This window comes from Bos grunniens, chromosome 5, assembly GCF_055505025.1.
Source record: "Bos grunniens cultivar Pamir isolate PY7600 chromosome 5, Bosgru_T2T1.0, whole genome shotgun sequence".
In the NCBI taxonomy this organism is placed as follows: Eukaryota; Metazoa; Chordata; class Mammalia; order Artiodactyla; family Bovidae; genus Bos; species Bos grunniens.
This window is the reverse complement of record NC_141169.1, coordinates 121,006,935-121,515,000: the sequence shown is the minus strand read 5'-3', so window position 1 is coordinate 121,515,000 and position 508,066 is coordinate 121,006,935. Positions and strand designations below refer to the sequence as shown.

Below are 508,066 nucleotides of genomic sequence, written 5' to 3'. Positions count from 1 at the left end.
AGCGAACTTGACTTGGTAACAATCCTACATGCCTGTGGTAAAAAAATGAAAGCATAAAATCGAAGCAATAATGTAACAAATTCAATAAAGACTCCAAAAATGGACCATATTAAAAAGATCTGAAACCAAAAACCAAAAAGAACTCAGTGGTAGTCTCTGAAATACTCAGAAAAGGAGTTAGTGCCCCCCTTTCCAGTACCCCTGGAGCCACACTGGACAGTTAGGCCCCGTCCATTCAGCACCCTCTCTGGACCCCAGGTGGAGGTGCTGCTGCCCTCAGTGCTCACCTGGGTCTCAGGAGGTGGAAGAGACACAACCTACAGGGTCTCTCCTCTTGTCCAGGGGAGCGTCACACCACCTACCCGGTCTCCCTGTCTCCCTGCCCATAATAAACACACCATAAGGAGGCCAGTGATGCTGTGAACAGCTGACTGCCTTGTCCTTGTGAGATTTGATGTGAAGACAACACAGAGAACCATCCAAGAAGGATCCAGTCAGGAGTAAACCCCTCTTTACAGGGACCCTGTGAGACTCAAGCACTCACTCTGCCCACTCTGCTCCAACTTTTGGGAAATGGCCTTTGTCATTCTCTGGACAGGAGGTGGGAGGGACAGCCTGGTCTCTCTTCCACTTCCTGAGACCCAGGTGGGCACTGGGGGCAGCAGCACCTCCACCTGGAGTCCAGAGAGGCTGTCCTGAATGCACAGGGCCTAATCATTCAGTGAGGCCGGCCCTTGTCCACAGCTCACTGACCTGCTGCAGGGTCTCGGGTTCCCTGGCGTCCAGCTCACCCATTGCCAACCCCAGCTTGAGGCATCTTAGGAGCCCCTCGCTGGCAGGCAGCCAGGGCTAGAAAGCTGCATACCCAGCAAGAAATAAAAATTTCCTCCAGGTTCATCTCCACATAAAAGGGAACTGTGAGCAGATGAAGCCACCTAAGAGAGGGCCAAGTTAACACTGAGGCTGAAGCCCTGTTTCATGTTTCCCAGGCTCACAGGCACCCAGCACTTCCTGTTAGCTGCAGTAATCAGTGCTTTGCAGTTCCTTTTCACATTCTTATACCAGACTTTCCCCCCATTATCCCATCTCTGTCCATTATTCCTTGGAGAAGTATATGGAAATGTCTCTGAAAGCATCTTTGGTCTAAGGAAATCAGTGACTTCAGTGGCTTACTAGTATAAGTCAGACCTTGGGACTGGGCCTTCTCCTCCACCTCGTGTGCAGGGAGTAGACTGAAGCTACAGGATGGTCTCCGTGAGACAGGGATGAAGACTTTCCTTCCTGACTGTGTCCTGCTTAACTGAGCAAGTTCAGTTCAGTTCAGTCACTCAGTTGTGTCCAACTCTTTGCGACCCCATGGACTGCAGCACACCTGGTCTCCCTGTCCATCACCAACTCCCGGAGTCCACCCAAACCCATGTCCATTGAGTCCGTGATGCCATCCAATCATCTCATCCTCTGTTGTCCCCTTCTCCTCCTGCCTTCAATCTTTCTGAGCATAAAGGTCTTTTCAAATGAGTCAGCTCTTCGCATCAGGGGCCCAAAGTATTGGAGTTTCAGCTTCAACATTAGTCCTTCCAATGATCACTCAGGACTGATTTCCTATAGGATGGACTGGTTGGATCTCCTTGCAGTCCAAGGGACTCTCAAGAGCCTTCTCCAACACCACAGTTCAAAAGCATCAATTCTCTGGCACTCAGCTTTCTTTATACTCCAACTCTCACATCCATCCATGACTACTGGAAAAACCATAGCCTTGACTAGACGGACCTTTGTTGGCAAAGTAATGTCTCTGCTTTTTAATATGCTATATAGGTTGGTCATAGCTTTCCTTCCAAGGAGTAAGCGTCTTTTAATTTCATGGCTGCAGTCACCATCTGCAGTGATTTTGGAGCCCCCAAAATGAAGTGTGCCACTGTTTCCACTGTTTCTCCATCTCTTTGCCATAAAGTGATTGGACCAGATGCCATGATCTTCGTTTTCTGAATGTTGAGCTTTAAGCCAACTTTTTCACTCTCCTCTTTCACTTTCATCAAGAGGCTCTTTTGTTCTTCTTCACTTTCTGCCATAAGGGTGGTGTCATCTGCATATCTGAGGTTATTGATATTTCTCCTGGCAATCTTGATTCCAGCTTGTGCTTCCTCCAGTTCAGCGTTTCTGATGATGTACTCTGCATAGAAGTTAAATAAGCAGAGTTAAATATAAGTTAAATATACAGCCTTGGCGTACTCCTTTTCCTATTTGGAACCAGTCTGTTGTTCCATGTCCAGTTCTAACTATTGCTTCCTGACCTGCTTTCTACAGATTTCTTAGGAGGCAGATCAGGTGGTCTGGTATTCCCATCTCTTTCAGAATTTTCCACAGTTTATTGTGATCCACATAGTCAAAGGCTTTGGCATAGTCAATAAAGCAGAAATAGATGTTTTTCTGGAACTCTCTTGCTTTTTCAATGATCCAGCAGATGTTGGCAATTTGATCTCTGCCTTTTCTAAAACCAGCTTGAACATCTGGAAGTTCATGGTTCATGTATTGTTGAAGACTGGGTTGGAGAATTTTGAGCAAAAACAGAGCCTTTTCCTAACTCTCCCTGGACACAGAGCAGTTGATGATGCTAGTGTCCTGTTCCACCCCACTCCACCACACCATCTCAGACAGGACCAGGCATGCCCATCATGTGTATGTCACAGAAATTACTCAGTGGCACAGGCAAGCATTCTGTGGTCCTTCAGGGACCAGCTCCGTGTCCTTCCTATAGAGCTGGCTTACAGCCCAGCTCTGCTGCCTCCGCCCCTCACCGTGGGCTTCCACTCTGTTCTCCCAGTATCACCCTCAGTGCTCTCCTCTGGGGATCTGTTGGAGCTCATGACCATGCCACCACCTCAAGGCCAAGGTGCCTGTGGAAGAAGAAGATGCTGAAATAGCCCAGACCACTGTCCAGAGCCAGGTCTGTCTTCCTTGGGTGGAGTGTCCAGGGAAGGAAAGTGTGGGGAAAGTCAGGGTGGGGGTACTGCTGGGATGGATGGGATGACCAGTTATCACAGACCAGCCTAATGTGAACTAGATTTGGCTTCTTTGATTCCCCTACAATTCGGCCCCTCTGAGGAAAGGCAGTGGGAGATTTGTGCCTGTGGGTGACGGAGTGAGTCCGGAGGAGACCTGGAAGCCCCTAACTGCTGAATTGGGGTCAGGCTGAAATCAGGGCTCTGTTCCAGTGTGGGAGAGGGAAGATTTCTCCAAAAAGCATTTTGGGGATCTCCGCCTGGATACTCTGGGAGAATCTGGGCATAACATGGGCTCCACATCTAAGGGACAAATCCCTCGGCTAGAGGACATCTGGGTCACATGGGCTGAAGGAACTGGGGTTCCTCAGAAAGAGGGGATTGGGGGAGTCATTTGGCTGATGTAGAATGCGCAGTTTGAGAGAATGTGGGACCTTTGAGGCTGAGGAAATTGGCGGGGGCTCTCATTAAGGGGCTTTAGGTTTCCAACATGCAGGACAGTTTGGATCTTGAGGAGGACGGGATTAAGAGTTCCCAGGCTGAGGTATTCAGGGTCTCTGAGGTTAAGGAAATTTGGTCTCTCTGCAGGTGCTATTTTTAGGGTGCCTCAGGCTGAAGGGAACTGTGGTTCCTCTAGGTATTTGGGGATAGCAGCACCAGGGGATTTGGTGTTTCTGTGGGTGAAGGGACTTGTAGTCCCTAAGCTGACTATACATGAGCTCCCTTCAGGTAGGACCCGGGTTCCTCAAAGTTGCGGGGACCTGGGGCTTCCCAGCCTGGAATTTGAAGCCGTCAGGCTAAGGGTTTACAAGGGTTTCCCAGGGTGCGTTCCTGTCAGTCTCCCCGCTGTCCTCCGGCGCTGGGAGCTGGGCGGCCTCTAGTCCACTCTCGTCTCGTCCTCCGCAGCTGAGGCGAAGCCAAGGGTGAGCAGCGGGCTTCTGCCGGCCTGGCAGGCACAAGCCTCCAATCTGCGTTGCCACGGAAGCAGTCCGGCCAATAGGCGCCGGGATAGTGCGGAGCGCGCAGAAGGCCCCGCCCCACCGCTCGGGGATTGGCTGCTCTGCGTTCCACGCGTGTCTGTCTTGAGGCCTCCGGCGCGCAGGTGCATCTTGGCTGTTTTCTTTGCTTGTTTTCGGGCGTAGCGTCTTAGTTCTGGAGCCTCACGTGGGCAGTGGGTCCTGAGGCTGGATGTTTCCTTCCAGTTCCCTGAACTAGAATCTGGGCTCCACCCGACTTGTTGTCCTGCTCGCGAACTTTCTCCTCGTCCACCTGTGCCCTACCTTGTGAAACCCAGTTTTGGCAAGAACTGTATGTGACGAGTATCAGGGGAAAACGGTGTAATTAAATTCTGACGAGACACAAGATAAACAGCATATTGGTCAAAGATTTAAACGCAACGCATGGAATAATAAGTATATTAGGGAAAATGTGGAGGATTTTAAACCTCAAAGCAGTTGAAGCAGTACTGATGAGTAATCTGTATATTTAATGTAGGTATGGGCTTCCCTGGTGGAAAATCCTTCTGCAATGCGGGAGACCTGGGTTCGATCCCTGGGTTGGGAAGATCCTCTGGAGGAGGGCATGGCGACCCACTCCACTATTCTTGCCTGGAGAATCCCCAATGGACAGAGGATCCTGGCTGGCTACAGTTCATGAGTTTGCAAAGAGAGATGACTGAGCGACTTAAGCACAATGTAGGTATTAAAAGGCTGCAGAAATGAACTGTAAATAAACCCCAAAGCCCTGCAAGTGTTTTCCATAAAAGGAGGCACCAAATTGGAGGACGATGGATCCACAGAGGAGCGTTTGCTTGACACTTACTGGCTCCACAAGATAAAATGGGGACACTGTTTCTGACCCTTACCTAGCTTTGCTCGCAGAAAAATAACACGATTTCCATGTATTGGAAGCAAGACAACTGACTGTAGAATTATTATCAAGGCGGGCCAGGAGTGTTGGTTGGGAGTCTGGATGGAGAGATGTTAACAGAAAAGTGGGTTTGCCTCTTGGGGGATGTTGAACCAGAAGATACAACCCACCCAAAGCTCATGGGAAGGAAAGGTGTATTACTTGCCGAAGTACGGAGAACAGCAGGGAGCTTTCCAGAGCAGTGTCTCTCCAAACTGCAAAGTTGGTGAAGCTTTAATCTATGGAAACAGGCCTGTTCAGGCTTCCCTGGTGGCTCAGATGGTAAAGAATCCGCCTGCAGTGCAGAAGACCTGGCTTCGAGCCCCAGGTCGGGAAGATCCCCTGGAAGAGGGCATGGCAACCCACTCCAGTATTCTTGCCTGGAGAATGCCATGGACAGAGGAGCCTGGCAGGCTACAGTCCACGGGATTGGGAAGAGCCAAACACAACTGAAGTGACTTAGCAGGCACGCTGTCTCCATGGTGGCTGTTCTTAGTCGACACTGCAGCATCGATGGAGGAGGGGTCTCATTTCTCCCCACACTCTCCACCCTTGGTTCTTTGTAGAGTGTTTGACAATGGCCATTCTGACTGGTGTGAGGTGATACCTCATTGTAGTTTTGATTTGGATTTCTCTAGTATTTAGCAAGACTGACATCATTTCCTGTGATTTTTTAAAGGGTATGAGTGAAACCTCTTGTAACGGACTTCTTGAATGTCTGCCCTGTTTTTCGATGAACACTCCTAGAACATTTCTTGAGGGCAATTGACAACCTCACAAGCCTTCTGAATATTAAGTGTCCATCAGCCCAGCTTTTAACGCTGTTGTTATGGAAAATGGCCACGGGGGGGGCAGCATTTCTTCATCATTTCAGTTCAGTCTCTCAGTCGTGTCTGACTCTTTGAGACCCCATAGACTGCAGCACGCCAGGCCTCCCTGTCCATCACCAACCCCCGGAGTTTACTCAAACTCATGTCCATTCAGTCGGTGATGCCATCCAGCCGTTTCATCTTCTGTCGTCCCCTTCTCCTCCTGCCTTCATACTTTCCCAGCATCTGGGTCTTTTCCAAGGAGTCTGTTCTTCGCATCAGGTGGCCAAAATATTGGAGTTTCAGCTTCAGCATCAGTCCTTCCAATGAATATTCAGGACTGATCTCCTTTAGGATGGACTGGTCGGATCTCCTTGTAGTCTAAGGGATTCTCAAGAGTCTTCTCCAACACCACATTCAAAAGCATCAGTTCTTTGGTGCTCAGCTTTCTTTATAGTCCAGCTCTCACATCCATCCATGACTACTGGAAAAACCATAGCTTTGGCAATATGGGCCTTTGTTGGCAAAGTGATGTCTCTACTTTTTAATATGCTCAGTTGGTCATAACTTTTCTTCCAAGGTGCAAGCGTCTTTTAATTTCATGGCTGCAGTCACCATCTGCAGTGATTTTGGAGCCCCCCAAAATAAAGTCTGACACTGTTTCCCCATCTATTTGCCATGCAGGGATGGGACCAGATGCCATGATCTTAGTTGTCTGAATGTTGAGTTTTAAGCCAACTTTTTCACTCTCCTCTTTCACTTTCCTCAAGAGGCTCTTTTGTTCTTCTTCACTTTCTGCCATAAGGGTGGTGTCATCTGCATATCTGAGGTTATTGATATTTCTCCTGGCAATCTTGATTCCAGCTTGTGCTTCCCCCAGTTCAGCGTTTCTGATGATGTACTCTGCATAGAAGTTAAATAAGCAGAGTGACAATATACAGCCTTGGCGTACTCCTTTTCCTATTTGGATCCAGTCTGTTGTTCCATGTCCAGTTCGAACTGTTGCTTCCTGACCTGCTTTCTACAGATTTCTTAGGAGGCAGGTCAGGTGGTCTGGTATTCCCATCTCTTTCAGAATTTTCCACAGTTTGTGGTGATCTACTCAGTCAAAGGGTTTGTTATAGTCAATAAAGCAGAAATAGATGTTTTTCTGGAACTCTCTTGCTTTTTCGATGATCCAGCAGATGTTGGCAATTTGATCTCTGGTTCTTCTGCCTTTTCTAAAACCAGCTTGAACATCAGGAATTTCACAGTTCACATGTTGCTGAAGCCTGGCTTGGAGAATTTTGAGCATTACTTTCCTAGTGTGTGAGATGAGTGCAATTGTGCGGTAGTTTGAGCATTCTTTGGCATTGCCTTTCTTTGGGATTGGAATGAAAACTGACCTTTTCCAGTCCTGTGGCCACTGTTAAGTTTTCCAAATATGCTGGCATATTGAGTGCAGCACTTTCACAGCATCATCTTTCAGGATTTGAAATAGCTCAACTGGAATTCCATCACCTCCACTAGCTTTGTTTGTAGTGATGCTTTCTAAGGCCCACTTGACTTCACAGTCCAGGATGTCTGGCTCTAGGTCAGTGATAACAACCGTCGTGATTATCTGGGTCGTGAAGATCTTTTTTGTACAGTTCTTCTGTGTATTCTTGCCATCTCTTCTTAATATCTTCTGCTTCTGTTAGGTCCATACCATTTCTGTCCTTTATCGAGCTCATCTTTGCATGATATGTTCCTTTGGTATCTCTGATTTTCTTGAAGAGATCCCTAGTCTTTGCCATTCTGTTGTTTTCCTCTATTTCTTTGCATTGATCGCTGAAGAAGGCTTTCTTATCTCTTCTTGCTATTCTTTGGAACTCTGCATTCAGATGTTTATATCTTTCCTTTTCTCCTTTGCTTTTCGCTTCTCTTCTTTTCACAGCTATTTCTAAGGCCTCCCCAGACAGCAATTTTGCTTTTTTGCATTTCTTTTCTATGGGAATGGTCTTGATCCCTGTCTCCTGTACAATGTCATGAACCTCATTCCATAGTTCATCAGGCACCCTATCTATCAAATCTAGGCCCTTAAATCTATTTATCACTTCCACTGTATAATCATAAGGGATTTGATTTAGGTCATACCTGAATGGTCTAGTGGTTTTCCCTACTTTCTTCAATTTCAGTCTGAATTTGGCAATAAGGAGTTCATGGTCTGAGCCACAGTCAGCTCCTGGTCTTGTTTTTGCTGACTGTATAGAGCTTCTCCATCTTTGGCTGCAAAGAATATAATCAATCTGATTTTGGTGTTGACCATCTGGTGATGTCCATGTGTAGAGTCTTCTCTTGTGTTGTTGGAAGAGGGTGTTTGTTATGACCAGTGCATTTTCTTGGCAAAACTCTATTAGTCTTTGCCCTGCTTCATTCCGTATTCCAAGGCCAAATTTGCCTGTTACTCCAGGTGTTTCTTGACTTCCTACTTTTGCATTCCAGTCCCCTATAATGAAAAGGACATCTTTTTTTGGTGTTAGTACTAAAAGGTCTTGTAGGTCTTCATAGAACCATTCAACTTCAGCTTCTTCAGCGTTACTGGTTGGGGCATAGACTTGGATTACTGTGATATTGAATGGTTTGCCTTGGAAACGAACAGAGATCATTCTGTCGTTTTTGAGATTGCATCCAAGTACTGCATTTCGGACTCTTTTGTTGACCATCATGGCCACTCCATTTCTTCTGAGGGATTCCTGCCCACAGTAGTAGATATAATGGTCATCTGAGTTAAATTCACCCATTCCAGTCCATTTCAGTTCGCTGATTCCTAGAATGTCAATGTTCACTCTTGCCATCTCTTGTTTGACCACTTCCAATTTGCCTTGATTCATGGACCTGACATTCCAGGTTCCTATGCAATATTGCTCTTTACAGCATCGGACCTTGCTTCTATCACCAGTCACATCCACAGCTGGGTATTGATTTTGCTTTGGCTCCATCCCTTCATTCTTTCTGGAGTTATTTCTCCGCTGATCTCCAGTAGCATATTGGGCACCTACTGACCTGGGGAGTTTCTCTTACACACACGGGAAATAAAATGAATACCCTAAAGTGCTCGTTCCTAAATACAAGTGATGCTCACATGCGTTCTTCCCTTCTGAGCTTTGATGGTTTCCAACATAAAAAAGTTTATAAAGTAGTTAATGGTGAATGAGTTTTAGATCATGGGACTTTCTGAAGTTATTCCACAAGTACTACAAGACCTGAGAGATGAATGTAGATATCCCATGTGTCCCTCGACAGAAGAATGGACAAGCAGAACATGGTCCATCCACACAATGAATGTTGTCCAGCCTGAAACGAAGGCAGTTCTGACACAGGCTACAGTGTGGATGGACTCTGAAGACATTATACTCAGTGACACAAGGCAGACACAGAAGAACAAATGATGTTTGAGTCCACTCATACAAGGTCCCTAGAGCAATTGACTCCATAGACACAGACAGCAAGATGGTGGGTGCCAGGGGCTGAGGGAGGAGAATGGGGACTGAGTGTCTCACGGGGACTGTCTGGGTTTTGCAAGATAGAAGTAGCGACTGAACAACACCGCACACAAGCATGCACTGCAGCAGCATTTTCAACAGCTGAGACATGGAAATAACCAAAATGTACACGGACAGGTGAATGAATAAAGAAGTCATATATGCACAGAATGGAATATGATTCAGCCATGAAAACAAATGTCATTTGCAGGGGTAATCTAGAACTAGAACAATCATAGTAAGTGAAGCACTTCAGAAGGAAAAACTGATACCAATGAACACTTTTATAAAAGCGAAATGCACGCACAGTCAGGAAACAAACATGGTTACCAAAGGGGAGTGGGGGGTGGAAGTGATAAATTAGGAGGCTGGGATTCATTTATCCTCACAAATACATATAGAATATAGGATCGACACGGACCTACTGTAGAAAGGGGGTGCACTACACACTATAACAACATGTATGTGAAAAAACAAAGATGAATCAGAATGTGTACGGGGATAACTGATGAAGAATCTCTCCACCAACAAACACAGCACCATAAGTCAGCTATCCTCCAAAGGAAGTAAACACTAACTTTAAAAAAGAAAAACAAGGGTTAATGAGCCACAGGCCTCTGGCATGTGCCGGAATAAACCACAAACTAGGAGAACCCTAAAGCTCTGGTTACCGTAGTAACAGGAGTAGGGCGTGAAGAAATCCTGTCTCCTTGTGGCCATCTCCTGCAACAGAAACCTTAAAGCTATTGCTTATGCTGCAGTGAAATAAGAAAAGGTTTTTTCTCTACTTTAGCTGTTCCTGATCTACAGTCTGCATTGATAACTAAGCTTCTTTCTTTTCAGAAGATTAACCTATTGACTGTTTTGAAACAATGCAAAAAGGAACAAGAACGTAGGAACTTTATACCCTTGTGGAAATAAATGTTTTGGGGGGGAAATAGACAGATGGCCTTAACCCCCAAGCTGGTAGAGGAGAGAACACAGTAGACTTGTGCCTCAAGAGCTGTGTCTCCCCTGATGGGGAATCAAGGCTCACACAGCTGGGGCTCGTGGTCAGAGGCTGAAGATAAACAGCAAACATATAAGAATCCTACATGCTTTCCTTTCGCTTTGTTTCAAAACAGTCAACACGCTGGCGTCAGAGAGCCCAGTGACTTGGGTCTGGCAGGCAGCCCCAGGAGTCGGGGCCATTGTCTTTTGTAGATTGCACTGTGGCTTTCTTTTGTGATTGCAAAAACAGAAAAACAAACTATAAGGGGAGATTTGCAGAGAGAGTACCGTAAAGTTAAGCATCAGGTTGTGACTAGCATAAAATTAAAAGATAATAGATGTGAAATGTGGCTCATGCAGAGTTAGAGGGCAATAGGCACAGGATATCCCTGGAGAAGGACATGGCAGCCCACTCCAATATTCTTGCCTGGAGAATTTCATAGACAGAGGAGCCTGATGAGCTACAGTCCATGGGATCACAAAGAGTCAGACACGACTGAGCGACTCACACACACACACACACACACACACACACACACACACACAGGTGCAGGATAGAGCTTACATAATAGGCTAGTCTTCTGAAAAGAAGGAAACAATTATCAATGCAGGCTGTAGATTGGGAACAGTTAAAGTAGAGAAGGACTCAAAAGGCAAAAGAGGAAAAACTATTTCTCATTTCACTGCCACACTTATAAACACTTCATATTCACAGGACTACTGGGTTCTAAATGATACGGGCACTTTAAAAATTTCAGTAACTGAAAATAAATAACAACTGGGCAGACTGTAAAGAAGAAAATTTCCACAGTCATTTCCACACACACTAGTTAAAATCAAAGCCCATGAAGACGTGCTGCAAACCAGGAATTGTTACAGACGTGCAAATCAAAACCACAGTGAGAGAACACTGCAGCTGTTTGAAAGGCCATCCTCAGTCTACAAAGGAAAACAGTGGAGAAGACGCGGAGGAAAGACAACACTCGCGGTGCTGTTGAGATGTAGACGCTGAGGATCACTGTGGAGAGGAGTATGGAACTGCCTTTGTTAATTTTTAGTAGAACAAACATATTGATCCCAGCCCAGGTCACAAGAGGACTTAAAACATGCCCAGCTCAGCGCTCCCTCATCGTCAGCACCAACAAGGGAAGACGGTGCTGAACAGCAGCCCCGCCCGAAGCGGCAGACAGCCTCGGTGAGGGACACACAGGCAGGTCTCCACCTCGTCGGGTGGTTAACGAGGCTCCCCCTCACAGCAAAGGGCTCTTAACTCCAAATTCATCTTGCCAGAGAAGAGCATCAGACATAAACTGTAAACTAAATCAAGTATCTTTATTTTTAAATACAAATATAAAAAGTGAAGGATAAAGCCGTAAAAATTACACTTCAAGTGAGTAAATTACAAACCAAATCAACTATATATTCTGACTCACATATAGAACGGAGGAGGAGGGTGGAAGCCAGAGACTCCGTCAGTGAGCGGCCCTTGACTGCGCGGGCACCACCGAGAGCTCCGGGCCCGCAAGCCTGAAGGGAGCTGCCCCGTCACCCTGGAGGAGCGGAGAGAACCCAAGTCTGTGCCTTCAGGCGCCTCTTCTGCCAGGCTCCACGCAGAAGGCTCAGCCTGAGCCGCGTTCTTCATGTTCTTCTCCTGCAGGTCAATGGTGGTAAAATGAGGCGAAGGAAGTGCCCAGAGCTGGGCCCCTCGCCTTTCTGCAGCTGTTTTACTTTCTTCTCCAAGTGACTTTTTTGAATCAAAAGAGAAAGGGCATATTTCCACAGTTCTCACCAGATTTGGGCTTAAAAGTTCCTCCATCTGGGGCCATTGTTGGGTTCTTATCACTCCTGGCTACTCCTCGTCCTCGTCCTCTTGGGTTGGTTTGGGTTCGCTTCTTCCAAACCAAGGCAGGAGTCCTGGGGACAGTGAGTGGAATTTCTTTCTTATCGGGAACACACACAACACCTAACAAGATACGATAAGCGCAAGGCTTTGCATAAATTTAAACTGTTTGTCCTGCAATACCCTCTTTGCTTCTCGCTGTTTGATTCTTCTATTTCAAAATCAAAGCCAATAGGCACAGTGGGTGGCTTCTCTGGCAGTTTCTTAGGGAAAATGTGCCCACTGTAAAGAATTCCAGAACCCAGTTTCTGTGCTTTAAATTTGTAGAGCCCTGCTTCTACAGGATTACATTTCTTGGATTTTCCACTTGTTTCCAACACCTCCACCACCTCCTGCTGCATTTTAATTCTCTTCTCTGACTCTTGCTTCTCACTACTTTTTAGGATCTTCTGTATATGGGAAGAAAAACCTGGAAAAGAATAGATATGCATTTATGCATGGCTGAATTAAGTTCCTGTACACCTTATATAAACACAACATTGGATATCAACTCTATTCCAATATAAGATCAAAATGAAATTGCACAGAAAGGAAAAGAAAAAAAGGGGCATGAAAAATGCTGCCGCCTTGTGGCCGTTTTCCATAACAACAACGTGAACGTCAAAAGCTGTGCTGATGGACACTTAATACGCAGAAGGCCCATGGGGTTACGACTAAACAACATCCGCCTTCAAGGAATGTTCTAGTGTTTATCAAAACACAGGGCAGACGTTCAAGAGTCAATTGCAAGGCGTTTCACTCATACCCTTTAAAAAAATCACAAGAAGTTATGTCAGTCTTGCTAAATACTCAGTCAGCCAGTCAGTTCAGTCACTCAGTCATGTCTGACTCTTTGCAACCCCATGAACCGCAGCACGCCAGGCCTCCCTGTGCATCACCAACTCCCGGAGTTTACCCAAACTCATGTCCATCGAGTCAGTGATGGCATCCAGCCATCTCATCTTCTGTCGTCCCCTTCTCCTCCTGCCCCCAATCCCTCCCAGCATCAGGGTCTTTTCCAATGAGTCAACTCTTTGCATGAGGTGGCCAAAGTATTGGAGTTTCAGCTTCAGCATCAGTCCTCCCAATGAACACCCAGGACCGAACTCCTTTAGGATGGACTGGTTGGATCTCCTTGCATTCCAAGGGACTCTTAAGAGTCTTCTCCAACACCACAGTTCAAAAGCATCAATTCTTTGGCACTCAGCCTTCTTCACCATCCAACTCTCACATCCATACATGACCACTGGAAAAACCATAGCCTTGACTAGACGGACCTCTGTTGGCAAAGTAATGTCTCTGTTTTTGAATATGCTATCTAGGTTGGTCATAACTTTCCTTTCAAGGACTAAATACTAGAGAAATCCAAATCAAAACTACAATGAGGTATCACCTCACACCGGTCAGAATGGCCATTGTCAAACACTCTACAAAGAACCAAGGCTGGAGCGGGTGGGGAGAAATGAGAACCGTCCTCCATCGAAGCTGCAGTGTCGACTGGGAACAGCCTCTATGGAGACAGTGTGCGTGCTAAGTCACTTCAGTCATATCTGACTCTTTTCGACCCCATGGACTGTAACCTGCCAGGCTCCTCTGTCCATGGGATTCTCCAGGCAAGAATACTGGAGTGAGTTGCCATGCCCTCCTCCAGGGGATCTTGCTGATCCAGGGATTGAACCCGTGTCTCTTATGTCTCCTGTGTTGGCAGGTAGGTTACCATTAGTGCCACGTGGGAAACCCATGGAGACAGTGTGAAAGTTCCTTAAACAACGAAACTGAGAACAAAATTACAATATTCCTGTCGACTTTAAAAAGACGCACAACCTAAAAGTTGAGAGTTATGTTTTATTCGGTGGGAATTTTTAGGACTTCAAGCCCAGGAGACACCATCTCAAGTAACCCTGAGAGAACTGCTCCCAGGAGATGAAGGGAGAAGACAGGTTACAGAGAACTCTGTAACAAAGGGCAGGTAGTCTGAACATCAAAAGACTGTTGTTAAAGAAAACCAGATATCCTGAGTGGAGGGATTTCGTGCTTTTGTGTGTATGGGAAGATGCAGGAGTCCAGGCCCACTCCTTTCCTGTGCACCTCACCTACCTGGGGCCACCATCCTGTTTTCACATCCTGAGCTTCCTTTCCTCAGGGATCACCTTAGGCAGTGTCGGCAGTCTGATGGCTGCTAGAGAGCAGACCCAAGACGGGCAGGTCATGGTGGAGAGCTCTGACGGAATGTGGTCCACTGGAGAAGGGAATGGCAAGCCACGTCAGTATTATTGCCTTGAGAACCCCATGAACAGTATGAAAAGGCAAAAAGATAGAACACTGAAAGATGAACTCCCCAGGTCGGCAGGTGCCCAATACGTTACTGGAGATCAGTGGAGAAATAACTCCAGAAAGAATGAAGGGATGGAGCCAAAGCAAAATCAACACCCAGTTGTGGATGGGACTGGTGATAGAAGCAAGGTCCGACGCTTTAAGAGCAATATTGCATAGGAACCTGGAATGTAAGGTCCATGAATCAAGGAAAATTGGAAGTGGTCAACAGGAAATGGCAAGAGTGAACATTGACATTCTAGGAATCAGCGAACTAAAATGGACTGGAATGGGTGAATTTAACTTAGATGACCATTATATCTACTACTGTGAGCAGGAATCCCTTAGAAGAAATGGAGTAGCCATGATGGTCAACAAAAGAGTTTGAAATGCAGTACTTCGATGCAATCTCAAAAACGACAGAATGATCTCTGTTCGTTTCCAAGGCAAACCATTCAATATCACGGTAATCCAAGCCTATGCCCCAACCAGTAATGCTGAAGAACCTGAAGTTGAATGGTTCTATGAAGACCTACAAGACCTTTTAGAACTAACACCCAAAAAAGATGTCCTTTTCATTATAGGGGACTGGAATGCAAAAGTAGGAAGTCAAGAAACACCTGGAGTAACAGGCAACTTTGGCCTTGGAATACGGAATGAAGCAGGGCAAAGGCTAACAGAGTTTTGCCAAGAAAATGCACTGGTCATAACAAACACCCTCTTCCAACAACACAAGAGAAGACTCTACACATGGACATCACCAGATGGTCAACACCAAAATCAGATTGATTATATTCTTTGCAGCCAAAGATGGAGAAGCTCTATACAGTCAACAAAAACAAGACCAGGAGCTGACTGTGGCTCAGACCATGAACTCCTTATTGCCAAATTCAGACTGAAATTGAAGAAAGTAGGGAAAACCACTAGACCATTCAGGTATGACCTAAATCAAATCCCTTATGATTATACAGTGGAAGTGAGAAATAGATTTAAGGGCCTAGATCTGATAGAGTGCCTGATGAACTATGGACAGAGGATTGTGACATTGTACAGGAGACAGGGAGCAACACCATCCCCATGGAAAAGAAATGCAAAAAGGAAAAATGGCTGTCTGAGGAGGCCTTACAAATAGCTGTGAAAAGAAGAGAAGCCAAGAGCAAAGGAGAAAAGGAAAGATATAAGCATCTGAATGCAGAGTTCCAAAGAATAGCAAGGAGAGAGAAGAAAGCCTTCCTCAATGATCAGTGCAAAGAAATAGAGGAAAACAATACAATGGGAAAGACTAGAGATCTCTTCAAGAAAATTAGAGATACCAAGGGAATGTTTCATGCAAAGATGAGCTCAATAAAGGACAGAAATTGTATGGGCCTAACAGAAGCAGACGATATTAAGAAGAGGTGGCAAGAATACACAGAACTGTACAAAAAAGATCCTCACGACCCAGATAATCACAATGGTGTGATCACTAACCTACAGCCAGACATTCTGGACTGTGAAGTCAAGTGGGCCTTAGAAAGCATCACTACGAACAAAGCTAGTGGAGGTGATGGAATTCCAGCTGAACTATTTCAAATCCTGAAAGATGATGCTGTGAAAGTGCTGCACTCAATATGCAAGCAAATGTGGAAAACTCAGCAGTGGCCACAGGACTGGAAAAGGTCAGTTTTCATTCCAATCCCAAAGAAAGGCAATGCTAAAGAATGCTCAAACGACTACACAATTGCACTCATCTCACACACTAGTAAAGTAATGCTCAAAATTCTCCAAGCCAGGCTCTTCAGCAATATGTGAACTGTGAACTTCCAGATGTTCAAGCTGGTTTTAGAAAAGGCAGAGGAACCAGAGATCAAATTGCCAACATCTGCTGGATCATGGAAAAAACAAGAGTTCTAGAAAAACATCTATTTCTGCTTTATTGACTACGCCAAAGCCTTTGACTGTGTGGACCACAATAAACTGTGGAAAATTCTGAAAGAGATGGGAATACCAGACCACCTGACCTGCCTCTTGAGAAACCTGTATGCAGGTCAGGAAGCAACAGTTAGAACTGGACATGGAACAACAGACTGGATCCAAATAGGACAAGGAGTACATCAAGGCTGTATATTGTGGTTACCCTGCTTATTTAACTTCTACGCAGTGTACATCATGAGAAATGCTGGACTGGATGAAGTATAAGCTGGAATCAAGATTGCCGGGAGAAATATCAATAACCTCAGATACGCAGATGACACCACGCTTATGGCAGAAAGTGAAGAGGAAGTAAAGAGCCTCCTGATAAAAGTGAAAGAGGAGAGTGAAAAAGTTGGCTTAAAACTCAACATTCAGACAACTAAGATCATCGCATCTGGTCCCATCACTTCATGGCAAATAGATGGAGAAACAGTGGAAACAGTGGCTGACTTTATTTTGGGGGGGCTCCATACTTACTGCAGCCATGAAATTAAAAGACACTTACTCCTTGGAAGAACAGTTATGACCAACCTAGACAGCATGACAGTTATGACAACCTAGATATTAAAAATCAGAGACATTACTTTGCCAACAAAGGTCCATCTAGTCAAGGCTATGGTTTTTCCATTGGTCATGTACGGATGTGAGAGGTGGACCATAAAGAAAGCTGAGTGCCGAAGAACTGATGCTTTTGAACTGTGGTGTTGGAGAAGACTCTTGAGAGTCCCTTGGACAGCAAGGAGATCCAACCGGTCCATCCTAAAGGAAATTAGTCCTAAATATTCATTGGAAGGGCTGATGCTGAAGCTGAAACTCCAGTACTTTGGCCAGCTGATGCAAAGAACTGACTCATTGGAAAAGACCCTGATGCTCGGAAAGATTGAGGGTAAGAGAAGAAGGGGATGACAGAGGGTGAGATGGTTGGATGGCATCACCAACTCAATGGACAGGAGTTTGAGTAAACTCTGGGAGTTGGTGATGGACAGGGAGGCCTGGCGTGCTGCAGTCCATGGGGTCACAAAGTCAGACATGACTGAGCGACTGAACAAGCCACACAGTCAATGGTATTTTGTTACAGCAGCCTCAACAGTCTCTGACAGCAAAAGAATTGAAAACTGCTCATAGAAGCACCAGTGAGCATACATGCGCATGTATAAGCATGTTCATAGCAGCATTATACACAGTAGCTGAAAGATGGACATCACAAATGTCCATCAGCGTATGAATGGACAAACCACCTTTGTTATAAACACACTGGAACATTATTCCACCATAAAAAGGAGTGAAGGATAAGACAGATACAAAAGGTCACATCATGTTTTATTCCATTTATATAAAAGATCCAGAATAGATAAAATCCATAGAGACAGAATGTAGACCCGTATCTGCAAGGGGCTGAGGGGAGGGAATATTGGAGAGAAACTACTTAATGTGGAAGGCATTTTACTTCAGTGATGAAAAGGTTCTAGAACTAGAGAGAAGTGGCGGTTGCCCATCAATGTAACTGTTCTAAAGGGCACAGCCTTGTGTACTTTACCATGGATAACTTTGTTATCTAAGTTTCACCTCAGGAACGTATTAAAGAAGATTCAAGGGTGGTGTTCCTGTGTGCCATAATGAAATGACCTTTCAGAAGCAGGTGGATCTGAGCAATGTAGGGCTATGTGGCCATGGATGTTGCTGACACCCCACCTGAACACTTTTCCCCTACCTGCTTTGAGTGCTGAACTCATAGCTGCCTTTTCCCCAGAGACCTGCCCTTGCTAAAGCCAGAGCCCCTGTGAGCTAGACACTACACGTCCTCCCTTCCACCTCTTCCTCTTCACACGCTTTGCTAAGTGGCACAAAAATCCTCCTGGTCTCAAAGTGGGATCACCCATGCGGGACCGTCTGCCCTCCAGAGCTCCCTTAGGGAGAGGCAGGCTGAAGCCGGCCCCTAGCAGAGACAGAGAATGGCCCCAGTAACTCAGCTAACCAAGATGTGTTGTCTTCTGGGCTTTGCTTCTATGAGAACTGATGCAAAATGGCTATGCAAGCCCAATACTCATGGTGACTTTTATGGTATTTGAATCATATCTCAAAGAAGCCATTATTTTCTAAACACATTATTCATTTATAATAAAGGTTTTTTGTTGTTGCTCTTGTTTTTAAAAGCCTATCTCACCAGGGTAACACTGAATTCAGGTTACATTTCTTAAATTGAAACTGTAAGCATCAATAATTTAAAGGGTAAAAATGTTTGTTCTTGATTCCCAGACAAATACCTATTTTTTTAAACCCTAAATTCCACTGAAATGATCTCTGTGACAATAAGCGAAGTTAACCTGGTCACCCCTGCTTGACAATCACGGCCATCTCCCCCCATTTAACGCAGCTGTTGGTCCACCCATTCTTTTGTGACTTTTTGCTTAAAAAAAAAAAAAAAAAAATCCATACCCACAAAGCAGGCACATCAACTCAGTGTTTATGTAATTCAATCTTTATTGTAAAAAAAAATTTTAATGGAAATGATGTACAAGATGATCATAAAAGCATTCTAGTGAGCGACAAGTCCTGGAGATAAATAGAAAAGGTGGCAGGTCGGTTCTCAGCAGCCCTCGCCACCCAAGGAGGCTCAGAGCCCACATCAGTCCCCAGAAAAATGAAATACGGATTTTAAAAGAAGCTTCCTAAAGTCAATTGCTTATCATGCATGCCTTGTGTGTGGCTGTACTGACCGTGATGCTCACAGCAGTGATGTCTGTGTATTAGTCTGCGGCCAGACCAGTCACCTGCTTTCTCTTGATGTTAACAGCAAACTTGGGCCTGTGATCTTGGCCTCGCTGTTCATCAAAGTACTGGCCGTATCCAGAAGAGCTCTAGAAAAACTTAAGGAACAAACAGCTCTCTGCTCAAAATCATTCTTAAAATGACTGGTTTAGTTGGGAGCCTAAACAGGAGAAAAGTCAGGAATTAGAAATCGTCCTCTTGGTGGAAAGGCAATGAATAGGCCCTGACATCAGCTCTCGGGGAGGGGGCGGGGGAGACCCCTAAATATCCTTGATGAGACACAGAGAATATTCCCATTCTCTTTACTGCCCCATATGCCCTGTAGGGTCCGTCCCTCATTTGGCTTCAGGGTCTGCTATGGGCCTTACGCCTGTTACTGCCATGTACTGAAGGGTCAGCTTTCCCGGGGCACGGAAGTCAGGGTGGGGGTGCCAATGGGGCAGCTGAGTTTGTATTCGGTGTGGCAGGGACGGCCTGGGAGAGTGCCTCCCCTGAGAGCTGAAGCGCTGCCGAGGGAGGTGGGCCGTGGAGAGGCCTCCTGTGCTCACGAGGGAGACGGGCTCTGCTGGTGGCCCAGCTGCTCCTTGTCCAGCATCTCCTCCTCCTCCTCCTCCTCCCGCTTCAAGTCGATGTTCTGTGAACAAGTGGCGGGTGAGGCCTGGCCTTGCGTGTGCCCAGGTGAGGCTCTGACACCTCCAGGGGCCACGCCCACGAGCATGTGCTGCCTGCCAAGCCAGGTCTGCGGGGCTAGCTCTGCACCCTTACGGAGAGAGGCCGTTCTCTCGATGCCACCTGACATTTGCGCCGGACCTACCTCGAGCTCCTGCAACACCTCATCCATGAAGTCCCGGGAGTTCTGTTTGTAAGACACAGCTAGTCGGATTGCATCACTGAAGAGCTGGGGCAGTGGGAGGGGAAACGAGGCTGTGGGCACCACTGGCCGGGGCTCTGCCTGCCCTGCACCCACTGGCCCATCGTCATCATGCGTCCACACGACACTCCACCCTGAAGTCAGCACCTTTTCCCCGTCCCCTGACCCCGTGCTGGTCAATACGCCTTTTCTTCACCAGACCCAAACCATCACCTCCCCTTCTGTCGACACTCACAACGACCCCTTCCTGTCGCTACCAGGGCCCCCAGCAATGCTGTCCTCACCAACAGCCCTGCAGCCAGCCCTTCTCTCCACCACATCCCCGGAAACGTCAGGCCTTCCCCACCTCACCAGACCGTCTCTGCAGTCTCCTGTTACCTTCACAACGTTGGTACCATCAGCAGCTGAGACAAAGTACAGGGGCAAGGAGAACTTCCTGGCAAAATTGAAACTTTTTTGGGTCATCTTCATGTCTGCTGTAGAGAGAAGGTAGGACATTGGCCTGTCTACCAAGGGAAAAGGAGGGAGTCTTGAAGGGTGGGTCACTGGAGGTCCCCATTCCAGGAAGTGGGACAAGCAGGGACAATCAGCAGACATGTCATATAAAGAGCTCATTCAACTGGGACCTGTGTCTCAAGGAGGCAGGTTGGCTCACGTGGATATTACTGGAAGGGGAGTGATGGCAGGCAGCCAAGGGATCTATTTTGGGAGGAACAGATCACTGGTGGTTTGATGGCCCAGGAAAGGACGACGAAACGTGTGGTGGTGGGTTCCCCCACGAATTGCTGGCACCCAGGTGTAGGGGTGGCCTCACCATCGATCTTATTGGCCACCACAATGCACGGAATCTCCGGCCTGAACTCCCGCAGCTCTGCATACCAGGTGCTGAGGTTCCTGTACGTGATTTTCCTCTGCACATCGAACACCTGAATCAGCAGAGGAAAGAAGCCCAGGCGCGTCGCCGTCTGCACATCCCCCAGGCGACAGGCACGAGCCAGCAAGACGGGCCTGGGAGCTCAGCCCACAGGCCGCTCCGCACGCAGCCCCTCTCACCACAAGCCTTGCCCACGCTTCTCAGAGAATCCCTCAAGAGCCTTCATTCTGCCACCTGACTTCCCTATTTTAACCACGGGTACCATTTTACTTATTGTACCATTGATAAGTCTGTGAATAGTGAACGTTTTTTGTTTTCTTAGTCTAATCACTGCCTACCTGTCTTTAAAGCCCCATTACGATCGTCTTCAATGTCTGCAGAGTACCCTTTCAGCTGTTTTACCTTTAATTATAAACTTTTAATTTTATATTTCAAACTTTTACGAAGTAACTTTTATTATTTTTCAGCTTACCATTTTATGAACTGTTTATAATTTATACTGTTTACTTATTTAAAATTACCAGCAAGAAGCATGAACACTGACTAGCTCTAAGGGCGAGCAGGCCAGAAGTCCTAAGATGCTTCAAGTGGTCGCTACAAGGATCCTTCCAGCTCCTCAGAGGAGCTCCCCAAAAGGTCAGCTGCTTGCCACCAAGCCATCTCCCAGAACGGACTCGCAGGTCCAAACTGCCCCAGCACAGCCGTGGGTCGAGAGAGAGACAGCCCTGTACCCTGCTGGGGCAGCAGGTCTTACTTCTCGGGAGCAGCCGTGCCTGGGGCCAGGGCTCCCCCCGCACAGCGGCGGGCTCCAGCCAGCAGCTGGCTGCCTGAGGCAGCAGCAGGCCTGCTGAGAGGCTCTCATGTGGCACCCCCAGGCCCAACTTCAATAAATGACCATGTTTTATTGAATTCCCAAAAAAGACGTCTTCTAAAATATGCTTGTTGTGAAACCTTGGGGATCTGCTTCATCCTGCCATCATCGCCGTCAGAGCTTTGGCCCCGGTCGAGTTTCCTGAGCCTCCTTTCCTTGTTTTGAGCTGAGGAGGCGCTGGTTAGGCGGAGCAGCACAGCCTTTGCAGAACCCACCTCCCTCCAGGGCGACCAGGTCCCCACGTGGCCAAGGCCCCCCCAGCAGGCTGGGGCCGTGAGAGGCACGGGCAGACACAGGCACGCAGGCAGGCTGGCAGGACAGAAGAGGGCCACGGGGCTGACAGGCGCGCGTCCCAGGCCAGAGGCCACGCCTGCAGGCCCCAGCCCACCCCGGCCGCCTCCCCCGCCCGCTCCTCTCCTTCTGTCCCTGCACAGCCCGTTGCTGTTTAGTCAGGAAATCATGTCTGACTCCTCTGCCGCCCCATGGACTGTAGCCCACCAGGAGCCTCTGTCCATAGGACTTCCCAAGCAAAAACACTGGATTAGGTTGCCATTTCCTTCTCCAGGGAACCTTTCCGACCCAGGGATCAAGCCTGCGTCTCTTGCACTACCACTGAGCCACCAGGGAAGGCCCCCTGTATAGGTATTAGCATTAAATTCTTGAAAAAGTGAAGAGACTTTGTACCCTAAGCACAAGGGCAGGACAGGGGCCCCGGAGCGGCTGTCTGACTGAGACAACTGCCGGGCAGGAAGCTGCCCATCATGAAGCCCTGAACCTGCTCCTCCTGGTGGAAGGGCCTCCACACACCCCTTCACCCTCACCCCTGACGAGACGCTGGCCCAGGCAGGCTCTCACCCAGAACCTCTGCAGTCTGAAGCCTGCCCTGATCCTTCCCCCGGCACCCAGCCCTGGTGAGGAGGGCTCAGGCCCTCATCCTTTCACTCCTCATCCAGGCCTGCCCGCGCCTCCCTCACCCCTTCACCCCTCAGCCAGGCCTGCCCGCGCCTCCCTCACCCCTTCACCCCTCAGCCAGGCCTGCCCGCGCCTCTGCCTCCCAGCAGGCTGCATACCATGATGCAGGCGTGGGCCTTGTGGTAGTAGGAGGCGTGCATGCTCTGGAACCGCTCTTGGCCTGCTGTGTCCCAAAAGTCTGCAACAGGAACACAGCTCTGACTGCCCGAGGGGGTGGAGAGGCGCAGGGCCCAGACACGGAGCATCTCCGCGGTGGCGGGGAGGGCGGGCGAGCGCTCCGCTCACGGCTGTGTAGTCCGCATGTGATGCGCTCAGCGGTGCATCGGGGCGGCCGAGGGAGGCGGGGGCCAGGAAGGAGAACGCAGACAGGAGACCCCACGAGGGGCAGGCTCAGAGCCCGCCCTCCCCCACCCAGTAAGACACAGGGCCCTCCAAGGTCAAAACTAAACCCAATTCCCATGAGTGCTCAGCACAGAGGCCAGATGTGTGGCCTGGCCAAGGGAAAGGCTGTAACCCCACCAAAAGCCAAACCTTTGTGGAAGACAACACTCAGGCAACACCTGTTATTTTCCCGACTGAAGAGAACTGAGGAGAACCTGTGTGCTTCTTTCCGCCTCCCCTTGCGCCTCCCGCCCCTCATCTGAGCCTAGGCCCTCGGTTCTGCCGCCTGACTCTCCCCTCCCGACTCTCCCTCTGGAGAGCTGGGGCGGCTCAGCGCTGCGCTGCTCACCCACAAGGACGGTCTTGCCGTCTACCGTGGCCGTGTGCTTGTACAGGGTCAAGGCGTATGTGGACAGCTGCTGGGGCTGACTGCATTTAGGTTAAGGAAAACAATGAATAAAAAGAGACGCAAGAAAGGTGCTAGGGGTGGTTGCTGGTGTGACGGAATGGAGGCTCGCTCTCCTTTTTTAGAAAGTTATTCAGATTTTAAATTGAATGAGTGTTGCAGACCGAGGACCAACCTCAACCTCAAACATCACAGGCACAATCTCCATGAAAAGTGAGGGACAGGAGAGGCTGGGATTGTGTCCTGGCCACCTGAGTACATGGGAATACACGCAATGGACTCTTACAGAGCAGCTGTCCGAAGCGGCATCACGTAGTTGGCAAATGCCACTGTGGATGCCCCAGCTCACTATGGATGGGGCTCTTGCAGGCAGAGAGCAAACCCAGCCTTAAGAAGCAACACAACAGCTCCAGGGGAAACAAGCCCCCTCCTTAAGCCAGCCAGCTGACAAGCTGCTGATGAGCGGCAGTTTGTCTGTGTATGAAACCCTATCAGAAAGCATGGGGAACATGACTTTCTGAAGTTGCAAGAAGCTGTGTGGTTTAACCATCAGAGTTGGGACAACACAGGTGGGTGAGCATATAGAACTCAGGAGAAGATGAAGTAAGATACACTTGGACTCTGCCTTGGGAGGCTGAGGTCCGGGGCAGGGAGGAGGGGGCGCCAGGGCTCTTCTTACCCATGGTTCTCAATGGACTCGCTTGGGACGATTTTTACAAATCATCTCAGTTGTCTCATTCCAAACTTGCATAGTAACGACAGTTCAGGAAAGGAGGGTGGGGCTGGCAGATCCTTCTTCAGAAAGTTGATTCACACCAGAGAATTTTTAAATTGTAGAGAGCTCAAGCTCTGAGGTCAGAAATGTCAAGTGACTTAGCCACTGCCAGAGCTACTGAGGAGGAGGTGGGGTGTCAGTGCAGGCATCGGACGAGGTACGGTTAGCCATTGCACTGCCTTCCTGATATAAAGCAAATCCAGATGTAAGTGAACTTCAGAGTATACTGCAGCACGCCATGTAGGTCAGCTGGTGAGAGACCAGCATGAATGAACGTCTGCACTCGCTCACCTGCCCCTCCCTGGACCCCTAGAGCAAAGCAGGGGCAGGGGCGTGGGGGGCTGAGTTGGCATGGGAGCATTGCAAACTTGAAGGATACAATCCATCCATGAGGAACCTCTCCATGAGTCTGTAGGGAGAACGTGCAAGGTGGTCAGCCGCATCCCTCAGCACTCCTGCCTCCTCCTCGCACTGCTGCACCACCCAGGGGTGGGACCCTTGGAAGCCAGCTGTGGCTCCCCCCAGTTCCTTCCTCAGCTACAAGCTCCCTTTCAAGGACAATGCCCAGGGACCACCCATCCACCCTCTTCCTGACTGGGGCTAAGTTCTTGACACCCTTTGGCTGTAACACTGACCAGCACCCACAGGTGCTTTTCCTGTGAGCAGGGACCACAGTTTAGGGAATAAACAAATGGTGGTACATCTACACCAGGGACGACCACCCAGCAATGAAAAGGAACAAATTACTGATCTACCCCAACCCAATTTAAATGGATCATAAGGGTATTACGCTGAGTGAAAAAGGCCAACTCCTTTTACACAATGTTGCCAAGATGGGGTCACTACAGAGATGGAGTATGTTAGTGGAGGCAGGTGGGGCTAGTAGAGGGTGAAGTGGGGTGGGTGCGGCTACACGCGCAGCCGCGGCCTCCACTGTGCTGGGATAGCTGGGTATCTCGACTCCAGTGATGCTACACAGATCTACATGTGATGAAATGACACAGAATTATACACAGGCATTGAACAAATGCTGATTTCCTGCACTTGATCTTGTACTCTGGTTATTTAAGAGCTAACCAATGGAGACAGTAGGTAAAGGATACACAGGCCCTCTCTGTATTCTCTTTGCAACATACTGTAAATCTGTTATTTCAAAATGAAAAGTTAAAGAAAAAACAAACAAACAAATCCCCTCACAGACTGGGAGAAGACACGTGCAATGCCAACCACTGACGAAGAATCAGTATACAGAAATCATGAACAGCTCTGATACCTAAGAGAACACACATACAGCCTGGTCCTGAGAATATGAATAGGCAACTCAGATGAACAGCTAACAAACAGATGAAAAGATGCTCCATCTTTTAATGATTTTATGCAAATTAAATAAGATGAAGTAGCACACTCATCCATTAGAGTAACAAAATTGAAAAAGTCACATGACAGTCACAAAGTTAGGGACTTTGTGAAGCAACAGAAATTCCTATACTGTGCAGTAGGAGTGAGAATCTATCATACTACTTTGGAGAGAAAACGGGATAACTCAACATTTGACCTAATGCTAAAACTGGGCAGTTTCACCCCAGCTCTAAATAGAATTTGTGCCCAAGATAATAGGCATAAAATATTCTCTGCATACTGTATCTAATATCATAAAAATGATAATTTTTCATAACTGCTCTTCAACAGAACTGACAGATACAGTTTAGTACAAAAAAGTAAAAAAATATTACTGAGTGCCTGCCATATGCTGGATGCTAGGCTAGGCACCAGGATATAACACTGAACAAAACAGATGGAAATTCCTGTCTTTGTGAAGCTTACATTCTACTGGGGAAGACAGACAGACAACAAACACACTCTTAAAATATGTACAGCCATGTGCATGGTCAACGGATTTAGAACAAAAGCATTACTGCAATTCAGCGGGTCGAAGGATTGTTTTTGGAGAAGGAAATGGCAACCCACTCCAGTGTTCCTGTCTGGATAATTCCAAGGACAGAAGAGCCTGGTGAGCTACAGGCCATGGAGTTGCAGAGTCAGACATGACGACTGAGCACACGCACACACACAGAGGGGAGCTTTACCAGTAAACGGTGTGGAGACAACTGAATACCTGTGCAGGAAGAAAATGAACCTGGAGGACACTACACAAAGCGGTGGGGTAGGAAGTTCAAGGCGTCACTCCCTCAACTGGTAACTGGAAAAATGACCAGAATCAACCATTTCAGAGCTCTGGAATCTGACTGGACTCAACAGCCAGGAGCGTGCTGGATGAAAGGAGAGCGCTGGCCTTGTGCAGAAGACCACGCACAGACCAGCAGCAGCTCCACACCCCGCAGGCCCACCGAAGCCGTGCAGTGACTGGTGCTCCGCGTGTCTGGCTAGCAGTGGAGACGCTGTCCTCAGAAAGTCTGTCTTGCGTGTTGTGATCAGCTGGTAGATCCCCAAGGAGCCAGGTCTGAGCTCTCTCAGGCTTCAGAGGCTTCCCCTGCAACTACTGGAAATTTAACAGGATAGGACTATCCCGTTTTATCTTTTCCATTTTGGAGCCAAATATTTAAGGAAATTTTTATCAGGTCACTGTCTGACCACAGATAATGGAATAGAAATATCAATGACCACACACAAGAAGGAATAAACACGTTGTAAAAAGTATGGAAAAGTTACAAGTAGACACTCCAGCCCTAAACAAGCAGAAATCAGCCATATCCAAGGAATGGGAATATCTGAGTTCCAAAGTCACCACTGGAGAAGGAAATGGCAACCCACTCCAGTATTCTTGCCTGGAGAATCCCACAGACAGAAGAGCCTGGAGGGCTACAGTCCATGGGGTTGCAAAGAGTTGGACATGACTGAGTGACTAACACAAACAAAGTCTTCAGAGTAAAATACTCAGAATGTCTAATTCTAAACCAGAAAATTACAAAGCATACAAACAGGAAGGTATAGCCTATTCACATGATAAAAAAGAATTTGACAGAAATAATACCTGAAGAAATCCAGATACTTGACTAGTCAAAGATGTTAGATCAATTATCTTAAATATGCTCAAAAAGCTAAGGGAAACCATGGACAATGAACTAAAGGAAATTAGAAAGCAACACATAAACAGAATGAGAGTATTAATAAAGAGACAGGAAATATGAAAAGAAACAGATATTCTGGAACTGAAAAGTACAATAATTTAGGTGAAAAACTCACTAGAGGGTTTCAACACCACTTGAGAAAGCAAAAAACAGTTTATCTTCAGCAAACTTGAAGTTAAGGCACCAAAATCATCTAGTCTGAGAAGCAGAAAGAAAAGCAAGTGAAAATGACCAGTGCCTAAGGATCCACTGACAGCATTAATCATCCTGACACAGGCATCACAGATAGAAGACAGGAGGCGGCAGAGAGGTTATTTGAAGTAATAATGGCTAAAAACTTCCCAAACCTGATGCAAGACATGAATACACACACCTGGGAAGCTGAACAAACTCCAGGCAGGATAAACTCACACTGTTCCACATCACAGGCAAATTGTAGGAACTGAAAGACAAAATCCTCAATAAAATAAACAGCCAATTTCTCATCAGATGCCATTGAGATCAGAAGGCAGTGGAAACATAACTGAAGTCCCGAGGGGGAAAAAAACTGTCAACAAAGAATTCTATGCACAGCAAACTATCCTTCCAGAATGAAGACAAAATTGGGACAACTCCCAGATAAATATAAGCTGACATGGCTCATAAGCAGTAAATCTGTCCTAGAAGAAACAGTACAATGAGCCCTCCAGGTTGAAATGAAAGGATTAAACAGTAATTTGAAGCCACATAAAGAAATAAAGGTCTTCAGTAAAGGCAGCCACAGAGGCAAATATAAAAACAGCTCTCTCATACTCTCGGTTTATAACTCCCCTTTTTTCTCCTATAAGATTTAAAAGACAAATACATAAAATTATAGTTATAAATCTATGTTAATGAACAATTAATGTATAAAGATGTCATATGTGACAAAACAATATAAAGGGAAGGGACAGAGTGTTTGTATGGTATTATAGTTAAATTGATATTCAAATATGCTGTTATAAATGTTAGATATTAATTATAATCTTCAAGGTAACTATTAATACAAAATTTAAAAAATTATATATGAAAGAAAGAGACTCAAAACAGTATACTACCAAAAATCAACTTAAAAAAAAGTGTAATGGAGTAATTGAGAAATAAAACAGGAGACATAAAAAACAAATAGTTAAATGGCAGTAGTAAATTCTTCTTTATCAGTAATAACTTTAATTACTGTTGTTGTAAATGGGAATAGATAAAACTCTCCAATTAAAAGTGAGAGACTGGCAGAGTATATTTAAAAATATGTACCAAGTATGTGCTAACTGTAAGACACTTGCTTTAGATACAAGGTCAAAAAGAGGCTGAAAAACAAAAGGATGATAAAAGATATTCCATGCAAACAGTATTCAAGAGAGAACTGGGATGGCTATACTTCAGCCAGACAAAACACACTTTTAAGTGACAAATGTTACGAGAGATGAAGGACATTATATACCAATGAAAAGTTCAATCTGTCAAGAAAATAGAAAAGTTATAAACATATATGTAAAGAACAACAAAGTTGTTCCAAAATATATGAAGTCAACACTGACACAACTAAAGGAAGAAATAAACAGTTGAACAGTAACACGTTAAGATTTCAACATCCCACTTTCATAATGAACAGAACAATGAAACAGAGGACTTGAACTACACTATAAACCAAGCAGACCCAACAAACGCATACAGAACACTCTATCTAACAACAGTAGAACACACATTCTTCTCAAGTGAACTCAGCTTAGGCCACAAAAATGTCAATAAAAAGACTGAGATTATACAAAGTATCTTTACAAATAAAATGGAATGCAACTAGAATAACAGAAAGAAAACCAGAAAATTCACAAACAGTGCAAATTAAGTCAACAACATAACTGTACGTTTAAAGGCAGTAGATATGAAAGACCAAGCTAAACACAAAGCTAGCAGAAGGAAAGAAAGCATACAGATTAGAGTGGAGATTCGCAGAAGACTGAAGAGAAAGACAACAGAGTATCAGTGTAACCAGAAATTAGTTCTTTGAAGAGATCAACAACATCAACAAACCTTTAGGTAGACCAAGAAAAGAGAGAGGACAGAAATGATCAAAACCAGAACTGAAAGCTAGGAGAGTAACATCAGTCTCATAGAAACAAAAAAATTACAAGTGAACACCATGAACTGCTGCATACCAATAAGCTGGATAACCTAGAGGAAGTGCACAAATTCCAAGAAACACACAAACTACCAGGTTCAAAATGCAACAGAAAATCTGAGTAGACCTATACCAAGTAAGGAGAGTACATCAGCATTCAAACACTCCCTGTAACTAAAGGTCCGGGACTGAATTACTTCCCTAGTGAATTCTACCAACCACTTCATGAACAAACACCAGTTCTTCTCAAACTTTTCCCCAAAACTGAGGAGGGAACACTTTATAATTCTTTCTATGAGGCCAGTGGTACCCTGATTCCAAGACCAGATGACACTATTAGAAAAGAAAACTACAGGCCAGTATTTCTCATGACTTTAGTTGTAAAAATCCCCCCAAAATCCACTAGCAGACTTCCCTGGTGGTCCAGTGGTTCAGAACCCACCTGCCAATGCAGAGAACACAGGTTTGATCCCTGGTCCGGGAAGACTCCACGTGCTGTGGGACAACTAAGCCATGCACCACAATGAGCCTGCATTCTAGACCCCATGCCCAGTGGATCCAGGGAATTCGAAGCGGGGATGGCATCGGCGAGGATCAGGAAACAATTGTTTAATTAAACGTTAATTAAGGATATAAAGAGTAATAGAATAAGGATAGCTCAGTAGGAAAATTCAGTGAAGAAAAGAGGCTGAAATAAGGATAGCTCAGTGAGGAAATTCAGTGGAGAAAAGAGGCTGAATAATTCAGCCAGAAGGTGAGAGAAAGAACGACATGGGGAGACCAAGTTTCCGCGAACAAGGCCCACACTTTATTTTCCAAAGTAGTTTTTATACCTTAAGTTATGCATAGAGGATAATGGGGGAAGGGGTAGAGTCATGCAGCAAGCCAGGCTTTCTTCCTGCAAACTTATCATATGCAAAAGCTTAGGTGATTTGCATCATCTTCTGGCCCGGAGGCCTGTTAACATTTTAAGACCCTTTCTTCAGAAAACTTATTTTTCTCTAAAGGAGATTGGTCAGGAGCCACCCTCCAAAAGCGTTAGATAAAGTTGCATTCCTACAGAGCAAAGGTGTGGTGGGCTATAACAAGAAAAAGAATTAATTCAAGGGTCCCAGGTTACAAACATTAAAGCTACTACTTACACCAATTATATTAATCAATACACTGCCAGGGACACAGCAGGTAAGGGATATGGAAACTTAGTAGCAAACATTGGCCCAACAAGTGAAAATCCCTTCACCAATACAATTTCTAATCAATCTTTTAACTGCTCAAAGGAATCTGTATTTAGACAGTTTAGAACATCTCATGCCTCTCACAGTTGGGAGGCTCTGAGCAATCACATGTGGCCGGAAAAACCTATTCAGGCAGGCTAGAGGACTTCCAAAGGAGTTTGTAGGTTGAAACACTGTCACATCCAGGAATTATTAACTGGAGCTGTAAGCTAACTCTTTTTTCAGAGAGAGGTAGTGGGGGACAGCCCCCCGTAAAGTCACAGGTGTAGGTGAAAGCACAAAGCAGAAAGTAGGCAGACTCTGGTTTTGGGGGTAGATGCTCGAGAATTTCCAGGGGAACTCCTGAGGCTCGATCCGGCCTTTGCATATGCCAAGCCTCCTTCCTCATGACCTTTGCCATGGGCGGAGCTCGCTCCCAGCACCCATGCTACGTGACAAGAGAAGCCGCCACGTGCAGAAGCCCGTGTACCTCAACTAGAGCAGCTCCTGCTCGCTGCACCAGAGAAAGCCCATGCACAGCAACTAAGACCCAGAACAGCACAAAAAAACACAACCCACTAGCAAACCAAACCATATTAAAGGGATTATATATCATCACCAAGGGAGATTTATTCTCAATATAAAGGTGGTACAACTTAAGAAAATTAATCAAACATATATAAATAGAATGAAGGGAAAATTCCACATATTTATCTCAATAAATGCAAGCAAAGCAACTGACAAAAACCAAACACCATATCATGACAAAAACACTCTATAAACTAAGAAGAGAAGGCAGTCACCTCTAGGATAAAAGGCCACATATGAAAACCCCAATGCTGTAAAGAGCAATACTGCACAGGAACCTGGAATGTTAGGTCCATGAATCAAGGTGAACTGAAGCGGCCAAACAGGAGATGGCAAGAGCGAACAGAGACATTCTAGGAATCAGCAAACTAAAATGGACTGGAATGGGCGAATTTAACTCAGATGACCATTATATCTACTACTGTGGGCAAAATCCCTTAGAAGAAATGGCATAGCCATCACAGTCAACACAAAAGTCCAAAATGCAGTACTTGGGTGCAATCTCAAAACCAACAGAAAGATCTCTGTTCGTTTCCAAGGCAAACCATTATCACAGTAATCCAAGTCTATGCCCTGACCAGTAATGCCAAAAAAGCTGAAGTTGAATGGCTCTGTGAAGACCTACAAGTCCTTCTAGAACTAACACCAAAAAAAGAAGTCTTTTTCATCATAGGGGACTGGAATGCCAAAGTAGGAAGTCAAGAGATACCTGGAGTAACAGGCAAGTTTGACCTTGGAGTACAAATGAAGCAGGGCAAAGGCTAACAGAGTTTTGCCAAGAAAACACACTGGTCCTAGGAAACACCCTCTTCCAAAAACACAAAAGATGACTCTACACATGGACATCACCAGATGGTCATATCGAAATCAGATTGATTATATTCTTTGCAGCCAAAAATGGAGAAGCTCTATACAGTAGCTGACTGTGGCTCAGATCATGAACTCCTTATTGTCAAATTCAGACTTAAATTGAAGAAAGTAGGGAAAACCACTAGACCATTCAGGTATGACGTAAATCAAATCCCTTACAATTATACAGTGGAAGTGACAAATAGATTCAAGGGATTAGATCTGATGGTCCGTGACATCGTACAGAAGGCAGTGATCAAGACCATCCCAAGAAAAAGAAATGCAGAAAGGCAAATGGTTGTCTGACGAAGCCTTTCAAATAGCTGAGAAAAGAAGAGAAACTACAGTCAAAGGAGAAAAGGATATGCCCATTTGAATACAGAGTTCTAAAGAACAGCAAGGAGAGATAAGAAAGCCTTCCTCAGTGATCGATACAAAGAAACAGACGAAACCAAGGGAAAGACTAGAGATCCCTTCAAGAAAATTAGAGATACCATGGGAACATTTCATGCAAAGATGGGCACAATAAAGTACAGAATTGGTATGGACCTAACAGAAGATATTAAGAAGAGGTAGCAAGAATACACAGAAGAACTACACAAAAAAGATCTTCACGACCCAGATAACCACAATGGCGTGATCACTCACCTAGAGCCAGACATACTGGAATGTGATGTCAATGGGCCCTAGGAAGCATCACTACAAACAAAGCAAGCGGAGGTGATGGAATTCCATTGAGCTATTTCAAATCCTGAAAGATGCTGCTGTGAAAGTGCTGCACTCAATATGCAAGCAAATTTGGAAAACTCAGCAGTGGCCACAGGACTTGAAAAGGTCAGTTTTCATTCCAATCCCAAAGAGAAGCAATGCCAAAATGTTCACACTACTGCACGATTGCACTCATCTCATATGCTAGCAAAGTAATGGTCAAAATTCTCCAAGCCAGGTTTCAACAGTACATGAACCGTGAACTTATAGATGTCCAAGTTGGATTTAGAAAAGGCAGAGGAACCAGAGATCAAATTGTCAATATCTACTGGATCACTGAAAAAGCAAAAGAGTTTCAGAAAAACATCTATTTCTGCTTTATTGACTATGCCAAAGCCTCTGACTGTGTGGATCACTATAAACTGTGTAAAATTCTGAAAGAGATGGGAATACCAGACCACCTGATCTGTCTCCTGAGAAACCTGTATGCAGGTCAAGTAGCAATAGTTAGAACCAGACATGGAACAACAGACTGGTTCCAAATTGGGAAAGGAGTACGTCAAGGCTGTATACTGTCACCCTGATTATCTAACTTCTATGCAGATTACGTCATGCGAAATGCTGGGCTGGATGAAGCACAAGCTGGAATCAAGACTGCCTGAAGAAATATCAATAACCTCAGATCTGCAAATGACACCACACTTATGGCAGAAAGTGAAGAGGAACTAAAGAGCCTCTTGATGAAAATGAAAGAGGAGAGTGAAAATGTTGGCTTAAAGCTCAACATTCAGAAAACTAAGATCATGACATCCGGTCCCATCACTTAATGGCAAATAGATGGGGAAACAGTGGAAACAGTGAGATACTTTATTTTGGGGGGCTCCAAAATCACTGCAGATGGTGACTGCAGCCATGAAATTAAGAGATGCTTGCTCCTTGGAAGAAAAGCTATGACCAATCTAGACAGCATGTTAAAAACCAGAGAGACATTACTTTGCTGACAAAGGTCCATCTGGTCAAAGCTAGTTGGACCATAAAGAAAGCTGAACGCCGAAGAATTGGTGATTTTGAGCTATGGTGTTGGAGAAGACTCTTGAGAGTCCCTTGGACTACAAGAAGATCAAACCAGTCCATCCTAAAGGAAATCAGTCCTGAATATTCACTGGAAGGATGGATGCTGAAGCTGAAACTCCAATACTTTGGCCACCTGATGCAAAGAACTGACTCACTGGAAAAGACCCTGATGCTGGGAAAGATTGAAGGCAGGAGGATAAGGGGACTACAGAGGATGAGATGGTTGGATGGCATCACCGACTCAATGGCCATGAGTCTGAGCAAGCTCCAGGAGTTGGTGATGGACAGAGAAGCCTGGCGTGCTGCAGTCCGTAGGGTCGCAAAAAGTCAGACATGACTGAGTGACTGAAGTGAACTGAACTGATGAAAACCCCAGAGTTAGCACCACACTCAGTTGTGAGAGACTAAAAGCTTCACCTCAAAGTAAGAAATAAGAGGATGCCTGCTTTTGCCACTTCTATTCAACACAGCACCGAGAGTTCCAGCCAGAGCCCTGTGATGAGAAAATCGTTAGTTTGAGTTTCTTCCTAGGCATTTTACAGTGACAGCCCTGCTCCACCTAAAGTCTGGGCATTGAGATGAAGGCTTAAGTTTAGGACTCCTGCTACAAGTTCCTGTTTTGCTTTTCCCAGGGCATCTTTTAAAATAAACAGCGTTGAGGTTGAGAAAAGTTAAGTTTCCACTGTGCCAACCAGCAAAGCCCCTAGGGAATTATTCACAGCTCCCTGATTCCAAAGATATGTTAATAACAGATAAAAGTGGAAAACACGGTGGAACTGGGGCTCGCAGGATATAAGACTAAACAAGGTATCTGGTCAGGGGCAGAAATGGATGTGTGCCCCACAGCCCCAGAAACCGACAAGCAGGCTCACACCTGTGGAGACAGACTGCTGCACTGCAGAGCCTCGCTCAGAGTCTCAGGGGAGTCCCACCTGTGCACAGAGGCGCTGCATGTGATCGAGCCAACCTTTACGCTGGTTACAGTCAGTCATCATTTCTATCCACTCTTCTCAGTCAGTTCTTCCAAGAACATTTCCTCACCACCTTTCTTCAACCTGCTGCTGGTTATGCTAGTCACACTTTTCACACTTTCCTCTCCCCGTTCCCACTGTGTGCACCTTGAAATCTCTCAGCCCACAGACGACACACAGGAAAACCTCAACTCTCACCTCACCAGAACTGCTCCAGCAGTCTGCCAGGACTCACCTGGCAGAGAGGGTAAAGCTCACCTCTCTCAGTTCTGACTCAGCCCTCTCCAGCCCTCCTCCCCAGACACACACAGCTGCTGATGGAAGGCTCCCTTGTTCCCCCACACCTGGGCTCCCTCACCACACCCACAGAAACCATGCTCCTCTGTGCTTCTGGAGGAACAGAGGCACAGGTTCTGCCTCTAAGAACCCAGATCTGTTCTGGGCCTGGCTTTGCTCCCCTAATCCTCCAACATACTTGGACTTGCCCACAGCGCTGTCTCCCAGGCAGATGATTTTCACATTGTCATCAGCATCGTATTTCTCCTGGTCCAGCTCACAGGGTTTGGCTTTGTCCCTAGCCATTGGCTCCTGGCTGTAGAAAGGGCATCAGCTCAGGGGAGGGGGATCTTGTCACTGCAAAGATCAAGAAGAGGCTGTTGGTAAAGAGATGAGAAGTCCCCTCAACCAAATTCCCTTCCTCTTCCTGGACAGGGGAGACAATGACCTGATGAGAGAGGAGCCCCAGGAAACACTATTCTGTTCTATCCACTACCAACCTGGCTAGCACTTGCTGAACCATGGCGCTGTAATCTTGTCCCCAACAAGATCTTCTTAGAGTGGTTTACCCTGCGTCATCTGTTTACTACAGCTATGCTCAGGACCACAACTCCCACTTCCACCTGGAGAGACTATTCTAAAACCATGTTGAAGTTTTACAAGTTTTATGTACAAACATTTGCTCACTTGTGAAGCAGGGGCAAAAATCAACGTTTACATCACATAATCAATTTGAGACATTGTGTGGGCCTGAATTATCATCGCGAATGACAGACCACACAGCCAAAGACGTCTCTTCCGGATCCTCTACCTCATGCTTCTCACCTCCACCTCATTTTCCATCCTACTGAAATCAGTAGCTGTTTTTCCCTTTCCCAAACCTGGCATTTCTAGGCCCTCTTCTCTAGGGTTATTTCAACCTCTACTAGTTTCAAGGATCTCCTAAATGCTGATGATGCCAAATCTGCATCTCCACAGAGACCGCGAGCCCCTCAGTGCCAGACTCAAGTATGCAATTGCCTACCAGGGTTTGACTAGCAAACCACTGCACACAGGCAAAAATGACCTGTGAAACCTACGCCCTGCCCACCCCAAACTCACTCTTCGCATCCCTTGTCTGTACATCACCAGACACCCAACGCCAGCACCGAAGTGTAATATAATCTCTAGCTCTATTCCACTATCCTCATGTCATCACGCCCAAATATATTAATAACTTCACAAACATTACTGAGACTGTGCCACAGTCCACACTCTGAGCTCAACGATGCAACAATGCAGCTGCAGCGCCCACACTTACTCAGCCTTAAATACCGGCAGATCTTGCACAAGACACGAAGGAAAACTCTACTGTGCCAAGAGCTATGACAGAGGTGCACACAAGGGTGGAAAATACCAACAGGACCCCTGAGTTTCCCTGACCGCAATGCTATTGCTTCTGCTCAGGTAGGGAGGGAGTCAGCCTTGTTCACCGAGGCACCCTCAGCCTCAAGAGCAGTGACTAGGAAGTGGCAGATGCTTAATAAGCATAATAAGGGGCTGCCCCTTCCACCTCCACCCTGCAGCTGGAGCCAAACGCAGCCAAATCTATTCTCGAAGACCTTCAATGCTTGTCGATATTCTCGCGACCCACTGGATAAGCTCTCTTTCACTCAAGTAGTTTTCGAGCACCTCAACCTCTTGGCCAGAATGGGCTGCCCTCGCCTCCCTCCTCCCACCGTTGCTAGAATCACTATCCCGTTCTTTCCCCCCCAGGCCCTCCGTCCAGCTGCGGGCCCGAGGACGGCCTTGAAGGGGCGCTTCCCACAGGCGAGGCCGCCACTCGCGCCGTTTCGTCATCTCGGCTGTTCCCGAGCGAGGACTGGAGACTAGCGGCGCCGCAGGTCTGTCCGCCCACGGCCAGCCGCCCTCAGGGCCCCTAGCCGCCCTCGGAACCCGCCCGTCCCGGATTCCTTCCACTATCGGACCCCGACAGTCAGCCCAAGGCCCACCGCCCCTCACTTGGCGTCCAGCTCTGCCCGCGTCCCCGCAGCTGCTACGCAACCGCTCAAGGACTTCAGGAGGGCTGCCCGGCCGAAGGCCTGAAGGACCCCGGGAGGCTGGCTCGTGCGATGCCGGCCCGGAGAACCGCCGGTGAACCAGCATCCGGATCAGGCCGGCCTGGGGTTTCCAACTGCCAGAGTCTGGGTGGGCTTCACCTGGGGACTGAGCCAGGATCCAGGCGGCTTTACGTCTCGGGGAGTGAGTGGAAAGCTGGAGTCCGGAGTCTAGGGAAGTGGGCCTGAGGCGCGGGGCGGGACCTGAGGCGCGGGGCGGGGCCTGAGGCGCGGGGCGGGGCCTGAGGCGCGGGCGAGGCCTGAGGCGCTGGGCGGGGCCTGAGTCGTGGGGGTGGGGCATGAGGTGTGGGGCGGGGCATGAGGCGTGGGGGCGGGGCATGAGGCGTGGGGGTGGGGCATGAGGCGTGGGGGTGGGGCATGAGGCGCGGCGCGGGGGACAGGCGTTGGCCACTGGTAGGCGGCTGAGGTTAAGAACCGGAGTCTCCTGCATTGCAGGAGGACTCTTTACCAACTGAGTTATCAGGAAAGCCCTGAACAACCCTAGAATCTCTATATCCGTATAGAGATGGCATCTCATATACATAGAGGACTGATTATACAATGGATAATGCAAGAGACAATCTTATAAAATGGGCAAAATAAATGATACAGATCAAAACAATGATTAGTATAGCTAGTTGTCATCCGGTCGAAATAAACCATTAAGTCCACAGGAGAGCGTAGTGAGAAAAACATGTATAATCTTTGTTTTCGAAAATATACTGTAGCGATTTGTTGATACCTACTTAAGTATGTATCAGCCTATACATACTCATGTGCACTGGTCTAGCCTATTTCAAGTCCAATCATTCCAAACATAACCCTCCAATTTGTTGCAATTCTATCTAGTCATTTGTCTCAATTTTACAGCAAAAGGACAGAAACCCTAGTGCATTCATATAGACCAAAGATGCTAGGATGGCTCAGTCTAATGGGCTAAAAGTACATATTTTGTCCAAATTCCACAAAATTTTATGCCAGTGTCTATTGTTTGTTTTCATATCTTATTCAAGCTTCCATATTGTATTTAGTTGCATTGAGTAGCATCAGCTGCATGCAACAAGTTCTGATAAATTCTTTTTTCATTTTTATTCTGTTACAAATATTTTCTAATTTTCCTTGTTATGGCATCTTAGATACACCCATCATTTGCCAGTGGACATTTAATTTCCAAATACATGTGTTTAAAGTATCTTTGACATTAATTTCTCATTTTGGTATGTATTTCTCATTTAACTGCTTTCTTCTCTGCAGTCACTCTCTGTGTTTTTTCAGTCTTTTAACTTTATTGAGACTTTCAATGGCTGAGTCAAAGATCTCTCTTGGTAAATGTCACCTTGCACTTGAAAATATGTGGCTTGTTTTCAAATATCTTTTGACATTAATTTCTAACATAATTGCACAATAATAATAGAACAGACTTTGTATGACTTCAATACCTTTAGACCATGAAATTTTTGCACCCGACTTTATGTCCCTGTACGTTCCGGTGTCTCCTGGTTTATAGTCTTTGGGAACTTGAGTAGAGTTTGTGTCCTGCTGTTGTATGCACGCACGCTAAGTCACTTCAGTCACGTCCAACTCTTTGCACCCCTATGGACTGTAGTCCAGCAGGCTCCTCTGTCCATGGGATTCTCCAGGCAAGGATATTGGAGTGGGTTGCCATGCCCTCCTCCAGGGGATCTTCCTGACCCAAGGATCAAACTCCTACATTGGTAGACAGATTCTTTACCACCAGTACCACCTGGGAAGCCTGAAAATTTATCTGTCTGAGTGCATCAGGTCTTAGATACAACATGTGGGGTCTTTAGTTGTAGCAAGGACTTTTAATTGTGGCGTGTGGGATCTAGTTCCCTGATCAAGGATTGAACCCAGGCACCCTGCATTGAAAGCAAGGAGTCTTACCACTGGACCTATAAATCTTAATTATGTTGAATTGGTTCATAGTGCTTTTCAGGTCTATTGTATCCTTCTACTTTTCTGTCCATGCATTCTGTTAAATTTTGGGAGTTTGATATTGAAACTCCAACTAATTATCTACTTAAAAAATAATTTTAATATACAGTAGAATTGTGTGTAACTTTGTTCTGTATTTTCCAAGTCTCCTGTAAATGTGTTACCATACTTTCATAATTTAAAACGTTTAAAAAATACATTAGCAAAAAACAAGCAATTGAAAGTGGGCAGAAAAAAAAAAGAAAAAGAAAAGTGGGCAGAAGAACTCAATAGACATTTTTCCAAGGACAAAACGCACATTAAGAAAAAAAAAAAAAAACGCCATCAGGCATGTAAAAAGATGTTCAACATCACTAATCATGAGGGAAATGCAAATCAAAACCAGAGTGAGAAATCAGCTCACACAAATCAGAATGACCATCATCAAAAAGAACACAAATAACAAATGTTGGTGAGAATGTGCAGAAAAGGGAACTCTTGTGCAAGTAGGTGGGAGTGTAAAATCGGTGCAGCCGCTGTGGAAGACAGTATAGACCTAAAAAACCAAAAATAAGCCATATGACCTAACATTTTTTCTTTTATGAGCCTTCTCTGTTCAGCAGCACAGTCTATGGAGTACATACATTCTTGGTTTTACCGTGAGAATTGTAGGTCTCATCTCAAATTAGTGACTTGCCTTTACAACTATACTTATATTTATTTTATTTCCATATAAGGCACTTTAAAAATGACCTTTCTAGTGGTATATTTTAGAAAATTTGGAAGAGATTTTAATATAATACACTAAAATATTTTTTATTTTTAAAGATACAGTCTTTTTAATAACATCTCATGATGACTTTAACTTGACAGTTGAAGCATGATGTGGTAACTATGTTATACTATTTAATTCACAGATTTAGGACAATGTTTGATTTTAAAAATATAACTAAGGTGAAAATAAAATTAAGTATAACCGGGTGAGACTGCATAGTTATGAGCAGTAAAGCACTAGGAAACAGTGACTGAAAATATAAACTTCTCTCTCACCAGTGGTCATTCATCACTTTGCTTTCAGAAGCCTAAAAGAAATTGTCTTCATTGTTTCACATCCAGTCTGGTAAAGCTAGGCATTTCTTAGCTTACTCAGTATAACCTTGAATCGCTGAAATAAGTGAATCGAAAGAGCCAAAGGTTTTTTCTTGTCTGAGACAGCCAAAGATGAACATTTTGAGGATTTCCTCACAGAAGTCTACCTTGATAGACTATCAGGTACGCCTGAAATCAGTTTCCACGGGCGTTTTATATTCTTGTAGTATGAGTTCCAACCTATGCTCACCATTGTCTACTGGACATCTCCACTTCCAACACTGGTCCAATACTAACAAATGTCCGTGGATACCGAAATAGAAAGAATGCTGCTTGTTCAGGAAAGTCAGCTGCGGAGATGCCTAACTCCGTGGGGCTGCAACCAAAGCCGCACACTACGTAACCACGGCAGCAACGTGGCAAGTGCCTCAGCACGCCTCCGCTCAGTGCTGCGCCCCGTCCCACGTGCCAGACGAGCCCGGGGACGCATGTGTGGCGCTGGTCCACAAAACCAGCCAGCAGTGCGGGCAACGGCTGATCTCGTACTTTTCTGCCCTGCTTTTCTCCATTCCTGCATCCTTTAGGATTTAGTTGATTTTTTTGTACTGTAACTTTTTTTCACTTTTTAAATGTTAAAATGTATATATCAAGATTAACCATTTTAACTCATTTCTAAGTGTACAATTCAGTGACATTAAGAACATTCATATGTAACCTTCACCAATGTCAATTCCAGAATTTTTTTGTGATCCCAAATAGAAACTCTAACCATTAAGCAATTGTTCCCCATTCTGCCCTCCCCTAAGCACTGGTAATGCTAGAAAAGTAATGCTCAAAATCCTTCAAGCTAGGCTTCAGCAGTATGTGAACAGGGAACTCCCAGATGTACAGGCTGGATTTAGAAAAGGCAGACGAATCAATGATCAAATTGCCAGTTTGATCAACTGAACCATAGAAAAAGCTAGAGAATACCAGAAAAATATCTACTTCTGCCTCACTGACTACACTAAAGCCTTTGACTGTGTAGATCACAACAAACTGTGGAAAACTCTTAAAGAAATAGGGATACCAGACCATCTTACCTGCCTCCTAAGAAAGCTGTATGCGGTCAAGAAGCAACAGTTAGAACTGGATATGGAACAATAGACTGGTTTCAAATTGGGAAAGCAGTACGGCAAGGCCGTATATCATCACCCTGCTTCTTTAACTTCTAGGCAGAGTACATCATGCGAAAGGGCGAGCTAGATGAAGCACAAACTGGAATCAAGATTGCCGGGAGAAATATCAATAACCTCAGATACGCACATGACATTATTTTATGGCAGAAAGCAAAGAGGAATTAAAGAGCCTCTTGATGAATGTGAAAGAGGAGAGTGAAAAAGCTGGCTTAAAACTCAACATTCAAAAAACAAAGACGATGGTTTCTGGTCCCATCACTTCATGGGAAATAGATGGGGAGAAAATGGAAACAGCGATAGACTTTATTTTCTTGGGCTCCAAAATCACTGCAGGTGGTGACTGCAGCCATGAAAATAAAAGACTTGCTGCTTGGAAGAAAAGCTATGACAAATGTAGACAGTGTATTAAAAAGCAGAGACATTGCTTTGCCTACAAAGGTCCATGCAGTCAAAGCTATGGTTTCTCCAATCAGTTCAGTTCAGTCGCTCAGTTGTGTCCAACTCTTTGCGACACCATGGACTGCAGCATGCCAGGCCTCCCTGTCCATCACCTACTCCAAGAGTTTACTCAAACTCATGTCCCTCGAGACAGTGATGCCATCCCACCATCTCACCCTCTGTCATCCCCTTCTCCCACCCTCAATCTTTCCCAGCATCAGGGTCTTTTCCAATGAGTCAGTTCTTCACATCAGGTAGCCAAAGTATTGGAGTTTCAGCTTCAACATCAGTCCTTCAATGAATATTCAGGACTAATTTCCTTTAGGATGAACTGGTTGGATCTCCTTGCAGTCCAAGGGACGCTCAAGAGTCTTCTCCAACACCACACTTAAAAAGCATCAATTCTTCGGTGCTCAGCTTTCTTTATGGTCCACCTCTCACATACATACATGACCACTGGAAAAAACCATAGCCTTGACTAGATGGACCTTTGTTGACAAAGTAATGTCTCTGCTTTTCAATATGCTGTCTAGGTTAGTCATAACTTTCCTTCCAAGGAGTATGCATCTTTTAATTTCATGGCTGTAGTCACCATCTGTAGTGATTTTGGAGCCCAAAAAAGTAAAGTCAGCCACTGTTTCCACTGCTTCCCCATCTATTTGTCATGAAGTGATGGGACCAGATGCCATGATCTTTGTTTTCTGAATGTTGAGCTTTGAGCCAACTTTTTCCCTCTCCTCTTTCACTTTCCTCAAGAGGCTCTTTAGTTCTTTCCTTTCTGCCGTAAGGGTGGTATCATCTGTGTATCTGAGGTTATTGATATTTCTCCTGGCAATCTTGATTCCAGCTTGTGCTTCATCCAGTCCAGCGTTTCTCATGATGCTCTCTGCATATAAGTTAAATAATCAGGGTGACAATATACAGACTTGACGTACTCCTTGCCCTATTTGGAACCAGTCTGTTGTTCCATGTCCAGCTCTAACTTGCTTCCTAACCTGCATACAGATTTCTCAAGAGGCAAGTCAGGTGGTCTGGTATTCTTGAATTTTCCAGTTTGTTATGATCCACACAGTCAGAGGCTTTGGCATAGTCAATAAAGCAGAAGTAGATGTTTTTCTGGAACTCTCTTGCTTTTTCAGCGATACAACAGACATTGGCAATTTGCATTCATTCCTCTGCCTTTCTAAATCCAGTTCAATCATCTGGAAGTTCACAGTTCATGTACTGTTGAAGCCTGGCTTGGAGAATTTTGAGCATTATTTTGCTAGCATGTGAGATGAGTGCAATTGTGCAGTAGTTTGAACATTCTTTAGCATTGTCTTTCTTTGGGATTAGAATGAAAACTGCCCTTTTCCAGTCCTGTGGCCACTGTTGAGTTTTCCAAATTTGCTGGCATATTGAGTGCAGCATTTTCACAGCATCATCTTTCAGGATTTGAAATATCTCAATGGGAATTCCATCACCTCCACTAACTTTGTTTGTAGTGATGCTTTCTAAGGCCCACTTGACTTCGCATTCCAGAATGTCTGGCTCTAGGTGAGTGATCACACCATTATCTGGGTCATGAAGATCTTTTTTGTACAGTTCTTCTCTGTATTCTTACCACCTCTTCTTAATATCTTCTGCTTCTGTTGGCCCATACCATTTGTGTCCTTTATTGAGCCCAGCTTTCCATGAAATGTTCCCTTGTATCTCTAATTTTATTGAATAGATCTCAAGAAAATGCCCTTACAGTGTAGCAATCAACACAGAGGATGCACAAATACCTTGAGAGATGCTGAGAAGCTTTGTCTTGGGTTTGACTGTTGGAGTCAAGTAGCTAGCAGTTGCAACAATCAGAGACTTCTTAAAGCCACTGCTGCAGTCTTGCTTGCTAAAGAGGTTCCTGTGTACCTTTTTTCAAAATAACTTCCTACACCTCTTATATATCATATGCAGTCCAGGAGCTCAAAGCAGCTGGAGATGTGATGACTATTGCCTTTCACAGCTCCAGGGAAGACAATAGACAAAGGGTATTGGGAAACTGGTGTTTAGATCATATCTCACGATAATGTGTGTGCGCTCAGTCGTGTCCGACTCTTTGGACGCCATGGACTGTAGCCTGCCAGGCTCCTCCATCCACAGATTTTTCCAGGCAAGAATACTGGAGTGGGTTGCCATTCCCTTTTCCACCCCATGATAAAGAAAATCCAAAATGTATAGGGGATTGTGTGGAGCCCTGGAATGGTTCCTGGAATGACAATTTAGTGGATGCCAGCTTACTGGAGAGAGACCCTCTATAAGACACTTATAAGAGACAAATGGGAGATCTGAAAAACAATGATTTTCACAGGGACTCAAAGTCAAAGACCACGTTGAAATTTGTTCATATATCATTTCATTGGCCAGACATGACCATGTGCAGTTGACTTTGCGAGTGTTTGGTTTAAAGCCTCCAGTTCCATCACCAGAACAAAAGTTCCTGATTCTACATTTTCTACCACTTAATGCCCAAATAGGAAGAAGGAGAATCTGTGCTGGAAATTTCTCTGAGGCTGGCAGAGAAAGAAAATGCTCAGATATGCTATCCACAGCTTCTGATGCAGACCAGCTGGCAGAGGCAGAACTTCCGGAGGATGGTCAATGGAAAGTTTTCACAGGAAATGAGTTAGCAACTTTCTTTGTGGGGAGGGTGAATATTTGGTTGCTGGAGGAAAAATCAATCAAGAAATTCTGGTGTGAATAATTATATATTAGCCACCACAGTCTCCTCCAAAATTTTGAATTCAATTGCACTTTTTAAAAAATTTATTTTGAAAAAACATTACCAGATTTTAAATGGATTAGAAGTAGGATAAATGACCTAGAAAATGGGAAAGAAATCATTTTTGAACTTTAAGAGTCTTTTGGTTTTCTGTGTGAAACTTCAGTTTTCAATAAAAATGGGGTGAGTACAGCTGTTGCTGTTGCTGAGATGTTATATTAACTGGAAACCATAACCATAACATTGAGCCAGTAACCCATTAAGGTTTGTGAAAGATAGTCATATTTCCAAAACTTTATATTTCTTGTGTTATGCTCTGACTACCAATAAAAGTATATTTGAAAGTCTTCACAATATTGATTCTCCAAAAGAATATCTACCATATTGCATAATGGGACATTATTTCTTAATATGACAGCAGACAGCCTAATAAGAAATCTGTGCTGCCTGGGAATAAAAATAACCAAATGATTACATTTGTTACCAAACCCGGGTTCGGCCGTTCGATGTTCAAAAGACAGTAATCAAGAAGCAAGTGTCAGCAGACAAGAGAGGTGTTCTAATTAGAAAAGCCAGCAATTGCGGAGAAGATCTGTGGAGTAGACTCATGTCCCAAGACCAAATCCAAAGATTCTACTTGGCCATGACAGCTTTTAAAGGGAAAGGGTAATCTTCCTGAAGGGGAGATAATCTCAGTGATTCGCTGAGGCAGGAGGCTGGGCCCCACGGTGCTGTGGGCAGGAGGCTGGGCCCCACGGTGCTGTGGGCAGGAGGCTGGGCCCCATGGTGCTGTGGGCAGGCTGCCTGACTCTCCCTTCAGCTCTTGTCCTGCCTACCTGGTCTACCGGCAGGGTTGCTAACGGAGTTTTCGGAGCAGAGAGTTCATCATCCTTTAACTACTTAATTCTTTATTCTCACTTCTCTTTATCTAGGAAAAGAATAAACAGGTTAATTCAGTTCTTTACAGGTTAGAGGGGAACAGAAATGGGCAAAAGAACTGCTTTAACATTTGCTTTTCAAATGTCTTCAGACAAGCAGGACAAAACCAATGGTCTCTGTGCAGAGACGTGCACATCACCCAACCAGAGTGATGCTGCCTTACTGAAAGAAGTGTTGGAGAAACTCACTGAGGTTCTTCAGTTAATTAATCAAGTAATCAATAGTTGCTCTAAGAAAGAAAGGGACAATTTCACTTGAGCCAATTTCAGGATTATAACCCAGGAGAGAGTCTTTGAGAAAGCTCTGAAAACTATTCTGCCTACTAGAGGTCAAAGAGGAGTTATGTCATTTTTGATACTAAGGATTATATATCAGATGACATGCTCATAGTTTACACAATCCAGATCTGCCTGTACAAGGCCGTAGTGGGTCATCGTTACTCTTTCCAAGATTAAGAAAGAAGGTTCTCACCTAAGGAGGTCTAGTTAATGCAGACACACAGCACACACTAAAGGGGAGAAGATGCCCAGACTGGGAGAAATTTTACTTTTTTTTCTTATCTTACAACAAAACGTGAATTTTATTTCATCACTCTGATTAAAGCTTTATTGAACCCAGTAAGAATAAACCGGCCTGGTACCCCTTTCAGGTGGGAACCAGTGAGCCGCTGCTTTCACTGGCACAGGGGACAGAGCAACAGAGCTGCCCGGGCCTCGGTAGGCATCCTGTCTCTATCTCATCTGCCTGGGTGTCTCTTTTCATGTTATTTTATTCAGTTTTGGTCAACTAACTAAACAAACTGTGTAAATTTGACATGAAATTATCTGAAGGGAAATTATTTAAACTTTTCATAATCTTGAACAAAAGTCACCTCATTTGAGGTATCATAACAGCATGTTGTTCTTCCTTTAATAAAAACACAACAATACAAAAGTGAGTTTACTAATTAAAGTACAATTAAGTTTAATTTCAGTCTTGTAATTGTGTATAGCACACTTTAAAAGAGGTACGTGCTATGTGTAATTGCAGAGTTAGTTAAGGAAATTAATCCAATTAGCAATTGATGCTTTTGAACTCAGGTATTGGAGAAGACTTTTGAGAGTCACTTGGACTGCTAGGAGATCAAAGCAGTCCATCCTAAAGGAAATCAGTCATGAATATTCATTGGAAGGACTGATGCTGAAGCTCCAATACTTTGGCCACCTGATGTGAAGAACTGACTCCTTAGAAAAAAGCCTGATGCTGGGAAAGACTGAAGGCAGGAGGAGAAGGGGACGACAGAGGGTTAGATGGTAGGATGGCATCACCAACTCGTTGGGCATGACTTAGAGCAAGCTCCAGGAGTTGGTGATGGACAGGGAAGCCTGGCACGCTGCAGTCCATGGGGTCACAAAGAATCGGACAGGACTGAGCTACTGAACTGACTGACTGGCAAGAAAACAGCACTGTTCCTGGATCACCGTGGAAAGGTGCTAATGTCACGTCACAGGTAGTTATTTACAATGAGAATGTCTACAGTAGGGCAGTTAGCATTTCTCTATGTGGTTTCAGCACCGTACACAATACAAAGCTGGGTACTGTCCCCTGCTTATTTAACTGATATGCAGAGCACATCATGAGAAACGCTAGGCTGGAAGAAGCGCAAGCTGGAATCAAGATTGCGGGGAGAAATATCAACAACCTCAGATATGCAGATGACACCACCCTTAATGGCAAAAAGTGAAGAGGCACTGAGGAGCCTTCTGATGAAAGTGAAAGAGGAGAGTGAAAAAGTTGGCCTAAAACTCAACATTCAAAAAACAAAGATCATGGCATCCTGCTCCATCACTTCATGGCAAATAGATGGGGAAACAATGGAAACAGTGACAGACTTTATTTTGGGGGGTTCCAAAATGACTACGCCAAAGCCTTTGACTGTGTGGATCACAATAAACTGTGGAAAATTCTGAAAAAGATGGGAATACCAGACCACTTGACCTGCCTCTTGAGAAATGTGTATGCAGGTCAGGAAGCAACAGTTAAAACTGGACATGGAACAACAGACTGGTTCCAAATAGGAAAAGGAGTACGTCAAGGCTGTATATTGTCACCCTGCTTATTTAACTTATATGTAGAGTACATCATGAGAAATGCTGGGCTGGAAGAAGTGCAAGCTGGAATCAAGATTGCCGGGAGAAACATCAATAACCTCAGATATGCAGATGACACCACCCTTATGGCAGAAAGTGAAGAGGAACTAAAAAGCCTCTTGATGAAAGTGAAAGAGGAGAGTGAAAAGGTTGGCTTAAAGCTCAACGTTCAGAAAACGAAGATCATGGCATCTGGTCCCATCACTTCATGGGAAATAGTTGGGGAAACAGTGGAAATGGTGTCAGATTTTATTTTTGGGGGCTCCAAAATCACTGCAGATGGTGATTGCAGCCATGAAATTAAAAGACGTTTACTCCTTGGAAGGAAAGTTATGACCAACCTACATAGCATATTCAAAAGCAGAGACATTACTTTGCCAACAAAGGTCCGTCTACTCAAGGCTATGGTTTTTCCAGTGGTCATGTATGGATGTGAGAGTTGGACTGTGAAGAAAGCTGAGCGCCGAAGAATTGATGCTTTTGAACTGTGGTGTTGGAGAAGACTCTCGAGAATCCCTTGGACTGCAAGGAGATCCAACCAGTCCATTCTAAAGGAGATCGGTCCTGGGTGTTCTTTGGAAGGAATGATGCTAAAGCTGAAACTCCAGTACTTTGGCCACCTCATGTGAAGAGTGGACTCATTGGAAAAGACTCTGATGCTGGGAGGGATTGGGGGCAGGAGGAGAAGGGGACGACAGAGGATGAGATGGCTGCATGGCATCACCAACTCGATGGATGTGAGTTTGAGTGAACTCTGGGAGTTGGTGTTGGACAGGGAGGCCTGGCATGCTGCATTTCATGGGGTCGCAGAGTCGGACACGACTGAGCGACTGAACTGAACTGAAAATGATTACAGATGGTGAGTGCAGCCATGAAATTAAAAGACGCTTGCTCCTTGGAAGAAAAGCTATGACAAATCTATATAGCATATTAAAAAACAGAGACATTACTTTGCTGACAAAAGTTCATCTAGTCAAAGCTATGGTTTTTCCAGTATTCATGTATGGATGTAAGAGCTGAGTGCCAAAGAATGGATGCTTTTGAACTGTGGTGTTGGAGAAGACTCTTGAGAGTCCCTTCAACTGCAAGGAGATCCAACCAGTGCATCCTAAAGGAAATCAGTCCTGAATATTCACTGGAAGGACTGATGCTGAAGCTGAAGCTCCAATACTTTGGCCACCTGATGTGAAGAACTGACACATTGGAAAAGATCCTGATGCTGGGAAAGGTTGAAGGCAGGAGGAGAAAGTGTCGACAGAGGATGAGATGGTTGGATGGCATCACTGACTCGATGAACATGAGTTTGAGCAAGCTCTGGGAGTTGGTGATGGACAGGGAAGCCTGGCGTGCTGCAGTCCATGGGGTCACAGAGAGTCGGACACGACTGAGCGACTGAACTAAACTGAACTGACATAGTGCTCAACACTTGGCTCACAGGACAAATTCAGTACCCAGGCCAGCCAGGAGGGACAAGCTGTAGCTAGCAAGTCCCAGCCTTGTTTTGTTTATATTTTTCTCTAGGAATAACACCATGGGAATGAATATGTTCTCCTTGATTGAGCATATCAGAACTCAACTTTCTGGAATTTGGGGAAAAGGAATAATGAATGGGGCAAGATCAAAGCATACGTTAGAAAGTAACAGTGAAGACAAACAGCAGAAAGGTCAGTAAGGCCATACAGGATATGCTTCTTGAGAAGGGGGACCTACAACCACCCAACGCAGGGCACAGACAGACCGTAGGCAAGGTGCTGACTCGCGCTCATTCGTTATTATAAAGGCAGACAGTGAGCCAGTTGTCATCCTTTATTAGAAGCAGACAGTGAGCCGGTTGTCGTCCTTTATTAGCGATCATTAGAGAGAGACCTAGCTTTAAGAGGGGTTGCTTTTTGTAGTTCAGTCGCATAGTCGTGTCCAACTCTTGGCAACCCCGTGGACCGCAGCACACCAGGCTTCCCTGTCCTTCGCCATCTCCCAGGGTTCCCACTGAGTCGGTGATGCCATCCAGCCACCTCATCCTCTGTCGTCCCCTTCTTCTCCTGCCCCCAATCTTTCCCAGGGTCTTTTCTAGTGTGTCAGCTCTTTGCATCATGTGGACAAATTAATGGACCTTCAGCATCAGCAACGGTCCTTCCAATGACTATTCAGGGTGGGTCTCCTCTGGGAGGTCATAAATTACAAATCCAGTCCCTGCTGGCTTGTCGTCCCTTAGGGTCCTATAGGAACTCGGAAGGAGATTTAGGAGAAATAAAAAGGAATGCAATACAGATTGTAAAATAAGATCTCTGAGAAAAAGATCAAAAAGTTAAGACCATTTTGTTCTGGAGAGGAAAGAGCTGTAGATGTGGTTTCATGTCTTGTTATTGAGACTTCTATTAAAGGACTCAAAGAAAGAAATCATAAGATAAGCTGTACTCTATCTCCAGTGAGGACAGAAAATGAGGGACTCCAGATCTACTTTACTGGGGCTGAAAAAAAAGCGTGAAAATTTGAGATTTAACTTAAGTGGGAATTGTCATGAAGTCTTCTATTTGAAGTCTTTTTTATTTTAAAGACAATAAAAAATTAAGAACTTTCCTGGTTGTCCAGTGGTTAGGAATCTGCCTTCCAATGCAGAGGACACAGGTTCAATCCCTGGCCGGGAAACTGAGATCCCACAGGCCACCGGGCAACTGAGCCTGCCTGCTGCAGCTGCTGAGCCCACAGGCCAAGCCAAGAATTGATGGAGCCAAAAACAAACGAATAACTTTTTTAAAAAGCAAATAAAACATTTAAAACTTAAGAAACATACTGAATGACTTTTGAAGCTTCCTTTCAACTCTTGCTTTTTTAAAAACTCATGTGGGAACAAAGATGATGTAAAGAACACTGAATGTGTTAATAAACTTTTAGCTCCATATCTAGAAGAATTAACCCACAAAATAGGTTTTGTATATTTTGTGTGGTAGACACATGAGTGTAATGAATTAAGACCTACTTGGATGTTATTTTTAATTTAACCTGGCAAATTGAGACGTGAACACCATTTTGTTCACCTTGAAAAATGTAGAGCATTAAAAGGACACCTGAGGATTTAGTTTTAAATATAAAGTGTTATTTGGATGTAGTAACATCAGCAGACAGAGGTTCCAAGAGGTTGGATATTTTGGAATATCTTTATAAGAAATGGACCTCTCATTTCTGAAGCAGGTTGCTTCTGAAATCAGTGTTGTACTATGAACTGTTTCTATCATTATTTCTTTCGGTCTCCCATTGATGTTTGTGATGCTTGAAAAATCCAAATTCTGCTTGGATATATTTATTTTATGCCTTTTTCTACCTCCCTTTTTCCCTAGGAGTCCTTCCATATTTTGCTCTAATATCAAGAGTTATTGCCCTACCACATTACTGATACCAAATCTTAGCTGTGTTCATTTAGAATGCTTTAAACTTATTGATAGACTACATTTGTTTATGGGAAAAACTCCCCAAATGAAATATTACTACACATCTCTCAGAACCCCTAAAATTAGAACTGATCATACTGAGAGAGTTAACTTAGGCAGGTTAATAAGGAGTCCAAGCCTAAGGCCCCTTTAAGGAGGAGGCAAACATTCTTTCTTTTTCACATTCTTTGCCTTAGACAGGTAGCCTTGTAGGCAACGGTATCTCTTGTTCAAAGGCATGCCTTTTTTTGAACTTTATATATGTTATGGGAAAAGCTCTGGGTAAAAACTTCCACAGCCTTGAGCTCGGGGTTTACCTGTTCCTTCTGACTAATCTCATGCTGATGTCATCCCAGGATGTATGTTACAGTAAAGGGTTTGAACAAAATTCTCACCACCTTAAAATATTTTTCATCTGTTCTCAGCAGCTAGTTGACAAGTATAAACCACTTGAGCCAGTGAGGCGGGGACTGTCCTGTCCCCTTCTGACGTCCATGTCAAAAGCTTTTTCTGTCACTTTCACTTTAAATAAAATCTACCAAAAAAACTCTGAGTGACCGAGAAGGTCTTTGGTCCCAGAGTTAAGTCCTCTCTTTCAGAGACCACAAATCCGGTGACATGGTTCACCATTCACCACTAAGCTATCAAGACCAGGTGTTGGTGAGGAGCTCAAGAACTGAAACTCTCTCCCACTGCTGGTGGAATGTGAAATGTTTAAACCATTTTGAAAAACCACTTTGGCAGTTTTAAAAAATGCTAAGCATACACCTACCATAGGATGCAGCCATTCCACACACACTCAGCCAAGAGCTATGAAAGCACATGTCCATACAAGGACTTGTATACAAATGCACATCGCTGCTCTACTTCACATGGCCAAACATCCACCAACAATGAACAGAAAAACCGTGGGATAGCTGTGTGATGAAAGGGTCAGCAGTAAAAAGGAATGACTGCTGAACACACTGCCATATAGATGAACCTCAAAATGATGATGCTGAATGAAGCGAGACAAAAAGAACTGCTTGATGTGTGATTCCGTTTGTATAAAATCTTCAGAAATCCAACTTAATACATAATGAGAAAAAGCAAATTGGAGACTGTCTGGAGCCAGGGAGGAAAGGGCTGGAGGGATTACAAGGTCCCACAAGGAAACTCTGGGGAGTGGTGGATATGCTCACTACATTGACTGCACTGACACCTTTGGGGTGCAGTCACAGAGCAAAGCTTACCCCTCTTGTACCACCCAGCCATTCCACTCTGAAAGCACGTCTCCACGCAGACTCATCCGTAACCAGAGAGGGTCAGTGATGATTCTTTACCAAGAATGTAGTTTCTTCAGAAAACATCAATAAGCTAGCTTCTGTTTCTTGCTCATATTAAAAATGAACTACCTCCATTTTTTACCTTCCATTTAAAATGTACTACAATTATATTCATTGGTTCATTCAGCTTTTCTTTGTGAATATTAGATGTCATGTACCGATCGAATGCACAGTTAGAGCTTCCGCCCCTTTACCTGTTATCCTAACATGCCTGGTTTTCCAGTGTCTGAGTTTCACCATGTGCAAGTTTAGCCACTGTTGAATCATTTTCTGCTATTCTTCCTAGCAATAAGTTTCATTACGAATTCTAAGTTTTGAGAATACTGGTCATGCCTGACAATCCTGTAAGGAAGTAAGCGTATTCCTCAGATGCCCGACCCCTTTTGGGGGTTCTGCACACAGCTGTTCCATTTCGTCCCTGCTCCTCCTGTCCCCATGCAGAGGCTTCTGCTCCAGAATCTGTGAGCCGTTCTCAGGGCTAGAGCGTCCGCAGGAACACGAAGGCAGATCAGAGAGTCTCACTTCACTTACAAACAGCCTCATTCATAATTTAAAAATGAAAATGTAAGCATCAGTTAGGTTGGCAAGGATTGATGAATTTGCTGTGAACCAGTGTTGTCTTAGATGTGGGGAAATGTGTTGAAAGACGAGAAGTCCCCTTCTGGGACACCACGGGCTCATAAATGCCCCTGCTGTGGAGCACAGTTAGAGACAGGGGTCCGCGTGTGCTAATGTGGAAATGTCTGCATTTGATAAGTGGAACAGGAAGTCAAAGAGTAATACGGACAAGGAAATAGAAGAAGGGGATTAGGTTCTATTCACGTGCATGAAAAGCTTGCACAAGCCACCGGAGAACCCACTGCCTGTTCTGTGCAGGCTCCCGGCAGAGTGCTTCTTGAGCTTAGCCCTGTCCCTCCAGGAAGGAGACCCAAGTGTCAGCTGCAGATCACAGGCCCAGGGGGAAATTTTCCACCTCAAGGAGGAGAGAAGACACAACTAAAGACAGAGTCGTCTCGTGGGTCTGTCTCTGCACCAGGAGAGCGTGGCCTCCAGCAGACTTGGACGCACATCCTTCATTTTCAGTCAGCTTACCTCAAGGGAGTGTGCGGCCCCTTGATTTAATATGCAGAGACACCAGCATTTAATAATTACCTGGACTATGACCCCAGGTCCTCTTGTTCTAGTTAAAAACCACAGCTGACTTTGGCAACTACAAGCTGGCACTTGCCATCCACCTCCACAAGAATGAACTCAGGCGCCGCTCCAGCCGCTGACCTTCAACACCCTCTGAGCAGCGTTCAGGGTGGAGGGCAGAAATGAGGCTCTTGGCGCTCCAGGAAAACTAACAGGACTGGTCTTCAAACAGTTAGATATTTTCAGGAGCTGGCTTTACAAAGCCAACTCTTCAATCTCCTCATATCTAGAAAAGCACTAAAATCCTTCAGGATGATGTCTGCTCCTCATGACCAGCAGTAATCTTCAGGAGGCCAGCAGAAACCTCTAAATAAAATGTGCTTGATTGCATGCACTCCCCCTTCACCAAAAATCCCACAGCTACTGCCCTTCCCCCACTGCCTCTTTGGAGCAGTTTCTCAGAGCTATCTCAAGTGCCATTTCTCATGCTAGTCTTCATTTTGCCCCAAATAAAACTTAACTCACAACTCACGTTGTGCATTTTTTTTTTTTAAGTCAACATCATTTGTACAATACAAGGGTGAATGGAGGCAGGGTAGACTTGATGAGGGATTAAGTTGGGGAGGGCATATAGGAAGAAGTCCAGAAAGCGTCTCTTAGTGTATATATATTTATATTTGTATTTATATCCATTTATTTCATCTTTTTTTCCCTCAGGAGTGAGGGCTTCACTGGGTCCGTTGAGAATGGGTTCAGATCAGGAGGAGGCATGTTGTCCTGGAAGGCCTGTGGTTTCCATTTCATAATTGCTCTTTTCGTTAAGAAAGGTCTTTCCCTTCAAGACCTCTATGAGCTGCTGCAGTCGCTTGGCAAAGGAGAGTGCCTGGGGAGGCCTAGTGGAAGGCTGCGGTGGGGGTGGTCGTGGGGGTCGGGGGGCAGGTGGGACTGAGGGTCGGGGGCTTGAGGGACGTGAGGGTTGGGCCACGGCAATAGCTTGCTGAGAGGGAGGTGGTTGAGGAACGTGTTGGAAGAACCAAGGTGGGCGAATGGAAGGCTGAACGGAGCCAGGGCTCACTTGGGCTGCTGGAGTAGAAGCAGGGGGAGCGGTGGGCAACTGAATCATGTGCACCGTGTTAGAGCCTATCTTGGAGGCAATCCAGTTCAGATAGGACCAGGTAGACGTGTAGACTCCAGGGCGCTTAGCTCGGGCACAGCCTACCCCCCAGCTTGTGATTCCCACGACCACATAGCTGTTTTCCACGCTGTCTTTGCACATGAGAGGCCCGCCGCTGTCCCCCTGCCCAGAAGGATACAGAAGTCACGCTCTGCCTGAGCCACGCTCCCTGCCCAGAAGGGCCGTGGCCTCTGGGCAGGTCATTTCTGCAGTCACATGGCCTCCTGCTGCCATGAACACAGGCAGTTATGGCAGAGTTTGAGGTGGTGCCAACAACTTCTCTGGGGCTGTGAGAAGGGGAGGGATTCCATGGGTTTTCTTGCGCTGATGGGGAGGACAGACAAACCCATGTGTCTGTGCACGGTTTTACGTGGAGACATGAACGTGTGTGTGCAAGTGGATTGGACCCTTTTGCGTTCTGGTGAAGAGAGGTAAATGTTCTCTTCTGGGCAGTGTTCGGAGGATATGATCTCTGTGTGAGGGTGGAAGAAAGCTCTACCTACGGTGACTGAGTCTTTGTTGGGCAGCGTATGGGTGTCACCACCCAAGCACATAGTGACTACAGGCAGTGGAAGACAGGACCAGGGAGGTTTGCTCAGGGATCCAGAAAGGAAGTGTCCACGAGCGCACCCGGTGGAGAGTTACCTGGCAGGTGTCAATCTTGCCTTCAGGGTACCCTGCGCACACATTGGTTGAACGAATGCGCCCATTGTACCATCTGGTCGAGTTACACAAGTCGAGGTCGATAAGGTCCACATGCGCCTCCTGCAGCACAGGTGATGTCCTGCGGGCTACAGCCAGGTGACTCAGTGGTCAGTAAGCATAGAAGACGTCTGGGAAAGCCCTGCCTTCCTCCCGCCACTGAGCCCCCAATGGCCTCAAATGCTCCACTTGAACCTAAGGGCCAAGCAAGCCTATGCCCCCGGCCTCTCCTTATCCACTCCTGAAGGGAAGAAAGCACAGCTGGAAGAGCCAACGAGACTTGGGAGATGGAACTGGAGGAGAAGGAAGGAGGGGGCTGTGGACAGAAGACAGAAGGAGGGCGGTGGAGGCAGCTGAAGAGTCATATACGTGAAGGGTGGATGCTGGCTTATGGAAGTTTGCTATGACATTGACAATTATAACAAGGACATGCTGAGCACTTACTTTGAGTCACACAGGCTTCATCTCATTCACTCCTCACAGGCACTTCATGAGTTAGAAACAGTTATTCCCCTTTTCTCCAATCAGGAGATTGGAATGCCACTTCCCAAGGTCACAGTAGGGAACCCTGGACTCACACCAAGGATTTTCGTCTCTAGACTCAAGTCCAGGACACACCGTTCACTCTGGCTGTAGGTCATCCCCTGCATTCTAGCCTCCATCCAGCCATGGACAGGACCCGCAGGACTTGGGCTGATGACTCCCTCCCATGTGCCTCAAATCTTTATTCAGATCTGGAGGCAACAGACCTACGGTGGTGCCTCCACACACAGCAGACCTGTCAGGGGCACAGGCGGTTGAAATGACCATTGAGGCCAGGTCAGAACTTCCTTTATAGCCTCAGATGCTTGGCCATGACCAGGGGTTAGGAAAACCCCAGCCTGCACTGTGGCTGGAGCAGCCAACATTGCATCCTGCCTGGAGCCCAAACCGAAGGCCAGGTACTGGAAGATGATGCTGTGAAAGTGCTGCACTCAATATGCCAGCAAATTGGGAAAACTCAGCAGTGGCCACAGGACTGGAAAAGGTCAGTTCTCATTCCAATCCCAAAGAAAGGCAAAGCCAAAGAATGCTCAAACTACCGCACAATTGCATTCGTCTCACATGCTAGCAAAGTAATGCTCAAAATTCTCCAAGCCAGGCTTCAACAGTACACGAACCATGAACTTTCAGATGTTCAAGCCGGATTTAGAAAAGGCAGAGGAACCAGAAATCAAATTGCCAACATCCGTTGGATCATACAAGAAGCGAGAGAATTCCAGAAAAACATCTGTTTTATTGACTATGCCAAAGCTGTTGACTTTGTGGATCACAACAAACTATGGAAAAGTCTTCAAGAGATGGGAATACCAGACCACCTCATTTGCTTCCTGAGAAATCAAGGTCAAGATATGCAGGTCAAGAAGCAACAGTTAGAACTGGACGTGGAACAACAGACTGGTTCCAAATTGGGAAAGGAGTATGTTAAGCCTATATATTGTCACCCTGCTTATTTAACTTATATACAGAGTACATCATGTGAAATGCCAGGCTGGATGAAGCACAAGCTGGAATTAAGATTTCCAGGAGACATATCAGTAACCTCAGATATGCAGATGACAACACCCTTATGGCAGAAAGTGTAGAAGAACTAAAGAGCCTCTTGATGGGAGTGAAAAAGTTGGCTTGAAATTCAAGATTCAAAAACAGAAGATCATGGCATCTGGTCCCATCACTTCATGGCAAATAGATGGGGAAACAATGGAAACAGTGACAGACTATTTTCTTGGGCTCCAAAATCACTGCAGATGGTGACTGCAGCCATGAAATTAAGACAATTGCTCCTTGGAAGAAAAACTATGACAAATCTAGACAGAACATTAAAAAGCAGAGACATTGCTTGGCCAACAAAGGTCCATCTAGTCAAAGCTATGGTTTTCCAGTGGTCATGTATGGACGTGAGAGGTAGACCATAAGGAAAGCTGAATGCTAAAGAATTGATGCTTTTGAACTGTGGTGTTGGGAAAGACTCTTGAGAGTCCCTTGGACTGCAAGATCAAACCAGTCCATCCTAAAGAAAATCAGTCCTGAATATTCATTGGAAGGACTGATGCTGAAGCTGAAACTCCAATACTTTGGCCACATGATGAGAAGAACTGACGCATTGGAAAAGACCCTGATGCTGGGAAAGGCTGAAGGCAGGAGGAGAAGGGGACAACAAAGGATGAGATGGTTGGATGGCATCACCGACTCGATGCACATGAGTTTGAGCAAGCTCCAGAAGTTGGTCATGGACAGGGAGGCCTGGCGTGCTGCAGTCCGTGGGGTCACAAAGAGTCAGACACAGCTGAGCCACTGAACTGAACTGAACTGGAGCCCAAGAGCCAAGGTGACTGTACCCTCTGAATCACGTGGTCCCACAGGCAGGAGAATCCCAACAGCCCTGCCATAGCAGCACCCACAGCCAGTCACCGCCCAGAGGGTTTGAACACCATGTGCGGTACAGGTGGGAAGGGGCAGACTCGGAGTGTAAGGCCAGCAGGGAAGCCCATGGAGCACCGTGGCTGGGGAGGGCACCAGCAAGCATTCGGTGGATGGCTGCTGAACGCGTGTCTGCAAGGCTTCGGTTATGTTCCCAACTTCCTTAGCCCCCACTTTTCCTTCCCACCTAAGCAGCATGGAGGGTTTCACACATTCACTGCCCTTTAGGTACAGGTGACATGGAACTAACAAGCACAAGCCTGGCTTGTTGGCCATTAAAGTGACCCTTTAAACCTATGGCAGAGCCTACAGCCTTGGAAGCCATGCAATGCCTTGTTAAGAGACAGGTGTCCTGAGACACAAAAGAGCTTTCTCAATCTCAGCACCTTGGTTTTAAATATCAAATGCCAAAAAGCCTGCAGAAACTAAAAGTCTGATGGAAAAAGAGACCAATTCCCAAAAGTACTCTTCCAGCCCCAAAGCATCTGAGTTCAAGGAAGTGGTAGGTCCAGATAAGGAAAGGTCAGAAGGAGTATCACAGGAGCCTAGGGGTTTCTTTAAGACTTGGCCCTGGAAGACCCAGGTTCAATCGCTGGGTTGGGAAGACCCCCTGGAGAAGGGAATGACTACTCACTCCAGTATTCTTGCCTGGAGAATTCCAGGGACAGAGGAGCCTGGCGAGTTACAGTCCAGGGGGGGTCCCAAAGAGTCAGACACAACTGAGCAACTAAACACTTTCACTTTTTAAGGGATGGGTTTGCAAAAACAAACAAACAAAAAGGAATAGAAACTGCATTAAATTCAAGGTGATTATAGAACAAAGAGGCCTTGTGTGACGTCCAGGATATAGACGGGAGCCTACAATTCTCCTGAGCAAAAGGAGAGCAGAGGTGGGGTTGAGGGTTGTTGAATGGAAACCCTGAGATCAGCCTCCCAGGGACTGCAAGAACCCCCGAAAGCTGAGGACAAGGTTGGAGAGGTGGACAGAGCAGGGAAGGGGGTGGAGCAAGAAGAAAGTGTGCGCTTGCTCTGGGAGCCGCGGCAGAGCCTCGGACACCAGCAGCCAGACAGAGGCTGACACCCCAGGCCAGGGAAGAGACTGTGAGACACCCTCCCCGCAAGGCGGCACAGACAGCGGTCCTACCAAAAGCCAAAATCAACTTTGAGGGAGGAGAAGATAGAAGACACAAAACACACTGAGGTTTAAACCCCAGGAGGCCCAGATTTTCCACCAATGAACAGATGTTCCATCAGTGAAGAAAGGAGACTGAGCGCCAATTCAGTTTCAGTCATACGTTCACACCCGTGACACGACTGGTGAAAATTCACATGCCCACCTACGGGAAGCTGAAAGCACAGCTCACGCACAGAGGCCTGTTCTACTCGGTCTTGCCCCACTGGCAGAAACATGCTGCCCAGGCTGCTGACCCACACAAAGTCACGCCCAGCAGCAGCCCCTTTCGCCGACTACAGAGGACGCTCGCAGTAACAGCTGGGTGGGACTGACGGCCGAGGGTCGGGGGCAGAGATGGCCAGGAGGGGCCACGCGCAGGAGTTGCAGAGCTTGGAGACCATGTGACCCGGCCCTTCCCTTTACAGCTGGGGAAACTGAGGCATGGAGAGGGAAATCCCATCCAGAGCCCTTCTCCACCTGCTGCCTGCCTCAAGGCACGACCCCCACCTCCAGAGGCAGCCCTGGAGCTCCAGGCCCAGCCTTGACCCCATTCCAAAGATGCCGAGGCGCTCTTCTGTGCGTGCCGCCCAGCCACCCCTGGTGGCCACACCAGCCACTGGCAAGAGGCCCTGGACACGGAGCTTCACTCTCAGTTTCTCTGGCTGTGAAAGGGGACGGTGACAGGATCCACTCACAGCACAGGGCTAGGGACTGGGTGGGGCTCAGGCAGGCATCAACAGATTTCCCCTTCACCTAAGACCACGTCAGCGGGGTTTGCCCCGCCCGTACTCACCATTCTCACGTAAGAATCCCCAGCCAGCCACCCAGCATGTCTGGGGAACTCTGGGTGGGCCTGCCCTAAACTGAGGCAGGCAGCCTGGTCCAATGAAGTGCCCACAGATAACAGGAGGGGTGATCTTTATGAGAGCAATGTCATTGGCCTCTGAGCTCGCCGAGTATTTCTCATGAATGATGATTTTCTCAACATATCTCTCCTGCAGAGGCGGCTTCACTGGCTTATTGCTCCCCCACTCAACTTCCTTAGCTCCAAAGATCAGCCTCCAGTCGGTCACTTTTCTGTGGGCACAGAGGTAAGCCAGGTCACACTGGCTGCAGACTGGCTGATGACCATGACCCTCGGAGGGCCCCATCCCCAGCAGGTCCGGGTCAACCCCGCAATCTGGTTGCCACTAGGCCCAGAGCCTCAGGGACCTTTGGCACTGAGACCCTTGGAGAATGCCCAGTTCTAAGAAGAGCCTTTCTGAAGACCCCTGCTGCGAGTTCCCGCACATACTTTTTGATCCTGAAGCAGTGAGCGGCAGTGAGCAGCCAGTGGGCGTTCAGCAGGGAGCCCCCACACACGTGGTACCGCCGGTTGTTGTGGTATGTGAAGATCTGGAGGCTGACCATCCAGGGCCAGGACCCGTGGGCAGCGTCTTGCCCGCCGATGATCCGCATGCCCCCCTGCCGGTTCTGCCGGAACCGTATCCCACAGGGGCCACTGAGGAGAGACCACAGGCACTGTCCAAGTCAAGGCCATCCCGGCGCCTCTGCAGCGGGGGGAGGAGGGCCTGAGGCTGGTCACAGGGGAGCAGCCATGGGGTCCCGGGCCAGCTGGGGTAGCCCCAGGGTGGGGGTCCAGGGGGTGCAGCTGAGCAGCGGTGCTGGGGGCCGTGCCGGGACAGGCGGCCAGGGGCTCCGGGAAATGTTCGGTGGGGGGGAGTTTTCTCCGGTCTTGAGGTCACAAGGTGGGTTCAGAGTGGCCACAGGCAGCTGGGACAGACCAGGGGCCCTAGCAGTGCGGGAGATGGCGGGGGGGGGGAGGGAGCTAGCGTGGGCGTGAAGCGGGCGACCCCGGTGGAGGCTCAGGAAGGAGCCAGAGGGGCTCGGAGCTGCAGGGCTGGGCTGGGTGGCAGCAGGAGGACAGCTGCGCAGGTGGAAGTGACCCGGGGGAGGCGTGCGGGGCGGGGCGGAGGTGAACGTTCAGGGCTCTGTGTCACCGGTGAGAAGGAGGGAGTTTCTGGGATTTCAGGATACCCTGGGGGCTTGGGAGTCTACACATGGAGTGGGGGGTCCCCGAGGTGCTGCATGAGGACGCCCTGGGATCTCTGGGGTCAGTGCAGGGCTGGGGGGAGGTGCTTCCCTGGGTCTGCAGGACTCAGTGTTCAAGAGGCAGTGAAGCCAGTGACTGGCGGGGACAGGGGCGCCGTGGAAACCGGCCTGTGCTTTGCGGAAGCCCCAGAGTTCCTCTCAGGAGAACGCTCTAGATGCCAGGGCCCTGGGGGCTCCGGGCTGAGGATGGTGGGAGCAGGGAAGGTCCGAATTGGTGATGTGGGGCAAAAGCGCTGTGAGACCCGGGGGAATGCTAAGGCCCCAGCTTGGCTTTCTGCAGAGCCGCAGACAGAGGGAGTCTGGACCGGGTCCGTTACTCAGAAGACACCCTCCCCCCACCCAAGTTGTCTGACACTTACTCACACGTGGTGTTATCTCTGGCGACCACAGATACTGCCAAGACCAGCAGAACGGCAGTTGGCAGCATCTCTGCCAAAGTCCTGCCCCAGCCAGGCCTGGAAGCCCAGTGACCTCACAAAGCTTCATGGCCTTCCGACCAATCAGCAGGGTGACGTCCCACCCCCACCCTCCAGAAACCAGGCCTGGCGGTTCATGCTGGAGAGACTTCCCGACGTCTTGCACAGCCTCATGCAAACTGTAACCACGGTCAGCCCCCTGTGAGACCTCCAGCACGTCAGCAGCTCAAGGGAGTCAGGCTCTACAGACCAACAGGCCTTAACCCCGTAGGCAGCAAACTCTTTCCCTCTGCCAAGGCTGTGCCCTCAGGACATTTTCTGAAGACCATTTTGACTTTCCCTAGCTTAGAACTATGAAGCCCACTTTTCTGTCCACAAAGTCTCATATCTTCTACCTGGATCTCTCCAGGTCTCCTTTCTGGGAACTACGCGAAGCAGAAAATTGTCTTCTGTACCTGAGTGTCAGGAATTCTCAGCACAGTTACCTGAATGTCATGAAATAATGCTTCTTCTGCTTGTCAGGAGACAGCATCTCATATCCCAGAACAGAAAAATGCTCAACTCACCTACCTGGATGTTAAAGTTCTACCTTCCCTGCAAGAGCGTGATGAGGTCACATCTCTACCTGCTGGAGGAGCAGTCTCAGCGCCTGTACCTGGGCACAAGGTCTCAGCTGGCCTATCTGAACGTCAAGGAGTCACTCCTCACCTACGTGACAGTCACGAGGCACCACCTACCTCTCCTACCCAAGTGTCAGGACACCTCCTGTCCTCTTTCCAGGTACAAAGCGTTTCAGATAGTCAGATGACCTTACTTCTTCTACCTGAGCATCTTCTCTAACTGAATGTTCTACTTGCGAGGTGGGTGGATGGCATCACCAACCTGAGGGGCATGAGTTTGAGCAAGCTCTGGGAGTTGGTGATGGACAAGGAGGCCTGCTGTGCTGCAGTCCACGGGGTCGCAAAGAGTCAGACAGGACTGGACGACTGAACTGACTGAATTTCTCATCTCATGTAACTTTCACATCACATCCTCCTCAACTGAACATCCAGTAGGTCGCACATATCTTACTTGCTGATGGAAGCTATCATCTCCTCCCCCTGACTGTGAGGATCTCTCCTTTCTTCCAGCTCAGGACCTAAGACCTCAGACAGGAGCGTGACTTTGTCCCATCTTCTCTACCTGAGAACCAAAAGGTCTCACAGCCTCGGAGTGTCAGGAGGTTGCGTCTCACCGCTGTGAGTGCTCTGCAGCTTCAACCGACACACAGAAATGCTGGGGTTCCCGTGTCCCCACTTGACCGCCAGGCAGTCTCCCGGCTCCTGCTGGAGGAGGTCCTGGTCTCCCTGTCGGAATCCTGAGCTGTCATATTCTCTACCTGAGCACCACGAGGTCTCCTCTCCTACGTAAGTGTCCGAATCTTCCATCTCAACCGCCTGTCTGAAGTCTTTCCTACCCTTCCTGAGTGTCTTGAGGTCTCATCTCCACTATCTGCGGGCCATGAAATCTTGTATCTCCCATCTGAGCACAAGCAGGTCTTACAGGCCCTGAGTGTCGGGGGGTCCTGTCTCCACCTGACACGCCTCATCTCTTCTGCTCTGTATCTGGAGACCCTGCCTCTTCTCTCTGAGTGACCAAGGGGTCTCCTCTCTCCCGCTGTAGCACACGCACGTCTCGTCTTCCCTCTGTGAGCCTCCTCATCCCTGGGCATCAGGCATCTCCGTCTCTCCTGTCTAATCGTCAGGACATCTCATTTCCTCTCCAGAGTCCAGAGACATCCTCTCATGCACTTCGTTGTCAGGAAGTTACCATTTTCTCTACATGACTGTCCCTAAATCTACTCTCCCTGCAGGTCAGAAGGTCTTGTCTCTCTTATTACAAAGCCAGAACACACCTTTCATCTTTATTTACTAGGAAGTGACAAGGACTTATCCCCCTGGTGAGAAGCAGGATGATTTAATTTCCTTACTTGAGTTCAGTATTCATTAGTTCCCTTCCTGTCAGGCAAGAGGTTTTATTTTCCTGATAAAAATGCAATCGGATCTCAAGAGTATCAGCTATTTGAGTGGCAAAAGGTTTTAATCCCTGCTGCTGCATGTCGAGGTCTCCTTCTCCTCACCCTGAGCGTGAGGGGCATTTGTCTCCCCTCCATCGGTTTCAGGGCTCTTAGGTACCGTGTCTGTTAGGGGTCTCTAACTCCCCATGCCTGAGTGTCACAGGTCTTGTTTCTGCTACTTGAGTTTCAGGAGGACTCTTGCCCCATACGTAAGTTTCCAAGGTGTCTTTCTGTCTCTCTCTCATCGCAGGTGGCCTCACCTCCTCTATCTGAAGATCTGCAAGGTTCTATTTCACCTACCTGAGAACTTGCTTATTTTAACTCAGTAACAGATTGTGCCTAATAAAGTAATCAAAAAAGACTGAAAATATAGTTCAAGAAATGGCAGCAGGAATTCGATAAGTGATGTTACAGTTTTGACTGTTAAAGATTATCCAGGTGTTTTTACAGGATTTTGATGGGCATAAAATTGAAATGGTATTTAGATTCACGTGAATCCTGTAACAGAATGATGTAACCATTTATTTTAAATGTTAATATGTACAATTTTCTGTATGTACATAATATGTACAAAAATCATAATGTTTGCAAGCTTGTTTGCAAGCTTTTTAAAATATAAGATGAAAATGTAAAACAAAAGTTTCAAAATGGAAAGGGGTACCCAGATTTTCAAAACATTTAGGGGTTATGCAATAAAAAAGTTTGAAGACCCAGTGTCTAGATTTTAGAAGAAAACTCTTGTGTGACTCTGCAGAGCAGCAGCCCCTTCTGACTCTTAAACAGGCTCTAGTCCCTGCTCCCAGACACAGTCGTATGCTGAGTGTCTCACATACAGACCTGCAGCTTCAGCTGTGTCATTAAATCTAACGGAAGAGGGACTCCGTTTGCCTCCTTCACACTGTTCTGAAGAGCAAGGGAGAGACGGGAAGGTACACGACAGTTAGGCTTCTGGGAACACAGGATGGGGTCTCAATGGCTCCTGGTGGCTTGACTCAGGCCAAGGTGGAGCTCCCAGTACGGGGCGGGGTCAGGACAAGGGGTCCCCCCTCCTGAGGCTCCTTCTCCCCGTTCTCGAGGCCCACCCTCCCCAGCCCCGCGAGCCCCTCGCTTCCCCAGCCTCCTTCCCGCCCTGGCTCCCTCTGCACGCCCCAACCTGGGCCGTCCTGTGCCCACCCCCAGCCCAGCCCCAGCCAGCTCCCGCAGATCCTGCCTCACTTCTCCCAGCCTGCTAACTCCCACCCACCCGGTTATTCTCCAGCATATGATACTCCCTCTTTCTCCCTGAGGAAGAGCAGGACCTTCCTCATCTGTTCAGCCTCAGTGCCCAGAGCTGCCCACAGGACCTGTAGGGTGGTCAGCGGTGAGGGCCACCCACAAAGTGCTCTCTGCTCCAGGCTGCAGACAGCGTGCTGGTGAGACGCTTAGGGCCCCTGAGGGGATAAAGCTGGGACATTCTGAGGTCGTGAGGGGGCAGGAGGAGGCAGGGAGTCCACCATCCTGAGTGAGAAAGTGTCTGCCCAGAGGTGCTGGGAGGCTGCAGCTCACTCAGCACCACGACCCTCTGCCATCCCACCACCTGCTCCTCTGATCAAGGCTTCTCTCGCCAAGTCCCGGTCTTGAAGTTTCTGACTCATTTTCTGAGGCACTGAGGTGTCTTCTGACCCGTGGGATATCTGTCTTCTCCCCAGGACCCAGGGTCAGTATGGTAATGCCATTTCCACGCCATGATCCCACTGCCATGCCTGCTGGACTGGCCCCCAGGTCCGAGCCCAGTTCCAGCCAGACGCAGGGTCCCACATGCGGCTCAGAGGAGGCTGACCCGCAGCTGCCACAGTGCTTGGGCTCAGGGAATTCAGAGACCCCCCCCTGTGCCTCCACATTCAGACCCTCCCAGGTCCCCACTTCCTTCTAGGCCACTTCTGTGGACGACCACAGTTTCCAACTTGAAAATGAAGCCAAAAATGTGAAAATATGAAAATTAGAAATTGTGGGGTTTTCTAGACAGATTGCAAGCCTCTCTCAAGGACCCACTGCCAGTGGTCACCATCTCAGCCTCACAAGGGCCTTTGCCTTCCCGAGCAGGCCTTCCAGACATCCACCTGCTTCTCAGAGCTGCTCTGCCTTCCTGCCAGCCCTGGGTAAAGACACCTGAGCCCACTCCCCTCTGCACACAAGGCGTCATTCCATCCACGTTCTTATCCTTCCCGGCATCTTCTCGCTTCCCTGGAGGCATCACCCAGGCCCCATCCTGAGTCGAGGTCTACAGTTGCCATGTGTGATGTTCACACTCCACCTTGACCCAGTGTGGCGTGGCTCTGCACGCACTGCCCTCCTAGAACCCCACCAGGTGCCCAGCCGGTCTGATGGCCCGCCTCCACGGTTTCTGGCCCTCTGTCAGACCTCAGCCACGCAGCCTCCACCTCCCACAGCTCCCTGTGGGTCTCTTCTGTCCACTCGCCCCACTATACCACCCCCTTCACTCTTTGAGGTGCCCCTGCCCTTCCTGGGAGCTACCACCCTCCCCACCAGCTACCACACAGGCTTGGCCCCATCAATGGCTGGTGGCAGCTGGCTCAAGGGGAGATCTGAACTTGGGCAGGAGCTGTTGGGGCAGGAGAGCACAGGCAGACAGGAGAGGGCTCAAAGACAGGAGCAGCAGAATCTAGGGACACCTGGACACTGGCGGGAAAAGTGGACAGAGGCTACGGAGGATACCCGGACTTCTAGCTCAGGAGGGGTCATTCGCTGGGCTGGTGAGCAGAAAGAGAAGCTTCCAGTTCAGGAAGCACGGGCTCAGGCCCAGCACAACTCGGAGAGAGCGAGGCACAAAGAAGCCAGGCCCGTGGGTATGGAGGTCAGCAAAGAGACCAGGTCAGAGACAGGATCCGTGGGTCATCGGTGTAAGCGGCCAGACGACTGCTGAGGGCCAGGGAGGTTTGTGTGACCTGCCCAAATGAGGGCAGAGTCTGCGCTTCCAGTATCTCCTCAAGTAGGCAGCTGAGAAATGGTTTCATTTCTTATAAATTTATTACATAATAATATTATAATTATTATCAATAATAATAATATAAGAAACATAGATCTCTGTGGGGTGTATCACAACGTCAGGGTCAGGAGGCCTCGGAGCTGGAGCAGGGGGAGAAACCCCCCAGGTGGAGCTCCGTACAAAAGGAGGGGCGAAGCGGAACTGACCCTGTAAAGTTAAAAACCCAAACTGAACGGAACCAAAACCCACAGGTGAGTGAGACGAGTGTGTATGTGGCAGTCTGTTACAGTGACTGCTGCCGTGTGTGTGACCTGGTCTGTTGGTGAAAGGGTTACTGGGTGTGAATCTGCCCAGGGCATGGGGCCGGTGGGCCGGGGCAGGGCGGGTGGGCACAGACCGGCGTGCCAAGCCCCTGGGCTGTGAAAACTTCTGTTTTCTGGGTTTTTTCATTTTTATTAAAAAAAGCTAGAAATATAAACAGAAACTCGTGAGTGACGTGGATGGAGCTTAGTCCAGACTCCAAACCCTAGGTTTAAAAACGTCCCGGGCCCCCCACCCCACAGGTCATTGCTGAGTGTGAGGAGTCACAGTAAGGGGGGCTGGGGTGCCCACTGGGGTCTTTGCCTCTCCCCAAGGCTCGCAGTGGCCTGACTCTAGGGGTGCCCCTATGATCCCCCCTAGAAGCCCAGAGAGGGCGGAGCACTGCCTCCAAGGGCCCTTGGGGGCCTCTCCCAAGCAGCAAGGCTTCACCAAGAAGGCCCACTCAGGCTCCGCGAGGCTCTGGAGGGACAGGCTGGGCAAACAGCAGGTCCCGGGGTGCAAGACGACCTCTGACTTTCTTTGGAAGTGGAGACGGGGTGCTTTCACAGGCACACACCCATGCACGCACCCTGTGCAAGCTTCCGAAGCCCCCACACTAGTCCAGAGTGGCCCCTTGGGACCACCCTCCAGTCAGGCACACAAGGGGCTCCAATGCACTCAGTCGCACCCCGAGTTTCACACACTCGCACATGTGCGCACACACACACAGGGCGGAACTGGCGACTTCAGGTCTGAGGCAGGGAGGCTTCTCTGCTGTAGTCGCCCAGCAGCGCGGAGAGGAAGCTAGACCCCTGCTGGGGGGGGACCCTGTGAGGGAGACGGCCGGGGGCAGGTGCCAGGGCCCTGCGCCCACACCCGCCCTGGGCGGCTCTCCCAGGCCGCGTGACCGTGCGAGGGCCCACAGGAGTCGCCGCCTGCCGCCCCTCCTCCACGCAGCACCTGAAGGGTCGGTGGGGAACACCATAGCTCAGCGAGGGGAGGGGGCCCAGCTGGGCCCCGGGGCGGGTGCGAGGACCCTGGCCAACCCCAGACCAGCTGGAGCGTCCCCTGCCCCATGTGGGGTGGCAGTGGCAGTTGAGGGGCCAGAGATGGAAGACTGGGCAGCCGCAGCGGAACCGGGGGCTGGAGGGGAGGGGAAGGGAAGCTATTAAGGACAGAGATATTTGTTCCTTTTCTTGTTCCAAATATAGAGTGGATTAAAATATGCAAAACAGGGGGCTCCTTGGCCCCCAACCGAGAACCCCAATGTCTTCCCCCCTCCCCCCGAGTCACCAAGGTGTGTCTTGACCTCGCATGCTGGACTAGGTTACCCCCTCTGGGAAAGTAGCCACCAGGAGCTCAGCGGGAGATGGTCAGGCTGGAGCACCCCGCCCCCGACCCCCTCCCGCTCCAGCCCCCCACGGCCCGCGCCCTTCCTGACCGTGTGCTGGGTGGGGCTCGACGGCCTGGGAGGGCGCTAAGCAATGTACAGGGCAAGTCTCCGAGCGACAGCGAACAGGACGATTCATGCAACATTCCTGGCCCGGGCGCCGGTAGGGTGGGGGCTGGGGAGTGGGCCGAGCCCGCAGCCCGGGGGCGGAGGGGGGCCCTGCCCGCAGGGCGCGGCCGGGGCGTGGGGAGGGAGCGGGGGGCGTCAGCTGCCTTCCAGCTGCCTGAGCGCGCGCTCGATGTTCATGCGGTGGCCCACGCGCGTGACGCCCAGCTCCACGAAGTCGTCCTTGGTGAGCGCCGGCAGGTGCGCGCCCTCGATCTCGTGGTCCTCGAAGCGGTCGCGGTGTTCGCCCAAGTGGATGCTCTCCAGCCAGTCGCCCACGTCGAACTTGCTCCAGAGTTGCAGGGGCTTTTGTTGGAAGGGCCGGCGCGGGCTGGGGGCCCCGGGGCCCGGGCCGGGCGCTGGCGAGGGCAGCGGCGAAGGCGAGGGCGAGCGGCTGCGCGCGCTCACGCTGCGCACCACGAAGCGCACCTCCTTCGGCTCATGCGGGATGGAGAGGCTGGACGACTTGAGGATGGTGGGGGGCGTGAGGCCGAAGGGCCGCCCCGCGCCCCCCGCCCCCGCCCCCAGCCCCTCCACCCGCTCCAGCGACGCGGGCTTCACTGGGCTCGGGGCGCGCCGCGCCACAGGGTAGCGGCCGCCGGGCCGCACCGGGTAGGAGGCCCCGCCGCCCGGGCCCCCAGGGCTGCGCTGCTGCGCTGAGATGGTGCTCAGCTCACCGAGGCTGCTGAAGAGCCTGCGGAGGGAGAGGGGGTCAAGGCCAGGTGAGGGGTACCAGGCAAGGTGGGGCCGGGCGGAGGGGGCGGGGCCAGAGGCCAGGAGGACGCTGGGGGCGGGGCCGGGGGCGGGGTAGCCTTGGGGCTGGAGGGAGACCGGAGGATAGGATCCCGTGGTTCCTCTGGCCCGGCCCCCAGAGTCAGTGCCCTGCTGGGGGAAGGGGAGCCCTAGACTGAATGGAGTAAAAGCCCAGGCCCCTCTACTCCACGGGGGCTCCGAGAGCAGGCTGCCTGAGCAAGGACAGCCTCTGGGGCAAAGGGCTGACCCGACATTTCTGACAGCCTGCGACACCGGCTCTGGACACCGCCCATCCACCCAGACCCTAGAGAGTAGGGCTGGCAGTACCCCTCAGCACTGCCCCTCTGTTATCATGAGACCCAGAGAGACCTGGGCCGGCCGCAGGGCTGGCTGAGCCGTGATCAAGGCTGGTGGCAGCACAAGACGGAACAGTCCATGAGGTCTGAGACGGACACCAGGCGGCGTTCACATCCACACAGAGAGCAGCGCGTGCAGGACAGGCGTGAGGCCGCGGGGCACGTGCCATGCGGTCTCGCTGCGCAGCGGCAGCCACGTCTGTCACATACATGCAGCAGCAGCGGCAGGAGCGGCATGGCCTGCCACGACAGCGACAAGCAGCATATGTGCAGAAACAGCACACACTCACAGACACACGCGTGCGCAGATGGTCTGCACTCCCCAGCGTCACCTGATGGATCCGGCCTTCAGCCCCTCCACCCCCCAGCATGGCCGTGGTGGGAGGCCCGATGGGAGGCCTCCTCCAGAGAAAACCCCCTCCTGTATCCCACATCGCCCCCGCCCAGTTTGTCTCCCTATACCCCTGCTGTGGCCAAGGGAAGCCTCGGGGGACGGGCCGTGGCACCGGAGCCCCACGAGACCAAGCACAGCAGAGATCCAGGCGGGCAGTGCACAGAGAGGCATGGGATGGGCATGCTCACTTACACAGCCGGCGCTCGGGACCACTGCGCAGCTAGACAGAGCAGCCACATGCAGATGGGCAGGAGAGAGCAATGAGAGAGAGAGTTAGCGCCGGCCCTGAGCGGGCGCGCCGGGCAGAACCACAGTGCGCAGCCAGGTGGGGACCCGCTGGCCAGACACCCCGGGAGGAGGCTCGGAGGCAGTGGGCCGGTGCAATGGGAAGGAGCACACTGGAGCTGCAGGGCGAGGAGAAGTGCAGGCCAGACGAGGTGGGTCTGGGTGGGCCTCTGGCCAGCCTGTGGCCTGTTCTCTGCTCTGTGGCCCTCATCCACAGGCTTCACGCAGAGCCCTGTGTGCCAGATGCTCAGCCGACACCTGGCTCTGGGGTGCTTTGTGACCTTGTGCTGCTGCTGGCCCAAGAGCTTCCCTCCAGCTGCCGGCCCGCCTCCCTTTCTCTGCCCTTGCCTGAACTGGGCTAAGGACCCCTCCCCTGGGTTCCCCAACTTTTGTGCCATCCTGACTGGTGCCTGCCCCACATTGTGGAGGGCATCCTGAGCACCAGTCGTCCCCTGAAAGCAGGTCTTGTCTTCTCCTCTCTCACCGGTGCAAGGTCAGCGTCTCCCAGGAGATCCAGCTCTGTCCTACTCGACCTGGTTTCCGCTGCCTGGCTCCCTCTCCTCAGCCTCTGTCCCCGCTGCCTCGCCCAGTTGCTCAGATCCAGAGCAGAGCCTCTTGAAGAGGCCAGACCGTGTTCTCCCCACCCCAGCAGAGAGGGGCTCCAAGAGCACCTGGGCGACGGGCTCAGGGAACAGGCACCGATCATTAGAAGAAACCCTCTTCTCCCCCACATCTGGCCTCGGTGGTACCACCTGGATTTCGGGGCAAAGTAGGGCAGCAGTGGAGGGTGGGGAGGACCCCAAAGGGCTGAAGGGAGCCCAAGTCGTAGAGATTGCTAGGGAGGGCAAGGGAGCGGAGCTGGGGTCAGCGCTTCTGTCCGCGCGCCCAGGCCCCCGCACATCCCTCCCAGGCCCGGGGACCTGCGTCTCAGGATGGAGTCCTGTGTGCCCACCCCAGGCGTCTCCTGGAGCGGGGTCAGGAGCCCTGGCAGGAGGTGAGCTGAAGGCCAAGGATGAGGGTGCACTGGCTCAGAAGCGCCAGGGAGACCCTGCCAAGGGGAGATCCTGGGTGTGGAGCAGGGTGCCTGCCAGAGGCTAGGGCTGGTGCCAGGAGGCGTGTGAGAGAGGGACTGAAGGGCCACGATCCCCTGGGGCCTCAGGGGGGAGAGGGCTCATCATGCTCCCACGGCTGTCCCCCCGAGGCCCCAGGGCCTGGCAGGAAGTGTCCAGGGATGCCACAGCTGGGTGTCTGCTCCTCCTCCCCTTCCCCTCGGGAACAGGGAACTGCCCACATTGTCCCGGGCCAGGACCCCCAGGGCGTCCCTGGTTGGGTCCACGTTTCCACGCCACCTCTGCACAGCCGCCACTGTCTGTCACCGCTCTCCACGCTCCGGTGGCCTCCCCACCAGGCCCTGACCATGGCACGGCCCGGGCACAGCCCCGCCAGCCTCCCAGAGGGCTTCCGGGAACAGTCTCTAACACGTGTACCTCACTAGGCACCTGCACCCTGGACACCTCCTGGTCTTTCTGCAGACAGCTTAGCCAGGCTCCACAGTCCTCGGCACCCTTCCCACCGATGTCTGAGTCTTGTACTATCTGGCTCACTCCTGGCGCCTGGACCAGTGAGGTCGGCTATCGCGCCTCCCCTCCCCTTCCCCAGCCCCTGCAGCTACCGAGGATGTCAGCAGAGTCCCCTTGCTGACCTGTCCACCAGTTCCCCTCTTAGGTGCCCTTCCACTTCCCTTCTAGATCGGTCCCCCATTAGTTCGCACTTTCTCCCAGGCCATGTCATCCACCTCCACCCTTTGCTGTAACCAGTGTCCACGAACGCCGCATGTCAGGCCGAGCCAGTCTCTCCTGAGCCCCAGACCTCTGCTGGGGTCCCCACACATGCTCTCCTCCCCTGGTCCCTCCTGCACCAGAGGCCTTGGAGCCCCCATCAGCTGCCCCGTCTCTTCACCCGCATGGTTCATGAACCCAGGCCTTTCTCCTCATCCCCCAGCTACCTCTGATCCCAGACCTTTCATGGGCTCGCTCAGGACCTCTTGCCTGGCTTCCTAATTGTTAGCCTTGACTCCTGGTACCTAGCTTAAAGCCAGGAACACAATATGCATGGGGGAAAAATGCTATAAGACAAGAGCCACGTGATGTGTCACTCTCAGGCCTGACTGCCTGTCAGCCCAGCGGCGCCAACAGGCAAGAAGCAGCCCAGCCCGGCCCCGGCCTCTGCCTGGAACTTTCTGCCACTACACTCATGCAGGGCAGGTCTAGGCCTGTGGCCTCCTGCAACTTGAGAGGCTCATAGAGGGAAGTAGCCCTCAAGAGGAGCTCAAACAACTCGGGCTGGGAGCACCACGAGGCCCCCTTTGGCGTCAGCGTCTCACCCAAGCCCTGACTTCTCACTGCCCGCACCAGCTCACAGCTCCAACCTCCAACACTCCAGACACCCCTGGGCGCCCCCTGTGACCCCTTCCCACTCCTCCAGTGGAATTCGTGGCCCCTGAGGCCCTGATCACGGCTCCTGCAAACCCACCTCACAGGTCCCCCACCTGTGAGGACCTCCTCAAGCAAGGAACACGTGCTGGCCCTTGTGTCCTGCCCTGGCCAGCACACGACAGGTCCAGTTTCCAAAGAGCAACTCCTATGGGCCTTGAGGCACCTGCAGTCACGTCAGGCTCCAGCCAGACTCCCGGATGCGAGCAGGACAGGGCCCACAGGGGTCCCCCGGGCAGGGTTCTCCATCCCCGCAGAAATGTGCCTCTTCTGTGGGATGATACCTGGTGACCCCCTAAGGAGATGGTCAGACCACAACATGCCGCACATCAGAAGCTCTGAGAAGCACCGCTGAGAAGAAACCTCGCCAACTTTGTGTCCAAGAATCTTTTTAGGTAAAATCAGATATGCTGCTCAGACGGGAATAAAACCGAGAGCCAGAGCAGAGCCGAGCGTTGCTGTGGGGCTCAGAGACAGGCAGCCCTCAGGCCACACGCAGGATTCAGATCCAAGCACGGGGTCTGGAAGACAGAGGGAGTTTAGAGCGGGCGTGGGGCTCTGAGAAGATGTTCTGCTTGTCAGGCTAGACTGAAAGCTGGAAGCAGAGAGAGAGCTGGTCTGGGATCAAAGTTGCAAGCAGCCAAGTCCATGGGCCTTCCAGATACATTTCCACAAGTTACCAAGCTTCAAGTCCTTGACGTAAGCGGTAACCTCTCCTTCCCCGTCTGAGATCTTTTTAGATCTCCAGGCCACAGAGTGTCTTGCAGCTAAAGGGACACAGAGCCTGGACTGAGCTATCAGTGGAGAAGGTGGGCAGAGCAAGTACTTCTTCCCTCATGGTGTCTCTGTGGTGAGGAGGCGGGCAGGCCTGGGTCCAGGCGACAAGGCTCGGGGGTGTGACCCACCGAGTGGCCGTGGCAACTGCCCTCAAGCTTCAGCTGGGGTCAGTCCCAGAAGGAAACAGCCCCACCTGGGCCCCAGAACTTCCTACATTCGGGACATGTCTCCAGCAGACAGTGTCCGCAGCAGCTGTGGTCACGACGTGAGAAGTGAGGGCCAAACTCTAGCCACTGCTGGCTGCAAAGAGCCGCCCAGCAGCCCCAGCCGGCAACACGTGTGGCCGCACGGGGCGCTGACTGCACGGGGCGCTGACTGCCTGTGCTTTCACCCGGGGCTGAGGCCAAGGAGGAGGAAGGACGAAATGTGAGCACGAGCCGACGGGACGCAGAGGGGAGTGGCGAAGGAAGGGCGGGGCACACAGGGGTTAAGGCGGCTGGGCCTGCCGAGGGCACTGACTGGGCTCAACTGTAGTGACTTCAGAATCCACGAGCTGTTTGTTGTACTCCGGTTGATAAACGTAGGTGCTGGTCTAAAGAACGAACACACACGCATTTCTGCGTGAGGGAAATCACTGCTCAGTTGTGAGCCCGTGGACCGCAGCACGCCAGGCTTCCCTGTCCTCCACCATCCTGGAGTTGGCTCAAACTCATGGCCATTGAGTTTGTGATGCCATCCAACCATCTCATTCTCTCTCACCCCCTTATTCTCCTGTCCTCGATCTTTCCCAGCATCAGGGTCTTTCCAGTGAGTTAGCTCTTCACATCTGGTGGCCAAAGTATTGGAGCTTCAGCCTCAGCATCAGTCCTTGCAATGAATATTCAGGGTTGATTTCCTTTAGGACTGACTGGTTTGATGTCCTTGCTGTCCAAGGGACTCTCAAGAATGTTCTCCAGCAACACAGTTTGAAAGCATCAATTATTTGGTGCTCAGCCTTCTTTATGATCCAACTCTTGCATCCATATATGACTACTGGAAAAACCATAGCTTTAATTATATGGACCTTTGTCGGCCAAGTGATGTTTCTGCTTTTTAATACCCTATCTAGGCTGGTCATAGCATTCCTTCCAAGGAGCAAGTGTCTTTTAATTTCATGGCTGTGGTCATCGTCCGCAGTGATTTTGAAGCCCAAGAACAGAAAATCTATCACTGTTTCCATTTTTCTGTATCTATTTGCCATGAAGTGATGGGACTGGATGCCATGATCTTCATTTTTTGAATGTTGCGTTTTAATGACGCTTTTTCACTCTTCTCTTTCACTTTCATCAACAGGCTCTTTATCGCCTCTTTGCTTTCTGCCATTAGGGTGGTGTCATCTGCATATCTGAGGTTGTTGATAGTTCTCCCAGCAATCTTGATTCCAGCTTGACTCCAGCCAGCAATTCACATGATGTACTCTGCATATAAGTTAAATAAGCAGGGTGACAATATACAGCCTTGACTTACTTCTTTCCCAATCTGGAACCAGTCTGTTGTTCCATGTCTGATTCTAACTGTTGCTTCTTGACCTGCATACAGGTTTCTCAGGAGACAAGTAAGGTAATCTGATATTCCCATCTCTTTTAAGAATTTACCATGGTTTGTTTTGAGCCACACGGTCAAAGGCTTTAGCATAGACAATGAAGCAGAAGTAGATGGTTTTCTGGAATTCCCTTGCTTTCTCTATGATCCAATGGATGTTTACAATTTGATCTCTGGTTCCTCCGCCTTTTCTAAATCCAGTTTGAACATCTAGAAGTTCTTGGTCCACGTACTGTTGAAGCCTGGCCTGGATGACTTTGAGCGTTACCTTGCTAGCATGTGAGATGCATGCCACTGTACCGTACTTTGAGCGTTCTTTGGCGTTGCCTTTCTTTGGGACTGGAATGAAAACTGACCTCTTCCAGTCTGATGGCCACTGCTGAGTTTTCCAAATTTGCTGGCATACTGAGTGCAGCACTTTCACAGTATCATCCTTTAGGATGTGAAATAGCTCAGCTGGAATTCCATCACCTCCACTAGCTTTGTTTATACTAATGCTTCCTAAGGCCTACTTGACTTCACACTCCAGGATGTCTGGTTCTAGATGACAAGGCAAGAATACAAAGAACTGTATAAAAAAGGCCTTAGTGACCCAGATAACCACGATTATGTGGTCTCTCACCTAGAGTCAGACATCCGGGAATGTGAGGGCAGTTACTGCACACTAACCCTGTGTGTGTCACCAGAAGGGGCTTAATGACAGAGACTCCAGATTACAGTGGACAAAGAGCAGGGTTTGAGGTCAGCTGCCACCATTTACTGGCTGGAATGGCCCTCCTCAGAACCTCAGCTGTACTGTCTGGAAAGTGGAGGTTACATTCATGTATCCATCCAACAGAAAGGCAGTGAAGACCAAGTGACGTGACTCGGTCTGGTCCAGTGCAGAGCGTGCTTATTTTCCCATAAGGACGCTAAGAGTCCACCCGCTGCCCTGGCGGAGCACCTGGCCACCCTCACTATTCCGCAAGCGAGGGACTGCAGTTCACTGAGGCTAAGTAGTTTGTCCAAGACTACAAACTCAGATGCAACCTGCTGAGGGTTGATATCCAGGACCATCTGACCCAGGCCAATGTCAGGGAACAAAGTGAGTTGCTAAAGCTGATGAATGCCATGGCACAAAGGAGTCTCCTGTTTTAGGCTCGCTAGCACCTGGTACCTCTGGGAATATCATCCGAGTCCCCTTTGGATACCACCCCCACCCCCACTTTAGCACCTGTCCAGTTGCTGGGCTGACCACAAGCCCTGATCCCTAAAACAGCATATTACACAGGCCTGGCCAACAGCAGCCCTGGGTCTCCCTGACTCAGGCGACCATTTCAGGGGACACAGGGGACCCAGATGAAGCCAATCGGAGCCTCGGATTTTGCAGGAACTCCTGAGGGAAAGAGACTCACTCTGCCGTGGGCCTGCAGAGCAGATACAATATAAAAGCTGGAACTGCTGGCTTTGCCCCGACCCCCACATCCAAGAAAGGAAACACACGCAGGTCCTGATGCAACCCAGAGCCACTGGACGAGAGAGCCTTGCCACGACAAATGGGAAATGCTGAAGATGACCACAGGAGACGCAGCAGGAGGCTCCTGAGAGACCCAGGGAGACGCGGCAGGAGGCTCAGGAGAGACCCCGGGAGATGCCGCAGGAGGCTCAGCTGATAGACCACCTGCTTCAGCCCCACGGGAACCCCTGGAGCGAAGACGGGGCCTGGGCTGCCCTGAGCGCGGCTCTGGGTCTCGACAGCCAGCAAACCTCAACCAAGTGTCTGTCCTTCTGTGGCATCTGTCTTAAGCTGCCTGCCTAGGCCTCAGATCACAAAAGACAGCACTTGCATTTGGTAGATGTTTTATTAAGGCCTGCACTGTGCCAGGCGTGGTGCTACCCACTGTCAACGGCCCTAATTTTCATCAGGAGGGGCACAAAGGGGTGCAGGGGCTGGTGGAGGCAGGAGAAGCAGAGACTGAAGACGGGGGCTGGTCCAGGCTGCATCAGGAAACCCCGCCTTCAGGGCTCTGTTCCTGAGAGGCCTGGGCTGCTCACTCCAACTGGACTCCCCTGGCCACACCCCTAACACCGTCTCTAAGGGCACTTTAAACATTGTCCTGGTAGGAATAAGGCCTTCACGTTCAACTGGGAGTTGGAAGAGGTGAAAAGTGGGGAGGGCGCCAGAGCCAGCCCGGGATGACAGGAGCTGGAGGGTAGCTCCCCAAACCCCTTAGGAGAGGCATCACCAGTTTCCCAAGCCCCCACCTATCTTTTGAGTCCTTAGCTGGGAAAAAAGTAGATTGGACAAGCCCTTGTGAACCTGGATCTCCTCACTGCTTTGTGAACTCTGCGTTCCAAGGCTGGCAGGAAAGACTCACTAGGTTGGTCACATGGTAGAGAGGAGGAGTCAGGAGGTGGAGCCCCACGTGATACCACAAAGCTAGAAGTGGGGGAGAGCCGCCAGGGTGCAGAAGGCAAAAGCAGACAAGGACTGACCGGCGGTGACCAGCTCTGACTCAGACCAGCTCTCCTACCAGCATCCATGGAGCCCACAGGCCCAAGGAGGTCCTCTCTGGGGCACACTCTTGGGAATGAGGTCCTCAAAGGAAGAGCCAAGGGATGAGCCCAGAGGCTGTGGCAGCAGACTCTGAGCCAGAGCAGCCCCCCAGTCCCTCTCCCACGTCCAGAGCACCACATGGCCTCTCTAAGTCCCCACCTTGTGCAGGCGATGGGCGGGGAGGCCAGAGGAATGGGGAAGGTACGGGGAAGAAGCAGATGGAGGTGCAGAGAGAGAGGATGCTTTCCATCTAATAGCTCCTTAATGTACTCTGAAAATCACGCACAGGAATCAGTATTTGAGGGGCTCTAAGGCAGTGCTGAGTGACAGAAATGTTTCTGGGGCAGAGAACAGGAAATTGGTGGTGGGTCTTAGGAGGAAAAGGATCCAGTGTACTCTAAGCTTCAAAAGGAAGTGAGGAAAGATGGTACCAACCACATGGGACAGCCACATGGCCACAAAGAGGACGGTGGGGTGGGTAGCGGTTTGCACAGGGCACCGAGAAGTCCAGCAGCTGGGGGCGGGGGGCAGCAGCAACTTTAGAGTGGACCACAGAAGGACCCTTAATGGTAGAGGCACCTATGGTTAAGAGAGAGTCCTCGGGGATTCCCAGGGGCACAGAGCCTCAGCAGGGTGCAGAGGTGCTCACGCCCAGCCTTCACGGCCAGCACCAACAGGGATGCAGAGAAGAGCACCTCTGACATCTCAGGTCCCTGAAAGAGCCTTGGGTCTCAGACAGACGAGGCCAGGTAAAGGACAGAGGGGTGGACAGGAGAGCGCAGGGCGGGGTAGCACGGACAGGTGACAGAGGGGATGGGATGGGCGGCTGGGGGACGGAGCCACGGGGGAGGAGCACGGGGCGGGGCAGACGGGACCCGACCCTCCCCACTGCCCTGCTCACCGAGCTGCCGCGATGGGAGACTTCTTGGCGGGGTCCAGCAGGCCGCCCAGGCCGCCGGCCGGCTCCTCCCCCAGGGAGCGGGTGTCTTTGTTCAGCTGCTGCAGGCGGGAGCTGAGCTCGGTGATCACAGTTGGCTTGTCGTCTTCAGGCCCAGGGAGCCCCCGGCTCTCGACGGGGTCCCCCCACAGCTTGGACCTTCTCTGGAAGAGGTAGCGAGGGCGAGCAGGCCCGGCAGCAGAGGCCAGCCCGGCGGTGGCGGCGTGGTGCTGCTGGGCCATGAGCTCACTGTCGGAGGACTGCTTCAGCAGCGGGTCCCTGAAGGTCACCGGCCCCTTCCCCAGCGGGGACTTGAGCTTGGGCTTGGGAGGCACTGGTGGCTTCTCGAGTAGAAAAGTATGTCCATCAGCGAAGGAGGTGTGGGTGTCCGTGAGTTCCCCGCTCTCCGAGCTCAGGGTGGACATGCTGGACACGGTGGAGATGGTGCTCGTGGTCTCCAGGTGGGGGTCGCTGGAGCTGCGCGTGTCGGCCTCCTCCACCCCCGAATCCGCTGCGGACTCTGGGGCGGGCGGCGGCTCGCTGCTCGGCTTCCCTGAGGCCGGGCCTGGCACCGTGGTGGGCGAGGGGCCGGGGCCGGGGAGTGGCGTGGCCAGCAGGACCCCGTTGGCAAACTCTTCGGGAGGCGGCACGAGTCCGATGCGGGCCAGCTCCTCTCTGGTCTCCTCGTCGCTGGAGGACAGCTGGGCTGGCGGCAGGTTCACAGCGAATACCAGCTCCGGCTCCTCCTCGGAGCTGCCCTGGCCGGGCCCGGGGTCGGTGGGGGCACTGCCGGGGGGCTGGGCCCGGGGGCTCGGCAGGGGCTCTGCGACCACAGCTGACTGAGTGGGGGCCGGGGCCAGCTCCGGAGTGCCAGGGCGCTGCTCTTCGGCCCCCAGCCCACTGGGCTCGTGCCCGTTGCTGGTGGCGTGCACAACGATGAGGCCAGCGGGCCGCTGCAGGGACGTGTCCAGGACGCTGAGGATCATGGACTTCTTGTCCTCCGGAGACTTGCGCTCCTCCCGGGGCACCTTCTCGGGCTCCCTCCGCGCAGGCACGGGAACCCAGGCTGGGCTCCTGGGGGAGAAGGCTGGCGAAGCCAGAGGCCCTCGCTCTGAGTCCCGGGCCTGCACATCCACAAACAAGGGCCCGGGCCGGTCGGTGTCGGGGCTGTGCACAGGTGTCGGGGACCGGGAGGGCGCCTGGGAGGCCAGAGCTCGCTCGCGAGCCGCCAGGGCCAGGGCCAAGGGAGAGCTAGGGTCCAGGGGTTTCCCGGTGAGCGGGTGGATGAAAGTGGAGCCGGAAGGCCCAAGGCTCGGGCCGCTGACCAATGGCTTCAGAGCAGAGACTGGGGAGGGCAGCAGCAGGTCGCGGCCGGTAGTGGTGGCGCCGGCTCCCAGAAGGCGCTCGTCGATGGAGCGCGAGGGCTGCAGGGAAGGCATGTCCGCGCTCGGAGAGGCGCCCTCGATGGCGCCCACAGACAGGAACACGGTGGAGCGCCGCCGCTCCTCCAGCCGCCGGTCCTTGCTTGGGGCCGGGCCGCCAAACGCCAGCCCGGGGCCGTCTCCGGGGCCGTAGTCGAGGCCGCTGGGCCGAGGACCGCGGTGCGTCGGGGAGGGCTCCCTGGCGAAGCTGCCGACGACCGGGCCTGGGCTGCCCACGGCCAGGGCCGCGCGCTCCTGCGCATCCTCCACCTGCAGCTGCTTCACCAGCGGGCTCTTGCGGCGCTGAGGTTTGGACGGCGCGAAGAGGCTGGCGCTGAAGGCGCCCAGGTTGGCGTAGGGGCTGTCGGGGCCCGGCGGCCGCGGCCGCCGCTTGGGGCGTTCCGGCGGGGTGGCCGCTGGCGGGGGCCGAGAGGCGTCGGCCGCCTCGGGCGCCGAGTCCTGCAGGATGATCATGGAGCGCGCGCGCTTCTGCCGCTCCGGGTAAGGCAGCGGACCCAGGGCCGCGCCGGAATCATACAGGCCCGGGGCGCCCGCGCCCAGGCGCGCCTCCAGGCCGGGTTTGAAGCTGGAGCGCACAGTGTCGTAGGCGCGGCCCGGAGGCGGCGGTGGCGAGAAGGTGGGGGGTGGCCCAGAGTCGAAGTAGTAGGGGGCAGGAGGGGGCGGCGGCGCGGTCTGCGGAGGGGGCGGGATGCCACGGCCCTCGCGCACCGAGTCCTGCATCGACGTGCTCCTCGGGAAGCGCCCCTCCAGCAGGGACGCCAGCTTCTCGTCCTCCCCTGCAGACAGAGGCCCTGGTGAGCCCAGCCGTGGCACCGAGGGCCAGGGCCTGCGAGGAGGCCCCTCCGGACCTGGACGCCTGCCCTCTCCCCACCCCCGGGGGCAGCCCAGGTCCCAGGCGCAAAGGCATCTTCAAAATCTGCTAGGGCTGCTGGCCTGCCCGCCGGAGGATGGAGTCAGGGTGGGTGTGGGCACTAGGGTTACAGAGCAGAGGGAGACACGGGGAGACACGGAGAGCCCAGGGCAGGGGGTCTGAGCAAGGTCCTCAGGCTGGACTGGTCCCGGAAGGCCAGGCTCTGCACCTCAAGCCGGGCGTCAGGTTGGTAGGGCTCCTGCGGACTGGGGAGAGGGATGGGTTCAAATACAGGGGAGAGGAGGGCCCAGCAGCAGAGACTTTTGAGAGAAGACTCCAACTCTGACCCATGGAGAGGGCCCAAAGACAGCAGCCCCCACCCACCCCTACCCCAGCAGTGGGGACGGAACTGCAGAGAAGGGCGAGGGGTGGTCGGAGCAGGCCTTCCCGCCCAAGATTGAGCAAGGCCTCCTCTTGAGCCACCAGCAGCGGAATAAGCAGGTGTCACTGGGAGGCCCTGGTGGCAACCGGGGTTGGAGGAAGGGAGACAGTCAGATATAAGGGGGAACTCTCTCAAGCAGGAGTGATTCACTGTAGGCAAGGGGGCAACAGGACTGTGGCCAGGAAGAGAGAGCTGAGGCCCGGGTGAGTGGTGCTCTGTGAAGAGACAGGTCCAGAGAGGCTCCATCCTAGCGACCCGTGGGCACTGGGCTGGGGGAGGCTGCCAGGAGGTCATACCATAGCCCTTGTTGCTGTTCAGTCACTAAGGCATTTTCTTTGCAACCCCATGAACTGCCGTAGCCCTAGTGGCAGAAATTCGGGAAGGCTGGGCAGAGGAGGGATGGCAGGCTGAGCACGTGACCCACATTTCAGCTTGACTCCTTACTGGCTGTGTAAGCCTACGCCAGGCCCTGAGCCCCTCGACGCCCCAGTTCTCTCGTGGACAACACAGAGTTAAAATGAACCCTACCTCCTGCCTCACTCCAATGTCATTAGGGTCTGTGCAAGAGCAGGGCTGGAACACGCAGGGCCCCCACTGTCCTGCCACCTCGCTAGAACCTGGCGGGGCCTCCCGGGTGCCCGTGTGCAGTGCGGACAGCTGGGCCGCCCACGCGCTCAGTCAGGCTGCAGGCGACAAACAGCCCAGGCCAAGGAGAGTGGACGAGCGGCTCCTCGGAGCTGACGCACAGGGCTCTGGGAAGACTGCTTGTGGATCTACACCTGGCCTGGCTCAGGGCTTGGCCGCATTCCCGTGCAGACCGCCTGTCCCCACCCACCGCCCCCCGCCGCCGTGGCACTCTACCAGTCCACCCACACAGCACTGCCCGCCCGTGTCTGCGTAACAGCCCGCAAGGGGCGTGTGGTGGGGCTGGGGGCCTTTGGTGTGCGATAAGGCTTGAATTCCAGTTCTGCCAGTTACTGTCTGATGTTTCTTCGCCTCCTGACACCTCAGCTTCCTCATTTCTGGAGACCTGCCCCCTCCCACGGAAGTGTGACGTGGAGCCGTTTAAAGCTTAGAGCACAGGGCTGAGCACCCAGAAGCACCCCAGGAAGGCAGCTACAGTCGTCATCACCATCATCATTTTTAGGTCTGCCTTCCACCCCCACTGCTGGACACAGATTCTGGGCCAGGTTTGGCCTGGGTCTCCTCCCCGCCACATTTCTTGCGCGGCATATAAACGCAGCTCAACACCCACCAGCTTGTGCACGAGCTGGAGCCACGCGGGACCAGCTAGCGCTCCTGGAGGATGCAGGAGGTTTGGCACACCGCGTTCTAAGGCAGGGTGAAGACAAGCCACTTGCCTTGGGGTGAAAATGGGACTCTGTTCTGATGCAGAGCAGGTGGGGCCCTCTGCCCAAATAATAAACCTGGGCATTTCTCCAGCACTTTCTGTGCACCAGCCTCAAGATGCAGGACTACAGCTACTATCAGCATGAGTACAGCCCTCTGAGTGAACCTCAGAGTGGCCTTAGGAGGTAGGTACTAGATGGTCCTCAGGTTTATGGGTCAGGACCCTGAATTTCAAGGATTGAGATGTGTGGCCAGGGTCACATAGACAGGACAAGGGGTGAGGAGCCCCAGAGTCTTGATACCTCCATCAACGTTCAAGTGAGTGACAGGTGGCAGGCTAGGGCATGGAGGATTAAAGACGAGCTCCCTGTGGACTGAGCCCAGGAGCGTCCAGGAAGGGAAACCCTGGCAATCTCCACCAAGCGGTTCACAGCCTGAAGGACAGGCACTTAGATCTGGACCTGCGGGGCTCAGTACTGGGACTGGGAGGGGCTGAGGGACAGGTCATCCAGAGAGAGTGAGGGTGGGGGGATAACAGTGCATGCGGAGCCAAGTCAGAAGGAGACAGAGACAAACATCCCCAGATGAAGCGGCAGAGGATGGCCTAGGGCCCCGAGGCAACGCGGAGCCCACAGAGGAGTAACTCCAGGGATGCAAGGTGATCTCTGCACTGCAGAAGCCCACAGAGGAGTAACTCCAGGGATGCAAGGTGATCTCTGCACTGCAGAAGCCCCCTTTGGCCAAGGAGGTGGACTGGAGGGTAAACAGAGGGTGAAGCCTGGGCGGCGGTCACAGGGAGACCCAAGCTGGGGCTTCAGAGACTGAGGCACGAGACAGCGAGGCCTGGCCAGGCAGGGCTGCCAGGTGTGTGAGGGAGCGCACCACTCCTATTAGGTGGGGCAGCCAGAGCATGAGGAGGAAACACAGATGCCCAGGGCTTAGGCCAGGGAGGTGAGGGGGACGTGCTTCTTGGCTCCAAAATAGCTGCACTCTCCTATGCCCTCTTCCCCAACCTTCCACCTACAGAAATGACCCTAGCAGTCTCTGAAGGACCACTGCTCAGCAACTCACCCCCTTATCTCCCAGAAACCCCCAGGCGCCCTGCATGTCTGAACCCAAACACACACTCCCCAGCCTTCCTTGACACCCAAGCATGACTGGTCCTCCCTAGTAAATATGCCTGCATACCCACCATGCAACTGCTGAGCTGAGCTGTCTGCAAACATGTCACCTCCCCCAACTGAGTCCCCAGACCCTGCCCAGCATCAGTTTAGAGTGTGTACTAAGCAGCAGGGCCCTGGGGTGAATAAGGGATTGGGTTTGCCATCAGTTTGCAGCTGATTGGCCAGATGAGTGGACAGAAGACAGGCAAGGCAGCTGTGTGACCTGGAGCAAGTCATTTTTCCTCTTTGCCTCAGTTTCCTCATCTGCAATCTAGAGGTACTGACAGTGTTGTCTAAGGAAGGCTACTGTAAGTAGTAAATGAACCAGCACATGTAAACACATGCTCGAGTAAGCACTGGCATGTACTCTGCTGGGCATCGGGCACACAGGAATAAAGGGGTGGACAGGCAGAGGGGTCAGCGGGTGAACAGATGGACAGAAAACTGGACGTGTCTGTGGGTGGATGGATGGACAGGTGGGGAGGTAAGGGGGCCCCGATGCCTAGAGGGAGGCATGGTGGGGAGGGCTTCTTAGATGATCCAGCCCAGGGTCAGGGGAGGAGGTGGCCAAGGGTGAGGGGAAACGAGGCCCCATGGGGACAGGTGCTGAAGGCAAAGAGGCCGACACAGCCTTGAGAAAGACCCACATCCCGCAGGTGAGAGATGGAGACTAAGAACCGAGGGGGAAACGGCAACTGTCCTTGAAGTCCTAGAGAGGAAGACTTCAAGGAGGAGGGAGCAGGAAAGTCAAGTGTGTCCCCTGGGAGGGATTCCCTGGTGGGAACAATTTCAGTGTTAAGTATGGACAAAGCTGGCCTGCCCCAGGCCAAGAGGCAGGTGGGGAGACAGCAAATAGGGAGACTTCTGCAGAAAACTGCCTGTGAAGGAGAGGAGGGACGTAGAGACGTAGCTGGAGTGCTGGAGAGGGGAGGAGGCGGTTCAAGGGGAGAGTAGCTTTAGCATCAGAAGTGTGACATGAGCTCGGGCTGCAGGGGCACAGCCAGGCAGGGTACAGGAGAGCCAGGGACGGGGACGCCGGTGTCTGTGGGACGGCGGGACCGGGGTGCCCGCTGGTGGGGAGGGATGGGGAGAAGCCTCAGGGGTATCTTTCAGCAAAGTATTTCTTGGTTGGGTGAAGGACTGACATCCCCTCGCCCCCATCTATGTCCACAAACAAATGAGATTCCTGGGCCGCCGCCAGGCAGAGGCAGGACCCGGAGAGAAACTGTCAACCTCAGTTGAAGGGTGGGAAGAGACAGGGGCCTCCAGCCCGGCACCCACTCCAGACCCACCCAGTCCTCCAGCCCCATGCAGCCCCCAGCCCAGCCGTACCTACAGACTTGGTCCGTGGAATCCCCTTCCGCAGGGAGCCTGGCAGCTTCTCCGGGCCTGGGAGGCCCTGGCGCTCAAACAGTGACTGTGAGAGTTGGAGGGGGCAGGGGTATATGGAGGTTCTAGAGCACCAGGGTCCCTAGTTCCCCATCCAGCCCCACCCATCCTCCTCCTAAGCCTGAGATCAGACCCTCCATGTGCTAATTCCAGCAGCCCTGGTGCCCATGGTGCTGACACAGAAGCCAGACCCAGGTCCTGCCTCCGAGGAGCAGGGGCAGAGCTGTGGGACCCAGGCAGCCCTGGGCAGGGTTCTTGCAGACAGGGGCCTCGGTGAGGCTGGGGGGGGTGGGGGGCGGGTGGAAACAGCCCAGAAGTGGGCGGTGGGGGACAGAGGCACACCATGCTGTGGCCTCAGCTGGGCTAGGGTCCTTGCTCCAGGGGGCAGAGAGCCTGCCTAAGGCAGGAGGCATCGAGCACCACAGCCAGAAGGGTGAGCACTCAGCACGCTTTAACTGTGGCTGTTCGGGGAACTCAGATGGCCCCCAGCGTCTTCGGAAGAGGCTTTGGGGTCCTTCACCCCCACCCCTGAAGAGTGGAGTCCAAATGAGGGACCCTCACCCTCCACATGCACGAGCGGGGGGAGGGGACGCGGCCCCGTGGCCCCGTGTCCCGCCCACGGCCCTGCCCCCAGCTCAGGCGGGCTTACGCTGATCTCAGCGGGGGTGATCCTCCGGCTGGTGGGCCGCTGCTTGACGGTGGCCGCTCTCGAGTCCGCATCTGCGATGTCGGGCCTCAGTGCCGGCTCCGCGGCGGCCGCCAGGATCTCGTCCAGCTTCTCTGCACAGCCAGAGAGGTGCCGCCTCAGCCACGGGGCCCCTGAACCTGCGACAGCCCTCTGCAGCCCCAGACACACCCTCCCGCAAAGCTGGTCCTCCCAGGGCTGCTGACAGAGGCCGCCCGGCCCAGCCCGGCCCGGCCTTCCCTCCCCAAGGCATGCGCTCCTGACCCAAGAGAGGAGGCCTGGGACTTGTGTCCCATCCAAGCCCCGCACCTGCCAGAACCAGCCCCCACTCCAGCCTGGCCTCTCCTCTCAGGGATGCTCCAGGTAAATCCACGATCGCGGCTCCAGGAAAGCCTGGCTGGCCATGAAGGGGAGGACCAGGGCAGGGGCAAGACTGTTCAGAGCCAGAGACTTCCTGAGTTTCCCAGTTTCCCGCTGCCCTTCTGTTATTCCCATCTGCACCCTCACTGCACCGAGGCAAGCAGCAGCTCCAGAACAGACCCTGGTGCACAGCCAGGTCCATAAAGAATGTGCGTAAACCAAAACCAGGGAGGGGGTAGCGAGCGGTTCACTGCCCCAGCTAGAGACCTAAAGCACAGCTCTATGCAGATGAGGAGGCCCCAGAACCTACAGCTCGAAAGGCAGCTCCATCTAGGTGGGAAGTGCTAAGATGAGGCTATTGGGAGAGGCAATGCTGAGGGGCTTCCAGCAGCCCCTCAGAAAGCTGCCCCAGAAGCTAGGAGGGAGAAGGACCAGCCTGGGGCTGAGGCCTAAACCAGGTGCCCTCGGGAGGCACTCTTTGCAAATCTGTTATGAAAGAAAAGCTTTGCTTGCTCGTTTCTCTTAAAGCTATTTAATGTTTTGGAAAGCAGTAGTTTTAATGAACAACATGACTTGGAGATTCTGTTAAACAAGTGTGTCTGGATGACTGGGGAGGGTCCACTTAGGGCCAGCACGCGGGACACAGCAGAGAGGGAGGCAGCCCCACTGTCTGCCTGGCTGCCCCCTGGCCTGGCTGTCCGTAGCCCCACTGCGACCCACCTGTCACTCAGCCACCAACCCCCCGAGCCCCACCCCCCACACATCTGCTACAACTAGCCACCTGACGCCCCAAGTGCCCCAGCGGGAGCGCGGCGGTCAGCATGACACCTCCTCCCAGCACTGCTCGGCGACTGCCACAGGGGCGGAAACAAACTCCTCTGAGATCTCCAGTCCCATCCTGTATGCTGACTGTCCTGACCTAGTCTCTTTGTGCCTTGATTTCCTGATCTGATAAAACAGGCATAAAAAGGTGCCCGCTTCAGCGTCTGTTGTGAGAATCAGCACATTCGGCCCAAGGGCTGCAGCTGCGTCTGGCTCAAGGCAGGCACTAAGGATACACTTTCTACAGCCCTTCTTGTCTCTGCACCTCACCTCCCCAGACAGCCCGTGAGGAGGAGAGAGCAAACGGCCGTCCGTGCCTTCGTGTCCTGAGCATCCAACCCAGGCCCCAAATACATGGAAGTTCAGCAAATGCTGGAGTCACCAGCAAAACACACTTTTATCTGCAGACCAGCCCACTTGGCCTGTGCACAGCTCTCAGCACCCCCAGGGGCAGTGGGGGTCAGAGGGGCCTTCCTTTTGCTTCTGGAATGAGGTGAGTGATTTCCTTTCAGAAGCTGAATCCCCATCACCACCATTTGCTAAGTCCCTTGTGGCTCAGCTGGGAAAGAATCCAGCTGCAATGTGGGAGACCTGGGTTCGATCCCTGGGTTGGGAAGATCCCCTGGACAAGCAAACGGCTACCCACTCCAGTATTCTGGCCTGGAGAATCCCATGGACTGTACAGTCCATGGGTCGCAAAGAGACGGACACGACAGAACGACTTTCACTTTCACTTTTCACTTGGTGACTTCCAGCGTGAGAAGAGACCACGATTCCTCTCATCCCGCAACAGCCACAGGCAGAGGACACAGCTACTGTCTCCACTTCACCAGCAAGAATCTGAAGCTCTGGGGAGAGGAGCTGCCCCAAATCACAGATCCAATGAGAGATCAGGCTTCACAACCAGATTATCCAGAAATCGCAGACATAACGACATGAGCAGAGAGAAAATATTTCCATGTGCCACACAGGGTACATGCTCACCTGAGCTGGGTATTTACATGCTGCATCTCTAGGTCCAGAAGAACTCAGTTCCAGAGACACAAAGCAAGTTAGCAAAGCAAAACCACCACTGGCCACCAGCAAGGGGGCCCGAGGCCAGACAAGACTTATTTTCAAAAGGAAAAGAACCAAGAATTCTGCAAACTACAAGCTGGTGAGGTTGACCACAATCCCCAACAAAACGAGAAAAAATATATTCTTAAATAAATTACTTTAGATTCTTAAAGAAAGAAGAAATGAAGGCCATTAGGAACCAGGCCTGGGGCCCTGGAACTGCTCAGTCCCCCTGCCCGCAGCCACGCTGGGTGTGGGGACCAGACACGGCAGGGATGCAGCTGGGGACGCACCTCTCTGGACCAGGACCCAAGAGGGGATGAGGGGCCTTCAGGGGCGACGAATCGCCACCACGTCCCCTACAACCGGAAGCAGCACACAGGCCACAGCAGAGCACCCTGGAAGCCCCGCTAATGAGCTGAGGGCAGAACCAAAACATTCCTAAGATAGCGTCTTTGTCTGCCTCAAAGGTGCGAAGAAAAGTGTCCCCAGAGGAGACCCAGTCATCTGTTTTCTACCTGAAAAGACCCTGGGGAAAGCCTTTCACCTGGGACTGGGGCAAGGACTGGGAAAACTCAGAGGCAAGATCGCTGGTCACATGGGGAACCCGGGCTGAGACAGGTGAGTGTGCCCCACGCACAGGGAACGCCCAGCAGACCAGGACTGGGGAGGCACCAGGCACAAAGAGGTCGGGACACACAACCGAGCCCTCGCAGGCTCCCCTCTGGCATGGACGGCCGCATGGCAGACAGAGGCTCACGGCCACCGGACAGGTGGAGCCTGCAGACGCGGGAACTCAGCACCCAGGCCCAGCCTCTCTCCTCCCGTGGATGCTGCGCCCGGTGCAGCCAGGCCAGACACATGGATGTGCAGGAAGGAGGCTCAAAGGATGGAGGGGGCAGCCTGATGGGAGGAACGGGGTGCTGAAGGCCACCCAGCTGCGGGGCCCTGATCCCTGCCCTGAAAGGATGTCAGCACTCGCCTGAACCCCACAACAGACCAGGGCAGAAACAGAACCCACACACCAGGCACAGGAGTCCCAGAAAACAATCCAAGCTCGGGCTGAGCACCCGGGCCCCCGCCCCCACCGGCCCAGCCACTCTGTCGCCCCAGGGAGCTCCTCGGCTGGGCCCCCTGGAAGCCCTCCTCCGCTCCAGGCCTGGCACAGGCCGTGGCTTCCCCTGGGGGGCTCTTCTAGCTCTATCTCAGACTCCCACGCCCTCACACCACCGCCCAGCCCGCCCGAGCCCCCAAGGCCTGTGGCTACACTCACCAGCCCAGCCCAGCCCGTCTGACCCTTCCCAGGTCTTTCTACTGTGCCCCTAAACAGGAGGGTACAGCGCAGGCCTCCAGACCCCCTGACTTGACACACCTTCCCTCGCCAGGGGTCAGGCAAAGCTGGGCCTGGGGCACAGCAGATGACTCACCCCCTTTCCTTCTCCGAATGGAGGCTTGGAATCAAGAAAGAGTAAACGGGGTGAGAGGCAGACTTTGTCCCTCGGCACCTGGGCTCCACCCCCGCTCCCACCCCCCTCCCCCACCCCCTCCCTCCCAGCCTGTACCCCGGCAGGTTGTAAGTGGCACATCTACCCGAATGCCAAGTTGGTACAGTAAATTCAAGGTGGGAACCCAAGCAGGGACAATGCTGTGTGCATGCACACACACACACGCTCACACACACATGCAGACATGCACACGTGAATGCATGGCTAAATCATACTTGGTTGAATCAAATGTTTGTTCAGAAAAAAGGCCAAACCTCATAAAAACCCACTTCAGAGACCATCAATGGTGCGATGGTCGCCCATGAGCGTTCCGGAAGTATGCTTCCAAAACAGGCAGGTCAGTGTGTCTGCCGGACCATGGCCAGTCAGGGAGCACCCCCAGCACGGCCACTGCCCTGACGTTCTCACCCCTAAGTGAAAGGAGCCCAGCAGTCCCAGGGTTCTTATGAGAAACAGGATGAGCCGGAGGTGCTCCGGCCCCTCAGGGCCCCTCGGCCTTGGCCCCCGCTGGCTTCTGCTGCCCCAGGATGCCCGGGCCAAGCTATGGGCTGAGCACTTGGTGACTGAGACGTCCTGCCCGCCCCCCTCCTCCCCCTCCTCGATTCTTCTCACAGGGAGAGTCCCTACCCAACCCCTTCCTCTAACCCAACTTCCGCCAGCCTGCTCGGCCCCCTCTGCTGGGACACCACCCCCCGGACACACCTCCCTTCCCCTTCCTCCTGAGGACCCTCTGAACAGCAAGGCACCATCTGGCCTGAGCCCCTTCCTTGCCACCTGCTTCTTCTGTGGCCTCATATTTTCTTTTTTTTTTCCACATGTTCAGGTCCTCGTCTCAATAGATTGCAGGACACCTGAGGGCCCTATCTGCCCTTGATGTTGTGACATAAAAGTAATGTGTTTATGCTGGCAAGGAACCCATGGGTCTTATTTCCACCTTTTAAAAGCACAGTGAATCATGGAATGATTGCTTAGGCACCTGAGAAGACCCTGATGCCAGCCTGGCTTTCTCAAACCATATGTCAGGAGAAGGTCAGCAAGTGGGCTGGCTCCCCAGAACAACTGTCTTCGGGGGCAGGAGTGGTCTTCCTGTGCTCCTGGCCACCGAGGCCCTTCTCACAACAGAGCCACAGGAAGGGCTTGGGTCCAGTTCAGTTAAAACTGCGACCCCTCACTCAGCAGTGTGCACAGAGGCTCTGTGCGAAGCTGTCCCTTCCCCTTCCCCAGACTCTGTTCAGGAAAAGCTGGTGGAAGGATCTGACCTCAGGCCGCAAGAGTGAGCCCCTTCCCTCTGGAAGACGGGCCAGCGGAGCAACCCTGTCAGAAGGCAGCAGAGGAAACACCCAGACCTGAGAGGAAGAAGCCTCTTCTTCCACGCACTGGTCTCTGCAGACAGAAGCAGCCCAGAAAGCAAAAGGCAGTTCTGTTTCTGCAGGGCAGAGTCCCTGAGTCCCTGGATGACAGGCTGTCCAAGCACCTCTTTGTGCAAAGCGGGGAGGATCCCTTCTGAACGTGCAGCTGAACAGGGCCTCTGGCAGGAGACTTCTGGGAACCACCCACCAGAGCCTAGTGTGGGGCCTAGCCACATCCACTGCTGACTGGCATCTGTCTATCAATCGGTTTGGAGCCTCAATCAGTGTGATGGATCAGCTCCCCCTGACTAGTCTCAGACCCCTGTGACCCTGGGGCCCAGAGTCCGCCCACTTCTCTCCCATACTCTTGACTGAGGAGTTTACTGGACACAGAATTCCAGGTGGAAAAGCATTCTGACTCAAGACTTTGAAGTTACTGTCCCGTTGTCTTCAAGAATCTGCTGCTGCTGACGATGACTCTGCTGTCGGTCTGACCCCTGTTCTTTCTAAGTCATCGTTCTCTGGCAGTTAAGAGTCTCCCTTTCACCTGTGGTGCTGTGAACTCTTACTACCAGAGGTAGCTTTGTTTCCACTTCACTGCTTCAGACTTAGACTCCTGCATCCTGGATCCTCACGTCCTTGTTCAATTTTAGAAAAGTCTGTCATTTACTCTTCAAATACTGCCTCTTCCTCAATTCTTTTACCCTTTCCTTCTGGGGCTTTATTTAGGCTGTCTGGTTTGCCCTCCATCTCTCTTTTCTGCTCTTTGATAATTTCCATCTCCTTATCTTTCTGTGCTGAATTTTGGGTAATCTCAGATTTATCATTTAGGTCAGTATACTGTTCCCCAGGCATAGATTTTTAAAATCTCAGTGGCTAAACTTTGTTTCAGTAACAGTTCTTTAGGAATCCTCTTAAAATCTGCTTATTTTTCTCACTGTCCTGTCCTTGCCTTATGAGTTCTGTTAAACTTGGTGTTTAAACACCTTGACTTGTCTCTTTCACATTATTCTAGGATTCCTAGCTCTTCTGATGCTAATTCCAGTTTGGGGCTTGGTTTTAGCTTCTCCACATCTCTTGGGTTTTGTAGGGGCATCAGAGCCCTGATCCCTTGCCCTCAGGATCTGTATCTGTCCCAAGACCTCATGGATTATGGAAGCATTAGCTTCCTCGCACACTCTTGGCTCTGATTTCTCTCTTCATTTTTGAGAACTGAGAAATTCCTCTCCCTTCATTTTGAATTGGCTGTATATTTTTTTAAAGTTTTGCTTTATTCAGAATATTTATGGGAAGACAGTCCTGGCCACGTCAGCTCAATCTGTCTTGGTGGCTGTCCTCCCCACTGAACCAAACTGCAGTCAACAACACCTGCTTGGAAGGGAGTGGCTCAGCAAAGGACTGGGTCAGGGGTCAGTCCATTAGAAAATCAGAAGTAATTTTAGGGAACAGGTAAGGGCTCTTTCTATGGCTGGGGCAGAACCAAGCCTGAAACCAGGGTTGGGGCTCAGTCTAGAACCATGATCAAGGCCCTTCCTGTGCCCAGCACTGGGTCACAGCTCATCTTAGGACCAGAGTCAGGGTCCTTCTATGGCTGGAACCAGACTAGGATTGAGTCCAGATTATAGAAGGATAGAGCATGTTAGCAGTCATGTATATTGGAACATGCCATGATGAAGATATTCATGGTCATATAAGTTGGGGCATGACCACTACTAACTGTCCATATGTCAGGACACGGTCAGGTATATCTGAACACGCCAATGATGAGGCTACTGGTGGCCATCCTGGGACTGTGGCCCCCACATGTCCATCCAAGCCCCAACACACTCTTCTTTGCCTCCGGCCACTCCTGAGGGCCTGTTCCATCACTGTACCAGCAATGTTCACGCAGCCCTGAGGTCAGCAGGTCACTGTAATTACCCTGCTTAGCGGATGCGTACGTAGGTGCTAAGAGGGTTAGGGAGGCACAGACCGCACAGTTAGTGCCTGGAGCAAAGCTCAGGGCCCCTCTTCTCACTTGCATGAAATGAAGGAGCAAAGGCACACTGGAGGCGGGGGCACCGGGGCAGCACGTGCACATGCAGGCCAGCACCCTGGCGGCCAGGCCCTGCTCCTGTCCCCCAGACCCCGGCACCCCACTGTCCGTCCCCAGCCCTGCCCCCCGCCCCATACCTCCTCCCTCTTCAGCCCAACTCCCCGACCGCTCCAGCACCCACGCATCTACCTCTGACCTATCCATACATCCGTCTGTCCATTCGTCCTCCCTTCTGTCTCTGCCTGAGTTTGGCCGGCTCCCCCACCCGGCCCCCCACCCGGGCTGTCTGCCCCCACCTGCCCGGCTGCTCACCAAGCTCCTCAAGCTCTGCTGTCATGGACTTGGAGCGCAGGGTCAGCGTCGTGCTGGGGGCTCTCTTAGGGGGTGGCGGGGCTGCAAAGAAGAGGGGGGCCTTGGACCTCCTGCCCAGCAGCAGGCAGCGTGGCGTGGCCAGGCGCAGGTGCCACCTGTGCCCCACCGCCTGGACCTCCTCGTACTCCCGGGAGGACGAGTCACACTGAGCCAGGATCTTGTTGAGGCTGCGGCTGGATGCAAACTTCTTCATGGTGCTGGGAGCTCGGCGGGGCTGAAGGTCAGGCTGGGCCAGGGCCACTGGGGCCTCAGGAGGCGGTCAGGGCCCCAGGGAGCTCACAGGCCGGCGGGCCCCGGCCCGGGACCCAGGCTGCAGTTTCCAGGGCTGAGCAGGGGACCCCAGAGCCATGGGGTGGGGGCTGGGAGGGGTCTCCCGCGAGCCGGGCTCCTGCCGCTCCAGGGCTCCCCCAGGCCCCGGAGGCCACTGCCCCGCTGGGGGCCGGGGTGTGGGCAGCCAGGCCGGGGCCTGGGCAGGGGCGGCGAGCGACACAGCCCGGGCGGCGCCGGCGCGGGGAGAAGACGCTTTTCCTGTTCCCGCAGGTGCCGCCTCCCCCTTCCCTCCGACAATAAGCGGCGGCGGCGGCGGCAGCGTCAACCTCACAGTTGCCATGGCAACCCCGGCCTCCAGGCAGCTGCTGGCAGCGTTGGGAAGGAGGGCTCTTCCATGCCAGGGGCTGGGGGGCACCGGGAAGGACGGGGCAGGAATCTTAGGAGGGCAACCTGGAGTCAGGGGTCAGAAGCTGGGGAAGGGCTGGCTGACTGACGTCAGGGATGGGTGCCCAGGCCACGCACGTGGGTGTTCGCCTAGGTTCAGGCCCCTGAGGTCAGCAGTCTAGGCTGCAGCGAGGAGAGGAGCGTGGGCCCGGGGTCAAAGGTCTAAGGTCAGGGGACAGAAGGGGAACCCAACACTCACCTCTGCGTCGAGCCCCATCCTCTTCGGGCTTCCTGGTCACTGACACCACCTTCATGACGAGGCGGTTCCCGCCCTGGCGGATCAGAGCCACGACCTGCTTGTGTCCGACTTTCACCACGTTCACGCCGTTCACCTGCGACGGCCAGGGCCGGGGTGGGGTCCAGTGAGGCCTCCCGGGCGTGGAGGCCAGTACCCACGGGCGCGCGCGGAAGGCCCAGCCTCACCTCGATGAGGAAGTCTCCCGTGCGCAGCCCTGCCCTCCAGGCCACGCCCTCCACATCCACCGACTCGAGGTATTGGAGCGCAGGGAAGGCCGGCGTGGGCGTGAACTCCTCGATGGGAGTCTCTGCTGTGGGGCGGGGTGGGGGCGATCAACTGGGGCGCCGCCAGGGCGGTCCTCCCGTGCCCGGCCTGGGCCGGAAGGCCGCACACAGGGCTGCCCAGGGCAAGAAGAGCCGGCCCAGCAATCCGGGACGCACGCCTCTGAGAGGCCCACCCCACATCCCACCAGAAAGGCCCCTACTCCATTAGACACCCTCAGCAGAGGCCCCGACAATCAGGGAGGGAACACAACTGCTGCCTCCTACCAACATCCCAAACCCAGAATAGACAGTCACGGTGGGGAGACAGGAAGGGAGCGGGCAGTGGGGGAGAAAGGGGGCAGAGGCCAGGCAGGAGGCGAGCATCGCCAGTGGGACACCCCCTGGTCATTACCTTTGGCCCCCCGGAGCACAAAACCAAAGCCTTCGTGGTCCCGTTTCTGCAGGACAGCCACCTTGTCGTCAATGACATAGTCACTGATGAAGGAAAATGGAGAGGTGAGAAGAACCCTGCTGAAGCACCCGGATCAGGCTGACCCCCCACATGCCCCAGACAGGGTCCATGGGCAGCGCCCGCCCTAGGAGTCGTCCCTGGACTGGCCGGGGAGGCAGCAGACGTGCGGGTTGGGCACCACCCCGCCCCGCTGACTGCTTCCCCCTCGGCCTCCCCCATCTGACCCCCTTGCCCACCGGCCCACCTGCCCCTTCTGTACCTGTGTGCAGAGAGGCTGTCGTAGGAGCCCACCGTGTAGTGGCGGAAAAGTCGCTTTGTCCGGTCCTCACGGGTTTCTGAAGGGAGGTTGAGGAGCTGACGGAGGGTCTCACCCTCCAACTGGCCTGAACCCCCCTCACCTGTGTGGGCCGCCAGCCTCTGCCCACACACATGCCCCTGGCCTGGCTGTGCCCACATGGAAATAGGGGTCCAAAGCCTGGGGTACTGGGCCCAGCAGTCCTAAGGTGAGAAGGCTGAGGGGACCATGCAGGAAAGGGTCCAGGGTCCAGAATGGGCAGGGGCTGTGGCTCACCCTGCTCCTGAGCAGCTGCACAGAGCAGACCAAACAAGGCCAGGGCAACCACAGGGAGAGCCCACGAGCCCCGAAACTCAGGGCAGAGAAGGTGAGCACACACACGTGTGTGGCCTGGAGCCGTGTGCAAGCGCTGTGTTCAAACAGGCATGTGTCTGTGTGACCTGCAATCACGTGCAGCTGTTGTGCTCACACACGTGGCTGTACGTGTGCGTGTCTGTGTGTGCAAGTGCAGGCGTCACGCTACATACTCTCAAGCTCTGGCATGGAGGCAGCCTTGTGTGGCCAGCGTGTCCCTCACCACAGGGATGCTCGCCCTCACGGGCTTTTGCTCCAGATCGTTTCTCTGAGCGGGCAGGGAGGGGTTCAGGTTTGGGGGGCGGGTCCCCCTGCCTGCTCTCACTGCTTCCCACAGAGCGTTACCCATCGTGCTCTCCCTGCAGAGCTGGCCAGCTGCCTGCTACCCCAGCTCGGCCTTGCTGACGTCCTGCAAGCCAGCAGGTCCCAGGCCACACCTCTAGCCATAACCGCCCTGCTCCAGACGGACTTCTCCCGCGGCCTGTGCGCTGGGCTCTCCAGTACCCTTGCACCCACTCCTGCCTCCGGCTTCCCAGGACCTCTGTTCCAGCTCTGCAGCTCCACCACCACCTCAGATTTCATCCCTCAGCTCCTCCCTCCTTCTCTACCAGCTTAACATTTCGCAAGATTAACTTATTCGTTAAAGAAGTATGTACTGAGCTCCTACTATGCACCAGGCTCTGCGAATACAGCAGAGAACAGAAAGAAGCCTCTACGCTGCGCAGTGTACAGTCTAAACCGTACAGCTGAAGAGACAGAGGAGTCAAGAACCAGGCATACACAGAACACGTCGAATGCTGGCAAGCAGTAAGAAAAAGTAAGCAGATGGGGACACGGCAGCTCTAGGTGGTCACATGAAGGCCTCACCGTGAAGGGAGAGTTGAACAAAGGAAAGAGGGCATAAGGGAGCATCTCTTTATGTGGGTAAAGGGCCTTCCGGGGGTGGGGGTGTTCAGGGCAGAGTCACATGCCAGGTGCCAGCTCGGGGTTTTCAAGGAACAGTGAGCAGCCTAGGCAGCTGGGGCAGAGGAGTAAGAGACAGCAGCGGGGAAGGAGAGCCAAGAGGGAACCACGGTTCTGACGGCTGGTCTCCTCCACTGACGGTGAGCTCCCTGCAGGCAGGAGCTGTGCCGTGTTTATTTCTGTGATCCATACCAGGCGTTCCGAGTGCTAACTGGGAGGGCAAAGCGGTAGACAGCTGACTGGCTGGCTGGTGGATGGCTGGATGGCACAAGGGACAGACAGGCCAAGTCAAACGGTAAACACATACATAAGTGGATGGAGGGAGAGCGTGGGTGGGGGCTTGCTGGGGGGTTGCTGGAGAGCAGGCGGAGGGCAGGATGGGTGGTGAGTCAAAGGACAGAAGGAGCAGCGGCAAGACAGGAAGAAGCGTTCGTGTTATCGTCAGAAGACAGATATCGGGAAAAGCACTGGTCTGGATTTCAGAACGCACAGATGTCGGGAAAAGCACTGGTCTGGATTTCAGCACCCTACCGCTAACTTGTGTGATTCTCTGCACGTCGACAGTCCCTCTTGGCCCTCTCCTTACAGAGCAGGACAGTTCACCTTGGAGGCCCCCTAGGTTCTGACAGCCTGTAGTTTTACCTCACTGGCTCCCTCCCAAGTACTAGAGTCTCTCTCCCCTCTGCAGCACACCTGCTCCCACCACCCTGCAGTCCCCAAAGCCAAGCCTCGCCCAGCCCTGGGGGCGGGGCCCAGACCGCTCTCCCCTCCACTGCACCGTTCTCCACACGGACCCAACTCTGGAAATGTTCACAGTGCCTGCCTGCAGAAGGACCGCCCCCACCCCCAAAAAAAAGAGCTTCTGCAGATCACTGGCCTCCTGTTTTTATATTTATCGACCAAACACAGTGTATTTATTACATAACGCAAATTCATTTTCCAGTTTTATTAATCAGACACGTAAAAGCCAGCTAAAATGCAAACACACACATGGTCGCCCAAGTACTGGAAGGAGACGGGGGAGGGAGGAGCGGCAGAGCCACGGCCCGGGGCCCCACACCTGCCACCAGAACTCCCAGGCCGCCCGCCCCGCCCCCACCGGCTCACCCTCCCTGCTGCACCTGCTCCCTGCACCCAGACGGGCACCATGGGAGCCGCGCTCTGCAGACCACGGGTGTCGCCTGGCCCACACATGTTGGCAATGTCCCCTCCTTGGCCTCGAAGTCCCTGCTCCAGTCTCAGAAACAGATCCTTCTTTGGATCTGGGCCTGTTGGAAGCAGGTTTGTGTTCCTGGGCCGCCCTCTCACCTCTGGCAGAACTCAGCCCTTGGGTCCCAGACCAGAGGCTCTGTCCAGAGCAGCTGGGCCAGGCCTGCAGGTGAGGACAGAGGTGATTCCCACCCACCAGCAGGCAGCCTGGCAGGCCTGTCTCCCTGCCAACCTATGAAACGCTCCCACCTACCCAGTACCTTCTGACACCTTCTGATTGCACAGACCAAAGCCCCAGCCCTCGTCCAGGGCCCCATCATTGCCCAGAAGCCTACAGCCCCCTCAGCAGGGTATTCTGTGTCCTCTCCCACTCCACGACCCTGGCCCAGCCCTGCCCCCCGCCCCTGCTCCATCTCCTCACTTTGTCCTGCCTGGACCGTCACCCGATCCTAAATGAACAGCACAATCAGGACAGCAACCCCCTCCCCCAGACTCCGCCTCCTATGATACCGCCATGAACTAACGCCCCTCGTCCCAGGACCCCTGCCTCCAGCCCAGCCCCTGCCCCATTCAGGTTCACTCACACCAGAGCCCGTGAAGTGTGGCGGTGACAGCACAGACCCTGCAGCCCACCGCCTACACTGCAACAAGGACTCTGCTCCTTGGACTGTGGAACCCATCCTCCTAGAGATGGACTAACAACAACTGTCCCCACCTCCCAGGCCTGCTGGGATGAACCAATGAATTCTTAGATGTGAAAGAGGGAAAAACCAAGCCAGGCATCCCGACACTGCTCGGAGCACGCTAGGTGCCAGCACGTGCAGATGCAGCAGGCCATGCCACACTCTGGCCAACAGGCTCTGCCTCACCCCGTCAGCTGACCCCCTGGCGGGCCCCAGCCACCCTTCAAGGCTCAGTTCAAACAACCCCTCTGCTTAAAAGCCCTCTCTGACTCCTTCAACCAACTCAGGGAGCCTCCCTGGGCTCACGCCATCACAGTCACACCACAACGTGCCTGCTGGAGCACGGCGCACACCTGCTCCTCGTTCGGCAAAGAGCCAGCCCCTGTGATCCCAGCTCCCAGCACAGCATCCAGCACATGCCAACCACCCAAGAAACATTAGCTGTTCTCAAATTCTGAGTCCAGTCCAGACCTCTCTCCCTTCCTCCCCAGCTTCAGACTCAGCTCCAGCTGCCCCTGGACCCACACAGCTCTCAAACCACAACCTTTATTCCCCACACTACGGGGCAGCAGACGGCTCCACCCTAGGCAGGTCTGGAGGCTTCCTCCCGCCTCTCCTATCCACAGTTGGCACCAGCGCCCAAACCGCTGAAATCATTTTCCACCTCAACATACCACCCCACCTGCCCACCCTGGGCAGACCAGAGGGGGTCATGTCCCTTCCAGGCTCCTAGCCACAAGGAGAGCCATCAGAGCAAGGTGGTGAACAGCCAAGGATAAGAGTAAAGAATCCTGCCCAGGAAGGGATCAGCGGCCACGTTCTACCCAGGGCAGGGGCCCAGGCCACACGGGGTGGGCTGCCCTGGGGAAATTCTCAACCCAGGATAAGGAAGCACGGCAACACTGGGTCTGAGCCCCTCATGTGCAGAAAGACAGATGTGTGCACCCCGGGTCCAGACACACCATTAGTGACCACCACGAGCCACCACTCAGGAGGGGGCTCCCCTGTCCCACTGTGGGTCGAGAGGCCTCCAGGGCTTGCAGTCAGCTCTGGCTGGGGTTTGAAAGGACCAGTCTCTCCTTTCTACTGGCAGGACCGCCTCAGATCCCAGCACCCAGAGGGCTCCTTCCTGGAGGTGCAGGTGACCAGCCCCAGGGTGACACGGAGGCTGCTGACCAGCCCCAGGAGCCACGGCCTTTGCCCCCACTTCCTCCCTGCCGGCTAAGGATGCAGTCGTCCCCCACCTGCTGCCTTTAGACCATCCTGGCCCCGGGGTACCCATGACAGCCCCTCTGGGCCCAGCTGGCCTCGTTTCCTCTTGGCTGGCCCAGGCCTCCCTGCGCTGCCCACTTGGACAATCTGTCCACTTTGGAATGACGCCTCTTTTCTCACACTGACCTCTTTACTTGCTTGCCAGCCACACAGCAGTCACACACTCCAAGTACCCAGCACTGATGGGAGAACCTTGTCTGGGAAGGACTGTGGTCACGAGAGCCACATGGGGGATCCCAGACTGGTGCACACTCACACGAGTCCATCCTGTGGGCATGTCACAAGTGTCTCCACAGCTGTCCAGGGTCCAGATGTACACATGTGTGCTGGTAAGTGTGGGGCATGTGGCGTGTCTGTCATGTACATGAGTTTGCATCTACTTCTGTGTGTTTGAATTTCTTCTAGTCTTTTCTCTGTGAATATAATCTGGATTTGCCTCCAAGCAAGAGCAAGGGGAAGCTGGAAGAGGAGGTGCCCTCAGGAGCTGCCCAGGGAAGCGGGGGTCACTCACCGTGGCGGGCGTCATACTGTCTCATCTGCACCTCCTCCACGCAGTCAGCCGGGAACCAGCCCGTGCGGCCTTTCACGGTCCCCTCCCAAAAACCGCCCTCCCCAATGCTGAGCACTGGGGGGACAGAAGCCAGACAGGCTGTCAGGGCAGAGGGGCGCAGCCGGAGCCCACCTGGCCGCACTCCGCCCCCCGCCCCCGACCACCATCTCCACCATCACCACCCAACCTTCCCGTCTCTCTCCTTCTCTTCTCTTCCCTCCCTTCATCCTCCTGGCTTTTTCCCTGGGAAAATTTTGGGATCCACATGGAAGAGAGAAAAGAACAGATGGGCACAGCACAGGATGGGCATGTGGGGGACAAAGAGATGCACAGATGGACACACTCGAGGGGGGACAGGCGGCAGAGGCAGGGGCCACAGTCCTGCTCCTGCCCGCTCTCCTCCCTGCTCTTGAACCAACTCTCCCATCCCAGGGGTCACTGCCAAGAGCTGAGGGTCACTGTGCTGTGGCCAGGAGATTGGGCCCCATGATGGACCATGGGGAGCTGACCAACACAACTGCTTCTTCCTCAGGCTCCCTGGACAGAGGGCACTCATGAGGGGCGGACCCCAGTGACAACAGAGACCCCATAATGGGAGGAGCTTGTCATGGCACAGGATCCCCTCATTATAGACACCCACAGAACTGGCAGAGAATTCCACATATCACAAGCGTTTCCAATGAAGAAAGTCCCAGAAGTGACACAGGAACCCCATAATTCAAGGAAGCTCTGTAACCGGATAGGGTCCTACGAACATGAGAACCCCACCACCACCAGCCCCCAGAACGACACAGAAACACCCCCGTGAGGAGAGGAGCCCCCGTGGTGACATTTTGGGGAGCCCAAGATGACAGAGGATGGAGAGAAACCCGCATGACAGGAGCCCCGTGAAGACGAGCAGCCCTCCCTCCACGGTGACACAAGGCATCCCCAGGGGCATGGACATCCCATAATGACCGCGGCGGCCCAGAGCTCCCGGGGACACCCCTGGTGACAGCCCCTCCACGCCGCCGCGAACGCCCGCGGGCCCCAGGAGGCCCGGCGCCGCGCCCCCCGCGACCCCGCCCCCCGCGCCCCCTCACCCTTCACGGCCTCGCCGCGGTGCAGCGGGATCTCGCCCTCGCCCTGCGGGCTGTGCGCCTTCACGGCGATGAACTTGCGGCCGGGGACTGCGCTGTAAAGTTTCCGCTTCGGGCCCCGGGGCGGCGGCGCGGGGGGCGCGGGGGGCGCCGGGCCGGGGCCGGGCGCGGGGCCGGGGCCGCCGGGGCCGCCGGGCCCGCTCGGGCTGTAGACGAACACGTAGGTGACGGACGCGATGCCGGGGGGCAGCGGGCACGCGAAGCCGGCGCCCGGGGCCTCCATGGCGCGCGGCCCGGCCCCGCCGCCGGCCTCACCGCAGCCGCCGCCGCAGCGCCCGCCGCCCGCCGCCCGCCGCCGCCCGCCCGCCCGCCGGGGGCCCGGCCCGGGGCCGCTCCATGGGCCGCGCCGCCGCGCCCGGCCCGCTCCCGCCAGCGCACGAGCCGCGCCCGCTCAGGGCTCCGGGGCCGCGGGGCTGCGCTCCCGGGCGCGCCGGGCTCGCTCCATGCCGCGGCCGCTCCGCGCGCCCCGCCTCCTCCGCGGCCCGGCTCCTCCCTCTGCGGGCGGCGGGCCGGGCTCCCTCCTTTCCCCCTGCGGCCCGGTCGCCGCGGCCCGGACGCGGGAGAGGCCACCGGGCCGAGGAGGACTACGGTGCGCGGAGGGGAAGGCTGGGGAGGGGTCGGTCCGACGGAGGAGCGCGGGGACACCGGGAGGCGAGGCCGGCCAGGAGAGGAAGTCCGAAGGGGCTTCGGACTGGAGAAGAGCGTCTCAGAACCGGTTCGGGGTTCGCCTAGCCTCCAGGAGGGGCTCCCCCGGCGGGTCCGCGTCCCCCTCCAGCCAGGGCCTCGGCCACCTCACACCGTGGCCGCCGCGAGTGCTGGGCGCCCGAATTCCCCTCTGGACCTGGGTCCTCTCCTCCCGGACATCCGCCTCGGATGCTCATGCCCTCTCCACGCTGACCGCCTGGGCACCAAGCCCGAGGCCTCAGCCCTCAGCCTTCGCCTGCTCAGGGGCCTGCACCGGCTCCCTAGCACCTGGGCGGACCACGTCCACAGTCTTCGCCAACAGCCAGGCTCTCGGAGGCGAGAATTAGCTGCACTTCAGTAATACAGCTGGTGCCTTCTTTTCTCGGCCCTGGCCGTTCCCAGCACCTCAACTATCCCACTCCTGCTAGTCTGGCCAACTGTGGCCAACTGTGAAGTTACCGCTCAGCTTCCAACACAGCCTTCTCTGCCCTGCTCTGTGATGCGGGTGGGGACTCTGACATTGCAGGCCAGGCTTTGCCAAGAGGGGGCGCCACCTCCCCCACCTCTATGCCACCCCCTCCGACAGCAGCTCAAACTCAAAACACTTCCTCTCCTGCAACCAAAGGTGATCCCCCACTGAGGCCCTCTCCCTCCAGAGTGCACCAAACTTCCTCAGCCCAGTCCTGGCCGCTCACTGGGAGGCCCCCTTGCCTGGATCACTCCCCACTTAATTGCTTCTGAGCCCTGGGCCCCAGCTGTCAGGTGTCCTGAGACTCTTAGAACTCCCGGCTATCAGCCCCCACCACAGTTGGCAGCCTAGGCACCTACTCAATGTTTGTTGGAAAGAGTAATAAAAATTCTATTCTCCCCACAGAGCAGTGAGCTGGAGCCCCACCAGCAAGGCTTAGTTTGTGTTTGCTAAAAGGATGAGTGAATATACAAAAACCAAATCAAAGCAGGGCTTCCACAGCTCCAACTCAGGAGCAGCCTCTGCAGAACTGAACCATCCCAGAGTTTGTTATTTTAGCTACAGGGCTATGCAAAATTTGGGGGGAGAATTGAAGTGACCTGGGGCAGGACAAATAGCCTTGCAGTCTGGGTAGGGACACAGAAAGACAGAGAGGACACCACAGGTCAAGGCTGTATGAGCAGGGGCAACAGCAGAGGAAGAACGGCTTTTATAAGCTCCTGTCGCACCCCAGGCCCTCTGCTGAACGCTCACACTTAGCAAGTCTGGGAATCAGGTCTACCTGGGGGCAAGTTAAGCTGCTTCCTAGCTCTGTGGCCTTGGCCAAGTCATTTACCCCACCTGAGTGTGAGGACCCTCATCTGTAAAATGGAGCACAGCCTCGTACAAGGTCAAGGTTAAGTGAGATGACACGCACTACGCTGCTCAGCCCAGCTGTCACTGTGGAAACAAAGCGCTACTTGGGTGAGCCAGCATGTCTCCAGAGCACCTTCTATGTGACTGGCTCCGGGGCAACTGCAACTCCTGCCCTGAAGGTGTGGGGAGGCGAGAGGCCTTAATCGGCAGCACTGGCTAGTGCTGTGGCCAGGGGTCCAAGTAGGGAGCCTTCACTGCCAGGCTCCAGATGGCTTCCCAAAGGCAGTGTTTTGGGTAGCATCGGTCACGCCTAACTGATGAGAGACCCAGGCACAGAGTGGCTGTGGGTGCAAGGAGTGCACTGGACTCCGACCGTCTGTAAAGCCAGTAACCACCTTTCACTCCCACTGCTCGGCTCATTGGGCTTCCAGCCCAAGAGTCTAGTGGGGCTCCTGCCCAGGCTTTTTGCTGTAAATTCTGGGAATGACAAATCCTTGGTTCTCAGGATCCCAGCACTCGTGCTGAAGGGTAAAGAGGAGAACCATGGAGGCCAGAGGGGTTGGGGAAACACCAAGACTCTCCTCTGGGAACAGGGTTGGGGTCCACCTATGCATCTGGAGCCCTCAGGGAGAGGACGCACCAGTCCCTAAACTCTTAGCACAGCTCACCCAGCCCTCGTCCTCCTCCCTGGCACGAAGTTTTCTAAACCACAAGACCCTCTCCTCCCAGCGCCCTCCCGCAGCTGCCCACTGCCCTCAGCACAAGTCTGACTGCAAACAGAGCTCAGTGTGGGGGAGCCTGCCCCAGGCCAGGAGACCTCACCGTTTTCCCTTCCCCACCCTGGGAGGCCCCCACCCAAACCTTGGCTCATCCCTGCAGAGCCAGGCCTCTGCAGAGAGCGGGCCTCTCCCTGCCACTCGCCCGCCCGCCCATGCCAACCCTTCCTGGCTCAGGCCCGCCTCCTCCTACCTGATCTTGCTCTGGCTGCCCCTGCCTGTGGCAGGGCCGCTGTCGTTCTGCTGGTCCCCATCCCGGTCCCGGTCTTTCTCCTCCTGCAGTCGCTGGAGCAGCAGCTGGTGGGGGAGGCTTCGCAGTGAAGGCCCAGGAGAAGCTGCCGGCTGCACCTCGCCCTTCAGGTTGATGTCACTGGCTGAGCGCTGCAGGGGCCGAGGCGAGGCCAGGGCGCTGGGGCCCGCCAGCCGCCGCCGCTTCGCGTAGCTGGGGGTTTCCCTGAATGGCACTGGGGTGGGGGGAGGGGAACAGGTGAGACTCCGGGCGGCCAGATTAGGGAACCAGCTTCTCCAGTTTTGCCTGGTGTCTCTAAATTTCAAAAGTAAGATCCTCTGTCCCAGGGGCTGCCTCAGTCCCAGGCAGAACAGGTCAGGTGATCACCCCATGACTGAAGCTGGGATGGGTGGGAGAGGGCAGGGTCACATACCAAGCTGCCTCTAACTCTAGCTTCAGAGGTAAACGCCTGCCCTTCCTGTCAGCCAGATGAGTCTCGGGACTCCTTAGATCTGCTCTTGGAACTGCCCATCTCACAGGCTTCCAGAGAGACAAAAAACCGGCCACATGTGACACACCTCACCAGCCGACCACTGTATGGAGCTATTTGCAGTTGACTATCACCAGAGAAACTGTAAAAGAGATATTCTAGACCAGGGGTTGGCAAACATCTGTAAAGAATCCGATAGTAAACAGTTCAGGCTTTGCAAGCCGTTCAGTCTCTGTTGCAAGGACTCAGCCCAGCCACTGCAGTGTGAAAACAGCCTCAGATAATATATATGAGCAAATGGGTGTGGCTGAGTTCCAATAAAACTTTATTTAAATAGCAGATGGTGATTAAAACATGATCCAACTATATGCTTTTACAAAAGAGTCACTTTAGATCCAAAGACACAAGTAGGCTTAAAATAAAAGGATAAAAGAAAATATTTCATGTAAATAGTAACCAAAAGAGATCTAAGTACCTTCATTAATATCAGACAAAACAGACTTAAAAAGTATTAAGGAGACAGAGGACATTATATTTGCTAAAAGTGTCAATTTGTCAACTAGATTAACAATTATTAGCATATATGTAACAAACAACAAAGCATCAAAATATATAGAAACAAACATTGATATATTTGGAGAAATAGACAGTTCTACAGTAATATTTAAGACTTCAACACCCTGCTTTCAATAATGGACAGAGCATCTAGAGAGAAGATCAGTAAGAACACAGAAGACTTCAACCACTTGGACCTAACAAATATATACAGGACACTCCACAAAACAAAAGCAGAATACACATTATTCTCAAGGGCATGTGAAACATTCTCCAGGATAGATCATTTGTGAGGTCACCAAAAAAAGTCTCAATAAATTTAAAAAGACTGAAATTATACAAAGTATCTTCTGCAGAGAGGATGGAATGAAGCTCAAAATAAATAGCCGGGGGAAAAAAACCTGGAAAATTCCCAAATATGTGAAAACTTAAACAACACTCTTAAACAACCAATATGTCAAAATAGAAATCATAAGAAAAATTGAAAACACTTTGAGAAAATAAAAACAAAAATACAACATACCAAAACTCATGAGACGCAGCAAAAGCGGTACTAAAAGGGAAATTTATAGCTGTAACACCTACATTAAAAAGGGAAGTCTCAAAAAAAAAAAAAAAAAAGGAGTGGGGGGGAGTCTCAAATCAATAACCTACTTAAGGAACTAGAAAAAGAGAAGCAAACCAAACCCAAAGGAAGGAAACAGTAAAGACTACATGAGATGAACCAAATAGAGATTAGAAATACAGAGGGAATCAATGACACCAAAATTTGTTTCTTCAAAAATATCAATAAAGTTGACAAACCTTTAACTAGACTAGGGAAAAAAATTAGAGAAGGGGGACACAAATAACTGAAAACAGAAATGAAAATTGATATGTTACTACCTGATGCTATACAATTAAAAAGGAATATAAGAGAATACTATGAATAATTGTATGCCAACAAATTAAATAAACTAGATAAGGTGGACACATTTTTAGGAAAACGCAAATTACCAAAACTGACTCAAGAAGAAATAGAAAATCTAAACAGACCTATAAAAAGCAAGGAGATTGGATCAGTAATCACAAATCTCCCAACAAAGAAAAGTCCAGCATCAGATGGCATCACTAATGAATACCACCAAACATTTAAAGAGGAATTAACAAAATCCTTCTGAAATTCTTCCCAAAAAAAATAGAAGAGGAAGGAACACTTTCTAATGTATTCTATGAGCAATTTAAAAATGATCAAAGAACTTGACATTTCTCCAAAGAAGATATACAAACACCCAATAAGCACATGAAAAGATGCACCAATAGCTGTTAAGAAAATGCAAATCAAAACCTCAGTGAGATACCTCTTCACTTGGACTAGAATGGCTATAATTTTTTTTTAAGGTAATAACAAGTATTGGTGAGGATTTGAACAATTTGGAACCATCATGCATTTCTGGTGGGAATGTAAAATGGTGAAAAACAATTTCGCAGTTCCTCAAAAAATTAAATATAGAATCATCATATGACACAGCAATTCTACTCTAAGTATGTACCCAAAATAACTGAAAGCAGTATTCAAACAAATACATTTCACACACGTCCATACAGCAATATTCACAATAGCCAAAGGGTGGAAACCACTCAATGTCTGCCAAAGGATAAACGAATAAACGACAGGTCACAGATACAAAGAGTGGAATAATATTCAGCCATAAAAACTAACGAAGTAGTGATACATCCTACAATATGGATTACGTTGGAAAACATGCTTCAGTTTGTTGAAGGAAGCCAAATACCAAGCGTCATTCCACTTACATGAAATATCCAGAACAGGCAAATCTATACAAACAGAAAGTACGTTAATGGTTGGCAGGGGCTGAGGGAGGGGGAATGTGGAATAATTGCTTAATATACACAGAGTTTCCATTTGTGATGATGAAAATGTTATGGAATTCAATAGAGTTGGTTGTGAATGTCTTAAACACCACTAAATTATTCAATTTAAAATAGTTAATTTTATGTTACATGAATTTGATTTTAACTGAAATTTAAATCTTTGATTTTAAAGCCTCGATTAAAATAAACAACAGACGGAAGGCTGGATTTGGCCTGGGTGCAGTTTGCCAAGCCCTATCTAGACTCTGGTCATGCAGACCAGCAGCCTCACCTCCAGCTCCTTAGGAAATCTCAGGCTCCACCCAGACCCTCTGAGTTGGAATCTACATTTAACTAGATCCCTGGGTGACTCAAATGCACACTACGAAGTGAGAAGCACTTTCCTAGGGCACTCTTCAAAAGCACTCTGGGACAAGTCAGTAAGAAGTGTGCCTCAGAGTGTGTACACCAGAGCTGGAAGGAGGGCCTGAGGACCCAGAGGCAGCCCGAGGCAGCAGGGAAGGAAACAGAGGCGGCTGCTCCCAGGCAGGGTCCCTGCTTCCTGCGGGTCAGGGCAGGGTGGCTGCCAAGAGGCTTCCAGGTGACCTGTCCCCTGAAGGGTGACGACAGGGCTCAGCCTGCAAGATCCCTCCAGGCGGCTTCATGCTGGAGGAAAAGGAAGGCTGGCTGGGCAGAGGCTCCCTGCTGCTCCTCCTGTTGCAGGTCCCACCTGGGTCCCCAAGCTGAGGCGAGACAGGACCTCTGACTCCCAGAGGGAGCGTGTGCCGAGGGGAGGGGGGGACCAAGTGTGGATCTCTGGATGACTCCAGTCTGAAGACAGGCTCTGCTATTAATCCCTCTGTGTCTGGGGTTTCCTCCTCTGTAAAAATGGACTAACAGCACTCACTCACTGGGGGCTTGTTGAGAGAGTTGTCATAAATGCTCAGAATATACTCCCCTGTGACTCAGGCGCATCTGGCTGTGTCATCTGAGTATATGTGTGACATCTGAGCATGTAGGGGTGCGTGGCCAGCAGAGCTGATGCCAACTGTGGGACTAACTGATGTGACCTCTCAGCTCAGCCACAAATGCCTGACCCCAGCCAGGTGAGCGCACCCTGGATCAGCCAGACAGAAGCTGATAATGGTGACCACAGGAGCCCCAGCATCTCTGTCCAAAGACGAGGGGCAGCTGAGGCCTTCCTGACTCTCAGCCTGGACCACAGAGAAGCCCCCACCCTCCCTCCCACCAGCTGGACCAAGGCTACCTGCCAGAGTCCAGACCCGTGGAATCGAACACTGCATAAGGTCAGCGGGGGAAGGAGTAAAGAACCATAAAAGACTTTATTTTACCTAAGGAAACTGAGGCACAGAAGTCCCAAGCTGCTTTCCCAAGGTGACCTCACAAGCAGCAGACCGAGCCCCACACGTCCAGAAACCAAGCTCGTCCCAGGCTGACGGCCTCCTCCAAAATAAGCAGCAGCCGCAGCCAGGCCATCACTGGAGCCTTGCTCTGCCTCTCACCCCAGTTCAGACCTCAGGCTTCACCACAGTTCTCTCCCAAGCAGAACCCGGACCGCAAGTCGGCACCGTTTCGTTGGCTCAGTCACGTGCTCAACATGCATCAGCTGCTGCTGCTGGAGGGTTCAGGGTCTGCCCACTGTCACAGACCCCTGACCTGCCTGGAAACGAGGGGCTCACAACCAAGCCTCACTGCCGGCAGGTCTGCTCAGGGGAGCCTATATACGAAGACTCCTTAATCGTGGACTTGACCTTATCCTAACCGTAACCTACCCTAACCTCACATGAGAAGCAACAAGGACTCAGACCCTGGGACCAGCCTTAGCCCTCTGCTGTCCACTGCCACTTTAAACTTTGTAAAACTGGAGGCACCAGATACTGCAGTCCCAGCAGAGAGGGAAGCCTGGGAGTCTACGCTCCCAGGAGAGCCGTGGGCAGAAAGCCTTGTCCACCCAGGACAGAGGGAGCAGAGACAGGGCTCGCTCTGTGGCCAGGTGGCTGGAAGGGGCAGCCGCTGGCCAGAAAATACTCTTTTCAGGAGGAGAGGCCCACCTCCAGCCACTCCACATGGGGAGGGGAGACTCAGGATTTGCAGGACAGCTTCCCAGCCAGCCCCACAGGCAACACTGCCCTGGGAGAGGGTAGCCCCTGAGGCCTGAGGTTCAGACTAGGCAGCAGCTCCTGGGCTCCCTCGGGCGCGTGCCGGGCCCCCCGAAGCACTGGCTGCTGAGGGCTTAGAGCCCCTTGTCCCGAGACGGCTGCCGCCTTCCCCACACGCATGCCTACCACTGCGCTCTGATTTCTTCACACATGCATACAGGTGGCCTTGTTGTGTATGAAGCTTGCCGTGGGCCACTTAAAGTGCGTTGTTTCCAGCTGAAGTGAAACACCGAGCGTCTGCGGTGGCGCTCCATTTCCACTTGTCTCCTGCTGGCCCTTCACACGACCTCACAGGAAAACACCCTGACCTAACTCCAACCCTGCTTCCAACCTAAGCTGATCCCTAAATCCACAGTGGTAACAATTACGACTGGGGGCAGGAGGGGAAGGGGACGACAGAGGATGAGATGGTTGGATGGCACCACCAACTCAACGGACATGAGTTTGGGTAAACTCCGGGAATTGGTGATGGACAGGGAGGCCTGGCGTGCTGCAGTCCATGGGGTCACAAAGAGTCGGACACGACTGAGCGACTGAGCTGAACTGAACAACCACAACCATACCCTTAACGCTGACCTGACTAACAGATCCACAGCCTTCACCTAACCGTGACCCTAACCTGACCCTCTGTCACCTGCACTCCCTATCCCTGCGGGGCCCACTAATGGGACCACTGGGACCACTCCCAGTTGCACTGGGAGAGTTGGAGGAAAAGGCTCCGGGTTAGGGGCTCCCTTGTAACAACCCCACTCACTCTGGCCCTGTTGGGCCCCGACAACCCCCACAAATCCACATCGGCAGGGCCCTTGGTGGGCAGAACTCACCAACGTCCGAATCTTTGTGGGTCTTGATGACCTCCGCGAGCTCAAAGTTCCCCGCTATGATGGCCACCTGGGGGGTGGGAGGGAGATGGAGGGAGGCTTAGCAGCACAGACTTGCCTTCTCTCAGCCCTTGGGGTTCCCTGAATGCCCAAGCAGGCTCAGACCTTAGCCCCTGTTTGACCCACCACCCCAGTCTGTGTGGGACTGAGGGGTCTCCTGGGACACAAGACTCTTGGAGCTAAAGCTGGAACACACTGGGCACCCTGCCCATTCTCGGAACAGCCCCTCCACACGCCTGGTCTCCCCATATGACCTGTGAAGGCCCCTGAATGGACAGTCACGAGCCAGGCCTGGTCTCCCCACGTGACCTGTGAAGGCCCCTGAATGGAGAGTCATGGGCCAGGCCTGGTCTCCCCACGTGACCTGTGAAGGCCCCTGAATGGACAGTCACAGCCCACACCTGTTCTCCCCTGGCCCCAGAGCCCTGTCACCCTCCTCTCCTCTCCCTGGAAGGGGGGCCGAGGGAGTCGTCCTCAGTGAGCACCCCTCATAAGAGCGAGGCACTGCCCTGGCTCACACCCTTCCTCCACCTCACCCTGGGACGACCCTGGGCCCAAAGCTCCCTCACGCTTTACAGGGAATAGACCAAGGTCCAGAAAGACCAAGCCACACAGAGATGGAGAGACGCGCCCCAGGGAGCCCCACACTCCTGCAGACATTCACGTACCTGGAAGGCTGTCTGGCTATTGTAATTGCGGACATCCTTGTTGGCTCCGCGGAAAAGCAGGACACGGGCACAGCTCTCCTGCGGGAAGATGGGAGGAGGGGTCACAGCTGGGGCAGCACCTGCACACACAGGGCCCACGGCTGCGTGTTCAGCACACACACGTGTAGCATGGGGACGAGCAGGGCAGGTGTAAGTGTGCAGGTCCTAGCTAGCTCAGAGGGTCCAGATGCACACAGTGCACACGTGATTGTTCAGAACACACACGCGTGACACGTGTTCAGGGAAACGACAGGCACACATGGACCGCAAGGCCACCCAGCTCAGTGCAGGAGGCAGAACACGCAACTGTGGTGTGATCACAGGGTCAGACATGCACACACACGGAGTCACTGCACAGCACCACCCGTGTGCATACGTGTGCAGACGTGCAGACCGACCTGGTTGTAGAGGGCACAGATGTGCAAGGCTGTGTTCCCAGAGGCGTTCTGAGCCCCCATGTCAGCTCCGTAGAACAGGAGGTGCTCCAAGTGCTGTACATGCCCGAAGCGGCAGGCCTGGGGGAGGGGGCGTCACTGCTGGAGCCCAGACCCTCAGGCCGACCCCGGGCCCGCCCCTGTGCCCCCGCCTACCTGGTGGACTTCCTGCCAGCCGTTCTCGTCGGTGGTCCCCAGCTGAGCATGGTCGTGCAGGAGCAGCTCGCAGCAGAGGGCATCCCCCCCGCCCAGGGCGCTGTGGTACAAGGGTGTCAGACCACGGCTGTCCTTGTAGTCCGGTGAAGCGCCCAGGTCCAGCAGGGTCTGAGGGCAAGAACCCCAATATTCATGCCAGGCCAGCCTCTTTCCGCTCCTGGGTCACACAACGCTCCGGCGAGGGCTGGGCCTGAACTGACCGTCAGGGCGGCCGCATTCCGCTGGCGCGTGGCGCAGTGCACGGCAGTGAGCCCGTCTCTTGTGCGGAAGTCCAGGTGGGCGCCACCGTTCTTCAGCACCTTCAGCAGGTCGGTGGCATCGTCCAGCTGGGCAGCCAGGCTCAGTGGACACTCTGGGTTCAACGGACAGGCAGAGGTCACAGTCCTGGCCATTCCCAGACCGTGCCCCTCCCTGATCTGCTTCTCACCTCCTGAGTCAGGATCGTGGAAATTGGGGTCCAGCCCCTTGTCCAGCAGGCGGGCCACCTTTTCCGTGCTGTGCAGCTGGACATATTCCATAAACTTCTTCAGGTTCGCCTGGAACAGCCAGCCATCCGGATCAGCCCACACTTGACAACCGTCCTCTGACCATCGCCCACATCACCCAGGGAACTGCCGTACCCCTCAGTTGGACCCGCCAGCCTACACCACGACCTTCTCCCTTTCCCGTGGTACCCTGACCATGCACTCCCACTGTGGCCCCAATCCCAGCTCCACTGGATCCGCATGCTGCTCCAGGTCCTTCCTCGCCTTCCAAGCCCAGCTAAGTGAGTTCCCTCCCTCAGCCTTAGCCTCTGCCCTGGCTTCTTTCCCTGGCCCTGATGCCCCAACCTGTCCAGCCTGGAAAAGCCTGAAGCCACGTGGGCAGGAGCCAGCCAGGGGCAGCACGCACCCCGCTCCCCAGGTAGCCTGCTCCTTCTCTGGTGCACCTTTCTCACGAGCTCACCCCACGACAGATCCCAGCTCCGGGGCCCTCCTCTCTTGCCGGGTGCCCCCTCCTGCGGCGTGACTCTGACTGCTTTTCCTTCACTCACCCGGTCACGCACCAATTCACTCAGCAGAGCCTCACTAAGCTCCCGCTGGTGCTACAGCACTGCCTGCAGCGGGCAAGGTGCCCTGGCCTGAGGCCCCAGGCCCTCCAGAGACAAAACGCATCAGAAATAGGACAAGGTGCCATAGGGGCAGCTCCACATGAGGGGGTACCCTCTGGAGGGTTAGGACAACAGGCCAAGAGGAAGCACGGTCAGAGCTGAGAGGAAAGATCTCGGCCCCACCGGCGTGGGGGGCAGGAGGCTTAGTGTGGTGCTGGGGGCCGGCTGGAGACCAGGCAGGCAGAAACACGGGACTGTGGCACGGAGTTGAAACTCATCCTAAAATCAACTGAGACTCACTGAAGGTCAAGAGTCATCGGTGTCCTGCGGGTCACTGAGGTCAACTTTAGAGGAGGTGATGGGTTATACCAACACCAATGAGGGAGTCTCTGCCCAGCCACGGAACCAAAGCAGCAGAAGACTCTGGCACGGAGACACCAGGGTCACAAGGGGGTGACTGGGGCACAGGGGTGAACGTGCAGATCCCTCTCTTAGGCCCCAGAGACTGCCAAGGAAGTGTCCAGCAAGCAAATGTCCACTGGCCCACAGGAGCCTGGGATGGGAACTCAGGGAGTCTGCCTATGGAAAGGGCCAGGGTACCCACCCTGCCCCTCCTACATTCAGAGGAGGCAGGGAGGTGCCCCCCAAAGAGCATGTGGCGTCAGACCCTCCTAGCAACAGTACCCAGGAGTAAAGACCCCACAGGTAGGCCTAGGGATAGGGCCTGGGAGTCAGAAGATCTGGGTTCAACCCCAACATCACTGAATGCAGAGCTGTAGGCAAGTCACTTAGATTCTCCTGGATTCAGTATCTTCATCTACGAAATGGGATAATAACAGTTCCTCTCAGAACAAAAAAAAATAATGAGATGCCTAATTTCAATTGCCTCACACTGGATGACCACTAAGTCCCGGATGCCCTGTTCTCCCCACCCCAACCCAGCTCCCCTCAACAACCCCATCTCCTCACGTCGCCCCCACAAAGACACTGTACCCTACTGCACTCCACCCCTTAACCAGGGGCCCACCAGAGGGCTCAGCAAGTCTGACCTGAGTTGAACCCATCACCAGACCGACCACCCCAAAGTCATGGTGCCCGGAGTCTGCATCCGGCCCTCTAGCCGCCCCCAACACCCACTCTGGGTCCCTGATGACAGGAGAAAGCAGACTGAGCCAAAGCGGGCCAGCCCAACCAAGCTGGGATGGCCGTTCTGGGGACAGGGGGAAGGCCTCAAGAAGGGAATTTTTCAAGGACATTTTTGACATCACAAAATCCAGCTAAGGCTGAGCTAGGGGAGCACTGGCCATGGCGGGGAGGGGACTGGAGGGAGTGCAGAAGATCACCTTCGAGTACCCTTGCTGTGGCTGCCTCCTTACCTTTGTGTGAAGCTTTGCAAACTGCTTATCATCAATGAGGTTCTGGGCATAAACTCGCCTCTTGTATCGAAACTGCTCAGGTAAAGACAAGGCAGAAAAAGGCACCCACCTGGACTGAGTAAGTGAAAGCAGACACACAATGGAGTCCTGCCCACTGCTGTGTGGCCAGGGCCCCACTGCTCATCGCCCCATAACAAAGCTCCTGCCACCGACCTCACCAGCCCATGCACACGCCATGGACACGACCTGCACGGAGGGCAGGTGTGCTGCACGCCCAGCGGTCCCTCTGCCTGCTGTGCCCTTCCTGTCTCACCCCCACCCCCAGGATTCCCTGGAAACCCTCAGTCCTCTTCCAAGACCAGGTTCCAGGCCTACCTTCCTAGACACCCCTCTCTGGACAGAACTGTGCCTATCTGCCTGTGCCACCAGGGAGGCCCAGTCAGCTGAGCTCAGCGACCATAACGCTTGTTCCAAAGCCCATTGCACTTGCCACCCCCACCTTCAAACCGGATCTGGTCCCCTTGCTCACAGGGTGCTCAACGGCCTTTACATCATGAACAGGTGAGCAAACGAGGAAGACTTAGACCGTCCTTAGGACGACTGCACGGGCGGTGGCAGGAAGACAAGACACAGATGTGCACACAGCCCGCGGCGGGCGCACTCCACGCGGCGCTCTGGGCACTCACGCCCGCTCACACCCCGTCGCACGTGCTGCTGACCGCGTGCCTGAACGCGGCTCACTCCTCACTCGCCCCGTACACACTTAACTCCCCGCGTCCGTGCCCCTCGCTGCCGCGCCCTCTGGAGCTCGGGGCTCTGCCCGTTCCCGGCCGCTGCTCACCTCCAGGTAGGGCAGGGGCGTGTCCAGGTTGGGCGGGTATTCCTGCAGAAGCCGCTCCTCGTCCAGGAACTTCCCGGCGCGGCCCCGGGAGGGCGGCTGGAAGAGCCCGTAGTTGAGCGCGTCCTGGAGGCTGTGATTGAGGGCGCAGAGCACGCGCTGCTTGGCGGCCCAAACGGGCGCGGCCGGGTCCAGGCGCAGGCACTTCTGTAGCGGAGCGCGGTCGTGAGCCGATCGGGCCTCCCGGCCAGCGCGGGGCACGGAGGCCCGGGGCGCCGCCCGAGTCCCGGCGCGGGAGCGGAGGCCGCGGACCCCCGCCTCCGCGCCCAGCTCGCTAGGCCTCGCCCCGGGGGCGGTGCTTCCCTGGGCCCCGCCCCCGCCCGGCTGCGGGGAGGGTCCGGGTGGAGGCGGCGGGGGAGGGGCGAGTGGCCGGGGCCGGGGTCTCCCGCGCACCGCTCGCGACGCGCGGGTAGGGGGCCGCGAGAGCGGGGCGAGGGTGACGCCAGGACCCGGGCGGCGAGGCTCACCGTCTGCTGCAGGTCTGGGATGCCGACGCGCACGATCACGGCGCTGGCCCCGGGGCCGTCCATCCCCGCGCCCGGGCCGGGGCCGCTAGCGGCCGGGAGCTGGGCGCCCCGGGGCTCCTCGCCGCGCCCCGGCCCCCCCCGGCCCCCCACCGGAGCCCCGTCGGCCGCGCTGCGCGGGAGGGGGCCGGGGGGAGCCGGGGCCGGGGCCGGCGCCGGGGACAGCGGCTCCGAGGGCTCCGCAGGGGCGGCGGCGGCGGCGGCGGCGGCGGCGCGGCTCAGCTGCATCGGCCCCGGCTCCGCTCGGCGCCTGCCTTCCCCGGGGGCGGGGGCGGCGGGGGGAGGGGGCCTGAGCCGGGAGGGAAGCGGGGGTGGCAGGGGGCTGAGCCGGAGGCGGGGGCCGGGACGCTCAGGGCCGGCGAGGGCGAAGGGGATTGTCTGGGGTCCCGGGGTGGGGAGGGAGGTCCGTGCTAAGGGCGAGGGCCTCGCTGCAGGGTGGGGACCCTGGGGGCTGTGCTGGGGGTGTGGGGACTCCTAGGCCTCGGTGTGGGGGGAGTGGCTGAGCAGCGAGGACCGCGCCGCCTTTCGGCTGCGGAAGAGCATCCGTGGACCACCGGGGAAGATGCGGCGAGGCGGGGGGTCTTGGAGCTGGGATGGGGGCCGCTTTGGGCACTGGGACCAGAGACAGGGAAGGAAGGGGAGAGAAAAACTGGAGAATTAATTTCCAGGGGTGGCAGCTTCTCCCCACTCTGCCGACCCCCTCTCCCCACCCTACTCAAGACCCGGGGATGACAGGGACCAACCCGGTCCCAGTCCTGGGGGTAGGACGGCAGGGACCTCAGAGCCCCGGGGTCTCTCCCACCACCGGAACCATTTAACCCTCCAACTTAACCCTTAGGACCTCGCCGAACTGTGTTCAGCGCGGCTCGCGGCTCCCGCATCCCTAGCCGAGTTTGGGGAGTTCGCTCTGGACTCTGAGGCCCGCCGCTCCTCCAGCCCCCTCCCCAGGTCCCCTGGTTCGCCTAGCTCCGACGCCTGTCACCCCCCCCCCCCCGCCCCGGTCACCTTAGCGACAACAGGATGGGGCCGCGACCTAAGACGCAGGGCTTAGGGGAGGGGGCGCTACTAGTCTCCACCTGCACCCGGGAAGTGAATTTTAGTTTTACGCGTTGTCGTGGCAACGCGGGAGGGGGTGATGAGTAGGCGGAGGAGAGGGGAGCACAGTAAAGAAACTAGCTCAGGCACCACCGCCCCATTGGAGCGCGCCAGCTCCCCCCCCACCACCCCAATACTCGTCAGCCTCACAGAACTACCCCCGAGCTGGGAAACCCGAGCCCTCAAGGTTCTTAAAAGCAACGAGCAGCCCCTTCACGTTGAAATAGCCCTGATTTCCTGAGAAACAGCTTCTGACTCCCACAAAGCTCCCCCACCGTGCTGGACTCCTCCCCAGAGAACAGGCCCTGACCCCCATGGCCACTCCCCTTCTCACAAGACACACTTGCTAACCTTCACAGAACAACCCAGCCTGGGGACACCTTCTGGTCCTGGTAGAAAATACCCCAGCCTCACCCACCTTCTCCAAGAGCAGCCCTGGATCCCCTGAGCCTCCCAGGAATAAACTTGAATGAACCGCCCCCCCACACACAGACACACAGAAAACCTCCCTACCCTTCCCCGACATCCTGGAAGCATCCTACCTCCACACAGACCAGTTCTTGACACCCTGTTGGAGAACAGTCCCCACCCCAAAAAGCCCCACAGTACCCGCCACTCCGCCCCTGGAACAGCCTCTGGTCCCCCCAGAGCAAGACCCACTTCCCCAGGACCAGCCCTGACCCCTGAGGGAAACCGGGCTCTCTCCCTCCCCAGCCACCACCCCTCCAGGAAAAATCTCTGCCTCCTAGGAACTCCACTGACCCCACCGAGCGTGTGTCCAGCGCTGTCTGCAGTCTGCTGCTGCTTTCTTCCCAGGCCTGGGTGGACCCTCCCTGCCTAGGAGTATGACCCCAGGATGTTCAGGCTCTTCCCAAGGCCACTGGCCTGGCCTGAGTGGAGGAGCTGAGGGTCCCCAGAGGCTAGAGCGGATGGGAGGGATAGGGGAAGGGGGAGCAGGAAGGGGCTGCCGGAAGCCCACTTATCTGCAGGAAGCACCTTGGGAAGCATGTGGCCCAGCCCTGGAGAGAGGAAACGAGTGCTTCCCGGCCCCCCTGTCTCCACTGTCTTCCTGCCCCTGGTCTCCCCTCCCTGAGTCACCCAGAGCTGCCCCTCCCTGTGTCCCTCCCCCTCCCGCTGTGGCAGCTGTATGGCCATGGCCACATTCACCAGAGTTGCGATGAGACTGAAGAAGGAGGCTGTATCTCCCCACAACCAGCCTCAGAGCAGCCCCAGGCCTCCAGGCTCTCCCTGCAACCCAGCCCTTGACCTGGGTGGCCAGACACCCACCTGTCCACCGAGACGACCTCATGGGGACCCCTTCAGCCTCCCCAGGGGCCCATTGGACTTGATACACCCAGTACCATGAATGCCGCGCTTTCAGGAGAAAACCTCACATCTGAGAAGCAACCAACACATCCCTGGTCTCCAGGCTCAACTGGGCCTGCTGTGTCAGGGCCAGGTCCACAGAGCACCTGGCCCAAAGAATGGGCACATAATGAACAAATTCCAAGCTGGCACCACTCCCCAACCCACCGCCACCCTGGCAAACGGCAAAAATCCCAACCCCCAGAAGCACCTTTCCCACAGAATGTCCTCCTGGCCCTGAAGCCTGGTGGGTTGATGGAGCAGGAAGCCCAGGGACAGGCTATTTTGTTGAGAATAAAAGACCCCAGCCTCCTCAGCACCTCCCAGCCCAGCCCTGCCTCTCCGCCCTCCTATCTTAGTCCTTGAAGGCAAGGAGTCCCCAGACCCCATGGCCCTTCCATCAGGGCTAAGATTCCAGAAAGACTCATGGTTCTCCCAACCCCACTTCCTCCCAACACAGGTTCGGAAGCCCAGGGCCTGTGGAAGCTCATGTGGGCAAAGCATCCGGAACGTGCCTGGCACAGGGTCAGACCTCTCCAGTGGAACACTGCCCACCACTCCGTGGCCCCCCAGGCCCCCAGCCACTGCAGAGGCCGTCTGTGCCCGCACCCTCAAGGTCCTAAGCAGCCCCGCCCCGCAGGCGGGCAGAGCACCCCACCTGCGGCGTCCTGTTGGCCTTCCTGGTGAGGCTGTGTCCCCCTCCCTCACCACGCCCTCCTTTCACACTCCTGGGCCGCTTCCTCACCCAAATCCCAGCTTTTCCCTCCCTCTCGCGGTGGCCTACAGAGGCCTGGCCCACAGCCCCCTCTTACTGCGAGCCCTGCAGGCCTGGCCTCACGCCCGGTTTCCATGACGGGGCTGGAGTGGGGGGCAGGGGGCGTCCTGCCGTCTGACCCTCCCCAGGGGCCTGTCTCCCCTCCTGTGCTATTCCTCTGCCCCGACTCTGGTCTTCCCTCCACAGCACCCTAGTGTCTGCCTGCCCTGAAATCACTTGTTGCTTATGGTCTAGGACCTGTCTTTCCCCCCAGGATGCGGGCTCCCCGTGGGGCGGGAGCTTTCCTGATTTGGTACACCCCTGTGTCCGAGGCCCTGGGCTTAGTCCGAGCTCAGTGGACATTTGCTGAACTTTCATCTTCAAACTGTTCACACCCAACTCTTTCTGTTCAGGGCAGAGCCTCTCCAAACTCAGAGCAGGTTGTAGGGGCAGAATGCCTGAGTATTCTGTCTGGACCTGGTGCGATGCTTCTGGTTAGGTTTCTGTTTTGTTTTGTTTGCTTCAAGTTATTTAACATCTGTCAGTATATTTAGGTCCAATTTCATCCTAAGTCTGATAAGTTTTATTTTTCTAGGAATACAAATCTTCTGCTGAAGAATCAACTTTTCATTCTGCTAATCTATTTCTATTTTGTTTTCTTCTGTTTCTTTCTTTCTACCGCTTTGATTGTTGTTAGGATCCTTCTTCTAATTTCTTCAGCTGGGTACCGAATTCAATTTTTAGTCTTTCTTTTCTCTGACAATGAGTGTTTAAGGTTATAAATTTCCAAGTTCCACTTTAGTTATGTCCATTAAGTCGGGTCTTAGTTTTGGCATGTGGGATCCAGTTCCCTGAAGGGATTGAACCCAGGCCCCTGCATTGGGAACTCGGAGTCTTGGCCAGTGGCCCAGCAGGGAAGTCCTCCATCAAGTCTTAATAAGTAGCACTTTTAATTTCACCTTGTTGATTTTCTAATATCCATTGTATTGTTTGCTTTAGGGATTACTGAAAAGTATGCTACTTTAAGCTTTCAAATGTATAGTAGGTTTCCTTCTTTTTATTTATTTCTTTTTGAGGAAGGACTCGCCCTTAGCTACTGATTTCTTTTTTGTTGTGTTATGATCAGAGAAGATGATCTGCATAATACTGATCTTTGAGTATATTTGACTACAAATACAAATATAATTTATTTGTTAAAAAATAAAAAATAAATATAAAAAAATACAAATATAAATATATTTGAGTATATTTGAATAATACTGACTTTATAAAGACTTTCTGGTTGCCATGTATGTGGTTCAATAGGAATTGTTGGATGCAAGGAGGTATGTATGTGTGTGTGTGTTTGTGTGTGTGTATATACATATATCTCCATATATATCTCCAACAATATACACACACATAAAATCATACCTCCATTGTATCAAGTTTGTTAATTGTATTATTCAAATATTCTATGTCTTTTCTAATGTTCCCTTTGCCTGATTTATAAATTACTAAAAGAAGTGGGATAAAATTCCACTTTAGCAGCCTCTCCACGAAATTTTGGGATTTATATGTCTTTGCCATTTTGGGATTTATATGTCTTTTCAGGCTTTGCTTTTAATGCTAACAGATTTAGAATTATTATAGCTTTCTGATAAATTATTCCTTTTATCATTATATGGTACCTTATTTGTTCTTAATGATGCTTTTTGCCTTAATTTTTTTTCAGTATTTAGCCTAGGCACAGCACTGTTCTGTGAGTGTTGACCTCATATATCTTTTCCCCTCATTCTCCTTTTATTCTTTCTACATTTTATACTCTTAGACGTGCTTCTGGTAAGTAGTGTGTGTGGCCATTTTTTAAATTAACTTTAATGGTGTTTTATGATGATTATTGATGTGTTTTACCTGATTTTTGCCTTCTTATTTTGTGTTGTCAGTCAGTATTTTTTTGGTTTTTTGTCTATGCTGCTTTTTTCTCCCTTTGGGCTCTTCCTTTGATTGATCACGTTATCTTTATTCCTCTTTCCCTCAACTCCCTTTGTTTTTGGAGTTAAACATTCTTTCTATCATTTTCATAAATACACTTAGATTTGTAACATGTGGGATTAACAAAGCCCAAAGTAAAGGCTGTCCCCCTCCCCCTTTCCTGCACTAGAGGGGCTCAGCCTTAGCCTCAGGCCTTTGTCCACATCGTCATATGCAACCCACTCTTTACTCACTTTCCTTCTGACTTGAATTTTCTTCTTCCTGAAAGTAGTGACAAAGTAGTGACTTTGAAATGTCTTATTTCACCCTTATTTTGAGTGATAGTTTAGCCAGTGTAGAATGCTAAATTGACAAAATATTTTTTTCTCAATACTTCGAAGATTTTTCTCTGTGTGTGCTGTATTCTGGATAATTTTTCTACTTCTGGCTTCCATCTCACTGATTCTGTTTGAGTTTCATCTGTTATTAAGTCACTCAGTCGTGTCCGACTCTTTGCGACCCCGTGGACTATAGCCCACCAGGCTCCTGTGTCCATGGCATTCTCCAGGCAAGAATACTGGAGTGGGTTGCCATTTCCTTCTCCAGGGGATCTTTCCGACCCAGGGATCGAACCCAGGTCTCCCGCATTGCAGACAGATGCTTTAACCTCTGAGCCACCAGGGAAGCTCTCATCCATAGGTTTTATTCCCCCCACCCCATAGAGTTTTAAATTTCAGAGACCATAAATTTTATTTCTGTAAGCCGTACTCAGTACATTATCAAATCTGCTTGTTCCTTCTTTACATTGACTTTTTCTTTTTATTTAATGCAATTTTTTAAAGACAAAAGATTTCTTTTGTCTTTAGTTATTTTTAAAACATTTACTTTAAAGTTCTAGTCAGTAGTTCACATATGTGAAAGTTTTGGTGGTCTAATCTCACTTGTAGTATCTACCAACTCACTCACTGCAGGGGGACTGTGGGTTCTTTCTGTGACAGTTTTGTGACTTGGGGTTATGAACTCAGCTGGGCCTGGGAGGCCTAGATGTGTCCCTCGGAGGAGTACAACTAACCCAGGAGCTGTTTCATGTTAGTTTCTTGGCTTGGTGGTCCTGGGGACTCCAAAGGGTAATATAATGAGGACTCCAAACCTGGGGGCCAACAGTGGGTACAACTTAACATGGAGACTTCTTCGCAGAGAGGTCACCACAGGCTTTATGAAAACTGCTTAAATAAGAGAGAAATATATAGTAATAATTATGAAATGGATTACTCCCCAGATTTTTGAGCACTACATGTCATCCCAAGTGTATGACGTGTATGAACTCATTCAGTCATCACTAAATCACTGAGCCAACCCGTTACTGTCCTCATGTAACAGATGAGGAAACAGAGCAAATTAGAAACAACTCACCTTGTCCGAAGTCGCATGTGGTGAGTCAGTGGAGAAACCAGGACTTGGAACACCACAGTGGGCATGTGACCCAACAGGGCCGATGAGAATCCTGTTCTGGAGGCTCAGGCTCGTAGCTGAGGGAAGAAACCCTTTCTCCACGCTTGGGACACATGGGAGAAATGAAGCTCAATAGACACTAGTGACCAAGATTGCAGGCTTGGGAAAAAGCAGCCCTGGGAGGAATATAGACACGGGAGACAAGGAAGGTTCTGAAGAGGCTTTGAATCTCCAAACTTAGTCCCTGAAATCTGCTTTTCTCTCTTTTGGCTCCGAGAGCCAAGGGTACCTGAAAGTCCACACAAAGGAGAGGGGAAAGGCCTCTCTAAAAGGGAACGTGACTGTAAGAGAGGTGGAAGGGCTGGCCTTGGGCTGAGCTGGCATCCCAGCTCAGCCACCAGATACCCTGGTGGCCTGGGAAAGCTTCCTGGCTTCACTCTGCCTCCCTGTGAGCTCTGGTGTGTTAGGGATAATGGTAGGACTTGATTCATTCCCTCCCTCATTCAGGCCACATGCCAGGCACCTGCTCTGGGGCTGACGAGGTGGCTCCAGCTCCCCCTGGGCCCTGGTGCAGGTTAGGAGAGCGCGTGGGTGTGACATGCTCACCATGTACCTGGTGCCTAGTGAACACATTCTAATATAACCATAAAGCTAGTTCTGTGAAGACCTCCAAGACTGTCTAGAACTAACACCAAAAAAAGAAGTCCTTTTCATCACAGGGCATGGGAGTACAAAAGTAGGATGTCAAGAGATACCTGGATGGAAGAGGGCATGGCAACCCACTCCCGTATTCTTGCCTGGGAAATCCCATGGACAGAGGAGCCCGGCGGGCTTCAGTCCATGGGGTCACAAAAGAGCTGGATATGACTGAATGACTACATAACAACAACAGACACACACACACACATATATATATATATATATATATGTCTTTATGTATTATAACTGAATCAATCTGCTGTATACCTAAAACATGAATTAATTATACTTGAATAAAATATAATTTTAAAAAGAAAAAAAGAGAGATACCTGGAATAACAGGCAAGTTTGGCCTTTGAGCACAAAATGAAACAGGGCAAAGGCCAACAGTTTTGCCAAGAGAATGCACAGGACAGAGCACGCTGGTCTGCCAGCAACACAAGAGAGGACTGTACACATGGACGTCACCAGATGTCAACACTGAAATCAGATTGTTCATATTCTTTGCAGCCAAAGATGGAGAAGCTCTGTACAGTCAGCATAAACAAGACCTGGAGCTGACCGTGGCTCAGGTCATGAACTCCTTATTGCAATTTCACATGCTAGCAAAGTAATACTCAAAATCCTTCAAGCTAGGCTTCAACAGTATGGGAATCGAGAACTTCCAGTATACACGCTGGATTTAGAGAAGGCAGAGGAACCAGAGATCAAATTGCCAACATCCATTGGATCATACAAAAAGCAAGAGAATTCCAGAAAAATATCAACTTCTGCTTCGTTGACTATGCTAAAGCCTTTGAGTGTGTAGATCACGACAAACTGGAAAATTCTGAAAGAGCTGGGAAAGGCACCTGACCTGCCTCCTGAGAAACCTATATGCAGATCAAGAAGCAACAGTTAGAACCGGACATGGAACAACAGACTGGTTCCAAACTGGGAAAGGAGCATGTCAAGGCTGTATATTGTCACCCTGCTTATTTAACTTCTATGTAGAGTACATCATGCGAAATGCCCGGCTGGATGAGCCACAAGCTGACATCAAGATTGCCGGGAGAAATATCAATGACCTCAGATATGCAAACAATACCACCCTAATGGCAGAAAGCAAAGAGGAACTAAAGAGAAAAGGTGAAAGAGAAGAGTGAAAAAGCTAGTTTGATATTCAACATTCAAAAAACTAAGATCATGGCATCCCTTTCCATCACTTCATGACAAATACGTGGGGAAAAAATGGAAACAGTGACAGATTTTATTTTGTTGGGCTCCAAAGTCATGTCAGATGGTGACTGTAGCCATGAAATTAAAGATGCTTGCTCCTTGGGAAAAAAAGCTATGACAAACCTAGACAGAGTATTAAAAAGTGGTGAAAGTGAAAGTATTAGTCACTCAGCCATGTCCAACTCTTTGCAACACCATGAACTATAGCCCACCAGGCTTCTCTGTCCATGGACTTCTTCAAGCAAGAATACTCAAGTGGGCTGCCATTCCCTTCTCCAGGGGATCTTCCCCACCCATGGATCAAACCCGGGTCTCCTGCGTTGCAGGCAGATTCTTAACTGTCTGAACCGCTGGGGGAAGCCTTAAAAAAAAAAAAAAGTAGAGACATCACTTTGCTGACAAAGGTCCATATAGTCAGAGCTATGGTTTTTCCAGTGTACAGGTGTGAGAGTTGGACCGTAAAGAAGGCTGAGCACCAGAGAATAGATGTTTTCGAACTGTGGTGCTGGAGAAGAGAGTCCCTTGGACAGCAAGGAGATCAAATCAGTTAATCCTAAAAGAAATCAACCCTGAGTACTCACAGGAAGGACTGATGCTCAAGTTGAAGCTCCAGTATTTCGGCCACCTAATGCGTAGAGCTGACACTGGAGAAGACCCTGATGCTGGGAAAGATTGAGGGCAGGAGGAGAAGGCGGAGTCAGAGGATGAGGGTTGGATGCATCATTGACTCAATGGACATGAGTTTGAGCAAACTCTGGGAGACAGTGAAGGACAGGGAAGCCTGGTGTGCTGCAGTCCATGGGGTCGCAAAGAGTCAGACACAACTGAGCGGCTGAACAACAACAACAGCATTTCCAAATGTTTTACAATAGAGGTGTTTTTGATTGTGTTGTTGGAAATCTGTTTTTTGTATTCAGTCACAGTAGTCAGCACATAGAAATGCTTAATGATGGGTAACTGAACAAAAGGACATCCTGCATTTAAAATGTTGATTACTCACAAACACACACACCAAAATATGAGGGTGAGGCACTAGGAGTAGAGCAGTGACCAAACTCATAAACACACACACCAAAACATGCGGGTGAGGCACTAGGAATAAAGCAGTCACCAAACAGCCCCCCTTGGCCAACCACGTCCTCCCCCTCACTGGGAACTGTGGCGACGGGCTGTCTCTCACCCCGTGTTCTGACATCGCCCATGTCTCTCCAAGGGATCCCTCACACTATGGCCTCCCAGTTCCTCGACCTCTCATCTCACTAACTGTAAAAGTCAGGGTTTAGGTATAGAGCACGGACCCATGTACGACTGCTTTGAGCTGAAAGGGATTTGGTACATGGAGTTGGTGCCTGCAAAGTCATCGGAAGTCCTGAAAGAAGCATCTAGCCTGAGCTCCTAGAAATACACTCTCCCTCAGCAGCGCCACAGAACTAGTCCCCAGGGATTTACTTTTTGCCACATTCAGCAAACTGAGATGTCCGAAAGCTGATATCCCACCTGCTGACTCCAACAGACCACCCCTCTGAGTCTGTATTTCCCAGCCCCTTTTGCATCTAGGTAGGGAGGGCCAAGTCAAGAGTTCTGGAATCGCGGCCACTCCTAGGCCTAATCAGTAAATACCTCCTTCTTATCCTGCCTGCTCTCTATTTAGCCTTCTGCATCCAGGATGATCTTAAATCCATGAGTCAAAAATGGCAGCAGTTCCTCAGCTACCAGGGAAGCCCCTACTTCCTCTTCTATGGGTCCCTAAATTCCTACATGGAGCAGAGACTCACCCACCCCTATTTCTGCTTATGTTGCAAACTGGATTTTCTGTGACCAAGAAGCAAATATCTGTTGTGGTAAGTCACTGAGATTTGGGGGTTTTATCTGTTAAGGTAGCTAGTGTTTCCTCAACTGTTACAGGAGGGGAACCCCAGGAGCCTCGATTTGGGCCTACAACCTTGAGTCCTTGTCTAAATCAGCAGGTAGTATTGTGTTGGCCTGCTGCTCAATACATGTATTAGAATGATATGCTTAAGAACCAGGGAAATTAATACAAAATAAATTCACATAATCACCGCATCCACGGTGAGATGGACTGTGGCCCCATACGCTTGTCTTGTGTGACCTCCAAAGCCCTCTCTGATCAGTGGACTATGGGGGCATGAGAATGTCTGGGAAGTGGTATTCACTCAGAATTAGTGGCCAGCAACCGCTGAGAACCTGACTGTCCCTTCCCCTAGAGCATGGCCATCCTGGCTGAAGGCCATACCTCCCTCCAGGGAGGCCAGGGAGAAGACTCAGTACCGCCTTGGGTGTTTCCACCAGGTCTTTCCCTCTGGCAGCTCCAGGCCGGTGAGTGACTCATGTCCAGGAATTGGATGTGGAGCTGCATTGTGAGTCAAGTCTGGGCCACGTGCCCGAAACCTAGGGTCTTTCCACCCCCAGCCCTGTGGCCACTGGTGCTACCCTCTGTGTTTGTCCCGGAGTATGACTCGATGGCCAGGGAGCCAAAAATCTCTGAGGCCATGCCATCCCGCCTGGCCCTGTGGCCCCTGCTGCCCTGCAGTAGCCAGCTCCCCGGAGTGTAAAGCGTACTGCTGCTCCCCCCTCGACTCCGGAGCGCAGCTCGCTGTCTCCAGACCCTCACGGAGGACAGCGGGGGGACACCTGACCAGGTCACGCACAGTACACTTCTTTCTCTCTGTCTATGGGTGCCTTTTTCTCTATTAAACCAAAGAGGTTTCCAGCAGCTTGGCCTCGTTCACTTGGGCTGTTGTGAGCCCTGGTTTTAAAAACCAGAGCACACTCAGCATCATCCGAGGCCCTGGATCTGAATCCAGAACCTGCTCCCTGTTAGATCTGACTGATCTTTTGCCTCCAATATCCTGGGGTTAGGAATAATGGTTGTTGAGGCCAAAGAGGAGGGAGCAGACCCAAGGGGGGAAGTGGAGGCCTGCACTCAGGGCCCTTGGCATCCTGGATCCCTGACATCAGCCATTCCCAGGAATCACCACAGAATACCTTCATATGGGCCAAGTGCTGCACCAGCCCCCGGCAGGCCCAGGAAATAGAGGCCCCTCCCTTGTTCCAGGTGTAGAAAGACCAGACCGGCACCGCTCACAAGGCCCCTCTCTTAACTGTGGGTGTTAGTTCCAAATTAACAATGTCCAGAGCCACTTCCCGCACCCTGGCAGGCTGCCTCCCACTGGGGCTCTGTCCCAAACTGACCCTCCTGCCGGTTCCCACAGCAATGCCAAGAAAGGCCCACAATCGCGGAAAGACTCGGATGCCCACAGAGCTCAGCTTTGAACAAACATAGATGGAGGCACACGCGTCCTCTCCCCACCCAGAGGTCAGGGCTGCCTGCCGTGGGCACACGCCTGAGCAACCTCCAGAGTCTGCAGGGGAAAGTGCCAGCCATTTGCATAACATTACAGCAGCAGGCCGGCTCTCCCGAAGAATAAGGGTAGTTCCCAGCTTGCAGCAGAAAGGGAAGAAAGAGCCTTTGGCTTATTCCTTTTAAACTCCAATTCACAGCGCCAACCAGCTGTGATAGTTCCAATTACAGGTTCAAAGATTTCTGGGCCATGGAAAAACTTTCTGTCCTGGCCACCCACCCCATACTGCTCCCACGCACAGGCACAGAACCCATGCTGGAGTGTGACACCAAGGGGATGGTTCACAGGAGCCCCTTCCATTCCCAATGAGGCCAGCAGAAGCCTGGAGCCCAGCCCCGTCTCAGGGAGATCCCTGCCCTCAAATTTTGCTCCTTAGTACTGCCTCTAGTCTTAGCTTTCATCTTTCACCAGGAAAATGCCAGCTCCACAGCTGGGCTTCAGTGGAAGCTGTGTCTTGGCCCCACCCCAGTGACCAGAGGCCTTACAAGGACCCTGTCCATGCTCCCGCTGGCACCAGGGACAGGAACTATGAGAAACCCTCTGCAACAGCAGCCCACATCCTGCTGGTCCTGAGGTCCGACCCTGTTGGGGAGCCTGAGGTCAGAGAGCTGCCCCGGGGAGGGTTCCAGGGAAAAGATGTCCTACCGGAGCTGCTGTGGGGAGGCACTCTCCGGGAGGCACTGACCTTGGGGTGTTTAGTTACACTGCGTAAGATACCCGCCTAACCGCCTCGTGGGGCGCTCTCTTACTTTGAAACAGCTAAACAATCTGGGGACCAAAACCGTGAAGTCACTCATACAAGGCTGTCCAGTGATGGGCCAGGACCGGCATCTCTGTGGATGAGCCCTTCCCATTGGTGTGACCCGGATGCAGAGAAGACACCGCCCTCCAGATGCCCCACCACCCCCCTGCCCGACACACACACACACACACACACACACACACATCACAAATACACCACACCCCCACCACACACACACACACACACCACACACACACACCACACACACACACACACGCCCCATCACACCTGCACCACACACACACACACGCACCACACACACACCCACACACCACACACACATCACAAATACACCACACACACACAAACCCACCCACCACACACACCACACACACAGACACACATACGGCCCACCACACCCCCACCACACCCACATACACACAAACGGAGGGGGAAAGGTTGGAAAGAATTTTTGATCTGTTTCAATAAAACACCAAACATAGCGTTGAAGGAAAAGCCAGCAGCCCGCGGACTCCACGGTTTCCGTTCCGATTTGCTCATTCCACACTCTCCAGGCTCAGGGCCTTTAAGGAACACTAGCGCGCCGAGCGCCAACACTAGGATCCCTCCTGCGCGCGTCTCACGCGCCGCCCGCCTCCAGCGCCGAAGGCCTCGGGGCGCAAACCCGGGCGGACCCGCCCCGCCCCGCCCCCTGTCGGAAGGGGCCCCGCCCCCCAAGCGGCGTGCTCCTCCCTCCCAGCGCCGTGCCCCGCCCCGGGGCGGGCCGCGCGGGAGTCACGGGTCAGGGGGCGGGGCGGGGCGGGGCGGGGCGGGGCGGGGCCAGGCCGGGCCGAGGCGGAAGCTCCCGAAGGGCCCGGCTGGCTGGTGTCCTGCGCTTTCCACCTCTTCGGTCCTGAACTGCTTTTGTCCCGCTTCGTGGGCCCCCGCGGGTCAGTGTTCTGGGACTTCTGCCCCCTGACCACGAGCCTAGGCGGGACCTTTAGCAGAAGATGGTCAGATCTCCACCTGAGAGTCTGAACGTGTCCTGGCCCTTTAGGGTCTCCAGGGAGTTAGATCCCGGGCTACAGGCTCCTGGGTTTTGTTGGGGTGGAGGGTCTCCGGGTGCCGAGGCATCTGGAAAGGGGTTGTCTCCGTCGAGGGAGTATTTGGGTCTGGGGTTTCAGCGGAGGGTAGTGCCTGAGCCTGGGTTCTTGGGGGAGGTTAATGTCCGGGTCTGGGGAGTGGGTAGCGCTCAAATCTGGGGTCTCCGAGTTAGAGCTTGCGGAAGCCAGTTTGCCTTCTCTCCCAAGGGTCTCTGTTACAGGCCTGTCTGTGCGGTGAGCCATGGAGGCTCTGTGGACCCTCACTCTGGCCTTGGCCGCAGGTCTGGCTGCTGCCAGCCCACCTAACATCCTGCTGATCTTTGCTGATGACCTGGGCTACGGGGACCTGGGCTCCTATGGGCACCCCAGCTCCACCACTCCCAATCTGGACCAGTTGGCCGCAGGGGGTCTGCGGTTCACAGACTTCTACGTGCCTGTGTCTCTGTGCACACCCTCCCGGTGAGGAAGGGAACCGGGAGCCCTCACCCCTGACTGTTAGGTTCCTCCCAGATTCACTCCGGAGTGCAGAGGGAGGAGCAGGGTCTCTGTCTCTATAGAGAAATTCACGTCTCTGTTTTCTCCTCTCTCCCCTTCTTATCTGCATCTTGGTTTTGCCCTGTCACATGGACTCTGACTTGCCCTGCAGGGCTGCCCTCCTGACCGGCCGACTCCCAGTTCGGATGGGCTTGTACCCTGGAGTTCTGGAGCCCAGCTCCCGAGGGGGCCTGCCCCTGGATGAGGTGACCTTGGCTGAGGTCCTGGCTGCCCAAGGCTACCTCACAGGGATAGCTGGCAAGTGGCACCTTGGGGTGGGGCCTGAGGGGGCCTTTCTGCCCCCCCACCACGGCTTCCATCGATTCCTGGGCATCCCATACTCCCATGACCAGGTAGGAACCACCAGGGTCCTTCCCCTTGACCCCAGAGCCCCACCCCGCAGTCTAGACCACTGAAGGAGCTGCTCCCTCAGGGCCCTTGCCAGAACCTGACCTGCTTCCCCCCGGCCACCCCCTGCGAAGGCATCTGCGACCAGGGCCTGGTCCCTATCCCACTGTTGGCCAACCTGTCGGTGGAGGCACAGCCCCCTTGGCTGCCTGGACTCGAGGCCCGCTACGTGGCCTTTGCCCGCGACCTCATGACTGACGCCCAACACCAAGGCCGCCCGTTCTTCCTGTACTACGCCTCCCACGTGAGTGGCCGTGGCCCCCCCGCCCGGGCTCCCCGTGACGCCTACCTGGTGCTAACTCCAGTCTCCATCCTCAGCACACCCACTACCCCCAGTTCAGTGGGCAGAGCTTCCCAGGGCACTCAGGCCGAGGGCCATTTGGGGACTCCCTGATGGAGCTGGACGCAGCTGTGGGGGCCCTGATGACAGCTGTGGGGGACCTGGGGCTGCTTGGAGAGACGCTCGTCTTCTTCACTGCGGACAACGGGTACTCAGCAGGGGCAGGGGGCTGCTCTTCCCATGTTGACGCTGGCCAAGAACCTAGTGGGCTAAGGGGGTCTTGGGAGTTGTTGGCCATATATGGTGACACCCGGGTGCATGTGGGAGCCTGGCAGCTGTGAGTACATGGAGGTGCTGGTCTTGGGAAGACAGGGAGTGGACAGACACGTGCTGGCCATTTATGTGCAAAATGTGTGACTTATCGGTCTGGGGCTGGGGTCCCTGAGGCCGGCTGGAAACCCTGGGCTCCTCACTGCTGACGTCCTCCCTGTGTGTCCCAGGCCTGAGACGATGCGGATGTCCCATGGTGGCTGCTCTGGCCTCCTGCGATGCGGAAAAGGAACCACTTTTGAAGGGGGCGTCCGAGAGCCTGCCTTGGCCTTCTGGCCAGGTCACATCGCTCCCGGTCAGTTTTCAGGCCTTCTGCTCCTGGACTCCTGGTCCCATCTTCCCGGCCCTGATCACAAATGGAGTGACTGTACAGCCCTCTACTCCCAGGTGTGACCCATGAGCTGGCCAGCTCCCTGGACCTGCTGCCCACCCTGGCAGCCCTGGCGGGGGCCCAACTGCCCAATATCACCTTGGATGGCGTTGACCTCAGCCCCCTGCTGTTGGGCACAGGCAAGGTAGGGCCCGTGAGCACATAGCCACAGCTCCCCCGACCCCCATCCTGACCTCCCTTCCCCCCACCCCCACCAGCCACTCACCCTCCCAGAAGTGGGTGTGGGCAGCTCCTGAAGTCCCTGGGGCCAGGTGGACACTCTGTTGAGCTGCATCCTACAGGTGCCAGCCAAGGGCTTCTGGGTGGACAGGGAGCCAGTGCACGCCCAGGGCCCAGCACGGAGCAGACAGTGCTGGGCACATGCAGACCCCCCGACTCTGCCTCCAGAGCCCCCGGCACACCCTCTTCTTCTACTCGGCCTACCCGGATGAGGTCCGAGGGGTCTTTGCTGTGCGGAGCGGGAAGTACAAGGCACACTTCTTTACCCAGGGTAACCTCCTCTCCCCCAGCCCCGCCCACCCCTCCCAGCCCCCGAGCCCAGCCCCCCTGCCCTGTGCACAGATGTGCGCCCCTCCCCAGGCTCTGTCCACAGCGACACCACTGCAGACCCTGCCTGCCACGCCTCTAATCCTCTGACTGCCCATGAGCCCCCGCTGCTCTTTGACCTGTCTGAGGACCCTGGTGAGAACTACAACCTTCTGGACAGTGTGGATGAGGTTGCCCCAGAGGCGCTGCAGGCAATGAAGCAACTTGAGCTGCTCAAGGCCCAGTTTGATGCTGCCATGACCTTCGGACCCAGCCAGATGGCGCAGGGTGAGGACCCCACCCTGCAGGTCTGCTGCCAGCCCAGCTGCACCCCCCGGCCGTCCTGCTGCCACTGCCCCGAGTTCCAGCCCTGAGGGTGCAGACGGAGGCCGTCTGGGGTTCCTGGCTGTGCTGTGGGGGTGTGGAGGTGGTTTGTACCCGAGAACTCTAATAACACCAGCTGACACTTGTGTGATAATTTGTGTGATCCTTGTGAGAGCCCTGAGCTAGGTGTTTTTCTCCCTGTTACATGTGAGGAGCCTGAGGCATGGAGAGTCCAGCGACTTGCCTGAGGTTGCCCAGCCTGAGAGAGGGCCACCTTCCTCCCCCTGGTGATCGCTTGTGTCAGTGCACACAAGCGTGGCGGCGAGTGCAGCACAGCGTTCGCCGGAGCAGCACTAGGGGCTTCTGTGTGCCAGGGGAGGGTGGGGAGGGGGCGAGAGAGTGGCAGAGACCAGACCCTGAGAACACAGTGCCCGAAAGAGCCAGGTTTTCCCCGGCGGAGAAGCACAGGAGCCAGACCTGCCTGGCTCTGAGAAGCCTGTCTGCAGTTGGGTGAGGAGCCGCGCATCCTGCGTGGTGGAGTGGTCAGCCGGCGTGGTGACGTGGGCTGGGGGCCCCGCTCCCAGAAGGCACAGGAGCAGCTCCAGAGGCTGCCCTCGGCCCCTGGCGCCTCCTCCAAAGCTCCGAGCTTCCTGCCTGCGCACACGTTTGCAGTCTCCTGGCTTCACCTCTGCCCTCACAGGAGCCATTCTCCACCAAAGTAATCGCTTAAGAGATGTGCCGGTTTGGCTCCATCTGCTCAGAACTGCAGGCTTCCCATTGTGCTCAGAACCCAGACTCCTCGGGTGGCCTGCCATGCCTCACCCATGCCCTCGTCCCTTAGCCCTGGCAGCTGGCCAAGATGCCCATCCTTGACGCTGTCTGGCACCTTCTCTGAAGAAAGTGCCCCCTGACTGCCCACTGCATGCATCTGCACAGCAGCATGTAGCCCTCACGGGTCACCTGTGTGTGTACTGATATCAGGGCCCCCTGCTCACTCATGGTTCAGTGAGAGGAGTGGCTGTGCTGTCTTCATGTGGACCAAACAGCCATCCCCTTCTACTGATGGAGTCCACCCTTTTGTTGGTGGGCTGAGACCTCTTGACCTCTCAGATGCAGTCTCTCCCGGTCCCAGGAGAGTGGAAGCCAGTCTTAGCCACTCGCAATCCAGTGATTGGCCTGAGAAGGGTGTGTAACCAAGGATCCTTGTCAGAGAAAGCTCAGGGCATCTGCTGGAGCCCAGGGTCTTGTTCAGCATCATCCCTGGAGATGGTGAGGACGATGCTGTGTCATTGCTGGCCCTGACCAGACACTGTGCAGCTGCTAATCAGCATCCCCAGCCATGTCCCTCCGGAGCTCATAGTGTGAGAAGACAAACCAGCCTCCTAAACCGCGGCTACTGGCTTGTCTGTTACTTGCAGCCAGAAGCAGTCTTGCTGGTTGGACATGTGAACGGGACGTGTGGAGGGCATGTGTCTAGGTGCAGGGGCCCCTTCTGTGTTCTCCATGTGACCCGTCACTTCTTGTCTGGCTTGGGTGCTGCACTAGCCATGCCCAAATCCCACTGCATCCTGGAACTGCCCCTCTGAGGCTGGCATAGGGAGGACACACGTGCACAAGTGCTCTGGACGTGCCCACCCCCTGCCCCCTGCACCCTCCTCCAGGGGGCCTGCAGGCACCTCAGGGTGCCTTGGTTTCAGGATGAGGACAGACAGGAATGGAAGCAGGTGCACGATCTCTGTATCACATCCAAACTCCAGCAAGACTGAAGGAATGCCAACCCTCAGGCACAACCTGCAGGCACCTGGTTGCCCAGCTGGGTTGTGAGCATCACCTCACTAGTTCCACAAGCCTTTACTGGCATAGGGCTGGGGCACGGATCAATAGAGGGGACTCATCTCTGCTCCTGTGGGGTTTTTAAATTAAATAGATATTTACTTGGTTGCACTGGGTTGTAGTTGCAGCACACAGGATTTTCATTGTATGTGGGGTCTTTATGTCGTTTGAACTCTTAGTTGTACCACGCACATCTAGTTCCTGCACCAGGGATCGAGCCCAGGACTCCTGCTGTAGGAGTGTGAAGGCTTAGCCACTGGACCACCAGGGAAAGTCCCGCTCCTGTGGTGTTTAATGACTAGCAAGGTGATGAGCATCAATCCTGAGCACCCAGACAGGGTGGAGTTCAGTGCAAAGACGCCTAGACTCCCCAGGTTTTGGTGTGTCAGAATTGACTGGGTACAACAGGAGGGAGCCATCAGATGCTACTGAAGTTCCCTCCTCGACTAAGGGCTAGAAATGTGGTGTGTACTCATGCATAAAGCACTGAAGCTACACACTGGAGATTTCTGTCCTTATGACACCACCCTTATGGCAGAAAGCGAAAAGGAACTAAAGAGCCTCTTGATGAAAGTGAAAGAGGAGGGTGAAAAAGCTGGCTTAAAAACATTAAAAAAAAACGAAGATCATGGCATCCAGTCCCATCACTTCATGGCAAAGAGATGGGGAAACGACAGAAACAGTGACAGACTTTATTTTCTTGGCTCCAAAATCACTTCAGATGGTGACTGCAGCCATGAAATTAAAAGACGCTTGCTCCTTGGAAGAACAGCTATTACCAACCTAAAGAAAGTGAAAGTGAAGTAGAAAGTGAAAGTGAAGTCGTGTCCGACTCTTTGCGACCCCATGAACTGTAGCCCACGAGGCTCCTCCCTCCATGGGATTTTCTAGGCAAGAATACTGGAGTGGGTTGCCATTTCCTTCTCCAGGGGATCTTCCCAACCCAAGGATCGAACCCAGGTCTCCCGCATTGCGGGCAGACGCTTTACCGTCTAAGCCACCAGGGAATCCCATGATCCAACCTAGACAGTGTATTAAAAAGCATAGACATTATTTTACTGACAAAGGTCCATCTAGTCAAAGCTATGGTTTTTCCAGTAGTCATGTATGGATGTGAGAGTTGGACTATAAAGAAGGCTGTGTGCCAAAGAATTGATGCTTTTGAACTGTGGTGTTTGAGAAGACTCTTGAGAGTCCCTTGGACTGCAAGGAGATCAAACCAGTCCATCCTAAAGGAAATCAGTCCTGACTATTCACTGGAAGGACTAATGGTGAAGCTGAAGCTCCAATCCACCTGATGCGAAGAACTGACTCATTGGAAAAGACCCTGATGCTGGGAAAGACTTACGGCAGGAGGAGAAGGGGACGACAGAGGACGAGATGCTTGGATGGCATCACAGACTCAATGGACATGAGTTTGAGCAAGCTCTGGGAGTTGGTGATGGATAGGGAGGCCTGGCGTGCTGGGGTCTATGGGGCTGCAAAGAGTCAGACATGACTGAGTGGCTGAACTGACTGATAATGTTGCAGCTGAAGATGGAGACGCTCTATGCTGCTGCTAAGTCACTTCAGTTCGTGTCTGACTCTGTGCGACCCCACAGACGGCAGCCCACCAGGCTCCCCAGTCCCTGGGACTCTCCAGGCAAGAACACTGGAGTGGGTTGTCATTTCCTTCTCCAATGCATGAAAGTGAAAAGTGAAAGTGAAGTTGCTCAGTCGTGTCCGACCCCCAGCAACCCCATGGACTGCAGCCCACCAGGCTCCTCCACCCATGGGACTTTCCAGGCAAGAGTACTGGAGTGGGTTGCTGCCGGGGTCCAGCCCCGGTGGACCCAGGGAAATTTGAAGGAGAGATGGCTTTGGTGATCAGGATATGATAGCTTTAATTAAATATTAATTAGAGATATAAAGAGTAATAGAATGAGGATAGCTCAGTAGGAAAATTCAGTGGAGAAAAGAGGCTGAATAATTTGGTTTACGTGGAAAACTAGTAAAATTCCAAGGCAAGGAATTTGCGTCACCTACGTAGGCCGCAGGCATCCTCCCGTTCTCCCGAAGGAGAGGAGACACTAAGGCCTCCCCGGTCAGATCTTAGAAGCCCAGGCATAATTAGTAGGCTTGACAAGCCTTCACGCCCCAGATGGGAATTCAGCCAGAAGGTGAGAGAAAGTCTTTTGAGGAACTGATCCCATTTTTTATTTGTCCAGGGTCTGTTTTTATACACTGAGATGTTACACAAAAGTCACGATTTTATTAAAGTCGGATGCTCCATACAAATATATACAGAGGTCTTAGGGGTGTTACATCATCTTCTGGCCAGGGGGCCTGCTGACGATTTATGACCCTCTCCTTGTGACAGCGGTCAGTGCACCAGAACACTTATTTCTCCAGGGGTAATTATTCTTAAAACAGACGCCACCTTCCGAAGGCACCAGATAAAGTTACATTCCTATAGGGTGGGGGTGTAGTGGATTTTAATTAAGAATTTACTTAGCTTAAGGTCTAACGTGATTAATATCAAAGGTTAACACTTATTTCTCTTATATGTTAGTTATATTCATTAATGTGTATAAGGGGCAAGGGATATGGAGATGTAGCCGTAAACATTGGCTCAACAAATGAAAAACCCTTCACCAATACAATTTCTAATCAGCCCACTATACTATACTAATAGTTTTCTAACTTCTCTAAAGCACCTGTTTTTAGAAGGTTTAAAGCATCTCGTGCCTCTCATGGTTGGGAGGCTGTGAACAATCACATGTGGCCGGACAAGCCTGTCAGGCAGGCTAGAGAACCTTCAGAGGAGTTTGTAGGTTAAAACACTCCTGTCACACCCAGGAATTATTATTAACTGGAGCTCTAAGTTAACTCCTTCTCCAAAAGAGGTGGTGGGGGACAGCCCCCCGTAAAGTCAGAGGTGTAGGTGAGAGCACAAAGCAGTAAAGTAGGCAGGCTCTGGTTTTGGGGGTAGATGCTCCAGAATTTCCGGGGGGACTCCTGAGGCCCGATCCCGCCTTTGCGTATGTCGAGCTTCCTTCCTCGTGACCTTTGCCATGGGCGGAGGTCCTCACGCTGGCTCCCCGAAGGTTGCCATTGCCTTCTCCAACAGAAGCTCTATACAGTCAGCAAAAACAAGACCAGGAGCTGACTGTGGCTCAGATCATGAACTTCTTATTGCAAAATTCAGACTTGAAGAAAATAGGGAAAACCACTAGACCATTCAGTTATGAAAGTGCAAATTGCTCAGTCGTGTCTGATTCTCTGCGACCCCGTTGCCTGTATAGTCCCTGGAAATCTCCAGGCCAGACTACTGGAGTGGGTAACTGTTCCCTTCTCCAGGGGATCTTCACAACCCAGGGATCAAACCCGGGTCTCCTGCATTGCAGGCAGATTCTTTACCAACTGAGCCACCAGGGAAGCCCAAGAATATTGGAGTGGGTGGCCTATCCCTTCTCCAGCAGATCTTCCCGACCCAGAAATTGAACCGGGGTCACCTGCGTTGCAGGCAGATGATTTACTAGTTGTGTAAATCAAATCCCTTATGATGATACAGTGGAAGTGACAAATACATCCAAGGGATTAGATCTGATGCAGTGCCCGAAGAACTCTGGATGGATGTTCATAATATTGTACAGGAGGTGTTGATCAAAACAATCCCCTAGGGAAAAAAAATGCAAAAAGGCAAAATGGTTGTCTGAGGAGGTCTTACAAATAGCTGAGAAAAGAAGAGAAGTGAAAGGCAAAGGAGAAAAGGAAAGATATACCCATCTGAATGCAGAGTTCCAAAGAACAACAAGGAGAGATAAGAAAGCCTTCCTAAGTAAACAATGGGAAAAAGACTAGAGTCCCCTTCAAGAAAATTAGAGATACCAAAGGAACATTTCATGCAAAGATGGGCACAATAAAGGACAGAAATGGTATGGACCTAACAGAAGCAGAAGATATTAATAAGTGGCAAGAATACACAGAAGAACTGTACAAAACAGATCTTAATGACCCAGATAACCATGGTGGTGTGATCACTCACCTAGAGCCAGACAACTTGGAGCGCAGTCAAGCGGGCCTTAGGAAGCATCACTGCAAACAAAGGTAGTGGAGGTGATGGAGTTCCGTTTGAGGTATTTCAAATCCTGAAAGATGATGCTGAGAAAGTGCTGCACTCTATATGCCATTAAATTTGGAAAACTCAGCAGTGGTCACAGGACTAGAAAAGATCAGTCTTCATTCTAATTCCAATGAAGGGCAATGCCAAAGAATGTTCAAACTACTGCACAATTGCACTCATCTCACATGCTAGCAAAGTAATGCTCAAAATTTGCCAAGCTAGACTTCAACAGTACCTGAACCGAGAACTTCCAAATATTCAAGCTGGCTTTAGAAAAAGCAGAGGAACTGGAGATCAAATTGCCAACATCCATTGGATCATAAAAAAAAGCATAGAAAAGGCAAAAGAATTCGAGAAAAGTACACTAAAGCCTTTGACTGTGTGGATCACGACAAACTGTGTAAAATTCTTAAAGAGTTGGTGCCGGGAGCCTGTGAGGCATTCCACTCGTGACAAAGGTCATGAGGAAGGAGGCTCGGCATACGCAAAGGCGGGATCGAGCCTCAGGAGTCCCCCCGGATATTCTCGAGCATCTACCCCCCAAAAACCAGAGTCTGCCTACTTTATTGCTTTGTGCTCTCACCTCTGACTTTACTGGGGGCTGTCCCCCACCACCATCTCGCTCTCTCTGTCAAAGAGTTAACTTACAGCTCCAATTCATAAAGTTCCTGGGCAATTAGGAGTGTTTAAATCCAAACCCCTCAGGTGGCTCTCTAATTCACCTGACAAGTTCACCCGGACTCCTACAGCTATGCATACGATTGTTTACAGTCTCCCAGCCTCGAGAGGCACAGGAAGCTTAAGATATTCAAATAGCTTAGAACCTCTCAGAGAGTTAGAAACTGTCAGAATAAACTAGTAAAGGATTTCATTGATGAGCCAATGCTTGTTGCCAAGTTTCCACATCCCCTGAATTGTATCCTTGAATGTGTATTAATTAATACAGTTGGTATGTAGAAAAAATAAGTAGTGGCCTTGGTGTTAGTAACTTTAGACCCTTAAGGTAATAAATTCTTTCCTTTGTTGTAAACCCATTACACATCCGCCCTATAGGAATGCAATTTTATCTTCGGAAGATGGTGCCAAACCTTAAAATAATTACTCTTAGAGAAAACAAGTCTTTGTTGATAAGTCTTTGTCAAGAGTCATAAAATGTTAATAGGCCTTCTGGCCAGAAGATGATGTAAATCACCTAAACCATTTGTATACGATAAATTTGCAGGAAAGAAACCCTGGTTTTTGATAAGGATCAAAAACTGCTGACTTTGCATCCCCTATTATCCTCTATGTGTAACTTAGGGTATAAAAGCCCCTGTTGAAAATAAAGCTACGGGCCTTGCTCACCAACGCTTGGTCTCCCCATGTCATTCTTCCCTTTAACGTCCAGCTGAGTCTCCATCTGGAGCGCGGAACCCACCACGCGTACTAATTATGCCTGGGCTTCTAAGATCCGACCGGGGAGGCCTCAGTGTCTCCTCTCCTTCGGGAGAACGGAAGGACGCCTGCGGCCTACGTAAGTGGTGCAAACTTGTTGTCTTGAAGTTTTATTGGTCTCCCGCGTAAACCAAGCTACTCAGCTTCTTTTCTCCACTGAATTTTCCTAGTGAGCTATCCTCATTCTATTACTCTTTATATCTTTGATAAATAAATAAATAGTCGCCGACGCCATCTCCCCTTCAAATACCCTGGATCAGCCGGGGCTGGACCTCGGCAAGTTGGGAATACCAGACCACTTTACCTGCCTCCTGAGAAATCCGTATGCAGGTCAAGAAGCAACAGTTAGAACCGAACATGGAACAATAGACTGGTTCCAAATTGGGAAAGGAGTACGTCAAAGCTGTATATTATCAACCTGCTTGTTTAACTTCTATGCAGAGTACGTCATGTGAAATCCCGGGCTGGATGAAGCATAAGCTGGAGTCAAGACTGCAGACAGAAATATCAGTAACCTCAAATATGCAGATGACACCACCCTATATCAGAAAGAGGAAGTAAAGAGCCTCTTGATGAAAGTGAAAGGAGAGTGAAAAGTTGGCTTAAGACTCAACGTTCAAAAAAAGAAGATCATAGCCTCTGGTCCCATCACTTCATGGCAAATAGATGGGGAAACAATGGAAACAGTGACAGACTTTATTTTGGGGAGCTCCAAAATCACTTCAGATGGTGACTGCAGCCATGAAATTAAGACACTTGTTCCTTGGAAGAAAAGCTATGACAAACCTAGTCAGCATATTAAAGAGCAGAGACATTACTTTGCTGACAAAGGTTCGTATAATCAAAGCTCTGGTTTTTCCAGTAGTCATGTATGGATGTGAGTATTGAACCATAAAGAAAGTTGAGCATCAAAGAATTGATGCTTTTGAAGTGTGGTGTTGGAGAAGATTCTTGAGAGTCCCTTAGACAGCAAGGAGATCCAACTAGTTCATCCTAAAGGAAATCAGTCCTGAATATTCATTGGAAGGACTCATGCTGAGGCTGAAGCTCCAATACTTTGGCCACCTGATGCAAAGAGCTGACCCATCAGAAAAGACCCTGATGCTGGGAAAGATTGAAGGCAGGAGGAGAAGGGGACAACAGAAGACAACATGGTTGGATGGCATCACCAACTCAATGGACATGAGTTTGAGCAAGTTCCGGGAGTTGGTGATGGACAGGGAGGCCTGTGTGCTGCAGTCCATGGGGCTGCAGAGTCAGACATAACTGAGCGGCTGAGCAAAACAAAAGATTTTATAGTTCAATGGAAATGAAAATTTAATCATGACTGTGTCAGTTATATCATTAAAAAACTTACCCGTTATAAATGCCACAAAGGAAGAGTCCTTGGCCCCACGGAAGCATAACTGTGGGCTGAGGTAATGACTGAAGCGGTCAGGGCTGCCTCCCTGTCTGCCGAGCCCTAAGGCAGGGCACTCACATGTGTGCGTGAGGCTCTCCCCTCCCCTCCCCTCCACACAGCGTTTGCTATGATGCTTTGAGAGCAGAAAAGCTTGTTTCTCATCATTGTAGCTGTGTTAGCGCCATGCACCCTCTTCATACAGACACCGGTATGCAGGCATGCACCCACAAACAGGCATGCACCCCTGACACAGACACACACTCACACGTTACACACGCATTTAATGGCCCCAGATGCTGTCCAAAATGTCCCCGCTCTGCTGCTGTTGATTTGAAAAGCAGCTCTGGGCTTCCTTGCTGGCTCAGTGGTAAAGAATGCGCCAGGCAGTGTGGAAGACATGAGTTCAATCCCTGGTCCAGGAAGATCCCACATGCCCCAGGGCAGCTGAGCCACGACTACTGAGCCCGCGCCCTCCCGCCTGCGCTCTGCAAGAGAAGCCACAGCAACGGGAAACCGGGCACCACGGCGATAGAGGAGCCCCCACTTGCCACAACTAGAGAAAAAGCCTTCAGAGCAACGAAGCCTCGACACGGTCAAAAAACTAAATATAATTTAAAAAAATAAAGCAACAGCCCTTTCCCTGTGAGCCTAAGACCATCCACGCCCCTAAGCGGCTTCCTCGGGAGCCCAGGCCCCTCTGCCAGGAGCTACTTTGTTGGGATGAACAGAACAGCAGGCTGTGGGTGCCACGGTTTCCCCTCAGGCAGTGGGAAGGAAAGGAGGGGTCCCAATACCACCCCCCTCCCCCGACCCTGTGACCTTGACCTTGACGTGACCGCAGGGAGACCACCCTCCCATCGCCTTCCCATTGTCCCTCTTTGCTCAGGTGCTTGCTTGTCCCCCAAGTGGCCAGAAGGGGAAGCAAAAGGGGGCATCTCCATGGAATAAATGAATTCCGCCTCTTCCCTGAATGTTGTCCCGGAAGTCATGCATCCTGTTAGGGTACCCAGGCAGGGCCTGCAGCTCACTCTGAGGGGGGCCTGATGACCAGGTGGGTGTGCCTGCCCCTGCTGGGGTCTGTACTCACCGTGACTCCTGCATCCGACCCTGACCTTCGTCACACCTGCACACAGCCTGGGATGTCTGGAGAGTCCTGTCAGCCCCCCGACCCCTGGCCTGCTGAAGGGGCAGTGATAGCAGAGGGAGGAGGCATGCATTTGTGCCCCCAGCCTCCTGGGCTCTTTTCCGTGGAGACCCCCCTGAGGTGGTCACAGCCCCGGGGGGCCGAGGCACAAGCCTGCCCCACCGCCATCCCACCCACCCCGCCAGGGGGACAAGTGGAGTCCCTCTGCTCAGAGGAACAGACCCAGGAGGGGGAGCAGAGGCAGAGGGACACGGGGCTGGGGAGGGTCCGAGATGACAGGGCCCTGGGGGGCAATCTCTGGCTGGGCCCAGGGTCCTCGGCAAGGGTGCAAATTCCCCCCGTCTTGCACACCCTACAATGCTGTGGCGTGAGCGGCCTCACCAGCTGGGTGTCCAGAGCCCGCCCTCCCCAGGGGGCACCCAGGTCTCTGGAGGTCACAGCCCCCTCCAGCCTGGAGGGACCATCAGTCCAGCCTCCTGTCTTGCCCAGAAGTGGATCTCCAGGTGGTTGGGGCCCAGAGAGCAAGGAAAGGGGTCAGCTCACCACCAGCAGAACCAGCCCGGGGCAGGAGTGGGGGAGCACAGGGGCTCCTGCTCTCGGGGTTCGGGTTCTCTGCGGGAGGTGGAGTGTGAGTGTGCTTCCGCCAAGGGGGGCGTCTACACCAGGTGGGAGTCTACGCAGGGTGGGAGCCAGGCCCCTTCCTGCCAGGCGGATGCCGGGAGCTGCTGCTCTTGTCTGCTCTAAATTTGCACAAAGGAAATAAACAAAGGCAAAGTTGTCTTGTCATCAAGCCCAGTGATGGCTGAGGCAGCTTTCAGGGCTCGATTGTTCTGTCCTCCTCCCTGCAAAGCTGCACTTCACTCGCGGGGAGAGGGTGAGGGACTCGGTGCCGCTGACTGTGGACTCCGGATGCTGCCACAGGGCAGAGCCAGGGCAGGAGACGGGCCTGTGTGCCGGTCCTGTGCTAATTCCGGAACACGAGACCCAAGCCGGAGTGGGGACACATCGGAGGAGAGACCTACGCTGGGCAGCAACTCCCGGTTCACACTCACCTCACACCTGAACACCAGGTGAGGCCAGCTCAGGGCATTGTCTCAGGAACGGGGTCCTGGTACCACTGCTCCACTCAGCACCAAGGCTGTGCCCCCTAATGGCCTGTCCTTAGGGGTGCCATTTGCCTCTCAGCCACCCTCAGCCTGGGGGCAAGGTGGTACCTGGAGGCCCCTCAGGGGGTTTTGCTCTCTGTGCTTCTTTTGAGAATGTCAGGATGGCTGCTTAGCTGTGAAGGATCAGAAGCCCAGGCAGGGGTCCTGAGCTTGGCTGTGGCCTGCTGGGTGATCCCGAGGGGAGTTGCTTCTTCACTCTGCCCTCAGCCCTCGTGTGAGATGCTCTGAAGGGCAAGGGGTGAGCCCTCCTGGGGTGGCCCTCAATCAGCTAGGGCCCGGAGCCAGCAGGTAAATGTTCTGGCTCCCCACTTTCGGGAGATGCATCAGGGAAGGGCACCCAGCCTTAAGGATGGGCCTTACGCTGCTTTTGCTCCCTCTCTGCCTCGCTCTTGCCCACTCCTCACTACAGCACACAATGGGGCCTTTACCAAACCAGCTGCCTGCCCCTCTGCCCTTTCATGTCCTCCTGCCTGGAACCGACCACAGTGTGCAGAGATACAGCAGCCTCGGGGAGCCATGAGGACAGAGACCACACACTAGGGACCCAGGACCAAGAGGAGCCTGATGCCCTCCACATCAGCCTCCAGACTTCATGGGGCACAAGAAATGCCCTGACTTATTAGACTGTCTTCCTGGGGTTTTCTCTTAGAGCTCAATACTTGCATCACACCTAACCCCCTGTTGAAATATTCCCATTAACATCCAAAAAGAATGTTGCCAGTGACATGAAGAATATAGAGTCCCAGTTGTACATGTAGTTTTTTCTTTACCTTATAGATTGTATTTTTAGATCTGATTATGTTTTTCTCCTTTTCTTAACATTTTGAATCATGAACTTCTCGGTCAGTATTTCATAACTAGACTCTGAGCCGAGACCACCATTCTTCACTTTATAATGATCTTGCCTACTCTGCCTTAATTTTTTTTGCCTTAAATTATACCTTGATTCTCTCAGTCTCCTTCTAGTTTCAAATAAAACTCACATACAGGAACGAAACTGGGGGGGATAAAAACACCAAAATTTTAGCAATCGTTTTTAAGTTGGAAAGATATAAGGATTTTTTAATATTCCTTTTATTTTCTACAGTATCCACATTTTCTATAATAATCATGTACTACTCTTTATAATGGAAAAATACTGCTTAAAAAAATAAAATAAAAACATTCTGCTTCATGCGGTGTTGATAAACGGGACTGGCCCTGACTTGCTCTAGTGCTGCGCTCAGCCTCTTAGCCAAGCTCACCGAATCCTCTGAGATGGGTACTTTCATTGTGGCCAAAATAGCTTTTTATGTTAGCTTTTTTATTTTTAGTTTTTCTGTGAGTGTTTCTATTTGCCTTTGGGGGTCCCTAATAAACAATTAGGACACGTTCACTGCAGGGAAAAAAGAAGGAGAAGCCGTCCGCCTCACCTCCAGTGGCGACTGCGATCTTCGTGTCTCCTTTCAGTCTTTTTCAGTGTAGTTTCTAGCATAGACTCTGCATATTTATTTTTTCTTAACAACATAACATTTTCTGTATTATCTGTAAGCACACTTTTTTTCAAAGCAGCCCAATATTCCAATTATTTATTTATAGCCTAAATCAGTTAACCCTATTGGGCAATATTTAGATGATTTTTATGCTTTCAACTTTTTTTAAATTTACTTATTTCTGGCCGCACTAGGTCTTGGTTGCTGTGTGCAGGCTTTCTTAGCTGGGGGGAGCAGGGCTCCCCCCAGGGTGCACAGCCATCTCACGGTGGCCTCTCCTGTTGCGAGCACGGACCCTAGAGCCTGTGGCCTCAGGAGCTGTGGCGCACGGGCTTAACTGCTCCACGGCACGTGGCGTCTTCCTGGACCAAGAATCAAACCTGTGTCCCCTGCATCGGCAGGCGGATTCTTAACCACTGGACCACCAGGGAAGTCCCTGCTTTCAACATTTTAGACAGGAGCGTGTATAAAGCTTTTCATGTAGGATGTTGCCCTTGGCTGGATTTCCAGAAGGCAGAGTCCTGGCAGGGGAGGCTTACTCACTCCCCACTCCGGGCTCCGAAGGTCCCCCAGCGTGCGTGCCAGGCGCTGCACCAGGCTCTGGGAGGACAGGGAGCATTAGCCACGTCCTGCTCTCTGGCTTACCAGGTGACGCTAGTGGTAAGGAACCTGCCTGCCAATGCAGGAGACATAAGAGACATGGGTTTGATCCCTGGGTCGGGAAGGTCCCCTGGAGGAAGGCAGGGCAACCCACTCCAGTATTCTTGCCTGGAGAATCCGATGCACACAGTCCATGGTGTCGCAAAGAGTTGGACACGGCTGAAGCGACTTGGCACACACACATGCTCTTAGACTCACAGTTGGCATGCTCTGCCATGGGAGGGACAGGGCCCAGAGCCCAGGGCTCCCGCATCCGGGAGGGTAGGAGATCACCCAGCCACACGCAGAGGACAGCAGATGCCCACAGGAAGCTGTTTCCAAGGGTGGAGGGAAGAAGGGCTGGAGGGCAGCAACAGGGCAGGTGGAGGTTCAGCTGGGAGCCACCAGAATTACGGCCACAGAATTAGGAGGGCGAGCGGCTTGCTCAGCTTTCTGTTTAAAGACTCTGCTCTTGTTGCAGGCGCTGGTGGACTTGCAGAGGCAGGTGGGGGCTGGGAGCCTGCAGGGAGCTGCCTGATGCCCAAAGATCCAGGTGGTTTGATCCAGGCAGAGGTGGGAGGTGAGGGGGCAGAGTTAGGGGTGATGGGTGGGGGCGAAGCTGACAGCAGGGGAGTCTAGGCTGGCTCCAGCTCAGGAAACTGGAAAAACGATTAAGCACAGAATCTATTGGAGCGGCTGAAAAGTTGTTCTCCAAACCAGCTTATGAAACACCTGAACGAACTTTTCGGCCAACCCAAGAGGACACGGGCACGTGGGGGGAAGCTCCTGAGTTCCAAGTGTCTGCGGCAGCCACCGGGCGTGTGCTCCTGCGCACCTCCGTGCCCTGCTCAGGGTCCCGTTGACAGAATCCCTCGAGGCCGCTGCCCCGGGGCCGGCAGAGGGCGCTCCTGGAGGACAGCTGGGCCTGTGCCTCACTGGGCAGCACGGGCGCGGCCCAGCTCGGGGAGGGCGCCGGTGAGAGGGAGCGCAGCGGAGCTGGAGACTGCGAACCCGGGGAGGGAACACGGGCTGAGAAGCCCCCAGAAGCTGGGGGCGTGAAGGAAGGTGCCTGAGAGGTCAGGAGAGGAGGCCGGGGCGGAGAGCCGGGCAGGCGTGGGAAGGGCCCCCACAGGAAGCTGTGCCCCATGACGGCCACCCAAGCATGCCTGGCCACTGACCAAAAGCCAGCAGGTAGACAGAGCCTCTGAGACAGAGGTGGGGAGGTGAGCTGGAGGAGGGGACTGAGCCCAGTGGCGGGGCGGGGGCTGCTGGGCAAATGGAGCCTCCCGGGTGTGGGCGTCGGCTCAAGGGCAGGCTGCCGCTCAGGGCTCCGCCTCTTTCAGCAGCAACTGGTAAGAAGTTTGCTCACAGGTGCTCCTCTGGGTCTCCCTGTTCTGCAGGGTCAGGGCCCTGGTCTGCGCAGCGGTTGCCCAGATGCTGAGGGGTCACTGATGACGCCTGGGGTGTGAGTGTCCTCTGTAGGTGGTGAGCAGAGGCACATGGTTTTACAGACAGGCGTCTCTGACCTTCACGCGTGACTGTCTCCCTAGCCCTCCTCCTTCCATCCCCTGCGCCCGTGGTCTTCCTCGGGCTGCTCTTGTCCTGGGTTTGGGGGGCGGGTGGGGCATCGGGAAAGCACTGCCTGCCACGCTGACCTCAGCGCCTGACAGTGGGTGCTCGCGGAGCCAGAAGCAACGGAAGCCCTTTCTCCAGCAGGCAGGGCATGTGACAAAGAGTCACCTCTTGCCTTCTGGCTCTCTGTGGAGAATTTTTAAAACACCAGTCTTTGGATATAAGCAGAGTGACGCCTGCTGTGTCTCATACACGCATTCACAAGCATGCGGGCACACTCACGAGCCTGCACACACTCCCAGCCTGGCGCTCCAGTGCAGGCGGACAGCACACGCATCTCGTGACCTTCTCTCGGGCCTCGGCTTCCTCACTGACCCAGTGAGTGGCGGTGGAGGGCAGCCGCCATGTGCTGCACCGGGAGCCCGGCGGGGCTTCAGACAGCAGTTCCGGCACCCTGGCACCTCGGCCCCCGCCACTGTGGGCAGCACCTGGTCCCCAGCCCCGTATCTGCTTCCCTCACCCCAGAAATAGCCAGGGTCACACCAAGCAGAAAGTTTATTGAGGTGCTGGACTGCGGGGAGTGTTTGCAGCGGCAAAAGCAGATGCTGGTGTGGCTGGGGCCCAGGCCAGGGCCCCCTCCTCCTAGCAGCGTCTGGGACTCAGGGTGAGCAACAGGGACGACTCCTAGTCCCCACCAAGGCCCTCCTGGGGACCCTCCCTGTGTCCCCCGAGCGCCAAGTGGGACAGTATGGGGGCCCTCTCTTTGTCCCCATGATGAGGACGGGACGATCCCTTGATATTCACTATAAAAATTAAAACTCCTTTATAAATCACGGGGGACGAGCAAGAGGGGTCACCTGGGGGCTTCCTCCCCACACCCCTCCCAGTTCCGACCCCACAGTGAAGAGCAGAGGGTGAGAGTTCGCAGCACAGAGGAGCAGAGACAGACGGGGTGGGGGGGCCACGGGCAGCCCCGGGCGGCAGGGGGACGCGTGGGGGGCAGAGGCGCAGGGCCCCCTCGGGCGAGGACGCGCGATCCCCACAGCCCGCAGCCCCCCAGGCGTCAGGCCCCATGGGCCCCCAGTCCAGTCCTTGCCGAAGCTGAGGCGGCCTCCCGAGGCGGCCCCAGCCCTGGCTGCTCCCGGAGCAGGAGAGCGGGGCAGCTACTCCAGGTAGATGTCCTCTGTGGGGCAGGCGTACTCCAGATGCTGCTGGTAGTACTCCAGGAAGGCGCGGCTTCGGGGGGAGACCGTCCTCAGGCCCGGGGCCCCACAGCCCCACCTGGGCCTGCCACACCACCCCAGCTTCACCCCTCAGCCTCCTGGCCCGGACCTGGCTCCTTACTGTCCAGGTCCAGTGCGGCCTTCCCTACCCCCACCCGCCCCACCCCATGGGATGCCGCTCCCACACTGAGGACCACCCCCCCATGCTCCTCGACACCCTCCCCTGTCATCTGACCCCCCCGTGCCCCCCCATGCCCCTCGACACCCTCCCCTGCCATCTGACCCTCCCCCACGCCCCCCAGACCTCATCCCCACCCTCCCCCCAGCTGCGCGCCCCGGGCACCAGGTCAGCACCCCGCCCCGGTCCCAGCCATCGTGTGCACTGGCCCGCCCTCCAGACCCACTCACCCCACACTCTGGGCCACGGGCCTCATCGACTCCTGGGAGACAAAGACGTGGCAGGCAAAGCGGCTCAGCAGCGGGTGTTTGGTGATGAAGCCAAAATAGCTGTGGGGGTGGGGCAGCGAGCGCACAGGGACGTCAGGGCGTGGAGCACCGGCCCCAGGGGTCAGAGCGTGGGGTGCGGGGCAGGCAGGGCTGGGGAGTGTGTGGGTCACATGATTTGTGTCCAGGAGCACAGCGCTGGGCACCGTGAGGAGTTGGTGATCTGTGTTAATCTGTCCACAAGGGTATCCAGCTGCATCTTCCTCCTCTCCCGAGCCAGCGCCCGGAGCCTGCCCCCAGGCCACAGGCGATGCGGTCTCTCCCTGGTCTGCTGGTCATCCCGGGTGACCCCTCCCCGTCCTTCCCCTGACACCTGGAGCCTGCCCAGCTCCACCTCTGGTCCTGCACACCCACAGTATTTTCAGGCTCCGCTGTGGGCTTGACATGGGCCCTGATGTGCAAAAGCGTCTTCCTGGAGAAGCTTGTACCCCAGCTCCGTGGCCCCAGCTCTGTTCCCTGTGCGGCTTTCCTGAACCTGCCCTTCTTCTCAGCAAGACATTAACAAAAATTACTGTCCAGAGGGAGGGACTGTCAGCGTCCCGCAGCAGGAGGCTCGGGACCCTCACCCAGCTGTGGCCTATCCAGTCCACGCCGGGGGGTCAGGGCTTTGTGGTTCCACCAGATGGGAATCCACAGGACAGCATCGTCACCAGCACAGCATGTGCGTGTTGACCACAAACACGTCACCACCTGGTCTCGAGCATCACGTTCAGATGACTGCGTTCAGAGCAAGTGCCATGCACCCTCCTAAGCAAGCTCTTTTATTAATAACTGGCACAAACCTCACAACAGCACGGTGAGGCCGGTCTCAAGGTGATGGCACCAAGGCCCAGAGAGGGTCAGACACGCTGCAGACAGACAGCAAGCCTGCGGCACCCTGGGCACACTCTCTGCCGCCTGCGATCTCAATCACCACTCACTCCTACCTTGTCCAGACCCCGGGCACCCAGCAGAGGCCGACCCAGCCCCTGCTTCACCTGAGCCGTCTGGCACCGTCTCCCTGTGCCTCCTCCCTGAGGGGCCTGGGCTGGGTTCTGGAGCAGCGAATATCAGGAAGCTCTGGGCCGGGACAGCAGCTCCTCGGCCCCCTCCCGGCCGCTGAACCTCGGAGCTGCACATGGTCAGAGTGTGGCCCAGGGGCCCGAGCCTGTGGTGCCCCGTCTCCCTCTGCGGTCCTTCTCTCTCAAGGCCACGATCCATGTGGCTGCCGTGCACGCCAGTCCTCACGGCACAGTCCACCCCGTGGCCTGGTCTGAGCCCCAGCCCCCTACCCAGATCTCCTGCCCGTCAAACTAGCTCCCTCTCAATGGAGAAGCAGCCAAACGGGGCTCTGCCCTGGTAAGGGTGGAAACCGTTGCCCAGCCAGCAGGCAGAGCACCCCCAGTCTCACCACAAGCGTGCAAATGGCACACGTCTGCCCTCAGCCCCGGGAACAGAGTGTGCTTCCCACGCTCTGCCTCCCTTGAGGACCTGCGGCACCTCTGGGTCCCTGCAGGGCTCCGTGTGCCTCAAGGCTCAGCCCCCATCGCCTCCTCTGGGGCGCACAGCACTGTGCCATGCGGAATGCCTCACTGGCACTGCACAGCATCCAGCTGGGCAGGACAGCCGCCTCCACCCGCCGGGTACGCCGCCGCTCATTCCCACCTCCTCTCTCGGCCTGGCCATCTTGTCTGCCTCATGGCCGAAGTTATCCGCCTGCTCCAAAACATACCTGCCCCGAGGTCTCTCTTCCACGCTCCCAGTAACAACGGACACCGCAAGCTCACCATGTCTGCAACTGAAGACTGCACGGCCGGCCTCTCAGGCCCATTCGCGCCACGCCCCTTCTCCTGGTGTGTGGGTCACCAACCGCTCAACGCCCAGGTCACCCGATTCTCCCTCCAGATCGGCCTCTACATCCAGTCAGCTCAGTCCTGCCTGCCCCACCTCCCAAAGCCCGCCCAGACACGGCACCTGGAGGGCCCTGCACCTCCTGGCTCTGGCCAGCGGCACTTGGGTCCTTCCACTGGCACAACAGGCAGAGCCAGCTGGTCAGCCTGACGGCGTCACCCACCACCCCACTGCCAATGGGATTAACTACCAGCTCCTTGGCAGGGTCGCAGGGCACAGGCACGCTGTGTCCCTCCTGCCTCATCCGGCCCCCTAGAGACCCTCAGCACCTCTCGACCCCAGCCCTGTCTCAGCTGGCTCCATGCCAAGAAGGCCCACCCTGTCACCCACTTGTCTTTCAAGGTTTACAGAGTGGTCTCCGATTGCCCCCAAGTCCCAGGAGAGTTCAGCCACCTCTCTGCTCACTGGAGCCCCAGAGAGATGTCCACCAGATCCCCACAGATGCTTCAAGCACTTACTTGTCTGTGTGTCTGTCTTCCCACCCAGACCAGACGGGAGCCTGTCTGATCCTTGTCTCCCAGGCCCAGAACAGAGCGGGTGCCATGTGGGGGCTCACCTCATGGAGCCAAGTGGGCGGGGCTGCTGGACAGCGGGCCTGCAAGTGGGCGGCCCTTGGGGTTCGAGGGGACTACGGGAAGGGGAAGTCTCTTACCAGCTGTTGCGGGGGTGGCAGCCGCAGAACGAGATGTTCTTCATCTGGAAGAAGTGGCTGCAGCGTTGGAACTAGAAGAGAGATGGCAGAAGAGAGCCAAGCTAACAGGTGGCCCAGCCTGCCGGACACGCCTCATCTGATCCGCCTGCTCCGCCCTTCCCAGCCGCCTCAGTGGCTCAGGGCCCACACCCCACCTCAGGGCCTCCGCTGAGACTCAGCTTGACACCCCGGAGAGAGATCTCAAGGTCACAAGAGGCAGGAGGACGCAGGTGGACGGTCAGTTTTCGGGCCGTGGCGATCTGCAGAGTCAAGAAGAAGAAGGTCTCAGGGGCCTAAAAGCATCAACTTCCCCCTGGGGGAACATTCTCGATTAGGTCTGAAGAGCCCTGGCCCTGATTCAGGAAGATGTGAGAGTGGTCTCGGCTGCTCCGCGGTCTCAGGATGGCCTGCCCCGTCTTCTCCCCAGCCCTTTGCAGGACGGCAGCCCAGAGCTCCTCAGCGCCCGTCCCGTGAGAGGATGGGGGCAGGGCTGCCCTGCTCCCCTGCTCCTCTCCAGCTAAGTCTCGGGACCAGCAGACAGGCAGGCCCTCCTAAGCGTCCACTGAGTGAATAATGAACGAGCAAGTTGCGTTCTCGGTGGCTCAGATGGTAAAGAATCCACCTGCGATGCAGAAGACCTGGGTTCAATCCCTGGATCAGGTAGATCCCCTGGAGAAGGAGATGGCAACCCACTCCAGTATTCTTGCCTGGAGAATTCCATGGGCAGAGGAATCAGACGGACTAGAGTCCATGGGGTCGCAAAGAGTTGGACACCACTGAGGGATTATCACATGAGACCCCAGAGAAGGGTCTGAGAGAGCTCGTCTTGATTTCCAGACACGAACAGGACGGGCTGCGGGGGGAGGCCAGCCGGATGGGGCCGGGGAACAGCCACGGCGCTGCCCTCGGCCTGTCTGCCAGGCCCCTCCATTAGCACCAGGGATCCCGGGCTCGAGCCTCCAAGGGCTGAGCCGGCCTGCAGGGCTCGCCCCACCCCCAACCCCAGACTGACCTTCTGCATGGCTGCACACAGGATGCCATTGCCCTGGTGACAAGGCACCTCCACGGAGCCCAGGAACTGGACGTCAAAGCGCTCCACCCAGCAGGGACCCCGCTTGCTCCCTATGGGGTCACAAGGGGCCTGGGTTAGGCGAGCAAGAGAGGGTCTGGGTGACAAAATGACCCTTAGGGAAGGGGCCTCACCCAGCAGGTCCTTGGCAGGCCCGGGCACCGCGTGGGCATAGAAGGCAGGGAAGACTCCGCGCTCGCCCGTACGCATGTTGAAGCCACGGAACCAGAAGTCGTCCTCCTCAGCCTCCACCAGCACCGGGTCGTCCACGTCCAGCTCCAGCTCATCGGGATGGCGGGGAATGAACCTGAGGGATGGTCAGAGAGGGGAGGCCACTAGGGCAGGGGGAGGAGGGCTGCGCTGTGCCCATCAGGGTCGCGGAGGGTCTGAGACTCGGGGGGAGGGTCAAGGCCAGCAAGGGGGACTGCCGTACCTGAAGACAGCCCTATGCGTCTGCTCTCTCTCCTCCCCGTTGACCAGGCATGAGAAAAGGCCGAAAGACTCAGTGCCTGAGAGAGAGAGACAGAGAGGAAGACTCAGGGAGGCGCTAGAAGGCCCAGCCAGGCTCCCCTCCCCATGGGCCCCTGGTGTGGGTGGCCCCCGTCTGGAGCTGGAGACAGAGCAGCCTCCTCTCGCCATTCCCTCGCGGGGGGAGCCCGGGAAAGCCCCCACCCAGGCGCTGGGTTAAGAGGGCAGTGCCCAGCGCTAACCACCCGCAGACCCTGAGGCTGTCCTGGCCCTTGGGGATGGATCTGCGAGCCCCGGGCAAGGAGCCAGCCTGCTCCCCTGGAACCATCCCCTTCCCCCTTCCCACTCACTGGAAGATCGAGAGGTGCTGTTGACAAAGACGTTGAGGAACTTCTTGGAGAAGGTGAGGTCCGGGCTGTCCGGGGAGGCGTCCCCGGGGCCCTGATCCCCGCCCAGCAGCACGGCTCCCGCCTCCTCCTCGCTGGCCTCGCCACCGCTGTCCTCGCTGTCCTCACCCAGGCCGGCGCAGCGCCGCAGGCTCACCAGCTCCAGCTGCGTGTGCTCGTCCACCACCAGCGTGTACTTGACCGCATCGTACACTAGCGAGGCGTCCAGCGCCGCGGGGCCCGCTCCCCGGCCCCCGGGGGGCGCCGCCTTAGCCTCAGCTTCATCTTCCTCCTCTTCGTCCTCGTCGTCGTCCTCATCCGAGCAGGCGGCGGAGCAAGCGCGGCCCGGGCGGGCGGGGCGACCCGGGGCGGCCCACAGCGGGGTGATGGTGTCGCGTGTGGGGTTGCTGAGGAAGAGGCAGGGCCCCGGCTGCGCGGGGCCGGGCCTAGGGGCGGGGGGCGCGGGCGGCGGCGGCCCACACAGCGTCTCCATGTCCACCAGCTCCACGCCGCCTGGCGCCGCCGCCGCCGCCGCCAGGGCCTCGCCAGCGGGCGAGGCAGGCTCCCCGGCAGAGCGCGGCGAGGGGGACAGGCACTGGCCGGGGCAGCGGATGGGCGAGGAGCCCTCGGAGATCATGCGGCTCACGAGGTTGCTGAGCAGCCAGGGCGAGTCGGCGTCCTCGCTGAGGTCCGGCTCCGACTCGGACCCGGACTCGTACTCGCTGTTGGTGTCCTCGGGGCCCACGGGCAGGAAGGCGGGGCGGCGCGGGGGCTCGCGGGGCGGCTCGGGCTCCGGCTCGGGCTCCGAGGCTGGCGACGAGGCCTCCTCGATGGAGTTGGTGAGGTGCGAGGAGCGGCCGCTGCTGCTGCTGCCGTCGTCACTGCTCCGCTCCAGCTCAGTCTCCGAGATAGACGAGATCATGCGCCCCAGGCGCGCGCCCCCGACGTCCTCGTAGTCGGAGCCGGGGGACGACAGGTCCTGGCTGCTGCGCCGGCCTCCGCGGCCTCCGCTGGAGCCGCTGCCCAGGTCGGCCTCGATACCCGGATCTGAGGACGGGGAGGCCCCACCGGGCGCCACGGGCCCTGCGGGTTGGTTTCCTTCCGAGTCGCAGCCTGGGCGCACAGGTGGCTGTGCCCCGCAGGGGCCCGTGTCGGTGGGCGGGAGAGGGGCGGGCGGCTCTGCGGGACAGAGGCTCAGGTCAGCGCCCCCCCCCGGCCTCCCCCGCCTCCTGTGCCACTCCCCCACACTCACCGCTGCCCTGCTGCCCTGCTCACCTCGGACAGGCTCCTGCACCGCTGGGCACAGCGCTGTTTCCTGCCTGGAGGCCAGAGGCCCTGGAGCAAACCCTCCATTGTTGTTCAGCGAGTCCTGTGGAGGGGCGGGGGGAGAGCGGCACTGAGCGCCCGGTCCTCGCGGGCAGGAGGGGGCAGGTGGCCGTGGGCACCAGAGCCCCCTATGCAGGGAACCAGGGGGAGCTCTGGGCCTGGAGCTCACCTGGGCTCCCAGTGTTGTCAGGTGGAGGGTGGTAGGTCGATGCTTGTGAGGCTCCTCTAGGGAAGGGGAGGGGATCAGGGGCTCCCGGGCAGGGGTCTCTGAGCCAGGGCCGCCTCCCTCCTTGCCCTCCCCCTCTCCTTCCTCCTCGTCCTCCTCCTCCTCGTCCTCCTCCTCCTCTTCTTCCTCCTCCTCTTCATTGTCGTCAATCATCTCGAACTCCTGGAAGTCATCCTGGAAGGAGCAGATGGGGTGCGGCTGCTCCGAACGCCCCAAGGCAAAGCTGTCCTGCAGGAAGAAGGACAGGGCAGAGCTGGGCCGCAGCGGGACAGCGACCTGGGGTCCCAGGTGCCAGGAAAGGTGAAAGCAGGAAGCCACAAGAAAAGGGAGGAAACCTCCCTCCAGACCCCTCTGCTCTCCACCAACAGAGCAGTTTTTGTTTTTTGCTTTTTTAAAAATCAGCTTAAGATACATAAGGACCTTGGTAAATAAGAGCCCAAACTCCTAAGTCCCAGTGACAGATTCTCAAAGTGGCCCCAACCCACCTGCCAGCCTCATCCCACCCTCAAACCCCATCACATTTAACACCAGTACTTTTTCCTTCAAAGCATTTTAACACAACTCATAACTACAGTAGAGTTTGCATCTGTCTCCGCAGCAAGCTGCAAGCCCCACCAGGTCAGGGCCATGTGCATATTGTACACTGGGTACCCGACCCCCACCGAGAACGGGCCCTGGCCCACAGAAAAGCTCAGCAAAGATCAAATGAATGCGTGAAGCAAAGAGGCCCAGAACCAGGTTTCACCAAACCTGCACCAACCTCAGGGCCTCGGATCCACTAATCCCTTGCCAGCAATTCCTCTGCTCCATCCCCTCCGGTAGCCGCCCTCATCTGCCAGCTCCTGCTCGTCTTTCCTCAGGGATGGCCGTGCGTTTCCACTAGAAAATCTCCCTAATGGCCTCAGTCTCGGGTGGGCTCCCCTCACTGCACCGTGTGTCCCTCACTGGGACCCAGATGCCGAGACTCAGGCAGCCACTGTCCCTCACCTGTCTTCCTCCCCTACTAGGTTATAAGCTCCCAAGGGCAAGAGCCACACCTGTCCTGCTGTCTTCCCAGGCACCTGGAAGCCTCTAGCACTTGCCACACGGGAGTTGTTCAGAAATGTTCTTGAATGAAAACAAAAATGTGAAGAGACAGGGAGGAGGAGGAGATGGGGGAAGGCGAACTTCAGGGGAGGAGACAGGAGGCTAAGAGAGGCTAGAGAGGTGGGGACAGGGCTGAGAAGGAGATGAGATGGCAGCTGGAAGGGGGTAGATCCGAGGCCAGAGGCCCCAAAGCAGAGGCACATCTTCCCTCCCCCCGTCCAGCCCATGGAGGAGGCCAGGCAGGGACTGCTGGGGAAGGTTCTCAGTGGGCCGCTTTTAGGAAGAGAGGTGTCAGGTATCAAGAGGCCCGCAAGTCAAGAGGTCAAGGGAGATGGGGCACCGAGAGGATCCTGTCTCAAGGCTGAGCTTAGACCTGCCCCAGAGACTGCTGAGCAGAAGCTAAGCAAGGCTCTCCTGTGAGAGAGTTCTCTGCCCCAGCCCTCTCCCCACCTTCTCGCAGTGGTCCGAGTCATAGCTGAGGCCCAGACCGCAGTCATCAGTGATCTCAGACAGATCTTCATCGTCAAATTCCTCCAGGCTTATGTCCTGTGGAGGCCTGGAGAGGAGAGCAAGGACAGGGCTCCTGAGAGAGCCGTCAGTCCTGGACTCCCTGCCTGAGAGCTGGTCCTAAGGAGGGGCCAAGGGAGACCCCCACCCCAGCTCCTCGGCCCCACGATCTCCAGAGCCCCCAACCCCCACACCCACATCCTGCCATTATCCTGAAGCTTAAGCCCTGCTCTCCAGGGTATCTCCCCCACAATCGGAGCCACCACCTGCCCAGAGGAAGCACTTGCCCCCCAGCCCTCCTCCCAGTCCTCTCATCAGAGCCAGCAGCCTCTCCTCCCACTGCGCTCAGCTCCAGGCCCCTCTGGGTCACAGCCTCAGCCTCGGGGGAGTCAGGCTGAGCCGCGAAGGGGGATGGGGGCTGAAGCTGCAGCAGCCAGAGGAGGGGGAGGGGTCGAGCCTGCTCCGGAGCAGAATTCAGCCCCTCGGTCAGCTATTCCTGCCCAAGACCGGCCTACATCCCGAGGTCCAGCCCTCTCCCCACCCTAGTCCCTTCCCCCAGGCTCCAGGCTTGATTGCAACTCTCTTCCCTGAGCCCTGCAGACCAGGCCAGGCCTCCACCACAGAGGCCCAGCAAGGCCAAAAGGACAGTGCCAGGCACAGAGTGTGTGCTCAGCACCCCGCAGGCAGGCTGCCCCTCAGGCTCGGCCCACGACCTCCGCCTTCAGAGGAGGCGCTCAGGTTGGGTGCAGCATCGGTCCCGGCAGGAATCTGGGGTGGGGGTGGGGGACGGTCACTGGGGCTGGAGGAGGGTCGTAAGGGGAGGACAAAGTGGAGAGGCCTGGAACCAGAGGTGGGGGATGGGGAGCAAGTGGGCCTCGGGACCAGAGAGGGTCTGGGGCTCGGGCCCCCAAAGGCGTTGGGGGTGGGGTGGCAGGGTCGGGCCGGCGGAGTCTGGGGACGGGGTCAGAGGGGGAGCGGTGGGCAGGGAAGGGCCCGGGCGCCCGAGTGCGTACCTGCAGCCTGGCGGCGACAGCGAGTGAAAGGTGGAAAGAGAAAACATCTCCGCCCGATCCGCCATCTTCTCCGGGGAAAGGCCTGCCGACCGCGGCGGGGGAGGGGTGCCCGGAGCGCCAGCCCCGCGCGCCCTCCGTCGCTCCCGCCCGCCCGTCCTCAGCCCGCCCCCGGTCACCTCGTGACACGCCCTGCGACACCCCGCCGCCAGCACACCTCGACGCCAGGACACCGCGGCAGCGCGAGCCGGGGGCGGGGGGACCGGCAGCAGGGCGGGCCGGGGGAGGGGAGGAGGGCGGGCCGGGGGAGGGCGGAGGGGACGGCGGGGAAGCTGGTTGGAGGAGGCGAGATGGTTTGACTGAGGCTCGGGTTGGAGAGGCGCGTGTGTGGCTTGGTTCTTTGGGGTGGGGGCAGGTGGGAAGCAGATTGGTGGGGATGGGGCATCAGTTCGCGTGGTGAGAGCTTCAGCGAGGAACTGGCGATGGGAAAGTCGATTTGCAGACCCCTGGTTAGCTGGTGCGGGGGCGGGGGGGACGGGGCCTCATGGAGGGGTGGGTGCGGCCCCGGGAGCTGCGCCGACTTCCAGGGAATCAGAGCAGAAGCCTGGGGTTCCCAAGCCGGGATCCGAGTGGTTCAGACAGAGTGTGGGCTGTGCGCGAACGGGGCTGGAGGAGCTGTCCACGTCTGGGTGCTGACCAGGGCTGGTCGGAGCTGTCCCACGAGGGGTGCTGATTGGCCCACGGAGATGTCTCCCTAAAACGTGAGGACTGGGGCTGCAGGAGCTGTTTCCCCGCCGAGTGCTGATCAGAGCTGGAGGAGCTGTTCCCCCAGAGGGTGCTGAGCAGTGCTGGACAGAGGCACCTGCCCAAGGGGCGCTGATCCCGTCTGGACAGAGTTTACCACACAGGATGTTGACTGGGGCCCACACGGAATTTCAGTACACAGTACAGATTGCGCAGGCTGGATACAGGTATTGATGGACATCAGGTGAAGTTATAACGCTGAGGCTCTCTTCATTCAATTAGGAAACCTTCCTTGAGCACCAACTAGGTAACCAGCACTCTTTAGGGTGCCAGCACGTTCTGGCCTTTGTGGGGCTGTGTGTGGAGAGAAATGGTCGACACTCAGCTCAAGAGGTGAGGATCAGCCGGTGTTGCAATGGGGGAAGGACAGGTCAGAGTTGTGAGAATGGTTATCAAAGACAGGTTGGAGGACCAGGTTAGGGAGACTTTATGGAGATTTGGCTATAGAAAGAGGCTGGAGTTTCAACAAGGTTGCAATGAAATCGTTCTTTTTTTTTCCTTGATGGAAATTATGTGTCCTGACATTCTTTGTCTAAATTTTTTCTGTGGAAAATTATTTCTGAGGAAAGGACTAGCCACTTGAGTGACTGATGCCTGCAAACCACAGGGCAAAGGAGCTCATGCAAGGTGGGAAAGGTGACATTGTCCTTTGGATGGCAATCATTCCAGCCCAGAGAGAAGAGGCAGATGGTGCCCTCATTTGTGGCCCAACCCCAATTTACATTTTATCTCAATTACAGTGTTTTTCTAAGAAAGGCATTTATACGTTTTTCCCTCCCCAGTGGCTGAGAGCCACAGGAGAGCAGAGACACTATTTTCTCTCTCTCTGAACCTCGCAGCTTCAAGCACAGTGCCTGGCACACAGTAAGTGCTCAACAAATACGTGAATGAAGAAATGGGGCTCGTGGACTCTACCACATCTGGGGCACTAAATCCTTGTCATCACGCTGTCTTTTTGACTTTAGGAGCGCTAAGAACATTCCCCATTTCTGAAGTTCAAGGACTCTGGATGCATTAACTACTCTGCTTTCCCCAGGAAACCCCAGATCTCGTCTCAGAATTCTCAAAGGACTTTGACCTACAGTTCCCAGATTCCCTTTTGATCTTGAGTCTTGTCATCAAACTGACGAACTTGGACATCCACATAAATGACGCATCTAACACCCGTGGCTTCTAATCAAGTCTAATGGTGTATGATCCACTAATGGTAAGCCTAGCACAAACATGAAGTTGACTGGACTTACATGGGAAACTGGGAGAGCAACACGGTCTCAGCAATCCTGATCACAGATGAATCCTAGAAAGTCGGAGGATGCTTTCTGACAATTTTCTCATAGATTAGAAAATAAACAAAGTCAAACCTTCTGCCTTTTGCTCTATTCATATAGCATAGCTATCACAAACACAAAATAAAAACACCAGTAGTAAAACTGAAAAATGAAAAGCTTAAGAGCTGTGCCTTGTTGGGAATACTCTCATAACCGGTCATTTCACCTCTTGAATCTTGATTTTAAGCCCCTAATTCTCTGACCATTGCCTATTTTTCTCACTTTCTTATGGTATTACCATGACACAATTCTTTGACCCCATAAAAACTTACTCCAGGGAATTCCCTGGCAGTCCAGGGGTAGGGCTCCATGCTCTTACTATCAAGGGCCAGGGTTCCATCCCTGATCAGGGAACTAAGATCTCACAAGCCATGCAACATGACCAAGGGGTGGGGGGAGAAACTTATTCCAGGTACTATTGGTGTGTAGCAAATTACCATCAAATTTAGAGGGTTTAAACAGCCACTTTATTCTGCTTACAGTTTGGGGTTGTAAACTCAGGAAGGACTCCAGTGGGAAGCTCTTGCCTGGGGTTTCTCAAGCAGTTTGGTTACAGCTGGAGGTAAACTGAGCTGGATTTTGAAGATGGTTCACTCTCAAGATTACAGTTGATACTGTTGACTGGGGGCTCGGCTGAGGCTATCAGCCAGCACCCACACCTGGCCTCTCTGCATGGAAGTCTCAGGGTAGTTGTGCTTCTGATATAATGGCAAGCTTCTCCCAGAGTGACTGCCCTTGGAGGGCCGGAGAAAGCTTGCATGACCTCTTCTGAATTAGCTTTGGAAGTCATATGGCTCCCCATTGGCCAAAGCAGTCACAGTCCCATCCAAATTCAAGAGAGCAGTCATAGACCTGGCTTCTCAATGGTAGGAATGTCAAAGAACTGGGGGGGTGGGGGGGCACGGTATAAAACCATCACGGATCTCCAGTCCCTTGATGCTCCTACTTTTCTTACTGCCAACTCAAGTTCCTTGCTTGAAATTAACCTCCTTTATGGAACTGTCAACTTCTCTTCAGGATCATTTCCATCAGCAAACAAGCATAATCTAGTGTTAAAAATAAATGATATATTCTCATCTCTGTACATATAAAGGATCCAATGCAATGGGGTTTTCAATATTGTTATGCCTTAAAGGAAAGGACAGTAAAAGCGTCCTTTTGGTTTAAGAGAGCATTGTCACAAATAGTTATGCCTTTCAGCAAATAGATTTATACCAATGAGGAAATTATGACAGTGAATGAGAGTGGAGTTGGACACAACTGAGCAACTGAACCGAAGTCTCTGAAATCTAAATGTCTAGTTTCAGCCAAAAAAGCAAGATGGGTAACCCGCAGCTCCACTGGGGCCACCTAAGAAAATTCAGCTAGGATTCTCACTCTTGCCATATCTGCTCAGACTGGCACAGTCTGATCCAGAAATACAGCCTCAAGATGTGCCGCTCGTGTTTCTGCTAGTACGTGAAGGATGCTGAATTTTAAATTTAGTTAAAATTAAAATTCAAGTAAAATTTTTACTAAATTAAAACTTTTGTTTTAGAACTTCCATTTGGAAGTTCTTTTCAAATTGCTTGATTATTCATTATAGTTTTTTAGTTTCTGTGCATATTTCCAAATTTGCCTTTTATTACTTTAATTATACTGAACACAGGCATTGATAACTTCATTATCTGAAACATGCTGTCTGTGCTTACTGCTGACTAGCTGACATGATTTCTCATTATCTTTCTGTTTAATTACCTTTTTTTTAACTTAGAGGTATTTGCTAGCCTTGGCATTGTATTTATGGAATACTCTGAGGCCTAGAAAGAGAGTATGTGCAGAAAGAACTTGTGTTTGCTTCTCCCAGGCACCTATAGAATTACCAACCTGATTTCAGGTTGGTATTTAATGACCACTGAGCTTTCTTAGACTACCTTGACCATAAGAATTTGAGCTGCAACCCATGTAAAGGCCAGCTTCTTGTTCTAAATTTTCAGCGCCTCTTTTTTCTCTGTCTGTCTCTCTTTCTCAAACACACACACACTTTGCCCCCAAATTTGAAGCTGTCAATTTACTTTTTAAAAAAAGTATTTATTTGAATAATAAAAACCTGATTAGTTGAGGCTCATGGTATTTTTGGTCTTCATTACAGCATGTGAACTCTTACGTTGTAGCATGTGGGGATCTAGTTCCCTGATCAGGGATTGAACCAGGGCCCCCTGCTTTGAGAGCATGGAATCTTAGCCACTGGACCACCAGGGAAGTCCCTGAAACTGTCAATTTTCTTCCCAATCCTCAAAGGACAGGATTCACCCCTACTCAGGGGGCTTAACCTTTTGATGTCTAAGCTTTGTAGAGGGTTGGCCTTATATTAGGAGTCTCCTCTTGAGCAGGCTCTGTGCTTTATCTCTGCTCTCTATATCCCAAAGGCATATTAATTCCCTATTATTGTTGTTGTTTAGTCACTAAGTTATGTCCGACTCTTTGCCAACTCCAAGAACTGTAGCTTGCCAGGCTCCTCTATCTCTGGGATTTCCCAGGCAAGAATACTGGAATGGGCTTCCATTTCCTTCTTCAGGGGATATTCCTGACCCAGGAATCCAACCCACAGCTGTACTGGCAGGCAGATTCTTTACTGCTGAGCCATCAGGGCTGCCATAAAAAAAATACCACAAACTCAGTGGCTTAAAACAACAGAAATTAATAAAATAAAATTAGGAAAAAAAAACACAGAAATTTATTCTCTCACAATTTTGGAGGTCTAGAAGCTCAAAATCAGGCAGACTGGTCCCTTAACAGCCAGCAAGGCATGCTCTTTCAAAAGATGCTAAGAAAGGGTTTTTTCTTGCCTCTTCCTGGCTTCCAGTGGTTGCCAAGACTCCTTGGCTTGTGGAGGCATCACTTTAGTGTCTGCTTGCATTGTCACATGATCTTCTCTCCTTTTTCTGTGCTTGTATCCAAATTTCCCTCTTCTTTTAAGGACACCAGTCATTGGATTAACAAGTGAAAGTGCTACTCACTCAGTGGTGTCTGACTCTTTGCAACCCCAAGAGCTGTAGCCCACCAGGCTCCTCTGTCCATGGGATTATCTAGGCAGAAATATTGGAGTGGATATCCATTTCCTCCTCCAAGGGATCTTCCCAACCCAGGGATGGAACCCAAGTCTCTGGCATCCCCTGCATTGTCAGGCAAATTCACTACCATTGAGCCATATGGGAAGCCCAATCACTAAGTCAAGTCTGCAGCACACCAGGCTTTCCTATCCTTCACTATCTTCCTGGGTTTGCTAAAACTCATGTCCATTGAGTCACTGATGCCATCAACCACCTCATCCCCTGTCACCCACTTCTCCTCTTGCCCTCAATCTTTCCCAGCATCAGGGTCTTTTCCAGTGAGTCAGCTCTTCACATCAGGTGGCCAAATACTGGAGCTTCAGCCTCAGCACTAGTCCTTCCAATGAATATTCAGGGTTGATGTCTTTTAGGATTGACTGGTTTATTCTCCTTGCTGTCCAAGGGACTCTCAGGAGTCTTCTTCAACACCATGGTTCGAAAGCATCAATTCTTCAGCACTCAGCCTCCTTTATGGTCCAAATCTCACATCCATATATGACTACTGGAAAAACCATAGCTTTGACTAGACAGACCTTTGTTGGCAAAGTGATGTTTCTGCTTTTTCATATGCTGTTTAGGTTTGTCTTAGCTTTTCTTCCAAGGAGCAAGTGCCTTTTAATTTCATGGCTGTAGTCACTGTCATCAGTGATTCTGGAGCCCAGGAAATTAAATCTGACACTGTTTTCACTTTTCCCTCATCTATTTGCCATAAAGTGATGGGATCAGATGCCATGATATTCACTTTTTGAATGTTGAGTTTTAAGCCAGATTTTTCACTCCCTTCTTTCACCTTCATCAAGAGGCTTTTTTAGTTCCTCTTCACTTTCTGCCATTAAAATGATATCATCTACATATCTGAGGTTGTTGATATTTCTCCCAGCAATCTTGATTCCAGCTTGTGAGATCCTATCTTAACTAATTTCATCTGCAAAGACCCTATTTCTAAACAAAGTCACATTCTGAGGTTCTGAGTAGTTATGAATTGTGGGGTGAGGGGAGGGGATGGACACTATTCAACAAGGCATAGGCTATAAATCCCCAATCCAAATTTTCTTTGTTCACCAAATGCCTCTGATCAAAAGTAATATGCAGTAATCCACACATCCCTCTGGGTTTCTTGTCTTATTTAGTCACTGTTTTCTCACTTCATCAGTGTTCTTAGAAAACAGTTCTTAAGAAAAATAGTTTATACTGGATTTTTAACCATTTTCAGCAGGAAGTTCCATTTAGGAATCTAGCTTGCCACATTACATCTCCACTCATTTGATGAAGCTACAATGTGGTAAGAATAGCTCAAGAAAATTAATGGGTTATATGTCTATTTCATTAATAAGCATGTGCAAAAGTCCCAACAAAGTATCAGCTAGTGAAATGCAACAGTTTATTTTTGTAAATGCATTTTGATCACATAGGTTTAACCCAGAAATTCAAGGATGGCTCAACATCTTACTTTCATTTTTAATGGTAATCCAACACATTCATGGATAAAGAAAGGAACATTGCATGATTATATCAACAGATGTGATTTTTATAACATTCAGCAATTAATTGTGATTTTAAAAAATGGCTTCTAGTCATTACAGAATAACAGCATTGGACTTGCCCACTTGCCAAAGGGGTAAAATCCAGAAAAATGAACAAAATATTAAAAGCAATGATTTTCAGATACTGGATAAAGGACAATACAGGACTGTGATCACGGACACAAAGGAAGCAAATTACACAAACCCTACGATTGCCACGGAGGCATTTACAGGTTGCAGTGCAGGCAAGAGGCCCAGTTTAAGGGGGTCTTGATGAATTGAGAGACAGAAGTCAGAGTTTGGGGAGGCTGAGGTATTTGGAACTTTCAGATAAAAATAATAAAGAAAAGGGATCAATTCAGAGAAAAAATTCCAGAAAGCTAAAATAGGATCCCCATAAGTTTTTGTAGGGACTTCCCTGGTGGCTCAGACAGTAAAAGCGTCTGCCTACAATGCAGGAGACATGGGTTCGATCCCTGGGTCGGGAAGATCTCCTGGAGAAGGACATGGCAACCCACTCCAGTACTCTTGCCTTGAAAATCCCATGGACAGAAGAGCCTGGTAGGCTACAGTCCATGGGGTCACAAAGAGTCAGACACAACTGAGTGGCTTCACTTCTAAGTTTTAGTAAATGCTCAATCATGCTTACATAGAATAAAATTCTATAAGGTTGTTTAAAGAAAACCTTTTGGGAAACCATAAGGCAGAAATTCCGAAAGCGCGTGTGACACTAGCCGCTGAGCAGAGACCACTGTAGACTGATGCTGACAGTTTTAAAACAAACCTAAGAAGAATCAGGCTGACTCGCAAGACACTTAACTGACTTCCAAAACCAACTTCAACTCTGTTTAGAGGAAGATTATGAAATCCAAGCACCTTTGTCCTGCATCCAATTAAAAAAAAAAAAAAAAAATCCCAGACCTACAATGAAGCAGGAAAAATCTGGAGAGAAAAATATCAGTCAAAACAGACTTGGAAAGGACAGAAATGATGGAATTAACAGCCATGGACTTTAGAACTGTTACAAATACACTCAAGAATTTATAGGAAACATAAACACAATAGGCAAAGAAAGGGAAGACATAAAAAAGAATCAAATGGAACTTCGGGAAATGAAAATTCAGTATATAAAATGAAACCATCCAAATTGAAGCAGAAAGAAAAAAATTTTTTTAATTAACCAAGCCTCATTGACCTCTGGGAAAATAGCAGGCCGTCTAAGAACAGTGTAGTTAGAGACACAAAGCAGGTACACACACAGGCGTACTGAAAGAAATAACGGCTGAAGTTTTCCAGAGGTTTTGCAAACTATAAACCCACAGGTCCCAAATATTCAACAAATCTCAAGGAGGATAAACACAAAATAAACTACTTGAAAACATATAATAATCTAGTTGCTAAAAATTAATAATATCAAGAAAGTATTAAAAAACAGCCAGAAAAAAAAAAAAAAAGACACATGCATATCAGGAAATAAAGACAAGATTTTTTGCTGGTTTCTCATAAGAAACAATGTAAACCGTAATAAATGGAATGACATCCTTAAATTGCTAAAAGCAAAACAATTGTCAACTTAGTATCCTACATGCAGTGAAAATATCCTCCAAAAAGTAACAGCGAAATTAAAAACTACAGACAGACAAAATCTGAGATGACTTTCCACTAGCATATCCACAATACAAAGAATATTAAAGGAAGTTCTGCAGAATGAATAAAGCACAACAGAGGAGAGCCTGGGTCTGTGCAAAGGAGCAAAGAGGACTGAGGGTGAGCCTTCTTTTGTGCTTGAATTTCTTCACAGTACAATGGACTGTACACATTTGTTAAACTGGCAATGTAGAGTTTAAACATACGCGTGAGTAAAACATACACCAGCAGCACAAGGGAAGTGAGGAAGACTCGGAATACACTGTTGTAAGATTCTAACCTTAGAAGAAACCAGGTAGAGCTAATAGTCAGCAAGTCTGAAATGCAGTACTTGGGTGCAATCTCAAAAATGACAAAATGATCTGTTTCCAGGGCAAACCATTCAACAACAGAGTAATCCAAGTCTATGCCCCAAAGGCAAAGGAGAAAGGGAAAGATATATGCAACTGAATGCAGAGTTCCAAAGAATAGCAAGGAGACAACAAAGCCTTTGCAAGTGAACAATGAAAAGAAGTAGAGGAAGACAACAGAATGGGAAAGACTAGAGATCTCTTCAAGAAAACTGGAGAGGGCTTCCCTGGGAGCTCAGTGGTAAAGCATCCACCCACCAATGCAGGAATTTCCTGGTGGCTCAGACGGTAAAGAGTCTGCCTGCAATGCAGGAGACCTGAGTTCGATCCCTGGGTCAGGAAGATCCCCCGGAGTAGGAAATGGCAACCCACTCTAGTATTATGGCCTGGAAAATCCCATGGACAGAGGAGCCTGGCGGGGTACAGACCATAGGGTAGCAAAGAATCAGACACAGCGACTTCACTTTCACTTTCACCAATGCAGGAGACATGGGTTCGATCCCTGATCTTTAAGATCCCACGTGCTGCAGAGCAACTAAGCCCGTGTACCACAACTATTGGGCCTGTGCCCTCGAGCCTGGGAGCTGCTGTGGCAATGAAACTGAACTAGTGAAGACCATGCACCCTAAGGTTCAAGCTCCACAAGAGGAGTCACACCAGTGAGCATCCCGCACACTGCAACCAGAGAGGTGCCCCTGCCTGCCTCAGTCAGAGAAAAGGCTGTGCAGCAACAAACACAGCACGGCCAAAATTAAGTAAATAAAACTGTTCAAAAAGAAACACAAAGAAAACTGGAGATACCAAGGGAACATCTGATGCAAAGATGGGCACAATAAAGGAGAGAAATGGCAAGAACCTAACAGAAGCAGAAGAGATTAAGAAGAGGTGGCAAGAATACACAGAAGAACTATACAAAAAAGGTCTTAATTACCCAGACAACCTTGATGGTGTGGTCATTCACCTACAGCCTGGAATGTGAAGTCAAATGGGCCTTAGGAAGCATTACCAGAAACAAAGTTAGTGGAGGTGACAGAATTCCAGCTGAGCTATTTCAAATCCTAAATGATGATGTTGTGCAAGTGCTGCACTCACTATGCCAGAAAATTTGGAAAACTCAGCAGTGGTCACAAGACTGGAAAAGGTCAATTTTCATTCTAATCCCAAAGAAAGTGAAAGTGAAGTCGCTCAGTTGTGTCCGACTCCTTGTGACCCCGTGGACTGTAGGCTGCCAGGCTTCTGCATCCATGGGATTCTCCAGGCAAAAGTACTGGAGTGGGTTACCATTTCCTTCTCCAGGGGATCTTCCCAACCCAGGGATCGAACCCAGGTCTCCTGCATTGGAGGCAGATGCTTTAACCTCTGAGCCACCAGGGAATCCCAAAGAAAAGCAATGTCAAAGACTGTTCAAACTACCATACAATTGCACTCATTTCACATGCTAGCAAGGTAATGCTCAAAATCTTTAAAGCTAAGTTTCATCAGTATGTGAACTGAGAACTTCCAGATGTACAAACTGGATTTACAGAAGATAGAGGAGGACTTCCTTGGTGGCTCAGTGGCTCAGAGTCCGCCAGCCAATGCAGGGGACACAAGTTCAATCCCTGGCCTGAGAAGATTTCACATGCTACAGAGCAACTAAGCCCGCGCACCACTACAACTGAGCCGCGAGCACTGAAGCTCACGTGCCCTGGAGCCTGTGCTTTGCAGCAAGAGAAGCCACCACAATGAGAAGCCTGAACACCGCAACCAGAGAGTAGCCTCGCTCATCCCAACTAGAGAAAGCCGGTGTGCACACAGCAACAAAAGCCGAGCACAGACAAAAATGCATACATAAATAAAATTTTAAAAAAGAAAAGGCGCAGGAACCAGAGATCAAATTGCCAACATCCACTGGATCATAGAAGAAGCAAAGGAATTCCAAAAAAACTCTACTTCTGCTTCATTAACTATGCTAAGGCCTTTGATTGTGTGGATCACAACAAACTGGAAAATTGTTACAGATAGGAATACTGGACAACCTTACCTGTCTCCTGAGAAACCTGTATTCAGGGCAAGAAGGAATAGTTATAACCTTACATGGAACAACTCATTGCTTCAAAATTGGGAAAGGAATATATCAAGGCTGTATGTTTCAACCTGCTTAGTCAACTTCTATGCAGAGTACATCATGAGAAATGCCAGGCTGGATGAATCACAAGCCAGAATCAAGATTGCCAGGAGAAATATCAATAATCTCAGATATGCAAATGATCCCGGGAGGAGGGCACAGCAACTCACTCCAGTATTCATGCCTGGAGAATCCCACGGACAGAGGAGCCTGGCGGGCCACTGGGTCGCAAAGAGTCGGACACAACTCAAGTGACTGAGCACATACACACAGATGACACCACTCTAATGGCAGAAAGCAAAGAGGTACTAAAGAGCCTCTTGACAAAGAGCAGAGTGAAAAAGCTAGCTTAAATCTCAACATTCAAGAAACTAAGATCATGGCATCCGGTCCCATCACTTCATGGCAAATAGATGGGGAAACAATGGAAACAGTGACAGACTTTATTTTCTCGGGCTCCAAAATTACTTCAGATGGTGACTGCAGCCATGAAATTAAAAGACGCTTGCTCCTTGGAAGAAAAGCTATGACCAACCTAGACAGCATATTAACAAAGCAGAGACATCACTTTACCAACAAAGGTCTGTATAGCCAAAGCTATGGTTTTTTCAGGAGTCATGCATGGATGTAAGAGTTGGACCAAAAGAAGGCTGAGCACCGAAGAATTGATGCTTTCAAACTGTGGTGCTAAAGAAGAGTCTTGAGAGTCCCTTGGACTGCAAGGAGAACAAACCGGTCTATCCCAAAGGAAATCAACCCTGAATATTCACTGGAAGGACTGATGCTGAAACTGAAGCTCCAATACTTTGGCCACCTGATGGGAAGAGTCGACTCATTGTAAAAGATCCTGATGCTAGGAAAGATCGAGGGCAGGAGAAGGTGGAAGCGAGGATAAGATAGTTGGATGGCATCACTGACTCAATGGACATGAGTCTGAGCAAACTCTGGGAGACAGTGAAGAAAAAGGGAAGTCTGAGGTGCTATATATAGTTCATGGGGTTGCAAAGAGTGGCCATGACTTAGTGACTGAGATTCTTATATGTTAGATTATTATTACTTGAGAGTAGACAGTGATAATCTAAAAAGGCATACTATAGAATCTAGAGACTGCACATTAAAAATCACAGAGGGACCTGTCTGGTGGTCCAGTGATTAAGACTCCACGCTTCCAATGCAGGGGGCATGGGTTCAGTCCTTAGCCAGGAAACTAAGATCCTGCATGTTGTGCAGCATGACAAAAAATAATAATAATTAACAGAGATATAGCCAGTTAGCTGAGTGAAAATAAAATGGAATTTTGAAGTAGACTTGTTTAATAAGAAAGCAAAACTAAGATAAACAGGGCTTCCTTGGTGAACAGTCAAAAATAAATAAATAAAATTATGTTTTTTAAAAAAAGATTAAGGAGCCTTTAAAAAAAAGATAATAAAGCAAAGATTAAAAAAAAAGAAAGATAAAACAAAGATGGGACAAATATAAAACAAATGGCAAGATGGTAACTTTAAGGCCAAGATGTCAATTTCATTAAATAGAAATCTTCTAAACTCTTAAGTTACAATGCAAAGACTGTTAGACCATATAAAAAATGAGACCCAACTACTGGCTGTCTCAAGAAATGAACCCTAAAATAAAAACAAAAATAAGCTAAATGTAAAAGGCTGGAACAGAGGAGGAGAAACAAGTTAGAACAGAAATCTTTTTGGAATTTTGCTTCTCTTTATGTTAGCTCATTGTTAGCAAATAGAACTGTAACAGTATTTTTTTTTTTTTTTTTGGTCATGCCACATGGCATGGAATCTTAGTCCCGGGACCAGGGATCAAACCTGGGCCCTTGGCAGTGAAAGCATGGAGTCCTAATCACTGGTCAACCAGGGTATTCCCTAAATGCAACAGATGTTTTAATGGTGATTTTGTGCCCCACAATTTTACCATATTTATTATTTCTTTTTTCCCAGAAAATTTTAAAAATCCCATTTATTATCAGGAAGCTAAAGTTGAAACTCTTTATAGCTTCACAGAAATGTTTTCACTGAAATATGTATTTTCCCCATTTTCTTTTTATTGAGGTACATTGATTTATATATATAAATCCCAGGTGTACAACATAGTGATTCATCATTTTAAAGTTTATACTCCATTTATAGTTATTATAAAATATTGGCTCTATTCCCTGTGCTGTACAATATATCCTTGTAGATTATTTACTTTACACATAAAGAGGTAGATTGTATTTCTTAATCCCCTACCCGTATCTTGTTCTTCGTATCTATTATTTCTAATATTTTTGGTGGGGTCTTTGGGGTTTTCTATATGCAAAATCATGTCATCTGCAAATAGTGGTAGTTTTACTTCTTCCTTTCCAATCTGGATGCCTTTTCTTTATCTTGCCTAACTGCTCTTGTTAGGTTTTCCAACACTGCGTTGAGCAAGAGTGGTGAGAGTGTGCATCTTTGTCTTGCTTCTGATTTTAGAGGTGACTTTCCGTTTTTCTCCACTGATTATGATGTTAGCTATGGGCTCATATGTTGCTGTTTGGTTGCTAGGTCGTATCCGACTCTTCCATGACCCCATGGACTGTAAGCCCTCCAGGTTCCTCGGTCCATGGAATTTTTTAGGCAAGAAAACTGGAGTGGGTTGTCATTTTCTTTTCCAGGGATCTTCCCAACCCAGGGATCTCACCACGTATGGCCCTTATTAGGTTGCGGTACATTCCTTCTATGCTCACTTGACCTTTTTAAAATCATAAATGGGTGTTGAATCAAATCCTTTTTCTTCGTCTGTTGAGAAAACTATTAGGTTTTCATCCTTTATTAATGCGGTATATCATATTGATTTGGGGATACTGAGCCATCTTTGAATCCCTGGGATAAGTCCCACTTGAGCATGGTGCATGGTCCTTTTAATGTATTGTATTTGGTTTGCTAGTGTTTTGTTGAGGATTTTTCAATCTGTGTTCATCAGACATGGTACCGTGCGTGTGCTGTTATCTGGTTTTGTAATCTGGGTGATGCTGGCCTTAAAAATGAGTTATGATGCAGTCCCACCTCTTCAGTTTTCTAGAATAGTTTGAGATAAATAGGTATTAAATATGTTTTGGTCTCCATTCAGACCAACTCCTGATTGCCCCATTAAGTAGCAGCAACCCTACCTACTCTTAGTAATCTGGATCTATTATCCCCTCCTTCTTTGCCTGCTGGTTCACCAGCATGAGGAGATCAAAATGAGCTGGTGGAATCTGCAGATCCTGGTTCAGTGGAGGCGTCCTTCCCTGGAAGCAGAGGAAGTTCCCTTTGGAAGTGTTCCCTACCTGGGAACCAAGGGGTCTAACCCATTAGAGCTTAATGCTACAGAGACAGAAGGTGCTAACTCTGCAAGTGGGTCACTGAGTGTGATGGTCAGCGGTAGGGAGCCCAAGCCCCTGGGCTCTTGGGCCTGTGTCGCTGCTCCTGGATACACACAGTGTATCTACCAGGGCGCTCAGTGTATGCACCCCAAACCCTCAAGATACTGCCCTACAGCTGGGACTTTCCCTAAGTCTTTAAGAAGCCATTCCTTCTCTCCATTAGACTGGCTGCTTACAGGTAATACAGCATGTTGCAGAAGTGCTGGACCCAGGGCAGTTCATGCCTGGACTGTGGTGCTGCAATCCATGGCGTTGCCAAGAGTCAGACACAACTGAGTGACTGAGCAACAAATGGCAACTCACACGCTGTCGTACATTTTTCACTGTTAAATGAGCTTCTTTTTCTTTTTAAGTTTTAAGGGAAAAATTTTTTTAAGTGGAACGTTTGTTGTTGTCGTTCAGTCACTTAGTCATGTCCGACTCTCTGTCATCCCATGCGCTGCAGCACGCCAGGCGTCCCTGTCCTTCACTATCCCCTGCAGTTTGCTCAAACTCATGTTCATTCAGTCGATGATGCCATCCAACCATCTCATTCTCTGCCACTCCCTTCTCTGGCCCTCAACCTTTCCCACCATCAGGGTCTTTTCCAGTGAGTCAGCTCTTTGCATCAGATGGCCAAAGTATTGGAACTTCAGCTTCAGCATCAGTCCTTCCAAAGAATATTCAGAGTTGATTTGTTTAGGACCGACTGGTTTGCTCTCCTTGCAGTCCAAGGGACTCTCAAGAGTCTTCTCCAACACCATAGTTTAAAAGCATCACTTCTTCAGTGCTCAAAAGGCACTCAGCCTTCTTTATGGTCCAACTCTCACATCCATACATGTTGTTCTTGTTCAGTTACTTAACCCTGTTCAATTCTTTGTGATCCCATGGACTGCTGCACGCCAGGCTTCTCTGTCCTTCACCATCTCCTGGAGCTTGCTCAGACTCATGAAGGGGAGGACAGAGGATGCGATGGTTGGGTGGCATCACTGACTGGATGGACATGAGTTTGAGCAAGCTCCGGGGGTTGGTGGTGGGCAGGGAAGCCTGGCGTGCTGCAGTCCATGGGGCTGCAAAGAACCGGACACAACTGAGCGACTACACTGAACCAGAAATAGGACCTTGGCTTTGCTACTGCACTGGCCTTACCAAAAGCCCTCACTACCTGGTCTGCTGTTGCTGCTGCTGCTAAGTTGCTTCAGTTGTGTCCAACTCTGTGTGACACCATAGACGGCAGCCCACCAGGCTCCCCAGTCCTTGGCATTCTCCAGGCCAAGAACACTGGAGTGGGTTGCCATTTCCTTCTCCAATGCATGAATGTGAACAGTGAATGTGAAGTCGCTCAGTCGTGTGGACTCTTCTCAACCCCATGGACTGCAGCCTACCAGGCTCCTCCGTCCATGGGATTTTCCAGGCAAGAGTACTGGAGTGGGGCGCCACTGCCTTCTCCGCTGCTGCTGCTGCTGCTAAGTCACTTCAGTCGTGTCCGACTCTGTGCGACCCCGCTGACGGCAGCCCACCAGGCTCCGCCATCCCTGGGATTCTCCAGGCAAGAACATTGGAGTGGGTTGCCATTGCCTTCTCCGTTACCTGGTCTAAAATAAGGCTTTCCTACCTCATTTCTCTGTCACAATACATGCTGCTTGTTTCCTTCGTAGCTCCTTTCACAATGTGTAATTTCTTGTATGTTTATTATCTGTCTCCTCCCACCGCAACTAGTATAGATGCTCCAGGGAGCAGGGATATATCCATCCTTATAGACTGCTGTATCATATAGATTCAATCATATATATGATATACATATATATATATCAATCATATATACATATCATATATATATATCAGCAATCATATAGATTGCTACAGTTCATGGGGTCGCAGAGTCGGACACTACAGAGCGACTGAACTGAACTTCCTTGCCCGACTGCCCCGGGGGCCAAATGTGTCCACCGAGGGGCCGCCGCCGCCCACGCTGCCCTGTGCGCTCCCACACTCTGGCGAAGGCCCACCTTGCCTCACGGGAGCGTTCCCGGGTAGCCGCCCTGAAGAGTCCGACCGGCTCCTAGGACGCGCCACTGGCCCACGTGATTCGTCCACGTGACAGGCCGGGCGCCGAGGGCCCGACCGCTCATAACGCTTCTGATTGGCCCGCGCCATTTCCTGCTTCCGGGTTGCGGTCCAAACAACGTCCTATCTCTCGGCGGCCGGGCCAGGAGAGAGAGGCCATTGGCCGTCGCCCTGAGCAGGGCCGGGGCACAGCCGTCGGAACGCGCGCCCGGATCAAGATCTCCAGGAGAGCCGAGGGGCCCCGCCGAGAGCCGACTAGAACCAGGCAACCCGAGTGCGACCCGAGCCGTGCAGGCTGGCCGGAAGCGGAGCCGAGCGCGGCCGGAAGGAGCCGAGCGCGCCCAAAGGACCTGAGCGGCGACGGGGCGTTGGCCCGGCCGCGCTGGAGCCATGGAGGCCGAGGGGACCGATGTGGTCGGAGGCGGGCCTCTCGGAGGCTGCCTGACCAAGGGCAGCTTGCTGCAGGCTAAGTGCCCCGACGCGGCCCCGAGCCGGCGGCGTGGCTCGGCGCGCTCACGAGACGCCGAGCGCCGCGCCTACCAGTGGTGCCGAGAGTACTTGGGCGGGGCCTGGCGCCAGGCGCGGCCGGAGGAGCTGAGGGTTGACCCAGTGAGGTGGGAGGTCAGGGGTCAGCCCCTCCTGTGCGCGCGCCGGGTCGGGCTCGGGCCCTGGGGACCCTCGGCGTTCCTGGGCCGGGGGCGGGCCGGGGGCGCGGGGCGCGGGGGCTGGACGCCGGGCCGGTGGAACGGACGGCGGGCTGAGCGCGCCCTGCTGTGGGTCTGCAGCGGAGGTCTCAGCAACCTGCTCTTCCGCTGCTCGCTGCCCGACCACCTGCCCAGCGTTGGCGAGGAGCCCCGGGAGGTGCTGCTGCGGCTGTACGGGGCCATCCTGCAGGTGAGGGGCGAGTGAGGACCGCCGTGGCCTTGGGGACCCCTCGCCCAAGTCTGGCAGGTGGTGTGGTCCCCACTGCGCAGTGGAGGACACTAAAGTCCAGGGGTTGAGTATTTTGTCCATTATGATACCAATGCCTGCGCTCTGGAGCCCCGCCCCACCCCCCGGCGGTGAGTCCCAGCTGTGGTGGGAGGAGCGAGTCGACCCTCGTGTGTGCTGGCGCCCCTCTGCCTTTGGCCCCTTGTGACTGTGGTCCCTTCACTGTCCATCTTCCTTCAGGGCGTGGACTCCTTGGTCCTTGAAAGTGTGATGTTCGCCATACTTGCAGAGCGGTCGCTGGGGCCCCAGCTCTACGGAGTCTTTCCAGAGGGCCGGCTGGAACAGTACATCCCAGTACGAGCCCGGCCCTGACCTACCCGAAGCACTTCCTTCCCCCCCCACCCCCTTCCCAGTGTCTGCCTTCACATCCCTCACCCCAGGTAGGGAGTTTTCCCCAAGCCCTGACTCCACCCCACCTCCGTTCCCCCACCCTTCCCCCACCTGCCCCAGCCCCTTCACCACCCTGATAGGTTCCTGGGTGCAGAGCCGGCCACTGAAGACACATGAGCTTCGAGATCCAGTGTTGTCTGCAGCCATTGCCACGAAGATGGCCAAGTTCCACGGCATGGAGATGCCTTTCACTAAGGAGCCCCACTGGCTATTCGGGACCATGGAGCGGTGAGTCAGGAGCCTCCTCAGGGCTCCTGCACATGACTGAACCCCCAAGCTGCCAGTCACTCCTCTGGGCTGCGACTGAATGTATCTGATGCTCTGTCCTCCCCTCCAGTAGTGAAGCCAGTGTCCCACTGTCTAACATGACCTCTTACAGAACAGGCTTCCAAAGATTGCCAGACAAGCCATTCAGTGACAGAACGGGCAGGACAGCCTGGCCGAGGGGAGAGGGGAGGGGTAGTACACTGAGTGTATCCTGTTATTTGGGCTTCAGGTACTTAAAGCAGATCCAGGACCTGCCCCCTACCAGCCTTCCCCAGATGAACCTGCTGGAGATGTACAGCTTGAAGGATGAGATGGGCAACCTCAGGTGGGGGCAGACAGGACAAGGTAGGGGCAGGGGTCCGGGAGGGGGCTGGACGGAGCACAGGAAGTGTGGGGTGTGGGCACCTAGTGGGGTCCTCCCCAGGATTTGCTGAGGGCTGGAATCAAGGTCTAGCCCACGAGGATCCTTCTGACCCTCCTTTGTCACTCTGGCTCAGGACCCATGCCCCTGTTCCCCTACAGGAAGCTGCTAGACACTACCCCATCACCAGTGGTCTTTTGCCACAATGATATCCAAGAAGGTAAGAGAAGGCATCTGAGTCTCCCAGCCTCAGGTGAGGGGGGCCAGAGGGCCCTGGAGTGACCAGAATCTCACCACTTTCCTCCAGGGAACATCTTACTGCTCTCAGAGCCTAAAAACACCGACAGCCTCATGCTGGTGGACTTCGAGTACAGCAGTTATAACTACAGGTGAGGGTGAGCAGATGGCCTCCCGTGGGCCTGTTCCCACAGTGCCCTAGAAAGGCTGACCAGGCCTTCATCTCTGCATCCTAGCTGCCTAGGGTATTTGGGGCTTAGTGTCCACCTTATTCCCTCAGGGGCTTTGACATCGGGAACCATTTTTGTGAGTGGGTTTACGATTATACTCACGAGGAGTGGCCTTTCTACAAAGCGCAGCCTGCAAACTACCCCACTGAGGGACAGCAGGTATGTGGGCCAGAAGCTGGGGGAACAGGACCTGGCCTGTACAGGAGAAGGAGGGTAAAGTCTGGAAGGAATGGTGAGGAAGGGTGTTAACTGGGAAATTCTCACCAGGCTCCCCATTTCCTGACTCTTGTCTTTTGATCTCAGCTCCATTTTATTCGCCACTACCTGGCAGAGGTAAAGAAAGATGAGACCATCTCCCAAGAGGAGCAGAGGAAACTGGAAGCAGATTTGCTGGTGGAAGCTAATCGGTGAGGGGAGACAGGTGGCAGGGTAGAGCAGGATGCAGAGGAAAGGGAGGCAGCGGCGGGTAGACGCCGGGCTGCAGGTGAGGTGTCAGTGTAGAGTGGGGGCAGGAGGCGACGGTGAGGTCTGAGGCTGGCAGAGAACAGTTTGAGACGGGGAAGAGTCAGGACAGGGTGGCTTAGGGTGACGGGGAGCAGTCAGAGCCTTGAGGCTCGGCCGTCCTGGTGGCCGGGTTCAGGCGGCGCCAGGTGTCCTCTGAACGCTTCTCCTGCCCTTAGGTATGCCCTGGCATCTCATTTCTTTTGGGGTCTCTGGTCCATCCTTCAGGCATCCATGTCCACTATAGAATTTGGTTACTTGGTAAGTAACCCAGGTACGTGTGATAGATGTGGGGACGGAGCGCATCGGGCGCCTTGGGCCCTCTCGGACATCTGTGCGTAGTCAGGTGGCCATGGGCACACTGAGGGGCTGGGGGTGCTGGGCCCAAGCGTTCTCACCGTCTGGGGACTCTTTCCCTAGGAGTATGCGCAGTCTCGGTTCCAGTTCTACTTCCAGCAGAAGGGCCAGATGACCAGCTTCCACCCCTCGTCCTGACTCCACCTCCGACTCTTTGCATTTCTCCTGGAGCCTCCAGGGCAGGACCTTGGGGGGAGGGGCACAGGGGAGGCCCTGGGGACTGGGCTAAGCCCCACTGAGACTGGGGTTAAGGAGGCTAACCTCCCCCGGACCCCAGGTTCAAGCAGATTCCCACCGCAGGCAAGTGGGCAGAAGCCCTGGCGTATGTACCATAAGACAATAAACTCGCTGCATCCCTCATGCCCTGTCCTAGTCCTCCTTGGGTGTTGCGGAAAGTACCCACCAAGAATTGCACACAGATTGACCAAGGACTACTGCAAGGAGCCTCGCTTACAGCTGTTGGGTGATCTGGGCTTGACGCTGGTCAGGAGCTATTCTGCCAGTGGGAGCCCTCTGCATCCCCCAGCCCTGACTGCAGCTTAGAAGTGATAAATACCTGGGGGACTTGGGTCGCATACTGGGGAGTAATGGGTGCAAAGAGGGCCCTGGGGTGGGGCTGCCCCACCCTCAGCACTGGCCATCAGGGAACAGGAGGCACAGCTGACACCCGGGTGACCTTTTCCCTACATTCAGCTATTTTTAGTTCAAATGCCGCCCTCTTCACGTGAGCCCCGTTGGTCCCAGAACTTTGAGCGATCTTCAGCTTGCAGAAACCCGCTCCCCATCCCCTCTCCTGATTCTCGTCGTGAAGTGGGGGTAGATTCTCGTTGCCGCCCCGCATCTGTTCTCAACCCAAATTTGGGAGTGGGTGTCAGGTTCCCGGCGAGGGCGGGACTTAGGTGGCCTGCCCTGAAGGACGTGCGGACACGGGCCAGAGCGACTGGCCCCACAATCGAACAGGAGCAAACCCTAGCTGTGAGTGGAGTTGCGGGCTAGCTCGGTCCGCCGACCGGGCCCAGGGCTCTGAGCTCGCGTAGGGGTGGGTTGGGGGGGAAGGGGTGGGTGGAGGCTGGTGCCAAGGTCCCACGTGATACGGCTAGGGGTGCGCCCACCCCGCCTCACTCCAAACCAGACACTCCGCTTCCCAGGCCACTCTCCCCCGCCCCCGAGGCCGCCCTTTGCTGTCCTCGGGGTTTCTGAACTTTTCAAGGCCTTGACCCCCTTGCCGACCACCGCACCATTGTGCGAAAGTTCTGAGGCGGTTGGCGAGGCTGAAGGACCCGACCTGCGGCCAGGGGTTGGGGGAAACCATGACACTACGGGGGCTGGCCCAGGGAGGGTGGTGGGGGCGGGCCAGGAGCGCGGACAATGGCGGGGCGGAGCCTCGGCTCGGCGGCTGAGCCTGCCCACGCCCCCTCCTGCCGCCTCCCAGGTGCCAAGCAACCCCCAGGATGGCGGAAGCGCACCAGGCTGTGGCCTTCCAGTTCACTGTGACCCCAGAGGGGGTCGACTTCCAGCTCAGTCGGGAGGTGCTGAAACACATCTACCTGTCCGGGATCAGGTCCTGGAAGAAACGCCTGATTCGCATCAAGGTGGGCGCAGGTGGTCCTGGTCTCTATCTCCCAGCAGGTGCAGAATCCAGCCTTCCAGGGAAGCAGAGGCCAGGTGTCAGCTGCTGCCTATTGTCAAGGTCCTCCTCCCCTATCTGGGCTGGCAGCTCTGCTGAGTGACAGGCTGCAGCCCTGCAGAGCCCAGAGGGGTGCTCAAGGTGGGGAGGGGAGACGGGAGCAGGAGGTGGTCTTAGGACACAGTAATCAGTGCAGGCGTGGGAATTTGGAGGAGTAAAAGCGGGCAAAGACCTCACAGGTCTCCGCTCACCCCAGTCCTTCCTGCTCTGTGAGCATGGCCCGTTTCTGCCCACAGAATGGCATCCTCAGGGGCGTGTACCCTGGCAGCCCCACCAGCTGGCTGGTCGTGGTTATGGCAACAGCGGGTTCCTCCTACTACAACGTGGACATTTCCATGGGACTGGTCTATTATATCCAGAGATGGCTTCCTGAGGGGTAAGAAGTAAGGCCATGAGAGAGGGCTGGGTGGGCTCTGAGGCCAAGACTCCTGGGCAGGTGCAGGACACTAGCCACTGGAGGTCACAGGGCAGCCCTCCCTGGAGATGGCCGCCGGCTCAGTCCCTGCTTCTGTGAGTTCTTGTGTGATGCTCTCAGGCGCTCAGATGTGAGTGTATCCAGAGAGTTTTTCCTCCTCTGGTGCCTACCCCAGATGGCTTTATATACATCAGGTCTGCAGAATCAGAATTACCCTGAGGCTGGCCTCAAGTGGACCCCCTGCAGGCCTCTCCTCTTCTCTGACAGGCGTCCCTACCGGACCCCATACACCCGGACGCTTTTCAGCATGGCCATCTTCTCCACGGGGGTCTGGATGATGGGCATCTTCTTCTTTCGCCAAACCCTGAAACTGCTGCTTTCCTACCACGGTTGGATGTTTGAGTTGCACGGTCAGACCAGCCACCTGACCAGAGTCTGGGCTGTGAGTGGGGCCGGTGGAGGGATCCAGGCATCTGGTTTGAGACCGCAGGGCCTCACTTGGGTTCTGAGCTGGAGGGGACAGCCAGGCAGGGCACTGGTGCCTGGCGGGGTGTGTCCCGGTTCCGAGGGTCTGGGGCAGCCCCTCCAGTGTTTGCTACTTTCCGCTCTTTCCTCCAGCCTCCCCCTCAACATTCTCCACTCTGCATCCTCAGGTCTGTGTCCGCCTTCTGTCTGGCCGACGGCCCATGCTCTACAGCTTCCAGACGTCTCTGCCCAAGCTGCCGGTGCCCAGCGTGCCAGCCACAGTTCATCGGGTGAGGGCCTGGGTCAGGCATCCCAGTGTGCAGGGCAGGCTGCACTCAAAGAACTCACTCAAACGTGAGAATGCCGCCTACAAAGAGTCAGCCTGAGAGGGAGCCGTGAGGCTGGGCTTGGAGGAAGGTCAGGACACAGGCGGCTCCTGCTGCCTGGCCCTCACACTGATGATGACTTGCCTGGACAGTACCTAGAATCCGTGGAACACTTGTTGGATGATGAGCAATATTATCGAATGGAGACGCTGGCCAAGGAGTTCGAGGAGAAGACTGCCCCCAGGCTGCAGAAGTACCTGGTACTCAAGTCCTGGTGGGCAACCAACTACGTGAGTTCTACCTCCTGGGCTCACCCTCACCCTCCCTGTGTCCTGGCTGCTCACACACCACCCTCTGCCCCGACTCTAACCTCCCATCCACCCCCAGGTGAGCGACTGGTGGGAGGAGTACGTCTACCTCCGGGGCAGGAACCCCATCGTGGTCAACAGCAACTACTACGTCATGGTGAGAGCTGGAGCCACACAGGCTGCTCTGTGTTCAGCTCTGTCCCCACCCTGGTCTCGGGGCAGAACCTGGAGGACAGCTCAGAGCCGCGGCGGTAGTTTCCACGAGCAAGTGGAGGTTCTGGAGTGAGGCCTGAAGCAGAGGGAAGATGGGGGTGCGTGACCTACAACTGTCGTCGGATCTGAAGAACCGAGTCGACCCCGCAGCCTGATGCTGTCCCCCCGGGGCTCCTCAGGCTCACTGCCCTGCCCAGCTCAGGCTCTGTCATTTCCTTCCTTGTTCTCCCACTGGCTTTCCAGCCTTGACTTCCCAGCTGTCCTGACAGCAGGGAACTTCCTTAAGTGCGTCTTAAGTAGATCCAGAGTTGTTTCTCTTAGGGCTCAGGTCCCTAACCTGTCGGTTCCTACCCCATGGGAGCGGCCCTCCTCCTGCTCCCAGGCCACGGCTGCACAACCCGCTGGGGGTGCCACCCAGCCACAGGCCTGCTCACCTTCTCCTCTCCTTCTTCCAAAGCACATTTCAAGTAGGGTGCTGCCATCCCCCTCCTCCACAAAGTTATCTTTCTAGAAACCTATGTGCAGCTTGTCTAGGCCAGAGGGTTTAAGCTGTTCTGTGGTGGCGGAACCTCTTCCTCCAAGAAAAATAAACAAAACGTCAACAGCTACAAGGGGTTTGGAAAAGTAGCTCAGGTCGAAGCCAGGGCAGGGGGTGATACGACCGGTCACACGTTTCACCTCAGAGAGTACGCAGGATGGACTGGGGAAAGGGGACGAGACGCCCAGACAGAGGGGCCACCGTGCACACGTGTCGCAGCCTCCCTGCAGGCTCTGCTGTCTCCCTGTAGGACCTGGTGCTCGTCAAGAACACGGACGTGCAGGCTGCCCGCCTGGGAAATGCTGTCCACGCCATGATCACGTATCGCCGTAAACTGGACCGTGAAGAGATCAAGCCTGTGAGTTGTGTTGGGGGTGAGGGCATGACCGGAAGAGGGGCCGCATCTGAGTCGTGCCGGCCCTTCCTCCCAGGTGATGGCGCTGGGCCTCGTGCCCATGTGCTCCTACCAGATGGAGAGGATGTTCAACACCACTCGCATCCCAGGGAAGGACACAGGTACGGGGTCGCAGCCGGGCACGCGTGCCGGGGTGTGGGTGGAGGCCCCTCCCTGCCAGCCGTGGGCTCACCACGCCAGTGCCCTGCTGCATGCTGCTCCCTGAGCATCCTCAGCATCTTAGGGTTGTGAAACTGCGAAAGATAGTTTGTGGCCTATAGTAGACACCTACTGCTTACAGGCACAATGCTACTACTGGGACCCTGAGAGGCCAGGACAGAGCCCCTCCCTGCAGGGGCTCCCGGTGCAAGGGAAGAGTCTCCTGCACAAGAGCGACAGAAAGCCTAATGGAGCTCCTGCCTTGAGGAGCCTGTAGAGGAGGAGGGGCGGGCTTGCCCAGGGCCACGGGAGCAGCACCTGCATTTCTGGCTCCAGGACAGTCTGTGATTTCCTAGAGCTTCAGATTCGTCTTCTGTGAAATGCCTCTCAGGGGATTGTGGTTGGCATTAAGTGAGAGACATGGAAATTCTGGCTCAATGCCCAAAGGTTGGGGGAAGGCAGGCCAGGCGGAGGTCCTCATGGCCACCTGGTGTGGGGCTGGAGCCTTCGGGGAAGCATGTGGGGCGGGGGACCCCTGCTTCTGCCTGAGTCCACCCTGGCCTCTGCCACAGATGTGCTCCAGCACCTCCCGGACAGCAGGCACGTGGCTGTCTACCACAAGGGCCGATTTTTCAAGGTGTGGCTCTATGAGGGCTCCCGCCTGCTCAAGCCTCGGGACCTGGAGATGCAGTTCCAGAGGATCCTGGACGACCCCTCCCCACCCCAGCCCGGGGAGGAGAGACTGGCAGCCCTCACTGCAGGGGGAAGGTATTGGGGCCCAAGTTGGGGCGCCAGGAGGAGAGGAGTTCGGTCCCACGTGCCACCCTGGAACTCAGGCAGGAGGCCTGACAGAGGGAGGGATGTAGGCCCGGCGTGCCCGGTGTTGACCAGGACCTGCCGTCGTCAGGAACGCCGGTGGCAGCAACGGGGAGTCGCTGCTGAGACCTCTAGCTGCTGTGACCTCTAGCTGCTGCTGGCTGGATGCGGCTTTGCAGAGGCTGCAGACACAGGTCCTGGGCAGGGCTCTCATCCTGCAGGGGTCCCCCCTCATTCTGCCCTTGTGCCCTCAGAGTGGAGTGGGCACAGGCACGCCAGGCCTTCTTCAGCTCTGGCAAGAACAAGGCTGCCCTGGATGCCATCGAGCGCGCTGCGTTCTTCGTGGCTCTGGATGAGGAGTCTCACCACTATGACCCGGAGGACGAGGCCAGCCTCAGCCTCTACGGCAAGGCCCTGTTGCACGGCAACTGCTACAACAGGTACCACGCCCCGGCTCCCCCGCACGCGGGCCCCGCACTCCCCCCGCCTCCCCCAACTGCCCTTCTCCTCCCGCTGCAGGTGGTTCGACAAGTCCTTCACACTCATCTCTTTCAAGAACGGCCAGCTGGGACTCAACACAGAGCACGCGTGGGCAGACGCCCCTATCATAGGGCACCTCTGGGAGGTAACAGGCCCCGGGAGGGGCCCTGCAGGGCAGGCTCGAGGCGGGGTGGCAGGGCAAGGACGGCCTCTCAGCCTGACCTTCCCTTGCAGTTTGTCCTGGGCACCGACTCCTTCCATCTGGGCTACACAGAGACGGGGCACTGTCTGGGCAAACCCAACCCTGTGCTGCCCCCACCTCAGCGACTCCAGTGGGACATTCCTAAGCAGGTGTGCGGGCCGAGAAGGGGCAGGGGTGGCTGTGTGAGAGTGACAAGGGCCTGAGATGCCCTGCAGGCCTCCCCTTTGTCCCAGCCCCACTCTCAGGGGAAAGGTCCGAGTGTCTCTCATGGTCCAGACCGACTCCAGGGAGAACAAAGATCCCAGGACCGTCTGGGGGTTGGAGAAATACGTGAGGTGTGAGCTCATGTCTGGGAAGCACCTGTCAGTGCTCCCTCCCCCCCAGAGCCCAGCGGGGCCTCTGTGCTGACGCCCCCGGCCTGTCTGTGGCATCTCCTCCTGAGGACATTGAGGCCTGCCCAGCCTTGCCTTCCTCCGTTACCAGCCCTCAGGCCTTCTGGACATGACCCCAGAGTCCTGCTGGAGAGCTCTGCCCCCAGCTGACCCCTCCGTGTCTTGGCAGTGCCAGGCGGTCATCGAGAGTTCCTACCAGGTGGCCAAGGCGCTGGCGGACGATGTGGAGCTGTACTGCTTCCAGTTCCTGCCTTTTGGCAAAGGCCTCATCAAGAAGTGCCGGACCAGCCCTGACGCCTTCGTGCAGATCGCCCTGCAGCTGGCGCACTTCCGGGTAGGAGCCCCGGGCCGCCGAGCAGGCGGGGTGGCACCCGGGTGCACCCCAAGGTTCACCCTTCTGTGTTCCCCAGGACAGGGGCAAGTTCTGCCTGACCTATGAAGCCTCAATGACTAGAATGTTCCGAGAGGGCCGGACGGAGACCGTGCGCTCCTGCACCCGCGAGTCCACAGCCTTTGTCCAGGCCATGGTGCAGGGGCACCACCTGGTAAGCCCCCGTGGCCTCGTGCTGGCGACCGCTCGGCCTCTGCGGGTTCGGGGTCAGACCTACTCTTCACGGCCCTGTTTCTGCCCCCAGAACGAAGACCTCCAACGTCTGTTCCGGAAGGCTGCTGAGAAGCACCAGAATATGTACCGCCTGGCCATGACAGGGGCGGGGATTGACAGGCACCTCTTCTGCCTTTACGTGGTCTCCAAGTACCTGGGAGTCGAATCCCCTTTCCTGGCTGAGGTCAGTGTGGACGGGCATGTCTGTCCGCAGGCCCGCTCTCGGTGGCTCTGCCTGCTCCATGCCCCGCCCAGGCCTGTGGACTGGCCCCAAGCAGCAGCCTTCCCCTTGGCGAGTGGGTGTTGGCGTGAGTGGGGATGGACGGACAAACGTGACATGTCAGGGGGTGGCAGCGCCCATGAGGGAAATGCAGAGGCTCAGGGGGACTGGGGTGTCCGGGCGGAGGGAGCCTTCAGTGCCCAGACAGCCACCAAGGCCGTGGCGTGGGATAAGGAGGTACAGCTCGGGGTGCGGGTAGAGGCAGGGGCGGGACAGGCAGGTCCCATGATGGAGGGTTCTGTGCAGATGCTGTGACAGTGGGAACAGACCGGGGACCAGGGCCACAGTCAGGAAGGCCCTGCATCCGTCCCTTCTGCATCCTCAGCCGGGACAGGTGCTCAGGTACCACTGTCTGCAGGTGTGCAGAGCATCTGACTGCAGGGCCTCCCTGTCACAGGTGCTCTCAGAACCCTGGCGCCTCTCCACTAGCCAGATCGCTCAATTCCAGATCCGTATGTTCGACCCAAACAAGTACCCCAAACACCTTGGTGCTGGCGGTGGCTTTGGCCCTGTAAGTGCCCTTGAAGGTGGGCAGGTGGGCAGGACTAGGGGACGGGCGTATCATTGGGGAGTGCAGGGACTAAAGGGGGTCAGACCAGAGGCAAGAGCACAGGCCTGGACCTGCCTGGCATGGGAACAGAATGGGTACCTGTCGACCTGTGGGGAGGAAAGTGGATGGGACCTCACCCCTGCTGGAGTGACCCTGCCTGGAGCTGATGCGCTCTCTGAAGGGGGCTTACAGAGAGTCCAGCTCTGCCACTGAGATTCACACAGGCTAGTTGGTCAGGGAGCTGGAGACGCCGTGGAGAGAGGCGGTGCTCTTGAACCTCCTGAGGGGACGCAAGGTTGTGGGTCCCCTGGTGGGGTCTGCAACCCTGGGGCACAGAGCTCCTCTGTTTTCCCACGGTTTCCTGGGGGTGGGCCCCTTCCTGTGAATCTTGTCCGCAGAACAAGGATAACATCAGCTTGGCTTTCAGATCTTCAAGGTCAGCTCACCTCTCCTTTTTTACCCTCCACACTGCCTCAGGTGGCAGATGACGGCTATGGAGTTTCCTACATGATCGCGGGTGAGAACACCATCTTCTTCCACGTCTCCAGCAAGTTCTCCAGCTCAGAGACAGTGAGTCTGCCCTGCTGCTACTCTGCCTGAGGAGGGTCGGCCCAGGGCGCGTCTGGAAGGACCCTTGCTCCTGGGGCCAGGGGTCGGGGGCTCGCCCCCAGGGCACGTCTGGAAGGGTCCTTGCTCGTGGGGCCAGGGGGCAGGGGCTCGCCTGGAGGTTGGTCTGAACTCTTGACTTCCACAGAATGCCCAGCGCTTTGGGAACCAGATCCGCCAAGCTCTGCTAGACATCGCCAATCTTTTCCAAGTTCCCAAGGCTGATGGCTAAGGGCTGGAGAGATGCCAGCTGCCCTTCTGTCCCCACAGAGTGGAGGAGGGGGCCTGTGGTCGGCCTGCAGGCACAGGGGTGGCAGCGCATAGGTGCCCAGGCTCCAAGAACATCTCCGGAAACAAGTGCTCCCCCAGCTGACACTGCTCCCTGAGGGCTCAGGTGGCGGAAGTAGGGCTAGAGGGAATCTTGATTTTTTTTTTTCTTGCTAGATGCTAATAAAAATAAGGCTGTATGGTTCTGTTTTAGCCCTTAAGTACCTGTAGGTTTTTTTGGGGGGTGGGGGACTAGGAGTCCCTTCCCTTGCTCTAGCTCAGGCCAGCAAGGTGGCCAGGGAAGGGCTAGGGCTGGAGACTGTGAGAGGCTTCTGACCTGCTTTAAATATGGGTCTCTGCTGTCCACACCCACACATGCACTTGGAATAAATTCTTGCTTTAGAACTTCCACCCGTTCGCTGGTGCCGCTGTTTGTGTGCTGGAGCTAGGGCCCACCTGCCTCCTCTGTACCTCCCTGGGCGGGAGCACAGCTCTGTGGAGGCCTCAGCATAGGGAGGAGCTGCAGTCCCAGGCCTGAGTCTGGGTGCCAGGTAGTCATGTCTGTGAGGGCGCATAGGATAATCTGGAGCAACAGGCATTCCTTCCTTCAGGCCGGCTTTTTATTAAAATAATATTACGAGTAAACAAAAAAATTAATATGAAAGTATAAGGAGGTACTCAGTTACCATTACCACAAGCCTGAACAAATCTAGATCTCATTGCTCCGCTAGGTGCTGAGAACCAAATGTGCATTAGATACAGTCCTCGGCCTTCTCTTATTAGCCAGTTTCTGCTGAGCAGCCACCGTCTCCTTGGCTCCATGCGGGAGACTCCGTGGTGAGCAAGGCACCACGTGCCCACGAGCATGTCACCACTCAGTGAGGCAGGCATGGGTCCGGGGACGGAGCGGCTGGCAGGGACACCAGGAGGCTTTTGAGTAATCCATTTAGCAAGTGCTTACTGAGCACTCAGTGTGCTAAGCACTGGGACACAGCAGTGAGCAGAACCAGCAAAAACAATCCCTCCCTGTGGGGCTTCAGAGTCTAGTGAGGGAGAAAGGCAATAACCAAGAAGAATGAGCAAATTACATAGTAAGTCGGATGGTAATCAGTGCTAAGGAGAAAAATAAGTGAGGGGAGGAACAAAGAAGGGATGGGTGGCAATTTCAGACAGCGTGGCAGAGCCAGGCCTTCCCGAGTGGGGCCATTTGACTCAAACCAGCAGGAGAGGAGGGTGCAATCCATGTATATACCTGAGGGCACAGTATTTCAGGCCAAGAGGGTGGCAAGAGTCAATGCTTCATGGTGGGAGGAGCCTGCTGGGGTAGAGGAACTGTCCCCGAGGCCTGTGGCTGGCGTTAGGTCAGGGGAGGGGCAGCGGGGGCCTCGTAGGCCAGGCTCTAGCTTCTTGTCATGATGTGGGAAGCCACTGGGGTTTGAGCAGAGGATGATATAATCGGTTGTAAATTTTAATGGGATCATTTTGGCTAACCAGAATAATATTAGAACAAAGTAGGGCACAATACTCTGGCCACCTAATGAGAAGAACTGACTCATGGGAAAAGACCCTGATGCTGGGAAAGATTGGGGGCAGGAGGAGAAGGGGACGACAGAGGATGAGATGGTTGGATGGCATCACCGACTCAATGGACGTGAGTTTGAACAAGCTCCTGGTGATGGACAGGGAGGCCTGGCGTGCTGCAGTCCATGGGATCGCAGAGAGTCGGACACGACTGAGCGACTGAACTGAGCTGAGGGCACGATGAGGATAGAAGCAAGATGTAGCAGTGAGCACTGCTCCAGGTGATGGTGGAGTTGGGAGAAACTAGGGGACTTAAACTAAGGGATGAGAATCAAGAAACTAGGGAGCTGGCAAGGGTAGTTCACATTTTATTTGGGTGTCTGGGTGATTAAAATTTTTAAGTGTTTGAATCTGACATGACTGTAAGAAACGTTTGTGAAAATGCCTCAAAATCTTGAAAATATAAATTGAAAGAAAGGAGATTTAGGCTCCTGATAATAGCTTTGAAGCTTGCTAGAACCCTGAGAGCATGAGATGATTCCCAGGACAGAGGGTCCTAAGCTCTTTTTTTTTCCCCTTTTTATTTTGTACTGGGGTATAACCAACTAACCAACAATGCCATGACAGTTTCAGGTGAACAGCAAAGGGACTCAGCCATGCATATACACATAACCTTTTTTGGGTCTTGTGAGAAGCTCATAAAATACAGCTATGCTCACAAAATGGTACACTCCGTATCTGAGCTTTCTTGGGCTTCCAAAAGTACCTTCACAGACCTTTGCCTCTCAGGTGCCTGCGTGATCTGCCCTGGGAAACAGTCTGGATTTGGTTGGCCTCTGGGAGACATCAGCTTACCCAGCCCTGGGAGGACAATGAGCCGACAAGCTGGCTTTTAATTAAGGTTAAATTCAGTCAAAGTTCTTTTATCTTATCTGTCCTTGGTTGAAATAAGAGAAGAAACCACAGTGCTAAACCAGGGTATAAACTTCCGATGATTACCCACCAAATGCAAATCTGTATTAGTAACCCACAGATGTGCAGATATGCATTACTAGTTAAGGCTAGCAGTCATAAGAGACAAAGCCTGAAATCTCAATGGCTTAGCCCAATAGAAGTTTAATTTTTATTCAGTTGGCTGATAAGAAGACTCTGCTCCATACCATGATTCAAAAATGGGCTGTTAGAGGTCCTGCTTTCCTCAGGTAGCTCCCTAGTTGCCTTGGAAATCAACATCCCTCAGGTCCATGGAGGAGAGAGAAAGAGGGCTTACTCCTAGGCAGCTTTTATGGACTTGGCCTGGTAGTAATACAGAGCATTTCTACCCACATCCCATTGGCCGGGACTCATACTGCAAGGGAGGCTGGGAAATGTAGTCTAGCTGTGTGCCCAGGCTATAAAGGAAACATTTGGTGAACACTTAGCCAGTTTCAGATGCACAAGTGTATGGGCAGATAGATGTCTCTGGACTCCCTGGCAGTCCATCCATCTTGGCATGGTCTTTACAGGGTGTTTCAGACACCCACCTCCACCTTCCAGGCCCTCACATTTCAGATCAACTGATTTCTAGTCTCTTACGCTCCCCTACAAGAAACCTGAACCCCAACTTCACTCTTCATTTCTAAAGGAGGCAGGCACATCCACACCTTTGCCCTTACTGAACCTCCTGTCTGGAATCCTGTCCCCTTTCTCAGGCTGGTAAACTCCTTCCCTGAAGCTGTCTTCATTACCCCTCAGAGCTATTCCTGATTCATGTTTTTCTGGGATGCTATAACAGAAATCAGTCTAGAAAGTCTGAGGAAATGGTGGAGCGATTGGAAGTGTGCAGGAAGGAACAGCCAGAGAACCCGGTTAAGAAGGGGCAGGAACCTGGCAGCCTGGAAAGGGGATGTGGCCCAGACAGAGGACTCAAGAAAGAGACGTGTCCTTACTCTGTGCCCAGAACTGTCTGGCTCAACTCTAGATGTGTTTCCTACTCTGCTAAGGATCAGAATCCCTGAGAGTGGGTCGCAGGTTTGTCAGGGATCTCAGAGTTCAAGGTATTCAAAACTGAAGTTAACAACCTCCTAAACTGCCTTCTCTGCCACTCTTCCCCATCTGAGCCAGTGGTATCACTCTGCAGCTCCTCATCCATCCCTTCTTTCTCCCTCATTTCCCACATTACCAAGCCTTGTCAAGTCAATCTTCTAAATGGCTCTGACTCTGTATTTCCCTCCACCATGACCACCCCCTCCCCTGTGCCTACCTCCATCATCATGGACCCAAACAGCAACAGCTGCTCCATTTCTACTCTCCCTCCAGCAGCCTGAGTGACCCCTTCACCTTGTCACTCTTAGGCTTACCACTCTCCTAAGGTGCCCATCAAACTCTATCTCCTTGGACTGACTTATAGGAGCCACAGTGATCTCTTTAGCCTCCTCTTGACCAGAGCTTTATGTACAGCCCCTCTGGAGTTGAGTGGCACTCTCACTTGGCCTTGCTTGGTGATCTGTGCTTTACTGCCTGGAGGCCAGGGTACCTGGCAGACCGTGGCTGGAACCGGTACCCAAACCTCCCAGATGGGGCCTGAGCTAGGCCCCTGCCTCATCTCCTTGAGCCTCAGCACTCTCTTCTGTGAGGCAGTTGTAACAATGTTGGCAGCGCATGGTAGCTGTGAGAAAAAATATTTGAGCACTCACTACTCACTCAACAGTGGTTACTAGCAAGTGCCCTCCTGTATACTGGGGACACAGTGGTCAAGCAGACTGCCCAGCGTCCTCAGACTTACGATCAGGAGCAAGGAGGAAAACACTCGCATCAGAACGGGGGTGTCCCCCTCTCATCTGAGGTTTGCCGTGCCTCAACCTCAGCCACCCCTCAATCCATGCTCGGCGCTCATTGAAATGTACCCACTTGTGCAACCAGCCAGGGCAGCCCCGCTCCTTCCGCCCTCAGCGACTGGCCAATGAGACCTCAAGGCCAGGACTTGGGACCAGCCTCAGGCGTGCGTAGGCATGTGCTCGTAGCCCCGCCCCTTCCGCTCCAGGAGACAGCCAATGAAAGCCAGAGATCAGCTCCAGGGGCCGGTCTGGTAACGGAAAGGGGAGGGGCGTCACTCTGAGGAGAGGCCTCATGCCTCAGGCGTCAGTGGCAGGTAGCTGAACAGGACCCGAACGCAGGCAAGTGGGAGGTGAGAAGGGCCGGACCGCCTGGGGATTCCGTACTCTCCCTTGGTGCCCCAACCCCCAAGCCATGGCATCCCACACGGTGCTCACCGTCCGACGCCAGACCGAAGGTGTGGCAACTACCAATTCCTCACCCCGGCCTTCTCACCCTGGGTCATCTCATCCTGAGTCTCCTCACCCATGTCTCCTCACCCTGGGTCTCTTCACCCTGTCTCCTTGCCCCTCACATCCGGCCCCTCACAGGGTCTCCTCACCCGTGTCTCCTCACCCTGGGTCTCTTCACCCTGTCTCCTCACCCCTCACATCCGGCCCCTCACAGGGTCTCCTCACCCGTGTCTCCTCACCCGGTCTCCTCGCCCCTCGCAGCCGGCCCCTCTCCGAGGTCTCCTCACCTAGCCCCGCCCCTCACCCGCACCTCCCGCAGATCCTCAAATTGCACGCCCTGAACTCCATACGCGTGAGCCGCTCACCCATTACCCCACACCTGGACTCACATCACACAGCTCGAATTCCTCACATCTGCACACCAGGCGTGGTCCCAGACTCCCGAGGACCACCGCCCAGAGCATTACTCACACATTCTATTCCCATGCTGTTCACACCACCACACACACACACACACACACACACACACACACACTCCACAGAGAATCTCTGATCCAAGTACCCCTCTCATCCTCTCACATTTCTCACTCCAGCAAGGCTCCCAGATTCCATTAAAGCTCTTCTTACTGGGCAAGACCCTTAGACCACAAACAAGGTCCCAGGCCCTTGCAATTCTTATGCCTCTGAATTCCTCAGTCCCCAGGACCTACATTCCCTATGCCTTCACACCCTAAGGTGATCCCTCAGTTCCTTCCCAGCCCCACTTTCCCTCTGCCCACCTAACCCCCACGGTTGGCTATTACCCTCATTCCCCTGGGCTTTGGCACTGGCCCAGGTCTCCTCCCCATCCTCAACCTGCTCTCATCCTAGACAACCTCCCAGAAAGGAATGAATGGACCTTAATCCCATGGTCTTCTTCTTCCACTTCAGCTCTTTTCCTGGATCTACTTTCCAGACTTTTCCCTCCTCTGAGATCCAAGGTTACTCTTCCCACAGGCTCCATCCTTCTAGCGGCCTCATGCTCTAGCCCCCAGTCTACCTGCCCCTCAACTCCATGTCCCTTGAAGCCTCTGCTTTGTATCCACCTCCATCTTACACACTGCTTACTTGTGCCTCCACCACCCCCACGTTTCAACTCCCAGGCCAGTTACACTTCATCCTGAGGATACTATGCAGCCATGTGACCTCAGTCATACTACCACTGCTTCTCTGCTGCATGTCTGTGTGCCTCTAGTGAGGCACAGAGTTCTGCTAAACCTTTATCCTTCTCCTCAAACCAAGATAGTCTATTCTTGGAGGGGGAGGACTTTTTTATTGCCATCCATAGGCAAGCTAGAGACTTCAACTTTGAACATGGACTACCTGGACACTTACCTACTATACTGCACCCTTATCTCTTTATCTTCCCTTACCTTCATAGGTTAAGGTGACACTTTTCCTGTCTGAGACCAGTCCCTGCACCATCAATGACCCTTTCTCCTTAGTCTTCAGCCTAGTGGAGGCTACTCTCTCGTTTTGGTGTGTGGGCTTCTCATTGCATTGGCTTCTCTTGTTGTAGAGCATAGGTTCTAGGGCTCTCAGGCTTCATTAGTTGTAGCACTTGGGATCTAGAGCATGTGGGCTTCAGCAGTTGTGGTGTGAGGGCTCAGTAGTTGAGGCTCTCAGACTGTATAGAGTGCAGGCTCAGTAGCTATGGCACATAGGCTTACTTGCCCCTTGGCACGTGGAATCTTCCATGACCATGAATCGAACCCGTGTCCCCTACATTGGCAGGCAAGCTCTTAACCACTGGACCACTAGGGAAGTCCAGTTGTCTGTCTCTCTTGACTAGAGTGAAAACTCCACAAGGGCAAGTTATTATCTGTTTTGTTTGGTGAAATATCCCTAAGCACCTAAAACAATGTCTGATATTCAATAAATATGAATTTTTTTTGACTACATGAATTAATTTTCCTCCTTTCCTCCTCTCTTCTGTTGGCTTCAAGTACACACTCCCCAGTTCACTACACTTCTGACTGCTTATCAGAGCCTTTTATATCCTTCTTTCCTTCTTAAGTGCTGATTTTTTGTTTGTTTTACTTGTCTGCACTAGGTCATAGTTGCAGCATGTGGGATCTAGTTTCTTGACCAGGGATTGAACCCGTGCCCTCTGTGTTGGGAGTGTGGCATCTTAGCCACTGGACCATCAGGAAAGTCCCAGTGCTGATGTTTTTAAGGGCTTCTTCCTAATCCATTTTCTCTTTTCCCTTTATATATTCACTGTGGATGATTTCATCTTTTCCCATGATTTAACCACTATCAATTCTTTTATTTTCAGCTTAACCTCTTCCTAGGATTCTAATCCTACTTTTCAGGTGTTTGTTGAATAGCTCTGCTTGGATCCCTGATAAGCACCACACACTCAAGCTGCCCCAAATTGAACTCAATAGCTTCTCCATCCCATCCCTTCGCCTCCATTGCACCAGTCATCCTGATAGTCATTCTCCAAACTACCCACTGCATTGTCTGAGGCAACTGGGAGAAAATGTAGTGCTATGGAGCTCTATCTCCCAGACAAGACTAAGTTTCCATCTAACATTTCAAACAGTAGAATGATAAAAGCATGAAGGCAAGAGAGAGCATGATGAGTTCAGCTTTCTCAATGGCGTGGCTATAATGGCCTTTTTATAGGAGAAGGCTTTGGTGAGAAACTGAGCAAGGACATTTGACTGAGTGACTATTGCAATTCGTAGACTCTTGCTTTACAAGTTTCTTTTTACCAAACTGACTTCCTTGATGACAAGATGGTGTACTTATTTTTTTAATCCTTACTTTTTGTGGTGCTGCTTGACATATGGTGAAAGTGAAGTTGTTCAGTCGTGTCCGACTCTTTGCGACCCCATGGACTGTAGCCTATCAGGCTCCTCCCTCCATGGGATTCTCCAGGCAAGAGTACTGGAGTGGGTTGCCATTTTCCTTCTCCAGGGGATCTTCCCGACCCAGGGATCGAACTCGGGTCTCCCACATTCCAGGCAAACGCTTTAACCTCTGAGCCACCAGCTTGACATACGGTAGGTACCCACATTTGCAAAATTATGTATTTAATATGACTGAAGCCTAGGATATATATATGAGGATGTGGCTCAATACTGATAAGTGTGAGCTTTTGTGACTTCAAAGACATTATTTAAACAGAAAATTTGAATGTTGTTGTTTGAATATTTGAAATGTTTGAATGCTTGTTGTTGTCATTCAGTTGCTAAGTCGTGTCTGACTCTCTGCACCCTCATGGACTGTAGTTCACCACGTTCTTCTATCCTCCACTGTCTCCTGGAATTTGCTCAAATTCATGTCCATTGAGTCAGTGATGCTAACCATCTCATCGTCTGTCGCTCCCTTCTCTTCTGGCTTCAATCTTTCCCATCACTAGGGTCTTTCTAATGAGTTGGCTCTTTGTATCAGGTGGCCAAAGTATTGGAGCTTCACCTTCAACAGTCCTTGCAATGAATAGTCGGGTTGATTTCCTTTAGAATTGACTAGTTTGATCTCCTTACAGTCCAAGGAACTCTCAAGAGTCTTCTCCAGCACCATAGTTCAAAAGCATCCATTTTTCAGTGCTCAGCCTTCTCTATGATCCAACTCTCGCATCTGTACATGACTACTGGAAAAACCATACTTTTGACTGTATGGACTTTTGTCAGTAAAGTGAATGCTTACTTTGATTTTTTAAATTAATATTTATTTTTTAAAGTTACTAATCTAAAATTCTAGTCTTCCTTGAGTATTTAAGCTTAGTTTATAAATTTTATTCTAAATGAGATTATTTATTAGATTGCTTATTCTAAATAAGACTATCTTATTCTAAATTTTTAATCTTATTCTAGCTCTAGCATATTTTTAATAATAAGTTAATGTTTTTGTTCCATTTGAAACTTAAATTATAAACTTAATGTATCCTATTTCTTTAAATACCTCAATTGTCTTAATAATAAATTTTCCTACCTTCTTATATATTCTTATAAAAATCATAAATAAAACTCATAAATATGGTAAATCTCAAGTTCCCTTAAATGTCCTAAAACTCCTATAAACTTACCAAGATTTTTACTTAAAATTAAAGCCATAGTCAGTTTCACATTTTAAACTCCAATGACAAAGCTGACCAAATTCTCATAAACATTCAAATGCATATAATATCAAAGAATCATAGTACAGGTATCCCTTGCTTTGCAAGGTTCACTTTATACCACTTCACTTTTATAAAAAACCTACAGCAGTACCTGTTTCACTAACAAAGAGAAATCTGAAGAGGATTTTCTCTTTTATGGGGGAAAAAAAAAGGTGAAAAATAGAAGTAGCATCCAGGATTTTGTTTTGCAACAAGTCATATAGAGACAGTGTGCACCCCAAACAGTGAGAGTGGTAACACCAAGCTCATTCCCCAGGAATTACACTCTGCTTCTCAGCACCAAGGTGTCACAGCTTCGAGCTCTGTGAGCATCTATGCTTTATCTTGATTTATTTTGTGTATTTGTTAGCAACATATGTCTTGAGGTAATTGCTTCTTTGCCTTATGCCATTTTGGTTTATGAAAGGTTTTGTACAAGCACTCTACTTTTGGACAAGGAGGCAAACCTGTAGTTTTATGCTTTTAATATTTCTTATTTTAATTTCCTTTCTTCCCAGAATTATAATTATTCACCCATATGATTTTTAGGGTTTCATTATCTTATACTTTTATTTATTTTTAACTTTTATTTATTTTTAAATTAAAGTATAATTGATTTACAATATCATGTTAGTTTCAGGTGTACAGCATAGTGATTCAATTTTATGTACATATATTTATATCCATTTGCAGATTGCTTTCCTTATAGGTTATTACAAAATATTGAGTGTAGTTCCCATTGTCTTGTACTTTTTAGAGTTGCCTTTTCAGCTTGTTGAGATTTCATTATGATCAGACGACATTGGCTGGGGTTCAGTAACTCTCTAATAGTCTGCACTTGGCTTCCAGACCATTACTCTCCTGTTTCTCCTACCTCTGTGGCCCCTCTTCGTCAGCCTTTTAGGCTGGTTCCTTTGCATCTCCCCAGTCTTGATGTTGAGCCACTTCTCCATCTGTGTTTTCTCCCTTGATCTCACCCATTCTTATGTCTTTAAATATCATCTATATGCTTATGACTCCCACATTTCTATCTCTCCCTTGAATTCATTTATTCAGCTGCCTACTCAGTATTCCCACTTGGATGCCTCATGAGCATCTTAATATGTTCAAAACTGGATTATTTCTTTTCCATGCAAACTAGCTTCTTCCAGTCTTCCCCTACCTCAGTTAATGGCATCACCATTTCTGGTTGCCCAATCAAATGCCTTAGGATTGTACCTAACTCCACATTGACTCATCAGCAAATCTTGTCTGCCCTCCCCCGGTCCTCCTTCATGCTATTTCCATAGTCCTATGCTGATCTGAGCTATTATTTTCTCAGTTCAGTTCAGTTGAGTTGCTAAGTCGTGTCCAACTCTTTGTGACCCCATGGACTGCAGCGTGCCAGGCTTCCTTGTCCATCACCAACTCCCAGAGCCTGCTCAAACTCATTTCCATTGAGTCAGTGATGCCATCCAACCATCTCATCCTCTGTCATCCCCTTCTCCTGCCTTCAAGTCTTTCCCAGAATCAGGGTCTTTTCCAATGAGTCAGTTCTTCGCATGAGGCGACCAACGTATTGGAGTTTCAGTTTCAGCATCAGTCCTTCTAATGAATAGTCAGGACTGATTTCCTTTAGGATTGACTGGTTTGATCTCCTTGCAATTCAAGGGACTCTCAAGAGTTTTCTCCAACACCAGCACCATAGTTTGAAAGCATCAGTTCTTCGGCACTTAGCCTTCTTTATGGTTCAACTCTCACATCCATACATGACTACTGGAAAAACCATAGCCTTGACTAGACAGACCTTTGTTGGCAAAGAAATATCTCTGCTTTTTAATATGCTGTCTAGGTTGGTCATAGCTTTTCTTCCAAGGAACAAGCGTCTTTTAATTTCGTGGCTTCAGTCACCATCTGTAGTGATTTTGGAACCCAAGAAAATAAAGTCTCTCACTGTTTCCATTGTTTCCCCATGAAGTGATGGGACTGGATGCCATAATCTTAGTTTTCTGAATGTTGAGTTTTAAGCCAGCTATTTCACTTTCCTCTTTCACTTTCATCAAAAGGCTCTTTATTTCTTCTTTGCTTTATGCCATAAGGGTGGTGTCATCTGCGTATCTGAGCTTCTTGATATTTCTCCCAGCAGTCTTGATTCCAGCTTGTGCTTCATCCAGCCTGGCATTTCGCATGATGTACTCTGCATAGAAGTTAAATAACCAGGGTGACAACATCGTACTCATTTTCCAATTTAGAACCAGTCTGTTGTTCCCATATCCAGTTCTAACTGTTGCTTCTTGACCTGCATACAGATTTCTCAGGAGGCAGGTAAAGTGGTCTGGTATTCCCTTCTAATTTGCCATAGTTTATTGTGATCTACACAGTCAAAGGCTTTGATGTAATTAATAAAGCAGAAGTAGATGTTTTTCTGGAATTCTCTTGCTTTTTTCTATGATCCAGCAGATGTTGGCAATTTGATCTCTGGTTCTTCTGCCTTTTCTAAAACTAGCTTGAACATCAGGAAGTTCACAGTTCATGTACTGTTGAAGCCTGGCTTGGAGAATTTTGAGCATTACTTTGCTAGCGTGTGAGATGAGTGTAATTGTGTGGTAGTTTGAACATTCTTTGGCATTGTCCTTTTTTGGGATTGGAATGAAAACGGACCTTTTCCAGTCCTATGGCCACTGTTGAGTTTTCCAAATTTGCTGGCATATTGAGTGCAGCACTTTCACAGCATCATCATTTAGGATTTGAAAGAGCTCAACTGGAATTCCATCACCTCCACTAGCTTTGTTCGTAGTGATGCTTCCTAAGGCCCACTTGACTTCTCATTCCAGGATGTCTGGCTCTAGATGAGTGATCACACCATCATGGTTATCAGGATCATGAAGATCTTTTTTGTACAGTTCTGTGTATTCTTGCCACCTCTTCTTAATATCTTCTGCTTCTGTTCGGTCCATACTATTTCTGTCCTTTATTGTGTCCATCTTTGCATGAAACATTCCCTTGGTGTCTCTAATTTTCTTGAAGAGATTTCTAGTCTTTCCCATTCTATTGTTTTCCTCTATTTCTTTGCATTGATCACTGAGGAAGGCTTTCTTATCTCTCCTTGCTATTCTTTGGAACTCTGCATTCAAATGAGTATATCTTTCCATTTCTCCTTTGCCTTTAACTTCTCTTTTCTGTTTCTCAGCTATTTGTAAGGCCTCCTCAGACAACCATCTCTCACCTCCATTATTCCAATGACCTCCTCTTAACTGGTCTCCCTGCCTCCACCCATGTGCATATAAACTGTTCTCAATCTAGTGATTTATTAACGTCTAAATCAGATTATCAACCTCCAGGCTCCCATCTCACTCAAAGAAGAAGTCAAAGTCTTGGCCTGTGAGGCCCACCTCGGTTTTGCCCCACCGCTTTTTGACCTTTTCTACTTACTATTCCTTTCACTCTGTCTGTTCCAACTATACCACCCTGGTTGCTCTTCCTCCCACTCATCCAGTCGGCTCCCAGCTCAGGGCCTCTGCTTTTACTATTTGTTCTGCCTGGGATGCACTTTCCCAACATATCTGTATGACTCATCGTCCTCTCACTTCCTCCAGGTCTCTAGTCAAAATCACTTCAGGAAAGCCTTTCCCTGCACACTTATCTAAAGAACAGTCACTGCTGTATACATATTTTCTCCCACCTTCCGTTTCTGGTTGACTTTTTTCTTTAGCACTTATCCCTCCTCTTATTTATTTCACTTATTAATCTTATTTGTTTCTTCTCCTCACTAGAATATAAATTCCATGAGACCAAGGATTTTAAAGTTTTGCTCAGTGCTTTATCTTCAGAATCTAAAATAATGCTCAATAAATAACTGTTGAATGTATAGATAAAATGTTAGTGAAACTTTATAACTTAATGAATTGAGCAGGCAGTCCACACAACTTAGATAGGAATTATGTCATTACCTATTTCTTTGCTTTTGTGTAGGTTTTTGTAACCACCCACATGATAGAATTATTTCACTCCATTTTGTACTTACTTAGCTGTTTCGTAAGAAAACTGTAGACTTTTTTAACTTTCCAGAGTTTTGTGTTAGTTTCATGGATAGTTTTTCATTACATCTCTTGTAAATACACAACTCTTGTAAATTTTAAATAATATCTCATTAAATGTTGGGTCTCTTAAGGCTTTCAGTTATTTGGTCATATCTTGGAACCAGATGAGAATAGTGGCAGTGAGGAGTTAGATTATGAAGGATCTTATATCTGTAGTAAAGAGGTTATATTTTATCCTGAAAGAAATAGGAGCTATTGAAGAGTTTCAAGCAATATGACATGGTTCGTTTTGCATGTTAAGAAAGGTCACCCTGGGGGTGAACTGGAAAATAGATTGGACATGAGGAAGCTGCAAGCAGGGAGACCAGTTACAATTCGAGGACAACAGTCCAAATGAAAAATGAAGAGAGCCTGTACCATTAGGTCCAAGCTTTATATTTTCAGCTCCAGCCTATCTCCTGAACTCCAGGCTGTTGTATTCAACTGCCTATTTGTATCTCCAATTGGAGGCCTGGCTTCCCTCATAGCTCAGTCGGTAAAGAATCCGCCTGCAATGGAAGAGACCCGGGTTCAATTTCCTGGGTTGGGAAGATCCCCTGGAGAAGGAAATGGCAATCCACTCCAGTATTCTTGCTTGGAAAATCCCATGGACAGAGGAGCCTGGCGGGCTACAGTCCACGGGCTGGCAAGAGTCGGACATGACTTAGCAATTAAACCACCACCAATAGCCATCCCATAGTAGTAACATGTTCAAAATAGAGCACCTGGAAATTCCCTGATGGGCCAACAGTTAAGACTCCATACTCCCCCTACAAGGGGCCTGGGTTCATTTCCTGATTGAGGCACTAAGATCCCGCATGCAGCTCCCCTAAAAAAAATAGAGCACCTGGTCTACCTTCTAATCTGCTCCTCTCCTGGTCTTCCCCATTTCCATTAACAACACCACCACCTACCAAGTTGTTCTCATCAAAATTAGGGGTCATTTTAATTTCTCTCTTCCCACCACTTGCCCCTGCAAACCTTGACATAAGTCCTCTACCCAATTCTGTTGGCTCATCTTCCACAAATTAACCAGAACACTTCACTTCTCAATATTGATAGTATCACTGAAATCCGAGTGCTGTCATCTTTAGACCACTTTAGTGCTCTCTTGACTAATAGATCTTCCCACGCTTTCCTCCTCTCGACCTCCTGCAGCAGTCCATTTTCCAGACAGCAGCTGAAGTGTGCTGTTAGCTTAAAACATAATCCCCTGCTCCCTCAATCTCCAGTGGCTTTTCCTCACTCTCAAAATAAAAGCAAAGTTCTTGACTATTTAGTTGACTTCGTGTTCTATCACTCTTCTCCACAGCCCCATTCTCTATCCCTTAAAAAACACTAGGGCGGCTCTTGCCTTTTCTTGAGCCATTCCCTCTGTCTAGAACTTCTCCCCTTGATCTTCAGAAGACAACTCCTTTTTATCTTTCAAGTGGCAGCTCAAATGTCACTGCATTAGAAAGGACTTCTCTGACTTCACAGGCCAAAGTATCACTCCTCTGAAAAGTCTTCTTTATTACACCATCCTTTTTATTTTCTTTGTAGCAGTGGGCACAAACTCAAGGTATCTTTATGAATCTGTTAACTTGGCTATTTTCAGTCTCTGCCCCTAGAATGGAAACTCCATGACAGCATCCAGTCTGTTTGAATCCTCAGATACACTACAGTGTCCCCATAACCACAGCAGATGTCTAGCACTTAGTAGACACCCAGTAAAGCTGTAATCAATAGTGGATAATGAAGTGGACCTCTATTAAAGCAGCAGCCTTAAAAAAAATAAATAAATAAAGCAGCAGCCTTGGAGAATGGAAGTTAGGCACTGATAGAAGAGACTTCAAAGAGTTGGATCAGGCTATGATCTCCACAAGAGCAGAGTTCAGTTCAGTTCAGAAAGCACAATCTTTCCTGACCCATAGATAATTTAATGTTTATTCCATGAAAAAATGAAATTGGTGAGTTTTAGTGACCCCCTTAGGTCAGAAAGGGGCTTTGCTTGTGGCTCAGAGAGTGAAAAATCCACCTGCAAAGGAGGAGACTAGGGTTCAATCCCTGGGCAGGAAGATCCCCTGGAGAAGGAAATAGCTACCCACTCCAGCATTCTTGCCTGGAGAATTCTATGGACAGAGGAGCCTGGTGGGCTACAGTCCATGGGGTTGCAAAGAGTCAGATACTACTAACTCTTTAGGTCAGGAAGATAAGAGGAGTTAAAGACAACGTAAGTTTTCTGGCTTGGGTACCCAGCTGTGAGTAGTGGAGCCAGAATTGAAACATGAACCTGTCTCACTGCATCTTCTTTCTGTGCACTTCCTAGATGGCTGATCCTGACCCTGGGGAAAGAAACTATGACAACATGCTGAAAATGCTGTCAGACCTGAATAAAGACTTGGAAAAGCTGTTGGAAGAGATGGAAAAAATCTCAGGTAGGATGTTTTCCCAGGCAGGGTAACTTCCTCCTTTCCAAGAGCTCAAATCCTCCTTATACTTCCAAGCTCAAATCAAGTACCTTCTCAATCAGGTCTTCCCTGACTACTTTTCAACTTCTTCACCATGTAGCTACTATACCACAAGATTTTATGCTAACCACTGATATTGCCTTGAATTGTTTTCTGATTATTTTTGTGTGTTTGCATCTTATTCCAGCAAATGGACTATTATCTTCTTGAGGGCAGAAATAATAACTTCTTTTGTAACTGGGCACACAGTACCATGAAGAACTAGTAAATTGTTAGTCGCACAGTCATGTCCAACTCTTTGTGACACCATGGACTGTAGCCCGCCAGGCTCCTCTGTCCATGGGATTTCCTGGGCAAGAATACTGGAGTGGATTGCCATTTCCTTCTCCAGAAGCAGCAATAGAATTGAACTAATTTCTCCATTTTTTGGAAAAGAATGTTAGTCTGTTATTTTATTTAACATGTTTCCAGTAAGCAGTAACTAGCAGTGGTAGTGATACAATTATAATTTATTTAATTTGTTCTTTACCAGTTCGGAATATATGTAATTCTTAAAATTGTGTGATCCTGTTTTACTAGAGAAAATCACAATGTGAAACAAATTTTAGAGTGCCCAAATACTCTACTTAAATGAAAACAAACTATTTTTAAAGACATTATTAGTTTTTAAGTAATCTCCACTTATTACAAGTCTTCAGAAAATTTCTACTTAAAAATGTTCTCAATTTTGTGCCCACATACTTGAAAGTTTTATATATACCTTTATAAAAAGTTCTAGAATTCATTTCCCACTATAAGTTGTTTGATTGCTTCAATCTAATTAAATATTCTCTTATTTAATACCATTTACTGAGCACATATACGTGCTTTTTTAAAAATACAAAGTTGAATAAAGATGCTCCTTCTTGAGAAGTGAGTAGGGACCAGTAACAGACATCAAGATGACTAGTTATATTTAAGCATATAAATTTAAAGCACATCTTAACTTTATGGTAAAGCTGTTGCTGCTGCTGTCGCTTCAGTCGTGTCCGACTCTGTGCGACCCCATAGACGGCAGCCCACCAGGCTCCCCCATCCCTGGAATTCTCCAGGCAAGAACACTGGAGTGGGTTGCCATTTCCTTCTCCAATGCATGAAAGTGAAAAGTGAAAGTGAAGTCGCTCAGTCCTGTCCGACTCTTAGCGACCCCATGGACTGCAGCCTACCAGGCTCCTCCGTCCATGGGATTTTCCAGGCAAGAGTACTGGAGGGGGGTGCCATTGCCTTCTCCGACGGTAAAGCTATAATCCGGCAAATGCTAATAATGATGTACACCAAGTACTGGGGAAGGAGGAGAGGAGAGGCAGACTTCTTGGGAAGGCAAGTGAGGCTTTGAATAAAGCAGAGCATTAGAGAAGGAGTGGGGATTGGACAGATGAGGTCGGTCCTGTGAGCAGAGAAGAGGGGCTGTCCAGGAAAAGAAATAGTCAAGGCTGTGTGCCTGTGAGGGAAAGATTGGCATAGTCAAGAAGTCAGAGTAGGGCGTGACATTCACAAGGTGGCAGGCCATAAAAGAAGAGGCTGAAAGGTGAGAAGAAACGTCTTTAATGCAATGCCAAGTTAAAGAGGTCTACTTTTCTTATGTAAGTGATAGGGAGCCATTTGGAATTTCGAGGAAGTCAGTTGCCTTGCAGAAAGATAGCTCTGGTAACAGTGTGAGGGATGGTTCAGAAAGGAAAGCCTGGAGCAGGAAGGCCAATTAGGCAGGTTTTCCATAACTAAAGGCTGAAAAGGAGCTGGCCTTAACACAAGCTTGGCACTGAGAACAAGAAGAACATGGCTGATTTCTGTGAGAGAATGTCTTATTGATTTGTAAGAGCTCTTTCTGTATTAAGACTCTTAGGTGCTTGTTCAAAATTGAAGGAAATATTTTTCCCAGTTTTTCATTTTCCTTTAATTTTGTATATGAAGCTTCAGCGAGCAGAAGTCTTATGTAGTAAAAATGTATTGATATTTTCCTTTCTGATTTATTCCCATTGCTTCAATGCTTAGAAAATCTTTCCCTAATTCAAGATCAGTGAAAACAGTCACATATTTTCCTCTACTTTGTGGTTTTAGTGTTTTGCTATTTTTAACATTTAATTCTAAACTATATGGTATGCCAAAGGAACTAGGCTTGTACTGCATTTTTATTTAGATTCACTGGAATCTCTCTTTTTGGCAAATATTCCAACAATAATTAAGGTGATAGGTAAGTAAGTTATTCAGTTCAGTTCAGTTCAGTTCAGTCCCTCAGTCACGTCCGGCTTTGTCACCCCAATGGACTGCAGCACGCCAGGCTTCCCTGTCCATCACCAACTCCCGAAGCTTGCTCAAACTCATGTCCATCAAGTTGGTGATGCCATCCAACCATCTCATCCTCTGTCGTCCCCTTCTTCTCCTGCCTTCAATCTTTCTCAGCATCAGGGTCTTTTCCAATGAGTCAGTTCTTCACATCAGGTGGCCAAAGTATTGGAGTTTCAGCTTTAGCATCAGTCCTTCCAATGAACACACAGGACTGATTTCCTTTAGGATGGACTGGTTGGATCTCCTTGCAGTTGAAGGGACTCTCAAGAGTCTTCTCCAACACCACAATTCAAAAGCATCAATTTTTCAACACTCAGCTTTCTTTCTGGCCCAACTCTCACATCCATATGTGACTGCTGGAGAAACCATAGCTTTGACTAGACGGGCCTTTGTTGGCAAAATAATGTCTCTGCTTTTTAATATGCTGTCTAGGTTGATCATAGCTTTTCTTCCAAGGAGCAAGCATCTTTTAATTTCATGGCTGCAGTCACCATCTGCAGCGATTTTGGAGCCCACTCTTTCCACTGTTTCCCCATCTATTTGCCATGAAGTGATGGGACCAGATGCCATGATCTTCGTTTTTTGAGTGTTGAGTTTTAAGCCAGCTTTTTCACTTTCCTCTTTCACCTTCATCAAGAGGCTCTTTAGTTCCTCTTTCTGCCGTAAGGGTGGTGTCATCTGCATATCTGAGGTTACTGTTATTTCTCCCTGCAGTCTTGACTCCAGCTTGTGCTTCATCCAGTCCAGCATTTCTCATGTTGTACTCTACATAGAAGTTAAATAAGCAGAGTGACCATACACAGCCTTGACGTACTCCTTTCCCAATTTGGAACCAGTCTGTTGTTCCATGTTCAGTTCTAACTTTGCTTCTTGACCTGGATACAGATTTCTCAGGAGGCAGGTAAAGTGGTCTGGTATTCCCAGCTCTTTAAGAATTTTACGCAGTTTGTTCTTATCCACACAGTCAAAGGCTTTGGCTTAAGTTATTAAGTAATAATAATTAAGTTGATATTACTAAGGTAATAGTGTTGTATTTAAAAAAATGCTCTCTCACTGTAGAGATGAGGTTGACAGGTATTTATATTGAAACAAGTCACAAAAAAACTTAGCTTTGATGATTTTTAAAATTTGTCTTTGAAATTTTCTGTGTAAAACTGAATTTGTTTGATACATTCAGCTATTGAATTCAAGCAGCTGCACATCTTGGAAGGCTTTTGCACTTTCTTCCTCAGAGAAATGAGACAAATGTAGCCCACATCTGCTTGGCATGGATGAGGGTTCTGCTGCGCATGATTCCACATCCCCTCCCTTTGGTGCTTTTCCACATTGCATTCTTTGAACTGCGATAAGGTCCATTATTTTCCCTTTAGGTTATTCTTCCCTTCATTTTAGTTGCACATATTTTCCTCTTTTTATAAGCCTGTTTTTATATAAATATTCTGCATAGTTGTCTAATTTGGGAGGCAATCAAATCTTATAAAAACTTGCTTTAGCAATTTATCAGCTGATAAAGTTATGTTTTTATCAACATATAAGCAACCACAGATTAAATAGTATTAAAATGTTTTGTAAAGTTTATCTTTTGTAGTTTCTTAAAGTAAATAATTTGTCCTTGGCCCCATGGATTCAAATCTAATAGTTGAGAACACTAAAATATTTTTCTACCTGAAGCATAAGCAACAGAACTATTTTGTCATAGTGTCCCTAGGACAGGTTAAGACAAATATTGTTTAAAGAAGTAACATGATTTTAGACCAGGATGAATCTCACAACCTTACCCTTTAGGTTAAATTTAAAATGAAGCCCAACCCATAAATCTTTAGCCTCTGTTGCCCCTGGGAAGGCTCTTGCTCAATTTTTCCAGTGACCACACAGGCCAAATAAAATCACCAAAGAAGCAATCATCAACTATCAAAAGTACCAACCAGCAAATAAATGTAAATGTGCCTATTTATATAAATATATATGCATATTTTAAACAATATTAATAAGCCAAATCCTCTTGACTTCAAGGCTTCAAGTTTCTCTTTCTGTTCTCTTTAAGTCAAATCATGACCTAGGATAAATTTCCCAATACAAGTTTAGCTGTATGCCTTGTGAGAGTGAGCCCTGAGAATGTAAAACTTCTCAGGTAGGAGGAGAGAGTCTAACTTGGTTTCCCACCCCTGCCCCAAATCTATCCCATCCTATTCTATTAGTTGAGAAGTGATTTCTTTATTACTCATGAAGTTTTTTACATATAGTAGGGCAGAGATAGCTAACTTGTTTTATAATATGTTAGGTTTTTGGTTTATCACACTAATTTCATTATTATTAATCAGTAAGTTCCCACTTCATTATTCTTTCTTTCTTTTTTTTTTTACCTTTTCTCACTTGTTTATTCTCCAGATGAATAGTTGATTCATTTAATATTTTATTTGGAATTGTGTTAAACGTATACACTAATATGGAAAGAATGATATCTTTTAAAAAAATACTTATTTGGCTGAGTCGGGTCGTAGTTGCGGCATGCAGGATCTTTCATTGTGACACAGAGGCTCTTCCCTGTGGCCTGAGGGCTCTCTAGTTGGGTGGCCCGTGGGCTCCAGAGCACACAGGCTCCAATAGTTGCGGCTTAAGAATTTAGTTGCCTTGCAGCATGTGGAATCTTAATTCCCTGACCAGAGATTGAACCTGTGTCTCCTGCATTGGAAGAAGGCCTCTTAACCACTGAATGACCAGGGAAGTCCTGAATAAGACATTTTTAACGTTAAATATTCTCAGGTAGGTTTCCCTTGTGGCTAAGCTAAGTAAGGAATCTGCCTACAGTGCAAGAGACCTGGGTTCAATCCCTGGGTTAGGAAGATCCCCTGGAGAAGGGAAAGTCTACCCATTCCAGTATTCTGGCCTGGAGAATTCCATGGACTGTATAGTCCTTGGGGTGGCAAAGAGTCGGACATGACTGAGCAACTTTCACTTCACTTCACTTCATTTCATTCTCAGGTAGAAATGTGGTATTTCTCTCTAATTATTCAAATATTCTTTAACATGTCTCAAAGGATTTTGCAATGTTTTTCTCCAGATTTCTTGCCTTCAGGTTTTATTTTTCTAGTTTTATTGAGATATAATTGACATGTAATATTGTATACATTTAGGTTGTATAACATACGAGGTACCAGGGGATATGTTTATTTGTTCAAACAACAAAAACACATCTGTAGCAGCACCTGCGATTGGTGCCACCTCCTGATTGAGTTTACACAAATCCGCTGTCATTCTCTCTAAGATTTGTCTTCTGTCCAGGCCAGATAGGCAAGTGGAATGAAACTGTGGTGGGAACTACCTCCTGTGTGTTTCAAGTTGTTAATTGCAGTAATAATCTCTGCAGTCCCTTCAGGAATGCAGTGTGGCTTTTAGTTTACTACTTTCACAGGTAGAGGCAGTTCTAGTCACCTCCACTTGGTCTTTCCTGCCAAATAACCCTCACTCTGTGGATTAGGGAATAAATGTGGGGCTTCTCCCAGTTGTTGAGTATGTATATTTCAATTATGCATCCTGAAACTGGGGAAATTACCACAATATGGGTTCAGAAACCCACTGAGCCCACTGTGAGCTACAGCTCCATGAGTAACCAGGCCTCCGTCTGCTGACTGCTGAACCACTATGCTGGTGGCAATACTTTGGGTCCCCAGGAATTTGTGTCAGTTCAGAGCCAGTATCTAGGAATCCCCAGAAGATCTGATTACTTCCCTTTCCCCAAAGTGCAGTCTTCAGCCATACTATTATGGGGTCCCTGTTCCAGAAGCTGATGATCACATAAAGAAGAAAAATAACTGAGGAAGTACTTACAACAGATTTTGATAAGTGTTAAAATGAAAGGCAAAGGAGAAAAGGAAAGATATACCCATCTGAATGCAGAATTCCAAAGAGTACCAAGGAAAGATAAGAAAGTTTTCCTAAATAATCAAAGCAAAGAAATAGAGGAAAACAATAGAATGGGAAAGACTAGAAATCTCTTCAAGAAAATTAGAGATACCAAGGGAACATTTCATGTAAAGATGGGCTCAATAAAGGACAGAAATGGTATGAACCAAAGAGAAGCAGAAGATATTAAGAAGAGGTGGCAAGAATACACAGAACTATACAAAAAAGATCTTCATGACCCAGATAACCATGATGGTGTGATCACTCACCTAGAGCCAGACATCCTGGAATGAGAAGTCAAGTGGGCCTTAGGAAGCATCACTACGAACAAAGCTAGTGGAGGTGATGGAACTCCAGTTGAGCTCTTTCAAATCCTGAAAGATGATGCTGTGAAAGTGCTGCACTCAATATGCCAGCAAATTTGGAAAACTTAACAGTGGCCACAGGACTGGAAAAGGTCCGTTTTCATTCCAATCCCAAAGAAGGACAATGCCAAAGAATGCTCAAACTACCACACAATTACACTCATCTCACACACTAGCAAAGTAATGCTCAAAATTCTCCAAGCCAGGCTTCAACGGTACATGAACTGTGGACTTCCAGATGTTTAAGCAGAATTTAGAAAAGGCAAAGAAACCAGAGATCAAATTTCTAACATCGTTGGATCATAGAAAAAGCCAGGGAATTCCAGAAAAACATCTACTTCTGCTTTATTAATTACACCAAAGCCTTTGGCTGTGTAGATAACAACAAACTGTGGAACATTCTTCAAGAGATAAGAATATCAGACCCCCTCACCTGCCTCCTGAGAAATCTGTATGAAGGTCAAGAAGCAACAGTTAGAACCAGACGTGGAACTAAAGACTGGTTCCAAATTGGAAAAGGAGTACGTCAGGTTTGTATCTTGTCACCCTGCTTATTTAACTTCTATGCAGAGTACAGCGTGCTAAATGCGAGGCTGGATGAAGTACAAGCTGGAGTCAGGACTGCAGGGAGAAATATCAATAACCTCAGATATGCAAATGACACAACCCTTATGGCAGAAAACAAAGAACTAAAGAGCCTCTTGATGAAAGTGAAAGAAGAGAGTGAAAAAGCTGGCTTAAGACTCAACATTCAAAAAAAGAAGATCATAGCATCTGGTCCCATCACTTCATGGCAAATAGATGGGGAAACAATGGAAACAGTGAGAGACTTTATTTTCATTTTTGTTTTCTTTCCCAAACATTTTATTTTTTATTTTAATTAATTAATTTATTTTAATTGGAGGATAATTACTTTACAATATTGTAGTGGTTTTTGCCAAACATCGACATGAATCACCCACAGGTGCACATATATTCCCCAGCCAGAACCCCCCTCCCACCTCCCTCCCCATCCCATCCCCCAGGGTCATCCCAGTGCACCAGCCCTGAGCACCCTGTCTCATGCATCGAACCTGGACCAGCAATCTGCTTCACATATGATAATATACACATTTCAACACTACCCTATTAAATCATCCCACCCTCACCTTCTCCCACAGAGTTTAAAAGACTGTTCTTTACATCTGTGTCTCTTTTGCTTTCTCACATATAGGATCATCATTACCGTCTTTCTAAATTCCATATATATGCGTTAGTATACTATATTGGTGTTTTTCTTTCTGACTTACTTCACTCTGTATAATAGGCTCCAGTTTCATCCACCTCATTAGAACTGATTTAAATGCATTTTTTAATGGCTGAGTAATATTCCTTTGTGTATATGTGCCACAACTTTCTTATCCATTCATCTGCCGATGGACATCTAGGTTGCTTCCATGTCCTGGCTATTGTAAACAGTGCTGCCATGAACATTGGGGTACACATGAACAGACTTTATTTTCTTGGGCTCCAAAATCACTGCAGATGGTGACTGCAGCCATGAAATTAAAAGACGCTTGCTCCTTGGAAGAAAAGCTATGACTAACCTAGATAGCATATTAAAAAGCAGAGACATTACTTTGCCAACAAAGGCCTGTCTAGCCAAAGCTATGGTTTTTCCAGTAGTAATGTATGGATGTGAGAGTTGGACCACAAAGAAAGCTGAGCATCAAAGAATTGATGCTTTTGAACTGTGGTGTTGGAGAAGACTCTTGATGGTCCCTTGGACTGCAAGGAGATCAAATCAGTCAATCGTTAAGGAAATCAGTCTTGACTATTCATTGGAAGTATTGATGCTGAAGCTGAAACTCCAATACTTTGGCCACCTGATGTGAAGAGCTGACTCACTTGAAAAGACCCTGATGCTGGGAAAGATTGAAGGCAGGAGGAGCAGGGGACAACAGAGGATGAGGTGGTTGGATGGCATCACCGACTCAATGGACATGAGTTTGAGTAAGCTTTGGGAGTTGGTGATGGACAGGGAAGCCTGGCATGTTGCAGTTCATGGGGTCGCCAAGAGTCAAACACCACTGAGCAAACGAACTGAACTGAAGGGTGAATAATCTACATGGTGCTATAGGTAGCCAAAGGTGGAACCTAATTTGATGTAAAGAGCCAAGACAGGCCTCCCAGAGTAAACTGCTTCTCAACTAAGACTAAAATATGAGCATGAGTTAGCTGAATGGAAGAGCAAAGGAGAAAACTGAAGAGTTTCTGAATACAGAAATAAGAGTAGGTTTAACAGGAGATGGGGAAGAGTGAGTTCAGTTATGGATAATGCTGAGTTGGGAGTGCCAGATTTATATAGAGGTGGAGATATTCTATGCACTGTCAAAATATAATCACAGAGCCAGTGTAAATGGTATAATGTGAGATGGTTGGATGGTATCACTGACATGACTTTAAGCAAGAGTTTGAGAACATGAACAAGAACATGAGTTTGAGCAAACTCTGGGAGATAGTGAAGAACAGGGAAGCCTGGCGTGCTGCAGTTCACGGGTTGCAAAGGGTCAGACTTGACTTAGCGACTGAACAACAACACCAATATAAATTGGTATGGCCATTATGAAAAACAGTGGAGGTTTCTCAAAATATTAAAAATAGAAAAAAAAAATAGAACAACCATATGATCAACAATTCCTCTTCTGGGTATATACCCAGGAAATGAAGGAAATGAAATCAGTATCTCAAAGAGATATCTTCATTTCCATGTTCATTGCAGCTTTATTCACAGATAGCCAAAGTATGGAAACTGCCTAGGTGTCTGTTGACAGATGGATACGTAAAGGAAATGTGACATGTTTACATACACCCCAGAGGAATAGTCTTCAACCTTAAAAAGAAGGAAATCCTGTTATTTGTGACAACATGGATGATGAATCTGGAGGACCTCTTACTAAGTGGAATAAATAACAGTGTACAGGAAGATCCCTTGGAGGAGGAAATGGCAACCAGCCAAGTATTCTTGCCTGGAGAATCCCATGGTTAGAGGAGCCTAGTAGGCTGCAGTCCACAGGGTTGAAAAGAGTCAGACATGCCTGAACATGCACACACACACATTCAGTGGTGTATAATACATTCATAATTTTGAGCCACCACAAGCTCCATCTAGTTCTGAAACAGAACAGGACCCTATAGCCCCCTGCATGTCCTCAGCCTGCTTTTTGTCTATAGAAAAATGTTAGCCAAAGGATAAGTATAATCAGAGAGATGAGAACATGCAGAAACAAAGGAAAACAGTCAAAGGAGACCAAATAATAATAATGCACTCACTGAGCACAGTCAAGGACTTTTAGTTCCTCCTTACAGACTTCCTTGGTGGCTCAGGCAGTAAAGAATCTGCCTGCAATGCAAGAGGCCTGGGTTCGATCCCTTCCCCTTCCAGGGGAAGATCCCCTGGAGAAGGGAACAGTTACCCACTCCAGTATTCTGGCCTGGAGAATTCCCTGGACTATACAGGCAGTGGGGTCAGAAAGAGTCGGACATGACTGAGCGACTTTCACTTTCATGAGCTATAGATGATATTCTAAGCCGTGTCCTGTGAGCTGCCTTACAGTTACTGAAACCCCCACCAGGTGGAAGAGCTTAACTACACCATGGCCAGACTGTAGCCAAGACATAAGCTGCCTCAATTCCAACAATTTGCCTCGAAAAATGGAGACAAATGGACCCTGAAACTGAAGATTAACTATGCCTAAAACAACCAAGATGATGCTGGTCAGATTACCGATGCCCAATTTCAAGATGACTGTTGGCGCTGACTGTATTTTTTGTGTGCAGGTAGCTCTCTGTGTCAATAAAAGCTCTTGCCCACTGACTGTCAGTCAGGAGGCGTTAGCCTTTGGACAGATGCCTGCCCTCCCTCCTCCCTGGATGCTGGCATCCAGAACAAAGCAAACTTCCTTCCCACCAACTTGGCCTCTTTACTGGCTTTTGGGCAGCAGCAGCCAGACTGCAGTTTCGGTAACAGTTCCACAACATTTTCATCACCCAAAAAAGATAAGTTTTACCTGTTAAGCAATCATTCCCATACCTCTCTATTCACAACCCCTGGCAACCACCAATCTGTTTCCAGTCTCTATGGATTTACCTTTTCTGGATATTTCATTTAAAAGAATCATATAATATGTAGCATTTTGTTTCTAGCTCTTTTTACCTAACATAGTTATTTTCAAGATTTACCCATATTGTTGCATATATGAGTACTGTATTTCTTTATATGGCTAAATAATATTTCATGTATTCACCCACTGATGTATATTGCGGTTGTGCCCTACTGTTTAACTGCTGGGCTTTCTAGGTGGTGCTAGTGCCACCCACTCCAGAACTCTCGCCTGGAAAATCCCATGGACTGAAGAGCCTGGTGGGCTGCAGTCCACGGGGTCGCTAAGAGTCAGACATGACTGAGCGACTTCACTTTCACTTTTCACCTTCATGCATTGGAGAAGGAAATGGCAACCCACTCCAGTGTTCTTGCCTGGAGAATCCCAGGGACGGGGGAGCCTGGTGGGCTGCCATCGCTGGGGTCGCACAGAGTCGGACACGACTGAAGTGACTCAGCAGCAGCAGCAGTGCCAGTGCAGGAGAGATGAGAGACATGGGCTCAGGCCCTGGGTCAGGGAGATCCTCTGGAGGAGGGTGTGGCGACCCACTCCAGTTTTCTTGCCTGAACGGAGCTTGGGGCCTACAGTCCACGGGGTGGCAGAGAGTGGGACGCGACAGAGTGACGGAGCACACACTCGTCTAACTATTGTGAATGGTGCCCCTGTGAACACTTCTGCACAGTATTTGTCTGAGTGCCCATTCTCTTTTGTTTGGGATACTGTCTAGGAGTAGAGTTGCTAGGGATGGTAATTCTGTGTTTAGCTTTCTGAAGAATCTCAAACTGTTTTACACAAGGGTGCCTCATTTTACACTCCCACCAGCAATGTACACGTTTCTAATTTATCCACATCCTCAGCAACACTCGTTATTTTCCAGGGTTTTTGTTGTTGTCACCAGTTTTCTTTTACTGATTTGAAGTAGCTTCTTGTATAGCCTAGACACCAGCTCACTGCCAGTTTTAGGGCTTGTACAGTTCTGTCAGTTGTCTGAAAAAGTTGTCTGTGTTGTCCTTAGTTGAAAAAAATATTTTGATAAAAACAAATTCACCAGGACTTCCCAGGTGATCCAGTGGTTAGGAATCCGCCTTCCGGTGCAGGGATGCAGGTTTGATCCCTGGTCAGGGAATTAAGATCACACACGCCACAGAGCAACTGAGCCCATGAGTCACAAACAGAGCACCCACGTGCCACAACTGCTGAGGCCTGCAGGCTCTGGAGCCCGTGTGCCACAGTGAAAGCACCTGTGACCCAACAAAGATCCCGAGTGCCACAGCTACCATGCAGTGCAGCCAAATAAAGAAATGTATTTAAACTGTTAAAAAACTAATTCACCAATATTTTACCTGATGGTCTGTGATTTTTAAGAAGTCCCTAGGTCACAGATAATCTGCTAAATGTTATTTTATATTTCATATTCGTTTTAATTCATAGGGCATGCACTTCTCTTTTTCACTGCTTCTTGGCGTTACTTTCATCATACACTAAGTCCCATACACACTGAGGCCTATCTCGGGGTTTAGTTTCTTCCATTGGCCTATTGTCTGTACCATGTTTAAAAAGTATGCTTTAGGGAATTCCCTGGCGGTCCATTGGTTAAGACTCTGCATGTTCACTGACCTTGTGGGTTTAATCCCTTATCAGGGAACTAAGATCCCACAAGCTGTACAGCACAGCTAAATTAATTAATTGATTAAGTTGAATAGGGCTTTATAGGATGTCTTGATATCTAATAGGGCATATTTCCCCTTTTAACTGTTGTCTTTTTAAAAGTGATTGACAATTGAACCTCATTCTTTCATATACACTTTTATAATTTATAAATACTGATAGTTTTATCTCGTATCTTACACCTCTTGTTTCTTTTAAACTCTTAAACTCCATTTACCAGCATCTTCAATACCAGCAATATTATTAGAGGCAGCCTTGTTTGATTACCGAAGGAATTTATCCACAGTTTCCCCATTAAGTATAACGTTTGCTGTAAGTTTTTGATATATTACCTTTACTAGGTCAAAATGTCTCCTTCTGTTCCTAATTTGTTAGAGTTTTTATTTTCTAAAATCAAAGATAGGTAATAGGTATTAAATTTTGCTAACTGCTTTTTTGTATTAACTGAGATATTGCTATGATTTCCTCCTTTTATTCAGTTCAGTTCAGTCACTCAGTAGTGTACGACTCTTTGCAACCACATGGACTGCAGCACACCAGGCTTCCCTGTCCATCACCAACTCCCGGAGCTTGCTCAAACTCATGTCCATTGAGTTGGTGATGCCATCCAACCACCTCATCCTCTGTCGTCCCCTTCTCCTCCTGCCCTCAATCTTTCCCAGAATCAGGGTCTTTTCAAATGAGTCAGCTCTCCGCATCAGGTGGCCAAAGTATTGGAGTTTCGGCTTCAATATCAGTCCTTCCAATGAACACCCAGGACTGATCTCCTTTAGGATTGACTGGTTTGATCTCCTTGCAGTCTAAGGGACCCTCAAGAGTCTTCTCCAACACCACAGTTCAAAAGCATCAATTCTTCTGCACTCAGCTTTCTTTATAGTCCAACTCTCACATCCATACATGACCACTGGAAAAACCATAGCCTTGACTAGATGGACCTTTATTAACAAAGCATATTAAAAAGTCTCTGCTTTTTAATATGCTGTCTAGGTTGGTCATAACTTTCCTTCCAAAGAGTTTTAATTTAGTTTCATCTTTTAATTTCATGACTGTAATCTTTTATTACTTATTACTGTGTTTAATTAAGCTGATTGATTTTCTGATACTCAACTATCCTTGAATTTCTTTTACAAATTCTACTTGATCATAACATATTATTTTAACATATTGTTAAATTTGGTTAAATTATATTTAGGATTTTGTGTTTAGTTTCATGTGAGACAGACCTATAATTTTGTTTAATATAATCTTTCCTTTTAAAATAAACCAGCTTAGGGAAAATTATGTTTTTGTTTTTGCTTATCTCTATTCTCAGGTTTTCCACAGTGTAACTGAAATGCATCTATCAAATGCTTTTCTTAAAAAGTCATCCAGTCAGCCTACCAGTCTTCCCTCTTTTCCTAATTTCTGAAATTACTTGTATCAGATAAGAATTAACTATTCTTCAAAGTTCAGTAGAATTCATCTGAAAAGCCATCTGGGACCTGAGATTTGAGAAGGTAGACCTTCACCATTTACATTTTTAAGTGTTGATTCTTTTATTTTGCCTATGATGTGGATTAGCCTATGGGCTTATCTTCATCCCTTTACTGCCTAGCTTGACTGGCCTCATCATTCCTGTTCTCTGTTCCTACCTCCTGAACTGTCAAAATAAATCTGCTTACTGCCTCCCTCATTAGTCCTCCCCTCTCCTACACAGATTTTGGAATACTTTATCTTCATCCTTTACTGAACCCTGTTTCTAGGTGCACATCTTGACCATTTAAAAAAAATTTCTGTGTGAGGACCTGAGCCTATGTACCGGGTGGTCAGAGTGCATGGCTGAGCCCTGACTAGCCTCTCAGAGACAGGACTAGACTGCAGATCTCTTCAAGAAAGTTAGAGATGCCAAGGGAGCACTTCATACAAATATGGGCACAATAAAGGACAGAAATGGTATGGACCTAACAGAAGCAGACGATATTAAGAAGAGGCAGCAAGAATACACAGAAGAACTGTACAAAAAAGATCCTCATGACCCAGATAACCACAATGGTGTGATCACTCACACTCACCTAGAGCCAGACATCCTGGAATGAGAAGTCAAGTGGGCCTTAGGAAGCATCATTACAAACAAAGCTAGTGGAGGTGATGAAATTCCAGTTGAGCTATTTCAAATGCTAAAAGATGGTGCTATTAAAGTGCTGCACTCAATATGCCAGCAAATTTGGAAAACTCAGCAGTGACCACAGAACTGGAAAAGGTCAGATTTCATTCCAATCCCAAAGAAAGGCAATGCTAAAGAATGTTCAAACTACCACACAATTGCACTCATGTCACACACTAGCAAAGTAATGTTCAAAATTCTCCCAAGCTAGGCTTCAACAGTACATGAACTGAGAACCTCCACCTGTTCAAGCTGGATTTAGAAAAGGCAGAGGAACCAGAGATCAAATTGCCAACAATGTTGGATCATACAAAAAGCAAGAGAATTCCAAAAAAAGTCTACTTCTGCTTTATTGACTATGCCAAAGCCTTTGACTGTGTGGATCACAACAAACCGTGGAACATTCTTCAAGAGATGGGAATACCATATCATCTTACCTGCCTCCTGAGAAACCTGTACGCAGGTCAAGAAGCAACAGTTAGAACCGGACATGGAACAACAGACTGGTTCCAAACTGGGAAAGAGTACGACAAGGCTGTATATTGTCACCCTACTTATTTAACTTATATGCAGAGTACATCATGTGAAATGCTGGGCTGGATGAAGCACAAGCTGGAATCAAGCCTGCTGGGAGAAATATCAATAACCTCAGATATGCAGATAACACCACCCTTATGGCAGAAAATGAAGAGGAACTGAAGAACCTCTTGATGAAAGTGAAAGAGGAGAGTGAAAATGCTGGCTTAAAACTCAGCATCCAAAAAACTAAAATCATAGCATCCAGTCCCATCACTTAATGGCAAATAGATGGGGAATGGAAAACAGTGGAAACAGTGACAGACTTTATTTTCTTGGGCTCCAAAATCACTGCAGATGGTGACTGCAGACTTGAAATTAAAAGATGCTTGCTCCCTCGAAGAAAATCTATAACCAACCTAGACAGCATGTTAAAAAGCAGATACATTACTTTGCCAGCAAAAGTCCATCTAGTCAAAGCTATGGTTTTTCCAGTAGTCATGGATGGATGTGAGAGTTGGACCATAAAGAAGGCTGAGTGCTGAAGAATTGATGCTTTTGAATGGTGGTGGTGGAGAAGACTCTCGAGGGTCCCTTGGACTGCAAGGAGATCAAACCAGTCAATCCTAAAAAAAAAAAATCAGTCCTGAATATTCATTGGAAGGACTGATGCTGATACTGAAGCTTCAATACTTTGACACACCTGATGTGAAGAACTGACTCATTGAAAAAGACCCTGATTCTGGGAAAGATTGAGGGCAGGAGGAGAAGGGGACAACAGAGGATGAGATGGTTGGATGGCATCACTGACTCCACGGACATGAGTTTGACCAGGCTCTGGGAGTTGGTGATGGATGGGGAAGCCTGGTGTGCTACAGTCCACGTGGTTGCAAAGAGTCGTACACTACTGAGCGACTGAAGTGAACTGAACCAGAGATAGCACCTTGGCTTTGCTACTCTGCTGGCCTTACCAAAAGCCCCCTGAGAGGGCCTGCCCTCACTACCTGGTCTAAAATAAGGCTTTCCTACCTCATTTCTCTGTCACAATACATGCTGCTTGTTTCCTCCGTAGTTCCTTTCACAATGTATAGTTGTGTTGTGTGTTTATTATCTGTGTCCTCCCACCGCAACTAGCATAGATGCCCCGGAGCGCAGGATGTGTCCACCCTTGTAGCCTGCTGTGTCATCAGGGCTGCCTTAGTGAAACGCCAACACAGAGCAAGCGCTCAGTAAATACTGAATGAACGAAAAACTCAGGAGACACATTTCTGAAGGACTTGTGGATAATTGTGAGTCTTCCTATCTATACTGTTTTTCCCTTGGATCAAATTACAGAGAGCCATGCACTCGATACGGTGTTTCCGTGTCTCACTGAATCACCTTTTCTGAAGTGCGCTTTGGTGCTGTGCCTCCAGCTTTCTTTTACCAGTGATTACAATGGTTGACACAGGAGAATATCTTTGTATTTTTTTTAATTTATTTATTTGGCTGTGCTGGGTCTTAGTTTCAGCATGCAGGATCTTTAGTTTTGGCACGGCATGTAGGATCTAGTTCCTTGATCAGGGATTGAACCTGGGCTGCCTACATTGGGAGCCTCGAGTCTTAGCCTCTGGACCACTGGGAAAGTCCCTCTTTGTATTTAAAGTAGGGATGTTGTCAAGGACATTTTCAACTATATTACATACCTCTTATGAAATATACCTATAGGAAAATTCTTTCTTAGGATAAAAGTGCCATAAACAATGGGTTTGTTTTTATTTTATGCTCACTGAATCTTTTTAAAAGATAATTTTCAGCATTTTAAAAAATATTTTTATTTATTTATTTTTGGCTGTACTGGGTCTTCCTTGCTTTGCTTTGGCTCCCTCTAGGTGTGGCAAGCAGGGGCTACTCTTGTCGCAGTGCGCAAACTTTTCATTGTGGTGGCTTTTCTTGTAGCAGAGTCAGGCCGGGCACGCAGGCTTCAGAACTGCAGCACATGGGCTCAGTAGTCGCAGTGTGCAGGCTCCAGAGTGCAGGTCAGTGCTTGTGGCACACAAACTTAGTCATCCCAAGACATGTGGACTCTCCCCAGAGCAGGGCTCGAACCCCGCATTGGCAGGCGGATTCTTATCCACTGCACTACCAGGGAAGTCCCATCACTAAATTTTGAAACTGAGCATGTTTCCTTCTCTGCTTTGGCCTCAGGAAACTCAGGGCTATAATTTCAGCTGCTGTGTAGGTCTGTATGAGATTCTTTTCTGTGAGCTAATTTTTTGTTTCGTTTTGTTTTACCCACCCTAGTTCTCTGTCCTGAATACCTCACTTATTTATTTTATAGTAGGAGTTTCTCCTTTCTTTTTTTTTTTTTTTTTATTTCTTGAGAGAAGAGGGGAGTTTCTCCTTTCTTGAGCACTTAATATGTGCGAGGCAGTTTACATACATCATCCATTTAATCTTCACAGCAAGCCATGAGATCCGGACGTTGTCCGGCCTTGACGTGTGAGGAGATGAGGTTAGTAGTTGAACTCTCTGACTCCAGGTCACACGGCCAGTGAGTAGAGAGTCTTGGCCTCAGGTCCATGCTCCACCTGCTGTCCAGGTGGCTGACATGATGGTCTGCGAGCTTCCTGCACAGAATTACCCAGGATGCTTGTTAAGATGCAGGTTCCGGGGCACCATCCTCAGCGCACTACATAAGAACCTCTTTGAGCTTTGAGAGGGCCCAGCTGTCTGCATGTAACAGGTGTCCCAAGTGAGTCTTGCTTCCAGAAGCCGGAGGGCCCCTGTGCTGGCAGGCATCACGTGCCCTGTGTCTGCCGAGGTGCGCTGCATGCACCTCCTCTAACACTGTTTCCCCAGCCACACGGCTGCCGCTCTCTGTGAAACCTCAGGTCTGTCACGCTGCTCACCTGTGTTGCGTGTAGACATACGTGTGCATTTGTCATTAATCATCCGCCTATTTTTTCTTTTTTCAGCAGCACCATGCAGCTTGCAGGATCGTAGTTCCCTGACCAGGGGTTGAACTTGCACCCTCGGCAGTGAAAGTACAGAATCCTAACCCTGAACTGCCGGGGGATTCCCTGCCTGTCTCTCCTCTGGTTAATTTCCTGAAGGATATAGTTCCCCAAAGTATCCAGCTTTTTTTAGCCCAGCCAGAAGTTCTAAGGGGATGTGTTTGCTGCAGAGATGACCCTCCTATTCATAGGTCTAAGGGGGAGAAGCACGCGAGTGCTCAGAGGGAAGGGGTGAGGTGAGGGAAGGGGTGAGGTGCAGTTTCTACACAGCACTGGATTTGCACAGGAAGCGCAGGTTCACCTACAGGCCTGGGGCGCTGCCCTCCAGTTGCTCTCAGAGGGAAAGACAGTCGGTCAGTCCAGTGATGAGTACCAAAGGACACCTAACATGAACATGCAAACCTCCACGAAAGGAGGAGCCCCTGGACTGGCCTTAGTGAAAGCGGAGGGGTGTCCTGGCGGAGGCGGGCAGGCATCCCAGGCCTATGAGCATGAGAAAACCTGAGGCTCAGGCCTCGCAGGAATGGGAGTGGTCAGCCCTACCTGAGCATGTGAGCTTGGGTGGAGGAGCACTTCTTGGGAGTCACCCTGCAACCACTAGCTGTGAACTGCAGATGGGTAAGGACCCGTGTTTAATCTTTCCTAACATTTCACGTCATACTGCCATCCAACCTTTTAGTGTTGTGGGCTAGTGTATTCCGAAGTTAAGACTTGGTGAGATTAGGGAAGGTTCGTTCCTGCTCTGTGTAGAGAGGAGATTTAATAGGGGTTGTTATGAGCCCTCTGACACATGGCCGACCCGCTTTCTCTCCTTAGAGTAGCTGGGTGGCTCAGCGCGTCCTGTCCCAGGATGCCGGGCGTGAGCAGAGGCACCTAGCCCTCGCCAGGGGGCCCAGCGCTGCAGCCGCCCCCGTGGTCTGACCAGGGCCTGTCTGGCTGTTGCAGTGCAGGCCACGTGGATGGCCTACGACATGGTGGTGATGCGCACCAACCCCGCGCTGGCGGAGTCCATGCGGCGGCTGGAGGACGCCTTCCTCAACTGCAAGGAGGAGATGGAAAAGAAGTGGCAGGAGCTGCTCAGTGAGGCCAAGCGCGCGCAGTAGGCCCCCGGGCAGAACCACAGCGACCCCAACTCACGGCCTGGGCACAGAGCTTGTTTCTCAATAAACTTATTTTCAAGCACCTCAGGATCCTTTCTGTCTCACCCAGCTGCATTCAGGCCCTGTCAGCAGCACATGAGACGGGCGAGACGCAGACGCTCTGATGAAGCAGAGGGCTCAGTACTAGTGGCGCTGAACTGAGAACAAGGGAAAAGGAGCCGGACAGGCGGGACACGGGCGGCGTTCAGGCGCGTTTATTTGCCTTCCCACAGTGAGTTCCAAAGGGCTGGGGAGAACATCGTTACTCGGCTGCGTGTCTGGGGCGCTGTGCTGGGCACTCGGGTGTGCCCCTACGTTCTCACGGCCCCATTTCAGACGGGAAAAGCCATGGTAGATGTCTCATCCACACGGCGAATGAGGGGCTGGTGGAAAGGGGGGCAGGCTCCTGCAGGGGCTGAACCAGAGGGAGAGACTGCACCAAGCTGCAGAGGGGTGTGAGCTGAGTGGTCCTGGCTGGCCTGGGCGAGGGTCTGGGCGGGGGTTACTGCCAGGAGGACACTCACAGACAAGGGTTCTCAGCCTTGAGGTCAGTTAGACAAAAGAGGGCTTCAGAGCTGTCCAACACAGAACCAGCCAGACTCTGGAGGCCTCAGGCCAGGTAGAAAGCCCTGGGGACTCCTCTGGTCTCCCTTCTCACCCCCTTGAGTGCTCCTTGCCTGGCCTGGAGCCCCGGGTCAGGTCAGGCAGTAGGGTGATACTGTGAGAGGGTCTCTGCCTGGGGGACGGATGCGTGAGGGGGCTGAGGCCCCAGGCAGCCAGGGAAGGGTTAAACAGGAAGCAGCTTGGGCCCGGTGGGAAGTAAGATGCCAGCAACCAGCTCCCAGGCACTGAGGGCTGGGGCTCTGAGGGGAGCAGGCACAGAGGAAGGGGGGCTGGAAGGGGGGAGTCAGGAGGCTCATTAGAACAGAAAAGGAAAGTCATCCCAGGAACAGCAGCAGAAGGTTCTGCACCGCAGCCTCCTCCCAGGGCGCCTCCCGCCTGTCAGACCTGCCCCAAGGTCTCCCGGGAGAGCAGCCAGTCAGAGGGCAGTCTGCAGTGGGCCCCTGGCAGGAAGAGTCAGGGTGAACGGGCAGAGGACCCCTTTGGTCCCCAGGGGGAAAGGCTGCAGCTCCTTGGCCTGGAACTGGGCGGTCCCCTCGGAGACGGTGAAGGTGGCTGTGACTTGGTGGTTGAGGCAGTAGATCGTGTTGCCCAGCACAGCGCAGCGCAGCGGGGTGGGGGCGGGCAGTGGCAAGGAGGCAGCCCGGCTCCAGGAGCTCGTCACGGTGTTGTAGCGCATCACCGCAGCGCCCACACCCCGCAGAAGGTCAAAGCGATACAGGAAGCCCCCCAGAGCCACCATGTCGCTGGACCGCCGGTGGCTGGCACTGTAGGGGCACTCATCCCACGCATCCTTTGTGGGCCGGTACCTGAGCAGCCGGTGGAAGAGATGGCCCCCGGTGACGTAGATGTCCCCCTGGCAGGCCACAGCGTCGTGAGCCACGGGGAAGGCACCCGCAGGGAGGGGCGCGCGGGGGCTCCAGGCGTCCGCACGCGGGTCGTAGCACTCCATGCTGTACAGGCACTCGCCCCCGATGGCGTAGAGCAGCCCATCCAGGGCCACTAGTTTCAGCTGGGCGCGCGCCTGCTGCATGGGCCGCACCTGGCTCCAGATGTTGGTCAGAGGGTTGTAGCAGAACACCTCGTTGCAGCAGACAGCCTCGGCGCCAGACCCACGGATGCCCCCCGCCAGGAACAGGTAGTTGTGCAGAGTGCAGAGGCCGCAGCCTCGCAGCGGGGCCTCCTGGGGCACCTTGGTCAGGGGCCGCCAGGAGTTCTCTCCAGGGTGGAACACGTGCAGGTATGCAGGGGGAGGCAGGGCCGCGGGCCCCACGGCAAGAGCCTCCGCCACAGGGGAGCCCCGTGTGAGCTCAGAGCGGCTCGCCCTGTAGAGGCCCGGCAGCACCAGGGCCCCCAGCACTGCTGGGCCACGGCTGGTGCGCAGGCTCACGATGCGCTCCCGGTCAGCCCCACTCAGCTGCCGGTAGAGGCTCGGGTCTCTCAGCACGTGAAGCAGATTGTCGCTCATCCAGGCATAGGTTTCCTGGGCCAAGCCAGGGTCCCCGTGCTGCTGGGCAAAGGCCAGTGCCTCCAGGCAACTGCCCAGGTCCAGCCATCGCGGCAGAGCCACCACGGAGGCCCTGGACTTTCGGGGCCCCTCTGCCACCCCCCAGCCTCCTGGCCTCTGCAGAAACATCATGAGTTTCCGGGCCTCCTCCTGCTTCTCCCCGAGGCCCTGCCTGTGGCCTGAAGGGCGGGGCCCCGCCCCAGGCGCCACCCGGCTGGCCTCCTGCTTGGGGCTCTGGGACATTTCACACAAGCTGTGTTTCCGGGACGGCGGGACTGGCTGGGGGTCCTGCCTTGTAGCCAAGGAGGATGAAGAGCCAGGCTGGGTCTGCTCCGGGGGCGGCGAAGGGGCTATGGGCTCTGTGGCTCCCTGCAGCAGCAAGTCTGGATATTTCTCCTCGGTTCTGTCCCCTCTCGGGCCTGAGGGGGTGCCTTCAGCAGCAGCCCCCTCGGTCTCAGTGTGACTCTGCTGTGGCCGAGCTCCAGCCTCCTCCAGGCCCCCTGGACCCGCCCTTGTGTCCAGATCCTCTGCACCATGCCTGTCCTCCTCTGGGGGAGCAGCCGACTCTCTGTTCTCAGAGGATAAGGCTGTGCCCGGATGGCTGGGGCCCTCCAGAGCGGCCCTTGGGGCTCTCCCTTGGGGCCTCTCTGGCCTGGGAAAGGGGTGACTCCTGAGAACCATTGAAATAAGGTTTCCCCAGCTGGTTGAGAGCTGTCCCTGCTGATGGTCCTTGCAGAGAACCACACTGGGCTCCCGAGATGCAAGCCTCGATCCGCTAGCAGGCACAGGGGCTGCAGCTGCGGCAGGGGCAGCGGATGGTGCTGGAGGAGGGGCACCTGTCGGGGCAGGGGTCGGCGCTGGGGAGGAGGACCCTGCAGCAGGACTCTGGCTCACTCTGAGGGGCAAAGAGTCTGAAGGAGAGGAGATCGGAGGAATCGGGGCTCCAGGTCCGAGACTGGGGCGGGCGTGTGCTACAGGTGGGGACCCTGGGGGTGGGAGGGGTTTAGGGGTGCACGGCGGGGTCGTGGCTGAGGAACTAGGGGAGGAGATGCAGCTGCAAATGTCTGCAGAACCACAGGCCACCTGGCCTCGCAGGTACCCTCTCCCTTCTCTAATGCTGTGGCCCCCTTGCTCCTTTGTCCCTCCTTTGTCTTCTGAACTGAAGAAAACGTGATCTCCAGAGCCATTCGCCCCAGCCTGTCCCACAGTGCAGGCCTCTGTGGGCCTCTGCACTAAGGACAAGGAGGGGTGTCCCCCCTGTGGCCCCTCTGGTGATAGGCTCACAGGGCCCAGGGCCTGGCTGAAGCTCCTGGTGACCAGGACCTCCCTCCTCACCCAGGGCCAGCCCTCCATGGCGGCTTGGGGCTCCTGGGACTCCCTGGGGGCCAGGGTTGCAGCCTCCTTGTTCTCACCAGCTGTGGCTCCCGAGTCTAGAGCTAGGCCTCGGGTGGCTTGGGGGCCGCTCTCCCCAAGCCCCCTCTCTGAGACACCCATCAAGGGCCTAGTCTGCAGGCTGCACAATGGGGGCGGCTCCTGGGGGAACAGGAGCCCCTGGGAGCCTGACGGCAGGCAGCTGGCTGCACCCACAGCATCCCACACGCTCACCACAGAGCCCAGAGACAGGGCGTCCAGCTTTCGCCGGCGATAGCCGCTCTGTCCTGAGTCCACCTGCCCCCACCGGCTGCCGGGGCTCTGCCCCCTCGAGGCAGGTGACCCCCGCCCTTGTTGCCAGGGGCGACTGTCCCGACCAATCCTGTGGTCAGGGGCCGTGCCTCGGACACCCCCTGCCTCCCCCCACACCTCCACTTCTCTGCCAGGATCCCGGGGGGTGAAGTGTATCAGGAGGGGTGCAGATGACCCTTCACCTTTGCTCCCACACGGGAGAGCAGAGCCTGACCTGTGAGCCTCCTTCCCTTTACGTCGGAGGGTTTCAGGGGGTCCCAAGACCCCTCCATTGGCCCCCTCCCCCGCTGGCGTCTTAAGGGGAGGGGAGGCTGCGGCAGCCAGACTCCCGCCGCCCAGGGGCTCCTGATCCTGGGCACCCGCTGCAGCTGGACTCCCCTGGCCACGTCCTGGAGGGCCTGGCTTTCCCTGCACTGAGCTGTGACCCTCAACAGCGCCACTGACCTTGTGCTTCGCGGGTAGGGCTGGCCCAGCTGCTTCCACCTGCGAAGGGCGGAGGGCTGTGGATGCCGGTCCCCCCGCCTCCTGGTCCTGCGCAGAGCCAAACCAGTGCAGAGCCAGTGCCGTGGCGGCCACCACGGCCAGGGCCAGCAGGGTCAGCGCGGCGTCCTCCCAGTCTTCGTCCGCGTCCCCGTCCCAACCCCAGGCGAGGCCGCCAGCCTCTGAGGCGCTCTGGGCCATGGTCTGGGCCGCCGACCCGGCGAGAGGCGCCGGGCAGCAGGCTGGGAGCTACGTGCTACGCAACACTCGGGCTTCAGGCCGGATGCAGCCCGGGTGCCGCGCAGATGGGCCCGCGACGTGCCCCGCCCAGAGGGCTGCCTGGCTAAGGAGGCTGTGCCTGCGGGCGCGCCGCGGACCCGGGAGGGTGGGCCTTCGTCGAGCGGGGTGTCAGCACACCCCCCCTGCAGCTCCAGGAGCTCGGGCCTCCCCACCCCCACCCCGCCCCTGCCCCTCCCTCTTTCTGTGGGTCCAGGGGCGGATGGCAGTGCCCATCAGTACTGCCCCGGCAGCCCAGCCACGCGTTCTGCCCAACAGACCCTCACCCCGGGTCCCTTCGCTGAGCTCGGGCCAGTCTCGGGGGCTCTGCCAGGGAAGAGTTACCCACAGGGAGATGTTATCTGTAGCTGCAGCAACACGATGAGGCCCTGATGAAGTTACCAGGAACCCGAGAAGACCGTTCCACTCTGCAGGGGTGGGGGCGTCTCCCTGAGGAGAGGGATGAGGTGGGGGTCCTGACCCCCGAGCTCGGTTCACACGCAGATGGGCAGCGAGGAGGGATGCAGGCGTGAAGCCGTGGCCCCGCTCCTGGGGACAGGGTACTCAGGAGAGTGGCTCTCGGTCCCCTCCATCCAGCTGCCTCTGGACCCTCTCGACCTTGAGTTCAGAGATGGGACCGTTGTCAAAAGGCATCAGAGAAGGCAATGGCACCCCACTCCAGTACTCTTGCCTGGAAAATCCCATGGACGGAGGAGCCTGGTAGGCTGCAGTCCATGGGGTCGTTAAGAGTCGGACAGAACTGAGCAAATTCACTTTCACTTTTCACTTACATGCATTGGAGAAGGAAATGGCAACCCACTCCAGTGTTCTTGCCTGGAGAATCCCAGGGACGGGGGAGCCTGGTGGGCTGCGGTCTATGGGGTTGCACAGAGTCGAACAGGACTGAAGCGACTTAGCAGCAGCAGCAGCAGCAAGCCATCAAGAGTAATGAGTGGACAAAGTAAGGAAGATCCAAAAGTTGTGTTTTCCTCTTTATTGGCCTGGCTCATCGCAACCTTCCAGAGCCTCCTGGGCTCTCTGGGCCATCTCGACTGCCAGAGGTCCCTCTGGCCAGCCCTGGAGCCTCCAGGACCCCACTCTGGCCCCAGCACCCCATCAGCCTGGTCCCTCCAGCCTCCTCTCACCTCGCCCCTCCCTCCTCTCCGGGACTCAGGCCCCCTGCAGCATGTGGCCGCTCAGGGCACAAGGCTTGTCTCCTCCATCTGTTCCTCTCTTCAGCCAAGGAGTAAATCTCAGGATAGGTGCCAGCTGGGGCCAGACATGGAAAGAGCCTGGAGCTCCTGGGACAAAGGCAGGCACCTCGTGACAAGTGCTTGTTTGTTGCTGGCAGCAGAGGACTCTCCCTAACTCAGGTGGCAAGAGGGCCAAGTCCTGTCCCTGGCACCCCGCCCGGGCCCTGCTGAGCCTCAGGTGTCTCACCCACCCGTGCTCTCCCCCCTCCCCACCCCAGGCGTATTAAGTGACAGAGGGAGCAAGGGGCCCTGCCTTAAGGTGGACCTCAGGCGGGGGGACGGTCTTCTGGGTGCCACCCTCATTCTCTGTCCTGGCCCCAGGCTCTGTGTCTGGGTTAAGTTTGGGGTCCAACGACCTTGCAAGGATGGAGATGATGCCTGCATCTGCACCTCAGTACAGGCCATGCAGTACCCACCAGACCTCTCCACCCAGCACCGGAAGACCGTGCCATCGTCTGAGCGCCAGGCTGCGGTCAGAGAGCAGACGTGTCCACCAGGGGTGCCTTAGGACACCAGCTTCACGAGGTGCTGAGGCCCGGGACAGGTCCCAGAGGCACAGCTGGCCGAGGAAGGGTCCAGGCCCCTCCCCTGGGGAAAGGAAACACCTGACTTTTGAAAACCCAGATCAAGGCAAGCCCTGTCCTGCAAGGAGAAACTCCCTGTGGGAAAGTGCCTGGAGGCATGTCACCTTCCAAACAGTGGAAGTATTACCCTCTTATCTTTTCAGAGAGAGTAAAGATGCGGCACTGCTGGAAAGGTGACAGAACTTCAGAAGCACGCGGGGTCACCCACAGAAATTGGGATGCGTGCATAACTGTTCTGGTTGTGCCATCATGGCTTAACTAGCACAGATGCCCATCGAGGTAAAAATAGAGATCAAGGAAATGGGCCCCGGGCAAGTCTGGCCTGCAGTGGCCTCCTTAGAGCTCTGTTCCTCATCGCCTGTGCGGCAGGACCCCTGACCTAGTCCCTCCAAGGAATAGAGGGACTTGGGCCTATGGACCCAGAGATCCTGTTTCCTCAGAAATGACACAAAACAAGGATGGAGGCAGTCATCTGCCTGCCAATGGACACTGAGGGCCTGAGAGGTGGGGACGTCCATCCCCATGGGAGCTGATCCGTGGCAGCACCCAGGAAGACCCCCCACTGCTGGGTTACGGAGCCCGGAGCACGATGGATGGCACCCAGCAGAGAAGCACATGGCGCCTTTCTGAAACGTGTGCTGGAGGAAAGCCTGGTGAGATGGGGGCATAACTCCACGGGACAGCCAACTGCAGATGCGCGGCTGACATAAAGAAGGCAGTAGAGAGCAGCAAGCTCCACTAAATGCAGGGTTTTTCTATTATTGGACTTTTTTAAAGTCAAGAAAGATCGTTTAATCAGAGATGATATAAACCAAAGAACATTATATGCATGCATGTGTGCTAAGTCATTTCTGACGCTTTGTGACCCAATAGACTGTTGCCTGCCAGGCTCCTCTGTCCATGGGATTCTCTAGGCAAGAACACTGAAGTGAGCTGCCATTCCCTTCTCCAAGGGATCTTCCTGACCCAGGGACAGAACCTGTGTCTCTTACGTCCCCTAATTGGCAGGCGGGCTCTTTAACACTAGTTCCACCCGGGAAGCCCATAAGATCATATGTGTTTATGTTAAGAGTATGTACATGTAAATAAACCTAGAATAACATTTAGGGCTTAGAAAATACAAATCTAAGATTTAACAGTCGTACCAAACAGGGTATACCTCTTAAGGAATCCATCTGAGTGGGGGAAATGTTTATGCAAAAGAAAATAAAATAAAAGATAACACAATGTTACTTGTAATGGAAAAACTTAAACACATAAGCATTCAACAATATGAGAATGATGAAGAGAACATGCGTTTCCACACAACTTTTTTTTTCCAGGTCTGGGGGGGAAAAAAATGCCCTTAGGATTTGATAGGGGTTGCACTGTGGTCATTCTACCAATATTAATTCTTCTAATCAAGAACACGTATCTTTCCATCTGTTTCTGTCAACTTTAATTTCTTTCATCAACATCTAGTTTTCACAGTACAGGTCTTTTGTCTCCTTGAAGATGAAAGTGAAGTCGCTCAGTCGTGTCTGTACCTGCCAGGCTCCTCCATCCGTGGGATTCTCCAGGCAAGATTACTGGAGTGGGTTGCCATTTCCTTCTCCAGGGGATCTTCCCAACCCAGGGATCGAACCCGGGTCTCCGGCATCGCAGGCAGACGCTCTACCGTCTGAGCCACCAGGGGGCTACTCCCAGGCATTTTATTCTCTTTGATGAGTGGTAAATGGGATTGTTTCCCTAATTTCTCTTTCTGAGAGTTTGTTGTCAGTGTATAGAAGTGCAACAAACACTGGTCAGAATGGCCACCATCAAAAAGTAAGGCTTCCCTGAGAGTCCAGTGGTTAAGAATCTGCCTGCCAATGCAAGGTACATGGGTTCAACCCCTGGTCCAGGAAGATCCCACATGACACAGAGCAAGTAAGCCTGTGCGCCGCAACCACTGAGCCGTGCTCCGCAGCAAGAGCAGCCTGAGCTCCATGTCAAGGAGCAGCCTCACACTAGAGAGGGCCCGCAGACCCAGAGCAGCCAGATACAAACAAGTCTTAAAAAAAAAGTCCACAAGCGGTAAATGCTGGAGAGGGTGAGAAGAGAGCACCCTCCTACACTGTTGATGGGAATGTAAATTCATGCAGCCACTATGGAGAAAAGTATGGAGGCGCCTTAAAACTAAAAATGGAGCTACCATATGACCCTGCAATCCCACCCCCAGGCATGTATCTGAAGAAAACTCTAAGTCAAAAATACACATGCACCCTGATGTTCAGAGGGCTTCCCTGGTGGCTCAGGTGGTAAAGAATCTGCCTGCAATACGGGAGGCCTGGGTTTGATCTCTGGGTCAGGAAGATCCCCTGGAGAAAGGAATGGCTACCCACTCCAGTATTCTTGCCTGGAGAACCCCATAGAAAGAGGAGCCTGGTGGGCTGCCGTCCATGGGGTCGCAAAGAGTCAGAGGTGACCAAGCAACTATCACTTCACTTCACTTCTGATGCTCACGGCAGGCTTCCCAGGTGGCTCAGTGATAAAGAATCCACCTGCCGATGTAAGAGATGCAGATTCATTCCCTAGGTCAGGAAGATCTCCTGGAGAAGGAAGTGGCAACCCACTCCAGTATTCTTGCCTGGGAAGTCCCTTGGACAGAGGAGCCTGGCGGGCTACAGTTTTTGGGGTCACAAAAGAGTCGGACATGACAGTGACTAAGCAGCAGCAGTGTTCATGGCAGCGCTGTTCACAATCCCCAAGCCCTGGAGGCAGCCGAAATGCCCAGGACAGAGGCATGGATAAAAAGACGTGGTGCACACATACAGTGGGACACTACTGAGTCATAAAATGAATCAAATAATGGGGTTTTCAGAAGCATGGATGAAGCTAAGGTGTTCCCTGGTGGACTAGCGCTTAGGAATGGGCACTTTCATGCTGTGGCCCTTGTCAAGGAACTGGAATCCCGAGAGCCGTGCAACATAGCCAAAAAAAAGGATGGACCTAGAGATGATAATGCTAAGTGAGGTAAACCACACAGAGAAAGACAAATATCATATGACGTTGCTCATATATGGGATCTGTATTTTAAAATGATGCAAATGAACTTACATATGAAACAGATTCTTCGATAGAGAAACTTCCAGTTACCAAAGGGGAAGGTGGGGGGTTAGGAGTTAGGGGTAATATATACACACCACTATACATAAAATAGATAAACAGCTGTACATATCAATTAACTCAATTGCATTTGCATTCTTTTTATGACTGAGTGCTAGCCCATGGCATGGAAGGGAGGCTCAAAGGGAGGGGATGTGTGTATACATAGGCTGATTCACAATGTCACACAGCAAAAAACCAGCACAACACAGTGAAGCAATTATATTCCAATTCAGAATTAACCAGATAAGGAGGACCTGCTGTACAGCACTGCAAGGAAATCAAACCAGTCCATCCTAAAGGAAATCAACCCTGACTATTCACTGGAAGGGCTGATGCTGAAGCTGAAGCTCCAATACTTTGGCCACCCGATGCGAAGAGCTGACTCATTGGAAAGACCCTGATGTTAGGAAAGATTGAGGGCAGGAAAAGGGGACGACAGAGGACAAGATGGTTGGGTGGCATCACCAACTCAATGGACATGAGTCTGAGCAGGCTCCAGGAGCTGGTGATGGACAGGGAAGCCTGGCCTGCTGCTGTCCACAGGGCTGCAAAGAGTCAGACACGAGTGAGTGACTGAACCACCGTATAGCATGCAAAGCTATACTCAGTATTCTGTAATAGCCAATCAAGTAAAAGAAGCTGGAAAACATTCATACATATGTCGGTATAACCAAACACCCTTGCTCTACACCTGAAACTAACACAATATTGTAAATCAAGATACTTCAGTTCTTTTTCTTAGGGATGGTTTTGAACACACCTCCTGTACAATGCCAAGAACCTTCATCCATCATTCTTCAGGCACGCTGTCTATCACATCTAGTCCCTTGAATCCACTTGTAACTTCCACTGTATAATTGTAAGGGATTTGATCCAGGTCATACCTGAATGGTCTAGTGGTTTTCCCTGCTTTCTTCAACTTAAGTCTGAATTTGCCAATAAGGAGCTCATGATTTGAGCCACAGTCAGCTCCCAGTCTTGTTTTTGCTGACTGTATTCAGTTCAGTTCAGTTCAGTCGCTCAGTCGTGTCCGACTCTTTGCGACCCCATAAATTGCAGCACGCCAGGCCTCCCTGTCCATCACCAACTCCCAGAGTTCACCCAGACTCACATCCATCGAGTCAGTGATGCCATCCAGCCATCTCATTCTCTGTCATCCCCTTCTCCTCCTGCCCCCAATCCCTCCCAGCATCAGAGTCTTTTCCAATGAGTCACCTCTTTGCATGAGGTGGCCAAAGTACTGGAGTTTCAGCTTCAGCATCATTCCTTCCAAAGAAATCCCAGGGCTGATCTCCTTCAGAATGGACTGGTTGGATCTTCTTGCAGTCCAAGGGACTCTCAAGAGTCTTCTCCAACACCACAGTTCAAAAGCAGCAATTCTTCAGCGCTCAGCCTTCTTCACAGTCCAACTCTCACATCCATACATGACCACTGGAAAAACCATAGCCTTGACTAGACAAACCTTTGCTGGCAAAGTAATGTCTCTGCTTTTTAATATGCTATCAAGGTTGGTCATAACTTTCCTTCCAAGGAGTAAGTGTCTTTTAATTTCATGGCTGCAGTCACCATCTGCAGTGATTTTGGAGCCCCAAAAAATAAAGTCTGACACTCTTTCCACTGTTTCCCCATCTATTTGCCATTAAGTGATGGGACCAGATGCCATGATCTTTGTTTTCTGAATGTTGAGCTTTAAGCCAACTTTTTCACTCTCCACTTTCACTTTCATCAAGAGGCTTTTGAGTTCCTCTTCACTTTCTGCCATAAGGGTGGTGTCATCTGCATATCTGAGGTTATTGATATTTCTCCCAGAAATCTTGATTCCAGCTTGTGTTTCTTCCAGTCCAGCATTTCTCATGATGTACTCTGCATATAAGTTAAATAAGCAGGGTGACAATATACAGCCTTGACGTACTCCTTTTCCTATTTGGAACCAGTCTGTTGTTCCATGTCCAGTTCAAACTGTTGCTTCCTGACCTGCATACAAATTTCTCAAGAGGCAGATCAGGTGATCTGCTATTCCCATCTCTTTCAGAATTTTCCACAGTTTATTGTGATCTGACTGTATAGAGCTCTCCATCTTTGGCTGCAAAGAATATAATCAATTTGATTTTGGTGTTGACCATCTGGTGATGTCCATGTGTAGGGTCTTCTCTTGTGTTGTTGGAAGAGGGTGTTTTCTATGACCAGTGCATTCTCTTGGCAAAACTCTGTTAGCCTTTGCCCTGCTTCATTTTGTACTCCGAAGCCAAAATTGCCTATTACTCTGGATGTTTCTTGACTTCCTACTTTTGCATTCCAATCCCCTATGATGAAAAGGACATCTTTTTTGGTGTTAGTTCTAGGTCTTGTGGGTCTTGATAGAACCGTTCTAGTAGGGTAAACCACTAAACCATTAAGGTATGAGCTAAATCAAATCCCTTACAATTATACAGTGGAAGTGACAAATAGGTTCAAGGGACTAAATTTGTAGACAGAGTGCCTGAAGAACTATGGACAGGGTTTCTAACATTGTACAGGAGACAGTGATCAACACCATCTCCAAGAACAAGAAATGCAAAAAGGCAAAATGGCTGTCTGAGGAGGCCTTACAAATAGCTGAGAAGAGAAGAGAAGCTAAAGGCAAAGGAGAAAAGGAAAGATATATCCATTTGAATGCAGAGTTCCAAAGAATAGCAAGGAGAGATAAGAAAGCCTTCCTCAGAGATCAATGCACAGAAATAGAGGAAAATAATAGAATGGGAAAGACTAGAGATCTCTTCAAGAAAATTAGAGATACCAAGGGAACATTTCATGCAAAGATGGGCAAAAATAAAGGACAGAAATGGTATGGACCTAACAGGAGCAGAAGATATTAAGAAGAGGTGGCAAAAATACACAGAAGAACTGTACAAAAAAAGATCTTCATGACCCAGATAATCACGATGGTGTGATCACTCACCTAGAGCCTAGACATCCTGAGTGAGAAGTCAAGTGGGCCTTAGGAAGCATTACTACGAACAAAGCTAATGGAGGTTATTCCAACTGAGCTATTTCAAACCCTGAAAGATGATGCTGTAAAAGTGCTACACTCAATACGGCAGCAAATTTGGAAAACTCGGCAGTGGGGGAAAAAAAAAAAAACTCAGCAGTGGCCACAGGACTGGAAAACGTCAGTTGTCATTCCAATCCCAAAGGAAAAGGCAATGCCAAAGAATGTTCAAACTACCACACAATTGCACTCATCTCACATACCAGCAAAGTAATGCTCAAAATTCTCCAAGCTAGGCTTCAACAGTATGTGAACCGAGAACTTCCAGATGTTCAAGCTGGATTTAGAAAAAACAGAGGAACCAGAGATCAAATTGCCAACATCCATAGGATCATAGAAAAAGCAAGAGAGTTCCAGAAAAACATCTACTTCTTCTTTCTTGACTACACCAAAGCCTTTGACTGTGTGGATCACAACAAACTGTGGAACATTCTTCAAGAGATGAGAATGCCAGACCCCCTCACCTGCCTCCTGAGAAATCTGTATGCAGTTCAAGAAGCAACAGTTAGACCTGGATATGGAACAATGGGCTGGTTCCAAATTGGGAAAGGAGTACAACAAGGCTATATATTGTCACCCTGCTTATTTAACTTCTATGCTGAGTACCTCATGCGAAATGCTGGGCTAAATGAAGCACAAGCTGAAATCAAGATTGCCAGGAGAAATATCAATAACCTCAGATGTGCAGATGACACCACCCTTATGACAGAAAGTGAAGAGGAACTGAAGAGCCTCTTGATGAAAGTGAAAGAGGAGAGTGAAAAAGTTGGCTTAAATTCAACATTCAAAAAATGAAGATCATTCCACTCAGTCCCATCACTTCATGGCAAATAGATGAGGAAACAATGGAAACAGTGACACACTTTATTTTCTTGGGCTCCAAAATCACTGCAGATGGTGATTGCAGCCATGAAATTAAAAGACACTTGCTCCTTGGAAGAATACCTATGACAAACCTAGACAGCACATTACTTTGCTGAAAAGGTCCATCTAGTCAAGGCTATGGTTTTTCCAGTGGTCATGTATGGATGTGAGAGTTGGACCATAAAGAAAGCTGAGCATCAAAGAATTGATGCTTTTGAACTGTGGTGTTGGAGAAGACTCTTGGGAGTCCCTTGGACTGCAAGGCGATCCAAACAGTCCATCCTAAAGGAAATCAGTCCTCAATATTCATTAGAAGGACTGATGCTGATGTTGAAGCTCCAATACTTTGGCCACCTAATGTGAAGACTGACTCATTAGAAACGACCCTGATTCTGGGAAAGACTGAAGTCTGGAGGAGAAGGGGACGACAGAGGATGAGGTGGTTGGATGGCATCACTGACTTGAAGAACATGAGTTTGAGCAGGCTCTGGGAGATGGTGATGGACAGGGAGGCCTGGTGTGCTGTGGTCCATGGGGTCAAAATGAGTCAGACATGACTGAGCGACTGAACTGAACTAACTGACTTCAATTAAAACACACACACACACATACAGTGAAGTGTCACTTCACATCCACTGCTGGTAAATTGCTTCAGTCCTGTCCAAGTCTTTGTGACCCTATGGACTGTAACCCACCAGGCTCCCCTGTCCATGGGATTCTCCAGGCAAGATTATTGGAGTGGGTTGCCATGTCCTCCTCCAGGGGCTCTTCCCCACCCAGGGATCGAATCTGAGTCTTGTACATCTCCTGCGTTGGCAGGCAGGTTCTTTACCACTATCGGCAATTCACATGTATTAGAACAGCTATAAATGTAAAAGATAGAAGGACGTCCCTGGTGGTCCGGACATTAAGGCTTCCAGGCTTCCACTGCAGGGAGCACGGTTTACTCCCTAATCAGGGATCCGGAATGCCACATGGTGTGAACAAATAAAAAGTGATTGTTTCCTCAAGGTAACCAGAAGGCAAAAGCCTATAGCTGATGTACAAAAGGTAATGAAAAAGGAATCCAAACGCAACACTAAGGAAACTTGTCAGACCGTAACAGAGCAGGACAAGAGAAGGAGAAAGGGACCTCCCCGGTGCTTCAGTGGGTAAGACTCTGCCTGCCAATGCAGGCAGCACAGGTTCAACCCTGGTCCTCGCAGATCCCACATCCGTGGAGCAACTGAGCCCCCGCAGCACCCCCGCTGCAGCCCGCACTCCCCAGGGCCGGTGAACCCCAGCGCCCGAGCCCGTCCCTGGAGCCCGCGCTCCACAAAAGAGAAGCCTCTGAGTGAGAAGCCGGCCACCGCAGCTAGAGGAAGCCTGGGCGCAGTCACAGAGACCCAGCACAACCAACGAAATAAGTAAAAAAGAAGTAAAATAAGTAAAAAATTAAAGAACGAACGGAGAACTATAAAAGCAGCAAGTAAACAACTAACAAAAGTTCAAAAGCTTGTGAAGCTTACTATAAATACTATATTAATGCAAAGCTAAAATGTAGGTTCCTCCCTGTTAAATGATATACTGGTTTTGGAAAGTAAGTTGTGGTTATCTATCTGGAACACAGTACACATTATTGAAATATATTGTGCTTTTAATGAAAAAAGAAAAGAAAATGCCTGAGTTGGTGAGGGTGTGCAAAAACTAGAATTCTCATATATTGCTGGCAGGGAGGTAACACTGTTCAACCACTGTGGAAGCCATTTGTCAGGTCTTCAAAAAGCTAAACGTGAAATTACCATGTGATCCAGCAACTTTGGGTACATACGTAAAAGAATTAAAAACAGGTACTTAGACAAGTATATGTACGTATAGTTTCACAGCAGCATTATTCAAAACAGCCAAAAGGAAACAACAGTCCACGTGTCCATCAATAGATGGATTAAAAATATTGTGATCTTGTACATACACTAGCTCAGTCATCAAAGGAAGGAAATCCTGACACAGGCTACCACATGAATAAACCTTGCCAACACTGTGCTCAGTGAAATAAGCCAGACACAAAAGACAAATATAGCGTGATTTCACTTAAATGAGGTCCCCAGAGTAGCAGAATCATAGAGACAGAAAGGTGATTAGCGTTACTAAGGGCTAGGAGAGGGGAGGGGAGTTGTTGTTCAACAGGAACAGAGTTTATCTTGGCGATGATGAGTCTGTGTACAGACTGTGGCGATGGGTCACGAATGTACTTAACGCCACTGAATTATCCCCCTGAGATGGTGGCTGTGCAGCTGCTCAGTCGTGTCTGGCTGTTGGCGACCCCACGGACTGCGGCACGCAGTCCTCCCTGTCCTTCATTATCTCCCAGAGTTTGCTCAAACTCATGTCCATTGAGTTGGTGACGCCATCCATCTCATCTTCTGCTGCCCCTCTTACAAATGGTTAAAATAATAAATATTAACACACTGTCCCCAAACTGTCATTATTCTGCAGCACAGGCCAGCTGTCGATGTTCTGAAGACACCGTGTAAGGTCCCACCAGCGAGGGTGACCGGGAGCACTCATCATATTATATATTTGTAGGTTCCTCAAGAGGGACTAGGCGTGTCTAGTTTCTCCAAGAAACAACAAATGAACCAAAGACTGTCCAGGCCCAGGAACAGCCCTCACGAGTGTGCCTACCGAGAGCCAAGGCTGCCCACGCCGGTCCTGGCAGTAGGACACCAGCCTTGGCCGAGGCCTGCTGCCCCTCGACAGAAGGGCGCAGCTCAGGCAGGTCTGTCCTCTGGTAAGCCTCCTGAAGAGGAAAGCCACGTCTAGATCCATGATCAACTGAGGATTCCCTTTAAGAATCAATAGGCTAACTGTTAACATCAACAACAAATGTTTCATAAATAAACAAGTAACTAAGAAGAAATACTTGAGAAAAAAACAAAATCATTTTTTATTCGGAAGCACTGAGTTCAAAGCGGGAGAAGAGGAGGGTGCTTCCCATGACACTGATTAGAATGTTGAAGGCAGAACCCATTGTTGTTGCTCACTTGCTCAGTCGTGTCCGACTCTGTGACCCTGTGGACCGCAGCACGTCAGGCCTCCCTGTCCATCACCAACTCCCAGAGTTTACTCAAACTCTTGTCCATTGAGTTGGTGATGCCATCCAACCATCTCACCCTCTGTCGTCCCCTTCTCCTCCAGATTTCAGTCTTTCCCAGCATCAGGGTCTTTTCAAATGAGTCAGCTCTTCGCATCAGGTGACCAGAGTACTGGAGCTTCAGGGATGGAGCCTGGGCCTCCCACATCGCAGGCAGAGTCTTACCCATCTGAGCTGCCAGGGAAGCCCCTCTAGAAGTCATACCAGAAGCATTTGTTTTAAAATCTGTGACAAATAAGAACAAAGACAATTGAAGAGAAGCTAAATTTCCTCCTTGCCAAATATTACAAAAGATTTCACTGATGATAAACAAATCCTGAACAATTAGAGAAACTGAGCGATGGTGGTTGGCAGGGTTGGGAGAACAGAGCAGGTCCAGAGCGCCCTCCGGAGGTGTGTGTTTTGCATGGCATCCTCCAAAACCACAGGTTTAGAGAGGGACCTCAGAAATAGTGCTCAAACGTAACCTCAATGTATAAACTGTTTTTTTACTTTAAAAAAAATTCAGTTTACTTTTGATTGGGGGACAATTACTTTACAATATCACAGTTTCTGCCATAAACCAACATGAATCAGCCATAGGGCTACATACACGTCCTCCCTCTTAAAGCACCGGCCCACCTCCTTGCTCGTCCACCCGAGGCGCGCCGGGTTCCATGCGTCAGACTGCAGATTCCCACTGGCTGTCCATTTCACACATGGCAGTGTATGTTTCAACACTGCTCTCAAGTCATCCCACCCTCTCCCTTCCCCACTGTGACCGTCAGTCCGTTCCTCATGTCTGCATTGCCTTTGCCGCCCTGCAGATAGGATCATCAGTCCCATCTTTCTATTTCACATATGCGCATTACTGTACGATATCTGTTTATCTCTTTCTCACTTACTTCACTCTGTAAGTAGTCCTGCAATGAACACTGGGGTACACGTGTCTTTTTCAATTATGGTTTCCTGAGGGTGTATGCCCAGTAGTGGGATTGCTAGGTCATATGATAGTTTTATTCCTAGGTTTTTTTTAAAATTAATTTATTTTAATTGGAAGCTAATTACAATATTGTGGTGGTTTTACCATACGTCGATCGACATGAATCAGCCACAGGTGTACATGTGTCCCCCATCCTGAAGCCCCAGCCCTCTGGGTTGTCCCCGAGCACCAGCTTTGGGCGCCCTGCTTCATGCATCGAATTTGCACTGCTCGTCTGTTTCACATACGGTAATATACATGTTTCAATGCTATTCTCTCATGCTGCCCCACCCTCTCCCTCTCCCACAGAGTCCAAAAGTCTGTTCTTTACATCTGTGTCTCTTCTGCTGTCTTGCATATAGGGTCATCGTTACTGTCTTTCTAAATTCCATATATATGCGTTAGTATACTGTATTGGTGTTTCTCTTTCTGACTTACTTCACTCTGTATAATCGGCTCCAGTTTCATCCACCTCATTAGAATTGACTCAAATGTGTTCTTTTTTATAGCTGAGTAATATCCCATTGTGTATATGTACCACAACTTCCTTATCTATTCATCTGCTGATGGACATCTAGGTTGCTTCCACATCCTGGCTATTGTAAACAGTGCTGCCATGAATACTGGGGTACACGTGTCTCTTTCAGTTCTGGTTTCCTCGGTGTGCATGCCCAGCAGTGCAATTGCTGGGTCATATGGCAGTTACATTTCCAGTTTTTTTAAGGAATCTCCACACTGTTCTCCATAGTGGCTGTACTAGTTTGCATTCCCACCAACAGTGTAAGAGGGTTCCCTTTTCTCCACACCCTCTCCAACATTTATTGTTTGTAGACTTTTTGATGGCAGCCACTCTGACCGGTGTGAGATGGTACCTCACTGTGGTTTTGCTCTGCATTTCTCTGATCATGAGTAATGTTGAGCATCTTTTCATGTGTTTGTTAGCCATCTGTATGTCTTCTTGGGAGAAATGTCTGTTTAGTTCTTTGGCCCATTTTTTGATTGGGTTGTTTATTTTTCTGGTATTGAGCTGCATGAATTGCTTGTATATTTTGGAGATTAATTCTTTGTCAGTTGCTCCGTTGGCCATTATTTTCTCCCGTTCTGAAGGCTGCCTTTTCACCTTGCTTAGAGTTTCCTTCATTGTGAAAAACTTCTAATTAGATTCCATTTGTTATTTTTGTTTTTATTTCCATTACTTTGGGACGTGGATCATAGATAGGATCTTGCTGTGATTTATGTCAGAGTGTCCTGCCTGTATTTTCCTGTAAGAGTTTTATACCCACGCTGTCAATTTTTAAGGAGCTATTTAAGACTAGATTACAGCCATTAATAACTAAGGCTAGATTATGTCTGTTCATGTCCATTACTAGTCACACCTGTGATTCACTCGTGACAGTCAGCTGTGCCCAATGCCACTGGCTGGCATTGTCTAATAATCAGTGAAAATGGATTAATTAATTGAGAACATGGGTGAAGCTCAGCAGCCTAACAGCAACTTTAAAAACATGGGACTTAAAAAAAAAAAAAAACAAAAACGGGGCTTCCCCGGCGGCGCAGCGGTGAGGACCCCCTGCTCCCGCCGCGGGCGGCGCGGGCCCGGCCCAGGTCGCAGAGCTGAGAGCCCACATGCTGCCTCGTGTGGCCAGAAGCCCAGGTCCCACGTGGGACGTGAGATGGCAACAGGCGGTGCTCGGGGAGAGCTTGGCAGTGTCTTTAAAAACAAACCATCAGTAAAACAAAAAGAACAGAACTCTAACACCATACACAAAAATAAACTCAAAATGGATTAAAACCTTAAATGTTAGGCCAGATATTATAAAATTTTTAGACGAAAACATAGGGAGAACACTTTCTGACATAAATCGCATCAAGATCTTTTTTGATCCACCTCCTAGAATAATGAAAATAAAAACAAATGGGACCTAATTAAACATAAAACTTTTGCACACAAAGGAAACCATAAATAAAAAGAAAAGAAAACCCTCAGAATGGGAGAACATTTTTCAAATAAAGCAACCAACAATGGATTAATCTCCAAAATATACAAATAATTCATGGAGCTAAATAAAAAAAATAAAAAAAAAACAGTCCACAATCAAAAACTGGGCAGAGGATCTAAATAGACATTTCTCCAAAGAAGACATACAGATGGTTATAAAGCACTTGAAAAGACGCTCTGCTGCGGCTACTGCTAAGTCGCTTCAGTCGTGTCCGACTCTGTGCAACCCCAGAGACGGCAGCCCACCAGGCTTTTCCATCCATGGGATTTCCCAGGCAAGAGTACTGGAGTGGGTTGCCATTGCCTTCTCCAAAAAAGATGCTCAGTACCACTAATTATTAAAAAAATACAAATCAAAACTACAATGAGGCACCGCCTCACGCTGGCCATCACCAAAAAAATCTACAGACAATAAACGCTGGATCTTACACTGTTGGTGGGAATGCACACTAATACAGCCACTGTGCAGAACAGTACAGAGGTTCATTTAAAAACTGAAAATAGAACTACCATATGGACCAGCAATCCCACTCCTAGGCACAAATCCAGAGAAACGCAGAATTCAAAAAGGCACACACACCCCCGGGCTCGTTGCAGGACCACTCACAGCAGCCAGGACAGGAAGCAGCCCAAGCATCCATCAACAGAGGAGGGGATAGAGGAGACGTGGCACACAGACAGCAATGCAACGGAGGATCACTTAGCCATTAAAAAAGAACAAAATAATGCCATTTGCGACAACATGGAAAGACCTGGAGATTATCACACTGAGTGATAGAAAAATATCTATGATATTGATTGATATGAAAGAAAAATATCACATGATATTGATTATATGTGGAATCTTTAAAAAGGTTACCTATGAACTTACCTACAAAACCAAAAGTTACTGTACATACGTAGAAAATAAGCTTTCGGTTACTGGGTAGGGGGTAAGGCGGGAGGAATAAACTGGAAGACTGGGATTGCCACGCATGTGCTGAGTCACTCAGTCATGTTTGACTCTGCAACCCCATGGACTGTAGCCCCCTAGGCTCCTCTGTCCATGGGATTCTCCAGGCCAGAATACTGGAGTGGGTTGCCATGCCCTCCTCCAAGAGGTCTTCCCGACCCAGGGATGGTGCCTGAGTCTCTCATGCCTCCTACACTCTCCTGGGTTCTTTACCACTAGAGCCACCATATATATAAAATAGGGGATGAGTAAGAGCCCACTGCACGGCACAGGGAACTCTGCTCAGCACTCTGCAGTGGCCTACGTGGGAAAAGGCTCTTCCCCACAGAGGATGGATAAAAAACGGCTGCGTGTATTTGTACAACAGGTTCACTCTGCTGTACACCTGAAGCTAACACAGCATCATAAATTATACCCCAATACAACGTCTTTAAAAAATTAAAAAGACAGCATACTGCCTGGGAGAAAATATTTGCCAATAACATAACCAAGTGGGTAAAAGTTGCGCAGTCGTGTCCGACTCTTTGTGACCCCCCTGGCCTATACAGTCCGTGGAATTCTCCAGGCCAGAATACTGGAGGGGTAGCCTTTCCCTTCTCCAGGCTTCTTTCCAATCCAAGGATTGAACCCAGGTCTCCTGCATTGCAGGCAGATTCTTTACCACCTGAGCCATAGGGAAGGAATAAGGAATTCAGATCCAAAATATATAATCAGCTTGTACAATATCAAAAAAAATTTTTAATGGACAGGAAAATATTGAATCACTATGCTGTATACCTGAAGCTAATAAATATTGTAAATCAACTGTACTTCAATTTTTTAAAAAAGCAAAGAAAAAATTAGGAAAAATACGCAAAAGACCTGAAGAAATATTTTTCAAAATGATATACAGATGGCCAACAGGAACCTGAAAAGACACTCAACATCATACATCACCAGGGAAATGCAAATCAGATCCACAACATTACCTCACACCTGTCAGAATGACTCATCAAAAAGACAAGAAATGATAAGAGTGGGCGAGAATGTGGAGAAAAAGGAGCCCTCGCACACTACTGGTGGAATGTAAATTGGTGCTGCCAGTATGGGAAACAGTACAGTTTCCTCAAGAAATTAACAATAGAACATATGATGCAGAAGTTACACTTCGGAGTACCTCTCCGAAGGAAACAAAATAATTTATTTTAAAAATTTAAATTGAAGTATTATTGAAAAGTTTAGTGTGTCTCTTCAGGCTACACTTGTGGCCTCTCATCTTTTTTATCTGAGAGTTTAACTGTTTTCGTCAGCAGTCCCATTGCATCAGCCTCAAGAAACTGGCCTTTCTCAGCTTCTCAAGAACATGCAACAGAAACCCTGCAGCTTTTTAAAACAAAAGCCTCACAGCTACTCTTGGTTTTCTATCTGACTGATTGCTGGATTTTTGTTTAGGTTGACAGTTTATTAAATACACTATATTTGTACTTTATTTGGTAATTTTTTAAATCATTAATCATTCACACGTGGACTTAGTAAAAATGTACTTTATAGAAAACCATCTGCAAAACTAAAATAAAAATTAAAAAGCACATTTTGCCCATGTTACATAAGCTGCTCAAAATGTCAGAAATTACTTTAAGGTGATCGTGAAACGTAAGATGGCTTGATTTCATTAAATCTGCCAGCAGACCATGACTTCAGGAGTATTAATGTTGAAATGCGGATGCAAAAATGTCTATTAACTAAATTGTTTCCTAGTGTTTGAGAAACAGGACAAAACAAAGCACTATTTTTTCTTTACAGACAGACATTTCTGCAAATCCATTTTCTATACACTTTCTCTCCCACTCATAGAATTACTTGTGCAAACGGATGAGGCAAAAAAATTCCTTAAAATTTTTTTTAAAACCCTAGATCCTATTTACAAAACATGCAAAGGGAGAGTTTTAAGTAGGTGTTATGGCAGAACTGGCTAAAGGTAAATACAGTCAAGTCACAGAATATGCCTTTGCTTCTGCAAATATAAGTCGTTCTCCCCTCCTTTCTGGGAGAAACACACCTTCAAGGTATGGGCTGTAAAACATCACACAGTGCAAATACAAAGACGTTTACAAATTCTCTGTATTTCCAGCTCTTGAGACAATACTTTTTGAGAATTGAGCAGCAAAACCAGAGCCAGCTGGTGAGCAGCCAGAATACCACGGTGATTGGATACGTGGCCATCTCTCCTTGAGCAGCCTTTGCTCTCCGCTTCCAGAAGTTGTAGATCTATTTAGTTTATCTGTCATCTTAATGAAGCTGCACCTACAAGTTATGTCATCCAAAGTTCCTCCAGCCACTGTATCTATATTTGAAATGCACACATGACCTTGTCAAGATGAGGATCAGAAGTGGCGGCAGCAGACCCACGCAACACAGGTATGGAATCGGTTCTGACCAGCTGTCAATTTCGGCCAACAGCATTTTCTTTCTTTGGCTTCCCAGGTGGTGCTAGTGGTAAAGAACCTGCCTGCCAGTGCTGGAGATGTTTAAGAGATGTGGGTTCGATCCCTGGGTCAGAAAGATCTCTTGGAGAAGGGCATGGCAACCCACTCCATCTTGCCTGGAGAATCCCATGGACAGAGGAGCCTAATGGGCTACAGTCCATAGGTTCACAAAGAGTCAGACACGACTGAAGTCACTTATCACACACACATCACATTTTCTCTCATAAAGCGATCTCTTTTTAGCTTACCAACTGCACAGATTTCTGAGGGTTTGGAGGAGGTCTTTCTGAATTCAGAAAATACAGCTGTCTTTCACTTAGCATAAGCACCGGAGGCGGTGTTTTTAGTGCCAGAGGCTTAAAGGGAGATGACTGAATAAGGTGATGATCTGTTGGTCTTGACTGGAGTATCTTCCTGCCACAGCATTTCTCTCTGGTACCTGCATAATCACAGCAGCATTTGAAACTCCTTGAAATCCTTGTTTCAGGTCAGCGCTTGGTGGTGCTCCCTTTCATTTTTCCGGGACCCTCCCTCATTGACCAACACCTTCAACTAATTTCCGCCATCTCGGCAGCGGGAGAAGGGCAGACTGCCCCACTCACTGAATGTGCATCAGCCACTGCTTGCATTTTGGCATTATCTGCTTCTGTGCTTCATATTGAATCCTTTAATGTGCTTCAATACACATGTGCTGGACTTGGAGTCACTCTCATCCCCCTGGGCCCGCTCGAGGGTCCCCAGCAAGGGTCACAGCCCTCCAGCTCCCTCGGCACTCCTGGCTGCTAGCTTTCAAAGATAATTTGTTAATTTCTAAATATTTAACCACTTTTAAAAACATTTTATACTGTTTGCTTAGAATTGTTTTGAATTGTGACCAAATTGTGTGTCCCATTTTATCTATGTACTCACCTTGTACGGGCTCTTTTGGTAACTGAAGTATAGTTGATTCACAGAGCTGTGCCCGTCTCTGCTTTATAGCAAAGTGACTCAATTACACACATATATTCCTTTTTTTTTTTTTTACATTCTTTTCCATTACGGTTTAACACAGGATATTGAACATGGCTCCGTGGGCTATCTAAAAGGACCTTGTGTTTATCCATCCTATATATAATAGTTTATATCTACTAATTGTATGGCTTTTTTGTGGCCCAGTACATGACTGCTTTTGCATTCCACGCGTTTAAATAGAGGCGAAGTTCTCTCTACACACAGCAATTAAATTGAGCTTGATTTCTTTACTCTCGCACTTGTTTTTTGTCTGCAGACTTATTTCCGGAATGGGAGTACTGAAGCCTGGGGAACGGTTGTGGACCGAGTTCTGGTCCTTGGCCCAGCCTGCAGGACGCCTGCCGCTGCCATGGACTCCAAGGAGGAGAGGCTGGGGGCGGGGCCAGGTGGGGCGGTCAGTCCGGTTGCCAGGAGGCGCGACCCGGACACAATGGGGTCTGGGAGTTGGGCCCTGCAGCGGTGGGGATCCAGACACCCCACCTTGCCTTCCCAGCCAGGAGACACAGGAACAGGTCAGTGCATCCACTTCGGGGCCCCCTCGGGTAGCAGGTCCCCGCTCTCTCCCCCTCGCCCCGTTATCCTCCCCCAATGTTCCTAAAATATCTCAGTTCTCCGGAAGCCCTGGGAATTCCACTCCCGCAGTGCTGCGTCCAAAGTTGGCGCGCGCACATACACCCCTACTAAACTCATTTTGGGGCTGGGGGACGGGAGATGGCCTCGAAGCTGTCCTTGCCCCGCGCCACTCTGGAGCCAGGAAAGCTGCCGTTTGTTTCTCTGGTGTCTGGGATACGCGCGGGCCCCGCCCCGGAGTCAGGCGCATCTGGAGGGAACCGGGAGTGCGTCCCCGGAGTCCGGGCGGAGAGGCCTGGGCCGCCACCTTTTGTCCGCAGGTGTTGCCGGCCGCAAGCGCTCCCACCGCGCCATGGGCTCGGACGTCTGGGTCGGCCCGTGGCGGCCGCACCGGCCCCGCGGCCCCATCGGAGCCCTCTACAGAGGCCCGGGGCCCAAGTACAAGCTACCACCCAGCACCGGTACCAGCGGCGGGCCGGGGGCGGGGGGCCGGCGGGGGCTGCCCGGCAGGGGAGCGGCCGGCGCCTGGTGATGCTGGGGCACCCGGCAGGCTACATCATGCACGACCCGTCGCGGCCCCGCGCCCCGGCCTTCACCTTCGGCGCGCGCCTCCCGGCACAGCAGACATCCTGCGGCCCCGGGCCAGGCCACCTGGTGCCCGCTCGCATGACCGTGCGCGGCCTCGACAGCGCCCCCGCGTACTCCATCTTCGGCCGCCCGAGGCACGCGGCGCCCTTCCTCACTCCCGGACCGGGTCAGGAACCTGGGGCCCTGGCCTCCTGAACGCCTAGCCGCCTCCCCTCGGGAAACGCCCCCCCCCCCCCCCCGCCACGTCCCCCTTGAGCAGCCTAACATTCCAAATTCAGTCCCCCCATCCCTGCCGACTTCTGGACCTCAAAACAGCTCCAAGCCTCACCGGGCTTTGACAAATCGTGGCTCGGATTCCCCCTAATCCCTGGACTCCGGCGCGGGTCCCCACTAGGTCCCCAACCCAGTTCTGGCCCACGCCCCGGTCTGCCCCGCAGGCAGGTACTTCCCGGAGAGAGCCGGGAACGCGGCGTACCCCAGCGCGCCTCGGCACACCATCGCTCCCCGAAACTGGGGCCTCCGCCTGGAGTCACAAACCCCAGGTGAGCCCAAGAAGGCCCACCCTGCACGAGCAGTGGCGGGGACACCGGCTAGTCCGCAAAGACCCACCCTCGCTGGCCCCCGCAGGCCCCGGGACCTACACTATGCCCTCGCTCCTGGGCCCGCGCGTAGTCGGCAAAGTCTCGGCGCCGAATTACTCCATCTATGGCCGCAGCGCGGTGGGCAGCTTCTGCGAGGACCTCAGCAAGGTGGGGGGGGGGGGGGGGGGGCGCTGCCCGCAGGGGGCGGCGAGGGGTTGGCGGTCGGAGGGCCCGGAAGCTGGACACAGCGCCTCTCCTGCCCCACCCCACGCAGACACCCGGGCCCTGCGCCTACCACGCGGTGAACCCTGGGGTCTACAAGCCCCGGGCCCCCCAGTTCTCGATGCTGCCGCGGACTTCGTTCCCCCAAGGCAACACCCTGAATCCCGGCCCTGCAGCCTACAACGTGGACCAGGTCGTCTGCAGTTTCAGGGTCAAGGGTCGGAGGCGGGTAAAGGGGCTCGGGTCGGGATCGAGGGTCAGAGGGGCGAGCTTGGGGGCCGGGAGCCCAAGGCCTGCAGACAGCACTAGGCCAGCGACATCTCCTGGGTCCGCAGCACCGGAAGCCTCGCGGCTGGACCTTCGGGATCCGGCACTCGGACTACCTGGCCCCGATGATGACCGAGGCTGACGGTGACCCGCTGGGCGGGCGCTGCGCCGCAGATGTTTCTTAAAACCTCTGGAGCCAGCAGCGTGTCGGCCTCTTTGTGCTTGCGGCGGCGGGCGGGCGGAGTCCAGGCTCCCGCAGCCCCTCGCGATTGGTCAGGTCAGAAGTGCGTCAATCGTCCCGCCTCCCCGAGGCGGCGATTGGCCTAGAGCCCCGCACGTCGGGGGGCCCCGCCCCTCCGCGGCTCAGGCTCAGCCATCAGTCCCACGGCTCTCACCCGCCGCATGACCAGGCGGAACCGACTGGGATCCGAAAAGAACTGGCGAGGGCCACCGAACAGGACAGGGGTCCTGCCCGGGGTCAGGTTGTGAGGCCAAGACAGGGGTCCAGCTGAAGAGGGAACGGAAAATAAACTGTCCCGGTTCCTACTGCTGGGGTCCCAAGCCTAGGAGATGGAGAGGCGTACCCAACTCGGACACGGGACTCGGGACTGAGAGGCGGACACAGAAGAGAAGGGGACCGGGGTCGGGACACGTGCGCTTGGCATCAGCGACACGGACGCAGAGCAGCGACAGGTACCAGGTGTGTGTCGCAGCCCAGAGCAGTAGCAGCCCCAGTGACCCCAGGCCCCCTGGCCCCATCTGCCCCTCCCACGCCTGCTGACCAGTCCCGAGGGGGGAGCCAGAGGCCAAGCAGCTGCCGGGGCTGATCCACCTGAAGCAAGGAAACATAAAGGCTTCTCGTGTACTGTCCTGGACTAGGCACTCAGGGCGCACAAATCCGTGTGTGGGGAGGGGTGGCCACCCCACGACACAGAGGTCAAGCCCAGAAATTTCCTGCCCCCAGGGATGCTGCAGAGCCCCACCACTATCCCTGACACTGAGGATAACCGATTGCTGTCGGAACACCCCCTCGTGCTGCCTCCACCACCTTACTACCCATGCCTACGGGGCATGCTCTTGGCCATCTGGTGGAGACTGTGGTGCTGACCCCGGCTCTGGCCAAGTCTGGGCAGCAGCTGGCATGGCCAGAAGCCTGGTGCCAATAGCCTGGGGACGAATGCCCTGAGGGCAGAGTCCTGGCACTTGCCCTGGCTGGCTGTGGCTGCAAGGTTAGAGGAAACTTCCTCTCCAGGCCAGAACCTCTGACCTCAAAGAGGCAAGCAACCACCAGCAGGTCCTGACCTAAGCCTGGCCCAGACAGAGCCCCCAAAAGCAGGACCCAGGCTCCTCACTCCCCAGGACAGAACCTGAATCTCCCTTCACGTCAGCCCCCAATAACAGGGCCAAGATATCCAGCTTCTCCTTCAGTTCCCCAGACCGGACTCCCGAGAGAAGAGTTGGGTACTCCTCCCTCCAGCCCCCAGACTTGTGACCCCAGCATTAGGCACCAGGACAGTTTATTTTCCATTCCCTCTTCAGCTGGACACCCACTACACTGCTCAGTTCAGCTTCAGTTCAGTCGCTCAGTCGTGTCCAACTCTTGTGACCCCATGGACTGCAGCACACCAAGCTTCCCTGTCCATCACCAAGTCCCGAAGCTTACTCAAACTCGTGTCCATCGAGTCCGTGATGCTGTCCAACCATCTCATCCTCTGTCGTCCCCTTTTCCTCTCGCCTTCAACCTTTCCCAGCATCAGGGTCTTTTCCAATGAGTCAGTTCTTCGCATCAGGTGGCCAAAGTATTGGAGCTTCAGCTTCATCAGTCCTTCCAATGAATATTCAGGACTGATTTCCTTTAGGATGGACTGGTTGGATCCCCTAGCTGTCTAAGGGACTCTCAAGAGTCATCTCCAACACCACAGCTCAAAAGCATCCATTCTTCAGTGCTCAGCTTTCTTTATAGTCACAACTCTCACATCCATACACAATTACTGGAAAAAACAGTAAATGCTTAACTCCAGCTGAGGCCTAACCAGGGATAGTGAGGAGAAATATGGGGGTGAGGAAATGACTCTGCAGGTGTACTCAGCATCCTTGCCCAGCCTGTATAAGTTAGCAACAGATGTGATAATGGGATACATGGGGGTACCCTGGATAAGCCGGAGTCTATTCCTGAATTCACTGTTACCCAGAAACCAGAGCAGGTACAGGCAGGCTACTAATTGGTCATCGATCTTGGTTATTGATGGAAAACACAGGCCAGAATCTCTGAAGGATCACTAGGAAGGATACTGATTAGTTATTCATGGGTCATTGGACTTTGGTCAAGACCATCAATGGAAATTTAATAGAAGTCACTAATAGGGACTTGGTCTAAATAACCAATGGGCCTCTGATCAATCATTACTGGGCCATAGGACATTGATCCATATATTTGATGGGCTACTAGTGAGAACTTATCAGAATCAGTCCTGTCATTGGCCATGATTTTGGACATCTGTCAAGGTTGCTGATGAGTCCTTGGTCAGGGTCAGTGATGGGGTCACTGATCAGAGGCCACTGAGAGTCACTGGGAGTCCTATTGCAGGGGAGGTTGGCCAGATACAAGGGCTGGGGGGGTGAGTGGGCTGCTGGTGCTGTATGGTGGGTCAGGAAGCTGGTTCCTGCAGATGGATTCCTGCACAAAGCAAGAGATGCGACAGCCACCATCGACAGCTTGCCATTCATCACAGATGACCTGACCAGGGTTTGCCTCCCGCATGTTAAAGACCCCTGACCTATGAACACACAGCCACAGGTGATCTGACCCAAAGCCAGTGTCAGTGTCCCACATCAGCGGATGCCTGACCACCCACTCAAGAGGGTAACTTGACTGATGCACCTGTCATCCCATCACATTGGGCACTTGACAGTCCATGTTCAGGGTCTCTGATCCCTTATGACTGATCCGAGTGTCAGCCTCCCCCACATCTCCCAGGAAGCTCCGGGATCTCCATCACCTGCAGACCCCTTAGCCGCCCACACACAGCGCCCCCCCCGCCCCCCAGCAGTGGACAGCCCGTCTGCAAAGATGGCAGGCAGGAAGTACAGAGAGGCCGCAGTCCCTAGCCGGGCACAGGCCCTGGAGCCTGTGTAGCCTCCCCATAGAGGTCCCCGAGTGGCTGTGGCCTCTTTTTATCTCTGCTCGTAACTCGGGTAGCCTGACCCTGTCTTACCCTGCCGCGGCCAGGGTCCAGCCTCCCCGCTCCTTTCCCACCCGGTGACCCTTATCCGAGCAAGACCGACCTGGTCCGGGTCTGGGGAAACTCTCAACAGCCCTCCCGCCTAACAAGCTCTTCCGGACCCCTACTGCTGCAGTCAGTCATGGCCGCTCCAGGTGTCTCCCGCCCCCTCCCAAGCCTTCTGTAACTCCCTCTCCAGGGGAACCGGCAACCGAGGGTACATCAGGGGCTGCAGTCTGACGACACGCGAGACGCGGAGTGGATCCACGCCGAACGGAGTCTCGGCAGGTTGGCGCGGGGCCGCCGCTCTGACCGCCACGGACAGCCCGCCGTAGCCGTGGCCTGGAGTGAGGAAGCGCGGCTGCTCCTGGACAGCCTGGGGTCACCGCGCTCCGGGAGGGGACGAGGAGAGATGCCCGACGCCCAGAGACTCCCTCTCTCCCGGGCCCAGCTGCTCACGGCCCGCTGCCCCCTCGCCCGCTGGACACAGCAACGAAGCCTAAGAGGCTTGCAGCCCTGCGTGCGCCGGCACGCCTGGCAAGGGAGCGCAGCGGAGACCACACCCGACGACGGGTGACCACATCCGGCGACTGGCGACGGCGCCGAGCAAGCGCGGCCGCGGCGGAAGGGCACGACCGCGGAGGAAGCCCCGCCTCCTACACGTAACTTCCGGCGGGCCTCCTTTGGCGCACGCGCACCGCCCGGCGGCCCGTGCACTCTGCCGTCTGCGCGCGCGCGTTGTCGTTGACGCATGCGTGCTGACGTCGAGCTGGGCGGGAGGCCCGTGGTGCCGCCCAGGTAGCATCTCGAGACTCGGCTCCCCGACCCTGGCGCGCGGTGAGGGAGGAAGCACCTGCAAAACTCGCAGGCGCGTTCCGGGAGGTTGCTGTGAAAGGGGCTCCCGGAGAGGGGCTGGAAACGTCTGGGTTTGCAGGCCCACCTTGTGCACAACTTGGAGCACGTTTTGTAAGGTAGGAAGGTGTTGTGAACAGGCTAAGGGACGTGTCCAAGGTCGTGCAGCCGAGGAACCGTCGGACGGGGAGAGGCTGGACGTTTAGGAGTCTTCGAGAGGGTCCTCCCAGGAGCGCCTGAACAGGTGAAGGGGGACTCTAAGACCTCCTCCTGGCAAACTTCCAGAGGCCCCTGAGAAAGGCACGGAGGTCGCCGAAGCAGCGGCAGGACACGAGTCCAAAGCTGCCGTCGGGTACCTTGCAGTGAGAAGTGGGCGCGAAGCAAGTAGAAGCCTTCTCTAACGGGCCGACTGCCGGCTGGAAATGTACGTGCGAGGGGCTGGCGGGGACTGGGGGCGAGAGCACTGTGGCGGGAGTGGCCTCAAGAGAAAGAAGGCAGAAGGGCCAGAGGAGTCGGTCTTGGGAGGGTTGAAGCCAGAAATTCACCCACCTCCTCTTAAGAAATGGATGTTTATTGCAAACAAATAAATATGCCCAGGAATCCAGCTGAGGCATGTGCATGGAATGCTTTCCATCAGCTCAGATGCAGGCGACGACGGCTGAGCTGTTAGAGCTGCCGGGGCCAGGTGGGATGGGATAGACTGAGGCTTTAAGGCTCAAGAACAAGAGCGACAAGCATTAACGTTGCTGACGCCTGAACTGGAGTTTAAAGTTTCAGAGGTGAGGCAGTTGAGCCCAAGTGAGTGCGAGGTGAGCAGCTGCTGACAGCAGACCCTGTGTAGGGCTGGTCCCTCGGGTGGAGTCAGGGATCTCCTGAACGATGGGGGCACTTCTGGCTTCTGACACTCTTACTCTTTTCCAGAAGCATCAGGTCCATGCTGCTGCTGGCTCGGGCACCCAAAGCTTGGCACAGGCTCTTTCAGCTCCAGCCTCTGGCCCTCCTTGGGACCCCAGGAGGCAAGACCCAGCATGTGAGATACCAGCTCTTCTCAACGCCAGGCCCTGCAGATACAGGCAGGCAGGGCCAGCCCCAGGGTCCCGGCCTGCGAACCAGGTTGCTCGTCACAGCCCTGGTTGGAGCGGGACTGGGTGGGGCGTGGCTGGCCTTGAGGGCTGAAAAGGAGCGGGGGCGGCAGCAGCAGCGGACAGAGGCCCTGCGGCAGGCTGCTGTGGGCCAGGGCGAGTTCAGCCTGCTGGACCACCGGGGCCAAGTGCGCTGCAAAGCTGACTTCCGGGGCCAGTGGGTGCTGCTGTACTTCGGCTTCACTCACTGCCCTGACATCTGCCCCGACGAGCTGGAGAAGTTGGTGCAGGTGGTGCGGCAGCTGGAGGCGGAGCCCGGCCTGCCCCCAGTGCAGCCCCTCTTCATCACCGTGGACCCCGAGCGGGACACCGTGGCCGCCATGGCCCGCTACGTGCAGGACTTCCACCCGAGGCTGCTGGGCCTGACCGGCTCCGCCGAGCAGATCGCCCAGGTGAGCCGTAGCTACCGCGTGTACTACAGCGCCGGCCCCAAGGACGAAGACCAGGACTACATCGTGGACCACTCCATCGCCATCTACCTGCTCAGCCCTGACGGCCTCTTCACGGACTACTACAGCAGGGCCAGGTCAGCCGAGCAGATCACAGACAGCGTGCGGCGCCACATGGCTGCGTTCCGCAGTGTCCTGCGCTAAGCTGGGTCATTAAAGGGCTGTGACGGAGCCGTGTGCGCATGAGATCTGTGCCGGCAGCCCCTGGAGGCCACGGCAGGAAAGGGGCTGGGGGCCTGGTTGCCTCCTGGGGTGCAGGGGACAGACAGCCCTCTCCCCTACACACAACGGTTCTGTAAAGGGTTTTGTTTTGTCTTTTAAGGGACTGGTGGGATGGCAACACTTTATTAGGCTGGGCCAGCCAGGAAGCAAAGCAGACTGAGCAGACGCACACCCGGTGTCCGTGGGGGACAAGCTGTAAAGCCCAACCCTGGCCTCAGTGCTCCCCACTCAGGGCTGCACCGTGGAGGGGGCGGCGTAGGTCTGGAAGCGCTGGCGGGCCCGCTGGTGCGTGAGCAGCCTCAGGGACATGGTGTCCACGGCTGCCTCCAGCCCCGGCTGCTGGGTGATCTCCACCGTGTAGTCGTTGGCCTGTAGGGCACCAAGCGTCAGTGAAGGCCAGGGACCACTTCCCTCCCAGATGCCCAGGCCACTCACCAGCTGCAGGGAGGCCAGCATGGAGCGACACACTTCGAAGGCAGGCTGGCCCGCCACCAGCTTCGCGAAGGGACACCACTGGTTGAGCTGGCTGAACCGGGAGACCACCTGGTCCCCATAGGTGTGGATGTCAAAGGGTACGTGCTCCTCCTGCGGAGGGGAGGGGAGGGGAAGGTCCCAGGCTGGCCCAAGGCAGGCAGCAGGGGACGCCGTCCTCCACCAGGGGCGCCACCCGGCCCACCTCACCTGCTCCTGGAGCAGACTCTGGATGGCGTCCTCCCAGCCCCTGATGTGCTGCTTCAGCTCCGTCTCCTGGACGAGCTCCTGCCTCGAGGTGGTGACGAAGACATCCTGCTTCGAGGCGGTGACAAAGAGCTCCTGGGGGAGGACCGGAGCCACCAACTGGGTGCAGGGCCCGCCCCCGCCCCGCCCAGCTGCCCCCACTCTGACCTGGGCCTACCACATTCCTTTGGACCAGCTCCTCATAGCGCAGAGACGCTGGCATGGCTTCCGCTTCTGCAAAAGTGCAGCCATGAACCTCTCTCCTTCCTCCCATCTTCGGGGGCCCCTCGGGCCAGCAGCCCACTCCCAGACCTACCCATGTCTGCATCTTCCCCGGGCTCTGCCCCCTCGGGCTCTACGTACTCCTCAGGCTCCAGGAAGTCATCTGCAGAGAAGGGAGCGCCCGGGCACAAGGTTAGGCTGCCGCGGGCACTGAGCCTGCCCCGGCCTGCCCCCAGGGGCCCCACCTGCAGCGCCCCTGCCGCCCCACCTGCGGCGCCCAGGTCCTCCACCGAGTCCTCCAGACGGTCCTCCTCCACGGGCCACAGCCCCTGCTCGGCCCTCGGCAGCCACCGCTCAGCCGCCTGTACAGAGACAGCCCCTCAGAGGCACCGCTGCCTCCCACCAGGCCCCGCGGGGTCCACGTGGTGGCTGGTACTTGCCTCCCTCCTCTGCATCTTCCGGAGCGTCTCCAGCTGCTCCTTCACGTGCTTCCAGTACAGAACCTCCATGTCTGCACACACAAGCCTCGTGAGGGGGCTCCCTCATCCTGCCTGGGCCCACCCGAGTCCACTCAGCCTCTGGCCTCCCCGGGCTGAGGGGGGCGGTGCAGCGTGGGGTCAGCCTCCCTCAAAGAGCCCCAGGCTCACCTGCAAAGGAAGGGCCCTTTCGCCGGGACCTCCTGCTGTCGGTGTGGTCGGCATCTGCAAGAAGCCCAGGTTAGCAGGGGCCGAGCCAAGGCCCACAGCCGCGCCAGCCCCGGGCCCCACGCACAGGCAGCCAGGTACCACTGGTGGAAGTCCTGCAGCTTGACGGCGCCCTTCCTCTTACGCTTCTGTCCTGGCGCCTCCTCCACGCGGGGGGGCACGGAGTAGGGCCTACCTGGGGGCAGACGGGCAGTCCCGGAGCGCAGCCACAGCCCGGGGCCGTCTCCGTGCCCACAGGCCCTGGAGCCCCAACCTCCACTCCAGCCAGGTGAGCCCAGCTCCTACCCCCTGGTGCCCAGGGGCCATGCCCGCTGCGTTACCTTTCCTGAAGGGCTTAGAATCTGGGGAGTCGAAGGGGTCCAGGCCCTGCCAGGGGTCTGGGGTGTCCTGAGCACAAGCAGACACAGGAGAGTGGAGGGTGCGCCCCTCAGTCGAGACGCACGGGGAGGGGGCACCCTGGAGCTGCAGCAGGGCGGCCCAGCGCTGGGGAGGAAGCATGCTCAAGAGACGCACTGCGAGGGCGCACCTGCCCACCCCTCACCTTCAGCCTGGATGCGGTCTCCGGGGCCTCCTTCCGCTCCCGGAGAGTATACCTCCTGGGCTGGGCAACACTCTGGAAAGGAACACCAGGGATTCCCCTCTCCTCCTCCACCCAGGATTCCAGGCCCCCCAGCAGCTCTGCTCTAGGGCCAGACACAGGGAACTCTGCAGAAACCCCCTGGGGCAGAAAGTTCAACAACCAAAAGGTAAACAGCTAGTAAAAGCTTTAGTAGGAGATAGAAACTAGTAGACTACTGGCCACGAGATACCTCCTCAAAAAAAAGACAGAGGTAAAGAATCTGCCTGCAACGCGGGAGACCATAGAAACTAGTAGACTACTGGCCACGAGAAACTTCCTCAAAAAAAAGACAGAGGTAAAGAATCTGCCTGCAACGCGGGAGACCTGGCTTCCACCCCTGGGTCGGGAAGATCCCCTGGAGGAAGGCGTGGTGACCCACTCCAGTATCCTTGCCTGGAGAATCCCATGGACAGAGGAGCCTGGCAGGCTGCAGTCCGTGGGGTCACGAGAGTCGGACGTGACAGCAATTAAGCACAGCAAAAACCACCAATCAAAGCTGGCAGGCCTGTCCACTCCTGCCAGGCTGGCCTCAAGAGTCAGCTCTGGAGACCAGCGCCATTCTGGGTGGCGCCCCTGGGCACCAGTCCACCCCTGAAGAGCAGCAGCTGCTCTGCTCAAAGAGGGAGCCATGAAAGCTGCTGCTGGAAAGGGCAGGGTGTGGGGCTGGGGCCGGCTGGGGGACACACCCACTGCCCTGGCGCACAAGGACCAGAGAGCGGGCAGCCCAGGGGGCCGCCTGCCCCACGCACGCACCATTCCCACTGGGGCCAGCCTGGCTGAGGGCGGGGGCTCGGCAGGCCTCCCTGGAGATCCCACCTGCTCAGGGCTCCTGGGCTCCGGGGGCTCCATAGGGACCTCAGGTGCTGAAGCCTCAGGGGGCTCCGCTGCGCCTTCTGCGTCCTCTTCGTCCTCTCCCACGCCCCCACCTCTAGGCACCGGGCCTTCTGGAGAGGAGCCTGGCAGGGACACAAGACAGTCAGCCCTGGGAGCCCGAAGGCCAGGCAGCGGGGGCCGCGCCTCGGGACGAGGGCCCGTTCCCGTCTCAGCTTCACTTGTGGGAAGCAGACGGTGCACAGCGCGCTCACGTCACTCTGCTGCTCTGTTTGGTTCATTTTATTTTTTAGTAATTTTCCTCTCTAAATGCTGCCACCTCTGTCTGCTCAGAGAGGAGGCTGCTCCGGGGGCAGCCACTGAACCAAGACAACACAGCTGGCCAAGGTGGGCCCTGGGCATGGAGGCCTGCCCCCCGAGCCTCAGCCCCCCAGGCTGCAGCGGTGGAGAGGCTGGGTGCTGAGCGCAGAGGCCCCTCCCCAGCCCCCGCTGCAGGCCCGCCTGGGAGCTCGCTTCTCACCTGGCTCCTGGGAGGTGCTGAGCGCCGGGCCGGGACTCCCGCACACAGAGACTTCCATTGGCTGCTCCTCAGCCCTTCCAGGCTCTGGGAGAGAGCAGGGATGGAACACGGTCAGCCCTGCTCCCTCTACAAGGTCCCTCCTGGGCCCCACGCAGCCAGAACCGGCGAGGAGAGAGCACAGCCTGGCACAGGCCTCCAGCTCTCTGGGGCTGAGCCAGCTGTGGGCAGAGGCCCCGTCCTGCAGGCAGGTCCGAACGGTGGGCGCAGGCACCCAAGCGAGCCCACCTCGCCGCCACCCGAATCCTCACCCTTCGGGTTCCACGGCTGCAGGGCCTCCATGAGGGACACACCCAGCGGCTCCAACAGGAATGTGCCTCTGGGGTGCGGCGTGCACGTGTTCACCCTGAAATCCTTCCGGCTGGCCAGGACCTCCCCCTGACAGCTGGCAAAAAACGGGCGCTGCAGAGACCCTTCCCCAGCACCACCCCCTCCACCCAGCAGGCGCAGCCCCGCACCTGTACAGGGGGTTACTGTTCTTCTCCATCTCGTCCGGGGCGACCAGGGCATTGGGCAGGAGGGGGATGAGGGTCCCCTGCATAGAGGCCAACAGCAGGTAAACCGTGGGAACCCACGGGCCACGACAGCACCCTGCACGCTCCCATCAGCTAAACGCGGGAGGGGCACTCACACTGACGACCTGGTCATCCCTGAGATCCACGTTAGCACAGGAGTCAGAGAGGTCGTCCAACGCCCGGAACTGTGGGAAGACGGAAGGCTCGGGGGGGCCCGGCTGGCACCGTGGGCACCGCCAGGCACCCAGGAAGCCTCACCTTCTGCTCCGCCTCCTGGGGGGCCCTCGAGCTGGCATCCCCAATGGTCCCGTCTTCCGGCGTGGAGGACAGTTGCTTGGCCTGCCTGAGAGAACCAGCACAGGGGCACCGCAGGTGAGGGCCGCCCGGGCCGCACGCGCAGCAGACACACGGGCACCCCCTGTATACTCACTTCTTGCCAGAGATGAAGTCGAGAGCCTGGTAGACCAGGGAGTAGAGGTATTCCACCTGGCAACCAGAGCCGGCAGTGAGGGCGAGGAAGGAGGGGCTCCCAGAGCCCCCCACACGACGCGTCCAGGTGCCAAGATGCCCGCATTCTCTCCAAATTCCTGCCTGTCCGGCTGCCAAAACCACTGCTCCAACCCAACCGCCACGCCTCCCCAGCACTACTGAACAGCTGGAGCCCCCCTCCTGCACCCTCACTCCACACCACAGCAGCTGCGGCCACCCCAACCCTGCAGCCCGGACCCACAGCCGCGTCTGACTTCACGGGGCTCACCAAACAGCCCCACCTGCGGGAGCACCCCGGGTCTCTGCCGGCGCATCACAGTGCAGCCATAGCCTGTGGGGCCCCACTGCTAGGGGTGAGAGTTGGGATTTTCCAGATTCTGGCCACAAAGCACCCACCAGCAGGATGCAGACACGCACTGCCTAAGCTGTTCCCTCCGGGTGACAGCGCCCAGCAGGACAGTGTGCCCCGAGGGCACGGATCCCACTCCCCAGAAACAATACCCAGGAGCTTCCCTAAGTGTCTGTCGCACAGCACGGCGCTTCACACTCTGTCCCATTCACTTGGAACCGGCGCCGGTGCTGTTCTCATTGTAAATGGGATGAACCGAGACTCAGAGAATCAGAGCAACCCCACCAGCAATGGGTCGAGGACCCGCACCAGGGATGCAGAAGTCCAGCAGCCACGAGCCACCTGTGACGCCATCAGCTTAAATCTAATTAAAAGTTAACAAAACGCCAGACTCCTCAGTCACACACGCTGCGTTTCAAGAGCCCAGGAGCCGCACGTATTAGATCACAGGACACTGCCATCAGCTCGGAAGAGCAGTCGGACCGCACTGCCTGCCGCCTGTGCTCCCCTCACGCCTTCTGCGGCTTGCTAGCGCTTTCTGGGCCCGCTGGAAGAACACACCTGCCCGTCTGATCGACCACAGGCGCAGCTTATGTCTGTGCCCCCAAAGTCAACTGCCGATATTCCTTCCGAGGACAAATGCGAGAATCCGACTGCATGGGCTCATCCAAGACAAAAACCAATGAATTCTCAAACCGTCTTCATAACTCACGGTCCCCAAGGTGGCCCTTGTGCCAGCTGACCCGCAAGTTGGTGGCCTCCCCCGCTCCGTCCGGAGGGGCTCTCAGTACCGAGCTCCTCGACGCATCTCTAAACCCTTCCTCTGTGCGCCTTTGGTTCCCCGCCCCCCACTAAACTGCCAGCTGAGCGGGTCAGCGCTGTGGCCCACTCTTCCCTGCTCCTCCGCGAGAGGACGGACGGGGCGGCGCTGCCGGAGGCACGTCTCCCGCATGCGCACAGGCGCCCTGGCAAGCAGCGAGGGGCGTTTAACCTCCTCTGGACTACCAGCGCCTCACCTGGGCTTCTATTTCGCGTTTCCCTCAGCAGCGCTGATCTTTAGTCACACCTCACTCTCCGAGTTTCTTATACAGTGCCTGGTTCTCAGCAGCTGACTCGCATGCCCCCTGTGAAAGCTGGGGCCTTAGGCGTGGGCCCTGCAAGCCCCTGGGCCCGCCTCCTCGGCACCTTCCCGAGAGGTATCTTTCTCTCCGGCAAGCCCGTCAGCCGCGCTCCCGACCTGCTTCCCCTCTGCTGTGTGTCATCCGTATCCCTCTCCCGGCTCCCCTTTCTCCTCCCCCTCCCATGGTTTTCAATGCCAACTGTCACTGAGGATAGTTCAAACATCCAGAGATCTACCTCCCTCCCCCAACCCACCACCACCCGGGGATTCTGATTTGCTCAGTGTGGGTGAGGCCCAGGCGCTGGTAATTGTTTGGACTGGAGCGTGGGTTGAGAGTCACTGATTTACTTACTGACAATCTCTTTTTTGGGGGGCCATGTGGTATGGCATGCAGGATCTTAGTCCCCCACCCAGGAAGCAAACCCATCCCCCGGAAGCATGGAGTCCCAACTGCTGGACCACCAGGGAATTCCCAACCCTACTATTTTAAACCCATTCTGTTCTTCCCTGTTAAAAGGGGCAAGGACTTGGAGGAGGAGGTGGGAGGTGCTGCTGAGGCAACTCAGAGACAGGGCTGAGCCTGCCACCTGCCCCAGCGAGACAGTAGACCTCAGTCCCACGAGACACTGCAGTTCAAGACCACAGCCAGGCGGGCCCACCTTCTTACTGTAGACACAGGCGGAGCCCTGGATCAACAGCGCTGCCTCGATGAAGTTCATGGTGGTTTTGCCTTTGTCAAAAGAAATGCAGATCTGGTCCAGCTGCAAGACACAAGGAGGGACAGTGGCAAGTCCACGCACTCTCCTCCTGGCAGTCCACCCAAGCCACCCCCACCCAGGCCAGTGGCCAAGGTGTCCGTCACCACAAGCAGCCCTTCCGAACAGCTCTGGCTCTGCCTGGGGCTTGCCAGCTGCCCGTGTTTTTGGAGGGGACAGACAGGCCTTTGTGGCTACCCCTACTTCCTGTAACCTCTAAGACCTAGTGTTTTGGAAGACGCAGGCCCCTAGGGCGCATCACCCACAGACGGCCAGAACTACACACCAGCTCCTCTGCAGAGGTACTCACACTGCGCCCATCCTAGTCGGGACCGGCTCAGCCAGACTCCAGCAGGAAGACCCCACCCTGGGAGAAGGACGGGGGACCCTCAAGGGTGGGGAAGAGAGAGACAGAATGCTGGGGTCTCAATCCTTCGAGCAGAAAACTCAGGAAACACTTCCAAGTACATCATCCCCCTTCCTCTGCAACTCCTGACCCCCAGCCTCTCCTGAGCGCCAGTTCCCACCACCCCTTAAATCTGTGTCCACCAACCACATGCCAACAATCCCCAAACCCATCTAAACCAGCTCTAAGGTAAGAAAGAATGTTCTGGCAGCTGTGTGGAAAATGAAAGGAGGAGAAAGACAAAACTAGAGGCAGAGAAATGAGGACTTCAGGGGACAGAAAACATTTGGAGAAGCAGACATACGAAGCAGGAGAGGAGCAGACCAAGCAAGCAGGTTCACCAGGCATCCCCAAGCACCCCGCTCAACGCAGCTCCAGCTAGCATAGTTCTCTGCATTTTCTCAGGAGACTGTGTGTTCAAGCAGAGGTCAGTCGTCAGATCAAGTGTCCATTTAACATTTATTCTGCACCCACTGTGTGCCAGGCATTCTATTAAGCAAAAGGGAGAGAGAATGAAAACAGTCCCTGCCCAGGCAGAATGTACATTCTAGTGTGGAAAGACCATACACAAGTTAAAGACCAGCAGAAGGTGAGCATTCTAAAACACAGAAGGTATTATAACAGAGAGAACTATTTTAGACATGGCAGTCAGCTGATATTTAAACTGAGATGTACAGGATGAGAAAGAATCAGTTCTTTTTAGAACGGGCAAAAAAATTTCGCCATCGAGTACAGAAAACATAAATGTGTGTGTGTGTGTGTGAAGTGCAGCCAGGAATGAGCTTGGGTGTTGCAGACTGATTGGTTCAAAGAACAGGTAAAGAGCCTAAGTGAAGTCACTCAGTCGTGTCCGACTCTTTGAGACCCCATGGACTGTAGCCTACCATGCTCCTCCATCCATAGGATTTTACAGGCAAGAATACCGGAGTGGGTTGCCATTTCCTTCTCCAGGGGAAGAGCCTAAAACAAGGCTAAAACAGTGAACAGAGCCAGATTCAGAGAAGGAAGCTTGGCTTCTATTCTGGGAGCAATGGAAAGCCTCTGAGGGGTATTAGGCAGGGCAGTGCTGCAGCCTGATTTTAATTTTTAAGTGTCACGCTTGCTGCTGAGTGGAACATGAATTGGATAGAGCCAAAAACAAGAGCAGGGAGTCCAAGAATGAAGGTTTTAACATGAATGGGAGCCAGACTGTGGCCTGGATCAGAGAAAATGGGAAAGAGATTAACTGAAGTTCTGGTGACAAAATGATAGAAACCACGGGTGAACTCGTGTGCAGTGTCAGGTTTCCCGAGCTCTGAGCTTTCACTTTGAGGAACATAGGTGCCGTATACCAAGATCAGAAAGGCTGAGCTTTGAGCAGGAAAATAAAGAGCTCTCCTTTAAATTGATGATCAATTCCAAAGAAATGGTGTTTTTAAACTGTGGTGTTGGAAAAGACTCTTGAGAGTCCCGTGGACTGCAAGGAGATCAAACCAGTCAATCCCAAAGGCAATCATTCCTGAATATTCACTGAAGGACTGATGCTGAAGCTGAAGCTCCAGTACTCTGGCCACCTGATTCATAGAGCCGATTCATTAGAAAAGACCCCTCCCCAGGAGGAGAAGGGGACGACAGAGGATGAGATGGTTGGATGGCAGCACCGACTGACTGGACATGAGTTTGAGCAAGCTCCGGGAGATGGTGAAGGACAGGGATGCCTGGCATGCTGCAGTCCATGGAGTCACAAAGAGTCAGACAGGAAAATAATCGACTGAACAACAACTCCTTTAACTCTATTAAACCTGAGATGCTTGTGTGACATCTAAGTGAGAATGTCAAGATTAAGAACATGGATACACAAACCAGAATCAGAGAAAAGGCCTGGAATAGAAATATAAACCGAGGAAGGGGGGAATAAGTAAATAACCCAGCAATTGTCCTCATACAAGTGGCACTTAAAATCATGTAAATAAATGAAGTGGTTTAGGGGAAATGTGTAAAAAGATGGCTCAGGCCACGCCCTGAGGAGTTCAACACTGAGACTAGACAGGAGACAAAACCTGTTTCAAAAAAGAGGATGCCATCAACTCATCAAATGCTGCTGAGTTGAACAAGATGACTCTTCTTGTGACCCTTGGATGTGGTAGGAAGTCGTTATTGATCAACACAAAAGCAGTCCAAGCGGGCTGAGCAGTGCCACTGAAGTGCAGAAATGGAGATGACAGCTCTTTAACGAGGTCTAGACATACTGTCAGATATGAGGAAAGGGTTAAATGCTGACGGTGGAGCACTGGCTTGAAAGTCTAACATAAGATCTCCCTCCTGCATCGTGACCCAGACCTCTGACACAGCCACACATGCACACAAATTCTATTCTACTCTATTACAGAAGAATGCTGCTCGCTACTCACTAGATCGATTTCAAGGCTCATTAACAGAAAGCGATCTCTAATGACAGCTCCAGGCTAATCAAGTAAGGAATGGTTTCGAGGCCCAAGAGACGGAGCTGGGAAAAAGGGAACGAGCCTGCGGATGAGTGCAGTCAGAGCGCCAGACGGAGGCGGCACACACCCCAGAGGCGGCAGAGGCCCGCAGCCCGCGCCCCACGCCCCGCGCCCCGCGCCACTCCCCGGGGCCGCCCTCACCTCCTCAAGATATTCGCCCAGCTGGGCCGCCACGTCCACCTCCCAGTTCCTGGTGAGGTCGCGGATGGGCAGCAAGAGGTGGGCGAAGCGCGCCTCCACGTCCTCCATGTTCGGGAGGAGCCGGATCGGCCCGGGGACCGCAGCGCCGGCTTCCAAAGGGGCCGGTGCACTCAGCCCGCCACTACTTCTGGCGCCATTTTGCTGTTCCCGCCCAGGAAGATTCGTAGCGCGCAGCGACGAGCGCACAACTTGACGCAGACCGATCGCGTCACGCCGGAAAGGGCGCAGGACGCGCCGGAGGCGGGGCGCCAGAGGGGGCGGGGTCCGGCATGCAGCTGCGGCCGGCGCGGAGGGGCGGGGCGGGGCCGGCGCGGAGGGGCGGGGCGGGGCCGGCGCGGAGGGGCGGGGCGGGGCCGGCGCGGAGGGGCGGGGCCGGGCGGACCAGGGGATCGTGTCCAGCCCGCCGCGTAGCGGACATGGCGGGCTCTCGGGTCCCACGGCAGCTCTTTCTCCAGGGCGTGGCCGCCGTCTTCATGTTCGCCTTCGCTTCCCTTTACACGCAGATCCCGGGTGAGGGCGCCGAGAGCCGGGTGCCATCAGGCGGGACCCCCCCCCAACCCGGGTCCTGTGACCCCCTCATCTCTCCGCCCGACACACCGCTGTGTAGGGGCGGTGAGATCCAGGCCTGGATGCATGGGGTCGAGGGCTGCGGCTTGTGTCCTGCGATCCGCGGGGGTGTGGGCCGTGGGCAGGCGTGCAGGGGTCATTTTCAGCACGGTTCTGGGTTCTGACCTCGGCGCGAGGGTCTGGAGGGTCTGCAAGCCTTGACCTGTCGGAAGGGAGAATCTGCGGGTGCCGACCTGGGTTGGGGAGGGCAGATCCGCAGGCCCTGGCTGGTAGGGGTAGTCTCGTCTCCGCGGGACGTGTCCAGGGCCTGCCCTGATGTGCCCTCCCACAGGCCTGTACGGCCCCGAGGGCATACTGCCTGCTCGGAGGACACTGCGGCCCCAGGGAAAGGGCCGCTGGCAGCAGCTGTGGGAGACCCCCACGCTGCTGTGGGAGGCGCCGCTTCTGGGGCTGGACACTGCCCAGGGCCTGGAGCTGCTGAGCCTGCTGGGCACCGTGCTGGCCCTGGGTGCCCTGCTGACCCGCCAGCTGCGCCACCCGCTCGTGTACCTGCTGCTCTGGGCCGCCTACCTGTCTGTCTGCCAGGCAAGTGGGGCTGTGCCACCGGGACCCTTGCCTCCAGCTCCCTCCAGGCCCACCCGCCCTCTCCCCAGCCGTGCTTCCTGACCCCCCTTCTCCCTGCAGGTGGGCCAGGTGTTTCTTTATTTCCAGTGGTGAGTGACTGTTGGGTCTGGGGCCACAGAAGACTGGGTGGGTGAGATGGGGTGGGATGTGCTTGTCTCTCCCAGGAGGACCCCCTTAGGAGAGCAGCCCTGATGGGGAGGAGGGCCTCTGTGCTATTTTTTCTCCCCATAGGGATTCCCTGCTGCTGGAGACAGGCTTCCTGGCCGTGCTGGTGGCCCCTCTGGGGCTGCCCCCCAACCACAAGCAGGCCCCCCAGGGCAGGCCGGGAGGGGTCTCCCCCCATGAAGGCCTCCCCTTCTGGCTCGTGCGCTGGCTGCTGTTCCGCCTCATGTTTGCCTCGGGTGTGGTCAAGCTGACTAGCCGTTGCCCCGCATGGTGGGGGCTCACCGGTGAGGGTCCCTGCCTGGATATGCGGCAGTGTTGGGGGCTTTGCCCAGCCCTGACCGCCCGCCTGTGCCCTGCAGCCCTCACCTACCACTACGAGACTCAGTGCCTGCCCACGCCGGCCGCCTGGTTTGCCCACCACCTGCCCGTCTGGCTGCACAAGCTCAGCGTGGTGGCCACCTTCCTCATCGAGATTGCAGTGCCCCCTCTGTTCTTCGCTCCTGTTCGCCGCCTGCGGTTGGCTGCCTTCTACTCCCAGGTCGATGGGGTCCTTAGCCATCAGAAAGACAAACAGGACGTGACCTTGCTCTGCACTGCCCAGAGGGCTCCACTGGGGATGGGTGTCTGCTGCTGGGCAGTCAGAAGGGCCTCATGGGCAGAGGAGCTCGTTAGCCTGGGGTGTGAAGGTGTGCCTGTGTGGAGATGTCTGTCCTGGGGCGGCAGGGGCGGCTGAGGAAGGGTTGTGTGAGGCATGCCAAGCTTGGGTTTTCTCCAGGTGCTGGTGGGAGCCATCGAGGGGGTAAGCCAAAGTAGGGGAAGTGGAGTGGGAGAACAGAGGCCAGGAGGTGACTCGGAGAGCACAGGGGCCTGCGGGAGAGCTCGGTGGGGGAGATGTGGAGGGGCCTGGAAGCAGGCTCCAAAGGGCCCGGGAAGGGGGCGGCCCCGTGAGCTGAGTCCAGACCGTCTCCAGGTCTTGCTGCAAGTCCTGATTATCCTCACTGGCAACTATAACTTCTTCAACCTGCTCACCCTGGTGCTCACCACCGCCCTCCTGGACGACACACACCTGGCTGCCAAGTCTAGCACCAGCCGCCGCAAGAGGATGCCCAGCTGTGAGTGTCCGCCTGCCCCAGACAGACAGCCCTGCTGCCCGCCAAGTGACCTAGCTCTACCCCAGCCCCCAGGCCGTAGACCCCCCAGCCCTGCTCCCAGCCGACCCATGACTATCTTGGCCTGCAGCCTGGCCCAAGGCCCTGCTGGCCATGCTGACCCTGCTGCTGGAGTTGGCCGTCTACGGGCTGCTGGCCTGTGGCGTGGTGCACTACTTCGGCCTGGAGGTGGACTGGGAGCAGCACGTCGTTCGTTCCAGAACCAGTGAGTACCAGCTGGGGGCGCAGAGGGTGGAGGCTGCGGCGTCCCCGCTCACACCCGCCTTCTTCTGCAGCGTTCACCTTCCACCAGCTCTCCCAGTGGCTGAAGACGGTGACCCTCCCCACCATGTGGCTGGGCGCGGCCTCTCTGGCCTGGGAACTGCTGACCGCCCTCTGGAGGTGTGTGGTGCAAGAGGGTGGGTGGAGACGTGCGGGGCGGGCCTGACTGGGTTCTGTTCTCCGCCCCCAGGTGGGTGCAGGTGCGAGGGTCGCTGCGGAAGCTCTGTGCTGCCGTGCAGCTGTCCGTCTTTGGCACTGCCACGGTGGCTTTGTTCCTGATCAGCCTGGTGGGTAGTCCTTCAGAGCTGGGGGTGGGAGTCAGGAGAGAGCGGGAAGGGCGTTGCCGAGCCTCTGCCTGCCTCCAGGTGCCCTATTCCTACATGGAGCCCTCGAGCCATGGGCGCCTCTGGACCGGGGCCCACCGCCTGTTTAGCACCGTGGAGCACCTGCAGCTGGCCAACTCCTACGGCCTTTTCCGCCGAATGACGGGCCTGGGTGGGCGGCCGGAGGTGGTGCTGGAGGGCAGCTATGACGGGCACCAGTGGACGGTGAGGCCCCTGCCCGGGGTGCCTGGTGACCACACAGGCCTGGGTGGGGAGAGAAGGAGGAGCCAGCCGTGCTGAAGGGGACTCTGCCCGGCAGGAGATCGAGTTCATGTACAAACCCGGGAACCTGAGCCGGCCGCCCCCCATCGTGGTGCCCCACCAGCCGCGCCTCGACTGGCAGATGTGGTTCGCGGCCCTGGGCCCCCACACGCACAGCCCCTGGTTCACCAGCCTGGTGCTCCGCCTCCTGCAGGGCAAGGAGCCTGGTGAGGCTGAGAGGAGGGGCGGGGCCCATGGGGCGTCTGGGCGACCTTCAGGGGGGCCTCAGGGAGGGCGGACGTTGAGCCGTGCCCCCTGCACCCTCAGTGATCCGCCTCGTCCAGAACCACGTGCCCAGTTACCCCTTCCACCAGCAGCCGCCCACGTACGTGCGGGCCCAGCTCTACAAGTACTGGTTCTCGCACCCTTGGGAGCAGGGGTGAGTCTGGGCGCCAGGAGGGGTGCGGGGTCTGCGAGCTGGCCCCGCCTGAGCCCCCATGCTGTTGCAGCCAATGGTGGCGACGCCAGTGGGTGGAAGAATTCTTCCCATCCGTGTCCCTGGGGGACCCGGCGCTGGACATGCTGCTCAGGCAGTTTGGCCTTCAGGTAGGAAGGAGTCAGGCAGGCTGGGGTGGGCGGCAGGGGTGATCCCGGCCCACAGGGACGACCCCCCCCGGACCTTCCTCCATCCTGTCCCGCAGGACAAAAGCCCGCCCCGGGCCGGTGGCTCCAGCAACACCCTGAGCCAGGCTCTCCACTGGGTACGGAAACAGCTGTCTCCCCTGGAGGCCCCCGCCCTGCTCTGGGGGCTCCTGGGGGCTGTGGGGGCCATCAAGGTCATGCAGGCCCTGCTGGGCCCGCAGTCCCTGCCTCGGACCAAGGAGGAGAAGCACAAGCCAGCCCCCCAGGAGGACTCGGTAGCTGCCAGCAAGCAAGCTTCCCCAGCCCCCAACATCAGCAGCGGCTCCCAGACCCCCCGGCGGAAAAAGTCGCCGTGATCTGTCAGCCACATGTCCTTAGAGGGTCAGGGTCGCGCTTGCCTCTGGCTCTCTGCCACAGGAGGGCCCAGCCGCGGTGCCTTAGCCAGCTGCCATGCAGACGCAGGTCAGGGTGCTGGCCTGTGGGGGGCGCCAGCCCTTCTGCTTCAAGGGCATCCCCCCACCCCCACCACGTCCGGTCCCAGGACACCCTCTGACCTGCTCGACGGCCCAGGAGGCCCATGTGTGACCTGGCAATCGGGGACCCTTGCTCTCTGCCCCCACGGCAGGGGTCCGAGTCTGAGCCCCAACCCCGGCTCCTGCACACGGGGTGGAGGTAGGGTGGGATGAGGCTGACCTGCTGGGGAGAGGAGGGAAGACGCCCCAAGGTCTCCTCTACAGCAGCCTGTCTGCGGTCCGGATCCGTGAACCAATAAAGGCAATTGTGTCTGACCACATTCCTGCCGCTTCCTTCCCGCAGGGAAGCCTGAGGGCAGTCGGCCTTCTCTGCCTCTGACGGTGGACACAGCCCACATACAGTCCGGCTGATCGCTGACCAGGCTTCCTGGGTGCCTTCTTGGTCTAGCCCTCAATGTTCCCATTTGTAAAATGGACACGAGGGCCCCTCCTGGTGCTGCCTGAGCCGCAGTCCAGCATGGCCTGGCCAACCTGTCAGCTCCGCATGTCAAGGCTATGAGATCGGTGCTGCAGTGTGGGGCCTGGGACCATGTGAAGGTTGGGGAGTTGGCCAGAACACTGGCACGCCCTGCTCCTGCCCCGACTTCCTCACCTCGGGGGAAGTAGAGGGTCCACACACTGCATCTTTCTCAGGCTGCGATGGAGGAGAGATGGGAGGTGGGCAGGGCCGGTGTGGACGCCCCGTCAGGGAACTTGTCCGACCTCTGGCTGACAGAAATGGGGTGTGGGTGGGGAGAGGAGGGAGGAGCAGAGGCCCTGGGCCAGGGGCAGGGTCGGCGGTTAGTGCCTCTGACCACTCCCAGGAGCAGGCGTTGAAGGTGCTGCTGCCCGGGTGTCTGAACATGGCTCATCAGTAGGAGGCTACCGCCTCCCAGCATCTGGCTCCGTGCTTAGCCTCTGCCCCTCAGGCTGTCACCTCCCAGACCTCTGGACAGCCCCCCAGTGTGCCCAGCCTCTCCCCCCAAGTCACTGGTCCCTCTGCGACTGACCCAAGTAGATAGTGCTCCACGCTCAGCCTGTGCCCACAGTCAAACGGGCTTAAGAGGTCCTGTAACCTGAGCCCTTGGGTGCTCTCAGACATAACGAGGTGATCTATATGTGAGCTTGGCTTCAGAGTGTTCAGCACTCTATATCCTCAGCTTCCATGTCTGTGGACTCAACCTCGCTCAGATTGAAAATAAACGTTCCAGAAATTTCCAAAAGGGAAAGTTTCAATTTGCTGCACAGTCAGCAACTGTCTACATAGCGTCTCCCTGGTATTAAGTATAAGTAATCTGGAGTTAGAGTATGTGGGAGGGTGAGTGTCGGTTTATGAAAATACTGCTCCACCTTATGTCAGGGAACTTGATGCCTGTAGTGGTTCCTGGAAGCAATCCCCCTTGGGTAGAGGGGAGACTAATATATTACAACTTAAAAACGTACTGCTTTTCTTAGTCTTCTAAGCTCAGTGTATGAATTGTGTTCCATAACAGCTTTGAGAGATAATTCACATGCCATACAGTTCACCTGTTTAAAGGGCACAGTTCAGTGGCTCTCAGTAGATTCACAGGCTTGCGCATCCATCACTGTAGTCAATCTTAAAACCGTTTATCATCTCAAGAAGAAACCCCACTCTGCTAAGATGGCATCTTCCATCCCCTCCTTCCCATGACCTAAAAAAACATTAATCTACTTTTTGTCTTCATGAGTGAAAGTGTTAGTCACTCAGTTGTGTCCGACTCTTTGAGACCCCATGTACCATAGCCCACCAGGCTCCTCTGTCCCTGGGATTCTCCAAGCAAGAATACTGGAGTAGGTTACCATGCCCTCCTCCGGGGGATCTTTCCAACCAAGGGATTGAACTCGGATCTCCTGCATTTCAGGCAGATTCTTTCCTGTCTGAGCCATGTGGGAAGCCTTTTTTTCTTCAGTTCAGTTGCTCAGTTGTATCCAACTGTTTGCGACCTCATGGACTGCAGCATGCCAGACTTCCCTGTCCATCACCAACTCCTGGAGCCTGCTCAAACTCGTCCATCAAGTCGGTGATGTCATCCAACCATCTCATTCTCTTTCAACCCTTTCTCCTCCTGTCTTCTATCTTTCCCAGCATCATGGTCTTTACTAATGAAGACACATCAGGTGGCCAAAGTATTGGAGCTTCAGCTTCAGTATCCATCCTTCCAATGAATATTCAGGACTTGATTTCCCTTAGGATTGATTGGTTTGATCTTGCAAACTCCCTTGGACTTTCAAGAGTCTTCAACACCACAGTTTAAAAGCATCAATTCTTTGGTGCTGTTTTCTTTATAGTCTAACTCTCACATCCATACACGACTACTGGAAAAATCATAGCTCTGACTATAACGACCTTTGGCGGCAAAGTAACATCTCTGCTTTATAATATGCTGTCTAGGTTTATCAGCTTTTCTTCAAAGGACCAAGTGTCTTTTAATTTCATGGCTGCAGTCACCATCTGCAGTGATTTCAGAGCCCAAGATAATAAAGTCTGTCACTGTTTCCATTGTTTCCCCATCTATTTGCCATGAAGTGATGGGAACGGATGCCATGATCTTAGTTTTTTGAACACTGAGTTTTAAGTCAGCTTTTTCACTCTCCTCTTTCACTTTCATCAAGAGGCTATTTAGTTCCTCTTTGCTCTCTGCCGGAATGGTGATGTCATCTGCTTATCTGAGGTTATTGATATTTCTCCCTGCAATCTTGATGCCAGCTGTGGTTCATCCAGCCCAACTTTTCACATGATGTAATCTGCATTTGTTAAATAGGCAGGGTGACAATATGCAGACTTGCTGTACTCCTTTCCCAATTTGGAACCAGTCTGTTGTTTCATGTTCTGTTCTAATTGTTGCTTCTTGACCTGCATACAGATTTATCAGGAGGCAGGTAAGGTGGTCTGGTATTCCCATCTCTTGAAGAATTTTCCAGTTTGTTGTGATCCACATAGTCAAAGGCTTTGGTGTCGTCAATAAAGCAGAAGTAGATGTTTTTCTGGAACTCTTTTGCTTTTTCTATGATCCAACGGATGTTGGCAACTTGATCTCTGATTCCTCTGCCTTTTCTAAATCCACCTTGAACATCTGGAAGGTCTCAGTTCATGTACTGTTGAAGTCTAGCTTGGAGAATTTTGAGCATTACTTTAGCAGTGTGTGAGATGAGTGCAATTGTGCGGTAGTTTGAGCATTCTTTGGCATTGCCTTTCTTTGAGATTGGAATGAAAACTGACCTTTTCCAGCCCTGTGGCCACTGCTGAGTGTTCCAAATTTGCTGGCATATTGAGTGCAGCACTTTCACAGCATCATCCTTCAGGATTTGAAAGAGCTCAGCTGAAATTCCATCACCTCCACTAGCTTTGTTCGTAGTGATGCTTCCTAAGGCCCACCTGACTTCTCATTCCAGGATGTCTGGCTCTAGGTGAGTGATCACACCATGGTGATTATCTGGGTCATGAAGATCTTTTTTGTACAGTTCTTCTGTGTATTCTTGCCACCTCTTCTTAATATCTTCTGCTTCTGTTAGGTCCATACCATTTCTGTCCTTTATTGTTCCCATCTTTGCATGAAATGTTCCCTTGGTATCTCTAATTTTCTTGAAGAGATCTCTAGTCTTTCCCATTCTATTGCTTTCCTCTATTTCTTTGCTTTGATCATTTAGGAAAACTTTATTATTTCTCCTTGGTACTCTTTGGAACTCTGCATTCAGATGGGTATATCTTTCCTGTTCTTCTTTGCCTTTCACATCTTTTCTCAGCTACTTGTAAGGCCTCCTCAGAGAATCATTTTGCCTTTTTGCATTTCTTTCTCTTCTGGATGGTCTTGATCACCGCCTCCTGTACAGTGTCACAAACCTCTGTTCATAGTTCTTCAGGCATTGTATCAGATCTAATCCCTTGAACCTATTTCTCACTTCCACTGTATAATCGTAAGGGATTTGATTTACATCATACCTGAATGGCCTAGTGGTTTTTCTTACTTTCTTCAGTTTAAGTCTGAATTTGGCAATAAGGAGGTCATGATCTGAGCCACAGCCAGCTCCCAGTCTTGTCTTTGCTGACTGTATAGAACTTCTCCATCTTTGGCTGCAAAGAATATAATCAATCTGATTTCGATATTGACCACCTGGTGATGTCCATGTGTAGAGTCTTCTCTTGTGTTGTTGAAAGAGGGTGTTTTCTATGACCAGTGCATTCTCTTGGCAAAACTCTGTTAGCTTTTGCCCTGTTTCATTCTGTATCCAAGGCCAAACCTGCCCGTTACTCCCTGTATCTCTTGACTTACTACTTTTGCATTCCAGTCCCCTATGATGAAAGGGATATCTTTTTTTGATGTTAGTCCTAGAAGGTCTTGAGGGTCTTCAAGCTGCTGCTGCTGCTGCTGCTGCTGCTGCTGCTGCTGGTAAGTCGCTTCAGTAGTGTCCGACTGTGTGCAACCCCATAGACGGCAGCCCACCAGGCTCCCCAGTCCCTGGGATTCTCCAGGCAAGAACACTGGCGTGGGTTGCCATTTCCCTCTCCAATGCAGGAAAGTGAAACATAGAACTGTTCAACTTGAGCTTCTTCAGCGTTACTGGTTGGGGCATAGACTTGGATCACTGTGATACTGAATGGTTTGCCTTGGAAACGAACAGAGATCATTCTGTCGTTTGTGAGACTGCACCCAAGTACTGCATTTCGGACTCTTGTTGACTATGAGGGCCACTCCATTCTTCTAAGGGAGTTTTTCCCACAGCAGTAAATATAATGGTCATCTGAATTAAATTTGCCCTTCTGGTCCATTTTAGTTCACTGATTCCTAAAATGTCAGTGTTCACTCTTGCCATCTCCTGTTTGACCACCTCTAATTTGCCTTGATTCATGGACCTGACATTCCAGGTTCCTGTGCAATATTGCTCTTTACAGCATCAGTCTTCACTTCCATCACCAGTCACACCTACACTGGGCATTGTTTTTGCTTTGGCTCAGCCTTTCATTCTTTCTGGAGTTATTTCTCCATTCTTCTCCAGTAGCATATTGGGCACCTACCGACCTGGGGAGTTAATCTTTTGGTGTCATACCTTTTTGCCTTTTCATACCGTTCATTGGGTTCTCAAAGCAAGAAGGCTGAAGTGGCTTTCCATTTCCTTCTCCAGTGGACCATATTTTGTCTTCATGGAGTTAGCTATTCCGGAACATCACATAAATAGAATCGTATGGTTTGTACCCTCACATGTCTGGCTTCTTTGACTTGGCACAATATTTTCACGATATGTCCATATAGTAGCCTGTGGCAGAACTGACAGTCCTTTCTGTGGCCGAACAATATGCCATTGTGTGTTTACGCCACGTTCTGTTTATCCATCGACCCCTCAGTAGACACTGTGTCGTTCTCGCATTTTGGCGGTTGTGAGTAATGTTGCTGTGAACATGTGCACAAGCATCTGGTGAGTCCCTGCTTTCAGCCCTTAGGGGTGTATACCTGGAAATGGAGTGGCAGCAACACATGGGGATTCACGTTTTGAGGAACCTCCAGACTTTCATCACAGAAGCTGCACCTTTTAAATTTTACATTTCCTCCAGCAATGTACCAGAGTTCCAGTTTCTCCACATCGTCACTAATGCTTAGTACTTTTTCCCTTCTTTAATAAAAGCCATCCTGGTGGGTAAGAAATACAAACACTATCTCAACTGTGATTTTAATTTGCATAAGAAAAGTGAAGTCGCTCAGTCGTGTCCAACTCTCTGTGACCCCGTGGACTATAGCCTGCCAGGCTCCTCCGTCCATGGGATTTTCCAGGCAAGAATACTGGAATGGGTTGCCGTTTCTTTCTCCAGAGGATCTTTGCTTTTGCCTAATAGGGCTTCCCTGGTGGCTCAGATGGTAAAGAATCTGTCTGCAATGCAGAAGACCAGGGTTCAATCCCTCGGTTTGGAAGATCCCTCGGAGAAGGGAATGGCTACCCACTCTTGCCTGGAGAATCCCACGGACAGAGGAGCCTGGTGGGCTACAGTCCGTGCGGTCACAGAGAGTGGGACACGACTGAGCAACTAACGCTCCTACTACTGCTAACGGCTACTGAAAGTGAAAGTGAAGTCAGCCAGTCACGTGTGCGGCTAATGAGGCTGAGCATATTTTCATGTGCTTATTGCATTTGTATGTCCTCTTTGGAGAACTGGCTATCCAAGTCCTCTGCCCTTTTTTTTGGTCACACTGAGTAACATGCAGGATCTTAGTTCCCCCACCAGGGATGGAACCCATGCCCCCTGCAGTGGAAGCAGGGAGTCTTAACCATTGGACTGCCAGGGAAGTACTTCACACTGATTGTATTATTACAGCTTTATAGTGAGTTTTGAAATTGGGAAGGATGAATCCTCCAGCTTTATTCTTCTTTTTCAAGATTTTTTGGCTATTTGGGATCCCTTGAGATTTTAGATTTTTTTTTTATTTCTGAAAATCAATGCCATTGGAATTTTCATAAAGGTTGCCTGGAATCTGTGGATCAGCTTGATTGTACAGTTGACCCTTCAGCAGTGCCGAGGTTAGAGACACTGACCCTAACCACTCAAAAATGCGAGTCTAACCTTAGAGTTTGCCCTCCATATCTGAGGTTCCACATCCACAGACTCAACCTATGAAGGGTCGTGTAGTGCTATAAGTGTATTTAGGGAACTAAAATCCACATGTAAGTGGGCCCGTTCAGATCTGCACTGTTCAGGGTAAACTGTGCTGTCTTCTGATGACAGCGTCCCAGGCCATGTGCTTGCATTTTCTCTCTTCTATTTAAATCTAGCAGGTTTTAGCAGTCACTCGGAAGGTTCCATTTATAATTTTAAATGCCTAACATACTTAACTGCTTTACAAATTTAATTTGCTCTTTGACTGTTTAGTCACCTGACCTAACACAATCTTTCCACGATTCAAAAACACCGATAAGTGAACACACATACAAGTGCAATGAGCCAGTCATCCTCTTGAACGTCCCTTTACCAGGAATAAACTTACTAAGATTGATCAAGGGCAAAAGCCTGCCACAGCCTGGCCTGTGAGGACGCCCAGGGCCTGGACCCCAAGCTGACCTCCAGCTTCAAATGCAGAGTCTACGTGTGGCCAGAACGTGGGCCCTAGGGCTGCTGGGCAAGCACCGATTTTCTCTCTGTCTTGGCTTCCAAAAGGAGAGGTGGGCGGGGAGGAGCTGCGCCAGCCCCACGCAGACTCCTGGAGAGGCAGGCCCTTCTTGCAGCGGAGGCGCTGCCACACGGCCTCCTTGGTGCCCCGGCCCCTGATGAATGCATCTTCCTGATTCGTGCTGCCTCCGCACCCACACAACGTCCCACTGATACGGGGCAGCCACGGTACCTCTCACTGGAGCCGCGTGCTCACCGCAGGTGGGGGCACCCACAGCTGGTCCTTACCTGCAGGCACTCCACCTCCAGGCTGCAGCCGGACACCCACCCCCGGGCTCAGCAGTCCCTGCTCAGAGCTGCGTCTCACACACTGAACGGTGCATTTAGTGACCCAAAGATGTCTGCAGAACGGCAAGGAAAGTACCGGTTGTGCTTGTTCCTGCTGCAGTCACGAGCGGGGCTGGTAGGGGCTCCCCACGCTCGCCGTCTGGAGCCCTGTGAGCCCCCGGCCCATCTGCGAGGGCACAGCCGTCTTCCATGGAGCCGGCTCCTGCTCGGCAGTTCTGCGCGGCCACAGTCTCCAGGAGCCTGTTGCCCTCCAGGCCCCTCAGCCGAGCGCCAGCCACCCCTTCCCTGTGGCCACCCCTTCCCCCGCATGCTCATCCAGCCTTGGAGCACTGCGCGCCTGGCCTTGCCCGGCTCGGAGGAGGCGTCGCCGTGCCTCTGGGACAAAGCCCTGCTTCTCGGCAACCACATCCCACATCCAAGCCGACACTGCAGCTGGGTCTCCGACTGGTGGTACCATCATTCTGGCAGACAATCGATTTGGGGTTGTGGGGCGTCTGGGGGCCTGCAGGCTCCAGCCTCTGCATTCTGGCCTCGGTCAGAGGCCGTGCCAGGCGAGTTAGTGGATGACGGTGCCGAAGGAGGCAAGGGACAGGGTAGCAAGTCCAGGCACACAAGGGCCTGGTGGTGACAGATGGCTGCTGTCATCACAGGCGGTGCCTGTGGAGGTGGCCAATGACTCCTCGGGATGGGCACGCCGTGGGCTCTGGAGCGGCCGTATTGACGGCAGGGCCTCCACTTCAGCCCTGAGGGAGCCCACAGAGGCAGCTTTGGGGTTTCTGGCAAAGGATCAGCAGGTCATCTGGTCTCATGTTCTTAAAAGCCACTGAGAACCCCAAAGAGCTTTTGTTTACGAGTGTTGTATCTGTCAGTATTCACCATTGGAAATTAAAGTAAGGAACTCTTTACACATTTTCTTATTAATATTACTTGCACGGGGGCTTGGAGGTTGAGACTTTGCTTCCACTGCAGCGCGTGCAGGTTTGATGCCTGGACGGAGAACTAAGGTTCCCACAAAACATGCAGCGTGGCAAAAAAACGACCTTCTTGAGTAAAACTGACCTTTTAAGCCAGAGACCTCTCTGGGTGAAAGCAGCAGTGACCTCATGGTCCCCAGCAGCCCAGAGTCTCCGGGGCAGCTGGGCAGCCGCCAGCCATGCCCTTGGGGCCATGGTCTGGGCCAGTCGCAGAGTCCGTCAAGTCACAGGATGCTCTCTTCCGGTCCAGGCTTGGTCCTGGGTTTCGGGAGCTGGACTCACTGCTGTCCTGTCTCAGGCCAGCAGTGCCTGTAGAAGCCGTGGCCTTCCTCTAGCACATGCTTGCCACCCCCGAGGGCTGGCCAGAGTAACTGAGGCTGTGATTATCAGCCCCGCTCCTGTAGGCCACAAACCACCAGGTCTCCATCACCAGCAGGTGTTCCCAACTTTCAACCCCAAATGGGCCCGACAACAAATTCTAGATTCCTCTAAGACTCTTGCTTGCAACGACTCTCTTAGAAGACACTGGCTTGTTTAAAGGGAAATTCAATGGCTCAGCAGTAAATAATCCACCTGCAATGCAGGAGGAGAATGCAGGAGACTTGGGTTCAATCCCTGGGTCGGGAAGATCCTCTGGAGGAGGAAATGGTAGTCCACTCCTGCATTCTTGCCTGGAGATGCCCACGGGCAGAGGAGCCTGGCCAGTGCAGTCTGGAGGTAGGGCCAAGCCTTGCTTCTGCGGGCTCCTCAGCTGCCCGGTGCCCTGAGGCCCCCAGCAAGACCGGCAATCCCTGGGTAGACTAGAACATGAGATCCCTGGCCCCCTTCCCAACCCTGGGGCCTGTTTGGAGACAGCCAGGTTACAGTCTGCAGGGCCACAGAGAGGCGCGGGGACCTAGGGTCCCAAGTGAAGGTGGCCACCCCTGCTGTGCAGCGTGGAGGCCCCCCTTGGGTGATGACTTTGGGCCCAGACAGTCAGTATAGCATCCCCCGCCCCCAGCTCTGAGGCTCACGTGTCTCCGCCGCCCCCCTCCCCCCACCTCCTCAGAGACTTGCCTCCTCCCCACTCTCAAGAAGGCAGAGAGGCCCTGCTGCCCACATGCAGTCCAGGCTCAGAGCCCTTGGCCTGCCCCTCCAGAGCCCCCTGCACCTCACAAGCCGCTCTAGGGAAAGGACCCCCTTGGTGCCCTGCACCTGGCCTGCCCGAGTTCAAAGTCTGGGAGGGGGCCTGAGGATGGTGTGAGGGAGCCCGGAGCAGGCAGGAGTGCTCCAGGAGAGAGTGGGGAAGAGCTTGGGCAGAGCCTCGTTTATATGCATGTGTATGTGGATTTTACTAATTATTTGGCTGCATGCAGGATCTTCTTTGAACCGTGCCTTGATCTTTAATTGAGGCACATGGACTCTACAGTTGCAGCTCAGCTCACGGGCTCCAGAGTGCACTGGTTTAGTTGCTCTGCGGCATGTGGTCCCCAACCAGGGATCAAAACCCCATCTCCTGCAACCACTGGGCAACCAGGGAAGTCCCAGGCAAAGTCTCTGGCCACACTTGACCAGTCCTCTCCTGCTGCCAGGGCACAGCGGGGCTGGGGTGCTCAGGAGGGGTTTGAGCGGGACAGGCTGGGGTCTCACTGGGCAGCAGGGCAGGGAGGCAGTGGCCAGTGCCACCTGCACAGTCACAACCTGTGGATACTCAAGAAGCGACTGGGTTTTCAGCCCGCAGCACGTGCGTTTGAAATACCACTTTCCCACTCCCGAAGTTCCTTGGGGCAAGGGCCAGTTCCACGTCCATGGCAGCCCCTACAGTGAGCCGGAAATGGCCCGCAAAGCTGTCTACATCCGACCTGTGAAACGTGTGAGCGTAGCCTCACTTGGAAAAAGCACCTTGTGGCTATAATCACGGACCTTGAGATGAGGAGGTCGTCCTGGATCATCTGGGTGGACAGTGAGTGGCATCACAAGTGCCTTTATGGAGAGGGACGGAGTGGGACACAGAGAGGCAGCAGTGTGAAGGCGGAGAAGACTCAGCCAGCCACTAGCCGCGGGTGCTGGCCGCCACCTGCGAACGGATGCCCTGGAAGAGGCACTGCTGACACCGTGATCTCAGACTTCTGCCTTCCAGTACTTGAGAGAGTAAATTTCTGTTGTTTTCAACAAGTCACCAAGTTGATGGTAGTTTGTTACAGCAGACACAAGAAATTGACAGAGTCTGGGCATCCTGTTACACCAGATGGCAAGACATCCCATCCCAGAGACCAATTTCAATCATTGAAAGGGCCCAGGAGCCCACCGCAAAGCCCCTCCCCAGCCCTGTCTGAGCACCAGGAAGGATAACAACTCATGGAAGCACAAATCTATTGAATCTGTGTGTCCTTGATACACAACAGACAACTTGACTGTGTTCGAAGAGCTACGGAACCAGCTCTTACAAACTGATTAAGAGAAAGGTGGGAGCACGTGCTTCCCCTTCCTGCACAGACAGCAACCAAACAGGGCCGGGAGCTGCCTGGTCCCCGGGGTGACTCTCTCTCCATCCGGTGGGGGGTGTACTCAGACCCGAGACCACCACGCGGCCAGCTGACCACGCTGGGGCCAGCGGTGTTCTCTGAAAGTCCCCACCTCTAGAGCACTCTGGTCCCTAAGTCAAACTTGAATCTGATTCAGCCTCTGCTCAGTTATCAGTTAGCAAGAAATACCGAGGAAAACATGAAAAGATCCCAAGAGGGTGCAATCAGCAAAATCCTGAAAGGAAGTCCCCAGACAAATGAGCAGCCTTCCGCGGAGCCGCCGCGTGAGGGGGGCACACTTGGCCAAGGAGAGGGCTGCGCCTGGGGGTCTCCTCATGGATCGCGTTCATCACGGTTAGCCTGTGCGTTTACCACTGGGTTTCCTGTAGTATGTTCTAGCCAGCAGATGTTTTCGTTTTGTTTAGGGAGACTAAGCCCAGAACAGGGGTCCCCCACCTCCAGACCGGTACGCCAGTGAGTGCCCCACCACAACACGCCTCGGTCTCGACACAGGTCAGAATCGCAAGCTGCTTCAGGGTCTTTATTACCAGCAGGGAGGGGGCCAACCGGGCAGGCAGTGCAGGTGGGCCTGTGGGGTCCCCGGAAGGGCTGCGGCGGTGGACACTGTTCCCGACAGTGGCTGCGCCCGGGTCACCCAGCAGGTGAGGGGTTAGGCGGGCAGTCACCAGCACAGGATGCCAGGACAGTACTTGTCAACGAGCCCTTGGTAGTAGGGCCTCAGCGCGGCCACGTCTGGCAGGCTGGAGCTCTTGGTGTAGAGGTCGAACTTGCTGCAGCACAGGGATGGCGGCCATGAAGCCCCCCGAGTCGCCCCCCCCCCAGGCATGACCGTGACCGTGACCGTACTGGCCCGTGAAGCCCCCCGAACCCCGCCCCCAGGCACGACCGTGGCTGTGACCGTACTTGAACTCCTGCACCCAGGGCAGCATGGCCAGGTCCTGTTCGTTGCACAGCTGCTGGTAGTCGCCGAACTTGTGCCAGGGGTAGAACGAGTGGAACCGGATGATGTAGAAGGCCTGCGGGGAGCCGGGCCTCAGGCTCCGGGCCGGTGGGGGGCGGCAGGCGGGGCGGGGCTGGAGGGGGCGGGGCTGGGGACGATGGGAGGGGCGGGGCTGGAGGGGGGGCGGGCGGGGTGGGGCTGGGGGGCGGGGTGGGGCTGGGGGGCGGGGTGGGGCTGGGGGGCGGGGTGGGGCTGGGGGGCGGGGTGGGGCTGGGGGGCGCGGTGGCCGGGGCTGGGGGGCGGGGCGGGGCGGGCGGGGTGGAGATGGGGGGGCAGTGGCTGGGGCTGGGGGGCGGCGGGCGGGCGGGGCGGGGCGCGGCGGGGCTTGACCTCAGCTCGGTCCCCACCCCCCTCCTACCTCCGGTGGGAGGGCGAATTTGTTGAACTTCATCATCCGGTACATGTACTCTGTGGGAGAGGGCGGGTCACCACGTGCACCCAGAGGGGCAGCTCCAGATGGTCCCCGCCGTCCCCGCCCCCAACCGGCCTCACCGTCATGACCCCAGGACATGAGGACGTTCTCGAGCCCACAGTGAGGCTGGTACATGCCAAGCTCCGTGCTGCAGCGGGGGGACAGAAGGTGAGGGGCTCAGGAACAGAACCCCGGAAGCGGGAGGAGGGGGAAGGACCAGGGCGAGGGAGGGCAAGCGAGCCGCACCTGTACAGGGGGTCCTGGAGGTCAGGGTTGTCCTGGAAGGTGCAGTCACGGAAGACCACAGAGGCCTGGGGACGGCAGCCAACTGGGAAGGTGTCTCCGACGACTGCCCACTGGGGACGGATGGACAGGCAGCCGTGGGTGGGCGTAACTGGCTTGCCCCCCAAGTGGGTGTCCAGAGCCTGGAGCGGAGACTGCCCCGGGCCCTGCCCTGCTGACCGCCCTCCACCTGTCTCCTCACCTGGGGCTCCCCTGCCAGAGCCAGGACCTTCCCCAGGTCGTGCAGGAGCCCCACGAGGTGGAACCAGTCTGAAGGAGAGGGAGGGACAGGGCAGGCTAGCGGGGTGCAGGGGCTGGGGCAGAGGCACAGTTCTGGGGCTGTGGGGGGACGCAGGGCATACTGGGAGAGGGCCAGACCACCCCTCCTTCCCCAGCACCCATCAGGGCAGGTGGGGAGCACACCCTTGTCTGGATGGGCCTTCCGGATGCCCTCAGCCGTCTGGAAGGCATGGAAGGAGTTGGGGAAGTCCACGTCGGGGTCCGACTCATCCACCAGCCCGTCCAGCATGTCCACAGCCTCCATGACAGTCATCCTCTTATAGGAGAAGCCCCCGAACTGGGCATGCTGGGCCAGGAAGGGAGAGGTCAGTGTGGCCCCAGGGTCAGCCCTCAGGGGCTTCGTTTAGGAGTCGGCCACCCACCTTCCTCCTGACGAAGTCCACGGTCTGCCATGTGTGCATGAGCTTGTAGGTGGCAAAGACACGGTCCAGGAGCGGGCCAGACTGCAAGCCAGAGGGTCAGCCAGGCAGCTCGCCAACCCCTGCCCTTGACACCCAGGGGGCCACTGCCTGCCTCTACCAGGCCCCAAGGTGTGGACAGGGCGGCCCCTGGAGCTGTGTGAGGGGACAGGGCAGGAGAGGCGGGGCCGGGGGAGCGGTCCTCACCGTGTAGTTTCGGAAGCTGTCCTTGTCTTTGGCTGCTTCTGGCTCCATATCAGGCTGGGAGACCAGGGAAGGGTCTGGGTCCTGGTAGGGTGGGGGCAACCCATTTCACCAGGACATCAGCTCCATGAGGAAGGGAGGACACCCCATGGGGGCCGGGACTGTTGGACGTGGAGCGGCAGAGAGGCAGTGGGCACCCGAGGGCACCCGCGCGTGGCCTTGGCGAGCCTGAGTCAAGACTTCCGTCCCCGAGTCCTTATCTGCTGAGCGGATGCTGGGGATGTCTGCTCTGAGGGTGATGCTTGGCCAAGGCCACACAGCACCCGCACCCAGAGTCTCCTTCTCAGGGCGCGGGTCCGCAGGGAACCCAGCGTTTGGGCCTGTGACCTTTGCCCTAGATAGACCTCGGCCGGGAGGGAGCCCTTTGACCCAGACGAGTGGGCCGGCAGAAACCCGCTGGGCGCGGGGCACGGGGCTGCCCTGCTTTTCCTGAGCGCTCAGTCTGCGTGGGCCGGGGGTACTCACCGCAGCCACCTTCATCTTGAGAGAGGCAGAGCTCCACGGGCCCGCATGCCCGTATATATGCCCAGAGGTTACATAAGTGACCGGACACCACCCAGCCCCTTGGCCTTGGCCCTCGGTAATGAGTGACCATCCACCCTCCTGCTGGCCTCTGAGAGTTAATGTGTCAGCATAGCACCCCCCCACCCCCGGCCCCAGCCAACCTTCACATCCCTGCAGCAACTAACCTGCCTGGGAGGTTGAGGTCGCCAGACTCCCACCTCTGCCAGGAGCTTTAAACTCCTCCAGGACGCTGCCCCTCCCAGCTCCCTATCTTCACTGGGCACCTGGATTGGGGCGGGCCGGGGCTTATTTCAGAAAAAGCTATTTTGACATTTTTGACATTTTTTAAAGAATGTTTATTTATTTGGCCAAGCGGGGTCTTGGCTGCAGGGCTCAGCAGTTGCAGTGCCCCGGCTAAGTGCTCAATGGCGCGTGGGGTCTCGGTTCTCTGTCAGGGTCCTTAACCACGAGAGCTCCGGGGAAGTGACCTTTGACACTCGTTCAGAACGGATGGAAGACTTCATTCATGATTGCGAGATGGGAGAGATGATCAGATGGTCCGCTGGAACACAGCAAGGTCAGCTGGGGTTTCACAGCCCTGGGGTGGGGGTGGGGGGCTGGGCAGGGGTCAAGGGTGGGGGCAGCCTTGCTAAACCGACTTGACAGGATTCTGTCCAGGGTGGGATTCTTGCTAACACTGGGCGAGGCTCATGGCTCAGAGAGGCTCAGGGGATCTTTGTCAGGCTCCGGGGCTGAGGCTCCATTTCCAGTCAGGGCAGAGATGAACTCACGGCCTGGGTCACTCGAGGACCAGGCTCGGCCATACACACAGCACGGCCTGGAGCTGATGGTGGTGTCATCAGAGACAGGCTGAGCCCTGGAGAAGGCTGAGGTCCGGGCGCAGCCTGGGCCAGGAGAGGGCAGTGGGCCAGGGGTTCTCCACGCGGCTCCTCCTGCCCTTGTGAGTCAGCTGGGGGTGCTTGGCCTCCCGTTTAAAACAGCAGAGTGCTCTCAGCCCCGTGAGCCACGGCGCCTCCCGCACTCCGTAGCCGGGCATCCCTCGCTCTCTGTGCTCCTGGGGTCGGTTTCCTCCACTCCTCCCGCAGACGTGTCCGTCTCTGGGTGGGGGCTGATGTTTCACTTGCTGTTTCTACAAGTGCTCCACAAATATTTGCTTCAGGGATGGAGAGGGGACGCCAGGGGGGAGACTGGACCCATCACACCAAAGCCAAGTTGATGGCTTGGGCCAAGGGAAGGAACAAAGGGCCGGCCGGCGGGTCTGGATGAGGGCGGGAGATGGGGCAGAACCCAGAGGCCCTGGCCAGAGCGGGAGCAGTGGGAGGGGGTGGGTGGGGTCCCGGCGGGCGTCCCCCAGGTCTCCAAGCTGGCTGTCGGACAGGCGGCCAGAACATGGCCTGGAGCTTGGAGGCCATGTGGACACCAGTGTGACGCTGTGACCGTGACAGGCGACCCAAGGCAAACGGCCCAAGGCTCAAGACGCACCTGGTGGGGGGCACCGGGCACCACAGCCCTGGGGGCCGCCTGGCAGGCGGTGTCGCCTCATGGAGGTGCCGTCTGGGGCCGTGTTCCCGGCCGGCGAGCATCCGGCACTGTACCGCGGGGACTTTGCCCCAGGGCTGGGGCTGCGGGGGGTTTTGCCCAGCTGAGCTTCTGACTCCCCGACCCGGCCTTCCTGGGGCCTCCTCTTCTTCATCCCGGAGCCCCTCTGGCCCTCACGGCCCACCCTCCCTACCCGCTGTTCCGACACCCCTCAGTGACCACAGGCCTCTCCAGCCCCGGCAAGTGCCTATTCCAGCCTCCGCACGGCATCCAAGCTGCTGTGGCCGCTCTCCGTTCACCCCTGAGCCGGGCAGGGACCAGCCCAGGCTGACCTCCCGCCGCCTGGTGGAGGGGTGGGGAGCCGGGAGCCGGAGGAGTCAGCACAAGGACAGGGAGCCCCCACCCGCTGGGCGCCCAGCTCAGGATGTGTGGGTGGGCACTGCGGTACCCACAGGCCCGGCCCTGCTCTCTGGCTGGGAGTTGGGGTAAAGGCGGTGCTCCGCTCACTCAGCGGCCGAAAGGGTGGCATGGCAAACGTCGACAGATTAAGTGCTGTGCGAGACATCTGCTGCATCAGGGAAATCGCCCTTCCGAACCCCGGGAGACCCGGGTGCCGGGACAGAAGGCTCTGGCTCCCAGCGTGTAGCTCCTCCCCCAGCCGCCACCCTGCCCACTCCAGACTCTGCCTCTGGCTGACTTGTCCATTGATAACCAGGGCCTGGTCCCATCGGGTCCCCACGCTGGGCAGGGGGTATTCAGGGAGCCCCTGTGGCCTGCGGAGCCCTGACCCTTGGTCGGCCACCCCTACACACCTTGAGCTAAGGTTCTGCCTTAACTGAGAGATTTGGGCTGGGAGAATTGCCACCCTACCCCACTCCCACCCTGCCCTGGGGGGTGGGAACAGTGCTCTGCCTAGCTCCAGGACCCCTCTACCCTCTCCCCAGCTGCCCTCATGGGGTGCAGGTAGAGGTCTCTGTTGCTACCCTGGACCCAACTGGAGCAGAGCAGCCCAGCCTTAACCCTGCCATGTCAGGACGAGTGGCCAACCCAGAGTCCCTCTCTCCCATGGCCCAGAGGAGGCCCAGGGTGCTCAGGTCCCTGAGGTCTGCCCCACTTCCTCAGCAGACCCACTCCTCTGCGCCCCGTTCTGGCATCTAATGTTGCTAGCCGCCTCCTCTCAGCCCCGTCCTCCAAGTGTTACCCTCTCTCAGTGCAGAGCCCCTGGGTGATCAGACCCCGCTGGGCCCCCACGTGGGCCTCTAAGTCTACAGCAATTGGAGGCTGGTTGCTGCAGAACGTGGCGGGGAAGAGTGGGGCAGGGGTGTTGGCTGGTGCCTGCACTGCCCTTCTAGGGGCTTCTCTCCGCAGGCGCTCTGGGCTGGGGGCTCAGCTGCAGCCCTGGGGCTGGGGTGCAGCATCCCAGCTGGGACAGGCCTGCCCCGCCGCTCAGCCGTAGCTGTGGGGGCTGCTGGGGTCCACGGGGGCTGAGTCCCGGGGGCCGGCCGACCCAACGAGCTGCCACAGGCGGTGGCTGAGGTTCTGCACCTGGCAGGTACCCAGCGCACAGCCCACACGCAGGAGCTGGGCTCTAGGCCTGCGGGGACCCAAGTGTCGGCGGGGGCCATTGCGGAGAGGCTGACCCCTGGCAGGCACCAGGCTGGCACTCTTCTTGGGCTGGAGGGCCTGGTGCAGCTTCCAGACTGCAGGAAGGGCTGCAGGGTACTGAGGCTGCGAGCCACTGGCAGGTGTCCGGGCTGGGGGCTCCCTGCACAGGGAGATGGAGGAAGTAAACCCAGTGGTCCAGCCTTTCAGGGAAGCCCACAGCTTTCCAACAGCCTGGAGCATGGCCAGGGGAAGCCCACAGCCCCCAAGTCACTGGCCAGCGAGCCAGGGGAAGCCCACCCCACCCCACAGGCTGGAGCACGGCCAGGGGAAGCCCACAGACCCCATGCCATGGGCCAGCAGGCCAGGGGAAGCCCACAGACCCCACGCCATGGGCCAGCGGGCCAGGGAAAGCCCACAGACCTCATGCCATGGGGCCAGTAGGCCAGGGGAAGCCCACTGAGCTCAGGGCTGGGGTTCTGGCCCTCAGCCATCTCAGTAGCCCATTCAAGGGCTGGGCAAGCAGCTGCCTGACCTCCCTGGGCTACTCTGCTCAGGACTAAGTTACGCCCTTCCCTTGGGGTGGGGGAAGGTGGGCAGGTGTGGGAAGCCCCTTAACCTCCTCTCCCACAGCTGACCCTCCTTCTGAGGGGTCTGCTCTGCCAGTGGGGCAGTGGGCATGCCTTAGAAGGGCAGGCAAAGAAAAAGGAGCCCTCTGCCCTGCGGGGGGTGCCCACGGCCTGGGGCTGGATTTAGCAGGTGAGCCCTAGCAGCAGAAGCGGGTTTCCCCCAGTTCGGGGTCCTGGGGCAGCGGCGGGGTGTGGCCTTCCGGAGCATCTGATTTCCTGCCCCGGCATCCATGGTGGTCTGAGACCTGCTCACCTGTGTCCCGTGGGCGGCCGGCTCCCGGCCAGGCTGAGGGACAGCGCGCCTGGGAGCTGTAGGTAGAGGAGGCTGATGCAACCGAGGGTGACCGTCAGGAGCCGGGCCATGCGGGCGGGGCTGGAGGGGGCGGCGAGCCGGGCAGGTGTTGGGGGCGGCCCCAGGCCCGCAACGCTTCCGCAGGCGCCTCGGGGCGTAGACTGGAGCCGGTCGGTCAGTTGGCGAGGGTCTCCAACAGGCAGCGGCCGGGAGAGTCTCCGGCAGGTGGTGCGGGCGCCTCCTCCGTCACCTTGTGCCCAGAGTCGTGCTGGGGCCAGAGCCCCAGCACCTCCCGGACTAAATAGTCTCCCGGGGGGGCGGAGCCGGACGCGCCGGCGGGGCGGTGTCCCGCCCCTCCCAACCCGGACCCCCACTGGGGCCGCTTCTGGGGACGGGGCGGCGGGCGGGGGCCCCCGAGAGCCAGCCTCGCCTCCGACACCTTCCGATGGGAGACCCTGTCCTGGGGCCTGGAGGGTCCAAACTGTCCAGGGTGAAGGAGAGGGTGCTGCGGGGTGTGGTCGCTGGGTGGATCCCGCCCACCGCCCTGGGGCTCGCCCCCAAATTTCTGAGCCAGTGAGAGGCGGAGGCCAGGCCAGAGGAGATTTTGAGACCCCATCCTCAACAGAGCGCCCAACAGCTCTATTCCTGAAATCTCTAACCACTCCCCTTCCCGGTGACTCCGACAGTAAAGAATCCGCCTACAATGTGGGAGACCTGGGCTCCATCCCTGGGTTGGGAAGATCCCCTGGAGAAGGGAAAGGCTACCCACTCCAGTATTCTGGCCTGGAGAATTCGGTGGACCATATAGTCCAGGGAGTGGGACACAACTGAGTGACTTTCACATATTTCCTCCCATTACTGAAATATTAAATGGTTTTTGTGAGAAATTTAAATAGGTAAGGACTCGAAATGGCAACCCACTCCAGTGTTCTTGCCTGGAGAATCCCAGGGACAGGGGAGACTGGTGGGCTGCCATCTATGGGGTCGCACAGAGTCGGACACGACTAAAGTGACTTAGCAGCAGCAGTGGATTCCTTTCCCAGGCCAGGATGGGTGCTGTTTTTACTTTCTCGTATGTGCATTTTTTGGGGGGGTGTCCTGTGTGTGTGCATTATATACACACACATATCCATATACAGGCAAAGACATCTGGAACCATAGAGCTTCAGCTGAAGCTCCAGTACTGTGGCTACCTGATGCGAAGAGCCGACTTGCTGCCAAAGACCCTGATGCTGAGAAAGATTGAAGACAGGAGGAGAAGGGGACAACAGAGGATGAGATGTTTACACAGCACCACAGACTTGATGGACATGAATCTTTACAAACTCCTGGAGATAGTGGGCAACAGAGGAGCCTGGCGTGTTACAGTCCACGAGGTCACAAAAAGACAGACACAACTTAGCAACTGAACGATAACAACAACAAACATAGAGACTGCCCTTTCTCGTGACTGAGCCTACACCGACAAGGAGGTGGTCTGTGACTTCACTGATCCTTTACTGGGGGACAATTAGGTGATTTCCAGGCTTTCCAAGAGCAAGTACCCTGCTTCGTGAGCTCATGGATGTGTCCCTACAGGATATATCTGCAGGCATGGGAATTCTGGCTAAAGGTGAGCCCGTGTTTGTACTGACAGGTGGAGCCAAACTGCCCTCCACAAGGCTGATGCACTGTCCGCTGATGCTGGACTTGGTGCCAGGGTTCCTCACCCCTCTGTCCATCCGAGAGGGGACGGTTATCCCATCACACCCCCACACATTTTGATTGCCTCTGCATCTCTGTGTTCGTGTTTCCTCTTCTGTCTTCCCACCCCAATCTTGCTCATGCTGTGAGGTCATCATAAGTGTCCTGATCACTCTCCCTGCCTCCTTCTGCACAGGCCATGGGAGCTCAACAAACACTAGCTGGATGAATAAATTAACAAGTGGTGGCCACCTGCCATGTTAAAAAGCTTGGTTTATGTCCTGAGGCAGGTAAGGAAGCATCAGCAGGTATTCTTGTTTCTATTTGTTTATTTTTACCGGAAGGAGGGTGGGTGATGTGATCACATTTATGTTAGAAAAGTGGGCTTCAGCAGGGAGGTCGGTCTGAAGCGCTGGCAGGAAGGATGCGGTGGGTGGGTGGATGGGTCAGAGACGCAGAGCAGGGGTGGGGGGGCAGACGAGGGGAGAGTGGGGGAGGGGTTAGCTACCTGGGGGACGTGCAGGCAGGAATGTCTGGCTGGCCTCCAGTGTCCCCGGCCGGGGGCTGAAGAGAAGGCAGAGCTGGAGCACCATCTGGGGAGTTTTGGAGCTGGCACGTCTGTGGGAGGTGGGAGCGTGGTGGGCATCACCCTCAGACGGTGCAGAGAGAGGACAGAACCTGGAATGGGAGGGGGACAGGCAGAGGCCCTGGGTGGGCCAGCCCCCACCCCCTTCAGTGTGCTGAGCAGCACACTGAAGGATCATCCTTCCAAAACACAAGTGACCACATCCCTCACCCACCAACAAAGGAGAATTGGTGTGTCGCCTGGTGGGCCAGTGCTTAAGACGCCACGCTTCCAGTGCCAGGGGTGTGAGTTTGATCCCTGCTTGGGGAACTAAGATCCCACAAGCTGTGTAGTGTGGCCCCAAATTTTTTCTTAATTTCTTAAATTTACTTTACTTATTTTTAAAAAGTTTCTCTCGATTTACTTATTACTTTTGGTTGCTCCAGGTCTTTGTGGCTGCACGTGGGCTTTTTCTAGTTGCGCAGCCGAGGCTCCTCCTCCCTGCGGTGGTTTCTCTGGTTGGAGCACAGGCTCTCGGCTCGGCGGCTTCATCACTGCGGCACTCAGGCTCAGTAGCTGTGGTGCGTGGGCTTAGTTCCTCCTCTGCACGTGGAATATTCACAGACCGGGGATCGAACCTGTGTCCCTTGCTTTAGCAGGTGGATTCTTATCTACTGCACCACCACGGAAGTCCGAAATTTTTTTTTTTTTGCTAAATAAAGGAAAAAGAAATAAAAATTCCCAGTCTCTATGTCAGGGGGAGGAAAGCCTCAGCAGTGTCCGTCTGCATTCTTCCTCTCAAAACACTTGGTGCCACCGAAGGCCTGGGGTCCGTTTCCTCCACAGCCCCTGGGCAGGGTGTCCTCTGGCATCAGGGCACAGCCTGGGAGCTTATTTCACCCCATGGCTCCAGACTGGGTCAGAGGCCCCTGTGATCCCACTGCCCTGCGTGGCACAGCTCCTGCCACTTGTGGTCTTTAACTGTGTGTGTGCCGCTCCTCCAGGGGGAGCCCACAGGCTTCCCCCACGGGTGCCCAGTGCAGAGCCACTTCTGGCGATGACAGGCTGGCCACCCGAGCACTGCTCGGCCATGGAAACAAACAAGAAGCAGAGCAGGGAAGTGCAGGAGGCGGGCGTGCTGGCGGCAGTGGAGGAATGCTTTGGAGAGTTCGGCATGGGGCAGGAGAAGCTAGGGCAGCCTTTGGCTGCGTAGACACGTCTAGTGAGGTTTTGCTTGAGTGTCTTAAGGTGGGAAAGACTGAGTTTGATCCTGATGGTGAGAATCCTAGAGAGGGAAAGATGAGGCTGGGGCATCAACAGCAAACAGCCAGAGGTGGGTAGAGGGCAGGAGGGGCAGAGCCTCTGTGTAACTGTGATGGGAGGCAGGGGTGGGCGGGCGGCGGGGGCTGAGGGCCAGACTTGCCGTGATGCAGGTCTGTTTTCTCTGTGAAGGAGGCCAGCGGGGCCATCTCTGAGACACATGAGCGGGCACCAGAGGTTTGAGGAAACTGCAGAGCAAAGAGCGCTGGCCAGACGTGGGCTGGCTGGGCGGTGGGGAGAGCAGCGACCCACAGCTGGGGCCGTGGTGTCACTGTACGGTGCCACTCCACACCAGCTGGTGCTACAGGCCTGGAGGAGACGGGTGGGCAGGACTGTGCGTGGCTGGGGTTTGCCAGCTGGGTACAGTGAAAACAGTCGGGGAGGTGGGAGCGAGGGTGTTGGCAGGGTGACGGGCATTGGAGCCATGCCAGGTGGGGGTGAAAGGACGGAAAGGGAGCCAAGGGGCCCAGGACTGGAGAAGGCGCGCCCGCTGCGGGTGGGGAGGCACAGACGCTCAGGAGCGGGGGACGCACCCTGAGGGGGACAGGTACAGGGTGCTAGCAAGAAACCTGAGCAGGGGCATCATGCTCGGGAAGCGGCCCTAACCCTACCCTTGACCCTAAAGTGCCTCTGAGAGGGCTCAGGGAGTGGGCTCCTTGCAAACAGGGCCTGAGGGTGGGGGAATATAGGGGGCAGGGTCCCCACCATCTCTGCAGGAGAGTCCATCCTAGGCTCAGGTGCCAAGCCAGAGGGCTTGCCGGGGACACTGCCTGCCCATGCACGAGCTCAGTGGTGTGGCAGTGTGGTGGCCAGGACCTTTTGAGGTAGAAGTGAGAAAAACCAACTCCAGACAGCTGGGGCAGAAAGGAGGGGTTCTCATCCCAGTACTCATCAGAAGCAGAAGAGGCTGTGACAGGGCCTGTGCCCGGGACAGGGCAGGGGGCCCAGTGGTCCTCTCCTTCAGCCCTCTCTGGGTTGGGTTCTCGGGGCTCCCGCCTGCGAGGGGGGAGCAGGACCATCAGCTGCTGCTGCTGCTAAGTCGCTTCAGTCATGTCCGACTCTGTGCGATACCATAAACGGCAGCCCACCAGGCTGCCCCGTCCCTGGGATTCTCCAGGCAAGAACACTGGAGTGGGTTGCCATTTCCTTCTCCAATGCATGAAAGTGAAAAGTGAAACTGAAGTCGCTCAGTCGTGTCCGACTCTTCCGACCCCATGGACTGCAGCCTACCAGGCTCCTCCGTCCATGGGATTTTCCAGGCAAGAGTACTGGAGTGGGGTGCCATCGCCTTCTCCGCAGTCTGCTCCTTCACAGGTTCTTAAAGCGCCACACTCATCCAGAAACGAGTTCCCGGTCCCAGCGTGTCAGCGGCAGCCCCGAGGCTCCCCCCACCGCGTGGCGCCTCTCCTAGTGTCTGCCCCCAGACTCTGAGACCCTCTTGCCCATCCGTGTGCCATGCGGGGCCCAAGGGTGGGCGGCACTGCCGGGACCCTCAGCGGGGCAGCCTGCTCCCTGCTCTTCACGGCAGGGTGTGCGGCGCGCTGTTTTGAAGGCACGTATGTTAAGCGTTTTTTCGGCTCACTGAGACCGGGCTCCCGAGTGGGGCCAGAGCCCTCCTCAGGCAGGGAACCCCAAGGGCAGGCCTGAGTGGGCCCCCTCCCTTGCCAGGATGGCGGCGTCCGGGACGTCCCAGGGCCCCTCCCAGTCCCGGAGGCCCGTGCGCAGGGCTGCGCCTTCCAGTCTTTCTCCGGGCTGACAGCGCGGGCGGGGAGACCCTTGGAGCCGAGCGGACCCGAGACTGAGAGCGCCCGGGGCAGGGCCCGAGCCCCCACGCCTTGCGAGTGCGCCGCGGCCGGGGGGCGCGCTCCCACCCGGGCCGAGCGAGCCTGCGACCCGGAGCCGCCGCCGCTGTCACCGCCTGGGGGCGGGGAGACGCGGAGCCCCGCCCCCTGGAGCGCGGCCCAATAAGAGCGCGCCGCTTCGGGATCCTCCCACCAGGGGCGAGGCCCAATGAGGGCGCGCCGCTCCGGGCCACGCCCTTCAGGGGGCGGGGCGAGGGCGCGCAGGCGCACGGCGCGGCCGGGCGGGCCGGCGGGCTGGGAAGATGGCGGCGCGAAGCCTGGTGGCCGCCGCGAACCTACCCCGGGGCGTCCGGGGCGCGCGGGCCGGGGCCGGGGCCGGGCCATGAGCGCGCCGCCCTCGCGTGCCCGAGCCGCGGAGCCCGCCCGCGCCCCTCGCCATGGCGCGGCTCGCGGACTACTTCGTGCTGGTGGCGTTCGGGCCGCACCCGCGCGGTGAGTGCCGGCGCGCGGCTGCGGGCTGAGGGCCGGGGGCCGGGAAGGGGCGGCGGGGCGGCCCCGGGTCCGCCGGGCACTCGCTGCGCCGGGCCCGCCACCTGGGGTCGGGGGTCACGGGGCCCGGCCTCCCCGACGTGGGCCGCGCGGCGTGACGGGGCGGGCCGAGCTCGCCGGCCGCCGTCAGGGCAGAGGCGGCCCGGCCGCGCCTCGGCGTCGCCGGGAGGCGGGAGGGCCCGGGGCGGCTCGGCCTGCGCCTCCCAGCTGGGTGGGACGGGCTCCCTTCGCGGGGTCCGACCGCCGGACGGCCCTGCCTCCAGGGGCACGGGCCGCTCAGTCAGCTGCAAGCCCCTTCTCTGACCCCTGGGGCCGCTGGCCTGGAGCCTGTGGCCCCTGTTCCGTGTCTCAGGCTCGGGAGGCTGGGGGGCCTGCAGACAGGGTTGGGGCTCAGGGACTGCTTCTTGAAGAGGCGGCGTTTGAGCCGGAATTCGGAGGACTCCGGGAAGAACTGTGGGGAGGAAAGACAAGAGTGTTCCTGGCAAAGGGCCTGCCCACCTCATACCTGCCCGCCGAGCCTGGTGACTGGTGCCCGTGGCCGGGGGGTCCGTGTCTCCGGTCACCACCTGTGTCTGAGAGCCCTTCAGCCCAGGGGGTAGGAAAAAGCCTGACGATGACATCAGCAGCGGCCGCGGAGACGTCGCGTTGGGGAGCGCGCTCCGTGTGCCAGGCCCCACACTGCCCTTTGTGTGCATGAGTGCGTTCCCTCCTCCCAGCAGCCTGCCCAGGGTTCCCTGTCGTTGGCCCCATCTGTCCACTGGAGTCCGGGCAGAGAGGTTGAGTACCTGGTCTGAGCCACTACAGAGCGAGTGGGACTCGCACCGAGGCTAGCCCAGAGCCTCGCTGTGGCTCAGACCCCAACTACAGGAGGGCAGGCACGGCTTTGGGGCTGGTGGGGATGGCTGTGTGATCAGGTTGGGGTTGAGCCTTGAGCCTGAGGGTGGGGCCAAGACCCCCAGTCTGCCTTGCTTCTTGGCGCCCGGGCTGCCGCTGCCACGCTCCTGGCTTTGCCTCTCCCTGAGCCTGTGCCTGCTGGGCCCCCACCCTCCTCAGCGCCCTTTCATATAGCGCTCACTCCTCTACCTGTCCTGTCTGCCCGACACCCTCGACACCCTCGGTGCTGAGCACGTCTCTGCCTTCAGGGGCGGCATTCTGGGCCAGAACCAGTCGTCCTCGCCGTGCAACCTGCACGTGGCAGGCTGTGAGTGTCGTTCAGGCCCAGAGAGAGAGCCGTCTTCTCCAGGACACGTGGGGTGGGGCAGCGAGAAGCCTGTGCCACCTGCGGCAGGGGGTGCACAGGGTCTGGGGCGACCGGGCTGGCTGAGGTGCGGCCCCAGCATGAGGGCCCCAGGACTGCGTAAGCAGTGTGGGCTTGGGGACTGAGGGCGCCGCAGGCCGTGCAGGGCGGCTGAGGAGGCAGAAGCCAGGGGAGGCATGCTGATGGTGGCAGCAGCTGGAGTGCGTGTCAGGGAGAGGAGAGGCAGCCTCCGTGGGCTCCACGATAAGCTGGCTGGAGCCACGTGGGCGGTGGGCACCCACGGACTATGTGGCCTCTGAGCGGGACAGGGGAGAAGGCTGGTGCCACAGTGCCAGTCACCCTGAGTGACAGGAAGGAGTGAGTCTCAAGATGTCCCCTGCAGTAGGGCTGGGGGCCGTGGAACCCCCTAACCATTACCTTCCGGGATTGGAGCTGCTGGTGAGCTGCTGGTGAGCTGCTGGCTGGCCACCTCGCCTCAGGGCCTTCCTTGGCAGGCCTGGTCCAGCCTGTGAGGACCAGCCCCGCAGGCTGAAGCAGAGGAGCACAGCCTGAGGCTCCTGCCTTGCCTCTTGATGCCTCTGTGACTTCGGGCCAGTCTTGCGGCCTCTGCGCCTCAGTCTCCTCTCCTGGTGACGGGATGAGTCACGGAGGCCTCCCGGCTGGCTGCGTGAGCATTGGGCGGGCATGCACACATGACGAGTTCACACAGGAAGCTCCAGGAAGTGACGGGTGCCTTGTTGATACTGAGCCGCACACATGTGGACGCTCGTGGCAGTGGGCGCCTTCGCTGGAGGTGGAGGGCCCCTGCCTGCTGGCAGGCCTCGGCCTCGAGCCCAGGGTCACGGGGCCTTTGGGTTCAGTGGAGAGGGTAGGCGTGGCCGGTGTCTTGTCCTTGGCTGGCATCTGGACATCTTCCTTGCTTGAGGGAGCTTCCTGGTTTTGTGGGGCTACCTAGCAGAAGGCTCTAGGTAGCAGGGCAGGGAGGGGCTGGGCTGGGACCCTTCCATTCATCTCAGAGGCTGCAGGCTCCTCCGCTATTGAGTTGGGGGCACTTCTCACTGAGGACCTGGGTTTAGCACATTTTACACCCTGGCCCAGCTCTGGGGATATCCTGGGGGCCAGAGAGCCCCTCATGCCCATTTCCTGGCCAGGGTGGTCTTGTCTGAGGAGAGGGCTCTCCAGCCCTGAGCCAGTCAGCGCTCCCCACCCATGGCCCTGCCCCTCTCTGGAGCAGGTCGGAGCTGTTTGGGCTGGCCAGGGCTGGGAGCCCGCAGGGTCCAAAGCCTCGGGTCAGAGCCAGGCTTGTCTGACCGGCAGGTTGGAGAGGCTGCAACCCCTCTGCCGAGTCCTGTGCTCTGGCCTCGGGCAGGGGGGCCCCTGTGTTGAGGTCTGGGGGGTGGACCAGCAGGAGGGTGCTGTCCTTCTGACGGCCGGGCTGGTCTCCGAGCGGGAGCGCTGAGTGGGGGGGTGGCCGAGCAGGCTGCTACCCTTCCATCGCCTCTGCCCCTAGCACTTGCTGGCCTGGGCTGGCCCGCTCATCGGAGCCTGGCACTGGTGACGACGTTGCTGGGGATGACAGCCGCATGCTCTGTGTTCCCCCCGCGGGGTTGACTGTGCGGAGAATGGCTGCAGGAGGAAGCTCTGCGCTGCCTGCGTCTCAGGGGGCCTCTGTGTCCTTCCTCCAGGCCCCCAGAGGCTGGCCCTGCAACTCCCCGCCGGCTGGCTGGGTTAGTCCTGTCACGGGGGTGGGGTTGTCCTCTCTTCTGCCTACCTGAGGTGGGGCAGGAACTTCAGCTGCTCGAGGTCTCCTCCGTGGCCTCAGGAGCTGGGATTGCTGGGGGTGCTGGGCGATGTGGCAGATACCTCCCACCCCCAGAATGCCCACCCCCAGAATGCAGGCCCGCAGCCGGGCCCCTGTTGGCACAGAGCGGAGGTGTGGGCTAGGGTCTCGGAGGAGGGGGAGGGCATCAGGGGAGGCCCACGTCGCTCCCAGTGTGAGTGCGGCTCAGGAAGCTGCCCGCACGTCCCCCCAGGAGCCAGTCTGCCTGTGGGGTGGGAGGGGCTGGGCGTGGGAGCTGCGGCAGAGGCTGGTTAGCCTGAGGGCCGTGGGGCACAGGATGTAGCTTCTTGGTGGTGGAGTGCCTGTCTGGCCGGCAGGTGCCCCAGGAACCCCAGAAGGCAGTGGTAGGGGGTGGGAGGTTCCTGGGGTCCTACCGCAGCCCTCGTGCGTGGGCAGGATTTGGAGCGCTGGCTTGAGGAGGTGATGCTCGTTGGGCTGAGGCCTGAGGGCTGGTTTTGGGGCTGGCGTGGCTCAGGGGAGGAGCTGGCGGGGTCCCCTTACCGCCCCGCCGGCTCCCCAGCCTCCGCTGCCCCTCACTTCTGTCGGTGGCCGGGAGGGCTCCGGGTTCAGGAAAGCCTGCTCTTTGGAGGCAGAGCCTGCTCTGGGAGTTGACGCTCTGCACGAAGGGTGGGCCGTGGGGGGCCAGTGGCCGGTTCCTCTGCCTGCCTCCAGAGGGTGGGGCTTGGGGAGCAGCCCTCTGCAGGCCGCCTGCCCCAGCTCTGGGGGGTGCTGGGGGCAGAGACTGCCATCCTCAGTCGCGCACCCCCTCCTCCTCCCTCCTCCCTCCTCCTGCTGCCTCGTGGCCAGAACTGGGTGAGCCCTGGGTGCGGTTTGGGGCTGCACACAGGCAGCCTCTGGGGGCGTGGATGGGGAGGAGCCCCGTGCCTGGGCTTGTTGAGGGCGGCCCTCGGGGTGGGCCTGGAGGGCCCGGGGTGTGTGCGCGCGCGCGCACGCGTGTGCATGTGTGTGTCTGTGTGTGTGTGTGTTTGGGTGTGGCAGCAGCAGACACCTGTCGTCCCCACCCTGGCTTGTCTGCCACCTCGGTCGGTGTCAGTGGGGGAGGGGAGGGCCACAGGAAGCTGAGGTTTTGTGAGTCAGAGTCACAGCCCTTCCCCCTCCCCGGCCAGCAGCCGCCCACCTGCTGCCGGTCTTCTTCCTGGAGGGTGGTGGGCTCGAGACTGCAGCCCCACTCCCCTGCCCTCTGGGGTCCTGGGGGGTGCTGGGGTCTGTTTGCCAGCGCCCTTGGGTCCAGGCCCCAGCTCTGTCTGAGGCTCCTGCGTCCGCCCATTCAGGTTCGGGCTGGCTGGACGTGGGACCGCGTGTCGCAGGTCCACAGAGGCTGCACACTTCGGCTTTCCCGCCCTCCCTCTGCCCCTGCTCCTCTGCCGGCTTGGGCGGCAGTCGAGGCTGATCTGAGCAGACGGCGGGACCTGCTTGAGGGTGGGACGTGGAGGTGGAGGGATTTTATCTTTCCTGCTTGAGCTGCTGCTTTGCTGGGTCAGAGACCCCTGTTCATCCTCCTCGAATTCTGTGAGGAAAGTGGTTCCCCAGCTGGGCTCGCATCATGCCTACAGATTTGGCTCCGTGGAGGGTGGGCAGGAGGGAGGGGTCTCCAGCTGGCCCTGCCTGTGTGGGCTGGACTGGGAACAGTGCCTTGCGCCTGGAGGGGGTCTCTGGGGAACACGTGGGAGCTAGGAGGCTGGGGGTGCAGGGACATGCCCTTCCCCTGGTCCAGGGGACCCAGGGCTGCACGCAGCCGTGTGGTGTGTGCACGGTGGGTGTGCGTGGTGGCCCGTGTGGGCAGGGGGCAGAGCTGTGCCCAGCAGCTTCAGGGCTCAGAAGAGCCTTCCTGTCCTGCCAGCCCCACCCCTCTCTGGCCTTCTTCTGGGCCCTTTGCTGGTCCTGTTTGCCTCTGAGGCAGCAGGAACACGCAGCAGTCTGGGGCCATAGGCACGGGTGGTCCTCTCCTGGCACCCACACCAGTGTGAGACCTTTGTCGGGCTGGCCGGTGAGGGGAGGCAGGGCTGTGGGCTGAGGGCCTGAGCTGGGGGTTGGCTGGGGAGTCGGGAACAGCTCTCCCCTTCTGGAGCTGGCTCGCAGTGGGGGCTGTGATTGGGGGAGCAGGCGTTGGGGGCGGGACCTGGGGCCAGGGGCTGAGGGTGGGCGGGTTGAGCTCCCCTTGCTGCCATCCCCTGGGCCAGGGCACCTGCGTTCTTTTTTTTTTTTTTCTGTGTGTGTTTTTGAGGCGCTCATAGTTTTACTGTTTAAAATTTTCAGGTCATTAAATTTTTTTTATTGGATTATAGTTAATATATAATGTCGTGTTAAGTTTTTGCTGTGGAGGAAAGTGAATTAATTATTCAGATGGTAAAGAATCTGCCTGCTGTGCAGGAGACCCTGGTTCAGTCCCTGGGTTGGGAAGATCCCTGGAGAAGGGAGCGGCTACCCACTCCAGTGTTCCAGCCTGGAGAATCCCATGGACAGAGGAGCCTGACGGGCTACAGTCCATGGGGTCGCAAAGAGTTGGACACGACTGAGCCAGTAACACTGACACAGTTTTATAGATTCTGTTCCCGTGAAGGTCACTGCAGAGCGTTGGGTCATTTCCCGTGCTCTGCAACGGCCCCGGTCAGTTACCTGTTTCTGTTGGCGGTGTGCAGACGTCAGTCCCAATCTCCCAGTGTATCCACCCGCCCTGCCCCCTGGCGGCCATCAGCTTGCATTCTACTCTGTGGGGAGGCCCATGTGCTCTTGGGGACCCCGACCCACAGCCGGGCTCCTCTCCACGCCCCTGGTGGCCCTGGGCTGCAGAGCCCGGCAGTGTCTCCTCATGCGATTGTCTTTAGGGAAACCGTAGGTCTGGGAGCTGGGGCTGGTCTGGTGCCAGATGAGGGCAGGTGAGAGAGATGGCTCCGCTCAGACCCTCGAGGCTCCTGTCGCGTGGGGGTGTGGGGCTCGGGCGGTGCCCTGACCCCCGCTCCTGTCCTCAGGGAGTGGGGAAGGCCAGGGCCAGATCCTGCAGCGCTTCCCGGAGAAGGACTGGGAGGACAACCCATTCCCTCAGGGCATCGAGCTGGTGAGTGGGGCGCCCCAGGGCCTGGGGCTGAGGGCTGGGGGTGCCGAGGCGGCGGGGCAGATGCTGCGGGCCCCCGCAGTGCCTGGCCCTGCTGGGTACAGGGCGACGTCGCTGCCTTGGAGGGTGGGGAGCCCCCGTCACGTCCCTGCCTCACGATGGGGGCCTGTCCCTCGTCCCAGGGTCCTCATCCCTACGGAGCGGCCAGAGGCTCTTCCCTCCTCCTGTGGGCAGGGTGCTGAGCTCCAGGAGGCAAGGCACTTGGGTGGCAGAGCCTGCTGCCCCCCGGTGCTGGGCCTGACCTGGGGCCCCTCGAGGGCTGGGGGCAGCGGGCGCTGACCGCTGACCCACCCTCCCGCCCAGTTCTGCCAGCCCAGCGGGTGGCAGCTGTGTCCTGAGCGGAACCCGCCCACCTTCTTCGTCGCTGTCCTCACCGACATCAACTCCGAGCGGCACTACTGTGCCTGCCTGACCTTCTGGGAGCCTGTGGAGCCCACGCAGGTCAGCCCGCCGGGCCAGCCTCCGGCTGCGGACGCTCCCCCGCCACACGCGTCTCTCCCTGTCTGTGTCTGGTCCTCCACCCCGCGGAGGCTGCACTTGCCAGCTTGCCAGGCGTGTCTGCGTTGCCTGGACCCCGGCCCCCTCCCCACTGGGCTTGGGGATGCGCCCGGACCCCGGCAGATGGCTTCTGTCCGCAGGAAGAGCTGTGTGCCCGGGACGCCGCCGAGCGGGATGAGGAGGCCGATGAGGGGGGCCCGGGGGCACTGCCGCCCCCCACGCCCAGCCCGCCCGGCCAGCTGTTTGCTCCAAAGACGCTGGTGTTGGTGTCACGGCTGGACCACGTGGAGGTGTTCAGGGTGAGGCGGGCAGCTGGCTCCTCAGGTCGGCTGTGGGGTGCCCTTGCTGGCTGGACCGTCATCCCCAGCCTGTGATCCTTGCAGAACAGCCTCGGCCTCATCTACACCATCCACGTAGAGGGTCTGAACGTGGGCCTGGAGAACGTGGTCGGGAACCTGCTGACGTGCGTCATCCCCCTGGCCGGGGGCTCTCAGGTGGGTTGGGGGGCAGGCCGTCACCTGCAGCCTCAGGCCCTCCTGTGTCCGAGGCCGCGGAGTGGGGCCTGGAGGCCCTCGGGGTCCCGTCTGGTGGAGCGGCCGGCCTCGGATGCCCTTCTGTGTCAGTGCCACTGGCAGCCGCCGCCTCCCGTGGCCCTGCCTGCCTCGTGTCCCGGCTCCCGCCTGGCTCTCCACCCACACCTGTGTGTCCTCTGCCCACGCGCTCCTCGGGTGTGCCTGTCTCTGGTCGTCTGTGCCCCCGGTCTGTGCCCCCGCGTGTGGGTGTGTCTAACCGTGTCTCTCTGCCTGTCTGTCCTGTGCAGCTGGACTCTGGTGAGGATGGAGTGGTACGGATTCTTTTTCTTCTGCCCACTTAGGCCCTGTCCTCACCCCAGGTCGGAGGCCCGGGGTCCTCCCTGGAGCACTGCTTGGGCAGAAGCCGGGCTTGGCCTTGCCCCTCCCCATGCCTGCCAGTCCCACCTGGGGGTCTGTCCGCCCTCAGGCTCTCCTGAGGCTGTGGAGCCCAGGGCTGACGCAGGTCTGGTCGGAGCAGCTGAGCCCTGGCCCCTCTCTCTGCAGAGAACCATCTCTCTGGGCGCTGGGGACCGGCAGGTCATTCAGACCCCGCTCGCCGACTCCCTGCCCGTCAGCCGCTGCAGCGTGGCCCTGCTGTTCCGCCAGCTGGGTGAGCCTGGGCCCCGCGAGGCCCCCCAGCCCCCGCACCGTGCCCCGTCCGCCCGCCCGGCCAGTGGGCCGATGCCGAGGCTGCCCTGCGCGCCAGGCCCCTAAGCCCGTCTCCCCCTCAGGCATCACGAACGTGCTGTCCCTCTTCTGCGCGGCGCTCACGGAGCACAAGGTGCTCTTCCTATCGCGGAGCTACCAACGGCTCTCGGACGCCTGCCGGGGACTCCTGGCGCTGCTGTTCCCGCTCAGATACAGGTGCCTGCCTTAGTGCCGCCCGCGGCCCCTCTGCCCGCCCCAGCCCTCGCGGGGCGGCCGCACTGAGCCCTGGCCTGTTGCAGCTTCACCTACGTGCCCATCCTGCCGGCACAGCTCCTGGAGGTGCTCAGCACGCCCACGCCTTTCATCATCGGAGTCAACGCCGCCTTCCAGGCAGAGGCCCAGGAGCTGGTGAGGCCTGCTCGGGGCCTGCCCTGCTGCTCGGGGCCGGGCCGACGCCGGGCCCTGCCGAGTGGCCCGTGGTCCCTGACCTCTCGCTCCCTTTGCTGCACAGCTGGACGTGATTGTTGCTGATCTAGATGGCGGGACGGTGACTGTCCCCGAGTGTGTGCACATTCCTCCCCTGCCTGAGCCGCTGCAGAGTCAGACACACAGCATCCTGAGCATGGTGAGGCGGGCGGGGGCTGCGGCGGGGCCGCGTGGCTGGCAGAGAGGCCCGCGGCCTGGGGCTGGTGTGCAGCCGACCCTGGTCCTTGCTGCCTCCACAGGTTCTGGATCCAGAGCTGGAGCTGGCTGATCTTGCCTTCCCTCCACCTACAACGTCCATTTCCTCCCTGAAGATGCAGGTGGGCGTCACTGCAGCTCTGGGGGCGCCCAACTGCTGAGTCCTGGAGGAGGTGCCATGGCGGGTGTGTGGGGGTCGGGCAGGAGGGCAGGGCAGGGGCTCAGCTGCGCGTGTGCCCCAGGACAAGGAGCTGCGCGCCGTCTTCCTGCGGCTCTTTGCTCAGCTCCTGCAAGGCTACCGCTGGTGTCTGCACATGGTCCGCATCCACCCAGAGCCCGTCATCCGTTTCCATAAGGTGGGCGCCGGGCGGGGCGCGGGTGGGCAGAGAAGGGTGCCCGAGGGCTGACTTCTCTGTGTACCCCAGGCAGCTTTCCTGGGCCAGCGCGGGCTGGTGGAGGATGATTTCCTGATGAAGGTGCTGGAGGGCATGGCCTTTGCAGGCTTCGTGTCCGAGCGCGGGGTCCCCTACCGCCCTACAGACCTGTTTGATGAGGTGCACCCCCACCCCAGCTGGGAGGAGCCCCCCACCCCTGTCCTGCCCCAGCCAGCCCTCCTGACTCTGCTCCGCCCCCAGCTGGTGGCCCATGAAGTCGCTCGGATGCGGGCAGATGAGAACCACCCCCAGCGAGTTCTGCGTCACGTCAAGGAACTGGCCGAGCAGCTCTACAAGAACGTAAGGCGGGTGACGCAAGCCATGGGCTGGCCTGGCGAGGCCATCTTGCTGCCCCTGCGGGGCCACTCGCCCACCCTGCCTGTGTCCCCCCAGGAGAACCCGTATCCTGCCGTGGCTATGCACAAGGTGCAGCGGCCAGGCGAGGCCAGCCACCTGCGGCGGGCGCCCCGGCCCTTCCCCCGGCTGGATGAGGGCATGGTGCAGTGGATCGTGGATCAGGCCACAGCCAAGATGCAGGGCGCGCCCCCAGCTGTGAAGGCTGAGAAGAGGACCACTGTGCCCTCGGGGCCGCCCATGAGTGCGTAGCTGGGAGTGGGGGGCGTGCGTGTGGCTGAGAGCAGCCACGAGGTCAGAGGTGAGTGTGTTGTCTGTTCCCCAGCGGCCATTGTGGAGCGGACTGGCGGGCTGCATGGTAACAGCGCACGCCGGCTAGAGGTGGTCCGGAACTGCATCTCCTACGTGTTCGAGGGGAAGATGCTGGAGGCCAAGAAGGTGAGGGGTGCCGGCGGCCCCCAGAGGAGCCCTGGCCCTCCTCCCCTGTGGGCCACTGGCGGGAGCCGGGCCGGCGAGAAGGGCGGGTGGACGCCAGGCCTGGGTCCCCCTCCCTCCAGCTCAGAGCAGCTGGACGAGGCCTGCAGGGGGACTCCCTTCAGCCTTTAGGTATCGGAACACCCTGAGGGTCTTAGTGGTTTTTCTTTCTCTCTCACAGAAAGTAGTGTAGACGCACAGGCGTCTGTGTTTTTTCTACTTTGTAGAAAGTGGAGGTCACTTAGCATTCCACGCTGTGATGTCCACTGACGCTTCAGGTCTCTCAGGACAGTCAGTTGCGTCTGTCTGGTGTGTCGCGGCTGTGTGGTTGTCCATGAAGCACTTAGCGCTCACAGCAGCCCCTCATGGGTTCCTGATCATTTCAGAGAGAACGGTAGTAGCAGAAGTCCGAGTGTAGCCCTTCTGAGCCCGCGGTGCTGAGCTGGCTGCTGGCACGTGTGTTATGGGCACAGGGCCTGGCCGGCCACGGGGTCACCTCCCTCAGAGCGCCTCGGCACGCTGGCCATGTCGTGAGCCGCGTGTGGGTAGGGCTGGCTACACTGGAGTGCCAGTCTCTCTCAGGCAGTGAAGCGCCGAGTCTGGTGCAGATCGGACCTGAGTGGCTTCCAGCCTCCTCTGAGCGGAGAGCCTGTGCTCCAGCCCCCACCTCTGGGCAAGGCCTTCCCTGTGCCTCCTTGCAGCCCCGCAGGGCACGTCGGGGGTCTCCACAGGCTGGAGCCCTCATCCCTGTGGCTCTGCCTGCAGCTGCTCCCGGCTGTGCTGAGGGCCCTGAAGGGGCGTGCGGCCCGCCGCTGCCTTGCCCAGGAGCTACATCTGCATGTGCAGCAGAACCGCGCCGTCCTGGACCACCAGCAGTTCGACTTCGTGGTCCGCATGATGAACTGCTGCCTGCAGGTGAGGCCAGGCTTCACACTCTGCTGGCGAGGATGCCACGGCGGCAGTAGGGGGGGTGGCGGGCAGGGCTTCTGCAGCCAGCCCGTGAGGGTGCCTCTTCTGGCAGTGCGACAGCTGGGAGGCCCTGGGCTGCTGGTGAGGGTGGCCTAGGAGGGCTCGCGTGCAGAGGCCTCCTGCTCTCAGCCTCTGGGCAGCCCTGGGGACTGGTGCAGACAGGTCAGGGACGGCAGGAGGTGCTGCTCTGGCGGTGCCGGTGGGGCGCACTGGGCCGGGTTCCGACGCCCCGGCTGCTGCAGGACTGCACCTCCCTGGACGAGCACGGCATCGCAGCTGCTTTACTGCCCCTGGTCACTGCCTTCTGCCGGGTGAGTGCTGGGGTGGCCAGGGTCTTCCTCTGCCCACTCCGGCTGCCCCCGCTGACTCTCCCACTTGGCCTCTGCAGAAGCTGAGCCCAGGGGTGACGCAGTTTGCATACAGCTGCGTGCAGGAGCACGTGGTGTGGAGCACGCCGCAGTTTTGGGAGGCCATGTTCTACGGGGACGTGCAGACCCACATCCGGGCCCTTTATCTGGAGCCTGCCGAGGACCGAGACTCCTTCTCGGTGTGTGGGGGCTCCCTGGGCCGGGGGATGGGTGGGCCTGGCTCTTGCTCACCTGTGGCCCTGCGGCAGGTAGGGGAGGCGCCTGTGCAGGAGGACGAGCGTTCTGCCCTGGACGTGGCGTCTGAGCAGAGGCGCCTGTGGCCCACGCTGAGCCGAGAGAAGCAGCAGGAGCTGGTGCAGAAGGAGGAGAGCACCGTCTTCAGCCAGGCCATCCACTACGCCAACCGCATGAGCTACCTGCTCCTGCCCCTGGACAGCAGCAAGAGCCGCCTGCTTCGGGAGCGCGCGGGGCTGGGCGAGCTTGAGAGCGCCAGCAACAGCCTCGTCACCAACAGGTGAGGCCTGGCCCGGGGTGGGGAAGGGCGGCGTGGGCCTCAGGCCGGGGCGGGTGCCCACTGTGCCCCTCCCTGGCCAGCATGGCGGGCAGTGTGGCGGAGAGCTATGACACGGAGAGCGGCTTCGAGGACGCAGAGACCTGTGACGTGGCCGGGGCTGTGGTCCGCTTCATCAACCGCTTTGTGGACAAGGTCTGCACAGAGAGTGGGGTCACCAGCGACCACCTCAAGGGGCTGCATGTCATGGTGCCAGGTACGGGGTCTGGGCCTGGAAACGCTCCCCTTGGGTGGGCGGGCCCAGGCCCGGGCATGAGAACCGCTCTCCCCCAGACATCGTCCAGATGCACATCGAGACCCTGGAGGCTGTGCACAGAGAGAGCAAGAGGCTGCCCCCCATCCAGAAGGTGAGGGGGCGCCGCGGGGGGCGGGCCCAGGACCCGGCCGTGTCCTGAGGCACCACTCCCCTCCCCAAACAGCCCAAACTGCTTCGGCCACGCCTGCTGCCTGGAGAGGAGTGTGTGCTGGACGGCCTTCGCGTTTACCTGTTGCCCGACGGGCGAGAGGAGGGCGCAGGGGGCCCCGGGGGCGGCCCTGCACTGCTGCCGGCCGAGGGCGCCGTTTTCCTCACCACGTACCGGGTCATCTTCACGGGGATGCCCACCGACCCCCTGGGTGAGCCTCGGGGCCTCTGCAGCCACCCCACCCTCGCTTCCCCTCTCCTCCCAGGTCCCTGGGCGAGCGGGACTTTCTCTGCCCCTCCCTCTCCCGTCTCAGGGGTGGGGGGTCTGTGGAGACCAGCTGTTGTCTACCCCTCCCTGCCTGCCCCGGCTGCCCCGTAGCTCTGGTCCCCTGAGGCTCTGTGACCCCCTTCACTCCCTCTGACTCCGCACCCGGCCTGTTCCAGTGGGGGAGCAGGTGGTGGTCCGCTCCTTCCCGGTGGCTGCGCTGACCAAGGAGAAGCGCGTCAGCGTCCAGACCCCTGTGGACCAGCTCCTGCAGGACGGGCTGCAGCTGCGTTCCTGCACTTTCCAGGTGGGCGGGGCCTGAGGGCCCCTCGTGCAGTCCTCACGGGCGGGCAGTGACGCCGGCACCGAGCCCTCTATGGCCCTGACTCTGCAGGGGCCGTGGCGCCTCAGCTTGGGGTCCTCTGTCCATGCCACATGCTGGCCACTGGGGCTCTCCGTTTCGTGTGTGAGGCTGGACCCCAGGATCCGGATCGAGAGTGCTGCGTGAGCACGCCTGACTGAAACCCCTGCGGAGGGGATGCACACAAAGATCGGGGCGTCCGTCTCTAGCTGCGTGCAGTTTGGGGAGCAGACCCTCCGTTAGCCTTGTGTCCTTGGGGTGCTCCCTCAGGGGTGTCCGTCTCTGGACGCAGAGACGAGACTGACCTTCACGATCCCATGGTAGACCCAGCCGCCTTCTCCGGGGCCCGTCTGGCCATAGGGCTCTCACCCGTCCACCCTATTAGAAACAGTTGTGTTCCGCTGATGCAGCGTGGGTTGTCCCGGAGGCCTGTCTGCCTTGGTGGCTGGGCTCAGGCCCACAGGCCGTCCAGCCTCTGAGGCCCTCCTCTCTGACGCAGCTGCTGAAGATGGCATTTGACGAAGAGGTGGGGTCTGACAGCGCTGAGCTCTTCCGCAAGCAGCTGCACAAGCTGCGGTACCCCCCAGACATCAGAGGCACGTTCGCACTCAACCTGGGTTCTGCCCACACCCCCGGCCGGCCGCCCCGTGCCAACAAGGACAAGGGACCTTCCTTCAGGTAGGGAACTGGGCCCAAAGGCCAGGACACTGTGTGTCCCCTTGGTCATCTCATCTCTGTGGCCGTGCTCTCCCACCCCCCAGGACCCTGTCCAGGAACCTGGTGAAGAACGCCAAGAAGACTATCGGGCGGCAGTATGTCACTCGGAAGAAGTACAACCCCCCGAGCTGGGAGCACCGGGGCCAGCCGCCCCCCGAGGACCAGGAGGACGAGATCTCTGGTGGGGGTGGGGAGCCCTGGGTGGTGTGGGTGAAGGTCTTCACGTGGAGGGTAGGGGACCTGGGAGGCCTGTGAGTGACGAGCCGTGTGTGCCTGGTCTGCCCCAGTGTCGGAGGAGCTGGAGCCCAGCACGCTGACCCCGTCCTTGGCCTTGAAGCCCTCGGACCGCATGACCATGAGCAGCCTGGTGGAGCGGGCGTGCTGCCGGGACTACCAGCGCCTGGGGCTGGGCACGCTGAGCAGCAGCCTGAGCCGAGCCAAGTCTGAGCCCTTCCGGATCTCCCCGGTGAACCGCATGTACGCCATCTGCCGCAGGTGAGCCCTGGCGCAGCCCCGGGGCGCTGGCTGCGGGTCCACGGTGGCTTTGCCGCTGCCCTCACCCGCCGCCGCTGCCTCCTTGCAGCTACCCCGGGTTGCTGATCGTGCCCCAGAGCGTCCAGGACAACGCTCTGCAGCGCGTCTCCCGCTGCTACCGCCAGAACCGCTTTCCGGTGGTCTGCTGGCGCAGCGGGCGCTCCAAGGCTGTGCTTCTGCGCTCTGGAGGCCTGCACGGCAAGGGTGTCGTAGGTCTATTCAAGGCCCAAAATGCGCCTTCTCCAGGTAGGCGCCCTGCTCCTGCTATGGCCTCGCCCCGCCCCCCCAGCCCCCCCCCGCCCCCCCAGCCCCCCCCCCCGCCCCCCCAGCCCCCCCCCCCGCCCCGCCCCAGCGCCTGGCCCCGCCCCAGGGCCCAGGGCCCGACCCCTACCTCCGCCTCCCCCGCCAGGCCAGTCCCAGGCCGACTCCAGCAGCCTGGAACAGGAGAAGTACCTGCAGGCTGTAGTCAGCTCCATGCCACGTTACGCGGATGCATCCGGCCGCAACACGCTCAGCGGCTTCTCCTCCGCCCACATGGGCAGCCATGGTGAGTGTGTTTGGACGGGAGGACTTGGGGGCAGTGGCGGCATTTACGGAGGGCAGGCCCAAGGGGGCAGTGTCTGGGTAGTGGGACCAGGTAAGTGTCCTGAGGCCCTGCTCTGACCACTCCTTCGGGGGTTTGCAGAGGAGGCAGTAGGCCCAGGGCATGCACCAGGGGCAATCCTGGGCCCTGCCCCTCGCCCTCAGGACGCAGGTGCCAGGTGACCGGGGAGGTGCTCAGTGGCGCAGGAGAGCTTGTGAGGCTGTGCACGGGGGATGGTTTCCTGGGGTGGGGACGCTGTTGGGGGTGGTGAGCCGCGTGAGTATCTGGCACTGAGAGAGGATTCTAGACACACACCCAGGAGGGCCCCAGGGCCTGCAGGCAGGGGACGGGTGTGTGCTGGCAGGAGCAGCCTCCCCAGGGGTCTTGCTCCAAGGCAGTCACCTCTACGTTGCGCTTCCCCTCCCCCAGCCCCATCCGGCCCCTGACCCTCCTCGAGGCCCCCTGATGGCCTCCCCTTTCCCTGTGAGGGCCTCCCCTTGCCCTGTGAGGGCCTCCCCTTGCCCTGTGATGGCCTCCCCTTTCCCTGTGATGGCCTCCCCTTTCCCTGTGATGGCCTCCCCTTTCCCTGTGAGGGCCTCCCCTTTCCCTGTGAGGGCCTCCCCTTGCCCTGTGAGGGCCTCCCCTTGCCCTGTGATGGCCTCCCCTTTCCCTGTGAGGGCCTCCCCTTGCCCTGTGATGGCCTCCCCTTTCCCTGGCCCCGTCTCCCTCCCCAGCTCCCCTCCTGGACCCTCGCGATGCTCTGGCCTCTTCTGCTTTGCTCTCTTGGCCACTGGGCCTCCTCTGGCTGCCACGTGACCCCTGTTGCTCCTCTGTGCTTGGGGCTTGGTGGTCAGAGGCCTCTCAGTCTGTGCTTGGAGGGCTCATCTGCCCGCTCGAGGCACGAGGTCCGGGAAGCTGCCCACCCTTGGCCTGACTGTGGCCCAGATGCTGGCCTGAGCCGACCACTGCCTGTTCCTCAGATGTGGTGACCGTGTCCACCTGGGACCTGTGCACACCTGGCGCTGCCCTGGCGGCTGTGTGTGCAGTCGGCAGAGGTCACATGGGGGTCACTTCTCTGTGAGGACCCCCCTTACCCTGTGTGGTACCGGGGTCACACCAGGGGTCACTTGTCGCTCAGGCCTTCCTGGTTGCCTCCCTCCCTGCAGACTCATCTGCGCTTTCCTCTGCGGTGGCTCTAGCTGCCAGGCGCTGGGCCCTCAGGTGGGCTCCCTGCAGACTCGTCTGCGCTTTCCTCTGCGGTGGCTCTAGCTGCCAGGCGCTGGGCCTCAGGTGGGCTCCCTGCAGACTCGTCTGCGCTCTCCTCTGCGGTGGCTCTAGCTGCCAGGCGCTGGGCCTCAGGTGGGCTCCCTGCAGACTCGTCTGCGCTCTCCTCTGCGGTGGCTCTAGCTGCCAGGCGCTGGGCCTCAGGTGGGCTCCCTGCAGACTCGTCTGCGCTCTCCTCTGCGGTGGCTCTAGCTGCCAGGCGCTGGGCCTCAGGTGGGCTCCCTGCAGACTCGTCTGCGCTCTCCTCTGCGGTGGCTCCAGCTGCCAGGCGCTGGGCCTCAGGTGGGCTCCCTGCAGACTCGTTTGCGCTTTCCCCTGCGGTGGCTCCAGCTGCCAGGCGCTGGGCCTCAGGTGGGCTCCCTGCAGACTCGTCTGCGCTTTCCTCTGCTGTGGCTCTGGCTGCCAGGCGCTGGGCCTCAGGTGGGCTCCCTGCAGACTCGTCTGCGCTCTCCTCTGCGGTGGCTCTAGCTGCCAGGCGCTGGGCCTCAGGTGGGCTCCCTGCAGACTCGTCTGCGCTCTCCTCTGCGGTGGCTCTAGCTGCCAGGCGCTGGGCCTCAGGTGGGCTCCCTGCAGACTCGTCTGCGCTCTCCTCTGCGGTGGCTCTAGCTGCCAGGCGCTGGGCCTCAGGTGGGCTCCCTGCAGACTCGTCTGCGCTCTCCTCTGCGGTGGCTCCAGCTGCCAGGCGCTGGGCCTCAGGTGGGCTCCCTGCAGACTCGTTTGCGCTTTCCCCTGCGGTGGCTCCAGCTGCCAGGCGCTGGGCCTCAGGTGGGCTCCCTGCAGACTCGTCTGCGCTTTCCTCTGCTGTGGCTCTGGCTGCCAGGCGCTGGGCCTCAGGTGGGCTCCCTGCAGACTCGTCTGCGCTTTCCTCTGCGGTGGCTCCAGCTGCCAGGCGCTGGGCCTCAGGTGGGCTCGGGGCTGGTGGCACCGCCTGTGGGCCCAGCCTTCCAGAAGCCCAAGCATCTTCCTTGATTCTTCCGCCGCCCGCTCTTGACTCCTGTGAGCTCACCACCCACGTCTGCAGCCCTCCCTGCGGTCAGTTGCCCCCACCCTGAGGCACAGGACCTGTGTCGGCTGTGGAAACAGGCGGTCCCACTGTCCTGGTGGTGGTTAATGGGGATGCCGACCTAGGGAGGCCCAGCTTTGGCATCCACCCTTCTAAAGGGCCACATACCTCACCCATGTCGTTTCTCTGCTGGGACCGTCGCTTTCTAGTTATTAGTTTTCCGTCCTTCAGTATGTTTATGGTCGTGCTGTCTTGCCTTCTGTGCCCTCCAGAGAGTCTGAGCAGCCCCTGCAGGCAGCAAGCACCCTCTCCACAGGGCCGCTCGTCCCCTGGTGCCTGGGTTTCCCCTAATGGTGCTTGTGGGGCTGCTGCTTGGTGCCCCCCAAGCTCTGGGCATGGGCCGTGCCCGCATTGCCCGGGGTGGACAGGGGCTCAGCTCACCTCCTCTGTACACGGTTCCGGCTCAGACTCTGTCATGAAGACACAGCGTGCTTGCTGTGGGTGGCGGTGCTTCTGCCTGCAGCGGGGTAGGCTGCCTTCACGCTCACCTCCAGTGGCCCGCACCCGGCTCAGAGGAGGGGCGGGGCTTGGTGCTGGCTTTGGAACCCAGGGGCCAGTGCAGAGCCTCGTCCTGCCAGCTCCCTGCACGTCCAGCACTCGAGCCTCGAGCCTCGAGCCTGCCTGTGTCCTGGATTGAACCAGCCTCGGAGGTCCCAGGCTGGGGGCTGCCTCCTCTCTGGGCTGCACTTCTTGGTCATCTCCTGCTGCTGTGTGCCTGGCAGGGAGTGCTGGGTGGCCACGTCATGAGCAGCCCTGGCAGTGTCCATGGGCTGAGGGTGCAGAGGAGGCCCAGTGTCCTGCCTGTTCTCTCCCCTCTCTACCTACCGTTGGGTCCTGTGTTCCCTGGGGGCCCAGAGGATCTTGGTGCTGACCCCCACTGTCTCTGTCTCCCCGGGGCTTCCTGGGGGTTTGGGGCAACCCAGCCCTGCACCCAGTCTCCTCGGGCCATACTTCCCCCCTTGCTGGGCGCCCCCCAGGCCTGGGGCCAGGTCTGAGCTTTCTCTCTGCTGTACCCCCAGTGCCCAGCCCCAGAGCCAGGGTCACCACGCTGTCCAACCCCATGGCGGCCTCGGCCTCCAGACGGACTGCGCCCCGAGGTACCGTACTGGCCACTCAGGCCGGCTCCCCCACACCTGGCCCCGATGGTCCCCGTGGGACTGAGTGGTCATGGGCACTAACGTCCCCATGTCTGACACTAACGGCCCCACTTGACAGACTGGTGTAACCCAGCCCTCCCCACGGCCCTGGGCACTAACAGCCTGATGCCCCGAGTCCCGCCCTTGCCCTTCCTGGGAGCTCAGCCCTAGGTAAGTGGTGCCCTGGCCCCGGTCTGGCGCTTACCTGGCTTCTCTGTGCAGGTAAATGGGGCAGCGTCCGGGCCAGTGGGCGCAGTGGTGGGCTCAGCACTGATGTGGGCTCCCGGCTAGCAGGCGTGGGCCCCCCCCAGGCCAACGGGGCCCCTCCTGAGCCAGGCTTTCTGCGGCCGCAGCGTGCAGCCCTCTATATCATTGGAGACAAAGCCCAGCTGAAGGTGACTGGGATGGGGTCCCAGGGCCGGGTGGGGATGTGAGGTCTGGGCCCGCCTTACACAGATGGCCTCTCCCAGGGTGTGCGGCCAGACCCCCTGCAGCAGTGGGAGCTGGTGCCCATCGAGGTGTTTGAGGCGCGGCAGGTGAAGGCGAGTTTCAAGAAGCTGCTGAAGGCCTGCGTCCCTGGCTGTCCTGCCACCGAGCCCAGTCCCGCCTCCTTCCTGCGCTCACTGGAAGACTCAGAGTGGCTCATCCAGGTCTCTCCCCTGCCCTGACCCTGCTGTGGGGGATGGCACCGGGAGGGGGTGCAGAAGCCACGGGGAGGGACTGTCCAGTGGCCACCTGGCTGTTTGCCCCCCAGTTATCTAGGGCCACAAGTGGGTGGGGTCTGGACTTGCTCATTGGCTTTGGGAGGAGGTCATGGCTGTTTCCCAGTGGTGGGAGGTGGACAGGGGCGGAGGCCAGGGCCCGGCCGTGTGGGCGCCCACTGCTCTGTCCTGGTGGGACTGGGCGTGTCAGGGAGGGCCTTCGGGCCCAAAAGGCGCTGACAGGTGAGCGGGAGGAGGGACGCACCCCTGCGCCCTTTGGGCCTGTCCAGCCTTCCCACGGCACAGGCTGTCCCCTAGCGGGGGCCTGCACAACCACCTCTTCTGTGGATGTGTGGGGCCTGGGGGCCTGGGAGGTGCTAAGGGGTGCGGGTCCCTGCAGATCCACAAGCTGCTGCAGGTGTCGGTGCTGGTGGTGGAGCTCCTGGACTCGGGCTCCTCCGTCCTGGTGAGCCTGGAGGACGGCTGGGACATCACCACGCAGGTGCGCGGAAGGGGGTCGGGGACATGGCGCAGGTGTGCGGGGGTGCGGGGACATCACGCAGGTGCGCGGAAGGGGTGCGGGGACATCACCACGCAGGTGCGCGGAAGGGGGACGGGGACATCGCGCAGGCGCGCGGAAGGGGAGCGGGGACATCGCGCAGGTGCGCGGCGGTGCGGGGACATCACGCGGGGGTGGGGGGACATCACGCAGGTGCGCGGAAGCGGGGCGGGGACATGGCGCAGGCGCGGGGGTGCGGGGACATCACCACGCAGGTGTGCGGAAGGGGGGTGGGGACGGCGCAGGTGCGCGGAAGGGGGGCGGGGACATTGTGCAGGTGCGCGGAAGGGGTGCGGGGACATGGCGCGGGGGTGCGGGGACATCACGCAGGTGGGCGGAAGGGGGGCGGGGACATCACCACGCAGGCGCGCGGAAGCAGGGCGGGGACACGGCGCAGGCGCGCAGGGCGGGTGCCCGCGTCTGCTGACCCTCGCTGCTGCCGGCAGGTCGTGTCCCTGGTGCAGCTGCTCTCTGACCCCTTCTACCGCACCCTGGAGGGCTTCCGTCTGCTAGTGGAGAAGGAGTGGTTGTCCTTTGGCCATCGCTTCAGCCACCGCGGGGCCCACACCCTAGCTGGGCAGAGCAGTGGCTTCACTCCAGTCTTCCTGCAGTTCCTGGACTGTGTACACCAGGTGAGTGGGTGGCCGTGGCTGGGGGCTGTGCGTGCTGACCGCTCTCCGCTGACCCCTGATTGCACACAGATCCACCTGCAGTTCCCAATGGAGTTCGAGTTCAGCCCTTTCTACCTCAAGTTCCTTGGCTACCACCACGTGTCCCGCCGCTTCCGGACCTTCCTGCTGGACTCGGACTATGAACGCATTGAGCTTGGTACAGGGGCAGGGCGGGTGGGCGCGGGAGGTGGTGGTGGCGGCCGGGAGACCACGGGGGTGGCGCGGTCCGCGGTGGAGGGCGTGGTCAGCAGGCCGGCGCTGCCCCCCAACCCGCCCGCAGGGTTGCTGTACGAGGAGAAGGGGGACCGCCGGGCCCCGCAGGCCTGCCGCTCGGTGTGGGAGTACGTGGAGCGGCTGAGCAAGCGGACGCCCGTGTTTTACAACTACATGTACGCGCCGGAGGACGCGGAGGTGAGCCGGGCCCCGGGCGAGGTGGCCGGGCCCCTCCACGCCCAGTGCTCACGCCAGGCCCGCCCCCAGGTCCTGCGGCCCTACAGCAACGTGTCCAACCTGAAGGTGTGGGACTTCTACACCGAGGAGACGCTGGCCGAGGGCCCCCCCTACGACTGGGAACTGGCGCAGGGGCCCCCTGAGCCCCCGGAGGAAGAGCGGCCAGATGGGGGTGCCCCCCAGAGCAGGCGCCGGGTGGTGTGGCCCTGCTATGACAGCCGGCCCAGAGCCCAGCCCGACGCCATCTCCCGGCTCCTGGAGGTGCGTGTGGCCCCGGGGACTGGGAGTGGGCTCCCCCACCCCCCACTGGCCTGCAGTGCCCACCCTGACTGCTGTCTGCAGGCAGCGGTGACCGAGGCTGTGGGGAACCCCCCAGTCTGAGGAAGGTTTGGAGTCACCCTAAGGGCTGGCGGGGTTTTCGCAGAGCCTGTGTCCTCTCTAGAGCCCTGCGTTCTCCTTCCTGGCTGTGCACACCCCCGTGTGGACAGCGCTCTGCTGGACTCCAGCTGCCTGGTGTCTCTTCAGAGAAGCTTGGGGTGGACTCTCAGGTCGCTCTTGTTCTCTGTCTGCCAGACCTGGCGGGTGCGCCCTGGAATAGAGGGGGCTGTGCGGTGGGCGGAGCCTCCCGCCCCGCCCTTGGCTGGGTGGCTTCGGGATTTCTTGGCGTCCTGAGCTGCTGCTTCCTGTGTGGAGAGCGGGCAGCGGTGAGGAGCGAGCAGGCTGTAATGTGTGTTGAGAACCAGCACTGGCAGCCTGCCATCCAGGGTTTGGGGGAGCCTGGGTCCTGGCTCTGTGGGTGAAGGGGGCTCACAGGCGCAGAGAGCGGCCTGTCCTCTCCCCCCATGCTACTTGCAGTCTTGGAGTTGGCCTCCGAGACCAGCATCTGTTTGGCGTGTCCTGTCTGTGCTGCCTTCACTTCTGACTGGTCTGTGTCCTTCCAGTTAAGGTGAGCTCCTGGTACTCATGTGGTTAGGTTTTCTCTTCACCCATTTCTGTCTTTCATTGGACTTCTTGGTCTATTTTTATTTGTATTTTCACGTCTAAATTTTTCTCTTTATTAAAAAAAATTTTTTTTTAATCTAGTTGGGGGATAAGTACAGCCCTGTGTTAGCCTCTGCTGTGCAACACTGTGGATCCGGCAAAAGCATTTACACTTAATCACTGATGTGTGATGGGTTTTTCTGGTGGCTCAGAGGGTGAAGAATCCTCCTGCAGTGCAGGAGACCCAGGTTTGATCCCTGAGTCGGGAAGATCCCCTGGGGAAGGAGACGGCTGTCCACTCCAGTGTTCTTGTCTGGAGAATCCCACGGACAGAGGACCAAAAAGAGTTGGACACAGCCGAGCAGCTGACACTTTGACGCTGATGTGCAGCCTGCCCTCCGGCTCGCTCTCCTTGTTTGCTCTGCTCTTGCTGCTGCTGTCCTGGTGGTCGAGCACCGTTGCTCCCCGTTAGCAGCACCGTGTGGCTCTGAGCTGTGTCTCTGCTGCACTTGGAGCGGCCGTCAGCAGCTGCAGCCGCAGGTCTTCTGGGACTGAGTTGTGCCCACAGCCCTGCCCCACGGAATGCTCGCGGCTGTCGTTGCCCGTCTTACCCCACCTGAGCTGTCAGCGCTCAGCGTGGGTGACGAGGGCCCACCTGTCTGCCGCGCGGTGACTCCTCCTCTCCCTGCAGGTCTGCTGCTGCGTCGCTGCTCTTCAGCCTGAACTTTTCTCTCTGATACTTACGTATGGATTTTATTTATTTGGTTGTGGGGGCTCAGTATTTGTGGCACACGGGCTCAGTTGCCCTGCAGCACGTAGGATCTTAGTTCCCCAAGCAGGAATTGAACATGTGTCATCTGCATTGCAAGGCAGGTTCTTAACCACTGGACCACCAGGGAAGACCCTGAAGAACTTTTAATGTTTCTTGTAAATCAAATCTGCTAGGGATAAATTCCCCCAGGTTTTTTTTTCACTTGAAAATCTCTTTATTGTGCCTTTTTAATTTTTTTATTTTCACCATTTCTTTTTTCCGAAGTACAGTTAAGTTACATTGTGGTGTTGCGGGTGTATAATAGAGTGATTTGGGTGCATCTGTATATGAAAGTGTCAGTCACTCAGTCGTGTCTGACTTTGTGCAACCCCATGGTCTGTATAGCCCGTCAGGCTCCTCTGTCCGTGGGATTCTCCAGGCAAGAATCCTGCAGTGGGTTGCCATTCCCTTCTCCAGGGGATTTCTGCGACCCAGGGATTGAACCTGGGTCTCCTGCATTACAGGCAGAGTTTTTACTGTCTGAGCCACCAGGAAAGCGTATACGTGTATAGTAGGTTCTCTTCCATTGCGGTTTTCACAGGATGCAGCGTGGCTCCCTGTGCTGTGCAGGTCCTTGCTGATCACTGTTTTACACAGACAGAGCGTGCCCGCTAATCCACACTCCTGACTCGCCCCGCCCCTCAGCCCCTTGGAGACCGAGCTTGTTTTCTGTCTGTGAGTCTGTTTCTGTTGTGTAAGTCAGTCCACTTACGTAACTTTTTAGATCCCACATTTAAGTGACATCAAATGGTACTTTCTGTCTCTGACTTAGTTTCACTTAGTATGATAATCTCTAGGCCCATCCATGTTGCTGCAGGGGCGTCACTTCATGCTCTGCGTGGCCGAGCGGTGCTCCACCGTGTGTGCGAGCCACACTGTTAGCCGTCCATCTGCTGATGGACATTTACGGGGTTTTCATGTAGGCTATCGCAGATTCTGCTGAAGTCAGTCCTGGGGTGCGTGTGTCTTTTCTGGACGTGTGCCGGGGTGCGACTGCAGGGTCACGTGGCGGCTCTGCTGTGGTCTTTTAAGGAGCCTCCACACTGTTCTCCACAGCGGCCGCACCAGTTTACATCCCGCCAGCAGTGGGGCTGGGCTCCCTCTTCCCCACACCCTCCCAACATTTACTAGTTCCAGAATTTTTCACGATGGCCTTTCTGACTGGTGTGAGGTGGGACCTTACTATAGTTTTGATTTGCATTTTCCTAGTAATTGGTAACAGTGATACTGAGCATCTTTTCACGAGCCTGTTGCTCATATCCATGTCTTCTTTGGAGAAATGTCTATTTAGGTCTTCTGTTCGTTTTTTGGTTTGTTTTATTTTTTGGCTGCGTGGCTTTGTTGCAGCGAGTAGGGGTTGCTCTTGCTTGCGGTGAGGAGGCTTCCCACTGTGGAGGCTCCTCCCGTGCGGAACGGGGGCTCCAGGCACACGGGCTTCTGCAGTCGCAGCCTGAGGCTCAGTGCTTGTGGCTCTGCGGCTGCGGCAAGTGGGGTCTTCCCAGATGACGGACCGAGCCTGTGTCCCCTGCGTTTGCAGGTGGGTTCCCAGCCGCTGGAGACCAGGGAAGTTCTGCCGTTCACATTTTGCTGTCTTAGGGTTTTGTCCCAACCTTGTGTATATTATCAACGTGAAATTTTCAAAACTGATGCTTTGTGAAGTTTTGAGTGAAGAATTTTTCAGTGGATCTTACGCAGATGCTGTCTTTGATTGTCTAAGTGATATATGCACTAATGTCTCAGAAGATGATAGTTCTTCAGAATACAGTTCTGTTCAGATGATGTGAATATTAGATCAACGAAAGCCAAAAAAACCTTCAAAAAAACCTTAGTGATTGATTCTGAAATGGGAAGTGAAAATGAAACTCATGGTACTGGAGAACGTGCCTTTGCTTCTACAGAAGAGTGGATTGGAAACAGCGCGCGGAAATCAGCTTCACAGGCGGGCCGTAACCTGCCAAGTGCGAAGAAGCAGGTGACGTTTTGGCCAGCCGCACTATAAAAGCACTGGCCGCAGGCGTTCGTTTCTGCAGACACTGGCCCTGTCAGGAATGAGCCGACAGCGCTGACAGCCCCAGTCCCAGAGCGCGTGGCGTCTTCCCCGCTGGCCGGGATCTGCAGCGTCTCCCCTCGGTGTCTCGCGGTTCTCCGCCTAGGGCCCTCCGCCTCCGCGGGCAGGTGCATTCCTGGGTGTTGTGCTCTTCTTGGTGCAGCGGCAAACAGCAGTGTTCCCTTCGTTGCTCTCTCTGTGCTTTCCTTCTTGAAAGGCTGTTTTCCTCGGATGCAGAACTCTAGGTTGACAACTTTGAGCCCTGGCAGTTAAAAGGCGCCATTCCAGGCTCTTCTGCTGGCGATGCTTCTGAGTGCCGACGCTCCTTCTCACCCTTGTAAACTGTCTGTGACGTCAGCCTCTTTCCCCGACTGCCTTTCCGGTCTCCTCTCCATTTTGACTCGTTTACTTGTGGCCGTGCTCTTGTCCAGCTGCGGTGTGCAGGCTTCTCAGTGCAGCGGCCTCCTCGCTGCCGAGCTCGGCTCTGGAGCACAGACAGGCTCTGTAGTGGTGGCGCCTGGCCTTCGTGGCTCTGGGGCGTGTGGAGCCTCTCTGGACCGGGGCTCAGGCCTGTGTGTCCCACGCTGGCGGTCGGATTTCTCAGCACTAGGCCCCCGGGGAGCCTTTCTCTTCACCTTCAGTGAATTTGGCCATCATGTTGGCTTTCCTGTGTGTGTTTGTTCTGCTTAGAGCTCTTGAAGCGTCTTAGACGTTGTGGGGTGATGGTTTTAATCAAATATACTAGATTTTAGACCATTATTTCTTTAAAACGTTTTTCCTCTATGATGACTCCCTCGTTTCTCCTCTGACTTCCTTGCCCCGTAGCTCATTAAGGCTCTGCGGGCTTTTCGTCTGCAGCTCACGTTGCACGATTTGTATTCCCTGCTTTCAAGTCCACTGCTCTTTTCCTTCTTATGTTTAAAATGCTCTGAAGCTTATTTAATGAATTTTCTATTTTAGATATTAAGAGTTTTCAGCTCTAGAGTTTCCATTTTCTTTAGTTTTTTTCTCGCTAGAGATTCCCCATCTTCTCAACCGTTAGGTTCACCTTGAAGTCTTAAATGTGCTTACAACTGCTTTGAACTTCTTGTATGCTACTTGAGCATCTAGTTCATTTCTGGGTCTTCTGTTTCACTTTCCTCTGACGATGTTTCTTCTCTCCCTGCCTTCATGCTTGTCTAAGAACTGTTGTGAGCTGGACATTGTTGAAGATCAGGATCTCTTTGTCTTCGTTCAGGGTCATGGGTTTTCTTCGTCCTGGCACTCAGTGACCTGGTGGGTCAGCTTGGTCTTTTCAGGGGCTGTTCTTACGCTTTGTTAGGCAGCTGTTCAGTTCAGCCACTCAGTAGTGTCCCACTCTTCATGACCCCATGAATCGCAGCACGCCAGGCCTCCCTGTCCATCACCAACTCCCAGAGTTTACTCAAACTCATGTCCATCGAGTCAGTGATGCCATCTCATCCTCTGCTGTCCCCTTCTCCTCCTGCCCTCGATCCCTCCCAGCATCAGGGTCTTTTCCAATGAGTCAGCTCTTCTCATGAGGTGGCCGGAGTATTGGACTTTCAGCTTTAGCATCAGTCTTTCCAATGAACACCCAGGACTGATCTCCTTCAGAATGGACTGGTTGGATCTCCTTGCAGTCCAAGGGACTCTGAAGAGTCTTCTCCAACACCACAGTTCAAAAGCATCAATTCTTCAGCACTCAGTTTTCTTCACAGTCCAACTCTCACATCCATACATGACCACAGGAAAAACCATAGCCTTGACTAGACGGACCTTTGTTGGCAAAATAATGTCTCAAAGCATTTTTAATATGCTGTGCAGATTGGTCATAACTTGCCTTCCAAGGAGTGAGCGTCTTTTAATTTCATGGCTGCAGTCACCATCTGCAGTGATTTTGGAGCCCCCCAAAATAAAGTCTGACACTGTTTCCACTGTTTCTCCATCTATTTGCCATGAAGTGATCAGACCAGATGCCATGACCTTCGTTTTCTGAATGTTGCGCCTCAGGCCAACTTCTTCCCTCTCCTCTTTCACTTTCATCAAGAGGCTTCTTAGTTCCTCTTCACTTTCTGCCATAAGGGTGGTGTCATCTGCATATCTGAGGTTATTGATATTTTTCCCGGCAATCTTGATTCCAGGTTGTGCTTCTTCCAGCCTAGTGTTTCTCATGATGTACTCTGCATATAAGTTAAATAAGCAGAGTGACAATATACAGCCTTGACGTACTCCTTTTCCTGTTTGGAGCCAGTCTGTTGTTCCATGTCCGGTTCTAACTGTTGCTTCCTAACCTGCATATAGGTTTCTCAAGAGGCAGGTCAGGTGGTCTGGTATTCTCATCTCTTTAAGAATTTTCCACAGTTTGTAGTGATCCACACAGTCAAAGGCTTTGGCATAGTCAATAAAGCAGAAATAGATGTTTTTATGGAACTCTCTTGCTTTTTCGATGATCCAGCGGATGTTGGCAATTTGATCTCTGGTTCCTCTGCCTTTTGTAAAACCAGCTTGAACATCTGGAAGTTCATGGTTCACGTATTGCTGAAGCCTGGCTTGGAGAATTTTGAGCATTACTTTAGCAGTGTGTGAGATGAGTGCAATTGTGCGGTAGTTTGAGCATTTTTTGGCATTGCCTTTCATTGAGATTGGAATGAAAACTGACCTTTTCCAGTCCTGTGGCCACTGCTGAGTTTTCCAAATTTGCTGGCATATTGAGTGCAGCACTTTCACAGCATCATCTTTCAGGATTTGGAATAGCTCAACTGGAATTCCATCACCTCCACTAGCTTTGTTTGTAGTGATGCTTTCTAAGGCCCACTTGACTTCACATTCCAGGATGTCTGGCTCTAGGTGAGTGATCACACCATGGTGATTATCTGGCTTGTGAAGATCTTTTTTGTACAGTTCTTCTGTGTATTTTTGCCACCTCTTCTTAATATCTTCTGCTTCTGTTAGGTCCATACCATTTCTGTCCTTTATCAAGCCCATCTTTGCATGAAATGTTCCCTTGGTATCTCTGATTTTCTTGAAGAGATCTCTAGTCTTTCCCATTCTGTTGTTTTTCTCTATTTCTTTGTATTGATCGCCGAGGAAGGCTTTCTTATCTCTTCTTGCTATTCTTTGGAACTCTGCATTCAGATGCTTATAGCTTTCCTTTTCTCCTTTGCTTTTCGCTTCTCTTCTTTTCACAGCTATTTGTAAGGCCTCCCCAGACAGCCATTTTGCTTTTTTGCATTTCTTTTCCATGGGGATGGTCTTGATCCCTGTCTCCTGTACAATGTCACGAACCTCCGTCCATATTTCATCAGGCACTCTGTCTATCAGATCTAGGCCCTTAAATCTATTTCTCACTTGCACTGTATAATCATAAGGGATTTGATTTAGGTCATACTTGAATGGTCTAGTGGTTTTCCCTACTTTCTTCAATTTCAGTCTGAATTCGGCAATAAGGAGTTCATGATCTGAGCCACAGTCAGCTCCTGGTCTTGTTTTTGTTGACTGTATAGAGCTTCTCCATCTTTGGCTGCAAAGAATATAATCAATCTGATTTTGGTGTTGACCATCTGGTGATGTCCATGTGTAGAGTCTTCTCTTGTGTTGTTGGAAGAGGGTGTTTGTTATGACCAGTGCATTCTCTTGGCAAAACTCTATTAGCCTTTGCCCTGCTTCATTCTGTATTCCAAGGCCAAATTTGCCTGTTACCCCAGGTGTTTCTTGACTTCCTACTTTTGCATTCCAGTCCCCTATAATGAAAAGGACATCTTTTTTGGGTGTTAGTTCTAAAAGGTCTTGTAGGTCTTCATAGAACCGTTCAACTTCAGCTTCTTCGGCATTACTGGTTGGGGCATAGACTTGGATTACTGTGATATTGAATGGTTTGCCTTGGAAACGAACAGAGGTCATTCTGTCATTTCTGAGATTGCATCCAAGTACTGCATTTCGAACTCTTTTGTTGACCATGATGGCCACTCCATTTCTTCTGAGGGATTCCTGCCCGCAGTAGTAGATATAATGGTCATCTGAGTTAAATTCACCCATTCCAGTCCATTTCAGTTCGCTGATTCCTAGAATGTCGACGTTCACTCTTGCCATCTCCTGTTTGACCACTTCCAATTTGCCTTGATTCATGGAGCTAAGATTCCAGGTTCCTATGCAATATTGCTCTTTACAGCATCGGACCTTGCTTCTATCACCAGTCACATCCACAGCTGGGTATTCTTTTTGCTTTGGCTCCATCCCTTCATCCTTTCTGGAGTTATTTCTCCACTGATCTCCAGTAGCATATTGGGTACCTACTGACCTGAGGAGTTCATCTTTCAGTGTCCTATCATTTTTCCTTTTCATACTGTTCATGGGGCTCTCAAGGCAAGAATACTGAAGTGGTTTGCCAGTCCGTTCTCCAGTGGACCACATTCTGTCAGACCTCTCCACCATGACCTGCTCGTCTTGGGTGGCCCCACACAGCATGGCTTAGTTTCATTGAGTTAGACAAGGCTGTGGTCCGTGTGATCAGATTGGCTAGTTTTCTGTGATTATGGTTTCAGTGTGTCTGCCCTCTGATGCCCTCTTGGGTTTCTCTTACCTTGGACGATGGGTGTCTCCTCACTGCCGCCCCTCCTGACCTTGAACGTGGAGTATCTCCTCTCGGCCCTCCTGCGCCGGCACAGCCGCCCCTCCTTGGACGTGGGGTTGCTCCTCGTAGAGAAGCCTTTCCTCCAGGCTCCACGGACACGATCTTTTCAGGTTTCAGCAGGTGGTCTGTGTCATCAGCAGGGCGTCCCCATGGATTCTGCGTCTCCCCGCGCTGTGTGGCCTCCAGCATCTGGATGTAGCTCACAGCTTCCGAGTAGCTGCTCTCTGCCAGGCCTCATGTGATCTTGCCGCACACGTGGCGGTTGCTCTTGGCTAGAGATGCTGGGGGCGGGGGGTGTCTGTGGGGAGAGGTCGAGCTCCTGCTCCCCCCACCCACCACCTCTGCCCCGCCTGCTGGGGCTCCGTGTGCCTGTCTTGGGCCTCAGGCCGTGGGGCAGCCCCGTAACCGCTCAGCTCCACGTGTCTGTGTGCCAGCCAGCGCCTTGTCGCTCTTTTGAAGATAGCGTGTCCTTTTTTTTCTGGCTCGTTTTGGAATTTTCTCTTTGAGAAGTTTTTCTGTAATAACTTTCAGAAGTTTTTCTGTGGGGTGTGTATGCTCAGCTTGTCCTGTCGGGGTTTGTCGTGTTTCGATGGCATTTTTGATGTCTCTGTTTAGCTGTTTTCTCCAGGTGCTGGTTTCGTCCAGTCCCTCACGCTTGCGCATCTTCGTCGTGGGTGACAGCCACACACTTGTTGCATCTTTTCACCGTCTCCTTTCTGCGGTCTTTATCCTTTTGTCTCTACGTGTTCCCTTCTGCAGAATCTTTTCTTCACTGGTTCCCCCCTGCAGGAGATGCAGCGGCTGGAGACCGAGCTGGGCCGACCCCCCGAGCGCTGGAAGGACGCCTGGGATCGGGTGAAGGCAGCCCAGCGCCTCGAGGGCCGGCCAGACGGACGTGTGAGCAGGGCGGGTGTGGGGGGTGGGCGGGCAGGCCTGCAGCCAGGAGGCGGGGAGGCTCCCCTGACCCAGGCCCCCTCCTGCCTGCAGGGCACCCCCAGCTCCCTGCTGGTGTCCAGCGTGCCCCACCACCGCCGCTCGCTGGGTGTGTACCTGCAGGAGGGCCCTGTGGGCTCCACGCTGAGCCTCAGCCTGGACAGTGACCAGAGCAGCGGCTCTACCGCGTCCAGCTCGCGGCAGGCAGCCCGCCGCAGCACCAGCACCCTCTACAGCCAGTTCCAGACGGCAGAGAGTGAGAACAGGTCTGCAGCAGCCCCGGACGGGCGCGTCGGGGATGCCTTCAGGGGCGCCTTCGGGGGGCTTGCAGGGATTTTTCAGGACTGATTGGTGGGGGAGGCCTTGCCGGTGGCCTCCACGTGATCTGACCAGTGCTGGGAAGAAGTAGAGCTGGTGACCTCAGCGAGAGAGGGAAGGGACGGCTGGGGTTGGCGCGGGCCCCGTGGGCTGCACCCTGCTTCTGGGCCCGGGGGCCGCGTGGCCAGTCGTCGGGAGACCTGCCCGCTTGTTGGGACCTGCTGTGCATGGGACGTTGTTGCCCTGAGGCCCTGGGCTCCGGGGTCGGGTTGGCTTGGGGGCACCGGGGCCGGGCCCTGAGGTGGTCTGGCCGGTCCTGCTGCAAACACAGGTCCTACGAGGGCACCCTGTACAAGAAGGGCGCCTTCATGAAGCCCTGGAAGGCCCGCTGGTTCGTGCTGGACAAGACGAAGCACCAGGTGCGCGTTCGGCGGCCCGGAGGGGCGGGGCGTAGGCGGGGGGGCGGGGCGTGGAGGGCGCCCTGCCCTGACTGCTGCCCGCCGCCCCGCCCCCAGCTGCGCTACTACGACCACCGCGCCGACACGGAGTGCAAGGGCGTCATCGACCTGGCCGAGGTGGAGGCTGTGGCGCCGGGCACGCCCGCCATGGGCGCCCCCAAGACCGTGGACGAGAAGGCTTTCTTTGACGTGAGCTGCGGTGGGGGCGGGGCGGGGCGGGTGACCCCCGGGAGGGCCGAGACTCAGCGTCCCGTGTCCGCAGGTGAAGACGACGCGTCGTGTTTACAACTTCTGTGCCCAGGACGTGCCGTCGGCCCAGCAGTGGGTGGACCAGATCCAGAGCTGCCTGTCGGACGCCTGAGCGCGGCCCTGCCCCGCAGCCCTGCGTCCAGTTACCGACCACGAGGGGTGGGCAGCGCCCCCCGGCCATGTTTACAGACCCCGCCCTCGACAGTATTGAGGCCCCCCCCCCCCCCCCCGCGTGTACAGCCCCCGCCCCGCCCCGCCCCGCCCCGCCAGCTCCAGCTCCTGGAGGCCTGGCTGCGCGCCCGCCGGCAGCAGCACGGTACAGCCCTCGCGGTGGGCCTGTAAATAGCCCCCCCCCCGCCCCGCCCGTCTGCGCGCTGGCCCCGGCCGGCCGGCCCCAGGCGCCCTCTTCCTAGAGTGAGAGTCTATAAAGAGCTAACGACACCGCGTGCCTGCGTCTGCTCTGCCTGCTCTCCCCCCTACCCCGTACCCGGGCCGCAGTGTGGAGGGGCATCGTCAGGGCCTTGTTTGGGGTCTGCCCCCCCCAGGCCTCAGGCAACCCTGGGGCTGGTACAGAGGGCGGGTGCCCCTTGGAGCGTGTTGTGAAGAGGGGTACAGAGGAGGGGACCCTCAGGAAGCTGTCCTGTGTCCAGAGGGATGGGGTTGGCAAGGATGGGGGAGACGCCAGGAGGGTGGGTGCTCTAGAGAGCAGGGGTGCTCAGGGCAGACGTGGGTGGCGGGGCCCGGTGCCCTGACTGCATCCGTGCCAGGAACCTTGTCCAAATGCCTGTCTCTTACTCTCCCGTGAGTCCTGCCTTTTGGCTCTGACCATCCCCACTGCCCCATTCTGGGCTGTAATGGGGGTCACTCTCCATTCAAATGTGGGTGTCACCTGGACTGGGTCTCACTTGCAATGAGTGCCAGCCAGCGGCGGGGTGGCAGCAGGTGGGAGGTGGGGTGTGGCACTGCAGAGGCCAGAAGCCCCCTGAGAGGTCCCAGGTGGAGACCACAGCACACGGTCAGTGGGGCCACTGGACGGCCCAGCAGCAGCAGCACCCACCATGGGAGGGGTGCTCCTGGCCTGGGGACAGCCGTCGGGCTGAGGTCCCTGCCCAGTGCTCAACTCCAGGCGGAGCTGCTCTCGGCACTGACTCAGATGGGCCCGGGGCAGTGGAGGGCCTGGGGCTCCAGGGCCTGCAGCTGAAGAACACGCGAGACACGCAGGTCTGTAGGTGACAGTAACAACCTTTATTGGAGTCGAGGGTCTGGGTGCCGTCAGAGCGTCAGAAGGTCATGTGAGCTGACCCTGCAGACCCCCGTGGACAGCTTGGCGCCCCCCAGCACTGCTGGGCGCGCCACACCCCGCCCATGGCCCACGCCCCCAGCGTGTACTGCGGGAGGCCCAGGATACCCTGCCAGGCCGCAGGGGGCTTGTGTTTTAAGGCAGTCGTTTGCAGCCTGGCACGGGCCGCGCCCAGCTCTGGGCAGCTAGGACCCCATCTGGCCAGCCCTGCTCCAGCCCTGCATCTGACCCCAGAGCCGCGGAGACCCTCTCCTGCGCCAGATAAAAGTGCAAACATGGCTCTTGCTGCATCTGAAGAAAAAACTGGTAAAAAACAGGCATGGAGTCTGTGGAGTCTGGCCCGGCCCTCGGGCCTCTGGGGTCGCGGCTCCAGGCTCCCACAGGCAGAGCCACGGCCAAGGCCTTATTGCTGTGTGCGGGGCTGGACCCCTGTGGCCGCTCGGTGGGGCTCAGGCAGGACAAATGCAGGCGGGGCTGTCCGGCTGGTTCCAACTGCCAGCTTTACCAATGCAGCATTTATTTTAAAATTAAATTAAATTAAATTAAAAAGACAGACTGCATCACCAGGTGCTTTTCTGGGCTGGGTGCCAAGACTGCGCAGCAGCAGCGTCACACGGGGCCATTGAGGGCGGCTCCTGAGGGCGGCGGCCCACCAGCCTGTCTGCGGGGTGGGGGGGGGCGTCGCTCAGGGCCGGGGTCCCCCGCCCGGGTTCCCCCAGCCCCTCCCCCGGCCTGACCGGCTCACCTGTCTCTTGTCACTGTCCCCAGGGCGGCCGCCATGGAAACGGCTGGGCTGGCGGGGGCTGCAGTGGTGACGGCCACCATGGGCCCCGGGGGGATGGCCACGGCCAGCACTGGGGAGATGGCCCGGGGCGCAGGGCCCGTCACGGCGGCCTCGGCAGGGGCAGTGGGCGCCTCAGCAGGGTCCAGGGGCGCTGGGCCGGGCGGTGAGCTGGGGGCACAATCAGCCCTGCGCGGCAGATGGGCTCTGGTTAGCCGTGCCCCCGCTCTGCCACCCCAAGTTCCAAACATTCCAAAGACCCCCCCGGCCCCTGTGTGGCCCGCCAGGCGGCCACCTCCTGCCAGGAGCACTCACCGGGGCTGCCCGTCCCTGCGCCCCCCGCAGGCCACCACCTGCTCTGGAGCGCCCCCATAGCCCACGCCCTTCTGTGGACCGTGTAGCCCAGGGCCATTCCCTGGACAGCCGTAGGCCATGTCTGCCCAGAACACGCCCACCCACTCCTGGAGACGGGGAGTACAGGAGGGTGGCCTGGGGTCTAGGAGCGCCCACAGCACCCAGCGGCCGCACCCGCTCCCACTACACAGCGTCACCCGCTGCCTTGTGAGGACTCCGGGGAGGCAGCGAGGGTGGGGGAGTCCTCACGTGGCGGGAGGAGCCTGCAGACAAGCCTGGCTCGTTACCCACAATGGCCCAAAGTGCACCCCTCAAACCAAAGGATTTGCTTTCAGAACATCGCCAAGTGAGTTTCAGGGGACACCAGGGGTCAGGAAGAAGCTGAGCCATGGGTCTCCCTAGGCGGCTCGGTGAGAACCAGCCCCTCCTGACGGGCACCTGCTCCCTCCTGGCTGTGCCCACGGGTGAGCCCAGCACCGTGGGATCGGCGTGCCCTGGGTCCCAGGAGCTAGTGTGTGCTGAGGCAGAGCTGGGCCCCCACAGAGAGGCTGAGCCCAGAACGGAGAGGGAGGCTCTGAGGGGGCGGGGGAGCAGGGGCAGCCCTGTCCTGCCTGCCCGCCCAGCGCTCCTCACGCCGACTCAGCTCCTCTGCTCCCCCGGCCCAGAGCCCTGCCGCCCGTGTCCCGTGTCAGCACACGGCTCTTGCTGCCTGCCCAGCCTGGAGCCTCTGTCCACAGTGGGTCCCCCAGGCCGCGGGCTCGCCCTACACACGGAGTGGTTGCAGGGCTGAGCTTGCCGGGGAGCACCCCCGTCAGGGCCTGGGCCGAAGCAGAGCCCCAGCCAACCCTTGTCCTACCGGTCCAGCGAGACAGACGTGTGTATGTGTGAGGTGCCCAGCGATGTGTGTGACTGGACTGGGCACCCACCCCCAGGACGGCAGCAGCTCCAGAACCCCCCTGCCCCCCAGGACCCCCGAAGCCTGGCCAACCCCTCCAGCGAGGCATGGGGTGGGGTGGCCCCTCGTTACCTCAGTGACCACCCGTGGCTTCCCCTTAGAAGAAAGGGCATCCTTCCTGTCCAGAGCTGGCCTCTGAGAAGTCACAGGGCCGTCAGGACGAGAGGGAGCAGAGGTCCAGGCCTCCGTGCGCCCCGGGGAGCCCCCTGCCGCCCATCCTGCCTGCTCACCTGGGGCCCGACATGGACAGCGGGGAGGCCTTCTGGCTGGGACCCACACCAACAGCCTCCAAGGCAGCAGCCGCCTTCTGCTCATCCTCGCGGCTGCTGGCAGCCACCAGGGGTGCCTTCCTGGGGACACACGTGCTCCAGGCACCAACTGCAAGACGGGGCAGCGATGCCAGGTGAGGACAGAGCGCCGGTGTGCAGCGTGCGGGAACTTCAGCCCACAACCCAGAGACACACCTGTCCCCCACACCCACTACCGTGCCCGTGTAACACGCACACGTGTGTGTCTGTGAATTCACAGCAACTGCAAAGAACTGTCCTCCCCACAGGCAGGGCCACCACTCAGGCCGGTGGCTTCCAAGTCTGTCTGACAGGGCTCAGGGCCGACAGGCCCCAGCACGAGCACAGGGCGGCACGGTGCACCCGCCGTCCGCTCCTGGGGGGCGGCAGGCCAGCCCGGGTGCCTTGCCTGGAGGTGGGCCCTCCCCCCAAGACAGGCCCGCTCCAAGCCCACCATCACCCGGGGGACGCGGCCACCCCGGGGTCCTGGCCGCCCCACCCCACTCCTCTGCCCAAGGCGGCCCCACTCACGGGCTCTCTCTGGGCCGTGGTTCAGGCCAGCCTGGGCGTCGCCGTGGCCAGTGTCCACCGGGGAGCTGCACCTCGGCCCTGACTCAGAGCTGTGGACGAGGCCGACACTCAGCCTGAGCCAGGAGACCTGGCTTCAGGCAGCCGGGCCCCCGCCCCCCCCAGCGCCCGCCTCACCAACAGAAAGGCTGGAAGTCGGCAAACTTGGCCCAGCCTTTCTCCTCTGGAGCAGAGGTGCTGGGGGAGCCGGCTGCCCACACACTGGAGCCCACGTCCCGGGCCACTGCTGGGGCAGGGCTGGCGGCCATGGGAGTCACTGGCCCATCAAACACAGCCCATGAGGAGCCTGCTGGGGGAGACAGGACGCCCATGCCCTCGTCCAGCAGGCAGACCGGCCCTGCCCTGGGGTCCAGGCGTGACCGTGGAGGCCCAGCAGCAGGGGGGCAGGCGTGCCTCCCCCAGAGTCCCTGGGACACCCACCCTAGCCAGGACGGCGTGGCCAGAGGGTGGCTCTGGGGTCCACCCAGAGACCGTCAGGGGCTGAAGGTGTCTGCTGCAGGGCAGGGTCATCAGACCCTTTGTCTCTGCGTCTCCACCAAAACCCCCTGCAGCCCCATCACCTACCTTCTGAGCCGCCCTCACATGGTGAGCCTGCCTGAACTGCGTCCACACCCTCGCCTGCACCCTGGCCTCGGCGCTCTGGGCCGTCCTTTGGGCAGCGCTCTGAGGCGTGGGGGCCCCCGAACCTGGGGGGAGAGGAGTCAGCTGCCCTCCCCGCGGTGGGGCGGGGCTGAGGAGGGGCGGGCGGGGTGGCGTGTCTGGGGCCCACCTGGCTCTGGTCACACGGGCCGCACGGTGCGTCTCCTCGGCCTCCCAGAGATCGTCGTCCTCGTCGAAGGGCTGGATGTGGTCGCTGCAGCAAGCCTCGAACAGCGCGGCGCCCGGCTGCGGGACAGCACACGTGGGCCCCCTGGCCTCGTGCCTGCACAGCCTGGCCGCCTCCCAGAGACCCCGCGGACTCACGCTGTCGTCATCAGCGTCGACGCTGAAGCTGATCTCCGCAATCCTGTCAAACGGGGCGCTGCGGGGACAGCAGGGACACCGTCACCTCCACCAGAAGGGGTGGGAGGTGGCCCCGCCTGGACCTGAGGGGCGGGGACAGGGGCGCCACGCTGCAGGCTCACAGCCAAGGGCAACCCACCCGCCCCACCTGCCCCACCCTCCCCTGAGGGCACCACCAGACCCTGGGGTTCATGTGCATCCAGCTGAGGAGGTGGTGGACAGCCTGAGCAGCGCTGACCGCAGGCCGGGGACCTGGTGAGGCCAAGCGGCACCCGGCTCCCGCCCACAGGCACCGAGGATGCGGAGGGCACGAAGGAGGTGGGCACAGGCTGCTGGCTCACTTGACGCTGTCGTCCTGCTCAGCAAACTCCTCATCGCTGAAGCCAAACTGGTCCACGAAGGTGGCCGTCATCTGCTGGACCTGGTACTCGGAGAACGCCTGGACAGGGCCGGCTGCTCTCAGGAGACGCCCTCAGCGGCTTCTCCCAGCTCCTGCCCCTCGGGGGGGCGCCCAAGGCGGCCACATCCACATAGGCCCAAGGGTCCCGTGGACGCAGAGTGCCCGGGGGCCCCCCCGCCAGCCCCACCTGCAGCTCTGGTGGCGCGCAGGGCGAGGTGCTGTGGGGACACAGAAGCCTGGCCGCACGCACCTGTTGCAGCGACAGCTCGCTGGGGAGGACGCCCTCCATATCCTCATCCTCACTCGAGGGGTGAAGGTGGTGTGTGCTCACCTGCAACGGCCAGGGCGGGCAGGCGTGAGCGGGCACCCCGCCGCCCCAGCCCTGTGCACGGGCAGCCCCGTGAGCCCAGGCCAGGCGGGACCGCGGGGCCCGCAGAGCTCTGCCCGGAGGCCGGGCCTGCTCACCAGGTCCACCGCGTTCCTGCGGTTGGCCTCCGACAGTGTCTCCTCCACGAAGCTCTCCCAGCGCCCGCGGCAGTCCGCCGGGAGCCCTGTGGGAAGGCCACGCACTGAGCCCCTGGTCTCCGGAACCCCGCAGCAGCGCGCACCCATCCTGGCCTCACAGGCCCGAGCCCGTGGGCACGTGTTCCCAGGGAGCTCTGGGCCCCGACACCCGCCCCCTACACAGGGCCGTCAGGGACGCGCGGCTCCATGAGAGGCACTGACCCAGCCCACCAGGGACTGAGCGCCTCGCAGGTATCTGAGGCCCCCAGCTGCTTAGCTCACAGCTGTCCCTGGCTGTGGGGGCCACGGCGGAGACCACTGTGGAGGTGCCTGGCAGGGCACGCCAAGGCCGTACGCGTGTGAAAGACCAGCTGCACGTCGGCAAGGCAGCTCCCCGCACCCGTGGGCTCAAGGGCCAGACGGCACGCACAGCTGGCCAGGGCTCCCGATGGCGCGCGCCTGCTCAGTGCGCCCCCGCATCCCCTCGCCCTGGGCCGGCCCTGTCCTCAGCCTCCGCGCCACAGCCCCTCAGTGCCCTCAGGCCTTGGGCCTGGCTCCTGTGCACTCACCCCCGTCACCCTGAGTGCACGCCCCTGCTGGCACCCACTGCTTGGGACATGCTGTCCTCCTCCCCGAGAGGCCAGGCTGCTCACCTTCTCCCATCTGAACCCCCTCAGGCCCCCCAGCTCAGCCCAGGACACGGTGCTAGGAGCTGCAGAGTGGCGTCCGGGACATGCAAGGGGCACGCGGCAGCCCCAGGTGGAGAGGCCGCAGACTGCGATGAGAGGGGGCCCCACAGGGCTCCGGGCTGCTCTTACGAACCGCACAGGCGGGGGTGCAGGGCTCGGCAGGGAACTGACTCCGGCCCAGGCCCACTGGGAACGTCACCCGTGGGAGGCAAGCTGACCATCCAGCAGCAGGGCCAGTCCCACCCGCTGAAGGCCACAGTGCAGGGGGCACCGCGGGCAGCGACACCCGGGCCTGGAGGCGCTCACCTTGGAAGACCTCGCTGACCTGGCTCTGCAGGGGGCCCCCCTCCAGGTTCTGCACCACCGCGTTGGCGATCCGGGTGAGGTGGCCCATGTTCCCACGCCTCATGCCACCCGCTGCCCTAGGAGAGGGAGTATCAGGTCGGCGGGGCCCGGCGCGGCCCAGCGTCGGCCACCACCTCCCACAGGGCTCCTCCCCATGGAGCTCGTTGAGCAGCACATACTCGGCGCCAGTGCCCCCCACTCCCAACTTCGCACAGCCAGAGGCCCCGCACACTAGCGTCGGGTCAGGGCCGCGAGAGCTGCTCCAGGGCGTTCTGGGACCCAGGGGGACTGAGGGCCAACCGGGGACCAGCAGTGGGCAGCAGCAGGGGTGGCTGTCCCTGCCCTGGCTGGCGGCCACCAGCACGCCCACATGGCCCTTCCTCAACCTCTTCTCTGCCCCCAGGTGGCCGACAGCAGAGGACGGGAAGACGCAGGCTCTCTGCAGTCGGAAAGGCAGCCCTGAGTCCCGGGGGACGGCACCTGCTCTACACCGAGTCCTCTCTGCTCAGTCCAGTGACAGCCAGAGAGCGCACTGAAGGTGCTGACCCGGTGGCCCCCCGGCAGGGGAAGAGGGTCAGGAGACTGGGAGGAACCGGCCCAGAGGCGAAGCCGGACGAAGGTGGAGGCCTGTGAGCAAGCTGCTCAGGACATGGGAGAGCTGGGTTGAGGCGTCACACACCTGTCTGCTGCTTCCTGGGGCTCAGAGACTCCTCGGTTAACAGCACTGAGCCATTTCTTGACACAGGTACACACGTGTGTACCAACACGCAAAACAGAGGAGGAGACCCAGCACAGGCCTCCCGAGTCCCCACACCCGGGCCCAGGGGAAGCCAGGGTGGCCCCACCGTGCCTGGGGCTCCGTGAGGACGGACGCAGCTCTGTGGGTCCGGCACAGCAGGATGGGAAGGATGAACCAGGTGAGGCCACAGAGATGCCCACCCAGAGCACCCTCAGGAAGGCAGAGTGGGAGCCGAGGGGGACCGGGTGGCCCACTGGACCCTGCAGCCACACCAGGTACCCAAGCAGCCAAGACCTTGGGTGTCACCACACCCAAGCGGCGGGCGACACCACCTGCTCGTTTCAGAGAGGCCCCAGCCCATCAAAGTGACCAAAGGCCAGGAGGGGCAGGGAGGAGGCAGGGAGTGGCCTGGATGCTCTGTCCAGGGTTTAAGGCTTCCGTGAGCGCCACGGCTGGAGGCCAGCACGGGGACCTGAGAGGGTGTGGAACACAGGACCGGGGTCTCCGCTGCTGAGCAGGTGCGGGGCCCCAAAGCCAGGCAAGCAGGCCTCAAGAAGCAGGACCCTGAGTGCGCCTCAGCCCCGCCAGCAGCACAGCTGCCCCTGGCAGTGGGACCTGCGCTTGGAAACGAGGCCTCCCCGCAGCCCCGCTCTTACTGCGTGCGGTCGTTGGCTTCCCAGGCCTCCAGGATCCTCTGGACCAGGCAGCACTTCTGGAACAGCTGGGGACAGGCGGCAGCGGTCAGGTCAGCGGGCAGCACGCCCTGTCCGCCCACCCCCGGGCTGAGTGGGCTCAGCAGGCAGCACGCGGACACGCCAGCCCCGAGCTCCCTGTGGGCACACCTGACATCAGAGCCCAGCCCTAGGGTTCCCGCCACAGCCCCGGGCAGGTGCCACCCAGGGCCATCACGAGCAGACACGCGTTCCGCCCCATCCCCTCCTCTCGGCCGCCGCCTCCCGCTGGCCATGCCCCTGCTTTCCCTGTTCAGGACGGAGGCCACTAGCCGGGGCTGCCCTGCTTCTAGCCCTTCACAGCTCCCCGCCCGGAGAGTCTGTGCTGGGTCTCGGTCGCAGTCGCACCGTCTGGGAGGGCCCGAGCGCCGCCCCCTCGCCCTGTGACGCTCTCCCCACTGACGCTGCCTTTGCTGTTGCCCAGGTCAGGTCCACAGGTGTGGCCCCTCAGGACTCCCTCCCAGGCCTCTGGCCACAGACCCAGGGGCCCCCTGCCCAGCCCCTCCCGTCCCGGCCTCGCATCACCCACGGGAGGGGCAGCACGGCTGACTCCCGGGGCCCAGCGTGTACCGCCGGGCTCCTTGGCTTGGGGACCACGTGTGCCACGTTCTGCTCTTCCCTCCCCTCCTTAGTGAGCGCCAAGGAGCACTTAGACCAACTCCCTGCAGGCCTGGCACTGGCCACGCAGGGCTTGCAGCCCCCAGAAGGCCGATCCCGGGGGCTTCGGGCTATCGGGAAAGACGGGAGAGCCATGCAGGGCCGCCACTCTCCCCAGAGGCTCACAGCCCCAGAAAGCCCCCCCATAAGGATCAAGGCGCGTTTGCTCTTCCCCGGGCACTCCTGCCGCAGCAAACACGTCATCTGGGGGCCACTCGCCACCACAGCCCAGATGAGCCAACTCGGGCAGCATCAGGGCTCCTCGGCACCCCTCCCAGACCCTCCACCCACGAGCACTGGGGTCTGGCAAGTGTGGACGCCTTCTTTGTGATCTCCCGTCTCGTGGTTTTAAAAGCAGAGCAGCCCACCCACATCACGTGAGGGTTAAGGACAGAACACAAGGCCCACAGCACTGCGTGTGCACACAGCCTGGGTGGACCTCAGGGCACACAGGACGCACAGAGACTGGCAGGACACGGCAACCCACATGACCCCAGCTGGACTTACGTGGGTCACCATGGTGCCCTCAGGGAGGCTGCTGGCAGGCTGGGGGGCTGCTGGGTCCCCACTGGAGGGTGGAGGCTCCAGCGCGTCCTCGGGCCCACTGGCTGCGGCCCTGTCCTCCCGGGCAGCGTGGGACAGGATGGCGGCTATGCAGAGCTCCACTTGGAGGTGCAGGAAGTTATTCCAAGTGTACTTAAAAAACAGGTCCTGCAGAGATGGGACGAGGGACGCACCCAGGCTGTCTCCTGTGGGCGGAGCCTGAGGGGCCCCACTGTCTGGCCGCCTCCCACACTGCCCCCCTCCCACTCCGCCCTGACATCTGGCTGCAGGGCTTCTAGCAACTTCTGCAAAGAGCCACCTGCAACCCCTCCCCATCCAGCCCAGGCCGTGCTTCTGTCTCTAATCTCTGCTCCTGTCTGACCGCTTCCTGTGGGTCTGTTTTCCCCGCCCTAAGTGGGAGGTTCGGCCCATGGCAGCTCAGCCTTACTCCCTCTCGGGTGTGTCTCCATGAAGCTGCAAGTTTCCTGTAAAATCACCTCCACTACACGATACATGTTTTGCTATGTCATATTTTTATCATCCTTCTTTTATTATCTTTGACCCACAAATCACTGGGAGCGTGAGCAATTCTCCACCCCCGGGGGGGCCATGAACAGGCGCCCGTGTGGACATTCCCCAGGGGCCTGGGTTGGAAGCCCCTGGCGGCTGAATGGGCAGTGGCTTCTCTCTTGAGGCCTCCTCCAGACTTGCCTGAGGTGAGCAGGCCGCACCGGCGAGGCGGGGAACGGGCACCCTCACCCACGCCCCGTGGCCACCTCACACCCAGCAGGGCTCACAGCAGCCAGCGTCCAGACCCCCTACTGCCCCCACGGAAGGAAGCCAGGTGCGCAGGGTGGAGAGACGGGGCGGGGGGACGGGGCACACGCCACCCCAGGGTGGGTTTGGGGCCTTCTTCCAGGCCGGGGGGTGGAGGGAGCTGGATAAAAGGAGGCAGCCTGTGGGCCTGCACAGCTCTGCTCCAGAGATGCAGTCTCCAGGCTTCACATCCTCTGCCTGTGTGACCTTGGGTGACAGGGAGGTTGCTTCATCTTCAACAGAGTGAGAACCACCTCCCTACACAGACCACACGACTTCACTGGTGAGTTCCACCAGACATTTAAAGAGGAAAGAACACCACCAATCTGCTCAAAGCTTCCCAAAGAACTGAAGAGGAGGGGGCACGTGCTACCTGCTCCGTCCTGAGGAGAGCATGCCCACACCAGTCACCACGGGGAAGAAAACTACAGCCCTACATCCTGATGAGCAGCAAGGCAGAAACCTCCACGGGGACGAGCAATGCAGCAGCAACAACGGCATGCTGTGACTAGGCGGGTAAATCCCCCAACACACGGGCGCGGCGCCACACGCAAGGCGGTGTGACACGCCACAGGGACAGAATGACGGGACAAACCTACACAGCCAGCTCAGCCGGCGCTGAGGCAGCATCTGACAAAATGCAATGCGTTTTCCTCACGGTGACAGGTGGAAACCGCCTCTGGTGGTGAACGTGCACAGGAGCACAGAATTGACACCACACACACGACACCGATGCTGAGAACACGACGGTCGCTGCTGGGCCGGCCGCGAGGGAGAGTGGAGCCGCCTCCGACGCACGCTGCACACGCAGACCAACTCAAATGGACCAAAGACCCGGAAAAACTTAGACGTAAACGCTCTTAGAAGAAAACCCAGCGGGAGGATGCAGGACAGTGGGTTTGGCCAGGCTCTTAGGTACAGGTGTGACACCAAATGCTCAGGCAACAAAAGGAAAAAAAGATAAACCGAACTTGATCGAAATGGAAACCTTATGTGAGTCCAAGGACACTATCAAGAGACTGTCAACTCACACGACAGGAAAAAATAACGCAAATCATACATCTAAGAGGTTAGCATCAGAAAACATACAGAACTTCTTCAATTCAACAACAACAAAAAACAAACATCTCAATTCAAAATGGGCAGAGGACGTGAAGAGACATTTCTCCAAAAGATACTCAAACGGCCAGCAAGACACATGACAAGACGCCCAACATCACCGACTGCCAGCGTGAGGCGCGCTCAGCTGCTCAGTTACCACCAACTCTGTGGGACCCCGTGGGCTGTATGGTCCACCAGGCCCCTCTGTCCACGGGATTTTCCAGATAATACTGGAGTGGGTTGCCATTTCCTACTCCAGGGATCTCTGCAACTCAGGGACTGAACTTGTGTCTCTGGTGCCTCCCGGATTGGCAGGTGGATTTACCACTGCGTCACCGGGAAACACAAATCAAAACACAGAGGACGCGCCTGGTGGCCCAGTGGTTAGGAACCTGTTTTCCAATGCAGGGGCCATGGGTTTGCTCCCTGCTCGGGGAACTAGTAATAACATCCCATATGCCAAGGGGCAGCTGAGTCTGCACCGCAACTGCTGAGCCCTTGCAACACAATTAAAGACTCTGCATTCTGTAACTGAGATCTGACACAACCAAATAAATATGAAAAAAAAAAAAAGGGAGGTGGGGCTTCCCTGGTAACAGTGGTAAAGAATCCACCTGCCAACACAGAAGACGCAGGTTCAGCCCCTGATCCAGGAACACCCCACATGCTGCGGGGCAGGTGAGCCTGAGCACCGCAGCTACTGAAGCCTGAGCTCTGTGACGAGACGCCACCGCGATGAAAAGCCTGTGCACCACAGCTGGAGAGCGGCCCCCACAGCCACTCAGACCCAGTGTAGCCAAACACAGAAATACACTTATTAAAAAGACACAAAATAGTGAGATGCCACCTGAAACCCGTCAGAATGGCTATTATCAAAAAAGCAGAAAGTGCGTGTAAGTGAGGCTGTGAAGGAATTGCTGGTGCGAATCCCACTGCCTCCAACAGCTGAACACAGAATTACTATGTGCTCCATCAACTCCATCCCTGGGGATGCAATGAGAGCAGGCATTCAGATTTCTTACACACCCACAGTTACAGGAGCATTTTCACGGGTTCTCCAGGCAAGAACACTGAAGTGGTTTGCCACTCCCTTCTCCACTGGACCACGTTTTGTCAGAACTCTCCACCGTGACCCGTCCATCTTGGGTGGCCCTACACGGCATGGCTCATAGTTTCACTGAATTAGACATGGCTGTGGTCCATGAGAGCAGACTGGTTAGTTTTCTGTGATTGTGGTTTTCAGTCTGTCTGCCCTCTGATGGATGAGGATAAGAGGCTTAGGGAACCTTCCTGACGGGAGAGACTGACTGAGGGGGAAACTGGCTCTTGTTCTGATGGGTGGGGTCATGCTCAGTAAACCTTTAATCCAATTTTCTGTTGATGGGCAGGGCTGTGTTCCTTCCCTGTTATTTAACCCGGGGCCAAACTATGGTGGAAGTGATGAAGATAAGACCTCCTTCAAAAGGTCCCATGCAGGCACCGCCACACTCAGCGCCCCTGACCCTGAGCAGGCCAGCTGCGACCCACGCCTCCACCAGAGACGCCTGGACAATCACGGGCAAGGCTGGGTCAGTCTCTCGTGGGGGCACCACTCCTTTCTCCCGGGTCCTGGCGCACCAGGTTCTGTTTGCGCCCTCCCAGAGCCTGCTTCCCGAGTCCTGTGTAAGTTCTGGAGGCTCTGTGGTGGGGTTAGGGCGACCTCCTCCAAGAGGGCTTGTGCCACACCCAGGTCTGCTGCACCCAGAGCCCGTCCCTGCAGCAGGCCACCGCTGACCCTACCTTGTTGTGGAGCACAACCAACTGTGGGAAATTCTGAAAGAGATGGGAACACCAGACCACCTGACCTGACTACTGAGAAATCTTCGTGGAGGTCAGGAAGCAAGTTAGAACTGGACATGGAACAACAGACTGGTTCCAAACAGGAAAAGGAGTACGTCAAGGCCGTATATTGTCACCCTGCTTGTTTAACTTATGTGCAGAGTATATCTTAAGAAACGCTGGGCTGTATGAAGCACAAGCTGGAATGAAGATTGCTGGGAGAAATATCAGTAACCTCAGACATGCAGATGACACCACCCTTATGGCAGAAAGTGAAGAAGAACTAAAGAGACTCTTGATGAAAGAGGAGAGTGGAAAAGTTGGCTTAAAAGTCAGCATTCAGAAAACTAAGATCATGGCATCTGGTTCCATCACTTCATGGCAAATAGATGGGGAAACAGTGGAAACAGTGACAGACTTTATCTTTGGGGGCTCCAAAATCACTGCAGATGGTGGCTGCAGCCGTGAAATTAAAAGACGCTTGCTCCTTGGAAGCAAAGTTACGACCAACCTAGAAAGCATGTTAAAAAGCAAAGACATTACTTTACCAACAAAGATCCATCTAGTCAAGGCTATGGTTTTTCTAGTACTCGTGTATGGATGTGAGAGTTGAACCACAAAGAAAGCTGAGGGCTGAAGGATCGATGCTTTTGAACTGTGGTGTTGGAGAAGACTCTTGAGAGTCTCTTGGACTGCAGGGAGATCCAACCAATCCATCCTAAAGGAAATCTGTCCTGGGTGTTCATTGGAAGGATTGATGCTGAGGCTGAAGCTCCAATACTTAGGCCACCTGATGCGAAGAACTGACTCATTGGAAAAGACCCTGATGCTGGGAAAGATTGGAGGAGGAGGAGGAGGGGACAACAGAGGGTGAGATGGTTGGCCGGCATCACTGACTCTATGGACATGAGTTTGAGTAAACTCCGGGAGTTGGTGATGGACAAGGAGGCCTGGCGTGCTGCAGTCCATGCGGTCACAAAGAGTCAGACACAACTGAGCAACTGAACAGGAGCATTATTTAAAATGGCCATAACGAGGACTTCTGTGGCAGTCTACTTCCAAAGCAGGGGGCACAGGTCTGACCCCTGGTCGGGGAACTAAGACCCCACACGCCATGCCTCGTGACCCAAATGAAAACTAAGTATACAAATTAGTTTAAAAAATGGCCAAAATGTGGAAGTGACCCATTGTCCATCTGTGTGTGGATGCATAAACAGAACGTAGTCTATCTACAAAACGAACTATCATTCCACCTTAAAAGAAAGAGACTACAACACGCGCTACAGCAGAGGTGACATTACCCGAAGTGAAACAAGCCAGACGCAGAAGGAGCACAGAGGCCAGAGCCCAGCCACACAGGCCAGTGGGCCAGTCAGAGCCACAGACAGGAGGCAGGAGGGTGGGGCTGGGGAGGGTGGGAGGAGGAGGACCGAGTGTGTGACGGTCAGTCTGAGAAGATGAGCACGGCCTGGACAAAGAGGTGACGGCTGTACCACAACGTGAGCAACGAACCACATCAGTGACAGCTGCTACAACGGTGTATCTCACGTTATATGTGGATGTTTTGCCAGGATCAAAGAAAAGTGAAAAGTAGGAGAGAGAGAATCTGCTTTCGAGGAGGGGAGCGGAAATGAGGCCTTTCCCAGCTGCCCTCTGACCCACGTCTGAGCTCCATGGTCACAGCAAAGCCAGGGACTTTGACTGAGGCAGGCGGTCCTTCAGGCCCAGTTCCAAGGTGGCTCCTTGTGGGAGGAAGACGATGGCTCTTCAGGCTGTTTTAGGCTGAAGAGCTACAACGTTCTGAGGCAGCAACGAGAAAGGGGAGGCCTGTCTCCCCACCACCTCTGCTTTCAGGGCAGCCCTGTGTGAACCGACACTGAGGCAGGGCCTGGGGGCAGGACGTGTCTCAGCGCAGCCTCCCTTAGGCGGGCCTGGCCCGGGGCTGGCCCTGTTCCTGACCGGTGCCCGCAGGTGCACTCACCAGCAGCAGCCCCATGGTGTCCAGCCGGCAGAGCTCCTGGTTGATGCTGGGTGTGCCCGTGTGCAACAGAGCGGCCACGAGGCGGGCGCTGTGCAGGCGCGCGTTGCCCAGGGGCTCCTCCAGCACGCCGACGGTGGTCAGGATGGCTGCTTTCTGTGAACACAGAAGCACCGCCAGTTCAAGCCTGTGCCCACCTGTGGGCTTCATTTAGCTCAGGAGCCAAATGTCAAAGGACCAGGGCCACTGCTGTGTGACGTGGCCTAGCCGGGGAGGAGCCCTCAAGGTGGTCTGCAGGAGGAGACAGGGAGTCGGTCAGGTGAAGAGCCTCGGCGCTTCCCTCAGGGCTCACAGAGTGGCCCCGGGAGGGCTGCTGCTGCTGGGAGCCCGGGGCACCCTGGTCTCAGCCGGCCAGCCACACGGGTGTGACCTGAGCTCATGACAGAGGAGACTGATGACAAAGCTGGCCACGTGACAGGGTCATCCTGCATGCAGTCCACCTTTTCATTAGCAGAATGCTCCAGAATCCCTGCCTTCACAGGCCCTCCCTTCCAGTGGGAAGCAGACCACAAGCAGGTGGGTAAACAGAGCAGGTGGCACAGGAGAGCACAGATGGTGCAGAGGAGGCCGCCCAGAGCAGCTGGGCGGGTGCACAGCCCTGGCTATGCTGAAGGACCAAGGGGCGAAGAAGTGGGCCTTCCTCAGTGTCGCCAGCTCTGCCCAGAGCTGCTCAGCGGAGCTATGGGGCTCCCTGGGGACCCCCTGACCCTTGGCTGGGTGTCCCCCACACAGAGGCTGAGCCTACAGTGTACCTGGGCCTTGGGCAACCCCTTACCAGAAGGCAGGAGTCATCTGGGGGTCAGTGAACCGCACTACTCCCAGGCCTCCCGAAAGAGAAGACAGACACTCAGCAGATGGGGCTTGAGTGTGTCCGCCATTGCGGGCAACGCATGAGGTCCTCACCTCGCCAGCAACCCCACCCACAAGGTCGCCTCTGCTCAGGACGCCTACCTTGGGTGGACTGAGCAGAAGCTGGTGGAAGTCCTTCAGCCGCGGCTCGATGCCATGCAGGACACCAGGGCTGACGGTGCACGGCCTGTCCAGTCCCTGAGAGCACGAGTCCAGCAAGCCCTCTGACCTGTGGATCAGAAGCGGCTGGACGCAGGGATGCCCCCATGCTCGTCTTGGGGGGCTGCTGACTGCACGGGAGGCGGGGCAGGCGGGCCGCGGCATCACAGCCCCATGAGCTCGGCTCCCTCCTCCCGCCTCGAAGACCTTCCTGCTGACCCCTCTTCGCCGGAGACACAGACAGGACTGGCCACACCCCCCTTTTGGCTTTTTTATATAAACAGTGTTTCCAGTCACAAAAGGAATACACAGTCGTTATAGAATACAATGTTTAAATACACGAAAGGATGAAAATACCAAAGAAAGCCAGCGGCAGTCTCTTCCCAATGGTGCTGCTGTCCCTGCGCTGCAGGCAAGGCCTCGACCAGAGGCCCCACTTCCTGCGCAAAGGGCCCAGCCTCCCTGGGCTCATGTAGATAAAACATCAATATTCTGGTTGCTGAACCAGAAAAAATGATGATAACGTCATAATTCTAGTTTTAGGTAATAAATATGTATTGGTTACCAGAGTGAGAAAGAGAAACTGCCAACAATCTCACCATTGAAACTAAGTCAATTTCTTGTCATTTTCTGGTTTTCTCTTTCTTTAAAAAACAAACAAATGGCACGGGCTGCAGTGAAGCCCCTCCAGAGCAAGGACGCGAGGGGACTGCGGTCTCCTTGGGGGTCAGACCGCCAGCAGCGCGCGCGGCAGGGCAGGCGGAAGTGCGCACGCGCCACGCGCTGCAGGGACGCATGTGCGCACAAACGCTCTGCAGACTGGAGACGGGCTTCCTTTGGGCTGAGGTGGGAACGTGACTGATGGCGAAGGTCAAAGGAGACTTGGCCCCTGCCATAGGGTTTATCTTTCAACGAGAAAAGTATCCCCAGGATTACCTGTGTAACTAAAAATGTTAAAAACGCCGACAGCCCAGCCCAGCCACTGCCCTGGGCCTCAGGCCACTGAAGGGGCAGCTCTTCCCTCTCGGGGGACACTCACCCCGCCCGCCTGGGCTCCAGCAGGGTAAGTAACACCTGCGTCCCGCTGACGAGGCAGAGCTCGGTCTGCACTCCATCAAACATGTTCCTCAGCAGCTGCTCCACGCACTCCTGCCTGTAGGACACGCACGAGGTCACGGCCCGGTGGGGAGACACACAGACCCCGACCCCACCAAAGGAGCAGCACCCTGAACCCCAGAGGGGCCCTACTTGGGGCTCACGCTGAGCACCCAGGGTCCTCAGGACACAGCTGCCCCAGGGCCCGCACTCTCTGGACCTGCCAGGAGACCCCCAGAGACCCCTCCCCTGAGGAAGAGGCCCATCAAGGTAACCCTGGGTAGGGGCGAGCTCCTGAGAAGTGATCAGAGGCAGCGGCATCCCTAACCCCCGCCCCCAGGCCCGCAGCGCTGCGGCCCACACTCACGACTCCAGCACCGTGAGGAGGGGGTCTGGCTGTGGAGCCTCCAGCAGGTGGCTGCCCTGCTCCCTGCCCAGCCGGATGATGTCACAGAGCGTCTGGGAAGCGTTGGACTGCCTCTGCAAGATGGGCACGCAGAGCCACCCTCAGGGCCAGCCTCTGCCCACAGGGTGCAGACCTGGCCGCCCCTCAAGAGCGCACACTGGGCCTTGGTGGGCAAGTGCGCCCTGCAGACCCTGCTCCAGGTCTCTGCTTTAGATCAGTAAGTGGCTATTAATACACAGGGTGAGTCCTGTGAGCTAATGAAAACAGGAAAGTTACTACAGAGAACCCAGAGAACTCAGCTTTTCTATGGAAATACGAAGGCCCTGAAAACGCAGACTCTTTGACGCGGAGCACCGTGTGGGAGCACCGTGTGGGGTGAGGCTGAGGCAGATGAACAGCATCAGAGGAAGACTCAGCTGCCGGCTCCGAGCAGGCAGCATCGCAGGCCCAACCCTGACGTGCGTGGCACAGGGGACGGGGCCGCAGGACGCATTCTATGGCTCTTTCAGGGCAAACGAGGGCAGCCAGGCGCCCCCAGGCCTGCGGAGGAGCCAGTCGGCACCCAGCGCTCACCCCAATCTGGAGCCCAGCAGCCCTTGCCCGCTGCCCGGTCAGCGCGTGGGCAGCACGGCCCACACAGCACAGCCAGGCAGCGGCCGAGGCAAGACCACGCTCTCCAGGCACGGAGAACGTGCGCAGCTGTCCAGAGTGGGGATGCCTCTCGGGCTCCACCCGACACCCACAGGGACACCACAGGAGAAGGGGGCCACCCCACAGGCTTCCTCCAGGGCTCAAGCCCTTGGACGCCCTCCTTGGGAGCAAGAAGCGGCCAGTGAGGACCGTCCCCGAGAGGGGTGCCTGGGCCAGAGGAGCAGCAGCTGTGAGCTGCCTGCAGAGCTGGGGGGCACGGAGCTGAGGGCAGCCTCGGACAGCAGCCCTCAAGAAACTCAGTCCTGCCAAGCCCCCAGGGGCAGATCCTGAGATGATCACAGTCTTATGAGAGACCCTGGGCAGAGGACCTGTGACCCTGGCCCATAAAAACTGAGATAAAAAATACTGTTACAAGCAATTAATGTTTGGGGTAATCTGTCACTTAGCCATAGATAACTAACACAATTCTTTTCAAACTGATTTTTTATAATATGTATGCTTTATGTTTTAGAGAAAAACTGTCTAGAAGTCAGTGCCTGATTAAAGCAAGAGGAGAACTCGTCAGTCCACATCTGAGGAGGAGTGGCCTGCCCTCAGACAGTGCCGGAGAGCGCCCGCGGCCGCCCTGAGCTGGGCTCCTGCCCCAAGGTGGCTCCGTGAGCCCCTACTCACGTCTTCATCCTGACTCGGATGGATCAGCTCCACGAGTCTCTGAATGGTCTTCTCTTCATTAAGCCACTGAAAGGGAAACGGAGGCGTGTCAGTGACCGCTCACATCTGACTGAATGGAAGGGAAGTCCAGGCTCTAGCACAGACACCTCACCACACCGGCATGTACCCAGGCCCAGCAAGCACAGGCAGTGGCCGAGTTCTGGAGTGACCCGAAGATGCCAAGAGGAGGGAGGCCCCGTCCACATGCGCCCGTGGTTCACTCGAGCACTGCTCACAGGACACCCCCGCAGCAGAGCCAGGAGCCCCTTGCTGGGGCCTGGGGGTGCGCTCCCGCACACAGCCCAGCTGCTCCCAGTGGCACTTGGGCCTTCCAGAGCAGCCCGGTTCCTCCCCACACTTCCTTATCCACAACAGGCTCAACGTGTCCAGGGAAGGGCTCCCACCAGCTCCTAACAATGCTGATGTTCACGCCGTGCTAACCAAGCCACAGCAGCTCCTAGAGTTCGTTCTTGGTGGGCGGCTGTTCCGTGATGAAGTGAGCTATGAACCTGAGAGTGGCACCTGTCAACGCCAGGAGCTGGAGACTGGCCAGAAGGCCGGCGGCTTACTCATCCTACTTTAAACTACAAACACAGCCTGCCGATCAACAGCTTACAGTGACTGGCACAGATCTCCTGGGCTCCCCGGCCGAGCGCCCTCTCTTTTCTGGGAAGCCCAGGGAGCCGTGGGGGGCGCCTCACTGCGAGAGCGTCAGGACCGACAGCAGGCCAACTCCAGTCTGCGTGAACTCTCTACGTGGAGCCCGGAAGGCGAGTGCTTCCTCTCAGGCAGGCGCCTGGGCGCAGGATGAGCGCCCAACAGAGCCCTGGCAGCCTCCTGGTGGGGAGGCACAAGAAAGGCAGCCCCCTTCTGCTCTCTGCTCATGAATGGATCGAGGCAAGACAAGAGAACAGGTGCAGAGGACAGACCCCGCCTCAAACACAAGCCACCATGAGAACCTCTGAGGGCCCAGCCAGGAGGGAAGGTCTTGCTGGGTGGAAAGCCGGGTGCTGGGCACCCCAGTGCTGCTCCGCCAGCCCCCGCCTCCCTACGCCAGGCGCTCAGTCCACAGGCAGAGAAGCTGCAGGCCGCGCAGACAGGGAGGAGGAGCCCACACACTCACACGCAGGACTTCCTGCCGGAGCCCGACAGGCTCCACGCAGCTGACCAGGCGCAGCAGCAGGTCCATGAGGGCCGACGTGCCGATGTGCTTCAACACCAGGCTGATGAACTTGTCCTTTTTCCTCAGGAACGCAATCACCTGCAACCAGATGAACCCTGAGAGGCGAGCGGGGCAAGCCCTGACCCTAGGAAACACTGTCTTCCCCCGAGAACTGCCACAGAAAGATTCATTTTCAGCAACACTGAGCAGAAATAATGGAAAGACGTGGAAAGAGTTGTAAGAAAGATGCCCTCAGTGACAGGCAGAGACCTGAGCACAGACAAGTCCAGGAGGCAGTGGGGAGCCTGAGAGGGTCCTGGGCTGGTAGAATTTCCCCCACACAGCCTGGGCACTGATGGGGCCCAAACACCTGAGTGAGATGGCACAGTGACCACTCCATATGCACTGCCTCAGGTCTTCCCAGCAGAAATGACCAGTGCAGAAAGAGCTGACAGTCCCTGGACACGAGTCACAAATCCGGAAAGCTGACAGGCCCCATAGATGGCAGAAGGGACAGGACAGGAGGGTGGAGGGGCAGCTGGCGGGTGGCTGAACACAGATGGCTGGGAAGGGCCCATGAAGAGGTCTTCTTGACCACCGAATAAAGGGGCCTGCGAGTTCAGGCCACTGCACTGAGGCAGACCCAGGGCTCTACCGGGGCCATGGGGACATGCGGGAGGCAGGGGGTCCCAACCATCCTCATTCTGGAAGTGAAGCGGGGAGGAGAGGAAGGAGGAGGAAGAGAGAGAAGAGAGGCGATGGGGAGCGGGCGGACTGGTATTTGAAAAGAGAGAAACAGGAGGCAGCAAGATGGCTCCAGGAACACCCCTGTGCACCTACAGACATTGTTACAAGAGCGCATCAGGAACAAGTTTATGCCAAATTCTATAAATTTTAAAAGACAAATTTCTTTGAGAAACACACTTATGTAAACTGACAGAAAAAAAAAAAAAAAAACTGGAGTTCTAGGGTGTCAAGAGAAACAAAATCTATAATTAAAAGCGTCCCCATACAGAAAACTAAAGACTGCAGTGGCTTTACTAGAGAATTCTGTCAAACATTTGAAGAAAAATATCCCCATCTTATGCAGGACTCCTCCGGGGAACATAAAGTGAGAGAATATGCCCCATATCATTGTATGAGGACATAAAATCTTGGTTCCAAAACTTGCTGTGGGCACTTGAAGAAAAGGCAGTGATGGAAGGACCCACTGTCGTGCACTCTGCTCAGCGCTCTCGAACGGCCCGTGTGGGCAAAGAAGCTGAGTGGACACATGTATGCGCACGCTGCTTTGCTGTGCGCCTGAAACTAACACAATACTAAACCAACTATACCCCGATAAAAGTTTTCTTTTAAAGGAAATTATAAGCCAACCTCACTGATGGCAACAGATAAAAAATTCTTTAAAAAAAAGGCAATATGAAAAAAAGCATAATGTATCACCATCAAGTTGAATGTATTCCAGGAAATCGACAATTATCTTAGTAAAGTTTCTCAATAAAAAGACAGAATAACATGAAAATATAAAGCACCTAAGAATAAACATAACAAAAAATATTTAAGACTGATTCCCTGAGAATGAGGTTACTGAGAGAAATTAAAGAAGCCCCAACTTCTCAGCTTTTCCCTACAGTACAAAAGCAGCCACAGATAATATGTAAATAAATGGGAGATGATGAAATTCCAGTTGAGCTATTTCAAATCCTAAAAGATAATGCTGTGAAAGTGATGCTCTGTCTGCACTGGTCATTTCTGCTAGGAAGACCTGAGGCAGTGCATATTGAGTGCTGCACTCAGTATGCCAGCAAATCTGGAAAACTCAGCAGTGGCCACAGGACTGGAAAAGGTCAGTTTTCATTCCAATCCCAAAGAAAGGCAATGCCAAAGAATGCTCATACTGCTACTGCTAAGTCACTTCAGTCGTGTCCGACTCTGTGTAACCCCATAGACAGCAGCCCACCAGGCTCCCCTGTCCCTGGGATTCTCCAGGCAAGAACACTGGAGTGGGTTGCCATTTCCCTACTACCACATAATTGCACTCATCTCACAAGCTAGTAAAGTAATGCTTAAAATTCTCCAAGCCAGGCTTCAGCAATACGTGAACCGTGAACTTCCAGATGTTCAAGCCGGTTTTAGAAAAGGCAGAGGAACCAGAGATCAAATTGCCAACATCCGCTGGATCATCGAAAAAGCAAGAGAGTTCCAGAAAAACATCTATTTCTGCTTTACTGACTATACCAAAGCCTTTGACTGTGTGGATCACAATAAACTGTGGAAAATTCTGAAACAGATGGGAATACCAGACCACCTGACCTGCCTCTTGAGAAATCTGTATGCAGGTCAGGGAGCAACGGTTAGAACTGGACATGGAACAAAAGACTGGTTCCAAATAGGAAAAGGAGTACATCAAGGTTGTATACTGTCACCCTGCTTGTTTAACTTATATGCAGAGTATATCATGAGAAACGCTGGGCTGGAAGAAGCACAAGCTGGAATCAAGATTGCGGGGAGAAATATCAATAACCTCAGATATGCGGATGATACCACCCTTATGACAGAAAGTGAAGAACTAAAGAGCTTCTGGATGAAAGTGAAAGAGGAGAGTGAAAAAGTTGGCTTAAAGCTCAACATTGAGAAAACTAAGATCATGGCATCTGGTCCCATAACTTCATGGCAAATAGATGGGCAAACAGTGGAAACAATGTCAGACTTTATTTTTTTGGGCTCCAAAATCACTGCAAATGGTGATTGCAGCCATGAAATTAAAAGGCGCTTACTCCTTGGAAGGAAAGTTATGACCAACCTGGACAGGATATTAAAAAGCAGAGACATTACTTTGTCAACAAAGGTCCGTCAAGTCAAGGCTATGGTTTTTTCCAGTGGTCATGTATGGATGTAAGAGTTGGACTATAAAGAAAGCTGAGCGCAGAAGAATTGATGCTTTTGAACTGTTGTGTTGGAGAAGACTCTTGAGAGTCCCTCGGACTGCAAGGAGATCCAATCAGTCCATCCTAAAGGAGATCAGTCCTGGGTGTTCATTGGAAGGACTGATATTGAAGCCGAAACTCCAATACTTTGGCCACCTGATGCGGAGAGCTGACTCATCTGAAAAGACCCTGATGCTGGGAAAGATTAAGGGCAGGAGGAGAAGGGGACGACAGAGAATGAGATGGTTGGATGGCATCACCGACTTGATGGACATGGGTTTGGGTGGACTCCGGGAATTGGTGATGGACAGGGAGGCTTGGCGTGCTGCGGTCCATGGGGTCATAAAGAGTCGGACACGACTGAGCAACTGAACTGAACTGAAAACAATAAAGCTTCTATAAAATAATACAGAGTATCTTTATGATTTTGAAGTAGATAAAAGTTTAACGGACAAAACAAACAAAAAAACCAACCATAAATAAAGAGTTATGATTTGCACTACATGAAAATCAGATACTCTGTTGATTAAAAAATAGAGTAAAAACCAAAAAAAAACCCAAAAACCCAACCCCAAAAACCAGCAAACAGAGTAGGAAATGATGTTTGCAACACAAAATCAACAAAGGGAGAATTCCCTAGCAGTCCAGTGGTTCAAACTTGAGATTCCATTGCCAAGGGCATAGGTTCAATCTCCGGTAGGGGAATAAAGATCTGGTAAGCTATGTGGCACAGCCGAAAAAAAATCAGAGGACTTGTATCCACAAAATAGACAACTGCTACAAATGAAAAGAAAACAGAGAGGCTGAAAGAAAATGGGCAAGAGATCTCACACAAAAAATATCCAAATGGCTGATTAATATACAAAAAGGTGCTCATCCTCAGCAGTCACCGAAGTGATGCAAATTAAAACCACAATGCTGTTATCTACAACTATCAGAAAAGCTGAAGTAAACCAACTGATCCCATTAAAGGCTGGAGAGGAAGTGCAGCAGCAGGAACCGTGCTCTGCTGCTGGGACTGCAAACAGCCTCAGGCACTTTCACTTTAGCCACGCACGCTGCCCACCTGATGTAACACCAGGAGAAAGGAAGTCTTCATGCTTCCGAGACTCACAATGCAGTGCTTACAGAACCAACACGCTGTCTGGGGTTTGTTCTGAAACTGAGTACTGGGGACGGTGAGCAGGGGCGGGAGATGAAAGACTGACATGCTGGCTCCTGAAGCGGGCGCTGGGCAAGGCGCCTGCACACCGCACAGCCGTTCCGGGACGTGTGCGGTGCATGGTGCCGAAGCATGCCAGGGCGGTCTGGGGCAGGCGCACGCGTCGTGCCCAGAAGAACCATGCTCCAGCTCAGTGAGGTTAGCTCACCCCACGCTCTACAGGAACCTGTAACTGGCATTCGTTTCATTTTTTGGCTGCACCACGCGGCTTACAGATCTTAGCCACCTACAGTGGACACAGAGTCCTATCCACTGGACAGAGGAGAACTTCCTTTTATTTATTTGAAACAACAAGTGCCCTAGACACAAAGAAGTGATCCCCAGGTGGCGCCAGTGGTAAAAAGTCCACCCGTCAGTCAGGAGACGCAGGTTCCACCCGAGTCAGGAAGATTCCCCAGGGAAGGAGATGCTACCACTCCGGTATTCTCGCCTGGAAAATCCCATGGACAGAGGAGGCTGGCTATAGTCCATGGGGTTGCAAAGAGCTGGGCACGACTGAGAACCAGTGCATGGTATAAACACAGATGCAACAGCAGGAATCCTACGGTCCTAGCACGACGCAAGCAGGGCCTGGGCCTCACGGTGGGACCGGTCAGCAAGAGGGCAAGCCGGCCTCGCCTGGGGCCTGTGCCCCTCGCGAACAGCGCTAGTGCTGCTCATCCAGAGCAGGCCCGCGGCCCTCTCTCGGGAAGCCAGCTTCTTCATCCACCCCGGCTCCCACAGCAGCAGCCACGCGGCTCCAGGTGTGTCCCTCGGAACAGTCAGAACCGCCCTCCACGCATCAGCCGAGCCTCCCTCCCAAAGCATGCGGGCTGGGCGGATGATTACCTGTTCAGTTTTTCTTGCAATGAGATTACCAATGGTCTTGCTGAAGAAACTGGCGAGCAGAGGATTGAGGGGCGGCTCACGGTCCAGGAAGTTGTAAAGAACGTTCAGCAAAGTCTCATCCCCTCCCAGCCTGTCGTTGATTTGTGGCACGTCGCACGTCAGTAGCTCACAGGCTGTGTTCGGGTATCTGCAGGGGCAGAGAGCAACAGCTGGGTGCGAACTGGACTTCTCCACTGCTCAGGAAGCCCCTTAACAGTCTTCTCTTAGGAAGCAGCTCCACAAGCAAAAACCAAAATGGCTAGACCTCACAATAGAATAAAAATGTGATTATTCTGTGACCAACCAGCATTTTTCACTAGAAGCTCAACGTTTAATCATCCTTTCCGCTGACTCCTTATACCCTCATCCTGACATCCTACATTTTCAGACTCTGTTTGTGTTTTCTATGGAGCCTCTTGCAGCCTTTCGGCCTCTCCTCCGCCCTCCACTCTCCCGCCAGGCCTCTCACGTGTGTCAGGTCGTCCTTCCCTCTCCACGCGCTGCTCACCCCACACAGCAACCAGCACAGACCCGGCCTGTTCCCAGACTGAAGAGCCCCCGTACCACAGCTTATGCAGCACCAGGGCACGTGCTATGCAGATTATTATTAAGAAGTGCTGTCTTACTGCATCTCACTGTTGACTACGCCGGCTGTCTTGCTGTCCACACTGTTAGCTGAACCCAGGGGAGGCAAGGCGCGAGTGCGGAGGCTGGAAGAAAGCTCAAGGAGCCGTAGGAACGGCAGACGCGTTTATTCCTTCCTGACAGGCACAGCCGCCGGAGCAGCAGACACACGGTGGTCTCTCCTCTTGCTGTTGCCCCAGTGGACAGTCATGATGCAGCCGTAACGTAGCCATAACCCGGAGGCCAGGGCTTTTCAGGTGGAGCTTATGTATGTTTACAGAATACAAGTGGCCCGTGGCCAGGTGGGTGCATCGTGCCGTGCACATGTGGTAAGTGATCTCAGCTGCTACACAACCGTGCGTTTACAAACGTGGGGGACAGGGCTGGGCTCAGAGAGCCTGACCACCGCCATTTTGGCTAACTGGCTACTTCCCTACAAATATATGTTAAAATGCATTATTCCTTTGATAAAAATGATCAGACAGAACACAGTCCTGATCCCAGCATGTATCACCTCGTACCACTGTGTTCCCTGCCTGACCCTCTCACAGACACGGGCCGGACAGGCCTACCTGACGCCCCGCGGCATCCAGAGCCCGCCTCGCGGTGCAGTGACAAGGCCTGTGCACACGCCGCCCGGGACCCGCTGTGTAGCCTCAGGCACGTGACTGAGTCTCTTGGAGCCTGAGCTGCCGCATCCAAACACGGGAGCTGAGAGTCCACCCTCCCCAAGGCTGTGCATAGAGCAGAGCCTGGCACACGGGCAGCCCCGGATCAAGGTCAGCCGCAGCGACCCTCCAGCTCGCAGAAGCCACCCAGAGGGCCCCAAACTAAGGCGCTCACTGTGGGTTAAGAGGCTCCAGAGGCAACAGCTGATGGAGCGCACAGCCAACCAGGTGCAGAAGGGGCGGAGGCAGGGCCATCAGCGTGGCTGTGGGGCAGGTGCTCCTGTTAGCCCAGGGGGCAGAGGCCCCACGGAGGGCCCACCCCATCGAAGACGATGCCTTCGAACTGCGGTGCTGGAGAAGACTCTAGAGAATCCTTGGAGAGCAAGGAGATCAAACCAGTGAATCTTAAAGGATATCAGTCCTGAATATTCACTGGAGGGACTGACGACGAAGCTCCAATACTTTGGTCACCTGATGCGAAGAGCTGACTCACTGGAAAAGACCCTGATGCTGGGAAAGATTGAGGCAGGAGGAGAAGGGGACGACAGAGGATGAGATGGTTGCATAGCATCATTGACTTGACATGAGTTTGAGCAAACTCCTGGAGATAGTGAAGGACAAGGAAGCCTAGCGTGCGGCAGTCCACAGGGTTGCAAAGAGTCAGACACCACTGAGGGAGTGAGCAAGCACACACACACCTCCCCCAGGTTAGGAAGCGCAGGTTCAAATAGCAGCTGATGAGGGAAGCGCGGGGCAGTCAAGAAACGATGGTGCAGCCCCGGAGCAGGGGCCTTAATGGTGTTCCCTCATTCAGTCGTTTCCTCCTCTTTGCGATCCCAAGGACATGCCACGCTTCCCTGTCCTTCATCTCCCGGAGTTGGCTCAAATTCATGTCCATTGAGTTGGTGATGCCATCGAACCATCTCGTCCTCTGTCGTCCCCTTCCCGTCCTGCCTTCAATCTTTCCCAGCATCAGAGACTTTTCCAGTTAGTTGGCTCTTCCCATCAGGTGGCCAAAGTATTGAAGCTTCGGCTTCGGCGTCAGTCCTTCCAATGAATATTCAGTGTTTATTTCCTCCAGGATTGACTGGCTGGGTCTCCTTGCAGTCCAAGGGAGTCTCAAGAGTCTTCTCTAACATCACAGTTCACAGACATCAATTCTGCAGCACTCAGCCTTTTTTACTGCCCAGCACACACAACTATACATGACTACAGGGAAAACCATAGCTTTGACTAGACGGACCTTTGCAGGCAAAGTAATGTCTCTGCTTTTTAATATGCTTTCTAGGTTGGTCACTGCTTTTCTTCAAGGAGCAAGCATCTCCTGCTAAAGGGATACACACAACAATACCTTTGAGCTCTTCAGCAGAACTAAGCTCCCACCCCACCCCCAGATGGATAACAGTAACTTCAGGCTGAGCCCAAGATTTCTGGAACTCTGCCCTGTTACCTCACCACCAACCAAAGAGAAGAAAGCACCACATCCCGCAGCCCTCACCTCAAATTTGCCTATAAGCTTCTCCCCTAAAACTACTGGGGAGTTTAGGGCTTTTGGGCACTGATGCCAAGCAGGGCCCTCTAGGTCTCCCAGGCAAGGAGGCCTTTTTGTCCCCCATTTCCTTTAGACAAAGCATCAATTCTTGGCTCAGTGGTAAAGAATTTGCCTGCTGACACAAAAGACACAGGTTTAATTCCTGGGTTGGAAAGATCCCCTGGAAAAAAAAATGGCAACCCACTCCAGTATTCTTGCCTGGAAAATTCCATGGACAGAGGAGCCTGGTGGGCTCTAGTCCATGGGGTCCCAAAGAGTCGGACACGACTGAGTGCACGCACACAGCCTTCTTATAGACAAGACTGCAGCTTCCACGCCCTTCTTTGAGTTCCAAAAGGCAGAACAGTTACTAATCAGAGGAGCAGCAGCCAGGAAACCATGTGAAACAAGACTAAAGGATCCAGAGAGACCCATAAAAGATTAGGAGACGACCACCAGAGGCCCTGCATACAAGACCCTGATCTTGCCAGCAACCCCACTCCTTAGAGATTGCAGAAGAAAGAATGCAAGACTGTTTCGGCTCTGGTCCTTATCACAGACCCCTGCCTGACTACACAATCTCTCCCGACTCACCAGGAAGTGGGGCACAGTGCCTGAGGCACTAGCCTACTGAGCGTTCCCCTTTCGCCTGGCAAAGCAATAAAGCCATTTCCCTGGTGGTTCAGACGGTGAAGAATCTGCCTGTAATGCAGGAGACCGGGTTTGATCCCTAGGTCGGGCAGATCCCCTGGAGAAGGGAATGGCTACCCACTGCAGTATTTTTGCCTGGAGAGTGCCATGGACAGAGGAGCCTGGTGGGCTACAGTGCATGGGGTCGCAAAGAGTCCGACACGACTGAGCGAGTAACACTGTCCCTTTCTTTTCCTTCTCCTCCGCAACTCTGTCTTCATATTTCCGTTTGGCAATGGTGCACAGAGAGCCAACATTTTGGCAACAGCACAAGCCACCTATTCTTGCTCAGCCCCACAGTAAAACACATCTCTCTGCTCCAACCTCTGACGTTTCGGTCTGGCCTCACAGTGCTTCGTGCACAGGAGCCGTGCTCTGTGCACTCAGAGAGGCCTCGGTGCAAACAGTGGTCCCCAGGCAGGCGGAGAGCTTGCTGCAATGAGACTCCCTGCTTCTGTTTGCTTTGTTTTGTATGTATTTATTACTAATTTCTCCCAAACTCTTTGACTTTAAAGTTCTCCTGGATTATTGGTGCCACTTCTGAGATCCCCCTGTCCTGACCCAGGGGATAAAGTCCTGGGAAACTGCAGAGCAACAAAGTTAGAAAAGGCCCTAGGAGGCCCTTGAGGAAACTGGGGGCCTGTGGCATCAGACCTCTCAGCAGCAGGGCTGGAGTCAGGAAGAGAAGGCGTGAGTGAGCCGCGTGCACGTCTCCGTGAACACAGGCCGCCCCGGCCCTGGGAGCCCCGCAGGGACCCTCTGTCAGAGCCGCCACCCTCAACGGCGAGCCGTGAGGGGACTCAGGATGGGAGTGCACAGGATGTGACCAAGACAGCGGCAGGGCAGGTCAGAGGAGTGGAGCGTGAGCCCAGACCCCGCACCTTCCTAGGCACAGAGAGGCGCTCAATCCACAACGTGAGTCGTCTGGTCTTCTTTAATGAACAGCAATCGTCTGAAGTTCTGACTACCTGGTCTTTGTTGGAAAAACTCCTACACATCTTGGCTCCTCACTCGCCTCTTCAGAGGTGTCCCTGAGTTATCGGGGAGTCCTCTCCCCAGGGTTTAAAGTCTTCAGAGAGTCCACCAAGTAAAATGTAATTCTCAGCTTTTAAATTGTACCTTTTTTTTCAGTTGACAAAGACAACCCTAGAGTCTTCAAAACAGCAGGAGAACCATGTCCAGCCTGGACGTGACCCGGCAGAGCCAGCCCGAGGGAGAAGGGTACACTCAGGAGACTGTCAGAGAACAGAACTTGCCAGGGGCAGCAAGCGAAAGAGAGAAGAATGAAACCCAGGAACACAGGAGGTGGCCGCAGCAATTACCGGGTGAGGAAGCAGAGTCCAGGGCCGTCACGGCGGAGGCTCCCGGGGCCTCTGCACGCCTCTCTGTGGCCTGCCCGGCTGCTCCCCAGGCGCTCCCCGCAGCTCGGTGTCCCCCTCTGTGCTGCCCTGCAGGGCGGGGTGGGGGTGCGGGGAGACCTTCCTGGGCTGCCGGGCCCAGCCCTGCTCCCCACAAGCACGCAGGTCTGTGACTTGGGAAGAGGAAGGCCTCCTCCATCCATCGCCACACCACTGCGTCAGAAACAACAGTGTGAGCTTGGCATCCACCTGCGGACTCTTTCGTCTCATTTCTCAAATGGCCCAAAGCTCGGCAGGCAAATTGCACGGGAACCTTAAGAAAGAGCCAGAAGCATCCTCAGGAATCTCGGGCCAGCTCCGGGCCCCAGGCTGCTGCACAGGGCCCCAGCTGCATGGAGCTCCTCTGGTATTAGAGCAGCTGACCACTCAGGGTGGCCCCTGGGCCCCTCGGCTCAGAGGCACCCCTACTTCCGGACAGGTCTCTGCATAATCCAGCCTGCAGCCAACAGGCTGACGCGGCCGTCAGGGCGGCCACGGGGGCAGCCGTCTGGAGGCTGAGATGACGGGGCTCCTGCCCACCGCGCTCACGCCCAGCTCACCGGGTGCTGCCACACACCCTGAGGGCCACACGGATTGGCTCGACAGAGACCCATGGCTGAGAGCCTGAAACAGGTCCAATCTGTACCCTCGGCACCTCTGAAAAATAATCCTGACCCCCCACCCTCTTCCAGCTACTACCTCATCCATCTACCCAGCCTATTTCTCTTTTCAAAAAGTATATTTAGTTTTAACTAAAAGCAAACTAATCTTTAATAAGCAAGTTAATTTTAAAATTAACTTTTAAATTATAAAGGTTGTTCTTTTTTTAACAGGCGACATGCACACATGCTTTAACGACTCAGCATGACCAGGCTCCTGAGGAAGAGCCTGCATCCCCACTCGCAGGCCATACTGCTGGGACGGTCACCGTAGCCTCTTGGCACCTTCTCTACTATTCACCTCCATGTTTCCAAATAAAACACAAACACACATCTTCAGCAACTGCAGACATCACGAACTGACCTCCTGTGTGACGCTAGGGCTCTCACACCAGCCGGCCCGTCCAGCCCACCGCCCTCTCCCCGCCTCTATAAAATTAGACCACAGTTGTTAATTAAATCCCTATCTGGGGCTGCCCTTTCTGTATAAGCATGCAAACACCAGCCCGTCTACTTACTTGTATGTGTCCCTGCCCAGAGCGGCAGGTCTCCTTGTTGCCTTATTTGTGCTCGCCAACTGCCGATCTCCTCAAACTCTGACTGTAAAGCTCCCCCAGTCTCTACTGCCGCGATGGGACCCTCTACCCAGAAGCACAACCAGCCAGCCAGCCCTCCTCCCCATCCCACTGCTGCCAGCGCCTGACAGGAGACCCCCGCTCGGGCAGCAACAGGGCCCATTCGGGAGCAAAAGAGTGAAAGGAATGGGGTCACTAGTGGCGACGCGGACATAAGACCAGGCACATCTCAGGAGGCGGCCTGACAGCCTCTGACCCGCCACACCGCGCCCTGGCTCCTCCACGAGCAAGCCCCTGCCTCTCTCTGGAGCACTCCAGTCAGACGGGTGTGCAGACCACAGCCCTGACTGCGCCCCCGCCCTCATCGGCTCATCCTGCTTTATTTGCCTCCTGAGTCAGCAAAAACATTCTACAGATGGTCAGAGAGTAACTGTCTTAGAGGGTTTGTGTTGTCACAGACAACAGGTCATAGGTGTATCCAAGAAGACTTACTGACGGACACTGAAATGTGGGTTTTGCCATTTTCAGGTAAATGTTTACAGTTTTTTCATTTTTTCCCCAACCATTTAAAAATGTAAAACCATTCTCAGCTGGCAGGTCCTACAAAAACAGGATCTGACCTCAGGCCATAACTCCCTAGCCCATTCTAAGACGTGACAACACACGCCGACCCCAGTGGCCACGTGAGCAGCTGAGGGCACCCTGTCTGCCCTGACTCCCCGTGCCACCAACCCCTGCTCCTGCACGTCCCAGAGTCTGAGTGGGACCCGAGCGGCACCCTCAGAGTCAGAGGCCAGTGCTGGGCCCTTCCTGCCCCCCGAGGCCCCGCCGTTCACACTCCTGTGTCCGCACCCAGCCCCGGTCCCAAGTCCTCACTCGGTCCCCTCTGTCATCTCCTAAGGTCACAGCCCTGTCTTAACGTCACCCGTCGGGACAACTGACACAGAATGCTTCCTCCTGGCAGAAGGCCCCAAGTCAAGTGGCCACGTGCCACCCGTCGCCGGGGACTGGCCGCTTCACCAGGCCGAGCACACGCGCCCGTCTCTGTCAGGGCTCAGCCTTTTTCTAGCATTTCCCCAAAACGCTTCAACGTGCTGCACTGCTGCTCATTACCACCCAGGGTGAGGAATCACACACAGGGACCCAGACCTTAAACATCACAGAGACAAAGCCCGCCAGTGGCCCTCCTCACACGTAGGGTGGGGTCAACACTCAGGGTCAGCTGCTCCCTTCAAAAGCTCGGCCCCGGCCGTCCTCAAGCCCTGCCCGCTGCCCCCGAGCGCAGCCCGGCCTGGTACCCACTTGAAGCGGGCCCTCTCCTCCAGGTCCAGGGCGGGGTCCTGAGTCACGAGGCCCACCAGCTCCTCCATGCTCTGCCGCCGGCACAGGAAGTCCAGCAGCTTCCGGTTCTGGGCCTTGCACTCCTGCAGGATGTCTTCTCCGTCCATCAGCTCCCGCAGCGTCACGCCCTCCTTATCCAGCAGCTTGTCAACGTGCGACATGGCGCTCAAGTCAAACTTCCAGAACATGGTGCTGGCCACAGAGCTGCAAGCAGACAAGAGGGTCACTTCCCCCAGCCTGTGCACGTGGGCCTCAGCCACCCTGCAGCCGAGTCCCAAGTCCACGCTGGCTGGCCTGGGCTGCAGGGGGTGCCCCCACTGGCCGCCCCCGCCTCCTCCCCTCTCGCTGGAGCTCCTGCTCACGGCCCCGTGCCCGAGGCCGCATATACCTTTCCCCGTGTCAGACAGCAGATACCCCTCCACCCAGAGAGTTCACAACTCACAAACCTCCTCCCAGTGTCCACCTCCCTCCTCAATCAACACTGCCCACCTGTTCCCAGATGTCTCCGAATCATGTACTTTTTTAATTTTCTGTATACTATCTTTGAAAAAACTTTCTGGTTGAGGAGAGACAGCCCTTCCTGTGCAGCCAACTCAGAGCAGCAAAGCATTTCCAGGAGCGCATCTCCAGCCTAAAGGCTGATCCCCCAGGCCCCACCCCCCTGCCCCGCTGCAGGCCCACAGGCCAGGAGACCCCTTCCTCTGCTTTCATCATCCCAGCACCAGGGACCAGGGACCAGGCAAGCAGAAGCCGCACACACAGCTTAAAGCCTGCCAAAATTATCCAAGCAAGCTGGGCCTAAGCAGCTCCCCCTGCCCAGCCTCGCCTTTCACACGGAAACCCCACAGGGGCCACAGCCTCAGCCCCTCTCTCCTGCCTCTTCTGCCTCCTGACCCCCGGGCTTCCCTACTTGCCCCGCTGAGGTCCGGGCCGCCCGCCTCCAGGACCCAGGAGGGCAACAAGCTTTGCTCTCCTGTCTCTCCGCCGCTGCCCCCACCTCCCTGCCCCCGTCCTGTCCCCTTGCTGGGTGGAAAGGGCTGCCCCTGAAGCCCCTCCTCCACTTGCACACCAAGGCTCCACACTCCCCACCTTGGGCTTCTCGCCCAGCAGCCCTCAGGCCACAGCCCCACCCCGTCTCCAGGCCTGGCTCTTTGTGCCTGGACTATACAACGTGTGACCACTCAGCAAGTCCCTGTGGCAGTCTGTGAGCCTAGGCTGGTTTGCAGCAAAGTTTTCCATGTCGGATACAAAATGAAAAACCTAAGCCTGTACTTTTAAAAAATTCATCAATTATTTATTTTTGCGTTGCTGCACTGGGTCTCGGTTGCCTTTCTCTAGTTGCAGCCTCAAGCCTCTTCCCTCTGCGGTGGCTTCCGTTGCTGCGGAGCACGGGGCGCCGCGCAGTCTAGAGTGCGGGCTCAGCAATTGTGTTAGGCTCAGCTGCTCTTCACATGTGGGATATTCCCGGACCAGGGATCAAGGCTGTGTCGACCTGCACTGGCAGGTGGATTCTTAGCCACTGTACCACTAGGGAAGGCCTCAAAGTCTGTATCTTTAACCAAGTTAAACCTGTATTTTGAGATTATGAATCTTTTCAGTGTTAAATCACTATTTACAAAATCATAATGACAGATGGGGGATTTATCTGATCTAATATTTTTATTTGGAAGAGTAAAGGACTCCCCACACGACAGGAAGCCCTAGTTTGTGTGGGTGAAGCCCACCTCTCAGAACCCCATGACACCAGCCCCTCAGCTGTCCAGCCATGCCCTCCACAGCCTCTTGTCTTTGCTGCATTAAACTCCCTTTCCCGAAACAGACATCTTCATGCTCCTCTCACGGCGGCGTTAAAGCCTGTCTGGCCCCAAAGGCCCAGCGCTCGCCAGGGCGCTGTCCCCAGTGTGCCTCCGGGTCCTCTGGGGACTCCCCGCTGCCCCCAGCTCCACCCTTGCCACAAGTACGCCACGTGTCTCCCGACACAGACCGCGCTCTGCCCCTACCCGCTGCACACGCTCCTGTGCTCAGGCCCTTCACTGGCGAAAATCCCCCCTGCCCGCCAGACGCAGACGCAGGGCACTTGAACACTCAGGGCAGGGGCTCCACAAGTCAACCCGCACTCGATTTCCATCTAGGTCCTAACATCTTCCTTATTTCTCTTGTGAGGAGTGCAGATGAGTATCTGCAGCGTTAGTGACAGACTCTAGGGGACCAGAAAAAACAATTGCTAGATGGGCCTTCAGGGCAAGACTGCTGCCCCCACACATCAGGCGCCCTCTCTCCTGAAGCCCTACAGAATGGCCTGTGCACGTGGACAGCACACAATCCAGGGAGGCAGACCCCCACCTAACCAGGGCTTTTTATCCAAACAAGAACTTGCCGAGCAGCGCAGCCAGAGGTGGTCTCTGCGTCCTGTTCTCAGCCAGAGTGGCCGAGAGTCCCACACTAACACAGCACACCGTTCCCCTAGTTCACACTGGCCACATCCTGCAGCGTCCTTGTACTGTCCACATATCTGTATCTGCACACTTAAAGTGTTTCTTTTCTAAACAGCACACAATTGATATGGTCTTGCTTTGTTATTCTGTTATTCTTTGCCTTTTAATTAAAGTACTTAGATTATTTAACGTAACATGGTTGGGTTTAAGTAATTTGAAAAAAATACAACACACTTTTATGACAAAAATAAAGCCTCTTAATAAATTAGAAATAGAAGGGAACTTCCTGCACCTAATAAAGGGCATCTACAGAACACCTACAGCTAACAGCACGCTTAATGTGCTGAAAAGACTGCATGTTTTCCTTCTAAGATTGGAATAAGAAACTGAGCACGTCTATTCTAGATCCTATTCAAGATCTACTTCTATCCAAGGTAGTACCAGAAGACAAGGGAAAAAAACACATACAGGTTAAAAAAGAATAAGTAAAACTGTCCTTACTCTCAGATGACATGACTGTGTAAGCAGAAATGCCTAAGAAATCTGCACGGAAGAGAGCTACTGGAATTAATGAGTGAACCTAGCTAGCTTACCAGTTACAAGGTCAATATCCAAAAAGGAACTGTATCTCAATATACTAGCAATAAAAAATTTTTAACTTCTGCTGTGCTGTGCTTAGTCGCTCAGTCGTGTCCGACTCTTTGCAACCCTGTGGACTGTAGCCCGCCAGGCTCCTCTGTCCATGGGGTTCTCCAGGCAAGAATACTGGAGTGGGTTGCCACACCCTCCTCCAGGGGATCTCCCCAACCCAGGGATGGAACCCATGTCTCCTGCACTGCAGACAGATTCTTCACCAGCTGGGCCACTAGGGAAGACCATGTTAAGACATGGGTTTTTCTTAAACTGGTTTACTGATTCAATGCAATCCCAAATAAATTCTAGCAGATTTTTAAAAATAGAAATGGACAAGTTGCTACTAAAATGTATATGGGAAAAAACCCAGGAGAACCAAAGCAGTTTTGAAAAGAAAGAACAAAATTGGAGTGCTAACACCGCCTGATTTTAAGGCTTCCTATAAAGTGAGATTACTCAGGAGAGTGTGGTTCTAGTGGTTCAGCAGAACAAAACAGAGAGACTAGATGAAGACCAACACACACACACGGCCAACTGACTTTCACTAAGTGTACCACAGCAATTTAACAGGGAAAGGATAATCCTTTTTAACATATAGCTCTGGAAAGTTGAGTATCTATATATAAATCAGACCTCAACCCTTACCTCACATCATACATGGATCACAGACTTAACCATAAACACCAACACTAAAATCTTTAGAAGAAAACTTAAGAATAAAATATTTGTAAACTTGTGATAGATAAGACACAAGGAAAAACAAACTATTATTATTATTTATTTATTTTTGCTCAAAAAACAGAAGACACGCTTACAGAAGGAAACGAAATGGTGGGCTGCAGCTGTGCTGGCATCTTCAGGCAACAGCAGCAGTGCTCCAGGGCAGCGCAAGCAGACGCGAAAGACGGGAAAGAAGCGGAGGCCCAGGAGGGCCTCAGGCGAACAGAACGGAAGACCTGTAAGCCTCCTCTCCAAACCCAAGAAAGAGAAATCTTCTTCCAAGAAGGAGCTGGCTGGTAGTGATCTTGAAGAGACGGCTAGCACTGTAAGTCTTCCCAAAAGGAAGAACTCTTTCCCCAAAGGGGAACCAGACAATGACCCTGAAGAGTCAGGAAACAAGAGTGATCCCAAGAAAAAGAGGAAATTCTCTCCCAAAGAGAAGCCACTCAGCAGTGGGCCTGAAGAGGCTGCTACAGCAAGAGCTGTGGCTGCAAGAAAAAGAAAAAGCTCTGAGAGCCATCCCAGGAAAATCAGAGCAGACGTCTCCCTAATGGGCCATAACTTGCAGAGAGAGTTTCCAACCCACCCCGACAGCCCAATAAAAATAAAAACATCTGATAAACAGGACTATATCAAAATTGAAAACTTCCTGCTCTTTAAATGATACCATTAAGAAAATACAGATAAATCACAGAAAGGGAGAAAGTATTTGCTCTCTATATCTGATAAAGCATTCTTTTTAAAAAAAAATAATTTTATTTGTTTTCATTTTTGGCTGTGCTGGGTCTTCACTGCTACGCAGCTTTTCTCTACTTGTGGAGAGCAGGGGTGTGCGGGCTTCCCACCGCGGGGGCCCTGCTCGTTGCGGAGCAGGGGCTCTAGGGCTCTGGGCTCAGCGCTGCGGCTCCAGGGCTCTGCAGTCTGGCGCATCAGCTGTGGTGCACTGGCTGAGTTACTCCGCAGCAGTGGGCTCTTCCCAGACCAGGGATAGAACCCATGTCTCCTGGAGTAGCAAGCAAATTCTATATCACCAAGCCACAAGTCTCTAACAAAGCATTCTTAATGAGTTAACATGAAGACCTTTTATAAAGCAATAATATAAAAAAATACTCAACTAAAAACATGGACAGGGACTTCCCTGGCGGTCCAGTGGTTAAGACTCTGTGCTCACAACGCAGGGGGCCTGGGTTTGATCCCTGAACAGGGAGCTAGATCCCACACGCTGCAACTAAGGCTAATAAAAATATTTTTTAACAAATGGACAGAAGATCTGAACACTTTGCAGAAAGATATAAAAACAGCCAATAAGCACATGGAAAACTATCACCGTTGTTATCGGAAAAGTACGCCAAGGGGCGCCACTCCAACAGCTGAGATTAAAATGCTGTCAACAGCACGGTCCACGCGGACGCAGGGCAGAAACTCCCGCACTGTGCGCAGGACTGTAAAATGGCATGACCACCCTGCAGAACTCTTTGCCAGTTTCTTATAAAGTTAAGCATACACTTACCATGTGACCCAGCAATTCCAATCCCAGGTATTAACTTTAGAGAAATGCAATCATAAATCCAAACAAAGACGCCTTGTAAACGAAGGTTCACAAATGCCTTATTCATAACAGCCAAACACTGGAAGCAAATGCCCACCGACAGATGAGAGATAAGTGATGCCATTCCTACAACAGAAGACTACTCAGCAGAGAGGAGCAAGCGCCTCTGTGAGGACAGATGAAGCTAAAACCCTGGTGAGTGAAGAAGCCGGACACGAAAGAGCAAAGCTAAATCATTCCATTTAAATGCAACTTTAAGCACAGCAAACTGAACCCATGGTGCCAAGGAGACGAGAGGCTGCTCAGGGTCACAGGCTACAGGCAAGAGCAACAAGACAGAGTTGTGAGAGCGATGTCAAAATACCCTGCATCTTGACCATGGCGGTGTATTTATTAAAATTCACAGAACTACAAACATAAAATGGGTCCACTTACTGTATGTAAATTATACCTCATATAATATTTTTATCACTTTTTTTTGGCTGCACAGCACGGCACGCAGAATCTTAGTTTCCTGATCAGGGATCGAACCAGCGTCCCCTGCAGTAGAAATATGGAGTCCTAACCAATGGAGCACCAAGGAAATCCCTCAATATTATGTTTTTGTAATATTCTTTTTTTTTGGTAGTATTCTTAACAGTGGTTAAGAACCTCTTACACTATTGGTGGGAATGCAAACTAGTACAGCCACTATGGAGAACAGTGTGGAGATTCCTTAAAAATCTGGAAACAGAACTGCCATATGACCCAGCAATCCCACTGCTGGGCATACACACGGAGGAAACCAGAATTGAAAGAGACACGTGTACCCCAATGTTCATCCCAGCACTGTTTATAATAGCCAGGACATGGAAGCAACCTAGATGTCCATCAGCAGATGAATGGATAAGAAAGCTGTGGTACATATACACAACGGAGTATTACTCAGCCATTAAAAGGAATACATTTGAATCAGTTCTAATGAGGTGGATGAAACTGGAGCCTATTATACAGAGTGAAGTAAGCCAGAAAGAAAAACACCAATACAGTATACTAACGCATATATATGGAATTTAGAAAGATGGTAATGACAACCCTGGATGCGAGACAGCAAAACAGACACAGATGTATAAAACAGTCTTTTGGACTCTGTGGGAGAGGGTGAGGGTGGGACGATTTGGGAGAGTGGCATTGAAACATGTATAATACCATATGTGAAACGAATCGCCAGTCCAGGTTCCATGCATGATATAGGAAGCTTAGGGCTGGTGCACTGGGATGACCCAGAGGGATGGGATGGGGAGGGAGGTGGGAGGGGGGTTCAGGATGGGGAACACGTGTACACCCGTGGCAGATTCATATCAATGTATGGCAAAACCAATACAATATTGTAAAGTAATTAGCCTCCAATTAAAATAAATACATTTATATTAAAAAAAAGGGGGGGTAGAAAGAAAAAAAAAACAGAACCTGCCTGACAATATAGAAGATACAGGTTCAATCCCTGATCCGGGAAGATCCCACATGTTGCGGGGCAACTAAGCCAGTGCACAACTACTGAGCCCACGTGCCGCCGTGAAGGAAGCCTCGCACCCGGAGCCCAGTCACGGCACGAGAAGCCGCCGTGAGCACGGAGCACTGCAAGCAGAGAGCCGCCCCCGCTCACACCGCCCAGAGAAAGGCCGGGCGCAGCCACGAGCAGACACAGCACTGCACCCAACAGTCACAGAGGTCAAGAAACCGTTAGAAAAAAGACTTAAGGCTAAATGCTGCTGCTAAGGCGCTTCAGTTGTGTCTGACTCTGTGCGACCCCAGAGACAGTAGCCCACCAGGCTCCCCCGTCCCTGGGATTCTCCAGGCAAAGAACACTGGAGTGGGTTGCCATTTCCTTCTCCAATGCATGAAAGTGAAAAGTGAAAGTGAAGTTGCTCAGTCGTGTCTGACCCTCAGCAACCCCATGGACTGCAGCCTACCAGGCTCCTCCGTCCATAGGATTTTCCAGGCAAGAGTACTGGAGTGGGGTGCCATTGCCTTCTCCGTAAGGCTAAATGCTGCTGCTAAGTCACTTCAGTCGTGTCCGACTCTGTGCGACCCCATAGACGGCAGCCCACCAGGCTTCCCCATCCCTGGGATTCTCCAGGCAAGAACACTGGAGTGGGTTGCCATTTCCTTCTCCAATGCATGAAAGTGAAAAGTGAAAGTGAAGTCGCTCAGTCATGTCCGACTCTTAGCGACCCCATGGACTGCAGCCTACCAGGCTCCTCCCTCCATGGGATTTTCCAGGCAAGAGTACTGGAGTGGGGCGCCACTGCCTTCTCCGGTAAGGCTAAATAGTGACAAAAGAGCTATAAAGCTAAGTGCAAGATTTAGAAAGGATTCATAAATTGGAGAGGCTTACTATAAAATAACCTGCAATTTACAAAAACATCTACAGGGTTTCAGTAACAACAACAGAAAACAGACTCCCTCAGGGCCCCTTCCGCCTCTCCGTCTGCAGCCTGACCTCAGCCTCACCCGTATTCATTGGTCTTCTTCATGGAGATGGCAAACCACCACCCACCACTCCCACCCAGAATCGCCACAAAACTGCTACTAAAACAAGCTTTGCATTATCCAGTAACAAGATAAGGAATCCTAACATATCCTTTTTCCAAAAACTTGTTTATGCACTCTGGGCTGTGCCGGGTCTTGCCTGCTGCACAGGCTCTTCTCCACCTGCAGTGAGCAGGGGCTGCTCCTCAGCGCGGCGTGTGGGCTCCTCACTGTGGTGGCTTCTCTCGCTGTGGTGCACAGGCTCCCGGGCAAAGAGGGCTTCACAGGTGCAGCTCTCGGGCTCTAGAGCAGAAGCCCAGGAGGGTGGCACACAATCTTAGCTGTTCCAAGGCACATGGGATCTTCCCAGAGCAGGGATCAAAACTGTGTCTCCTGCATTGGCAGGCAGATTCTTTACCACTGAGCCACCAGGGAAGCCCACGAATCCTAATATATCCTTCAATCACTACTCACATTTTTAAGTAAAATAGAGCAGAGGTCAGAATTTTGGGGCACGTCAATCAGGAGAGGACATGCCTCTCCTGATTAGGACAGTTGTCCTACTGAAGGAAAGCAAAGATCCTATAAAGCTTGAAAAGTCAAACACCCATAACAAAGGGTCTTAAGTTCAAGGTCATACACACACACACACACAAAATAGAATGTGTAACTTTTAATCAGGAGTAAAACAAAAATAATCTATCCGACGGAAAATAGAAAAGGAGATATAAAAACAGGGAAGTACTAGTAAAGGAAAATGTGAAACAAAATGGTAGAAATTAATACTAACATACAGCACTGTAAATCAACTATACTTCAATAAAAATGAATTTTAAAAAAGAAATTAGTCCTAATGATAATTTTAATAGTTGTATAATATATGGAATAAACTAATCAATGCAAAAGAATTTTCTCAGATTTAATTTCTAAAAAACAATCTCCAACAAAAGACACACACTTTAGGGGACTTCCCTGGTGGTCCAGTGGTTAAGAGATCTGCCTGCAAATTCAGGCGACACAGGTTCAATCCCCGGTCCAAGATCCCACGTGCCACAAGGCAACTAAGCCTGTGCACCACAACTTCTGAGCCTGTGCTCCACGACGAGGAGAGCCCTGCAATGAGGAGACTGCCACCCCAACTAGAGAGGAGTCCCTCCTCGTCACAAATAGAGAAAGCCCATGAGCAGCAACGAAGACCCAATGCAGCCAAAAATAAATAAATTTAAAAAACAATTTTTTAAAGAAAAGCTCACCCTTGCTCATCTCACCTATTACATATAAACCAGCACTGTGACTAGAAATAAAACTAAATTACTCTCAAAGTCATTCACTTAAACTGACCATTAGCTCACTGGCCCACATTGCTACAATTCTAGATCATTCAACCAAAAATCTCTGTGTACTAACGTTCCTGAGCTTCAGTGACTAGCCACGCACTGTAAGAAACGGGTGATCTCAGCAGCGGCATCCCTGGAGAGTTCACAGCGACAGCCCCAGTTTAGGCAAGCGCATCTCATGGCCAAGGAACTGGTATAAAGTAGCTTTAGAACTGTCACTCGGGTAGCGGCTGCACACGTCTTTTCCAAACACTTCTTGTATCCCAACAACTCTGTGCTACCCTCCAAAGAGATGCTAGCATCCTCTTACTGCACCCTTGCCTACCAGAAGGCTAACTTTCCTTCCCAAGATGACCCAGAGGCCCGCCACTGACAGCTCGTCTTTAGAACAAGGCACTGGCTCACGACTGCGGCTCAGATCATGAGCTCCTTATAGTAAAATTCAGACTTAAAACTGAAAAAAGTAGGGAAAACCACTAGGCCATTCAGGTATGAACTAAGTCAAATTCCTTAGGATTATACAGTGGAAGTAACAAATGGATTCAAGGGATGAGATCTGATCAACAGAGTGCCTGAAGAACCACGTACAGAGGTTTGGAACACGGTACAGGAGGCAGTGAACAAAACCATCCCCAAGAAAAAGAAACGCAACAAGGCAACGTGGCTGTCTGAGGAGGCCTTACCAACAGCTGAGGAAAGAAGAGAAGCGAAAGGCAAGGGAGAAAAAGAAAGATATGCCATCTGAACGCAGAATTCCAATAGCAAAGAGAAAGAAGAAAGCCTCCTCTCCCCTGATGGCTCACACAGTAAAATATCTGCCTGAAATGCAGGGGACCTGGGTTTGATGCCTGGGTCAGGAAGATCCCCTGGAGAAGGTGGCTACCCACTCCAGGGGAGAACCCCATGGACAGAGGAACCTAGTGGGCTACAGTTCATGGGGGCGCAAAGAGTCGGACACGACTGAGAGACTAACCCTTTGACTTTGACTTTCAGCGAACAATGCAAAGAAACAGAGAAAAACAACAGAATGTGAAAGACTAGAGCGCTTTTCAAGGGAATTAGAGCTACCAAGGGAAAACTTCATGCAAAATGGGCACAATAAAGGACAGAAACGATATGGACCTAACAGAAGCAGAAGATAGTAAGCAGAGGCGGAAAAAACACACAAAAGAACTCTACCAAAAAGATCTTGGTGACCTGGACAACCAGGATGGTGTGATCACTCACCTAGAGCCAGACATTCTGGAGTGTGAAGTCAAGTGGGCCTTTGGAAGCATTACTACCAACCAAACTACTGGAGGTGACAAAATTCCAGCTGAGCTATTTCAAATCCTAAAAGATGATGCTATTAAAGTGCTGCACTCAATACGCCAGCAAATTTGTAAAAGTCAGTAGTGGCCACAGGACTGGAAAAGGTCAGCTTTCATTCCAATCCCAAAGAAGGGCAACGCCAAAGAATGCTCAAACTACCACACAACTGCACTCATTTCACATGCTAGCAAAGTAATTCCCAATATCCTTCAAGCGAACTGAGTACTTTCAGAAGTACAAGCTGAATTCAGAAAAGGCAGAGGAACCAGAGATCAAATTTCCAACATCTGCTGGATTACAGAAAAAGCAAAAGAATTCCAGAAAAACATCTACTTCTGCTTCACTGACTATACTAAAGCCTTTGACTATGTTGATCACCACCAACTATGGAAAATTCTTAAAAACACGGGAATAGCAGAGCACCTTACCTGCCTCCTGAGAAACCCATAGAAGCAAAGAAACCAAGAAGCAAAACTTAGAACCAGACATGGAACATTGGACTGGTTCAAAATTTGAAAGGAGTACATCAAGGCTGTATACTGTCACCCTGCTTATTTAATTTATATGCAGAGCACATCATGCAAAATGCCGGGTTGGATGAAGCATAAGCTGGAATCAAGACTGCTGGGAGAAATATCAATAACTTCAGGTATGCAGATGACACCACCCTTATGGCAGAAAGTGAAGAGGAACTGAAGAGCCTCTTGATGAAAATTAAAGAGGAGGGTGAAAAAGCTGGCTTAAAACTCAACATTCAAAAAACTACCATCATGACATCCAGTCCCATCACTTCATGGGAAATAGGGAAAAAAATGGAAACAGTGACAGACTTTATTTTCCTGAGCTCCAAAATCACTGCAGATGGTGACTGCAGCCATGAAATTAAAAGTTATTCTTGCACCCTGGAAGAAAAGCTATGACAAACCTAGACAGCATATTAAAAAGCAGAAACATTACTTTGCCAACAAAGGTATGTATAGTCAAAGCTATGGTTTTTCCAGTGGCCATGTATGGATGTGAGAGCTGGACTATAAAGAAAGTGGGGCACCGAAGAATTGATGCTTTTGAACTGGTGCTGGAGAAGATTCCAGAGACTCCCCTTGGACAGCAAGATCAAACCAGTCAATCCTAAAGGAAATGAACCCTGAATATTAATTGGAAGGAGTAATGCTGAAGCTCCAATCCTTTGGCCACCTGATGGGAAGAGCTGACTCACTGGAAAAAACCCTGACGCTGGGCCAGACTGAGGACAGGGGATAAAGGGTGACGGAGGACGGGACGGTTGGTGGCGTCACTGACTCGATGGACACGAGGACGGGACGGTTGGTGGCGTCACCGACTCGATGGACACGAGGACGGGACGGTTGGATGGCGTCACCGACTCGATGGACACGAGGGTGAGCAAACTGGAAGACAGTGAAGGACAAGAAAGCCTGGAGCGTTGCCGTTCATGGAGTCGCAAGGAGTCGGACATGACTGAGTGACTGAGCAACTGGCCCGTGAACGGCGTGGTGACTTGAGATTCTCTGGTTACACCTGAGCTCCAGCACTCTACAAGCATCCCTGTCATACCCTGACAACGCCCTCCAGTCTCTCTGGAATGCCAAGCAAAGTACTGCCATTACCTTCCAGACTCTTATCCAACAGCCAATGAAGAAACTTCAAGTGCTGCTGCTTGCCTGACTTCTGGTTAGTACAACCATCAGACAGAAGGCAGCTTCCAAAGAGAAACGCTGCCCACACAACCACGCAGTTCCATGAACAGAGCCCTTCAGAAATGGACATTCTGTGGTAGAGACTGTTGCTAAGAGAAAAGGAGCCTCCGACCACAGGTCAGTCCAGCGCTGGCTCTGCTGGGGGACCTGGCCTCCTGTGTGTCGTGTCCTCACCTGAAAACTGGGACAAGGAGCACCGCCGAGGACTGCTGTGAGGGTGACTCGAGCTGCCCTCTGGGTGAGGAGCCCGGAACAGGACTGGCACAACCTCTCCTCAGAGGTACTGATGGCAGAGAGGAGGAAACAGAGACACGGCCACCGTGCTGCCAAGGCTGGGCTCAACAGCGGCCAGGGGAGGCACAGCTTGCTCAAGGGAGCAGACCAGAGCCTCTCCCGGAGCCAGCTTCAGTGGCATCACGGTGCAGCTGAAGGTGGGCATGAGGGAAGTTCTGCACTGCGCAGTCAACAGATGCTGTAAGCGAGGAGGGTTCTGAGTCTCCCAGAGAGTCAGTAGTTAAACATTTATCAACACACCACTGAAACCGCACTGGTCTGGAAAAAAATGACAAGGCAAGTCCATGGAGAGCAGTGGATACCTGCACAATCAATCAATCCACAAACAAGATCATGTCTATACTGCACATAGTCCACCGGGGGCGGCAGGAGGGAGACCCAGGGAAAGGGGGTGGCTGGCAGGAACAGATGAGTAAAAATCTAACATCAGAAGTGAAAAGAAGAAATAACCACAAACACAAAGGCAAGTTCAAATGATTACCGGAGAATAGTTTACCTAAGACCATGCTGAACCATCTGGACTCTGCAAACCCACCGTCGAAGCCCTGTCAGATGCGGAACTGGCCAGAAGCTGCCTCCAGAAGAGGGTGGACATGAGTCTGAGCAAACTCCGGGAGACAGTGAAGGACAGGGAAGCCCGGTGTGCCGCAGCCCATGGTGTCGAAGAGTCGGGCAGGACTTAGAGACTGAAGAACAAGTCTCTTTCGACTTCTGAAGAGATGGCTTAATTTTTAAGTTTTATTTATTTACTTAGCTGGCTGCAATGGCTCTTAGTTGTGGCATTCGGAATCTTCCCTGCATCGTGAGGGATCTTGCATCACAGCGTGCGGATTCTCAGTGCAATGAGCAGACTCAACGCAGTGCACGGGCTTAGTGGCTCCACAGCATGTGGAAGCTTTGTTCCCAGACCAGGGATTGAACACCTGTCCCCTGTATCACATAGTGGATTCCTGCCCACTGGACAAGCAGGGAAGTCCTCTTGGCTTAGTTTTTAAAGCACTGAAGCACACACAAGAAGTTGTAACTACCGTAATTCATCCAGGATCTGACTGGATTGCAGTGGGAGGGCCTTTCAGGAGCTTCTGCTCCTGCGGAGGCACGAGTCCTTCCCTCCCTTTCCGGCGCCTGTATGGACTGTGCTCTGACGCTGACCATGCTCACACCCGAGCCCGAGCCACCTGCTCCGCACGAGTGATACAGAGCGCTCGCCACGCAGCACACACACGACTTGGCTGTTTTATTTGGGTTACACTTTGGCTTAGAGAGGCCACGTCACTTTTCCACAACACAGCACCTCAAAACCAGACACACAAGGGTCAAAGAAACCCCAAAAGTCAAGAGACCATATACACAGCTTCAAAACTACAACTTTTGTTGTCATCCATCCTCGAGTGTCTCCTCATACCGCGGATTTGTATACACCACACAATTAACGAGAGTCAAAAACAATTCTTACCTTCTATGGAAACTCCTTCTTTAAATTTTATATTTAGGCAAAATATAAAAACATTTGGGATTTTTTCTTGGAGTATATGCAACTTTAAGAAGAAATTTTTCATTCAGTAGATGTATAATCTCTTCACCTGAAAAATAAGAGAGGAAAAAAAACTTAAGTTCTACATCTTTAAAGTCAACTCACCAAAATAATACAGAAAAGGAAAACAAAAGTCATTACCTTAACTGAGAATTCAGATAATCAGAACAATTCATGACCAAGGATCTAAAAACTCCCCTGTCCTTGCTTGCTCTGCAGGGACTGGTGCCAGCGCCACACGCCCACCTCCGGCTGGTCAGCCAGCTCAATGGCCGGGGTGCAGGGCCATGAGCAGGGTCTGTGCAGCTGCCCACTTCCACGCCTACACTACCAACACCAACAAACACACATCCGGATCACCAGATGACAAGCCACGTCCCTCACGGCTTCCAGAAAACCGTGTCCCAGAGTGTTCCAGGTGGGACTGCTACACAGCGTTTGCAAACAATGTGACTCGCAATCCTCGTAGGAAATCCTGACTTCAAGGCGCGCAGCAAGAACAGACTAAGAGAGCCCTGGGCTGTTCACTCTGCACGAAAGTCATGATTTTACCATTTGAAAATCATACTTATGCAATAAGGAGGGATGTCCATTCTAGAATATAAGAGCCTTAAGAGACTGATTCATCAAATACAATATTTAAATCTTGTTTGGGTCCAATTAAAATGAATCAACTTGAAGAGTGTATTTTTGATGCTATTGGGAAAATCTAAATACAGACTGGTATTAGCACTAAGGAATTAATGCACATCTCTTAGTTGTAAAAATAATATGGTCACTTGTTTTTAAAAATAAAAACCTCCCTTATCTAGCAGAAAAAATGAAGTATTCATGAGTGAAATGACATTATTTTTTGGATTTACTTTTAAAACACTTTACCAAAACACAAGAGCCAAACAAATTTTAAAGGGGTGAGAGAGAAGAACACCAACAACAACAAAAAAACTGGCAAAGTGCTGATCACCGATTAAGCTGGGAAATGAGCACAAGGGTATTCAGTGTTTTCTGGTGTATTTTTAAATTTCACATAAAAAGAAAAAAAAAGTACTTGGAGTTGTGCTAGTAAACCAGCAGTAAGTCAATGTCATATCCTAAGACAGGAAACTAGTTTTTAAAACTGTGAAAGAGAACAAAGAACCCTTCCTTTAAAACTGAGTCAGGAGGTCCAAAGGGGAGCCCTCACCCAGCACTACCGGGTTTCGATCACAGACTCCCATGGAGGAAGGCTTCCCATCTGCCCAGCAACTCAGTCAGTAACAAACCGTCAGCACCCTGAACTCTCATTTCCTCCAAGGGACTTTTGTTCAAGAGTACCTCCCAACTTCCTCCTTTTTCTCTACATAGTAACCTTCGTCTTCTTTGTTTGGGAGACTTGCCTATGGCTTTTGTTATTGCTTGGTTGTCCTGAACTGCTATTCTCAAATTCCCACCCAATTCAAAATTGGCTTTCCAGCACTTCACAGTTTCAAAATAAAGAACTATCTCTATAAAGGCCCTCAGACCTGTTTATTCTGCCTCTGAACAGGGTGCTTTTATAACACTGCAACTTCTTGACACATTCTCCTCAGTGTGAGCTGGAGGAAGCCCAACAACTGGGACATGGGGGTGCGGCCGGGACGTGGGGGGTGCAGCTGGGACATGGTGGGGGGTGCAGCCAGGACATGAGGGTTGCAGCCGGGACATGGGGGGTGCAGCCGTGGAACGGGGGGTGCAGCCGTGGAACGGGGGGTGCAGCCGGGGAATGGGTGCAGCTGGGACATGGGGGTGCCGCCGGGACATGGTAGGGGGTGCCACCGGGACATGAGGGGTGCAGCCGGGGAACAGGAGGGTGCAGCCGGGAAACAGGGGTGCAGTCGGGGAATGGGGCGTGCAGCCGGGACATGGGGGGTGCAGCCGGGAAACAGGGGTGCAGTCGGGGAATGGGGCGTGCAGCCGGGACGTGGGGGGTGCAGCCGGGGAACAGGGGGTGCAGCCGGGACATGGGAGGTACAGCCAGGCAACGGGGGGGTGCCGCCGGGACATGGGGGTGCCGCCGGGACATGGTGGGGGTGCAGCCGGGGCATGAGGGGTGTAGCCGGGACATACAGGGTGCAGCTGGGGAATGGGGGATGCAGCCAGGACATGGTGGGAGGTGCAGCTGGGGAACGGGTAGGGGGCCGTGCAGCTGGGGCACGGGGGGGTGCAGCTGGGGAACGGGGTGGCCATGCAGCTGGGGCAGGGGGGTGCAGCCGGGGAATGGGGTGGCCATGCAGCTGGGGAATGGCGGGGTGCAGCCAGGGAATGGGGTGGGGGAGAGGGTGTGCAGCCAAGGAACGGGAGACGAGGCTCCTCGGCAGGCAGGGACCCTGAGCACGCACCCCATGCTCACACTGCCTGGCAGCGCCACCCTCTCCCATGCCCTCCCTCCCAAGGCAGGCACCCTGTCCTCCTGCTCAGACCACAGCAGGCTCTCAGATCTCATTGGCAGCCTGATTTTCCTGTGACCCCTTTCTCCCAAGCCCTACCCCACCTCCTTCCTTAAACACACGTATTCCCTGAGGTCCACACAGGCACCCCAAACTGGAAGGGGGCAGCACTCTCACAGGCCCCAGCACTCCCTTCTGTGCCTCCTGATGCCTTCACTCAAGGATCTGTTTTTGATACTTTTGCTTCTAGCCGAGATGAAACAACAAGGACCAGATTCACAAATGAAACAGCTCTCAGGACACTGGCTGTCTGGCGGGGAAAACAGTGATCCTCAAGGAGGGAACAAGAGGAGCCCGTTAACTGCCCAGCTTCCTGCCTGACAAGAGTTCTGGGTCACAGCAGAGGAACCAGGTGGGTCCAGCAGTCCCCGAGGGGAAGAAAGAGCGCTGGGAGTCCAGGGGGCAAGGCGCGAGCGTTGCCAAGCAGAGAGCGGAGGATGTGCCTGCTCTGGCCAGGTACTGCTCAGCCCAAGCAGCCAAGCCAAGGATTAGAAGAACGATCCTCCAAGTTCACATGGGTCAAGGAGAGGTACTCCTCCTCCCAGTCACAGTGGCTATTTCCCTAACTTCAAGGCACTGCACAAAGAATTCAGAAGACTTCTGCTTCACTGGTGGGGCAACATGAGACCTGGACTCAACACGACTCAACACGACTCAACTTTGTCCCACCTGACAAAGCCTAAAAGCCGGACCCCAGAATCTAGCTTAGTTGGTAAAGAATCCGCCTGCAATGCAGGAGACCCCGGTTCGATTCCTGGGTTGGGAAGATCCGCTGGTGAAGGGAACGGCTACCCACTCCAGTATTCTGGCCTGGAGAATTCCATGGACAGAGGAGCCTGGCAGGTTACCGTCCATGGGGTTGCAAAGAGTCGGACACAACTGAGTGACTTTCACTTCACTTCACAGAATTAAACTCTTTCCAAGTGATTTAACAACATTCCAGACAAAGGTCAAGAATATTTATAGAAAACAAAAATACCCAGCATCCAACAAGATAAAAGTCACAGTATCTTGGCATCCAATCAAAAATGACCAGATATGCAAGGAAGCGGGAAAACACAAACCATAATCCACCCAGAAATAACACAGACAGTAAAATTAATAGACAAGGACATTAAGCAGTTGTTCTAACTGTATTCCATATGTTCAAAAACCTAGAGGGAAGATGAGACATGTTAAAGAGAGACATGAAAGATATACAAAGACCCAAAGAGAATCACAAACAGACTCTCAATCCAGCAAAAGGCAGGAAAAGAGGACAAGGCCCCGAGAGCACACGCTGAGCCCTGACCGCAGGCCAAGCCGGGCACCGCCGCACTCTCAGCGCACCCCTGCTCCCTCACCCACCCTGCACTATTTCCCGACTCACTGCCAGCCTCTGCAGCGGACACCTCGGCACATGGGCCTCTGCCTGAAACGCCCTCCCTCCACCTTCCTTACCTGGCAAATTCCTATCTGCCCCTCAAATTCAAAATTCAAAGACAATCACTTTTATCAGGCTTTCTTGAGTCCTTCCTCAGAACTATTGCAAGAGAATCAACACACTGTAATCTAGTTTTAAGTATTTTTTATCTTCAATCATGAAAAAAATATTTAAAATATTAAAAAGTCCAGAGAAAAATATAAAAATATCCACGTATTGAGATCTAATAAATGTTAACTATTTGCTTATATATGGAGACGATATTAGTCGCTCAGTCGTGTCTGACCCTGGGTGACGCCATGGACTGTAGCCCACCAGGCTCCCCTGTCCATGGGATTCTCCAGGCAACAATCCTGGAGCGGGATGCCATTCCCTTCTCCAGGGGATAGCACCAACCCAGGGATCAAACCTGGGTCTCCTGCATTGTGGGTAGATCCTTTACTGTCTGAGACACCATGGAAGACCACTGACATATGCCACCTACTTAAAAAAATGTTTCTAGGAGTTCCCTGGTGGCATGGAGGGTAAGAATCTGCGCCACAGAGACCCGCCCCAGCACACAGATGAGACCGGCAGGCAGTGCCTGCCTGGACCTGCTCTCAGCACCGCGCTCCTGGGAGAACCAAAACCAAGGCGGCGGGCAGGCACGCTCGTGCCTAGGCTGCGCCTGTCACTCCGGCTACACCGGGTCCTCGTCGCTGCGCGCGGGTCCTCGTCGCTGCGCGCGGGCCCCGTCAAGCAGCGGTGAGTGGGCGCTGCCCTCCAAGTGCAGTGCAGGCTTCTCGGTGCGGCAGGCTCTCTCGCCCAGGAGCACGGGCTCCAGGGTGCAGAGCTTCAGGAGTTGTGGCACACGGGCTTAGCTGCCCCAAGGCATGTGGGATCTTAGTTCTCAGACCAGGAATCAAACCCGTGTCCTCTGCATAGGCAGGTGGATTCTTAACCACTGGACTACCTGGAGTCTCTAGGCTGAGACTCTGGAAGGAAAAGTAATGTTAAACAGGCAGCTAAAAAGCAGTGCCAAATAGGCAGAAAAACTCCCCAACAGCACGAGGGTAGAAACCGGGGCAATGAACAGAGCTGAGTCCAAACAAGAGCACAAAAGGACTAATTGAAGGAGCACTGATGCAGGGTGACGCTACCCTAAGAAGCAACGGGAGCCACTGTCATGGGGGCCTTACTACTAAGGGCCGGCAGCCGTGAGCCAAGTACGACTCAGTGCAGGGCGCAATCCGCCACCAAGCCCAGGTCACAAGTGAGACTGCAGAGGCCGCAATCGTGACAGGACCAGCCCAAGGCCAGGAGGTTACTGTCAGCTCTTGAACGGGAGCCCAAGCTGTCTGAGAGCAAAGTCCATGTTCTCAGTCTCTACACAATACCAGACTCTGGCCCAGATTCTAGTTGATACAGGAGGAAAGAGGAGTCACAGAAGGGGCAGTAGGCTGAGGCAGATGGAACGGAAGCAAAGGCGTGACCCAGGGCGTCACCCAGCGAGCCCCCGGAGTACAGCGCCCAGGGCCTTCACCGTGACGAGCTGGGGTCAGGCAGTGGCCACGGCGCACGACTTTCTGAGTGTGCTCAACACCAACGAACTGCACCCTTTACAAGACTGGATCTCTCAGGACAGGAATTACATCTTCATGAAAAACACGCACACTCAGTGGGCTGACAGGCAGGAGTCAAGTTCCCAGAGGAGAGCAGACCAGAGGCGCCAAGGCCCCAGGAGCCACAGCTCGCCCCCCAGCGAGAAGGCAGCTCTGCGGTGGCCCCCGAGGAGAGGCTGGGGGGCTGGGAGAGAGCCCGCAGGACTGAACTCAGGAGGCAGGGCGGCGACGGCTCCCATGAAGAAACCTGCTGGAGCTCTATCTACTCCTTTTAAGTTACTGACCACAAACCTCATGTGCACAGAGAACACAGCCCTGCGAGCCTACTTCCTCTTGGAGCAAGCTTGCCTCTCCTGAGAAGACTGGGACAGATGCTGGACAGACACGAACTCTGCACAACCCCTCGCATCAAAAAGCAAGGCTCCCTGCCCAGGACCCCCAGTCACCACAGGTGGGGAGCGATGGGGCGGGTCCAAGTCTGAGCTCCGAGAGGCCTCACAGCCTCTGCTCTCGCCCCCGAGGAGCCCTGTGGCCGGTGCAAAGAAGCCCTTCCAGCCTCCCTAAGGATGACTGAACCCTGGAGAGCCCCGGCTCGCGAGGAGGCCCGGCTCCACACACAGCAGACAGGAGCCAGCGCCACCCAAACTGGGTTCAACCCACCAACTCAGGAAAAACAGTCCTTTGATTCCTTCTGTTCCCTCGCAACCCTTCAACATCCTTACCCCCTAATTCACAGAAAAAGCACACAGTCTCAAGTGGGAACCCTCTAGTCTTCGTGCAGATTTGGCTCACCAAATTTGGCATCACAGTCCCTGCCCCCGTCATTACAGCACAAAAAGGGCCTTGCTCCCGCCAAGACAACCACTGCACCCGCACGCTCAACCCTGCCCTTCACACCTCCGGTCTGCCTGTCTCCCCTTGCTCACTGTGCACGCGCACAGGCGTGCACACCCTGCCCCACAGACGCTTCTCTGATCCTGCTCACAGCAATGCTTCCCCGAGGGACGCTGGCTTTCGCCGTCCCCTCCCATCCAGCTCCTGAGCCCACCACGCCATCAGACTGTTTCCATTAAGGAAGTCAGTGCCCATCCAGGACCGCCCCCTCAGCATCTCCCAGCCTGACACGGTGGAAGTAACACCATGTCGTAGCTTCCCTGACACCATACCCTGCAGGGTCCTGTGGCCCCCAGAGCCACTCTCTGTCAGCTCCCACTTCCTCTGCTCAGTCCACCAGCGGGCACCTCCCAGCGTCAGTTCTGTCTCCCTCCCTGCCCTCTGCTGCACAGGTTTAAAAGTGCAGCTCCCTGAGTTCTGGTTCTAGAAAAACTGGAGCAGCTATATCACACTAATCTCCCTGCTGATAATAAGTATAAACTCTAAACAAAACATAAAAACAGCTATTTGAAGATACCAGAGACCACTCAAAAACATGCAGTAAGTGGGGGGAACACAGTCACTCTAAGAAGAGCGAACCCCACGAGCTCTACACTGAAGAGCTCCTGACGCAGAGTCGACCACAGGAGGAGAGAGGTCCGATTTCAGGGCTACCAGGACGGCTGAAACAGAATGGGAAAATCAAAAAGAGAAGTGCACGCGTGTGCTCAGGCATGTCCAACTCTATGAGAGTGAAAGTGAAAGTCAGTCAGTCGTGTCCGACTGTGTGTGACCCCATGGACTATTGAATCCATGGAATTCTCCAGGCCAGAATACTGGAGTGGGTTCCCTTCTCCAGGGGACCTTCCCAACCCAGGGATCAAACCCAGGTCTTCCACACTTGCAGGCAGATTCTTTACCGGTTGAGCCACCAGGAAAGCCCAAGAATACTGGAGTGGGTAGCCTATCCCTTCTCCAGGGGATCTTCCCAACTCAGGGATCAAACCCAGGTCTCCCGCATTACAGGCGGATTTTTTACCAGCTAAATCCAACTCTATGCAACCCCACAGACCTCAGCCCATTAGGCTTCTCTGTCTGCGGGATTTCCCAGGCAAGAATACTAGTGTGGGTTGCCATTCTCTTCCCCAGGGGATCTTCCCAACCCAGGGATCGAACCCGCATGTCCTGCATTTGCAGGCCAATTCTTTACCACTGAGCCACCAGGGAAGCCCAAGATGAATAAGGTCTGAGGACTGGATGTAAAACATGGTGACTACAGTTAATAACGAGGCACTGAAATCTGCTAAGACAAAACCTAAATGTTCTTACCACATATGTGTACGTGTGTATATATGTTAAGACAGTGATAACTGTGACAATTAACTAGATGAGAAGAATTCCTTCACAGTGTTTACATTTATCAAACCATCACAACGTCCTTTTAATATATTACATTTTTATTTGTCAATTACACCTTGATGAAGCTGGGGGGGCGGGGTGGAACTGAGCAGAAAACAGCTGTTGTGAGATGAAAGAGCTAAGCCAAGATTTGGCAGCTGTCCAGCACTGTGCAGACAGAATTCAGAGGTTAAATTTTGCTAAACTAGATGGGTTTTCTATTAAAATCTCAGAAGGGCCATGCCTTAGGAGTAAAACTCATGTTCCAGAGCTAAAAGTTATGCCCTAAAACTTAGAACAAAACCAAAACATATCTACTCTAGAAAAGCTTTGACAGGATTAAGATCATCTTCTAGTCATTTTAACAGCCTGCCCTAACAAACCTCAACACTCTTTAAGGAGAGACAACCTAAAGCAAAGTTTCTAGCAGACACTACCCACAATGTCCATTTTGCAATTAAAAAAAAAATTTATTACACATGCAGAGAAGAAAAATGTTACCCATGATCAAGAGAAAAAAACAATCTACAGGAAGCAAAAATGACCATATATTGAAACTGGAAGATGAAAACTTCAAAAGAATAATTATAAATATGTTAAAGGATTTTAGGAAAAGAGAACAGAAGGAATGACAGGTGGAGAATATTAGCCCGGAAATGCAAACTTGAAAGAAGAACCAAAAGGAAATTCTGGAACTGAAAAACTCAGTGAAAGTGAAAGTCGCTCAGCTGTGTCCGATTCTTTGCGACCCCACAGACTGTAGCTTCCCAGGCTCCTCTGTCCGTGGGATTCGCCAGATCAGAATGCCAGAGTGGGCAGCCGTTCCCTTCTCCACAGGATCTTCCCAACCCAGGGATCAAACCCAGGTCTCCCACACTGCAGGCAGATCTTTACTGTCTGAGCCACTAAGGAAGCTGAAAACCACAGCATCTGAAATGAAAATGTCACTGGACAGAATTAATAACAGAATGGGCACAAAGAGGAAAAGCAGGGAGCTTGATGACAGATGAAAAGAAAATATACAAATGTAAACAAAGAGGGAAAAATGAGTTTGAAAATACCAACACATTCAAAACCTGTGGGGCAATATCAAACAGTCTAAAATAGATACCACCAGATTCCAAGAGAAGAAAGATTAGGAGGTAAAAGAAATATTTAAGAGGCAATGGCCAAAAAGTTTCCAAAGGTGATTAAATACATCAACCCACAGATCCAAGAAGGATAAATACAGAAACACCACACCTAGAAAACTATACCCAAATGGAAAAAAAATTTTTAAGAATTTAATAAAAATAAATACATATCTTAAACACAGAAGGAAAAAGGATATCAGGTAAACAAAAGTAAGACTGACAGCTGACTCCTCATCAGAAACAACAGAGGCCAGAAGACAACGAAAAAGGGCTTCCCTGGCGGCCCAGGGGTTAGGACTTCGCAGTCCAGTGCGAGCGTCAGGTTTGATCCCTGGTCAGGGGCACTAAGATCCACATGCTTTGTGGACAAACCACAAAACAAAAACCCATAAAACAGAAACAATATTGTAACAAATTCAATAAAGACTTTAAAAATGGTCCACATTAAAAAAAAAAAATCTTAGAAAAAACCCACAATGGAATAATTTTTTCAAAGCACGTAAGGAAAAAAGCTGTCAACCTGGAATTCTATATTCAGCAAAAATACCTCTCAAAACTGAAGGGTAAGTAAAGACTTCTTCACACCAACAAAAATGGAGTGATTCTGTCCCCAGCATACCCACAACATAAGAAATACTGAAGTGCGTGCTTTAAGCCAAAGGAAAATGATCCCTTATAGAAATCCAATCCACAAAACGGAATGAAAAACTTCCCAACTCATTCTTTGGGACCAGTATTACACAGATATCAAAACAAAGAATATTATATGGGGAAAAAAGTCATACACAAATATCTCTTAAGAATATATATATAATATATGCAAAAAAATCCTTAACAAAACACTAGTGAACAAAAATCCAGCCACCTTTCTTTTGGCGGGGGGGTGGGGGGGGGGGCATGCCTGGCGGCGTGCAGGATCTTAGTTTCTTATTCTTAGTTCCTCCACCAGGGAATTCCCCACATACCCCCACACTAAGGGCATTTATCCAAAACTGCCAAGTTACTTTAACATCTGAAAATTAATTAATACAACACATTACACTGATGGGGCTTCCCCGGTGGCTCAGATGGTAAAAGAATCCGCCTGCAATGTGGGAGACCCAGGTTTGATCCCTGCTTGTAAAGATCCCCTGGAGAAGGGAATGGCGACCCGCCCCAGTATTCTTGCCTGGAGAACTCCATGGACAGAGGAGCGTGGCAGGGTACAGTCCATAGGATCGCAAAGAGTGGGACTTGACTGAGCGACTAACACTTTCATTTTCGTTACACTGATAAGATAAAGGACAGACACTAAATAATCATCCCAACAAATGCAGAAAAGGCACTGGACAGAATCCAACACCCTTTCGTGGTAAAAACACCCCCAAACAAACTAGAGGGCAACCTACTCAACCACTGAAGACCCACGGCACCCACACCACCACTTCTATTCCGCAGTATGGTAGAGGTCCTAGATCGTACTACGAAGAAAAAGAAACAAAAGGCATAATAATTGGAAAGGAAAAGTAAAACTGTCTTTATTCTTATGCAGACAGAATACAAACCTACCATGAGAACAGATAAGTAAACTGAGCAAAGTTGCAGGATGCATGATCAGTATACATAAACCGTGTTTTTGCATATGAACAAGCAACTGAAAAAATAATATAAAAATATTTTAAATAACATCAAAACTATCAAATACTTACAAACATACTGAATGAAAAAAGTGATCTTTCACACCAAAAATTACAAAATGTTGCTGAGAAAAATTAAGGAAAATTTAAATAAATGGAGAGATGTACCATTTGCACAGAAGACTCAGTTAATACAATAACTCAATTCTAAAATTGATCTGGACTTCCCGAGTGGCTCAGTGGTGAAGAATTCTCCTGAAAGGCAGGAGACTTGGGTTCGATTCCTCGGTCGGGAAGATCCCCTGGAGAAGCGAAGGGCATCCCACTCCAGTATTCTTGCCTGGAGAAGCCCATGGACAGAGGAGCCTGGCAGGCTATAGTCCATGGGGTTGCAAAAGAGCTGGACACGACTTAGACTAAACACCACCACCACGGATCTAGAGATTTCATGTGATCCCAACCAAACTCCCAGAAAAACTTCATGTCCAAATTGCAGAGCTTATTCTAAAGCTGGCAAGACAATCTTGTAGAGGAATAAAGGTGGAAGTCTTATGTGACCTGAGTTCCAAACTGACCGTAAAATCGCAGCCACTAAGACAGCGTGGTGTTGGCACAGGATAAAAAATAGACCAATGGAACATAACAGAAAGCCCAGAAACAAACCTGCATACACATGTTCAGTTAACTCATAACAAAGGTTCCAACGCAATTTAATGAAGACAGTCTTTTCAACAAAGGATACTAGAATGATTATCTAATTCATACGGGGGGGAAATGTACCCTTTTCCACTTCACACAAAAAAAGACACAAGATGGATCATTCATAAAGGAGATCAGTATTTGCCTGGAGGTGGAGGGGCAAAAGAGGGTTGGCAGGAGGGATCCCAAAGGGACGTGAGAAAATTTGGGAAATGATGGATACATTCACCATCTTGACTGTGGTGATGATTTCACAGGTATGTGCGTATGTCAAAAGTTACCCAATGTTACACTTCAAACACCTGCAGTTTAGGGACTTCCCTGGTGGTCCAGGGGCTAAGACTGAGCTCCCAATGCAGGGGGCTGGGTCCAATCCCTGGTCAGGGAACTAGACCCCATGTGCCACAACTAAAAATTTTGCATGCCACAAGATCCCACTTGCTGCAACTAAGACCTGGCACAGCTAAATAAATAAAATGAACAATTTTTACAAACATGTAGTTTATTCTATGTCATTTGTATCTCAAGATAGCTGTTTAAAGGAAAAAGAGTACTCATAAACTCGAATACAAAAGCTACCACTATAAAGCTTCTACGAAGACAAAAAAGTGGACAGTGTCTTCACAATTCTGATGCAGGCGCAAGTTTCTTACAACATATGATAAACATAAAAAGAAAATACTGACAAATTTTTACTTCACCCAAATTAAAATTTTCTCCTCATAAACAGATACCATTAAGAAACAAATAGGCTGAGACTTCCCTGGTGGCCCAGTGGTTGAGAATCTGCCTGGCAATGCAGGGGACACGGGCTCCTTCCCTGGGGAGGAGCTAGGATCCCACATGCCACAGGGTAACTAAGCCCACTCACAGCACAACCACTGAGCCCGCACACGCCGGAACCCACAGGGCAGCCATCAGAGAGCCCGTGTGCCACAGCTGAGACCTGTCGCGACCAAATAAATATTTTTCAGAAAAAAAAGAATCGGGCAAATTACAAAATAGGAAAAAACATTAACCCCTCATTTCCTCTCCTCCTCCCACTCCCTCACTGTGTATGTATCCACATCATAAAAGACTTCAACCAGAATTTTTTTAATTGCTAAAACTGAATAATAAAGACAACCCAACAAAGAGCAGACAGAAGACTGGACACTTAACAAGAGATACACAAATGGTCGAAAAGCACATGAAAAGTCACTCACCGTTGTTTTGTTTAAGTGTATTTATTTACTTATTTTTGGCTGCGCTGGGTCTTCCTTGCTATGTGGGCTTTTCTCTAGTTGCAGCGAGCAGGGACTCCCCTGGCGTCTCACTGCAGTGGCTTCTCTTGCTGCAGAGCACAGGCCCTACAGAGCACATGGGCTCAGAAGTCGCAGCTCCCGGGCTCCAGAGCACAGGCTCAACAGTTGTAGTGCACAGGCTTAGCTTGTTCCGCAGCAAGTGGGATCTTCCCTGATCAGGGATCGAACCTGTGTCTCCTGCATTGGCAGGGAGATTCTTTACCACTGACCCACCAGGGAAGCCCCACCGTTGTTATTAAAACCATAATGAAACACCACTACCACCTGCATTAAAATTTAAAAAAAACCGATAATATCAACTGTTGGTATGGCTGCAGAGAAACTAGAACTCTCATACACTACTGACGGGAGTTTAAGGTGGTACCAGTTTGGAAAACTCACAGTTTCTAAAAAGATTAAACATAAATCTATTCTATCACCTAGCAATTCCATTCCCACACATTTACCCCAAAGAAATAATACATATCCACAAAGAATGTACAATAAACTTAGTGACTAGTTACAACAGCCAAAAGGTGAAACCAACCCAAACATCAATAAGAAAACTATTTTCACACAAAGGAATATTATTCAAATGAAAAGCACAACTACAGATAAAGGAATCAAAATCATTATATTTCAAAAATACTGAGCAAAAGAAGACAGACACAGAGATTCCCCTGGCGGCCCAATGGCTAAGCCTCCACGCTCCCCACTCGGGCAGCCCGGGCTCCACCCTGGTCAGGAACTGCAGCGCGCGCCACAGCTGAGAGTCTGCACGCCACAACTAAAGACCTCGCACACCTCAACCACGACCCAGCACGGCCAGAGAAACCCACAGAGACACAGAGGACTATACACTGTGCTTTCTGGCTCCATGCGTATGCCGCTGAAGGACCTGCAAAATTAGTCTAAAAAACAGAAATCAGAATTAGAAATCAGAATCAGGAATTGTTACCTTTCACTTTTGAAGGATGGCTTTAACAACCATGGGAAAGGGAAAGGGGAAGTGAAGTCGCTCAGTCGTGTCCGACTCTTTGCGACCCCGTGGACTGCAGCCTACCAGGCTTCTCCGTCCATGGGGTTCTCCAGCCAAGAGTACTGGAGCGGGGTGCCACTGCCCTAACAACTAAAAAGGCACAGGAAGACACTGCACTCACTCCCAACATCCTGTCTCTCCCTCTGTGATTCATATGCTGATGGCACTCCCCAACTCAACCTGCAGCCTGGGGCCCCTCATAGGCCGGAGTCAACAGACTACAAGAGACGACTGGAAGGCCAACGTTTTAACCAAGGCTCTGAGTGTCTCCCCTTTACCCTGGCCACATATCGGTCTTATCCAGGTTCCTGGAGAAGGTCCAGGATCTTTGCATGTGCTGTCCCCTTAGTCTAGAACGCTCTTCTTGCCTTTCAGGGTTTAGCTGACATTCAGTTCAGTTCAATCCAGTCACTCAGTCGTGTCCGACTCTTTGCGACCCCACGAATTGCAGCATGCCAGGCCTCCCTGTCCATCACCAACTCCCGGAGTTCACCCAAATTCTTGTTCCATCGAGTCGGTGATGCCATCCAGCCATCTCATCCTCTGTCGTCCCCTTCTCCTTCTGCCCCCAACCCCTCCCAGCATCAGAGTTTTTTCCGATGAGTCAACTGTTTGCATGAGGTGGCCAAAGTACTGGAGTTTCAGCTTTAGCATCAGTCCTTACAAAGACATTAGAGAAGCCAAAAGGAAAGGTAAGCCAAAAAGGAAAGGACGTGAAGAAGAGACGTGAAGAAGAGGTGAACAGCTGAGAGAACCAGTGAGAACTCAGGCCCTGAGAAGCCAAGGGCAGGGCAGGAAGAGGCCACGGGGAGAGGTGAGTGAGTGAAAGTCACTCAGTGGTGTCCAGCTCTTTGCGACCCCATAGACTGTACAGTCCACAGAACTCTCCAGGCCAGAATACTGGAGGGGGTAGCCTATCCCTTCTCCAGGGGATCTTCCCCCACCCCAGGGATAGAACCCAGGTCTCCTGCATTGCAGGTGGATTCTCTACCAGCTAAGCCACAAGGGAAGGGGGGAGGTGACAGGTGGATAAAAGAGTAACAGGCTGGAGAAGGCCTTATGGACAAGGCAGGGGGGTACAGGGACAGAACGGGGCCAGAGTAGAGTGACATGCGGGAAGTACGTGGAAGTGACTGGACGAGCTGGTGGTGATAGACCAGGGCATCAGCAGCGAAGTGGGAGCGCTCAGTAAAAGTCTGTGGTCGATGCAGGGAGTTAGGCTGTAAAGACACAAAGCGGAAGGGGGGGCCGTATGGAGGACCCCACAGTGATGGCCATTCACGGGGCCTGAAAAGTGCATAAGGGAAGGCGACAGGTGTGAAGGAGAAGTGATGGAGGGAGACACCGGGCAGTGAAAGGGCACTAAGAGAAGTCGCTCCGTCGTGTCCGACTCTTTGCCACCCGTGGACTGTAGCCCACTAGGCTCCTCCGTCCACGGGGTTCTCCAGGCAGGAGTACCAGAGTGGGTTGCCATGAAGGTGTAAGGCGATGACAGATGGAGACAGGCGACTGGAGAAACAGGAGCCCTAATGGTGACGGGAAGGGCACAGCGAGGGAAGAGGAGGCAGTGATGGGGAAGGGGCCAGATGCCACAGGGCTCAGGCAAGGGGAGCGCCACGCGGCGGGCCCTGAGCGGGACACAGGCAGTCCCGGGAGCACTGCCGGGGCACCTCGCCGGCGAGCGGGGCGCTGACTGTGGGGGCCCTGGCAGCACAGGGGGAGGGAGGACACAAACGCGAAACTTACTGACGAGGAGGACAGTCTCTGGGGGGTCGCTGACGGGGGGCTCCGACTGGGAAGACACCGCAGGTTGGGGGTGGCCGCTGCCTCGAGGGGCGCTGGTGGGGCGGACATTAGGGAGCGAAGACTACTGCCCTGGGGGCTCTAAGAAAGTGGAGGGGTGGACATCGGCGGGAGGTCACTGGCGGCGGACGCGGACAGAATGTCAGCCCGCGGGGCACACGTGGAGAGGACGCGGACGGGGCGGGCGCTAACGGGGCAGGGCTGGCCTGGGGGACGCTGACTGGGGGGCGCCGGCAAGGTGAGCCTCCCGGCGGCAGCTGACATGGGGACACGGAGGCGCGGGCCCCGCCGGCTCCGCAGGCCAGCACCGCCGGCCCTCAGCCGCGGCCGCACTCACCTGCCCCGCGGGCCGGGCGTCGCGGCGGCTCCTCGGAGGCCCGGGTGGAGGCCAGGGACCGGGCGGAGGCGAAGCCCGGGCGGCCTGGGGTAGGCCGCGCGCACATGGGCCCGGCCGGGCTAGGCGCCCACAGACACTGCGCCCACAGATCCGGCGCGGCCTGCCGGCGCCTCAGAACCGGCTCAGGCCCCGGGCCGCGCTCCGGTCGCTCCAAAATGGCGGTGGCGGCGGTCGGCCGCGCGCACGCCGGGGGCGGGGCCTCGTGCCTGGATGGGGCGGGGCCTCCGTGTGGGTGGGGCGATTGTGGGCGGGGCCGCGCCGGGGGCGGGGCCGCGCGTGGTGGGCGTGACCGCGGGGGTCGGAAGGGCCTCAAGAGGTAGGGGCGGGCGTGGCTTCCTCCTCCTCTAGTCCCTCTCTGTAAACATCTCTTGCTCTGTCGTCCCCTTTCTCCTGCCTTCAATCTTTCCCAGCATCAGGGTCTTTCCAATGAGTATGTTCTTCGCATCAGGTGGCCAAAGTATTGGAGTTTCAGCTTCAGCATCAGTCCTTCCAATGAACATTCAGGTCTGATTTCCCTTAGGATGGACTGGTTGGATCTCCTTGCAGCCCAAGGGACTCTAAAGAGTCTTCTCCAGCACCACAGTTCAAAAGCATCAATTCTTTGGCCCTCAGCCTTCTTTATAGTCCAACTCTCACATCCATACATGACTAATGGAAAAACCATAGCTTTGACTAGACAGACCTTTGTCAGTAAAGTGATTTCTCTGTTTTTTAATATGTTGTCTAGGTTTGTCATAGCTTTCCTTCGAAGGAGCAAGTTTCTTTTCACTTCAAAATGGATCTGATCCCTGGCTATGCCGAGCCTTGTCAGCAGAGGGTGCTGGAGAGGTTGCCAGAGAAGGTTTGCTACAGGGCCTCTCCGCTGGCGTCAAGCGCGGCTTCCCCGGGGTCCCACATTTGCCTAGACAGCTCCTCCCGAACATCTTTCCCAGGTAGACCGCAGGGTGGATTTCTGGCAAGTTCTGTAGGGTGATCGGTCATGAAATGCGGGTTAAAAGCATCAATCTTACAACCGAGAATAGATTACAAGCCCTGCAAACGAAGACCCCACCCCACCCCCCACCTCTGAGGCTGGAGGGGCACTAGGCAGAGTTTCAGAATAGGGGCTAGTGCTTGCGACGCTCGGGCTGGTTGTCCTGCTGTGATAGCTGGCAACCCTCAGCCTGATCATGATGCTCTTCTGGGGTCAGCTAGGATCCCTCTCCTCTCTCACCCACCCTGAGTTCCAGTCCCTCCACTTCTAACTGGAGCCCCTCTCCCCGAAGCCCTAGTCTTAGAACAGTCTCTCCCACCAAACTCACAGCAGCAACCTCCCCGCGGGCTCCCTGCTGCTACCCTGCAATACTTGCTGGAGGCCAGCTTGTCATAGTCAGCAGAGCACCCAGTGGAAACAAGTCCAACTGCATCCCTCCCCCAGGGGCCCCCATCTCACACAGCATGAAAGCCAGTCCCTGCTGCCACCCACAGGTCCTACACAGTCGGGTCTCATTTGTGCTCTGCTCCTTGTTCATTTAGCTCCAAATCATGACACCTTCCTGCCACAGGCCACTCTCTGTGCAGCCTGTCACACCCTCCAACTGCCCCCGTGCTAACTGACCTCCCACATCTTACTCCATCGTCCCCTTCTGTCTGAGGACTTCCCTGGCCTCCCCACTTAAAATCTCAAGCCTCCATACACACATGCACGTGTACACACACGCATGCACACGGGCACACTCACAGCCCCTTTCCCTGCTTGGTTTTTCCTCCTTGTATCAGTAGTTGGGGTTCAATAAGGAGACAGAGACCACACAGTGACTTCAGAGAAAGTTTGATATAAACACTACTGATAGTGAGATTAATTATAAAGAATGCTGTATTCAAGAAAGGACAGAACATTCCCTGCTCAGTGCTCCCAGGACCCAGCTCCATTACTGCAGAGCAACAGAGAAAACTGGATCTGGATTTGAGGCAGTAAGTGGAAAGTGGACTGACCTCTGGAAAGTCAGCTTCTGCATGCAGCCTTTCAAACACACCTGACTTCCTATCAACAAAAAACAATGCTATATTTTCACCTACGAGGGACATCTACTCTTACTGTAAGTGAAGAAGCCTCACCTTCCCCTCAGGGAGAGCATCTGTGCAGTCCCAGCAGTCCCTGCATCATTACTGGCTCATTCATCACTCCTCAGATGGTCACTGCTGCACTGAGTATTCTCTTATGCTCTCCAAACTCAATAGTAATGTTAACTTTGGACAACTTGTGTATTTTTTAACTAAATTTATTATTCAGTGTATGTATTCAGTTCAGTTCACTCTCTCAGCCGCATCCAACTCTTTGTGACCCCATGCACTGCAGCACGCCAGGCCTCCCTGTCCATCACCAAATCCCGGAGCTTGCTCAAACTCATGTCCACCAAGTCAGTGATGGCATCCAACCATCTCATCCTCTGTCATCCCCTTCTCCTCCTGACCCCAATTCCTCCCAGCATCAGGGTCTTTTCTAATGAGTCAGTTCTTCACATCAGGTGGCCAAAGTATTAGAGCTTCACCTTCAGCATCAGTCCTTCCAATGAATACTCAGGACTAATTTTCCTTTAGAATTCACCGGTTTGATCTTGCAATGCAAGGAACTCTCAAGAGTCTTCTCTAACACCACAATTCAAAACCATCAATTCTTCGGCACTCAGCCTTCTTTGTGGTCCAACTCTCACATCCATACATGACTACTGGAAAAAACATGGCTTTGACTAGATGGACCTTTCTTGGCAAAGTAATGTCTCTGCTTTTTAATATGCTGTCTAGGTTTGTCATAGCTTTTCTTCCAAGGAGCGTCTTTTAATTTCATGGCTGCAGTCACCATCTGCAGTGATTTTGGAGCCCAGAAAAATAAAGTCTGACACGGTTTCAGTTCTTTCCCCAGCTATCTGCCATGAAGTGATGGGACCGGATGCCATGATCTTCGTTTTCTGAATGTTGAACTTTAAGCCGACTTTTTCACTCTTCTCTTTCACTTTCATCAAGAGGCGCTTTAGTTCTTCACTTTCTCCCATAAGGGTGGTGCCATCTGCATATCCAAGGTTATTGATATTTCTCCCAGGAATTTTCCTTCCAGCTTGTGCTTCATCCAGCCCAGCATTTCGCATGATGTACTCTGCATAATACTTTGGCCACCTCATGTGAAGAGTTGACTCATTGGAAAAGACCCTGATGCTGGGAGGGATTGGGGGCAGGATGAGAAGGGGACGACAGAGGATGAGATGGCTGGATGGCATCACTGACTCGATGGACGTGAGTCTCAGTGAACTCTGGGAGTTGGTGATGGACAGGAAGGCCTGGCGTGCTGCGATTCATGGGGTCGCAAAGAGTCGGACACGACTGAGCGACTGAACTGAACTGAACTGTTGTTCCATGTCTGGTTCTAACCGTTGCTTCTTGCCCTGAATACAGATTTCTCAGGAGGCAGGCAAGGTGGTCTGGTATTCCCATCTCTTGAAGAATTTTCCACAGATTGTTGTGATACACACAGTAAAGGCTTTAGCATAGTCAGTGAAGCAGATGTTTTTCTGGAATTCTCTTGCTTTTTCTATGATCAAATGGATGTTGGCAATTTGATCTCTGGTTCCTCTGCCTTTTCTAAATCCAGCTTGAACATCTGGAAGCTCTTGGTTCACATATTGTTGAAGCCTAACTTGAAGAATTTTGAGCATTACTTTGCTAGTGTGTGAGATGAGTACAATTGTATCGTACTTTGAACATTCTTTGGCATTGCCTTTCTTTGGGATTGGAATGAAAACTGACCTTCTCTAGTCCTGCAGCCACTGCTAAGTTTTCTAAATCTGCTGGCATATTGAGTGAAGCACTTTCACAGCATCATCTTTCAGGATTTTAAATAGCTCAGCTGGAATTCCATCACCTCCACTAGCTTTGTTCACAGTGATGCTTCCTAAGGCCCACTTGACTTTGCACTCCAGGATGTCTGGCTCTAGGTGAGTGATCACAGCATCATGGTTATCTAGGTCATTAAGATTTTTTGTGTAGTTCTTCTGTGTATTTTTGCCACCTCTTCTTTATAATTTCTGCTTTTGTTAGGTGCATACCATTTCTGTCGTTTATTGTGCCCATCTTTGCAAGAAATGTTCCCTTAGTGTCTCTAATTTTCTTGAAGGGATCTGTAGTCTTTTCCATGCTTTTGTTTTTCTTATTTCTTTGCATTGATCACCTAGGAAGGCTTTCGTATCTCTCCTTGCTATTCTTTGGAACTCTGCATTCAGATGGATGTATCTTTCCTTTTCTCCTTTGCCTTTTGCTTTTCTTCTTTTCTCAGCTATTTGTAAGGCCCTCCTCAGACAACCATTTTGCCTTGTTGCAAAATGTGTATGTAATATTTCAAGTCATTTAACATTTCTAACTGAAGGATAGTTGCTTTACAATGTTGTGTTGATTCTGCTGTGCAGCAAAGCAAATCAGTTACAGATACACACTCACCCATTCTTTTTAGATTTCCTTCCCGTTTTGGTCACCGCAGACCACTGAGTAAAGTTCCCTGTGCTGCTCAGCAGGTTCTCGTTAGTTATCTACGGTATCATTACTGTGTGTGTGTCAATTCCAACATTGTGTATTTCTTAAAAATGGAAAACAGAGAAAAGACGATAGTTAGTTTATATATTATATATGCAAAGAGAAAACATGCTAAGCTACTACAGTCCTTGTTTCTGAAATTGATCGCAAGATGTAGTTGATAGTTATGGCTTTTCCATAGAACGCTTTTCCCATAGTGTACACAGAACAGCTAGTCCAAAGCCAGGCTGAATCCAGAATTTCTGGACAGAAGGACCAAATAAAATAAACTCTATCACTATATATAAATACCAAAAGCAAAAGTATTCACCAATCAATTAGGAAAAGTAAAACTGTGATATGAAATAAACACGCCTCTGGAGCGCAGTCAGAGCAGGAAGAGCCATGGCCTGTCCTGCTCTCCTCAAGAGCCCAGCGGCGTGGCAGCTCACAGATGGGGGTAACAGGAACTGATGCCTGCGCGCTCAGTCACTCAGTCCTGTCTGACGCTCTGTGTGACCCCCTGGACTGCAGCCCACCAGGCTCCTCTGTCCATGGGGTTATCCCAGCAAGAATACTGGAGTGGGCTGCCATTTCCTCCTCCAGGGGAATCTTTCCGACCCAGGGATCAAACCTGAGTCTCCTGCATTGACAGGCAGATTCTTTACCACTGAGACACCCGGGACTCCCCAGATCAGAAAACTGCTCCTCCATAAACCAAACAGGATCAACACAGAGACAGCCACACCTGTATACACCATAACCAAATGCCTGGATGTCAAAGACAAAGAAATCCATGAAAACCGCAAGAGGAAAATGACCCCCATCCCACCCATGGGAAGGAGGACACGGTTAAATAGCTGACTTCTCACAAGAGACGATGGAGGCCACAGGCAGTGAAATGACGTGGGCCAAGTGTCGAAAGAAAAACGAAACAAAAAAGAAAAATGTGCAAAGGAAAGACAAAACCTGCCAATGAATGAATTTTATACTCAGCAATACTATCCTTCAAAAACGAAGGCTGGAGAGAAAAATGAAAGTGAGATAAAGATAGTCCCAGTAAACAAAACAGGAAATTTATTGGGAAGAGATTTCCCTTATCAGAAACACTAAAGAAAGTTCATCAAACTGAAAGAAAATGAAAAGAAAAAGAAAGTTCTTCAAGCTGCTCTCTCAAATTCATAGGAGTGAAGAAAAAAAAATTTAAGACAGAAAAAAAAAAAACCCAGGAGTGAAGAACCAAATTCAACAACTTATAAAAAGACTTATCTACCAAGATCAGTGGGGTTTATTCCAAGAATGCAAAGTTGGTTTAGCATCCAAAATTCAATTAATGTAATACACTATATTAATAGGAAAGAGGGTAAAACCCACAAGATTGTCACAATAGCTGCAGAAAAGGCATTTTACTAAATTTAACACACATTCATGATAAATACTCTCAAAAAACTAGGACCAGATGGGAAATTTATCAACTTCATTAAAGGAAAATATCTATAGCTAACATCAAACTTAATGGTGAAAGATGTTATGCTTTTTAAAGACTGGAAACAAGCCAAGGATGTCTGCACTCACCACCTCAGTTCTGCACTGTAGGATTCTGCATGCAAGCAGCTTGGAAGTCGCCAATCTCTGCTGAGAAGTAAAGGGCTAAACAAACTGAAAAATTAGCAACTCTTCTTGGGTCTGTAAGAGAAGAGAGAACACAGCAAACCACTCTTCCCAAGGTAGGAGAGATAGGCAGGTGAATACAAGTCGTCACAGTCTGCAAACATTCAGGAGAGAAACTGACTTGAGACTCTGTGTGAGGAGGCGGGACCAAACTGTAATTAATAAATTTCTGGAGGCTCACCATAGACAAGTCTGAGAGTTAAAAACACCACGGGGACTCAGTCCTAAGGGAGTCCATACAGTACTGTGAGATTTACCCCTGGAACATGACCAGGTTCCCAAGTAAATATCGCAGCAAAGTCCCCTCAAGCTTTCTGCCGAGGGAGGGAAGGAACCATTCCCAACGTTCTGAGCACTCTGTTTTTCCTAACAAGGCTGCCTTCAAGGAAATCTTGTTAGCCAGAGCCTGACCTGCTGGGGTGTTATCAGAGCCTAACTGACCTGGGAAAGGGAAATGTCCAGCTCCAGCCTCCCCTGGACATCCTGCCCCAACCAAGGGGAGATATAAAACGGAGAAACACTTGTGAAGTTCCCATCCAGAGGCACAGACTCAGTAAGAGACTGGGGCCTCATCCCAAGATGGACTGAGGCCTGGGCTCTGGTCCCAGGGAAGAAGGCTTCCCTCCCCCACCCCTCACCTGATGTTACTAAGGCTTGTTTTCAGCAGGTCCTTCCACCCAGTACATCATGTCTGGCTGTCGCAAAATAATTACAAGGCAGATCACACAATTAAATGGCAAAAGACACAATCTGAAGAGACAAAGCACAGTTCAGAACCAGACATGGCAGAGAGATTGGAATTATCAGACTAGCCAGAATTTTTTACAGGAAAAGGATACAAGGTAAAATCAACAAAGGGAAAAGGCTCCTGGGGCCAAGCCTGGGGAAGACAAGTGCCAGCTGCCAGGTCCTCCTGGAGTTACACTGGAGAAGCTTAACTGTCCCAGAGTGTCATGACAAAGGGCGGGAAACGCTGCCAACCAGGGAAGTTCATTAGAAACTCAGCAGCCATGGTCTTAGCAGGAGCTTATATTTGTTTGCTAAGGCTGCTGTAACAGATACAAACCTGGAGAGTTGAACAACAGAAATCCGTTCTCTCGCAGTGTAGGAGGCCAGGAGTCTGAAATCAAGGTGTCAGCAGGCTGGGTTCCTTCCGGAGGCTCTGAGGGACCATTTCACACATCTGCTAACTTCCGGTTGCTGCCAGCAATCCATGTGGGTTTCACACTCCAGCCCCATCTCTGTCTCTCTACAGGTTTATTTGCAACTGCCCGGGTCTTCCTCGCTGCATGTGGGGTTTCTCCAGTTGCGGTGAGCGGGGGCTCCTCTTCCTGGTGGTCCGGGGTTGAGAATCTTGCTGTGCTCCACAACAGCAGAGCTGCCCGGACTTGCCGCAATGAGAGAGCGCGCCTGTGCACAGCAACAAACACCCAGGGCAGCCAACAACAATGGAAACGAATTGAAATCTTAAAAAAGGAATAAAAAGGCTGACCACATCAAATGTGGCAAGGATGTGGAAAAACTGGAACCTTCGTACATTGCTAGTGGTAACATCAACCAGTAAAGCCCCTTTGGAAAATAGTTTGACAGTTTCTTATAAACTGAACATACAGCCCAGAAAAGGGGGAGAAGGAGGAGCTGTGATAATATGATAACTGGAGTCCACTGGAGGAGCTTGGAGGCTTCCCAAAGGTTGGGCTGTGACAGTCTTTGATTGGCTTGGATGTCCTTGGGTGGAGGGAAGTTTTCTGCTTCCTGTTAGAGAAAAAGTAGAGACACCTGTCTTCCTGTTTCTGATAACTGACAGTGAACTGTGGACATGGGAACGCTCCCAACCAGAGCGTTCTGGCTATCCTGGCTCCAACTTCAACTGAAATTTCTTTAAATAACTCCACTGAGAGTGGATTATGAAAATGTCATGCATCCAGACAATGAACGACTAGTCATATAAGGGAACAAATTACTGATATTCACAACAACATGAATGAACTTCAAAAATACTATGCTAAGTTATGACCAACCTAGACAGCATATTAAAAAGCAGAGACATTACTTTGCCAACAAAGGTCCATCTACTCAAGGCTATGGTTTTTCCAGTAGTCATGTATGGATGTGAGAGTTCTTTATAAGAAAGCTGAGTGCTGAAGAATTGATGCTGTCAAACTGTGGTGTTGGAAAAGACTCTTGAGAGTCCCTTGGACTGCAAGGAGATCCAGCCAGTCCATCCTAAGGGAGATCAGTCCTGGATGTTCATTGGAAGGACTGATGTTGAAGCTGAAACTCCAATACTTTGGCCACCTGATGTGAAGAGCTGACTCATTTGAAAAGATCCTGATGCTGGGAAAGATTGAAGGCAGGAGGAGAAGGGGACGACAGAGGATGAGATGGTTGGATGGCATCACCAACTCAATGGACATGAGTTTGGGTAAATTCCAGGAGTTGGTAATGGACAGGGAGGCCTGGTGTGCTGCGGTCCATGGGGTCGCCAAGAGTCAGACACGACTGAGCAACTGAACTGAACTGAAGTGCAAGAAACCAAACAGAAAGACTGCATATTGTATGTAGTAGTTTACTGCTTGCCTGCTAAGTCACTTCAGTCCTGTCTGACTCTTTGCGACCTTATGGACTGTAGCCCACCAGGTTCCTCTGTCCATGGGATTCTCCAGGCAAGAATACAGGAGTGGGCTGCCATGCCCTTCTCCAGGGGATCTTCCTGAGCCAGGGATCAAACCCAGGTCTCTTATGTCTCCTGCACTGGCACTTGGGTTTTTTTGTTTACCACTAGCATCAGCTGGGAAGCTATAGGGCTGTTGCAACAAATTATGACAAATTCAGTGGCTTAAAACAATGTACACTTACAGTTTTGGAAGTCAGAAATCTGAATTGCATCTTATGGGGCTTAAATCAAGGTGTCAGCAGAACTGCATTCCTTCTGGAGGCTCGAGGGGAGAATCATTCCCTTGCCTGGTTCTAGCTTCTGGAGGCTGCCTGCTTTCCTTGGTTCATGGTCCCTTCCTCCATCTTCAAAGCCAGCAGTGTGGCAACTACCAGTTTCTGATTCCCTTTTCTGACTCATTTTGGCCCATGGATTCTAGGCAGAAGTGTTATATCACGTATCGTTGTTGTTGTCTAGTCTCTAAGCTGTGTCCAAGTTTTTTGCAACCCCATGGACTCGAGCCTGCCATGGCTCCTCTATCCACAGGATTTCCCAGGCGAGAATGCCGGAGTGGGTTGTCATTTCCTTCTCCAGGGGATCTTCCTGATCACTTGTAGGCCAAGGCAATTAATAGCTAGCAGGTCTCCACTAATCTCTTTTCCACTGCCAGTGCCGTAAGAGGCCATGAGTTCCAGAGGTAAGTCAAGAAGAGACACCTGATTCTCCCATCGGTCTATGGACAGTGAGAAATCTACTGAAGACTTGGGAGCTGTTACTCCGAGCTAGTCTATCCTAGGCTAAGTGCGGAGCTTTCCTTAAAAAAAAAAAAAAAAATATATATATATATATATATATATATACACACAGAGAGAGAGAGAGAGAGAGGGAGCGTGTCAGTTATATTATTGTCTCAGCTCCAAAGTCGCCCTTCCATGATCCTGTGTGTGATGCGGGTGGGGGGGATGAGACTCTGAGGCCACATTTTGAGGGGCAAGGGCTGGTGATGCCGTAGAAGAAGAGGGGGCTTGCCATCTGCCCCCAGCCACACTTCCCCACCGCAGCCGAAAATAAAACGGCACTGCTGGCTGGAGTTACGCGTTACACACAGAATTCGGTTTGGACAGACGGGTCTGAGACGGTATGCAAAGGCTGTCCAACAGGGGCCCAGAAGTATCTGGAAAAGCAGTGGACCCAACAGGCGAGGAGGGCACTTGCGGGAGTCTCCCAGCACCGGTATCCGGGCTAAAGAAAGCAAAAGTGCCCCAGAGGTCACACACGGACCCTCTGCAAATCCGCACGCCAGGAGGCGACCACGGGGACAAAACTCAAAGGAGACCAGGACAGCCGGTAGAGTGGGAGGTCAGTAACGACGAAACCCTGCCGGGCAGGGCACTCGCCCGGCTCAACCAGGCGGGGACACGCCGCGCCCCCCGGGGCGGCGCCCCGGCCCTGGCTCGGCTTCCCCGATCACTCCTCCCACCGGAAGTCCCTCCTCCAGGCTCGGGCCGCTCTGGCCCGCGCAGGAGCATCTCGCTTGTGGTCTCGGAGCCTCTCCGCCGCACGGCGCTCCTCCAGCCGCCAGGGGCGCGCGAGATCGCCCCTGGGCCGTTCTGGCCCGCGATGGCCTCTCGACTGCTCCGCCGCGCTGTGCTGTAGCGCCGGGGTTGCTGCGGCCGGTCGGTTCCCTCGGCAACGCCTCGGGCCGTTTCCCGGGCAACGCTGGGCGGTGCAGGTAGCTGCGGCTATGGACCAGGGGGCCGGGGCCGGCGCCGGGCCGCAGCGGGCTCGCGGCCGCCTCGGCGCGCCGTCGTCCGGGATGCGGGCACCGGGGACGCCCTGGGCACGCTTCTCGGCCTGGCTGGAGTGCGTGTGCGTGGTCACCTTCGACCTGGAGCTGGGCCAGGCGCTGGAGGTGAGGGGGCCGCGGGCCGGGGCCGGGGCGGCCGCGGAGGGCGGGTCCTGCGCTGTCGCTGGAGGCGGATGCGGCTCAGGCGTTGCCGAGGGGCCTGGGAATCCCACTGCCCGTGAGATACCCTCCGGTTCTTCCCCCTCTGGAACCCTGCGCTGGTCCCCTCCTGAAACACGCCCCCCAAGCAGAGGGGAAAATGTGAAGTTGCCAAGACCTCCCATCGGGATGGAGGAGAGGGGAGCCCTGCACTTCTCATCCCGAAAGTGGCACACTTGATTCCTCCCCAGGAAAAGCCTGTCTCTCCCCGCTCCCCCCGCCCCCGCCTTTCCCACACTATGACACCTTCTCCCCTCAGTTACTCCGGCCAGAATCCCAGGGGTCACCCTTGACTCCTCCCCTCCCTCCATCCCACGTCCCGGGAGGATGCAAGGCTGACAGCTCCACCTGCGGAAGGCTCCAGATTCGTCAACCCCAAGTCCAATATCTGTGGTCTCTTGCTTAAACCTCTGGGCTCCTCCTTGTTAACTTAGAACCTGATCCAGACCCCTGGTGGGTCACATCCAGCCCTGGGAGTCATCTTTCTGTGCACTGACTGCACCCAGCCCACCCAGCCTAGGGAATTCTCCCTGCCTTCGAGACTCTTTCCCACCCCCACCCACATGGATGTAGATGACAACGTGACAGACTCAGAGAGGAAGGTCTTCTGTAGTTGAGCAGGCCTGGCGGGATGGTCTTCCCTGTGCCCTGAAGGCCATGACACAGACTGTGGAGCTGACCAGGGCAGGGGAGGCTTAAGACATAGGCTTCAGCATGCTGTCTGAGGCAGCTTTCTGAGAACCCAGGAGGTGGTGCATCCCGTGGCTGCAGTTGGCTGAGGTGAGCCTGGTCAGCCGTCATGGGAAAGCCAGCGTCAGGGTGAAGGGCTGTTTTCCAAGGCCTTGCTGAACTCCACGAGGCTGTGGGAAGCTCAAGTCCTAATGGGCAGAAGGCTGACATCACCCAGCTCGCTGTGGGGACCCCACTCACCGCACCTGTCCCCTGATGGCGCACCAGGCTGACTTGATGCAGGAACCTGAGAGCAGAGAGGTCAGGTGATTTGCCCAGCATCTCAGAGTCCATTTTCCTGCTGGTGCCCAAATTGTTCCCGATGAAATCACAAGGGAAGGGAGTCTACTATTTCCTTAAGGCATTCTCATGTATGATTTTCTAGAACTTAACCATTCAAGCAAGAACAGTTAAAGGCTCCATGTGCTGGGCTTCCAAGCTTTGCTGGGGCTGTATAACTCCCGGGGTGTTGGGGGGCCGGCGCGTCTGTGCAGGGATCAGGTAGGGCAGCCCCCCGGTGCTCACTGGTTTGAGTCTTGTCTTTCTTCTCCCCCCTGGAGATTGTGGGGAGGATCAGGCGTCATTTCAGCTGAATCCACAATCACTCATGGAGCACCTGCCCTGCCCTTGCTTGTTTTTCCTGGGCTTGGCCTGGCTGAGCACCACGGAGGCTCTGGCACTGTGCTTGGCGCTGGGGCAGGATGGAAGACCCAGGAACTGCCCTCCGGACACTCGTGCGTCATGGAGACTTCCATGGGCAGACGCAGCTCAGAGGAAGGAACAGCACTTGGCCAGATCTTGGAGGATGAGAAGGAGGCATCCAGACCTGGGAGGGGGGCTGTTTCAAGTAACCCCTCCCCCCAGAAGCCAGCAAAAGCAAAGGCAAGGAGCCAGCCATTCAGTCACTCAATAAATCCAGTATCAAGCGACTGCCGCCAGCCAGGCTCCATGGTCCTGGTGCTGGACATGAGGACACAGAGCTGGGTGCGATGCCGGGGCCTGCCCACCGGCAGTTCATGTCCTGTGCTAGAGACACAGAGTCAGTGGTTCAGGCCCCGCCCCCCGAGAGCGTGCGGGATGTCTGTGGTGTCCCACCCACGTGGGTGCTCTGGAGCCTGCAGGCAGGCAGGGGTCAGACCTGCAGGGAGGGCGGGCAGGGCTGTGCTCCCAGCCGAGCAGAGGGCCCAGCTCCGCTGCCTCAGGCCTTGGCAGCGCTCCTCTCTGCAGCCCCGCCAACCACAAAGCCGGTGAAGTGAACCACGGCCGAGCCCAGAGGGTCCTGGCTCCAGCGGGTATCAACGTCCCCTCAGCTGGCCACAGCTCCCGCACTGCAGTCTCACGACTCTTTCAGTCTCCGAAACTACCGAAGGCCCAAGGGGCTTTTTATGTGGGTCGCATCTATCAACGTTCTCTACACTAAAAGTTAAAACTGAAAAATTAAAAATGCATATTAATCCATTTTGAATCAAGAGATACCATTTATATTAATATAGCTATTAATATTTCCACCAAAACAACCATATTTTCAGAAACAAGTTTACTGAGGAGAATGGCATTATTTGATACTTTTACATCCCTTTTAATGTCTGGCCAAATGGAAGGCAGCTTGAGAGACCCCCGCGTCATGAAGACCCCCCACGTCAGCTTCAGTCAGTGCCCCTGACGTCCTGCATCACAGCCTCGGGAAGCGATGCCGCACGTGTGAGGAGAGACTGGAATAGGCAGCCTCGGCTCAGGACACTACTAGGGCACCCATGCCGCGCATAGAGAAGCGCTTTCCTGTAGGTACCTCCTCCAGCAAGGCGAAGCTCCGAAGCTCCCACGTCTGTTGTCCTCAGGACGCCTGGGTTACAGCAGCACCACCCCTGAGCCCTGAGGCTTGGGTGGAAAGGATGAGACCCCGTGGCTCCAGGGGACAAGGCTCACCATATGCAGGCTCTGTGCCCTCTGCCCGTCTCTGTGGGTCTGCCCCATTTTTCCCCTCGCTCAGGTGTGGCCTTCCCTCTGGCCTGTGCTCCCGGCTCCTAAACTCTGAACGCAGAGCCCTTGGCAGGGCTGCAAGCCTGCTCAGACGCTGCACGATTCCTATGCCTGCAGACCAGATTCAGACCCCTGACCTCAGCACTGAGAGCCTGGTGTGCCCTGCCCTGGCCGCCAGGCACCTGCCTTTCCTCTGCCCTTCTCAACAGACACGCAGAGGCCTGGCCCGCGCAGCCCTGTGGCTCCTGCCTCTCTGGGTGCTGTCTCCAGGTACCTCTGTGGGCCCACCCCACAGACAAACAGCGTTTGGCCAGCTCCCCTCCTACCTCTTCTCAGGAGGTTCAGTGGTAAAGAATCTGCCTGCCAAGCAGGAGACGCAGGTTCAATCCCTGGGTTGGGAAGAGCCCCTGAAGGAGGAAATGGCAACCCACTCCAGTGTTCTTGCCTGGGAAATCCCATGGACAGAGGAGCCTGGCGGGCTGTAGTCCGAGGGGTCGCAGAGAGTCACGCGACTTAGGGACTAAAGCAGCAGCAACAGCAGCCTCCTTCCTCTTGGCTCCTCCTTCTTGCTGCCGCCTTAGCTGACATCTTGTGATTTCTACGTGACCCACCTGTTCCACTGTCCTTTAGAGACATGTTTTCACACTCTCCATAAATATAGGCCCCTCAGAGTTGTTGGGGGTTCAGTTCCAGGCTACTGTAGTAAAGCCAGTCACACAGATTTCCTGGCTTCCCAGCACATAAAAAAGTTACGGCTACACTAGCTTCCCTGGTGGCTCAGACAGTAAAGAATCCGCCTGCAATGCAGGAGACCCGGGTTCAATCCCTGGGTTGGGAAGATGCCCTGGAGAAGGGAATGGCCATCCACCCCAGTATTCTTGCCTGGAGAATTCCATGAACAGAGGAGCCTGATGGGCTACAGTCCATGGGGTCGCAAAGAGTCCGACACGACTGAGCGACTAACGCTACTACTACTACCTTAGACCTTGGTGTAACGAGCATGCAAGAAATGGCACCGCATCTAAAAACAATGTGTGTACCTTTATTTCAAAGTGCTTCCCTGCTAAAAAACGCTATCGTTTGAGCCTTCAGTAAGTCATCATTTTGCAACAGTAATATCAAATACATAGATCACAGGTCACTGAGACACATACAGTGGTGAAAAAGTTTGAGATGTTGTGGAAGTTACGAGGATACGACGCAGAAGTGTGACGTGAGAAAATGGCGCCTGTAGAATTGCTAAGCCCTTAATTTGTGAAATAGTCATGACGTCCAGAAGCACAATAAAGCAAAGTGTAATAAAACAAGACATGCCTGCGGCGCGGTATCTGGTGAGGGTCTGCTCCCTGCCGGGGCTCCGAGGCAGAAGTGCCTGGGACACAGTCCCAGGCCTCGGGACACTTGGTGGCAGCAGAGGAAACAGTAGGCCCAGAGCACACGGAGGCAGGAGCTACACGATTGCGCCAGCGGGAGTCCCAGGGCCCAGCACTCAGCATCTGGGGTTCAGGGCACAGCCCAGAAGAAGCCTAGTTTCAGCCAAAGCCCACGTGCTCCTCTGCCTGGGAGTTTGGCACAGAGTGAGAAGGGGGCCACGCACACCAGCCCCCTCCGCTCCCGGTCCACTGCAGGCAGCCACTGGAACCAGCCTGCTACTCTGAGCACAGGCCAGGGCAGCGGCGCCGCCGAGGAACAGCAGCATTCGGGGCTGCCTGCTGTTTTTTGCGTCCCACAAGGAGATCCATTCAGACCCGCTGCCTGAGCACAGGGCTGCTGGCTGGACAGGCAAGCCTCAACCTGCTTGGCTCCCCTCGAGCACGCCCCGTCTCCCAGATACAGCCTGGCCAGCTGGTCGTGCTCCCTGGACACTTCTGGGGCTTGGGTACCCCACAGGTCATGCTCCAAAGCGGGAGCAGGCTGGAAGCTCCCGGACCCCTCCCTAGTGGGGGTTGGAGTGAAGATGCTCAGAGGCAAGGGTGTCAGCGTCAGGCACCACCTAGTGAAGCCGGGACGAGGAGGCTGGTTGCCTGCGCGAGCAGGCGGGGAGGGAAGGGTACAGCCAAGCCCCTCTGGGTGGGCAGGGCAGGCGCGGAGGCCAGCAGGGCCTGCCCCCCTCCAAGTGAGGGGGCGTCTTGGGGACGGGCAGTTGGTCCATGGAGACAGAGAGGCCGGTCTGAGCAAGCGGCCATGAGGGTGAGAATGTGGGCAGGGAGTCAAGCTTGGTCAGGGTATGCCGGCCAAGAAACGGGAAGGATGGGGCCGGGAGTGGCCCCATGCTGCAGGGGCCAGGATGCTGGGGTGGGTGTGGAGCCCAGGAGAGGGGGAGGGTCAGCAGGGAGTCAGAGGAGGCGGAGGGGGTGCAGCCCAGCACCGAGCCAGCCCAGCCCATGCCACCAAGCGGTCTGTGTCCCCCACAGCTGGTGTACCCCAGTGACTTCCAGCTCACGGACAAGGAGGTGGGTCTCAGCCCTCTCGGGAGCAGACCTTGCCTGGAGAGCAGACCCTCATGGGGTTTCTGTGTTTCAGAAAAGCAGCATCTGCTACCTGTCCTTTCCCGACTCCCACTCAGGTAGGCCACCCCACCGCCTCTCCCTGCCCTGCCCTGGGCGTCACTCTGGGACCGGCCCGGCCCGCACCGCACCGCCTGGAGCCCCGGCCGAGCTTCCTCTGGGGAGATATTCTGAGTCCTGAGTGGCCGCCAGGCTCCCTGGCTCCTGTGGAAAGAGGGGTCTGGGCAGAGGGACCCGCGGGGTCTGGTCTTCGCCCCGGCAGAGGGGCCACCGGGTCCTGGCCTCGGCCCTTCCCCGGGGCTCGCATGTGTGGCCAGCCTGTTTTCCATCCCAGGCAGGCTCAGCCAGGTCACATGGAGGTCCTGCCACCCCACAGTGGGCTTCCTCTGTGCCCACACTGCGGGGCTATCTACGCGTGTCTGTGTGCTGAGTGAGGTTAAACCCCGAGATACAGGAGTCAGGGCACGGGGGCCTCTGTGGGGAGATAAAGGGGCTCTGGCCTCCCCCCTCCGACCCCCCAGGGGCTGGCAGGAGAGACTCCAGCTGGACCCAGCGTGACAGGCCTTCTCTTCCCCAGGCTGCCTTGGGGACACGCAGTTCAGCTTTCGCATCCGTCAGTGTGGAGGGCAGAGGTGCCCCGGGCACGCGGGTGAGAAGCGTGGCGACAGAGGGGCCCCCGCGTCACTCCAGGTGAGCGGCTACCCCCTCCCCTCCACCATGGGGCAGGATCCGGCCGGGAGCTGCCCCTTCAGGCCGCCTGGCCCACCCCCAGCCGGCAGGGTCTCCGACTGCCGCAAGCTGAGCCTGGCGCCCCAGCCTCGAGCGGGGGCTGGCCAGCCCTTCTGAGGCCCTGCTGGTGTCCCCGGAGCTGGTCCTGGGCGCTCGTGTGCACCAGGGCAGGGCTTAGGGTGCAGGCCTAAAGGCCTCCCGAGCCCCGAACCGCTGCCCGGGTCTGCGGAGATGTCCCTGGAGAGGTTCCCAGGTTCCCAGAGCCAAGGTTCACAGGCCAGCTGGAGGCTGGGGAGAGCATGCCACAGCCTGGGCCGGGGTCCACGGGGGCAGCAGGGAGCGTGGGCGGGGGCGCGGCCTGGCTGACACCCCTCCTTCCAGAGAGAGCCCGCACACTACTTTGGCTACGTGTACTTCAGGCAGGTGAAGGACAGCTCCGTGAAGCGGGGCTACTTCCAGAAGGTGAGCCTGGGGTGGCTCCACTGGGAGCGGGGGCAGCTGCCGTCAGGAGGGACTAACGGCCTTGGGGTCCGGAGCCTCCAGGAACACCCTCTCCTCTGCAGCTCTGGGCACTTGGTGCCGGGCTGAGCCCACCACCACCCAGGCCGGGGTGTGGGCTCTGTGGAGGCCCCGCTTCGCCCAGCCCGCCCGCAGCCTTGTCCAGCCCCGGCTCCCTGCCCCTCCCCAAGCTGGGATGTGGGTGGGGCGCCTCATCACAGTCTCCGTGACTTCATTCTTGAGCTCAGGAACCAGAGCAGAAGGTGCTTGAATCCCAGGAGACCCTCCCAGAATCCTGGCCACGTGCCTTTGCCAAAGGCCTGGGCTCCAGCTTGCTCTGCTGTGGTGGTGGTTTTCTAGTGACCTGAAGTCCCTCGTCAGGCTGTTCCTGAGACAGCCATCCTAGAAAGCCGGTGGGACGCCCTGCCCCGGGCAGCCCTGGAGAGCCAGGCCCCAGGAGTCCCTGCGGGGTCCCCATGGGCTGGGGCGGCGTCTCACCAGCCCCGGGGTCCCTGCAGTCGCTGGTGCTGCTGTCCCGCCTGCCCTTTGTCCGGCTGTTCCAGGCACTGCTGGGCCTGGTGGCCCCCGAGTTCTTCGACAAGCTGGCGCCCTGCCTGGAAGCAGGTGAGCAACCAGCAGGCCCGGCGGGGCCACTGCGTCCACCCGGCTATAGCTCGCGGCGGTTCCGCTGGGCAGCTTCCTCCAGGCCCAGCCTCTGACACCAGCCGCCTGTGTCCACAGTCTGCAACGAGATCGACCAATGGCCGGCGCCCGCGCCGGGGCGGACCCTGAGCCTGCCCGTCATGGGAGTCGTCCTCCAGGTGGGAGCTGGCAGCCGGCGCGGGGGCCCCTGTGCGTGTGGCCCTCCCGCCGCAGCTGCCCCTTGGTCCACAGGTGCACATCCCATCGAGAGCGGACACACCTGAGTCCGGGCCCCTGGAGCCCAGCGGCCACGAGGTGGGGCCCCTCTGCCTGCCGCAACCCTGCCCCCGGCCCAGGCCTCCCAGCTCCCCTGCTGGGGTCCTGGGGCCGGCCACACCCCAGACAAAGCCCATGACCCAGTTGGGGGCGGGGTGGCCCCGCCTGCTCCTGGGTGCTGGGCTCAGGGAGACCTGTGGGTAGGGATGCAGCCCGAGAACTCCTCTGGGGGGACAGGGGCCGCTTGGTGCTCTGGGGCAGCAGCCTCAGTCTCAGCCTGGCCCCTCACGCCTCGCAGACCCTGCTGCCAGCCTCGGTGGTCCTCCCCAGCGTCCACGAGCTGGACCTGTTCAGGTGAGCCCTGCACGCCCCCACCTCACCCCCCCCAACCCCCGCCCGCCGCAGACGGTGAGTGAGCCCCTGAGGTTCAGGCCCATCCGGGCGGGGCTGCCAGGGGCACTGCCAGTCAGGAGCTGGCCCCCCGGCCTGTTCTGAGAGGGAGACTTGGGCAGACAGGGAGCCCGGTGCCCAGGGTCTGCACCCAGAGGATCCGAGAGCCATGGGCAGGCTGCGCAGGGACAGCAGTGACGGTGCTGGAAGGTGCCGCGGGGGAAGGCCATGCTCCCTGGGGGGTCGGCGGGGGACCCCACCTTTGGAGCCCCGCCAGGTCCAGCAGGAGCCAGGGATGCCGGCCTCCAGCTTGGGGGCCACGGGGGCGGCCTGGACGCGCCCTCAGCAGGTTCCCACGTCTCTCCACCGTTTCCCTCTGGTGTGAGTCCGGCGTCCACTCGGAGCAGGGCCTGCCCGGACCTGTGGGGGCAGGTGGTCGGAGCTGGGGAGCCCCCTGCCCGGCCGACACCCCCGCCGGCCCCCCGCCCCCCCAGGTGCTTCCGGCCCGTGCTGGCCCACGTGCAGCTGCTGTGGGAGCTGATGCTGCTCGGGGAGCCCCTGCTGGTCCTGGCGCCTTCGCCCGCCGTGTCCTCGGAGATGGTCCTGGCGCTGACAAGGTTGGCTGGGCGCCCGGCGGGGGGCAGGGGCCCAGGGCCCGCCCCGCGTGCTCACTGCCCGGAGGGCCCCCACTCCCGCAGCTGCCTGCAGCCCCTCAAGTTCTGCTGCGATTACCGCCCCTACTTCACCATCCATGACAGCGAGTTCAAGGAGTTTACCACGCGCACGCAGGCCCCGTAAGCGCCGTCCTCGGCCCCGCCCCTCCCCCGCCCGGCCCGGCTCCTGCCCCCGCCACGCCTCGCCTCCTTCCCTCCCTTTTTCTCTCTCTCTAGACCAAACGTGGTCCTGGGAGTCACAAACCCTTTCTTTATCAAAACACTCCAGCACTGGCCCCACATTCTCCGAGTCGGGGAGCCCAAGATGTCAGGTGAGGCTGTCTCCGCCTCCACCCAGGGCCCCTGGGGACGTGTGTGGGGCCTTGTGGGGTCTGAGCCTACAGAGACAGAGCTGAGGCCCTGAGGCCCGGCCGTGGGGTGTGTCTCGTAGGGGACCTTCCCAAGCAGGTCAAACTGAAAAAGCCCTCGAGGCTGAAGACCCTGGACACCAAGCCAGGTCCGTGTTCCTCTTCTCCTGGGACCCAGAGACAGGCCTTGGGGCCGGGCAGGGGCGGGCAGTGGGGCTGGCACAGCCGGAGGGGGTGCCCCCACCCCCAGAGCAGAGCACGCGGCTCTCTGCCCTCCCCAGGCCTCTACACCGCGTACACAGCCCACCTCCACCGAGACAAGGCCCTGCTCAGACGGCTGCTGAAGGTACCGCTGGGGGTGGGGTGCTCCCCTTGGGAGGGGGACCCAGGCCTGGTGCTTTGGCTCAGCCCTGGCGACCCCCAGGGCCTGCAGAAGAAGCGGACGTCGGATGTGCAGACGGCGGTGCTGAGGCGCCACCTCTTGGAGCTCACTCAGAGCTTCATCATCCCTCTGGTGAGGCCAGCACGGGGCAGGGGACCGGGGACTGGAGGGGGGGGTGGCGGCTGTGGCCCAGACTCACTGCCCTCCCGCCCCCAGGAGCACTACATGGCCAGCCTCATGCCGCTGCAGAAGGGCATCGTGCCCTGGAAGGTGTGGTCCCAGGGGGGGCTGGGGGTTCTCAGTCAGGGCCAGGGGTGTGCCTGGGAAGTGCCCCGGGGAGACTCCTAAGTGGCCCAGGCGTGCCCCTGTGAGGCTGGTCCTCCAGCACTGGCTCACTGGCCACTCGCCGCCACTGTCACAGACTCCTCCCCAGATCCGCCCCTTCCGCCAGGATGACTTCCTGCAAAGCCTGGAGCGATCTGGGCCCCAGCTCACCTGTGTCCTCAAGGGCGACTGGCTGGGCCTCTACAGGTGGGCGGCCCATTGGTGGGGTCCAGGGCTCCCGCGGCCGGTGGGCGCACGCACCCACCCGTCAGCCCACCGGAGCCCACAGCCACCGCCCCCCTGCCCCTACAGGCGGTTTTTCAAGTCCCCCCATTTTGACGGGTGGTACCGGCAGCGGCACAGGGAGATGACCCAGAAGCTTGAGGCCCTTCACCTCGAGGCCATCTGTGAGGCGGTGAGGGGAGTGCTGGGGGAGGGGGCTTGGAGGGGAAGCTGCTGCCAGAGTTGGGGGGGCCTTTGGAGACAGACAGCCCATCGTCCACGCAGAACATCGAGATCTGGATGAAGGACAAGTCCGAGGTGGAGGTCGTGGATCTGATCCTGAAACTTCGGGAGAGGCTGGTGAGATTCTGTGCGGCCCTGCCTGCACTTGGCCAGCCGGCTGTGCAGGCTGCCTGCCCCTGAGCCCCGCTGTCCCTTTAGGTTCGGGCGCAGGGCCACCAGCTGCCCGTGAAGGAGGCGACACTGAAGCGGGCACGGCTGTACATCGACACGGCCATCAGCTCCCTGCCCAAGGACCTGCAGGCCGTCCTGTGCCCTCCCTAGGACCATGCCCGTGGGCCCCGGCCAGAGTCTGGCAGCTGTTTTCCTCCCCCGCCCCCCCACGAGCTCCCTGCTTCCCCCCACCTGGCACTACCGTCGTCCAGCAGTAAAGGTGGCATTTGGAACCATAGCCTGGACCCTGACTGTTGGTGGCTCGTGTGCCAGCTGAGCCTCACCTCCCCCTGGGCCCCACCTGCCCACCCCAAGGTCTTAGGCGGGTGGGGGCGGCACGCTGTGAGCCCTTACTGATCTGATCTGGGCCAAGGCCACCCACCCCCTGCAGACGCCCATCTGCCCGCACCCTGCAGGCCCAGGCGTTGCCTTTGATGTGTCCTTTAGACCCACCTACCAGCAGCATTCCCTGGTAGCTCAGAGGTTAAAGCGTCCGAGAGACCTGGGTTCAATCCCTGGGTTGGAAAGATCCCCTGGAGAAGGAAATGGCAATCCACTCCAGTATTCTAGCCTGGAGAATCCCACGGATGGAGGAGCTTGTTGGGCTACAGTCCATGGGGTCGCAAAGAGTCGGATATGACTGAGCGACTTCACTTTCACTTTAGACCCACCAGGATGCCCAGCTCAGGACCAAAGACAGAAAGAGGTGGCTGCCAGGCAGACGCCTCCCTCACACAGGCGCCCCCTGCCCCCCTTCTTGCCTGGAGGGGAATCTCAGCTCCAGTCCTCGCCTGGGAGGGGAGAAGCCACTTCGCTCAGAGGAGTGCTGCCCTGCGGCTCGTGGGGCTTCTGCCAGGCCTGGGGGACTGCCAGGCGGGTCCAGGGCCCTGTCTCGGTTCCACTCGAGGGACACCCCACTGGGCACCCCTCCCGCCACTCTGCCTTGCCCTGCCCCAGCTCACGGGCGCTCCAGTGGCCCCCCGCGTGTCCATCTGCCCCCGCAGGCAGAAGAGGGTCTTAGACTCTAGCCGGACCCGGCCCCTGCAGCTAGAGCCCTCCAGAGTTTCAGGGCCCTAGGCTCCTTGGCAAGGACTGAAAGCCTCCTTGAAGTGACCCACGCCCCCATGGGACACCTTGGAGCACTGGACCCAGGCCCGACCAGTGCCGTCAGCTGCACTCAGAGGGAAGCTTGGTCAGCCGGAGGTGGGGTGGGGCGGGCCGAGGCTTGGACCCAGAGCCGCAGGCCTTCGGGAGGTCCCAGCGAAACGCCCGAGAGGCTGCACCTGAGAGGCCTCCAGGCCCTTGGCGGGCGGCGCGGGTGCCAGTGGGGCCCTCCTGTCTCCTCTGGAGCGCCCCCCAGGCCGGGCCGCACCACCACTGCTCCCCAGCTGGGTGGGGGCGCCCCCAGACGGCAGCAGCACCGGTCTCGGAACCTCCAGTGTCGGCTCGTCCACCCTGAGCGCCGCCTCCGGTGGCCCCCCTGCACCCTGCCCGCTCTGGGACAAGGCTGCCAGGTGCGGGGTGCCCAGCTGTCACTGTGGCACGTTGCCCGGTCTCCTTCCTCTGTTTTTGGAGGATGACGGCCTGTGCTAGAGGGCAGCCTCGCCCATGGTCCTCCCAGGGCTGCACTGCAAGGGGGCTCCGGGGTGTCCTCGACCCCCCAGACTTCTGGCTCCAGCAGTCCCAGCGGGCACCGCCAGATGCCCCTGGATGCCGGGCCCTCCCTCCAGCACCGCTTGAGTCCATGCCGCGGCCCCTCACAGCAGCTTGTTCCCCTGGTGGGGGGTGTGGGGGAGGGCCGCCTGGCAGGGTGGCATCGCTGCCCACGGTGGACTCCAATGCTGGCAGCCTCTGGGCACAGCACAGCCTGGCATGGAGTCCTGCCAGCTCCATCCTCCCCCCCATCAAAGCTCCCTGGTTCTCTCTCAGGATCAGGTCAGCCCTGGCTGGGACAGACGGTGAGGAGGGAGGAAAGGTCAGGAGGGTCAAAGGAGGCCGACGCACCACCAACCAGAGCTCTGTGCACAGCAGGGCCTGGATGGGCAGGAAGCAGTGGTCCACGGGGGCTCCGCGGTCAGCCAGTGTGGGAGGCCGCTTTCTTTGGGAGGTTGTGTGTGGGTCTGGAGTGGTGGCCAGGGATGGGCGTGGGACGATGTGGGCTGATCCAGGGCAGGAAGGACAGTCGTCACCCCCAAGCTTCCTGCACGCTATTTAAAGCCTCGCCTTTAGTCTGGGATGGGGGGCCTTCCCGCATCTTTGGTATTAAAGTGTCTTTCTGTGACACATGCTTGTCTTTCAACTTCCTCTTTGGATGAAAAGTTGGCATTCCTATGAGATTCTGGTAACTCGAGGGCTCTCTTGGTGGGGTGTGGATGGGCCTTGGTGTGGCTGGTTCAGGGCTGAAAATGTGAAGGTGTGGCCTTGCTGGTGGGGAGCATGTCGCAGAAAGAAGTCATGTGCGACCCTCTCCAACAGCTTCATCCTAGTGGGGGGTTTTGAGCACTGGAGGCAAGTCCCAGGGTGGAGGAAACAGACTGTCTGCAGGGAAGGGGAAGTTGGATGGCAGCTCCCTCAGAAAGGGAGGGGGTCCAAGTGTGGGAGTTAGGGTTAGGGCTGGGAAATGGCCTCACACTCCCCTGGGTCCTTAGCAGCCACTCACCACACCAGGGCTTGTGACCAGAGAGTGTCCATGAGGGAGCGGGAGGACACAGGAGAGCTGGCCTCCTGGGGGGGATGGTCCCCACCTCTGCTCAAGTTGGGTAGGGAGCGGCCAGGGGCATCAGGATCAGGGTGGATGAGGCCAGAGTGGCCAAAAGTGGGGCAAGCTCTTGTCTGGAACTGGACTCCCCAGGGAGGGGCCGTGTCTGGGCACCCACCTCTGAGCACTGGAAGGCCAGTCGATGGATCCTGGGTGCGAGCTGGGGGGGAGGGTGGCTGGAAGCCAAGGACCCCTCTTCCCCCAGGAGGTGTGGGGACAAGGCCCTGCAGGCCTCAGCCCTGCAAAGGACCGCTGTGACCGGCCTGTTCCCAGTCTGAGTGAGGGTTGGGGTGCCGGGGGTCTCGGACACTCTTCTCCAGAGCCCAGATTTGGGCTCCTCGGGCGGGCAGCGAGGCTGAGCCTGAATCAGGCCGAACCTCCCAGGCTACACGCGGAGTCCACCCCCTGAAAACGCTGGGCGCCGGGGGCGCCGGGGGGCGCGCTGGGAGCGTCCCGCCCGCGGCCCTCCCCACCTCCCCTCCCGCGCCCCCTCGCCTCCCTCCCCTCCCCCGCCCCCTCCCCTCCCCCGCCCCCTCCCCTTCCCCCCTCCCCCTCCCCACCCCCCTCCCCTCCCCCACCCCCCTCCCCTTCCCCCCTCCCCTCCCCTCCCCACCCCCCTCCCCTCCCCTCCCCACCCCCCTCCCCCGCCTGGCGAGCCCTCCCCTCCCCCTCCCTCCCCTCCCCCTCCCCCGCCGGGGGCGGGGCCGCTGCTCCCGCGCGCTCCGGCCCCTCCTTGGCCACACAAAGGCCCGTCTCCATGGCAGCCGCGCGGGCCACAGCGCTGCGCCGATCGCGGCCCGGGCGCCATCGAGCCTCCGCAGCAAACGAGCAGGTACCGGGACGGGGCCCCGCTCTCGCGGACGGCCGGGCCGGGGGCGGGCTTCATCGTCAGCGCCGCTTGGCCGTGGCATGCGGCGCTCGGGACGCGGGGACCCGGGAGGCTGCCGCCCCGCAGAGGGCGACCCGGGCCTCGGCCGCTGTCGTTCCGTCCGGGCAGCCGGGGCAGGGCCCCTCCCGCCTCGCGCTCTTCCAGGCGGTGGGCGAGGCCCGCGGCGCCGGCGGTGGCCGGGCCGAGGGTCGCAAGTGGGGCGCCGCGCCCCTCCGGAGCCGCTGTGGTTCCCGACCCTCCGTGCTCTTGCCCCCCAGCCCTCTGGCCACCGAGATCCGTGCACAGGGCGGAGGTCGGCCCTAACCGTGCAAGAGTCCCAGGCCCGCGCCCACCCAGTCTCGTTCCGGGGTGGCTGAGCCGGAGGTCTCCCGAGGGGCTGGGCCCGCGGTCAGACCTTAGCGGCTCCCACACCCCCGGGCCTGGTGAGGAGGGAATGAGCCAGGCCACCCCTGGGCGCCCCTGCCTGCACCTGCCTGGGTGGAAGGCGGGTGCAGGTTCCGTGTTGGGAGGAGGACGGCCTGGCACCGGGCGAGTCCTGGCGGCCCGGCTGCTTCACTGCGCCGCCGGCTCCCGCGGTTCCGGTGTTGTCTGATGTTTGGGTGGACACTCTGGGACCCAGAAAGTCTCTGTACGCTGCCCGGACCCTGCCCCTCTGTGTGCCTCCGCCTGCGGGAAGCCCTCCTAGATGGGCCTTTCCCACCATTCTGTGCTCAGGTTGCTTGTAAGATTTGAGGAGGGTCCTTGGGCTCAAGGGCTTCAGAGCTTCCTGCCACGTCACTAGGCTCCTCTTCCCAGCCAACTTGGAGAAAGGAAGGGGTCTCGATGGGCTCTGGGGCTGTGGTGGGGGGTCAGGACTGGGGGTGAAGCTCGACCTCAAAGCCAGTGGAACGTTCTGAACCTTGGAGGGCCCTCTGGGCCTGAGCCTGCCCTAGGGAACCCCTTTCATGCTTAACCTCACCCCCTGCGCCCCCCAACACGTCCAGGCTGGGCCCAGTGGAGACGGGAGAACAAGGCCCCCAGAGGTGGGGGCTCAGCCCGACCCCATATCTGGACATCACCCTGGCATAGAGCGCGGAGCCCCAGAGTTGGACAGCTGGGGCAGGGGCTGTCGGTCCTCTGTTCTGAGGCGAGGGTCCCTCGGAGGGCACGGTCAGCATCAGCCTGGCCAAGCCGTTAAGTATGTTTTGTGGCGTGTCAGCTTTTAGGAATTCCTGGAGAAGACTGAAAACAAGCAGGTGCTTTCAGCACATCTGAGCTTGTCACCTCTTCCCAGCACACCTATTGGTGGCCCACCTTCGTCCGACTGTGGGGGGAGGCTTGAGGTCTGGCCCAGGGCTCCTTGCCCCAAGAGAGGAGTGAAGTTGCAGAGAAAAACAAGGGTTTGGAATTCAAGTCCCCCCTCCCCCGCCGGCTGCCTGCCAAGAAGGAATTATTTTGGATTATCCAGCCGTGTCCAGCCACCCAAGGGGGAGGCTGCAGCCGTGGGAGAGAGATCCACTTCCGGGGCCGTGGGTTGAGAGCCCCAGGAGGGAGGGACAGGCAAGTCCGGGCAGCTCCAGCACCTTCCGCGGCTGCTCCGCCGGTCGGGGGCGGGGTGGGAGGGGCTGCGTCACCCGGGCCGGGAGAACGCCCCAGCAGGCCCGCCGAGCCAGCCTGGGGTGCGCCCGAGTTCTCTGGGGGAGGCCGTGGGCCAGGAGAGATCGCGGACCTCTGGTCTCGGCCCCAGGGCAGCCACCCCGCCAGGAGACCCCCCTTCACCTCTGGAGGGCTCAGCACCATGGCCCCAGGCCCTGTGAGGCTGCCTCCCGCGCTGGGTTCAGGGACACACCTTGGGCTTGTTACTCACACCTGGCGGTCGTGCAGTGTGTCCCGGGGTGGCGGGGCAGGCAGGGGTGTGACCTGGGCTGCCTGGAGTGGGTGAGGCGCTGGGGTTCCCCGGGGCCGAATCTCTGACCATTCTCCCGCCTCCTGATTGGCCCACTGACAGAGGCACCCTTGCCTGAAGCCCCTCCGAGCGCCCGGCCCCTGCCTCCACTTCCCCACCTGTCAGTCTGTCCCACCTGTGAGGGGTCCCCCACGGGAGGGGCCCTGCCAGGAGCTGTCTGGGCTGCTACCCGTCACGTGGCCTGTGGGGTCCCTGCGGGCTTGCCTGCAGCCGCACCCCCAGCGGCCCCTGGAGAGTCTGCACTGGGAGGCAGAGTGAGCAGCTGGGCTGGAGGGCTGCAGCCCAGGGGCCTGGCCGCAGCCCAGGCGAGTGGAGCAGAAGAGATTGGATTGGAAGGCTGGGGAGGGGGGTGGTGGCGGCAGCCTGGGGCGGTTCCGTATGGCATATGCCCCTCTGCCCCCGGGACAGCTTGGTTACAGGCCGTGAGCTGTCCCGGGACCTGGGCCATTCCCAGAGCGTGGTGCTCTCTTCCCTGGCTTGGTCTCACATTGCGGGGGCCGAGCTGGTGGTGCCTGGGGATGCTGGGCGTGGGACCGGCTGTGGCTTCGGCGCCTCCCCACGTGGCCCCTGGTCTGGTCCGGGCAGATCCGCGCTGCGATGCCAGGCACTCTGTTCCGGGGCTGTCCTGTGATCAGGAAGTCCTCACTCACGTCAGGTCTCAGGCCTTTTTGCTGCAGCAACAGGCACAGCCTCCTGCCTTGGCTTCCTGGGTGGGGGGATAGGGTTTTCCTCTCTGCTGAGACCCTCTTGTGTCCAGAACTTGCTCTAGACAAGGGTGTGGGAAGCAGTCAGGGGAGGAGAGGAGCGATCACACCTGTCGAAAGCCGAACCGGGCTGGTCTTCCAGCCTCGACCCCGCTCGCTGAGGTGGGTGCAGTTTCACAGGGGCCAGTCTCTAGTTCTTGTGGGGGTTGGACGAGTCCCTCCCCCTGAGGCTAATGGCTATTTGTGTTTGGGGCCTTTAAATGTCTTTGGTCTCGAATTATAGGACGGACTGGGCTGCTGGTGACCCGTAATTGGTGGGGGACACCGGGCTGCGGAGGGCCGGGGGGGGCACTCCGTTTCCCTCTTCTCCCTCTGCCGCATGTGGCCCCTTCGTGGTTTTTCCCTTCCCTGGTTTCATATCCTCACGTGGGTTTCTGCTTCCCTCTGTCCCTGAGGCTTTGAGGACCTCGGTCCCTCAGCTGACCAGGCAGGAGCCCTGCCCTCTCCTGGGCCCCCCAGCCAGACCAGGGCACAGCTGCTCGTGTGAAGGGCGGGGCAGGGCCTGTGTCCTGCCTGCAGTGCCGACCCCAGTGCGTCCTGACTCGGTTTGCTTCCTTGGTGTTCACACGCCCATGACAGTAGCTGGACCCAGACCCTCAGGTGGAGCCCGGAGTGACCGTGGGCATACCTGCAGGTCTGCCCCTCTGGTCCCGGGGAGGAGCCCAGGGCTGCCCCCCTCCCCTGGCACTGGGGTCCTGTTTCCTGCCCTCTGGGCCTCTCTGGCGCCCCTCTGCAGCTCCGTGGGGCCTCACTCAGAGACCGGCTCCCCCATCACTGGCAACTCTCCACCCTGTGGGCTGGCCGCGCTGGGCAGAGGAGGTGCTGTCCTGGGGTGAGGCGGGGCACCTGGGAGAGGGCTCGGCCTGGGGCCCACGTCCTCAGCCCCTGAGATCACGAGACCTCTAAAACGGGGCGCATCCTGGTGCCAGATGAGTCCGGGCCTGGGCACGCGGGTAGCGAGTGCGGCCTTTGGGTGTCGCCCGGGTTCTGGCCCTTGTGCTGGCATCAGCCCTGCCCTGGACTTGATTCTTCCCGGCGTGGAGACACGGCTGCTCGGCGCAGGTGGCCAGCGGTGCCCCTGCGGGTGCGGGAGGAGGGGCGCTGTGCCGAGCTCAGATCTCTGTGCCTGATGCGGGGCCGTCTGAAGCCCCTGCTCAGGAAGAGGAAGAAAGAGGAAAGAGGCTTGAGGTCAGCTCTGCAGAGGGCCACCTGTGTCAACACAGCGTCTGGGCAGGGGCCTCTGCCCCCAAGGCAGGAACAGTTCCGGCCACCGGCCTTCTGCCCGGGTCTGGGCCAGGCTGCTGCCTCGCAGGGCATGGGCCCTGATGGGGGCTTGGCCGTGGGGCCCCTTCAGCTCCCTCCAGGCCCCCTGCCCAGTCCCAAGCTGGCCACTGAAGGCTGAGAGGGCTCCAGAGGGCTGCGGTCTCAGCCAGACCTGCAGCCTGGGTCCTTGGGTGCCAGAGGCGCCCCGGAGCAGCCCTGATAGCTGGGGCCTGAGGGACCGTCCTGGAGGAGGAGCTGTGAGATGGGGGCGCTGGGAGGGGCTGGCCGGGCCCCGAGGGTGAGTTCCCAGACCACTAAGCGCTGCGGGCTCCAGGCCTGAGCATGGGGTCCTGCCCCCACCCCTCCCCAGGCTTTTTCAGAGCCGGGCTTGCTTTGCAGAAGGGCCGGGCCCAGGACACTGCTGTGGGAGGCCAGTGCCCGCCCCAGGAAGGTGGCCACTGCTCTGCGCACACCCCACGGTGGGAGAAGCAGTCTCCAAGCCTCCCTGGGCGAGGGCAGGTGGTTGCAGTGAGGCCCCTGCATGGCCCCCAGCTCCCTCCTCAGCCTTCGAGTCTTTCCCCAGGCTGGCCAGGGGACGTGAGGGGCTAGATCTCCCCTGTCCTGGCATCAGGCCAGATCTGGGGGCCACCGTGGCCATCTCAGGACCCAGGGAGGGAGGTCAGGATGAGAGACAGGAGGCCAAGGAGGAGCCAGAGGGGGAGACTGGCAATGCTTCCTGCAGAGACCCTCGGCCCCGGCCCGTGGGTGGCAGGCAGCTCTGGGCTGAACCGAGCCAGCCCTGAGCTGGGGTGGGTGCGGGGCCTGGCCCCAGGGGCTGGGGGCCACTTCCAGGGCGTGCCATCACAGGGAGGCCGGGTGTCCCCCCAAGTCCTGGCCGCCCCACTGCCCCCTGGCACCTGCAGAGTCCCCCCTCGGCACCCAGCCTCAGCCTGAGCTGGGGCGTTTCCTTGCTGGAAACTCCCGGTGCCTCTGCCCTCCCAGAGCCTGACCCTGAGCCCACCCACTACCCTGCCACAGCTGGACTCCAGATCCTCCCAGCCCTATGAGGCCCCGCCCCTGCGGCCCCTGCAGCCAGCGCGGAGGGCCCAGCCCCCCCTTCCCACGCAGGGTGCCCGGGGTCCACTCCAGGCCTCTCTGCCCTTCTGGGTGCCCTGGGCCAACGCTGAGCTGGGGCTGCCTGAGACGCCCCCAGCCCAAATGGTCGGGTCTGGGGCTCTTCGTCCCGCAAACACCGTGGGCGGAGGGGCAGGACCCCCGAGGCAGGGACCCCCGAGGCATCCCAGATGTGCGCCTGCTCGAGTGTGCTCACGGGTGTGTGTGGGGTGGCTGGCACGCTGGCCTGGCGCAGTGCCCCAGGCTAATTGTGGGGTTCGGCTGTGATGTAGGAGGCGGGGTTGGGGCGGCCGCCACGGCGCTGACGGACTGACAGGCAGATTACAGGCCTTGCCTGCTCCTTGCTCACTGGGCCCTCACCCACCCGCCCCAAGCCTTGCTCCCGCCCCTGGGAAGGGGCCCCAGGCCGGGCCTGGGCCTGGGCCAGCTGCAGCCGCCGTGAGCCTCAGGCAGCCCGGCCAGCAGCACCCCACCAGCTGCGGGGGCCAGCCTGGAAAGGGGTGGGCATCAGACATCAGAGCCAGTGGCCATGCCTGCCGCGGCTGGCCCCGCGCCCTCTGCACGGCTCCAGCCTCCCTGCTTGCTGGGGGGACAGGGGTGCAGCGCCTCATGTAGGAGCCCCTCGGGAGCCGGGGCGGCTGGGCCTCCCTGACTCTGCGCGCAGAGGCCCTGGAGTGCCCTCCCTCCGCCAGCTAGCCCAGCCCACACTGTGCCTCTTATGCCTCAGTGTGTCTTCCTGTCCCTCTCAGCCCGGCCCTGACCGGCTGCCCACAGGCAGGGGGTCTCTGGGGGTGTCTACCCTCACCCGAGTGCCAGCGCCACGCATCTGTGCACCAGGTGTGGCCTGAGGCCACTGTGGGCCAGGGCCGGCCAGCTGCTGGGAGCGCCGCGGGGCCTCCTGACCCTGGGGCGGGAAGGCTTGTCCCCATGTCCCCAGCACACAGCAAGCATTTGGGGGCTTCGGGATGAGCAGATGGGGCAGGTCGGCGGGCCCATCTGGGGGTCCCCTTGAGCACAGGGAAACTGACAGAGGCATTAAGCTGCAAGGTGTTCCGGGGGGCGCGGTTCTGCAGACGAGGGATGTGGGCAAGCCTGAGGGGGAATCAGGGCCCAACCGAGTCCAGGTGGGGCACGGGCGGCTGGCACTCAGGAGGGCAGGCCGAGCAGCACAGTGGAGCCCGTGGGCGCCAGGCCCCACTAAACCCCACCTTCTGCCCCGAGGGCCTGGAAGGCCCAGGAGGCTATGGGCTGCTGGCAGGGCCCGGCTTGTATTCTTGAATAACAATTCATTGAAACGATGTTCCCCTAAGCCTTCTCTCCACAGGGTCAGGGTCAGGCGGTTGGTCGCTGGGTGAGGCAGTGACTGGGGCCCGTGGCCAACAGCATGGGATCAGCCCGGGGCAGCTGCAAAGGCCCAGGGAGCTGCAGAGGTGCCTGAAGGTCAGGGCGGGACACAAGACCCCAGTGAGGGTGACCTCAGATGAAGGCGGAGGGGTGCTCTGAGGTAGCTGGAGTGGGGAAGGCCCACAGGGTCGAGGGGAGCGGGCCAGGAGACCCCCTAGGCAGGCAGCAGGGAGAGCCCTGGGGCTTCTCTGCACCTCCTCACCTTGGCTTTGGGTCTTGGGCCTTTGATCTCTGGCCACAGGGCAGGGGTAACTTTCCTGCTGGGCCCCAGAGCCCCAGCTGCAGGGGAGGCTGCCCAGTCTCCCTCAGCCCCAGCTGGGAGGAGAGGAGCGGCTGGGAGCCGGGCGGGTGGGGAGGGGGAGGTGACACCCTACACCTGGGAGGGTCCCTCGGGAGGCTTTCCCGGCGCTGACGCAAGGCTCCAGCTAGACGTCAGCCAGGTCCCGGCCCGCCCCGGCCCGCCCCGGCCCGCCCCCGCTCGGAGGTGTCTGCCCATCGCTCGGCCTTTGCCCGGTGAGTCTGGTTGGGGTGGGGTGGGGTGTCACGCAGGCGGCACTGGGGCCGCAGTGGGTAACTGGAGGACCACGGAGCGCGGGGGCCTGGGCCTGGAGCCGGCGGGGCTGCGCACCGCGCCCTGGCCGGCGGAAGACAGCCTGACTCCCGCCAGGCTCCCTGGGGACCGGTCCCTGGGACCACGTGGCCGCCGCCACCGTCATCGCGACTGGAGGTCAGTCTCCCCGCGACCGCGCGCCCAGGGGCCCCGGGGAACCCAGTCAGAGGCCCAAGCGCGGCCCCGGGGGCGCGGGGTGCAGGCGGGGCCTCGGGAGGGGTGGTCCGCGGGCGCCGCGCGGGCTCCGGGCCGCCTGGGGTTGCGAGGCCGGGCAGCCCCTCCCCATCGGGGCCGCGCCCCGCCTCCCCGACTGAACTCTGACCCGGGCCCCGGGGCGCGCGACGGGCCCGCCGGGACTCCTCTCTCCCTGGCCCGGGTGCCGCGACACTACCCTCCCTAGCGCGCCCACTCCCCGCTCTTGTTTTGAAAACAGCGGAGGCTCCGATTTGCCGGCGGAGCGCCGGTTTTGTTTCCTCTGATTTGTTTCGCGCTCCGGGCTAATTGCAGATTTGCATTTTCGTCGCAGGAGCGGAGCGCAGGCGGGTCTCCCGCCGCCAGCTGCCCGGCGGGGGAGGGGCGGCGCTCCGGGCCGGACCGCAGCCCTAGCTACTCCCGGCCTAGGGTCGGGGGAGTGACTCACGGCCCCGAGCTCTCCGCCAGGGGTTGATTCCTCCACCCCCTCGGTCCTGGGGGTCCCGAGTGCCCGCCGCGCGGTGCTAAGGCTGCCCCCCGCCCCCACCATTTCGGAGTGTTCCCACCTGGGCCTGAATCTCTGTCTGAACGGCCCCTCTCCGTGTCGGCCGAGCCTGGGTCCCCTGCCCGAGCCCACTGGCTGCCAAGGGCCAGCCCCCATCCCCGCCCCGCCCGCCACCGCCCCGCCCCCCCCTCCCCCCACCGCCGCAGATCTGGCTGCTTTGCGTTGCAACCTCAGCGCTGAGACGTCGCTGCGTCAGTTTTGCTTGAAGATAGTGACAGGAAGGGCCAGTCTGCGCCCCAGGGCTCTCCTCCTGGGGGCCAGGGCTGCAAGGGGCCCTAGCCTGGGGTTGGATCCCTGCCCTGCCCAGTGGGCATCTCCTGTTTGCCTTTTCCTGGCGGGGGAGCAGGGGGTGAGGCTGCTGCTTAAGAGAAAGGAATCGAAGGAGGGAGCCTCGGGGGGCCCACTGGGCGCGGCTCCTCTGCTCCCCGGGCTCCTCTGCTCCCCGGGCGGTGGGTGTGTGAGGAGAGGCCTTGTCCCCTCCGGTGCTCAGGCTGGGGAACACCCGCTGAGTGCGGGGGGCTTGGGGACCAGCCCTGGGGGCACGTGCACGCCCAGCCTCCTCTGCCATGTGTCACGCCCGTCCTGGATCACAGGTCTGAGACCGAGGGGCGCTCACCGGCCCATCATCACGGCCCATCATGAGACCGTGGGCCATGGTGGGTGAGAGACGGTCCTGCAGGGCTGGGTCAGGCTTGCTGTCTCCGGCTTCTGGGGGAGTGGGTAGGCGTTTTCCAGGGGGACGGCAAAAGCAGAGGCACACTGGCATCATGGTGTCACCCTGAGTCCCTCCTCCAGGCACAGATTCACTTACACCTCCCAGCCTCACACTCGGGTTGGCACTGTCATTACCCCCGTGCGCCTCACAGGGAAACTGAGTCACGGGGTAACTTTGTCCATAGCCCATATAACCCTGGGTCGAAAGGGACTCGGCAGCGGCATTGGGTGTGTGTGGTTGTGGCGGGGGTCACCCAGGGCCTCGGACCTGTGGGCGTTCAGCAGAGGGGCCTTCATCTGAGATGGCAGGAATGAGTGGAGCTGTCAGTTGGAGGCAGGGTGGACATGATGGGGCAGCTGGGGGCCGAGCGAAAGGGAGGTGTCCAGGTCCTTCTGAAGGAAATGTGGGCTGGGGGCACCTGCTGTCGGGAGGAGAGATCTGAGGACCACCTCCAGGAGAGTCTGCGAGGGGGTCCCTCTCAGCGGATCCCTTGGTGCAGGTCCCTCAGGTGAGGCTGTGGCTGGGTGTGTGGGCTTAGAAGCAGCGGGTCCCTTGGAAGAGGCTAGTCTCCCTTGGCCTAGCCTCCAGCACACATGCAGCGCCCCCTCCCCGGGACCTGGGCAGGTGGAGGGCTGGGGCTGGGGACTCGGCCATGCCAGGCAGAGGGAGCAGGCCGGGGGCACATGGAGGCCTGTCCCTTTAGGGGCAGGCCTGCATGCTCCGGCCCCAGGGCTGTGGACCCCGCAGCCTCGAGGCCAGGCCCGGCCAGGCCCTCTCTTAGGCTCCACCGTCCGGACGCCCTTTGGTTTGGCCTTGACTTTGCCTGTGGAGTGGCCTTTGCCCTTTTCACAAAGGCTGCCTAGGCACCTTCACCCCCACACCTGGAGCCTTGAGCTGTTTCTGGTTAACCCTTCCCTGCTTAGCTGGGGGCTGAGGACGCCAGCGGGATTTCCTGCCCCGCGTGTGTAGGTATGGCGCCCCCCACCCGCAGGCCTTGCCCCTACTGGTCTCCCTCAGACCTGCTGGGGGTCTTTCCAGCCCTGGGCCCTCCTCACAGTGTTGGTCGCCACATTTGGGGGCTGTCTGGCACAGGAATGAGGTGCCCGGGGGCATGCTGCTGGCGAGCCAGACAGGGAGCCAGTGGTCAGTGGCCACGGTGGGGCGGGATTCAGTAGACCAGTAGCATGTGCATACTCAATATAATCTTGCAAAAACGTTTTCAAAAAGTGGAACATGAAGCTGCTTTATTGTCTCAGCTCCTTCCTCCCTGCCTCAAGGCTTCACCAGGACTTTCAGTTTGGATGTCCTCTTCTAGAACTTCTCAATTAAACTCATGTGTGTCTGTATCAACCCCCGTGGGTGGAGAGGCCTGGAATTCTGCACCACAGCTGTCCTCAACAGGTCTGGGCTCTGTCGGGGTCCACACGGACCACCCATCTTCACCAGCACCGTGGGTTCTCAGGGTCCTCCGGTTGCATATTTCCGTGCTGAGAAGTATCCTTGACCAGATCCTCCCTGCGGGTACGCAGGCGTGTTTATCCAGGAGGAGAGGATACAATCGCAGCTTGTTGAGTGCTACAATGTGACAGGCTTTTCAGGCCCACATCCTTTAGTTCTTACAAACCACTGGGCTTTCACAGATAGGGAAAGGAGGCTCAGAGAAGTTAAGTAACTTGTGCAAGATCACACGTCTAGTAAGGAGAATTGCGGAGTTGTGTTTTTTCAGAAAACAATTTTAGTTTTAATCAAAGTAATGTATGTACCTTGCAGGATCTTAGTTCCCCCAACAGAGGACTGAACCCAGCCCCTCGTCAATGAAAGTGCAGAGCCCTAACCACTAGACAGCCAGGGAATTCCTTTCTCTGCCTTTTTGAGCAGAGGCTGGAGGGGCATGCAGGCATACACACCAAGTGGACCTGTGTGCACGGGGGTGCTGGGCTTGGGGCTGGGAGGCCAGTGTCTGGGCGGGGCTGAAGGTGGGATGGAGGAGGCAGGAGAGACTGAGAGTCCGCCAGGATGGCAGAGGCCAGCTGGGGCCCCACGGGCTGCTCCTCGCACCCCAGATGTGGAGGCAGGGGCCAAGCTTGTCGTGAGACCACCGTCTCTCCTTTGCTTTTTAGAGAACCTCAATGTTGGCCTGGAGCAGAGACTGAGCCGGACCACTGAAGCCTGGGTGAGTGGGGGCTAGCGCAAGCTGGGGAAGGTAGTGGGGGCCACAGCCACGCAGTGACAGAGCGAGGTGTCCCCACAGGTCTTGTCTGGCCAGGCCCAGCAGGCACGTCTGCCCAAAACCAGGTGCCCTGATGTGAGGGCCGCTGGCAGGATCGCGTGGGAGGGTGGGCTCTGCAGGGAGCCAGAAGTGCCACTGGGCACTGACTGCAGCGCTGCCTTCTGGGAATCGGGCCTGGAGTGGGGGGCACATGTCCAGACGGCTTCCGGGCTGGCAGCAGGCTGGAGCTGTGGACTTCTTGGAAGTGCACCTCCGGATTTCGGCCAGGAAGAGGCGTCTGGTGCCCCTGAGGAAATCCCCGCTGCCCCGGTGAGCAAGCAGGGGTCCCGGACTGCCTTCAAAACAGGAAGCGCCCGTTCCAGGAACACCAGCTGCAGGGAGCTTTGCCGGCTGGGCCTGGCGCCTCCCGTGCGGCGGCCTGAGCGTGGTTCCTGGTCAGGTGGGTCACCCTTTGCTCCTGGGCCTGGCCAGGCAGGTCACCTGAGGCTCTTGTTTGTCCAGGAAGTGGAGGGAACTGCCGCCTGGAGTCCTAGCCCTTCCTGTGACACTGTACAACCTGGGCTTGTGAGAGGGGCTCACTCTGCCCACTGCCCAAGAGGGCTCCTGCGGGTGGCAGGGAGCCCAGGTCTGGCCCCAGCCTCCTGGGGGTGGGGTGGGGCAGGGAACAGCCCAACGTCTGGGCCCCTGGGAGTCAGCAGCAGGATCTGGTTCCCTGGGTGAGGGCACACAGTGCCCTCACCCAGCACGTCTGGTGTAGCAGGCCCAGGGCCCCGGCCCCAGGGGCTCAGTCAAGTGGGCACTAATCAGAGGACGACAAGAGCATTCGGTTTAGGCTCTCTGACCCTCCCATCTCCTGGGACCGAGGGAGAGGAGCCTATGGGGGAGTGGGCGTTGTGCCCGATCGGTCGGTTCTGGGTTCAAGTCCTCCGCGCGTCTGCCGATGGGCAGAGGGGCCTGGGCACGGATCCGTCGGAGACCGGGGGCCCTGCTCCCAGGGGCGGCTCCGGCTCCGGCCGCAGCTCCGCCCCCGCCGGCCGGCCCGCCCCCGCCCCCGCCCGCCCGCTCGCTCCCTCCCTGGGCTCGGGGAACATTCCATTCATTCCGCGGCCGGCCTTGGCCGGAGCCGCAGCCGGAGCCAAAGCCGAGCTGGGCCGGGGTCGCGGCGGCGGCAACGCGGGGACGCGGGTGAGCGGGGCCGGGCGGGGGAGAGGCGCGCCAGCAGAGGCCCCGGACGCCCCGCCGCCCGCGCAGCGCCGCCGAGCGGACTTTACGCCGCGACTGGCCGGCCAGCGGGGCGGGGCGGCCGGGGCAATGGGCGGCGGGGAGGGGCGGCGGGGCGGGGCCTCCACCCTGGCCGCCCTCCCCCGGGTCTGGGGGGCAGCACCGCAGGCTCCCGAGCGTCCGGCCTCGCGCAGTCCTGGACTGGCGGGTGGCCCAGCCCCACGCCTGGGGGCCTCCGGGGCGTCCTGTCCCCCGCGCGGGCTCCCCGGCCCGCCGAGCCAGAGCCGACTGTGCGCTGGTGGGGCCCCTGCCCCTGGCGGGCCTCCGGAATCTTCCCTGTCCTCCCCAGCCTCTCCGCGCGGCGCGGTCACCCTGGCTGCCCCGCCCTCCTCCTCCTCTCGGGCCACCTCCGCCCCCTTCCCAGGTCCCTGCCATCTCCCCTGCTGGACACCGGCCGGCCGGCCTGTGGGTGGCTCCTCTCCCAGCAGCTTGTCAGGAGGCCCAGGCGGGAGCGCTTCAGAGCAGGGCGTCCTGCGCGGGGGACCGCTGTCCCGCCGAGCTGCCCCCTCCCTCGCCGGGACCCACTGGCGCCCCCCGGTGGCTCTGGGCTGAGGAGGCTTTGTCACCTGGTTCTTCTCGGCTACACCTCCTCCAGGGGCTCGCGGGACGTGGTGGAGATGGGAACAAAGGGATGGAGACCAGCCACAGCCTGGCCGGGGGCTTCCTAGTGGCCCAGGGATGCTGGGCGGGGGGCGGGGAAAGCAGCCACAGCCTGGGGGGTGGGAGTTCCTAGTGGCTCAGGAAAAGAAGGAAGTCCGCTTACTTCTGTGTAATAGTCACAGGTCCACGAGAGGAAGCCAGACTTTTCCAGTCAACACAGCTTTGCCCAAAGCCAGTGCCCCAGAGAGACCTCTCCCTGGCCACGGAGCAGACAGCTTTCTCCCTCCTGGAGGAGGTGTGAGCAGGAAGGGTGTTGGAGGAGAGGACCAAAGTAGTCGTTTCTTGAGTGAATAAGAGTGTGTCCAGGGAGGAGGAGGTGTGAGCAGGAAGGGTGTTGGAGGAGAGGACCAAAGTAGTCGTTTCTTGAGTGAATAAGAGTGTGTCCAGGGAGGTGGTTGTTGAAGGTGGCCGCAGCGGCCGGTGTGGGCAGTCTGGGAGGCCAGGGCCCCTCCTTACCTCTGCCATCCGGGCCAGTCTGCACTTGGCCCTGTGGTCACGGACAGGGCTGCCCTAAACGCCTCGCCAGGCACGGACACCCTCAGGGCAGATGTCAGGGGTACAGGGATGAGGGCTGGGACACAGGTTGGGAGAGGGCAGCCTGAGGGGGTGGTGGCAGAGACTCTCAAGATTGTAATCAGGGTCCCCAAGGTGGGGAGATGCTGGGCCACCCCAAACCGGGAGAGGCCTGCGTGTTGGCAACCCTGAGCTCAGCCCTCATGCGCACGGACATGGGAATGGGCCTGCATACCCACACAGGGGCGTGTGCTCAAGTAGATCCCTGCACACCGACGTGGCCTGCTGCTGCCCACACGCTCTCAGTGCTCTGAGAGCACTGCTCTCAGACTCTGGGGTCCCCCTCTCAGAGACATGAGGGTCTCCCCAGCAGGGCAACAGGACTGCCGTGGCCCTGGGGGGTGGGGGGTGGGGTGGGGGTCAGGGAGGCAGGGCGGGCTGCAGTCCCCGCAGCTCCTCTGTTTATGGTCAGATCACACAGTGTGCTGAGAGTCAGGCACAGAACAGGTGTGTGACCCCCGGTTTGCATGTCCGGAGCCTGTCAGCTCAGGTCTTGTGTTGTGGGGAGCGCGGTCTGGGGGTGGTGTCTGGTGCCTCTCAGATCACCCGCACTGTGGGGTCATGGGACCTGAGTGCCTGGGAGACTTTCTGCAGCAGGTGCTCTGTTGCCTCAAGGTGGGCCTGAAGGTGCTCTGGGAACCTGGGGGCGAAGGCCAGGGCACAGTCCTGGGGGCGGCCGGCCACACCCAGGCCTGGAGCTGCAGCGCTGGTAGCCTGGCCCGGCAGAGGTTAGGTCACAGGGTGGTCCTCTTGAGGAGGCTTGGGAGACGGTCTCCTTGGAGTTGAGAGTGGGTGTGTCTGGCCAGAGGGGCGGGAAGGCGGGGAAGGGAGTGGGCCTTGGGCTGGGCGTCAGGAGCAGGGTGGGTGGGCCCTCCAGGCTGGCGCAGCCCTGACCCTCCTCTCTTCCCGCAGGGCGCGGGGGCAATGGCACTGCAGCTCTGGGCCCTGGCCCTCTTGGGCCTGGCGGGCACGAGCGCGAGTCTGCGGCCCCGCAAGCTAGACTCCTTCCGCAGCGAGACGGAGCTAAACCACCTGGTGGTGGACGAGGCGTCGGGCATGGTGTACGTGGGCGCGGTGAACATGCTCTACCAGCTGAGTGCCGACCTGCAGCTGGAGCAGCGGGCAGCCACGGGCCCGGCCCTGGACAACAAGAAGTGCACGCCTCCCATCGAGGTGAGCCAGTGCCACGAGGCCGTGCTGACCGACAACGTCAACCAGCTGCTGCTGCTGGACCCTCCCCGGAGCCGCCTGGTGGAGTGCGGCAGCCTCTTCAAGGGCATCTGCGCCCTGCGCGCCCTGGGCAACATCTCCACGCGCCTCTTCTACGAAGACGGCAGCGGCGAGAAGTCCTTTGTGGCCAGCAACGACGAGAGCGTGGCCACCGTGGGCCTGGTGAGCGCCGCAGACCCCGGCGGTGAGCGCCTGCTGTTCGTGGGCAAGGGCAACGGGCCACACGACAACGGGGTCATCGTGAGCACCCGCCTGCTGGACCGGACCGAAGGCCGGGAGGCCTTCGAGGCCTACACAGACCACGCCACCTACAAGGCCGGCTACATGTCCTCCAACACGCAGCAGTTCGTGGCCGCCTTTGAGGACGGCCCCTACGTCTTCTTTGTCTTCAACCAGCAGGACAAACACCCGGCCCGGAACCGCACGCTGCTGGCGCGCATGTGCAAACAGGACCCCTTCTACTACTCCTACCTGGAGGTGGACCTGAGCTGCCTGGACCCCGGCGACGCCCAGGCCCCCGCCTTCGGCACCTGCCTGGCAGCCTCGCTGGACCGGCCGGGCTCCGGCGGGGTGCTGTACGCCGTCTTCAGCACAGACGGCCGGGGCGGTAGGGGGCCTCGGACCGGCCTCTGCCTGTTCCCACTGGACGAGGTCCACCGCAGGATGGAGGCCAACCGCGACGCCTGCTACACGGGCGCACGTGAGGTGGCCCGCGACACCTTCTACAAGCCCTTCCACGGCGACATCCAGTGTGGTGGCCACGTGTCGGTACGTGGCCTCAGCGTCCTCACAGGGGCTTGGGCCACATGCGGGGGGGTCTGTGCGTGGCCCTGCTTGACATGTGTCCACGTGCCGCCCTGTTGTGAGGGCTGTGTATGTCTGCACGGGTGTGTGGGGTTTCCACGGGCAGGTCAGCGTGGACACCCACATGGGTGCCTCTTCTCCCAGGTGTTGGGTGCACCGGGGGTGGGAGCAGTGAGCACCCAGGGGCCCTTGTGTGGCCGGGCTGGTTCTGGGGCATGTGTGCGGCCCTGAGTGCTGGGGGCCATCGCGGGAGAGAGGCCTCGGGCAGGCGTTGACGCCGTGGTCTGCAGGGTGCCAGCAAGAGTTTCCTGTGTGGCTCGGAGCACTTGCCCTACCCGCTGGGCAGCCACGACGGCCTCTCGGTCAAGGCCGTGCTGCACCGTGGCGGCCTGAACCTGACGGCCGTGACCGTGACCACCGAGAACGGCCACACCATCGCCTTTCTGGGCACCTCGGATGGCCGGGTCCTCAAGGTGAGGCCCAGGGCTGGGGCAGGGTGGCTCCCGGCGGGGTCCTCAGTGCGCAAGACGGCCCCGCCCTCACTGCGCGCCTGCCCCTGTGCCCGCAGGTGTACTTCGCCCCGGATGGCAGCTCCACGGAGTACGGCGCCATCCTCGTGGAGATCAACAAGAGAATCAAGAGAGACCTGGTGCTGGCCTCAGACCTGGCCAGCCTGTACGCCATGACCCAGGACAAGGTGGGCCCATGGGGCCCTGGAGAGGGGCCGAGCGGCGTGGCAGGGGCCGGCTCTCCTCTCGGGCCCTGACCATGTCTCTGAGCACCTTTCCCGCCTTTGAAACTGTTTCTGTCTATTCTGTGTCTGTCTGGTCCATCTGACCGGAGAATCAGTGCTCCAAGTAAGCCTTCCCCAAGGGCAAGCTGGGCTGAGGGGCCACTCCTATGAGCTCAAATGGGCCAAGTCCCATAGCCTCTTAGGGGCTGATGCAATAGGCACCAGGGAGGTGCCATAACCAAGGGCTCCTTGGCTTCTTGGAACCTGGTGCCAGCTGATCCCGGGCGAGGTCTAGCCTCCTGGGCTGCCCGGAGCCGTCCCTGCTCAGCCTTGCATCGGTGTTGAGGCTCCTAAGGCTTAGCGGGTAAAGGTGGGGTTGAGCTGATGGTCCCAGGCGTCGGTGTCTGGGGAGGGTCCTCTCTGGCTGGAGGCCATAGTCATGCTTGCCGCCCTGATGCCCTCAGGTGTTCCGGCTTCTCGTGCAGGAGTGTGCCAGCTTCTCCAGCTGCGCTCACTGCCAGAGCTCACAGGACCCCTACTGCGGCTGGTGTGTCGTTGAGGGCCGGTGAGTGCCCAGGGTCTCGGCCCCGCCCAGAATCTGGGGGTGCAGCCCTGCCCCAGCCCGGGGACTGATGGGCACCAGTCTAAGACTGCCCCCCGCCCTCGCAGCTGCACCAGGAAGGCGGAGTGCCCCCGGGCAGATGAGAGCGGCCACTGGCTGTGGAGTCGCAACGAGTCCTGCGTGGCTGTCACCGGGGCCCACCCGCAGAACATGAGCCGCCAGGCCCAGGGAGAGGTGAGTGGGGATGGCCGGGGGCCCACACAGGGCCGTGCTCCTGGCTGTGGTGCTGGGCCTGGGCACAGGGACTCCATCCTTTGTGTGGTCCCCTTTGACCTGGGGTGCCCTGAGAATCCAGGACAGACCCAGGCCCTGTCCCAGGAGTGACCCAACCCTAAATGGGGTCCCATTTAGGGGAAGTGGAGTTGGGTTCTAGAGAGCTTTCCAGGGAGCAGGGGTCCACATTCAGGAGGGCAGCCATAGAGCAAACCAGGGGACAGGTGCCCCGGGTGGGCCCGGGCTGGGAGGAGGCCCACTCGCCAGGTTGGGGCAGAAGAGACCTGGTGCGAGCGGCACGGCCCTTCCCCAGGTGCAGCTGACGGTCAGCCCCCTCCCGGCCTTGCGTGACGACGACACGCTGCTGTGCCTCTTCGGAGGATCGCCGCCTCACCCCGCACGCCTGCAGGAGGGCGCTGTGGTCTGCAACTCGCCGAGCAGGAGCAGCCTCCCCCGCACGCCGCCTGGCCAGGGTGAGGCAACTGCTGCCGCCTGCCAAGCCTGGCCCCAGGTGCCCTCCGAGACCCCAGGGCCATACCCTGCCCAGGCGGCATGCGAGCAGGGTGTGCTGGGCACCTGCCCCGCCCCCATCCCCCGCCCCAGCCAGCTTAGACCGGTGAGGCTGTCCCTGGAGGCCAGGCCCGGCGCCAAGCCTGTCCCCTGAGCACGTGGGGCGGTGGAAGAGGCTCACCGGTGAAGGCAGGGCCTGTGCAGTGACGTGGCCAGGACCTAGCAAGCACTCTGCCCTAGATGCCAGGGAATCACGGCTCTTGACGCCCACAGGGACAGAAAGGTGGCCAGCGTTTCAGGGCGGGGGCCAGGCAGCGCAACACCGGAGCCAGGATCTGACGGAGGCCTGGCTGAGCCCTCGGGCCGGTTCCAGCCAGGGTCTCCGCACTTGGTGTCCTGTGGGAGACTGACGCAAGGCTGGCTTGGGACCACAGGAGGCCCGGTTCCTGCCTCCCCATCCCCCACGGGCCAGCCTTGCCCGCGGCCCCACCCAACGCCATCCCTCCGCAGATCATGTGGCCGTGACCATCCGGCTCCACTTCAAACGCGGCAACGTCTTCCTGACCTCCCACCAGTATCCCTTCTATGACTGCCGGGAGGCCATGAGCCTGCAGGAGAACCTGCCGTGAGTGGCTCCCCCGCCCACCCCTGGCCCCCGCTGCGGCCCCCAGGCCCCTCACCACCCCCTCTTCCAGGTGCATCTCCTGCTCCAGCAATCGCTGGACCTGCCAGTGGGCGCTGCTTGAGCACGCGTGTCAGCAGGCCTCGCCCGGCCCCGAGGACGGCGTCGTCGGCGCCCACATGGTGAGGGCCCGGGCCGCTGGGGGCCCAGCTGCTCAGCCGTGGCCTGGCAGATCCTGACCACTCCCCCTCCCCAGGAGGACGACTGCCCCCAGTTCCTGAACCCCAGCCCGCTGGTCATCCCCGTGAACCACGAGACGGACGTGACCTTCCAGGGCAAGAACCTGGACACGGTGCAGGTGGGGGTGCTGCAGGGCCCGGGCCTGGGGGCGGGGCTTACTCCGGGCCCGCCCCCTGCAGACAGGAAACCATCTCCGCTTAGCGCTCAAGGCCCAGCGTGTGGGGGAGGCAGAGAGATCTGGGAGGATCGGTGGCGTTTGGATGGGCCGCAAGCGTTCAGGGTTTAGGAGCCCGGCAGCGAGTGTTGCTCAGGAGGGAGCAGTAGGTGGGCCCATGCGGGGACCGAGCTGTGGCAAAGTGTTCCTTGGGCGGGGACGCCCCAGCGGCCTGGGAGCTGTGTGGCGCGGCGGGCTCTGGGGCCCAGGGCAGGGTGGGGTGGGGTGGCCCAGCCGGGGTGTCCTGACTGGCCCGTCTGGCAGGGCTCCCCACTGCTTGTGGGCAGTGACCTGCTCAAGTTTGAGGCGTTGGTCAGCACGCAGGAGCCAGGAACCTTCTCCTTTCGGACTCCGAAGGTACGCCTCCCTGGGTGGGTGGGCCGGGTTGGTGGACCCCATGGAGGCGGCCAATTCCCTCCTCGGCTTGATGGCATCACCGACTGAATGGACTCGGGTCTGAGCGGGCTCCGGGAGGCGGTGAAGGACAGGGAGGCCTGGCGTGCTGACCCCCACAGGGTTGCACAGAGTTGGACACGACTGTGCAACTGAACAGCAACAAGCTTGAGGGGTGCGGGGGGCAGGCCCACCACACCAGTCTGCTGAGGAAGCAGGCGGCAGGCAGGCACAGCCTCGGGGCGTCCCTGTGTCCCCCGGCTCCCTGGAATGGGAATCGCCCTCCGCCGTGTGGGGACACGTGGTCGTGGCCGTCGGGGACCTCGTGGGAGCCGGGGGTGCAGCGTGCCCGTGTGCCCCTAGCTGACCCACGACACCAACGAGACGCTACCCCTGCACCTGTACGTCAAGTCCGCCGGCAAGAATGTTGACAGCCGGCTGCAAGGTGGGCCGGCGGGCGGGCAGCTGGGCGGGCGGGCGGGCGCGGGAAGCAGGACGGCCCTGCCGACGGCCGGCTTCTCCCTCTGCAGTGACCCTCTACAACTGCTCCTTCGGCCGCAGCGACTGTAGCCTGTGCCTGGCCGCTGACCCCGCCTACCGCTGCGTGTGGTGCAGCGGGCGGAGCCGCTGTGTGTACGAGGCCCTGTGCAGCAATGCCACCTCCGAGTGCCCGCCGCCCGTCGTCACCAGGGTGAGCCCCCCAGCCCCTCACCCACAGGAGAGCTCCGGCTCTGCCACCCCGGGACCCCTGGGACAGCCAGGCTCTGCCAATTTCAGATCCAGCCTGAGACCGGCCCGCTGGGTGGAGGCATCCGCGTCACCATCCTTGGGTCAAACCTGGGGGTCAGAGCGGACGACGTGAAGAGGGTCACTGTGGCTGGCCAAAACTGTGCCTTTGAGCCAGAACGGTACTCCGTGTCCACCCGGTGAGTGGGCAGCCCGTGACCTGGACTCCCAGGGCTGGGCTAGGCCCTGTCCTAGGGCGCCAGGGGACTGGGGGCCATGGAGAGGGGAGACGTGGTCCAGGTGTGCGTGGGTGCCCAGGCCTTGCACACCCACAGAGTGTGCCCACCTGCCTGCCACCCATGCAGGATTGTGTGCACCATCGAGGCTGCAGAGGCGCCCTGTACAGGCGGCGTCGAGGTGGACATCAACGGAAAGCTTGGCCATTCACCTCCCCACGCCCAGTTCACCTACCAGGTAAGTGCCTGGCAGGTCAGCACAGATGTGGGCAGGGTCTGGGGGCCTCCTGAAGGCGGCTATGGCCCAGGGGAGGCCCGAGCTGGGCGGAGGGCCTGCGTCCCCACCCAGCCCTGAGCCAGATGCCCTGCCCCTCTTCCAGCAGCCCCAGCCCCACAGTGTGGAGCCCAAGCAGGGGCCACAGGCGGGCGGCACCACGCTGACCATCAATGGCACCCACCTGGACACAGGCTCTGAGGAAGACGTGAGAGTGACCCTCAATGACGTCCCTTGTAACGTGTGGGTGTCACCCACAGGTCGCCAAATACTGGTCTCCCCTGGTCCTGGGGACAGGGTGAGGGCCCTCCGGCCATGACCCTGTGTCCATCCTGGAGGGGGTAGTGGTCCCACTGACCTGGGGCTGGGGTGGTCCCCGGGTGGGGCTGACGCTGACTGGCTCTCATACCCTCAGGACACAGTTCGGGGCCCAGCTTCAGTGTGTCACTGGCCCCCAGGCGGTTCCGGGAGAGCTGGCCCTGAAGATTTACTATGGGGGCTCCGAAGTGCCCAACCCTGGTATCACCTTCACCTACCGTGAGAATCCAGTACTGCGGGCCTTTGAGCCACTGCGGAGCTTTGTCAGGTGTGACGGGGGCCCCTTGGTAGCAGGTGCCCCCCACACCCACCCTGTCCAGCTGTTTCCCAGACGCTCTCTGCCCTCCACCCTCGTGAGGATTGGCAGATGCTGGTCTGGGTGACAAGAGGGGGCCTCCCAAACTCCCCACTGTCCCCCCAGGTCCCTTCCCCCTAGACCCCCAAGTGGACAGCCTCCCTGCCCTCTCACAGTGCAGGAGGGCAGTGCTCAGTCGCGTGCTCTGGGCACACCTTCCGCCTTGCAGCAGGTCTGTGCTCACACTGGCCTGTAAGTGTATCCCAGATGGTGGTGGGTGGGGTCAGGGACGTAGCCTTGCAGGGCACTCGCCTTGCCCGGTGTGCCCACTCTGTCTCCTCCCTGTCCCCCAGTGGTGGCCGGAGCATCAACGTCACAGGACAGGGTTTCAGCCTGATCCAGAGGTTCGCCATGGTCGTCATAGCTGAGCCCTTGCAGTCCTGGAGGCGGCGGCGGGAGACCGGACCGCTGCATTCTGTGACGGTCAGTCCTGGTGCCCGCTATGGGTACAAGCCAGAGCTGGAGGCCCCCTGTGCCAGGTGGCCTAAAGGTCCCGCCTTGGTCCTCAGGTCGTGGGCACGGAGTACGTGTTCTACAATGACTCCAAGGTCGTATTCCTGTCCCCGGCCGTCCCTGAGGAGCCTGAGGCCTACAACCTCACCGCGCTCATCCGGATGGACGGACACCAGGCCCTGCTTAGGACGGAGGCTGGTGCCTTTGAGTACGTCGCGGACCCCACCTTCGAGAACTTCACCGGGGGTGTGAAGAAGCAAGTCAACAAGCTCATTCACGCGCGGGTGAGGACCAGCACAGCCCCGGGGGCAGGTCCTGAGCGGTGCGGGCAGGGAGCAGCCCAAGGCCTGGCCTGAGCTGTTCGGGGCCTCCCTGATGCCCTCCTGGTCACTGTGACGACCCCCCACCCCAGGGCACCAATCTGAACAAGGCTATGACCATTCACGAGGCCGAAGCCTTTGTGGGTGCTGAGCGCTGCATCATGAAGACGCTGACGGAGACCGATCTGTACTGTGAGCCCCCAGAGGTGCAGCCCCCTCCCAAGCGGAGGCAGAAGCGAGACACGGCCCACAACCTGCCAGAGTTCATTGTGCGTGTGGGGTGGCGCGGGCTGGGGGGCGTGCGGGGGTGTCTTTGGTGCGGGCCCCCTGGTCTTTGCTGAGTCTCTCCCCACGCAGGTGAAGTTTGGCTCACGGGAGTGGGTGCTGGGCCGAGTAGAGTACGACACGCGCGCGAGCGACGTGCCTCTTAGCCTCATCCTGCCGCTGGTCATCGGGCCCATGGTGGCTGTCATCGCTGTGTCTGTCTACTGCTACTGGTGAGCCGGCCTCCACCCCTCGGCCACACCCACCAGCTGGCACCACCCAGGCCGGGTCCCAGGAGCTTCCCTGTGCCTCCAGGAGGAAGAGCCAGCAGGCAGAGCGGGAGTATGAGAAGATCAAGTCCCAGCTGGAGGGCCTGGAGGAAAGTGTGCGGGACCGCTGCAAAAAGGAGTTCACGGGTAGGCGGGTCCCGGCAGAGGGGGGTCTCAGGGGGCAGGTCATGGGAAAGGTGAGCTCAGGGGCCAGGTTCTGGGAGAGGGAGTCTCGGGGTGGGGGGCAGGTCCCAGGAGAGGAGGGCTGGGGGGGGGGTCCTGGGAGAGGGGAGCTCAGGGGCGGGTCCCAGGAGAGGAGGGCTCCGGGCAGGGTCTGGGAGAGGGGGGCTCCGGGGGGCTGTCAGAGGAGGGTGGGCGGCCAGCGACGGCCATGCGTGCCTTACCCCGACCCCTTTGCAGACCTGATGATTGAGATGGAGGACCAGACCAACGACGTGCACGAGGCAGGCATCCCCGTGTTGGACTACAAGACCTATACCGACCGCGTCTTCTTCCTGCCCTCCAAGGACGGCGACAAGGACGTGATGATCACGGGCAAGCTAGACATCCCCGAGTCTCGGCGGCAGGTGGTGGAGCAGGCACTCTACCAGTTCTCCAATCTGCTCAACAGCAAGTGCTTCCTCATCAATGTGAGCGCGGCCTTTGGCTGTGGGTGGGGGCGGGGCTTGCGTGGGTGGGGCCCCTGGAGGGGCGGGGCTCTGACCGGCCTGCACTTCAGTTCATCCACACCCTGGAGAACCAGCGGGAATTCTCCGCCCGCGCCAAGGTCTACTTTGCGTCGCTGCTGACCGTGGCTCTGCACGGGAAGCTGGAGTACTACACAGATATCATGCGCACGCTCTTCCTAGAGCTCATGGAGCAGTACGTGGTGGCCAAGAACCCCAAGCTGATGCTGCGCAGGTGTGTGGGGCAGGGCGGGGGCCCACCTCTGGGGCCTGGGGTGGGGGTGCAGCGGGGCGCACAGGCTTGTCCAGGCACCTGGTTGGCCGGCAGGTGTAGCTAGGGCTAGTGAGTAGGGCAGAAGGAGGCATTGCTCCTCCGTGTGGTCAGCACTGTCGCATGGGGTGGATGATGAAATGCCCTCCCTGAGGGGCCTGGGAGATTGGTCACTGCAGGAGATGGAGACCCGGGACGTGGATGGAGCCTGGGCTGCCGTACCTGGCCTGGGTACCTAAAGAAGCCAGCTGATCCTCAGGACACTAGCGGGTCCCTTGTACAAAGCCTTTCTGCACCTTCAGGTCTGAGACAGTGGTGGAGAGAATGCTGTCTAATTGGATGTCTATCTGCCTGTACCAGTATCTCAAGGTGGGTCCCACCCAGCTCTGCTGGGGGTGGGGGGCAGGGCGAGGTCCCAGGGGGTGCTGGAACCTTCCAGTGTCCACCTTCCCGGGGCCCAGCTCCATCTGGATGGGTCTGCTTCCCACCCTGGTGTGGTCAGTCCCACCCCTGGCTCAGCCACCTTACTTTGTTCCAGGATAGTGCAGGGGAGCCGCTGTACAAGCTCTTCAAGGCCATCAAGCATCAGGTAGAGAAGGGGCCGGTAGATGCTGTGCAGAAGAAAGCCAAGTACACCCTCAACGACACAGGGCTGCTGGGGGACGATGTGGAGTACACACCCCTGGTGAGCCCCCAGGGCTGGTTCCGGGCCAGCCTCAGAACCAGAAGCTGGATGCCACTTGCCTCCTTCACGGATTTACATTAGCCCCAGTCCCCTGTGCTGGGCCCACCCCTGCCCAGGGAGGGGTCTGGGTCCTGGATCCCTGGAGAGGGGCTCTAAGGGCCACAACCCCAGGCCGGCTGCCTCCTGGGTTCCCAGGCTGCTGCAGGCGTGTGTGGGGCCCAGCGCACTGAGCGTGTGGTGGTAACCGTGTGTACGGGGAGGCGGTGCATGGCGTGTGCTCCCGTGATTCCCTGTGTGTGTTGTGATGGCTGCACGTGAGCAGCTCCCTGTTTTCTGTCCTGCTGAGCCACAGTGCAGGTAAAGGTGAGGCCCCGAGTACTGTTGGGCTCAGGACGCTCTGCTCCTTCTCCTCCACCAGAGAGGCTGCCATCAGGAGGAGGCCCAAGCCTGCTTCCAGTTTGGGGCGAGCGAGGGCGAGGGCCCCTCCCCAGCTGGTCCTCTGTTCTGTGCAGACGGTGAGCGTGATCGTCCAGGACGAAGGGGTCGATGCAGTTCCAGTCAAGGTCCTCAACTGTGACACCATCTCCCAGGTCAAGGAGAAGATCATCGACCAGGTGTACCGCACACAGCCTTGCTCCCGCTGGCCCAAGGCCGACAGCGTGGTCCTCGGTAAGCCCCGTCCCTGGAGGCTTGGCTCTGTGCCCCGAGGAGCCGGGTCGGCCGGGGGCGTGGGGGTGGCGAGAGGGAGGCCAGCCCGGTGGGCTGGGATGGGGTTCCTGGAGCTGGGCTGTGTCCTCCCGCAGAGTGGCGTCCCGGGTCCACAGCCCAGATCCTGTCAGACCTGGACCTGACCTCTCAGCGGGAGGGCCGGTGGAGGCGCGTCAACACGCTGATGCACTACAATGTGAGTGGGGCACGGGGAGGGCCCGTGGAGGGGGGTGTGGAGCAGGCCCTCACGTCCCTGTTCCCCAGGTCCGGGACGGAGCCACTCTCATCCTGTCCAAGGTGGGGGTCTCCCAGCAGCCCGAGGACAGCCAGCAGGACCTGCCTGGGGAGCGTGAGTCCCTTCTCCTTGTCTGGCCCCTTCTGGCCCCTGAGGACCTGAGCCAGGGTCCACCCGGTGCTGGGACCCCGGCCCTGGGCTCTGGTCCTCGCCCCTCACAGCCGCTCCCACAGGCCACGCCCTCTTGGAGGAAGAGAACCGGGTGTGGCACCTGGTGCGGCCCACGGACGAGGTGGACGAAGGCAAGTCCAAGCGCGGCAGCGTGAAGGAGAAGGAGCGTACCAAGGCCATCACCGAGATCTACCTGACCCGCCTGCTGTCCGTCAAGGTGGGCCTCGCTGGGCGTGTGGGCGGCAGGCCTGGCCCTCCCGCCCCTCGGCGCCCGGCTGAGCCCCGCACCCCCACAGGGCACGCTGCAGCAGTTCGTGGACAACTTCTTCCAAAGCGTGCTGGCGCCCGGGAACGCGGTGCCACCGGCGGTCAAGTACTTCTTCGATTTCCTGGACGAGCAGGCAGAAAAGCATGACATTAAGGATGAGGACACCATCCACATCTGGAAGACCAACAGGTGGGGAGTCCGCCGCGCCCCACCCCGCCTGCCCTGCTCCTTGACGCTCCTCCTCACGCCCTGTTGTTCTGCCTCAGTTTACCGCTCCGCTTCTGGGTAAACATCCTCAAGAACCCCCACTTCATCTTCGACGTGCACGTCCACGAGGTGGTGGACGCCTCCCTGTCGGTCATCGCGCAGACCTTCATGGACGCCTGCACGCGCACAGAGCACAAGCTGAGCCGCGTGCGTGCTGCCGCGGGCCGCCCGGGGGGCGGGGCCTGGACCGGGGGCGTCAGGGTAGCAGGCTGCGGCGGGGTGAGGGGTCAGTTCAGGTGTGGGTTCGCACGTGGAGGCTGGAGGTCAGGAGGAAGGCAGGTGCCGGTCCCTGGCGTGCTGGGAGACCCTGTGGGGAGCAGCCCTCTGGCAGTCAGGGACCCTGTCGTCCTTCCCCTTCCACGAGAAAGAGTGAGTTTTACTGTAAATTACAAAACGACAAAAACAGCGTCAGATCTGTGGCCGGGCAGGGCAGCTACCCTGTGGGAGCCCTTCTCCCGCATACCCTTCTTCCTCTGGGTGTCTTGGCCTGGGTGTCACTTGGCTCCAATCCCCACAGGACTCTCCCAGCAACAAGCTCCTCTACGCCAAGGAGATCTCCACCTACAAGAAGATGGTGGAGGAGTGAGTCCCGCACACCCGCCCGCCAGGCCAGACCCCGCCTGCCCACCCTTGGCGCCCACCCAGCGGGGCTCCTGGGTGGTGCCTGTGATCAGGAGGAGGGCCCAACCTCTGGGAACCACTGCCCCCCACTTCCAGTACCCCCCACCCCGTGTAACTCTCTCTCCCCCACAGCTACTACAAGGGGATCAGACAGATGGTGCAGGTCAGCGACCAGGACATGAACACACACCTGGCAGAGATTTCCCGGGTAAGGGGGGACAGGGGACACAGGTGGTGACCCCACCCCCCAGGGATTAGCCCTCTGCCCCACCCTGAAGGCCCCACGGAGGCGGGGATGTGGGGCAGGCAGGAGACAGCCCTGGGGGCAGGTGACATTGTGCCCACAGGACCCAGAGAGGCGCCGGCCAGGGACACGTGGGGCGCTGGGGACAGCTCTGAGCCAGCCCCACTTGCCCGGGGCCCCCACGGATGGGAAGCTGTCTGTGCCTGGCACGCTGTGTGTCTGAGTGTTGTGACGGGGTCAGAGGGGGGTCCTTCGTATCTGCCCACCCCCTGGGGCACAGCCTCCGGCCCCCGTGGTCATGCAGCCCCTGCCCCGGCCCTTCAGGCACACACGGACTCCCTGAACACCCTCGTGGCCTTGCACCAGCTCTACCAGTACACGCAGAAGTACTACGACGAGGTAGGGGGCCCGGCCTCCCCGGGGACGGCCGCGCTCATCGGGCGCCCCCTCCCCTGGCCTGTGGTCTGACATCTCCCGCACCCCCCTCCCCCAACCAAGATCATCAACGCCCTGGAAGAGGACCCCGCCGCTCAGAAGATGCAGCTGGCCTTCCGGCTCCAGCAGATCGCGGCTGCGCTTGAGAACAAGGTCACAGACCTCTGACCTCCGACCTCCAGCATCACGGTCTGGGACACAGGTGTGTGATGCGCGGTGCCAGGCGCTGGGCAGCCCTGGGGGAGCGGGCCGAGCGGGCAGGACTCACCCCTCCTCTCTCCGGCAGAGGAGCAGCCCCGTGCTTCCGAGTGTGTGTGGCGGGGGACCACCCCCCCAGCGTTTGTAGCCGCGTTAGCATCTTTCCCTGAGCAATAGAGCCGGGCGCCGCCAACACCAGCTCCCTCTCGAAGAACCAGCATCCAGTGTGTCTCCTGAGTGATTCAAAAAACGTGCCTTACGTCCCGGTGCCACGCTGGGCTGCTGGGGGCAGTCAGGCTGCAGTCCCCTCCCTGAGCACCAGCAGCCGCCTCAGACACCTGGGTTTGGCCTCCAGCGGCGGGGCCTGAGTGCCTGCGGCCCCCGGGACCCAGTGCCCGGACCTTGTGCATCCTCCCCGCCTGGATGGAGGCAGAGAAGCGGTACGATGCCTCGATGACCTCGTGGGCCTGCCCGGCGGGGTGCCGGCGCTCCGGGGACTCCGTGCTGCAGGCCCCACCTCAAAGGTCAAGCTGGACGTCAGACGTCGAGGCCCAGGTGGCCAGAAGGGCCCCAGCAGACGGGGGGTCCTGGTCTCAGCCTGTCAGACAGGCTGACCTGGAGGCCCTGCCCAGGTCTGGGGGGCCAGGAGCAGGTCTGCCAGGACCACCCCAACCCTTTTTGTAAATCTTGTGAATTGTAAATCGAATACAGTGGTTTTTTTCATTCTGCTGGTTGGCTGGGTTCTTGGAGCTGCCGGTCTGCCGTCCCTGCACAGCTGCCATGTCCCTGGATCGGCCTGTGGTCTCACTTCCCATGCATTCTCTGTGGCCCCAGAAGCCCGCCTCCTGCTGTGCCTGTGGGGCCTCGGTCCCCGTCTTCCCTGCGGCCCCAGTGGGACAGGATGCTGGTCAGACCTGGGCCAGGAGCTCTGGGCTATGGAGAGGGAGCTGGTCCCAGAGACCCTGAGAAGCTAGGAGACGGCCCGCCCAGCGGGGGAGGGGCTGCCTCGGGCGCTGTCTGGCGGTAGGGGCAGGCATGGCATGGCGTGCGCACCGGGAGCTGTCTACTCCTTGCGGAGGTGGGGCGCCCCGCAGTGTGGTCCACCCAGCGCACGTTTGCTCAGCCCCTACTGCGTACACGTGGGTGGGCACGGTGGTTCCCAGAGAGAGGCTCTGGGTCCCTGCTGCTCAAGGCTGTGGGTCTTTTAGGGTTGGCACCTCCCGGGCGCCCTAGACCAGCCCAGGATGACTCAGCACATACACAGAGCTCAAGGGCCGTGCTCCCAAGAGCATGAGGCCCCTTTGTTAGTGCAGGGAGTGGGGCTGCCCCAGAGGCTGCCCTGGGGGAAGGGGCTCGTTCCCAATCGCACGTTGCACACAGCACAGGAACCAGGAGGTGTACCAGCCTGTGGCCATCAAGCACACGTGCCATGAGCACACAGGTGTGCACACGCACGCACATAGCATCAGTGTGTCGGGGCCCTCACATGTTCGTTCATTCAGCACGTCCTGGGCACTAGCTATACAGCAGTAAAGGGGACAGAAAGGGTCTTCCCTGAGGGAGCCTGTGTGGTCCAAGAATACCGACCCCAGTAGGAAAGGGATTTAGTGGCTTCATAAAAGCAAGTGAAGGACCCAACTTCAGATCCGGCTCCATCCAGGTGCTCACATGTCTTTGGGTTCCATCCGTCTGACGTGCTTCGCGGTTTGTGCGGCTTTGTTCCCAGGATCTGGAGGCTCCTGGCAGGCCCCCCGGCCTGTGTCCACCTGGTGTACGCCACTGCGGTTGGGAGGTCTCAGCGGGTGAGGTTTTCGATCATGAGCCATTTCTGGACAGGCAGCCGATTTCAAGCCACATGAAACAAGAGTGGGTATCTCCCACGTGGAAGGCACACCTGGCACCCCCGACCCCAAGGACCACTGACACGACACCCGAGACCCAGCCCGTCAGGGGGTCGGAACGAGACACTGCTAGGCTGGAGCAGGGGGCATAACGGGGAGAGCTAACCCGAGGTGGGGGAGGCCAGAGGGAGCCCGGGCCTGGAGGCCTGGCTCCTAGACTGGACCCCTGCAGGCACTTCTGCCTCCCCCCACTGGTAGTTGGGGAAGGGCGGTGAGATTGCTGCCTTCTGCTGCAGGTCGAACAGGCGGGGTGCTCTCCCCCGTGGACAGGCCTGTGAATGGATCCAGAGGCCAACTTTTCATGGGCCCAGCCAGCAGAGAAACTGGGCGTGGATGCTGGGTGCACGGGGGTGGGCTGGCCAGCCTGAAGGGGTCAGGAGACTGACAGACCGAGGCGTGACGCAGCCTTCCGTCACTCTGCACTTCCCATTTTCCTCCCAATGCGTGGGAGCCAGGAGAGGCAAAGACAGAAGGGTGACCAGCAACCTCGAAGACTTTTCCTTCCAAGCTGCAGAAAACAGCCAGCCCAGGACCACACCCTGCTTGATTGTTAAGAGCATGAGACATCCTCTAAGTCACGGGGCCCCTGTGACAGGGCCAGATAGCATTTTAGAAAGTTCGTCTGACCTCCCTAAAGGTTTCTTCCCTTCAGGGGGACGTGCAGCCAGTCAGAAGACCAGTGTGGGGCTGAGGAGGGGGTGGTCTGGACGTGTGGGGAGGAGACAGTGGACACGGCATGCGGGATCTTGGTATGCCCCCCGCCCCGTGAATCACAATAGGGAGTGGAAAGAGGCCAGGGGTGGGGTCGGGTCGGCAGCCCAGGGCTCACGCGGGCTCGTCTGTGCCAGCCCCACCGCGCCCTCCTCACACGGCAGTGCCTGCCGCTCTTGTCTGCCCTTGATCCACGCCAGCCCTGCTCCAGACTCCAGACCGCCCAGTACGACCCTGAAAACGGCACAGTGAGGAACAAAAAATGCGGATCCTGTCGGAGGACAGAATCCCCACTCGCGTTTGCGATTCCGGGGGAAAGAGGGCGACGGGAGAAGGCGGGGCGGGGCTCCCTTAGTCGACAGACCTCTTGGCCCCCTTGGAGGAGGGAGGGCCCGGCGCCCGCTCCACCCCGCTCTGCCGGGGACGCGGGTCGCCATGGGAACGCGGCCCGCCCCACGCGGCCTCGGCGCAGACAAAGGCCGCCCTTCCCTACGGCGCGCGGCCGGTTCCCACGGCCCGCCGCTCCCCTCCCTCCTCGCTTTAGCTGAAGCTCCATTAACTCCGCACAAAACCTCAGTCACTTCGCCCGGCCGGGAAAGGTGTCCCCATCGCGGGGCCCCGAGGAAGCGGGGGTAGGGCCGGGGGCTGGGGGAGGAGACACCAGCGTCTTCACCGCATCCCGCGCTCCCAGCGCCCAGAGAGGAACTGAGGCCCGCGCGCTGGGAGTGGGACCCGGCACCCTTCTTACTTTTAGGCTCCCTGCAGGACCCAGATTCGCCAGGCACAACTGTCCGTTTGCCTGGGACTGCGTTGACATGTTTTAATTTGGTTATCAATGTTTCAATATCAGGAGGTTTCACATAAACACTCAGATTTTTGCTTGTTTCATAAAAGGGGAAGGTTGGGCACTCAGTCTGAGGTCGCACTCTGTTGGGATGGGCAGCCTAGCGCCGGCCCTCCCCCCCCCACACACCCTCCCCCACCCCGCTTTCCCAGGGTGCGGGTCGGGGGCTGACTCCCCAGAGATGCTCTATCTCAACCCTGGTCACTTCAAACAGAAGCAGCCGCTCCCGCCCAGAGCTCCAGACAGATGCTGAAACAGGCCCAGCCCCTTTCAGTGACAGCAGCCGGTGCAAACTGCACTTTCCCAGGGCAGAGAGGAAATGCCCCGTGCGGGGTGGAGTTCGCAGTTCGAGACCCCGCAGTACCTGAGAAAGTCAGAGTGGGCTTCCTGGAAGAGGTCACAGCTGAGGGGGCTACTTCAGCAGGAGGACGGGTCCCAGGCCCCAAAGACGGCCCAGGTGGGGAGAGTTTCCTGAGTCCAGCCCTCCCATCCCCTCGGCGCCGCCGCTGTCCCTGGTCCTGAGGGCGGGTCTCCGGGCCGGCCCGGCAGTTGCGCTTCCCCCAAGATGCGGCTGAGACCGGCCCTGGAGCCACCAATGCAGGAGGCCCCACCAGGTCGGGGAAGCTTTACCAGGAAGCGAACCACACTGCCAAGGCCGGATGGCCAAACGGGAAGGGAAGCCAGGCCGACCCAGGGTTCCAGGCGCCGCCATCGGCCCACGCGGAAGGGACCCTACCCAACCAAATGCCTAGCTTTTATTAGGGGAGGGGAGTTCTATTCTGAAAAATATGTATATGAATATAAATATATATATGTTCCATGGTTCACCCTGGCTTCTCTGATTTAGAGGATTCTGCCTTCATTCCAGGGGGAGCTCGCTGGGGGACGGGAGGGGTGCAGGGCCCGGATGAGGAGCCGGGAGAGGAGGGGTGCCCGCCCCCGAGCAGGCTGGAGCGGGGAGACGCAGGACCCAGAGCAGGCGGGTGGTGGAGTGCGGGCGAAGGCTGGGCAGGGGTGGCGCCCTGGGTGCGGGCACGGGAGGGTGCGGGGAGCGGAGCCCGGGAGGTGGCGGCGGCCCGGCTCGGGCGGTGCCGCTCCGAGGACACACGCGGCGCGCTTGGGGGAGGCGCGCAGTCCCCGGGAAGAGGCCGCGGGAGGAGCCAGGAGCCGTTCCATGGCTGCCGCCCTCCCCTCTCCGGGAAGGCCGCTTTCCGCCCGGCCGCCGCCCGGGGCCGGCTGGAAGCCGCGCGTCGTCTGCGGGAACCCCCTCCCTGGCCCCGCCCCGCCCCGCCTCCCGCCGCCGGCTGGGGCTCCGCGGGGCGCGGGGCGCGGGGCGGGGCGCGCGCCGACTGCGGCCGCTCCGGACATGTCGGGCCCGCGCGCCGGCTTCTACCGGCAGGAGCTGAACAAGACGCTGTGGGAGGTGCCGCAGCGGCTGCAGGGGCTGCGCCCGGTGGGCTCGGGCGCCTACGGCTCAGTCTGGTAGGGGCGGGCTGGGGCGGGGGGTCTCCGCGCGCGCCCCTCCCCCCCGTGCGGGGTTCCGACGCGGGGAGGGGCTCGCCCTGCCTCCGCCCCCGGGCCTTACGCAGATCCGAGGAATAAATGCGGGGTGGGGGTGCGAGGGAAATTTTCCTCCCCGAGCCTCTCCTTGGTCGGGGAAGGGGCGTCCCTCTGCCCCTCCAGCCCGGGGCGTCCTCCTCCGGGTCTGAATCTGCGGCGTCACAGCTGGCGAAAGGGCCGGTCTCGTGGCCCTGGATGTGTGAGCACGCATCTGGGATTCCCCGGTCAAGGGTCAGGCAGTCCTGGGCTCCGGTAGATACCGCCGCCCCAGGGTGGGTAGTTTTGCTTGTAAAAGAAGAGCCCAGCTTAGGGGTGGGGCGCCAAGACCCCTGCCTAAGAATGACCTCCAGCTCCTCCGTGGGCCTGGTTTCCTCCCCCGTTTTCCAAGGGGTCTCAGACTCCGAATGGGGCTCAGGCCTGATCAGAGAAGCCTACCATCCCCAACAGTCTTTAGGGGGTCTACACCCCTCCCCATTTTTGCCCCAAACAAGAGAGCGCACACTGCATGGAGACCCTGGGGCCCAGACAGGAGGGAGGGTGGGGCCTGGGGAGGCCTCTGGACCTGGTGGGGCCGGGTGGGGCTTGCAGACCGTCCTTGGGGTTTCAGTGTTGACACTGAGGCCAGTTGTGGGTGTGGGTGTTGCAGGGTGCCCCCCAGTCCAGAAGCGGTGAGGTGCCAGGTGTCTGTGGGGCCATGGGCATGGGCAGGCAGGCCCCTGGGGGACAGCTGTTGCTCTAGGACGCGGCAGAAGCTTCCAGGTGGGACACCTCAGATCCCTCCCAGGGCCCAGCGCTGGAGCCTGGAGCAGGGGTTCGGGGTCCCCTGGGCCTCAGGCCTCATGCTGTCACTGGCCGGCCATCGGGAACCCCAGGCCACTCCAGCTGCCCCAGCCAGTGCGCTCTGGCTTCCCCCTAAGGCCTCAGGGGCAGGAGAGGGTGTGTGCGCGTGGCCCCTGGGGGAGCTGACAGAGCCCTGACTGGAAGCGGGCCCCCAGGCAGGTGTCACTCCTGGGCTCCCTCCTCGGATGAGTCTGATGGCCTGGTGCCAATCCCCACAGTCCTCTGTTGACCCTGCGGACAGAAAAGGGTCTGCTCCCCTCCCCTGTGAGGGGCAACTCCCCCTGACTCCCACCCCAGGGCGGCTTTCCTCCACCATCGCCCACGAGCATCCCACTTGCTGCAGGAGGCTCCCTTTGTGGGCGTGGAGGGGTGGGGTGGAGGGGTGGGGTGGCTGCACAGGACAGCTCGCTGGAGGGAAGGCAGATCCTGAGACAGCAGTGGAGTGGGGGGGTGGAGGGCTTGGCTCGGTCAGAGGGTGCACTGAGCAGCTGGGCACGGCGGCTGCAGGTCTGGCCCTCCGGGGAGTGGGGCTGCAGGAGGGGAAACGCTCTGGGGGTCCAGACACCAGCCTCTGCTGGACAGTTCCTACTGTCTGGTTTCTCACTGTCAAAGATAGGGATGCAACACACACCTTCGGTCAGGTTCTCCTCCACATGTTGAACATTCCGGGGCTCTGGACATGGCTTTGGGACCCTTTGGGGGCCTCCCAGACCCCCTGGCCCACAGGGAGCTGGAGGAACATCTACTCTGGGAGCACACTTCTGGCTGTTTCCCTGGGGTGGTATTTCCACCCTGAGTGGGGGGCAGGAGTCAGGAGAAATTCAGGTGGGCTCGGGAGGCCAGAAGTCAGGGAGTCAGTGGAAGGGGACCTGCCTCAGAAGGAAGGAGCAAGACCCCAGGAGGGGGACTTCGCTGGTGGTCCAGTGGCTAAGACGCCCTCCTTCCAATGCGGGGAGGCCAGAGTTCAATCCCTGGTCAGGGGACTAGATCCCACATGCCTCAGCTAGGACCTAGCACAGCCAAACAAATAAATATTTTAAAAAATGAAGACCCCAGGAGGGAGGGGAGAGCATGGGAGCAAGTGAGGTCTCATGCCCGTGTGGGTGGCCTTCTGGCCAGTCACCGAGGCGGGGCCTCACGCGCGGCCTTGCAGCTCGGCCTACGACACGCGGCTGCGCCAGAGGGTGGCGGTGAAGAAGCTGTCGCGGCCCTTCCAGTCTCTGATCCATGCGCGGAGGACCTACCGGGAGCTGCGGCTGCTCAAACACCTGAAGCACGAGAACGTGAGCGGGGCTGGCGGGTGGGCGGGCGGGGCGCGGGCCGCGGAGCTCTGACTCCCCGCACCCCCAGGTCATCGGGCTGCTGGACGTGTTCACGCCGGCCACCGCCCTGGAGGACTTCAGCGAAGTGTGAGCGGCGCCGGCGGGGCGGCCGGGGCGCGGGGACGCGGGGGCGGGGCGGGGGCGCGGGGGCGGGGGCGCGGGGGCGCGGGGCTCATTCCCGGCCGCACCCAGGTACTTGGTGACCACGCTGATGGGCGCCGACCTGAACAACATCGTCAAGTGCCAGGCGCTGAGTGACGAGCACGTCCAGTTCCTCGTGTACCAGCTGCTGCGCGGGCTAAAGGTGGGCGCGGAGCGGGAGCGGGTGGCGGCGCGGGGGCCAGCGCCTGACGCCGCGCCATCTCCCCCTCGCAGTACATCCACTCGGCGGGGATCATCCACCGGGTAGGTGCGGTGCGTGGAGGCGGCGGTGGTCCTGCGCCCAGGACTCTGCCGGCCTCTCACCGCGCCCGCCCGCCCCGCAGGACCTGAAGCCCAGCAACGTGGCCGTGAACGAGGACTGCGAGCTGCGGGTGAGCGGCTGGGGCAGGGGCTGGGAGGTGGCTGCGGGGACGTGGAGACCCGCAGGGCTGAAGCTGGGGGTCGCCGTAGATCCTGGACTTCGGGCTAGCGCGCCAGGCAGACGAGGAGATGACTGGCTACGTGGCCACACGATGGTACAGGGCCCCCGAGATCATGCTGAACTGGATGCACTACAACCAGACAGGTGACGGCAGCCCCACCGGGTGCGGCCTGCGGAGGGCTGGGCGGGACCCAGAGGCCAGGCGCTCAGGACCAGACCTTCAGAAAAGCAGGGCACCGCGGGTCCTGGGCTGACCCTTGCCCTGCCCAGGGTGCCGTTAGGAAGGGGCCTGGATGTGACTGTGGGGCTGTGGGTCCAGCCCCCGGCTCTCTGGGGCGGAGCTTGGGGTAGGCAGACTGATGGCCATGCCTTCTCCTTCAGTGGACATTTGGTCCGTGGGCTGCATCATGGCTGAGCTGCTCCAGGGAAAGGCTCTCTTCCCCGGAAGTGACTGTATCCTTGGTTCAGGTTGGGGAGGAGGGTTGGGCCTCCTATTGCAGGGTGGGGGTCGAGGGAGGTGGGCTCAGGCCCTTGCCTCCTCTGCCCCACACCATGCCACCTTGGGCTCATCGTCCCCAGTGGCAGGAGAGCAGGGTCTGGGCAGTGACCCAAGGTCTGGGGTCTGGGATCCCAGGAGAGTCCATGCCTGGCTGTTGGACCTTTCCTGAGCCAGGCAGACATCGACCAGCTGAAGCGTATCATGGAGGTGGTGGGCACACCCAGTCCTGAGGTTCTAGCAAAGATATCCTCGGAACATGTGAGTCATTGGTCACCAGCCCCTCTGCTGACCTGGTGAAAGAGGGGCTGTGGGACTAGATGGGGCCCTATGGGGGGAGCATGGGTCACAGTGGAACAGACACGAAGGCGGGCCCGGCCCCCTTCAGGGAGACCTGGGGAGACACTCCTGGCGTGAGGGACAGGGCGGGTGAAGCCTGGGCACCTGCAGTGTCCTGGCTACGGACCGTGGAGTGGCACCACACCTGGGCCTGCCGGCCTGTGGGGCCAGGCGAGGTGCTGGAGCCCCCAGATCCGAGGTGGGAGGTCTTTGTTCCATGCATGCCCTTGGCCAGTCCTGTTGGAGAGGAAGGCTGGGGGCCTCTCCCATCAAGCCCCTGCCTGGCTTAGGGCCGGGGGCGGGGAGGCCCTGAACAGCCCCTCAGACCCTTCCGTGGGCACCTAGGCCCGGACCTACATCCAGTCCCTGCCCCCCATGCCCCAGAAGGACCTCAGGAGCATCTTCCGCGGAGCCAACCCCCTGGGTGAGGACGGGCCGGGGGCTTGGGTGGGGCTCCACGCTCGGCCCCAGGGGTGGAGCTGACTTGGCACCCCCGCCCCTCCAGCTGTGGACCTCCTGGGCAGGATGCTGGTGCTGGACAGTGACCAGAGGGTCAGCGCGGCAGAGGCCCTGGCACACGCCTACTTCAGCCAGTACCACGACCCGGACGACGAGCCCGAGGCGGAGCCTTACGACGAGAGCGTGGAGGCCAAGGAGCGCACGGTGGAGGAGTGGAAGGGTGGGGCCGCGTCCCCGAGGCTGGCCTTGGCCATTCTCAGCGGGGGCTCCTGTTCCTCCGAGAGGGTCTGGGTGTGGGGCCATCTACTCCCCCCCCAACACTGGGGTGGGCAGGGGCAGCTAGAGCTCGGCCTGGGTGAGTCCACCAGAAACCTGGGGGCCGCACAGGGTGGGCCCAGGAAGGGGGGCTGCTCCCAGAGGGTGGGGGGCGTGGGCCGCTGGGGGCCTGAGCGCACGCTTCCACCTCCCTGCACAGAGCTCACGTACCAGGAAGTCCTCAGCTTCAAGCCCCCAGAGCCCCCGCAGCCGCTGGGCAGCCTGGACGTTGAGCAGTGATGGAATACCGCCGCCAGCTGCCCCGCTGGGACTCAAGCGGGGGCCTGAGCCCACCTGCCACCAGCCCCGGCCTGCCAGGCCCCCATGGGGGGCGCCTGCCTTGACGCCACTACAGCCAGTGGCACCCAGCCCCGGCCTGGGACCCCCGTCCTCACGCTGCGCCTTCTGGGGAACCTGCTCGTGTGTGGACGCCTGCACGGGCGTGAGCCGCGGTGTGGGAGCCCAGGCACAGCGTCCTGCACGTCCTTGTCCTCCTGCCCCCTCCCAAGGTCCCCTTTAGGGCCTCCCTGGGGGGACCTGGGTGCCAGAAGACCTCTCCCTGGGCAGTGTGTGTGTTCCCAGACCTGGATCCCAGAGGGCTGGCTCTGGGGGGGTGGGGGTAAGTACATTGGGGCTGGAGCCTCCCTGAGACAAAGGAAGAGTCCTGATGGTCAGAGCTGCTCCGTCTGGAAGTGAGGGGTTCCCTTCAAAAGTGCTGAGGCTCAAAGGGTCTTCTGTAGGGGGGTGGAGTGGGGCGGCTGCCTGGAGCCACGTGTCCGCCGTGCTGTATGCGGTGCGTGTGTCCTGGAATCCACATGTCAGGGCAAACTGAGGCACGTGTGTCTGAGGGCCCCTGAGAGCTGCGGTGTGACCAGCCGCAGGCCCAAGTGGGGGTGACTGTACCCTTGCCTCCCCTGCCTTCAGTCCTCGAGGTGGGTGAGGCGCAAGGCTTTGCTAAGAGCCTGCTGGGCGGCATGCAAGGGGCTCAGGTGGCCACAGGCACCCCTGTGAGCAAATCCCCTCTCCCCTTGGACGTGGGAGCTGCAGCAGGCTCCTGAGGCACAGGGGTCCGGGCCCGCCTGGGGGCTGGCAGGCCTGGGGGGCTCCGGCCTCGAGGCGCCCATCAGCGTGGACGTGGATCCTGGCCCCGAGTGGATGGAGAAACCTGTGCCCGCCCTACCCCTGCCCGCCCTCTGGTCCTGCTGCTGGGACCTGGGGTGCCCTAGTCTGTGCGTCCGCCCTTGTCCTCTGTCCTTCCAGAGTGGAGGGGACCCAGCGACCTCTGGGACAGGCCCCTGCTCCAGATGTGTTGGGGGTGTGGGCCCGCCGTCAAGGGGCTTCCCTGCCAGGTGGCGACCTCTCACCCTGCGGGACCAGGGAGGTCTGAGTGTCAAGTGCCTGCACAGGGGTTTTGCAATAAAGGGGGTCCTGCCCCCCATGAGGCTCGTGTCTCAGGCTCCAGTTCCTGCTGCCCCTTCTGCCTGTAGAGCAGGGCCATGTCCCGCTGGTCCCTGAGGGCCAGCGGGATCTGAGGTGGACAGAACAGGATGTCCACCCACAATCAACCCGCTGCCCTCAGAGGTTCACTGGGCAGTGTCTGGTCCAGACCCAGACCTGCCCCTCACTCTGGTCAGGGAGCATGCAGGGTGGGGGAACAAAGGCCTGCCTTCCCCTGGGCCAGGGAGAAACTTTCCTTTCTTTCCAGGTGAAGGAGGGCTGCCCACTGAACGATCAGCCCCTGCTGCTCCCTGCAGCTCAGGCTGGGAAGGCCCAGGCCCTACTGGGGACCAGGCAGGGTGTCCCTAGTCTGGGGACATTCCGTGTCTTTGCCCCGGGCCTTGGGAGGGCTGTGGGGATCATCTGGGAGCTGGGCCTGCAGAGAGACCTGGTCAGTGTGGCTGCTTGGCCTCAGGTCCCGGAGGACCCCCGGAGACCAGGCTGGGCTGAGTCCTGGGGGCGGGGCGGGAGCAGCAGAACCCTCCTGGACCCCGCACCTCAATGCCCGCAGTCAGGGGGCCAGCTGGGGGCTTCCTGGAGGAAGCAGGTGGCGTACCACAGGGCATGAGGGGCACAGGCAAACGTGACTGTGGCTCCAGGGACCCCAGGCTGTGGCCGCGGACCAGCCTGCTGCTCCCGAGCGCCGGCTCGCCACGATGGAGCAGGTGTAAAGCTGCTCGGGCCGGCGAGCTGCAGGGTTGCTGATCCATGGCGCAGGGCGCGGAAGGTGGCGGGGGCGGGGGGGGGGGGGGGGGCGGCCCAGGGATCTTGTTACCCTGCTGTGTCTCAAGCCTGGGTCACTGGGCTGGGGGAGGGCATGGAGGGGGCTCTGACGCATGAAATGATAATGCCCCCCATCTAAAGGTAAGTGGGCGCCCCTTCGCCTTGGGGGTCAGATGTACCTTCCTGGGGCGAGTGAGCCGCGCTGGCTGTGTTTTGAAGAGTAAACCTGGGGCCTGGGCTGGACGGGCCAGGACCCGCAGGGCGGCTTGCACATCTCTGGGCAGTCTCCCCCCCCCGCCCCAGGTGGGGAGCCTGCAGGACCACCCTCTCTGCTCCAGCGTGGTAGGCACCCTGAGTTTGGGAGAGGGAATCAGCTTCTTAACAGGGAAAGGGGGATAGAGGCAAGACAGGTGGGAACGGAGCTGGGGGTGGGAGGGTCAGCGCAGGGTGAAGGGGCATCCTGGGGTGGGCAGTTGGGGCTACAGTGCTCAGGTCAGGTGCCTCAGGGTGGGAGTTCTCTGGTGCGGGGAGGAAGTTGGCAGGACTGCTGGACGGTGATTTGGGGCTGGGGGTAGAAGCCGACAAGCTCAGGCGGCCAGGATGAGCCAGCGCCCCGGGGCGCGGCGGGAAGGAGGAGACGCGAGCCTCACGGACTTCCCGCGGAGACACCGTGCGCTTGGGCCGGGGAGTCCAGCCCGAGGGCGGAGCGCGGAGGCAGGCCGGTCCGGGAGCCGCGTCGGCTCCGGGCCCGGGGCTGTCCTGAGCGGCGGTGCTCCCCTCCCCCGCCTCCGGCCTCCCGTGCGGCGCCGCCTCAGGTTTCCGGAGGGGCCGCAGGGCAGCGGCGCGGGGGGGCGGGGGCGTCACGTGCGCCCGGGGCCCGGGGCCGGTTGGTCATCCCGCAGGGGAGGGGCCGCGGGCCGCCCAGGCCGGGGCCGGGGTCGGAGCTCCGGACGGGACAGCCGGGAGCCGGGTTCCCCGGCGGCGGCGGCGGCAGCCCGTGGTGCGCGCCGGTTCCCCCCGTGAATTCCGGGTCCCCGGCCCTCGAGGCACGGTGTCCGCGGCGGGGGCGGTGCGCGGCCAGCCATGAGCTCTCCGTCGTCCGCCCGCAAGGGCTTTTATCGCCAGGAGGTGACCAAGACGGCCTGGGAGGTGCGCGTCGTGTACCAGGATCTGCAGCCCGTGGGCTCGGGCGCCTACGGCGCCGTGTGGTGAGCGCAGGCCGGGCGGGGCGGTCGGGGGTGAGGTGTCCCGGCCCCTCGCTGAGCTGTGCGTCCCGCAGCTCGGCGGTGGACAGCCGCACGGGCGCCAAGGTGGCCATCAAGAAGCTGTACCGGCCCTTTCAGTCCGAGCTGTTCGCCAAGCGCGCCTACCGGGAGCTGCGCCTCCTGAAGCACATGCGCCACGAGAACGTGAGTCGCGCCGCCCAGACCCGCGGCCGCCGCGCTCCGCTTACCCCCCGCCGGCCCCAGACCCCGCCCCGGAGACCCCTGGGCTGCTCCTCGGGGTGGCGGGGCGGAGGCCGTGGGTCGGGCCGTGTCCCTGAGCGTGCGGGGTCGAGAGGGCTGCTTCCCCGTTTCTCGACCGCTCCGCCTGGGCCAGTCCCGCGGCCGCCGCCTCTGGCTCTTCGGCCGGGGGCCTGCTCGCGGATGGCCCAGGCCGCGGGGCTCCTGCCCTACTCGCTCCAAACCTTGACTTGAGCCCCGGGGACCTCAGTGGGGAGGAGGGGTTTTCCTGGAAGGCCCCCCTCCCCGCGCTGGCCGGCTGCCCCCTCCCTGCTTCTCCAGCCCCTCTCCTTGCCCCACTCTGCCTCCTGAGTCCCAGCCCTGGGGCTGCGCGGAGGAAGGCAGAATCGGAGTTGTCAGCTCCCTCAGAGCCCCCGCGTCTCTGACGGTGAAGGGGTTCAGCGAGCCGTGTGTGGAGGGCGCTGGGCACCCCCAGGCATGCAGCCCCTTCCTGTGACGCCCACCCCCACAGCGTGAGGAAGGGCCGGCCACCACCAGGGAGGGGTCTCTTCTGTCTCCAGACCTGCCCACAGGAGACCCCGCGAGGCTGCCCCAAGCCTCTCCCTGCACAGTGCGGCCGAAGAGGGCCCTTCCCTTCTTCCTCCATGCAGCTCCTCCTGTGACCCTGAGAGCTGCCTGCTTCCCCACCCGCAAGCCACTCCTGCCCAGTCTGACGGTGATCTGGGTGCCCAGACCCTGGCCAGTCATGGCGGGCTGGCACCTTCTGGTCCCCATGTCCACCAGGAAACTCCCCTCAGCTCCAGGGCCCACGCACTCAGCGCCTCGGGTGGGTCCTGTCCTCTTATTCCCGGGTGGAATCCCCTTCGTAGAGGACACCCGCCAAGCGCCGGCTTGCTACCTGCAGGCCACACCTGCTCACGTGCAGGACTCGTCCCCATGAGGACCGACCCCTCTGCCTTCCTGCGGTCCCCTCCCTCCCAATCCGTGCTCCCCGACTCGCCCTGGCCTGTCCGCGCTCTCCCTGGGCTCCTGCTCCGTGGCCTCCAGGCCCTTGCTCGGGCCTCCCCACTGCCGCTGCTCTCTGCCTTCCCCCACACCTCCTGACCCACAGCAGCTGCCCCCCTTAGCTGGGAGGCTCTGCCTTTCATGACCCCGTGTTCCTGGGAAGAAACAGTCTCCGAGAGGCTAAGGCGTGCCCCAGTCCTGCCTGTTCTGTGCCCACCTCCGCCCATTTACCCCAGCCCCTCACCCCCAGCACCGGCCTCCCTGTGCAAGGCAGAAGCCTGGAAGTTTCCATCAGTCTGACACGCCTCCCCCGAACCTCCAGGATCCTTGCTGAAACCACCTCCTGACGCTTCTGCCTCTGGCCCCTCTCTGGGTGTCCCCGCCTCCTCACCCGTGTCTGGCCCTGGAGGCTGCGGCGGTTACCGAGGTGTCCCTCCGCCTTGTGTCCACTTTGTCCCCGCACCATGGCCGGGGCCGCACCCAGCAGCGTGCCCGCCTAACCCCCCGCGGCAGCTCCTAGGATCAGGGCAGCCCTCACCTGGTGTCACGGGCCCGCTCGGTTTCCTCGGCTTCTCCTTGGCGGCTCCCTGGCCTGGTTCTTGGCCACCTGGCCTCTCTCCCTTGTTCCTCAAGTGCTCCGAGCCCTCTGTCTCCTGCTTCGGCCACCACTCGTGTGGCCTCTGCCAGGCCTGCCCCCTGCCAGCTCGCCTACCCGTCCCTCCAGTAGCTTGGATGTGCAGGCTTCGTGGGGTCCCTGGAGGCCCGGGTGCCAGCTGTCGCACTGCCCGTGTGCCCTGTGTCACCCCCCAAGCGAGGCCTGCAGGGCTGTGGGTTTGGCCCTAGTGCTGCTGCCTGGACCCATCTGGCAGAGGCATGGTCCCTGCTAGGCTCTGGCTGCCCCCACGCTGGTCCTGGGTCTTCAGTAGGGACAGGAAGCGGGGGGAGGACAGGCCAAGGGCTGAGCTCCTTGGATGGCTGGGGGCTGCCCCAGACTTGAGGCTGCCCCTCCCCCAGAGGGTGCTTGCGGTCTCCATCCAGAAATAGCCTTTGTCTGTGGGCATGTGTGCCAGAGCAAGGTAGAGCTGCCAGTGGGCAGAGCCGGGCCCGTGGGCAGCTGCAGGGGGCTCTCCTGCACTGGGTGCCTGAGCCCCCGCCCACCCGGCACTTGGCCTCCTCCCCAGGTGATTGGGCTGCTGGACGTGTTCACGCCCGATGAGACGCTGGATGACTTCATGGACTTGTGAGTGCCAGCTCGGGGTTGGCCGGGTAGGGAGCTGGTGTTGGGTGGCTCCTGGGTGTCAACTTCAGGTTTGGGGTTGGCGGGGGGCCCCTTAAGGCGAGTCTCGCTTCGCAGCCTGGTCAGGGGTCTGCCACATGCCCCTGATGCCGCGGGGTGGACCTGGGCCTCCTCCTCCAGTGCCAGAGGTGTGAGTCTTGGCCCCAAGGGCTGTCAGCGGGTCCCGTGCTCCAGGACGCGGGCCCTGAGGCTGTGCCTGTAACTGGAGCTGCTGACCTTTGCCGGCGGGAGGGGAGGGGCGCAGGGGGCCCAGTGCTGACTGTTCTGTGGTGCCTGCCGCGTGACTGCCCAGGTGGCTACCCCTGGACTCACGCTCCCCTCGGCTAGGAGCCCAGGGCCCGGCCAGGCAAGGCCGAGGAGACGGGCTCCTCGCCGCCCAGCCTCGCGGAGGTCAAGGACGCGTACAGACTGGCCTGGCTTCCTGGTGGGGTGCTCGGGGTGTCACCCCGTCTCCCCATCCTGTCCAGCTTGCCCCCCGACGTGGATGCCCTGTGTTCGCCCCTGTCCAGGGGCACCACTCTCCTTTTTTGTGCCCCCTCCCTTCCTCGAACCTCAGTGTCCCTGGTCACCCTTCAGAAACGCCAAAACACAGTCCTCACCTGCCTGGCATCGAGGGGCCCGCAGGGTGGGGCCCGGGGCAGCGCCGTGGGCGGCGGGGACTGCGTGCTGCAGGGTGACAGGGCCCCGTGCGGCCCTGAACGTCTGTGCCCGTCGTGCGCCACAGCTACCTGGTGATGCCGTTCATGGGCACCGACCTGGGAAAGCTCATGAAGCACGAGAAGCTGAGCGAGGACCGGGTGCAGTTCCTCGTCTACCAGACGCTCAAGGGGCTGAAGGTGGGACACGGGGCCGCTGGGCTGGGAGGGGCCCCGCGCCAGCCGGAGCGCGGGCTCCTGAGCCGACGGCCGCTGACCGCTCTCTGTCCCCACAGTACATCCACGCTGCCGGCGTCATCCACAGGGTGAGTCCTGGCCCCGGAGGGGCGCCTCTCCTGGCTGTGGAGCCGCCGGTCCCACCCCTGAGGGGGTACCCCGTCTGCACACAGCCTGGGGCGGGTACTCCACCCTTCCTGGAAGGGCTGCGGGGAGGCCAGCCGTGCCCCCACGTTCAGGCGCTGCTTGGGCCTTGGCTCTGCTGGATGGCACTGCGCTGACACCTGCCTCTGTCCCCAGGACCTGAAGCCTAGCAACCTGGCTGTGAACGAGGACTGTGAGCTGAAGGTGTGTGGGGCCGGGCGCTTGGGGCCCCCCGCACCCGCCCATCCGCCTGCTGGGCCCCTGCTTTCAGGCCCGGAGGTGGGCTGGCCCAGGCCCACGCGGACAGACCAGACCCCAGCCTTCTGGGTCATGGCTGGGGTCCTAGGGCGGCACTCAGTGGGGTGGCCTGGGGCACGTGCCCATACCCGCTTGAGGAGAAGCGGGGCGGAGGGGGTCTGCACAGAGGCACTGGCCGGGGTGTCCGCAGGGGCGGAGCACAGGGGAGGAGACCCCCGGGGGCCTGTTTCTGAGGGTTGGGGGCAGGTGCGGCCCATTGGGCTGGGGGCCCTGGCTGTGACGGGGGGCCCTGCGGGCAGGGTTAGGGGCACGTGGCCGAGACCTCAGCCCCAGAGGGTTGGCCCGAGGCTCCGGTGTGCCCGGGCCCCTTGGGATCTTCTGGACCACAGTCGGCCCGCCCACTCCCCAGGGACCGCTTTGCCCCCCACCCCCTCTGACTCTGGCTGTAGATCCTGGACTTTGGCCTGGCCCGGCAGGCAGACAGCGAGATGACCGGCTACGTGGTGACCCGGTGGTACCGCGCGCCCGAGGTCATCTTGAACTGGATGCACTACACGCAGACGGGTGAGGAGCTGCCCACCCGCTCCCTGCTCTCCGGGGGTCTGTGGCGGCTGCTCCGTGGGGAGGCTTGGAGCTGGGTGGGGCACTGGGTGGGGGGCGGCAGGCCAGATGGGTCCGGTGCCCACGACCCCTCCACCGCCCCCTCCCCTGTCTGTGTGTGCCCCCCTCCCCAGCCCGCGGAGCCCTGACGCAGGGGCTTCTGTCTCAGTGGACATCTGGTCCGTGGGCTGCATCATGGCCGAGATGATCACGGGGAAGACACTCTTCAAAGGCAACGACCGTATCCTACACCGAGGGCCGGACTGGGGCCTACCCTGAACCTGGGGCTGGGTTTGGGGGGGCTTACCCTGCACCTGGGGGGACACCTGCCTGGACCAGGTGGGTGGGCGAGCCCCGTCTCTGGCCCACTCTGTGTTCCTGACCTTGGCCAAGACCTGGACCAGCTGAAGGAGATCATGAAGGTGACGGGGACGCCTCCCGCGGAGTTTGTGCAGAGGCTGCAAAGTGATGAGGTCAGCCGGGAGCCGGGTAGGGGCTGGGGACGGGCCTGGGACTAGCCCCTCACGCTCTGCTCCCGCGCAGGCCAAGAACTACATGAAGGGCCTCCCTGAGCTGGAGAAGAAGGATTTTGCCTCCGTCCTGACCAACGCGAGCCCCCTGGGTAGGTGGCACTGGGGTGGGCGTGGGTCCTGGGCCTGGGACGCTGCCCTTGGCTGGCCTGACCTGCCCTCCCCGCAGCCGTGAGCCTCCTGGAGAAAATGCTGGTGCTGGATGCGGAGCGGCGGGTGACGGCGGCCGAGGCGCTGGCCCACCCCTACTTTGAGTCGCTGCACGACACGGAGGACGATCCCCAGGCCGAGAAGTACGATGAGTCCTTTGACGACATGGACCGCACGCTGGACGAGTGGAAGCGTGAGTGGGGGCCCCGGGTCAGCTGTGTGGGTGGCCGGGCTCAGGGTCCCGGGCCCCCCCATCCCTGGGATGCAGGTTCAGCGGGGAACGCAGCAGGAGGTCAGAGGGCAGATCCAGGTACTGGGTCTCTCCTGGCGCTTTGAGTGGCCAGCGTGCCCATCCATGTCTAGGCCAGGGCCCGGGCTGACCCGGAGCTCCTCGGAAGCCCTTCCCAGGCCTCTGTTCGTACGTCTTGGATCTCCTGGCGTTTTTGCCCCTTTGAGGACCCCCTCCTACCATACAGCCACACAGCACCCTTGTCCTGCTGGGACGGTCAGGTCCATGCCAGGCAGCCCGTCTGCCCTCCCCCTTCTTCAGCACCCCGGCCCGTCCCCTCCAGCTCACTGAGCACCCCCACCTGCGCTCTGTGCTCCAGGCTTTGCGCCGACTGTCCCCTCAGACCGAGGGCCCTGCTGGTCTCTGAGGGCTGCCTACCCCTGCTCAGCCTGAGGCTGGGCTCCAGGACGCCTGCCTGGCCCCTGGGCCCCGCCTCCGCCGGGTCCCTTACGCCCCACGCTGGATCGGGCCTCAACCAGCACATGGTCTCTCTGCGGCTTCGGGCCCCCCAGACGGAGAGGGGACACAGGAGTAGGGCCGCTGGAGCTGCGGGCCTGCTGGCTCCTGTCCGAGAACCCGTCCCGGCCAAGCCTCAGGCCAGCGCTGTGGTCCTGGACGTGGAGGAGCGGGCAGAGCTGGACGGCTGTGCTGCTCACACCGAGCTCCTTAGGGTCACTGGGTCCTCAGTTCCACCAGTGGGGGCTCCACCCTTGTCTGTGCTGTTTTGTGCTTATAAGTTTTCTGTTGCTAAAAAAAGACCAGAAAACCAAAACCCGCGGGCCACAGGATCCTGTCTGTGGCCCAAACTGTAGTAAGAGCTTTTGCTTTTACTATAGACCATGTTTGCGGTTAAGCAAGCTCATCACTTCCTGTCTTCCTGGGAAAGGCCATTCTTCCAGCAGGGGCTTTTCCACACGGACCTCCCCAGTGTGGCCCGGCCCCTCCCTGCATGAGCGTCAGGCGGACGGCCTGGGAGGCACCCCAGGCCTGCGGGTAACACAACCATGCAGCTCACTGGGCAAAGCACACAGACCACTCACTGTCGAGGCACGGTCCTCTGAATGGGGCCCCGGGAGCCCCAGTGGTCCCCGAGACAGGCACTCTCCCGGCCCGGCAAGTCTGGGCACGCGGGGGGAGCAGCACCCCCTCCCTTGGGACTGCGCGCTCTGGGCATGGTGCGGGGAGCTTGGGGACTGGTGCGGGAGCCCGAGATGCAGGCGGTCAGTGGGGATTCCACGTTTGTTTGAGGCTTCATAGACGTTCCGGATGCAGAAGCTGGAACGCCCTGGTGGGACTCTGCGTAGCTCCACTCAAGTGAACACACTGGTTTATGTTCCTGCAACATCCTCTGTTCACTGAGGCAGGCTGTGGGGCCAAAGCCACTCTAGGGGCCGTGGGTGTGGGCTGGCCACAGGAGTACGATCAGGGTGGACAGTCCCTGTGGATGGACACGGGTGGACTCGAACATGTGGGACAAAGGAGCTCCCTTGGTGCCTAAGCCCTGGCAGTCAGAGTCAGATCTCTGACTGCCATTTAGGGGGGCGGTGAGCCCCTCGGTCAGTGACCTGTGCTCTGGGCCCAGGAGTTTTCCCCACCCCCATCCCGAGTGGAATCTCAGGAGTTATCACTGGTCCGGGCAAGCACTTGGCCTTGGTCGCTGGCGTCGATCCTTGGTGTGCAAGGTGGACCTGTCTGATGGGTGGTGGGCTCCTCCTCCCGTGATTCTGTCCTTCTGGCCCCAGGTGTCACATATAAAGAGGTGCTCAGCTTCAAGCCTCCCCGGCAGCTGGGGGCCAAGGTCTCCAAGGAGACAGCCTTGTGAAGACTCCTGGGCCCTGGCTGGGGCTCCACCTGGACGGGAGATCCCATCTGCCACTGTGACCTTGGCTGAGGCTGGAGTCCCCGTGCTCCATGGAACCTCTCTTGGAAGCCTGTTCCTCTGCTCGCAGACCCCATCTCAGCCTAACCACAGAGGAGCATCTGGACTTTCTGGACAGGATGCCCGCCTGACCTGGGGCTGGCCTCTGACCCTGCCAGCAGCGGCCCCCACCCCCAGGATGCACAAGAAGCTTCAGAGCCAGTGGGGTGGGACCGGGCTTGGGGTCAAGTCCTGGCCTCTGACCCTGCCTTCTCTGAACTGTGCTGAGGAGGAAGGACAGGATGCCGACTCAGGGATGCGTCTCCTGGGGGCGTTCGTGTGGACGCTTCTTCACCCCCAGCCTGGAATGCACACTGGCCACGTGGTGTGGCCCCTCGGCTGGAGGAAATAAACCCTTTTGTAGGTCTCCCTCTGCTTCACGTCCTCATTCCTGGGCTGGAGCTCCACCTTTAGGCTTTTGTTTGGAGTAATGAGGCTGGTCTGGGAGTTTCTCCCCACCCTGAGCCACTGGGCCTGGGCAACCCTTCCCTCCCAGGTCACAAAGCTGAGCCCCCCAACCTGTGTCAGTGAGCCTCAAGCCTGGAGCCCCCAAGTCAGGGCTTGGCCCCGCCCTTTGGTCCTGTTGTGTAGTCGGTTGCTCAGTCTTGTCCGACTCCTTGCGACCCCATGGACTGTAGCCCGCCAGGCTCCTCTGTCCATGGCATTCTCCAGGCAAAAATACCGGAGTGGGTTGCCGTTTCCTTCCTCTAAGCTTAGACCCTGGAGCCAGATGCAGGGCAAGGGGTGAGGGGGTCAAGGTCCAACTCCGGTGTCAACTCTGGGGTCCCCGCACTCTCTAAGGCCAGGTTCTTGGGGTGGCAGGGTCACGCAAGACGCTCGCGGCTTCTCAGGGGCCTCTGAGACGCTGTGCTGTAGCAGAACAGCGTTTCTGAACAGGGAAACAGCAGAACAGGTAGGTTTCCGTGTTCCTCTTCCTGTCGCAGGCCCGGCCATACCCAGCCGGCGCTGGCGAGCCCGCGGAGCCCTCTGCTGGCCGTTGCAGAGGACTTGCCGATGGGCCAGGCGCCACCCTGGGGCTCCTCTGGACTGTTTCCCTCAGCAGGAGCGCACAAGGCGGGATTAGCCCGTCTTCCTTCTCCCGGGCTCGCGCACAGCTGCTTCAGCCGAATATACGGTCAAGACAAGTTGCACAGTGCATACCGCCCGTCTCAACCTAGGCAGGCCCGCGCCCGTGACGCAGAAGTTCAGGCGTCTCGGCGGGGCGGGCGGCCGCGGGCCACGCCTCGCGATCACGTGCGCCGCTTCCGGGCTGCTCTGATTGGCTCCGGGGCGGGCACGCCTCCCGCAGCCCCGCTGTGGCCAGGGGCCCACGCGGGCAGGCCCCCGGCCGGGACCGGGTTATTTCGAGCGAGGCTGCGGGCCGCGGGCGGCGGGGCAGTGCCAGGGCCTCTCTCTACAGCTGCCCCGCCGTGGGGGTCATCCCCGTACGGCTGGGACGACCGAGGACTGGAGTGAGCACGCCCGCCCAGGGCCCCACCCGCAGAGCCCAGGGCCCCCGCCCCGCCTCCAGGTCTCCCGCCGCGGAGACCAGCGCTCGCAGGCCCAGCCATCTCGCCCCGACCCGAGACCGGCTTAGAAAGTCTGCCCTCCAGGCCCAGTCCCCCGAAGCCCTCGGTTTAAGGCCTAGGGCTCCCTGTTTCCTCCTGTCTCTGACCCTCCTGTTCTCGGCTGGGCCCGCGCCTCCGTCGCGGGCCGCGTTTCTTCACGCTCATCCCTCCCTCGCCCGGACCCTCCTCTGTTGGCCCCCTTCCCTGGCTTTCCCCACGCGGTGGCGCTCCTGTTCGGCTTCTCAGCCACAGCCCTGACCCCCCCCCCCCGCCCCGAGTCTCGGCCGGGGGTCTTCCGAAGCTTCAATCAGACACTTCTTGCGCCTCGGGGGCAGCGCTGCGCTGCAACCCCGGCCGGCCTGAGTCCCGGCTCCCATCCCGGGGCGAAGCTGTCTCATTGCCTCGCTCCCGCGGACGCTCGGCCTCGCGCTCCTTCCCTTCTCCCTGAGCCCTCGCTGCGGGGCCTGGGCAAAGCGGGGCGGCGATGGACAACCGCTGTGTCTGAGCCGCGGCGCGGGGTCTGGGCGGGCCTGGAGCGGGGGGCGTGGACCCGCGTGGCGCCGCCGCGACAGCCCGCGGAGCTTAGGCACACTGGCCGTCCCGCTTCGCACCGGGCCGCTCGGACTCCCGCAGGGGTGCGAGGCCGAGAGCCCGCCCTCGGCGCCGGGGGACGGGGAGAGGAAGCCGCCGCTGGCGGGAAGGGAGGCGCGCGGAGCCCGAGGGGCTCAGTCCTGGGCCCGCCCCGCTGCGTCGGGGCGGGGACTGGGGCAGCCGGAGGCGGGCGCAGGGCAGGCCCGCCTGGGACAAGCTGGAAGCCAGGGCTCGGAAGCTCCCCGGGCGACCCCGGCCTGGCTCTGTGGCCAGCTGGGGCTGGGGCCTCCTTCCCGTCTGGGCTTTCTGAGATCCCGCCCAGGCTCCGGTGGCGCCCCTGCTGCTCTCTGGGGTTACCGCGAGGGGCAGGCGGCGCGTTGACCTGCCTGTGAGCCGGAGCGTTGGGTCCTGCCCACCCTCAGTGGCCCACAGTGACCCCGGGCGGGCCATGGGGACCGCACTTGTGTACCACGAGGACATGACCGCCACCCGGCTGCTCTGGGACGAGTAAGTGGGGCCTGGCAGAGGGAGAGGAGGGGGGTGAAGACAGAGGCTCTGGACGCTGAGTGCTCTGTTCACTCAGCCCTGAGTGTGAGATCGAGTGTCCTGAGCGCCTGACCACTGCCCTGGAGCGCCTGCAGCAGCATGGTCTGAAGCAAAGGTGTCTGCAGCTCGTAGCCCGCGAGGCCTCAGAGGCGGAGCTGGGCCTGGTGCACAGGTCAGGTGGGGGGCAGGCCGTGGCCCTGGGAGGTGGGGCCTGCCTCGACCTGCGGTGCAGGCACACAGAGCCTCCCACCAAGCCTCAGTTTCCCTATCGAGTGGGTAGGCTAGCGAGCAATGAGGTGGGCACTCCCTCTCTCCTCTACCTGCTCCTCCTGGCGACCCTGCCTTGCCTGCCTGCCTCTTTGCAGCCCTGAGTACATAGCGCTGTTGCGGGGGACCCAGGCCTTGGGCACCAGGGAGCTCCAGGCCCTGTCCAAGGAGTATGATGCCGTCTACCTCCATCCGGTGCGTGCCCTGGCTAACCCACCCACCCAGTCACACATCTGGTACTTGTGCCTGTTCATAGCCCATGCTCCCGTGTGCCGTGCCCTGTTGGCTGCCACTGCAGGTACCCGGGACTGGCCTGGCCAGTTCTGCTCACTGCTTGGTGCCCTGTAACCTGGCACCGGCCTTGGTAGAGCCTGGGAGGGGTGGGGGGCTGGGGGCTGACCTGGACCCTCGCCCCCGCAGAGTACCTTCCACTGTGCCCGGCTGGCTGTGGGGGCCGCGCTGCAGCTGGTGGACGCGGTGCTGACGGGAGCTGTGCGCAACGGGCTCGCCCTGGTGAGGTGAGCGCTGCCCCCCACCCCCGACCCGCGGGGGGCCCTGTGAAGGCACGAAGACCCTGACCCACCCCATGCTCACCCCCAGGCCTCCTGGGCACCACAGCCAGAGGGCTACTGCCAACGGATTCTGCTTGTTCAACAACGTAGCCGTAGCAGCCAAACACGCCCAGCAGAAACACGGGTTGCGCAGGTTTGTGCCAGTCGGGCCGCAGCGTAGGGCCCAGACCAGGCGGCGCAGACGGAGGGGCCCCTCCCATCCTGGGCCTGCCTCCTGGCCAGGAGTGGGAGGCCCGGCCCCTCAGCGACCCCAGAACTGTCTGTCCCAGGATCCTCATCGTTGACTGGGATGTCCATCATGGTCAGGGCATCCAGTATATCTTCGAGGATGACCCCAGGTAAGTGGGGGGCTCCCTGCTACCCCACTTTTCAGGATGAGCACAGCCTGAGAGGGGAGACACAATTGTGTGCTCGGCGGCTAGGGGGCGGGGGTCAGGGTTCTGCCAGGAGCCCTGAGGCTGAGGGGGCCTGACCTCTGACCCTGGCTGGCTGTTGCAGCGTCCTTTACTTCTCCTGGCACCGCTATGAGCACGGGCACTTCTGGCCGTGTCTGCGGGAGTCAGACGCTGACGCTGTCGGGCGGGGAAGGGGCCTCGGCTTCACTGTCAACCTGCCTTGGAACCAGGTACTGGCCCCCCCGCCCCGAACCGCCCCCCAGGCATTACCCAGCCTATGTTCCCCTAACCCGTGTGTAGCCCAGGGCGTCTGGCCAGAACCATCCCCAGAAGCTGGGCCTGGGGCTGAAGACCCTGTAGTCGTCCCTGGCAGGGCTGCTCTGACGTTCCTTGGCTGCAGGTCGGGATGGGAAATGCTGACTACGTGGCTGCCTTCCTGCATGTGCTGCTGCCCCTGGCCTTTGAGGTGACTCTCAGTGGGGTGGAGGCAGGAGGGGAGGGGAATTCGGTACCCAGAGCTCCCCTCTCCCCACCACAGTGGAACAGGACTCTTGGGGGTTAGGAGGGTCTCTCTGGAGGGGCCTCTCCTCTGCCTCTGCTCCAGCTTCTTTTCTGCCCCTTCCCACCGGGCCTTGCCTGCAGTTCGACCCTGAGCTGGTCCTAGTCTCCGCAGGATTCGACTCAGCCATCGGTGATCCCGAGGTGAGGGCCTGGCCTGGCTGCCAAGTGAGGGCCTGGGGGCTTCTGCGGCCGCGGGCCAGGCCCTCCTCACGCCCGGCTCTGGCTACAGGGGCAGATGCTGGCCACACCGGAGTGCTTCGCCCACCTCACGCATCTGCTGCAGGTGCTGGCTGGCGGCCGGGTCTGCGCCGTGCTGGAGGTGACCGCGGCGAGGGGGAGGGCGCCTAGGCTGGAGGCCGGGGTGCCGTGGGAGGTTGCTGCCATGCGGGGTGGGGCTCCTGCCTGGGGCCCTGACCCCCGTGCCCTGTCGTGTCTCGGCTTCCTTCTCCTCCCAGGGTGGCTACCACCTGGAGTCCCTCTCCCAGTCTGTGTGCATGATGGTGCGAGCGCTGCTAGGCGACCCTGCCCTGCCCTTGTCAGGGCCCATGGAGCCCCATGGCAGGTGCGGGCCGGGAGGAGGGAGGGTGGGAAGGGCCGGGGCGGGAGGCTGGGCCTCATGATCCTGCTTCTCCTCGCAGTGCCCTGGAATCCCTCCAGTGTGTGCGGGCAGCCCAGGCCCCTCACTGGGTGAGCCTCCAGCAGCAAGGTCAGCCTGACTTGGGTTGGCAGGTGGGATGGTGCCTCAGGCTCCCGTCAGTGACTGTGACTCTGAACCACCCTGTACCCCTAGGTGCCGCCCCTGTACTGAGCCCCGGCACTCCCTGCCCAGAGGGGAGGCCCTCGCCGCTGCCGCTGGGGGAGCCCCAGTTCAAGGCAGTGGTGACCCAGGCTGCTGCTGCTCTGAGTTCACTCCTGGACCAGCTGCGCCTACACCCCACACCCCCTGTCCGCGTGGCTGTTGCCCTGATTGCGCCAGACACAGGCCTGGCCCTGCCCCCGGGTGTCCTCTGTGAGGAGGGGTCACTGCCGCAGGAGGAGACACAGGCCTGGGCCAGGTGGGCAGGGCGGGCCTGGGGGGCGGGACCAGGCCACGTCTGCATGTGTGAGATTCAGCTATGGTCTGCGTGTCACGCCATCTCCTTGCGTCCCCCTGGTTTGTCCACCACAGGTCACATGAGGCCCTGGCCCAGGACGGGGCCCTCACTGCACTCGGGAAGGTCCTATACCTCTTGGACAGGATCCTGGATGGGCAGGTGGGGGCAACTGGGAGTCAGGGCAGGGCTGGGTGGTGCAGAACCATGTCGGCGTGAGTGTTGCTTTGTGCCCAGGATCCTTCGCAGAACAGCCCCCAGGGACAGAGTTCAGGAGCACCCCTCAGTTCCCTCAAGAAAATTCTCTTGGCAGAGAAGTGAAGAGAATGACTTGTAGTTTTAAGCATCTTATTTTCAGGAGTGAAGCAGTTGAAGCAATTTGACCTGATTGGACAGATGATACCCCGTAGCCAGGGGCAAAGAAGGGACAGATGGGTATGTTTACCCTGCTTGGGAGTTGCCTTTTACACCTGTTACCCACCCCACAGGTGAGCAGTGGCATGGCAGCCACCCCAGTCCCTGCTGCAGCTGCCACCCTGGACGTGGCTGTTCAGTATGGCCTGTCCCATGGAGCCCAGAGGTAAGCCTCTCCTGGCTGGTCTAAGGCTCCAAGGCAGGGCTCGTGGGCTGGCCGCGTGGGAAGGGCTCTGGGAATGGGCTCCAGGTGGCGTGTGTGCAGCTCATTCAGGAGCCGACTCTTCCTCCAGGCTGCTCTGTGTGGCTGTGGGACAGCTGGATCGGCCCCCAGGTCTCACCGATGACGGGTATGACTCTCGGGTCATGTGTACCTCCAGTTTCACAAGTGGGTGGGTGAGCCCATCAGCCTGGATTCCTGGGTGACAGGTGGGCGGGGCCTTCTGCAGCTGGAACTCCAGAAGGGCCCCCTGGGAGCAATGCCAGGAGGCTCTCCAGCATGGAGGGTCAGCAGTCCTAGCATCTCTGCCCCTGAGCTGTCCCTCATCTGTCTGGGCTCTGGAGGGTGGGCGGCATCTCACGCACAAGCACGTGTATCCATATGCTTGCTCCCCCGTTGAAGGAGAAATCTATGGCTGAACATTGGCGGTGAGGAGGCAGCTGCCCCATCCATGTTCCACGTCTCTGTGCCACTGCCGGTGGTGAGTGGGGGCTCACAGGGCAGGGCGGCTGCTGCTCACTAGCACTGGCATGAGGGCCAGACTCCGGGCCTTTACCTGCCCTTCCTGGCGGGACTGTGGGTGTGGGTGTCTGCCCACCCAAGATTGGGAGGTAGGGTGACCTGAGCTGGCCAGAGTTCCCTGGATGATGGGCTGGGCCATGCCGCTGTCACTCCCATAGACAACTGGTGGGTTCCTGAGCTGTGCCCTGGCCCTGGTGCTGCCCCTGGCCTACAGCTTCCAGCCTGACCTGGTGCTGGTGGCGCTGGGGCCGGCCCATGGCTTGCGGGACCCCCAGGCTGCACTCCTGGCTGCACTGCTTCGGGGCCCGGCAGGCGGCCGAGTCTTCGCCCTTGTGGATGAGGTGAGTTGGGTGGGGTGGACCTGCTGTGGGACGGGAGGTGGGGAGAAACCAGTGACTCACGGCTTCCACCTCTGCTGCTGGCCCAGGAATCCACACCCCAGCTTGCAACAGTCCTGGCTAGGGTGCTGAATGGGGAGGCACCCCCAAGCCTGGGCCCCTTCTCCATGGCCGCCCCAGAGGACACGCAAGCCCTGATGTACCTGAGAGGGCGACTGGAGCCAAGGTGGAAGATGCTGCAGGTGGCTGGTGAGGCTGCGGGGCCAGGCTCAGGCTGAATGCGTGGGGCCCTGGGCGACAGCTGCCTTCGGGCTCTGCGGGGAGAGGGGCTCACGTCCCGGGGAGCGGGGAGCTGCCCAGAACCAGCTCAGGGCCCTGTCAAGCAGTTGTGCCCCGCTTCTCAGCGCCTCATTGAGTGCTGTGACCTGGCAGCTTGAAGTCGGCCAGGGTGGGAGTATCTACACCGTGGAAGAGACACTACGCATCAGTCCCCCGGGAGCCTGTTGTTAACCGTGCGCGAGCACGTCTCTGCACGAGGCCTCTGACCTGAGGGCCAGGCTGTGGGCCTGCCCAGGACACGGGCTCAGGGGCTCAGGACCCCTGCTCCGGCGCCAGCCTCTATACGGACGGGCCCTCCCCAGCTCCCTCCTCCCAGCCGTCAGTAAAAGTAGGTTAAGCCAAAGTCTGACTCCGCCTCTTTATTGAGCCCCGTGTAGTGGACTCGGTCGGTTCTGGCTGAGTTTCGCCACCGGCGGGGAGGAGGACCCAGGCCGGAAGTGCTGGTGGACGCGGCCTCCAGGCTCTGCCTCCTGCGCGCGGGCCGCCAGGCCCCCCCCGGGTGACGCAGTTCCGGCGCGCTCGCGCCTGCTGTCGGGCTGGTCGCGCGGCGGTGACGCGTTTTCGGCGCCGCCGCGCGCGCCTTTCTCCGGCTGAGGGGACCCTGAGAAGGCGGGTCAGGTCGCGCGCGCCTTCCTCCGGCCGAGGGGGCCGGGCCCACGCTCCGTCCTCGGCGGCGCTTCTGCAGGTCGTCGATTTTCCGGGGCCCCGAGAAGGCGAATCCGGCCGCGCGCGAGGCCCCGGCGTGAGGCGGAGGCATGGCCAGCGTCCCGCAGCTGGTGGACGACCTGTGTGAGGTCCTCCTGCCGGCCGCCAAGGCTCCCTCGGGCCCGCGCCGCGGGAGCCGCAGGAAGGCCAAGCGGGGCCTCAAGAGGGTGGCCTATGACGCCCTGTTCACGGGCCTCTTTCAGGAGGAGGGCCGCGGGCTGCAGCCCGGCCTCCCGAGGCTGCCGGTGAGGAACAGGATCCTCATGCTGTCCTTCGACCTGCGAGTGGGCGGCCTGGGCGCCGAGGCCGACCGCCTGGAGGAGCTGGTGGAGGGGCTGGAGGCCGCGCCGCGCCAGCCGCTGGCGGAGCTGGGCGCGGTCCTGGAGCTGCTGGTGCGGCTGGCGGGCAGCGGGCCCCCGCGAGTGCGGCGGCGTCGGCGGGGCGTCTTCCTGCACAGCCGGCCGGTCGGGAGAGCCCTTCCGTACGGCGGCTACGACTGCGCCGACTTGAGCGAGTTGGAGGCGGACGTGCGGTCGCTCATCTCCGGAGAGGAGTCTCTGTGTCGAGACCTGGTCCGCAAGACGCGGCAGGTGATGGAGTCGGCACCGGGCACCGGACTGCCCGCCGTCGGGCTCTTTTCGTACGGCGACCCCTGCTGGGACAGGTTTGAAAGGGACACCCGCGTCTCGCTCTTCGGAGCCCTGGTGCACAGCCGCACGGCCGACCTGGACGTCCGCCTGGACCTGCCCCCGGTGCCGGACAGCGCAGACCTCTCCGGACTGGCCATCAAGGTAGAGTGTTTGCTTCCCGTCTGCGGCTCCTCGGGCTTGGGAAGCGCCTCGTTTGACCCTCCTTCCACTGGGGCAAAGGGAGGGAGCCGGAGTCCAGCGCTGGCGGTGGACCCGTGGGGTGGGGCTGCTGGTGCGGATTCCCAGCGACCCCTCCCCGCAGGCCCGAGTCACATGCCGCTGCTTTCTTGTATCTGCCATTCAGTCATTTCTCCTGCCTTCCAGTTGATGTTTAAATTCCCTGGTGGCTCAGAGGGTAGAGAATCCACCTGCAGTGCAGGAGACCCGGCTTCAATCCCTGTGTCGGAAGATCTCCCGGGAGAAGTATCCCACTCCGGTATTCTTGCCTGGAGAATTCTATGGACAGAGAAGGGCTACAGCCCTTGGGGTTGCGAAGAGTCAGAGGCGGCCGAGCACAGCATGCCTGCTAGGTCACTTCAGTCCTGTCCGATTCTTTGCAACCCCTTTGGATTTTAGCCTGCCAGGCTCCTCTGTCCATGGAATTCTCCAGGCAAGAATACTGGAGTGGGTAGCCATTCCCTTCTCCAGGGAATCCTCCCGACCCGGGGATTGAACCCTCATGGCTTACGTCTCCTGCCCTGGCAGGCCGGTTGTACAGCATAGCATGCAAAATGAAGTCTGATTCCTCCCTGTGTAGTCAAGTACTCAGTAGCCATGGGTGCCAAAAATCATTTCTCCTGGCTATTTGTGCTGTGTTACATGCTTTTTTCTGGATGAAGTGGGATTTTTCAGATCTTGTTAATCATCCTTTGCCTTTGCGTTTTGTAGCTTTGCTGAAAGGATGTGGTGTTATTGTTCAGTGGTTCCTTTAGTGGGAGACACTTACATTGTTTCCAACCATAATGCTATAGCAAACACCCTGGGAGAAGTGAATCTTTCTGTGTCTATGTGATTTTTTTTTTTAATGCCAGGTTCCCCAAAATGGAATTTCCAAATCAGAGACATGTTATGGAAAATGTCATTGTAAATTATGTTGAGGCTCATAAGCCTCAATAAGCTTGTGTTGTGTGAAATTGGAAGTTGATAATGAATAAATTTAATTTCTTAAGTGACTCACTGGGGGCAAAAACATGGTGTAGTAGCTTGTGTGCTTGAGAAAAAGAGAAGAAATGTTCTGCCAGGTCTTTCCCATAGAGTGAACAGGAGCGTGTGGAAGGGTTCCTGCAACTCTTCTCACACTGGGGTGGAATCCAGACACCATGCCACAGGTAAAGTCCTTTTCCCACGGGCTCCAGGTCCCTCCGAGCGTGGATCAGTCGGAAGATGAAGGGTTCCAGTCAGCATCCAATCTCACTCCTGACTCCCAGTCTGAGCCGGGCGTGACGCCAGACATTGACCTGTGGGACGCTGTGCTCACCTACGAGGCCAGCAAGCGGAGATGCTGGGAGCAAGTTGGATGGTTTGTGAGCCTTTGCCCTAAATGCAAACCCTGCCCCTCCCCTGCCCTCGAATGTGGCCTTTACTCAGCCCAGATTAGGGACTTGGACGTTTCAGTCAAGCTGTGTGCAAGTTGTCTGAGGGTTGAGAGAACCACCGGGAGAAACCTATAGAAGTTCCCACTGAGCCAGAAACGGCTGCGGCTCACATCCTGGCCGTGACGGCTCCAGGTCGAGGTGGTGGGCTCTGTGGTTGGTGCCGGGCACGGGGTGCTGCTGAGGGAGTGCTTCTCACACCTGGGAGGCCCGAGGGTGGTGCTCCCCTGAGGGAAGCCTGTCATCGTAGTGTTCCCTGATGGGTGCTCTGAGGCCGGATCTTTCAGCCCATGGCGTGCTGGCGTCTCGCAGCCTCCCAGAGTCGGGGTAGAGGACCCATCTCCCACATGTTTGGGCACCTCTTCTCTGCTGACAGATCTGTGGGATGCCAGCGTGGGGAGCACTGAGGGAGAGAGTCAGGGTTTGCAGGGAGCCGAGTGCCTTCTGACGCAGCCTTGGCTCCTGTGGGGCCTCCCTGGGACAAGCACGTGCTCGGGGTGTTGTGTGGGCCCTGCTCCTGCTGGAGGGGCTTTCCTGGCGTGCGCACCCCCCCCAGGCGGGTCCCGCTCCCTGACTCCCCGAGCACCGCCAGCACTGGTGGCCGTCTGGTCCTGCAGGAGCGCCCTCGCCCTGTGACTTCCTGTTCGGCCTTCATCTGTCTTGTGTGTACAGAGCAGACCTGACCGCCTGCTGCCTGCGAAGCCCTCGCAAGTCTGAACACTGGCCATCAAGCAGCACTGCTTTCTTTTGTGAATGTTCACTAGTGGATTTCATTTGCCAGTTCCCGATTTTCTTGGCTCAGTTTTTCAGCTCATTCTTTAGTAGGAGACATGATTGCTCCGCCGGTCCATGTTCTTGTCCCCTTTTGTGAATGCACTTAATCTCTTCAGTGTCCCCCTGAAGCAGAACTGACCCCACAGTTCCAGAGTGAGGACTGCTTCTGGGTGTCCCTTCAAGCAGGATGGTGGCCAGCATGTTAGCCTGTGTCCCTACAGGAGACACCGGCCACCCACGGCTCTTCCACTGCCTCTTCTGTTGTAACTGGATGCCCCTGCCCTTGAAGCCCGTTCCTCAAGTTCATTTGGAGAATCTTGGGAATCTGTTGCAGTTGGATCCCAGCCACTTGCTAGTTTCTTGCCAGGAACTCTGACAAATGGGCAGTCAAAGCTTCCTTGGCAGCCACAGCCCTTGATTGTGAACTCTGCCCTTGCCTGAGACCCTCAGAGGACCCCCGCCCCTGTGCTTCACCCTGCCAGCCAGCTTGGGTCTCCCTGCTGCCGGCACCTCAGCATCTGTCACCCTTTCTGGGGAAGTGGTCTTTTGATGTTAAGGGCCAAGTTCTCGGTGGGGACAAGTGTGAATGTGGTGTTTGCTTCACGGGTTCTCATCTCAGCTCTCAGTCACCAAGGGGGTTGACCCCGGGAGAGTGGTCAGAGGCCGATGCCTGTGTGCGCAGTGAGGTGGCACCTGCAGCACTGGAGCCTCGGGGGTCCCTGGAGCTCCAGAGGCTCCTCTTCCCCTCCAGCTTACCGTGCCCCAAGGAGCGCAGGCTGCTATGGTGGCCTAGCTGGGCCCCCCTGCTGATCTGGACACTCAGGACTGGCCCGCCTGCTTCTCCTGCATGCCCGGCTGTCCTCCGCTTGGCCAGCGCCACCTTCCAGGGATGGCGATCGGAGTGCGCTGCTCTGCCCTGCTCAGCACTGCCCACTGGGACTGGCCACAGGCCCCTGCCCTCAGCCCTCCCATGCTGAGCCCAGAGCACCTGGCCCCTTTCTCCTCCCATCTCTAGGCTTCCACGCAGGCCGCTCCCGCCCTCGGGGACACTGCTCTGGGCGTGGCCTTGCTCCCCTGGCCTTCCTGACCAGCGTCTCCGTTCCCTCGGTCCCTTTAGGGCCCCTGTCCTGGGCGGCACATTGCACCTCCTTGCAGCCTGTGTCTCGTAGCGGCGCCGGCCCTGTGAGGCTGGGCTCGTCCGCCTGGCTGCTCTGGCCCCTGCTCTTACTGAATGAGGGAAAGGGCACCTTATGGTGCTCTGTCCATCAGAAAACATTTTTGGTCTTAGCAAGTTCTAAGGCTTTTCCTGGGCTCCTTTTGTTAAGAGTCTACTTCTTCCAGTGGACTTTAAAAGCAGCTGTTTCATGTTTTCAGTAGGAGTTGATGGTGTCCAAAGGAATAGCTAAGAAATGGTGCTGTCTCTTTGGCCTCTTGAACAGTATGACCAGGCTGGTAGACCCTGTTCTTGAACTTCCTGCAGATCCCACGTAGGCAGAGACCCTAGGGCAGGCGTGTGCCTGTTTTCTCCTAGAATTTCAGGGAACTTTTGGCTCTGTACGATCTTTGTGCTTTCTTGGGCAGAGGGTGATAACATCCTATGACACGAAGTCTAACATCTTAACCCTTTTGACGTTTCCATCAGCGGCGTTAAGCACATTCATGTGAGGTGACCATCAGCACCATCCTCTCCAGAACTTTTCATCCTCCCACACTGAGACTGTCTCCATCAGACCCTCACTCTGCACCACTGTCCTCCGCGCTGGGCCCCCACCGTCTCCTTTCTGTGTCTGTGACTTTGGGGACCACAGGGGTGGGGTCGTGCACCACTTGTCCTCGCACACGACTGGGCTCATCACTCAGCCTCACGCCCTCAGCGTATCTCCGTGTTGTAGCAGCTGACACACTGTGGCAGAATTCCTTCCTCCTGAAGGCTGGATTAACGTTCCTCTGCGTGGACAGACCTCGTCTTTATCCAGTCCTCTGCTGACGGACACTTGTGCGGTTGTGACTGTGCTGCTCCGGGCCCGGGTGTTGTTTCCCACGCAGAGGTCATTGCAAGCAAGCGAGGCATCAGCCAGAGGACCACCGTGTGCCCCGTGGGTGCGGGCTGGGTGGGGACACTTCTGCACAGTGCTGTCTGATGGGCCTGCTGGACGCAGACTGGGGGACAGTGGGGAGTCTCATCTGGCCTTAGACATCTCACGCTATTGAGTTGCTCTTTGTCCTGCCCTCTGCTTACCTCAGCTCCCTGCCCGCTCTGTCCCCACAGCCCCCCTGGCCATCGAGAGGAGCCCTACCTCACTGAGGCAGGAAGGGATGCCTTTGACAGGTTCTGCCGACTTCGCCAAGGAGAGCTGCAGGTGCTGGGCGGGAGCCTCCTGCAGGCCCCACAGCCCGTCCTAGTGAAGGAGTGCGAGCTGGTGAAGGACGCCCTCAATGTCCTGATCGGAGTCGTGTCTGCCACATTCTCCCTCTGCCAGGTAAGGAGGTGAGGTGTGGCCCGGAAGCCGTCTTGGCGGCCTCCCTGGGGATGGTCGTCTTGTTTCAGTTTTAAAGTGATTTTACCCATATGAATGGAATCACGAAGTGTTTGTCCTTTGGGTCTGACTTATTTCATTCAGCATAATGATCTCAAGGTTCATTCATGTTGTAGTCTGTGTGAGAATTTCCTTCCTTTTTAAGGCTAGAAAATACTCTACACGCATGTTGCTTAGTCACTAAGTCATGACTCTTTGCAACCCCATGGACTGCAGCACTCCAGGCTCCCCTGTCCTTCACTGTCTCCCAGGGTTTGCTCAGATTCATGTCCATTGAGTCAGTGATGCTGTCTCACCATCTCATCCTCTGCCACCTGCTTCTGCTTTTACCTTCACTCTTTCCCAGCATCAGTCTTTTCCAGTGAGTCAGTTCTTGGTATCAGGTGGCCGAAGTATTGGAGCTTCAGCTTCAGCATCAGTCCTTCCAGTGAATATTCAGGGTTGATTTCCTTTAGGATGGACTGGTTGGATCTCCTTGCTGCCCAAGGGACTGTCGAGTCTTCTCCAGCACCACAGCTTGAAGGCATCAGTTCTTTGGCCCTCAGCCTTTTTTATTGTCCAGCTCCTATATCCATCCATGACTGATGGAAAAACCATAGCTTTGACTCTACGGACCTTTGTAGGCAAAACGATGTTCCTGCTTTTTAATACGCTGTCTAGGTGTGTCATAGCTTTCCTTCCGAGGAATAAGCGCCTTTTAATTTCATGACTGCAGCCCCCATCTGCAGTGATTCTGGAGCCCCCAAAATAAAGTCTGCCACTGCTGTACTTTTTCTGCACCTATTTGCCATGAGTTGATGCCATAATCTTAGTTTTTCGAATGTTCAGTTTTAAGCCAAGTTTTCACTCTTCTCTTTCACACTCATCAAGAGGCTCTTTCTGCCATTAGAATGGCTTTCTGCCATTAGAATGGTATCATCTGCATGTATGAGGTTGTTGATACTTCTCCCCGCAATCATGATTTCAGCTTGTGCTTCATCCAACCTGGCATTTTGCATGATGTACTCTGCATACAAGTTAAATTATCAGAGTGACAACATACAGCCTTGACGTACTCCTTTCCTAGTTTTGAACCAGTCTGTTTTTCCATGTAAGGTTCTAACTTGATCTGCATACAGGTTTCTCAGGAGACAAGTAAGGTGGTCTGATACTTTCATTTCTTTAGGAATTTTCCACAGTTTGTTATGATCCACACAGTCAAAGGCTTTAGCGTAGTCAATGAAGCAGAAGTAGATGTTTTCCTGGAACTTTCTTGCTTTTCTATGATCCAGTGTATGTTGGCGATTTGCTCTCTGGTTCCTCTCCCTTTTCTAAACCCAGCTTGTACATCTGGAAGTTCTCAGTTCACGTACGTCTGAAGCCTCACTTGAAGGATTTTGAGCATAACCTTACCAGCATGCAAAGTTAGCACAATTATACGGCAGTTTGAAGATTCTTTGGCATTGCCCTTCTTTGGAATTAGAATGAAAACTGACATCATCCAGTCCCGTGGCCACTGTTGAGTTTTCCAAATTTGTTGACACATTGAGTGCAGCACTTTAACAGCATCATCTTTTAAGATTTGAAATAGCTCAGCTGGAATTTTGTCACCTCCAATAGCTTTTTTCGTAGTGATGTTTCCTAAGGCCCACTTGACTTCAGGCTCCAAGATGTCGGACTCCAGGTGAGTGACCACACCATTGTGGTTATCTGGGTCATTAAGACCTTTTTTTGTACAGTTCTTCAGTGTATTCTTGCCACCTCTTTTTAGTCTCGTCTGCTTCTGTTAGGTCTTTACCATTCGTCCTTAATCACGCCCACCCTTGCATGAAACGTTCACTTGCCATCTCCAGCTTTCTTGAGGTCTCTAGTCTCCCATTCTGTTGTTCTCCTCTACTTCTTTGCACTGTTCATTTAAGAAGCCGTTCGTAGCTCTGCTCACTGTTCTCTGGAGCTCAGCATTCAGCTGGGTGTGTCTTCGCCTCTCCCTTGCTGTGTGTATAAAGACCACGCTTTGTTAGCTGTTTATCAGTCGATGGACGCTCCGGTGGACCTCACCTTCTGACTCCGAATGGTGCTGTCGTGCACATGGGTGCATTTGGCTCTTCAGGGTGTGTTCCTGGGAGTGGGCTTGCGGGTCCTGTGGTGATTGCTTGGTTTGTCTATTTGGCTGAACCGGGTCTGTGGTGGCACACGGGACCTTTAGTTGTGGCGTGCAGGGCCTTTTCACCTGCAGCCTGGGGATCCAGGTCCCTGACCACGGCGCGAACCTCGGCCCCCTGCACTGTAGTCAGAGCCTTAGCCCCTGGGCCACCAAGGAAGTCCCAGTGATTCTGTTAACTTTTTGAGCAGCCAGCAGACTGCTTTTCACCGTGGCTGTGCCCTTTTGTACCCCCTCCAGCAGTGTGTGTTGTTCTGGGGTGAGTTTTCTACATCCTCACCAGTGCTTGTTATCCCCCACTCCTTTTTTGATAAATAGTAGCTGTCCCAGTGGGTGTGACGTGATGTCTCATTATAGTTCTTTTCCCCAAAATCCAAATGCTTAATTTTTGTGTTTTTTAATTGGAGGATAATTGCTTTTTGGTGTTGTGTTGGTTTCTGCCGTACAACAATGAGAATCAGTTGTGACTATGTATACACACACACATATACATATATCTGTGTGTATATACATCCCCTCCCTATTGAGTCTCCCTCCCACTGCTTGCCCCCAGCTCTCCCCCGACTCAGGCTGTCACAGAGCGCCACGCTGGGCTCCGTGTGTGATATGGCAGCTCCCCACTGTCCTGTCCTGCATGTTCGCTCATGTCTGACTCTCTGAGGCCCCGTGGGCTGTAACCGCCCAGGCAACGACAGTGGAGGGGTTGCCGTTTCCTCCTCCAGGGGTCTTCCCGACCCGGGGATTGAACCCACGTCTCTGGCATCTCCTGCACTGGCATGTGGGCTCTTCACCAGTAATGCCACCCACCAGACAGCTATTTTTACTGGTAGTGTACCTATGTCTCATTATAATTTGGATTTACATTTCCATCGTGAGTACTGCTCCTGAGCACTTTTTCACTTGTATGTCTCTTTTGGGAGAAAGTCTACTTGAGTTTTTAGTCCTTTGCCTCTTTTTGGTCAGAGAACGGAAGCGTGTTTCCCCACTGTCCCGGGTGCTGCGGCACAAGAGTGTGGCGCCCCCAGCGCGAGCGCCTCAGCCTGCGGACTGCTGCCTCCTGCGGTGCCCGCGCCTGCCCTCTGCCCGTCGTTGAGTTGGGCTCTTGAGTTGTAGGAGTTCTTGATGCATTCTGGATATTAATCCCTTACCAGATATATGATTTGCCAATATTTTCTCTCATTCTGTAGGTTGTCTTTTCACACTCTTGATAGTATGCTTTGAAGTACAAAGTTTAATTTTGATGAAGTCCAGTTTATTTTCTTCCTTTTGTTGCCTATACTTTTGGTGTCTTATTTAAGAAATCACCAAATCCAAGGCCTCTATGTTTCCCTCCAAGAGTGTCACAGTGTTGGCTTTATTCTTTTTAAAATAATTTCGTTTATTTCTTTATTTTTGGCTGCACTGGGTCTTCATTGTTCTGCTCGGGCTCTCTCTGGTTGCAGCGAGCAGGGCCTCCTCGTCACTGTGGTGCTCAGGCTCCTCGGTGCGGTGGCCTCTCTGTTGCAGAGCGTGGGCTCTAGGCGCGCGGGCTTCAGCAGTTGTGACTCGCAGGCTCCAGAGCACAGGCTCAGCAGTTGCGATGCACGGGCTCAGCTGCTCCTCCACGCGTGGGATCTTCCCGGACCAGGGGTTGGACCCTGCACCCCATGCTGGCAGGTGGATTCTTATCCACTGCACCACCACGGGGTCCCATAGTGTCAGCTTTACAGTTCAGATGTTTGATCTGTTTTGAGTTCATTTTGTACTTGGTGCGGCTTTAATCTTTTGCATGTGGATATTCTGTTTACCCAGCAGCCTTTGTTGAAAAGACTCTTCTTTCCGCATCATATGTTCTTGGTATGTTCGTGCATCAATTGACCATGTGTGAGTTGTTTATTTCTGGACTCTCTTCTGTTCCATGATCTTCCTGTTTGTCCTGATCCCACTCCTGTGATGTTTTTTGTGGCCACACCCCTCATCTTGCAGGATCTCAGTTCCCTGACCAGGGATTGAATCCGGTCCACGGCAGTGAAATCCGGAGTCTAACCACTAGACAGCCAGGGACGTCCCCCAGTTCTACACTGTTTTGATGACTAAAACTTTGTAGGAAGTTTTGACCTTGGGAGGTATGAGTTCTCCACCTTCTTTTTTTTTTTTTAAGATTGTTGTGGTTATTTGGGGCCCTTTGCAATTTCATATGGATTCTAGGATGGGTTTTTCTATTTCTGCTAAAAACATCATTGGGATAATGATATGGTGGCACTGAATACACAGGTTGCTTTGGGTGAATCATTATCTATTTAAATATCTTTTTTATCTATTTGGCTGTATCGAGTGTTACTTGCAGCACGGCGAATCTTCGTTACAGCTTGTGGGGTCTTTCATTTCTCCGAGTGGGCTTCGTTGCCCGTGGCATGGCGGATCCTAGGTCCTGGACCAGGGATTGAACCTGTGCCCCCTGCAGTGGAAGCATGGAGTGCTGGGGAGGCCCTGGTGTGTCACCCTGACATTATTAGATGCTCCAGTCCAGGAACATGGGATATCTTTGCATTTATTTAGGAAAGCATGGAGTGCTGGGGAGGCCCTGGTGTGTCACCCTGACATTATTAGATGCTCCAGTCCAGGAACATGGGATATCTTTGCATTTATTTAGGAAAGCATGGAGTGCTGGGGAGGCCCTGGTGTGTCACCCTGACATTATTAGATGCTCCAGTCCAGGAACATGGGATATCTTTGCATTTATTTAGGAAAGCATGGAGTGCTGGGGAGGCCCTGGTGTGTCACCCTGACATTATTAGATGCTCCAGTCCAGGAACATGGGATATCTTTGCATTTATTTAGGAAAGCATGGAGTGCTGGGGAGGCCCTGGTGTATCACCCTGACATTATTAGATGCTCCAGTCCAGGAACATGGGATATCTTTGCATTTATTTAGGTCTTTAATTTCTCTCAGCAGTGTTTTCTAGTTTTCACTTTAACAAGTCTTTTGTCTCCTCAGTTAAATTTACTTAAGTACTGTATTCTTATATTGCACTTGTAAACGGAATTGTTTCTTACTTTCTTTTTTTGGATTGTTCATTGCAAGTGTATGGAAATACAAATGCTTTTTGTATGTTGATTTTGTATCCTAGTACTTTGCTGAATTCGTTTAACGACTCTAACACGTGTTTTGTGGATTCTTAAGCATTTTCTGTATATAAGATGATGTCACCTGCAAATAGATCATTTTACTTCTTCCTTTCCAGTCTGCATATTAAAATTTCTCCTTGCCTAACTGCTGTGTCTGGGACTTAAGTGTTACACTGAAGCAGTGAAAGCACGCGTCCTTGCCTTGTTGCTTATCACAGGGAGAAGCTTTCAGTCTCGCTACTGAGTGTAATGCAAGCTGTGGATTTTTCACATACAGTCTTTATCCTGTTGAGCCAGTTCCATTCTTTTCCTAGTTTTTTTTAGTGTTTTTAATTGTGAAAACGTATTGTTCAGTTGCTCAGTCATATCCAACTCTTTGCTACCCCATGGACTGCAGCACGCCAGGCTTCCCTGTCATTCACCATCTCCGGGAGCTTGTGAAAACTCATGTCCGTTGAGTCAGTGATGCCATCCAACCATCTCATCCTCTGTTGTCCCCTTCTCCTCCTGCCTTCAATCCTTCCTAGCATCGGGGTCTTTTCTAGTAAGTCGACTCTCTGCATCAGGTACCAAAGTACTGGAGCTTCAGCATCAGTCCTTCCTCTGAGTATTCAGGATGGATTTCCTTTAGGATTGAATTGACTTCTGTCAAATGCTTTTTTTGCATCAGCTGACATGATTGTATGATTTTTCCCTTTGTTCTGTTAATGTATATTACATTGATTTTTGTATGTTGAACTACTCTTGCATTCCTAAGATAAAACCCACTTGGTCACAGTGTATTATCCTTTAACATGCTGCTAGATTCAGTTTGTTCTCAAAGATTTTTGTATCTGTGTTCATGAGGGATGTTGGACTGTAGTCTTTTCCTTGTAATGTCTGTATCTTGCTTTGGCATCAGAAGAATACTGGCCTCTTAGAATTAGGAAGTGTTCCTCCTCTTTAAGTTTTAAAAGAGTTTAATAACAGTCGGTGTTCTTTTTTTTTTTTAATTTATTTATTTGGTGCCCTGGGTCTTGGTTGCAGCACACAGAATCTTTGATCTTAGTTCCGGCATGTGGGATCTAGTTTCCTGACCAGGAATCAAACCCAGGCTCCCTGCATTGGGAGTGAGGAGTCTTGGCCACTGGACCACCAGGGAAGCCCCAGCAGTTGGCATCTTTAATTGGTGGAGTTTACCATTGAAGCCAGCGGTGTTGGCCTTCTCTTTTTTGGGTTTTTGTTTTCTTTTGTTTTCTTTAAATCTTAAAATTCACATGACATTAACATTTAGCATATTAACCTGTGGGAGGTGTCATGTCACGTCAGTGGCAGCCTGCTGGCAGAAGGCTTTCTGTGTCCTGTGCCCTACCTGTGTGTCTGGGTTTGGGGCTCCCCGTCTGGGGGTGCTCGGGGCAGTGCCAAGGTTGGGTGCCCAGGTGCAGTGAGAGGCAGCACCACCCCGGGTGCCCACCCCAGTGACCTCCCTTTTGTCCCGTCCAGCCAGCTCAGGCCTTCACGGTGAAGCGGGGTGTGCACGTCTCAGGAGCGTCCCACGAGAGCATCAGCGGCCTCCTCTCTGAGGTGGCCGAGTGCGGGACCCACTACGCGCGCCTCAGCCACTTCTCCCTGCAGCCTGTGCTGGACTCCTCCTGCAGCAAGGGTCTCGTGTTCCAGGTGCGGCCCCACCTCACGCTGCTGCGGGTCCCCGGGTGCTGTATGCAGGCCTGCCCCGGGGCCTCTGAGCCAGGCCGTACTCTCCTCAGTGACGTCAGAGACTGTCAGTTGCCCTTTGGGAATGGTGGCCGGGGACCACGTCTTGCCTGGCCGATCACTGCATGGAAACCTGGGTGGATGTGTTGGGGCCGTGAGAGCATGGGAGGCAGCTGTGGCTAGTGCTGGGGGCCGGGGGCCGGGGGCAGGCCAGTGGTGTGGAGAGAGCACGTGCTGCCTGGTCCCCGCCGGGTCCCTGGCGCGGGACTGAAGCAGGTCTGCCTGAAAGCCTTGTCATCAGTGCATACGCTGGGCAGGCCCCCAGGACAGTGGGCAGCTATGGGGTGGGGGGGTTGCGGCGTGAGGCCTGAGAGAGAGCGCAGGCACTGGGCCGGGCCCTTTTCACTTGGGCATCGCAGCAGGGCTGCTGGGGTGATGTGACGAGGTTCGGATTCTAGGATGGGCCTGAGCGGGGCTGGGAGGGCAGAGGGAAACCCAGACAGGACTGCCGTGTTGACTGTCTGGGATGGAGGGCAGGACAGTGGTCTCCTGGGTGCCTGACGTTTGCGCTGGAGCGCTCCAGCAGACCTCCTGGAAGTATGTGAGCTGCGCTGGGGCCATGCTCCTGGGCACCGCCCCAGACACCAGTGTCCTTGGGACCACAGTGGCCTGAGCGGCCAGAGACCCTTTGGGAGTTGGCGTCTGTGCACACAGCCCAGCTGCCCGGGATCTGCAAGGTCCAGATTCCTGGTGCAGCTGGCCTGGGGGAGCTTACAGTGGGCTTGGGCTTCTGGCCGGGCTGGGTGTCCGCATGTGACCCGCAGATGCCCGTTGCTTGGAAAACGGAGCCCCAGGCTTGGGGGTGGAGGCCCAACTTTTTCCCGCACCGAGGTTGTTCTCTGGTTCTGAGCTTGGTGGCCATGCCCTGTGCCTGGCCACCCTCCTTCCAGACCCCTGCCCCACAGGCCTTCACTAGCGGCCTGAGGCGGTACCTGCAGTACTACCGCGCTTGCGTGCTCTCCACCCCGCCCACCCTGAGCCTCCTCACCATTGGCTTTCTCTTCAAGAAGCTGGGCCGGCAGCTCAGGTGAGCCTCGGCGTGCGACTTGGTGGCTGGTGAGGCAGGCATGGGCCATGCTGGATGGTGGGCGGCCTCCTGGTTGGGGTCTGGATAGCCCTTGACCCAGCTGAGTTTATGAGGTGCCCACCAGCAGGCCCAACCCAGGATCAGGGCTCCTACCCAACAGGCACACAGGGGCCCTGCAGACAGATCTGGTGCCTGCACTCAGGAGCTGGTCAGTGAACATGGGCAGAGTGCCTGCTGGCAGATGCCATCTGGAGAAGGCAGAGTGGAAGACTAGGGGTTGGGGGGTGGGTTCAGTGGAGAGGAGTTCCTGCAGGCTGAGGGGAGGAGTGTGGAGGCCCCGGGGCTGGAGAAGGGGTGCGAGGGGGAGGCTGAGCCTGGAGGTGTTGGGAGGGTGTGATGGGAGCACAGCCTGGAGTGGGGTGGCGAGGCGGGAGGCCTATGGGGACTTGGTAGCCATTCAGGATGGCAGAGGAGGTGATCTGGGGGATGTGGTGGGTGCAGGAGGGGCTCTTGAGGGAGAGCAGCAGGAGTGGGGAAGAGTCGTGGACTCAGAGTCTTGGCCAGACCTGGGAAGGAGGTGGGGATGCATGGGGTTCCTGGGAGGGTCTGACAGGCAGCTCACAGCTGAGCTTCTTGAGGTGCAGGCGGTTTTAAAGCTGGACTATGTGGACAGGCAGGGGAGGGCCTGGGTCTTCTGCCCACCTGGTCTCCCCGCCTCTGTGTACAGGTACCTGGCTGAGCTCTGTGGTGTCGGCGCCACTCTCCAAGGCTCCGGCGGCGGAGAGCCCAGGGCTGCCTTCCCCACGGTGAGGGCTGCCGGGCTCCGGGCAGGGCAGGGCTCCCCCTGCTGCGTGTGGTGTGGCTGAGCCCCCCTTGCTGTCTGCAGGGCGTGAAGCTGCTCTCCTACCTCTACCAGGAGGCCCTGGATAACTGCAGCAACGAGCACTACCCAGTCCTGCTGTCTCTGCTCAAGACCAGCTGCGAGCCCTACACGCGGTGGGGCGGGGCGGGGGCAGGGCAGGCTCTGGGCGGGTGGGCTTGGACTGCAGCCCCCCCCACTCCCAGGGCGGGGTCACGCCCAGCTCACCCCTGCTTTCCACGCGTATTCAGGTTCATCCATGACTGGGTGTACAGTGGGGTCTTCAGAGATGTTTATGGCGAGTTCATGATCCAGGTGAACCCCGAGTACTTGGGCTTCAGAGGTAGGTGGGGGCTGCTGCCAGGCGAGGGCGCTGCCGTCGGCCGGGTCAGCGCTGCGCTGGTCGCGGGCCTGAGCGAGTCGTCCCACACGCAGACAGGCTTTACTGGACCCACGGCTACGTGCTCATCTCCAAAGAGGCGGAGGACTGCGTCCCCGTGTTCCTGAGCCACATCGCCCACGACGTGTACGTCTGCGGGAAGACCATCAATCTGCTGAAGCTCTGCTGCCCACAGGTGAGGGGCGGAGTGGCCGGCCTCCGCCAGCCCCACGCTGCCTGCCCATCTGCCCTCAGCCCAGGTCCATACGGTTCCAGCCCAGGTTGGGTGACCTCATCCTGTCCCCTTGAGAGTTTCATGAGCAGCTCTGTTGAGTTTCTGGTGCTCCTTCAAAGATGGGAGGAAAGCCGAAGGCCTTTCAGAGGCCAAAGGGGCAGTGGGCCCCTCCCCCCCCCCACCTTGGAAACTGCCCCAGAGGGATGGGAAGGGCTGTGTTGGCAGGAGGGTGGACTCAGGGGTCGTGTGAGGGGTCCCAGAGCTCAGCCGTGCCCTGGAGCAGAGGCCTGAGTTGGTGTCCATGCAGCCAAGGCCAGTGGCCAGTGGCAGTGGGTGGGATGGGCGGCCCCTGTGGGAGGCGCTGTCTGGTGTCTGGACAGGCCGGCGGCTGTGGACGGGGGCTCCTGGCAGTGCAACAGCCAGGTGCATGCCAGGGCAGGGGTCAGCGGCCGGCTGAGTGCAGGGCTGAGAGGAGTGGTCTGGAGCGGCCAGCATGGGCTCAGGGCTGCTGCAGGGGCTACAGTGTCCATGAGCCCCCAGGAGCTGCCCAGGTGTTGGCTGTGGGGGGCGGGGCTCCCGTGGTGGGCGGGGCTGACCTTAGGGAGGCCCTGTGGGTGTGTCTGGGCCTTCCCACCTTTTCCTGGAGCCTTACTTGTGGGAGCCAGGCCTGGCCCTGGGCGGAGACCCACACCTGCTGTTCTGGAGGCGTGGAGGGTGTCAGCGGGGAGCACAGCACTCCGGAGGCAGGCTGTCCACGTGGGTCACGAGCGGGAGGCAAGACGGGCTGTGGCTGCCAGTCCCTGGGCTCAGGTGCCGCCCCCCACCCCCCGCCCTCCAGCACTACCTCTGCTGCTCGGACGTCCCGGTACCGCGCATCTCCGTGATCTTCTCCCTCGAGGAGCTGAAGGACATCGAGAAGGACTGTGCCACCTACGTGGGCCGCATGGAGAGGGTGGCGCGCCACAGCTCGGTCAGCAAGGAGGAGAAGGTGAGGGCACCACAGCCCGGCCTTCCCTGGCCCTCCCTCTCCTCTCCTCCTGGGGCGGGCTGGGCGCTAGGCGGCCCCATCCTGGCCGGGCCGTGGCTCCAGGGCAGCAGGGCCTGAGCCTCCTGGCCTCAGTGGCTCCCTTGAGCCTCCGTCCTGCTCAGAAGGGTCAGGTGCACTGAGGCCCGAGCTTTGAGTGTCCTGTGTCCTGGGGAGGGGTTGATGCAAAGTCCTGGCACCTGTGGGCAGCAGGAAGCTGTGGGCGGGGCAGACCCCTGAGAACCAGTCGGGTGGAGGGGCGAGCCCTGGGGATGCAGGGGGCTGGCCTCTGTGGGAGGGCCAGGGTGGACATGAAGGCTGGGGTCTTGGCCCCGGGTCACTCTGAGAGAGGGTGTCACCTGCCTGGGGACCAGCCTCACTGCCTTGCACGATGGGTGCTGCACCCCCAGACCTGGTCTGAGCAGAGCCCTCTCCCTGGGTGTCCCGGGGTGGGGGCTGAAAGGTCAGACGCATCAGTCGCTGGTGGTCTTTTCCAGGAATTACGGATGGAAATTGCAAAGCAAGAATTAATTGTCCAGGCCCGGGAGGCGGCGTCCAGGGTCCTGCGGACGCTCAGCGGTGCGTGTGGCTCGCCTGCCCCTCCATCTCGGGGGCCTGCTGCTGGGGCTTCTCACCATGGCCCCTGGCTGTCTTGTTCCAGATCGGCAGATGTCAGAGCGGATGGTCTCGGACGCCCGGAAGCGAGAGCAATTCCAGAGGCTGAAGGAGCAGTTTGTGAAGGACCAGGAGGTGGGGGGGCTGGCCCTGGGCAGGGGGGGTGGGCTCGAGGGGTCGGCTTCACTAGCGGGGTGCCTGTGGGGTGTTCTGCAGCGACGCCGGGCAGCCAGGCAGGAGGAGCTGGATGAGGACTTCAGCTATGCCCGCGAGCTCCGGGACCGGGAGAGAAGGCTGAGGGCCCTGGAGGAGCAACTGGAGAGGAAGGCCAGGTGGGTGGGTGGCCGGGGGCACCATGGCCATGGGCTTGTCCTTCCTGGGAGTCACGGCTGGCTTGAGCTTTGTGGTGGCTGGTTGCCTTCTGTCTGTATCTGGCGCCTTTCAGGCGTCTGTCAGGCGGGAACAGTGGTGGCCTGAGCTCGGTCTTCTTGCAGTCGCTCTGTGTAGACTGGGGTCCAGGCTCGGTCCACGCTGTGCTCGCATCCTGTCTCTCTCTCTCTGTTTCCTTTAAGTTAAACTGCCTGTTTCTTAAATTTGTCTTTAAGCCTGTTAGCAGCCTGACTGAGAGACAGGGATTTACCCAGCATGGCGTCCGGGGTCTGTCTAGTGCTCTGGCATCCCTCCCTCCCTCCCTGCACTTCCTGCGAGCTGCCAGCACAGCTGGCGCCTCAGGAGCCCCGCCCTTTCCTCGCCTCCCGGTCAGTGGTCCTGACTCGGGGACTGTTCATGGAGCGTGACAGAGCCAGTCAGTGCTGAGTGCACACGTGTCTGCGTGCATCCATTCTGACTTGGGTGTGTACACACGCGTGTATGATGATGTTATTCTCTTGTTTACATGTGGAGGAGATCTTGTTTACTAGGTATGGAGTGTGTCCCTGGCCTGTGGCAGCTGAATTAAACGTGGCCAGGCTGGGTTTGAAACCAACTTCACGTTGGTGAGAGGATCAGCGTCATTGGCTGTAACATGGCGAGCTTTGAATTGAGTGAGGTGTTCCCACTGCCTCGTGCCGTTTGCACCACCTCTCGATGCTCTGGACCTGGCGCGGCAGTGCGAGAACCACCTCCAATGAGGAGCGAGGTCACACCTCCGAGAGGGTTTGGGCCCACGGCCCGCACTGCTCCCTGTGCTTCAGGCTGTGGGGGAGCTCGTCTGGGGTTCACTCTGAGTGACTGCACTGCCCGTGCCCGCCAGGGGCTCCCATTTGGGGGGAGGCAGGAAGACCTGCCCAGTAAGGCCCTGCAGGTGTTGTGGGGGCTCCAAGGGGCCAGCTGCCCACCTGGGGAAGGTGCTCGGGGATAGGCTTCCCGTCGGGGGCCCCCGCATGGGGCAGTGGCTGGACAGTGGGCTGACTGGTGGCCCGTGCTGTCTGGGTGGCTGCAGGCAGGCGCTGGTGGATCATTACAGCAAGTTGTCTGCAGAGGCGGCTCGTCGGGAGCAGAGGGCACTGTGGAAGGTCCGGAGGCACCGGCTGGCCAGCGCGCGGCTTCGTTTTCTCCTGGAAGACGAGAAGCGCATTCAGGTGTTGCCACTCGTCACCCAGGAGTTCTTCCCTGGGCTCTCGGGGACTCAGGAGCCCTGAAGTCACACACAGACCCACTGTGTGCCCACTGCGGGGTTTGGGTAACGCTCTAACCAGGTGCCCAGAGGGGCATGAACGGGACAGGCTGGGCTGCCCTCAGGTGACATGGGTGGTGCCGGATGCCAGCTGGGCTCTGGGCAGCTGCTGCGGAGCCCTGCTGTGTCGGCGCGCCTGCGGACGTGGGGCTGGGGCTGGGGCTGGGGCTGGGGCTCGGGCTCTCACCCCCCACGGCTGCCGCCTCATGTCCTGCTGGTTCCATTTCAGGGGATGCTAGAGGCCGTGGCCGAGGGGAGGCCCCTAGAGCAGCCGGCCATCCTCCCTGGTGCCTGCTCCCAGACAAGTGCCCACTCACGGGCAGGGGACCAGGTAGGATCCAGGCCATGGAGGGTGGGCTCTGGGTTGGCTGCCCCAGGCCTGGCCTGTGTCCCCAGTGTCCCCTTTCATGGGCTTGAGTGTGGGGTGCAGAACTGAACCTGGGGGACAGAAGCAGACACCAGGGGGACCCACGCGCTTGTGTTTCAGGCCTCCTTTCTGGGCCCTGTGCCCCCTGACAGAGGCGGCAGCTGTGACCCCGGGCGAGAGGAGCCGCGGGAGGCGGCCCCTGCCGGCCCTCATGGACAGAGCACGCTCACGCTGCAGCCCCTCAAGTCTCCAGGAGCTGGGGCCTATGGCATGGGGCCCGGAGCAGGCCTGCTGTGGGGGCAGGCAGAGGAGCCGGGGCCGTTCGCGGGCCTCAGCCTCCGAGACTTCCTGCCCGCGGCCCAGGGGGCTGAGGCTGGGCTCAGCGGCGCGGCCCCCGTCCTGGAGGAGGCACTGCAGACCATTGGCTCCGACCTGCCTCCCATGGCTCCGTCCACAGCAATGGACTTGACACCTGTCAGGCCACAGGAGTACGACTTCAGAACCGTCCTGAGGCCCACTGTGGCCGCCTCAGGTTCCGCAGGGGCTCTCCAGACCGCAGGAGGCAGCCCGGGCAGCAGGGGGCAGCAGCTGCAGGAGGACACTCAGGTGCCGCTGGATACGTGTGGCCTGGACCCCCCACAGCACCCCTCCCCCCAGGAGGAGCGCTGCCTGGCCACCGCGCAGGTCCTTGGGGCAGAGCCTGGTGTTCCCAGAGGGGGCTGTGCTTCTGGAATGACCCCCTCCCGGCCACGGTGGAATGTCCATGGACACGTGTCTGATGCCAGCATCAGGGTGGGGGAGAATGTGTGGGACGTGGCCCCCTCTCGACCACGGTGGAACGTCCACGGACATGTGTCTGATGCCAGCATCAGGGTGGGGGAGAATGTGTGGGACGTGGCCCCCTCTCGACCACGGTGGAACGTCCACGGACATGTGTCTGATGCCAGCATCAGGGTAGGGGAGAATGTGTGGGACGTGGCCCCCTCCCGGCCACGGTGGAATGTCTACGGACACGTGTCTCAGTCCAGTGTGGTGCTGGGGGTGCTCTCAGGGGAAGCCGAGCCCAATTTGCCCAGGCCCCCGTTGTGCCCCCCTGACCCTGGGCCCCAGCTGGGCCTCAGCTCAGGAGCCCAGGGACCTGCCCAGGAACACACACTGCAGCTGCCTGCGGAGACAGCCTCAGGCAGCTCCAGCGCACAGGTGGTTGGACCAGGCCCTGGCCACGGGGAGGAGGGTGGCCCCCAGGCCTCACTGTCTGCTGAGGCTGTACCTGCTGCTCTGGGAGACGGCACCCTGGAGGAGCCAGGTCAGTGGGACCCAGGGCCGTCCTGCCCCTGGGGGCGTCTGTGAACCCAGGAGGGGGAGGACCGGTGGGGGGGCGGATGTTTGCCCCTGACCCCCCTCTCCTGCCCCGTTTCTTCTGCTCAGGCCTGGGGATGAGTGAGGACTCCAGGGACTTCTCTCCCAGCTCACAGGTCAGGGGTTGGGGGGTGTGCTGGGCCTTTTGTGGGCAGGCACTGCTCTGTCCTGGGACTGGGCGGGGCGGGCTGCCTGCTGGTCCCTCCTCTCACATGAGGGAAGGAGGCGGGTCCCTCAAAGCTGGGTCATCTTAGGAGAATGCAGACGTCCAGAGCAGCCCAGACGCTGGCGAGGCAGCGGCCCAGCTCTGGGACCGGGAGCAGGCCTACCTGGTGGGCCTCGCGGGGCAGTATCGCTTGGAGCAGTACCCAGACAGCTACGAAGCCATGTGTGAGTGGGCCGGCCACGGCGGGTAGGCAGGAGGCAGCCTGGCCCCGTGTCCTGGTGCGTGACTGCAGTCTCACCCCACAGCGGAGCCTCCCGTGGCCCGCCTCCTGCACCACGGGCTTCCCCGAGCCTTTGCCCTCCCTGAGGACGCTGGGGTCCCATCAGACGCAGACGAGAGCGCCGTGCAGCTGAGCGAGCTGCTGCCGCTGCCCGTGCTCATGAAGCACTCTGTCACTGCCCCGCTGGCTGCCCAGTGAGTGCCGCCTGACCCTCCACGCCCTCCCTGCCCCACCTGGCTCTGCCCCCGACGGTCAGTAATGCCAGGTCCCTCCTGCCAGCGTCTCCCTGGTGAACAAGGCCGTGGTCGACTACTTTTTCGTGGAGCTGAACCTCGGGGCGCACTTTGAGGCACTGCGGCACTTCCTGCTGATGGAGGATGGGGAGTTCGCCCAGTCCCTTAGCGACCTGCTCTTCGAGAAGGTGAGCCTGGGCGGGCCAGGTGCCAGAGCGGCAGCAGGCAGGCTCTGGACGCTCTGGGACTCTGTGTCCTGTCCCTGCAGCTCGGGGCGGGCCAGACGCCCGGGGAGCTTCTCAGCCCCCTGGTGCTCAACTCAGTGCTGAGCAAGGCCCTGCAGTACAGCCTGCATGGCGACAGCCCACACGCCGCCAACCTCTCCTTCGCTCTCAAGTTCCTGCCCGAGACGTTCGCCCCCAATGCCCCGGACGTGCTGAGCTGCCTGGAGCTCAGGTACAAGGTCAGCAGCACTCCCTGGTGCGGGCGGTGGGGGTGGTCCCAGGACGCAGCTGTGCTGAGCTGGCCTCCCTGGCAGGTCGACTGGCCTCTCAACATCGTGGTCACCGAGGGCTGCCTGAGCAGGTATGGCGGCATCTTCTCCTTCCTGCTGCAGCTGAAGCTCATGATGTGGACGCTCAAGGACGTCTGCTTCCACCTCAAGCGTACAGGTGAGCCTGGGGGGCCCGAGGGGCCCACTCTGCCCGCGGCCGGCCGCACTCACCCCTGCCCCCTCCCCCGCAACCCCCAGCGCGGGTAAGCCAGGCAGCCGGCTCGGTGCAGTTCCGCCAGCTGCAGCTGTTCAAGCACGAGATGCAGCACTTCGTCAAGGTCACCCAGGGCTACATCGCCAACCAGATCCTGCATGTCAGCTGGTGTGAGTTCCAGGCCAGGCTGGCCTCGGTGGGTGACCTGGAGGAGATACAGCGCGCCCACGCTGAGTACCTGCATAAGGCGGTCTTCAGGTGAGCTGCGGCCTGCACCCGTGCACCCCTGGCTCAGGCGCACCCACCCCAGCCCCCGCCTCCCCCCCAGGGGCCTGCTGACCGAGAAGGCGGCGCCGGTCATGAACGTCATCCACAGCGTCTTCAGCCTGGTCCTCAAGTTCCGCAGCCAGCTCATCTCCCAGCCCTGGGGCCCGGCCGGCGGCCCGCGCGGCCCTGAGCACCCCAACTTTGCCCTCATGCAGCAGTCCTACAGCGCCTTCAAGTATTACTCCCACTTCCTCTTCAAAGGTGACGCACCCTGGGGCAGGGGAGGGCTGGGGCGGGACTGCGCTGCTCACTGAACCTGCACCCCACCTCCCCGCCAGTGGTGAGCAAGCTGGTGAACCGCGGCTACCAGCCCCACCTGGAGGACTTCCTGCTGCGCATCAACTTCAACAACTACTACCAGGACGCCTGAGCCCCGGGATCGGCTGCAATAAACGTGTGCCCGCCCTCCAGCCTCCGTCTCCGGGTTGGGCGCGGGCGAACAACCACGCGGGGCCACTGAGGAGGCTGCCGGTTTATTGGGGGGCCGCGTCCCCCCACCCCACCCCCGCCAGGTGGGTGGGGGCCGAGCGGCCGGTCCTCGGGGCTGCGCGGTGCGGATGTGGGGCATCGGTCGTGGGGAGCAGAGGCTGGGGCAGGGGTGGCGAGTCAGCGTCGGGCGGAGACGGGTCAGGTCCTGACTGGACATCCCCGCCGTCACGGAGAGACGGGAGTGGGGGCCGCCTCGTGGACTCAAGGGCTTGGCCCTGGGGTCTCCTGCGCGGAGTCTCCAGGGCAGTTACGAGGATCACGTCACGCACAGCTCCGCCGCCCAGAGCGGGGGCTTGCTGCTGTAGGAGCGCCGCCGGCCGGCCGCCCCGCCGGTCTCGGCCGCCTCACTGGCCTCCGCGGGCTCGGCAGCCTCTGCCTCCACCTCCCCGCCGTAAGGGGTCTCCAGCAGCTTCAGCACCCGCCGCACCTGCAGGGGGGTGGAGAGCGAGGGCAGCTGTTGGGGACCGGCCTCCTCCGCAGCCGATGAAGGTCGGGGAGCGGGGGGCGGCAGACAGCGCTTGCCTCCGAGAAGTCGCCGTTCTCAGCAGCTTCAATGGCGCCCTGTGCAATGTAGTTCCTCAGCACGTACTTGGGGTTGTTGGCGCGCATGACACGTGTGCGCTCGGCCTGCCAGGTGGCCGCGTCGCTGCTGGCCTCCCGGTCCTTCTCCAGCCGGGCCCTGCAACCCACTGGGCGTCAGCCGCGTAGCCCGGCCCGCACTGGGATTGGGGTGGGGGAAGGGGGGGGCAGGGGCACCTGTAGTTGTGGAGCCACGCGGCCCAGCGGCTCCTGTTCTTGCCGTGCAGCTCGGCCTCGCTCAGCTGCTCCAGCCGCGACTGCTGCTCCACGCGCTCCAGCTCCCGAGCCAGGCTCGCCCGCGTGCCGATGAGCGCCAGGAGCTGCGGGTTTGACTGCGCCAGCATGAGCATCATGGACAGCTGCCTGCGCGGAGCGGGCGCATGAGGGGCCCCAGGCCGGCCTTCCCGGCCTGCCACACTGCTGTGCTCGGCCCCCCCCAGGGCGGAGCCCGGGTCCGGTGGGCGGGGCAGATGGGGGAACATGACCAGCACCACCTGCACATGACCGGCCCGTCTCCTGCTGTTGACTCCGCCCATGGAGACCGCAGAGCTGGATCCTCCAGCTGGGGAGGGCGGCAGGGCAGCCCCTGACACCCCCTTCTCAGTCACCCTGGCTCTGTGCTCAGCAGGTCCTGCCAGCTCAGCCTCCCCGCACACCGCTGCACTAGATTCCTGCTGGCCCCAAACTTGTTGATGGGTTGAGTGTGGGCCCCACCCCCAGGACAACAGGTGTAGAAAGCCTGAGTGGCTGGAGATGGCGGGCCACACCCAGGCTGTTCCTGGGGGGCCTCCCTGGAGCAGAAGCCACCGTGCCCCACCCTGTGCCTCCTGGCCCCCCATTCCAGTGTCAGCATTGCGTCCCTTCCTCTGACTGGCGGGCCTCAGGGCTACACAGCCAGGGTCTGACCACCCATGGTTTCATTCTAAATAGTCCTCCCTTTTCTGGAAACAAATTCCTGGGAAGCAAGACCCAAGCACCCACCGGGGATCCATCTGAGGTCGGAAGGTGAGCCTCAGCTCCTCCAGGGAGGCGCACTGTGCAGTCAGCGCAGCCAGGAACCCATCTAGGTCTGGGGACTCCGGCGCAGTTGGGAAGGAGTTCAGCAGGTAGAAGGAGTTTGTGAAGTCAGCCCCTGGAACACAGAGCTGCTCAGGGCACCGCCCTGTCGCCAGACAACCACACGTGTTCATCCAGCATGTGTGTGGAGCCCTGCTGGGCGTCAGGCCAGGGGTTCCTGACGCCCCCACCCCCAGCCTGTTCTCAGTGCCGCCAACTTGGTCCCCACTCTGAACCTGACAAGTCACGCTGTCTCCCAAGGCCTCCAAGGCCGGTCTCTTCATTGGTGACCTGAACAAACAGTCCAGGCGCTGAGGCCGGCCCTGGCCCCCATCGTGGTCAGCGCCTTCAGCACTGCACGCTCTGGGAGCTGCAAGGTTGAGACAGCAGAGGACCTGAGAACAGGCGTGTCGTGTGGTGTCCTTGGCCTGGCTGGCTAAACCAGTGTCACCATAACCCCTAAGGAAACGGCCAAAACCAGAGGAGGAGTGGGGAATCAGAATGGTGTACACAAAACCCACCGAAACACGAGCGTGGTGACAGAAATTGAGGGACAAAAATGGTGTAAGACAAAACAACGAAGCAGTACAAATTCTTCCTTATCTGCAGGTACTTATAAAGTAAGTGGACGAGGGAGCTCCCTGGTCCCGTGGTTAGCAATGCGCTTTTACTGTCAAGGGCGTGGGTCAGCCCCTGGATGGGGAACTAAGATCTTGAGAGGATGCCCCCCCCCCCGGCCCCCCCGGCCAAAGTAAACGGATTAATGTCACTATTCAAAGAGCAAAGACCAGCAGGATGGATACAAAACACGATCGGATGACAGTAAGACACTGAAGACACTTCAGCTGAAGGTGAAAAGATGGAAAAAATATAGCACACAAATAGTAACCTACAGAATTGGGTGGCTGTGCTGCCATCAGGAAAGTAGACTTTATGAGCACTTGACAAGGAGGAGTGTTAGCTATGGGTGAGTCAGTTCAGCAAGAAGATAAAACAATCAAACGAGCCCCCAACACACAAAGCAAACACTCGTAAGACTGAAGGGCAAACACACGTTTTGGCTGTGCTGGTCATCCCTGTAGTTTGCGGGGCTTCTCTAGTTGCGCAAGGGCTTAGTTGTCCTGCGGCAGGTGAGATCTTAGTTTCCCGACAAACGATCAAACCCATGACCCCTGCATTGGAAGGCAGATTCTCAACCACTGGACCACCGGGGAAGTCCCTGAATACATGTTAAAGAAACTGTACTCCAATGAACAACAACAAAAAACAACCGAAGGGCAGAGTCGAGCAGTTTTGTAGGAGCTGGGATATCAGCACCTGACCCCTGGACAGAAGGTCAACAAGGAAACAGTGAACACCAAACACAGCTCTCCACCCAAGCTCTCAGCTGCATGTTCTCCAGGCCATAAAATTAGTACCCTGAGAATACTGGTGTATTCTGCAGCCACAATGGAAAGAAGCTAGAAGTCACAAATGGAAGGAAAATCAGAGGGTGAGATGGTTGGATGGCACCATCGACTCAACGGACCTGAGTTTGAGCAAACTGGGACAGGGAAGCCTGGCTTGCTGCAGTCCATGGGGTTGCAAAAAGTCAGACACAATTTAGCAACTGGATAACAGTGTTAAAATTAATCAACTACTGGGTCTAAAAAGAAATCACAAGAGAAATGAGAAAACACTTGGAGGTATGAACCAAAAGCAGCAGAGCTCAAAGGGAAGTTTATAGGTACGTATGTCTGAACTGAAAGAACAGCGCGCTCATCACCAGAAAAAAACGTAACTGTATGTGCTGGTGGTCTCGTGTTGCACGTGTCACACAGTCATGTTGCACACCTGAGGCTTGTAAGATGCTACACATTAGCTACTTCTCAGTAAAAGCACTTCAAATCAGTAACCTCATCTTATACCTAAAGAACTAAGAAAAGAACAAGACCAAACTTAACAGAAAGAAGATGAAAGCAGAGATAAACAGAGAATAAAAGTGAGAGAATGAGACCAAAATTGGTTCTTCAGAAAGATCAGTAAAACTGATGAAATTTTAGCTAAACCAATAAAGAAAAAAATTGACTTTATTGACTACACCAAAACCTCTGACTGTGTGGATCACAATAAATTGGAAAATTCTTAAAGAGATGGGAATACCAGACCACCTGACTTGCTTCCTGAGAAATCTATATGCAGGTCAAGAAGCAACAGTTAGAACTGGACATGGAACAACAAAGTGGTTCCAAATTGGCAAAGGAGTATATCAAGGCTGTATATTGTTGCCCTGTTTATTTAACTTCTGTACAGAGTACATCATGAGAAACGCTGGACTGGATGAAGCACAAGCTAGAATCAAGACTGGCAGGAGAAGTATCAATAACCTCAGCTATGCACATGACACCACCCTTATGGCAGAAAGTGAAGAGGAACTAAAAAGCCTCTTGATGAGAGTGAAAGTGGAGAGTGAAAAAGTTGGCTTAACACTCAGCATTCAAAAAGCTAAGATCATGGCATCTGGTCCCATCACTTCATGGCAAATAGATGGGGAAACAATGGAAACAGTGAGATACTTCATTTTGGGGGGCTCTGGAATCACTGCAGATGGTGACTGCAGCCATGAAATTAAAACGCTTGCTCCTGGGAACAAAAGCTATGACCAAGCTAGACAGCATATTAAAAAGCAGAGATATTACTTTGCCAACAAAGGTCCGTCTAGTCAAAGCTATGGCTTTTGCAGTAGTCGTGTATGGATGTGAGAGTTGGACCATAAAGAAGGCTGACTGCTGAAGAATTGATGCTTTTGAACTGAGGTGTTGGAGAAGACTCTTGAGACTCCCTTAAACCGCAAGGAGATCAAACCAATCAATCCTAAAGGAAATCAGTCCTGAATATTCATTGAAAGGACTGATGCTGAAGCTGAAACTCCAATACTTTGGCCACCTGATGTGAAGAACTGACTCATCTGAAAAGACCCTGATGCTGGGAAAGGCTGAAGGCAGGAGGAGAAGGGGACGACAGAGGATGAGATGGTTGGATGGCATCACTGACTCAATGGTCATGAATTTGAGCAAGCTTCGAGAGTTGGTGATGGACAGGGAGGCCTGGGGTGCTGCAGTCCATGGGGTCGCAAAGAGTCAGACATGACTGAGCGACTGAACTGACTAACTGAAAACAAGAAAGAAAAAAAGTAACAGCAACGATATCATTACTGATTAGACAGAAATAAAAGACTAAGAGGACACTATGAATAATAATCCAGATAACTTAGATGACAGATTCCTAAAAACATAAATTACCAAAACTGACTCAGGAAGAAAAAGAAAATCTCAATAGTCCCATAGCAAGTAAAGAGATTGTAAACTTCCTGACATATGAAAAGTCAGGACCAGAGGGCTTCATGGTGAATTCCACCAAACATTTAAAGAAGAGTTAACACCAATCCTTAGACTCTTCTAAAAAATAGGAGGAAACATTTTCTAACTCATCTCATGAAACCAGCACTGTCTTGATACCAAAGCCGAACAAGGGTACCAGGAGAAAAGACAGTCACAGATCAGCATCCCTCGTAAGCACAGGCAGAGAAACCATGAGAAAAGACAGTCACAGAGCAGCATCCCTCGTAAGCACAGGCAGAGAAACCTCAGCAAAACCCTAGAAGGACCACGTATGTAGGATTCACCCCAGCATGCAAGGGCGCCTGTGTGTCCCCTCCCAGCTTCACACCTGGAGACCCAAACCTCAGGGGGATGGTGTTTGGAGACGGGGCCTTTGGGAGGTAGGTAGGAGGGTGCAACCCTGCTAGGGGCTCTGTGTTCCTGCTCCCACTTTGCCCTGTGAGGACGCAACCAGCAGATGGCGTCCCGAGGCTGGATGTCCAGCCACGAGGCTGTGAGAAGCAGCACACCTGACTGACGCACAGTGTGAAAGCACGCAGCAGCGGATAGAAGGGGGTGTGCTCTACCGAGAGGAGTCAACATGTGAAGTGGCCGGTGGCTCATGGCACACTCGTGCAAAGGATGCTTTCCCCAAGGGCGCCCGGCCGGCCACTTGTGCTGGGCAGCACTGGGCCTCCAAGCCGGATCAGCCAGGAAGTCACACACACCCTGCAAAGGCAGTCCCAAAGGACGGGAGACGGGGACCCAGCCAGCCACGGCCCATGAGCAGCCCGCCCCCACTCACCGGTCAGGTGCATGGTCTCCAGGAGCTGGGCCACCAGGGCGCCATCGCCCTCCTGCTCGGTCTGCACGAGGCCCAGCTTCCGGCGCATCTTCTGCAGGTAGTGCCGGCCGAACTCGGCGTCGAACTCCTCTGCCAGGATGGCCTCGGCCAGCTCGAGGGGCAGCGCGGGGTCCAGGGCCTCGGCCAGCTTCTGCAGGTTCCACTTGCACACCTCGGGCTGCTTGCTGTACGAGTAGCGCCCGGCGGTGTCGGAGGCATTGCACACGTGATCGGGGTCATACCTGCCGGACGGGCAAGAGTGGGTGGTGCCTAAAGGGACCCACCGAGGGACCCGGGTGGACACCGCAGTCCTGCCCTGTCCCACGGGGCCCTGCAGCCTCACCTGCCCCTTCAGCCCACTTTCTACCCAAGAGTGGACGGTGCTGGTTAAACGCTTCTGTGCTAAAGCCCTCTGGGGGATTCCTGCTCTGGGAATGGCTAGCTGACCAGGCCTTGCTGAGAATCAAACACTGAACAAAACCTTCACGAAAGCAGCCATGCAGGCCTATGATGCCGTGCCTCCCCGGGGGCTGATGGCAGGCAGCGGGACGCCCACCTGTCCAGGAAGCCGAAGGGCCCGTAGTCGATGGTGAGCCCCACGATGCTCATGTTGTCTGTGTTGAGCACGCCGTGGCAGAAGCCCACACACTGCCACTCAGCCACCAGCCGGGCCGTGCGCCGGGTCACCTGCAACAGGACGGCCACTGCTACTCCCTCCGGGCCCGGCCCCTCCCCGAACCACCTGTGCCCGCTGGGCCCGTCTCACACTGCGCGACTCCCGGGGGGCCTGCCCAGTATCCTGTCCTGACTTGGGAAGAACGCCCGAGGACATGTGACAAGGAAACCCCCCCCCCCCCCCACACACACCACCGTCTCTTATATACTCACTATTCTGGCTTTTACCCAAACCAGAGAAATCAGGGAACCCTGACATTCTCATGATACAGGCCCCCACGTGGGATGACCATGTCAAAAGAAGGAAGCAAGTCTCCACATTATCAGGCAAACCCGCCCCAGGTCCAGCCTCACCGGGGGCTGCAGGGGACGAGGCTCCACCAGCCCACCTGGGCAGCCAGGGCCCTGCCGGCCCTGCCGCCCTGCACCCAGCCAGGAGGAGCCCTGCGAGCCGCAGGTGTGCCCGATGGCCTTGTGGCCCGCTGAGCAGCCCACCCACAGCTCGCCTTCTGAGGCCGCGGGCGCTGTCTGCGTTGGACGGCACCACGCTCGGCTTCACTGACCAAGAGGCCAGGCTCAGGCCGCCACCTTGGGTGTGAGCGGAGCCTCAAGCCTCCCCGGCACTGCCCGCGTGACAGATGGGAAGACACTGCCTGGAGGGTCTGGGGAGGGGCCAGGCCTCCCCAGCATGTCTCTGCACATGGCCCCCGGGTGCAGGCCGGGACCGACACGCTGCTCTGTGCCCACTTGCGGGGGCACCTGCACGGCCCCTGGGACCACGCCTGAGAGTTCTAGGGTGCATTCAGCCCTGAGCCAGGACAGTCAGTGTGTCCCCCAGTCAAGAGGCTTAGGGGTGTGTGCTGGGGGTGACTGTGTGCACAGGCCCCATGTGGGAGACCCAGCACCCGCCAGCCCTGACTTCCCCCAAGATCTCTGCACGGCTCCTCAAGGCTGCTCAAATAGGGGTCCGTCCCAGGACCCTGACCCTCAGCATCTGAGAAGCTAGCCCTGGGCCAAGCCAGTGGGTGGTGATGAGGGTTTGGGACAGGAGGGGACTCAAGAGGGCAGGACACCCAGCGCCCACCCTCAGGGGGCAGCCCCCACTGACCTCCCGGAAGAAGGCGGCGTGTCTCTGCACGTGGTCCCTGGGGTGACAGGCCTGGATTTCAGGGTAGAAAGTGCTGATGACGTAGTCGAGCATCTGCAGTCGGATGTCGTCCCTCCCCACGCTGGGGCCCGCCCGGCCCGTGTGCTCGTCTCTGGGCTTGAAGATCTCGAAGGATCCAAACCTGGAGGGGAGACCCATGTTGACCACAGGTTAAACATGACGCCTCCCCTCTTGAGTGAGGCGGGAAGGGGGTTGCTGCCAGCGCTCGTGGCCAGAGCAGTGGTGAGTGGGGGACAAACCATACAAACACGGCCGATCTTCAGGGACACAGGATGATATGGGGCGCCTCCCAGGGCACATGGGGCGGGACAGCACGGCCGCCCTGCGGGGACGAGGGGATCCGTGCTGTCTCATGGGGGGAGGAGGCCTGTATTGGGGTGAGCTGGGGTCAGCAGTGGGGCAGCTGCACCCCCAGGGGGCAAGGCAACGTCCAGAGCCAGGTTTGCTGGTCACATGGGCCGACTACCAGCAGTTCGTGGGTGGAGGCCAGGGGTGCTGCCCGACAGCCTACGCGACACAGACCAGCGTTTAGCAGACTGTCTGGTCCAGCTCTGGGGGCCCAGCACCTCCACCCCAGAGACAAAGGCGAAGCCAGAGACGGCTGAGCCATGGGGTCGGCTGAGTCCCCTGATCCCCAAGACTGCCACAGCTGCCTCCTGGCGACTGGCTTTGGGTGGCTGGTACCGAGTGCTCGATTCCAGACAGCTTGGTGACCGCGAGGACTCACAGGCCCCCAGCAGCAGAAGGCCTCCACTCGGCGGACGGGGCCCTGGGAGCGGGCGTGCTGGGCGTCACGGCCACTCGTCCAGCCACGCAGGTGAGGCCATTTTCCCGGCGTGCCTGATGCAGCCCCTGGTCATAGACCCCAGGTCGTGGCTCCAGGCTCGCTGCCCGGCCCCTGGCCTGGGGACGTGAGTGCACGGGCCTTACCTGAGGAACGTGGGGGCCAGGCGCAACACCACGGCGCACGGCTCGGGCCGGGGGTTCCCGTCGTAGAAGGCATCGCGCACGACAGTGGACTGGGATGAGACGCAGGAGCCGGCCCGCGTGGTGGGGACACCCAGGTGGAACATGGCCTCGCTGCACAGGAACTCGCGGATGCTGGAGCGCAGCACTTTGCGGCCGTCCGCCTGTCTGAGGTCAAGCACAGAGGTCACTGCCGGGCCCCGGCAACACAGCTGCAGGCCGAAGGGACTGCAGGAAAGCCGCTACCGGCTTCTGAAAACCAGCCCCCGAGCAGCTCTGCCGTCAGCGTAGAACGAGTCTGTTTTGCGTGACCCCAGACGCCGTGCCCCTAACGTCCTGCAGGTCTATATCCACAGCACGGGTGCCAGCCTGCCGTGGGAGCCGAGTCCACACTGAAGACGGGGAGAGCCATTCCCTGGGTCACACGCACGGTCACACGCACACTCGTGCCTACAGTTCTGTGTCTAAGAATTTACTTTGTAAAAAACACAGCACAGACACAGCACCGCTTGCGGTGGGGGGAGGACTTCAGTCCACCTTGGGCAGCTCCGAGTGACTCGGACGTTCTCTTCTTATCCTAAGCTGACATAATTATTATTTTAAATAGACTTTATTTTCCTAGGCACTGTTAGGTTCTCAGCAAAAGCGATCAGAAGGCAGAGATTTCTCATATATGCCCCAGCATCAGCGTTCCTCCCAGACAGGACATCTGTCAGTCAGTGAACCCACACTGACATGTCCTCACCCCCAGAGCCCATGTTTACATCAGGCTTCACGCTTGGTGTTGCCCATCCTGTGGGTCTGGACAACTGCCCAGACGGGGATCCACCGTGACCACAGGGTCACACAGAGAAGTGTCACTGCCCAAAGTCCTCTGTGCTCCACCGAGCCATCTCTCCCCTCCCAACCCCCGGTCCTTTTACTGTCTCCAGAGTTTTGCCTTTTCCAGAATGTCATAGTGTCACAGATGGAATCATACTGTGTGACCTTTTCAGATGGACTTTCTTCACTTACTGATAAGCATCCAAGTTTCCAACATGTTCCTTAATGGCTTGATGGCTCATTTCTTTTTTTTTTCTTTCTACTCTTTTGCTGAATAACATTCCATTGTCTGGAATTATCTATTTCACTGTCTGTTCTATCTGTTCACCTTGAAGGACATCTTGGTGGCTTCCAGGTTTTGGCAATTAGGAATACAGTTGCTGTGAACATCCGTATACAGAGTTCCATGTGGACACATTTTTAACTCCTTGGGGTAAATACTAAGTCGTATGATTGCTGGATCATATGGTGACAATGTATTTGGCTTGGTAAGAGACCACCAGTCTTCCCAAGCAGCCAGACCATTCTGCACTCCCGGAAGCGATGAACGTGCTTCCTGTTGCTCCGCGCCCTTGCTAGCATTTCGTGTTGTCAGTGTCCTGGAACTTGGCTGTTCTCATGGGTGTAGTGCTGTCTCACTGTTTTAATTTGCATTTTTCTGATGACACATGATGTGAAATATCTTTCCATGTGCTTAGATGCCATCTCTCTATCTTCTTTGGGGAGGTGTCTAGCAAAGTCTTTGCCCCATTTTAAAATCAGTTCGTTTTCTTATTGTTGAGTTTTAAGAGTTCTTTGTATGTTTTGGAAAACAGACATTTATCAGACATGTCTTCCACAGGGATTTTCTCCCAGTCTGTGGTTTGTCATTCTCCTGACACTTTCACAGAAGTTTTACATTGAATAAAGTCCAGCCTATCATTTCTTTCATGGATCCTGTCCTCTGCGTTGTATCTAAAAAGTCATTTCCATACCTGAGGTCATTCATATTTTCTGTTTTATCTTCTAGGAGTTTTAGTTTTGCATTTTGTGTGTAGGTCTGTCATCCAGTCTCACTTAATTTTTGTAGAAGGTGTCAGGTCTGTGTCTAGATTCTCTCTCTTTTTAATGTGGACGTCCAGTTGTTCCAGTTCAGTTCAGTCGATCAGTCGTGTCCGACTCTTTGCGACCCCATGAACCGCAGCGCGCCAGGCCTCCCTGTCCATCACCAACTCCTGGAGTTCACCCAAACCCATGTCCATTGAGTCGGTGATGCCATCTAGCCATCTCATCCTCTGTCGTCCCCTTCTCCTCCTGCCCTCAATCTTTCCCAGCATCAGGGTCTTTTCAAATAAGCCAGCTCTTCACATCAAGTGGCCAAAGTATTGGAGTTTCAGCTTCAAAATCAGTCCTACCAATGAACACCCAGGACTGATCTCCTTTAGGATGGACTGGCTGGATCTCCTTGCTGTCCAAGGGACTCTCAAGAGTCTTCTCCAACACCATGGTTCAAAAGCATCAATTCTTTGGCACTCAACTTTCTTTATAGTCCAACTCTTATATCCATACATGACCACTGGGAAAACCACAGCCTTGACTAGACGGACCTTTGTTGACAAAGTAACGTCTCTGTTTTTTAATATGCTGTCTAGGTTGGTCATAACTTTCCTTCCAAGGAGTAAGCGTCTTTTAATTTAATGGCTGCAATCACCATCTGCAGTGATTTTGGAGACCAAAAAAAGAAAGTCTAACACTGTTTCCCCATCTATTTGTCATGAAGTGATGGGACCAGATGCCATGATCTTCGTTTTCTGAATGTTGAGCTTTAAGCCAACTTTTTCACTCTCCTCTTTCACTTTCATCGAGGCTCCTTAGTTCTTCTTCACTTTCTGCCATAAGTGTGGTATGATCTGCATAGCTCAGGTTATTGATATTTCTCCCAGCAATCTTGATTCCAGCTTGTGCTTCCTCCAGCCCAGCATCTCTCATGATGTACTTTGCATATAAGTTAAATAAGCAGGGTGACAATATACAGCCTTGACGTACTCCTTTTCCTATTTGGAATCAATCTGTTGTTCCATGTCCAGTTCTAACTGTTGCTTCCTGACCTGCATACAGGCTTCTCAAGAGACAGGTCAGGTGGTCTGGTATTCCCATCTCTTTCAGAATTTTCCACAGTTTGTTGTGATCCACACAGTCAAAGGCTTTGGCATAGTCAATAAAGCAGAAATAGATGTTTTTTCTGGAACTCTCTTTTTTGATGATCCAGCAGATGTTGGCAATTTGATCTCTGGTTCCTCTGCCTTTTCTAAAACCAGCTTGAACATCTATCTGGAAGTTCACGGTTCACGTATTGCTGAAGCCTGGCTGGGAGAATTTTAAGCATTACTTTACTAGCGTGTGAGATGAGTGCAATTGTGTGGTAGTTTGAGCATTCTTTGGCATTGCCTTTCTTTGGGATTGGAAAGCTGTTCCAGTACAATCTGTTGAAAATACTATCATTGCTCCATTGGACTGCCTTTGCCCCTTTGTCAAAGACCCATATTTATGCAGGTCTATTTCTGGGCTCTCTGCTCTGTTCCACTGATCTATCCATTCTTTGGCCAAAACCACACCCTCTTGATTACCACAGCTTTAGTCAGTCTTGAAGTGGGGGCGGTGCCAGGCCTGACTTTGTTCTTCTCCCTCAATATTGAGCTATTCTGGCTCTTCTGCCTCTTGATAAAAATTTTAGAATCATTTTGTCAATTTCTACAAGATAACTTGCTGAGACTTTAATTGGGGTTGCATCGAATCTACAGATTGAGTTGGAAAGAACCGACATCTTGGCAATATTAAATCTTCCTATCCATGAACATGGAATGTCTTTACGCTGATTTAGTTATTTTTTTATCAGTCTTGTAGTTTTCCTCATAGAGATCTTTTGTTAGATTCACACCTAAGTATTTCATTTTCAGCAATGCTAATGTAAGCTGTTTTTAATTTCAAATTTCACTTGTCATTGCTTGGCTATAGTACAGTAGTGGCTCTGTATCCCGCAATATCGTTGTAACTGCTCTGAGCCCACTTTGGTCCATTCTTTGAGATTTTCTACGTAGATGTCCATTTGCAAACAAAACAGTTTCTATTTCTCCATCTTGATGTGTGTGCCTTGGTTTTCTTACCTTGTTGCATTAGCGAGGACCTCCAGGGTTGCTGAGAAGCAACGGTGAGACGGAACGTCTTTGCCTTGTTTATGATCTTAGTGGGAAAGCTCTGAGGTTCTCATGATGAAGTAGATTTAGCTGTAGGTTTTCTGTAGAAACTCTATTCCTCTCTATTTCTGATTTATCACGAAGAGTGTTAGAGTCTGTCAGACGCTTTTCTACTTCAACTAATATATGATTTTCCTTCTTTAGCCTGTTGATCTGATGGATCACTTTGATTGATTTTTGCATGTTGAACTAGCACTGCATACTTGGAATAAATCCATTTGGTGGTGATGGATAATTCTTTTCAAACATTGTTGAATTTTATTTGCTAATGTTTTGTTGAGGAATTCTTTGTCTGTGTTCATGAGGGATCTTGGTCTATAGTTTTCTTGTATTGCCTTTGTCGAGATCTGGTATCAGGACAACGCTGGACTCAGAATGAGTCAGGGATTAGTTCCTCTGCTTCCATTCTCTGAAAAGAGTGGCGTAATTTTGTCCTTAAATGTTTGGTAGAATTCACCAGTGAACTCATCTGGGCCTGATGCTGTTTTGGAAGGCTACTAATTGATTCAATTTCTTTAATATATACAGGCCTATTCAGATTGTCTATTTTTTCTTGCGAGTTTTGGTAAATTTTGTCTTTCAAGGAATTGGTCCTTTTCATCTAGGCTAGCAAATTTGTGAACATAGTACTGTTCAAAGTCTTTTAATTTCCTTTCAATATCTATACGAATTGTATGATCTTCCCTCTTTGATTTCTGGTATTAGTAATTGCGTCCTAACTTTCTTTCCTAGTTAGCCTGGCTAGAGGCTTATTGATTTCATAGATATTTTCAAAGAGAAAGCTTCTGATTTCACTGATTTCTCCTCTATATTTCAATTTCATTGATTTCTGTTCTCATTCTTTTTATTGTTTACTTTGGAAAGCAGCTGTGCTCACCACTATACCACCAACACACACAATGTTTGTGTTTTTTTTGTTTTTTTTTTTGCTTACTTTGGATTGGATTTGCTCTTTTCTTTGTAGTTTCCTAGGTGGACACTTAAATATTGGTTTTAGATCGCTTTTCTTTATTAACATATGTACTCACTCACTGCTTTAAATTCTCTTCAAAACACTGCTTTCACTGTACCCCACACATTTGATATTTTTACTTTCATTTAGTTCAAAACATTTAAAAATGTCTCTTGGGATGGTGGCTCAGATGGTAAAGAATCTGCTTGCAATGCTGGAGACTCAGGTTCCATCCCTGGGTTGGGAAGATCCTCTAGAGAAGCGAATGGCTACCCACTCCAGTATTCTTGCCTGGAGAATTCCATAGAGGAGCCTGGTGGGTTACAGTCCATGGAGCTGGAAAGAGTCAGACATGATGAAGCAACTAACATGCATTATTTAGAAGTATGCTGCATAATCTCCAAGAATTTGGGGTTTTCTAGTGATCTGTTGGGAGAGGGCAATGGCAACCCACTCCAGTACTCTTGCCTGGAAAATCCCATGGACGGAGGAGCCTGGTGGGCTGCGGTCCATGGGGTCGCTAAGGGTCAGATATGACTGAGCGACTTCACTTTCACTTTTCACTTTCATGCATTGGAGAAGGAAATGGCAACCCACTCCAGTGTTCTTGCCTGGAGAGTCCCAGGGACGGGGGAGCCTGGTGGGCTGCCGTCTATGGGGTTGCACAGAGTTGGACACGACTGAAGTGACTTAGCAGCAGGAGCAGCAGCAGTGATCTGTTACTGATTTCTAGTTTGATTCCATTGTGGCCTGAGAATGGACACTGTATAATTTCTATTTTAAAAAATTTGTTAAGGTGTGTTTTATGGCTTAGAATGTGGTTTATCTGGATAAATGTTCCATGTGGGCCTGAGAATATGTATTCTGTTGTTAGATGAAGTAGGCCTAGATGTTCATTGTATCCAGTTGATCAATGGTGTTAATTGAGCTCAAATGTGTCCTTATCAATTTTCTGCCTGTTGGCTCTGTCCATTTCTGATAGAGGGGTGTTGAAGTCTCAACTATGATAGTGCGTTCCTCTATGCCTCTCTGAAGTTGTCAGTTTCTGCCAAATGGCACTCTGATGCTGCTGTTTGACACATATACCTTAAGGATGGGCTTCCCTGATAGCTCAGTTGATAAAGAATCCGCCTGCAATGCAGGAGACCTTGGTTTGATCCCTGTGTCAGGAAGATCTGCTGGAGAAGGGATAGGCTACCCACTCTAGTATTCTTGGGCTTCCCTTGTGGCTCAGCTGGTAAAGAATCTGTCTGCAATTTGGGAGACCTGGGTTCCATCCCTGGGTTGGGAAGACCCCCTGGAGAAGGAAAAGGCTACCCACTCCAGTATTCTGGCCTGGAGAATTCCATGGACTGTATTGTCCATGGGCTCACGAAGAGTCGGACACGACTAAGCGACTTTCACTCACTCACTCACCGTAAGGATTGTTCTGGCGTGTTGGCCCCCTCTTTATCCCTAGTAACTTTCCTTACTCCAAAGTCCACTCTTTCTGGATTTAATATGGCCACTCCTGCTTGTTTTTGGATTAGTGTTAGCATGGTACACTAGTATCCATTTATTTTTAATCTACAAGTTTTCATATCTAAAGTGGGTTTCTTATGGACAACATAGAAGACTTTTAAACAATTCTTCTGACAGTATCGTTTTAATTAGTGCGTTTAGATCAAAACGTCTAGACCAAAGTGTTTTCCTTTCACTCTCTTCTTCCTTTTTCTTTCCTTCTTCCTCTCCCCGCCTCAACCCCATCTTTTGTGGTTTTAATTGAGCATTTTGTGATTCTATTTTCTCCTTTTTCACTAGTTCTCTCCTGGCGTATCAGTAATACTTTTTTGTGTTTTGTTTTCTTACTCTTTGAAAAATGGCTGCCCTGGAGTTTGTAATACACATTCCCAGCTAATCCAACTCCACTTGCAAGTACCACAATACTACTCCGTAGGTAGTACGAGTACTTTATAACAACATAATCCCAACCTCTTCCTCCCACCCCTTATTCCATTTGGTGTCATGAATTTCACTTACACATAACCAAATGCCTTGTTTCTACTACTTTAAACTATTACCTGTTATATCAGTTAAGATGAAAAGTAAAGCTTTTATTCTACATTCACTTCCTTCTCCTGTGCTCTTCCTTTGATTATGTTGATTCAAGTTCCTGACCTGTATCATTTTCATTCTCTACAAAAAACATCTTTCAACATTTTTTGCAAAACAGATCTAATGGTAACAATTTCCCTCAACTTTTGTTTGAGGGAGTCTGTCTCCTTCACTGCTGAAGGATAATTTCACAGGGCACAGAATTCTAGGTGGGTGAATTTTTCCCCCTTACTCCACTTTCCTTTGCTCGCCTGGCTTTTGAGAAGTCAGCAGTCATTCTAATCTCTGCTCCTCTGTAGGTGAAGTGTTTCCTTCCTCTAGCTTTTTTCACTTTTATTTTTGCTTTTCTGTAGTTTGAAAATTATAAGCCTAGGTGTAGTTTTTTTGTTTGTTTTTTGTAGGGGGTCAGGTAGCCATTTATCTTGCTTGGTGCACTCTGAGCTTCTTGTATCTGTTTGGTATCTGGTATTAATTTGGGGAAATTCTCAGTCACTACATTAAATATTTCTTTTGTCCCCTTTTTCCCTCCTGGTATTCCTACTGCATGCTACCTCTTTTGCAGCTGTCCTGTAGTTCCTGGGACAGTGAGAACTTTTCAGTTTTTTTCTTTGCATCTTTGTAGGTTTCTCCTGAGATATCCTCAAGCTCAGAGACTTTTCCTCATCTGTGTCCAGTCTAGTAATATGTCCATCAGAAGCATTCTTCATTTTTGTTAGTGTTTTTACTATAAACCTCTAGCACTTCCTTCTGGTCTTTCTCAGAACTCCCACCTCTCTGCTCGCACTGCCCATCTGCTCTTGCATGCTGCCTACTCCATCCATTAGAGCCTTTGACATATTAACCACAGTTACATCAAGTCTTTGGCCTGATAGTTCCGACACCTCTGCCACGTCTGAGGCTAATTCTGATGCTGGCCCTGTCGCTTCCAGCTGTGTTTTCTGCCTTTCAGTGTGTTCTGTAATTTTTTCTTGATAACCAGGCATGTGTTCAGGGCAAACAGAGCAGCTATAAGCAGGCCTCTGTGGTGTGGTGGTGGGCTACAGGTACTGGGTGGAGGCCTCAGACCGTCAGTGCAGCTGGGCGTCTGGACCGAGAACATCACACACGCTGTTCAGTCTCCCCTCTGCCAGAGGCTGCAGCTGGGCCCTTCCCCTTCCCCAGGTCAGTTAGGCTCTGAGATGACCCCAGCAGGGCAGCCTCGGGTTAATTAGCTCCCCCTGAGGGCAGGCTTGGTAAGAACACGGTGCTCCTGTGAACTTCAAACGGCTCCATTTCCCCACTCCTGCCAGAAGCACAAAGGGATTTTCTACCAGCATTCACTGTGAGGACCTAGTAGAGCTCCAGGAGATAAAACTCAGCGAAGCGCAGGGGCCCCTTGTGACTGGGGCCCTTGGGGTTTTAACTGGCTTGTCCACACTGAGCCTCCAGCAAACCATCACTTGCAGGGCAAGTGCTCCTGGAGACACCTGCTCTGGTGATGAAAAATTCTCTGTCTTTGCCTGTCGGTCTCTCCAGTCGGGGCGGGGTGGGGGGTGGGCAGCGATTTGCCCTCTGACCTCACTTTTCTTGCAGATCTAAGAAGACTTGTTGATTTTTCAGTTTGTTCAGCTTTTCACCCATTAGAATGGAGTGACGATATCCAAAGTTTCTTACTCTGTTTTTTTTTAAATTAAAGGAAAGTCACAGCAGTGCATGAGAACGGCTCGCCTGCACGAGCCGTGTCCTTAGCCCCTCCCTGTAAGGTGAGGGGGCTGGACACCTCGACCTCCAAGAGCCCCCAACCAGCAAGCAGCCACAACAAAGTGAGTTTGGATCTCTGCCCTTCGGAGTTGGGCCTAGGACCCTGGCCTGGCCCAGGGCACAGAAGCGTCCAAGCACTCCCCCAGCAGGAAGGCACTTGAGACAACTTAGAAAATTCTCTAGGAAAAACAAACTCTGGGCTCACTTCTGTCTCACCTGCCAAAGGACAGAGACGCTGCATGAAGGTGCCTGGGATGCACCTCTACCCACGTCCTCTGCAGGGAAGAGGCCAGTATGAGCTTGAGGTGCTGGGGCATACGCCTAGAGTGGGACCAGGGGTCAGCAGAGACCTCCGTGGGCCTCCACACGGCGTGGGGACCACCTCGGCCTCCTGCCTCACCCTCACCCGGGAGGGCTTATTCCAGGTGCGACTGACACCTCTAGAAACCAGGCTTGACGTCACCCCAAGGCTGTCTGCAGGCTGACCGCACCTGCCTCTGGTTGGTGAGACTCAACACACAGCGGCATTCCACTCACCCCGTGGTCTGTAATCTGTCCTCAGATGTCACTTCACCCCCACCCTGGCCTATTCAGCAGGAAGCCAGCACTGTTCAAGCTAATTGTGGATTTGGTAAAAAATGATCCGGAGAACAGGCAGGCTACCTCCTTGCCCAGGGCGAGGTGCCCAAAGCAGAAACCAGAACCGTGTAATGATCACACAGCAAGGGCACAGGGCCTTCCCTAACCCTGCCCCCACAGAGAAGGACACACGGCAAGCGCCTGCACCTGCCATCCTGAAACCCCAGCCCCCATGGAGGCAAAGGCAAGGAGCCACCTGTCCCTCCACCCCCAGCTCACACCTGGGCACTCCAGCAGCTGCTGGCCTAGGCCACTCACACCACTTCAGATGTTAGCCTCTGTGTTGTTGAGGGAGGCTGGGGACCCCAGGAAACGTTGGAGCTGGTGGGTGGGCACAAGCCTGCGAACAGTCAGACAGCCCCTTTCTTTCAAAGGACTTCAGGTCTGGAAACAGACTTATAACCCAAGTCTTCAAATATTAAAAGCAACTTCCAGCAGCCTGTCACTCTCAAAAAAAATTTTTTATAACAAATTGTCAAAACGAACACAGGAAGTTGAAAGATGCTCATACAATGTGCAAGCCCCAGTGTGAGGCATTCACACATGGTCAAAGGTGCAGACAACTCTCAGCAAGTTGTTCCAGGGCGGTGGTGGGGGTGCCAGGCTGAACTCAGGACGTCTCAGACACAGAAAGGTTTGAAGGCTGGGGTGTGAGGAAGAACCTGAGGACCTGAGGTGGAGCTGCTACAGAAGGAGGTGGGGGCGGGTTCAGTACCTGGAAAGAGGGGCCAGACAACAGCCACACTTTCAGAATGTCTTTGAACATAAAACTCCAAGTCAGGTGTAATTCTTCTGGCCATTCAACAGGCATTTAACAGTATGGGCGGCGGATATGAACTTTTTTGTGTTAAAAGAGCAGAACAGCCTGTCAGCCGCGGGCATACAGCACAGGCGACAGCTGGGCACCCTGCCGGGTAGGGCTGTCAGGATCCGGACCCAGGCCGGCAGCACGAGCCCCCAGAGGAGCACGGACAGCGCCCACCTCACTGCGCCCTCAGAGCAGGGCTGGCCCCAAGTGCTCGGAGTAAGTAGGCATCCGCGGTGCTAACTGTGTGGGAGGCAAGCCGACGGCCCGGTCAGCATTCCGACGAGGCCTTGAGCGCCGGAGCGCTGGCAGCCCCGCGGGGCACGCAGTAAACACGAGCGTGTCACGCGCAGAACTGGCTCCGAAGTCCGTGGGTCGTTTATCAGAACAGAGCACGGGCAGCGGCCAGCGCGGCGGGATCAGACGCTCGGCCCGACCTGAGAGGCCGCAGGGCCGCACCGTGCCAGGCGGGTGCGCGGGGGCGCTCAGGGGCGGCCAGGAGCCGCGCTCAGCTCCCGGCCTCTCGTCCGGGCCCCGGGCTTGGGCCTCGGCCCGGGCGCGCCTGCCCAGCTCGCTCTAGGGTCCCGGGCCACACGCCTCACCCGCGGGCGCACCCCCAAACGCACCTGGAGAAGGGCGTGGGCCCCGCGCCCTTGAGCTGCAGCTCCCAGCGCTCGCCGGCCTCGGTGCACACCTCGCCCAAGTACATGGCGGCGCCGTCGCCCAGCTGCCCGGCGAACTGGCCGAACTGGTGGCCGCAGTAGCAGTGCGCGGCGGGCTCGGCGCCCGGCAGCAGCGCGTTGCCGCTGAAGAAGAGCGCGGCCTCGGCCTCGCGCGCCTCGCGGGCGGCGGCGGCGGCGGGCGGCGCGCCCAGGCCCAGCAGCGCCAGCGCGGGCTCCGACAGCGCCACGACGCGCGGCCGCCGCAGGGGCTCGGGCCGCGCGCGGCTGAAGCAGGCGCCGGGCACGGGCCGCGGCGCGGACGGGGCGCCCTCGGGGCCGGGCGGCGGCGTCTCCACCGGCAGCGCGCGCAGGGCGCGGTTGTCGAAGCGCAGCCCGGCCAGCCAGCGGGGCGCGGGCTCCATGGCGCCAGCCAACGCGGAGCAGCAGGCGGACGGCGGGTGGCGGCCGAGGGGCGGCGGCCAGGCGCGGGCGACCGCGAGCGAGGCCGCTAGCGCTGCGCGGAGCGCGGCCATCTGAGGCGCTGCGGCGGCGCCGCCCCGAAAGGAAGTCCCGCTGCCCCGGAAGCCCCGCCGCCCCGACAGGAAGTCCCTCCCCGGGCTCGCCTCCCGGTTGCCCGGGCCGCGCCTGACTGACAGGGATGCTGCAGTCCGTGGGGTCGCACAGAGTCGGACACGCCTGAGCTGAACCGGACGCCCGCGGAATGCTGGCTCTAACTGGTTGCGCCGTCCGCCCGCCTCCTTCCCAGGTCCTGCCTGGGGGACCGCGAGGGCCCGGCCGGACCCGGGGGGAGCGCGCGACGGGGACTGCCCCGCGCCACAGCGGCAGGTCCTGGAGGTCCGCCCTGGGGGACTCCGGCCCGTCCGGACTGAGCGCTCCGGGCCGGTGACCGTGCCGAGTGACTGCCCCAGGGGACCCTCGGGGTGCCCCGCAGTTCTGCGTGAAGCAGGACCAGCTTTGTTGGGGTCTGGCCCTTGAGTGTCCTTTGCCCACCGCACACAGGACAGGGGGGAAAGACGGCGGCGCTGGTCCAGATCTGGCCGGAAGTCAGGGGTCAGTTTTGGGCCTGGAAGGCCCCGTGGTGAAGCCGAAGCCGGGGAGCGGCCGCTTCCTCCTCTGGCGGGCCGGCGCCTCTCCTCCCGCTGCCCTCCCCC

General features: G+C 55.5%; 23 protein-coding genes, 7 long non-coding RNA genes and 1 pseudogene across 232 annotated transcripts; 17 read left to right on the top strand and 14 right to left on the bottom strand.

Moving 5' to 3' along the window:
- Positions 1–11,520: 11,520 nt before the first annotated feature.
- On the bottom strand, positions 11,521–14,327 carry LOC147373332 (uncharacterized). The gene is made up of 3 exons (XR_015164737.1): positions 14,186–14,327; positions 11,999–12,518; positions 11,521–11,860 (listed from the first exon to the last, which is right to left on the bottom strand). It is a non-coding gene; the product is annotated as an uncharacterized LOC147373332 (long non-coding RNA).
- A 4,490-nt stretch (positions 14,328–18,817) lies between these two features.
- RABL2B (RAB, member of RAS oncogene family like 2B) lies at positions 18,818–37,536 on the bottom strand. 16 transcript variants are annotated; one of them, XM_086403562.1, is made up of 10 exons: positions 37,378–37,524; positions 35,379–35,536; positions 27,736–27,804; positions 24,653–24,682; positions 23,442–23,521; positions 22,810–22,889; positions 20,809–20,920; positions 20,373–20,470; positions 19,938–20,021; positions 18,818–19,757 (listed from the first exon to the last, which is right to left on the bottom strand). In XM_086403562.1, the coding sequence occupies exons 2-10, from the start codon at positions 35,483–35,485 to the stop codon at positions 19,668–19,670; spliced, it is 750 nt and encodes a 249-aa protein (XP_086259688.1). In that variant the 5' UTR covers positions 35,486–35,536; positions 37,378–37,524; the 3' UTR covers positions 18,818–19,667. The 16 variants fall into 16 exon arrangements, 14 of the variants coding, with proteins under 14 accessions (XP_086259688.1, XP_086259689.1, XP_086259687.1 ...); XM_086403563.1 differs by lacking the exon at positions 37,378–37,524 and adding an exon at positions 35,680–37,228; XM_086403561.1 differs by lacking the exon at positions 37,378–37,524 and adding an exon at positions 37,181–37,228.
- A 6,439-nt stretch (positions 37,537–43,975) lies between these two features.
- LOC147373330 (glucose 1,6-bisphosphate synthase pseudogene) lies at positions 43,976–45,253 on the top strand (annotated as a pseudogene).
- A 9,013-nt stretch (positions 45,254–54,266) lies between these two features.
- On the bottom strand, positions 54,267–61,662 carry ACR (acrosin). Its single transcript, XM_086403560.1, has 5 exons — positions 61,592–61,662; positions 60,415–60,621; positions 59,914–60,197; positions 55,430–55,575; positions 54,267–54,907 (listed from the first exon to the last, which is right to left on the bottom strand). Exons 1-5 carry the CDS (start codon positions 61,657–61,659, stop codon positions 54,368–54,370), a joined length of 1,245 nt encoding a protein of 414 aa, XP_086259686.1. The 5' UTR covers positions 61,660–61,662; the 3' UTR covers positions 54,267–54,367.
- A 5,050-nt stretch (positions 61,663–66,712) lies between these two features.
- SHANK3 (SH3 and multiple ankyrin repeat domains 3) lies at positions 66,713–117,861 on the bottom strand. Of its 6 annotated transcripts, none has more exons than XM_086403553.1 (23): positions 117,704–117,861; positions 115,790–116,458; positions 115,266–115,469; positions 114,425–114,538; positions 112,386–112,494; positions 112,159–112,310; positions 111,899–112,066; positions 111,707–111,823; positions 111,270–111,347; positions 110,545–110,611; positions 104,606–104,876; positions 101,572–101,774; positions 100,451–100,564; positions 95,423–95,498; positions 95,104–95,186; positions 94,614–94,738; positions 94,390–94,522; positions 93,417–93,497; positions 89,643–89,666; positions 85,942–86,072; positions 85,236–85,320; positions 78,621–80,874; positions 66,713–69,239 (listed from the first exon to the last, which is right to left on the bottom strand). In XM_086403553.1, exons 2-23 carry the CDS (start codon positions 116,072–116,074, stop codon positions 68,645–68,647), a joined length of 5,469 nt encoding a protein of 1,822 aa, XP_086259679.1. In that variant the 5' UTR covers positions 116,075–116,458; positions 117,704–117,861; the 3' UTR covers positions 66,713–68,644. The 6 variants fall into 6 exon arrangements, with proteins under 6 accessions (XP_086259679.1, XP_086259682.1, XP_086259680.1 ...); XM_086403556.1 differs by having other exon boundaries at positions 114,425–114,496; XM_086403554.1 differs by lacking the exon at positions 117,704–117,861 and adding an exon at positions 117,484–117,639.
- LOC147373327 (uncharacterized) lies at positions 115,469–129,023 on the top strand. 3 transcript variants are annotated; one of them, XR_015164732.1, is made up of 5 exons: positions 115,469–115,801; positions 118,767–118,989; positions 126,608–126,719; positions 128,177–128,364; positions 128,525–129,023. It is a non-coding gene; the product is annotated as an uncharacterized LOC147373327 (long non-coding RNA). The 3 variants fall into 3 exon arrangements; XR_015164733.1 differs by lacking the exon at positions 126,608–126,719; XR_015164731.1 differs by having other exon boundaries at positions 118,767–126,719.
- Positions 129,024–129,359: 336 nt separating this feature from the next.
- Positions 129,360–132,556, top strand: ARSA (arylsulfatase A). Of its 2 annotated transcripts, none has more exons than XM_086403551.1 (9): positions 129,360–129,457; positions 129,832–130,069; positions 130,257–130,497; positions 130,578–130,796; positions 130,871–131,040; positions 131,333–131,457; positions 131,550–131,677; positions 131,941–132,043; positions 132,133–132,556. In XM_086403551.1, exons 2-9 carry the CDS (start codon positions 129,852–129,854, stop codon positions 132,450–132,452), a joined length of 1,524 nt encoding a protein of 507 aa, XP_086259677.1. In that variant the 5' UTR covers positions 129,360–129,457; positions 129,832–129,851; the 3' UTR covers positions 132,453–132,556. The 2 variants fall into 2 exon arrangements, with proteins under 2 accessions (XP_086259677.1, XP_086259678.1); XM_086403552.1 differs by having other exon boundaries at positions 129,818–130,069.
- Positions 132,557–147,706: 15,150 nt separating this feature from the next.
- Positions 147,707–157,822, bottom strand: MAPK8IP2 (mitogen-activated protein kinase 8 interacting protein 2). 2 transcript variants are annotated; one of them, XM_086403548.1, is made up of 12 exons: positions 157,559–157,822; positions 156,489–156,594; positions 154,896–155,180; positions 154,676–154,769; positions 153,365–154,579; positions 152,980–153,055; positions 152,681–152,853; positions 152,490–152,599; positions 151,633–151,737; positions 151,439–151,509; positions 148,801–148,899; positions 147,707–148,405 (listed from the first exon to the last, which is right to left on the bottom strand). In XM_086403548.1, the coding sequence occupies exons 1-12, from the start codon at positions 157,621–157,623 to the stop codon at positions 148,333–148,335; spliced, it is 2,472 nt and encodes an 823-aa protein (XP_086259674.1). In that variant the 5' UTR covers positions 157,624–157,822; the 3' UTR covers positions 147,707–148,332. The 2 variants fall into 2 exon arrangements, with proteins under 2 accessions (XP_086259674.1, XP_086259676.1); XM_086403550.1 differs by lacking the exons at positions 156,489–156,594; positions 157,559–157,822 and adding an exon at positions 155,713–155,831.
- A 16,177-nt stretch (positions 157,823–173,999) lies between these two features.
- CHKB (choline kinase beta) lies at positions 174,000–177,548 on the top strand. Of its 21 annotated transcripts, none has more exons than XM_086403539.1 (11): positions 174,000–174,469; positions 174,641–174,749; positions 175,026–175,139; positions 175,330–175,463; positions 175,732–175,827; positions 176,025–176,083; positions 176,171–176,252; positions 176,381–176,489; positions 176,634–176,737; positions 177,011–177,092; positions 177,252–177,548. In XM_086403539.1, the coding sequence occupies exons 1-11, from the start codon at positions 174,246–174,248 to the stop codon at positions 177,324–177,326; spliced, it is 1,188 nt and encodes a 395-aa protein (XP_086259665.1). In that variant the 5' UTR covers positions 174,000–174,245; the 3' UTR covers positions 177,327–177,548. The 21 variants fall into 21 exon arrangements, 11 of the variants coding, with proteins under 11 accessions (XP_086259665.1, XP_086259663.1, XP_086259671.1 ...); XM_086403537.1 differs by having other exon boundaries at positions 177,011–177,105; XM_086403545.1 differs by having other exon boundaries at positions 175,026–175,225.
- Positions 177,549–178,121: 573 nt separating this feature from the next.
- LOC147373323 (carnitine O-palmitoyltransferase 1, muscle isoform) lies at positions 178,122–220,572 on the top strand. Of its 4 annotated transcripts, XM_086403530.1 has the most exons (20): positions 178,122–178,163; positions 178,621–178,780; positions 179,112–179,251; positions 179,558–179,732; positions 179,944–180,045; positions 180,234–180,371; positions 180,469–180,546; positions 181,391–181,498; positions 181,572–181,656; positions 182,266–182,461; positions 182,764–182,949; positions 183,029–183,134; positions 183,224–183,340; positions 183,753–183,917; positions 183,994–184,128; positions 184,219–184,371; positions 184,865–184,978; positions 185,495–185,587; positions 201,191–201,299; positions 220,336–220,572. In XM_086403530.1, exons 2-20 carry the CDS (start codon positions 178,640–178,642, stop codon positions 220,491–220,493), a joined length of 2,499 nt encoding a protein of 832 aa, XP_086259656.1. In that variant the 5' UTR covers positions 178,122–178,163; positions 178,621–178,639; the 3' UTR covers positions 220,494–220,572. The 4 variants fall into 4 exon arrangements, with proteins under 4 accessions (XP_086259656.1, XP_086259657.1, XP_086259660.1 ...); XM_086403531.1 differs by lacking the exons at positions 201,191–201,299; positions 220,336–220,572 and adding an exon at positions 185,772–186,299; XM_086403534.1 differs by lacking the exons at positions 178,122–178,163; positions 178,621–178,780; positions 179,112–179,251; ... (13 more) ...; positions 184,865–184,978; positions 185,495–185,587 and adding exons at positions 190,502–190,577; positions 193,642–193,727.
- A 157-nt stretch (positions 220,573–220,729) lies between these two features.
- Positions 220,730–225,021, bottom strand: KLHDC7B (kelch domain containing 7B). The gene has a single exon (XM_086403529.1). The coding sequence runs from the start codon at positions 225,019–225,021 to the stop codon at positions 221,569–221,571; it is 3,453 nt and encodes a 1,150-aa protein (XP_086259655.1). The 3' UTR covers positions 220,730–221,568.
- Positions 225,022–236,853: 11,832 nt separating this feature from the next.
- Positions 236,854–246,486, bottom strand: LOC147373321 (uncharacterized). The gene is made up of 2 exons (XR_015164720.1): positions 246,275–246,486; positions 236,854–237,312 (listed from the first exon to the last, which is right to left on the bottom strand). It is a non-coding gene; the product is annotated as an uncharacterized LOC147373321 (long non-coding RNA).
- Positions 244,160–246,902, top strand: CIMAP1B (ciliary microtubule associated protein 1B). Of its 14 annotated transcripts, none has more exons than XM_086403517.1 (7): positions 244,959–244,987; positions 245,366–245,506; positions 245,596–245,767; positions 246,071–246,175; positions 246,261–246,382; positions 246,489–246,629; positions 246,772–246,902. In XM_086403517.1, the coding sequence occupies exons 2-7, from the start codon at positions 245,398–245,400 to the stop codon at positions 246,843–246,845; spliced, it is 723 nt and encodes a 240-aa protein (XP_086259643.1). In that variant the 5' UTR covers positions 244,959–244,987; positions 245,366–245,397; the 3' UTR covers positions 246,846–246,902. The 14 variants fall into 14 exon arrangements, with proteins under 14 accessions (XP_086259652.1, XP_086259651.1, XP_086259650.1 ...); XM_086403516.1 differs by having other exon boundaries at positions 246,489–246,665; XM_086403515.1 differs by having other exon boundaries at positions 245,596–245,799.
- Positions 246,903–247,081: 179 nt separating this feature from the next.
- LOC147373319 (uncharacterized) lies at positions 247,082–248,371 on the top strand. Its single transcript, XR_015164719.1, has 2 exons — positions 247,082–247,403; positions 247,668–248,371. It is a non-coding gene; the product is annotated as an uncharacterized LOC147373319 (long non-coding RNA).
- Positions 248,372–250,695: 2,324 nt separating this feature from the next.
- Positions 250,696–252,538, top strand: SCO2 (synthesis of cytochrome C oxidase 2). 2 transcript variants are annotated; one of them, XM_086403528.1, is made up of 2 exons: positions 250,696–250,895; positions 251,698–252,538. In XM_086403528.1, the coding sequence occupies exon 2, from the start codon at positions 251,711–251,713 to the stop codon at positions 252,509–252,511; it is 801 nt and encodes a 266-aa protein (XP_086259654.1). In that variant the 5' UTR covers positions 250,696–250,895; positions 251,698–251,710; the 3' UTR covers positions 252,512–252,538. The 2 variants fall into 2 exon arrangements, with proteins under 2 accessions (XP_086259654.1, XP_086259653.1); XM_086403527.1 differs by having other exon boundaries at positions 250,696–251,200.
- Positions 252,539–252,670: 132 nt separating this feature from the next.
- On the bottom strand, positions 252,671–262,738 carry NCAPH2 (non-SMC condensin II complex subunit H2). Of its 2 annotated transcripts, none has more exons than XM_086403510.1 (20): positions 262,518–262,738; positions 259,392–259,493; positions 257,205–257,260; positions 257,033–257,117; positions 256,891–256,959; positions 256,718–256,794; positions 256,511–256,644; positions 256,203–256,286; positions 255,668–255,807; positions 254,774–254,950; positions 254,553–254,619; positions 254,300–254,407; positions 254,176–254,229; positions 253,969–254,039; positions 253,797–253,890; positions 253,623–253,691; positions 253,485–253,540; positions 253,271–253,402; positions 253,025–253,174; positions 252,671–252,958 (listed from the first exon to the last, which is right to left on the bottom strand). In XM_086403510.1, the coding sequence occupies exons 1-20, from the start codon at positions 262,623–262,625 to the stop codon at positions 252,818–252,820; spliced, it is 1,974 nt and encodes a 657-aa protein (XP_086259636.1). In that variant the 5' UTR covers positions 262,626–262,738; the 3' UTR covers positions 252,671–252,817. The 2 variants fall into 2 exon arrangements, with proteins under 2 accessions (XP_086259636.1, XP_086259637.1); XM_086403511.1 differs by having other exon boundaries at positions 254,774–254,845.
- A 213-nt stretch (positions 262,739–262,951) lies between these two features.
- On the top strand, positions 262,952–267,382 carry LMF2 (lipase maturation factor 2). 6 transcript variants are annotated; one of them, XM_086403503.1, is made up of 14 exons: positions 262,952–263,087; positions 263,476–263,729; positions 263,829–263,857; positions 264,000–264,217; positions 264,293–264,471; positions 264,904–265,045; positions 265,173–265,307; positions 265,378–265,483; positions 265,554–265,650; positions 265,729–265,911; positions 266,006–266,174; positions 266,275–266,386; positions 266,457–266,553; positions 266,649–267,382. In XM_086403503.1, the coding sequence occupies exons 1-14, from the start codon at positions 262,994–262,996 to the stop codon at positions 266,943–266,945; spliced, it is 2,112 nt and encodes a 703-aa protein (XP_086259629.1). In that variant the 5' UTR covers positions 262,952–262,993; the 3' UTR covers positions 266,946–267,382. The 6 variants fall into 6 exon arrangements, with proteins under 6 accessions (XP_086259629.1, XP_086259632.1, XP_086259631.1 ...); XM_086403506.1 differs by having other exon boundaries at positions 264,293–264,619; XM_086403505.1 differs by lacking the exon at positions 263,829–263,857.
- Positions 267,383–278,555: 11,173 nt separating this feature from the next.
- Positions 278,556–281,210, bottom strand: MIOX (myo-inositol oxygenase). 2 transcript variants are annotated; one of them, XM_086403500.1, is made up of 10 exons: positions 281,184–281,210; positions 280,662–280,918; positions 280,419–280,499; positions 280,180–280,342; positions 279,959–280,026; positions 279,721–279,830; positions 279,555–279,622; positions 279,421–279,470; positions 278,966–279,078; positions 278,556–278,832 (listed from the first exon to the last, which is right to left on the bottom strand). In XM_086403500.1, the coding sequence occupies exons 2-10, from the start codon at positions 280,707–280,709 to the stop codon at positions 278,724–278,726; spliced, it is 810 nt and encodes a 269-aa protein (XP_086259626.1). In that variant the 5' UTR covers positions 280,710–280,918; positions 281,184–281,210; the 3' UTR covers positions 278,556–278,723. The 2 variants fall into 2 exon arrangements, with proteins under 2 accessions (XP_086259626.1, XP_086259625.1); XM_086403499.1 differs by having other exon boundaries at positions 280,662–280,742.
- A 179-nt stretch (positions 281,211–281,389) lies between these two features.
- On the top strand, positions 281,390–288,291 carry LOC147373313 (uncharacterized). The gene is made up of 4 exons (XR_015164717.1): positions 281,390–281,799; positions 286,445–286,917; positions 287,185–287,278; positions 288,000–288,291. It is a non-coding gene; the product is annotated as an uncharacterized LOC147373313 (long non-coding RNA).
- Positions 284,088–285,622, bottom strand: ADM2 (adrenomedullin 2). Its single transcript, XM_086403501.1, has 2 exons — positions 285,267–285,622; positions 284,088–284,547 (listed from the first exon to the last, which is right to left on the bottom strand). The coding sequence occupies exons 1-2, from the start codon at positions 285,374–285,376 to the stop codon at positions 284,229–284,231; spliced, it is 429 nt and encodes a 142-aa protein (XP_086259627.1). The 5' UTR covers positions 285,377–285,622; the 3' UTR covers positions 284,088–284,228.
- LOC147373312 (uncharacterized) lies at positions 287,305–291,844 on the bottom strand. Of its 2 annotated transcripts, none has more exons than XR_015164716.1 (3): positions 291,730–291,844; positions 287,978–288,265; positions 287,305–287,666 (listed from the first exon to the last, which is right to left on the bottom strand). It is a non-coding gene; the product is annotated as an uncharacterized LOC147373312 (long non-coding RNA). The 2 variants fall into 2 exon arrangements; XR_015164715.1 differs by having other exon boundaries at positions 287,985–288,265.
- Positions 291,030–322,619, top strand: SBF1 (SET binding factor 1). 17 transcript variants are annotated; one of them, XM_086403432.1, is made up of 42 exons: positions 291,030–291,167; positions 297,313–297,398; positions 297,759–297,896; positions 298,094–298,252; positions 298,337–298,447; positions 298,774–298,797; positions 299,030–299,135; positions 299,257–299,389; positions 299,473–299,581; positions 299,685–299,798; positions 299,899–299,976; positions 300,097–300,210; positions 300,280–300,408; positions 300,490–300,588; positions 300,682–300,886; positions 300,968–301,080; positions 301,882–302,031; positions 302,328–302,396; positions 302,474–302,632; positions 302,702–302,967; positions 303,048–303,220; positions 303,298–303,371; positions 303,444–303,639; positions 303,872–303,999; positions 304,553–304,731; positions 304,815–304,951; positions 305,058–305,265; positions 305,354–305,550; positions 305,714–305,851; positions 309,254–309,331; positions 309,593–309,765; positions 309,841–310,020; positions 310,472–310,573; positions 311,077–311,262; positions 311,332–311,458; positions 311,582–311,712; positions 311,782–312,012; positions 321,010–321,117; positions 321,208–321,419; positions 321,803–321,890; positions 321,987–322,118; positions 322,192–322,619. In XM_086403432.1, exons 1-42 carry the CDS (start codon positions 291,113–291,115, stop codon positions 322,288–322,290), a joined length of 5,694 nt encoding a protein of 1,897 aa, XP_086259558.1. In that variant the 5' UTR covers positions 291,030–291,112; the 3' UTR covers positions 322,291–322,619. The 17 variants fall into 17 exon arrangements, with proteins under 17 accessions (XP_086259558.1, XP_086259555.1, XP_086259550.1 ...); XM_086403429.1 differs by having other exon boundaries at positions 320,980–321,117; XM_086403424.1 differs by having other exon boundaries at positions 302,244–302,396.
- Positions 322,620–323,402: 783 nt separating this feature from the next.
- Positions 323,403–385,281, bottom strand: PPP6R2 (protein phosphatase 6 regulatory subunit 2). 24 transcript variants are annotated; one of them, XR_015164686.1, is made up of 25 exons: positions 385,070–385,281; positions 384,676–384,813; positions 369,322–369,448; positions 355,322–355,564; positions 347,837–348,023; positions 342,821–342,958; positions 341,659–341,724; positions 340,297–340,409; positions 339,874–339,987; positions 338,778–338,904; positions 337,770–337,922; positions 332,018–332,221; positions 330,779–330,843; positions 329,345–329,460; positions 328,311–328,396; positions 328,096–328,176; positions 327,787–327,884; positions 327,407–327,464; positions 327,213–327,328; positions 327,008–327,129; positions 326,565–326,732; positions 326,387–326,475; positions 325,799–325,946; positions 324,224–324,448; positions 323,403–324,139 (listed from the first exon to the last, which is right to left on the bottom strand). XR_015164686.1 is itself a non-coding variant. In XM_086403446.1 (25 exons), the coding sequence occupies exons 4-25, from the start codon at positions 355,546–355,548 to the stop codon at positions 324,088–324,090; spliced, it is 2,757 nt and encodes a 918-aa protein (XP_086259572.1). In that variant the 5' UTR covers positions 355,549–355,564; positions 369,322–369,448; positions 384,676–384,813; positions 385,070–385,281; the 3' UTR covers positions 323,403–324,087. The 24 variants fall into 24 exon arrangements, 19 of the variants coding, with proteins under 19 accessions (XP_086259572.1, XP_086259567.1, XP_086259574.1 ...); XR_015164687.1 differs by having other exon boundaries at positions 323,403–324,135; XM_086403446.1 differs by having other exon boundaries at positions 326,561–326,732.
- DENND6B (DENN domain containing 6B) lies at positions 383,613–406,391 on the top strand. 43 transcript variants are annotated; one of them, XR_015164706.1, is made up of 20 exons: positions 395,648–395,907; positions 401,124–401,162; positions 401,233–401,275; positions 401,794–401,906; positions 402,327–402,407; positions 402,962–403,067; positions 403,185–403,264; positions 403,338–403,400; positions 403,660–403,715; positions 404,246–404,368; positions 404,450–404,545; positions 404,694–404,736; positions 404,856–404,921; positions 405,054–405,118; positions 405,206–405,286; positions 405,371–405,424; positions 405,576–405,685; positions 405,791–405,893; positions 405,986–406,060; positions 406,142–406,391. XR_015164706.1 is itself a non-coding variant. In XM_086403478.1 (20 exons), the coding sequence occupies exons 1-20, from the start codon at positions 395,740–395,742 to the stop codon at positions 406,262–406,264; spliced, it is 1,740 nt and encodes a 579-aa protein (XP_086259604.1). In that variant the 5' UTR covers positions 395,648–395,739; the 3' UTR covers positions 406,265–406,391. The 43 variants fall into 43 exon arrangements, 24 of the variants coding, with proteins under 24 accessions (XP_086259614.1, XP_086259604.1, XP_086259603.1 ...); XR_015164708.1 differs by having other exon boundaries at positions 405,197–405,286; positions 405,791–405,885; XR_015164705.1 differs by having other exon boundaries at positions 405,197–405,286.
- LOC147373309 (uncharacterized) lies at positions 389,599–392,315 on the bottom strand. Its single transcript, XR_015164718.1, has 3 exons — positions 392,179–392,315; positions 391,244–391,300; positions 389,599–389,732 (listed from the first exon to the last, which is right to left on the bottom strand). It is a non-coding gene; the product is annotated as an uncharacterized LOC147373309 (long non-coding RNA).
- A 3,231-nt stretch (positions 406,392–409,622) lies between the features above and the next one.
- On the top strand, positions 409,623–437,444 carry PLXNB2 (plexin B2). Of its 11 annotated transcripts, none has more exons than XM_086403418.1 (38): positions 409,623–409,743; positions 420,513–420,565; positions 424,049–425,134; positions 425,461–425,643; positions 425,739–425,867; positions 426,368–426,468; positions 426,573–426,699; positions 427,052–427,211; positions 427,759–427,873; positions 427,944–428,052; positions 428,127–428,228; positions 428,589–428,681; positions 429,081–429,162; positions 429,248–429,408; positions 429,495–429,643; positions 429,809–429,917; positions 430,060–430,196; positions 430,369–430,539; positions 430,920–431,049; positions 431,136–431,363; positions 431,492–431,668; positions 431,757–431,896; positions 431,979–432,079; positions 432,353–432,582; positions 432,672–432,853; positions 433,192–433,258; positions 433,428–433,574; positions 434,087–434,243; positions 434,378–434,478; positions 434,547–434,631; positions 434,751–434,905; positions 434,985–435,145; positions 435,223–435,370; positions 435,741–435,805; positions 435,977–436,052; positions 436,413–436,487; positions 436,587–436,725; positions 436,810–437,444. In XM_086403418.1, exons 3-37 carry the CDS (start codon positions 424,061–424,063, stop codon positions 436,689–436,691), a joined length of 5,532 nt encoding a protein of 1,843 aa, XP_086259544.1. In that variant the 5' UTR covers positions 409,623–409,743; positions 420,513–420,565; positions 424,049–424,060; the 3' UTR covers positions 436,692–436,725; positions 436,810–437,444. The 11 variants fall into 11 exon arrangements, 10 of the variants coding, with proteins under 10 accessions (XP_086259544.1, XP_086259542.1, XP_086259539.1 ...); XM_086403416.1 differs by lacking the exon at positions 409,623–409,743 and adding an exon at positions 416,761–416,823; XM_086403413.1 differs by lacking the exon at positions 409,623–409,743 and adding an exon at positions 416,802–417,037.
- Positions 437,445–440,481: 3,037 nt separating this feature from the next.
- Positions 440,482–447,540, top strand: MAPK11 (mitogen-activated protein kinase 11). 14 transcript variants are annotated; one of them, XM_086403498.1, is made up of 12 exons: positions 440,982–441,180; positions 443,727–443,860; positions 443,928–443,986; positions 444,092–444,203; positions 444,275–444,304; positions 444,385–444,432; positions 444,512–444,626; positions 444,864–444,935; positions 445,160–445,239; positions 445,663–445,741; positions 445,823–445,996; positions 446,252–447,534. In XM_086403498.1, the coding sequence occupies exons 1-12, from the start codon at positions 440,997–440,999 to the stop codon at positions 446,329–446,331; spliced, it is 1,167 nt and encodes a 388-aa protein (XP_086259624.1). In that variant the 5' UTR covers positions 440,982–440,996; the 3' UTR covers positions 446,332–447,534. The 14 variants fall into 14 exon arrangements, 9 of the variants coding, with proteins under 9 accessions (XP_086259621.1, XP_086259622.1, XP_086259624.1 ...); XM_086403491.1 differs by having other exon boundaries at positions 441,115–441,659; positions 443,731–443,860; positions 446,252–447,540; XM_086403493.1 differs by lacking the exon at positions 440,982–441,180 and adding an exon at positions 441,531–441,659 and having other exon boundaries at positions 443,731–443,860; positions 445,702–445,741; positions 446,252–447,540.
- A 1,694-nt stretch (positions 447,541–449,234) lies between these two features.
- On the top strand, positions 449,235–457,206 carry MAPK12 (mitogen-activated protein kinase 12). 8 transcript variants are annotated; one of them, XR_015164682.1, is made up of 12 exons: positions 449,235–449,519; positions 449,591–449,720; positions 451,961–452,019; positions 452,801–452,912; positions 453,008–453,037; positions 453,249–453,296; positions 453,800–453,914; positions 454,085–454,191; positions 454,344–454,423; positions 454,494–454,572; positions 454,650–454,823; positions 456,662–457,206. XR_015164682.1 is itself a non-coding variant. In XM_086403407.1 (12 exons), the coding sequence occupies exons 1-12, from the start codon at positions 449,395–449,397 to the stop codon at positions 456,739–456,741; spliced, it is 1,104 nt and encodes a 367-aa protein (XP_086259533.1). In that variant the 5' UTR covers positions 449,235–449,394; the 3' UTR covers positions 456,742–457,206. The 8 variants fall into 8 exon arrangements, 5 of the variants coding, with proteins under 5 accessions (XP_086259533.1, XP_086259534.1, XP_086259531.1 ...); XR_015164680.1 differs by having other exon boundaries at positions 453,760–453,914; positions 454,120–454,191; XR_015164681.1 differs by lacking the exon at positions 456,662–457,206 and adding an exon at positions 455,239–455,734 and having other exon boundaries at positions 453,760–453,914; positions 454,120–454,191.
- A 1,989-nt stretch (positions 457,207–459,195) lies between these two features.
- On the top strand, positions 459,196–464,604 carry HDAC10 (histone deacetylase 10). 15 transcript variants are annotated; one of them, XR_015164674.1, is made up of 20 exons: positions 459,196–459,503; positions 459,580–459,714; positions 459,908–460,004; positions 460,230–460,327; positions 460,410–460,514; positions 460,651–460,719; positions 460,880–461,006; positions 461,177–461,242; positions 461,419–461,478; positions 461,567–461,656; positions 461,793–461,899; positions 461,976–462,024; positions 462,128–462,392; positions 462,506–462,590; positions 462,917–463,008; positions 463,136–463,192; positions 463,465–463,543; positions 463,743–463,925; positions 464,012–464,171; positions 464,327–464,604. XR_015164674.1 is itself a non-coding variant. In XM_086403377.1 (20 exons), exons 1-20 carry the CDS (start codon positions 459,445–459,447, stop codon positions 464,357–464,359), a joined length of 2,007 nt encoding a protein of 668 aa, XP_086259503.1. In that variant the 5' UTR covers positions 459,196–459,444; the 3' UTR covers positions 464,360–464,604. The 15 variants fall into 15 exon arrangements, 9 of the variants coding, with proteins under 9 accessions (XP_086259503.1, XP_086259502.1, XP_086259500.1 ...); XR_015164673.1 differs by having other exon boundaries at positions 461,150–461,242; positions 464,355–464,604; XR_015164672.1 differs by having other exon boundaries at positions 461,150–461,242.
- Positions 464,605–464,813: 209 nt separating this feature from the next.
- On the top strand, positions 464,814–487,221 carry TUBGCP6 (tubulin gamma complex component 6). 7 transcript variants are annotated; one of them, XM_086403361.1, is made up of 25 exons: positions 464,814–465,757; positions 467,011–467,174; positions 470,291–470,501; positions 477,289–477,462; positions 478,464–478,585; positions 479,313–479,391; positions 479,472–479,581; positions 479,696–479,787; positions 479,880–480,019; positions 480,897–481,046; positions 481,580–481,661; positions 481,744–481,832; positions 481,914–482,029; positions 483,139–483,277; positions 483,602–483,703; positions 483,860–485,045; positions 485,168–485,214; positions 485,353–485,488; positions 485,570–485,738; positions 485,824–485,965; positions 486,046–486,240; positions 486,316–486,448; positions 486,529–486,742; positions 486,813–487,012; positions 487,090–487,221. In XM_086403361.1, the coding sequence occupies exons 1-25, from the start codon at positions 465,017–465,019 to the stop codon at positions 487,179–487,181; spliced, it is 5,025 nt and encodes a 1,674-aa protein (XP_086259487.1). In that variant the 5' UTR covers positions 464,814–465,016; the 3' UTR covers positions 487,182–487,221. The 7 variants fall into 7 exon arrangements, 4 of the variants coding, with proteins under 4 accessions (XP_086259487.1, XP_086259485.1, XP_086259484.1 ...); XM_086403360.1 differs by having other exon boundaries at positions 464,875–465,757; positions 478,449–478,585; XR_015164667.1 differs by having other exon boundaries at positions 464,840–465,757; positions 481,744–482,029; positions 486,046–486,233; positions 486,861–486,986.
- A 47-nt stretch (positions 487,222–487,268) lies between these two features.
- On the bottom strand, positions 487,269–507,453 carry SELENOO (selenoprotein O). 3 transcript variants are annotated; one of them, XR_015164668.1, is made up of 9 exons: positions 506,859–507,453; positions 495,912–496,115; positions 494,922–495,102; positions 493,695–493,825; positions 493,100–493,380; positions 488,861–489,011; positions 488,057–488,199; positions 487,823–487,979; positions 487,269–487,727 (listed from the first exon to the last, which is right to left on the bottom strand). XR_015164668.1 is itself a non-coding variant. In XM_086403370.1 (9 exons), exons 1-9 carry the CDS (start codon positions 507,425–507,427, stop codon positions 487,548–487,550), a joined length of 2,040 nt encoding a protein of 679 aa, XP_086259496.1. In that variant the 5' UTR covers positions 507,428–507,453; the 3' UTR covers positions 487,269–487,547. The 3 variants fall into 3 exon arrangements, 2 of the variants coding, with proteins under 2 accessions (XP_086259496.1, XP_086259498.1); XM_086403370.1 differs by having other exon boundaries at positions 488,057–488,242; XM_086403372.1 differs by lacking the exons at positions 487,269–487,727; positions 487,823–487,979; positions 488,057–488,199; positions 488,861–489,011 and adding an exon at positions 489,777–490,107.
- Between the last annotated feature and the right edge of the window lie 613 nt (positions 507,454–508,066).

What these genes read in the sequence shown, in the direction of transcription:
- RABL2B (XM_086403562.1), bottom strand. Translation starts at nt 35,485, where the DNA reads ATGGCTAGGGACAAAGCCAAACCCTGTGAGCTGGACCAGGAGAAATAC. An exon ending in AGGCCCACGCCTGCATCATG is followed by an intron (nt 20,921 to 22,809) that starts GTATGCAGCCTG and finishes CTGCTGATTCAG; the next exon opens with GTGTTCGATGTGCAGAGGAA. An exon ending in AGGTGTTGCAGGAGCTCGAG is followed by an intron (nt 19,758 to 19,937) that starts GTAGGTCCGGCG and finishes ACTTGTTCACAG; the next exon opens with AACATCGACTTGAAGCGGGA.
- ACR (XM_086403560.1), bottom strand. Translation starts at nt 61,659, where the DNA reads ATGCTGCCAACTGCCGTTCTGCTGGTCTTGGCAGTATCTGTGGTCGCC. An exon ending in AGAGATAACACCACGTGTGA is followed by an intron (nt 60,622 to 61,591) that starts GTAAGTGTCAGA and finishes GTCTCTCCTCAG; the next exon opens with TGGCCCCTGTGGGATACGGT. An exon ending in GGGATTCTTACGTGAGAATG is followed by an intron (nt 55,576 to 59,913) that starts GTGAGTACGGGC and finishes ACCTGGCTGTAG; the next exon opens with CCCGCAGGACATCACCTGTG.
- SHANK3 (XM_086403553.1), bottom strand. Translation starts at nt 116,074, where the DNA reads ATGCAGCTGAGCCGCGCCGCCGCCGCCGCCGCCGCCGCCGCCCCTGCG. An exon ending in CCACGATCCTGACTCAGGAG is followed by an intron (nt 112,311 to 112,385) that starts GTGAGAAGCAGA and finishes CGTTGAACCCAG; the next exon opens with AGTGTCCACTGAGCCTGGCT. An exon ending in TCTCCCATCGCGGCAGCTCG is followed by an intron (nt 69,240 to 78,620) that starts GTGAGCAGGGCA and finishes CTCCCTCCGCAG; the next exon opens with GCTCTTCAGCAGCCTCGGTG.
- ARSA (XM_086403551.1), top strand. Translation starts at nt 129,852, where the DNA reads ATGGAGGCTCTGTGGACCCTCACTCTGGCCTTGGCCGCAGGTCTGGCT. An exon ending in TCCCATACTCCCATGACCAG is followed by an intron (nt 130,498 to 130,577) that starts GTAGGAACCACC and finishes CTGCTCCCTCAG; the next exon opens with GGCCCTTGCCAGAACCTGAC. An exon ending in TGCTGTTGGGCACAGGCAAG is followed by an intron (nt 131,678 to 131,940) that starts GTAGGGCCCGTG and finishes CTCTGCCTCCAG; the next exon opens with AGCCCCCGGCACACCCTCTT.
- MAPK8IP2 (XM_086403548.1), bottom strand. Translation starts at nt 157,623, where the DNA reads ATGGCGGATCGGGCGGAGATGTTTTCTCTTTCCACCTTTCACTCGCTG. An exon ending in ACTCGGACCACTGCGAGAAG is followed by an intron (nt 155,181 to 156,488) that starts GTGGGGAGAGGG and finishes TTCTTCCTGCAG; the next exon opens with GACAGCTTTGCCTTGGGGCG. An exon ending in TGTGTGCAGCCATGCAGAAG is followed by an intron (nt 151,738 to 152,489) that starts GTCAGTCTGGGG and finishes TTGACTCTGCAG; the next exon opens with ATCGCCACGGCCCGAAAACT.
- CHKB (XM_086403535.1), top strand. Translation starts at nt 174,246, where the DNA reads ATGGAGGCCGAGGGGACCGATGTGGTCGGAGGCGGGCCTCTCGGAGGC. An exon ending in GATGAGATGGGCAACCTCAG is followed by an intron (nt 175,828 to 176,024) that starts GTGGGGGCAGAC and finishes GTTCCCCTACAG; the next exon opens with GAAGCTGCTAGACACTACCC. An exon ending in CCACAATGATATCCAAGAAG is followed by an intron (nt 176,084 to 176,170) that starts GTAAGAGAAGGC and finishes ACTTTCCTCCAG; the next exon opens with GGAACATCTTACTGCTCTCA.
- LOC147373323 (XM_086403530.1), top strand. Translation starts at nt 178,640, where the DNA reads ATGGCGGAAGCGCACCAGGCTGTGGCCTTCCAGTTCACTGTGACCCCA. An exon ending in CATCCCAGGGAAGGACACAG is followed by an intron (nt 181,657 to 182,265) that starts GTACGGGGTCGC and finishes CCTCTGCCACAG; the next exon opens with ATGTGCTCCAGCACCTCCCG. An exon ending in AGTGGGACATTCCTAAGCAG is followed by an intron (nt 183,341 to 183,752) that starts GTGTGCGGGCCG and finishes GTGTCTTGGCAG; the next exon opens with TGCCAGGCGGTCATCGAGAG.
- KLHDC7B (XM_086403529.1), bottom strand. Translation starts at nt 225,021, where the DNA reads ATGGCCCAGAGCGCCTCAGAGGCTGGCGGCCTCGCCTGGGGTTGGGAC.
- CIMAP1B (XM_086403512.1), top strand. Translation starts at nt 245,187, where the DNA reads ATGGCCTCGAAGCTGTCCTTGCCCCGCGCCACTCTGGAGCCAGGAAAG. An exon ending in CTTCCTCACTCCCGGACCGG is followed by an intron (nt 245,800 to 246,070) that starts GTCAGGAACCTG and finishes TCTGCCCCGCAG; the next exon opens with GCAGGTACTTCCCGGAGAGA. An exon ending in CAGCCTACAACGTGGACCAG is followed by an intron (nt 246,630 to 246,771) that starts GTCGTCTGCAGT and finishes CTGGGTCCGCAG; the next exon opens with CACCGGAAGCCTCGCGGCTG.
- SCO2 (XM_086403528.1), top strand. Translation starts at nt 251,711, where the DNA reads ATGCTGCTGCTGGCTCGGGCACCCAAAGCTTGGCACAGGCTCTTTCAG.
- NCAPH2 (XM_086403510.1), bottom strand. Translation starts at nt 262,625, where the DNA reads ATGGAGGACGTGGAGGCGCGCTTCGCCCACCTCTTGCTGCCCATCCGC. An exon ending in AACAGTAACCCCCTGTACAG is followed by an intron (nt 256,645 to 256,717) that starts GTGCGGGGCTGC and finishes GTTTTTTGCCAG; the next exon opens with CTGTCAGGGGGAGGTCCTGG. An exon ending in GCAGCCGTGGAACCCGAAGG is followed by an intron (nt 256,287 to 256,510) that starts GTGAGGATTCGG and finishes GCTCTCTCCCAG; the next exon opens with AGCCTGGAAGGGCTGAGGAG.
- LMF2 (XM_086403503.1), top strand. Translation starts at nt 262,994, where the DNA reads ATGGCGGGCTCTCGGGTCCCACGGCAGCTCTTTCTCCAGGGCGTGGCC. An exon ending in CGTCGTTCGTTCCAGAACCA is followed by an intron (nt 265,308 to 265,377) that starts GTGAGTACCAGC and finishes CTTCTTCTGCAG; the next exon opens with CGTTCACCTTCCACCAGCTC. An exon ending in ATGACGGGCACCAGTGGACG is followed by an intron (nt 265,912 to 266,005) that starts GTGAGGCCCCTG and finishes TCTGCCCGGCAG; the next exon opens with GAGATCGAGTTCATGTACAA.
- MIOX (XM_086403499.1), bottom strand. An exon ending in ACAGCTTCCGAAACTACACG is followed by an intron (nt 280,500 to 280,661) that starts GTGAGGACCGCT and finishes TCTGGCTTGCAG; the next exon opens with TCTGGCCCGCTCCTGGACCG. An exon ending in AATTCGCCCTCCCACCGGAG is followed by an intron (nt 279,079 to 279,420) that starts GTAGGAGGGGGG and finishes GGCTCCCCGCAG; the next exon opens with GCCTTCTACATCATCCGGTT.
- ADM2 (XM_086403501.1), bottom strand. Translation starts at nt 285,376, where the DNA reads ATGGCCCGGCTCCTGACGGTCACCCTCGGTTGCATCAGCCTCCTCTAC. An exon ending in CGGCCGCCCACGGGACACAG is followed by an intron (nt 284,548 to 285,266) that starts GTGAGCAGGTCT and finishes CTCCCTGTGCAG; the next exon opens with GGAGCCCCCAGCCCGGACAC.
- SBF1 (XM_086403422.1), top strand. Translation starts at nt 291,113, where the DNA reads ATGGCGCGGCTCGCGGACTACTTCGTGCTGGTGGCGTTCGGGCCGCAC. An exon ending in GTTCGGGCCGCACCCGCGCG is followed by an intron (nt 291,168 to 297,312) that starts GTGAGTGCCGGC and finishes TCCTGTCCTCAG; the next exon opens with GGAGTGGGGAAGGCCAGGGC. An exon ending in AGCCTGTGGAGCCCACGCAG is followed by an intron (nt 297,897 to 298,093) that starts GTCAGCCCGCCG and finishes TTCTGTCCGCAG; the next exon opens with GAAGAGCTGTGTGCCCGGGA.
- PPP6R2 (XM_086403441.1), bottom strand. Translation starts at nt 355,548, where the DNA reads ATGTTCTGGAAGTTTGACTTGAGCGCCATGTCGCACGTTGACAAGCTG. An exon ending in ATCCGAGTCAGGATGAAGAC is followed by an intron (nt 340,410 to 341,658) that starts GTGAGTAGGGGC and finishes CCCATCTTGCAG; the next exon opens with AGGCAGTCCAACGCTTCCCA. An exon ending in CTCCTCACGGTGCTGGAGTC is followed by an intron (nt 339,988 to 340,296) that starts GTGAGTGTGGGC and finishes CGTGTCCTACAG; the next exon opens with GCAGGAGTGCGTGGAGCAGC.
- DENND6B (XM_086403462.1), top strand. Translation starts at nt 400,603, where the DNA reads ATGCTCCAAAGCGGGAGCAGGCTGGAAGCTCCCGGACCCCTCCCTAGT. An exon ending in ATGGTCCTGGCGCTGACAAG is followed by an intron (nt 404,369 to 404,449) that starts GTTGGCTGGGCG and finishes CCACTCCCGCAG; the next exon opens with CTGCCTGCAGCCCCTCAAGT. An exon ending in TGCTCAGACGGCTGCTGAAG is followed by an intron (nt 405,119 to 405,196) that starts GTACCGCTGGGG and finishes GGCGACCCCCAG; the next exon opens with GGCCTGCAGAAGAAGCGGAC.
- PLXNB2 (XM_086403418.1), top strand. Translation starts at nt 424,061, where the DNA reads ATGGCACTGCAGCTCTGGGCCCTGGCCCTCTTGGGCCTGGCGGGCACG. An exon ending in CGGTACTCCGTGTCCACCCG is followed by an intron (nt 429,644 to 429,808) that starts GTGAGTGGGCAG and finishes CCACCCATGCAG; the next exon opens with GATTGTGTGCACCATCGAGG. An exon ending in ACACGCTGATGCACTACAAT is followed by an intron (nt 434,479 to 434,546) that starts GTGAGTGGGGCA and finishes CCTGTTCCCCAG; the next exon opens with GTCCGGGACGGAGCCACTCT.
- MAPK11 (XM_086403489.1), top strand. Translation starts at nt 440,997, where the DNA reads ATGGTTCACCCTGGCTTCTCTGATTTAGAGGATTCTGCCTTCATTCCA. An exon ending in AACACCTGAAGCACGAGAAC is followed by an intron (nt 443,861 to 444,274) that starts GTGAGCGGGGCT and finishes TCCCCCTCGCAG; the next exon opens with TACATCCACTCGGCGGGGAT. An exon ending in CAAAGATATCCTCGGAACAT is followed by an intron (nt 445,240 to 445,662) that starts GTGAGTCATTGG and finishes GTGGGCACCTAG; the next exon opens with GCCCGGACCTACATCCAGTC.
- MAPK12 (XM_086403404.1), top strand. Translation starts at nt 449,395, where the DNA reads ATGAGCTCTCCGTCGTCCGCCCGCAAGGGCTTTTATCGCCAGGAGGTG. An exon ending in AGCACATGCGCCACGAGAAC is followed by an intron (nt 449,721 to 451,960) that starts GTGAGTCGCGCC and finishes CCTCCTCCCCAG; the next exon opens with GTGATTGGGCTGCTGGACGT. An exon ending in GATGCACTACACGCAGACGG is followed by an intron (nt 453,915 to 454,084) that starts GTGAGGAGCTGC and finishes CCCCCTCCCCAG; the next exon opens with CCCGCGGAGCCCTGACGCAG.
- HDAC10 (XM_086403373.1), top strand. Translation starts at nt 459,445, where the DNA reads ATGGGGACCGCACTTGTGTACCACGAGGACATGACCGCCACCCGGCTG. An exon ending in TCAACCTGCCTTGGAACCAG is followed by an intron (nt 461,007 to 461,149) that starts GTACTGGCCCCC and finishes CGTCCCTGGCAG; the next exon opens with GGCTGCTCTGACGTTCCTTG. An exon ending in CTGTCCCATGGAGCCCAGAG is followed by an intron (nt 463,009 to 463,135) that starts GTAAGCCTCTCC and finishes CTCTTCCTCCAG; the next exon opens with GCTGCTCTGTGTGGCTGTGG.
- TUBGCP6 (XM_086403358.1), top strand. Translation starts at nt 465,017, where the DNA reads ATGGCCAGCGTCCCGCAGCTGGTGGACGACCTGTGTGAGGTCCTCCTG. An exon ending in TGAAGCTCTGCTGCCCACAG is followed by an intron (nt 480,020 to 480,896) that starts GTGAGGGGCGGA and finishes CCCGCCCTCCAG; the next exon opens with CACTACCTCTGCTGCTCGGA. An exon ending in GCGACCTGCTCTTCGAGAAG is followed by an intron (nt 485,966 to 486,045) that starts GTGAGCCTGGGC and finishes CTGTCCCTGCAG; the next exon opens with CTCGGGGCGGGCCAGACGCC.
- SELENOO (XM_086403372.1), bottom strand. Translation starts at nt 507,427, where the DNA reads ATGGCCGCGCTCCGCGCAGCGCTAGCGGCCTCGCTCGCGGTCGCCCGC. An exon ending in ACGCCGCCTTCTTCCGGGAG is followed by an intron (nt 493,826 to 494,921) that starts GTCAGTGGGGGC and finishes GTCCTGTTGCAG; the next exon opens with GTGACCCGGCGCACGGCCCG. An exon ending in CCCTTCGGCTTCCTGGACAG is followed by an intron (nt 493,381 to 493,694) that starts GTGGGCGTCCCG and finishes CCCGTCCGGCAG; the next exon opens with GTATGACCCCGATCACGTGT.